The following is a 550,684-nucleotide window of genomic DNA, read 5'->3' as shown; positions in this document are numbered from 1 at the left end:
GTATCTGTAAGTCGTGAAAAACATGTCACTTACTGTATGCAGAGGTTGTTTTCTTGAGCCAAGTTAATTCATTATTTATTTAGTCACTTCCAGCCAAATACTGAATTGCCATGGAATATCCAAGAGTTTATCATCACATTTATTTATATACAGTCATAGATATTAGTGAGGGAAATCCAGGAAGGAGACAACTTGATTTAGTTAAAGCACAACATCATCTTTCAGCACAACTGAAAATCTAAGTCTACATATGTGCATGACATAGTACCGGGCTATTCTTCCTGTTACTGTCCTGAACTTACCTCAGCACCCATAACTTTGGCTAGAGATCTTATTGGAAAAGTTCCTCTAATGATTTGCAGTATAATATCTATGAATATCCAATATTTTTCCTGATAAGGCTTTGAGCTAGTAAAAGGAGTGAGAAAACATAGAATAGCACAAATTATTAACAAATTGTAAGGTTCTCTTAGTTAGGCTGGATGAGAATGGTCAATAATAGACTTTAAAGCATATATATATATATATATTCTGTCTAGAAAGTAGCACAAAAAATGAGTGCTAGAATTCTAGTTTTTAAAGAAACACCAGAAACAATTCAATACAAACAACATAGAAACATACAGCAATGGCTGACACATGATAGACTACAAGGAGTCTTCCTGAAATGAAAAGCTAACTGAGGAATGAAAGATATTGCAGAAGATTCTCTGCTGTAAGAGAAGGGGAGAAAAGACTGTAGAAAGATACTTAGTTATGTCAGCCACTACTAAGCCATTGACCTGAATAATTTAGTGGCTTGTGCATATACTACAAACTTCAGTCTCTCAAAGATATTTTACACATCATAGCTAATAGTGACCCAGACAACCATTTCACAGATATACAAACTGAGACAGTGAGATATGCTGCCATTTTCCAGAATAGTATCAACAAATAAAACTACCAAAAATGTAAAGACCTTGGAAAAAGCCACCTGTAAACCTGTGAAAAATCTTCTGACATGCTGGGAGAGAAGACACTGGTGATTGATAAAGAGAAGATGCTGTAGCAGACATTACTTGAAGAGGCAGCTTTACTTCACATCTATGGCTAAGCTTTTTATTATGAAGTGACACCATCTGTTCTGACAGACAGTTTTATAAAATTTGAGTAGGTGACCTGGATGAAGTGTGCCTGCATTACAGAAATGCAAAATTCATACTTCGATGTGAAAATGTTGTGGACAACTCATAGCATTTCTCTTCTACATACACCTATGCAAGTAGAGCACTTTGTCATAAAGGCACAAATACAAACGATTCTCAGAACACAAAGTAAGCCACAATTTTGGTAACAACACTGGAATAACCACCTTGCAAGTACCTGGTATATGGGCATTCATAAAGATACCCAGATACCCAGTTAGAAGCTCTAGCTCATTTATATAGCTATCTTCTGACAGATGAAGTTACACTCCATCTTTCCCTAATTATAGTACATTCTCATCTCGCATCATAAAAGACAAATATTTATGCAACAGAATATTTGAGTTGTAAGTTCACTGACCACCTGGTTAATGACAACAAACAGTTTGGAAACCACACTACCATTTGGTTGCCAGCAGAAAACAACAGCAGTAGAGAAAAGGGTACTGTGCATCAGTGTGAACCGATCCTCCTCTTTTATCACATAGCTTCTTTCTGGAATTACACTAGAGCAAACTATGTAATGGTTATCTCCTTTTTTCACTTCTCACTGCCAAATCTCTAAACAGTTTGACAGCCTGGACAGCCTCTGTTCCAGGAGAGATCTTAGAAATGTGACCATGTTGGTTACATACCGTGATTAAGTGCATTGGCAGAGAGCTGACTCTGCAAATTCACCTGATACTTCATTTCATGTTTTATCCGTGCTTTGGTCCCTTACTTTTGGAAACACTAAATTCACTCAGAGAGGATCAAAAATTTAACTGCCTCTGTATAAACTAATAACAGAATTAACTAATAAGAGAATTTTAATAATAAATTCTTAAAATAATTGATGGAAATATTTTAACATTCTTTAATAAGTCATTATTTCAGAGCTATAAGAATTCTAACTCTGTGTGTAAGTATTCTTTGTGCTTGTACATGAACAATGCACATATATGACATTTATTATAAGACGTGAAAAGTGCTTCTTACTTGAAACAATGTCAGCTAAACTGAATGTTTGTTCTCTTAAGAGTACATGTTACTAGAGATATTTCTAAAGGATAAAGTTTTCCTATATTTGTACATCAAAAATATTCAGTTCTATTTATCTAGTTATCCCAAAGATTTAAAGGAAGTTGCTGCCCCCTTTTGGCACTAAATAAAAATACCAAATACTTAACACTAAAAATTGTAGGATTCTAATAACAAATTGAAATTACTAGCTGATAGACAAGTTTTGATTTTCAAAAGAGCATAAAATTAAGACAGCCCAAAATACATTTGTCCATCTCCTACTTAACCAGCTCATCCATGGCTACCACATTAACTTATCATAATACTCATGTTCTCACTAATATATCACAGTCTCTCTCTTTCATTTTAAAATAAAATCAGTTTCCAAATTAAGTAATATGTTATCTGGGGTTAGAAAAACTATCTTAGGAGCATATCAAGTCTGAAAACTTTCTGCTAACTCCCTGTCTTATGACACTTCATTTGTACTGTAAGTTAGCAGAACACCTAACTGTCACATTGGACAGAAAGCAAGATGAAACAAGTAAGGTACTAGGCAGTAACATTCACCTGTACAAAGTCCTCATTTAACACAGTACTGTCCTTCTATTAAGAAGTTAATTCATCAGCTGCAAGTCCAAAGCTGCCAAACCTCAGCAGCAGAGGTGCATTTCCGTTAAAGTACTTAAGTCTTGACACCCTTTGGGAATCCCTTCCCATAGAACCATAAATAACCATGTAAATTGTAATTGAAACCAGGGGGAATCAGTGCCTTTGTGAATGTAACCTAAAGGCTCTGATCTTATAGCAACCCCTAATCTGATCAATACGAGTGATCTTTAGCAGCCTTGCAGTCTATCTGCTACAAAGCAAGTGTCAAAACAGCGAACCTAACAGCCTGTACGTCTGAGCCAGCATCTAATATTTATCCTAGAGCTGAAGCTATTAAAAATCCCTTAAGTCCAAAAGGTGAAACAGACAGCCAACATAATGAGCATACGAAACCTTATAAGGAATGTGATAAATAACACATATCTTCCAAGCCATCGTAGGGCTTTTTGCATTAGTAGAAAATACAGATACCGTTTTCTGAGCAAAGATCCCAACTGAACAAATAAATTCACCTCATACAACTTCCTAGCCTAACGAGTGTGTCCCCTAGGAGACACTTCCAGTGCAGTGACTTCTTTGTGTCCAGACTTCTCCATTGCAGAGATATCACCCTTGTTGCCCAGCCTGCTCTCTACAAACAGTATGTCAGAAAAATCAGGAAAACATGTCACCTCCTAGGCTAAATCAGGAAGAACCAGGCATGAGGCCCAAGAGAACACACAGAAAATCTTCACCTGCACTAAGCAAAGGAATTGGCAATAGCAAACTCACCAGAGGATGTTCCAAGAAGGACTGAACTGAGACACCCCATTTCTTCTTGGAAGGAAAAGCATTCAGGACAACTACATTTCCCAGCAGACTGAGTACATAACTACTCAAGTTCTGCATCCTGAAGATTAATGCTTCCATTCCCCTAAAGAAATTGACATTAAACATCTAAACATTTGGAAAATAGAAGTAATGTACCATTAAATAAAATTAATATAATCCAATTCTGCTACATACCATTTTGCAAAAGTATTATTTGCGCAAGTATTTAGACAGCTTACAGGAAAACTAAGATTTAATCAATAGAACTTACCTAGATGTACAGATATAACTGAACAATTTGAAGACCTTAAAATTTACCAGGTTACCCAGGCATTCCTGATTCCTGGCACTTGCTCGTGGTTAATCAAAATGCGCCTGTGAATGCCCTTGGAGGAGTTCCACTCATACTTTTGCTCTGCTTGTTTTCACGCTTTTCTAATTTTGTTTGAGATTCAGCCATTGAAAACTAGTCAGCAGAGAGCTGCCAGCTATGTGACTGCTGACAGGATGTGCTGGGGAAATGGATCAGCAGTAAAAATTAGGGGTAGTGCCTCTGGCCTTCAGAAAGAAAGTTCCAAGAAATTCAGAGCTCCAAGAACTGTGAATGAGGGAGATTTGACCATAATCTCCATTTTTCAAAAAATCCACAATTTTAGCCAGCTTTGCTGCATTATTTGTAGGGATCAGTACATTTCCAACATACCTCAGCAGGAGAAGTACCCCCCTACAGAGCGCCTTCAAAATACTAGCGACTATGATACTTCTCCAGCACAGCTGTGAGAAACAAGTCTCAGCACGCTAGACTGAAGGCTGACAAATAGACACCAGATAATTCTGACAACCGATTGAAGTAAACACCCGTGTGTGAGAAGTTTACCCAAATGAATTTACTTATCCCTTAAAAAAAAGGAGTCATCCTTTTAAAAAAATGTCTCCTGGTCTTACTATTTAGCCTAGTAAACGTTTGTGTCCAGTGCAGGACACAGGTCAGCACTCAGAACTGGGTACAGGCTTACTTCTGTGGTGGTGGTGGTGGTGGTGGTGGTGGTGAGGGGGAAATAAATAAATAAGTAAACCAAAGAAATACAGATATGCCACAGCTACTCTCTAGAGATTTGAGTATATGAAGCAACAACTCTCCTGCTGAGGAAAGAAAAAAAGAGCCTGAGTATTTTTCTTCTTAGGACAGCAGGAAGTGTGGCATTTTTTAATTTTTGGATTCCACTTGAACTGTGAAATTTCTACAGTTTCAGAGGAATTAGGGATCATCTCATATTGGAAAAGATACACTCTGGATAGAAGGTAAGTTTGAAATATTTTAAGTAAATCTCCTTTCAAGCTCTTGGGCTGATGTTCTGTTCAGCAAAACTGACTCTACAGGCACATCTAGAGTCAAGACATGTTCCTCCTCTTCTGTCATGTGCGGACCTCTGCGGAAAGCAAGCAGAGGAACTATTCAGTCACTACAGCCACTAAGAGTAGCAACACAAGAACAGGAACACCAAGAACTTTTGAGTGATCTCCCTTAACCCCAGAGCTAGCACAAAGAAAATTATTGGTTTTTCTACTCTTTCCATTTGTTTCCATCTTCATTGATAGCTACCTCTAATCATCTTGTTTTATTACATCTCACCCAAATATAAATGTTTTCTTCCTACCCACTGTGCTTTTTACAAACTTAACAGCTCATAATTAAACCCTTCTAAAATTATAATCTAAAAAACCCCAATATATACAATTGTAGCCCTCTCCATTAGTACATTACTTATCTTTTCATCCATTCTTCTTCTCTGTGCTTAAACAGTTGAGTCACACATTCTCAGTAAACCCTTAAGTAGCACCATCATGTTTCTACCACATTTACTGTACCATTACCAGTCATCTGAGCTCACTGGTCAGCCTTAAGTTCCAGCTAAACTTGCTGCTTAAGGGCAGGAAGACCACTTCATTATAGGTAAGAGGCAATTTGGAAAAAAAATAACAAGTAATTTTAACACATAACAGCCTTTCAATCTGAACGCAGATTCAATATAACATGGTTATAATTTTCAGTCTATATCAAAGATAAATGCTTTGCATCTTCCCAGTGTAGAAACCTTTAACACAGAATATACCTATACTCTAGCACAGCAAATTTTAAAAAAAGGTAGAAAAAGAAGAAAAGACAATTTCCACAGTTGTACTCAAACAACACAATCTTTTGAGAGGTTTGAATCCTTACAGCTCTTCTAAGCCAACGACTACAGAATGCTTATATTCTTATTATAGAGTCAAAATAACACTGTGAATTTTTCCTTTTATTAAAAAAAGTCTTAAATAATGAAATTTGATTCATGTCATGTAATTCTCTTCCTTTAAAAATAATTTGCCATTAAGACTGGATTACTATCAACCTATATGTTGTATAGTATGGTTTTCCTCATATTAGTCAGTTTTCAGCCTGGATCTTTGTGCAGTAGTCTAAAAGTGGACAACACTTTACAGAAATAGATCACACACAGAGTTAAGTGTCTGTATTTTATAGATAGAAAAAAAAAAAAAAAAAAAAAAAAAGAAGAAACTGAAATATTAGCCTGAATTAGGTAAAGAAATCACCGCAATGCAGAAGAGTATCTTTATTTACAGACTAATAAAAATACTAAATCCAACTTAACTAGATATAATACATTTGTTGAAATATTACATCTGCAGGCGTGAGCGAAATCAAGAATGTAAGGATGTCTGAACAGCTACAATAAATAACATCTGAATGTTATTTGACTTAACTGTGGATTAATGCGCATTGAGATAGATACAAATCTTCTCCACTGCCATAAATACACTTCTATCAACGAAATACTACATACAGTATTTGATCAGCATTAAACTTATTGCCATTAAGCACTTAACTTACATGCTCTTAGTAAACATTGTGCCCAGACACCAACAAATACTCTCCACCTTTATGTTAACATACAATTGTCCACAGAAAATTTCTTTTCAACAAGTAAAAGAATCATACATCTCTCTTTAGAATTTTATTTTTGAAGTAAAAATATATATATACACACAAGTAAACTATTTTACACTTCAAAAAATAAAAATGAAGTCTGAATATTGACTTGACTTGGAAATTCTCCCAAGTCAAATTCATTCATCAACTGGGAATCAGCAGGTCTGCATCTTCCAGTTACTGACAAAAGAGGAAAAAGTATGTATTTCTCTACTGAACTTGGAAATCTTAACTTGCAAAACTTCTCAGCTTAGATATTGATCTCCAACTATCTCTGTATGACTGCAATAAATCACTATGTTAAAATCAGCTGGTAATAAGTGTGGAGTATAACCATACTGTAGTGTCTGAGCAAAATCCTCCCATTCAAGGCTTCCTAAACAAAGATATAAAAACTGTGAGGAAGAAATATGACGATAATTTGCTGCCACCTGATTTGTTTATTCTTCTGGTCATTCTTCTCAGCAAATATTCCTTCTATTGATCTCATACACTGGTTAAAAATAGGTAACAGCAGAGAAAGAGTCCAGCAGCTTCCAGAGAATGCTGAAAGAGCATAGCATCACGAGAAACTGGTGGACACGGAATGTCAGGAAAATAACTCCAGTAACATTCTCCCCCTTCTGGTTGAAGCTGGTCAAAAATGACGAGGTGTGTCAAGAAGTATGGAAGAATTAATAAATTTAAAATCCATTCCTTCTCTCAGATACAGGGAAAATATACAGGCAAATTTATTATTTTTAAAGATTACTGGACTAGTTAGACATGCCTTTGTTTCTTACAACTGCAGCAGGGTTTCGCATAGCAATGTTTTTCAAAGACGACAAAATCCCTAACTTGGCTTTGAACCATCTTCTCTGACAGACAGAATATAGAGTGTCCTGTGCAACAGCCAGCTTCAGAGAGCACCTTACTTGAGCAGCTGTAAGAAAAACAGAAATCTAGATGCAAAACTATGGCAGTAGATTTATCTACTAATACATAGCCCAAGTGTTCTAAAAATTCATTAAGTTTCAGAAAAAGAAACATGCCTGGGGATCTGTTTCTTCTTCACACAGATCTGTTTTTAAACACTAGTTTAAAATGTTATCACCAAATGGAAATTAGACTTAAAATTAGATCTTAAAAATGTATGCCGTATGACAAGGACTATTACAAAAAAGTGAAACAAATAACGTAATTCCATTGAGTGAATGGAACTCATGTATGTACACACACACAATCACGTAAATAGCAAAGTTAAGGGATTTATAAATAGCAAAATCTTTGAATAAAGTATATACATTTTAAAGATTTTTTTCTATAAACATATATATATAGTGCTCCTAGGAGAAACAAGTAACTGTAACTGTGTTCTACATCACAATTTTGAACATTAGATTAATTGGTATTACTCTAAAGGCCTTTGAGTTTTTTCTTATGTATGTACATCTTATACAGTAACACTTGCAAAGCTTCCATTTCACATTAATTCCACTCTCAAAGTACAAAATCTCATCTTTTCACATTACCGTTCAATAGCCTGCAGAGCAGTGAACAGGAAAGTAGGCATTGCATACTGAAATAATAAACGGTATTACAATATGTAGTTTGCATATGGATAGTACTGCACTTCACAAGAAGATCTACAAATATAATATAAGAAATGGCCAAGAAATCATCCTTGATATTGCAACCATGCCTTGGACCTTTAGATGAACACCAATTAAAAGCTATTTTAAGATACATTGCTTTTTAAAAAAACATCCTGTTTCAACAATAAGACATTTTGTTTCAACAATAAGACAATTATAGGTTAACAGGACTATCATATTGTAACACAGATAAGGCCAGACACTGTATGATTCTGAGTAGCTCCTATAAAGTACTGCGCACTCAACTCATGTCTTCAAAATTAATTTAATGCGAAATGAGTTTGTTCAGTACCCAGCAAAAGCGCTCAGCATTTCATAAGGTCAAGCCAATGACGACCAATTCAAAATGTATAAAACCATTACACACTAGTAGTGACCATATCCATTCAAGAATGGATGTTAAACTGAAGATGCTCAAGAAAAAAAAATACCAAAGGGCACACATAATTATGAATATTTTTTAAAACTAATTTTGCTTTTAAAACTCCATAGTATTCTGTTTAAATATTTCTGGAGTAAGTTTCAAATACAGCACCAATTGGCAGTGAATTGATTAAAACAATAATGCCAAAAGTCTCAATCACAAAATGATCATGGGCTGAAAGATCAAGATTAACAAGTACTCAGTTGCTCAATTTTTTTTGGCCTTTTCTCAAACAAAAGTTCTGTTATTTGCTATTTGGAGAAAAATGTTGTCATTTTTTAAAGTTGCAGTTAAAAAATCCCAAGCAGAAAACTCAGGGATGTAACAGTACAATTTATTCTCCACCCCATCCCCCGAGATAAAACTTTTTTCACACCAAATCAAACATCAGCTGTCCCTTTAAAGCATCAAAGGGACAAAATGAAGATCATCACGCTTTATACTACTTCCCTTGGGACATTAGCAAAATTCAAAGCTGAACATATTAAGATTATCCATTTTAGGAATTCCATGCTTTGGTGCTTATTATTAAAAGAAAACTCGTTTCACATGCCATGTGCCAGGTAACTATTGTGTGTCACACAAAAGTGTTTTCCACATTTAGAATTGCTCACAATGAAGTCCTGAGGTAATCGCCTTTTTTCCAGGCAACAATAATACCGTTCCCTTTGACTTCTAATCATCCTTTTACAACCTACACTAGTATATGCAACTTGGAGCAGTCAATAATGATTATCAGTTGTTCCCCAAAGTGGGATCTGTCCAGTTGATTTATTTTTTTTTAAAAAAAATTATTTATTTTTTTACGATAAAGACTCAGCAGAACGGGCTAATTTGGGTGCAGTGTCTTCTAATGCAGCTTCAACTGAATTCCCCAGGTCTCCATTTTCATGTCCATCAATACTTGGTTTCTTATCAAACACTGCAAGTTAAAAATAAATTTTATTTAAAAGAAGAGAAGCAATCTTGGGAATCACAGATCAGTAAGTCTTACTTCAGGAACTGGAAAGCTTACCGAAAAGATTACTAAAATAAGAGCTAAAAGGCATTTAGTAGAACATAATAGAACAGGAAATCAGGAACTGTTTCTATACTTCTCTAATCTAAAAATATATATATTTGAAGAGGTCAACAAAATAATGGATTAATGAGAATTAACTAATCCTAGACAAGAATCAGAAAAAGGGGAGAATAAATTTTGATTTTCAACTTGGAAAAGATGAGCAAGAAAAAGAACTCAAAAGTTAATTTAGCTGTATCTAGGTAAACCAGGCCAATGAGTGAGGGACTCAACAAAAGAGTTGATAGCCTAATAGTAGGTTAATTGAATTAACAAAAGATTAATTTTACAACTAATGTAGAAACAATGTATTTCAGAAATTGGTTTGCACATTGAGAATTCAGAATTAAAGTGCATGTAATACTTTTCAGAAAGCTTACCTTGTGATGGCTTGACATCCACATTTCCTTCTTTCCGATTAGAACTTGAATTTGCACCTTCTTCTAATTCATCAAGATACAAACGATAACGGTGTCCACTCTCATCCTCATATTCTACATTTTCATCATCTGAATCTACTTCTGGAGCAACATATACTACTTCAAACTCAATTTCGCCTCTCTAAAATGCAATCAAAATTATAATTTTACCTCTGCACAACTACGTAACAGGATTACTGTGTTAAGCTAGCCTATTAAAACAAGTACATTTTTCTCAACAGTCAAGTTGACTATTTTAAGTATGGACCTGAATTAAGTTTTTACTGATTAAAGAAGTGCAGCTCTATGGTTATGATTTACCAAAGTAAACTACCTGAATTTTTTAGTTGTGTGCTATTAAGTTTAAAACAGTAACTTCTCATAAGCAAGTTTTCTGATAAATTAAATGCATCTATTAATCGTTTGAAAACAAGAAGCAATGCAGCAAGAAAATTCTAGACCACAGAGCAACATCGTTTGGCTGAAGATGCTCACTCAGAAAAACATCACTAAATAATTATTTCTGTGGGGACAACATAACAACAACATCCATTAGCTTTATTGAAGGATCATTAGCCCATATATGGCTAATTTAACCAAACCAGTACTGACCCAGCCCTTTCTCCTTATACTTCAAGACATAACAAGATTCAGTATAAGGTGATATAGCTTCTTCTAGAATCATTGTATCTTAGCTTAGCATAATTACTGTGCTTGATAAACATCAATATCCTAGGTAATTCAATAGGTAGAATAAGGGAAGCATCTAAATGCGCCTACAGATAAGAGTAACTCACTTGTTGGGAAAGAATAGTTACAGCTTCTTTGTGTTTGGCATCCCTTAGATTAACTCCATTTACTGCCAGAATGGCATCACCAACATGCAGTCCTCCACATCGATCAGCAGGTTGTCCAGAATGGATTTCAGAGATCAGTATAGGTACACCATGCTCCTTTCCACCCTGTAAAAATAAGTATGTTTTAATTAACTGAGCCATCTATTAGCAGAACACCAACATTTTAGTACTTGCTCATTAAAGTGCTTATTTCAGAAAATTAGAAGGCCTACTTTGGATAGAAGAATACATGAGATGCTTCCCCTGATTCTTCCCCCAAAAGAAAAGTGGATATATTTGAAATATATACCTAAAGAGTAGCAGGAGACAATTCTGATTATAGTAAGTATCAAAACCTCATATAATAAAAAGCATATCAGATAACATTAATTTGCAAGAAACAACGTTCATATTTAGAATAAAAATGTAACATAATTTTCAAATTTTTGTGTAGTTAAAAAGCCTTTTTATATATAAATATAAATAGGTATGAGATAGTATTTTAAAAAGCTATTCTACAACCACAACAACTAGGCTTCCGAAGTTAGTTCTCTGCTTCTGCTCTTCTAAAGACTTAGGACAGCTAGAATGTATCATGTATCTGCTAAAGGGTCTAAAGTATGAATTCGTTTTTAATTTAGTCTTTCTGAAATCATTAGTTTTATATAAATCACAGTGAACTATTTCATATTCTATCAACATGAGTTGTACACTGCAACTGACATGAGCATAACTATTGATCTGCATAATGCAGCCCTATGCTTTTCATAAATACTAACAACGATTCACTGTTCCTCATATTTTAACAGAAGTACAAACACAAATTTTATGATTGTTTCTTCCATATGATGGAAAACAAATGCAAGTATTTACTGTGATTGAAATTCCTAGTCCTTCATGGTCTTCTTTAACAAGCAGAACTTTTCTGATTGGTCCAACACCTTGACTCTTCTTTAAAGCATCTGGATCCTAGTTTGATAAACACAAATATAGCATAAATATAAGCATATGAATCAAGAAGTGCTGTATTTCTGTGTTTTCTTTTCTTAATTGTAGAAAGGCAGTGTATCAAGCAACAGTTTTAGAGCAGCTCCAAGCACGACAAATTCAGAGTTTCCCTTCAAAAAACAGGCTAAGAAATAAGAAAAAAGAAATTCACCGTGTGCTCCTGACCACAATAATTATTTCAATATCAAATGATGGACAATATAGAACTTCAAAAAATCAGCCACATATTAAAAACAAAGGGACTACAAGAAGCAATGATAATCTCTGCTAAAAATTATATGACACATTGTAATTTAAAGCTAATCAGAAGATAAAGGAAGATGCAATAAAGTCCAAAGGAAGGGGTTCCTTCCTTGACTTTATTTTTATTATAATAAAAACAAAATAATCCAAAAGCCACTCAAATCAAATCTAACAAAAAGATCAAGTAAATAAAGGTATTCGTTTTGCTTTTGTTAAGCTTCTGTTGCCACTACACATATCCTTACAACTGCACATACACACATTCACCCATCAATATTTTATATGTAATTAGTAACATCTGCATTAATCTGACAAAGTATTCAGAATAGGTCAAAGTAACCCCTTTTCCAGAAAGTCTCCGTCTCTATGCACTGAACCCTGAGCTGATAAACAGTTCATGTACCAAGGCAGGTAAGGAGAGTTCTACCAAGGCCATCATGGTGAAGTGTCTTTTAAAGGTTTTATTTTAAAAAGCATCTTTCAGAGGAAAAAAAAAATCAGTTACTTTAGAGTGTCAAGTGAAGCACTTAGTGCTTTTTTTTTTTCAATTCAACAATAATTCTCAGCCCAACTCAATCCTACAATGTTATTCTTTGCAGCTTTTTTTTCTAAAGTTTGCTCCACATTTTGAAACCTAGCTAACAAAAAATATGCTGCTAAATCTGTATGTTCACATGTGCATACTAGAGAGAATTTTTTTTTAAAGAATTGGGTGTTCCTATTTAAGCCAATGGAATTGTACCATCTCTCACAACAATTTATGGACATACGTTGCTCAGGATGAAACTGTTCTTTAACACAGAGGAATGATTTACATAAAGCGACATACAGAAGAACACAATACTGAAGTGAGAGAAAACAGAAAAATGAAGATCTAACTCATAGCTATTTCCCATAAATCCTGGGAATTATTGAGGAATGGATCACCACTGCAGCTTACATGTCCTGGTGGCGCTTGCATTGGTCGTTTTAGATCATTTCGACCCCGGCAGGCTCTGATAACAGTTTTGTGACGGTGAAGGTGTATTTCTGCCTCAAGTTGATTCCAGAGCTTGTCATGAGCAGGTCCCTTCATATCGCGGCCCAGTAACTGAATCTGCTGGACCCTACACAATGACAAAGACGATAAATAAGTAACATGCTATATCACAACTGAAAATAAAAGTACTGTACTTTTTACTCCTATCTATATCCGACTACAGCACACAGTCATGCATCAAATAACGCAAGTGCTATAACTGTACACAGAATTGCAACAGTGCTGAAAATGTTAAACAAATACGTATTTGTGTACATAGATTCTTCCTAAAAGCTTAAGGACTTGTAGATTCATCTAACCTATAATATCCAGAAAAGCTTAAAGCACTTTACAAAGTGAGGGATTCGGAAGTTTTCCTTTTACTGTATTAACAGTAAATACAAGATTTTTATTTATCTATGCCTTTCTACTTATTCTTAACTTTAGACGTGCCTCAGGAGCTCCAGAGGTGTTTTTTTAAAAAAAAAAAAAAGGGGGGGGGGGGAAGATGGCCTCTTTATGATTGTCTGACAGAATACATGTCAGACAAAATACACATGAACTTGCAAGAATGAAGAGAAGTAAATGGCTGGGCTCTCCCCATGACCAAAGGGGGACTCCTCTGTTCTCAGAAGCCTTAAGGGACCATCTTGTTTATCACCAAATGAAACCATAACAGAGGCACATTTTAACATAAGAGAATAAGTACTGTAAATCTTTTTTATATGAGGAAGTTCAATCTAGCTCTAATAGCAGCAAGGGACTCAGATCCATGGTAAAGGAAAGGAAACCAAATTACTAACTCAACAAAAATATATTTAGTAGTGTCTATGGTGAGACAAAAACTAACTATTCCTGAATTGCTGCATGAACACATCCAGCAAATTAATGTACCATGGGACGGCTAATGCAACAAAGCAGTTAAGAGAGCTGCCAAACAAGGCCAAAGTGATGGGCTATGTTCAGTCAGACTTCGAATTGCAACAGCAAGGACAATGAACAACCTGCCTGAAGAAACTGAGGCAGTACAGGAAGACATTGTTCGTGGCATGCTGAGGGAATAAAAAGACTACTCAGAGCGTGGGACCTGCCAGACAGTACTGACGCTGCTGAACGCAGCTTCTGAGAATCAACTCCTGCAGAGGCAATCAATATCTTCAACCCACTTCAATATAAAGGCAGACTGAACCTGGCCCCATGCTGTCAGTGTCAGTGCAAGGTCTCATGCCTTGCAGGCCTTAGCGGGTTGGGTGAGCTCAGGAATCTGAGCGGGCTTATCATAACTTTGGCACTGTGCTATTAATACTGACCATGACTGTACGCTGCTAAGTTTATTTTAGTTATTCACTGCCAATTATCACAGTTAATCATATCATAGCTATATTGTGGTCATATGTTGCCAAATTTGAGCAAGTATATTTGACATCTCTGTTTATGCTACTGCCATGCCTGAGTTATCATCGTTATAGCCTACAGAAGTTATTAGTGATCATGGCATATATACTGCAAATAATCAAGAGTTTCTTTTCTCTATCAGATCGTATCTTTGCACATTTTTCCTCCCTGATAACAATTTTAAAAGCTAAGTACAGAGAGGATTAGAAAACAAACCACATAATTCTTTCTTAAAGATGTAATAATGAAGACTTTTAACAGGATTATTTAGGGAGATCTTAAGTCTTTTAAAATTTCTAAAAGTAACTGGCAGAATGCATGACTAGCTTCATTCCGATCACTCTTATACTAAGCCCTAAAAAGACAGTAGTGCAATACATATCTATGTGGCCAGTTCAAAGCCTAGGAAAAAAGAAAAGTTAACATATGCTACTAGGAGATGCTGGTTGCAGTTATAGAGAGGAGTGAACAGTGAAAAGCTTGGCTTATAATCAATAACAGAACAAAGGAAAAAAAAATTCTACAAATGTTTACATCCAACTCTTCCAAAGTGTAACTTGTATATATATTGTTGATATTTCCATGGTGTCAAAAAAAAGTGCTTGGTATAGATCAGGACTCATTGTGCTATATACCATGCAGTACAAAAGAACCCCTTTATCCACAAAAAAAGAGAAAGAATCCGTGCTAGGTACACAAACTGACTCTACACACCTTCCAGCTAGTTCCTTATCTAAGTACTTGGCTGCCAATCTTGCTCCGTAAACCTCTGCCTGAAGCACAGCTATGTGTCGACGAAGTGCTTCATTTTCTTTTCTCAGCAACTTCACCTCAGCTTCCAGTTGAGCTTCTTTCACTTTCTCTTTCTTGTTAGCTTCAAGCTCTCTCTCCTTCACAGAAAGTGAAAGAAAAAAATTGCTGAAAAATTTTCACTGAAGTTATTAACAAAAGAGCATTTACATACTAGCATGAAATAACTCTCTTAACAATAAGACAGTATATATTGCAGTATCACAATGCAAAAATTATAGTTCCTTTATGATAAAGGCATATTATCTTGAGCCACAGGACTCTCAAAATTCAGATTACATACTTTCTCTATTAAGGAAGTTATATTAAGTTATATTATTTTTTTTCTCCTCCTACCTCAAATCAAAATGAGATTTTCTAGAAGACTTAAGTACCCAATCTCACTAAAAGTCAATGGGAGATAGGCATTTAATTCTATATATTTTGCTTTTGAAAGTCTTATCCATAAACAAAATGAAAATGCTTTCTAGAGCAAAGATCATATATTATCTAATTATGTTTTAAAATTAAAACAATTAAAATAAAAATGTATTACCACACACTAAGAAATAGTTTGGTGTTCAAATACTTCATATGAGACCAAAGGTACAGTTTGTTTTTTCAAAACACAAAAAGAAATGGTCATCAAGAATATGACAGACACAGACTAAGTAATTATTTGAAAGAAATCAGGTGGCCACACCTTTTCATTTTGAAGATTATTGAAGATTGATTTTCAATAGGAGTAATATGGGGCATATTCTTCCACACATGTATTCCACACATGTATCTAGACTGACCCACAAGCATCAGCCTCAGGACACGCTCTTTCAGGAAGGTATCAGAAGTAACTGCTTTCACATGCAATATACTGTATCTGCTTGTATCAGCACACTTAAGACTGGCTCAGTGAAAAATCAGCTGCTTGCTCCTTCATTACTATTCTTCCATCACGTTCAATTAAGGTATGTCAACAAGTACACTTTGAAGGAATTTACAGTTCATGAGAAGTTGCCCAAATTGCAGTGACAGATGTCTAGCTCTATGCGAATTAATAGCGCATAAAAGTTTAATGACGTTACGGCGAGGAGATACAATCTTCATAAATCAAATGAAGCAAACATATCCATCTGTATGAAATGATATCATCACTCACAGATTCTGAGTTTTGGAGCAGGACAGGGGGGAATATCTAAAATACTCAAGAATTGTTAAAGCTTGTAAAAGCTGAGTATGTTTCCTACTTAACAAAAATCTGTCAAAGACAGCCAACTTACTTAATGCTCAAGCCTTGCACTAAACAACAGCCAAAGTACATCTTCTCAGTACAGATATTCTTATTAGAGCAGAGCTTACTCCTTTTGAGTAGACACTCACAGGAAGAAAAGATGCTATGACCCCCACTGCCAAAATAGCCTAGTGTTTAGAGCACTCATTCAGGGAAGCGGGGAGCATGGGTTCCAGGCTTGTTTCATTCCTAACAGATTCAAACAGTCCTCAAAATGCCAGACTTCAGACTAGTCTGACTTGGACTACAGACAAACTCCTTATCTTGCTGAAACGGTATCACTGTGAAAAAGAATTGGAGTTATTCGGTCTGGGGTAGGGGGGGGTAGGGGGGGAACGAAGAAGGAACTCTGATACTGCAGCCAGAGGTTCGCACTCCCCTCTGGGGAATGGAGGCCTTGCATTCAACACCGTGTCTCCCACATTACTTTCATCCTGCTTATGATTCCTTAGCACACTATCAGCTCCTAAAAAGCAGTGCAAACAGCTTCATTAAAAAAAAAAAAAAAAAAAAAAAAAGAGAGAGAGAGAGAGAAGAAGAAGAAAGAAAGAAAAGAAAGAAAGCACTAAAAACTAGCCTCCTCCATTGCTTTTCTCATGAAAAAGGAATTACAGAAATACCAGGTACTCCCATAGTGGTCAATCCTAGATGAACGGAATATCTACAGTAAGTTATCTTTTCTATACCTGAAGCATTAGAGTTAATGAAACTATTATAGTGTTTAATATCACTTTTACAGAGTAGGGGGGGAAAAAACACAGCAAACCAGGAAAAAAGTAAAGGCATAGGATCTATTACTGTTCCCTTTGAATAATGGTTTCCCACTGAAACAGCAATAAAAAACTAAGCTCACCATAATGTGCTTTTGAAAACATTTAGAGTACCTAAAGAGTACTGATGCCAATTACACTATTAGATAAATAAAATCAAGATGTGCAACTGAAGAAGCAACAGTACAGAACCAAAATTCTATAGAACTGGCAAGAGAAATCTATTCCCATATTGTAAATATTCTTATTCACCTATCTTAACCTGGACATAAAACCATGAATATGGCTGGTATTGCCACATTCGAGAAATTAAGCAAGTCCTACCTTCCCAGGAGACTATTTTCACAGTATATAGATAGGTATTTGTAGAAATTTGTCAGCAAAACAATTCTGAATTTGATGGACATTAGTATCTCTCTCTCCTCTCTTAAATATTTCTATCAGATTAGACGAATAAGGTAGATTAAACAGTTGCACACAGAGATCAAGAATTACCTAGCATATTGCTCAGGAGGAGTAGCACTAAAATTGCTTGAAATCACTGCCATTTCACTTTCTGTAATTCTTATATTGAACCAGCTGCAGACCAGGTTTGATCCCATAAGCACATCAGAAAACCTGGCACATAAAACCACTTCTGCCCTGTTCTTTGGGGTTGGGGCTTGTCCTGAGAACAAGACAAATTTTTCAACAAAACCCCATTTGAACTGCAGGACACATTCATAAGCCAAGAATTTGGGCTAACCTACATTTTTAAAAATAGGATTTTCTAAAACTATTCCAAGTCTCACTACTGTAATGATAGTTTGGGGGTGTTTTAATTCACATCTGCTAGCAGCCAGATGGCAATTACAAAAATTTAGGAGTGCCAAAACACCGGACTGCCTCTATCAAATACTTGAGCTGTCAGGAGGGTCATAGTTTAGACATAAAATTTGTTTTACAGCAGCCGGGGAGTCCATATACAGGAACAGAGTTCCTGTAACACTTGCATTAGTTACACACATACTGCGAAGACTGCATCAAGTAGCAACTAAATATTATAGGCACATTGGTTGTTTAAGTATTCTCTTTTGAACATCTTTTATTTGACAGATATAAGACAACTAGGATTTAAGCAGATACATACAAGGTACACTATTCAGATTCAACACTCCATTTTCTTTCTCACTGGATATTTTTGTGCTTTAGTTACTGAACAAAACTTCATCCTGTAAAACTTTATAATATCTTTGTGCATTAATTATTAGCATTTTCCAGCTGTTTTCTAATCAGAAACAAAGCTTCAGAGATAGATGAGTTCCCTGATGTATCTGAAATACAACCTGAGAGTTACAACTGCCCCCAGAAAACTGACTTGCTGAAGTGATCTAGGATATTTGCTTAGGCAACCAAATGTCATATAGCACACTTCACACAAGGAAAAGCTGTCAATAAAGTACTATATAAAAAATATTTCATATTGTACTGCTAGATGTGTACATTATTTATGTTTTATAAATTGTAACACAGCTTAAAATTTTCTTGAAATGTAGCAAGAATAATCTTTCAGAATGTCAAGCTGCGAATAATAAACAGACACTCATGAAACAGACCCCTGAAACTAGTAAAACAGAACAAACAAAATCTACACCAGCATCTTGTCAACTTACAAGAAGACTGAACAAGACAGGTCTGTTTTGCCAGTTTCTAAGGCCATCTTACATAAGTTGCTGTACAAAACAAAGCACTGTTTTAAACATAAATAAAGGCAATCAGCATACTTACCAGTTCTTCCACAGAAAGGACAGACTTAAGACAGAAGAAGAAAGTTTCATAATTAGAGAAACAGGCAATGGGAACTTTAAGAAAAAGCAATAACATGAATTCTTAAAGAAATGTATCAGTTGGTTTTGTATGTCATTACTGTGGATAAAAAATAAGCACACTACTGCAACTGTACTTAGCAGCAATTCTGGTATTTTGCAGTGGAAATTATTACTAAATTCTTAACTTTAACCAATGCTACCTTACTGTAGCATTGAAAACAGTATTTTCCCCTAAAAATACTAGGAATCACTACAAAGAATAGAATGATAACATGAAAAGCATTTTACTGAGAAGAAAAACTCCTCTTTCAAATAGAAGAATGTAGATTTACTTCTTAGCTCTTCGGAACTTAGAGCAAGGGGTTTAACTGATGGATAAATAATGTATATAGCAGTTTTCTGAAAGGCTCATAAAAATACATTATATAACATTTGCTAAATAGAAAATTGATTTTTTCTTTTTAGAAAGGAAAATAGGATATGTATTACAACAGTGACATGAAGCATGGAGAAAGGTAGCCAAAAAGATATATGAACTGCAAAACAGAAGAAAATTTCAACTAGGCAACTTCATATTCTTACAGAGAAAGTCACATTATTGTGCCTGAACTAACCAAATATAACACTCCCGGAAAGGAATTCAAACTAAACTACATGATGCTATCAATTGCTTAGTAACCTGAAACATTTTAAAAATGTCTTAGTTTACCACTGTGCACAATTTCACAATTCACAAAGTACATGTTAATATTAAGAGTCTACATGAAACAGAAGAGTGGTTGTAATTAAAAAAGCAGCAGGAAGTTAACTAGTATAGAACATTATTTCCCCATCATATTTTTTGTTGATATCATCTCTCTCTGTCAGAGATTTTCTGACTGCCAGAAGGTCAACATTGAAATTTTTATTTACTTAAAACTCAGACTTCCCAGTTTTGTTTGTTATTTAAGCAGTTTCAGTTTTGCTTGCTCAACCTGCCCAGAGCTTTATAGTCTTCTGTATTTAGAATAGTTTGAAGAGGAGTTTCTCTCCATTAAAATTATGAAATACATAAAGGCAAAGTAAAGAAAACTTAAAAAATAGGCCCTAAAGTCTATAAAAAAGGAAGCACTCTATGGAATTAAGAAAACATTAGATTAGGCTTTAAATAAATTCTACTTCAACATAGATAAAATCCTAAACAATAGAAGAAAAATGTACTTCTGATTCTCAGCTGTAGAAAAAAAAAAAAAAAAAAGACTCCTGTCACTAGCACAGAGTTTTAATATACCTTTTAAAATTGCTTATAAAATAGTAAGGAACATTAAAAATGAAAATGTTGAAGGTATTACTCTGTCACTCAGAAGTTAAGTCTCACTAAACTTATTAAAACTTAGAGACCTGGAACATTCCTAAAGTTGTATTTAAAAAACAAACAAACAAACAAACAAAACCTTCATTTAAGTGTGCAAGCTAACACTTACAAAATACACAGTGATATTGAACTGATCCTTACAGGTCCACAAAAATTAATGACAGTTCTATAGAAACTTTATCAACTGTTTCTTATTTGTTTAAGCTATGATTTGGAATAGAGTAAATTATGTACAGATAATCCAGAATGTCACTCCAATACTAAACATGTAAATATTTAGACCCAAGTACATACAATAATTTACATGAGCATAAGATGTTTTATGTAATTATAAATAAATAAATTCAGTCCTAGATTAGGTATTTTAAAAATATTTTAGATACTTATTCAATAAAATCAGTTCTAAATCCCAATTAACTTTGTTCTGTGGTATGTGTTCAGATATACAGTGTTTCTGAATATCATATACTTAAAAGATATGCTCTAATTAAACAGTAGCTTTTGGATCTGAAACAGGAAGGATTTGAGTTAGTCTGTTGATCAGTGATCAGCACAGACAACCTTTAAGCCTTACAATCTTCTACTGTTTCAGCATGCAATAAGTAGTAAGACAATATAGCAGAGGCAACTAATCTAATGTTCCATGTACGATGGCACTAAATTTCAAACAATTAAAATATTTTTTTTATTTTACTTCAACAAACCTAATCTACTAAGAAAGTAGTTTATGTAAAAATAGCATCTTACACTCTTAATTCATTATTCTGATGTTACTTAGCTTATTTTAACTGTTGCTAACAACCAATTGTAAATGTTACTTAAAAAGAAAAAGCTAATTCTCTCCAACCTTCTTTACGATAGCATTTGCAGTCAGTCTATTTGCATCTTCGAAGGAAAAACTTCAGTAAGGAGAGGAAGAAGTTCATTCAATCCACCACACTCACCAATTTTGCCTTAATAGCCCCAGAATCAACACTCTGGCCAGTTTTGGCATGTAGCTGAAGTTGAACAGCATGGAGTTGCAAAAGCTGATCGTGCACTTCCTTTTCCAGTACTGCTTTCTCTGCTTGAGTTTCCGTCAATTCAGACTTCAGATCAACTAACTGTGCCTGGAAGATATAATCCATCATAGTAATTACAGCAATGATTACAACAAGATCATCAGACCTGTGATACATAGCACATACATACCAGCAGAAAACATCTAACAGAGTGTTAATGGTAATAAGAGCGCACTCAGTCACAAGTTCCTCTGCATCCATGCTTAAAGACATCATTTATGGGCCTTTCTCCTCTCTAACTACAACCACAAACACTGTGTCAAGCAATCATACTGCTGAAAATAACAGTAGCCAGGTTTTTCTAATGTAGGCAACAGGGTTTTTCTGATGCTGATGTCCACTCTGCAAAAGGGCAAATACCTTTAAGCTACAATAGATCTACAACTGCAGCAATGTAAATTCAATTTAAAACTTAAATATGATGAAATCTTTTTTAAAAAAATACAATTATTAATGTAATACTGAAATAAAATAGGTCAATTCACAAGTGGTCTATTATCCTCAGCTTACTGCAACAGTCAATGGATTGTGCAAACCAGAAGCCATGAATTAAAATATCACTGAAATTGTGCCTGTAGAAAACCACCAATAGTTATTAATTCTAAAAATCAGATACGAAACATTTCAAATACAGTTTATTTGCAGTATATCTACTTGGGATAACAGAACAATTGTAAACGTGTTTACCAGGCAACTTGTTATCCTTAATTTCATGTAGCATTTTATAAGATAAACTACACTTACACAAGCTTTGAAACTAAATTTATCCAAGGAAACACAGAAGATCTCAGGGGAGAGGAATTTTAATCACACTTGCTGTTTTGTTTTAGTTAAACTTTCAGATTTTTTTTTCTTTTTTGCTTCAAAGAAAGTTAAAGGCAAAAAAGTCACTGATTTGTCAAAAAAGTATCTCACACGAAAGCAGTGCATTTTAGATATTTTGATCACATTATACAAATGTATTTTCACAACAAATCTTAAATTGCAAGCCAACACTCAACCATTCAATTGAGTAAATCACTGCTTTAAAAGACTTGTAACAGTAAAAAAAGCAGGAAGGATTTGACTCTCAGTAGAGAGTACTTACTGCGTCTAACTTTAGGTAACTAATTTAGATGAACAGCCTGCTTAAGCTTCCAGCATAATTATCACACATAAGTAGGCTCTTTCAGAGGTGATCCAGAGCACCTAAATTAGAGTGCAAGTTGATGAGATAAGTCAAGCCAGTGCCCAGCTTATTGCTGCCAAGAAGAAGGATCTCCTTTCTCTTCCCCCAACTTTTTCCCCTCACCAAATGCGTCAGGGATCAGGCTGGAAAAAATCCCCGCCAGGGAGCTCAGCTGACTTCAGACCCTACTCCCAGGCTCCCAAAACACAGAGCAGAATTGCCTGTCTCCCTCCAGCCACTTTGATGGAGCCTGGACACACTAGCCTGGCATTTAATTTGGGCCTAAGAATGGTGCTGCGCACATTTCTTCTGACTTCTGGAGTGACAGGAAAATTTGGGTAACCTGCAAGCCCTCACAGAGCTCTAAAGTGGAAATCACCTTCTACAGTGAACTAGTATTTAAAATACTATGAAGCCACACCATGTTAGTGAAATGGGTTACTTACAAAACTATACCGTTCTCCCTAATACCTATCCATTGCTGAAGTCTCTCTGCTACAGATATTCCACCCTCAAACACAAACACACACCTGACCTTAGGGAGCTGAAAAATACCATCAGCATAAGAGGTGATGATACAGTATAGAGCAGATGACTAAGACCTTCATAATGAAGACACAATTTGACCCATTCACAATTTCACATGGGCAAACTATAATGATACTGGTTCTACTAAAAAACAAACAAACAAAACACCATTCACTGACGTCCTCTTCCTTTCAAAAGTGTGCTAAGAGTTAATATAGTAATTTCTGTAACTTATTATACACCAATACATTTCAATTCAGAACGCCTGGGTAAGCAGAAAGTAGCAGAACAGAAAAGTTACACCCATCTAACACTGTCCAGTCACACTTTGTAAATTTGACCCATAAGGAACCAGCCATGTTCAGGCATCACAATAACATTTGTTTCTCTGTGCAATTTGCAAAGCAGTGAGAATGACAGCTCTCAGTTTTGCAACATGAGTGATGCTCCAAAGAGGTCAAAATGAGATTGTCAAACTCACAGTAAAAAACAGTATTCTATATAAAACCTAATATTTAAAACCATAATCAAATTGTTTTAATAAGACAACATAAAAGAGAAAGTGTGCGCGTCCCCAAAATGTACACGTATCTGTGTGCGCAACATGGAAATAATCTATTTACATATTATAAAAGGTCATAAATCCATCCCAGAAACGGATGTAGACAAAGGAGTCACACCCAAAAGAAAATGCTGGTATCAAACCATGTGATTACTTCTGTGAAAGCTGATTATACATCTTTATTTCATAGAAGTTCCACCTTTTGCAGCTTAGCCAGCTTATCTAACTCTCTAAATCAATGTAATACAACCAATAGAGTTATCAACTTCTAATACTTTAAGATATTTTATGTACGACAAGTAGTGACAGGCCTTTATATTACTCCTCCTAGCAATGTTCTTTATCTACAATTCCTCCAATTCTGTTATAAGAGAATCATATGAAAAGGCCACTAGAAAATTAACAGCTCCACATTCAGTTTTGGAAGATACGCAGTAGAAAATGAGGAGTGAGGGTCAACAGACAGAAGGACAAGTATGACTAGGAACTATCAATACGTTCACTCATTCTGCAAGCATCACTCACTGCCCCAGGCAGAAGCCCCAGGGCTTCTGTGGAAAGTGACGGTGCCCAATCATACAATTTGCATGAACATAACAAGAGTAACTGAAGATTATATAGGCAACTGTACCAATCCTTTAACTGGCAGATTTTGGGGAAGTAATCTATAACAAGACTGTTGAAGGAGAGATGCCGTATCATATTGCGAAGGTCACTTGGGACCGCTCTACACTTTGTCACGAAACCAGCTGGGAGCAGGAGCAAGGAACACTCCCCACAGGAGAAAGTTTATTTCTGTACACAGGAGAAAGTTTATTTCTGTACACAGGAGAAAGTTTATTTCTGTAGTCAGAAGATTTTAGGAACAGTCAGCAAACACTAAATGGTAGAACAGAAATTTTCAGGCGGAACAACTCGAGGTGAGTTTTTATATTTAATTTCACGACATCCTTTAAGTAACTTCCTGCTTCAATTAAAGGAGGACACAGAAAGAAACTTCTAAGCAGATGGATGTTCCTTTTAACATTCAAATATTTATTTTATGAGATGCAAATTTAGTAGCATTAAATTAAAATATAGTAAAAGTGATTTTACACGCACAAAAGAACATCAGGAGCTCTAGCTACATCAAAATTGCATAAGATTGCTAATCTATAATTAATGACTGACACTAAAGTAACTGTACATTAAGTTCTAAAAAACACCCTGCTGTTCATTTTTAACTGCATTATTAACAGAATAACGATTTTTGTTGGTAAACTATTTCTAGATCAACCCTGGGCAACTAACATGGCTTTTCCTCTAAAGTTAACTTTACACAATTTCAAACCAAAGAATTTTCATGAAGGTAGTTGTAATACAAAAATATTCTACATATAAATACCTAATAATAAGACAGAAACCACATTATTTCCCCTAGAAAATACTAAGCAAAGACAGTTTATCACTGGTCTTGCATGTGACAAGTTCGACTCCACATAAAGCACATACCCCGAACAGTCAACAAACGTGGTGTCATTTTAACGCTCAACAAACAAACTACTTGAAGATACAAAAGCTATTGTACACAAGTCATTTCTTTTAAAAAAGCCTACCACATTTCACTGATACTATTCAAGGCAGTATACTATTATTGTAAGAAGATCCTAAGAAGTAAGCAGAAAGTATCTGTAATTTAGTTCAGATTCTCATGAACTTAAAAATCTCTGGTTTGGCCTAGCAAAATTACCTACCTTAGAAAATAGCATTAGTAATACTACAAATTAAACAGTAAGTATTATTCCCAGGTAAACCAGAAGAGATGCTAGAGTCCTCTACTACTAATCCAGTAGAATAAATATATGTAGCCTTTCAGCCAACTAAAACTACAGACAAGGAACAAAAATTACAATTTTATAATAATATTCGCGTATCATGCAAAGGTAGAAAATACCATTTTGAGTAACATGAACACTGAAGAAGAGGGCAAATAGAAGAGTTATCTTACTGTCAACTGCAAAGTTTCTGAACTTGCAGTAATTGCCCATGTCCATGCGCAGGAAACAAAAGGTCATTATTCCACTATAGTACAAATTACTTTTTATTTAATATAGCATACAACTGTGCAGATTAGCAATTATCTATACAACAGTTAACTGACTGAAAAGTAGCACCTTCACTTCTCTCTGCTAACTCATCTGCGAGGCCGTACCCTAGGAAACATACAGTTAGTAACAGGGATTCTCACTGGAGTGTAGCTAGTAAAAGTATGATTTAATCATAAAAATCCACATCTAGGCTTACAGTAGACAGATGGAAAATGATGGAGAATCCAGCAGCCTAGACACAAGACCCACAGTTATTTGCACAACTCCTTTCCCTTTCATTCTGACATGCATTAGCAAGGTCAGTGACTTCTAAGGCATTTTCAGCTCTGACTCACTGAAGTCTTGGACACTGTGCTCAGACCAAGATCCATAACTGCAGTTAGGTGCCAGTGGTAACGGGAAATGACTCAGTCTGGGCATTAGAGTGCAGTCAAAAGCTTACTGAAGTCAATCAGAAAATCCCCAAGGTAGTTCTTTATTACAACAGGTCAGACCACTTATTTCATTGCTCCACTACTTATTCATTACTCTTATTTTTGGACAATGTTTAGTATTCTGAGATCCATACACGTTTCTGTTCAATTATGGCACCTAACAGAAAATACTGAGAAGTTATGTAAGTGTGTCAGTATGGGAAAGCCTAAGAAAAAAGAACAGCATTCCTAACAGAATCACTTTCCTCTCTAAAGTAGCTTATCAAGCATGTTCTCAAATTTATTAAGAAATATATTTACATTTTTGTTAGTTTCTTTGTATTAACCACTCCAATTATAATCCATTAAACTTTCATTTCTACCTCTTTCCTCCTCACTGTTCTGAACAAAAAGAAATAAACCTTTAAGACTGATGAGGGGAAAAGGAGGAAAAGTAAGTCTACAAGCTGTTTCTTCCTTTCTTTTTTTTCTTCTTCTTCTTCAAAGTGCCAATAAATAAATTCTAAAGCAGCAGCTCTTTCAAAATAGATCACCAGCATGCTGGCCTATAATCAAGCTACCTTTAATCTGTAATAGAAAAGTCTACAATCTCAGTAAATTACAGATCTTGGTCAAATTAATCAAAAAATGAAAAGGAATATTCATCTTCCAAACAATTCAAAACATAAGAGGAAAACCGAAGAATAGCTCAAAGGCTAACTAAATATTTACTCAATTTTTGGTACATTATGTCATTTACCAGATGTTTTGTATTTCACACAGATTTTACATCTATGTAGATCAAAATTAAATTTCACTTGAAATAGCCCAAGAATTTTGAAATGGCTCTTTTTTTTTCTTAGAAGACAACAGACAAAGTCATGGTACTAAGCAACAGACAAATAATTACTCTGTAGAGCAGTCAAAGAAATTATTGCAGAAATTAAAAGGTTTCTGTAGACAAAATGGTCCAGACAAAGCCTTTCCACTTTAGAATCAACAATTCTTGTTTCCTGTTCAAGCAGTTATGAGGAATCAAAGAGCAATGTTCATACAAATGATTTTACAATAAAAATGCGTTTTAACATGTCAATATAAAATCAGTTCAGTTTAATTGCTGGGATTGATTACATTTACAGTCATATAGCTTTGGAAGTCTTTTTAGTTGAGAGAGAGAGGGCTTAAAGCCTTACGAGAAAAAAGTAAACATCACCAGGATCTCTTTGGACTATTTTATAACATATTTAATCACCTCTTCATACGGTGGTCTCAACTCTCAGAAAAAAAGATTTCAGAATTACTCATCCATCTGCACATTTTTCATAGAAAGGTGAGTGTTAAAGCAAGTAACCAAAATCACATATTTATAGTATCTGAGGATACTATAAGAGATCTGAGGATCTGTAATCAAGGATCCTATGCTAAGTGTTGCACATATACAGAATAAAAATATGGACCTTGCCCTGGACAATTTACAACCTAAATATAAGAAGTAAATGATGAATAAATATAACATGAAAGAAGTATAACTATGTAGGGTATTTGTGCAGTAAGAAATAGACAGATGGCATGCTGAAGCCTTAAGTTAACTATTTTTTCCATAATCAACGCTGCAAAGGAGAGCTTGACTGAAGAATTAGAAGGTGACAGTATCACAGCCTCTTAGATCCAAAACATCAAAGGAAGCACACAATGAATTACAAGGTTTCAAAAAGTGGGATGATGGCAACTAACATACTGTATTGACAGGAAACAAATGAACTTATTATTGAAAGCACAGGAAACCAGTCCTTGGCGGCAAATAGACAGGTGGCATTGTCAGAAAAAAAAATAACTTTTGGCTTTGGGAGTAGCTTTCTCATTTTCCGAGTTATTATCTCAACAATTTCTACAGTATGGGAAGAATTGTATTTGAGTTAACAGATATGAAAGAATATCTAAGAGTTATCCATTGCCCAGACAGGAGGACCCAAAATAGGACCAAGTTGAAAACAAAAGGCAGGTTATAGGGCTGGGTAATAAGAGGGCAAGGCAATAACATTATTCACCACAATCAGTACGAACAGGAGGAAGACTTGAATTCCCTCTCTATCAAAATCAGTGCTTTTCAAGGCATGCTTTTCAGCATCTCAGTTCAGTATCTCTCCATGCCAGCAGCTAGGAGTTTAAGAAACAAGTAGACTAGCAATAAAAGCCACAAGAACTGTTAACATTGCATCAGTTTGACCTTGGTTTCCTAATGAAGGCAGTCCTGCACAATCATTTTGTCTGTATGTTTACATTTCTCCCTATTTTACCTACCTTCCCTACTGCTTTGAGTTGAATATTGTTCTCCAGGTTCAATCAAATTTGTCAGAGGGTAAAGGTGTGTATGATTAAAGTTACCACAACAAGCAAGTTTTGGCCAAAACAGCAGTTCAGCAGGAAAGAGCAGCTTACTAATGACCTCACTGAGGGAAAAGTGGGAAGACTCAGATCTTAGCTAGTTGTTTAATCCACCCACAAAAAAATAGAAGCAACGGTCAGACAGCTAAGCAGTGTATGTGCAGTTCTGAGCTAGTAACTGCGCTGCTGCCTCTCGTCCAGTTAGCAAACCAAAAATGCACACAGATGAAGAGGCACAAGGATATTGTGGTGTGGAAACTCAGAATCCATGGGAGAGAACTGGCAACGCCTAACTCAGAAGGTGTTAATGTCTCAGAAGGATGGTGGACATTTGCATTATGACAAAAACATTCTCAGTAAATGAGCAGGAAAACAGATTCAAAATTCCATTAACTCTGCTATTAATAAAACACTAACTGCATATATTTTATAATAGCTAATAACATGACAGAGGTTCCCATCAGCTTTAGTTGATACATGAACACGTTACTTGCGGAAGCATATGGGAACACATTCCTATAAACCTGTTAACTGATTCTAAATTCATTAAGAACACAGAACTACACAGGCGATTAACTTCTTAAACATACACTTAGATGTCTTCCTAAACTCTAGCATCCACATTGGCTTAACCTACTCAACTACTAGCTTAAGTCAAGATACACAAAGTGCTCCATTAGACATTCCCTTCTAGTTTGTTCATTTAAAACTGGAGAATCAAATTGGCAGTCGCAGTGCCAGGCTTAAAGTCAAGTTCAGCTTTCACTGAAAGCAGAGGCACATTGACCTACTTATTTTACTTATACAAAACTGCATTATACAGAATTTTTATGTTTTGAAATGAACATTTAAACAATGTTGTACTTAGCATCATACATTCTTTCATACCAAATGGATATTCAAAAAGGGTAAAACAGGTCTTTCTAATTTCCTCTAAGTTAAAATTTGAAATTTCACACACTGACTACCAGCCCGCATCTGTTGATTTATAATGCTTTTAGAGAGGGAGGACTACAAAAGTTTCCTTTAAAATGGTTGTCATCTCCTTTTGCTCTAACTGCCTGAGGCATCTTATGTCCCTCCTGAAGATATACTCCTTCATTTGTTCAGTGTGTTGTACCCCATGCAAGTGAGATCAAGCTGACGTTAGAAAAGATGGTGGCCTCTAGCCTCCAACACATATTTCCTCTTCAATTATCTACTTAATTTAACTCTATCCTACTGTGACCAGTAGGAAAAATACAAAAACAAGTTCTCCTCCTCTTCAGTTCAATTAAATGCTGCAAACATTATTATCACAGTAGTATGACTGCAATCTCTTGTCACTCTAAAGCACAGGCAAATGTATCTGTGAATATTCACTGTGCATCTGCATGTCTTCATGTTCCTTTCAAAAATAACTCATTTTACCTAGACCTTTTCTTTCTCTATCAGTAGGTATTACCAGCCATGCCAAAATACTTTTTTTGTACCTAACTCCTAAAAATGGGAGTTTCCGTCACCAACCAAACCACTGAACTGTGCCTCTTAAGAGCAACTGTATCAGAGAATGCATATTAAGCTGATAAAGAAAAACAAGGTCTGAACCACTTTTCTCTTTTCCTGTCAGTAATGCTAAAACACAACCAAGCAGTTCTGATAAAAATAAAGGCACAGAACCCATAATCAACAGGATGATATTCGTAAGTTTTTGTTATTGAGTTCCCTTTGGGAAATAAAACCATCCACTCAATAAGGCAATGGCACGCAAAAGTAACTGCAGCTGTAGAAGTCTTAGCTTCTAACAGTCACTGACATACTGAAGTCAAAGTACTACTTTCATCCAAATAAAAGGCATATTTCTGAAGACAGATTTAATGTACTGTCTTGAATAAATGTTTGTACTAAGTAAGCTTTGGCTCATGACACTTTATGAGCATAATGAAAACTTTAATATGAAGTGCACAGTCATCATAAAACTACAATTGTGAGCTATTAATAAATGACTATAATTTTAAATACTATATGAGATACAGCACTTTCCATTTTAAAAAACGGTAAATCCACTGATCATATCCTAAATTCTAGCATTAACCCTTGTGAGTTCTTTGAAAATTATTAATTATCCTTCATTCTGAACACAGAGGCTTTTGATTAGACATCTGTGCATGTTAAAAGACAATACACTCATTCTCATCAGAGCAGTTCTTTTACAGATTTTAAATAGCAGTTTTCATTTGAAGCTTGTGTGTCTGATAATAAATGAGGTCCTAAAATTCTTCTAAGTGTCTATTTAAATGATAAAAACACCTGTATACGCATCAGGTCTAATACAAGTATCAGTAATACAAATATTTCACAAAATGTAAGGCTTTTGCCTTACTTCTAAGTGCTCCCTCCAGATTCTCAATATCATTTCAAACTGAATCATTTCTCACACTTAGACACCTGCACTAATGATACTGTTGAAACTTCTATCAGTGCTCCTTTGCTCTTCAACTCATCCACGATTGAGGCACAGACATTCAATTAGGTGCCTAACCTCTGACAACTTTAATTAGATATGAAAATATCTTTCAGGATCTGAGTTTTGTTGCTTTCTTTCAAAGTATTTTAATTTGAAACAACTTTTCAAAAAACTATTTGCCATGCATCACTCATTCTCTTAAAATAACCTGAAAACTCATCTGTTTTACAAATCTGTGAAAAACACCCACCATGTGCACAATAGACAATAAATACCCATTGGCTACTATAAACTCATAAATCTTAACTTACTATGCATATACAATTAAGCTCACAGCAGAGCTCGATTTTATTTTTTACATATATATATATATATACACATACACACACACACAAATTCAGTACTAAAAATATGTATGACAACCTAGCAACACAAACACAAAGAATACTGCAAACATCACTATATCTAGTGATATAAGTGTCTAATGAAATAAAGACTACAATGAACAAAGCTCTTTGTCTAATAGGGTCTTTATTCTACTCTGAAATATCTTGATTCTCAGCTCAACTCTCTGAATATTTTGCACAACAATGCATTCATACCAGGAAGGAACCAAATTAAATCCAAGGGCATTTTACTTTCTCTACCTCCTTCAGCAAAGTACTGCAGAAGTGCAGGTTACAGTTAGAAGACTCTTAAATTCATTTATTATAATATGTATAATACAATTAAAAGAACTTAATTCTGTGGTTTACTTGTCTACGAAACCTCTTAAAAAGGACATGTCTCCATGATTTCTAAGAACTGCTCCTATATATTCCAAATTTACTAGAACAAACAATAGAACCCTAAAAAGCAGAGCCTGTAAGAGATGCTTAGAAAACTGGGGGTTTAGCCCAGAGAAAAAGCAAAGTGAAGGAAGACATATCAACAGTCTTCTAATATGTAACAGAAAGATAGGCAGTTGTTATCCATATCTATCAGGAACATGACAAATGACAACATCTACTAAAACAAAGAAGATTCAGGTTGAACGGTAGCTGTAAAAGGACATTCTGGCAGCCAGTGACACCGTATTTCCCCAGAATCTCTTTCCGCAGCTCTCCAGCTCTTGTGCAAGTAACAGGACCTGCAGCCCCTCCTCCTGAGCAGCATCAGCGCCAGCCAGCGTGGCTCCAGCAGATGCTTCTCTCTTCCTATTCTTACTAGAGTTCTGCATTAGACATGAAGAAAACTTTCTAACAGTAAGGACAGCTAACCATTATTCTCTTGACAGAATGTCCACGATTAATTTTATGAGACAAGTTAGGTAGAGAGCTAACTGATCTGCCTTGAAGCACAGAGGAACAAGAGGGCGTGATAAAGTCTATCCCCAAATCATTTTTTCAGTTTCGTTTACTTGTAGGCTGGAATAATGTTCTCATTTTGACCACTGACTCTAAGCTTTAGGTATCTTGATAATATGCCTTTTTCTCCTTTTCAGAGGGCTTACTGAATTCACCAGCGACCTCATGCAAACTTAAGACCAAAGGCATTTGGTTTTACCAAGAAAAAAAGGCTGCTGCTTTCAATATCAAAGAGACTGTTTCGTGGCGTGCACCACCGCATGCCCGTGCTGTAACGATCAAATCCAGAGGACCAGCACGGCCAGGCCGGAGCCCTGAGCCTTCCCCAGCTGCCTCTGCCCTGGCACCCAACGGCCCCGGGGCCCGGAGAGCTTCTCCCAGCCACTCGCCCAACACCTCGGCGCGGGGCAGGCTGCGGGACAAGGCACAAGCCCGCTCCCCACCCCCGCCCGCACACACCAGCTGCCCCCGGAGGCCCCCCCCCCCCACTCCCACACACACCTCCAGCTTGTGGTTGATCTGGGACACGGTCTGCGCCTTGTGACAGAGCTGGGCGAAGCAGGAGCTGAGGCTGGTCATCTTCTGCCGCCCCTCGTACGTGATGTCGGCCTGGTCGGGGTCGATCTCGCCCAGCAGCAGGTCCACATCCACGAAGGCCTTGTCGAACTCCTTCTCCAGCACCTCCAGCCAGCGGAACATGGAGACGCCGCCGCCGGGCGGCGAGGCAGCGCCGGCGGCGCCCCCGCCGCAGGCCCCGGCGCCCGGCCCGCAGGAGCCGCCCCCCGCGGCCGACATGCTGCTGCCGCCCCCCGCCCGCGCTCGCCGCAGCCCGCCGCGAGGCAGGGCTGGCGCCCCTCAGCCCCGCTCCGCTCCGCGCCCCGCTCCGCTCCCGCCCCGCAGCACCGGGCAGCGGCAGCGGGCCCGGCCCGGCTCCACCGCGGGCAGCCACGCAGGGCAGCGAGAGGAACCCGCCCCACGCGCATGCGCCGCGCTGCCCACCGTCCGCCTCGGAGGCGGCGAGCGGCGAGCGGCTCGTGCTGCCTGCCACAAGGCCAAGCCGCGGCAGGCAGCAACGGCCGAGCCCCAAATCCCCGATCGCGGCCGCCACGCCACGCCACGCCTCTGCCCCTGCCGCGCCAGGGGGCGCCGCTCGGCGCAGCCAGCGCGGCCGCCGCCGCCGCCGGGCGCGCGCGCCCCCTCCCCCGCCCGCAGCCTTTGCCCATCTTTGCGCAGGCGCGGCAGGGCGGAGAGCGCTAGCGCTGCCCTGAGACCCTCCCGCTGCCCTTCTCTGGCAGCCCCCGGGGCCCGGCCGCATCCTTCCCCGCACCCGGGGGAGCCCCGGGCAGCTGCCATGGCGCGCGCGCCGCTGCATACGTGCCCGGCAGCCGCCGCCCCAACGGTCGCGCCGGTCCCTAACGGTCGCGGCGGTGCGCCGGCGGTGCTCCGAGGCTGCCCTCTCTTGGCCTCCACGGGCAGCTGTTGCTGAGCGGCGCTTTCAGACTTTCTTCTGGTTATGAAAATGAGTAAATGAGTTTTCTCGCCCTTTCCGTTTTATTTTTATTTTTATTTTTTTTTTGATTCAGGAGGCCTAGACAGCAGCTGGGATATCGCTACAGTTACTGAGATGTATGCATTCCCCCACCCCTTTGGGAAAGAGAAAGAAAAGGGAGATCTTGGCTACCACCTTTCCAAAGACATTCATCATTCATGCTCAGCAAAGATGTAGCACTGAATGTATTGCTTAAAAAAAAAAAAAAAAAAAAAGCCCACTCACAACACCTGTGTATCTCTAGATGCACTGTTGAATGTAGTTACACCAATAAAAAGGTACTTGTATTTTCTGGCTCATTCTGAAAATATGACAACTTCTAGGGGACAGACTATCTCCACATGGGTATGACTCCCTTTTCCAAGGCATTCACTGCACATACACCTGGTTTCCTATTGTTTGGATTGATTCTGATACTGATTTTGGTGACACCTGCTCTTGCAGAGAGCTCATGCAGCTTGACTTCACTGCATCTGAGTAAAAGTAGTAATTGCACCTCAGAAGAAGAGAAAAGGGGTAGTTTTAATCCTGGTCAGCACTCTAATCCTGACCTACAGCATAGCACTACAAACTACTGTGCTAACACCGTTCAGGGTAAGGATCAGCAGAGTGGAACTACCGTGACCACAGCAGGTACCAAGAAAGTGATCATGGTGTGTCCCCTGCGTCCCCCCTCGCTGGGTTGTAAGGCATCCTGGGGTGAGTTCCTTTCAGTTGCTTCACTTTGCATAAATAATTGATTGGGACACAGAAAAAGAAAGAAAGAAAGACACCACTTTACAGCTCAGTGGTTAGGCCACTCACCTGGAATGTGAGGAGAGATGTTTAAGCAAGACAGAACTGTAAATGTGTCAATCTGTGCTTTCACAAAAGCTAGATAAAAGCAAACTGTTCACTAGCAGTACCTAACACATTTCTTCTGCGATCTGGTATCATAGGGTCAACAAGAAGCTTACAGATCGTTATTACAAACTTGCTCGTTTGCTATTTACCAAGTTATCTGCACTTTAAGATAGGTTGTTAACAAACTGAGAACCTAATTGGGATTCTCTTCCTATTAAGCCCATCCATGGTAGATGGCCCCATGGCAGAAAGGCTACCAACATCTTTAAACCTATACCTATACTAAGAAATACACTGGCTCAGTAAACTGGGATATTCAGAATAGCTCAGTGAAGGGTTTAAGTGTATAGACTCTAGAGATAGACACCCAAGTACTTTTGCATGAACCAATTTTAACAGAGCGTTTGTTCAACCTTCATTCTAATGTTCATTCTCCACAAAGCATATCATACTGACTGTGTTTATACAAAATTAAGTTTGATAGAGAATCAAAGAATTTGCTGTATCCAAAGCTAAACTATCATGACTGTCATTATTGTTTAAATTAGTTCAGTCACAGGATAATATACAAATTGTTTCAGGGCTATAAGTTTTATCTGTTAGTTTTGGATTTTATTCTGGCAGATACCATACTGGAGAAATATCTATAGGATAACATTCTGTTCTTGGCCTTTTGAAATGTTAATATATCTCAGTCATGCTTTTTAACAGTATCTGCTTATCTTCATGAAGTTTCTCATAGTTACTACATAGGATATCTACAGCAAGTATTGCTTTTAAAAACATACTTAATGTAATTTATGTATGACTGTCTCTTTATAAGAATCACATATTCTCAGTTTTTTAGAATGTCCTTTCCCTTTAGCTTAGGGGTTGGTCCAATTCTATCTTAAATTGTATTTATCTACAGTGGTATCAGATTTTTCTAATCATTAATTTTAACTCTTTCATCCCTTGTCAGTGCTACATTTGTTTTGTGTGTCCTTACATTTTACAGATCAAACAATGTTTTGTCTCTGCTTCTTCCACTCAAAGATTAGCTTCTCAAATGCAATTGCTTTGGAAGCCTGCCTCCATAGTAGTATCTGTCTAATACTTGCTGGACTATGGATAAATGGGAAGGAACTTTATATGTAATTAGGAAATCTATGACACTAAGTCTTAGTAAAAGTAGGGAATCACCATATAGTATATATATTCCTCAAGAGAAATACTCTGTAGAAAGGGGGTTAGTGTTAAGAGTACATATCACTGACATAAAGGAAAACGCATGAGTTTTTTAATTATCTTAAAACTATACTTGCAGGACCCCTAAAAAATTCTCAGTAATTCCAGTTACCTGTAAAATGCCTGCCAAAAGTAGTCAGACAACCTTAACTCTGTTCTGTGGGCAAATCATGCAGTAATTATGGAACTGAACCTCAAAAAAGTTAGTTGTTTGGACCTTCAATTAGACTAGATTGATTTTAAATAAGCTGTAGTATATTGTACTTTGATAACATAAACAAAATAACTTTTAAAAAAACAGGAATAGTTTGAGTCAAGTGATCAGTCAGTTTCCTGATCTGCTGATTTGATGCTATCTTAAAACAGAGCTGGGTGAAGCTAATGACAGAATCACAGTATGGTTGAGGTTGGAAGGGACCTCTGGAGATCATCTAGTCCAACCCCACTGCTCAAGCAGGGTCACCCAGGGCATGTGGGACAGGATCCCTTCCAGGCAGGTTTTCAGTATCTCCAGAGAAGCAGACTTCACAACCTCTCTGGGCAACCTGTCCCAGTGCTCTGTCACTCTCACAGGGAAAAAGTTGTTCCTTATATTCAGATGGAACTTCTATGTTGCATTTCTTCACAAATAATTTATTTATATAATTTCAATTATTCAAATAAGGTAGAGTGTACAGAACACAAAGTGTCTGTGTTACTCTGCTGTTAACTACCTTTGAGTAGAAACAGTATTTTATACTTTTAAACCTACATACTTTCACTGATCACTGGAACGCCTAATAAATTCTCTGAAAACTTACTTTGTGCTCAGAAAGTAAATGACCTTAAGTTTGGGGAGGACACATTTTCCTACAAAGCAAAACAATGAAATACCTGAATCAAAAGAAAAAGAAAAAAACACTACCCTCATCAGCATTTCCATTGCTATATATTTAGTACCTAGCATCCACACCAAGACTGGGAAACTGTTGTGTAAGATATTTTACAAGCCCTTGGTTAGAATTAGCCTCTGCACAAAGAATGTACAATCTAAATACATGTGTTTGCACATGAAGGTCAGTTCACCTAGAAACTTCTGTAATTGCAGCTGCCCAGCTGTGCATGCCAAGCTGCAGCATGCACACATGTCAAGGCCATCTTCTGTGTGGTTAGCGCTGTGGGAACAGCTTGAGTGGTTTGATGGTGTGAGTGGTTGTACAGTCAGGGCAGGGGACACCAGAAAGAAAATGTAAGAGAAAGCAAAGACTATTTTGCAGTACCAATATGGAAGACAATCTGAAACAATACAGCAAGAATTTCATACGCTAAAAAAGGATTTAGATCAGGTGCTTAGAATGTGCTTTTCTAAAGCACTTTAGAGAGGAGGAAATTATCCATCCACACTGATACCTGCAAGGACATAAATTTTAAGTTGTAATTACAGAAAATTTCTTCTAACAAGACCAATACTTTTTAGATTTTTACATTTTAAGTGATCTCTGCCATGTAGACTTAAGTGAGTTCATAGTTGGTTGCTTTCTACAGTCATTTCCTGCTCAATGCAATGACGTCAGGGACACTGAACAACAATTATACAAGTCATTTCTTAGGACCAGCTTTTCTTCCTTATAGGGCCTTCTGTTGTCTTAGTCCCATGTTTCTTTCTATATGTACATTTTATGCTTAGCTCATTCTGAAATTTTGTTTTGATTTGATTTTTTACAATTAAGAAAAACAAGAACTGAAAATGATCAGTTTTTACAGCCTGAAACAATGAAACTACCTTTAATACTTGCAGTGGGTATAATTTAGGGAACTGCTGTTTCATACTTCTCACCTTGCTGAAACTGTGCCTCGCTCCTGACATAGACAAATTTTTAAAATTCAGGTGCCATTCTCTTAAATCCCTTGTTCTCTTTGCTGATCCAACAGTTAGTAGCAGAATGTTATTAAAAGCTAAAAATATCCACAGGAAATGGAAGACCAAGCACCAGCTCATTTCATACATGCCTCTGAATAGTTATCAACTATTGATATGAACCAGTTTTGTATGTGCAAAATACTAGAAATAGAATTTTCATGGTCCCAGCAGCATTTGCATGATCCATGCCTTCTGTTTAATTTTAGGTGGTCCTGCAAGAGGTACAGACCCAAATAGGCTAATTACTTTATGTAAGTGCTCATATCCAAAACAAACTGTGGGTTTAAATTCTAGGCTGAGAATGGATTCAACAACTGTACCTGTTCTCTTAATTTCTCCCTCTTCATTCATTTTGGAACTATCTTGGAATATCATTACTAGTAAACCAAATAAAAACTGGGAAACTGTCATCATACTGGTCTGTAGTTTTACAGGTACTGCTTTGTATGGCTCAATTATTAATAAATTACAATTCTCTATCAAGTGGATGCCATTAGTAAGAATACTTTGAAGGCCAATTGCAAAACCGTTAGTGGGATATGTGCGTGAAATTATTTAAACTGACTTCCTCTAGGCAGGGCCTGCTTCTTATTTGTTGTTTGCATTTGCCTGCCATACTGACATTTGATCTTGGAGCACTATCATAAAACTGGCATCAACTAAAACTCCTCCATGTGTGATTTTTTTTTTTTTGTTTAACAAAGTTTCATTCCCTTTCAAACAAGTTTCATTGTGCTAATTCCTTGGAAATGCAAAAGAGCCTGCAGACAGGTGAAATGTCAGAAATTCCAAAGGAATTATCGCTTCTATCTCCTCGCTGTAGCCAGAGTAGAGGAAGAATAGGGAACCTTACATTACTTACTGTGTAGAGGAAAAATCTGCTTTACGTCATTCAATAGCTGTTGCCAGTGTATGAAAATGAAGTTTCCTGCAGTTAGAGAGCACATTCTCTACGTACTATGAAAGCAGATAAAAAATATTTTTCACAAAAATAGTTTTATAAAGCAGAGTGAGACACTATTTCAGACAGGCCTATAAATGTTTTTGAGAAATTCTACTCAGTTTTGTTTTGTGGGAATAAAACAGCAAAATCAGTTTTGATAAATTTACAATCTGTATATAGAATTTATTTATCTAGAATGTCCTCTAATAACAACCAAATCAAATTTGTTTAAATTTTGTTGTCTAGGTTGACATTTTTGATTCAGTGTATCCCTCTGAGGCTGTTTGTTTAAGAAACATTTCTGTAAAGCACTTCAAATTATTTCAACAGATGATTAAGAGAAGCGTATTGTTTCTAAAAACAATGCTATGATTGTTTCACATAGCTGCCCTATACACTCTGGAGAACAGTATTTGATCAGAGGTAATCCTTTAAATCAGACAAATGCCACTTGTTGTCCCTATGAAAAACTGGAGCAAATCCAAGTTAAAAATCTCCAGAAAAAATAATTATGAATTCACACATACTCAATAGCAGGCACTTAATAGCATATGGCAGCTAAATGTGTCAAAGCGTTCTTTAGAGCATACTCCATCACTTAGCAGCTACTAGCTGCCGGTCGGGTTGTGCTCATGCCATCCCACAAGGACTGAGCTCCTAACCGTGCTCTCTGCAGGGAGCTGGTCTTGTCCTGCAATTTCTCCTTTCCAGGGACAAGGGCCACTCAGACTGTAAGAGCTCAGCCTTATCCATGTTTTTCATGAGAAGACTGCATCTGCCCCTGTGCAATTTGCACCATCATGTACGTTACAAAGGATCCAGCTTCAGCTTTTGTGGACTACCTTAATTCAGACATTCCTAAACCCTGAATAAGTTCACTTTTGCCAATTCATTCAGCTAATTTTAGTATCATCTTAATTTTATGGGGGTTTCTAAATGTAATCCTAAATTAAAATATACAAGAATTATATCTTGGCATACATTGGTGCGCTTTTGTCAAACCTCTTACTTTGCTGGAAAAAAAAAAAAGACCCAAACACCAGTACTGCATATCATTATCAAAAAATGCCGGATCCTGAATGAGGCAAGGCTAGTATAGAAAAGCATTATTTTTATTAGACTAATTGCTCTATTTGAAAAAAAAAATTGTAAAGTCACATAAGCCCTTCTTCAGAGCTGAAATATAAGCAGCAATCCTCAAACATCTTCTAACTTCCGTAACAAGAGTTAAACTTATGTTTTATCCAAATTTGGCCATTATATTTTACTATTTTGCCATGATTTTCTATAAGCAATGTTCTTATTAAGAGCTGAGAAGACAAAAGAGTCTAGTCAGGATTTTTGGTTTAGCAGGATTTGAACTGAAATGTTTACTTTTGTTTAAAGCACATAGTATGTCCTTGAGATTTCTTGTAAAGACAAGTTACAGGTGCTACCTTTCTTTCTTTCTGACAGAGAAATGACTGAGAGGAGTATCATGCAATTAGTTCTGCACAGGGCTCCCCATTGAAAGGTTTTGAAAGTCTGCATAAAAACTGTTGGCAGGAAATGGCCTCCAGTGATTTACTTTCTCAAGGTGACACTGCAAAGCTGTACAACACACCGAGCCAGCAGTGTTCTTTCCATGCTAGAGATCTTGGAATGTTTATTCACCTTTTTGCATAGCTCCCCTTCCTGCTAGGCTTACAGTCAGGTAGTCCTGTGACTCTCCATCAGTCCTTCTGGAATGAAGAAAAAAACAGTTAAACAGTCACAGCCTTTTGTAAAAACAAAGGCATCTGCTCTAGTGGATGTGTGTCAGAATTTACAGGAAACTAATTTAATAGGACTATTTTTCTTAACCAACACTTTGAAATACCCAATTTCTTAAAGCAGGTCTATATCAGAGATTAATGGATACACAGTATCATTCTTGATTGAATCATGTCTAACAATATCACATAAATGAACAATTAAATCAAGAAACTTTTCTCAGTAATTTGAAAAGACTAAGGATATAGATACTGATATGAAGGGCCAAGAATATTGCACTGTGAATTCACCTTGTATTTACAGCTGTAAATTCTAACATCAGCTGAGTTACTTTGGATTTGTCAAATAGGGAAGGATGCAGTATATGGTTTTTACTTAAAGATATTCTCTGATTCAGTGCAGTATTGTAGAGTGCTAAACTGCAAAGCTTAGGGCTTGATCTGCACTTCTTTTGAGCATCCTAGAACAAAAAATATTCATTTTATTTAATTCTTCATGCAAGGCCTAGATTACATTTTTGAAGAATACAAATAGCTACATTAAGTTTCTGAACATTATTGTCTTACTGACCTCAGCATTTAAATTCAAGACAGGGAAATCCAGTGCATTACCTGCTCAAATGTGCACCAGAAGCTGTCAGTACACTGATAGCTTTTACACTTTTATCTGGGTACTTTGACTCTTTTAGAAAAAATCAGCTAACAGACCTACATCAAAATGCATTAAAATGTTTATTTTAAAACATCATAGCTTATCTTGCTCACCCACTCATTTTTTATAATTGATCACCATGGCATAGGTCAAGCAGGATTTTCTGCATGGACTGTTAAATGTGCCAGTTCTACAAGTTGATTTAGAAAGAGGTTTTCTGCTCTTGCCGCTTGGTTTAGCGGACACTGGTTGCACTTTGGTACTGCAGTATGGGATTGGGATTGGGATGTCAAGTAAGAAGATGGAAGAATCTCCAGCAGAGAATATGGCAATTGTTCACTGTAAAACCAGCTTCATCAAATGGGCATTCCCATAGAGGACTGTCCCCAATTCAGTTACCAGTTTGTCAGATCAACTTGACGTCATCTTCTGTTTGGAAAAAATAACTGGCCTAGTTATGAATTTAAGGAACAGGATTAGCTGCTATAGAAAATATGATGGTGAGGACTGAAAAAGACATGTAACAACGGAAAGCAGATCGATATGACAAATATGAAGGTTTCCCAAGTACATGGCTTTGCATGTTGTAAACTGCTAAATATAAAGGAAACAAAATACATAAAAAGTTCATAAGATTATCACAAGCCAAAATGTAAGCCTTTCATAACTTTACATTGCTCACTGGCATAGCTAGCAGATACACAAGAGAAGCACTAACAACCAGAGAAAACTGAGGGGAACCTTACTGTTCCCCACCTGTCATTTTCTTCATCATCTGCCACTGGATTTATACTAAGTGCTTTCAGGTGTTTCACATTTATATTCTTTAAATACAAGAAGAGTAACAAAACTTTGAATTAGTGAATCATATAAGCAGAGGTAACTTAGATTTTTATGGACTCTTTAAAGAAATGCATACCAACCAACACCATTCAGCTGTATCATAAATATTCAGAAAGTTAATAGTGTGTTTTCATTTTAGAATAATAGCTTCCTTTTTTTTTTTTTTTTTTTTTTTTTTTTTTTTTTTTTTGTCTGAATAATGTAAGAGGAGGTGTAAAAGAGCTTTGCTGCTGGGTGTAGTTGGTTTTTACTGTTTCTAATACTAGGTCACAGAAAATACAAAGGTTTTATAGCTCTACTATAAAACAGCTCTTTATCTTTTCTCCACTAATTCTGTGGTGTCACATTTAACAAAACTAGGAAACTGGAGATAATATGGATGTTTGCAGATTAGATGTCAGGTAATAAATAACACTAATTTCACATACCTACAAATGTAAAGGGACCTTATCACTGTTTAAGTTTCTCACTCTTTGTAATGCCTGCCAACATTTTAACCCAGGCAAATTAGGGTATTGTTTTTGCTGTTTTTTCACAGGGGAAAAAATACACAGTCATAATATCCTTTTATCAGATTTCATGGTATAAAAGGACTTTGGTTCATAATTCACGGTATGTGTTGCTGAGATAGTTTCAGAACTCCTGTTTTGGAAGATGTATTTATCTTACTTCTTAGTTTTTTTGTTTCCTTTTCACAGTGGTCTGAGTACCACTTGCCCTAGAAGATGCAACTGTGATTCCGCACAGTCAGTGCAATGCTACAGAACCACAGAGATCCCCAGAGAGATTCCTTCCACTACCAGGAGACTCTACATCAGTCACAGCAAAATTAAACAACTCCAGGTAGGAAAAATCCAGTATAAATACTTTCTATAGTGCACTGTAACTAAAAGCCATGTTTCCAAGATGGTGGTGGCTTTCAAGGGAAGGGAGAATCTTATTGCAGCTTCTAAAACTGATAAAATGGTGCCAAATCTATTTTTATTTTTACTTACTTTTTAAACATATGTAAATATATTCCTACAGTGTTTTCATTATCCTCTGATCTCTAAACATCAATTCACATTGCCTTGATGATTTCTTTTATATGCAACTCAAAAAGTAACTATTAAAATCACAGTAGGAGTTAGTAATCAGGGCTTGATCCTGCATTTTTAGAGTCCAAGGCAGTGTATGATATTTTATAAAAGCAATGATAGGCCAGTCTAATAACCCATATAGATAATAGCAGCTTCTAACTGCAGCTGACAACTACTTGTGTTGTTAAAAAAGGGTTTTTACTGAGTTTCTTGAGGCATCACTGGTTCACATTATTAAATCATTATTGGTTTATACTCATTTTGTCCTGCTCTGGAGCAGTGCTTCTCTATTTCCCACCCTAAAACACAGTAATTTAATAAATTTACCCTTCATAAATATACACAAGGGAAGTATAACCATTTGCATTATATATACTTGTTGTATACCATTTTTATATGAATAATAAGAAAGGTCCAATTTGAAAGAGATATATTTTCTCTTAAATATACCTGTCCTCATACAAAGAGTAGATTTTAACTGCTCTGAAGTACATCTTTAATTTTGCTCTAAGGATGGAATAAAATGGACTAAAAGGCAGCTTAGAGCTACATCTGGGGTACCTGCTGCCCACTGGCAATAGTTCCTATTTTGAGTAATTTTGGAATTTAACCGTGTAAAAGAGTTTATTTCTCTTTTAGACAATACTAATAACTCTGTTTTTCTTGTAACTCCCATATCTCCCAGAATCAAAGTTCATCAGTGTAATTTAGCTATATTCATGCATCTAGCTAAACTAAATTCTTTATCAGGAAATATATCTTCTGTGCAAAAGAAAATATTTTCATTTCAAAATAAGAGCCATTTTTCCTTTCCTAGTCCAGTTGCCTGTACCTAATCAGCTATTCCTCAGTTACTAGGAAAGCAGCCTGAGATTCTGACTTGGATAAAAGATAGGTATCTGTCATAAAGCATTTAAATATTTGTTATAGGTGAATAGAGTAATGAAATAAATGTTTTATGACTGTTCAGAACAAATGGTGCATGAAACCCTCTTTAGAGAGACTTTGTCACTTTAACATTAACTCAGCTGACCAATAAGAATGCCTTACTATTGGCTTTGCCCTGGAAGGAAATAAGTCTTCCTTGTGCTAGCTGGCTGTGATTATCTAGGTTCTTTACTTAGGATTAATCTGGTCTTGGGAATATATTTTTCACTTTTCTTCCCATGTGACAGATTGTGCTTTTGAGGTCCTGACATCAAAATAACATATGCATATGCTTAATTTTACACAGCTGAAGAATTCCATTGGCACATATAATAGTGGTTGCAGGAACAGGCTTTGATTTCTGCTTGTAAAATACCTGTCTGGAAGCTCTAAAGGAACTCTCTTCTTTTTTCCCCCCAATAATTTCTTCATTTCCCTTATCTTAGAGAAAACAAAGTATTTCCAAAAAGAACTTGAATGTAAGTCTAGGCTTCCCACAGCTGACCTCCAAAAGACTTTTTTTATATGAGCGTTCTCATATAATATGGTTTAACAGTTTGCAACCTCAGAAAAATAAGTATCTGATTCAAAATGAGCATCAATAAGGAGCACATCATGGACTTTACTTTTAACTGGTCAATACTAAAATGGTAAAGAAATTAAAAAGAAAAGAAGATATGTTTATATGCTAAATTCTGCCTCCTCCTTGATTTAAAGAGCAATTATAATCTTTTCATTCTGTTTAATGTTTCATTTATTTCTAACTATTTAATGTTTCATTTATTTCTAAGTATACTAATGCAAATACTTTCTGCTAAAAGAAAGTTGTTTCTCTGGCAAGACTTCTTTGAGAAATAACAAATTCCAGTTCATAAAAATTCCAAAAGCAAAAAAATCCCTAAAAGAAAAACAAGTTTTAAATGACATAATTATGAAAATCTTGGTATTAAAAGAAAAAATATCTTAAATCCATTTTCAGGAGATCTACTTTTTAAAATATAAAATTATTTTAGTATCATTTTACAGTTTGGAGATTAAAACATCACTTTGTAGCAAAAAGAGCTGATAGGTTTTCAAATGCGTCTTGATACAGATTACTGTGACTCCGTGGTTTGCAAGAATATGGATGAATGTTTACGTCTCAGAACAGCACAAGTCTGGCAAAGCATACCAAATATGTGGAAAACAGAAATTATAATAATCCACATTAAGAAGCCTAACATCCTTCCTCACAGAATGAATGTACACTCACCAGAAGTAATTGATTCACATAGCTCTCTATCACCTTCTAAGATGAAAATTAAGCCTCTTAAAATCAAATAGCAATCAACTGAGGAAAAGGAGGAAATATTTCATTTGAACTTATTGGAGAAAATATGTGTCAAACCTATTTCAATTGTTATGTCAAAATCTGTTTCAATTTTCTTAAGACTGCTACGTCATTTACGTGTGACTATTTCTTTCTGCTCTTGAGCATTGCAATTCATTCCTATGGGAAAGCTCATTATTAAAGCTTTGCAACATTAGCCTCCTAATTATGACCAGAACTGGACATACCATTCTGTAATGACTACATAGCAGAAAAAAACCCCTCCGTATTTTATGCAAGGATAGAAAAATGGATAATGGCCAGCTCTGTTATTTACTTTTGAGAATGCAGGGCATTTCATGAAGTTCCTCACTGAACTGAAGTACAATTGATGGCAAAAGCTGTATCAACAGAAGCTCCATATCTATTCTTCACTGACTGTATAAAATTTAAAAGTGTTCAGAAATGGTTTTATGAGACATAATGAATGTAATTAGAAGCTAGTGACAACTGAGGATATCAAAACAAAGTGAAATCTGACTCCTCTTTCATAGCTGTGTGGGCTCTAATTTTAACAGAAGTTAAAATGTAGGTTTGTAGATATAATAAAGAGATACAACTTAAAAACATGCAGGAATTGGACAAATGAAGCAGCAAGGAATCTTTTTACAGTCATTTATATGAGTTGATTTAAGACACACAAATACGATAACCAAATCTGTTCACACAGCCAAATCAGGATCACAAAACAAAACTACAGTCTGGTATCGGAGCTGCAAAAGGGTTTGCACTGCCCTTCCTTAAGGCTTCTGACTCAGATAAGGGGTTATGCTGCCAAATGTACTTCATAGCTTCTCTCAGTGAGAGTAAAACGTGCCTGTAGCTAATGAGCGCTTGGGAAAGTAGCATGCAGACTAGTGTTAGTTTAACATCTCTTCCTGATGCGGTACCCCTAAGAACTGCAGTGAGATCTTTATTAGACATGTGGAGGCAATATAGATGAGGGCCTTCCTGCCTGCCTGCTCCACGCAGAATGCTTGCTCGGAGCTTTCTGTGATCTCTATATAAATGAATTTTTTAAAAACAAACACTTAGGTAAAAGTAGCATCTCTGCTAAATAATTTCAAAGAATTACTGTTTAAATAACAGGTGCACTCTGAGAATTCCTGGATTTACCCTCATTCCATAGTTTCTTATATCTCCACTCAGAGGAAGCTGCCAGAATCATTTAAGCTTGCTTGTTAACTGGAGACACAAGATGGCAAGCTTTGTAAACAAGCAGTTTTCACAGAGCAGAAAAATAATGAAACAATTAGTTGTCTCTATAATATAGTCACAGTCAACATGTGAGTTTCATTTACCATGGCAAAGCATCTTTTTATTACTAAGTAACAAAAACTTAGTAGCTACAAAAGCAACCTCTTCCATACAGAAGATTTTCAGACCAAACTGATCTGATGCTTTTGTTTTGGTCATCTCAGTATTAGAGGTTTCTACTTTGAAGAAAGGGTGAGACAGCGGAGGAGGAGAAGAAATACAAGTGTCAGATTTTAATTCCCCGCTAAAACTTCATGGTAGGGAGAAGTGATGGTATCCATGTGTGCTTCCTCTGGGGAACACATACTGTAGTGACAGTAATGCTGATATAGAGAAATGGCTGTATTATGAATTCAGACTTGCACTAGCAAGCTTTGCTGAGAGCAGTGAGCATGTAACAACCACCTACTCTCTGCAAGGACCCCTGCCACTGGTGATGCTAGCTATCTATTTCACACCAGGCAGAAAGGAAAGGAACATTCCCTCTTCAAGCTCGTGTGCTCAAAACCAGGTACAATATGGACTTACACAACAAAATTCTAAAAATATAAGTAAATACTTGCAAACTGCAGACACCTACAGTAACACCTCTCTAGTTACTACTCAGTTCTTAGTTTCTCATTTTGCAAGAATAGATAGTAGCAATGGTCAGAGCATCAAGAAGTAACTAGTGAGGAGATCCATGAAATAAACTGTATTATCACATGAACTCTGTTTTTTCTTTAAGATTACTGACTTCAGAGGACTGTCAGCTCTTGAAGAGCTGGTCTTATCGTGCAGCGGAACAGAATCAATAGAAAACAATACTTTCAGAGCTCTGAACACCTTGAAGTCCCTGGAACTCTACAAAAATCACCTGAAGCATATACCCACATTCCTCCCATCTGGCCTTGAAATTTTAAAACTTGGTGATAACTCCATCAACACTCTGCATGCATCTGATTTTGAAGGTTTGAGGAAACTAACAGTGCTTGATATTCGGAATAACTTGCTTGTGACTCTGCCTCTGAGTGTATTTTCTTCCCTTTGCAATTTACAAAGTCTGATTTTGGATGGCAACAAGCTGGAATCTGTGTCTGCGCCACCTAAACTTCCTAGGCTGAAGTATCTGAGCATGACTGACAATAGACTCAACTCTTTTCCTGCTAGCTTCTTTGCAGCTTTCCAAAATCTACAGTTTCTCAGCTTACGTGGCAACTTTTTGACAAAAGTGCCTCTTGACCTGCCTAGGTCTTTGCTGTCACTAAAATTAGAGAAAAACCGACTCAAAACCATAAGATTTCGAGACATGAAACATCTTGAAAACCTGTCTGAGTTCTTCCTTTCAGAAAATCAGCTTTCATCAATAGATGGTGCCCAGCTTCTTCATAATTTAACAACACTGGAGCTCTCTAAGAACCAGCTGCACACTATGCCACTAAGGCTCCCAGGCAGACTGCAGAAACTTGACTGCAGCAATAACCTGATTCAAAGGGTGACAGCACAAGACTTCCAAGGATTACAAGACCTCAAACACTTGTTTCTTGACCACAATGCTGTTCGCATGTTTGAGGCAGGAGCTCTTCAGCAGTGCGTGCAGCTCTCTAACCTGGCACTGGAACAGAATCTCCTGATCTCTATTCCATTGAGGCAAGTTTATCTGAGGATAGCTGGTTGACAGGTGTCACCTCCCCCTTCTTTAGATTACAAGACTGAGGGCTAAATTGAAATAAATTTGCATTCAGACCTACTCATAGTAGAAATTTATCCATACTATAAGCCCTCTGCCTTAAGTGGCATTAATTAGCACCCTTACTGGCAGCTTCAGCATAGAACTAGAGCTGTTGCTATTACATCTTTGGCGTCCAGTGAATCTGCTCATTTCACATCTCTGGCTGCCAGTGAGATTGCTTTATTTAATTAGCACATGAATAAGAGGAACAGGATGAAAGAATATAAAGAAATGATTATAGAGAAGTTATGCTGCTGCTTAGTTTTATCTTCTCTTGTAATGCAAAAGTAATGGACCATTCAATAAAACTAAAAGACAGTAAATTTAAAGATGATGTTTTTACCAACCCATATTGAGCTCATCATTATTAAAATATTAAGATTTCAGGAGTTGAGTCTGGTCAAAAAACATGTGCTGTTTAGATGGATATTAGCATTCCCAACTTCATTAGATTCACCCACAACAAAGTATTTGGAAGGCTTATAAATTCTGCTGCTTCAGACTATAAGCAAAACACCAGTCAAAGGAGCACAGAAGAAACATCGCTTGGGCACAAAGTGTTTGTTAATGCCCTGCCTACAGGTTCTCTCATATTTGTCTGAGTGTTGATCTTGGCCATTATCAGAGACGGGATAGACCAAACGGAGGCTGGTCTGATGTAAAGTGGCAATTTTTTTTATTTCAAAAAGCTATACAATAATATGGCATAAAAATAGCCATTTAATTCCACTAACATCACATTAATGTTAACTTCTTTAGCACAATTGCATTATTAAATTTTACTTTTATGGTTTGTAGGCAGGTTTAACTGGCCCAAATAAATAATGTAGTCAAATTTCAATTCATTTAGCATCATGTCCTTTAGCATTTGAATCTATTTGGTAGAAGCTTTAAAATCAGAAAGTGATTTAGTGGTATATAAATATTTGATTTCAGTCTAGCTTAACAGGAATATTTAATGCTTTCTAGTTACATTAATATTGTCTAATGTATCTTATTTTACAGCCTTCATAGTCAAGAGAATTAACAGGAAGAAAGAGTTCTCTATCAGGCTTTTAAGTATAGGTTTTAAGGATATATTGGAGACTTTTACTTTGAGCTCTACAACTAATACAAGTTTCAAGTGGAGACTAAACATAAAAGAGGGAGGGAAATGACAAGAAGTAAAAATCAATGTACTTAATTATGTTGTCTGTTGATCCCAGGTAGTTGCATGGATACAGAGAAATAGATGTGTAACTTCTGACAGTTATCTGAGAACTACCAGTCACCAGTTTCAAAGGTTACAAATATAGTTAATATGTCACAGTTAATGGGTTTTAGCAGTTGTTCAGTGTGGAAGAGAAGAGAGGTTCTTTTGGTTTTTCTGAAAAGAAAATAACAAAATGAAATTGCCCCCAGCAGAATTTATATTCGTTACAAGTCCAAGTACTTTTAAGACTCACAGAAAAGAGCTCCTGCTCCATAAAATCTTGTCAAGAGGGGTCAGAATGCAGGAAACAGCCTGATGATTCTCCCTGGAGCAGCAGCAGCAGTATGGCTGTCACGATCAGCTCCTAAACATGCATGGCTTCTATGCTAGCAGCAAAGTCACTCATCACATACTCAGATACAGTTATTCTCTCAAGATCTCAAGATTCTCTTAAGCTTAACATACTAGTCACGGTATAGTAATACTGTTCAGAGGTTTAAGGATTTGCTGGTCAGGCTTTAGATTGTAATCTAGATGGATAAATATCTCAGGTGATATCCCACTACCTTTGACATCTATGGGACTGAGATATGAAATTCGTATTTCATATGAAATTCTGATCTCACACAGGAAATATAGTAGAATACAGAGCTGCCTTACTCTTGATACATTGCCACTGAAGTTGTGAGATTTGCACAAATATGTCAACAAATATAGCAACAAACCTTTAGCCTAAGAGGTCAAACTCAGCCTCACAGCAACAATCATTTCAGCCAGCAAGGTTCACACTTTATCAGTCTTTTTCAAAGATACCTCAAATCACTATGTTAAGGTAAACTACCACTATCAGCGCTTGCCGGTTGTGCAGCATTGGTGTTCCATTTTAAATAGTTCTTGGTATTATTATTTATTTGTATTATTTATATAAATATATAATTACCATTTTTAACTTCACTGACAGTTATAGTGAATAAGTTTCCTTAAAATCTCCAAACATGATTCTTAATGTAATCACTTTGCATAGTACAATATTAACATGACTTTGGGATTAATTTCAAATTAACATAATTAAAAATAGTTCACACCAATTAACTGGCTTTTCTATTAAACAGTTTTCACTAACTAGAGTTGGAGAAAAATAGAAGATCTGAAATGAGCAAGACTTTTGAAATAAAACAGTTTTATCACACAAATTTATAAGATATATGAAAGTAAGAATGAAACTGACAGTCTAGTATGATATCCAGAGATCACTGGCTTTTTTTTTTTTAATGTGAACAGTTCTCTAAAATGGTATTTTAAAAAACTATCAAAAAGCATTTCTATTTTTCCCTGTTGCTCAAAACACAACAACATTATCATCAGATGGGCTAGTTCTGAGATGATTAATTAACTTCTGAATCTGATGGGAATAGAAGAATAAAATGGAAAAAAATCCTAGTTCTTTCATCTATGAAATAAATCACTTTTTTTTTTTTTAACAAATCATATATAGAAGTACTCAGGGTAGCAGAGTTATCCTGCTTCTCTGGACATTTCATCTTTCATGCTGCTACAAATTCATCTTTCATGCTAGTCATAGGCTTGCTTATGGCATTAAAGAGTACAAAATCCAATTTTAAGCTTACTTGATCCTCACTTGAACACATAACCTTCTTCTTAGTACAGTAGGACTAAGATTGCTGTTTTTTTCAGTTGCACACACAGTCAGTACAGGTCAGAACTGCAATAATTTAGGAAAACAGTTCAAGTGTGCATAGTGTTCTGGTAACTTCAGAAAAATGGATGCATATTTCAGGACCACATCTTTTTGCAGAAGAATGCATTACTACTTTCATTTACCACCATTGACTATCAAAGACTTTACTTTTCTTAGTGATAGTTTTGTTTAATTTAAGTCAGTTGTGGCTGGGCAAATCTGCACCATCAAATACCACCTATACAGATAGAAACAATGTGATGAACATAACACATTTGTGTTGTTTTATTTTTTTATTTAGACTTCCAGATACCCTTGCTAGACTGGATCTAAAGGGAAATGGCATAGAAGACGTTGGAGAACAAGAGCTGAAGGACTTGAAACAGCTTCAGGTTTTGAATTTACGAAACAACAAGATATCTGCCTTGCATCGCAAAGTCTTCGAGAATTTACCTCGCCTCCGACATCTGTATTTAGATGGAAACCCTTGGAATTGCACTTGTGACCTTCTCAGAACCAGAAGAGCACTCATGGCCAAGGGAACAGATGTCAGAGGAGGGCAGTGTGCAGCGCCAGCTGAAAGTCGAGGAGAAAACTGGATGTCTTCCAACAAGATTCTGCAGCAGTGTCAAGACAACCTGTCTTCCATGGAAAAAGGCAAAGAAGATAGAAAGAAAATGAAACCTCATGACCCCTCTAGCATCGGAATAAATACAGATGATGATTACTATGACTATGAACTAGATTAACCCCTTGGTTAATCAATGGTGAATCTTTAAGATGTCTAGAGCTCCCCATTACTGTGTTTTTTTACTGACAACAAGCCTGCTGGCCATCATTAACTTTTCCTCTTTAATTTGTACTATAAGAGTTGTAGGGCTAGGAGAGAAGGGCTAGGATAAGGATGCCATTGAAAATTATATATATAAAAAAATGTTTTTCTATGTCATTAGTATTAGGTAGCTTGAGGAAGGTAACAATACAATTACTATCTCCTAGAAAAAAATCTGATACTCTATATGGACCTTTTTATAGTAGACCATTCTTATAGTTGCATTAAAAAACATAAACAAAATCCCGTAATACTGCAAGATACCATTACTAGGAGTCTGACATTCAACCCATTTAAACTCATAGTTCTGCAATTGAAAATGGAGAGCTACACTAACGTGAGTAATTTCTCAGGATTGTTCAGAGTCTTGTCTTTGAAAAAGGATTTTCAGTTTTCCAGAGATATTTGCCTCTCATTTATTTTAAACTATTTTAAATGACAGTAGACTAAATTCGCTGAGTTCCACATAAAATAAAGAGGGTGTATCTTTATCATGGCAAATATAAGAAACAGAAAAACAATCAGTGTCCCAGTTAATAAGATTTATTACCAGTTCCAAAGTTAAGTAATGTTGATGAACCAAAATACTGTTGTCAGTTTGACTTGATTATTATAAATAGGGGAAAGGAGATTCTCAGGAAATAGGATCCACCCCTGCAAAATATTCAGGTAAGATCAAATGAGCCAAAGTTATTGGAAGAGTTTGGATTTTGGTAGATGAATAGCTAATTGGCTATAATATAACTTAAATTGCTGCATATATATTTTTGTATTTCATATGAGAGAACACACTGCAAGTGCCCCCTTTCATTGGCATAAGCCTTCCAGATTTCTGCACACAAAAGGACTTCATAGTATATGCATCAACTCTGATGTACATACAAATTTTATTGAGCAGTTCCCAAAGTGCTTGAAAATTAAAAAAGGAATACCAAAACCACTAACAGTGAATTACAAGCAGTAATCTAAGAGGTTTCCTGGCAGTTCATAAATCTCCACTGATATCTGAGCAATGGTAACACCAGCAAATTACTTTTCTAAGCAAACAGTTGCTATTATTCTTTATCTCCCGTTGGCATTCAGTAACTGAGTAATCTCTCACATTCATAAAGTCTATTTTGTCAGGTGTTCTAGTGCAGCTATTTGGTTATGTGCCCTATGCAAATGCTATTGACGCTTGGGTTTCTTAAGCACCCAACTATAAGCTATACAAATTAAAAAGAATGACTGTTATACTGTTAAACAGAATGACTTCTGCTAATTTTCCTTTAGATTTTAACTTTTTAACGTCATCAGCTTAGTAAAATTTTGGTGGCTAAAGATTTATACAGTTATAGAACAGGATAACCTTCCTAGCAGTTTGAATGTGCTTTTTTTATATATATATATATCAGCTAATATTGCTTTGTATTAAAAGCCTGAAACAAACTTATCTGAGCAAGAAGAATATTTTAATACTACAATACTTTAAATTCATTTCATATTGATTCTTTTACTAGGGTACTGTAAACTTCTTCCTGTGTTATTTTAGTCCCCATCTGTTTGATGGCACACGTCTAGCTTGATGACTCTTGCTCTATATTTTGCCTGCAATGTATTTTGTATTTCTAGATCTAGGGGTCTTTACAAGCTGAGGCAGTAAGAACCCAGAAAACACAAACTTGACAGATGTAACAGATGTAATTCACATAATGGAGGCTTTGTGCTGGACTATTGAATTTGCTCGCTCCTGTAGAGCAGAATGATGATTGTTCATTGACTCAGGGCAGCAAGTACTCCTCTGTTATAACGACAGACCTGCTCACAGAAAATTCTGAGGTCTCAGTCATCATACTGACATGCTCCGTGATTTCCTAGAAGCTACGCTGCCCCCATTTTCAATACTAGCACATTTGAAGGAGTGCTATAGAATTCCTTAGAAAATATTTCAAGAGCATACACTGAGGATAAACATACCCTTAACAAAGACTCCTGTTAGACCCTATTGCTTATAGATTTCCTGCCATTTAAACAAGGCATTACCAATATTAAGAAAATAAAGGAACAGAAGAGCATCTTAACCCGACCCCTGAAATAGCTACAGAATTGGGCAGGCATCTGTCATCCGATCTGACAAAGATCATCAAACTCCAGCTTAAAGATAAATAAGGCTTTTCTTAAAAAAAAAAAAAAAAAAAAAAAATCTCTGCTTTATCAGCGTTTCCATGACTCATCTTCCTAGGGCTCTTCTCCCTCCTTACGTCCGGGCTGCCGTTTCAGCTGGGTGCTGACAGAGGCACTGCGGGCCTGCAGGGGAACACAGGCGGCACCGCTGGAACCATAGGAGCCCGCTGCTTAAAGAGGGATTTTTACCCTTTAGGCTAGCCTTTCGGATCAGCACTTTCTCGTTGTGCCTCGCCGCGGAGCCCGAGGGGGCCCGACGGCGCAGCGCCGAAGAGGGACTGGCTCTGGAGGCTGCGCGCCGGCCAGCGGAGCCTCCGGCGGGAACCCCGCCTGCCCTGCAGCCCGCCGCCGCAGCTACCGCTTCAGGCGGGCGGGCGGGAAAGCCCCTCGCGCCGGCAGGCAACGGCTGCCGCAAAGGACGCGGCGCGCGCGGGCCCGCCCGCCCGCTCGGCCGCCTCCTAGCAACGGGCGGGGGCGCCCCGCCCACTGCGGGGGCGTGACCGAGGGCCGGGCCCGCCCCCACCTCGGGCTGCAGCGGCACTGCCCCTTCCCTTAGGGCCACGTCATTCGCTCTCTGTGGGCGGAAGTGACGGCAGGGCTGGCTTGCCGGCCAATGGGCGGAGAGCGTGTGGCGGGTTGAGAGGTGAAAGAGCAGGCGGCGCGGGGGAAGATGGCTGCGCTAGCGGCGCCTGCGGAGCGGACTCAGTGAGGGGCTGTGGGGCGGCGGCGGCGATGGCGGCAGCGGCGAGGCGTGCGACGCGCTGTGGCTGAGCCCCCTCCTCGCCGTCGGGCTGCCCCCGAGCGCTGCGCTGCGCTGCGCTCCGTCCGTTGGCGGCGGCGGCGCCGCCCGGCGCTGCCCCCCACCTCCCCCCCATGAGCGGGGTGCTGGGCCTGGTGTGGCGCCTGCTGCACGCCCTGCTCTGCCTCCAGCGCGCACTGCTCGCCTGGCTCCGCGGCCGGCCGGCCGGCGGTCCCCGCGCGTGGCTCTGGCGCCGTGCCGCCTCGGCCGCCGCCTCCTGCGCCCTCCTGGCGCCCGCGGCCGGGACTTTCGCCTTCCGCAAGGCCGGCGCGGCGCAGCGGCGGCGGCCCGGGGGCGCGGCGCAGGCCCGCCAGCGGTGGCGCTTGGACGGCGGCGCCCTGCAGAAGCTCCCGGTGCACATGGGGCTGGTGGTGACCGAGGAGGAGCCGAGCTACACGGACATGGCCAGCCTGGTGGTGTGGTGCATGGCGGTGGGAATCTCCTATGTCAGTGTCTACGACCATAACGGTGAGCGGGGGGAGGAGGGAGGGAGAGAGACAAGGGGGCGCTGGTGGTACCGCGGAGGTGCCTTGAGCGCCAGCCTGGGCGGCAGGTGGGCCGGGGCGTGCCCCCCGAGAGGCAGACACGACCCGGCTGCATTACAGCACCGGTGTTGAGCTGAGGGGCCTCTTTCTCCTCAAGTCTTACTCAGCTGGGCGCTGGCCTCTGCATTGGCTGCCCTCTTCCTCCTCCCGGGGCTGACTGGTCTCTGCAGAGCTTGTGGCTGTGACCAGGTTGTCTGGGGTCGGCGTGGGGGTCTCCTTGAGTTCCATCTCGTCTGAGTGTCAGGACGACCTGACCCTGCTTGCTTGCTGGAGGGACAGAGCAATGGGGCCTTTCTGGAGTCTCATCCCTAGCCCAGGGCTGACAGAAACTGCCAGCACCTTTGGGAGTGCTGGCTGTGTGATACAGACTGTTAGGGAAGAACTTTAGGCTATTTGCCCTTTCAGGCTTTTTGTATAGCTGTATCGGAATTTCTGGAAGTGGTAGGTGTGACTAGCCACATGTTTTCATGCTGCTCTCCTTCTTGTGAAGGAACAGGCTGGAAAGGTAACTAAAAGTAAGCATCTTTGTCCCATGAGCCACTTATATGGTGATGAGAAAATTGCTTGCCTCTGGTATAACATGTGGTGAGACTTGATGGTAAAGATAACTCTGTGGTCCTAAGCCAGCAGTTATGAAAACTTGATATTTTAGATGTCTGCTGTATAGTTTCATTCATTGGTGGAGCTCAGGTGCAGGGCTGTTGCTCTTACAGGTGTCTTGGTCCCACATCACCAAGGTTCTTAAAGATGAGACTTTCAGTGCAGCTGTGTGGTGAGACTGTGAAACAAACGAGCTTTTCTCATAGTCTCCTTTCCTACAGAGGAGATGAAATAAGTCATTCAAAATTTCCTTAGGTGTGGCTTCCTGTCTGGCTGCTGAGAGATGATCTCTTACTGAGGCTAAGAAAGCTCTCTATGCAGAAGGACTATATGTAGATTTTATTTAATCCTATGTCATTTGTTCCTCTCAAAGTAGAAAACTTCAACGCAGAGCTATTAGTGATGCTGCTGGTAATAATGAGACTGTAAGACGCCGTTACTTAATTGTGGCTTTGTGCCACTTCTGATAGTTGTCTACAGATATTATGCAAATTATATCAACTTTGTAGATTTATGCTAGCTTAAAAATACAGTCTATAAATAGTGGTCTTCTAGTGTTTCTACAGCAAAGAAAATCAACAGTGCACCTACCAAAGTAGATGGAATTTATTGTGGTCAAATGTGTAAGAGTGTCTGAGGTATGGAGGCCTTTTCCTAAGTGCAGACACTTAATTTGGAGGGTTTTTTTTTCCTCCTCTTTACTGCTACCTTTAGTTCTTGCTTCATGGATGGTCCAGCACAAGAGTAACTGGAAGGCTTTCATTAAATACTCATTAATTACATAAATAAGACTTGTATAAGAAGCTGAACTGGTAAGTTACTTCAGTTAAGCCTAAACTGATGATCTGTGTAGGGCTTCTGCGGAATTTATGGTTATGTTGTATATCAGTGGGAGAATGCTCACTTTCTCATTTGAAAGTCAAAGTTGAAAATAGATATTTGCATAACATCTCAAGGACATAGAAAAACTTCTGATAAGCCATTTACATGTTTATGTTTTTATTCTCAACTTGGAAAGCATTCAGCCAGACTAAATGCTGCAGAGCAAACACTCAAGAGTGGGTGTTTCCCCTTGTGGTCTGAAGAGAGGCATTTTATTGTGTAAGCTTTGCAGGCTACATATCTGAGGTTCCTCAGAAATGTCGCCTAATATGTTGGGGAGTGTGTATTGTATATTGAAAGGAAAAGCATATTTAGAATCTCTTTAGATCCCCACATTGTGCAGCACAAATGTGTAAGTTATCTGAATTGTGAAACAGATCCATCAGAGAATGATGGCTTTTAGCACACTTGGTTTTCAGACTGTTCACTGTACCTCCATTCAGTAAGGAGAAAGGATACCAGCAAATGCTTAAGCAGCTCCTGCCACTGAGATCTCTTGTCTCAAAGGCAAAAACAAGGTGGGCTTTTACAGCAGCAGTCTTCACTGAGGAGAAAGCTAGTTCTACTTTTTCAAGCACATGCGCTAAGCTCCGCAGGTCAGATCTAGGACTGACTGTTGCAACACTGAAGTGATGACAAAAAGCAACAAGGTTATGGAATCCTCTGAAGAGTAGCATAGTTTAAATCTTGCAGAATATTTTGCAGTTCAAAAAAAAAAAAATCCTGAATGGAGACTCCATTAGCTGCTGTTAGTGTACATTAAAATGAATGTTTGAGTTGTGTATTAAGAGGTCTTGAAATATGAGATCATGGTCATTTTTCATGAGCTTGCTATCATGAAATAATCTCTAAAGTACTTAATTCTTCCATTAGTTCTTTGGTATCAAAATATGCTGATTTACTTATTGCTACATAATTGCAGTAGCAAGCAGTTGAAGAAGGCAAGTCTTAATGCAAAAGTGCCAAATGGTTTTAAGTCAGTGTCATTAGCCAAACTCTCAGAATTGCTTTCAGAAACAGCTTGCTGTTATGCATGTGTTCCTCACTGGCATTCAGCAGGCTTTTTTGGGGCACCAGGCATAGCTGTTCTTTGCACAGCGTCTGCTCACATCCAAGCCTATTAAACTGGTTTCAAAGCAAGTGTGAGCTCCAAGCAAATTGTTGTTAGTTTGACTTGAGGATATGCATACTTCTGATAGTAGCAGGTACGTTGTCCTTCTGTTGGTGCTAAACTCTTCATGTATCTGGATTTGAGCATGTAGCACTTTAGACTTAAGCCTTAAGTAGGATATTACAGTACCTTTGCAAATGTGATTCTGAATGTTAGTGATGTCTGGGACACTGAGTGATAATACTTTCTTTGGTTTCAGTATGCCCATGTTAAACTGTTTCTTTAGATTAGTATAGTCAATGTGAACAAATCGAGTATAGCTTTATTGGTAGCAGAGAGTGAGCCTTAATTACACTGTGCATTTGTCTTCAAGTGAACACTTACTACTTTGAAACTACTACTTTTTGATCTACTGAGCTGCTTCAGTGAGGTTCTACATTTGTATGATTGTACCAACTACTGATCAAAGATGTCACCAATGGGGTGTGATGAAAAAGGAAACACTGTGACCTGTACTGATTCTGTTAGATGTTCTCGGTTATAGTCTAATTCATTTCTTCCTTCATTCCATTCTTGTAGTAGCAAGATCTTTCTCATTAGAACAGGAAACTTAAGTTAAAAGAACAGTCTTCCATGCTTGTGTCTCTTCTGGCAGAAATGCTTTATGTCACTGTTTCCAGTAGAAAGCTTGAATTAAGATGGGTCCTTAACTGTGACACCTATAGGACTAGGAGAAGCATGACATTCTTCAAAGAAGAAATAGTGGACAAGTGATTTATTTGGTTACAGTAGTGAACTTCTGGGATATTTTTAACAAACTGTTATTAAGGGCAGCTTGATTGGAGTTAAATTAATTCTTGTGTGGAATTAGAATCCACATTAAAAACCGTATCAGATGTTACTTGTGGAATGTGAGCAGGTACTTGGCTGTCTATCTGAATGTACAAAGATCAGCAAAGAAAGTTTGGAGTAAAAAAGTGTCTGTACAGTGACAGGAAGGCCGTAATCTGAGTAAATGCCCAGTACTGTAATACATTTTTGACTTCAAGTTTCTTACAACATTGAGACTTTTCCCAAGCAGATAGAAGACAGCATTATTTTATTCTCTGGTATTCTCCTAGCTCTTTGAGATGCAACAGATACAAAGCTGGAATAACCTTCATGCTACTATGTGTCTTGTCATCAAATTTGGTTTGATTAAAATTTCATTTAAATTTTTAGAGGGTAAAATTTTATTGTTATGGGCCTCCGTATTGACAGTCCTGTTACTTGGAAGATACCTAGTCAATGCTGGTCAAGACCTTATCTCTGAGGAAATAAAGCAGCCTTCTGGTGGTCAGAAGGCAATGATATTGCAATCAATAGTTGCAGTTTAAAATGAGTATCTGCTGGGAAGCAGAGGCTTTGACCAGTTAAATACGCCAACATTTTTCCATGGAAGCTACTTTCTCACTCATGAGAGCTTCAGTGAGTGTTTCTGTCCATCAGTGAAGCTTTCCTGAAAGCGTTTGGGACAACTATGCTATACTGCACTTTCAGGGAGTTTGCTGAATCTTGACATTTGAATATTTTGAGCTCCTGAGTTCAGCTTTCTGTTTGAAGTCTTCATAAAATCCTTATCACTACTTTTTTAAACTTAGGTGCATCTTTATCCTAGATTTATCTTTCTGGTGTGCTGTTTTACTTCTGACTAATTTTCTTATAGAAACTCTGGGAAAAATGGAGTACTGTGATAACCAGAAACTCTTTTGTTAGCCCCAGAGAGTCCTTGGGCTTGTCTTTCCCAGATTAGTTGATAGTTAAATCTGGTCTATAAAATCTATTGTCTCAGCTTGCAACAGTTCCGGTGTTCTGATTGAGCAAAATTGCTTCTGCTTTTCAAGAAAAAAAAAATGCAGTGTTTCTAACAAGAATAAAACATGGAGTCTTATTTATTAGTGTTTTCTGTCATTAGGAATGGTAATAGTACTGAAACTTTCCCTGCTTAACAGCAAGCAGCTATTGAATTGCTGAATTATTAGTCCTCTTGTCAGAACATTAACTTATGTTGAAATCCTATTATGGACTTGCTTTCAACTTGTATGGAAAACTGAACAAAACTTGAAGGTGGTCTCAAAAGAAGCATGGTTTCATTGCCTGGGAGCACTCTAGGGTTCTGTTAGTGCATGAGTAGAACAATTCGCTCTTTCTATAGTTATCATGTTCAAATTAGTAGCAGCAGCTTCCAGAACTAGCTTGAATATATTTTTAAGATGGGGGGGGAGGGGGGAAAGTACTTTTCTCAGATTGATTTTTGAGATATTATAAGGAAGGAAGGAAAGTTGCATCTGAACCACAACCATGTAAAATCATTTTAAAACTAATTGTGAATTTGATCTGTATATGTTACCTCTTTGGGCACACTGTGACAGAACACTTTGCCACCATAAGCCTTCATAAGAGAGTTAAACATTTGTCCTTACTAGATTTTTGCATCCAGTGAGAAATGGATGTTTAGCTGTTATTCCAAGAGCAAAGCAGGACCCAGGTTTAGACATCTGAAGAGCTCATTGAGATAAGGAGTATAGAAATTAAATGCTAGATGTATTCTTGAGCTATGTGGAGCTAACTAGCATGTCTTTAATATGTCCTGTATGTATTAAGGAGCGTTGTTTTCAGAGCTGGACTGACTCTTCTCTATCTGATGTTCCTTTTTGGGCAGTAAGCACCTTCTGACCGTAGTCTAGTCTATGTTGTCCTCAGTGCCTATTTAAAGTTGATGCAGTTGGATCCTTAGGCCTGTTCTGCTGATACTTGACTGGAATAGGTAACAACTTCTGGTGAAAAGAATTGATATCATTTGTCTATGGTGAGGAAAGGGAAGAGAAGAGTTGCTGTCCATCTCCCAGACTGGTATCTTTTCCTCATTATGCCAGCTCTCTAAATGTGGAAGATGGTTTCCTTTCTGTCAAGTGACCCTTAAAGGTAGTAGGCACGTCCAACCTTGTACAGATCTTGTTAAGCTTGAAAATGGCCCTGGTCTAGCAATCGTTTTAGCTCCACTGTTGCTGATACTATGTGTAGCAAAAATGTTCAACACTAACTCCTGTATAAGATGAACTTAATCATAGCAGAGTTGTATGAAGCAGCGTCCTTAATTTCTAATATGCATGAATATAGTCTAATAAGTAGCACCACAAAGTGTAACCATAAAAATTAATTTAAATTAGACTTAGTGCAAGTCTTCTGTAACACTCTTGTCTATCAAGATTGCTGCTTCACTGAGATTCACTGTCAACATGTGAAATTTGTCATAAGCATCACTAATGTGTAGGGGTTTTTTGCTAGAAATGTAAAGTTTCCAGGATGGGAAAAGAACCAGATGCTTTGCTACTATATAAAGCCTATATTGAAAACACTAACTCACTACAGCTAAAAGACTAGCATATTAAATGCACTATATCAATTAATGTTGAGTAACTTCCAATGTATTCCAGTCTTTACATGAAGCTTTTATGCAGTTTGACCCACTACTTATGTAGAAACTGCTTCTAGTAGTTTCTAATACTAGAACTAGGTTGAAGTGGCAGATCGTCAGCCTGAACATAAATCTGTATACAAATTTGTTTTTGTGTGTAAGCTGCCTGCAGCATAGTTTTGACATTAACTGCCTACACATAGGAATTGATAATGCTTTTATCTCTTGATTTACAGATTTTTTACTGATAATTAGTACAAGTCTCATTTAAGAATACCTAAGCAAGCTATGCAGCACACTTAGCCACACTTCTGCATTGTAGGTACTTAAACTGTAATGCTTATACTTATTGTGGTTTTTGATTAGGAGTAGCTGTCATGTCTTTAGTAAGAGGTAGAATTTATTTTAGAACAAGAGTCCAAATAAACTTGCTTAAGCAAGTTTGTGCAATCTCTTGCACTGGAAATATCTACCACAAATATTTGCATATAAAGGCCCCATAAGACTGCATTAACTCCTTGCAGTATGCAGCTTGTGGAATCTTATTAGGAAATTTGTGACACAGATCTCTTGCCATAAGAATAGACAATTCCTGTGGCCTGATAAACTAAACTAGCGTTCTGTTCCACTTTGTGGTGACTTGTGAATCTGCAACCTTAGTGATGGATCAGTAAATGGTAGCATGTGCCTTGGAAAATCTAGAACAGAATGAGGCAGTAAAGTTAATATGACTTGATGTCCCATGTTGATTACATATTGCTGTCTTAAATTATTCTTCATATTAAGACCTACCTCACTACTGTCTTTAAATTATCGCTTAAGCACTTGCTGCTAGTTACTTAACTCAGGCTGAGTGAAAGAGGAACAGAAACACATGAAATCTAAAGTTGACTCACTACATTTTCTTTTCCAAGGTCACTGAAATTAGTCATGTGCAGTAGTATCTGCTTTGGATTTGTGCCATACTTGTGAGCTCCAGTTTGAAACAAGTACTGATCATACCATTTTTTTTCTTCCCGTGTAGCTTTCATAGCATCCTTTATAGGAGTTGGCTGATGTGCATTTTTTTTTAAGGTATTTTCAAGAGGAATAACTCAAGATTAATGGATGAAATCTTAAAACAGCAACAAGAACTCTTGGGACTAGATTGCTCCAAATACACAGAATTTGCAAATCAAGACAAAGCTGATCAAGGTAAGATGAGTTGGGGCATCAGGAAGAATCCTCATAATCTATATATGAATTGGTAACTGTGCTTTTACTTGAATGCTTTTCTGTGTACTATGACCTTTTCCTTCATTAAGTAGTAATGTCAGATCACTCACAACCTTTCTGGACTTGTGTTAAACTATTTTTTTTTTTACTTTGTTCATAACTGTAGTACAACAAGATCTCACTCTCTCCTAGTTAGATCTTCCCTTAGCCTGGCCTTAATGCAACTTACCCCCCCCACACACACACACAATGTATCCGAGTAGCTTTATTTTCTGCTGATTCGTCAATCTTGAGTCAGTGTTGAAAAAGCACTGGAGTTACTGCAAGAAAACCTGATGTCAAGTTAACAAAGCAAACATTTTCATCTTTCCCAACTTAAGCTAGTACCTCTGATTTAGGAAGAAGGGAGAGAATGAAGCTGCTGCTGTTACAATGTATAATGACCCCAGGAAGGGAAAGGGCATAAGCAGAAATCGCCCTGTTCTGTCATAGCGGGCTTACATGAGGTGTAAGTGGAAAGTGGGAAATATCCATTTCAAAGTTGTTCCTTGTTCAGTACTAACTGCAGTTAGTATTGCAGCTCTACTGGAGTATGCCAGCAGACACTAAAAATCTGTTTAAAGTGTAGTAAATATTTAGCAGAACTTGAGGTTTTTATATTATGAGACTAAGACAATTATGTTACAGACTTCTAATCCTGGAACTAGACCTCACAAGCTATAGTGCATTTAGCTACATTTAAGGTATTTCTAGATGAGCTGTGGGTTGTTTTGCTTCCGCTACAAGAATGGATAGGACAGTGTGACCCTTTGTGCCAGCTTCTTAGTACAAAATCAGTGTTGCGTAAACTCACCTTTGTAAGTAATTTAGGCTAAGGTACTAGCATTTGCATGGAAGTACTTGAGTTTCACGTTCTTCTACGAAAGTAGAAATAACTGGCTGAGAACAGAGTAGGGAGACCATTAAAGTCAAACTCCAGCATACTTAGCTGTACTTATTGAAATTGGGATATTCCTGTCCACTTTAAAAGAATAACTGAAAGACTTCTCAGACTTGCTGACTGGAAAATAAGTTTAAGTCTCAGTCTTTTTTTGTCCTGGCAGTTATGAAAAGCAGAGGCCTCTTCCATTCTCTTTAGATCTTCCTTTTTTTTTTTTGTATAGAAGACACCACAGTCAGACTAGAAACTTCATAACTTTAAACTAAAAAGTTGACATTACCCCAAAAAACCCTGCAGTTCTATTTTTTTGAAAAGTAAAATGGCATGTCTTGCATGTTTATGTACTATCATAAAGAAATATTCTTTAGCATAGTATTGACAAATCAGTCAATCTTAGATGTCTTAATTGTGGTTGCCTAGATTATTAAAGTTAGAATAACTTTAATTGAATTTAAGGTGTTCTTATGCTGTCAATTACAGTATGTTGAAATATTTCTTTTACAACAACATTCTTCCTTTTTTTTTTTTTAAAAAGCTCATTCTTTTTCCTGATCTTGTGGAAAAGAGGGGAGAGTAGGGGTCTGTGCATCACTCAAAGTACCAGCCCACAACTGCACCAGTTGTATTTATTTCTAGGACAGAGTAAATACTCTCTAGTAGGTAGTCTCTAGAAAAGTTGACTTTGATATGAAACTCTATTCTACCAGAGTTTCATGGTGCCTGCTAAATTGAGTATTATAGGGCTTCCACTCATAGCAAATCTTTGCTTCCTGCATAGACTCCATCTCTTACAACCTTAGGTTTTTGGGAGTTCATACTCCAGCTGACAATGTCATGAAATGATTCCAGTTATGAAACACTATCTGAAGTTTACTGCTCTGGAAGAGGAGAGTGAAAGGAAGGAGGACTTACAAAATACTCTGTCACTCCTTGTAGGCAGATTCTGCAGTCTTAAGATACGCTATTTCTTGAAATAACTGGTTAGTGAATATGAAAATGCTGTGTCTATTAAATATTAATGTGGTCTGTTATGCACATAATACAAACCACACTAATAGCATTAGTGTTTAACATAGTTACTTCAAGCTGATACTAGTATACCAGTTACTTCAGTTTGCTTGGTAAATTTACCTTTAGAGTACCTTGTCAAAATGGATGGTAATGCTAAATCATGTAGCAATAGAAAACTCTTAACTGTCAATAATATTGACAATAAGGCTGTGAAAAGTCTTCTGTATGTCACACCCATTACACTTCCAAATTAATGGGTGGATTTTGGTATTGTTATCTGTTTCCTAGTTTCTCTGCAGCCATCTTTAAGATCAATGTTGTAACTTTTGCATTAATTTGGAGTGTTGCTGGAAAGGTTTTGTAACCGTATTTGGAGTGGGCTCTGGCTTAAAGATACTGTCACATGTAGCTTTTATATCTTTAACTTATTTTGAATAGGATAAATATTTAACTTTTTGTTCTTTCCTGAATTGTAAATCTTTCTGCATTGTTTGCTACTGCCAAGTCAGTACCCAGATGCCCTTGTCTCACTACTTGCCTGACAACATTAGCCAGTGCTGCTTCCTGGAGCAGTCTTTCCATCCTGAGTCTAACATTGATTAAACCATTTTGCTAGATTCCTCAAAATAGTTGCTTTAAACTTGCTCATCAGTGTTGCAACAAATTTGGGAGACTGACACTCTTTTCTAAGAGATAAGTGATGGATAACTGTGTATAATGTGCAGAGTAGATTATAAGTTTCTTTCAATCATATCCTTTGAGTATCTAAAGTGCACGTTCAAAACAACTATACTTCTGTTGCTTTTAAACTATGTTTTGTACTTTCAGTTTTAAATTGCCAATCTACATTGAAGGTGCTGTCTCCAGAAGATGGAAAAGCAGACATAGTAAAAGCTGCTCAGAGCTTTTGTCAGTTGGTAGCGCAGCAGCGAAGAACATACGCAGACCTGGATGTGAATGTGTTAGACAACTTATTAAGTAGTAAGTATGATATGGTCTGAGGGGAGGAAGGGAAGGAATAATCAAATCTTAACTCATCTGATCCCTAGTGTGTTTATTGCTTAAAATATTTTATCTTGACTTGTAGTCTACCAGGGTAGGCCATGATCATAGCTTCTAGAGTCTTCTCTCTCAAACTTATTCAGACTGTTTGCTTTTTCTGTCCTAAAAAGCTTGAAAGGAAAGCCTAAGCTACACTGGAGCTATCAACCTGAGTGGGATGCTCTGTGGTGAGCTTTCTGAAAAAAGAATACTACTGGAATCAGTCAAAAGTAGGCTGTTCTAACTTTGGTTAATCCCTTGCAATTTAGCAAAATGCAAACTTGGGTGTGGGCTGAGAGTCTCTTCTAGGTCTAGTTGCAGCAGTTAAAGCTCTTACTGCTGCCTAGCTATTACCCTGAGTGTGAATGACAGGGCACTTGCTAATCTTTTGCTGCTGTGTAACCCATGCTAGTTTATCTTCATTACTAATTCGTGCAGGTTGCTGGCTCTGCACTGAGGTGCATGGCTATATGCAAAGCAATGAAGAAGCAGGGCAACCCTAATCTCACATGCAGGAGGAACAGCTTGAAATACAGCCTTTACTTTCACAGCAGTACTAAGGGGCTAGAGTGCTCTAATTCCCTAGGTGACCCATGCATGTTACTTGCCACTGTAATTAGCTTAGGCAGGATTCAGATTTCAGGTAAGATACTTAAAACTTGGTTTTCTGCAGGCATGTTGTCATGGTGTAGCTCCGATCAATTGGAGTTTGGAGTCGATCAATTGGAGTTTGGAGTTGTGTGTTGGGGGCAGGGAGTTCTTTTCTTCCTTAAATGGTTGGTCAGCTGAATTGCTCTCTAGATTCTGACTACAGCGGGAGCTTAGACATTTCAAGTAGATCTTTAATCTTAAACTGAATTCTGCCCATGATACCAGCATACTGCATGATTCCTTCTTACTGTTACAGTTATTAGTAGAGGAATTCAACTTTCTAGTCTACTTTTTATCATTAGCCCACACTTTTTAAATAGATGTAGTGTATGTTAACTGAGGAATTAACTTAAACTCTTTCTTAAGTTGCCTTCAGAGTATAACATGGTAATGTAGAATGGTAATGTAGAACTGCTTCTCTAAAGCAAGCATTTGGTTTGTGAAAGACTGACAGTTGATACCCATATATGAAATCTAACCAATGATGCCTGTTTAACTGTAGCTTTTTAGGTGCCTTACATATAGATGTTTGGATGCATTAAAACTATTAAGCCCAATTTGAATAGCCTTAATCTGTGTGTCTCTTCAAGTAAAGCATGCCAGCTGAATACAGAAAAGAATATCCTATACTTCTAACCTGTCAAAACTGTATACTTTTAAAACAGACTGTAGAATCTGTATGGCTCATAACTAAGGATAGTATCTTTTACTAGCTCTGCTTATTAATTCTCTTGGTTTCAGTGTGTCCAAACAGTTGGAGGTAAAACACTAGCCTTCTGTGACATATTTTAGTTGTAGCTTAGACTGCTCTCTTTGTTTATAGGCAGGTTTAGTTTCTGTGCATCCTTAATGGCAAGGTATTGAATGTGAACATCTGTATTAAGTTGCTGATGTAAATTCGGAGTGAGTTCTGAAAGCAGTAATTGAATAGCTACTACTTAGATGGGTTTATCTCTGTTGGTCTTGACTTCCATAAGGTCTTGTGTTTTCACATACTAATTTAGAACACTTGAAAATAGTGTCTTGCTTTTTTTCTCACTTACTGTTTGTATTTAGGATGGGGTTATTAGTGAAGTCCAGTTCTAAAATACTGTGATTCTTCCAGCTTGTCCTGTGACGGTTGGTTCTTAGTCCAGTCATGCTCTGATCCTTGCAGCTTGACTAGCTTTCTTCAGTGTAAGAATACTTTCTCTTCTGAGCTATATTTCAGGTAACCAGCTTGAGTTTTCAGAAAAGCTGCATTATAATGCAGATGTCAGTGTTCCCAATAAACACGTTTTTCAATTAAACTGGGCGGTTCAAGTTACTCTATAAATCATGTGAAGAATAAAGGAAGTTATGCGGTTGATAAAGCTACCTCTTTCTAATTTTCTCACAGAACTGATCCAGAAGAAATATTGCTGGATTCCTATCTTGTCAAAGCCTTCATTTTCTTTAGAATCTGCTCTCAAATCCGATCTTGTGTGCTAGACTTGTGTGCTGTAACTTTAGCAGCTCTGAGCGAGCTTCCATGTGTCAGGTAGCCTTGCAGTGGTGAGATGTTTAGATAGAGAAACAGATGTAGAATGGAAAGCACAATATTGCTTTTTAAATAGGCTGTTCTGACCTTAATACTATACAGTGTCCGTTTTCATTTTCCATCTTCAGATAGGAACCAGAAGGAAGTAGTAGAATTAACTGGGATCTCTGAAGGTCCTTTCCTGTTTGAAAAGCCATTACAATGTTGAAGATCCTGCTGCTGAACTGGCCAGCTGATGAGTACTCAGCTTCTGAATCAGCTGATGAGTAAAGCTGTCCACTTCCACAAGAACCCCCACTTTAAGTATTCTCATTGCTTCCCTGCAAAACTTTTTCATACTAACACGCTAGCTTTCCAACAAATAAGCAACTTCCGCTTTATAACATGTTTGTTCACTTTGAGATAAGCTCTGAACTCTGGCATGTAAGGTATTTTTTTTGTCTGAATATTTAATCCTAGTCACTAGAAATGCTTATTTCTAGGAATAATATAAAATTTACTTACCTCTGGAAAAGAACTGCTATTATCCTTTTTGGTAGGGAAGGTGTGAACTTCTGAAGTCTTTAGTTAAAAGATCTAGGGGGAGGGAAACTGGATGAGACTCTGTTTTGTTCTTCCCTAAGTTAATTTCCCTTATGGCTAAATTTAAGCTTGTGTAAGGCTCTTATTTCTTGATTTCTATCTATATATTTTTAAATAACATCTAAAATTCATAGCAGGTAGGCACTATTAAGCTCCCTATCTCTTTGAGGTAGGAATGTAAGTGCCTGTCCAATTAACCTTTGAAATTAGTGGATAGTGGGAGGGGCATCAGGAAATACATCAAAAATCATGCAATAATCATGATTAATTGTGGCATTATTACTAAGTAAGGCTATGACTGCTGGAGTGCTTTTCAAATGGGCTAAATAGGTACATGAAAGAGCTTAGCTGCTTGGTCCTTCATGCTATGCTGGCTTTCATATTGCCCTAATCAACTCTTTAGAATTAGCAGAAAAAGCTGAACTGTAAGATTGTTCATTGTAAGTTCATTGCCTGTCTGTCAGTTTTAGTTTGGAGTAGCTTAGGTATGGCAGAAGTGTATGGAAGAGAGACAGTGTTGCATGGCCACTGTCTTCAGCCTCTGAAGATCTGTGGGAAGCTCTCACTGGTGAGCAAGACCACAAGCTGCTGAAGATCTATTTAGGTTTCCTTATCCAGGAAAGACTTGCTTACATAATCAAACTAGTATTAGGACTACAAAATTTCATTCTTTGAAAAATTGAGACTTTCTGCAGACAACTATTTGTACGTCAGGTTCCAGAGACTGGAAGAACAAAGCCATCTTGGTTGATAGGGATATGACTAGTTGAGTAAGTGACTGACACTTTTATATATAGGCAGTAAAAGTGGGCACCTAGTGAGCTCCTTCAGTGTTGCCTAGTTCTGCTCTAAGATGGGTCATACTGTTTGCTCACTACTAGCAAAAAGAAATTCCCCTGCCTTTTCTTGCTCAAATAACCAGACAGATGTCTAAGAACCAGTTAATCTAACCTAGGGATTTTATTACATTTTTATTATCATTTGGTTTTTTGATAGCATGTGATTATACCAGTTTGGTGCTCTTGAATGAAAAATCTCCTTGGAGTCTTTGTGTTAATGGGCCTTTGCTGTGCTTAACTGCAACTCCACATAGTTGAGTTAGCAATGTAGTAAGTATGTCAAGTACATTATGTTCTGCACTACTAAAATCTGGCTTGCCAAGACAAAACAAGAACAAGTCAGTTATAACAGCAGTGTTATCGTTTAGTGTCTGTTACTCAAAATAATCTTTGCTTTCCTATGACTTCCCTGCAAAGTCTTTGAAAGCTAGCTGGTATAAAAACAACAGCTCTTGCTTAGCTAGTCCTATTTAGGTGGTGCAAGACCAGTCTGTCTTTCTGGGTTTTTAATCATTAACTTGTCCTCAGGAGCTTCATTTCACATGCAGTATGCATTCAGCTGAAAACAGATGCCTTAGTACTTAGTTTTGCCAGATCTACCAGAGTGTTTTTGTTTTAACTCTAGCTTAATTTGCTGTTCATACAGGTACAAATGGATTTCCTGATCCTGATTTAGTCTTGAAGTTTGGTCCTGTGGACAGCACATTAGGATTCCTTCCCTGGCACATCAGACTGACAGAGATCATGTGAGTTTCCTGTAAATAATGTGAAACAGAATAATATTAAAATAAGCAAGAAGTCTTCTATATGTGGCATACCTTTATAGAAATAGCCTTAAGAGGAATTCTCTCTAAACAGAGATGTCCTGAAATTAGTTTAAGGGCATGTAAAATGTTAAGTGAAAACCTGGCAAGTGTTTAGGCCTTATCATGGCTGGAAGCAGGAATTAGGCAACAGCAAGCTTTACTCCTGAGATTCAAGGAACATTTTCTGTCACCATTTAGTCTTACTGGACAGTTCTGTTGGTGTTTTGTACACAGAAACTTGCCATTTATAAGTTATTTATAAGGTACTTATTAACTTTTATCTAACTTGTTTTCTCAGTTCTCTGCCTTCCCACCAGAACATCAGCTATGAAGACTTTTTCTCTGCTCTCCGTCACTATGCAGCCTGTGAGCAACGCTGGGGAAAGTGACTTTGGGCTGAGCACACTAAGTCCGGCTTTCCATGAAAAGGAATTGATGTCTGTGTTTACAAGCACCTGTGATCCATAAGTCTGGTTCATAGTCCTTTCTTAATTTATCAACAAATTCAATAAAGTGTCTTACCTTTCTAGAGAGTCTGTGAGTGTGTGAGAATCTGTTTATGGGGAGGGGGAAATTCACAGGCTTGATCTGTGCAAAATGCAATTATTGCAATCCAAGCTATTCAGAACTTAGTTACCCCATTTACATGCTGTTTTGGTCACCAGGACATGAAAGAACTCAGTCTTGTGGAATCTTCAGGACAGTGTAAATGCCCTGAAGGTACTTCTCAAATCCGAGGAAGAATTTTGTCCCTTGTTTCCTGTTTCTTATTGATTTCTCACCATCAGGCATTTCAGAGCTAATGGCCAAATTCATTTGTGGATGTGTTGACTAATACAGTGTGTAAATTCGATGGGTCAGTATCTTCTCTAGTAGCTGTGAGACTAGACTGCTTGTCCATCAGGACCAAGCCAGCAGAGTAGATATCAAGTTCCAGAAATACTGAAGAGACACAATAACCTTTGGAAGCTTCTGTGGTAAGTGATTTAACCAATTTGTCTAGAAATACTTTTTTTTTTTTTTTTTTTTTTTTAAGGCTTAGAAAAGCTATTCTTATAGTTCTAGGTAAGACTTCTTCTAGCCTCAGTGAGGTCTCTTTCTATAGAGAATAAGCATAAACAGTGCTATGTATTGACTGTATACTTGATTTTGCATAAAATTCTAACCTAATATGACAAGCTGTCTAAGGTTTTTGGCATTACTTGCCAGAAAAATCTGAAGATGGACTAGGTCCACTTCTGTAACAAACATGACTTGCTTATTGTGCTTGTGTACCCAGCAGGGGAGTCTACTTAAGCCTTTCATTAGGTTTGTTCTGAACTGTGTGTTCAAACGCTGAGTTGAAGTCTGCAATATACAGGAATGAAGATTAAGTGAATTGTACTACAGTATATCAAATCTGATATAACAATGAAGTAGCTACATAGGCTAAATAGTCTTCATGGTAGAAAATCCTAGTTTAATTAAATTCTTAATGTTGAACATAATTTGAAATTGGATGTTTTTGTAGTATTTGGACAAAGCAATATCTTTAGAGCAGTATTCCTGGAGGCAAACACTAATATTTCAACCTTCTGCCCTGGAGGCTGTAGAACTATTGGACACTTTATTCTGGAAGTGTTTCATTTTTCTCATCAGAATGAGTCTGACTGCATCTCTTTCAGGATAAGAAACTAGCATAATACTAGAAAATTTTCTTCTGCCTTTAAAAAGGGAATTTCCAGTTTTTAAACGAATGTCTGATGCTTTGTGAAATAATACACTTTAACTGTCATAACTTGATGTAATGTTATAAAACAGATTGCATAAACTTGTTAGCTGCTGTATTTTTACTGTCATACTGAGATCAGATTGCAGATACAGGAAAGGACTATAGTTAATCCCATGAAAGATAAAAGGACACTTAATCAAGGTGATAACTCTTACTTGAAGTCAGAAAACATCAGTTAGCATTCCATGGGAGCTCTAATGCTCAGTATCTTTGCTTCCCTTCTGCAGGTTGGCTTCTGATACTCATCACTTCTTGTATGTTTGTATTACTCATTTTACGCTGAATAATCATATGCAATGTTTGCTGGGCCTGGTCATTGCTGTAAGAAAGTTTTATTGCTGAATGTGAAACTTAACTTTTTTTTGTGGGGAGTTGATAACCTCTTGGAGGGATTTGAATATTGAAGTTTATCTATATTGTGCTTTTTGTTTTATCAAGACAAAATTTGGTATAAGTTACTATGTATACATGCAACTGTCACCAAAACAGTTCTGGTGCTGGCAGGAAATAGAAGTAAAAGGAGGAAAAATTTAGCTTAGTCTTCAGAAGTAATCTATTTTTTTCTTTATATTTGCATCAATCTGCCAAAGAACACTTAATTACCTGTGCTGCCCTTGGTCCTCAAAGTTCTGCATATCTCAACTAAAATGATTTTTTTTATATATATTGGAGATTAATCTGAAGATCTAGGGTTTGTCTATAGAGGGATGCTTAATGAAACTGAAATGATTCGTTCAGCTGCATTTGATCTAACTTAGTCAAATCTCTTCTGATAGCTAATTTAATTGTGAATAAGTGCCCCTCCTGGAATGAATGTGGTTGAACTAATCCACATTATCACTTAGCTGGGATTATTTTTACTGTCCCTGCGTGGGCAATCTTTAGTGAACTGTGCCAAATGCACTGTGCATATCCACAACTTGATCTTTGAATGTATGTCAATGCAGCTAGCGCCTCTCCCCAGCTTGTTCTGTGTGAAGGTATGTGATATAACTGTGATATATTCCGTATGGCTGTAGTCTCTGGGTACTTGTACATAATGTGTAAAACAAGTTTTTATGATTAGGGAATCACTTTATTGAATTTTATTATTGAAAATTAATCTGTAAAAAAACTAATAAAAGACTATAATCTTTCTATAGGCTATGGTGATATATGAACAATTGTACAGGTTGGGCTGAGGAGCTTAAGCATTATTCATACTGCTACACAGTACTGTCAGAAGGTGGAGAACTAAATCTCAGGGTATTTCAAACGCTTTAAAAATTGTGCAAGTAGTTTGCTATTAGGAACTAGTAACGTCTTTATTCATCATTCCCAACTTCTTAGCTGTTGTGAAAGCTTCTATCAAAGCTTTTACAGTAAAACACTTTCAGTATTCCTGGGAACTTGCTGAACTTGCTTCCACCGCACTGCTACTGACTCAGTCTTGAACAGCCAAGTTCCTCCAGTTTCAGGCAGGGTTACATGAGCAAGAAGGAAAACTTGGTAATTCCAGTAGTGCCTGGAAGTGGGTGTTGAGCATGATTGACGGAATGGGAAGTCAATGTTGAGGCAACTCTGATAAGCCCTAGGATGACTCTAGTGACAACAGAGTCAACCTAGATCAACCATGAGCCAACAATGTGCCCTTGTGGCAAGAAAGGCCAGCATCACCCTCAGTGACATTAGAGCATTGCTAGCAGGTTACTTAGCACTGGTGAGACCATATCTGGAGAGCTGTGTCCAGTACCGGCCTCCCCAATATGTGAGACATCCCCTGCTTGAACAAGCCCAATAGAAGGCCATAAAGCTGATAAGGGACTGGAACATTCTTTGTAGGAGGGAAGGCTGAGAGAGCTGGGCTGTGTAGCTTGGGAAAGAGAAGGCTTGGGGTTCTGGTCAATGCGTATAAATACCTGATGGGAGGGTATAAAGACACTGACTCTGGAAGAGAGGTAATGGCTGCAAGCTGGAATACAGGGAAGCTATTTTTAGTGGAGCTTGTCTAGAGAGGATGTGGAACTTCATCCTTCAAAACCAAATTGGATGCAGCTCTGAGCAACCTGCCGTACCTGATCCTACTTTGAGTAGAGTTTAGACTAACGATCTTCCAACCTCAGCCATTCTGTGAAATGGAAAACCTGAAACAATATCTATGGGTGTTCTTATATCAAGTAGCACTTGAATGACTGAATGCAAGAAGCTCAGTAGCTGTAAAGTGAATAAGAGGCAAACACCAGCTATTTTAGAAGAAATTTTGCATCAAGCAATCCACAGTGGCTGCAATTCAGTGTATGGTACTTCTATATTTTTTTTTTAAATTGCATCCACCTGTAATCTAGAGGAAAGTGATAGCAGATTGCAGAACACGGGACTGGTGGGCACACACTTATAATAGTGAAAGCATGTGGGTGCTGACAGTAGTGAGCTTTCAGTAAGCTTACAAATTAACACGTCTCAAAATTTCAACTTTTGACTGTAAAACTATATTCTTTACTCACCAGTTACTCTCTTGTGGTAGAGTTTTTGCTATGTCATCTGTTATTACGTTCTTCAATTTTTTTCCCCTTCCTTACTGGGTACTGTTGATACTCTTCATTTCATTAGATGTGCAAATTCCTGTTAAGAAAACTCATGTTACTGAAGGTATTTGATTCACCATAGATGACGCAAAAAAAAAAAAAAATCTGTTGCCACGTGATTCAGTAGACAGTGAATATGGAGGAAATCATATGGCTTTCTATGGCTTCATGTTTGCCAGAATTAAGCTGATTCTTGAAAAGCTATTTGAGTGTCTCTGGTGTGTTTTTAATTGTAGGAAGACCTAACTGCACAGATACAAACTGCCTGTGGAGCAGTAATAGCTTCCAAAATGGGACAGGCTCCAGAATGAACGTATCAGCATTAGCATGGTGCTGCTGTGCTCTCATACCTCTGCTGGTTTTAAAAGAGCTGGTTGCTAGTGACTGCCAAAAAATACCGGTGCTGACTGTGGTGGACAACTCATCTTAACTTGCCGCAGTATAAATCGTAGCTTCTGATCATAATAACTGTTGCTCTTTTGAACGATTTAAGTTGCTACATCTTTTCTCCTTTTTCTGCTCTTCTGATGGTGCAAACTAATTGATGTTTACTAAACGAGCTGGGTGAGATTCTGGAATTGTTATTTTGCAACAGGGACATGTTCAGTAATGCGTCTGTTAAGGGAAATCAGTCTACAAAGTGGCTGTTGAAACGACAGTGATTTTTAGGACTAGTTGGTAACAACATACATTGAACAACTGTACAACATAGGGTATTGCATAAACAGGATACTGATAAGCAAGCAGCATGTAAATTAGAGTTCATCTTTTCTTTTTAGAGGAAAGTATACCTTACAAGTTTATATTTGTAAGTGCCTTCTAAAATATTTCACAAAGCTTCACAGGAAAAAAAAATAACCTGCTGGTTGGATTTCTGATATGCTTTATGAATTCAGCTTGCATGTGCAATCATAACTACTCTGAGCAGTCCTAAGCATTTTATTAAATAAGCTCTTGTTTTACTTAAATCATTGTTGTTGTTTTTAGCATAAATTAAGCTTTTGTCCCTACAGTGGAGTTAACATTGCTATTAATCTAACTATTAATCACATTTATTTATTGTCACTGAAAGGTAGATATGCGTATAAAAACTCAAGGGTGTGCGCAGATAGCCTCTGTGCGCTGCTCCAGCTGTGCTAGGTGTGCTGCTCCTGCAGCTGGGCAGTGTAGGCAGGCTTTAGCCCGCTTCCGCACCTTGTGGCCAGCCCCCCCCCCCCCAGGCTGGAGGGGCGCTAGGGGTGCCCGCTCCCGTGTTGCCATCCCCTCCTGGGCCCCGACACCGCGGCGCTCTGCTCCACCAGCACCTTCTTAGGAAGAGGCTCTCGTCGCTGCTCCTCAGCACTTAATGCAAGAGCAGCGGCTACAGCTCAAGAGCTAGGCATAAACTGGAGACTGAGGTTAAAACATAGCTTGTGCTATGCAAAGCTTTCTGGCTAATATTGCTGTGTAGGTTACCACTTGTCTAATTTTCATCCCAAGGCGAATGACTACATACGGCTTCTAGCTGTCTGCTCGGAGCTAAGTTACTTTGATAAGCTTGAAATGCTAAGAGCAAATGAATTGAAGGCTACACTTTAAACCTATATGCACCTTTCTTTCCTCAGATTTGCCAAATCCAAAAAAAGCAAGACTTGCAAACACTTCCTCCAGTATATGTTCATCTTTGTTAAATGATGCAAGACCTCATCAAATTCTATTGAATCATTGAATGATTCAATATTGAATGATACCGAATCAATCTGCTGAGAGCCTTAGGATTATTTTTTAATTGCATCCAGATCAACTTTTTTAGATGATGAATAGTTACGTGTGATATAGAAGTATGCCCCAGCCTTAACTTTGAAGCTCTTCAAAAATTAATATTTAATGAAACTGTTTGCCTTGAGGTTTTTTTCCTGTACTAACAGGCTGAATACCAACACAAGCTATGGCTGTTTCATCTCCCTGACAAGCTTTGCTGCTTTAATATAACATATACTCTCCTACTGGGTGAAGCCAGCCAGTTTTTAGTACTGATGTTTTCTGTGCATATCTCCCTGGCCTGAAATAATAACTCTCCTGCCTCCCCTCACCCTCCTGCAACTCCCTCCCCCCACACACACACGCACACACACACTAGCCTCTAATGAATTGATCAATTAGAGAAGATATAGAAATGCTTCATCGAACTAAATGCATGAGCAGTATGACCATTTTATAATACCATTCCCATTGCAAATACTGCAAATTTAGTATATGGCAAACTGAAACAAAACATTTTTTCTTACTCCTTGTCTGCAGGTGTTTATTATCATTTTAACAGAAACTTGCTCTTTGAGTCACCTGTCAATGTCAAAAGCTTCTGCTTGGACTTATACATTCCATAATTCTACAAAAGTTCCCACCTTCTTGGCAGAGTACCTCATATTTTTTTGAGAACACAAAGGTAAAGCCTAGTGCCTGAAAACATCATTTTTAATCGGACCCACTCTTTAAATCTGGTACTGCCAGGACATTTTTGTTAAACTGAGTTTACGAGTCATTCAGCAGTTTATAATATTTAGAGTTGAATTCCAAATAAAATCTCATGTTTCTAATGGGAATGAGGAGTCACCCTGCTGGAGTCGGTCAGGATCTCAGGAAAACATACAGGCATTAAAGAAACAATAGTGTTTTATACAGAATTATATGGCCCCAATTCTTGATAGCTTGGTAGCACTGAATGAAAGCAGAGATGGACAAATGAGGAGCATCCTGAGAAGTTCTCAGAGTTAAAAGAATCACACAAAAGCGTTGTTTAGAAGGAACATCTGGAGATCACCTTGTCCAACCTCCTGCTCAAAGCGAGACTAACTTAAAAGTTAGATCAGGTTACTCAAGGTCTTGCCCTGCTTTAAAGCTTTAAAAAGAGTACTTTTCTTGAAGCATTTTACATCCTCCCAATGAGGAAATGCAAGCAGAGAGGTATGGGGAAGGCCAAATGCCAATGGCAGAGTATGGAAAACATCCAAGTTTTCCAAGTCCTTTTTGAAGGTAGTATCTCACTTGCAAAGCTAGTTGTTAAAATTCAGTTCATAGAGCAGATAACTTTGTGGTGTGAAAGAAAAGGCAGATTGTTCTTTGGGTTTGGTAACTGCTGCAGAATTTGAGGTAGAGGATTCATGAGAGGACAGGAGACAACGAGAGGACTCGACTGCTCTAGGCAGCAAATTACAGGTAACTGCTAGGCACTGTCTTCCACTATCTGGAAAAGCAAAGTTTCAGATAAAAGTCTAAGGATTTTGCCATGGGCATTGTCAGATCAAGACTATTATAGACTTCTGGGGTTAGAGAGGAAGTGTAGAGTGGTGGACTTGGGGAACCTACCTCAGAGAAGCCATTGACAGAAACTCATTTCAGTACAGGAGACTGCTAGTGTGAAAATTTTTTAGAATAAAAGTATGGCATTTCACAAACATAACTCACAAATTTTATGAGTAGCATAAGTACTTTAAAGTAGTTTTAATTCTTCAAAACATTTGTAGTTTTGCCTACGTATCAACAGGAATCACCTGCAACTCATACAACATGTCTTAAGTTCCCACAGGTTGATCTTAGTTTGATGCTTAATGCATTACTTTAATAACAGCTAGATAGGAAACCTGCATTAGCAATGGTGCCACAGGACAGTTATCATTTCCCCCCATACAGACTAATAAAGCTGAGAACACTTACTACATCTCGGCTTTATTATTGAAGCCTGGTACATGCTCTCTACTTAAGTCTACTGAGACATAAAAAGTCTTGATATTTAGTAGTTAGTAGTTTAACACAACATTACTGTAATGCATTGGTGGCTTGACTAGGGCTGTGGACATCAAGCATCAAGTGATGACAAGCACTATCTTGTAATTCACTCCATGCAGCTACTCCTGACCATGTTTCTATTTAACTCACTGCAGTCTCTGCCCTGGAAGCCTGCAACCTCCTCCAGTTCTGAGTGATTGAAGATCCTGCTCTGAAGATTACGTTGACTTATTCCTCTGACTCCTCATGTCCAGGGAGGAGCTGGGCACAGCTTTGCTCGCCTGCCCCAGGAGCCAGGCTAAGAGCGATGCTGCCGGTGCTGCAGCGAGGAGCCCTTCCCATGGCCGCGTCTCCCACCCTCAGCTTCACACCTTCCCGGTCATCACCTCATCCTCCTGTCCACAAAACGTCCCTCTTCTAAGGGGCAGGAAGCTCTCCACCTGACCCTGCAGGTCTCCCCTGCTCCCACAGACTCCAGCACCTCCTCAGGAACACATGTGGGGAGAAATAAGACTCTGCTGCGCAGCAGCTGCAGCCAGCACTCCTTCACCTGGAGTTCTCGATCTCCAGAGCAAGAAGTCTATCCTCACTGAGGAGTTCTGGATGTTTCTTTTTTCCTTTTTCTTTCTTTTTTTTCCCCCCAAAATAAGTTATAGGAAATTGGCTTACTTTAAAAGCAAGCAAGTGGTTTTATTCATAGAGAGGTTTTAAAATATGTGGAATGTGTGGGTGTTGACAGCAACACTGGAATATGAGGGTTTTTTTAAGATTCTTTTTTAATGGAGAGAGAAAGGAAAATTAGATTTCTATTTATGCATCATCTCTGGTATGAATTTAAAAAATGCACAGGCATAAAAAGGTAAAACTTGTGAAGCTGACGCCAGCTCAGCCCCATTGTACACATTGTATATATGCAGAATGAGCTGATTGATTCAACAGTTGTGCAAGTTTAGTATTGCTGAGATTTATTGCTTCCTGGTCTCCCCCACTTTTCTAGTGATGGCATTTGAATCCTAACACGACTCTGATGCTGTTTTTACACAGTTTGTGTTACATTTCCGCTGTGATTGGTCAAATCTCTCCCCCAGGAGAAGCAAGACCTGCTATTGTTACTGAAGGTGAGACTGCTTTACAGGCTCTTTTTTATCTCCACGAGGAGTCCGTAGAGCCACTGGCACTGCTCTTTGCGTGGCGTACCAGCCTGTGCCGCTTGTGCAGAGCTGCCAAAATGAGCCAGCTCGCCGTGCAAGGGTTGTGCACACGCGCTCAGTGACCCTTGTCGCAACTGGCAGCAGTAACCCACAAGGGAAGAAAGTTATGTATGAGGGTATACTTATGGAAAAGGAATTACCAGCTGCGAAACGTAAGTACAAGCTTTTAGAAAGCTTCTTTTGCTTGTTGTCCACAGCCCTAGTCAAGCTACCAATGCGTTACAGTAACAGTTGTGTTGAACTACTAACTACTAAATATCAAGAAAAAGGGAACATCTAAGTCTCAGGATCTCTTACATTTTACTCATCAAGTGAAGGCCTTCTCATAGGATGTTAAGGAGGCAAAGGAGAAGTGGGGCAGACCCACGGCAGACCTGCCCTGGTTTCAGCAAGAAGCTCATAGAACCTTGGTTTACATGATGACAAGAACTTATTTTATTATTGTAGCTTAAAAAGCCATGGAAATGTAGTACAACTACGAGCTGGGTTCTGCCAGGAGGTTTTCTGTTTTTTTTTTCCCTGCACTGTGCAGCTAAAAAGTTCTTAGGAAGGCGTAAATGCTGTTTAGGTGACACTCACCCACTTCAAGCACTATACCAAAATCTCCCTGAGCCATCACTACCCCTACTGCTCACAGTGGTGGTGGTGGTGGACCACAAGTCAGATTTATCCATCTTTTTATGTTTTTTCAGAGCTTGCCAGTGTAGCTGTGCCTGTTTCAAATCACTGTGGTACTGACTCCAATAGCTTTCTGCAATGCGATACCTTCTGCATCTTTAGGCACCTAAAAAATTTACTAATCTGATCCCAGACCTTGATATGATGAGTGGAAATGGATAAGCTTGTAGCAAAACTTGTCAATTATTTGTGTATTTTATCATCTTGAGAACAGAAATGTCTTCAGTATAAATACTTGTAGTATTACATTTGCTTTGTAGGAGAAATGTAAAAGAGTTGTCATGGTTTTGCACCTGGGGTCCTGTTTCTCACAGTGCAGCTAAAGTCCTGGCAGGGCAGCGTAAAATTGCTTCATGGCCTCTGGCTGCCATCTCCGGATCCAGCATTTTGCAGTGCCTAACCCTTGCCTGTGAGAGCAGGAGCCCGGTGCCCCCAGGAAATACTGGAGCCACTGCTTGGCCTCTGGCTACCTGGTTTATGCATGGAGCAGAAACGCAAGGCTGGCTGCAAGCCCTAGGCTTAAAATACAGTCTAGACACAGGCACAGTTAAGCTTTGTGGTGTTTTGCAGACAGGTTAAACTCCTTTTTCTCCCCTTGGGCTGAGTGCCCTGACAGCGCCTGGCTGGAATTACTGTGCTGCAGCTCCAGGGAGGACGTCACAGGCCTGGAAAAGCAGGCAGATGTAGCAGGTGCTCAAGCTCTGCTTGCATAAAGTTCCCAGATGGAAAAAGAGGACACATATGGGGGAATCTATATGGGTAGCCCTAGAATAATTATATCCCAGAAGATCAGGTTTTGCTTTGTTTGACCTGAGAAAAACATCTGCTCTTCAAGTCCTTAGCTCTCTTCTGACCAACGTGGAGGAATTAGTTCCACCTTCAATTGCTGTTTTGCAAGCTAGAAGACTAGCACCTAGAAAGTATAATCACCAGATCTCTTACAATAAGAAATCTACCGTCAGCAAACATCAACTTTGACATCAAGACAGTGAATGGGAGACAAAACTTACTGTTACTAATTTTTACTAAAGCAGTACTAGAAGGCTCAGGTGCTCTATCAGACCTCCACGGCCTGAACATACCATCTGACAACAGGTCTGTGCATGACCTATCACAACATTACTGCGACCTTAAGTCATTCTTATTCTTTAGGGCATCATGTCAGCTTATCTTGATTATTATACCTCTTGAACAAGGAATCTGTTAAATGTTGTCTGATCTCTCTAACCTCTAGTCTACATTTTAGTTCTATGCAGGAAATGAAAACTTTTTTACTAAAGCAGTACTAGAAGGCTCAGGTGCTCTATCAGACCTCCACGGCCTGAACATACCATCTGACAACAGGTCTGTGCATGACCTATCACAACATTACTGCGACCTTAAGACATTCTTATTCTTTAGGGCATCATGTCAGCTTATCTTGATTATTATACCTCTTGAACAAGGAATCTGTTAAATGTTGTCTGATCTCTCTAACCTCTAGTCTACATTTTAGTTTTATGCAGGAAATGAAAACCGCAGCATGATTGTATCATCCTGCACCTTCAGTTTCTGCTATTTACAGATCCTGAATAAATATTGCTGCTTTGGTGTGTTTAGAACAACAGAGACTTTCCAAAAAATATGTCTATTTTGAGAGGCCATGTCTAGTTCTCTAGGTGAAGGCTGCAGTTTTATTGAGGCAGAATTGCAATATTCCTGAAGAGTGTGAAAACATATTCTTCTTTAATAAATTGGATAATTGATCTCAGATTATGTGTTAAGAGCCAAGGTAAAATTGTTGCGTAAAGATTTCCTTCTTCTTTTTTAGCAAATTGCTTTGAATATTTGTTTGATATGTTGGAGCACAATATCTGTTAGGCAAACATCCAGCCTACTAAGAAAGCACATTACTGGAGAAAGAAGTAATTGCCAAGGCTAAAGGAGTTAATATTAATGCTGAGGGAATTAATACCCCTTTATAAAGAGTAAATTTTAGGAAGCCTGTTGAAAACAAATTGAGCCCTAGTATGCTGAGAAAAAATGGAGCATTCAAAATGTTATTCTCCAGTTTAAAACTGCCCCATTTTTTCATACATAGGTTTCTGTAGATTCCATCTTTAGCCAGAAAGAGCATAAACAAGAAGACAAAAGTGTTTAGAAGTAAGGCTTGTGTTACCTGACCTTAAGGGAGTGGGTGCTTGTAGATCACCTGCTGCTGCTCAAGAGGTCTCTGCCGGGGTGACTGCAGAGGCTGCAGAATTGTCATGCATGAAGTGGCAATGGGGAAAACAAGGGAAGGAAAGAATAATATCGTATTGATTCCAGATCATGTCTGTGGGGTTTTTTTTTTTTTCCATTTTAGCAACAGACCAGTGCAAAAACTCCACCTGGGGCTGCCCTACAGGAGCAAGACATTACGTGTGTGAGCCGCATTCAAACATCTCCAGGTTTTGCAGTCAAACGGTGCCGTTCCAGGGAACACTGTCCAATCCCCAGACTGTTTAAGAGAATCTGGCTTCCTCTTGCTTTTATCTTTAAAGCCTCTTTTGTTGTTTGCAGGCTGATAGAAGCAAATCCCTGCAGCCTGCAAAGGGATGGAGCAGGTCTCTAACATCAAAAGCAAGGACAGCGGGAGGACATTCAATGCTGCAGAATCTGCAAGCATGCAAAAAAGGAATTTTAGTGGTATTAAAAATAAAAAAAAGAAAAAGGAAAAGCATCTACAAAGCATATTGCTCAGTTACAGAGTTTTTTGTCAACAAACAGTCATGAATGGGGATGAGTTTGGCAAGGTGTTAAGTTTGGAGATAAATCGGAAATTTAAATAACAAAAGAATGAAAATTTTCTGGCTATCTACAGATGCTGCAGACCTAGTAAACACCATCCCCCCCCCACATAAATAAATGGGAAAAAGTAGAAGGGCAAGGTTTTTCCCGTGACAAGAGCATAATACTATTTTTTACATCAAGCACAGTGCTGAGCTGGCATCCAAAAAATCCTCACTTGCAAAAACAAACTGCCAAAACATACTCAAGCTCTTAGGGACCAAACCTGAAATTAATATGATTTTTTAGAAAGTGCTGAGCATCTTCCTCCAGAAATTCAGGCCTTTTGGGACAACTGATGTTACTGGCTGCTTTTCAAACTCCTGCAGAGAGCCTCGGCTGGCCTTGCTGCACGCGGCACCCTGACACTGCCCAGGCGCGCAGCAACCCTGAACCCCCCGAGCAGCTTTGGGTGCTGCTGTGGGGAACCTCAGCCTCCAACAAGCCAAGCAGCCCCGCAGCTTTGGCTACGGCTGCAGTTCATGTGGTTTACTACTGAGTCAAGTGCACTTGGACAGGGAATCTGCAGGCAGGCAAGGCTGCTCCAAAATCAGGAACACCCCACCACCACCAAACTGGTTTGTATAAGCAGCACTGACATAGATGCTTCGTTTGTCAATGAAGGGGCTCGACAATAAAATCCATGGAAAACAAGATTTCGCGATTGTAGCGTGTTTCAAGGCTATAGAGAATACTTTGGGTCTACAAGGAAGCTTGGGAAATATCCTGCTATCCTGTTTTAACACAAGAGACTTTAACATTATAGATCAATACTATGATAAGCTCGAAGGGCTGTTGTGAGAATAAAGGTGGATGGAGAGCATTGCTTTGGGGTGTCCCTGGTATAAACACACAGCCAGAAATTGCCTGTGGGCTACTCTTCCCACGGAGAAATGAATCAGCTGAAAGTGGCCATGTGCTCCAGCTCAGTGCTGGAAAAACTCCTTCCATCTCAGCCTGACTTTCAGCCTTCAGAAAGCCTTCAGCTTTAGGGGGGAAAAAAACATGTTGGTGCTCAGACTTTCTTTCTACAACTGTTCCTTGGCCCCTAGCTTGGCATGTGGATAGTGGTTAGAGCAGAGTAGTTTTCTATTCCATTTTTGCCTCTGACATTGAAATAAGTCTGCTGACTTTCCTGTGCCGCCACTTGGCCATCTGTGGGTTTGGTCTTCCTTACTTGGCTTAAGGCCATTGTAAAATTTAAAATATGCCTTCAGCTTCTGAAGAAAATATGAGATAGAAGAAGAAAAATTGTGAAAGAAAAACCCACCGAGACCTGCTAAATGCAAAGAAAACACCTCTAGCTCAGAAGCTGAACACAAGTGGAGGCCTGGAGAGTATCAGATACCATCACTCAGGTCATATGCTCTTTCCCAGTCATCCTCAGAAGCCATAGGCAGTGACAATATACTGGAATATCTTGGGTCTGAGCCAGTAGGGCTATTCTTGGATTCTTACTATAGCATAACTAAAAATCTCCTTAAGCTTATTAAACGCTCTTCCTCTGAAAGATCTGGCATATGGTGCTTACTTATTATGCCCCTCAAGAGCCAGAAGGGTGTCTCAGGCTGTAGCTCACAGAGGCAGTAGCATCCAGCAGGCTTTTTGAGCATTTTATTCACTTAGGACAATTCTAGCTTCAATGACTAAATATTTGGTTAATGCTTTCTTTTCCAAAATGTTTGTTGAGAGCACATTGCTTTTCCCAAATGGAATGAAAGCTCATTAGTCATTCGTTATTTTGACTTTAGGGACCAAAGGTAAAGTTTGCACAAGAGATGAATGTCAGCTGGTTGACAGCTGAATCATTGTGAATGGAGAATTTTAAGCAGTGGATACAGACTGGCTCCTTTACCATCTGCTTCCCAGGCACACTTCCCTTCTTGAGTTTTGATAAGATGAGGAACTTTTCATATAAAAAGTAATAATGGATTTGGCTGTAATCTAGGCTCCATTGAAATAAAATGTTGGTTCTAACTCCTTTTGAAATTACATTCAGAAATTATCAGTATCCTCTTTCACTTGAACCTCTTGAACTGAAGCAGCAGAGGAAGGAAACTTAAAAAATACTGAAAGTCATGGGCATCATTTATGCAACAGTAGCAGACAAAATTAATATCCATGTATCTTAGAGACTTGATTAGATTATATTTGGTTTTTATGCCATCTAATTCTTCCTTTAAGCTCCCTTCCTCACTTTTCCTTCCATCTATACTAAGCAAAAATATAGCACAAATATTTCTAGAAAGTACAGATCTGACATATGTTCAAGTGATAAACATTTTCAGTCAGGGTAACTTGCAAAAGCAGTTTCATTTTATTGATATAGAACCTTCCTTTATTGTATATTTTCATGCAAAAATATACTCCTGGGAAATAAATTCATCTTAATCAAAGAAAAAATAATTAAAAGGATTGTAGCCAAAATTGCTGATGTTGTTTCTAAAAGTCAGAGAAATGGGCTTTCAAGTGAGGCATGCTGCTTTTCAAATATACTTAGGATATGCAAAATTGATTGAAAATTCCTCTTTTTAAAATGATATAAGTAATGGCAAGTATGTGCACTACTTTAATTTACTGCAAAACCTAGCAAAGCAGAAAAGAGAAAAATAAATAGCTACAGTAGACAAAGATAGACAATCAAAAAATGAGAAAGCAAAACACTGCCTTTAAGAAAAGAAAGTGCTCTAAAGGGATATTTAACATCTGCTTGCATGTGCAGGCATTGCTGAAGGAAAAAAGAAAGATCCACCTACATGCATCTATTACAGGATGGGATCACCACTGTGGTGCAATCTCCAGAAGACTTAGGCAAGGAAAACTGTAAATGAGGCAAACAAGAAATTGATTTTATATTGCCATTTTTCCTTAAACTTGTTCTTGAAAAAAACATGAAGATGGGTGTGGGAGGAGCAATATATGTTTGCAGTTTTGTCTTATAATAAATAATTTTTCCTTGCCTAGATAGTTAGATCATTTTCCATTGTTCATAATGCTCTAAACTTCTAGTTCTAAAGTAAACAGGAACAGTTTGTACCAACTCAGATTTGAGATGAGAAATTTTACCTAAACCACTGGCTGAAACCTCCTGTGGACCTTATCTATCACAGATGGAAAAATACTTCTGTGCATTTAAATTGAAAATCCAAGGAGCCTTCTTTTTCGATAACAAAATGCCTGTCTCTCCTACCATCAATTATAAGGTGTGCTCTTTCACTACCAATAAACTCTAAAACCTCTCTTCCTTTGGGCTGTTTGCTTCTGAAAAAGCAATCACTAGCAGATTCAGTCTGTTTTGAAAAGAAAATTTATTCTTCATCTTTTCCTTGCTAAAGTGCTTGAGTGTAAAAACACAGGAGGCTACAAAAGCATTGAGACAAAAACTTATTGTCACTAATGGAAGTAACACCGTCTTCGCTGTGAGAAGGCTTCTCAAGTAATAGAAACCTCTGGGACAATGAATTGAAACCAATTCAAAGGTCTAGGAGAATCTACATTACTGGCTACTTTGCCAGAGCAAATAGCACATTTACTTGGGAGATCTGAAATGTGATGGGTCCCCGAGGTGTGGGGAGGAGGGAAGTATTGGGTCATAGTGCCCAAATCTGCAGCCCTACTCTTTTAGCAAGAAGAGATAGCGGTAGAAAGGAAACCCGTGGAGGACAAAATCTGCAGTGCGCCAAGGCACTGCCCTCCACAAATCCTGTGCAGCGAGGACAGACCTGACCCAACTATGTAACAGATCTAGGGGTTAGAAGGCAAAGAGAGAAAAAGGGAGGCGAGAATTCTGGTTTTTGGTACAAGACTTCGGTATTACTGCAGAATAAAGCCGAGTCCTTGGAGGAATTAGAAAAACAGAAGGCTACTGGGTGCAAGCATGGGACGGAGCATGGCAGTCTTGCTGTGGGTGAAATATATGTTCCCTCTAGCACAACTCTGACTGTTTAACAGGGAATATCCAGAGTCTTAGTTTCCTCCTGGAAGATAGACCAGGTAGAAGACAATTTCCTTAGGAAAGGGGGAGGAATGCCCACATCCTTTTCTTTAAGCAATATTTTGTCCAAGCTCATCCCATAGTTCTGTGGGTGCTAGGAAAATCAGAACAATTTATTAATAACATCTGCAGTATGGCCATGTTTACAGGTCATATCCTACGCTGGGGCATACGGTGCTACACACACATACTTACTGCAGCTCTGAGGTCAGACACTGGAACTGGGACCCGGAGAGAGTGGGGAATCTCCAGCCCTGATGATTTCCAACCCTTGACTGGACAAAATCACAGGCAACCTGACATAACTTTGAAGCTGGACTCACTTTGAACAGGATGTTGGATTATACGACCTCCAGAATACCTAAATTTTTGTAATTCAGTGGCATCCTCATTTCTTTTAATAGCATTAAATTCCCCTCCTGCACCTACCCAGCCCCTATGAAAGTCAAATATTCAAGATAAATACTTATTTTTCTTTAAATAGTCTCAAGCAACTCTATTTAGCCTAGTAAGTTATCCCCATATAATATCTCTCAATTTAAAGAAGCCAATAACTGTGTCCAGCTGTCATCTTGCACTAAGATGTTGAACTTAGCCAACTCTTTCTGACATGTTTGTTCCAGTTTTTGGAACTTCTAGGTACAACTATAATCATGAAAATGCAGAGAAGGAAGCTAACATAAGCATTTCTCCAAGTATAATCCAAGGGGATGACAGAAAGTGCTTCTGTCTCCTTCACAAGAAATTTCCTACAAAGTTCTTGGCTCTTCTTGCTCCTTATTGAGCCCATCACTGCTGGCCCCACTGCTGCTGTGCTCCTGTGTGGGACTTCAGTCCTGCTCCTGGAAAAGGCAGATGGGGCAGGTGAGTCCCTAAAGAGGTGGTGCCACAGTGGAAAAAACGATCAAATGAGCATCTCTGGGAGCTGGAGCCCTGGGAGGGCTGGACTCTACATCTCAATGTCGTGCACACTTGAGGACGGTCAGAAGTCCTCCTTGAATTTCTCCTCTCCAGGATGCAAGAAGGTTACCATGCTTAGGGACCAGGTGGGACCAAAGCCCGTTAGGAGTGCCCTGGAGATCATCTTTCTCCTCCTTGCGTCTGGCTTAGGCTGGTTGGCACTGTGGTCCCTTAGAGACAGGGCTGTGGCCACTGGGTCTGCTCATGGTGGAGGCTGGAAAAGCCAGAGTCAGCATCCCAGCTTGTATTGCTCAGCTGTGTGGTATTTCAGGGCTCTGCTGGAGAGAGGAGGTCCAGAAGAAACAAAGTGAAACCCTTGCAATTATACAGTGTGTGTTTGAAATCAGCACAAAAAGTTAGGTTGCTGAGTAAGGGAGATCAAGGTAAAGGTATAATCTGAAGTGCTGTTTCAGCCTCTCCTGTAACAAAGAGAAACAGCCTGTCAGTACTGGCCAGGAGCACTTAAATCACCTACACCTCAACGAATCCAAAGCATAGAAAACACCCAATAGCAGAAAAATGCAATTAAAGGTATTTCTGAGTGCTTCTGTTTGGTTTGGGGAAATCCAGTCATCCTGAGTTTCAAGCAGTGATTCTGCAAGGCTTCTTTTACCTACCCATGATACCACCATCGGTATCAAAATAATTAAAAGAGCTTGTCTCCAAAGTGACCTGTTGGGAGGTGCCTGCCTTGCTGCTGTGTTTGTGTTCTTCAAATGCCCTGCAGAAGCCCCGTTTCCCCCTTGAAAGCACAGGGAAGAGAAGGCCCACATGGCCTTTAGCTGGCAGTCCAGGCGCATTAAGCCCTGGTGCTCCACCAGGCTGTCCCAGCTACAGTGCAGGCCAATGTTCGGTCCCCTTAAACTTGCCAGGGGCTCTCACATTTTTCGAGAGGAATAAGTTTGGCAGAGCAGATTTGTCTCAGATTTACCAGAAGATGGAGCGCGAGAGTCTCCCATGTATTTGCATGAGCGTGTGTATGTACGTGTGGCATGTGCCCTGGAACAAAACAACCTTGCATCCCCCTTTGTGTCACCAAATCTAAGTGGGCTTACAGTGAAACCATTTATTATGTGGGCCATATACTCCTATCTGTCAAATAGCTGCCCATTAACGTGTCAGTATTATGAAATGGCAATACGATTGAATGCTCCTGGTGAATAAGGGAGGATATGCACTGCTCCTGGTGTGCTACCTGAACAATAAATTTCTAGTAAAAGGCTTAAAACATATCTCAGGGGGAGAGGAAACCACTGCCTCGAAAGTGTGTCTAGGAATGGCACAGAAACAGTGAATTTTGCTTTTAACTAATATGCAGCAATAACCAAATATGAATGAAAAGGAGTGTATTTTCTTCAAGAGTGAAATACAAAAAGATGCTGGAGCAAAACAAGATGTCAAATGCTGAAGTAGGAACTACAACATTATGTTACTTTTCCCTTCGCTGTTGCTTTTTTATACACCTTACACAAAAGATCCTTTCCCTTTTATTTTTCTGAATGACCAGAAAACTACCTGCACTGGAAAAATAGGAAAATAAGGAGCAATTCTTGTAATATAGTTTTATAGTTTATAGAATTTTCTAGGATATTTTTTGAAAGAAAAATATGGGCCAATTCTGTATTAATTTCTATTGGCATAACAACTGCCATGGAGTCAGTTAAATTTTAATATCTAACTCATATCTATATCTAATGCCTCAGCTGTCCCGTTCCATACATACTGTAAACCCTAACCCTACTGTGATGATGTCAAAGTGAGGCAGCAGATATTTGTTTCTTAAATACTGTATGGCATCTGTGTATAACATATACTGTTAAAGAGAAATCTCCTTTGCTTAATTTTTGAATAGATCAGAGTAAAGCTAAGTGAATAAAAGCTGGAGTGAATTCTACAGCTGGAGAGTATCTGAAGGCCCAGACTCTAAGATATCTGAAATCTCTCAGCATTCATTTTGCAGCTGTGAAAAATACTAGCTATAATGCCTAATTGACTGCTATTGCTACCTGGGGGTTAGGAAATTCTCAGACTTACTTAAATCTAGTTTCCTTCCCACTGCTAGACTGGGGAGCACAGAAGTCTTTGAAAAGTCTGCTCTCAAGGATTTCTTTCAGCTCCTTCCTCCTTCAGGTTTTCCATTATAAAAGACCAACTCACGTACCTGTTTGCTTCCCTGAAGCCAATTCAGGTGAACTTCTGAGGCGCATACAGGGACAGTTTGGTGACAAGGACATCTGCAGGGTTTGTTGCTGGGAACTGGTTTGCCGGGGAGTGCCTGCTTCCCAGCTTGCTGAAAAACCTGTAGAAGGTGTTCTGTGTTTATGAGAGTTGAGGGTTAATATCTCACTTCTAGGACACTTCAAGCCAAGGAGAGCCAAATTGCACCTGTATTTATGGAATTACATGAAGAGGCTGCTTTAACGAATGTGGTAAGAGAAACGATTCTGATAATTCAGTGCTGTTTGTGTAGAAAACACTCAAAAATGCAGAGTTTGTGCTGGAGACGTTCTTTTCTCTCTCTCTTTAGACATGTGAACAACTCTTTGTTACATGCCTTTGCACACACATAAAGATATAAATATATACATTACTTATTCTTACCATGCATTCAGGAACTCTCCAACCCCTCCAATCAGAAGACAAATTAAATGAAAACAGGTCTCATAATAATCCTGACAACTGAAACCTGAAACCCCTTTTTCCAAAGCCCTTTTTTTTTGCAGAAAAGTTCCATGCATTACACTAAGTAAAGTCAAAACCTTGGCTGTGAGTAAGTATCTTATTTCTGCCATTAGCAGATAAAAAGAAGTATCTTGGGAAACTTTAATAGGCAAGAAGTCCCTTTTCTGCCCTTTCTACCAGCCTTACTCTTCCCAGACAATTCACTCCTCTCCAATACATCAGTACAGATACTCATATGGACAAAAGATTAGCAGTCATTCCTTTTGAAGACATTTTCTAAGAAGATCTCTCCTTTCCTTAGGGTGATGAGGATGGTATATTTTCTTCATCATAAATGCTCTAGGTTTCACAGAAGTTGCAAGCCATCCCACGGTCAGTGAAACCTGCAGGTCTCTTGCATCCGCCAACTCCTACTTTCAGGGGAAATAGGAACCTCCACAGCCAAGGAGAGCTGTGAGCCGTTCCTCCTCTGTCAGTAACTAAAGACAGGAAAATTCACCTTCATCTGGTCTTCCAGAAGATATCTGTTGGTTTTAGTAGCATTTGCCTGAAATTTGCCAGAAGCAAGTGATGAGATCTCAATCAAATCAATAAAACTGGCTGCTTGTTCTTCTCCGTCAGGCCATGCATCTAGTCAAATTTGCACAAGCTTGTTTGACTGCCTTGAACCGCTGGGTTTCCAAAGTAGCCAAAAAGCAGACACTTAGAGAAAAGCCTAAAGACAGGCAAAAGGGTGAGGACTCGTCCCCAGTAATCTGCACTAGCTCCGGCACTTCTTCAGCCAGAGGCAGTGTCCAATAGACGAATCTTTTGTTTATTTGGGCAGTCACTTCTTGAGCCGATCAAAGCATTTCACGTTTCAGACAGTCTCTTGCACAGTCTCATGCAGTGAGGAGTTCCACCGCTGAGCTAAATGCTGTGAAGCAAATCAAATGTGTTTTGGGTCCTTCCACCTCATGAGACTTTAGTTAAATTGACTTTAACCTTTTATTCCATTCATTATTAAAAAAATACAACAATTAAATAAACATAAAGTCCAGGAGCTATTTTTACTTTGTCAAATCAAGTACGTCTACAAGTATGAAGGGAAAGAAGGCCGTAATTCAGGCATACCACCTGAGGGATAGGCCTTTATTTTCAACAATACTACCTCTGTAAATTTTTTTTGCTGAAAATTTCTGCCAAGTCAACTTCGCAAGAATAAGTCCCATTCTTAATATATATCTTTATATAGAAGTACCTAATGGTGTGAATGAAATGTATGTCAATTATTTCATTGCAAAGAGGAGTGCAGACACAGCTGTTACAGAGCAAAAAATGTCTGAGATAAGGAAGGCAAATTGGCTTAAGACTACTAACTGTTAGACATCTGCTGTTGGTGAGCAGAGGTCCATTTTTCCTAGTCAGAAATGTCCTTTTAAATGTTTCCGGGAGTATTTTTTTTTCATGTACATTTATTATCAGGGTTTTTATAATCATCTATTTGACCATGTATAGTCAAATAAAGTCAAATCCCTTTCCTAATTTTTGTAACAAATGGGCCTTAGCTGAGCTGGCCGTTATACTTTTTGTTCCAAAATGAGAGTCCAGATGCAAGACTTTCACTGAACTAGTTAAATTGGCTGTTGGAGGCCAATTAGTGTGAGTTTATATAGACAGTCTGTAGAAGCAGACTGTTCCCGAGATACCGAATAAGCCCTGCAGTTTCAGGAACACTGGGTAAAGATAAACAAGGCTGAAAGCTAGAGAAAGCCTGAGCAGGTTTTTCTCTGCTAAAAAGCAGCTGCTAAAAGAGAGTGTGGAACAGTAAAAAAAAAAAAAAAAAAAAAAAAAAAAAAAAAAAAAGGGAAGAAGAAGAAGAAAAGAAAAATTAAAAAAAAGAAACTAGAACAGAAGCGTAATGAAATGGGATTTGGTGGACGCATCTTTTGTAACTTTATGATAAAGTGGATAAGACAAATCAATTATTGCATAGGGATTAAAAGCATCAGAGCAAAAGGAATCAGGCACTGAAAATTTGGAAAACTAATTGAATGAAGGAACTTCTGCCTTTTTTCGGGCTTGAAAAGGATTTGTGTCAAATAGTTATTAAAATGCAGGCTCAGCACCCTGCCCTACTTGGGTGGAAGTGAGTCTCCCCACACCCACTACCCCTGCGGAGAGAAATACGTCGCGGAGGAGGCTCGTAGACAAAGGTAAAAGCAAAATCTGCTGGAAACTTTATCATTTTAATGTAAGGCTGACGGAAAGGGACGTGCTGAACATATTTCACTGTGATTCTCTGGGTTTGGTCGTAATCCAGCAAGCAAAGTGTTAATTATCCATCTGAAAAAGTGGCTAATCAGACGACTGGGTCCTATACTGGGTTTAACCGGGCAAAGATGAAACGTGGTTCATTGCTGTAACCGTGGGAGCTTGCACCTGCGGGAGCTTGCGGTTAGCTGCACCTTACGCACAGCTAATGGCAGCAGCTTAGACCTCTGGTCTTTGAACACCTTCCTGTCTTTTTTCTCCGCAAACCTTGGGCGGTTTGGTTAAGGAAGGCCAGACGGGCGTTCTGCGACGCGGATGGAGAGGTAGCTCCCACCCGAGAGGCGGCGAGCCCCGGCGGTCTGCGTGGGGCAAGCCTCCCCACGCCGCGGGCTCCTCGCTCCCACCCGGCCCTCGGGCTCACGGAGGGCCGCAAAAGCGATGGCGCGGGCTAACGGCCTCATCCACCGCCCGAAACCGGGTTGAATTTCCTGTTAGTGTGTTAAACGTGATAGATAGCTTTTCTCCTTTTCAAAATGATGACCTATTTTTCTACTGTCACCGCAGAATACATTATCATAAACCATAGTTTTCACATTTATTGCTCTGGACTGGAGAACCATTATTTATAAGAAATATAAGGTTGTCTACATGCTTTATTTTCAGCATTAAATATGACTGAAGTTTAGAATAAGCCATTTTCTGTACTTACCTTATTTTGTAGGCCGGAGGAGCCATGTGCGGGTGTCCAAATACAAAAGATTTTACGGTCTTCAAAATTACATCATTTTCCAAACTATTTTCAACATTAGGTATTGAAATAAGGGGGAATATCATTTCACATGCATTTTCTTTTTTTTCCCTCCCTGAAAAATATAACATTAAAATAATGTCTACTTGCAGGAAGAAATAGCTACAAGAGACCTGGATGCTACAATAAACCAAGAATTCAGTATTTTAAAAAGGGGTTTGAAAACACTCTTTGAAAAAAGCGTAACATTTAAACTATGCATCTTCATATTCTTGCAGTATCTAAACAACCTTACCTCTGCCTCTTCTGCAAGGCCAAGCTCTTTTTCTGTCCTTCGGATGTGTTTGCCTGTCATTTGGATTCATGTTCTTTCGTTGCAGGTGAAACAGCTCTCCCACTGAATGACCTCTAGACTAGAGAAAACCTGACTTGGAATTTGTCTTGATTTGAGGAGAACTAATACCAAAATAAAGGCTGAAAGGTGAGTTTTATCCTCTTTTGCAGAGAAAGCTGGGAAGGAAACATCTAACTTTTCCTGCGGAGAATTTCAAAAACGTAAGCTATGAAAGTACAGGTCTTTACACTGGCAAAGGAAGATCTCTCCATCAGAGACCCAAAAGGGGACTTGTGCTCTAGGTAGGGCCAATAACCTTGTCTCTTACCGAACTCTTCTGACACTTCCAATTAAGTAAGGACAGGTCTTTTAAGACTGACTTTTCCCAACTAATCCCCAACTGCTAAACTTGCAACATCGGCGCAGGACTGGGCCTCAGAATTTGTAGCTGCAAGAGGGCCTGACACGAGCTGAGCTCTGAACACATGAAAACTTTATATAATGCTGAGCACTCAAAACTGCTACATTTTAGGCTTCTCAAACACGAATTAATGTCTCTGTACATCAGTCTCACAACAGCAAAACCAGAATATCAAAGTCTTTCCCTGTACCTCAAAAATGTACCAGACAGGTAAAGTGAACTTGCAAAACTGTTGAAGCTAGCCACAATATATAAACTCGTGATGAAACTAGTGATCTCAGCCCTATTGTGAGTAAAGAATATTGTCTACGAATATCAGGTGAAGGTTTCAACTATCCTTCACACGAGGACTGCCTAAAGCAAGGGGGCCTGTGGGAAAGCACCTGGAGAAGCCCTCTCCTGGGCTGTGGGGCACTACGCACCTTCGTCCTGGGTGCTCCCCTTCGCAACCTCAGTGCTCCTCTCATCCCCCTCTCTGAGCTGCCATCACCACGCACGGCTTTGCTCTTCCACAGTGGGACTTTCAGAACAAAATTCATCTCCCTGAACTCACCTGAGTACATTTCAGAGCAATCAGGCAAAGCCAGGCTTCCTCTGTCACCAGAGAAGAGGTTTTGCACAGGTGGGAGGAGGCAGCCTGGGAAATGCATACAGATAAATAGATAGACAGAGACAGAGATAGAAAAGTTGGCCAGAGAAGGCATGTATAGGAGTAGCTTCAGGAGAACATGTTAAGATTTTACCAGCTGAGGCTTAAGAATTTCTTTCCTCTGCATCTTTAATGAAAGTTAAACAAAGTGTTCCCAATATGGTTGAACAAAACTAACTGTCCTTCAAATAGATCCAGCGCATTGCAGCATGCTGACTGTGTCTTCACCTATTACAAATTCCTGTTCATGTTGGTGTCCTGCTGTGGAAAATACCACTTGTAATTATTTTTATGTGTGCCTACCTTGACAGCATTTTTTTCTGGTAACAGACTCCTTTAGCCAAAGTTAATGTTAGAGGGGTTTTAAAACATAGCATATCTGTGAGATTCAGATATTTATAATTTTTTAGAAACATTTTAGATTTGTCTCTATTGTATAAATGCTTGAGCAAATGCAATGTATCTAAGGTAAGAAGAGTTCATACAATCCAAAATACAATCTGACATTTACCCTCATCTATTTTGAAATGCAAATGCATCTAGTTTATTCAGAATTCTTTTGCAGCTTACTGTCTTATTAGTGATCATGTTGATAACTTGAATTTCTGAAATGTTGTTGCTAAGCAATGCAACTTCAGGCATGTAATGAGGCTTTCCAGTGGCCACTTGAAGATGAAGAAAATTATCGCAGCTTCAGGTTGTTTGATCATCAACCACATTCTAATGCTTGGATGATAAATAAGTTTTCAGTTTGCTCTTCTTCTCCTGTGGATAATTTATTTCTGTATGGTAACTGAAGATCATACAGTATCAGGAAGAAAGTTGTCTATTTAGGGATGCAAAGGGAGAATCAAAGAACTTGCACAGCTCCTTTGTGTAACTTTCTATAAAAAAAATTCTTCTTACAGCCCATTGCTTCAGGAAAGCGTACGGGCGATCTGCATCCTAAAGGATGTCTCCTCGGCCCTTTCCCCGGGCTGCTGCCCCTCTTTCCAGCAGCAGTGCAGACACCTGCAGTGATGTTCATACCTGCAGCTGCAGTAAATTAGAGCAGCGCACTCCAGCATGCAGCATGGAGGGAAAGCAGGTTCGGCTGCCTCGGCTGGTCACACGCGGTGGGGCAGTGTTTCTGGCCCTGCTCTCTCAATGCGTCTGTCCTTCACCCGTGAAAGGAGGCGGTGAAAATAAGCCGGTGCCTGAGGCAGTCAGATGTTATAATGGTGTTATAAGGGGAAAATTGATGCATCTTTATTCAGAGCGGGTTTGAAAAGTCTGCAGCAGGCAAGGCCTGAGGCTACAGACTGGGGAGAAGAAAGGAAATAAAATAAAATATTGACCATCTGCTCCATGAGTGCCCAGCACTTCACAGTGCTGGGGAACAAAGGAGAAGGGCTGAGCAAGAAAGGCTGTGCCATCAGGCGCTCGTGCAAGCAGACTGACTTCAAGTTGTCCAAACAACTATGCCATTGTCTCTTCTTTTTGATGTTTGTTTCTTGCAGCCTAATATTTTTCAAGAAGGTGGATTTTTTGGGAGTGTCTGTAACACCAGTGTAGTAGGCCTTCTTTGAGGATCAGGATCTCTTAGGCACTAAGGTGCCAGCTAGAATCAGCCCAGCTCCTGTTACAGAGAACTGCTCTTACAAAATTGCAGAGCACAATCTCATTGAAAAATTAAAGTATAAAACAAGATAACGTAGCCCTTGCCTTGAAGGACTTATTTATATAAACATTTCTTCCTGAATGGGTCAATCTTCACAACAAGAAGCAGTCTCAGAGGAGAACCTCCCCCGAGCCCAAGATGTGTTCTTCTGAAGTGAAAGAGCTGCATTTGTCTGTCCTCACTGAGAAAAAGTTTTGCCTATTCAATGGTTAACAACTTCAGGATTTAGTCCTCAAACAGAGAGAACACTTTAAAGCTTGTGGTTTAGAGCATGTTCTATTTTCTTTCTGGCCAAAAAGCCACTAAATCTGTACTTAAAGTGGGTAGACACGAACCTAATCTAAACATCAAATTAATTTCCTTATCCACGGGCAAGCAAGCCGTAAAACATATGCAGCCCAATGCTTATGTAATATTCAGTGCATTGCACTTGTAACAGCTAAATGTTTGAGCTCGAGGAGAGATTTCTGTCCATTTTGCTAAGTCATGATCTCTGGACTCCCTGTCAGTTAATAGATGCATCTTTTGCTACACCCTGTCACAGTCCCAGTCAGTTATTTGTTGAATATTATGCGGAAGGAGACAAGAGATTGGGGGGTGAGGGAAGGATTTTTTTTTTTTTCCTTTTGAGAAAGGAGGAGAAATTGGAAAGGGGGGAAAATGCTTAATTCTGACCTTCTGTAAATTTGATGCACTTCCCTTAGGATATGTTTTTGACTGGAGCTCTGGAGCTGAAAGTCCACATCATGCCGGTCTTGGCAGCAGCCTCTGGGAACCCAAAACGGAGCTTTAAACCCCGGAGCCAGAGTTAAAAGCCAGCACCTGTTTTCTCGCTGCAGCAGCAGCAAAGGGTCTTCTCACTCACATAAACCTGGCACTCAAAGCACATCTCACCACTCTCCCATGCCGAAAGCATGCTGAGGGCACAGGCACCAAACACCTCTGCAGAAAGTCACCTCCACCCTCCACCTAGGCACAGAACCTCATATTTCAGGGCTGCTTGAATCAGGGCTGGCTAAGGAGCTCCAATTTTGATCTTCTAATAATTTTTGTCTTATCACTGCTGCTTGCCAGTGTGGGAGCGATTCGCTGTTACCAGTTTGTGCTGTTCCCTTCCTCAGTGGCACGCATGGTTTGTGGCTCTCTGGGAAGAGGATTTATTTCCTGTGTGTGTGATAAAATGTTTTCAATTAAGTTACTAGTCTTTTAGACTGACAACCCTGTGATTTCAACACAGTTGGAATTAGTTGAATGGAAAGGGTGCCCAAATTAAACCCCTCCATTTCCGCTCAGTTAGGAGAAATAACTTTTCTAACACAGAAACAGAACTTAAAAAAACCCACAAAACCCAACTCTCATTCAATGAGAATAAACTGATAATGTAATTAAAGATTCTCTCTAGCATGGTAGTTAAAATTAAACGTTGTGAAGAATGCATAATATTTCCGTCCCTTAACAAGTTCACAGATACTTTAATCCTTAGCTGCCTAGGTAATTCCATGATAAACTTGTTTGGACATAGTCTGCTACCCCCTCAAAAAAATAAGGGGAAGAATAATGCATTTTTTGTTAATAAAGCTTTTCCTTTTCCTCCTCTCCACCAGTATGTCTACCTCTCCTGTTTTTCATTTCTACCACCAGCATTTCTGCATGTGGTGGAATTAGAGATGGGGACAGGGAGGGTGGGTAACCGAGGGAAACCGTTGACCCACTGTTTGGAGGCTACACTGGGGAAGACTAAAGAGATCCTAGAGAGGACCCTGGGGAGAGACAGGTACATAGCAGCCCGGGCACTGAATTTAGCAATCAGCATCATGATATCCCTGGGTCATACAAATACTTCCTTTGTGCATAACAAAGAGGGAGCGACTGAAGTGGTTTTGGCAGATCTTGCTGAGGCTGATCTTCATTCATGAGGAAGCTGATTAAAAGAGTTAGGCAAAGGGATACTAAACTTGGGATGAACTGGAGGAGTTATATTTCCTGTGCCACCCTCGGGGTTGCTAATTTCATTAAGGGCAGAGCTCATGAGAGTGATCACAGCCTGTAGGCCCACAGTTCATGGATGACAAGGCTGGGCATACAAAAGGACCGTGTCTCCTGGTCCTGTTGTGGATGATGGAAATGCTTTATAGACATTGCAATTTGAGAATCCACAGTCAACAAGGAGATGGTGCCTCTAGAAATGAGATGAACAGCTACTGTGTTTCACCTGAGGATTGATTAATACTCTGCAACTGCCTGGTAATGGAGAAGTGCTTCATAACAAATTACTGTACCAAGGGAACTGCGAACGTTGCATGAGATTAGAGCATGCACCCATGGGCCTCAGATCCGCAGTCCTGCTTGGGACATTACATGTTAGATGATGTAGCAAGGTGAATGCTGACAAGGATGTATGCAGAGCTGGTGACCCAGGTGAAGAGGACAACATTGCAACACAGCAGACATTCAGCTGAGGAATAGTAACATGTGCATATGTGTTCACTGCCTTTTGCATACGTAATTGATAGCTCATTAACAGCCCATTAGAGTGAAAGCTCCTGGGATGAAGAGCATGCCCTGTGTTCATATCTGAAAACATAAACAAGTAGAAGAGAAAAAAAAACCTTATACCCTAGAGGCTGCACTAGCAGACTGCTCTGTAACATGATCTTTTTCCAGCTTCCAGCTACCGCCACCAGGTGACCTCCAGGTAGATACAGGATTTTCCACTCTAGCCATAGGCACTTCAGGTCCACTAAGCCCACAGCTAGAGTAACTTTTGCAGTACATCGTCCTTCTTATCCCTGCCCAGAGCATAGTCCAAGGATTTGCTCTGTGCAATGACTGGCTCTGTAAAATGGTCAAATCATTTTCTTTTAGCTTAAAATCTAGAGTTGGTAAAAGGAAAATTCTTATTCTCAGCCCGTAAAGTTTTCGAACAGAGGCAAGGGGCTAAATGGTCTTGAAGGGGAGCCCACAGCTTTGTGTACCATGCCCAGGCTCTGTATACACAGGGCACGGAGAGAGTCAGGAGCTAAAGATCCAGCAGTCTGAACAGGGAGCACTGAGAGATTAATACGGTCAGCAGCAGACTGCTCAGCACTGGCTGAAAGCAAATCCTGAGCACAGGGCTGTATCCAAAATCCTGCATCAAATGCTTATTGGCATTTGTGCACAGGGCTGAGCAAGGCACAGCTACTTTCCTTCTGCCAAAAGTTTGGCATACTCACCAGGGAAATGGAACATTTAAGGTCCTCCAAGTTACGCTATGCTTTTATACTGTTCAAACACACACCTCTTGTCTCTTTGGGAGAGTGTCAGAACCGCTAGGCTAGATACATGTAACAGGGACATTGTCCATTTTCTTGTTAAGAGTGTTCCACTGAAAAGAAACTAATTCAGTGAACAAGTGGGCTGGAGCACAAGAGAGATTACAGCTGTGTAGCCTGATAATTTGTCAGGACAAGGAAAGCCAGGGTTACAGTCCATATACCACACAGAGATTGCCCAGAGACTCATCTTGATTTTTATCAAAAATATCAACTGTTAAAATAAAAGATGCAACCTCAAACCAATAAGAATGGTTGTACTGGATCAGAGCAGAGCTTCATCTCAACTGCTGCTCAGTCTCTGACAAAGGCCAAAAGTCGATGGCTAGGAAAGAGTAGAAAATATAAATTACACCTCCCCCATTGCCCAGCTATTTTCAGCTTAGGGCCTTCTTGAGCCAGGCATCATTTCTGTGTGCAACTCTCAATGAACTCTTCTTCTATTAGTTTGTTCAGTCTCCCTTTGAACCGATGTGAACTTGTAACTTCCACAGCATCGTTTGGCAAGGAGTTCAGCAATTCAGCTCCACGTCTGGTGAAGAGCCACCACTTTCTGTCTAGCCTGGACCTTGATTTGATGCCCCCTTTTGATGTGTTGCAAGAGACAGTGAGCAGTTGATTCCTACTTCTGCTGTCATTGATACTTTTGATTTCATAGACCTCTGCCATATTCATCTGACCAGACAAAGTATCTCATTTGAAAAACTCCTGATAAATAATCTAGAAAATAATGGTGATATCAGGTTGAAAGCTCTTAATTTTCTTTATGTTTATTTCTCAACAGACCAAGGAATTTAAGGAAGACTGGTGAAAGAAGAAACAAAAAGGCAGACCTTGAAATAGGTCAGACAGAAGTTTTATTTTTAATACATGTTACAATGTAAAGATCACCATGCCTTCCACTCCTCCAGCACGAAAATCTTTCTCAAGATTTAGCATAAATCAATTTTGCATAAAACAGGTTTTTTTTTGTTTGGCTTTGTATACGTAAGGTAGGCAAGACATTTAGCAATTGCGCTAAAATTATTCATTTCCTCTGACAATTTCTAAAATCAAAGGCATGTGTTTTGGAATAATACATACTAACTAGGAAAGTAATTAAAAAACAGTCTTTCACAAATGTTACCAAATTAAATATAACCTTGAATGTTGTTTCTGAAATGTGTTCTTTGTTATCAGAGGCTCCCTCTGTTCAACTTATTCTGTTGTGTTCCTTCTGCATCATAGTAATGACAAAGAAATAAGCAGTGATATTGGAAGATAAACACTTACGCAGGAGAAGTAGGTGCACCCACACTTTCTTCCAAGTGTTTAAATGCTCTCTGTCACTATACTTAGCAGGCAAAGATAGCTTTTCATTCATAACTTGGGGAACTTTACAAAAGGCAGGCAGATACTGTTACTACTGGATCCCATAAAATTTCCAAATGGAAACACAGATCTGCAAGCAAAACTGAGGAAAAAAAACATTCATTTTATAAAAAATGGAGAGTATTTTTGCCAGCAGGACTGAAACCAGTAAGAAATGTATTTTGTGAGAAAGCATGATGGGACAGATTGGAAATGGCTAGTGAAGAAGTGCAGATTGCCCAGGATTATTAAATCAGCAGCCTTGCCTGGGGAGACTCACCTGAGTTGCCCGCAACAGCTATATTGGCACCTGGAGCAAGCCCATAGAGCCAAGTCAACAGGGGACAACCCACAGCTCTTGAGCCCTCCTGAGGCATCATGCACACAAGTAACTCCAGACAGCCTCCATCCTGCAGCCAGCTACAGGCCAAGAGTGAGGCTGTTGGTGAAGGGACTTTTGGGGCATCAGAGGCACAGAGCAGGCAGCCTGCTCACGAAGCCTGGCTGCGTGGGGGCAGATGTGTGACGTGCTTCATGGTTCTGCTGATACGAAGGTGTTTGCTGCTCATGGGGTCGGGAAGGTTGGCTCCATTGGGTGTGGGAAACTGGGAATGCTAAACAGACAATTATTACAGATAAAGCCTTCAGACTGTAGGAAAGCAGTGAAGGGTAAATAGCCCAGGAGCTTTCTAGTAAAACAGATGTGCTGCTTTGCAGGTGTGTCTTTCCTGAAGAGATGTCTTTCCTGAAGAGAGAGGACATGCAGATTTTGCTCCTCACCCTTTCCCAGCCCAAGCGCTTTTTTTCCTGAAACTCATTCACTGTTATACTAAACACTTCTGCAAGTTGTAAGTTGCAGTGCAGCTTTCTTACCAAGCTTTGTCTAAAAACATCATCAGTAGAAGCAGCTGCTAAATGTCTGGTATTAGGAAGAATTTTCCCTTTCATCATAAGTGATTTCACATCCATCCATTATTTAACCATCTTCTTAAAACAGTTTTGACAACACAAAGAAACCAAACTAGATAGACCACTGGTCTGATCAAGAATGGCAATTCCTGTGGTCTCAGGATGATAATACTACAAAAATTACGCAGACTTGATCTTTAAAGGTATTTAGGTATCAAACTTGCACTGCAGTAATTTAAAACTGTGAATAAATTTTTATGTGAGAAACTCATATGAGGGAAAGAATGCTTGTCTTTCTCACTTAAAACAAAATACATGATCTGAAGTCTGCTAATGAGTAGTGATCTTCTTGAGTGCCAATTTAAATGGAAAAATGCCTTCATTATGCAGATTTTGACGCTAGCCATGTCGTGACACTGCTTCCTCCAGAGGATTAATTTAAGTCCAGTAAAGCAGAAAAGAATTCCCTTCAAAGTGTTGAGGTGAACAAGAAGAGAAAATGATTTGTGCAAAATAAGAAAGTCTGAACGTGTTGTGGGTTATGCAAATGATTACAAACAAAAAAAAAGACCAAAGTCATTTGAAATACCAAACTAGTATCTTGAGAAAAAAAATAATTGTATCATACAAGAAATAGTTACTCTTCAACTGAAACACTTTAGTATTTGTTTTATATATATGGAGTAAGTTAAGAATAACCTTAAAGGAAATTAAAAATGCAATGCGTATTAAAATGGGCCACAGTCTTGCCTGAGACTAGACCTTTAGAAACGGCTGTGACAGAAATATTGAACAAGAACACTCATATGCAGTTATTTTCAAACAGCATCACTGCCAGCTGGCAGACAGAATTGCACTGATTTAGAGAATACAAAAAGAGGAATCTGATTAGTTTCTAGTACAAGGTGCAAGTTAAGACTCATTAGCCAGTGGTGATGAAAGCATTAACGCCCTTCAAGGAGTACATTTACAGTGAACAAATTTGCTCATTAGGGGGATGAAAGTCTCTTTCCTTGCAGTGCATCTCAGCTATGAAACCATCTAAGGAAACCCTGTTTTATCACAAGCTTCATTTCATCATGCTGAAAAACGACGAGAAGTCCCAGGCCACTGTCACCTGGGGTGGGACTGACTTCTCTTGCCAGGAGCCCCTGCAGCACAGCTGCTCACACCCAAGCTGTCAGCTAGATTTCCCTCATGGTACACCGAGAGAAATTGCCACTTCTAGCATGTAAGATACTAGAGGAGAGGAACTCCTTAGAAATGTCCACTTTAGAAAGAGACTATTCATTGCCATGGGCTAGAAAGGAGTTTAAACAACCATTTTGCAGTGTTGTCCACCTTCCGTCTTGTCGGGTGAGTTGCAGCCCCTGTCCTGAACAGAGCAATGCAGCTTTGCGTACGGCTGTTGTTGCAGTGACAGTTGTCTTCCAGAGGACCGTGCCTACATTTACCGCGAATCTGAATGACGTAACGTCAGCCTTGTAATCCATCCAGCCACTGAAGTAGAAGGAATAACAGAAGCACTTTGAAAGCAAAGTCATCAGACACAATCAGAGGCAGCTGGGAGTTTCTTGAGGAAACAGCCTGATTTGTTGAAACAGAAATGCTACAGGTAACTCCGCACATTTAAGAGAAACTTCAACTCAGAGAGATTTGACATCTTTAAAGTAGGAGCAAGCTAGACAACAAGACAGGCGAGGAACGGCTTACAGGGCATTCCCTTGTCCCTGTCCTCCCCTTCTGTCAGGGCTGGGACCAGCTTCCTGTTCCAGCTCTGACTAACTGGTTGCTTTCTCCTCGCTTCTCAGAAAAGAATTCAAAAGTTATCAGCAGTTATCAGCAGAAGTATATTTGTGGAAGAAGCTTTTTCTTAAATCGCAGTTTCACCGTTTAGTCAGAATCATTGTGTTGGCTTTCTGCAATATGTTGGAGCAGTTACAAATGTTGAAGTGATATAAAACAAGGAAATTGTTCCACATGCTTCCAAAGCTACTTAAAGTCTCTTCTCCCTCTACATGAAGATCATTTTTAGGAAAACGTAACACACTGACATCCCGTGAAAACAGCATGAACACTTGTCTGCGCAGCTTCGTTAGCATCCGTACAAGTATCTCTACAAAAAATCTAACTTATAAAGAGGTCAAGATACGATGTGTTTGCTCAGCGAAAGTTTAGAGAAAAATAGAGAAGGCTACAATCCATGTTTCAAGTAGGAAGCGCTCTTTTTTTCTTAGACCTCTCTTCTACGGGTTTTCAAGAGTCTTTGATTTCTCAAATCTCTTCAGATACGATGAACTGCCAGCAACTGTGTTAATACTGGGAAGGACTCGTGTCTTCACCGTGTGTGTCAGTGTTTCTCATTGTGAGTTCCATTCTACATGGAAGAAAAACACATTGTGCAGAGGAAGATGCACATATGAGCGAGGTAAAATCTCTCTAGTGTACTACACAAAAAAGGGGGAATTATGGTAACAAAGAAAATGACTCTGTTTTTCCACTTGTATCTTTCACCTTTCTGATCTTTTAGTAACTATGCACGGAATATATTAGTGCATTTTTTTATTTTTTGTAAATATTAGTTTAATATAAAGGTACATATTAATTCAGCATCACCAGCTGTATGTCTACATAAATGGTTACTTTATGGGAATTATATTGTACATCACAAGCACTTACTCCACGAAGATATTTCTAATGAAAAGTAATTATACTGATTATTAATGAATTCCAAATGTATTCTAGTCCTGTGGTAATGATAAGCTTAAAATAACAGACAGGCCAAAAATATTAGCCATGGAAAATGGCTGATCTGATCACAATTGTTTTGAAATGTAACTTCAGAAATTCAGTCAGCCAGAAGCAAGCCAATTAGGCTTGAGAAAGTAGTTATTTTGCTTATGTCATATTCATCCCTCAAAATTGTCCAAAAAAAAAGACCTCATGCTTGACAAATCCATTGATTTTTCTACCTTCTCAAAGGCAAATATAGACAGAAAATGAGACGTTTGCACATTTTGGTGTGAAGAGGAAAAACAAAAGAGAAGTAAAAGACACCCCAGGGGCACTGATCATTCCAAAACCACTTAAAAAAAAATCACTAGTACAGTAAGGAGGAGGCTGGACATTCCCCTAAGGAGCCCAGTGAAACTCAACAATAAATGCGATGTATTGTCTGTGGAATGTATTGTTATAAAGAAAGCTGTTGCTTTGGTTTACCACTTTATGTTGTAAAAACTCAAAGAAGACAAAGAAAATGGAAATAGCTCTGTAAAAAAAGGTTAGCTCAAACACACCATAGCATTTTCAATGGAAGAGATACAAGTTTCCTATCCTGGGAGGTAACTTGTAACACTGGAAGTTTAGCACCACTGGGACCCTTGGAACTAAAATTATTGTCAATCACAAAACACAAAAGTGAGTTGACAAAACTGCATAAACAATGTTGGCTAAAGTCAAGTCAAGTCCCTGGTACTCTGAATTTCTTCTTTAATATGAAATGAATTTCTGCTCTCTTTGATTCTACGCTGCTATGTGAAATGTGTGTTGTCTTTACTGCAGCACCTGCTCCTATGATGTGGGATACACTGTGAAACCTCAAGTGTCAGGAGCCTTCCATCCTCCTCACAAATATTTGTCAGACAGGAGGTTTAATGACTTTCAAGTAAAATTAGAATGAAGGAAGGAAGGAAAGGGAAATTCGCTGGAGTGTAAGCAACGCAGTAACATCTTTTCAAGTATGAACATTGAGCCTTTCTAGGGTGGGGTGCAGAGTGAGATGGGATGTTCTGGAGAGCAGCATCCACACCTGCTGGCCTCAGCCCTTACAAAGGCCTCTTTATGTGCATATATATCTATTAGCGGCAACTGAAGTAGTTTCTGTCCTTCTCCCATACCCCCTTCCTACTCCATACCCCATTCCCAGTGTTGCTCATTCCTGCCCTCCCCCAGCTCAGTCTCAGCAAGTGGCTTAGCACTGGGGTGAGGTGGTTGGAGCTGCTACCTGATTGAGATTTATTTCTTGTAATGGGGTTTTAAAAGTGGATTCTGGCATAAAGGTAAATGAAGCCTCCAGATTTTATTATTATTTACAACTTCTCTAAGTGGTATTTGCAGAATGAGTGGGTGTTGCTGTTCTTCTGATACTGGATGTTCTAGTTCTCTCTATAGGAAAAGTTGACTTGAAGAAAATAAGACAGTCCAAGTCAAGGGTAGTGAATCTGGGCAGGGAAGAGTCGTTTGCAGGCTTAATAATGTTCCATGAACCTTATGGGCCCAAACTCAGTTACAGCACATTGAGGACAGGAAAAATTATTGTGGGGTTTAACATCATGAAGAAGTTGACTCTTCCAACAAATTCCTTGAAAACTTACTGTCTTGTCTTCTTTCTTTCCACTCCTAAGTTACTTTTGTGGCAGATCAGTCACATGAGGCTTGTACACCCTTCAGACATGCAACCACCAGACAGAAAGAACAGAGGGATGTGACGAGCCTAACAGTTGGGGCAGGACAACTGCTCGTATTAGAAGCTGGCTGCAAGATTGTCTCAGTTGTCACATCTACCCACGCTTTTCAGGAGCTTATAGACCTTGTGAGAACTGCCAGTTAGCAGGTTTGCTGCAAGGTTAGAGGTCCTTCTACACATAACAGGATGGATTATATCAAAAGCTGTCATACAATAAATTAGTTCATTAAAGACAGTATTCTCTGTCGGTGACATAAATATTCCCAGGTAAGACTGTTGTGTCATTAAATTTAATCTTTAATTAACAGACTCCACATCCTTAGCTTCTGATGACATTCACAATTTGGATTTTAATGGCTTATGAAATACAGGTGTGCCCTTTCCTTTTGTAGGGAAGAACATTTCCAGTTTGTCATTCCTACTCAGTCTCTTTGAAGTTGTGGGATTTCAAAATCAAGTAGATGAGCTTCTTCTAAGAAAGCTTCCATCTTCCCTTGGTTTCTTAATACCTGCCAACAGTTTCTTTCATTTAATTGTGATAGTTCATCCCTTCAATATTCCATGAAGTGTTTAAGAGGAATTCTTGTGAATATGCTGAATAGCATTGCAAATCCAGTGGTCGCATGTGAGATCAGATAGTTTTTACTGTTAGGAATATAAGAATTGTCAAAATCTGAGCATTATGAAGTACACATGGTATATACCAGGGCATGTAGCTAGCTGAAAATGATGGGCAAACACAATAAAACTTTCAGAGAGTACTTTTGTACTGACATACTTTCATTTGCACCCCCAGCAGATAAACAAGGCATTGAGCTATCATTTCTTTGCCTTGTGGTCCTGCTTCTCTGGGATTTTGTGCAATACTTAGTACACTAGCATGGCTCACAATTCTGCAGGAATAATGTGAAATTCTTATTCAAGGGGGCACTGGGCTGGGGATGAGGGATCTGTTCACAGCTTTATATGAACATCCAATTCCTTCTCCCACTCCTCATCTGCTAGGTTTTGAGATATCTGGGCTAGTTGCTGTCTCCCATTATTTTATAATGCACCCATCTCTGTCTGGGACTCATGGTAGAGTATTGAAATAATTTCCTTCTATGAAAAGTATGGTGAGAGACATAAGTCTGCAAGCTTGTTGGTCTTCACTGGTCCAGTGCCATGCAGAGTTTTCTGTGCTGTCACATTTTTGCAATATCAGACCAGGGGAGCAATTCGAGTGCTTCAGCAGAGGGGACTCAGGTCTCAGGTCTCTTAGGTATGCCAGACATCTGCGCAGGGCTGAAAGCCATGGCATAAAACTTACCAGATGCATACACCTTAGACTGGCAGCTGAAGACCAGGTGAGACACCATATGGCACCTCTGATGGTTAAGTTAGTTGAATCATATCCATGGAGTAGAACAAGGGAATGAAAAGGGAATATTCTATTTTGCGAACATAAAATCAAAGTTCTCCTAACATTTTTCTCATAATTGCATTCCAAATATGTTTTCCCACATTTCACTTCATGATTTGGATTTGTTCCTCTGAGTATCCCCAGACCCCATATTAGTAGGAAAGCACACAGATAATCAGAGACAAATTGAGTATCTGCTTTGTGTTGATTTTTTTTTTTTTAAGAACAAAATTAACTCAGGGAGGGAGAATGAAGAACTGGACTGAGAATTTGATACTCTAGATGTCTGTTTCCCAAATATCATTATTATTAGTGAAAATTTTGCAGCTACCTATTTTCATATATACATTATATTAATAATTTTGTAAAAGCTAAAATATTGTGCTTCTGTTCATCTTTCATTGCTGAATATAAAATATTATCAGTGTTATTTTTAGAAATGATTTATTTTCTGATATAATCATTTTATTTTGTCTTTGGAAAAAAGCTTTTTATATAGCTACTTCAGAAGCTTAAATTAACCAGGAAAAGGATTAGTGATTTGGAGAAATAAAAGGAATAGTCAGAAGGAAATGAAAATGATTAAAAAAAAAAAGACAGCAATAAATAGACAAGAAGATACAGAAAAAGGAAAGTTAGGGGTGTGATTTAGGGAATATTTATAAAAATTGTATTCTGTTGCAGTTTGCTTCTACCAAACAGTATTGTAACAAGGATCTGGAGTTCTGCCTCCAGTTCACCTGATCCTATTGTATGTGACTACTTTTTCTAAGAAAATCTAGAAACACCAATATTTCTGTAATAGGGAAAAATAAATACCCCAATACCCCAGCCTTCACAGGTCTGTCCCTGTCCCCAGCGAGGGACGCATTACACACAGGCAGCATTGCATCTCATGACATACCTCGTCCCAGCTGGGCACTGATGTTATTTTTAGGCATCTCTAGGAAAGCTGGGGATCAACTGGAAAGAGGTCAGAGGAAAGCATGAGGCTGGGCAGGGAGAGCAGGAGCTTCTCAGAAAGCCTGAAGGAACCAGGCTTGTTTGAAAGTTAACCTCATGTAACGGGGTCCATCGACAGCCTGTCAACCACAGGCCAAGAGAAGCAATTTTCACCTCCACTTGGCACTTGCGAGCTTCCAGCTGGAGCACCTGGCCCTGCCATGGCCCACAGTACAAGACAGAATAACAAACTGGAGAGGAGCCAGGGGTTGGTAAGGGCACTGAAGCATGGGACCAATGAGGAAAGGGTGGGTTTGTTTAACCTGAAGATGACTAATTGCTAATTATTAAATCATCTAATTACTGTCCTCCAGTACCTAAAAGGAGGTTAGAGATGGAGTCAGACTCTTTTCAGTGGTGCCCAGAGACAGGACAAGAGGCAACAGGTACAAACTGAACCATAGAAAGTTCCACCTGAATATGAGGAGGAATTTCTTTCCTGTGAGGGTGACAGAACACTGGAACAGGCTGTCCAGAGAGGTTGTGGAGTCTCCTTCTCTGGAGATATTCAAAACCTGCCTGGATGTGATCCTGTGCAATGTGCTCTACATGACCCTACTTGAGCAGGCAGGTTGGACTAGCTGATCTCCAGAGGTCCCTTCCAAACTCAACCATTTTGTGTGATTCTGTGATTCTTTTCCTAGCTAAGCAGTGAAAAGGCAAGAGACAAGGGACAGGGGATTCAGGAAAGGAAAGTATGTTTATAAGGAAAAAAAATGCTCTACATTTAGGGTGGTTAAGTCCCAGAACAGATGCCCAGAGAGGCTGTGGCATCTCCAACCTGGAGATTTTCAAAACTTGACTGGAGAAGTCTTGAGTGCCCTGATGAAGCTTTGAGATTAGCCCTGCTTTGAACAGCAAGTTGGATCAGGGGACCTTCAGTGGTCCTTCACAATCTAAATTAGTCTACAATTTGATCTTTAATCTAAAGAAGACAAAGTAGAGGGATGTCACAAGTCTTAAAGTGCAGAAAAAGTTCCCGTAGAAAGGAACTTAGAAAGGTCAGTTCGTACCAGCAGAAGGGATTGCAGACAGGTCGAGCGGCCAGGAATGCACCAACTGAGCACGTCTCTGTTAAGGCTCGGCCTGCAGGTCTTCAGCAGAGTATTTGAGAGCTCCCCCAGGCGAGAGAAAAGGGATACATAAACAATCCACTCTTTTGTGGGGCAAATTGTTCAGGTAACACACACAGAGTACACAGATACCTGGCCTGCTGTTAGTAAATGATTTTTTTTTACAGTGTTCTTTTCAATTTTAGAATGATTTTTATTCGCTATAAAATAAGAGCCAAGCACTGTAACAGGAGAAGTAACTAATAAGCTATACAACTAGAATTACCGATAGTTAAACTGCTATTTTGAAGACTTCAAGCTACTGTGCAAGAGGAACATATTGGAGCTTGTTCTTCATCTCTTCTGACTTGTTCTTGCTCAAAGCCACCAAAACACATGAAAGAGAGGTTGTAGGAAATGTTTTCTCACTGCTCAGAATAAAGCCTGTGATTGCACTTACTGCTTCCATATATAAATAGGTGATTTGTTGCCACCCTTTCTCCCCACTTGTCAGGGCACAGCGAGGGCCAGCTGCTCCCCAGCGATGGGGAGCCAAGGGGGACACCAGCTCTGGCCATGCCATCACCAATGGGCACCATCCCACAGGGTCTGTCTATGGCAGGTGGAGCTGAGGGCTAGTAATGGGGTCCACTGACAGCCCCAGACATAGCTAGTGATGACCCAGGGCTAGGGGCTCTCCAGGGGCTCCCATCATGAGCAAAAGGAGACAGTGACAGGGTGGGGACAAGCTACAACTTCCGACCGAGGGGTCCGTCCAGGAGACCAGCTACTACAATGCAGGGTCAGGTCCACCCAGGACACAGGGCTGGTACTGGCACTGTTGGTGGAGCCAGCACCGTTGCAGCCTTTCAGGGCTGATGGTACCAGGCTGAGCTGAAATGAGGCCAGGGCTGGGCGAAGGAGGTAAGCCTGGGGTGGGCGGGGATGTTGAGGCCTGGGGAAGCCCCCAGGGCCCAGACATCTAAGTTGATTTGTTGAGAAACTGGAGAAAGTAGGAAAGCTGTTTAGCAATTGCTCAGAGTGGTAGTGGTGCATAGCTTCAGGCACAACGGGCAAAAAAAAAAAAAAAAAAAAAAAAGAGAGAGAGAGAGAGAGAGAGAAAGGAAAAGTAGGTCTTTCCTCTCCCTCAAAGTTTTCTAGTGGATGAAAAATGCAAGAATCTATTTTTGGAGGCAATCAGATAATGAGAGAGGGGAACTCACGTGTTGCATTGTGCTCACTGCATGAGAAACAACAAGACTAAAAACACTAACCAGCTAGCTAGCTAAAAGCTTCCCTATGTGCTTGTCATTTAATTTATATTTTGCCTCACAAAATTTGAATATTAAATGAGCTTCCTAGGCTCATTCCTAGCAACTAGAATTTATATTTGTGAAGCTAAAAACAAAAAAAAACCCCAAAATCCAAACATAGTGTTTCCAAAAATGAAATGCTCTTACCCTCTGGTTTGCTAAGTGTGGCTAAGGTGCAGGGCAGGCTTCAGAGAAGCCTGCCATGGATCAGAACAACAACAACAACAAAAAAAAGAAAACGCAGTTTCTAATTGTACTCTACTACAAAAGCACCCTGTGACCATTCAGCACCTAGAGAGCCACACTACAGGTACATGCATGCTAGCAGCTAGCAGCTGGCATTAAACATTATGAGTCACAGCATGGAATGGCTCCCGAAACAGAAGTTATCTCCCATGGGGAGGACATGCTGTGAAGCTCTTTGCAGGGCAAGGCAAGGTTTCCCTTCACCGTGTAGCCCCATGTTGCGTTGTAGCCCCCATGTTGCCCTGTCATGGCAATGCAATGTCCTACCTGAACTAGGTTCCGCAAGAAATTCTCTCCCTAAGAATCAGCAGGTTTCTAGTGGTTCCTAACTGCAAACCACAGCTGCTTTTCATCTGAGCAGTTCCTTCACACAGAAAAGGAAGGGGAGAAGGCAACAAAAACGGATAAGCTGAGTCTCCCCTAAACCTCATCCTTCCCCTTCAAATTTAGGAAATGTCCTCCTTTTAGGAACATTGAATTCAGCCTAACCTTCTACAAGGGGCTTAGTAAAAGCAGTTGATGCTCTTGACTTCTGCCAAAACCTCACCTCCTGCAGCTGCTGCCTTTCCCTCTCCTCCCTGCTGCCCATGGCCACTTCCAGCAGTGCAGCATGCCTGAGCCTCAGATCTGGCCCTGGAAAAATGACCCGCTGGCTTGGCTGGTAGGTAGGTGCGTCCTTCCTATTGAATTCTAAATCCTCTATGCTTCCTCCCATGGCTTCTGCACAACAGCCTGGCACCTCATCAGCCATGCAGAGGCTTGGGGGCTGGGCAGACGCTGGCTGGGAAGTGCCATGGGTCCCCAAAACTACTGAGAGCCATCAATCTGTCTCCCTGTACTCCTGAAGGGCTGCAGGGCTGGTTTGCAGCATGCACGGGGGCTGTGCACATGCAGGGTCCTGGGCCCTAGATCTAACTAAGAGGGGGCACGAGGCTCCTTGCCAGCCCCACTGCTAGCAACAGTAAGGGAGGAGCAAGGCACAAGCCTGTTCTCCTCCTGCCCTTTCCACTCTGTTGCATGCTCGAGAGAAATTAGCTCTTTGTTGATTAAATTAAACAGAAACCAAGCAATGACAGACTGTATAAACTCTAGGCAAGAATCTTTGTTTTCAATATTGCGTGGAAACTTACACTAACGAAGGGAGGCAAAGTGGAGAAACACCTGCATTATCTTCTCATTTATACCACAGTGCCTTCCGTCCCCCCTCTACATTTCACAGCTTTGCTTGCCTGAATTTGTAGAGTTAATTGAAAGCAAGCAATAAAGGGCTTGTTACAGATCTGAGCAAGGAAAAGTAAAATAATGACACCGTTAAGTCAGCCTCAGGTACGCAGCTTCAAAAGAGTTAGGATAACAACGTCTGACTCAGCCCAAGCCAGGCTGGGATTCTCCTCTGGTAGCTAAGCCTGCTTTCAAAGGAGCCCCTAAAACCTCAAAGATGCTAGAAAAGGGCAGGAGATTATGTGAGCTGGGAAAAGCTGACATGCTAAAGATATGTTAAAAAAAATCAAGAGAATCAGGCTGGAAGGGTGATGGATAGTTTCTAGTTCACTGAATTGGGGAAAACAGCTAGGCTACAGCTAGAAAAGTTAAGTATGGGTACAAAAAATAATGTATAAGATACCTCTCTTTTAAATCTATTTTACTAAAAGCTGTGCACCTTTTGGCAAAATAAGCTGTACTTCTATTTCAGTTAAGCTGCTGTTGCTGGGTACCAAAAGGACACCTTCATTTGCCCCAGCACGGGCAGCCCTCTAGCCCCAAATTCTGCTGTGCAAATTACAGAATTTCTTCCAGGAGGTATAAAATTGGGGGCCTGGCATCTGTGAGGGCAAAGAAAGGGAGAGCATGAAGGGGCCACTTCAAAAGACCTGGAGCAGGGACAGTGGGACAGCCAGCCCAGTAACACCGATGCAAGGGCTTTGAGGCTTCACTGAGCAGCACCGTATTTCTTGTGCATCTTCTGTCCAGGTTTTTACTGGACTGTGTAAGTGCTTTTTTATAAACCTAGACTGTTGACCAAGGGATCACTTTTTCCTTATAAACTAGTCTGTAATTCCTCATAAATCCATCTTGCCGTCTCATGGAGATCACACTGACTTTTTATCCCTGCAGTAGCCTATTGTCAGAGAAAACACTGTGGGAAACTGGTCATGTTTCAATAGCTATTTCATAGGATGGGCTAGTCAATAATTAAATTATATATTTTTAGACACTGAAGAAAATACTTTCTGCTGAGCTGGGAGCTATCAGTGCTCTTCTTTCACGTATTTTGAGAACACAAGGGCCACAGTAGGATCTGAACTCAATGGAGAAAAAAAGTCTTCATTGATTTAATTTAGCCTGAATAATTCATGTAGTTCCTGTCTATAATATATTTTATCTGAAGACTCAAAGGCTCTTTTTAAAGTTGGTCAGTGTAATTGTCTCTTTTTACAGGCGAATAACTGGAGATAGCGTAAGTACTACTATATCAGACAGCACATGTGGTTTTCCTGAAGTAAAGACAGATATACAAATGTCCTTTCTGTCAGATGTAGTTCTGAAAGAAGACAAATTTGAGCCCATGTGTTAAGAAATTTATACTAAAAGGCCAGCTTCTAACCCCAAACGTGAAACCAGCAGGAGCTACATTTTTGAGAATCAGGTTACTTAATCTACCTTAATAGTCACTTAATTAAGTAAGTGCCACTTTGTGTTGATCTAATGAGAAGAAATCTGAAAAATACAAATGACAGGGGATCGCAATGAACTTTGCCAGGGCCCTAGGAGCCTAATGACACTCAGAGCTTGGAAAGTCCTTTTCTCAGTTATGATTTTATGTCCTAAAGTCTCCAGCGGCAGCACTACTGGCCATTCTCAGGGATGCTTGCCGAGGCTTGCAGGAGGTCCCCTCCTGCACCAGGCCACTCTCAGGCCAGATCAGCCATCCCTGTGACAGGGCTGGGGGCCTACAGGGCAGCTAGCCAACCTAGAAACAACTTACTAAAAACACCTCTAAGGATGCTCTGCTGATTCCCTCATCATGTTCCCATTGCTGTAGAAACAACTGGGCCACCACATCTCAGGGGGCAACGTGTTTGAGTAGAGGGGTGGGAAGAAATGGGGCTTTGAGAAGAAGATGGGAGGCAGTCAGTGCCTGGCCTGGTATTGCCCCTGAAAACTTTGCCCTCGGGAGCCACAAAATCAGAATCCAACTTCAGCAACCCTTTCCTCCTTTGAAAATCATCCTCACTGTGCAACTCAGCTCCCCAGTGCAGGATGGCCACACTGGGGGTTGAACATATCAGTTAAAACTCATGGAGTTCATTTTCACCAGAGTTCAGCTGTATTCTCTTAGCTGTTGTCAAGAGTCCTGCTATTTGGGTCTATGTTGTGGCTATCCAGACTAATGCAAGAGATGGGGCTCTCTGAATTCAAACTCATTATTTCTTAGGCCCTTGCTGGATATGAAGGAGTGGATTCAAAATTCAGTAGTTTCATTACTATAAAGCACAATGCCCGTCTGTGTACTTCACTACTAGTCTTCTATCAGCTGTAAAAGCCTAACTTTTTGATGGAACACTACAACTGGAAAGCAAATTGTTATGAGATCTCCGAATACATTTGAAGATTATTTCTTGGTAATTGAAAACACTCAGTAGGAAACTTCCTTTTTTTTTTTTTACCAGTAAAGGCAGAAGCTTGATAAAGCTCAAAATGCACATCACATAAGACTGAAATGGATGGTAGTCACATGTGACTTTACTGTGACAGACAAGCCATTTTATCCTAAATAGCACATTGCCAAGAAGAATGAGGGAAGTAAATAGGACAGAACTAAAATGCTTGCTAGAAGATGATGGAGAAAAGTATCATACTATCATACTACTATTGCAATAGTAGCAGACAGTAATTCAGGAGCTTGTATGCACTGACAAAGTACTCGTATGTGGGGTACAAGATAACAGGGAATCTTGAAGAAGCACTGTCACAGTCAGTTCTGTGATTAGGAGAAAGAAATATTAAGCATGGTAGGAAGGAATGTGATACAAATGCAACACTGAAAATTGTCTGGTCTTGTCTTTTCTTTTTCCCTTTATGCTTGTTTTACAGAACATTTTGCATTATTGTTCACACTCTCATCTTGTTTCTTTTGCTGTTACCCATAGTGTTATGTAGCAATGAGCTAGATAGGACGGGAGCTATTTGCAATGGTTTACTTCTTGGACATCAGGCAGACACTGGAGAAAAAGCAAACCTTTCACAGATCAGAAAGGTTTAGGTGGACTAAATAAAATCAGCCCCTGCATTTCAGAAACAAAAAATATGGGAAGCTGCCACACTAAGACATTAGTGTGGTGAAGTGATGAATGTTAAAGTGAATTCTTACAGGATTTCAGAGAGAAAAAAGTGAATTGTGACTTTTTTTGAGGGATTGTTGTATTGAGTTTGGAATATTTTCATTTTCTGAAATATCAGAGCCTGCTGGAAGTTAATTGTCACTCAGAATGAAGAACCGTGTGTATAAATCTTCAAAAGTTTATTTTAAAAGAAATGTCAGTCATTGAGGCACCTAAAATGAGCACACTGTTTTGAAGGAGGAAAGGAAGGAAGGCAAACAACCAAAAGCCACATCTTGGTAATACAAATTATTTGTGCTCTAAAAGTGGACCATGCATTACAGAAAAAATAAGACATTCTTTTGGGAACTAGAGGAGGAAAGAGCAAATATATTTGTATTCTTATATGGCCTGTGCATGAAATTGCTGACCTTTTTACAGGAGAAAATTCTAAATTAGCAATGCTACTTTAATGTCTGATGTGAGCCAGAGTGTAGTCACAGAGTATGCGTACTGACTGCCAGCAGTAATGACATGACAGTAAGTTAACTTCACTATATAGCTAGAATGGAGAGGCTGGAAAAATATGTTTCCATGGAGGTCACCTCTGTGATAGAAAGAGACATGATGAAGAGTTCCCACAAAGTTGCTCTTTGACTTCTCGTAACTGGTGAGCTCCACAAAACTGTGTTTAGTGACAATGACATTAGTCACAGGCATAAGAGAAAATGTTCTTGGGAAGGCCTTCATAGCTTTCCATTTGCTATAGGTACCCATTTCTATAGGTATCTCAGTCAAGGATCCCTGGTGTGTCCCAAAATGCCCCATATCAAAAAAATTTATAAATGGTCATCTATTTGAAAGTATTGCAGATGGGCAACAATATCTTGGCTGGCTCAGAGAATTTAGGAGACAGACAGGATAATTTAGTTTTCCAGAGCATTTGGGTTACTGCAACTTAGGAAGTTACCACTAATCAGCTGAGCTGGGTTAACTATACAAGTGTCCAAACTGATAAAACTTTTAAAGTAAAGTCCATACACAGAATTATTTCACCTTCCCTAGGGGAAGACTGACCCTAAAAACAAGTGGTTTAGAGGTGAAAATGATTTAAACTAACAAGTTTTACTTTGTAATAATGGCCAGCTAAGAATCAATGATCAGTTATTTTGGCTCAGATGACAGACAACTATTTTTATTTTCCTTAACATAGACTGTCTGCCAGAGTTAAGGTTTACAGAAGTATTAGTAACGCACAGGGTTAGCAACTCAGAATAATCATGTTTATCAGGCATATCTTTGCACTCTAAGTGAGATTTCTTCATTCTGACTATTTTTCTTCTTCTAGGATCACATCTAGCTATCTTCCTATGGCTCTTTCTTCATGATGCTACCAGTCACTCATCATCTTCAACCTGAAAGCCACCCTTTTAAAAAATATTTTAATCCTCTCAATAGATTAAATTTGGCATACTGTAAGGCCTTTTCTCTACCAGAAAAGTGAGCCACTTTAATTAAATTGATTTAAACTCATGTAAATTACCATGATAGATGTCCTGAAGCTCTTTTAACCCATGTTTGTATTGATTGAGCTTGCATCACTTCTACTCTTGCCATTAATGCCAGTCATGATTATTTTTTAATCAGTGCACTCATCTGATACAGGCAAAGTCATAATGCAAGGGAAGAAAGTCAAGCCTGGATTTTCATCCTTTGCTGGGGCCAGATGGAACTTGCTAATATCATGTGCCGTGCCAAAAAGAGCACCGGAAACTATAGAACAAGAGAGAGAACAAGGCACGGAGGAAGCAGAAGCAGGTAAAATGTGCACAGAGACAAGCAGGATTTGGGGAAAATGTTTGTTTATAGCACTCTAGCTTGACACAAAAAAATTGACAGCAGTGATGATAGTTATAAACCTGTATTTTCCATCTCATAGGCTCTGTCCATTTAGCTGTCATTTCTCATCATTAATTTTACTGTACTGAATCACTGTAGGAGACTCACTGGAGGAGTCTACACTTTTCATCTGCCACAGCAGCTTCCCAAAATGCCATGAGAAACTCCTAAAGAGTTTCCAGTGTCAAAAACATCAGGGATGATGACCTTCAAGCACATGGCAGAACTTGTTAGAAAGTTCTGGACCTCCAGGCTATGCTGAAGGGGTCTCCAGGTTTCATGCTGAAAGCCTACAAAATTGTCAAGCTGATATTTTCTAGGTATGTTTTCTTACCGTAAAGTAGCTCCTAACCTCTCCAGACCTTTCAGAAAGCTACAGCAGCTGCTGATGCTGGAGTGTCACACAGCCTTACAGCTGTGCAGAGACCTGTGAAGACTTCTGTCTTGTTCTGTTTGCAGATTGCTGCTGCAATGCCACCAAACTCTGTTCTGGAGCTCATTTCCAGCTGCTTAGTATAAACACTTTCTGTGAGTACTGGAGTTTTGAAGGAATCTGCAGCGCAAGGAGACAGTACGTCACTATGCCTGAAATCTAAGCTCCTGGGAAGGAGTGTTAGAATTTGAGTAAAATCACCGAAATGCCTAATTTTTTTGCATAGTCCTTTTGTTCGGAGGGGCCTGTCACCCACAGGGACTCCTGCAGTCAGTCCAGCAGATGCAAAAGCCACAGTCAATGCTAACAGTATTCATTTGGCTCGGAATTGCTTTAATTTACTACAGCTTTTTTGCCATGAACTCAGTGTGAATGCCCACGTCATGAGCTTGTTGTGGGACATACCTTGGAATTTCAGCTTTTGGGATCCGGAAGATCCTCAATAAATAAGCATCCCATGAGTAGCTATTGCATTAAGGTTTTAAGGCACTTTGGGGAACAGAAACATCAGCACCCTTTTTACCTTCAAAACACTAAACAGCTCATGCTACCTGCATGGCAAATGCCACACTGCAGAAGCCTCAGGGTTTGTTTGCTCCTAGATAACTGTAGTAAGGATACTTCTTGCACCATTCCCTCTGCTCTTTGCAATTTCAAAGCTCCTGAACAGTATCAGAGAGTCTCAGAGACTGCGTGGGACTGTTTTTTTGTTTTGTTTTGTTTTGTTTTTTTGCATTGCAGATCTCCTTCATTGTTTACTTACATTCTTTGATGTAAAATTTGAAATGTCTTAGTGCATTTCATAAGCTTTGAAGAGATATTTGCCATGCAGTAGCATTAATTTTACAGGCCTGTTTTCTTTCTGATAAATTCTTCAGACAGGTTGAGGTGGAGAGAGCTGCATCTGAATTTGCAAATGCAGCCTGTGCTGGTCCAAGGAAAGGGAGGACTAGCCCAGCAAGCAGAAGGACCTGCAATACCTGGGAAGGCTTTTCTTGTGACAGTAGGCAGTGGTTCACATGATTAAGCATCATGCAGTGCCTCTCAATGGGTAAGAGCCAGCCTTGCAGCTGGGGTGTTCGCTGCACTGTGAAACGCTTCACATGCCCAGCACCCTCCCAGTACTTTGTCTCCAGCATTTCTGAGCTGTTACAGAGTCAGAGAAAGCTGAAAGCAATCCTAGAAGTCGTGACTGGATTTAAAGGTAAAAGCAAGACAGTGAGAGATGCTTTGTGCCAGCTCTGTTACCCAGGCCTTGCTTCCCTGAGAATGATTTTACAGTGTGTGCAGGAGCACTTTATGGTGGGATTTACTTGCTTTTTCTTCAGCACGGATGTTATGTCATTTTGCTAAGTAGTTCTTACTGCTGAACATAGCTCTTGCTTTAGTTGGCATGGCAGTAAATGCTCTCCAGAATACGATAGTTGGGTTCATTAATCCCAGCAAATCCTGGTGGCTTGTACATCAGGACAAGCATATTCTTCATCCTATTGCTCAACTCTTCCTCTTAAGTGCCAGGCAAGACAGCGCCCCTTCTCTGTAGCTAGATACAAGTGTACATAAAAATAATAAAACATGTTTTTGGAAGAGCCATTTATGCACCAAAGTTATCTAGCTGGAACCAGGTAAAACTCCCACCTAAGTCTTGTATCTGTTGTTTAACCTGGGAGTTGGTTAAAGTTGCTCCAAGAACAAGTTAAAATGAACAAGTCAAAATGACCTTGCACTCCAGATAGTGAAGATACAATGATTGAATTTGGTCTAGTGCATTTGCCCACTGACCTGGTTTCCACAGCTTTTTTCCTAATTCAGTGTTCATTCAGAGAATCCTTTATTACTCATTAGCATATTCTTAGACTATAAAACCTATTGTAGAGGGTACAATGGGAAATAACTTCTCAGATCATCAAATCTAATCTCTGGAATCAGGCAGGATTAAACACTGAAATAATTCTACTTTCCATTTATCCATCTTTATCTTGAACATTGCTAATGGCGGTGACATAATGATCTCATTAGGTGATACCTTCCTTCCTAAGCATGACTGGTCCAATTAATCATGTCTGCTGCAGATATTTCATTAATTCAGAACTAAAATAATAAATAAAAATTGAGTAAAGCTGTGAACCTGATAATATCTTTCATTAATCACAAAAAAATGACTTATTTGCAAAGTGTGACTAGCAGGTGTAATATTTTTGCTCCCCAAAGCAATGTATTTTGTTTTTACTTCTAAATGCCTTCAGAATTTAGGCTTTGATTTTTCTTCAGAGACAGTCGCAGCTCTCATTCACTTGCAGAATTGTAGCTGTCTTGCCAGTGATATCTGCAAAACAGCATGACAAATGCAAAAAGGTAGCATAGAAAGCACTTGACACTTTGACAAGGAGAACTTGCTAATATCTGGAGAGCAATCCTTATTCTTCAAAAATTAAAAAGTTCCACAAAAATGTACCAAACATTCAGAATCACTGGAAAACAGTAATAAATAGTCTGAATTAATTGCTATTTTGGAAGGAAGTATTCTTATTTTTGTTTCTTTTTTAAAATCTGTTATCTCTATCTACGAACAACATAAACAGCTAACGGGTCATACACATTTTGAATTTTCACTGAGGCAATAATCCAAGGAGATGCTGGTCTCTAGCAAGCAATCTAGCAATGAAAATGACAAAAGAGCTGAATTTCAACGATTTCTGTAAATAGAGTAATTCAGAACTTGTGTTGGTCGAGCACTTTGTTGTTGTTTTATTTACATTTATTTTATTTTCACTCCTGTATGATGCCCTTTGGGAGTAAGTGACATTATAGATCCTCAATCTTTTGTGTTTTTCAATAACATTGTCCTAAACAAATGAAAAATAATAAAAAGGTTACTCTTCCTAGTTCTTTCCCCTTCTGGAGTTTTCTGACCCCACTCAGTACAGTTGCAGAGCAATGCTGTTGAAGCGCAATTCGATACAATTAAAATGTGCTGAATTTCTCCAAGGAAAGTCTCTGGACTTTCCTCCCTGGGCAACTTGCACATCATTTTTTTGTTGTAGTCTGTACCTTAAGCATACGGAGATCTGGTCTCTCTCGAGTATTGTCATACTAGGAAAAGAGGGTGTATATTTCTGTATATTCTTGACTCTAGGGCAGCCTCAAGGTTTAATTGAGAGTTTGAGGGTCCCAGGAGGCTTCAAGGAGTTAGAAACGGTAGAAAGTCATTTTTGTTTCCTACAGTATTCCCATCCTCCAGTACAGCTGACCTCAAAAACCAAAAAAAGCAGAAGAAAAGCCAGTGCAAAGGTCAGTCCTCTTCCTCTGCCTTTTAGTATTAATTAAAACCTTGCTGTGCCACCGCGAACATATATATCAGCCCTAAGAAGGCGGCTCAGTGCAGCGGGAGCAATAGTGGGTGGGAACAGATATAAGGGAGGGCAGAGAGTGAAGACAGAAGATGTTTGAATTAAGCAGGGAGGGCAGCCAATGCTAGCAAAGACACTGACGGGGTCTCAGCAGTACGATTTTCAATGGCCGTACTGTGCAGACAAAACAAAGAGGGAAACGCTGAGCACGCCACCGCTGTCATGATTACTGCTTGAAACTTGGGCTCTTCTTGGTTTCTGGTTTTACCCCACGCACCCTCTCTTTAGCGTCATCCCGCAGCAGCCCCAGGCAGAGCAGGCAGGATCACACGGCTCTCGCCACACCAGGGCTGGGCTTTCAGTCCCTTGGGTCTCCCTCTGATCTCCAGCAGCTTGGCAGCCCTGCCACTCTGTTTCCTCTGGGAGCCAATGACAGCAGTAACTAAAAACCAAGAGGCCTCAGAAAACAAAGCGTTTTTAACTAGGACAAAAGTCTGTCAATGAAAAGCGTTATAATAACAGTAAGGCCTACAATACGTACGGTTGTTTTTCTCTTGGGGGTGTGGGGTAGCACATTCTCAATCTGAGAAGCCCCTTCAGTTCCCCCCCACAGTTTGTCTAGTGGCTTTTCTCCCTGGCAAAATGCACTCTCATTCTCCTGATGCGAACATTTTTAGCTATTGAAATGCTTTTTCTAAATGTAACTATTGTCCAGCAAAACCACTATGGCTCTTTGGCCCAGAAGTACGTCTTCATCCCCTGTCACCTCAAGGGATTGTTTGGAGGCTGCTTGTTCATAGAGCACACGGCCAGAGGGACCTTCAGATCACCTTATATAACCTCCTGCACATCACCGGCCATTACGTTTCACTGAGTTATCTCGGCGTTGAAGTTGTGTGATGAAACTGGAGCAGTAAAAAGACTTGTTGTCTAAGGGCAACTTCACTTTTGTAAATCAAGTTTTTCCTTATGCTTGGCAGATTGTTGGTTTCCTAGCTTGTAAATGGAGTAATAAAAAATCTCTGCCGTGAAAGTGTGTCTTCCTTCCCTTTTTAGGAAGTCAGCATCCAGTTATCCTCAGACTAGTACTCCTAATTCACACGACAAAGCCTAGACGTGTAGACAGCTTTGCATGCAGGAGTAACACTGGCCAGATTCATTCCCAGAGCAAGAAAAGAGGTGAATTCTAACACACAGACAGAATGGCTATGTCTATTTTGTTGGTCTAGGAAGTATTTCTGAAGTTATGGGTCAAAGTATACCTCCTTCCTGACTATGTCCTTCCCCATGCAGAGAAAGCTCACGTCTGCAGGCCAGAAGGTAGAAAGGACACAACCCACCACATCTTCAAGCCCAAACAACTAAGGCCCTGAGAGTATGGTGCGTTCCATCCAGGCGTAGGAGAAGTCTCTCTTTCTCCCGAACTGCATCTTTATAGCATCAAATTGAACTCGGACCACTGACAAAGCTAGGAGCCAACCCAAGCATATCCTCTACAGACTGGCCTCTCCAAAAGGTCAACCAGAGGACTGCTCATTTCACACATCAGGCAAAGGGTTTCCCAAGTGTACGCCTGAGAAGTGGGGATAGTACAAATGAACAAAGTTTGCAAGACTGAGTGCTCTCTATTTGTGCATGTGCTTTAAAGATAAGTGAAGCAATTAAGCAAAATTAAACTGTCATATTCTTCCTGAAAAGGACTTCTCAAGACTTGTTCCTTCAATTTCAAAAGTAATTGATTTGTTTTTTCACATCTATATATCGCATTTTCTGATTACTGAACAGTAGCAGGTTGAAGAGGGTTATTATTGTTTCATACAAAACCAGAGTTATTTAAAAATCTTATTATTTCTGGACAAGTAGAGACACTTAAATCAGGGAGTACTTTAGTTTGACATATAATTATGTAATGAGGAGGGAGAGGAAGCATGCAATACAGTAAATAAGAACAATTGTAATGTGGATTATTGAAAAGGACATGAGGACTGAAAATGTTATTGGGCTGACCAAAAATAGCATCACATGACTATTAAAATATAATTTCTTTTTTGTCAGCAGATTAGGGACTCCTTCCCACTTACCTGTTCAGTACTGAACGCTGACGAAAGAAATAAAAGTCTGCCTCCTTGCAGCTTTCTGAGGACATGCTGTTGCTTTGTTTTTGCGATTCAGCTTTCTTTCCCATCTGAGGTTTGATTCTGTGAGTCACCTATGCTACGAGCAAAGTAGGAAAGCATATTAAAATATGCTGGTTTTAAATAATTTCTGCAGGATTCACTTTTTTTTTTTATCCCAAATTAGAAAAAGTACAAGAAGCTAAATGTCTATATCTGTCTAAATTCTACTGGTAATTGCAGGATTACAGCAAAATCGATCTATCACAGATGGTCTATTTCTGAATTGGTCATGAACCTGGTGCTATTGTAAGTGAAGGCATTCACAGATTATTTGTTGTATTTTTATTGTGTCTTTGTTGTTTACCCAAGGTGATAGAAAACTAATAAATTCTATTTCGTTTTACTTTCTCAGTATTGCATAATTTATCTTTTTTATATGGACTCAGCTGCTTGATCTCAAGCTGCAGTGGTATTTTGCAATGTGATTTCTGCGTGCATGTGTGTGTTTGCAAATATTCCCCCACAAGAGTGAAAATTATTACAGTGGGTTTGGTATATTCCCTTGGGCAACTAATAAGGGATATAACATATTGATATGGCAGATGTCAAAACTTGGCATTGTTACCCATAACCTTCCACACTCGTCGTGTGATCGGAGTGTTTGGTCTTGTTTTGTTTGTGACTTCAAGGGAGCAAGGGCAGAATAGGAGAAGCAGTTGTGTTTTTGCCTGCTTCCATGTTCTTGCTCTCCTGCTTTGTTAGATGCGGAGCTGCTGCCTAGGAATGGCATGTGGGCTGTGTGCTGAGATCCTCAACAGTTATGTTGCTTTTCCACAGCTGTTCATGCACTAGTGTACATGAATAAACAGGCTACACTTGGATTCAAAACTTGATTTCTCATCTGCTGAGAAGTTGACTTGCAAGGCCCTGATTATCTGTAACCACCTTGAAGACAGCAGCGATGATGCTGAAATGGGATGCTGGTGCCTGAAAATTGAGAAACAGCATGAAGGTTGCATCGCTCTGCTTTGCGCCTGCTTCTTTTTCTCATAGTCAGTCTCACGTATTGGAAACTTCTCTAAATACTTCTCAGGGGCTGGGAGATGGTAGGAGGAGTTGGGCTTTCCTAAAACAAGTGTGTGTGATGAAAAGCTTGGAAGGATTTTGAGCAAAGGGCTTTTGTGCAAACCACATCTTGCCTCTGTGCTACCGCTTGTCCCATAACAGCACGGTAATAAAGGCTGTCACCGCTGCATAAGGCAGTACTGTTTAAAGATACCTGGATAGTCTTAAATAAGGTACCCAGAAGTAGTACAGCTTCAGGACAGAACTCAGCCCAAGCTCACCAAAAGTATGAATATCCATCTTGGAATGCCAAGAAAAAATAAGTAGGACAAATCTAGGACCTGAGCAAATTTTGACCAACGTGATGTTGCTGTGAACTGTGCTAACCAGGGGTTCTCTCATACTCTCCAGCCTCAACTCTTTCATACTAGGTATAAGATCAAATACTAAATGTAATGCTTGATTTCTTATTAACAATCAAACAATGCTTATATTAAATAATAATGTTTAATGTAAATGAGATGTATCATATATTATTAAATATTAATAAACAAAATTATAGTTTTGATATAAATCAAAGAAAATATAGAATAGTCATTCAAACAGATAAAGAGAGCATGACATTTATTCTTGACAGCCTTGTGTTTGTCCGTGAGGTGAGAGACTATATTCAGTGTTTGCTAGAGCTGCTTCAGTCACTCAGTTTTTTCCCACCCCTGGAAAAATGTGATGAAAAGGACTGTTTACCAGACTGCATCTTCATGACAAGCCAAATAATAGCCTTCTGATTACAACACTCACATCTGGTCTACATCTTAGGTGAGCACTGTAGCCAATGGAATTTGAATTTATTTTCTTGGAGTTGATCATTATCTTAGAGACCAAGGGAGGCCAATAGTGTAGTCTGGTAGGCAGCAGACTCAGCCGAAATAGGGAAGATTGAGTTTTAACTCTGTCTAAAATCTGGCTAAGCAGAGATAAGACTCTAGGTCTCCCCCATCCAAGGAGAGTGCTCTACTTACCTGGAGATGAATGTGCATGACTCATAAAAATATTTCTCATTTGTTCACACTCTGCGATCAGTCATAATTTTTGCTGGTGCTGTTTTGGACCTCTAGTTATTGGTCAGGCTCCGATTCCTCCACTACAAGTCCTGCCAGGTCTCGGGTAGGCTAAGAGCATGCCTACAAAGTCAGACCCCCAGGAGAGGAGTTCCCCACCTAGCTTAAGTGTTGTGCTTTGGGTCATCAAGATTTAGGCTTGAGCCAGGCCTTCGAGTAGTGTGATAACAGCTCAGTGCAGCTGCTGTTTCAACAGCTTTGTATGTGTTTATCGGCAGAAACCTTAAAGTAAAAAGACAAAACACTGCTTCAGGATAAACCACGGTCATTGGACTAACATCTAGCTGGTTCACTTACTAATCAATGTGATGAAATGCTTAGCAGAAAATGTATTTTCACAATTATACAAATTATATTATTATCTTTCAGTAAAATTAATCCAGTTGGGTATTATATTAATGAAGATGCCAGACGTGCCAGAGCTAAGTATCTTCACGCTGAGAAATGGCTCTAATGGGAGCTGAACATGCTTAGCACTATGTTTGAAATCAGGCCAGGAGCACTCAGGCTGCAAGGGATATTTAGCCACATGAACAACATCTTGAGTAACTATTAAGATGTTAAAATACTCTGTTCCCAGTCACTCACTACCAATAGTATAGTTCTGTCAATCTGTTGATATTACTAAATAGGATATCTTCAGTATAATTGTTCCTCCTAGTAATTTTGTGTAATCATGGGAAAAAAACAGCATGGCTGAGCTGTGACATTAAATGCATAAAGCCATGTGATGGTACGATGCTACACACGCTGTATGATACTGAGACAAAGTGAAAGTACTTGGAAAGACTTTTATTGGACACTGAGCAAAAGCTGAGTATTGCATTAATAAAAAACGTATATGCAAGAAATCCATTTAGCCATGGTGGTAGAAGGGGTGTGTGCATGGGCCAACAGCTTCCCTCTCTATCAGTAAAAAACGAGCTTTTAAATACAGTGACTGTCCTGAGGGCAGTATCTTCCTACAGACCTCCTCTTTATTGGCAGATCACAAACTGGACTTCAGGTATGCATTCATTTGGTTTAATCAGTAGAAATAAAGTTACACAAACACCATTGTTCTGACTTGCTCAGCTGTCAGATTAGTCTGAAATGGCCACTGAACATAAGGAAGCAAATACATTTCTCATCTAAATGTTGTCATTATAGACACAGAGAGTATTTCCAGAGTATTTGCAGTTGTCATACAGACGCAATTATGGAGAAAGTATGTTTAATGAAGGACTTGAAAACATTGTCAGATATGTACTAGAGGTATGAGACAGAAATGAGTGTGCGAGTGTGGGGTGCTGAAGCCAAAAGGCAATGGTGTACAATGGAGAAGGCTGCATATAATGACCAATACTGAAAATAAAGTTGTGACACATCATTTTCAGGCTAGGGGAAACATCTGATGCTTTTGAAGCTCTGTTCCTTCCACTTCCAAGTGCTGTCAGGGAGAACGAACCTTATCTTTTCTCCACTCATGGAACATGTGGTTGCCATAGGGGGGGGATACGAGAGCGGAGAATCTCCTAGCAGCATAATCCGATTCAACTGAGGTTTGCCTCGCACTGAAAGCAGTTGGCTTTTTGCCCAGAACTCAGAATGAACTTTAGAGGATTTTGAGCGAGTGATCCACATCTTCAAAAGCATTCCACGGCTGGAACAATATGCTCTGATGGATCTAGTCTCCCAATCTATTCACTTGAGACCGCCGAGATGCTCAGAGCAAACTGCAATATTAAAAATTAACGTTAGCAAAAGGAATAGTCCCTAGAAAGAGGGGTTACCGACCTGAAACCTAGTCATTAAAAAAAAATATAAACATAATTTCAAGTATTATATCCAGCTGATTTCCCTGGGGGACACTTCACAGTGTTTACAACCCCTTTTCCTGTTTTTTTTTTTTTTTTAAGTTTTTTGCCCCTTCATAGCTTTTTGTAAAATTCCTGCAAACAGGAGAAAAAAATAAAAGAAAAAAAAAAATAAAAAAAATTAAAAGAAACTTTGACAAAAATAAAGGGGGCAGATGCTGGAATGGAAAAGACAAAATTTCAAATTTCTTTCAATTACTGGTACCCTGCAAAATTAAGAAGTAATGTATTTCGGAGTGATATGATTGATTTAAAAAGGTATGTATGCTTTTTAACCTCCTCTAAGCCTAATTCATTTTAGAAAATGAAATATTTCACTATTCAGAATAAGAAACATTAAAAAAAACCTGTCATTCCACTTATCTTCAGAGAGACTTCTTGTATTTGAAAGAGATTACCATTAAAATCTGCAATAAGGCTGGACTAGGCATGAAGCGCACCATCTCCACGAAAAATGGATGTGGACCTGAACTTCAAGCACAGAGACCGTAATCCCTTCTTACTGCTAGTTCTGTGCCTACCTAGCAAGCGTTAGAGCAAGAATGTTTTTCAGTATTATTTTTTATTTGCATTCTTTTTCTTACTAGTTTCCCGAGGGCAACGCATGCCACACCATGTCTCGAAGGATAAAGGCAGGGTGATTCCTGGATGCATTCCCATCGCACCAGCGGATGAGGGAGATGACATATAGCTCAGCTGTAGACAAGAAAAACATATAATGCTTAAAAAATAAAATAGAATTAAAACGCTTGGGCACACCAGAACAAATCAAGTGGATATTTAGTTCGGTGAAGTTTGGGGGTAAATATTTCTGTTTGGCACTTTTCCTGCCCTTCCTGCGGGCAGGGCTGCCGGCGGGGGGAGGCCCCGCGGGCTCCGCCGACCCCGACGGCGCCGGCGGCCGCCCCGGGGACGGAGCCGCCCCCCGCGCCTCGGGGGAGCCCCGGGGGCGGCTCGCGGCGCCAGGGCGCCGCCTGGCGGGCGGCCGCCGCCTGCGCCGCGCCGCGCCGCGCCGCGCCGGGCTGGGGCGGCGCCGGGGCCGCGGCGGGGCCGGGCGGCGCCGCGCACGGCCGCGGCGGCGGGCGGCACCTGAGCTGCGCGGCGCCGGGGGCGGCAAAGGCGCCGGAGCCGAGCGCCGCCGCTGCGAGGCGCGAGGAGGAGGAGGAGGAGGGTCGGCAAACTGGTGGCACTTTGTGGACTGTGAGCGGCACTTGCTGCTGGCGGCGGCAGCCCGCCCCTCGCTGCATGGCAGCTCAGTGAGGGCGGAGTGGGCGCGGGGCTGGCGCTGCCCGCACGACGAGGCAGCCAGCGCCGGCGGCAGCAGCGCCCGCCGCCGCCTTCTCGCCCGCCCGCCCACCCGGGATGTGCCCTGCTCGCCGCTGAAGCGCCGCCGCGCCGCGCCGCGATGCTCTCCCCCGAGCACCACCGCCACCACCCGCACCAGCACCACCACCCGCCCGCGCCGCCGCCGCCGCACCACCACCACCACCACCACCCGCCGCAGCCCAACCATGTCGTGGCCACCATCGAGAACCTGCCGGCGGAGGGCGGCGGCGGCGGCGGCGGCCGGGGCGGCATCTCCGCGTCCTCCTTCAGCGTGCGCCAGCGGATCAGGAAAGTGCTGAACAGGTGAGGAGCGGGGCGGCCGCCCCGCCGGGGCGCGGGCAGGTGCCGGGGGGGGCGGGTCCGTGCCGGCCGCCGGCGACCGTTACCCCGCGGCGACCGTTACCCCGCGGCGGGCGGCGGCGCCGGGGAGGGCGAGGCCGTGCCGGCCGCGGCGCCGCCCGTGCCCTCCTTCCCTCCCTCCTGCCGGCCCGGCGGGCTGCGTGAGGCGGGGGCAGCCGCCGCACGGGCGCCTCCATGTTACGGCGGGCGCGGCGCGGCGGGGCCCGGGCGGCCCTTCCCCGGCGGGGCTTAGGCGCCCGCCTGCCCGCTGCCTCGCCCGGGAAACTTGCACCCGGCGGCTCCGGGCGGGCCGGGGGCGGAGATCCCGCCTGCGGCCGCCGCTGCCCCGGCGCCGGGGAGAGCCCGCGGGGAGGTTCCGCTTGGTTGTCAGGGAGAAGCCGGCGCTGACAGCGCGGCTGGGCGCTGGGGAGACGCTGGCTGGTCGGCGCGGCCGTGCGTGTGGCTCAGCGCTGTAAACGCAGGGACGCCAAAACTGCGGAATACTCGGGATAGGCGCTTTCACCGAACGCGCAGCAAAGCCCTGGAACCATCTTAAGTTCTTTATGCTCTCTTTCCTGCACATTACTTTTTCTTCTGCACTGCCTTTGGTCAGCTCTGAGGTTTTTTGGTCTTTTTAAATATCTCTCTGGAGCCTAACTGATTGCACTTCTCCAGAAGGAGCCTCAAAACTCCTACTTGAAAAGCGAGCTGAAGCCATCACTTTTGCATCACGCTTTTTACTTGCTAAGTAGACCTAAACAGAGAAGTTGCAGCGTTATAAGCACCAATAGGATGGTGCATACCAGTGTCGACATCTTTGTCCACTCTTTTTTGATAAGTGGATTTTGATAATGGATGAACAACTAGGAAAAAAAGATCAGCTCTTTTATCTAGGTGTACTGGTTTTGAAAATGGAGCTACTTGATTCTTTCAAGCTTTTAAACATTAAGAACTTACCATTGTTACCATCAGTTCCTGAAAGCATTTGTCTGATTGTTCACTGACTGTTGCTATTATATGCAGTCAATTAACTGTTACCATTCTAGGAGGTCTCAAAAGCATCAGTCAGGGAAGAAGTATTTATACTTAGTTATTTGAGCATATGAAGTATTGGAGAATAGTTGAAACAAAGAAGGACTGTCTCAGCTCAGACAAACTAAATTGTTTTTCTTGTATATGTGTACCTGCAACTTCCAGTGTAGTGAAAATCACATGATACCACAAACCAACTCCCAGTGCCATGGGAGGTGTCCTATGTGCTTGTGAAAACTGCCCCCTTTCTCCTTGGTCATCCCAAGTTCTGTCAGTCTTAAAATAAGACGTTAGTGAAAAGAAGTTTCTCAGGGGCAGCAAGAGATGTATAAAGATGTGGTCAGTAGGTCAGATACAGAAGCAATAGGTGCCTCTATTCAACAGCAGTCTCTGGCAAACCATCGAATTGCCCACACTCTTGATGGTTAGAAAGTGTTGTATTCATTAATCATGTCTAAGTAGTTATCATGCTTATGCGTATATATGACTCTCAACTGTATTTCAAAAGCCAAATCAATACTTATTGTTAAATATCCATGGTTAAAATGACTGTATCTAGATTGTTTCTGAAGGGAGGAAGAGGATAGAAACGGGTCCTGTTGACTGAAACTCAAATTCCTGTCCGGACTGCTTCCAAAACTTGAATCTGGGAGCTAAATCTACCATCTACCAGAGGAGCACCCTCCTGAGCTCGAAAGAGTGCTTGGTCACTTCTGCATGAGCATGTTCTTTTTGCCTCCCCAAATGTGAAATAGAGACAAATTTTGCCAAGTTTAGGTGATTTATGGAGCAGAATTCTCCTGAGGGGGAGAAGATAGCCTGTGTTTAAGCGAATCCTTAGTGAATCCAAAGTTTGCATCAAGGAAAATTGACCTCTATTTGTGAAATGTTACTGATTGACTCAATTCAGTTGAGCTAATGTGAGTTTCTGGTTTCTGCTGGAAAAAGTGGAAGTTCCTAGAATAAACAGACAAAATAGCAGGTTCACAAGAGCTGGCGTTACCAGAAACCTATTTGGAACCTGGAACTGATGTGGTCAGAGGAGACAGACAGCAGGAGAAGAGGGATAGACACTGGCAGAAACTGTGCAACATTTCTCGTGCACTCTTTTAAGTGTAGTAGTTCAGTCACCCCGGCGCCTGGTGATTCCTGACTTGCTTTCCAAGGCTTCTCTTAAAATTGCTTTACAAGCTATGGAAACTTATTTGAACTTCACCTTCCAACCTCTCTGCCATATTCACTCAATAGGTTCTAAGGTAATACTGGAACAATGGAAGAGTGTTTCAGAGAGAAATAATGTATTGAAAGCAGAGCTGAATGGCTTTAAATCCTATTTCAGTGGTTGTAACAAATGCTGCACTCTGTGGAAAGTTGGCCATTGCAGAAAACTAAAGTAAAACGCAAAATTGAAGGGTCAGAGTCAGGAGTGGAGATGTGCAGTAAAATTGTGGGATTTACTGGAACAGTCTGGATATAAATTCTGAGCTCCCGTTAATGGTGAAAAGGTCCTGCTGTACTCTGAACAAGCTTTCTGGTATCCTTGAAGGACAGAGGATGACTTTGAAGGGCAGTTGCATTATGGGGAAATGCTGTGGTGAGTACGTACTGAAAACACATTTCTGGACCTGTAACTCACACCTATGGTCCATGAATCCTAGCTGTGGTTCTGTGTCCTATACCTTTCTTCTGACATTTGCTCAGCTGGGGACCCTTGCTGACCCTGCCCTGGTATGTTGCAGGAGAGAGGAAAGAATAATTTTGACTGCTTGATTGCTTGCTTGCCCACAGCTTCTGGGAAGTCAGGACTGGATTCCATCAACTCTGTCTGCTTGTAGAAGATCATTTAATAATCAATGACTCACTCCATCTTGCCTCCCACCTGTAACAGGAAGTAAGAAAAAATGAGGAGTTAAAAAAAAAAAAAAAAGCTGTTTAGAGCTCTGTGATTCTGCATGACTCCACTCTGGCACTTGCCATTCAGAGATGCCTGTTGGTTGATCTGAACTTGTTCTGCCTGGCTGTACTCCCTAGAGGACTTCCTGGACAGAGAATAAATACTGTTGAAACACAGAGGAACAGGTTGCTAGTCAGTCAAGAATGAAAATGGACTTTTTGCAAGAAAAAGGAGTGAATACCTTTAGGTCTTCTGAAAAAGTTTTTTTTTTTTTTTTTTTTTTTTTTTTTACCTAAATACATTAGGTTATTCTGGGAAACAAAAAATTCTTAAGTCAATGGACTCGGGTCTCCAAAGTGACGAAGCCCCCATTATTGTAGTGTTTTACCCAATGAGGACTGAGAAAGCTAGATAGCACGTACAGTTTGTGGTCTTACCCTTGCCTACCTTTAGTGCTTTAAGAATACTCATCACAACATCTAGCCATGGCTTATGTTATTGTTTGACGGATCTCTTTTTGTGCTTTTTCTTGTCCCTGTCTGTAAATGTTACTCTGCATTTTTCAAAAGTTTCCTAAAATATATCAGAATAGTAGAAACATAGTAAATTTGATATCAGAAAATGGAGTAAGAGTGATTTCAGGCTCTGGCTCCCATGCCATTTTTTAAGCAGCTTTACAATTATATGCTCTGCTCCCATGAATTGTGAAAGCTTTCTCTGGAGCAGCGTGAGTCTACTTCCTTGCCTACTTACTCAGCTTTTCAGATAAATTTCAGCCTCATGCATAAAACCAGTGTATGGTCTAATTACTACTGCCTTTCTATGAAAAAGAAAGAAAAACTCTTGCTATTAAAAAGAATAATTCATTAATCAAGACATTGATTAATTTTGTTGCCAAAGTGAACAAAATGAAATGAATAAAAACAATTTGAGTCTCATTGATTCTTGTTGTCAGAAAGCCCATCTGTTTGGGCTGAGTAAAACTTTTGCTTTTTTAGTATGTTACAGGCTTAATTCATCCCTTAATGGAGTAACGAAACTCCCTTGTAGTGGAGTTAAGGGAGAATTTGGCCCACTGGGCAACTGACTTTGAACTTTAACTATGCATCAAGGCTGCTAACTCTTCAGAGATGACAGCTCTTTAAATTACACTGCAAGTATCAAAAGCTATAACCCAATGAATTTTTTTTCTAATGGTACGTACCCACATAGTGAATCAGATGAGAGGGATTTTATATACTAAAAAGAACTTGAAAATGAATAATAATGAAATTGAGGCAATATATTTCATTGCCCCAAAGCAGTAACATCTTTCAATCGACTGATCAGAGATGCAAACAAACCAAATAATTTATTGCATTTCTTTTTTAATGAAAAGCAGCTAAAAGGTCAAATATATCACTTCTAGAATCCCCAGGAGAGTGAGTATTCATAACCTTCAGTTGCTCTGCTTTCTTCAAAACAAAAGGATTGGCTTCCTTTGGGGTTTTTATTTAAAAATTACAGATAGTTACTAAAGTCTACCTGGAATAACAGTAACTGTAGAGGAATGAATCAGAGTCCCATTTCAGTTCCCATTTCAGCTGTAGTTCTCCATTTAGGTAAAAATATTTATATCATTTCCAGGTAAATAAAAGAAAAAGAGAGTTCTGAGCATAGATAAAGCAATTGGGTTGGCTTTCTTGTAGCTGGCATTATCATCATTCTTTCTGGGGAAAAAAAATCATATCTGCCCATATGGAACCACCTCTACAGATTTTGTACATGTCTGTACATGTGGGTGAATAAACTGTTAAGAAAATACTTACAATCGAAAAAAAAAGAGTTTTTCTTCCAGGTGTCTGAGATTTCTCATTTAGAAAACATAAATTGGCTATGTTGTAGTTATGCTGTGACTTTTTGCTGTTGATTTCTACTATCCAGATATTATGAATTGGAAGGGATGAAGATTTTATTCTTCTGAATATGTGAAATAGTATAAAATTCAATTTATGAAAAGTTGTCTACTGTTTCATTTTTTCATTAGTTTACCTGTTATCACCATTGTGAAAGCAGATGGCCTCCGTGAATTAGCTAAGGTTCCCAATAATTTGTGTCCATAAGGGAAATATCTGTAGAATGAGAGAAAAAGATGCCTTCCCCTTTCTTCTCCAAACAAGTTATTTCAGTGAGTGCATGTTTATTGGCATGTTGCTATACACTTTAAAAATGCTTTGATTTAGGAGTGAAGATAAAAAGAACATACAACTTCCACGTTAGTGCTGTTGCAAGTACTGAAAGTCTGAGCATGGTTTCCTAACAGACTGTAGAGCTAATGTCCCAAAGGTCTATTGCCCTTGCCTTTCCTTTCTTCTTGTGAATTTGCACCTTACAAAATGCAAACTTTGTCAGTCCTGTCCTGAAACAGGAATGGCCTAAAGTGTGGTGATTTAATATGGTAAGCGCACTACGCTCTAAAATCAAAAGCTCACATACTGATTGGGAAAAGACTTTTCCTAGGAGGGGCAATTTGGCAAGGCAAATTATGTGACTTTCTTCTGTCTACCTATGGCATTCAGAAGGCCTGTACTTACTGGGTGCCTGTTTGTAAGTGGGAATTTTTGACACTGGCTGTACTGGGCTTTGGGAAGGGGTTACTGCCTCTTGAACTAGGGGGGTTTAAAAAGAGCAGCACTGTAAATGGCCCCATAGAGAAAGCTGGAGGAATGGACAGAGTGGCTCTTATGGGATGGACAGAGCAGCTTTAATGTGCTAATGAGGGGAAGGCCAGATGCCAGCAGTGATCAGAAGAGTTCTTTGTGGCTCTGTGTCTTTGGAGATGGCTGGAGTCTCTGTCCTTATCGCTCTTGTTTCTGCAGGCAGAGAGAAACACTGGGGCTATTAGTGAGGTGTTCCCTTCCTTTAAGTCAGCAGATAGCCTTACAAATCAGCACTTGAATACCGATTAGGCATAGTTACCAAGAAAGCTTAGGAAAAAAAATGGTGAATAAGCTTTATTATTTTTTTATTAAAAAACCCAAACCCCAACAGCAGAAACTCCAAGATTTGTGAACTGAGCTCAAATCAGCTGAAAACACGTATTACAAGAACAGCTGTATGGGGACTCATAAATTGCTATGACTGTAAAGTATGTAAGTTTTGGTGGTTGTGAAATTTGTGTTGTGAACCACTTAATCTACCTGTCTCTGCTTATTTCTGTCATCTGTCTCTCTGAGATTTTCACTGAAAACAGTTGGTTTTGAAGCTTCTCTTTCTGCTTTTTCTGACTTTGCTTCTCTCATGATTTTTTTTTTAAAAAAGCATTTCTTCAGTACTTAGGTTCTCTTCATTTCTATTTTTTTTTTCCTCACAGCTCCCAAATGATTGAAGTCTGGGTTTGACTTGCATGCATCACATTCTTCTAGATACTGTTTGAATTGGAGAGCAAGAGATGCAGAATACTTTCCCAACAGCCTGTCCATATGCTGTAAGAGTATCTGTGCTGTAGCTTTATTCTATGGAGAGAGTATTTACTTTCTGGGGATGTGCCTCCGTACACCTTATTAGCCAAATAATTTTCTGTGCTGGATGACCCTAGATCCTTCCATAAAGATCTGCCCAAATATAACTTTATATAAATGCCACTGGAAAAAAAAAAAAAAAAAAAAAGTGATGCTTATTAAGCCAACTTTTCATTGTGGCAAACCCAGTTATTTTGGCCCTTAATTTCAGTTTCCTAATGGTTTCATAATTGCTTTCTAATTCATCTTTTTCCAGTAGTAACCTGGGGGAGCCACTTTCCACCTTCAGATAGATTTGACCTGAGGAAGTCTGTGACAGTGTGTCATTATTTAGAGCTGGATGGGGAATCTTCTCTTTTGGCACAACATTTTTTCCATCAGAAAATGTAGATGACTCAAAACAAATTCCCTGTAAGAAGGATGAGGTTCTTAATGCTGCATATTCAGGAAAGTTTGTTGCATCTATATTTTTTGTATGAAGAGCGAGCAAGACCTCGCAGTAATCTGGTGATGGGAGTACTTATTTAGATCAAATTTAACTCTCTGCTTTGCCACATCCCCTAGGGCTGCTGTGAATGTGGAGACTGAGGTTTGCTCAGGTGAAGAACTTCAAAAGGTCTTGGCTTTGTACTAATGCAAAATGTGAAAAGTTCTGAAATTCAAAAGTTTGATGAAACTAGAAGATGTTTTTTTCTTGGCCAGCATATCTCCCTAGGTATTCTAGGCTTCAAGGTGTTTATTTATGAAAGCATACTATGCTTGAAACAGGTTGCTGCGGCTTTAAAACAGATAAATGAGGTAATTTATGTCCAGTAGCAAGACTGTATTTATTACCTCTCAAGCCCTGAAGTTGATTGCAACCTGTAAGCCAGTATTAGCTGATGATGGGATGAAAACAAAATTTGAAATATTTATGGTTATGGCCATTAGTTTGCTTAGCCCTCTCTGATGTTCATTTATCAAAGAAAATGTTGCATGTATGTTCAGAAGCCTACTTGACCATATTTTCTTAAGCTACATTGGTTTTAAAATGATGCTATCTTCCAGGCCACATTCATTCTTATTACTTTGTCCCGTATGGCGGGTATTTTGATGTGACTTGGCTTTTTCGTTTTGTTTTCCATTTGCTAGAAATAGAGTATCAGTTAAGAAGAAATTAAGTGTTTTCCCCCTCTGTTTGAGGAAGGGGGTGTGGAGAGCAGCTACCAGCAGCATGGAAGGGAGATAGATGGGTTCTGTTTCCTACACTGGTCCCTCTTTATACATTTCATTAAAGAGGAAGAGTTTCAACAGAAGATTCCACAGCTCCACTCCTGTATCTCTCCAGTCTAATAACTAAAATCCTAATCCTTAATGTCCATGGGACTTGCACTAGTAGCTCAGATCCCTTCAGACAAAGGAGGAATTTGAGTCTGGGTGAGTGAAAGTGAGGGAACCTCTCTCTCTCTCTCTCTCTCTCTCTCTCTCTTTTTTTTTTTTTTTTTTTTTTAAACGAAAGGAGGTAGATGTGCAACTCCAAGAACAGGTTCAGGATTGTGACTCATGCACAGGGGAATCCTGAAATTAGTCACTGACAGTGGCCTAATGCTCTGAGAGGGGTAAGACATAAGCTGTACCCTATCTTACTCTTTTCTGTTGTTTACCTACGTTTGGATCTTTGAGTTGTCTACCCAGATGCCTCTGTGGCTATTCCAGAAAACAGTATTCTTCTGCGTGGCTCTTTGCTTTATTTTACCTTTGGATGATGCGTCACAAGATAACTGCTCAAAAACACAAAAATTTTGTATCTGTATGACTGCTGCATAAATGTGATCAAAATGTCTAACTCTCTTCAATTTCTTCTGACATCCATTAATTTTGCTAGAGTGATTTTGAACTGCTGTTATTACTGTCCTGTGTTATGATCAGGATAAATAGGATATCATGCCTGTGCTACTAGAAATTTATGCACGTCACGATGCATTGTCATCAGGCTTTGATACTGTGGCAGTGTGGTTAATAGAGTTGCTGAAGCATCTACATGTGGAAGATTTCTGGACCTAAATCTGGCTGTGCCTGGTGGGAGCAGTGGTAGAGTGTTGAAGAATGGGATTGGACATACAGCCTCTGTGTCTGTTTTCAAAAGCTGTTCCTCAAAGCTCACTCGGAAACTGTGGCAGAAGTTTCCTTAGTGTAGAGAAGTATGTCGCCACCGCGAGGTATGTGACAGTTATTAGTCAGTATTTAATCCGTTTGGTACTGGCTGATCATCTGCCAAGCCTTTTTTCTGGGTTGCATGGAGGATACGATGGTATGAAGCATGGCAATGTATGAGGTAAACAACTGTGTATATGTAGGGTCCCCAAAGTGCATGGGGGTCATCAGTTTAGCCAAGGAGCTTTTCTTTGTCTCCTGTTTCAGGTCAAAGAGTTCAAGAAAGGAGAGGAATATTTTCTTATGATACTGTCAGAAACCATTTTATTAGTATGGAAAATCCATCAGTGTTAATATTAGGTGCCCTGGAAATGTTCAGATTTAGAAACGTTTGTTTACTGGATTATCCCCAAGGAATAGAAAGGTCTTTTTCAGATAGGTGGGGCAAAACCAGAAGAATGTCCACCATGCTATACTGGGATAATGGTGGTTTTAATTGTATAGGAATTGGAAGAAAAACTCTAGCTGCATGGGCAGTTGGGAAGGAGCCGGTTTGTCTTGCAGTGCATACAGAAACAAAATGTTGTTGTTAGCTATTTTGATGCTTTAGGACCCAGAAATAGTAAAATTAAAAGAATTATGCTGTAATCATTCTAAGCACAGATTTTTGGGGAGTTTAAATATCTGTGTTTTCAGTGGCCTCTGTAGGCTGATTTGGACCATATACCTACTGAAATCTTTTCTTACTAGAGGCTGAGAGCAGTAGTGAAACTGAGCCAATGTTTCTTTTCTGTTGCTTCTTTCTTTTTCTATCTCTGTTACTGCTACATACATGAAATTGCCTTTTTTCTTTCTCTCTCTCCTTTTTTTTTTTTTTTTTTTTTTAAACTTCCTGTTGGTAATATATTGAGGTCTGTAGGGATTGTCCAGGGTAGACTGAAGGTGAGGAAGGGCAGCAGGCAGCAAGTAGGTTGGGAAGAGTTCAGCAGGGAGCTGGGAAATATTTAATGCTTATGGGATTTGATACTTGAAGGAAATAAAACTTTCATATTGCAGATGCAATTTTCATCAGGCTGAGAATGAGAGTTAAGTCCTGTCAGTCAAAAAAAGTTTCCAGGCTTCATCTGACATGGCAGGAGACAGCTAGCACCCAAAAATCAGTTTAAATCTTTCTGTGCAGTCATATCATACTATAGCATGTGATGCTTAAAGGTAGAAGTCTCTTCTTCATTTTCAAGTTGACTGTTTTGTAGTTGTATCTTCTGCAAGCTGTTCCAGTCTCTGTCTTCAGGGAATTCTGTAACTGGCAAATCTAGCAGTTCAGACAGAAATGTCTCCTGTAAACCCATTTTTCTGCTTGATCTACCTGATATGTACAAGGAACTTCCAGTCGGATTTTGGATATCTGACACACTGGTGAGTGTCTGGTAGGCTGAGGAGGACGCTTTCTATTAAAACAGTCAGTTAGGAATTTAGAAATCATCATCAGATGTGCAGTCCTGCTCCTCCCTTGGGGTAATACCTGTGCTTATCACCAAAGACCTTGTGCTGCTGCCTCCTCTTCAGGTTCTTTCAGAGTAGCTTTGCTTTGATTTAGCAGTAGCCTTGCAGTATGTTGCAGAAGGCCTTGTTTGAGTCGTTTTTCCAGTCCTATTTGGTGGAAAAAACTCACTTCAGTGTGAGGAGATCCAGTAGACTTCAGGACATTTGGGGAATTTAATCTAGAAGCACAGGAACAAGGTGGTGTGATAGCTGTAGAAGATGTATGAGGTCACTGCTTACTGGTATTGACACAGAAAATTCCAGGGTTTATCTCATTTAAACAGAAAAGTGATGTTTTATCAGAACAACCTTTTTGTAGTAGAATGCACTCAAGTAGAAAGGCAGGCTAGTTAAGTTGAGATGCGATGTGAGATTGTAGTTGGAGGGCTGCCAGAAGTGTAAGAGTTACATTGCCTCCATGTGAACCAAGTACAATCTCTAGAATTCAAAGTTTTTCCTGTTCTAAAGAGCTTACTTGAATGAAGACACCGAATACATCTCTAATAACTCACATGGAAAAAAGACTGTCTATGGGTGAGTGCACAAGACCTTTTAGGAGGGAACTAAAAATGCTATCCCAATTTAACATCCCTTTTATAAATAAATTTTAGCACATTCTAACTCATGGAAGAATTTTTGTTAAATTTGATATCTGAAAATGTTCATACATACTGATTTGGTATGTATTATCATGTTAATGGAACTTATTATTACTCAGCTAGATTAATTTATTAGATTTATTCCTATACCATTACAACCTATGGATATATTAAGTCATGTTACTAAATGAGCCCACAGAATCAATACCAATTTGTGTTCTCATTTACAAACGATCTTAGTATATCCAAAATACTGTTACACTTAATACTATTTAGCTGTGATTTATTTTGAAGTATACGTGCTGTCTGACCATTTAAAATTTGTCTTTTCTTCTCTTTATCCTTTAATGTTCTTTTTTTTTTTTCTACATATGTTTTTGTTTTAGCAAAATAGCACACATCAAGTATCAAAAAAGCCATGACCATACTCTGGTCATAGGGACTAGTCACCAACTTATGTGTTTGCAAGATTATGGTGCTGAGACCAGGCCTACTCTTTGATACATGTTTTGCCTTTATGCATAACAGAGTTCAAAGCAGGAGAGGGAACAAAGGTATAAATTTAACTTTACAACTAAGCTGCTTGCCAAATGTACTAGATTTGCATGTTTGCCTTTGAGAAGCCGCCATGTGTGCAGTTATCTTTCAGAAGCGATGGTATTTGTCTGAGAAGCAGTTGCACGTAACTACGCAAATGCTGGCTGAAATGGGTAACTGATGTAAGGTGAGAAGGGAAAGAGTGTTGCTTGTCTGCTTGCTTCCAAAGCTGTACCATCAGATGCTACTCGCTGAAATCTAGGTGTGAGAGGCACAGGACCATAACAAGTAATGGTGAACAAAGCTCTTTGGTCAACAGTTCATGACTCTGCTACACAGAACTGATTACAAGGAGAAATTAATCTTAAGGCAGTTCTAATACTGCCATTACTATTATGATTGCACTAACAGTGGTACTGTTAAGAATGACAAATTCTTCTTTCATTTGGATGAAGTAGAAATGTTTTGTGACCCAAGGGAGGAGAATTATGGAGATCAGTTGACCTCAGCTCAGCCTTTAAATCCAATCTAAAGAAGCTCACAAAATGTTTCTGTGGAGAACTCTCCAGCAGCTGTGGGTACCCAGAAATAATGTGCAGTAGTCAGTAAGATGAAGCTGCTTCAAACTCAGTCTTCTCCAGCCAGCTATTCTTTGTTGTTTTCTAGAAAAAGGTGTAGCATCCACTCAGCACAGTATAAGGCTTATCTAACTACCTTTTGAACCGTACTTAGTATTGTTACTGTAGCTGCTGCTTGTGCTCCACTATTGTTGCTGAGGCATTAAAAGCTCAAGCCTGTTAAATAAACATAACAGCATACACAAAAAGGCCAATCATATAAAGGAAACTTAGTAGGGGTTAGCTTCTGTATCATAAAGTATGAGGATCAGAGTCAGGTATCAGAGTCAGAAAGATTGGGATGTGCTCTGTAAATACTACCTGCCTGATTAAGTTGTAAGATTTGGAAGCAAAGCCAGAGTGTAATGATTTGGGTCATTTTGACCATGCTTGACTGATAGTTTACAGGAGAGCTGGTAGACAAAAAGCAGCTCAACTAGCCTTTACAATAAAGGGGAATAGGGAGGTGGGCTTTTGGCTTTTTTTGTTCTTAAGATGCTTGTATTGCAAGAGAGGATTAGGGGAAAATACTGAGATTTGGTAGGTTTGGTAGATTCAGGAAAAGACCATAGCTCCTGATTTACAGTCCAGAATTGGACATTTTCTTGTTCTTTTTTCTTTTTTTTTTTCCCTTGGGCAAATCTGTTAACCTCTCTGGGTCTTGCTCAGCATCTGTAAAATGAGGATAATTAAACTTAACATTAGTTAATGCTTGTAAATTGCTATACAGTGCTATAAAATGCATTGTAAGTGCTAAGAAGCACCTAGAAGCATCTGGTCTGCAGGTACTGTAGTGCTGCTCTGAAATTTTATGAGCAAATGTTTGCCAAAAACCGGAATGACCAATGCATATCATACATAGGCTTTGGCAGACAGAAGGGTGGCGTCTTTTTAAAGATATTTAACTTTCCTGATCTATGTACTGTCAGAATACATGGTAGGTTTTCTGAGAGTACCTGCAGTGGTCTAGCACTGAAACTGGTGGGAGCTGAGGCTGTGGCTCCAGAGTGGTATTGGCAGTGGTGCTAGCCTGAGGGATCCTTGCTGCAATTCCAACTGCTTATTTTTACGCTTTCCCTGTCCCTTGTCTCCCCCCACCCACCCCTGCTAATAGTGCTGGCAGAGCTATTTGCCTGGCTGCGTGGAGAACAAGACTGGTGACTTGATCCAGATGGGGGGAAAAGTGGAAAAAAGTTTTTGTAGTTGTGTTTTGTTTTTCCAGATGGATCCTCTCTCCACTGAAGTTTATTATGTGGCTGCACAAACGTGGATTAGCACAATGAAAAGGCTGGTGTAGGGCTGGGAACAAGTGTTTAGAGAGAAAGAAGGTGTGGGGGGTTTGGGGCTGCTGAAGCTCTTCTAACATGGACTGTGATGCCACAAACTCTGTCAGCCAGACACAGCCAGTACTGCTGCCGCAGGGGTTTGAAACTGTGACAGGAGGCAGTGAGGTGTCATTCTTTTCTGCTTCCTAGGACATATTATGCTGATTTCATTGGAGGAACGTGTATGGTGGTATAAAAGATACTGTTTGGTATAGAGCTGTTCCCAGTAGATGCTGCATGTGTCGTGCTGTTTGTGAAATTGTATCTTCACACGTGTTTGAGATGCTTATGATGTGAATATATGCTATTGTGTGAATAATGTGTGTGTGCATGTACACAATGATTTAATAGGAGACTTTGTATTAAAAAATGAGGGGGAAACCACTTGGTTTCCTAATCAGCCACTTCCAAACAAATAATTACAAGTTGTTAGGAGAGGATACTGAGTTACTAGATGTGAAGATTCACTTTCTTAGCCATTTTACAGGACAGGGTAAGATTGTTCTTAAATTAGCTCTGTGAACTGCTATCCAAAGCAGAGGTATCATGCATGTCCTTTCTCTGTGCCCAGCCAGGTGCTGCTCATGCTTTTGCTGAGCCAGTTCTGGTTCCAGTTATATCTCACGGTGAACTGATTCATCTCATTAAACTGCCAGAGAATTAACCTGCACAAAAAAGTGATTATTTATTTATTTATTTATTTATTTATGTTATTGCTGCTGGGTCATGATTAAAGTAATTTCCAGACTGATAAAAGAAAGGAGGCAATGAGAAGCAGAGAAGAGGGAGAAGCAGGGAAAGAGGACATGAGGAAAATAGGGATTGGAGGAGAGAGAAACTGGAAAGAAGAGAGGGAGAGGATCCAACTTTCCCAGTCACAACTTTTGTGGTCACAAGCTGTTAATTTGGTTCATCTGTATTGTAATGTCATCACCTGCTTTGCTGCTAGGTCCTTAGGTTCACATTGCCTGTGCTGATGACCTCAGATGAGACCTGCTAGGTTTCAATGGTTAGTAAACAGTCAGCTGTAGCCCAATTCTCACAGAAATGGTGGGGGAGCCATGTGTTCATACCCAAAGAGAAGAAAAGGAACAAGGCCTGATGGCTGGTGGCGTGAACCTGGACTGATCTGGGAGGGGAAAGATGTCTCATCAGGCCTGTAAGCACTTACTGTGTGCCGCACCACTAGAGGTGATGTTTGAGGTGTGATGCAGCAGTAAGTGGAGATAACTCGGCAGCTGTCTTCCTATTACACCTATTTTTAGATGAGGCTAAAAATTTCAGTAAGGATGGACACTTGTGCAGAAACTTGTATGAACATGCTGTATCTCTTTCCAAAAGCTGCTCATTTGAAGGAGTGCTCTGATCAGCAATGCGGTGGTTCAGGTTGCAGAAAGAATTTCTCAAGAATGAAACATCCACCAGTTTGATCACTTCCTGGAGTGGTGTCACCAGTGCTCCTTCTGGGTGTACCAATTGCACCTACATAGGCAGTTTTGTGCATATGTTGCTTTGTTACTCCTGCTTTCTGAATCAATCATACATCCTCCAAGTATTGATTTCGCCTATCAATATTGTTTTGGAAAGGTGCTGAACAGTTCCTGTATATCACTTCACAACATTCCCTCTACTCAGCAGCAGATAATAGCTGTTGTATGTAGAGCACCAAAGCACAGGCAGATAGAGTTAAGGAGAAAAGCAGGTGTTGTAGAAGATAATAGACAAACAATATGGTTGTATACTGTTCCTGAAGAGAAATAAAGGATTAACAAATCTGGATAGAAAACATCTTCTGTGATTCAATTCTTCATTTTGATCCTATTGAAAACTGAAGTGAAAACAGAAATTACAGTTCAAGGCCTGAAGCTTCTTTGGGTTTTGCCTTTTTCTTAAGAATTGGGGCATTGCAATCTAGCCAGTTTTTAGTAAATTTGAAGTTGTCCTTGAGCTTCCTGACAAGTTTTTGTTTATTGTTTTTATTTTTATTTATGAATGGTGGTAGATGAGCTTTTTTTTAATCTCTGATGAGGAATTTTAGTAGGTGACTTTCTTGACTCGGGCAGAAGAGTGTTGAGTGTCTAACCAATGTTGATGAAGGGGCACAGTGAAGAGCTAAATGTGTCATTTCTTACAGATCTAGGTGTTTGCATCTATTATTGTATATATGTATCTTTTTATAACAGTATTAAAAGCAAGTTTGGTTGGGTAACAGTCAAACAGCTGGGATATTTTCCTTTTTTTTTTTCTTTTTTCTTTTTTCTTTTTTGACTTGAAGCCCTGACCCAGGAATTTCTCTAGTTTTGTTCCCTCTATCCCCAGGATTATTATCTAACACAAACTCAGTGTTCACTTGGGCAGGTCTTGTTTTGGGGAAGTTCAAACCATTGATCCTGCCACACACCTCCTCTTAGATAAAGCTTTAGCAACTTATGAATAAATACTATCCAAGTCGGAACCTGACTGATAGGAAGAAATTCTGTGTCCCAATGGGAAGTTAAGTTACACGTTCAAACTGGGAAGCTCTCTCTAGCAATTGGAGTATGGGCCCTGTAGATCAGAAAAAAAAATACAGTGCTGGAGGATATTATACATGAATTCATGGTTTGATATTGAAATCAATGTACAGGAAGTCAGGGAAGAAGCTTCCACAGCAAATTCTACCAGTTTTTGAGTCCCAGTTATTGGAAGTGGAGAGAGATAACACAGCAAAAATCTCTGTCTTGTTTTGTCTCCGTGCCCAAATATGCTTCCGTGGTGCAGAAATGAATTGTCAGGGAGGGAGGACCTGAACCCTTGCAAAGCAAAGGAACCTACTGATCACGATTCTGTTCTTGTGTCAGATAGGCAGAGATTTCTGTGTGGCTTACAATGAATTAGTTTGCATGTGTGGATGTCGAATAAGCACATTAGCTGTTTTTATGAACACAGTGATACCCTGAAAGAGATGAGACATCCGTTTCATATGAGAGACCCATAAAGTGAGTAGAGCAAAATACAAGAGCAGCAAAGGCAAAAGAGTGGTAAATAGATTAAGATTATTCCCTACCTGATCCCCCAAATATACGATACCCCCAATTTTCTTTTCTGCACATCCAACGTTTCCTGTTTCCTCCTCCTCCTGCTACATGCAGCTGCACTCCAAAAACATAGAAGAAACATAGTTTCAAGATTTTTTTTTTTTTTTTTTTTTTTTTAAGGAAGTCAGAGTATGGAAAGACTCTCCCATCCCAAATGAAGAGGGCTTATTATAAAGGATTAATTGGGGCCAAACAATGTGAACCCTTGAGGAGTTTGTTACCCTTTTGAGCTGTGGGCTTCACTAAGAGGGTACACTATATTCCCTGTGTTTCGGAGCAAGTGCGTGTCATGTGATGCCGTGGTTACCATAGCAATTAATCACCTCTTTAAGGACTGGTGTAGAACACAAATCCATGTAAATTACCCAGAACCCTAGTTAAAGCTGCCCCTTAGGCACCTTTGTATTTGATTTTAACCCAAAAGATTGGATTGAGATCTGTCTCCCTCTTTTTTCCCTTCTCTCTCTCTCTTTCTTCTCTCCCTTTCCCCTTCTCCTCTCTCTCTCTCTCTTTTCCCCTTCTCCTCTCTCTCTCTCTCTCTTTTCCCCTCTCTTTTGGCCTACTTGTGGGGAAAAAAAAAAACAGAATAAGCTTGGTATGTACTGTTTGACTAGCTTTATCCCCCCCCCCCCCTTTTTTTTTTTTTTTTTTTTTTTTGCTGCCTCTCCTCTCGGGAGCGCACCAGAGACTAACCAGGCTTTGTGCTGAGACAAAGGGAATTTTGAGGAATAACAATTGCAATGAGGAATAACAATTGCAAAACGTACAGGGATCCTTGGGTTCCATATTTCTGCATGCCCAGGAAGCTGTGCATGCCTGGGAAATGTAACAAGCATTGTCTTTGAGAGATTTGCATGGATTTTTTTTTATTATCTTAAGATTTACATTAATTTTAAAAATATACAGATTAATGTGTATTTATTTATGGGTTTTGCTTTTTTGTGTGCCTTAAAATGCAAATGGGAATTACTCTGTGCTGTTGGTATGCATTTCTGTAACAATGATGGAAATGAATACCAGTAATGGCAAGATTATCTTTTATCTGTTTGCATAGATAATGAGAGAGAAGTAGGAGATATTTTCTATATAATTATGATCTCTGAAGATGCTGAATAAAAAATTCTTCTCCTTAAAAGTCTTCCTGCAGGTTAAAGACCTGTTCATTTGAAAGTCAGTCTTAATTTCCTCAGTGAATTATTAGAATGGTTGGGAAATCTATATATAAGTTTATTTTTTCCCCTCTTTTCTGAAGGTCTTGAAGCCTGCCCCACATTTCTTGAAAGGTTAAAAGTTTAAATTTACCTTTAGTATTGTTTCTCAAGAAAAAACAGAGGAGAAGTTTAAATGGATAAATTATCAAATAGACAATATTTTGTCTTCCTCTTAAATAAAGCGTAGGTATAATTCAACACAGTTCAGTCTGTGGATTCTTTTATTTGTTTGTTTTATGAACATTACCTTGATGCATACGCATCTGTATATGAAATATGTTTGGAATTATAGTTACTTTTACTAGCTATGTTAGGTAATATGTTGGCATTCTTTGGCATGCCAGATCATTGAGTCAAACATCATGATAAAAACAGATTAGATAATTTTGATTATCCGTAGCATTAATAGCTGTGCGTACTTAATGCATGCTAAATATCCTATTTTGTGCCGGTAGTTTATTCCTACTACTCAAAGATATAGGAACATACAATTTACAGGACTGTAGGAATATAGCACTGACATGATCTATTTTTGAAGTTTTGGTAGTTGAGCATCAGATTTTATTGTTAATAATTAAAGAAACAGTCCTATTTCATCCTATGTATGGCACGTCCAGTATGATCTTTGAGCACTGGTCAGGTTGACCAGTTAGATGAGAAACAATCAGAGAGAGACCCAGCCCCTAAGGTATGGCTTTGGAGTCATTGTTCTGCCCCCAAGTTTAAAAAAAATATCAAATCACAAGTGGCTATTCTGTGAATACTCCTGCTTATCGCAACTAGAAAAAGTGTGAAAAGCCACTGTTCAAGAACAAATGGTTAAGATCTTGTTTATTCAGTTTGTATCTCTTCAGGAGCAACTTTCCGGTATGGAAGAGTGAGAGCCAAACAGCTAAACAACAGTCTCCTCTCTTCTTTTCCTTCCTTTTTTGCCATCTTCCATTGCATGCTTTCTGTGGCAATCTTTTCCCCAGATTTGTATTGTTCTTTGTCAGCAGAGATGTGTGGAGGTTCCCAAAGCAGATGGAGCTTTCAGGGCAGTAGTGCTTTTTCTTTTCAATAGTCCCGGAGTTGCTAGCTGAAAGCCCTGACATCCTCCAGAGCAGTACTGCCTTTTACAGTGAAAGAATCCCATGTTGTCATCCACGTTTGGAGGGCTCATGGGGATAGGGGAATACAACAGGCTTCAGTCCTTGCAGTGTTCACAGCAGCTTGTCATCCTCAGGCGATTTTGATAACCTAGCGGAGCAAGGATTTGACCTTGCGTATGCCTGCATCCTTGCTGCGGCCATAGTTATAGGACTATATTCTTTTTCCCCATTCTTCTCAGGTAACTGTTGAAACTAGTGTTTTTGTTTCCCAATACAATTTTTTTTAACTGAAATAAAATAATATGATGGCATTTTGTTTCAGTGAAACTATCCCAGCCAGCCCTGAGTATATGAGCAATGCTTGTCTCAAATATGTCAGTGTGATTATGCATGTTCTGGTGCTGCGCAGCATATCACATTCGTCAATCCTCCTGTATCCTCACAGAAGTCATGACAACTAACTTTCATCCTTCTCTGTCTGTCTCAGTGCTAGGACTTCCCCATGTGTGATGGTGGGCCAGTTATGAAGGGTTTTCTTAGGCAGAACTCTTACAGGTTCCAGTGGGACTTTGGACGGAGAGACCGGTGGAGGCCTTGAGGAGGTAACCTAATGTAATAACAGAAAGCTGAGGCAGCTCTCTCCAGTCGCAGTATTCTGAAAGCAAGCGGAGTGATGTGTAGCAGTCTGTCGCGTTGCCAGCAGAGGTGAAGAAGCCTGCTAAAGTGTGAGAGCTGCAAATGCAATCTTTCCACTCCACCCTGGTAATTCCCAGCAGCTTTCACAGCACAGCTAGCAGGACTGTTGCTGTAAGCTTGGCTGGTGGAAAGTTACCAGGCATGGAGGATGGACTCAAGAAAGATTAGAAACCACAAAGCCTAAGTGATGATTCGCTGTGTGTCCTGGAGGCCTTGGGACCCGATAGAAACACGTGTTCATTTTTAGAGTGTTGGTTCCTTCAAATTTTGTGTAGGGAGGAAGCCAAGAAGACCTGGCTACTTTATGAAGAGCTTGCCTTTTGAATGTGATGGGGCTGACAAATTTCTGCCCTATTTTTAGAAAGACATAAAGGAGAGAGAGAAGAAAGATCAGCTGGTGAAACAGTACTCCAGTGTTGCTTGTTGAGCTAATGGCCACATGGTAGCGTCTTCCACATGCCGAAGCTGAACTGAGGTACGGATGGGGCACTGAATACTTGGAATTATGGGGCTGGAAGGAGGGACCTAGATTTCACCTGTGGAATGACCTGTCCCTGAGTGTCCCCATTAAAAGCCCTGGTGACCTTGCTGTCTCCAGGATAGCATTTGGCTGCCAGCAGAGGCACGCGGCAGGGGCTGGCGCTAGTGCTGCATGTTGCTGCCACTTGCAGCCCCATGCCACTTGCACAGACAGGAGCCACGCAGAGCACTGCAGTGGCATGCCTGTCCCACCTGCCACTGGGTGAGGGGCTGCCTTGGTGCTGGAAAACAATTTTTTAACATTGCATTTTGTGAATTAATGGTTGATAGCCACCTTTCCCATGTTTCTTGTGTGACCACTGCTCCTGTCACTACTTGCCTACAGTGGCTTGTTCTTTCTCTTTCCCATCTTGGTTGCAGCTTCTCCTTGCTCTTTTCAGAAAAGAAATGCTCTTTGTCAAGGGTCAAATGTTCAAGCCTCTTGGGTGAGGTAGTTTAGAGTTTTGTGTCTGAAATACTACATTTGCTTTTTGATATCTGCTGGGAGGATTCTCTAGCCTAAGTCTTGTTCCTTGACTTTTCTGTACTCTTTTGGAAATATTTGGCTGTATTTAAGCACACACACTTGAAGGCCTTTGAGGAACTGCAATGAGCTGGATCTGTTTTCCTGTGGCGTATATCTGGTTGGCATATCTCACAACAGCAACATGTCTAACTAAAATAAATAGAAGCTCACGTTAAAATTTGTGTTGATTTCTGTGGTTGAGATTATTCTGTGTGACAATAATTAGTAGCTTGGAAATGATGCCTTTGTGACAGTAGCTTCTCTGCTGCCGTGTTCCAGGTTTGAGTTGTGCTTCTGAGGTCTTGCTCTTGGCACTGTGGATGTCCCAGAAGCAGAAGAGAAAATTGCATGGGACACAGCATTCCCTCTGGCAGATGAGCAGTTTCGGCTGACTTCACATACCCCCTTGTTATGTTGTTTTTAGCTGCCAAAGATGCTGCTTTGGGACAATCTCTATAGTGGGAGAATTGTAAGCTAGTAATACAAACATGGAACAAGGCTCTTCTAGTTTTAATCCACTTTCTGACCTATAATCACTGCCTCTTGAGCATGTCATTTACCTGGTTTGCTTCTGTTTCCTCCCTTTGGATGCAAATGTCAGTCCTGCATCAGGAGAGTTGGGATGTTTAATGAAAAATCTGGAAATATTTTTATAAATGCTCATGATTTTTATTAAAAATATGATCTAACGAAAGAGAGGAGTAACTGTCATAAAGGAGAAAGAGCTATGGGAGAGATGCAGAAAATAGTTTACAGTCTCTCACTGCATCTCAAGGAAGCATGAAAGCACAGTGTTAACTGGGGCATTTTTGAATTATGTGTAGTGTTGGCATTGAGTTCTCTATTAGTTTCATTTCAGTATTACTGTCTTTCTTGCCAGGAGAATAGGCTCTGTAAATAAGCTGTCTCCTCATTTACCTGCATAGCTTGACTATAGACAATTATCCATTTAATATTATGACTATTAAAATTAATATTGAGCTCACCTGAATTAATATTGAGGACACCTGAAATACTCGAGATGAAATGCGTTGATTACTTAGACCATATAAACACACATGTTTCACAACAAAAAATGGGTGAAGCAATTCTGCCAACAAGTCCATTGTTGGTCTGCAGTTTTCTTACAGTTACCATCAATTGTCACAGTAAGGATGGCCTCCTACATGGTTTTAAATACACTTTATATGTTTAAAAGAGGTAAAATCGAGAGTTAGCACAATCTCTTATGAACCTAGTATTTTTGGAGCTTTTAAGTCATAAAGTTGCCCTGGAAACAATAATAATGAATCAGGGCAGAAAGTTTTTTGTCCAGCTTTCAGATCCAAACTTGTTCACAGTACATTTCTTTAACTACTTTTCAACTTACATCCTTTGCAGCACATCCACATTCTCCTTAACTTGAGTAAATTTCTTTTCCATGTCTCAATCTTGTGTCTTTGGGGCATGGTATCTTTATTGCTGAAACCCTGAAACACAAATTTTTCTCCTGTCAGAGATAGAATAGCCCTCAACAAATGTAGTGGTATGGATGTGATTTGCTACCCAAGTGTATTTGTTCATAAAAAACCCAGACAAGTGAAAAAGACTAAGATTCAGATTTCAAGGTACAGAAATCTACTACATACTGTTACTTCTGGAAAATGAAAACTATTGACACGCTATTAGCTACAGCTAATTATCCTGAAATTTCAATCTTAAATATTTAAAAGCGATTGTCTTCAGCATATGGAAAATAAAGATCAATGAAGTGTATTTTATAAAAGGATGTGTTTCCTTATAAAGACTGTAGAATTTGGCCCTACAGAAATGGGAAAATTCAACAATGGCATCATGTGCAGTGGAGGTAACAAAATTCAGAAAAAATATAATTCTTAAATGTTTCGATATCTGTGTAGAGCGACATGGCATACTCATGAAGATTTACCAGCTTGGGCACAAAATCTGTTTGTTCATCCTGGACTATTATTCCTGGGCTGTAATAATAAGGTTAACAAAAGATCCATTAACTTCCCAAGTAAAATATTACTTGTGCCTGTGTACAAATTGAGTGGAATTTTGCCAGCTGATTCAGGATACAGCTTAGTTCCAAAATGCATTCGAAGAGATTTGCACCCTCCAGTATGTCAAAGATTAATGACTAGCTAGGCTTACTAGCTTTTCTATAATATTTTCTCCTTGCTGTCTTTGCCAGAAGTTTTTGCGATACCATCTCTTTCCTGTTAAGTCCTAGCTCTGTTTCATCTTGCAAAGTGCTCTTAGAAAACTTGTTATATGCATTTGGCGGTAGAAAGGCTGAAGGATGTGAAAGAGCATGTACGAGCTGACTGTATGTACTGTTCATTTTTATTTTTAAGGCATTAAATCTGGAAGTCTTGCATATTTTCTGGGCTGAATCTGAAAACACTTGAGGCACCTCAAAAAGATATAATTAGGACCAAGGCGATAATGAATACAAAAGCTGAATAATGGGAAACAAGACCCAGTAAAGATATCTATTAGAATGTGGACTAATCTTTCGTGGAAAAGAGAGATACCATCTAAAATAAATTGCAGAAAGCCCTTCAGTACCTGTATGGAGGAAATCGTTTTGTGCTGATAGGAGGCAGAGGGAGACAAAGATGATCTAAAGCATTCTTTTTATCTCTGATTTCTGTGATTTTAAGCGCTTTGTCAAAGCTGTAATTCCAGAGTTATTAAAGACAAGGATGAAGGATTTACATTTGGAACTGAAGTTTGTTATAGCATTATGGTATGTCACTTCCTAATTGTTTCAGTCAATGTGAAGGTATAATTTATCCTGGGATTCCTCCCCATTCACAAGCAGGTATCGGATCGCGAGCATTAGGGTTGCAGTTTAAACTGTGCAGAGCACTCAGTGCCCTGTATTTCCAGGTGGTGACAAGAACGAGCGTGGCGTCCTCCTAGCCGGGTGGCTGCCGCGGCCCGGGCAAGCGCGTCTTTCCCATGGTGAGGAGCAGCACTGTTCTTCTGGGGCCTTTTGCTGGGGGAGACCATACATGAGATTGGGCTGAGCTATAGCTCTGACTTCTTTGATGTGCTATTCAGCCGCATTGTGCAGCAAAGTATTCTGGTGCCCTCCTTTGTGGCACGTAAACTGCGATTAAATCCTCAATGAGTGCCCCTTTACTAGGCAACAGGGGAACAGTGCCTGGAATCTGGTCAGTTCATTGATAAAACCCGCGGCTGAAAGCGTGATTATGCCTTTGTGTGAGTGCATCCAGGCCTCTTGAAAAGGCTGCCGCCAAATTCTGCCACCCGATTCAGCCGGTGCCTAATCGGAGCCACTGGGAAGTTGGCTCTTAGAACTGTATGTCGAGGTTCAAAAGCTCTTATTTTAACACCAGTGTATCATCACAATATGGCTTTTTTTAGTAGCGGGAATTCAAAGTCCCTGAAAACTTTTCCATGGAAAGTTTTAGCATTGGGAAACACAGGTGAGAGCCATTGCAGGTGTAGGCGCTTCACTCTGAGGAGGATGAAGCAGCATTTTTTAAGACTGGTATTAAAAATGGCTTTTTTCTATCTGCTAGCAGGCAGACAATAAGCTGACTGTGAGGTATGTATTCCTTTACCTACTGACTTGAGGCCAAGTTTTGCATCCAGAGTAAATGTGTGAAACTCCATTAAGTTAGTGGAGTAGCACTGGCATGAGGTAGTTGTGTCTCTGCTCTAATTATTATTTATTGTGAAAGCACTAGTCACGGCTCTGAAGCTGCAAATGAGTGGAATTTTTCTCCTAAAGCAGAGAATCCAACTGCTTGGCTATGAAGGAAGAATGGCTTGTCTTAGAAATTACTGCATAAACTCTGAGCAGATAATGATTTTTCTGAGATTTACAAGTGAAACTGTTAAATTAGTTTGTAATTTAAAATTACTTTTAAACTTTGTTCCTTTGAGAACTGAGTACTGTTTTTTTCATGGGCTGTCTAAGCAGAAAAAATAGTGCAGAGCTTGCAGCTTCTTTTTTCTCCCTTTTCTTCCCATTTTTTCCCTGCTGTAATGCCTGGAAGCATCATCTTTTATTTGACCTTCAGCCTTCTGGTGCTGGTGGGTAGAGGCTTGTGAAGTTTTCCTGATAGTCCTTTTCTGTTATTGCAGATAAGTAGTAGTTGCTGCTGGGGGTAGACACCTTTATACTGGAAAACAGGAGGTAAACTTCAGTTCCCAAATAGATTAGCCAAAGTAATAAAGGGGGAGGAGGAAAAAGAGGGGAAAGATCTGCCTGCATTTCTTTTTGCTTTATGTTTTATCTCAAAATGTCCACCGTGATGTGGCCTCCTTGTGGCTATTCTTTCTTCTTGATACTAAAGGTCTGTTTCATGCAAGTTCTTCTACCTGAAGCAGGGTTGTCACAACCAGAAGCCTGAATTGTTCCTACAACTTGTAAAATGCTAAAAAGTGAACAACTCACAGTGATGAATTGCCTGTGCAGTTTTGATTCTTTATGATCTCAGTTTAGGTGTATGTTTAAGAAGTATTTATTTATTTATTAGTATCTAAAAACCAAATAAATACATCTGGCCATTTAAGAAGTCACAAATCCCTCTTTCTGCGTCATTCCACATTCTTCATGTGAGAGCTGAAGTAGCATGAACTGTTTCAAGAAAAAGGATTTTAGATTCTTAAATGATTGATTTATGGTACTTTTGCAATTTTTTGCTTCTAGATTTGAATGTTATAAAGTGTTACTGTGTGTGTCAGTTTTCATGTACATATGATTAAATTTCATTATGAACCAATGTATAAAGAGTGATTTGTTAATCATAATGTAGACTGGAGTTTGTTTTGCCTGACAGTGGCAGTCTGTGGAGGATGATGTCCTTTCAGAGGACAGTTTGTCCCAATCTAGAATGAGTGACTTGTCCTCTGAATGTGCCTTTCTCTCTCCTTCATGGAAGAGCAAGTAGAAGTGACCTAGTGTCTGAGGTTTTTGATGGCTTAAGTTAGGTGCAATGAATCCCACTCCTAAATTACTCCTGGTATTAATAGGTCACTCTCTTTGTCATCTTGAGGGAAACAAGATCCTTGGCAAACATTACCTGATCAAGACTGCCCACCTCCTCTCCAACACATATACAAGGGGAACTCATTTTACACAAGAGAGCACTAAAGTTAAATGAAGGCATACATATCCACTAATGTTTAAGTGGTGCCTGGAAGAAGATTTTTGAAATCATGTCTTAGTTACTAGAAGTTGGTGTTTCCTGTACTCTTACAATTGGTGAAAAAGTACCTTGTTCACTTTAGAAAGAGTATGAAAGAGTGGAATAGTGCTGGCAAAAGCATAGGAAATGAAAGATCAGTGTTTTTAAAAAACTTTTAAATTGATTTTAACAGCTGCATTTAAAAGCCTTTTGGTATATAATCTCACTGCAGACATTTATTTGGAAAAGAGACATCTCCATGAGAGACTATTAATGACAGTAGTTTATGCTATAGGTAAGTCAACTAAATGATGTTTTAAATATTCATTGATTTCTGTCTTCCATCCCCAGCACTTTAGCTATATTTCATGCTGCCATGCTGTATGGTAATATTTGGCAGTCATACAGCTAATATAATCTTACTTCTCTGCAAAAATAATCTCGTATTTTGACTCTTATTTAGTGACAGCATTGGAAAGATCCTTATTTGGAGAACACAAGGGCAGTTCTGCAGCAAAATTGATGAGTGAATAATTGTAGAAAGTTCTCAAATCAAATCTGTTTTACATATACCTAATGCATGGTTTTAGCTTAATTTCTTTAATTTCGGGATAATTTTAGGTGAGTGTTTGTGTTATGGAGCAGCAGCAGTGAATACTATATTTAGGTCTTTTAATCTTTGTAATTTTATTGAAGAATACATATCAGTAGAGCTCTTCAGAGTTTTTACCAAGACCTTAACATTGAATGAGTGTGGAGACAGAGGGACAGCATTTGCTTGCTTTATGAAAAGTTGCTCTAATTTTGCTGTTACACTTCTTAAAAAAAAAAAAAAAATCAAATCACATAAAGATGTCCTGTAATACAGCTTGTATTTGGCAGCACACTAGACTTTCTCAATGTTCCTCTGTAAGATACAGATACATCTTTTACTCAGTAATTTATCTCTGCCCTGGAACCGCTTGACAGGACACAAAGTGGTGGTTCCTCCTTCTGCATTTGCTTTTGAAGAAGTACTATGAGGCCCTTGATTCAGTCAGCTGCTGTGGATAGTTCCATGTTCTTTGTAACCCATAGATTCCATATTTTTACCTGTCTTTGTCATCAATACAATATTGATGTATCATCACTGGTCAATATCATCAAAGTGGTTATTTGACAGATGCATGGCCTCTAACCACTTGAGATGCAGTCTTGTTCTTAGGAAATCTTTCACATTCTCAAACCCCATTTCATTCAAGGAGCATGAATTACTTTTAAGGATCAGGTCTTTATTTTGTGAGCTTCATCTGGAACCCGCAGAAACCTGTCTCCAACCAAGAACTTCAGAGCCCTGTAAATATGTTCCTGTCTGCAGGAGCCAGACTCGAGTTTCAAAAATCTTACTTAGAATTGTGGTACCATAAATGTTAATGTCAGACTAGGAGAAGGAAACTATGTTCAGATTATCCATGGATAGATAAAATGTGGGTGTGTGTATACATATATATTTATTTTACCACAAAGGAAATATTTTTCCATAGTATGAGTTACAGGAATGACTGTACCACCCTCCAGCCTGCTAATGTAAAAAGCAATGTCTTTCAAATAAGCAGCAGAGTCGCATAAAGAAATCGTTACTCTACAAAATGTCTGCCTAAAATGAACTCAGCTTTTAGAAAAACAAAGGCACATATTTTTACTTCAGTGACTTTGCAGTAATTAGACTGAACTATTGCCTACTAAATCTTAGTTAAATCTTAATTGACATACTCAATTATAAAACTATAAATTTGGGAAAGGAAAGACCTTCCTTGTCTTTAGCTGCGATAACATAGCTAATTCTGATCAGAGTTGGTTATATCACCAAATACATTTAGCAAAAGATTTTTCTAATAGTTTAATTTCCCTACAAGAAAAAAGGGTACGCATAATCTCTGAAGACTATGAAGTGTACAGTTGGCAAATTAATCAAATTAATTTTGTCAATCAGTGGAAGGTAGTTGATGTTTTATATTCTCTGACACTGTAGAAGCTGGAAACGTTGATGGGCATAGAAAAAACATTGACGCTATGATTGTATAAAACCTGAGAGGTGTTTCAGGGCTGCAAATAATTCTCTTTTTATATCTAGAGAAATCTTCTGTTCTGTGAATTTCCTTTACATCCAGGTCCAAGTTTTCCAGCTTTACAAATGGGATTCTATTTGTTCAGTCTTTGACTTAAAAAAGTAAATCAACTACTACAAAAACCAAACGTATGTATGAGATTTAGTGAAAAAATTACAGCATCATTTAAAATATTGCACAACAGTCCTGTAAAACATAATTATTATTACACCAGCCAGTATGTTTAAGGCTGCAGTTCCTATCTGTATCAAAATTACTCATCATTTAGCCTCTTTTTAGCCTTCCTGGTACTAGCAGCTTTGGAACGTTTCCTTGGTTCAGCTGCTGTTCTAATGTAGGGTCCTGTTGTGTGTTTTGGGGAAGAGGCAAAATAGATATGGCAATATCTACATTGTGTAAGTTTACTAAATAGAAAACGATGTTCTTTGTAAAGCTGTAACTCGGCCTCCTTTTCGGCTCTAGTCCACCAAATATGGATCATGTGATCTAAAGTTTATTGAAAAGGAAACCATGCATTATAAAAATGTTTCTTTGAAGGGGATAGTAATACACTGAAATATAGCCACCAAGATGTACTGAATGAATGGACAAATGTGCAACTGTGTGCATCCATACAAGTTTCATATACTGTCAAGATTACAGAAGATTACAAGCCTAAATAACCCAGACTCTTATTTGAGGATCAGCATTCCCCTCTGGGGGAGGGGATCATCATTCTAAGATGAAACTGTCTTTTTTTCTATCTTCATTCTGCTTGCATGTGTTCTAAAAGACCTTCTTCATATAGTGCATCCAAGTAGCAAGCAGGTACTTTGAACTTCTTCCTCTCCTCTTCATGTCTTTTATTTCTGGCACTTGTGAATCTACAGGTATATCAAAAGTGTGTTGCTAGGTTTCGGTGCTGGCATACGAGATCAAATTCTTTCAAAGAAAATAATATCCTTGGTGCTGTTCAGGCCAGCCACCAATACTTGGTACCTCTAGTGGGAAAGAGGAATTGGATGCTGTGATGTGAGCAGGCATATACTGAATCGAGTGAACCAAGAGGCAGTGGGTGAGCATCCTGTAGAACTGTTATGAGCAGTATCCCTAGCTGAAAGCAATAAAATAACTGACTAGCCAGAGCCTCTGCGTCTAACGTTAGACAGAGATGTGTAGTTGGTTATTGGATTCTGAGTCTTATTTATACTTACAATTTAAAGTAACTCTGCTACAGCTGCTTTTTCTTTTCCTTTTTAATCTCAAAGGACTAGGTGAGAGAACAGAGATTCTTTTTACTGAAGTTGGCATCACCCCCTTTTTATTGCTTTCTACGTGATTTTGCACAACGACCAGAGTGGTGGTTTCCAGCTGACTTTCACATGAACTGGCCAGAAGGAGGAAGTAATTCTGTCTTTGGCATTTATAGCTGATTTCTTGGCATGGGAAAATGAGAGAGCATGCAGACCACAAACACAGGAAGTATTCCTTGAGATGAGTTTGTACAGCAGTAGCATCTGATAAAAGTGGAAAAATGAGCTTTTCTGTTTTAAAGGTTTCATATTTTTCTGGTGTCGGACAGGAAATGTTATCTTCTAGTGTGAAAGGAAACTGAAGGGAGACTGATTAAGAGATATATATGCTGATAGAGGAAGAAAAGGCAAATATATTGCTTCTAAGAAATATTATATATTCTAAAGTGCATCTTTGTGGAATTTTTAATGGCAGAAGTGATTTGCTGTGTTTCTGACACTATTAAAATGCAATAGATGACCACATCAAGGACAGCTGTAAACTGAAAGGACAATTCTTTCTTCCTCCGGTTGTTTGTATATTTGTTCCTGTACTTTGTAAAGGGGAAGATATCCCATCATAGAATAGATTGCGAGCGTCTTTAGACAAGTCTGTGTGTGCAGGAAATGTTGGGAATTTGTAGCTACTGTCAGTAATAACTACAGTAATACTAGAAAGCATCATGAACTGAATGCTGCTTTGTCTGGCCAGTATCCTCCCACTCTATTCCTTTGTCTTGAGAGCCCTCCAGAACGATGGTTCACCATGTCTGAAATAATATTGAATGTCATTACTTATCATTGAAGTTGCTGGGCATTGAGGTTGCTTGGTTTGTAGCAAACACTGGTCTTCACACTACTACAGATTCACCAATAGGGAATGGTGATTTATTCTAGTTAATATCTGTTCTGAATAGTTGCACTTTTCATTAAAAAAAAAAAAGTGTTTGCCTAGATATACAGCAGCATTTTCTCCCTGGGTTAGTAGCTAATTATAAAATGCCCTGCAGTTCTATTTCAAAGATGAATTTAAAAGGGCTTTTTTATGTCTTTTTTTATGCAAGGTAAGAATTTAAAACTCTCTTAGCTTCGGAAGTGCCTGAACAGACTAAAAAAAAGGCATTACGGATAGTTCCATATATGTGATAGCCAAAAAGAACACAGTTCTCATTACCCAGCTAGGTAGCCTGTGAGAGTGTTTGAGGGTTTTTTTGTTTGTTTTGTTTTGTTTTGTTTTTTCTGTTGTGTTTTTCAGATTTTGCCTATGGTGTTCGTAATGCCGTGGGACTCAGCAGCAGTCTTTTCGTTGACTTCAGTGGGTTTTGGATCAAATACAGTACGATTTACTGTTCCAATGGTTAGAGCAGCATAAGAAGAAGAGAATCTCGGTACAGAGAAGAGAAAGGCTCGCAGAGTACCCTCAGGCCAAATTCTGCAAGGGCTGGATTACAGTTTGTTGGGGCACTGCAGAGATCGAGGTCTCCCTGAGGTGCTGGTATTGGTGGGGGCTCCCGATGGGGCAGGGCAAGCCTGGCTGCCTGTTGTACCTCTGGCACTTGGATCACCAAATTCTCAGGGCTTCAGTGAAGAACCCTGTCAGATGGTCTGGTACAATCTGAGGTTACAGCCTTATGGAGGAACCATCTGTGTTAATAAAAGAGGCTGGAATGATCACTTAGCGTTTTAATCTGTTAAAGAGTGAGAGGAACTCGTCTCTCGATGAAGCTTGTACCAGTCATATAATCCTGATGAAGCTTGTGCCAATCGCAGTGAGGACAACCTTTTAGGAGTTCCCTTGGTGCTCAGTTTCCATCTAGAGGCAATATGGGGCATCATTTTCAGCCTGTTTTTTTTTTTAATTTTTTCTTCAAATTTTTTACCTTTTTGACTCTCTTGTTAAGAAGTCCTGGTCTTGCTGTGATTTCTGCCTGTTCTTTTCCAGTCTCTATACTTAGCTTTCTACCTCTCCCCAGTTTTTTACTTCCTTTGCATGATGCTTCTTGACCATCTCACATCCTCCTGATCGCTTTCACGCTTCTCTTGGTTCACAGATTTCTCACAATCTTGTTACTGTCACACTCCCTTACACTTTGTTTTACCAAAAGCAAGTTGTTTTAACAAGAATAATCTAAGCAAAACAGCAAATAATATCTGCCTGCCTTTTGTATCTTTCGTGATGCAAGTTTCTCACATAACTACAGTGCATTTAAAATGCATACGGAGGCATTCAGGTGAGGAAAAATAATATATTTTTATATTTCTATAGGTAAGAAATATATTCCTCATCCTTCTGGGAGCGTTCAAGGGCAACCGCAGGAGATAGATCCATCTCCATCTCTTAGTCCATGCTTGTCCGCTATGTTAAGGAAGACTGACAATATTTTTGATCAGTAGTATGAAGTAGGGTTACTCAAGAATTTAGTGGTTTGTATAGATTTGATAGAAAAGATTTTTTCTGAAGGCAGCTTAAGGGCAACAGGATGCATCTCAACATAATTACTGAATCTGGATTTTGGCCAGGACATTCAGCTACTCAATCAAAAATTGTATGATCTCTTTAGCAATTGTAAGAGATCAGGAGATTTTAGTTTTGCATTTGTCTGCAAGGCAGTTTAGCCAGCTGTCACACAGACCAGTTCAGAACAATGCTTGTATTTCTAGCCATTAAAGCATCCATGCAGCCTGAGATATTTCCTAAACAATTTTTTATCTTTAAATGAATGTGAAAATACTTCATTTTATTTAATCTGAGAGCCCTCTTAAACTGTGCTTTAGGGGATATCTGATAAAAGTAGTTGTGAGTTTTCTTCCATATATAGGCACTAAAGGGTTGCACAAGCCCACAGTGAGAAGCTGATTTACATTGTTACAAGTTGCTGGTGAACCTCTCCCCTTATTTTTAGCTAAAGGTGAAAATGGTGTGTTAGGTATGTGTTCCCATGGCGTTTCCTTTGGTTTGACCTTTTCCTTTACTTCAGCAGTGCATACTTCAGATGCAATTCAATGCTCTGACAAAGGCTATTGTCAGACAGTTAAGCAATAGGTTTTGCAGGAGTAGGTATTTATACATTTTACATCTTGCAGGTCTGGGGATTTATTGTATATCCTATATTTTATTTTTCTTCTTGTATTTATGGTCTTATTTGGATTAAAAAAAAGGCTCGAGAAATGCAGTAGATATATGGAGAGGAATGTAGAAGTATTGAATGGAGATCAGATTTAAGATGCTTTACTCTGCAGTGGAGACTTTTTTTATGGACCTGTTTTTGTGTTAACTCAGCTTTAAAAATGGTAAGAACAGTTCTAGATTATATCTTAAGTTTCAAATAAAGTTTTTCAAGTCATAGATATCTTCGTGGCTATTGTTTTCTGTATGTAGAAAAGATGCAATTTATTATTCAGTAAGCAAGTAGTTCTTAAACCATCTGTTTGAAGACTTGATTTGTCTTTGTCTGCTTTTCTTTCATAAGGTCCTGCTAATTCCCGATCTCAAAGAATGCTGATCTATTTTTAATTCTGATTTTTATCTGCAAGGTAGAATTCTTTCATAACACAATATGTATCTGTAAATTACCTCCTCTGTGACATAAATCTGTCTTGTTATCTGATTATCTCTTGTAAATTCTAGGACTGACTATGTCTGAACTGAAATAATACAGCCTTGATTTGGTGGCAGAATGGTAAATATGCAGCATCTTCACATACACTGAGAAATTAGGCATTACCTGTTTTAAAAATAAGTAATGTAACAGCATATATGTATTTGGGTTTTGCATATATAGGTTATTTTACTGCTTGTTTTTAATATGCCATAGTACTAGGGCATAACTCTGTAACTACTAAAAACAACAAGGGATTAATTTCTTTGTTTAGTGGCAAAACAAAATCCTGCACCTCTGGGACTGAGCAGTACATAGGAACTCTGTCATAATAAGGGACTAGTCCATTTACTTCTAGAAATGCAGATAAATCTTTTGCGTTGCCACCACATTTGCATACAATTTACAGACCTTAAAGTTGTCTTCAGATCCTGAAGTTCTCCCACTAAACAGTGGTAGCACTCAAATTCAGCTCTTCGTCTCAAACAGTGTTTGCTGTAACTAATGCAGCATGTGAAGAGGTAAAAATGAGAAGATAAAGTTTATTTCTCACAGGCAAAGCTTGCACCAAGCTAGGGATATGTAACATGAATAGGCTCTATGTACGGTGGAATGACTGTAGCTGCCTGTTCGGTGGGGGTTGACATCTCTGCCCGTGAAGGAGGCCTGATGTTTTCCCCAAGTACTGCTCTGTATTCTGATGCTTGTAACTGCTCTGGTGTGGGTCTAACTTACTGGGGTGAAATATTTGATAGGGTGTACACCAGATATTTCAGATGGATTTTTTTGTTTACTAAGTTTAAGCCAAAACTTAAAATTTCTGATGATAAATCTGAGCAACAGAGAGTATTGTTTGTGTTACAAAATTCTGGTGATTTTTCTTTTTAACCTTTTTAAAAGGTTACTAGTGTTACTTCCAGACTTTTGAGTGTAAAACCTGAACTGCAATGGAAGAGATGCTGCCTTTGCATTAGTGGTATGCCTTCTGTCAGTCTTACAACCTGGGAATTCGGTACTTTTAAATGACTTTGAAAAATTGAAGTTCATATAGTCTCAGTAGAGACTTTCGATTACATTCATCCTGGATGTACTCTGGTTTTGGGCCAACCAGAAATCACCCAGTGGTTACAGCTATGGCTTATGTGGGCTTTGCTAGAGCTAGATTGAAGCCTCTGAGAGGAGGTTAGTGAATCTATCTTCTGCCCTCTCCAGTAGGATTCCCCTGTGGACTTGGGCTGTATGGAGGAAGAGATTGCCTGGTTCACATGTAGAGAAGACAAGATCCAAACTAGAAGAAACTAGTTTGCTTTGGGGTGGGGGTAACACTGAAACTGAGTGTGCTGCTCAGGGATGATAGTTTTGGGAACACCGAACTGGAATGAGAAACCAGAGATATAGAAGAGGGGAATAGAACAGAGATCCAAGAGCAGGTAAAAGATGGACTGAGAACAGAAAAAAGGTAAGAGTGTGGAAGGAGTGATGCTTGAAGGTTATGGGCAGAAGGACACATTGCCACTGGAATGCTCTATCCTTCAGATCTGGAAGAGGACCTAATATTCTTGGGTCTCGACACTGCTGAACTCTCAAATACTCTTGAAATCTTACAGCAGAGAGGCCTTACCAGTGTTGGTCCACCATGAGATATACAAGTTATTACTAATTTCTGTTATTTCATTAGCCCAAGTGGTAGGTCAGTGAGTGCCCACTTTGCTAGTGAACCTTATGGGCTTAGCAGGATGCCAAATGAGGACATTTGTTGGTTTGTAGTTTGTTTTTAAAAATCTGAAAGATTAAATGTAAGCACACACATTGAAGGAGTACTGTTTAGATTGTATGTGAAGCACATCTCAGTTGTCAGAATGAAAGTTACTTGTAAAAACTGAATTTGCTTCCTCTTTGTATTACAACAGAGCTTCTAATCATACAATCTTGTTCTGATCTTTCCACAAATCCTCCACCTCTGTCAATAAACAGGAAATACTTGCTTAGGATTGAATTTACTGCTGCTGTCTCTCAGACCTGGTTCCAGTATTAGAATTTGAAAAACACGCAGTAAATAAGGGAATTGCATGAAGATAGAGGACTTTTCTTAGTTCCGGGTTGTTGGAGGCTGCCTTGCAGAATGAGTCATACAGGATTGAAAACGACAAGCATTCAGGTCCTCCTGGATGTAATGTTTTAGCTGGTAATACTAAACGTGCAGTAAGAGCAGACATACGTTAGACTATTAAAACTTACTACTTATAGATTAAACTGTTTCTTAATAACCTGCCCATAGTGAACATAAAGAAAAAAATGCCTTCAAGCCCCAGAAGGTTTGTCAGGTAACTTAAGTAGCCAATAGTTATTTTTAAAGTTTCTAAAATCATAGAGGCTAATTTCATAATGAATTTCTGTGTTATTCAAGAGGTTAGTCAGTATTGAAGGATAATGAGAAAATTTCTTATCTTTTGATCAAATTTTAGTAATATTTTGAGAGGACATGTAGGCATGCTGTACTTCCAGAGTATGGACAGTGGTGATGAAATAAAGACAGAAGACAGCATATCCATCTCACGTTATATTTTAAATAATGGCTGGACCTCCTAAGGTGCTAGGAGTAAACATTAAAAACAGTGTTTATGGAATCTGTCCATGCCACTAGTAAAAGGTTTATCAAAAAATGTTGTTAAAAAAAAAAAAAAAAGCTACGGAAACTTCCCTGATGAAGTAGTACACTGCTGAATGTGAACAAAATCAGTGAAAAATGGAGTCTAAAAATGTAATTAACATAAATGAAAATAAATTTGAGCTGTCAAATTGGCTAGGTTTTGGTGGGGCCTGATTGATAAAGACAGCTACGTGAATAGATTATGCATGGATTTCTTCAAAGCATTTCTTTTAATACAACATTTTGATTATGAAAGAAAAGCATAACCTTGTGTTCTATTGAATACCAGACACTGATTTAAAAATTAAAAATTGAGCAGTTGACCAATATCAGGAGGCTAGTCCTTGCGGATACTCCAGAGGACTGATGTTTGTTTCAAAATTGTTTATCAGTGGCACCCTCTTCCTGTGGGCGGACAGCAAAACTTACCACAACAAGTAATCTAACGTGCAGTTTACTCCCATCTTATTTTTCAGGAGCTCTTGTGCATGTGTAGGAGAGTCCTGCTCACAGGCCCAGATTATCTGAATGAACTACTCCGACCCAAGCAGGAAGGCTGTCTCTGGATGGATGACTCCAGGGTGCTGTTACCTTCCATTCATCTTTTCATTAGAGTCCTTCTCATCATTTCACATGACCTGCATCTACTTTGCATGCCCCGCCACCTGATAGATGTACATCTGCTGTTATAAAAGGACCCATTTATATATTTGTGATGTGTATCTCTCTTTTATGGCAGGGCAGAAATTGGACTTACAGCCCTCAGATATTTCTTCATGAGCAGTTATGAACTCTGTCCTGCTGGAAGGGTTGGGTTTTGCTAATCTAGAAACAGAGAGAGATTTTAAGTTTGCATATAATTCAAAGAGTAAATGACTGTTAAAGGATGTTCTCAATGGCCTGCTTAAATGGTTGCCTGAATTACCTGTTTAAATGCATTGTAATGTATCAAGGAACCCCTCCTATAGGCTACACTCAATGAAATGGAACAGCCCAAAGAACACCCAGCACTCAAAGAACAACTCCAGAGGTCATGATAAATAACCCTGTCAACAATGAAAAACTGTCAGGAGAGTCCAATGTGAAATTAAGCAGGAATGGAAGTAGAAAAGAGCAATATTAAGTAGAAATAGAAATCTTATGTCTTTGCTCACAGCATTGATAAAATTTCTTCTGGACTAATTGTCCTCTTGATGTTCATATTTCAGGAAGCTGTGCAAATATTGCAAGAGTTCAAAGGAAGAACACGGACTGGGAGAGGGGAACACAAGCATTGCAATAGGCAGCTTAAGAAGCTCAATTTATTCAATTTGTCAAAGAGGGAACTGAGGGAGAACTTGACCATTGCATACAAATTCTAACCTGTATTAAAGATATGCGATGGCAAAGGCCTTTTCAATTTGATGGACAAATGAAACTTCTTGTTATGCAAGAAGTGAATGAAAGAAGTTATGAAACTGGATGTGTGCATCTCTGAAGTAAGGGACAGTATTCCAGTTTGTGAGAGTAATTAAACTTTGGACCTATATAAAGGAAGAATGCTAGGTTCCTTGTTTTTTGAAGGTTTTAAGTGTAGATGCCTTTTAAAATGATATTCTTTAACTTAGCTTCTAGGTGAAATCTGATTATATGCATGTGCAAGGAGATGGACTGCAGTTGACTGTGGTCCCTTTAGCTGACTTTCTCAATGCTATTGGGCTAGTAGAAAGAGACAGCCTTGTGGATCCTTGGGTTTGCAGCAGGGATAGGCAGTTGACCAAACATGTAACTGGCCTTTTGAGAAGAGGGACATCTCTCTAGGTTCATAAGAAAGTCAGTGGCCAAGATCTAGAGTGCTGAAGTGAGGAGAGATTGAAGTGCTGGCCAGAAATTTTCACTACCATAAATGCCAGCAACAAAAATAAACACCAATTCTAACACTTGATTTTTCAATATAAGTAAATGTCAAATCCTGCAAGACTTAGTTTTAATAAATCTCATATTTTGCAGTAGTTACTTGTTAGGTTTAGGAAAGAGTTCCCCCTCCACCCAACCTACCCCCAGTGTGCAATTACCTGGATGTACTTGGTGGTGTGGAAAATTGCGTGTTGCTGAAACCTGCTAGAGTGGCCACAGCAGGCATGGGCAGTATTTTAAAACAGCTGAGAAGTCTAAGGTGGTGTTGAGAAATCCTGTTCTATGGATATCACAGCAAGTATCCCAGTGACTCTTGTTCATGTGTTGAAGATAATAGTATAGATATGACTTTCTTATTCTTGCTGTGGTCTTTATGAATATCACTAACCTTTTAGTTTTGCTGGTATGAATGTTGTCAGTGTTTTCTTGTATAAGGTAACTGCCACTTTAACTTGCTTCTGTCAGTAGTGTCGTTATTCTGTTACTGGATAAACTTGTTGGAATTAATGGCAGTGTCACAAGTATATAGAAGCAGTGCTGAAGATTCCTGTAATAGTTAAAAGGGGAAATGAGATGATTCTGTGAATACAGTGAAGCAGCAGTCAGCATATGATAGGATGGGAGATGAAATGTATTTGAAATTAATGCTTAAAAAGAGAATTCTCATTTACTAGAGTCTTGTAATAACATGATATTTTTGAGAATCAAAATAAGTAGGATACTATTCTCTTTCACATAGTACATTTACAGCTACTTCATTGTCATGTGATAACATTTATGGCAAGGCCTATCATAATATTAAGGAGCTGAAATCAATAGCAAGTTGTTGAAACTGATATGACTATTAAGTTTTAGTTTTTATTTAGAAAATGTAACAAATTTAAGGATGATAGCCTCTGAGAAGAAAGTCTGTATCATCTGGTTTAACGTAAATAAAGATCCATGCATTAGAAATCTGTAGGGGTAGTTTAGCAGTGTTGTCAGAGAGGTTGTTAATCTCTTCAAATTCTACAGGACTTTAAGCTGTTTGTCCCAGAGTAGCTTTTTGTTCTTGTCTTTCAAATGTATCCAGGTATCACCAAGCAGTGTGCAGCTGCTTCCTGTACTTTACCATAGTTTCAGCACACTGATTTAAATATGTGTTGTTGTCTCTTTTACTGATTAGAATTAGTCGTGTCTCTTTTATCAGCAAAGAGGTTGCAAGAGTTCAAGGGCAGATGCAGAATTTTTGGAGTCTGTGCAGAAGCATCTTTGTCTGATACTTGTTTCTTTCTCTCTCTCTCTTTTTTTTTTGGCTTAAAACCAGTTATTCTTCTAGAAAAAGTATAGTAATGCTAATTTGCAGAATGAGTATTTAAAATAAGTCATGTACCTCACAATGTCTTGTATTCTATTGAAACAGTGGCCTTTGGAGTTGTTTTTTAACTCCAAATTGAAGATTGATCGTAGATGAAGTTGAAACAGTTTTATATTGACACTGAGTAACTAACTCTGTGGAAACAGTCCCTTGTTCTTTTGGGACCTCATTAATATTAGGCCCACTTACTGCTCCGTTACTGATTTAAAAATATTTATGTAAGCAACGTTGTGGATCAGCATCGTGACAGTGAGGTTGGTGGGCTGGAGCACTCTGGCCTCATCTCAGCAGAGCACTTCATTCTGTGCCGGACTGACTGCGCTTAATAACGCATGTTGAAATGCTTTGTAGGAGAGCAACCAGCATGCTCAGGCACCTGGCTGTATTAAGCCCTAAGGAGGTATTGCATATTGTAGGGAAAGAATTAGATTGTACTCTAAAAATATTTCCTTTCTCACATTCATACTTTCTCTTTATATTCCCTTTTGGGTCTCTGTAGTACCTGATATTGTTCAGCTGTGGTAGGTAGAGAGGTTTGCCGGACAAGTTTGAAGCTTTTATAGAAAGAGGCATTCTGTGATTTCAGATTGCTCAAAGCTCTTTCCCTTTGCTGCATTTCTTTGGAGGGCGGGGGGGGGGGGGGGGGGAAGGCAGATCTAAATGTAGAAGGGCAGAAATAATTTCCCTTTTCTTTAACAATTGCACCCATGATGTCAGCTGCTGCAAGTAACGTAGAGTGATAAATTGACATTGAACTCAAACAGAATTCATGGCGTGCTGAAGACAATAGGAACCTCTGAGGAAATAATTATTTTGCTGCCAGGAGCTCATGCATCTCAAATTAGTTGGTGCAGGGACTTTAGAGCAGCCTGCCTGCCTATTGAATATAGTTCAGAGCTGGCACTGCTGGCTCTGTGGTAGTGCAAGAACCTAGTCTTTGTGGTTCTCTCATAGGATGTCAGAAAAAAGAAAAGAGAGAGACAGAGGTCTAATGTTGACTGCTTTTGCTTGCCTGCTTGTGGGCAGAGACAGTAATTTGAAAACCAAGTTCAGTAATATGCTCTTTTCCCCGTGAGTGTAGGTTTTGGAATTCACAGGGCAAATCTCTGAGACTTACTAAGGACACTTGAGTGTAGCACAGTTTCCATCATCTGGGAGGTGACTTATGTATGTTGTAGCAGCTAGAACTTAACTTACTCTTTATGTGTTTGATTGATTTGGGGAAAGTAAGATTCCTGTGAATAGGTAAATGTTGTTCCTGATTTAGGTAACAATAATTAATTTTCCCATGCAAGTAATTAACTTGTATTGGGCATAACATTTTCCTCTTGCTGCTTAGTTTTCTTTTCTGGGCTGGCAATTTAAAGCCTGCTTAGGCTGTCCTCCTTCCACTCCCTTTGAAGTCAGTCTGAAGTTTGAAGGGACTCTATGATGATCTGTAGTTAAGCTCTTGCTTTTCATTAGAATAAACCATAAATGACAGACTGTCTCTCAGTTCCTGCTGACTTTCACTGACAGTCAAGCACCTTGCTGCCTTTTCTGCCCTTGGAAATTTCACTTCATATTCACAGGTCACATTCTGGTAGAGAAATCATCCCTCAGTAGATACTCCTCTTTTCCCCTTCTTTTTCCCTGCTAGGGAAAAGAAGATAGCCTGCCAAAGCTTGTAGTTTTCTTATCTTTGGAAGAGCTTTCTCAGCTGAGCTTTGACATGAGAAGTCAAGATTTATTCATATACCTGGACCAATAAGCTTTGAAAAGTTGTAAACAAGTGTATTTAGTTCCTATCTTAAATGACCAAAAGAAAACATATGATCAGGTTTTATTCTGAGTTGCTGTTATATTTTGCATCAGAGTATGGATCCCTGGATTCATCTTTCCTTTTCTGTATAGCTGTGCCTCTCAGCTTTCAGTCTCTGAGTTGGATTTAGCTATGTCTAACAAATATTCAGAGTGCGGGACATGAAAATTAACATATTGTGGCACCATGCCTTCAGTATGAGTGTCTTTGAATAACTTTGGTTTTACAGGTCTGTATTTTTCATGTATATAAATTTTAGCAATAAAGTTGTCAAACGTCAAATGTAGTGGGACACAGCAGCCTGGAGAATAATATTGATGTTGTCCATTGAAATGAGGAGAAAAGCTGTATTTGAACCTCCAAAGGGAGAATTATCTCCTCTTGTAATTTGAGCTTTGAGATTTGTACATATAATTAAGTTACCTTTTCAATGACACATCTTTAGCAACCTGTGGTTTGTTTGGCCTATCAGTTACACTATATCAGAAAAAAATTTGTGACTTATTTAAGCATGTAATGATATAAAATGAAGTGCAATCAGTATGTTCTTATCATAATGCTGTTGCTATAATAATTGTCATGACAGTTGACACAAATCTCTGGAGTGCTGATTGCAAAGAAGAGACTCTCAGTAACACTTGCACCAAGAAGGTGCAATATGTTTTCTCTCTGACCTTCTGGGAAAAGAGAGTTGCTTATTTTGTTCAGTGATTATGACGAAGAGTCCTGTTTTCAGTATCTTTCATACTTTCCTACTCTGTGCTGAAGTTTTTAAATACTGGGGAGATGTTTCAAACTTCGTTACATATACCACAGTGAAGCAGTATCAGTTGTAGCATGGTGGCTGAATATTTCTTCCCACATTTGTATCTCTCTAGGAGCAATAGTTGCTACCCCAATTGTGGTATAAAATTAAACTAACATTAGGGACCTGGAGTAGAGAGGAACATCTAGAATTTCAGAGCTGCTGGTTGATGGAACTGAAGCCAACACTAGTGTCTATCTTGTCATTCCAGAATTCCTTGTTATTCCAGAATAAATATTCTGAAATAATTTTTCTAGAAAAAATCCCTTTGTAGAGACTTTTACTTGGTAATGAGAGTACTGTTAGTGTTTTGAATATTAATTAATAATATGAGGATTATTTCAGGAATATGACTATTCCAAAATAATTACTTCAGATTAGATAGCCTACTAAATTGCTGAGCAAATTACTAAGTACTAACGCCTTCTGCCACTGTTACAAATAAGACTATCTCTTAGTATTGTTTAATAGTCTGTGCAGTATACTGGTTTGTTTTTTCTGTATAAAGCTCTGTATAAACACCCTGATGTGAATTTGAGATAGGAGAGTTTTAGGCACAACAGGGTTATAAGCAGAAAGAAAATAAAGTCTTGACTATTATGTATGTAACTTTGGTTGTTTAAGTAAGGAGTAATTATATCCACTTAGCTTCTCTTTTCCTTTTAACAATATCCAATATAATGTCATAGTCATAAAATGTATATGGAAAGGTCAAATGATTCTTTATCCTATGTAATTACTAGCTCTTAGCCTCCTGTTCATTTACCTCCATTGTAGGAGTGCTTCATCTGTGGTTCTCTGCGTATTTTCCGTAATGAATCACTGGTACTGATACTGAGAATAAAAAAGGAGGACTTTACCTTTTGTAATCTTTTATTCCATTTTCACTAAATTTCATGGTATTTAAGAAGGTAAAAAAAACCCTGCAGATCTGTTCCTTTTTCCTTCTCTGCCTTTTAATTGAGTGTCTGGGATGCAATACAGTAAGTGCACAGAAGCTGATAGGAAATTGTTTGTTAACTGACGGTGTCTACTTCTCTCTTCTGTGGACTGCCTAAGATTAAATTTCTCTGGAGTCTCACTGGCGACAGCGATATAAAGAGGTTTGTGCACTGCATTGTAGTGTCCTGTAATTGCATGCCACGGCTGTCAGGTGTTTCAGAGACTGGAGAGGGCGGGCAGCACTGGGCGCAGAGTTGCTCTCATTTCTGTTGTAATCTCAGTGAGTATGTGCGAATATTGTGTTCCCTTTCTTTTCCTATATCAATAAACAAATACTGATGACATGAATAAATGAAAATGTGTCTGTAGCTAGTCTACTGGATGAGAGATGGAGGGAGAACCCTGGCTGTTTTTGTGGTGTGGTTGAAGTCCAGCTGGTCAGAAATAGTTTTTGACAAAGAATCCAAGGCCTATGATCCTTACACAGGCCATCCAGATATTTCTCTTGACTTCTCCAAATCCCTCCTCTTTAAGCAGTCCCTCCTTATCTGCAACAACTTAACATTTCCCCTTTCCTGACTGGAGTTGATCTCTCATTTTTTCCTGCATTTACTCATCTTACTATCGCCAGTTTTTGAGCAGCTACTTGCAGAAATAGTTTGTTGAAATGAGTTTCTGCTTTGGGAAACTGCTCATGAGTAGCAGGTCTCTGTCTGCTTTGGGTTTTAACCTCTTCCTATATAAATACCTGAGATATACTTTGGAAATACAACACACATTGATAGTGTTTGTTTTGCAAAGATTTGTACCTTTTTGATGTGGAAAAGCAACCTTAACCATGATTTCATTTGAGTGTTTTTTTTTATTACAGAGGAATACAGCTGAAATTTAATACTAAGGCTGTTCCTACTTCCAAATTAAGGGTTTTGAAGCCCTGTTCAAGAAAATGGTGTCAGTTCTGGGCAGAAGTTTCAATTTGCATTACCAGTGGTGATTGATAACAGTTTCGAAAAGAGGATGATAGCCTGAGACAAAGTAACTGAATGTTACAGAGCTGAAGTTTTGATGTCAGCCTTCAGTGTCAAAACCTTCATCTAATCCAGAAAAACAGCAATGGAAGGTAAGAGTAGTAACAGAGAAGACTACTTACTGCTATTCTTAGGAAAGGGCAGCATTAATGCTAGAGCTAGACCAAGCCTTAGACTAGAACTAGATGAGGATATTGAATGATGAAGACTGGATTAAACAATACTCAAGGTCAGTGTGTTGTTTTGATCTTACAAATGTCAATGTATTTTTTTGATCACCTAGCCAGCTCTGCAACACAGAAACATAATGTGGGATATTTTTTCTGGTCTAGCTGTGGGCTTCCAATTTATATTATGACAGACAAACATTAATCATTATTCTTTTTGCAAAGGTTTTGGTATCCCTTGAGTTGACTCTTGCTGGTAAAATTCTGTTCCAATTACTACTTTAAGGAATGAGAGTGAAATATTTAGGTTTCATTACGAAGAATGTTATAATAGGTAAAGTTTTTTTTGTGTTTCTGGACAAGATAGAATGATTTGTAGACTTCTTGGATAATTGACTGTGATCTACAACATTGAAAAAATTAGTAGCTTGTACTGCCAATTCAGAATGTGCTACAAGCGTGTTGTGGTAGTAAGAGCACAGGGGTTGGAACATGATTGCAGACTTCCATCTGAATCAAATGCACCAAAATATATTTGCCAGCCTTTTTAAAACTTAAGAAATGCTGCAATTTATGTTATTGCTCTCTGGTTGTTTTTAAGAGGCACAGGTTTTAAACTGAGAATACTTTAACATCTAGCTTTTCTTCTCATTTTGCTATTCTTTTATTGGTATTTTTTGTATTAATTCATCTCCCTCTTACATAGCAGTAGCTGATATAAGCCTAGTTTTGTGTTACTGTTACCCACAACTAGCTCATGGTTAATTTATATATATATCGAGACGGGGAGTTTTAATGTTATCTTCCCAGGAGGTTACTACAGCTCAAATGTCTGAATGCTTAACGTTGTTTTACAGCACAGACAAATATTACCTCTGGGTCACTGCTAGGAGGCAATGACAGCTTTCCCCGTATTTAAGACACGCCAGGTTGGATGGTATATTCATATCTGCTCCTTCATTGTCATGTCAGCAGTTAACAGCTGCTCGCCATGCCTCAGACAGCATATCATCTGCAGAATATTAAGTGTTGTAGCGAGTGCTGCCAATCAGGGCTGCAGTGGACAGATATCAACATTATTAATATGTTTGCTGATTAAAATCATTTACAGCAATATATGTTAATGTAAGAGGGTAACATAGCGAATTCCTCTTAGGTGTGATGGTAAATGATTGCCTAAATTCCTTAATGTTGTTTGACTATCCCATGATTTATTTTTTGTATGTGTTTTGGGAGGGGAAGGTAATTGAAGTGCATACAGGCACTACATGGCACGCAGGCAGGTAATTTATGTCTCCAGCTTCACTGAAAGCAGTGTTTTCTCTCAGGCCAATATATACCTAAGTACTGAGTAATTTAGCACATTTATGGCACCATTTTGTTAAACAAAGTTTGTCTATAGCAATACCAGCAACAATATTTGTTTTTGTCTCACTCTGAGGTTTTATTTGCATAGAGATGGAACAATTTTCTGCACATTCATTCCATTTCCGCAACTTCAGCCTCTTCACTGCCTCTTCAGTCGAGTTTGAGATATGTTTTTACTTAGCTTCCTCTTGTTGTATAGACATATTTTTAAAAGGGACCTGCTAATTGAATTTGGTATCGCATCAGCACATGCGCCTGTGTACACTCATGCACAGAGTTTCTGTTAACATATGTTCCTGTAGACAGTGACATTTATTTAAGTAGTCATCACAACCTGCAAAAATCTGGTTAGATTATGTTGTGGCTACATGCCATTAAAAATGAATATATCTTTGCAAATTTGCATCTTTTAGGTGACTGTAGTTTAGTTAAAAATTCATCTGAGAATATGTACATATGTAAAATAACATTTTAAAAGAAAAAGGACTAGTATTTATATTGCGATTCATGTTTGTGTCAGAGGCTTTAAAAATTACAATTTTTATGAATGCAGTATCTGCTTTCCCCATATTAATGTAGATCATTACTAAATCTTGATTGCTTTGAATACATAGCCTATCTCACAAGTTGCTAAAGACAAGAAGAACCTATTAGCTGCTTGGAAACTCAGGACTAAAGTCGTGTAAAGTCATGCCACTGACTGGCATCCCAACTGCATGTAAATGTGCCATTCTTTACATCTTAATCACATTTTCTCCAACTTTTTCAGTCTTCCTCCTCGTGCCCTTCCACTTCTTACCCAGTTTGTTTGACCATGGGAGTGTGGTGTCCTAACAGTCATGTTATGACACAATGCAATATGATATGGGCTATGTTAGTTTGTTTTTTCCTTTCAGCAGGATGGAAATACTGCAGGTAAATAAGCTGGTTTTCACCCTATCCATTATTCTTCAGTTTCTTCCCTTTATGTGGGGCAAACTGGTGGGTCTTAAATACCTAAACACTATTAAACTCACAGTGAAGGTATCTGGCTGGCAGAACTCCAGCTGAAACATGAGCATGAGGGAACTCCAGTTGCCCACCATGGTTTGAAAGTTAAGACAGTGATTGCAGGTAATAAACCAAGTCCTGATGTCAGTCTGTGTTTTTGCATTTTGCTTTACTCAGCTCTTGCCTAGGCAATCTTTCCATAATTGCTTTTTTTTTTTTTTTTTTTTAATAAGAACAGGAGCCAGTTAAAAACTCAGTAACGTACTCAAGATTTGATGCCTTGACTCAGAAATTTTCTCCTTCTCCTACCTTGTTTCATGTAGCATGTAAAGCCATTTTTTTAATATCAGTTTAACTTTGGTAAATGCCGAACACTCGAACACTGTAGGCTGACACTAACTTAAAGCTGAGAAACTAGCAATAGGTGAAATACAAATAAAGTCCATCAATTTGTTAAAGAAATATGTATAAAGTTCTGAAATGGCTCAAAATTGAACAAGCATTTCTAAGTGCCAAACTAGTTAAATCATAGAAATTTGCTCTAATTAATGCAACTGTAATTAATACAGCTGTGTTAGAACTGTAATTAGTATCTTTTTCAGCTATGACTTGTGCTATGAAAACAAAGTATTCTGCAGTGGAATTTTGTTTACAGTGGATGCTTTGATTTAACAGTTGTTTGAATTTTTTTTAGCCCATGACAAAACATCTCTCTTCGCAGTTATTTCTCTAATTGGAAGTAATCTAAAAGCCCTTTAAGCATCACCTTAGTTTTGAGCAGATAAAACTTTAAGCAATATCGTTAGATCCATTGCTTTCAATGGAACCAGTTTCAGTGCTTTCCTACATTTAGTATAGGTTAAGTGAAGTAGATAGGTAGATAGACCATGTAACTTACTGTTGCATGAGATCAGTAGGTAATTACAAGAGTATCTAGTGCAAGTATTTTATAATACCAGCATGGCTAGGAAGTATGTAGGGCTAACTCACGAAATGGAGGGAGAACATGTTGAATGTAAGGTGTAAGGTGTAACTACATCTGTGAATAAATATGTTGATTCTTTGCCCTGTGCTATAGTTGAACAGTCTGTTCAAGGGTGTCTACTCGACATCTGTCCTTAAATATGTGTAGGCTCATCTTTGCTGAAAGAGTCTGTGATATGTGTTCTGCAGTATCACCACACTTGCTTTTTGTACCCTGTAATAGAGTCTAGTGCATCACATGTCAAAAACAAGAAAACAAATAGAAGAAATGAAAGCCAAAATGCCTTACTGTGAACTCTGAAAGTTTTAGGTGTGAACATCCATGACAGAATATTTTCTATATCTGTATTTCTCCATCATTTGCTGATGTAGCTAATCAGTAGACATAGGAGGCAGACAACATGTTAACTCTCTACAGATTGTGGTAACATTGTGTTATGCTTATATTTTATATATATATTAGTGTTAAAAATTCATTCTTACCTTGTATATGCTATTGACCAGGTTTTCTCAGATTTTTACCAGGTTCAGTTTGATCATCAGCAGAAAGAAACTTTTCTTTCTGTCATTTAAAAACAATATATTCCAATAGGATTAGTTTGAGACAACATAAACTCATCAAGGAAGCTTTTGGCTAGTTTTAGTGAGAAAAGCAGATTTGGGATTAATGCAGGGGAGCCGATATTATAAAAAAACTATGCAAGTATGAGAGCCAGCCCTCTGATCTCAGCCAGCCTTGGACTTCTTTGGAAAGAAGCAGAGCGAAAACTGACTGGAGGCTCTGCCAAACTGTGCGGGGACTTTGCACCTTGCCTGTGGGGGGCCGTGGGACCTTCAGCTCAGCTCCAGGGTTGGGGATGTCCCAGCTGCCCCCGAGGTCCTGCTTGCTCAGAGCGAGGGCATGGGCCCTGGTGGCCAGGCCTGGTTCTGCCCCACCGGCAGCTCCTCGACATCAACCTCAGGAGCCCCCAGCGGTACCCTGACAGCAGGGAGAAAACCTTGCTGCTTCTGGAGCAGATGTACCTTGATAACAAAAACTTACCGACTAACCAGCATTTAGGCCTGAAAGTGTTTTCTTAATCAGCTACCTTGCCCTACTATTGCTTTGGCAGTGTTTGAGATGTGTTTGACCCCAGATAATGGTTTTCTAAGCAGACTCTGTCTCTTGATGAAGAAATTAGAAAAGTCAATTATGATGGGGGTCTGATTCCTTGCTAGTGCATGGGGATGCTTCTGCATTTCTGCCTTGCCTAATTTATATGGATTTCAGTAGAATCTGAAAGAGGATTTTGTACTCTGCTGCCATAAGATTTGAAAATAAGGAACTCTTTGTCATATAATTGGGCAAAGAAGTATTGAGATATGATTTATAATTAGCTTTTTTCCTCTAGATGCCTGTGTAAGTATTTACATGAGTCACTTTTTAATCCAAGACATAAATAGAATTAGAAAATTGCAACGGATGTTCAAATTTTATGATGAAATAGTTTGTGCTCATTTTTTCTTCTTTGAGAGGATCTATAAGACTACAGTTTTAAAGAGGTTTTCTGGATGTCGTAGTTAAGTTGCCAGAGCAGATTAAAGACTATTATAGAGATAACAGTATAACAAAAAATTCAGTTTCTTATTTTCAGATTAATAGTTATCCATCGCAGGAAATATCTAGCATCTCCAGGTATATGCTTGTTCATTTTTCATGTATCTTGCAAATTTGCCTGAGGGTCTAAGTCAAAAAAAAATACATACATACATACATACATACATACATATATATATATATATATTTTTTTTTTCAGATGGTGTTAGGCCATGCTTTGTTTCTGGTCAAATAACACAATAATGATGTGACTTGTTCATCCATAAAAACTTGTAGAAGTGCACTAAACATCTGCACATAATGATTCCATTCATGCAAAGAAAGCAGAAAGCTAAGTGACTTGTTTATCACACTGGATTTGCAAGATTTTTTTTTTTCTACAAGCAGCCTCAGAAGTTTGCTGCTGCTAGAGGCAAAATCCCACATCCTGCACATCTAATGAGCAAGGTAGAAGGTAGATAAGAATCTGCCTTCATCCAAGGAAGATGGATCCAACTTAATTTCAGATTAAGAAGTAAATAATAGCATCCTGAAACAACAGAAGGGCGAATATTCATTACTTACAGAGTTCCAGTGGCCACAAACCACTAAGTGCTGCCAGTGCATCCTGGAGAATACAGCAGATATGATTCAGGTTGAGATGAAGATGCCTGTAGTTGAATGTTAACATGTGCATGAGCTGCCTAAACTTTTAGTCAATAAATCACAGAATGGGTGAAGTTGGAACAGACCTCTGGAGATCATCTAGTCTAACTCCCCAGCTCAAGCAGGGTCACCTAAAGCATGTTGCACAGGATTGTGTCCGGGCAGGTTTTGAATATCTCCACAGCAGGAGACTCCACAACCTCTCTGGGCAACCTGTTCCAGGGCTTTGTCACTCTCACAGGGAAGAAATTCCCCCTCACGGTCAGGCAGAACTTCCTGTGCTTCAGTTTCTGCCCATTGCCTCTTGTCCTGTCACATGGGACAACTGAAAAGAGTTTGTCCCTGTCCCCTTGACACCCTCCCTTCAGGTACTTGTACACATTGATAAGATCCCCCCTCAGTCTTCTCTTCCCCAGGCTGAAGAGGCCCAGCTCTCGCAGCTGTTCCTCATAGGGCAGATGCTCCAGCCCTCTGATCATCTTCACAGCCCTACGCTGGACTCTCTCCAGTAGCTCCATGTCTCTCTTGTCCTGGGCAGCCCAGGACTGGACACAGGACTCAAGATGAGGCCTCAGCAGGGCTGAGTAGAGGGGCAGGATCACCTCCCTCCACCTGCTGGCAACAGCCTTCCAAATCCAGCCCAAGATACCATTGACCTTCCTGGCCACAAGGGCACATTGCTGGCTCATGGTCAATTAATTTGTCATCCACCAGCACTCCCAGGTCCCTCTCTGCAGAGCTGCTCTCCAGCAGGTCAGCCCCCAGCTTGTACTGGTGCCTTGGGTTATTTTTCCCTAGGTGCAGGACTCTGCACTTGCCCTTGTTGAACCTCAGGAGGTTCCTCTCCGCCCAGCTCTCCAGCCTGTCCAGGTCTCTCCGAATGGCAGCACAGCCCTCAGGTGTGTCAGCCACTCCTCCCAGCTTGGTAGCATCAGCAAACTTGCTGAGGAGGCACTCTGTCCCTTCATCAAGGTTATTGATGAATAAGTTGATCAAGACTGGACCTAGTGCTCACCCCGGGGGACACTGCTAGCTACAGGTCTCTAAAATATAGTCAGTAGTCATTTTACTAGTCAGTAAGATATAGTCAGCAAAACCTAGAGAGGAGTGATTCAGCTACTTACTAGTATGGGTTCAATTCAGTTGTGTATGTATGGTGGTATCTGAGGTATTCTAAAGAATCTAAGACATCTACATGGACTGGTAGTTGTTTCACTGGGCCTACAGGAGACTGGTGATTGTCTGGAGTGTCAGCTAGGATGGATATTCTAGTACATATGTTTAGTAACTTACTAAACAACTTATGTTTAGTAACTGAGTTGTGCCCTCAGTGTTGACTTAAATTAGCTGAATCCAGGCTCCACTGATTGTATTGACTAGATCTGCATTGGTTGTAATGAGTGTAGATTACTGATATCCATGTGGACACCTATGTGTAGACACACTAAATGAAATACTTTAGTCCTAAACTGAATTGCATACAACTTCTATTCTGCAGAGCATTGTAAAAAGGGGAATAGTCGAGATAGTTAAATGTGATTGGTACATGTGCAGTATTTTAGTTTATATGTGGTAGAAGTGTCTTGATAAAGCATTTGAAGTGGAGAAGAGAGAGTAGTGGCCACTGAAATTAGTGGAAGAGGAATTGATGGATAGAAATTAATTTTTTGGAGAGAAGAAAAATGGCAACATGGGAACAGCCTCGATGTAGAGGACTCAACAGAGTGAGAACTTGAGGAAGGTTTCCTGTATCTGAGGGATGTTAAGAGTGACAGGAGTGGTAGAGAATGAGGACCTGAATAGAAAGGGAAGAAAATTTTGTTCTTGATCATGTGAACAGTGAAGTGAGGCAACATCTAGAAGAAACAGACAGAGGCAGGCTGGGCTGGAGAGAGTAAACTGGTCAGGAGCAAGAGGCAGGTTTTCAATTAACTCTTGCAAAGATGATTAGTAAAGCCTTATAGGTGTATAATTTGCAATATAATTCCTTCACTTTTTTTCTTTTCCTTTTTGATGAGTATACCAAAAACACCAAAGCAGCTTTCAGTCTCCCAAGCTCTATCTTATTAGAACTATAAACCAAAACTTCTTTACTTGAACAAAACTATAACATGGTAACTTCTGAAATAGGAGCAGATTAAAATAGAAGGATAAGAAAACAAATATGCCTTCCTGCCCGCTCTGTTTTTCCTTCTTAATTTGAACAGCTTCCAGTGGTTCCTCACTGGTCTAGGGAAAGCCTCTTTCTTTACATGACCTCTAATGTTAGACTTGCTGTTTCCTCACCTCTTCTTTGCTCCCTGTCTCTTTCTTATTTTGCTTGGCCTGTCGTCCAGATGGTTCCCCCTATGTAAGCGTGGCCAGTTGCTTTCAGGGAAGGACCAGCTTCCCTTTCCCACCGGTGACTTCAAACTGTTGCAGTGTACAGCGACTGGGAATGGGCAAATAGATAAGCCTCCTTTCTGCAACCCAGTCACATGGAACAGGACAGTCTTATAAAAAGTTCCCACAGTGAACTAAGTAAAACTTACACCGTTCATCATAGAGCAAACAGGTGAAGAAGGAAATCAAGGAAGGAATGGAGCAGTCATAAAACTTTATAGAGAAGTGTAGCAAGAATCATCAGAAAAAATCCTGAAATTGCAGTAGGAGCAAAAAGTAGCAAGAGAGTAACTGATATGAATCAGGATATTATATTGAATATGATGCAGTCAACTTTTGAAAGTCAAAAAAGGGTCAAGAGAGGTGGAGACTGAGTTGAAGTCTAGCTGTTAAATGAGTTTCTGGAGACCTTGCTGAGAGCAAAATCACTAAAAGGGACAGTCTTGAAATTGCAGGCTTCCTAGTAGATGAAATGGGAGTAGAACGTAACGTTTCCCTGCTAAATTCATCTTATAAATGATGTGAAGAAGGAATGTGAGAGGCAGCTAAGAAGGTAGCTGAGGTCAAAGGTGATTTTTTTGGAGAAGGTAGGAGGTCCCAGCAGACTGGCATTTTAAGTGCTTCTCTGGTTATATTGAATCATTGCTAATTCCTTCATTTAGTTGGCAGCAAAGTTACTAGAGTTAGGATTGTATTTCTCCACCATTTATTAACAAAAGACCATTCCTGCTGAGTACCATTAGCTTTTATTGAAGACATTGTCATATGGGGATAGGCCCAAAAAGACAAGGAAAAGACTTCTTTTTGTGCTGACAGATTGACCCTAAAGGCATGAATGAATACTGCAACACTGAGCTCTGTAATAAGAATCAGAGAAAGGTGGAACCTACTTTCTTCTTGCTGCAATATTTGTTTTATTCTAAGTTGCACTAGGCAATTAAATCTGGTATGGAAGAGGAAAATTTATTTAGCATAAAGAGATTTGTAATGGAGGGATTTTCAACACATAGGAAACTTGTTTAATTTATGTTTCTGTCAACAAACTGTTGAAAGTGGTTGTAACTTCGCTTTTTGAAACTCTATGGATAGGTTTTGAGCAGTACTCAACACAATGAGTACAGTATTGTTACGAGAGCAAGGTTTTGGTCACGGGAAGCAGTGAGAGTCTTTTGTGTGTGTGTGTGGGGGGGGGATAATGGCTCCATTTCCTGCACTGCACTGCTGTATTTGAATGCACATTCAAACATAAATGAGATCAAGGTAATTTTTAGTATGGCACGATTGCAGACATTTGGGGTGTGAGTGTCCCAAGAGACTGAGCTCACTAGTACCCTAAAATTTCAGAAGAGAACAGTGATTTCAGCTGAATAGGTTTAAGATTCATGCCACTTGCCACCTAGAGTCTGTCTTCTTTCGTGTGTCTCAAAATGGACACCCAGACCACCAGTCATTTTGGTACACTTAGGCATTAACCCCTTTATTCTGAGTGCTGGGTCATAAGGTTACTTGCAGCCAGATAATTCACAACAGAAATAGGAAAACTGGGTCAGAAAAATGCTTAAGGGATTACAATTTCATGAGATTATGAGCCAGTGGTATTGTCAAACAGTTTATTATTTTAAGTTCTTTGTTTGCTTTCTGTGTGACGGATGATTTCTAGAAATAAAAATCAATTGCAAGTCCAGGCAGCATGAGAATAGGTATTAATAACAATGGCAAATGTAGTTTTAAGCCAGATAATGTGAAATCAGCCTAAACTTCTCTACGTTTCATTTACCTTTTCAAGGTTCTAGTTCATCACCTTTGTGACCAGCGAAATATTTGTTATATCAGAAGATTCTGATAGGAGGTATAACAGATGACTTGAGACTAGCAGATGTCTTGAGGATTCATCAGTACAAAGGCAGATGCCTACATCTGAGTGCATGTCTAGACTTCCTTATAGGCAGTGGAGAGAAGACACTTAAAGGCTTGATGCATTTCATGGCAAATGGGGAGAAAAAGAATGAATTTAATGAATTTGTCCTTAAAAGTATTTCTTTATCTCCATTGAACATAAGAAGATGCCTTAAAATAGCTCATGTGTAAATGTCTCTCCCTGTCTGACACTTAGCAAGAAAACATTCAAGAATCTTGGGGCCCAAAAGAGCAGCCAAGCAAAGAGTCTGTTGCTGCTTTGAGAGAAAGTGGGTGAGTGGGGGGAGCTTGAACTGCTTAGCTCCTTTGGCTTTGTCTGTATCAAAAATGTATTTATGCATATATGTCCTACACCTTGATTGCAGAAAAAGAACACAAATGGATTATAAACAACTCTAAACAGTTTATTACAGTAGAAGGTCTTGAAGGCATCCAAAAGTCTTTGCTGAAAACTCTCATTTTCAGTGTGACCAGCATGGAAGACTTGGTTATTTAACATTTGTATTACAGTAGCCTGAAGACACTACAAAAATCAGCACTTCTAGCACAGACAAAAACAAAAAGACCTGTCTCAAAAAAACTTAATATATAAAAAAAACTTTTTAAAAAGAACTCTCAGAAACTAATGTGCCACAGAAAACAGCAGGCAAGATTAGAGAGATCGTTAGTTAACTAGAGCACTGTAGTAAAAAGGAATGAGATAAAAGTGTCTGAGTCATTTTTAGCAATAGACTACTTTTACTGTAAAAACAAAAAACAAACAAAATAAAGGGTACTTGTCAATCTAACCTGGAGGATGCTTTCATGTCACCAAGTTTGAGCCTTGCGTATGTAAGATATGATGCTGACATTTGAGAGATTTCTTGGTACCCTTAGAAGCACTAGTGTATTTTATCTAGCATGCTACTGATGGGCTGTTACTCCTAATTTTAAAGCTCTATTTTTGGATTTAGGTTAAACGAATAACAACTTTTATTTGTTGTGTTCCAACTATTTAATTGAAATTTTGGGAATAATACAGAAATAATTCTCCTTGGTCTTGTAATTAATCAGATATATGTAATTAATTTAAGGGCAGTTAAAATGCTTGTGCAATTTCCCTGTTATTTAGGAGTCAAAGCTAGGAAAAAGTATGTCAGAAAAAAATGGCAAAGTTGCACATAACCTGAGAGTTATTTTCAGGAGACTAGGCAGTATAAAATAATGGCAATGTTAAATGTCCAGATGCTTGGTGTAAGTAGTCAAGGAAGTTATCAATAAATCTACATACACAAAGTTTCTTTTGTGGAAAACTATATGTAATTCAGTGTCGATATAGAGGTACATTTACTTATGTTAGCTTGCTGTCCTTGCATTAAATATGCTATACTCTTCACAAATGCTAAAACTCAAAGAAATTTCATAACATATTCGTGAAGATCTGTGGAGTGACACAAAATTTAGTGTTTCTGATTTACATATATTGTAAAGTCTCTTTTATCCTCTCTAGCAATGAAAGAAGATCTTAATGTAAATGAAAATGAAGGTAAATAAATAAATACTGAGTTACTGTTTTAACACTGGCAGCTTCCTGCACCAGTGACAAGTGAGAGAATGTGCATCAAAAAATACAATTTATTTTTGGAAGATCTTAGAGGTTTGTAGAAAAATTAAGTGAGAAGGGGCCTCTGGCAGTCGCTTGTCTGAACTCCTTCTCAAAGCAAGGCTAACTTCAGAGTTGTATCAGGTTGCTCATGGCCTTGTCCAGTCAAGATTGCAAAATCTACAAGAATGGAGAATCCTCAGTGTCTTTGGACAACCTGGTCCTGGGCTGAACTATCTACACATCTTTGCCAATTAGCATATTGAAGTTGCATTTTTCTCTGGAATCCATAATCCCCAAGGAGAAAGTTGCTAAGGGCCTGTTTTCGTAAAGTACCTTATCCCCAAAATCGTATTCATATTCATAAACTACTTTCTTACCCAGTAAATGAGTGTTTAGGTCAGCAGTGTAGAACTACCTGTAATAAGTGTAATAATTCATAGCCTGTAAATTATTGTAGGCTGCTTTGCGAAGATGATGTGGCTTTTTTTTGAGCAAGACTTCTGTGTTTTGAAGTGCAGAAAACATTACCAATGGATATATGCTGGTTGTTGTGACGTACGTCTGAAGGGGATATCTCCAAACTGTTAATTCCCTTTTAAAATTGTTTTACATGACAAAGCTATTTGTAGAGGTTTGCTGATTTAGTTCCTTGGCAAGAAGAGCTAAGTGAGGAAAGCTGGCTTATGTTTTCACAGGAAAGTACTGATTCAGCTGAACCTTAGTATCCTGGGGGAATATACTGGCTTCAGCACCACTTTCCCCAGGAAAGGCTTTTGAAGTGCTAGGCAGAACAGAGGAGATCATTAGGAATCAGGACATTTCTCTGTGATGGTGAATATGGACATGTATCACAAAGGAGAAGAAACATCCTTTGCAGGTGCCTTTCTTTATCTGTGAACTATAGGGCAAGCCCAGACGTCTGTCTTCGATGAGGTGCTTAACTTATAGATGGCTGAAGTCAGGTTTTGTGTAGAGTCCAGGGACTAGGGAGGACATGGCTGGCATTTGTTGAACTTTTATGGCATTCACCTGGCAAATGATCACTAGGAGGTTAGTAAACTTTTTGAGCCAATCTGGTCTCTTGTCGCACACAGAGGCAGAACTCCTGTCCGCTATTTGGAGCATACAGCAGGGAATTTTGCCTGTTGCTTTGTTTCTGTTTCTAATTTAGCCCAGTAAGTCAGTGATTGGAAGCCCGGGAGCCCGTTCATTCCCTCAAGTTAAACTTGCAAATTCTTTAGTAATCTAGTTAGTTTTAACATATGTACATTCCAAAAACAGAGGTTTTTCACATGCATAGCAGAGCTGGATTCTCACCTAGTACTGTTAAAATACAATCTACAGGAATGAGGAATTGAATGTAGTTGCGTAGGGATGAAAAATTGTATTGCATAACTTTGCTTTCATCCTTTCCTCTCATGAGTAAAGCAACTTTGATGGTTGTTTAATGTAAAACAAAGGTCTCAGAGCCTGAAGGAGCTTAGGTACTATTTTAAATTCATTCTTGGGCTCCCATGATCTTATTGACCTTTTAGTTCTGACAACCTTGATGTCAAATAGGGTGAAAAAAGAGATTCTCAATGAAAACCAGATATTGTCTTTGGTCTAAGCTTTCCTTAGTGAAACAAACGCAGCCTTGAAGACAGTGTCTCATGAAAATGAAATATGTTTTATATGAGTCTGAACTTCTTTTTATCAGTCTCTACAGCCACAGTAGAGCTGGACATGTAGACAATACATGTTTTAAAATCTTTCCTCTTCTGTCTCATCCAAATCTAACATGCTAAGAAAACAGCTTCAAAGTGAATAGGATTCAGAGCTAAAATGCAGAATCAGTATGAGCATATGTGTTTGTGGATCTGTACACAAACATTTATTTTGTTGTTCAGTACAGAATTAGAGCAACTAACTCCCTAAATTAGGTGTTTTATCCCACCCAGCCTCTTATCTCAGTAGCGTCCATCTTTCTTGAAACTTTTGAGATATGGTTGTGTCCTTTTAGAAATGATTTGTCCATTAGTGCAGCAGTAATCATGAAAATAGGTCACAGCCTCTTTGGAGTTAAGCTGTTACGTCCCCACAGTGAACAGCACTTAAATATCAATAGCGTAACCGGGAAAACTCGGCAGTTATTTCCCTGTTTTCTGCAATTCAATGAGGAGTTGTTCGATGCAGACCCCGTTGCACTCCAGATGAATGGTGGTGATTGTGAGAAAATGATCTCCTCCTAATGCAAGATGTCACACTGAGAACAAAGACTAGTTTTTACCATGATGGGATGAGCTCATTCTAATCCCCAGTTTGAGAGACTTTGATGCTTGTCCAGGTGCCAATTTTTCCAAATATGTTATACCAGAAAAAATTTTTTTAAATGTTGAACGAGACAGTGTTAAACAGATTCATGGCTTCTGAATTCCAAGGTCATATATATTGAGTGAGATGTCATATAATTACCCTTTGCATGCTATTTTCCAGGGTAACCACCTACCTATCAACAATTCAAGCATTCATGGTGGTAACAAAATCATTCATATTAAATTTACCATTACAAATAAAGAAGTACAGATCTATTTTTGAACTTCCCAACCATTTCTGTTTATGTATGCATGGCTAAAATATGTAATTATAATTCAAACTAGCATTGCCTCCAGGTTTTTCTGAACCACAGAACTTTGCATCCACATCTTGAGACTTTGGTGTGTGGTCAGTGAAGTCCTGGGATGACGTACTGTGCTTTCCTGATTTGTCATTCCTCTGTTTGCAATCACCACGTATATATCAGAAGAGATACGGGAAGGACCAGATAATGATGACTGCTCTGTGTGATGAGTTATGAATGCTGTGGCAACTGGAAGTTTCTTATAATTGATTTCATTGATTTACAGTATAATTTGTTAAGAAAAAAAAAGAGACAGCATCTCTGTAGCCTGGAGATCCTTCCTGAGATGGTATTTGGAAAGTCAGTCACCAAGGTCTGATTAAAATAATAATAATAAAAAAAAAGACATGTACTGCTCATTGCTCTAACAACCTGTCTCCCCAAAGCATTTCCCTCATGGTCTGGTGTACATAGCAAATGGAAGGGGCAACACTGCCTTGCACGACCTTGTCCTCCCTTTTCACCATTTAGACTCCTTTGTTGGGTGGGAGGAAGCGTGGAAACGTTTCCTCTATTATGTATCCCGCTGGAATACAATGCAAACATTGCCTAAGCAATTGGATTAAAAGCTGCTAAAATTTTAAAAGAAATAGCATAAAATTACTGTAGTAAGTTATTCAAAATATTTTTAAAAAGCATTTATTGATTGATTTATTTATTTTGGGAGCAGAGTCTCAAGAGACTAGAAGATGAACACCCTGAAGAACAAAGAAATAAAATATTCAAAATAGTGCTGGAATTGCCAGACTCGTAGATTTCAGGGAAGAGAAGTTTTTATTTTATATGCTGCTTTTTAAGAACCAAAATCTCCCAAGATTTTAGCTAAACAGGTTTCTTTTAATGTATGGACACTGTAATGTAAATTAGAAGTAGATCCATTAGTGAAGTAAGAGAACTAAGCTGACAGGTGGGGGAAAATGTAACCATTAAGAAAAAGGAGAAAAAAGTACTATTCTTTTTACCAAATAGAGGCCTGTAAAATTCCAGTGGAGCTTTGAAAAACACAGAGGCACAGGTCCAGGAGCACCGTATTGTAAAGATGGAGTATGTGACCCCAGGTATGTGACTTTTGTATGTGACAATGTAGTCAGAAGCAATCTGATATTTTCCTCTATTTTAAAGGCAGCCTTGAGTTATGATTTGCATTTGCATTACCAAGATGTGTGGCTAATGAAATGCTGTCATTAGTTAGTCTGGCTACATCACTAATTTCTGGAATATGCTTTTGCTTACGTTAGAGGCCATTCTTTAACTTTCCCAGCCTTTACCAACTCTGGATGCTAAACCCTTGTGGGTTATCTTCAGGCTTTATCTCAGGAACTCTTCTGAAGATTGTGATCATTCTTACCCTCAATTAATACTGTTGGAAAGGTTGCCAAGAATCGTGGCTTTTGCAACGATTACTAGGAAACCATGAAATTGTGCAGAATTTCTGTTCATCATATCTTTTCCAGAGATATATGCCTGTTCTCAGGTGATGTGGAAGGAGTTTGACACCTGCCATGGCATTAGCCTGTACTTTTGATGTCTGGCAATGTAGCATTACCTCTCTAAGAGCCTTATAAAATATGAACAAAAATTGCAGCACTCTTACTTTAGAGTACTTCTCCACCTTTCCTTTGTGCTACAGAGCTTCAGGTCATAAACATAGCTTGCTGGCTGCCAAATCTCTTAGCAGCAGTAGGGCCTGGTGTGTCATCAACTAATGAAATCCCTCTGATTTCATACTATGCCTGTTAGCTCTTCTAGTGCACTCATTCTTCGGTTGCCACTGATTCTGAAATTCAGAATACGTCAAAAGCCTAACTGCAAGTATAGAGGGCTCTTCTAAATAATAGCAACTTAAGCAGCACTGTGAACTCTTACTAATTATGTTTTTTCATTCATCAATAGTAGGCTTTTGTGTTAGTTTTAATGTGAAAGTGATGTTATTTTAGCCCAGTGGTGTTATTTTAGTGTTCTTCTATAGCAGGTACTCATTGACTAAAGTGCTTGAAATGAGACCTTTCTATGTTGTTTTGCTAAAACTGCTGTAGCCTACGAAGAAATGAGATGTGAGCCACAGCAAGAAACAAGTGGCTACTCACACTATGAAGTTCAAGGCCAAGCACTGTTTAAATACAGAAGTAGGTAAGTCACTGTGCTGAATTCGGAGTTGACGTATGAAATGATGAGGTACATGTTACTAAGTGGATGTAAGTGAATCTGAGTCTAAAGGAGCGCAAATGTTGCTCTGAAAAAGAGGTCCTAATTATGGATATATAAGTGATGCTAGGAGAGAATTTTAAGCATCAAACATGCAGAAGATTAGCTTAGATGACAATATGTGGAGGCTATCTAGAGCTGCTGGGAGAGAGCTACTTAACTGAGGTATTTGTCATCTTTGCTTTAATTGTTGCAACCCTCCTCATTTTTCAAGCATATAAACTGTGTTAATGGAGAATTTCTCTAATTCAGGAGAGCTGTGTCCTTGGTCAAGTGCTGCATACTTGGTGTCTAGAAGATACTCGTTCTGTGTACTCTCCATGCCTCATCTACCTGATGGTGAACATTCCTCTCCACAGGCACAGGGCACATGCTTAATGAACGAGGAGGGTTTACTGCTCTGCTTTTAGGCATCCCCTGGCAGCAGAAGAGCACAATGTGCTGCTTAGGTCATGTGTTTTCATTTTGTGAAAGCAGCAGGGCCAGACATTGTAGAGCAGAGCCTTTATATTGATTGTGTGACCTTCATAGAAGTTTTCAAGGCTTTGCATACGCAAAGGGCTTTGGAGAGACCCTTTGGTTTTTACCTTACACAACTTTTGTTGCTTCACTCTAGTGTTTTAGTGCAGTAACCAATTATATAATATGAAAATCATTAAAGTAGTTCTATTTTCTGTTTAACTTTGCCAGGTCAAAGCTCACCATTATCGTTTCTGCCTCAGTGCCCTTTTAGTCCTAGTTTGTGAAGGACTACTTTAAACTTGTAGGTACATTAGATGTAAATACAACTAATTTTCTCTACTTTGTTGCTTGACTAAGTTCTGCTGTCTCATGACACCAGCACTTGATTAAAATTAGATTTGTTCAAACTGGAGCAAGGAACACGTGTACTTATGCATAGATCACTGCTACATTTCATGCATTTGGCAAGATTTTTGGGGATTGTTCTTTGGGATGGAAAGTGCTTCAACTGCTCTTCAATTCTGACAGCTAAGGCAACAACAACTCTGGCAAATAAGGACACTGGAATATCATCATATCCTTACTTAGAAGTTAATAGGTGTTTTGCCCAAGAAATAAATTGCCAAACCTTTCAATGTTCTGCATATGAGTAAAGGAACTAGGAAAAAACAAGATGGTTCAGGTAAAGTATACATGCAGCAATTAACTGTGTGGCTATGTCATCAAATAAATTTGGTCAGGAATTTTTCAGCATGAGCTTTTTCAAAAAATGATATTTCACATAAACCAAAACTATGTGAAAATTTGAATTGAATTTGAAGAGCCTCCTTTTTCAGAACAAATTAAAAGGAAGGGAAAAAAGAATTGTGCAAGCATCCTACTTTGACATTTTCTTAACAAAAATATTTTATTATGTTCAAATTTGTAATTTTTATTAGAAATTCTAATAAATTTATCCTAAAGAAAGCTTTTAAGGAGGTTGAAATAAAAGAGGAAGAAGGTATTCACAGCAGTTAATTTCAGCTTAATGATGCTTAACCTCCTTGGGGTTCCTCTACAATCAACTGGAAGAGTGCTGTTCTTCCAGCAAACTTCTCAGAATGGCTGAGTGAGCAGTTTCCCACTTTTCCGAATCTTGTGTTTGCTTAATCTTTCAGAGTGGAGATGAAAAGCAGGCTGTGCTCTCCACACACTATATCAGCTCCACTCCCTTGCACACACCTAGTAGTTGTATGTTACAGGGTGGTTTTGATCAAGCAACTTGCATGACGAAGTTTTTTCTGTCCTTTTTCACATTTTGTGTTTAACGAGATGAGCCGGATGATCTGAGGAGGCTCATCGCTGCATGAGTGCTGGAGGGCGATGGGAAGAAGCGAAATCGTCCCGTCTAGCTGCAGCCTCCAGTTGTGCTGGATGAAGTAGAAGGTGAAATCACACCTCAAATTAAGCTTCTGCTCTGAATCACCTCTGGAAGACCTTCTCCCTCTCTCTCTTTACTGGAGGGAACCTAGGAAGATTAGCTTTAGGAGGCTAATTAAAGTCAGCATTCCTGAATATCCTTCTATGTTTGATTGACTCAAAGATAGAGTCATTGTGAGTCAGTTATTTTCAATGATTAGTGTGGGATTTTTTTTTTTTTTTTGAAATGGCAACTTTTTTTTTCTACAGTAGAAGCCCTCAAAACCTCGTAGAGTTGAGACAGAGTTTTCCAACCCAATCTACCCTTGTGTCCTGTTTTAACACCCACAGAAAGTACCAAGACAATGTCTTTGACATTTCTAGCAGAGATTTTTGTTTATTATTGAGAGTTTTATTCATCATGGTCAAAAGGAAGTGAATGTTTCTCTATAGCCCAAACACTCTTCAGAGAACATAGAATATAGCTATCTGTAATAGACCCACTTGCAGATACAGTGTTTCATCTACTGCCTGAAAGAGATGTTGTGGAGTAATTTTTTACAGTAGTGTGAAGAGAGTGTTTTTTTTTTTCCTAAATGTACTCATTAATCCAGAGGTGCTCAGCCAAATAAATATCAGTTGATTTAGTTGGGAGAGGGGGGAACAGGCGGTAGTAATAGGGCAGTGCTTGGGGTCAAGCCAGGATGACAACCCAACAGTGATCAAGCCTCTTGCTTAGGGACCTTCCAGGTTTGAACCTGAGTGGTGACAGAGAAGAGCAAAGCACTATCTGCTGCCATCACCTTGGCTGTCAGCACTGCTCGCCAGGCCAAGCCTGGGTGTAAAGACCGTGAGGACAGACAGACACAGTGACAGCAGCAAGGAAAAGAGCTTGCTGAGGGCAAGTTTTAATCGCCAGTTTTGGAACTGGCTGTGATTTTTAAGTGGTGTGTGTGGGGGGGTGCTGATGCAGACAGCCAGTTTTGATACAATATACGTAATTTTGAAGTAAATTCAGAAATGTTAGAAGGCTTGAGAAAAAGCTTGTTTTTTGTTAAGGCTAAGGGAAGTCAGGACTCTCTCTTCTATGTTTTTCTTTTTTTCCTTCTTTTCTCATATTGCTGCCTTGTTCAGTTATTCTTCAGTCCTGTTCCCCCCCCATTTTATTTTAATTTTATTTTAATTTTATTTTAATTTTATTTTAATTTTATTTTAATTTAATTTTATTTTTATTTTATTTTTATTTTATTTTATTTTATTATTTTATTTTATTTTATTTTATTTTTAATTTCTCTTCTGGACACATTTGGAATTTTTTTCAACTCATCTGTAGAGCTCCATTGCTTTGGCATTTCCTGTCAAAGGATTACCATTACAGTGCCTGTCATCTTATCTTGAAAGGTATTTTGAACAGATAAGGGGAGGTTGGAGAACAAGACATTTTATCTTTGTGACTGTTCTGCACTAGTCCTGCCTTGTGAACCTAATATTATCCGCTGACTTCTGTTAGCGTGTTAGTATACATTCTTATTTTATTCCACTTACCTTTTTATTATCTGTCTAATAAGAATGCAGCTCAGCCAAGCAGGACATATTTAACCTTGCAATGCTTTGCTATATTAGTTTGGCAAGCTCAGCGTGGATATAAGCAGTCCAATATTCATATGAAAGATTTACTTTCTGCTGGAAAAATCTGTAACAACTTAGCCAGATATTTTCACAAGCCACAGAAACATAGCTGGGATCTTAAGAGCAGCTAACTGAATCCTGAGCTGTGACTGTGGTTTCCCCAAAAGTGGAGAAGTGGAGAGAGGAAAAAAAAAAAAAAAAAAAAAAAGCATCAGAAGCGTTTCCTTATGTTTTGTGTTTCCTCTAGTTCCTCCCAACAAAACCCATTCTTTGCATGAATTTCTCTTAAGAAACAGGATCCAGACTTTTTAGGAAATAATTATAGCTACTACCTGAGTCTGGATCTTTCTTTTCCTTTTCTTACGTGCTAAAGGCCTGTCAAGACAATATTTATCATTTTAAAAGGCTATGCAAATAAGGATGAAGGAATCATTTCCCTTTTGTAGATAATAAGCGTTAAAAATAATTTGTGGAGGTCATGAAGGGAACAGAAGTCCCTGGCAGAAGATTCTCAAGGATGATTTAGTATTAATGTTGTGACAGATAGAAAAGAAAAGGGCTGGAAAGGTTCATTAAAATTGAAATTTTCAAAACTTGGGAATTAAGCTGTTTCAGAAACTTTTCCAACTGGGCTGCCACATGCTGCATGTCCTTCCTTCTCACTTCTGAGATGAGCTACTGATAGGAGGAGGCCTGGAGGTGGTTCCTCAAACTCTGCTGCTCCGTCTAGGTGGGAGCTCCTCACTCCTGGGCTGTTTTTGCTGGTGCCTGCGCTGCTCCATGCACATTGGTGGACACCTAGTGGCAGCTGCCTACATTTTTAGGAGGATCAACCAATGTTTCACTAATGACCTCCCACCTTAATGAAATTTTAGGGTTGAGGGGTGGTTTAGCTTACTCTGCTGGCCAAAATTCAGATTGATATGATCACCTCCTGTGCAGTTATTTTGGCTTTGTGGGAGTGTAAGTGCAGCTGTGTGAGTCCTGCCCCATGTCTTCCAAGGGGATCTCGACTGCTTTGCTTCTCCCCAATATGCATTCAGTGGCTGTTACGCTCGTGTTTGCATTAAATCCCTGCTCAACAGAATCCTGTTCTGTTTTATCCTCAAATGAGCCTTAATGTTACTGTTTAATGTCATGCAATCAGCATGTCGTTTAAGCAAGCAGACTTTAAGCAAGTCTGAATCTTTGGGATTACGGACAGCAGTACCTCGAGGGAGGTGCTGTAACAAAGGGCTCTGTAGCCTATCTGTCATCCAAATGTACAGTTATCCTGTATATATTTGCACTGGCAGCAACCACAGCTGGAAGAGGGAAATGTCGGAATAGACAACTAAAAAGAAGGCAGAGCTGGACAAGGCACTGTTTTGGGGATGTCTTTTTACAGTTACCTACTTACCTTCCATCTAAGGCTGACCTTAAGATTGAGTCATATTTTGTAAGCTTTCATGTAAGCAATAACTGAATATGATGGTTTATGTTTACAGACCTTTAAATGTCCAAGCAGCGTTAGATGCCAAGGATGTCATTTCCCCTTTTCCAACAGACTGGAGTAATGGAAAGGGGAATCAAATAATAGGATGAAGCATCTGTAATAAATGCTCAAGGGGGAAGAAAGCCCACCAGGCCCTGTTTTTAAATATTGGCCTTTGGCATTCAGCTGTGCATGCTTAAACAGCAGTACTGGTCCTCCTTTGCCTGAAGTGACAATCACAGATTTGGCTATATGATTGCTGTAGCAGTTAGGTTCATTGCAGATAATTAATCTTGCGGTGCAGATCTAGAACCCTACTCTCAGATTCTGCTTTTCCTATATGGAATTTGCTTTTTTTTTTTTTTTTTTTTTTTGGTTTTGTCTTTTTAATATTTCTGTCATGAAAATCACCTCATTTTCTTGCAGTATGCTAAGCTACAAGATTCAGAGTTTGGGTATGTTTTAACAAGGGTTTATTTTGTTTTATTCCATTTTTTTTTGAAGGAACATGCCTATTTTGCTACTATAACAAGGGCTGAAATTAAAATGAAAAATGGTGACTCCCACAACACATAAATCAAAATTACAGTTTCCTTAATGATTACTTGGACATCCAATTAATAGAATGTTTGAAGTGAACATTGGTGCCATGAATAGTCGAGCAAAACATGCTAGAATTAGGCAAAAGAGCATTTGTAGAATTTTAATGATTTCTGAAGCAGCTTGTGGGTGTAGAAAATTGCTGTACAATCATTTCTTTAAATTAAAAGTGACAGTGTCTCTGGGTAGGTATTGTGTCCCATAGCAGTGTAGCTCTGCTTCTAACTGTCCATCAGTAGGTAATAATCTTATACTTTGTGTCAGAAAATATTAGGTAAAACCAAACGTCCAGGATACAGGCTTATTTTACTGCAGCTATTATAACGGCCTGTGGGCTTTCCCCAGACAAGTAGGCTAGGGTCTGGAATGCCAGTAAATACGTCTTGACTGAAGTGGATTCAGATGTTAAGGTAATAAGAAGATAATCCTGAAAGCTCAGTTGGGAGAAGCTGCTTAACTACTCACTCAGAACTTAACAGTGAACTGTCGAGTTACCGATGTGCCTGAATGTGGGCGCTTACCTAGAAAAGATCCACTAGTTAGACCTCTGCCAGGCTGGGTAGGACACTCACCTGGGAGGAGAGGGGCTGGATTCGAGGCGGCCCTCAGCCTGAGGGAGTCCACGTCTGCTATATGGGACCACATCCCGGCTGCTGAGAGTCTCTTACCAAAGCCGGGCCACCAGCAAGTGAGGGAGGCTGGTTCGATAACTTAATGGTTAGGGCTGTTTGTTGGGGAGGAGGAGCTGAGTTCCTGCCCCGGTCTCGGTGCTGTCCTCAGAAAAACCTCTGGTATTGTATGATTGTGCTATGCAAGCTGATTCTAAAGCACTTTATAAAAAGTTAATACTTCATAAACCACAAGTTAAACTGCATTCTCTCTCTAAGCAGTTGTTTATTAGGATGCAGTGAAAATGAGGTATTTTTAATGGGGTTTTCCCATTCCACCTGCAAAAAGCATTCTGATCGTTTATGATGAAATTGAAGAATGACAGAATCGTTGAAAGTAATCTTATGTTTTCTGCCATTTGAGTACAACTTTAAAAATCTGGAGGTAATTCAGTAACCTGGTTATAACTCTGCACCAATGAAATTCAAGTCACTTCATAAGTGAACTGTAGAGACCCTCATGGGTTTTTTAGTTCCAAAATACCATTGGAAAAACAATCTTTTAAGATAGCTTCTTTTCTGTTTTTCCCTTTTTTTTTCAGTTTTGCTCCTTTGAGGAACTCATTTTATATGAATTTGTAAAAGTATGTGAAGTCTCTTTATTGAGTGAAGCCCTTAGTAGTCTAGAATTAAATAGAAGAGCCATTGCCTCATTTTCATTTTTTAGCTCTGGAAGTAAATCTGAGGTAAGAGAATGATTTTTTTTTTTCTTCCCCCCTCTCCCCCCCTTCTGTGAGTTTGGGGAGATTTTTTTGCTATGTGTGAATTTTGCAGTTGAAAAGCTGCTCACACGGGAATTTGGCTTTCCCTGGTTGCTGCCTTGCCCGGCTGACAGAAGTCTGACTAACAGCCATCGGCACAAACGCAGAGCAGCGCACGTCAGAGGAGAGGGTAAACCTCCCGGGGCACGGAGACTCTCGAATTTGCTGCCCAGAATCAGACGCTTTGAGCCTTTAATACAGTGCCTAAACAAACAGATGTGAGAGTTCAGCCGTCTTGTTTTGCTGTGTCTTGGGGTGTTCTGTAGTCACAGCACAGCATCTAGGGTTGTGGTTTTGTTGGTGCTTTAATTGAGACCAAAGAGCCCTACAGAGCTGCCAGAGCCCTACAGAGAAGGGGGAAGCAGCTGCACACTCCTGCATGTATACAGATTTAAGCTCCTTCCCTCTCCTATTTTCTCTCCTCACCGTCTTTCCTCTCCTTGTAGAAGCCAGTCATCATCAGGATAGTGAGGGTGAAAGGAGAAGGGCCAGAGAATAGCCAGTTTTTTTCACGCACGCCACAAAGTATAATGGTCAAGAAGGTGACTGTATAGCTTGTAAGAAGTCATGATGTCGCTCCTTGGCAGCCAGGCTCCATAAATGCAGGGCTATAGAACACTTTCTCAGGTCCCTTCCCTTTCCCATCCTGGCCCAGAGTTTTAAAGCCAGGATTTGGTCTCTCACTTAGGTGGATGGTGTTGGAGTTTGCTAAACACAGCTATTAAAGATTTTTCTTCAGATTGATATTTGGTACGTGTTTATAGATGTTGCTTGAGAAGTAGTAAAAATGAGAAATGTGGAAACTCAGCGCCAGCATATGGAGCTAGCAACTGAGGATGGGAGCCATGAACTAAATGCTGGTTTGGGGAGGCATGATATTAAGGATCTGGCTCATCAGTTTTACAATTTAAACTACTTAAAGCTAATTTATAGTCTTCAACCTGACGATGTCTTTCTTCTATTCATTCCTTAGAAAGATGATCACTCTATGTAGATGTTTTCGTATGGTTATTGTGCTAGCAAAAAGGGGAGAGCATACATCTCTGCAAAAATCCCCATGGCTCAGTGGCACTAGCCACCTTTTTGTAAGGGTACATTAAAAAAAAAATCTCCATTTTCTGTAAGGTTGAGTATCCTGCTTCTGTGCTAGATTCCTGGAATCCATCATAAGGCCCTTCATATTCTTAGTAACACAGATCATAAAGTAATGAGCAAAGGAAAAAGAAAATAGCTTTTTCTTTGTTTTTTTTTCTAATATATAAAGAAGGTCTGAACATTTTCTCAACCATTCTTAAAGTTCCCTAGATCTAAATATCAGTACTGTGAAGACTACTCTCTTTTAGTTTTTATAGAAAGTTGCCTGATTTCTCCTACTTTCGCTGCAGGAACAAATAGTTTCCCTGTTTAATAAAATACGTTCTTCCTTCAACTACTTCCAATACTGAAAGCTAAAAACATAATTTTATAGAAAAAATCAGAGGCCATCAGCAACTGTATTTGTAAGGGGGGGAAAAAGCAAGGTGAGAGATTTAAAGAAACTGTTGATCAGGTTGTGTTTTTGTTGAAGAAACAGAAAAGGGGACAAGTCTAAATTAAAAAATATTCCTTGGTTGCTTTCAAGGACTTTACTGTGCTACTGGTCATACTGTTCAAGTTAATGACACTGAAAGATATGATACAATATCATTTCTGAGTAGTCTTTCAAAGATACTAGGAGCTTACATTATTGAATACTTTTCCAATACTGGAAAGAGTGACAGAGAACACAAGATTATGTGGATCTTGAAAATGCAGATTTCTAGAAGCTTTATTAACATGTACTTTTATGGGCTACCTCAAGCACAGCGAAGAAGATTGCATAGTTGAAGGGCAGGCCTACTAGTTTTTACCTGCTGCTACGCGTAGAGGGTAATCGGGTCTTCTCACACAACACTTCGTTCCATTCCTGTCTGCCTTTTCTAGTTTCATTAATGTTGATAGTATCTTAGCAAAGTTTCGATGAGGCACAGCATACGGATCTGCAAATAGTAGTTTAGAAAGGTCTCAATTTGAGTCATAGGAATTTCGTTCCAGCTGCTGCCTGTCCTGACAGCACAAAACACCCAAGAAAGTGGTGTGGGAGGTGTGCCTGGAGGATGGCTGGTTGTTAGGAAGCGTTGTAGTGTGGCTCTCTGGGAGCCCGTGAATCTGAAGAACTTCGCTTAAAATTAAAGTCCTGCTTTAAATACTGTGACTTTAGTCTACCTTCTCTTTGTGGGGATAGGTTGGTTACTTGAGGCTACAGGAAACTTTCCATCTTAAAACAGAAGGGATTCAGTCACAGGTGAGAATGACTGCCCCCCCCCCTTTTTAAAGCTGTCATGAAGTTGTGTTGAAGTTTAGAGTCTTGCTTTTCATCAGCATTCGATGAATCCTATGTGGTTTCTAATAAGTGAAAATACTATTTATAGTCCCAGAGAAATCTAATTTTCTCTAGTAAATTATCTGGAGCCTAGCTGTGGGTAAAGTTGATTAGCCTGGAACGGACTGCTCTAAGAAGGGTTGCACATGGGTATTGTAGCCAAGACTTACTCCAAAAGTCTTTCCCCTAAAGGAGGTTTCTAAAAACAAACAAACAAACAAACAAACAAAAACAATTCAAATCTACTAGAAAAGAGCCTGGATTATTTATTTTTAGACACAAAATGATGTTCTTTTATAAAAATTCTTAGATGCTCTATCTGCATATTCAAATAAGGCTCACAACACAAGATAAGCAAACAGAAGTCCATATGTTTGTTGCAGACCCTCAAGGAATGACGAGAGGGCTTTTGGTTTTGTTTTGCTTCCAGCAGCAACTGAGGTCCGACTTGCTTGTATGTGGTTTTCTTCCTGTAAGAGTTTGCTGCCCTCGTGCCCTGCTCTGTGGAGAGGATCCCGACGGATGGCTGTTGTCCCTTGCTGGGACACACGGAGAGCTCGAAGTCTTCTGCTTGCCCAAGCGGACTGCAGCAGTGCCGTGAGCACAGACCTGCCGCAGCCGTGCCTCTGTGCCGAGGCAAAGGGGAGTTGGCTGCTTACGCACCCCGTTAGTCAGCGCCTGAAACGCCAGGTGCTTCTCCTGCATATCGAACAGGCAGTCACCCGGGAACAGCCCTGGTGAGATACTAAGCCGTCAAAAGTGGAGCTGTTTCTGCCAGAAAGAGCTGCTCGAGCTGGGAACTGCAGTCTCAAAGCGGCAGTTGTATTAAACTGTTAATGTTAAAGTAAGGCTGAAAAGGCAATTCACCAAACATCAGAAAGTAAAGGTTCCAGCAAGAGTATTAACATTGTCCCACTGTATGCACTACATATTTTACATTATTTGTTAAATAGCATGAAATGTAGTACTAGATTAGGCTAATTAGTGGGAAAAGCAAGATCAAAAAATATTAAATATATCTGGCAAGGCTAAGTTAATATTGCTTATGGAACAATTATTTAAGTATTTACTGACATTTCTGACTTTTGAGAGTGCTGAGTTTTAACACTTTCTTTTGTATTTAACTCCTAATTAGTAAAATAGTAAGTGACCTAGGATACTAGACATGACTATAAATGAATAAAATATTGAAAAAAACAAGGACATGGAATTTCACTCCTTTTTTAATTAATTTAAAAATTTATACCTGATACAGGTTCTCAAAACACCCTACTATGATCCAAGCATTTAAAGGGCTAGAAATGCTTATTGTGACTCAGGATTCTAAATCACAGTGTATCATTTAAAGCTGCACCATGGTTCTTCAGATGACGTAGCTCTTTGCATCATCGTGAATGGCTAGGGTAGTAATCAGGTCATTTCAGATGGCCTGACTATTTGAACTACTGTGTGAGTTTGAGCGGTTGCTGGTCTTTGACCTAGCCTTTCATCCCTGGAAAACAAGCAATAGGCCTTGTCCATTTGGTATCTTTGGACTCTGTTAGCCTAGTGGCATAAATGCAGATTTTGGAATAATTATGAGGAGGCAGTGTAATCCTGGGACAGGGTGTATTAATATGATTACTTGCCAAGCACTAGTTAACATACCGTAATACACCTTACCTCTTCCATGAAGAGAGCCTGCATGTGTGCATCAAGTCCGGAGAGCCTGGCTGAATCAAACGTGGCACACGTGGCAGGGGTGCTTTGTTGATGTACAGTAAATCAGACCCTTCTAACGTGCATAAACTCTCTTTTTCCATTGAGGATTCAGAGGATGGGTCCATGAATCTGTATCTTAACATGGCAATAGCATAGGGAGAACACTCACGGTTCAGGGTGTCTGCACAGGGCGGGGAACGTGGAAGCTTCCTGGTCTTTCTTATTCAAGCTTGCAGCAAGAATAAGGATTCGCTTTTTGAAGAGTAAGCTTCAGACTGCCAAATTTCAGAGATCTGATGATCTGCAGTTTGAAAATATGGTTATAGTTTGTTTAGCAAGTATTAAAGGAATGAAAGATTTTTCTCTAGATTTTCAAATTAAACAACTTTGAGTAGAAACCTACTGTGGAAATTTTAAATATCAAACATGTAGATGTATATTTTAATTATCAATACATGAATATGAGGTCATAATGGAAATGACTTCATAAATGCCATGCCTACTGAAAGTACTGGCAAAAGTCAGAAGCCTGTTTTATTTCAATCATTTCCGATGGAATTGAAAAAGGCAAAGATTAAACATACTGGAACAGAAGACTTCCATGGTGATGGTACACAGTTATGAAATCATAGTTTTTGTCTGGGTGGACAGAGAGCACGACTACTACTTTTTAGGTTATAAGACACTTGCATTCTTTCAAATTTGAAATCAATAAAAACATTCAGAGAACATTTTACATAAAAATGCCTGTAAATTTTTCTGATGTATATAAATTTGTCTGATGTGCCAGACAAAACCAGCCTAGCTGCTGGAACCTACAGCAAAGCAATGATGAAAATAGGCTTTATCTGCTAAAAGTGATGGATCATAATGAGAACTCCACTGATGACTAAAAGTCTGCTCTTGACTACCTACATATAAATTATTCCTTTTCTCTATGTAATGGAAAATAGTGCAATGACTTAAAAATTGTGTAGAAATTAGGGTTCGGATCTTGCTAAGACTTTGTCACATGCCTATTTTTATATAATGTGTATACTTCTGGTAATATCTTAAAATTAATTTCAAGAAATTTCAACGAAAATCTTTCTTGTATCAGGAGAATGTCAAGTTTCCATGACAGTGCACTCAGGATCGGTCAATGTCCTCTGTTAAGTCTATGTAGGGTGGGTATCTGACTCATAATGTTTGTCCTTCTTAGGTTTTGATTATTTTTTGTGGCTTCCTCTTTATCACCGTTTCCCCTTTAGGCTCAGCTAAAAATAGATAAGCATGTAAAGCATGTTGGGTAATGTCTTTACAATGTACTGTATTAATGAAACTGATGCAAAATTATTTTTTAGGATAAGAACAGTACGATGCTAAAAGTGAATGATATCATTCTTCCTTGTCTTGGAATTTGTTTTTCTCTCTCTCTGTAAGTTGCATACCAGTTCCAGCTTGGCCTCATCCCAGGCAACATGCATGCACTTAGCAGTGCGTCCGGTTTTTTCTTTCCTCTCTCTGCCTTCTCACTCTTAGGGCCCGTACGTTACTAAGTATCTTTTCATATATTGTATTCTAAGGTAGTACCAATTTTTCTTTGAGAAAAGGAGTATACTCTGCCAGTGGCAGAAACTGCATGGCCTTATTAACTCCTGACTCCCGCTGTCCAGACGCTTAAAATAATTTTTCTGAAGCTACATCTTCTTGAAGGCCGCAAGTTAAACCTATCAGAAATTCTTTTGTCCTGATTACTGTATTGAGACTCCCTACCTATTTATCAACTTTTTTTGACTGATTAATTTCAGAGAAGCATCCATAAAATGCCAAGTTTGATAGAACTCAGCAAAGATAACTGAAGCCTGTGTCAGTGCCCGTGCTGAGCTGTTCAGCATGAGGTGTCACAGAAATGGATTAATGCAGCTGGTTTGTTAGAGGGATTCTGCCAAACAGGTGTGTGATGGATAGCTGCTCAGAAATCAAATTACAGACACACATGGAGCCTTGCTGCTGTTCTTGCCACCGATGTTGTCAACTGGAGGAAAAATATTTCAGTGTGGTACTTTGATGGAAAACCTACACAGGGATCTCTGTTCAAATTGTTGCCCAGGAAAGTACCTAAAAGTCAGGACAAATCTTCTTAAAAAGTAATGCATGGATACTAAATAAAGAATTTTGATGTTATTTTAGGAGCCTTGAAGCACATTCTCTATAAGGTTTCAAATACTCTTTTGCTTGTTCCTCTTCCTTTGTCTTTCCCACTGCTTCCTACCCAATCTTTCTTACATTTAAAATTAGTGAACCAATCACTGATATTTCCTTGAAAATCTCAGATGATACATTCATAACTTTACTGCTGTCTGCAATCAGAATCTGAAGTTATCTGAAGACCTCAAAATTGAAGTAGATCCCATAATCGCAATATATTTAGCTTCTTTAGCTAAATGAGAATTCAGGTGATTTTTAAATGAAATTTCTGAGTCCTTAAGCACTGTTAAGGATGTTTTTTAGCAAACTAATTTTCTCAGGGATGAGGAGAAAAAAACTCAGTTGAGTTCGATGATTTCTGATCTGTTTTCATCATTCCTTAGGACTCACAGTACTTCTTCAAAAAAGAGGTATGATTACAGTGCTTATGCACTTAGATTCAGGTCTAAAATACCATAGATTAAAAATTAAGGCAGAAAAAGAAACAACCTCAGGAGAAATTCTTATCTTTTGTTTGTGTGCCAGCAATCCCTGAATCACATACATGTGCTCCCAAGACTGGCAGCTGAGGTTCATTATGCTCTTCTTCAGAATATTCAATAACTGTAGGTGTTCCTGTAGGCTCAAAGGTAGATCAGTTTGACTGTGTGAGCTATGTTGGAACTGTATTTAATTGCTTACTAAACTCCTTTGTTAAAGTGAGCGGCAGCCATATGATTTTTATATAATGACCAAGCTTCTGTGGTGCTTCAAAGAGAATACAAAATTGAGGATTGACTCTTTCTCTTGATTTAAATATGCCAGAGACAAAGGTAACTTCAGCAAGAATACAGATGGTAACATGCAGTAATGGTGTTTTTTTCTATACCATGAAAATAAATTCACTTTTATGAGAGAATTATTCTGACTGCCTTCTACTGCATGAGGATCCTTGCTTTGAAACCTTGCAGAGAAATGGGGCAGAGGAGGAGGTGGAGGTGGCTGCTGCTTTCTCTCCCGCATAACTTTGACATTAGAGAGGAGGTGATCAGATAGGGGCTGTAAGGGAGGGGATGTGCTGTTTGGGGCTGAACCTAGAGCAGATGCCTTGGCCTGATTCTGATAGCCTAGCCGTGAGTCAAAGTTGTAAGCAGCAGGGAGTACAAAAGCCTGCCACTGGTAACTTATAGACGTGACTTGAGAGGACTGCAGACCTAGGCTGACTTTCTTTGAAACCATAGAAGACAATGGGATTTGTTTCATTAGGTAGTAATATTAATGCAGTAAAAGTTAACTCTCTAAATTTACATCTTGGGGATATTAAATCCTTCTGTGCTTTTCAGTGATGATCTTCAAAACAATAATGCCTGTTTGCACAGCTCTTCTACCAAAGCTGTTTCTTCGCACCTTACACGGCTCAAACCAATAACATCTGACTGGCCAAGAGTCAAAACTTGCTTGGGTGTGATAAGAAACAAGTTGGAAGACCTCTTAAGAGAGCTTCCTGGGTGGGAATACCTGCCCTACCAGGTATTCTACGGTGCCTACCTGTGGTGGCTGAGCTTTCATTATATTCTGTTAAAAGGAATGGACACAAAAATGCAGAAATTGTGGAGTTTCACAAGAGGTGTCTATTGTATGCTTTGGTTCTCTAGGCTGCAATAGACTAATTCTGTCTGTGTTGTGTTTAGCAGAAATAGATGGTGATATAAGAGACTGACCAAAGTTCTTAAGTGATCTCTTTCCTCTTTTTCTTTTTATTTCTATATTTGATCATTTCCATTGCTTTCATTTTAGATTCTCAGGTTGCTGTTGCTGTCTTCGCTCAGAAGCTTAGCTCCACAGCCGGTCTTACACATTGCAGAAATCTGGGAAAACTTGTCTAGGAAAGCGCACTGCTTAGAGGTAGAGCCAGGAGCCTGCTAATACACTGCACCTGCAAAAGACTTCCCCTCTGCATTGTGTGTATGTTTTTTTTCCTTCTTTCTCCCCCCTCCTCTTTTCTTTTTTTCTGCTAGAAGGTGCTATCAAGCAACTGCTTTATTAAAGATGTGAATGACTGGCTATGAAGAGTTGAACCCAGATAGTGGTGAATATGTTTATTTGTTCATTGCCAGCAGTAGTTTTGCCTGTAGCTTCTTCTGTCTGGGTGATTGCTTTTAAACTGGGTGGTCTTTACTAGCCCCTTTACTGTTTGGAATGGTGCCTTTGCAGGACGGGAGATGTGCTGCTTCCTCCTGACTATGAGGTAGTAACTACAGACAGCAGAGGACAAGAAGGGCTCTTTATCGGATCACATGGCTGCCCTAAAAACGGTGCCCCAGAGCATTTTACTGGAAGCATTAAAATTCAGGCACCCTGCTCTAGAACTGATGCCTGTTGTGTTTTAATGAGCACTTGTACTTTCCCAACATACAATAAAAGAGTGCCTGGAGTACACCAGTCCTTTAAGAACTAACGCTTTAAACAGTCTGAGGCATCGTGAGACTTTTGTCATCTTTCCAGTGCAGCCCGCATCACTTGAAAGCATTACTTACTGCCTTACAGCAGATCCTTAGCATGCAACAGAAATTAGTTTGAGCCGTTCAAAAAAGCCCAAACTCTGCACAGAACAATAACATCTGTAGTTAAAAACGCCAGGTTATGGCAATAAATAGCTTCATCTATCTCTTGAACATAGTGCCTTGATAGTAATTTTCATATAAGCAGAGGCAAAGAAAGGGTTTTCAAATGACAGTTTTCTGAGATGTAAGGATAAACTTGGCTGCAGGATTCAAGTTTTGACTCTTTCCCCTTCCCCTCCCCCCCCCCCCCCCCCCCATGTTTCGATGATAATCATTCAACTACAGTGGATCCCTCAGGAAATTTGTTTCTCCTTTTCTAGTAATATAAGGTTCCTGATGCCTGGTGTGTACTACCATTCCAAATCTCTCCAGATTTCTCCTCTCCTTTGCCCTCAGTGCATTCTTCAAACTCAGAAGAAATAATGATGTGCTTATATCATGACCTAAGCTCAGGAGAGTTGATGCGGGTTATTGGTTAGAAAAGTAAACTCTGTAGCCAGACTCCATCATGAGTCTGTGTACACCTGTCTTTGTTACTTATTTGCAGTGAGATTTTTTAAGTCTCTTACAGCTGGACACTACAAAAAGAAAAGTTTTCCTAAGGTAGGCAGCTGCCTAAACAGGTCCATAGGCACAGCCTGCAACCTTATTATTGATACAGATATTTTATACTTGGCACATGAATTGCAGGCACATCAGCACAGCAGAGCATCTTGTCGCCAGATTCTTCTGAGATTGAAGTAATTGCTATTGCAGCAGTTTATGCTTGCAGCTTACTGATGGTCCAAAGTAGTGGGCGAAAAATATGTCTGTCTATAAAGAGAGAAACCACACTTCCCAGCATGAGACTTCTCAGTTGCCTGAAGAGGTTGGGGAGGAAGTTATTGGGTACATTTGTTTATAGTATAAATACATATCATTTGATTGCCTGAATTTAATAAAGCTGTGGCCAAGTAGGTGTTTTTGTTTAGTATTTTAAAGGTGTCTGAATGCATTCATTTAAAATACTTTGAAGCAGCTGATTATTTTGCAATGTATTAGCTAATGAATCAGGATTCCCTTTTTTGTGTGTATACGTGACTGTTTCATTATAGCCTGTGCACTATCAACAAACTATGGAATCCAGTTAACATGCATTTACGTATGAGACGTCTGACCATGGCTAGTTCCATTTGTTCATCATTTGATTTTACAGAACTGTTGCATATTCAGATGTACACAGTGCAACGCTATAATCAGTCAGGCATTGCACGCCGCTTAATGAAGAAGATTGTTAATAAGCCTGTGATGATGCATCACACGCAAGGTCAGCAGTCCTATAAAAGAACAAAAGAGGGAAGAATGTATTTCCATCTGTGAATGCTCACTGAAAGAATGTTTGGGTTTAGATCCTTCGGGTTTCTTGGGAATGTAGATGGATAAGTTGCTGACTTTTTAAAAAGAGCTGCTCAGTATATGCTGTCACCATTTTCAGAAACATTTTTGTCATGCTTTTCTAAACATCTTTGAATGATTGTGTAGTATGTCAGTCTGTAATGGCTGCAGAAAACTGTGTGACAGGTGTGGTGGCTAATACCTGCTTTGCAGTTGCTATACACATTGGGGTAGATTGTAAGTTAGTGTAATTCAGTACCACTTCACTCATCGGTATCATAAGAGCTGATACATGGCTTTCCATGTATCCCAATCTGTGTCAGTTCTAACTGACATATGTTACCCTACAATTTCAATCTTATTTCAAGTTGTTTATAACTGCTAGCTTTAGTTTTTGGCCTGTTGGGCTGAAGTGTTCCACTGTGACCAACTTTGTCTGCTGGGGTTATTTTGTGGACATGAATACTTGCTTGTTTTGCTTCTGTAAAATCAGTTAAGGAACTTCTCAGAATACATTTATGAAATGATTCTGTTTTACATTTATTAAAAATCCATGTAATTCTAGGGTTTGGGTTAGAGAACTGAAACTTGGCAGCGATATCACACACAAAAAGATGTATTAAAGAAATATTCTGTGAATAATTCCTTTCTTGTGAGATAGCTTCCCCAACTGAAAAACTCATATGATGTCAACCACAGAAAAATATTTTACTTCCCCACCAAACTGGAAAAAATGGCTTTAGATAAACAGAAACATTTTGTTTAACCTGACACATGTTACCTGTCAGGTTTTTCTTCAGCTTCTTCAGCCATGTAAAAGTTATTTTTACATGGCAATGTGATTTGAAATGAAAAATGGAAATGCTTTGATTAAAAACATGAAAAATCTTTTACTTTCGATTTTTTTTTTCATTTTTTCCCTTAGCTAAACTGTTCACTGAGTTTTACCTGAATGCACACTTTACTTGCAGTCACCTCCCAAGCTTCAGCAGAGATGATTTCTTCAGGAGTGGCAATTTCCCACAGCTCTGTTTAAAAGAACAAAATGTTGCAAATCTAAGCATTGAAAAGCTATGAAATGTAGGAATTGAAGAGTGCCTGTGATCTCTGGCCTGTTTCGAAAGCGTCATGTGATGATCGGTAATTGTCTAAATATACTATTATTCCACAAGATCCTGTCTCATTCATCACATAGCATGGACTTGTTCTAAGAAAGAATTTGGTTATGCACAGAAAGAGGTTGTTGTGGAAAGACTCAGGGTAGGACTAGATGATCTCCAGAGGTCCCTTCCGACCTCAACCATTCTGTAATTCTGTGACTTTCTCAAGCTTCCTTTGTTGAAAATTTTGGCCAGTATATGCAAAGAAGGAAAAGGATGGCAGGGAGAAAAACAGATTTGGGGAAGTGATTTCCCCTGCAAAGAACAGAGTTCTGCACTGTGTCTGGGCGGGTTTTAAATACTCCAAAGAAGGAGGCTCCACAGCCTTTCTGGGCAACTTGTTCCAGTGCTGAAGGTTAATTAGGCTTTTCTAGTTTCCTAAGATGGTGAAAATGGTAGGCTTTTTTTTCTTCCCCCCCTCATTTGCAGCTTTATAGCTTTCTTTACAAGCCCTTACAAACTTAACAAGTTTTCGTTGCTCACTTAGACATGTTCACCATGTTGTCTTCTGCAGGTACTACCAAGCAGACGCTGGTGTGGTGTCTGACAGACTTCTTTTACGAGCCTGGTGACAGGCAGGCTGTTCCTCCCATGGATCTGCAACTTAGCAATACATACAGCTTATTTTTAGAAGCTTCTAAAAATGACAAGCTCTGTACGTTTGGGGTTTTTTTGTACAAGTTTTGTAAGATGCGAGTGTTTCTGTGATCCATGCAGCTGCACCGCTGTTCAAAGACTCCTACGCAGTTGTGCTATCTGTGGTTCATACTCCTGGGCAAGATTTAAAGAAAAAGGTGCGTAGCAAAATGAGGTAACAGCAACTTCTTTGACTCTCTGGCTCATGCAGAGCAGCACCATGAAGCAGTATCCACGGTAATGCCAGCAGGCTCTGTCAGTTCTAGCATAGGTTTTCTGAGTATCATGGTTCTTTGTGCATTTTAGACATAACAGGTGAATCTACAAAGTACTGTTTGCTGTGGGGACAGGGAGCTGCAGCAGGCTTGCTTCTGTCAGGCTGCCTGATTCAGCAAACTTTACTTACCTATGGGAGAATTCCTACTGACAAGCAAAAATTTTGTAAATTTTGATTAAAAGAAAATACTGTATTGGAGCACTTGGGAGGCGTAAACCGATAGATAGATATATTCTTCATAGGCACTGAAGGTGATATGATGCATTACAGACCAGTAAGCCTTATTTCAGTATCTGGCAAACTGATTAAACTGAAAATGAAAAAAAATATGTTGTTATAAAGCAACTGGAAAATCATGATAAGATGAGGTCAAAATAGCATGACTTCTGCAAAAGTAACCTGTGCTTCAATAATTATTCTTGAATTGTTCTAAAGTAGCAATAGAATAACAAATAAAGGGAAATAGTTGGCACTGTTTATGAAAATAAGGGAGGGTCAATGAAGCATAGAGCTATTATGGCAGAGAGCAGAACAAAAAGAGGTGAAGGCAATTATACCAGCAGTGATGAGACTGCAATGTCTTTGATGTGGTACAGCAACTACCTTGCCCTAAAGCTGGTTAAGACTTTTAGATTAATCCTTATCTGTGTAAATTGCTAATAGTGGTGACTGTACAAAACAAAAATCTGAAAAAAAGTGAGAGGAAAGCTATTTAAAGAAAAATTGTTAATAATTTGGGATAAAGAAAACATGCAAACCAGCAGAATGAACATTGCTTCAGCATATTTAAAAATTTGCATGTAAACGTTTTCCATACTCTGACCAACTTTGGTAATAGATACCCATGAAAGACTGAAAAAAAGCTGAACCTGTGGAGAATGCACATGTTTGAGCTAAATTTGGAATATATGTGTTTGTCCAAGAGTGCGATTTAGATGCTCCTGGTCGGGTCATTATAGGGAATTCGTGTCATTAACTGTAGCACATTCTATTTTGATTCTAAAATAAGGTGTAGCAGACTTAGCATCACTGAAAACCGAAGTTTTCGCTTTAAAAGCCTTTTGAAAAGTTACAAAGCTGCTGATCATTCATTGTTTGGTTTCTGTTGATTTGATTGATTCATTTAACTGGATCTCAGTTTCTGTAGGCTTTTGTTGATGAGAAATGTGAAACCAAAAGAGGCCATTCTTCTGTTCATGTCAGAGCTGATAATATCCAGGAAGTAATTCCCACGATATCTGCCTCCCAGATGAAGAGGTGTTCAGGCTGAAAGGGACTATAAGGTGTAAACTCGTGTAAAGAAAAACTATTACACTGAACCCACTTTTTTGGTCTGTTTGGATCCCTAAAGTTTGATTTGGAGTCAGGCGTATCTGCCACAAGGATGTCCTGTCTTGGCTTGAAGATAACACGAGATGGGAAATCTACCACTTGCCTCGACTGTTTGTACCAGTAGTTAGATTTCACGCGTTCTTTCCAGTATCAGTTTATGTAGATTTTCTTTACACTTTCTCAGCTTAATTAAAGCTGACTTTAAAGCTAAACTTTGCCAAGCAACAGTCTCTCTTTGCATAGGTATTTACAGACTATAATCAAATGTTTTAAACTAAACCAATTGTACTTTCATAATAAGGAATTTTCCCAGAACTTTAGCCTTTTTTACTGGCTCTTTTATATGCTATCTTTTCGACATCTTCAGAAAAGGTAGCTATCAGAATTGTGCACAGCGTTGTAGTACTGGTCACAGCAGTTTCTCACACCGAAACAAAATCACCTTTTCTCTCTTTGCTCTGTTTGCCCCAGGGAAACGAGGGGGCTCACATTCAGTTGCATTTTGCCTAGATTATTTTCAGAGCTATGATTTTCAGGGTTAACTCCTCCATTTCATCAGTGTGGCCTGTTTTCCTTGTTTCTCAATATGTAATTGTGAATTTAGCTATTTTTAAAATTCACTTTAAAATTCAGTTAAAACTTTAAGTTAAAATTCTATTTACCTGACTGGGCAGCTGACCACTTCACTGACTGCTACCACTGTCTCCAACCTTAGCAGGTTTGCTGTTGACAAAGCATAGTAAGTTCATTTTTGACAGCCTTCCTAACTGATGTACATCATATATATATATATGTATATATATATATTTAAAAAAAGGCATATTTAAGTGAACAATTTCAGAAGCTGGAGAAGTCTTTCTCTCAGTTCTCCAAATGCATGAATGATTGCATAAAAGGTAAGGCCCATGTATTTTAAAGGCAGCATGTTAGAATGGATCCTGTCAGGCCCTCACAAAATGACTACTCGCATCAGCTTGTGAGATCGAAGGCAGATTGTTGCTTTTAAGAACGACGATTTATAATTATTACCAGAGCTGTCCTAAAGCTTTTCAAAACCATGAATGCATCTATTAATGGCAATTAATCTGTATCAGAATTTTTCATTTTTATTGATTGTTATTATTAAATCTCTCCATTTCTGCAGAACTCCATTTGACAGTCTCTAGGCTGTTAAAAATCTGATTTCCGTAAGGCTGGCAAAAGCTACTTTATCCTCTTATAACAAAGGAATGTAACAAGGCACTGTGGAATTAAGTAATTCACCCTGAAAACAAGGAGTAAAAGAGGAAGAGAACTAAAATGCAGTCTTGTTCCCAGTTCTGAGTGAGTTTTGACTTTATAAATGATGTTCATAAAAACCATAATAACCACTCTGTTTGATTGCTGCCTGTTTAAGAATGTATTTTTCTTAGAGGTACACACCATCTGAAGGGATCAGTCCCTCACAGCTAATACTCTCGTGACCCTATTAACTGGGCAGACCTGAATGACATGGAAACTTGGTGCCAACAGCATTGGGAGCTGCTGTTTCAGTCCAGGACAAAAAGGAAATTCGAGCTTCAGATTCCCTTAGGAATTTTAAGGCCAACACACTGTCAGTTACCAGAAGGACACAGTGTTGATGAATCTGGGGGGCAGTTGGTGACAGTTCTTGAGCTCCTTAGAGAGTCTTTGCTCTCTTTAAATCTTTCCTTAGCATTCTAAAATTGTAGTTTGTATTTCTTCAATCTCACAACTTTTCAGAAATTATTCTTTAATTTTAGTCAAAAGATTTTCTGATAAATTCCCCAAGTTGACAGTTTGGATGTTAACTAGCATCAACTGTAGGACAAAAAAAAAAAAAAAAAAAAGAGAGAGAGAAAAGAAAAATCCCGAAATAATCAAAGTAGCAAAGAGAAAGGGGAGAGGAAAAGAGAATTTTCCTCCAAGTGGAATGGGGGAAACAACAGGTGGGCAAACCAGTAAGGTAAGTTTCTGATAATTTACTGCAAAATACTCTGCTGTGGTTTTGGGCAGAGGCAAGCAGCAGAAGGATAAGAGCGGGGCAGTGAGTGCTGCAGAGCTGTACTGACAGACTGAGCTCTGGGATGTTTGGGATTTTTTGTTAATTTTCTTTGCAATATGCCAAATTTAAGATGCAGCTAGTGCTAAGAAAAACTAGTGTCACATCCAAAATACCTACTCTTATTCTATTGCTGAATCCTGTGTCTTATATTTGTTTTTTATTTGACACTGGGGTAACTTGGGTGCTTACTATTTTGGTCATCATAGCTGAAAACCTATTTTTTGTTTCTTTGCTCCAAAAAGACCATTAATTAACGGATTACAATTAAATATTTACAGCTTTGGATTAAATTTGGAGAGGAAAGGATTATTATTCTTTGTAACTATATCTGCCAGAGCACTGGATTACAAAATATCTTACTAAATAGAATATACCCTTACAAAGAGTTAACTCCTACAGAGGTTACTGTTTTAGCTTTTGAATTGTTGAATGTTATTTTAATATAGCATAAATAGTTATGCCAAAAAGATTCTTTTACAACCCTAAAGCTACTGTTCAGGCATGACAAAATTTGTGTAGGCCATAAGGTCCTGTGCAGGTCCTCTGTAAGGAGGAAGTTTTGATGGATAGATCATGCCCTTTCTACAGCTCAGCTAAATTATCATTTACAAAACTAAACTGAAATCCGAAGTCATATTTTGCTTTGTAAAATGGGAAAAAAAGTTATCAAATAGAACTTTATTTCTAAGTGCTATGACTTCCTGTCCATCCAAAGGAAGACAGATGTGAAGATCGCACTGTTCTTTTTGGGAACTAGTAGTTCTATACGGGTGCAGAAACTATTCTGTGAATTCTCTGAGATTCCCCTTCCCCTCATCCTTGCTACGAACTAGTATATTTGTCAAATGCTTTGCATTTGGTAAAACTCCTTGCAGCTTGCTGGTACCTAGTATTGAGCCAGGGTTTTCTTCCCAGTAACTTTAGCTGTAGCACCATGATGCAAGTAATGTCACGACTTTGCTGCTGTGTGCAGGCAGCCTTGTGGCCCGTTTGATCTCATCAAGATAAAACAAGTGTCGTCTAACTCAGTGGGATAGATAGATCCAATTGGTTCTCTTTCATCTGCAGCCAAGATGCTTTTCCTCCTTTCTCACTTGAGCAGGCAGCTGCTGAGATAGTTTTGGCTTTGTTTCTGCTCAGAAGTTGTATGGTACCTGTGTGAGATACATCTATCTTATGCTCTGTTTTCCCTCGTGAGTTGCCTGGCTGATACCACTTGAGAATTTGTGTCCACTCGTTGGAGGCATAACATGATGATGAAGGAATGCTCCAAGATGTACGCAGCCCCTCCTGGCAAGATTTTGCTCTAAAGAACATCTTAAAATGTCACCAGTCTACATGGATATCTCTCTCTCTGAGGTTGTTACTCCTTCAGAAACACAGTCTTGCTTTACAAGTACAGCCATCTTCCTACTGCTGTTTCAGTGAAGTGTAAAACTTCCTAGAGCGCTCTCGGTTAAGCTTGATTTCTGATACAAAACCACTGTCTTCTGGCTGAGAACTGTATCTGATCCTTAGAGTATTTGCTTCATTATTCTCTAATCTGCAGCTTGTAAAGTGGTTGTCTTTCTGTGACAGTGATATATGGCCCGTGGTGTGTAAGTGAAGTTAACATTTATATTGAGCTTAGTAATTTAAGTACAGTTGAGCTCATTATTAGTGCTTATTAGAAGCCTGCATGATCTTGTTTTCATTTCTAGCTGATGGAGAAGGAGCATTTGGTTAATTACTGTATGAAAAAATAGATGCCTTATTTTACCCTAATTACAGCCATTTATAACAATGACTGTTGTTTTTGTTATGATTCATGAAGATAAGAAATGATGGAGAATACTATATACAACATTTTAAACAATTTACATATACGTCAGCATTACGGTTGTCAAAGGACCTCAATGCATGAGACTCTAAGCTTCTCTCATCTGCCACTTTATAGAACAAGATCACTGAAAACTAGTCAAAGCTTCTTACTTTGCTTTGGACAGGGTTGCTGTCTGTGAATTAAATAGCACTATATCTTAAAGTGTTTTTTCAGTCTTCAGCCATGTATGAGGACCTTGGGACTACCTTAGGTTTTTTCACTGAAGACAGTATATTCAAAGTCTGCCTATCTATCTCAACTGTTTTTCTTTGAACCAGTTGCAGCTTGATATCATTCCTGTGGTAGCAAGTAGAACCGAGCATTTTGGCAAAGTTGCTGACTCAGTTAAGAGATGCTGTCAGTCTTTTCTTTCTTTTTGAAGAGACAAATTGGTACTTATAAAACTGGGAGCAAAACCGATGTAATGTTATTGAATGTTAAATTTGCAGAGTCTGAAGATTTATTAAGCATTCAGAAATATTTTGCTTTGGTTCTGAATATGAAATGGATAGTTGTGTTTCTTGAGTTTTCTGCATTTGAACTACAAATCACCAAGTGTTTTAATGCAGGCCGGGTAATTGTGTCACTTTGATTGATTGCGTATTTAAGGAAGAAGAGCAGTTTTAAATCCAGGCCAGATGTTTTAGTCAGTTCTTTCTTGATTAAAAGCGCCTAGTGGTGACATACTGTCAGAAAGAGTTTTTTTCAAAATCCTCTTAGCTAGTAAGATATCACAAAGTAATATCAGTCCAATGTTTTGGGTGCTTTTCTCTTTCCACAGGAAATGTATAAAAATTGTATGCCCTCCTAAAATGACCCAAAGGGAAAGCTAGAGCAGTATATTTGTTCCCTTTATAAGGACTACATCTGTGTACTCTTTGAAGAGAAATGTCCCTGCCAGCCCATCACTTCCAGTTTGCGGTGCAACCCTAGTGAGCCAGTCCGGTAACTGGTCAGCTGGAGTCTCCTGGAGCCTCCAGTCTCTCTGCTCTGCTAATGGTGGATGTTGCTCCCATGCAATTCAGTGAGTTTTGCTTTCAATGCAAATTCATTCCTTCTTGAAGCAATTAATCCTCCTTTTGTTGCATATATTAATCTGAATGAGTGCACTCTTTTCTGACTGCTGTTTAACATATGATTCTACTTAGACACTGACTTCTACTAGAAAAGTTGTGTCATCAGAACGGAGTTAGGAACGTGAGGTTTTAAAGTTACTTAATATGATAGAGTCAGGCCATCATAAATTCTGCTGCACATGCTGTTGTCACTGCAAGGCCCACGTGCTGTTCTCTTTGCAGAACTTGAGGCCTAGCAGTTTCACATCACAGTTACTTGTTCAGCAGAAGTGAAGCTATAATGGATGTATGAGATTATTTTAAAGGCAAGAGTTGTTGCAGCAAATACAGGACAGCCAGAATGAACTAATAACTGCCAAGCCAGCTGAAGCCAGACTTAATAGTAGGTAGCAGAACCTAGAGAAGTGAACTGAATGAACAATCACTGTGTGAAAAATACCCCATTTGGAAAAAGAGAGTAGTGTGAAATTACAATATTAAAAAAAAAAATTAGTGAGAACAGTCACTCTTAGAGAGTTGCCGATGACTACAGCAAAGACAGAGGGACTGAAATTGCCACCACTGGATAATATATTGGGCTATTGTAACTGATAGAAGGAATACATTAGGCTGTGATGGGAAGCAGTTTTCTTTAGCAAGCTGTTGCCCATGATGGAAATCGATGAATTCCAGTGGCCATTCACCTGATATTTTGAAAATTACACTTTCTGGCCAGTGATCTCTGCCAGAGCTCAGTTCCTGACTTCATCAACAGAGTCATCATCAAGAAGCATTTCAATTCTAATATAAACCTAGAATGGTCTTGGTGCTGTAACTGTACTGTTGTAGCTAAAGTGCTTTCTAACATAGAAAAGATCACAGCAGTAGAAGTGTGCAGCTGGCCACTTAAGTTAACTTTCAGGTTGCGAACATGATGCTTGCATAGCAGAAAGACAGCAGTACTACATAGGAGAAAGGAATAAGAGGAAAAGGGTGCAGGACTGCATGAATTACAACACAGATTCTCCTATCTTTTCTGTCAGTAGCTAGGGAGACACAGTTTCACTTCTCTGCCTCAGTTTCTCCAGATGTAGAATGGAGATATGAAAACTATCTTGTGCAATGAGGCAGAATGTGGAAATTTTTCTGGGGAGGAAATTCAGAGGGTCAGTGTTTGTTCTCATGCTGGACCTTTTGAAATTTTGAGAAAGAGACAGCAGATATTCAACTGGATGTTTCTCTGGGATTTAGGGATAAATGATAGAGTTATAATAATTATATTAATTATCGATTTGATCAGAAACACACTTTCTTTTTTGTCTTAAGAGCCTGACATACTAAACAAGAGTTAGGAGTGTTCTGAGGAGATTAAATAGAAATTCTTGTCATTATTCAAGAAGTCAGATATTTCATGTCTTCCCATTGCTGGAGTTCATTTTATTTCATACATATGGATTTAGCAATAATGTGGTAATTGCATTTTCTGGTGATTAACATTGCCCTAGTGTAAAATATAAGAGCCACAGCTTCCAAGAGCACTGTCTTCCAAAGTCATCCTATCACATGGCCCATTGGCAGAGACAAATGAAGTTAAGTAATTTAATTAGATACGATTAGCATTTAAAGCTCTCTACCCAGAAACCAATAAGGAGGTTCACAATTCATCCAGAATTATTTTCACATAAGACTTTAACAATATTAGGTGAAGGCAGTCTGGTTCGGGGGGTTACTAATTTAATCCGTACTTCTCTGAATTCCTGGTTTAAACCAGCCTCTGTTAGTAATGAGCAAAGACGGTTGTTCTTGGACAGCTGTGGTGAGTGAGGGGCTGCTAGCGGGCATCTGCTATGGAACAGCTGTATAAAGGACAAAAACCATCATTGCAACTGGCACCGAACTACCACCTCTGTTGGCGTGACCAGCCTTAACACTTGCTGGAGATGCTTGAGGCTATCTGCCTCACCTTTTTCCAGCAGTGCTGCCTCCAACCTGCTTTGAATGGTGCTGGGGCAAGGTGGGGGAAAGCCTGCTTTCCTCTGCGCCTCTTGTCTGCTCTTTCCTGAAACAGGAGTCTGTTTTTCAGAATTGCAAAGTTGGCTTCTTTCAGATATGCTTAATTTGCTTAGGAAAGCAAGCAACCTCCCCCCTCCAGCAACTTTAAACGATATGCCAGTTGGGCACGCAACAAAAGACATTTACAATTGGAATAGAAAGGGACTTGAGGTAACCTAACCATGCCAGGCCTAGCTCCCTTTCAAACCAAAGGAAAGGCGACCAAAGCATGGGTGTCTCTGTATACTGCTTTGTAAATTAACATATATGCCAACTGTGTGCGTGCGGGCAAAGCGGGGTCTGGCTTACTGGCACACAAAGCAAATGTCAGTTAAATAGGTTTTCTGTATCTTAGTAAGTGATGTGATGTTGGCTGCCTTACAGCAGTGCTGGATTACAGTGAGCTAGTTTCTCTTTCTGCCCTCTGCCACTGATTCCTGCTTTGCTTTTAAGCAGTACTGCCTGCCTGAGCTCGCTGCTCTCTCCAGTGGGAGTTCAGTGATGCTATCTATCTGCACAGGCTTTCGCGAAGCATCCCAGTCTCGCTCGGTGCAATCTCCCCGTGAGAGCCTTATTTTCACAGTTTTCAACCAAGTCTATTGCTTGACCCAAATATCACCTTAACTTTAATGTTTAAATGCACCAATAACCAGAAAAAAAACAAGGTCAAAACATGCTTTAATATTGTTGGAATTTATAACCCGAAGAAAGTTCTAGTAGCAGAATTTTCATTCCAGATGTTAACAAACTTTTTTGTAGCATTAATGAAAATTCCTGCATTGTTTATGACACAACTTAAAACTAGTTTTTAATAAGAACTAAAATAGTTTACAATACAAAACTAAAAAGTTTATTTTTTTAATGAGTTTGACATCAAAGTCACCCAGCCTAGCCTAGCTCCAAACATTTGCTCCTCAAGGCTGAGTCTAGGCTGAGCTTTTACGTGTCCCACAAGTGTCCAGGAAGGCTCTGCAGCTACCATGCGCGCAGTGAACTTTAACATTAGCCAGTTCTGCATAAGCTATTTATCTGTGTGCTTGCAGTGCCTCTTCCTACCCCTATGGGCATACACAAGAAAATCTCAAACAAAAATAGCGGTGATAGTCACCGGCAGTCACAGCCGTTCAAAATTCAGGGAAATAAAGCAAGCTGCCTCTGTTCCTTCCTTTCTGACATGGGAGGAGGGTTTACAACTATCGAGACCAATTCTGGCTTTTGTTTGCTCCCCGCTCAGTGCTATGGGAATGGACCCAGTGCACGTATAGTGCGGCACAGGACTGAGACTCAGCATATGGGTCCTGCCAGCTGGAATTAGGAGAAGGAGTGAAGCGTGACGATACCCTGCCCCTGCCACCTCAGCAAGAGCTGCCGTTTTGGACTGTTTCGCTGTCTCCCCTGACTGATTGGCAGCAATCAGTGCAAAACCTTTCTGTAATCTGCCGTGCCTAGAGGGTTTTTGCCCCTTTAGCAATGCCAGTACATTCTTGTAATCCTGTAGACCTGCCTGAAAAAAACCTTTTCAGTAGTTCAGTGTATTATTTGGTAAGGTCTGTTATCTTTAGTAGCTGATTTACAAAATGTGCCATTTGTCTTTGTAGTAATGCTTTCCTTTTTAATCATGTTCGTTCTTTGCTATTCTTCTGCCAGCCCTTGGCAATGTTTCATTTTAGCTCGAAGTGGAAGAACTGCCTCTTAAAATAGAGTAATCCTTACCTATCATTTGATCAGTTTTAATTTAATTTCACTGCAATGAAAACAAAAGAAATCTGAACTCCAGAACATACACTTCAAGAAAAGTCACTGTCAACATTACAGAATCTGTGTGTAACCTTTCAAAATAGCAATCACAGGATAAGCCCAGCAGCCTTCTGCAGAGTGGTCTGCAGCTGTGCAATTACCTATTCAAGTGTGAGGCAGAGCATCCCAATTTTTTAAAAGTGATCTCTGAATTTCGAGTACATTCATTTTAGGATGCCCTTTATTAAATATATTGGGTCTGCATCTGATGTGCAGATTGCCTTTCATTTTCATTTAACAGCAGTGCTCTTCATTTCCTCAAGCTTGTTTATCAGCAGGCTATGCGAACTTCATCAAAAAGTTCTCACTCATCGCAGTGTGCTTTGGGTTCAGGCATAACTCAAAGATCTCTGACTTCCTTTCTTTTTTTTTTTTCCTTTTTTTCTTTTTTTTTTTTTTAAGCTCAGCATAGGAGAGGAAAAAAAAAACTTGGTTTCCCTCCAGACTGGAATTGTTCTCTCTTATCTAGGTCCTCCAGTTTTCCATGGCATTGTATTGTGATTTTGCCTTTGTCATTACTGCTGTTTCTCTGATTTATTTGTCTTCCATCCAGGTTCAGTCTGTCTGTTGCTCTGTCAGGATTCAAATAGAATTTCTCACTTCTCACTAAAATTATTTTTTGCAACTTCTTAAATATTCCTTCTGTAATACAGTGTTACTGTGCAACTGCAGTGAGATGACTGGTTTGGGAGAATAACTTGTAGGAGGAAAGAGAGACTACAACATCCGGAACAAAGCTAATACAGTGCGTTCTTTGTATCTGGTCTGTATTCATGCATGACTGCAACATAAGAGCAGCTCCAGACGTGCACTGTTCTTGGGACTGGTCCAAGTCCGGCCCGGAGGTGAGAGGGGGAGCGCTGAGGGAGAAGGATTCTTCACTGCTAACCTGCCCTCTGCCCACTTATAAAAGCAGTTGAAAGGTTTTGCCAAAAGGTTCAGAAGTTAATATTTAGTGTTGATCATGCTTATTAGTTAAGCTTGATAGTAGTAGCCCCTGCGTAAGCCGGATGGTGGCAGGGTACAGGCTGCTTGCATCTTTCTTTGTTTTCTTTGCGTGCTTTTTATATAGTTTCAGCCAGAGCAGCAAAGCATAGGTCAGATCCACGAGAACAATATTTGCTATTGTGAACTGACTAGTGGTCAGTATGCCAGCCTAGGAAAATATCCTTGCTTGCACTTGTTTGAAAGCCTCATGAATATAACATTTGAGAATTTTGGAATCTCTTCTACTGCCTTCGATTTGCATCACAGTGCAACATATGTGGGGTGATCACCATGTGGATGCCAAAATACAGTTCCACCTTTTTCAGCCAGCCACAGCGCAGGCCAGATTTAAGTACTGCTTGTACTGTTTCTTCACTTCTCAGTATACTGATTTGCTGATTTGCTTTATTACACAGCGTGTTGCTATGATTCCACAAATACAAATCAGTTCTCTGTGCAGAAGACAAATACCAGAATAGCACTGATCCATTTAAGCAGAATCTTTTGGTTCTCATATAATTTCGTTCTGGAGGATTTATATATGTATGTGTATATATATGCAGTGTGTGTGTCTATATGTACATATAAGCATGCATCTGAGTAAGAGCACTCTTTCTGAAATGTGGCTTAAGAGACGGGGATGGCAGAGAACAGGTTTCAGCATTCTGAAACGAAGGCCAGAAGTGATGGCTGCTGGCAGTGAGATAGCAGACTGATTGAAAACTAGTGTGAAAATGGTCAATTGCAGAAAAATGATTTGAGACATTCATGGTTTCTTGAAAGGAATGCTGTTATCCCACAATGTGTTGCAGTGGGTGCATCCAGTTGACATTTCTCTCCAGAGTGGGACCCCAGGAGGTCTGACAGTTGAACTTCCCAGTTCAGATGGGGCGATAGTGGTCTCTGGGTCCCAGAGCCCCATCTGTGAAAGTTCAGAAGGTGCCACCCAAAGTGGTCATTTATAGAATGACCTGGAATTAAAATTTACTGGGTGAAGAGATTACTTACATGAATTGTGTTTATCTTGACTACAGCCAAAAAGTATACATGAAAAAAGAGGTGGTTTTCGACAGGTAAGAAATGTCATAATATTGGAGGAATATATGATCATATAGTTAAAGATTATAGCCACAACCCCACTCCCTTGTATCGGAAGACTGCACAAATATTCACTTAAATTGAAGCTTCTATTTATATTCTCTTGACTTCAGTGGGATTGAAGCACATTCTTGAATACTTTCCTGAACTAATACTTTCCATATGCACAAAGTCAGAAAGTCAAAATTTTAAATTTAGCAGATCTTTACTGTGTTCACTAGTGTTATTGATGGATCTCTTGAATATTTTAATTAATGCCATTAATATGATTCCATTAATACTATTTTAAAGGTTAATATGTTGTCTGTACTTTCGGAGGAGGGGTGTCTCTAGAAATATATGGTGTGCATAGTCTCTAAACCAGTTTCTTGCAAAAATCTGCTTTAAAGAAAGAAGTTCCTTCTGATCTATTTACCTGATCTATTTGTAAACTGTCAACCAATAGCTATTACAGGGCAGCCGAAGTTAGCAGCTACCAGTTTTTGCCTTCCAAAGCAGAGTGTAAGTAGATGAAGGGAATCTGCCTCTATTCCAGACTGGCTAGAGGCTCCCATCATCTACGTGAAATTAGTTTTCTTTGCATGCTGCAATTGAAATTGCTAATGCGCGGCAATTAGATTTAATGAAAGGAAGCTGCTGATAGCTTAGACATGCTGACAGCCCTTCTGCTTATTTTTTTTAGGGGAGTGGATTGTGCAACCTGTTGGTATATTTTGTTTTTGTGACCATGAGAACAACCAGGGGTAAGATGAAAGTCGCCAACACCACTTCCCCGCCAGTAGCAGCCATTGCCGCCTCCCTTGTCTTCCCTTCAGGCAATGGTTCTAGGCATGGAGTGTTGTGGAGAACAGGGAGCAGAGGCGATAGTGTTCACCCTATCATCTCAGCCTCCTCAATGCTGTAAAGACTATGGCTGGGAAAGCTCGAAGTGTCTGGAGCTGCAAGAAGCAGGATGGATGTAAGAGCATCCATCTGCTTTTGAAGCAGATGGATGAAGCATCCTTCTGCTTTTGAAGCAGCTTTATGAACAAATGGGGGAAGAAGGTACAAGCTGTGTTACATGATTAAGGCTCATCCCTGTGAACATGAAGGCTGGAGCACTGCGGCCCAACCCCCCTGGGGCATCCCAGGGTGGGTGCCTGGCCCTGGGGGCTGGTGGCACCCAGCACCGTGAGCCCACAGGAGAGGCTCTCTGGAGTACCTCCTGGATGGTGCCACTGCCTCAGGGACTATGCTCATCATGGGATGCAGGGGAAGAGCGTTTGGGCATTACACAAGACTTATTATGGGATGTTTAAGGGAGGAACCACAGTTAGGGAAAGGGAGGAATCGAGGTGGGCTGGAGAGGAACAAGTGTCAGAAAAGAGAAGGCTAAGGGGAAGTAAGGGGATGGTCACAGGTAAGTGTGGCTGGCCAGTCCCCTTGTCTGGCTGTGCCTGTGCCTGGTCAGCGCAGTCTATGCTGTGCTCCATTTCTAGCTGGGTTCCTGGGTGAGGGGAGTCTGTATCCATGTGACCATTTTGCATGGAGGTGTCTGGACCAGCCTCTAGAGAGGAACCATGAGCTGGGGTGCCAACAACTGGAGAGAGCAGAGGGTGTGCCTGGTGTGTGGGTGCATTTGTCAGTGAGTGCTTGCTAATAGATGTCAAGCCAGGCTGGCTGGCGAGTAGACTGAGAGGCTTGGAAGCCAAGTACTGGACGTGCACTAGGTTGGGTACTGGTAAAGTTGTAAGTCTGGACCAGCTACTAGAGAGACCTGTTTGCATGAGTATGTCTCTATGCACAAGGCAACTGGGAGACCAGGGGATCAAGGAAGGGCCAGCTTCTGGGTGGACTGCCCAGCTGGTGGAGGGATCCATTTTTTGTGTGTATAGACACATATATTTTATTTTTCCACTGATAGGCTTTCATCCTGTCCAGGTAGAGGTGGGAACAAGATGAATATTAGTGCTGTTTACGTGAGTGCTAAGTATTTCCATCTGTGTTGATCTGTGTGGCCAGCCGTGTGTTTGTATATATATATGTGTTGTGTGAAAGTATGCATGTGTGGGAATTGAGAATACGTGTACAGTCTCCCTACTGGCTGGACCTGGGGCTTGGAGTTGGGCAGCCTCTGCTCTACCAGATCTGCACTACCAGCTTTGGCAACCCTTAATATAACCAAGGCCTTCCTTGATGCCCTGAGAAAGGATAGGATTTCTGCCTGGCTTAGGAGAGTGGTGCTGGCTGTCCAGTTACGCTGAGATCAGATTGGGCCTTACTGAAATTTGTGAGATTTCCCTCTCTCTTGCAGATGCTTCCTCTGCTTTAGAGAAAACTGTAGGTTTTACTGGTACAGAAATTAGAGGCATTCCCTCCCTCTCCCCCCAGTTATCAGAAACAAAGCAGTACTCTTCTTTTTGCATTTCAGCCTGGCACCTGTCATTGTTTAACCCAGCCTGGCAAATAAAGGTAACCTGGGGAACAATCACTTCTTAAGTGTGCCTTTTATATCTTATTTATTTCATAGTGTTATTTTAGAAGCCCTTCCCAGTCATAATATCTGTTACATGTGGATGTTCGGTTCCTATTGACTGCACAAATTACTCATTTACAGCAGCTGTTAGGCTGTACAGCTTAACCTTGCTCTTCATTATCAGGAGGAAGATAATTATATCAGACATCTCCAGATGTTCTCACTTAAGAAAAATGACATGTCTGTGTTTTCTTTACAACCCATGAGTAAGACTGCTGTGGCCTTTCCAGCTACTGGATTAGCTTCCAAGCAAGCTTCTCAGTCTTATTTTCTGCTGACTTTTATTTCTACTGAGCCAAAAAACTTCATTAGCTTTAGGAAGGAATAGTCATAGGATTCCTGTGTTAGCTTTCAGACTCCACAACTCCTATGGTAAGTGCATGTTGGTAGAAGGTCCTGCCACTGCTTTCCTTGTCATAAATGGTGCCAACAAGGAAGAACTTGATTATGAAATCCTGGATCTTGTCAACCCGTCAACGAATATGCAGACATTATCCTGGAAATACCAGAGACCTTCACAACAACAGCCTTCACCAAAGACCTGTGCCCAAACTGCATAGCCTACATCTTCCAATAAGTACAGTAGGATTAAAAAAACTGTGCAGCTGGTGTTAAACAATGTATTCTGCCTGTTTCTTTCTCCCATCAGTCTCTACGGTTCTCTCTCTGGATCTCTCATACAATTGGTAAGCAATTATTTTGTCGTAAGAGGTGGATATTTATCATAAGCCTTGTCGTCAGATTTCTCCATCTGTCTTTCAGTACGTTGAAAGTGCATTGCACTACCATTCTTTAGCTACTAAGGTTATAACTCACTATCTTCCATCCAGTTTTCTAAGAAATATGAAGAAAGCAGAGGCAAGAAAACACAAATGTCAATACCATCATGGAGATTTTTCATGGAAGAAAATATAGTGCAGATATCCTAAAGAGGCTGGTTTTATGATTTTTTTTTCATCGCATACTAATATTAGTAAACTTTCCACATTGATCACCAGAGCCTTGCAGTTTGTTGAAGAAATAGCCCTTTCTATGCTGAACTCCAAGATGTATGTGTGTGTAGATGGGGATTGAACACTACATATGTGGGTCTGTCTACCTGTGCAACCCCATTAATACTCCTCTGCATCTTTGCTCACTTTCTGATCTGCAAGAACAGCCACTATGGGGTAGTGATGCACATGTGTGTTATAACAGCCCTAAAAAAGTTGTTTGACCCATGAATAGGAGTCACAGGTGCTGAGCCCCTGGCATGGTTGTGGAGTACCACCATGTGTTCTTCCCTGCTCTGAGGGAAGCTCTTTTCAGTATTCAACCACTGCTGTTCTGGGGGAGCTCTTTTGAAGTTCTACCACAAATCATGTCGCACTGTCCTGCCCCATGAGACACAGCCCAGTATCTGGGCCCACCATCAGGGCTCAGCTTCCTTCTCACATCTGGGTCTGCAGAAGCCCATCTGGGGTTTTAACTGCATTTAGAGCAGCTGTTGCAGCAATTGCAGAGCTCCTCAGTGTTCTCCCAGATGGTGGATACTTTGAAAGTGTTCACTTGAGTTAGCTTACAAAACCTGGAAGGGTTTCATTTCCAATGAAAGGAAACCGTGGAATTGCACGTTTTTTTTTTGGTTTTGTGGCCAAGCCCAAGAATTCTCGTAGTTGAATCATATGGTGCAGTATGAAAACACAGAGCATGGCAGGTGAAAAGTGCACCAGATGATGTCCAACCATATGCTTCATGCTTCCTTCCAAACCTTGTATTGCTGTGTGGCTGGAAAGGTAGAAGGCAAGAGTATTACAGTATCTTGGAATTAGTGGTGAGCAGGCTTATTGGTCACACAGGTCACACACTTACTGCTGTAAATCATTTATTGTGGAGTAGATCTACAGCAAGTTTAAGCTGTAGATGTTTCCTAGGATTTTTAGTAAATCAGTAAATTAAATCAAGAAATAATTTTTATTGACATTTAATTCCTGATCATAGCAAAAATCATAACAATATTCTAAACATCTGCACACAGCTTGTTTTTATAAAAGCAAATAGACCATAGGATTCTCCTTCTTGTTTGAGTTCCTGAAAAATCTTTTAAAAATATTTGTTTACATGGCATATGGTAAGCAATGTAAAGTTTTGCTTCTATGTATTAGAAGCAAAACTAAATGTTCCAAGTGAAAACTTGGTTTTGTTGTTGATTATTCTAATAGACAAAGTTCATCTAATTTCCTTAAATTATCAAAATGTTACCATGTTACAAGCACAGCCCCTTTTTACCATATATATCTTTTTTTTTTTCTTGAGATTCTGTTCAGTTGAGTGTAATAATATATGGTTATCGGCCTAGATAGGTCTATTAAACAGAGGCATTCACTAGAGTCGTACAAAAACCTGTATATTTCAGTATCCTACTAGAAGTTACGCAAAAGTATCTTGATGTGGGAGATTTGCAAACATCGATATGTATGAATAATTTCACACATATCCTCTGATCATTATAGATAGAAGCCTAGCAACAATAACAATAATTCATATGAGGTTAAAAAAAAGCCACCAGGAAGTGTGGATACTTAGATTGCATCTGTTAAGGAGGTTGGTCTACCATTTAAAGTATTATATGGTTCTATCACTATGGCGAGATCAAAGTAACAGTAGGTCAACCCAAACCCTGAATTAAGTATTGCTGCATTTTAAGAAGCTTTAGTGTAAAGCTAGAGATTTGTTTTTTCCTCCTTTTGCCAGTCATTGCAAGGGCAGTGGATCAAATCGCACATCAGTCTTGAAATTTGAGAAAGCTGTTACATGCCAAGTTGAATAAATACCTGTTCTCTAAAAACCCTTTCTGTTTGTGATACATCTTGTCAAAATTTAAACATCTCAAAGTTGGATGTCTAGTCTGAGCTAGCCATTTCAGCCCTCTTCTGTTTTAATGCTACTTTAAGATGGGCTGAACTACTTTCTGTGGAATGGGATGTATGTGTTTCTCTTTCTCTCCATGACTAAAGAGAGCCAAAGTGCTTAGGCAGCAAGCTACCAAAATTTAAAATGACTATATTTAGATGATAAAAAGTCAGCATGCATCCCGTTACTTAAATAAATCAAAGTTAACTTCCACTAGCTTTTCTTCTTTTCTCTTAGTGCATTCAGGAAAGGTGATATGCGTCTCAACTTGGAAAATTTGTTTTATTCTTTAAACTAGCTATAGTTGAAGTAAAAGATTTTTGTTTGATTAAAAAAAAAGAAAGCAATAAATTGCTATCAACCTTTTTAGATTACCTTCTTGAGAAAGGAGTGTCTGTTCATGTCAGAATGGAGAAATAATTTGAAGAGATGATCTTGAGGAGTGGGTCTGATCTAGAGAAGACTTGCCCGGAATCCCGGAAGAGTCCATGGGCATATCTCTATAGCAAAAGGACTTCAGTATGAAGAGATGGAGCAGTAAAATCCCCAAAAGATGTTATTTGCAAAAAGGAAAATCTCACAGAAATTTCACAAGGCTCGTAAGTCGTGTTTAGTTCCTAGTAAGTGCTCTAGCATTACATCAGGATTTCCTTTTGGGATTTGTGAAAAGATACGTATTTGTAAAAGAAGGAGGCCTTTAGGGAGAAACAAGAAGAAAACTCTCTTGGAATATTATTTTAGTGTTTTGGAGGAAGCATTCAAACTTGTTCTGAGATTGTCCGTGTACAGGAACAGAGGGGTTTGCTCGGTCCCCATAATGTCATTCACACATCCATGTCTGTGTCACATTTTGACCTTATGTAGTGCCAAGGACAAACTGAAAACAGGGCAGTCAGTGAGATGTTTTCATGGTAAGTGGTTCCTGAGACATACCTTTCATAAGGTACAGTGACTGGATTAACCATAACGTACTTGTGCAAAACGGCTTTGAACAGAACTGGTTACAGCTTCCAGATGAACCTCCATGTACGTATGTTGCATGGGAAAGAGAAACAGACGGAATCAAATCTCATAGGCAGGAAAGAAAGTTGAAAGGATTAATTTGTGTCCCAAAAAATTTCTAAGTGGTTTTGTTTTGCTCAAGTCAGACAGTATTTCCTTTGCATTTTGATTGGGAGAGAATGGCATTAAATGAAATTGAATTCTTAACAATAGCATGCAGTATAGATATGGTTAAACTGGTTTTGCTGTATTATGTGAATTCAGCTACATCACTACAAAAGTGTTTAATACCAACCGTTGCCATACGAAAAAAAAAAAAGGGAATAAGCTATACTGGTATAATTGCATCCACAGCAGAGGAGTTTTACTAATTGAACTGTTTTTATAGTTATCCCAACATGAAGAATGTATATTGGCCCTCATGCCTCTGAAATTTGAAGGTGTATACCCACGGTATAAGAAATTATGCTAGAGAAAAAGATTTAAATTTCACTGGGCAAAAGGACTTTTACAAATGAAATCTTACTTAAAATTTGTGTCAAATTTCATGGTTGGGACATTTCTCTTTCTTCTTGTCCTACTGTCGGCTGCCCAGATATACTTTTGTTTTGATTAATAGTTGTAGCATTTCTGATCAGACAATAGTTGCTGGTTGAGACTTACTAGGATACATAGCAAAGAAAATTTGCAGTTGCTATCTGCACTTTTAGGAACAAACACTGCATCGTATAAAATGGAGAAAAAGTCATCTTGCAAGGGCTGCTGGTGACTGATTTGGCAGAGAGTATTTTTCAGTATGTTAGATTACGTAGGTATGCTGGTTTCCCATTGCACTATTCAGAGGACTGAATAAGAAGTGTCTACAAGGAGTGATAGGAAATGTAGGAAATGTTTTGAATAATCTCTTAAAATCCAAAATGTTTGTGGAACTCCAGTATGAAAATTTATTTATTTATTTATTTATTTATTTTTAATTCAGAGATGGAAAATGGGTGGCTACTCTAGTCTTTGGTTGTTAAGTATTGTCAGTAGATTGTAAAAACAAATAGCATGCAGGAGAATTTGCACTACATGAATGAAGATTCACAACAGCACAAACAAAATGCTGTAGACTATTTTAGAATTGCACGATATTATAAAGTCTTTTTTAGAAACCAAATATTTGGCAATAGCAGTCTCTTGCTAATATATTTACATGTAGCTGAGTTTTCTTTTACAGTCACAAGTGGCATCATCATCTTGAACCTGCAGTGAGCTGTGCTCAGGAGGCACCCACAGTAGTACTTGCAATGGGGAGACATAGCCAGCAGCCAGGGCTAGTGGTTAGAGAAGTGGGGGGATGGCACAAGGCCATTGCCATTGGTCGGTGACTGGCTCTGCAGCAAGCTTCTCCAGGGACAGAAGGGCTGCTCGTTTTGGGAGAGCTGTGTGAGGATCTTTTGGTTATATCCCACGGGAGTGAGAGTCTTACCACGGGCAGAGTTACCTGATCAGAGTTCCTGATCTACCAGAGCAGGGAAGAGGAGCTGTTGTCTCTGTTTCCCATTTATTATAGGCTTTGACATTTTACCTGATTTAAGGTCCGTAGCTAAGCTGTTTTCAATATCCGTGGGCACAACTCTCTTGGAAGTCCGGAGAGATGGGAATTTCTTATTCCACCTTACTTGAGTCCCTATCAGCACCTGAGTAGTGTGGTAAGTCATGTGAATGGCATCTATCATGTACAGATTGTTCTTCCTCTCATACTCGACACAACTGTGTTATAGGCCTAGGTAATTCCTAAAAGCTAACTTTCAAGTCATGAGCTCAGGTGACTAGGCAGGTATCGTATATGTCTGGTTCATAGATGAAATTCTCATCCATGTATCTTACAGATACTGTACCGATCATCTTACAACAGCTCTTTGTCCCATTGACTCAATAAAGTTTGCAAAAAGTAAGGCAGAGCTTGCCAGCTTTCCAGGTGCACTCATGGAAATTGAGTCTTTGATTTTGTTGTAGGAATGTGTGAGGGATATTTGGGAAGTCAATTTTATCTTGACATCTAAACCAGTAACTGAGCTGCCAGGTAATTATCACTTGTTTTCTGCAATGATTTATACTTCCCATGACTCTGTCACAAGGCAAGGACTGAGTCAAGAATAATTGAAGGGGATAAGAGTTGCATGTTCCATGCTATGAAGAAAAATACTACACAGAGACAGTGATCCCTTAGACAAAAGAATAGCTCAAGGGACCCTTCCCTTTACAGCTTGTCTGAAGCATCTTGAATTGGCCACAAAGATCTTTTTATTTTTTTTTATAGCTTAATAAAAAATGAACAATGACTAATTTCCCAAATGCCTCAGGGATTCTTTTAAGTTCTGATATAAAAATGTTAATTTTTCAAAGAGGAAATTATGAAGCAAGACTTTGATACATCTATTGAATAGGATTATGCAATTAGTACAACTTCACTGCTCATTTTCTGTCTCAGCTTTTTAACTGTACGTTTCAGGCACAATAGAGGCCTTCTTTTTTCACTTTTCTCAAGCCTACAGGGAACTTAAGGCTCTCTACCAAAGCCCAGTACAGTCAAGTCAATGGAAAGATTCTAATTTGAATTTGAGGGCAAGAAGAGTTTTGCATCCTAAGCCAACTTTTACATAACATAGGAGTTGCACATGTCGTGTGTGCCAATTTCAGGGCACTAGCATTAGCTCTGGCTTTTTGATCAGGCACTGAGGAGGTCGGAGGTTTGAACACTTTCAATCACAGTAGCAATGATCAAGCTACAGCCTGCTCACCTGGAGTGTAAGGTCCAAGAAGGATCTTTGCTCCCAGGAAAGGGATAAAAGCAGCAGATTAGCGAAGTATACTGGGGTCCCCACAACATAGACTAAATTTGCTGTTGAGATATTTAGAATCTGAAGTGGCAGGTATAGTTCCTACCACTAAAACAAATTAGAACGAATTAAAAATTTTGTATAATCCTAGAAAGAAATAGCACTGTTGTAAGAAAGGAAATGTATCTTTCAATTATTATTTTAAAGTTTATTTCCAGCCCTCCTTTAAGTTTAGGGTGTATTTTATTCAATAAACCCTGTATATTTTGTTATTAGTGACACACATAGGAAAACCCTTATATGAATGGGTAACCTTATTAATTCTGTATTTTCAAAAGTACCTTCAAGTCATAATACACAAAATACAAATTTGGAAGAAATATTTGTCATGTTATCACTTCATGAATAACTTCTGGGCTTTTACAAATGCAGATGGAGAATCGCAAGCTTTGAATGTGCTGGACTGGATGGTGAATCTTTGCAAATTGACCTGCAGAAATAGGATTTTCTTCTGCATTTTTTTCCTTCTTACTAGGTCTTTGAAATCTGTGGCCAGGACAGGAAACCATCTTCAATAGTCTGTCTGTCCCTTTTATTTCCCTTATATTACAGACCATGTATTGTCTTACATTTACTGCACTGAGCCAATATTTTAGCTTATCAAAAGCCACTTAATTACTGGTTTAGCTTTCCATATCCTCCAAATAGTTTAATTTGTGAATGCTTATATTTCAACAAGTACAAATTTAGGTTTAAACTACATAAACTAAAATGCTGTCGGTAAAGAAAAGACATCCCAGTCTCGATTGGTGCTGTGCTGTGGTTTTGTCATGCTGTGCTGAATAGGTGTGTTTGATTTAGAAGAGGAGGGGGACATTTTCACATCAAGATCAGTTCATTTTCAGTTTTTTTTGTGAGGTTTAACGTCTATAATTATTTGAAGAAAGCTGGTCTGTTTTCACTTACTGTACTTTACAACGCCAGTATTGTGGGCAAAAAACAGTATTATGCAGCATCAGAAATTATATGGGAGATGGAGCTTGTGACTGTGGCGGCCGCAGGAGGCAGTACCGCGTTCTGATTTTTCTGGGGATGCAGCCTATTTGAGCAGCTCCCGTTCCCTACCTTTGCCCTCCCAGCTGCCTGCTTTTCCACAGCCCTGGAGACGGGTTTCTGCCCCTCTGCTTGTAGTGGTTGGATTATCTGCTTATCTGTGCTCAACTAAAACACTAAAACAAACTGAAAGGATTTGATGCGCACCGTGGCTGAGCTCCGTGCAGGTATGGTGGAGGTAAGGCAGTGGAGAAAGAAATGCAGATCTTAGCAGTTGCAGGCACAAACACTTCATCCCAGTTAATGCAAGGAAACTTTTTATTTCTGAAGGGTGTGTGAGCAAGTGGCAGATGCTAGAACAGCATGATTGATTTGCCAGGCTTCTAGGTTTTCCAGTCGTTAGAGGAGGGGGAGGTCAGGCGAACCTAAGAGAAAGCAGATACTGGCATAAAGCAACTTGTGCAGAACAGAGGCATTGACTGAAGTGGGGGAAATGTGCACAACAAAGACATAAGGCAGCCTTGCACTCTGCCTGACAGGAAGCAAAGAAACCTTTCTGGAAAGAGGAATGTGCAACAGATACATTCAATATTTTAGGGAGAGTATTTTAAGATAGGGAATGTGAGTTGTGAAGAAAGGGGAGGCAATGTGATTAAAGCAAGAGGCAAGTACAATGTCTCTAGAGAAAATCTTTCTATGAATAACGCAGACAAGATGTGGGAATTAGAAAGGCCATACAGTCACAGAAATCATGTTTGGAAAGGAAAAGGGCTAAATGGAAGCAGGTGCCTCCATTGCAGTGCGGGAGAAAAAGGGTAGATTTTAGGCATGTGTAGGAAAAAGCAGCAAAAATGAGACATTGGTTGGGATGTGTGGAGTAACTGGATTTGAAGTGGCCACGGAGATTGGGAACCAGTTTTGTGGTAAAGAACAAAGAGGTAAAAAAAGGGCGTCTACATCCCTCAAGATAAGCATAGAAAGCACACTGATATGAGTGTACAGGGAAGCTTGTTCCTTTGCTCTCCAGGCTCTACCTTCTCTTGGGAGGTGCAAAGCTTGTCTCCTCAGGCCACGAGGCCAGCCCTTCTCACACTTGGGCAGTGGGGAGAGGAGGAAAAAAAGAGGAAAATGGCCTCAATTTATATAATAAATACACTCACCGCAGGGTTGTGCATTAAAGAACATAGACAGTGTGGGCAGTTAAAATAATTTCAGATCCACTAGATGAAACAATAGAAGAAATGTAAAACATACTTGCTCCACATATTTCAGAGGAATTGAAAATAGTGTTTTCTTGTTCAGATCCTTCTGGCTTTTTCTCATTGTGTGGAGGAAGATTGCTTTGCCCGTCAGTAGGGTTGAGTACCACAGCGAAGCCAGCCATGGAGCTCACCACAGCACCTATGCTCCTGACTAGCTGTACAATCGCACCAGGGTAAATATGGGGTATTTTTATGATGCTGGCTGTGTAGACATTGAAGCCCAACTCCAGTTAGAAAAATTACAGTAGGTTGTAGTTAGTTGAAATTGCAGAGCTGGAAAATGTTTCCTTTGACAGAAAAGTATCTGAAATCTTATTCGATTCTTTTCTTTCAAACGCTACTAGTAGAGATTTTGTTACACTGGCTGAACCACTATCAGTCAAAGTAAAACTGGCACAGCGTTCAAAAGATATTTACTCTCTAAGGATATTCATCATTAGCAAGGATACTAATTTGGATTCTCCTTTGGATCATACGAGCTGCTGAACTTTAGTTTTAGTAATATAGTAATAATAGAGAAATAACTGCTTAAACCCCCATTAAGTGGAAATGTAATGCTCTCCTCATGAAAAATCTAGCCATTAATTTTATGCTGGTATCTTTGTAACATTATTAAACCGTACACTGGAGACAGTGGTCCCATAAACCACATTTTTCCTATAGGAGTGATATGACTTACATGACTGCAGCCTAGAATGCATTAGAAAGAGTAATGAAAATATTAAGATGACTAATACCATAATTACGTGTGCAAACAGCACCAACTGAATAACATAGTATGTTTGTATGTATGTATGTGTATACATATATGTATATATAATAGATCCTCATTCATATATTTGTTTGATTGCATAAAGCCCCTAAGATCTAATTAGTGGGGTTTCTAAGGTAATATTATAATCTTTAAGCTTTCCCTGCTAATTTTAGGTGCTGCTCCCAAGGTAATTCTGAACTATCAATGTTATCTTGAACTCAAGGGGGCTTCACAGACAGCGTGGAGGTGATCAGTAAATTTTGTAGTTGTCATTCCTTACTGTTAGATCTCAAAAACTTGAATTAAATTGCTCTGTTGTAACCTAAGACACAATAGAGCCTTCTGAGTACTGAGTGAGCAAATGATCACACCCAATTTTGTGGAATCGTGTGGTAGACGTTCAGTTTTTATATTCAGTGGAGGCCTAGTTAAGCCAAATACACTAAACTGATTAAATTATTTTCATTAAAAACACAGCATAATTTAAGCTAAGTATATACTTGAATACTGTGGTGAGGTAGGGACTAAATGATATGCATTTCTTTATTACTCAACAACATACTTAGCCAAAAAAAGAAAAGAAAATAGTTTCATTACATTTCACAGAAGCAAAAATTAAAATAACTTTGTTCTACACTTTATATTACTTTTGATGGAATTTCATTACATTTGTTTGTCCTGTTGAATTTCTCTTGGTATATCATTTAAAAAACTGCTTCTAGTTTAAACTTGACCTATGCAAGTACTGTAAAACAGGCAGCGGGAATGGTATGTCTGTGTTGACTTGGAGATCAGAAGAGTGCTGACAGAGGACATCTGATAATTTTAAAGCACTTATTTGGATTTCACTGATGGCATCTTATCAGTTGTCATTTTTTGACAACCTTAGGGGGTTTTTTTTAGGTTTTCTATTGTTCTCCTTTCTTTTAATCGAAGTGGTTATGCAAAAACGCTCTTCAAGGTCAGCAGCAGGGAAGGTTTATTCCTTAGGCATGGTCAGTTGATGACAAAAAAGAGACAGCTATAAGGATTTTCAAAAAGAGAAGACCATACTACAATTGGTCCTTAGAGAAGTAAGTCTAGACTATAAATGGATCAATCAGTGAAAGAAATTAGAGTGAGAGCAATAAATTCTCAAAGATGTTGTAGCAGTAGCTTGAAAGTCTTGTTTAAACAGCAGTCATTGCAAATTGTAGCTTTAAAAATGAGTCTGTCTCTCAAAACGATTCCTCCAAAGAAGAAACACGTCGTCTTGTGACCTGGCTACCACAGATGTCTTGCATGAGAATGCTGTGCTGGTGTTCTGAGCCTCGCTCACACAGGGGCTGGTACTTATATTCCAAAAACCAAATGCAGAAATTATTAGAACATGAGTCCAAATCAGTATTTTTCCATACATTGGGCAAGCCCATTGTTATGTAAGGCTTTCTTTGTGCCTTTACTGAATATCTGGACTACAAATTATGAGAAAGCCAAAGCAGAATAAACTGGGTACCTGCTGGAGGAAGCTATCAAAGCCCATGCTGGTATTTCTTCTGATTATTGATTTATAATGGCTTTTCTGGCCCTAACTGAGCAGTTAGAAGCTAAGTCAGTTTTGAAATAAATTGGAAATACTTGCAGCATATGCTGGTGTTTGCTCTGTGATTGAAATGGTGATTGAGACGAAGGTAGGAGGCTGTTCAAATTTGCCTGGACGTCTGATGGTTTGCATGGTTAAAATGCATTACAGCCTGGAACCAAAAACAAAGCAAATGCCCAACTCAGTCTTTGCAGGATTTTTTCTGAATGTGTGCTGCCAGACCCTGTGGATAGGATATATTGACTATCAGTCAACACAGAGTAACATTTCTAAAAAAATTGGTTACATTACTAAAGGCACTCTAAATACAATCTTGGATATTCGAAGAACATCAATACACTGCCACTGCAACTTTTGGATTAAATTGATTATGAGCTTTAGGACTGGGAGATGGGAATGTTTTTGTTTGGTTGGTTTTGTTTTCAAGCAGGCTGTTACAGAATAGAGAATTTCTTAAAACAGGCTTTTTTGCCCACATGCATTTGGGGACCACTAAAGCATGGTCAGAAAACGTCAGGTTTCCATACACTAGTGCTGTGCTCCTGCTGTTCTGTAAGCCATTTTGGTGCATTCTGCAAGTGATTGCAAGTTAGCTCGTAAAGCAGCTTTGCCTTAGAAAATCCTCATTCAACTTTAGTGAAACATTTTGTAGAAATATATCAATTGTATTTAGATTTTTGGAAGAATAATTGTTCAGATCTTTCAGTGAGATTTAGTCAGAATGTTTCACCTGTAATATTAGGATAGATTATATGAGAATATATCTTATTATAAAATAAACATTGAAAAGTTTCCTTATGAAATGCTTCCACTAGTTCAAAATGAAATATTTTAGAATTATTTGCTATATGAGAAATCTAAATTTTCTTCCAAAATTTCTAATTTTAGCTTTTCTGGCTAATAAATATGCTTCTTTTTGACTATCTGCAATTTCTAACAGTTCTTACTTTATCCTCAAAAGACCTACATAAGTTCAGTGTTCAAGTAGGAAAGGCAGTATGTTAGCTGAATTGAGTGATCATAAAAAGAATTACATCTACACATTTCATCAAGTATTAAAAAAAAAAAAAAAAAAAGTGTCCAAACATGAGATGGATACCTGAATATTAACTGCTCAGGACATCATATGGTATAAAATCAAGAGTAAAACTTAGTTTAGTCCAGATTTGGCAAAGAAAACTTTTTTTTTTTGTTTTAAGATATAGGCACAGGAGAGTGAACACCATGTGTTAAGTGAGTCATCTGCCAGTGACAGACAGCACCAAGTCTTGGAGACTTGTCCTAGCAAATAGCTTTTCAATTTGTCCAACAGCATAAAAATAAACAGTTTAATACTACAGATAGGAAAGTAGTCACCTATACGTGTAAGTGGACCATATTCTGCAGTTTACAACTTTCAGTATTTTGATAGATGTATTTTTGGTAAATCTTATGGTGTTTCACCCCTTATGTGTTATTACTTTCATTTTTCCCCCATTACAGCCAGCCATTCCCTTTGTTTGCATAGCTTTTTTTACACAAGGAATTGTAAACCCACAAAAATTAACAGAGGACAAAAAGGACAAGTGTAGTATCTGAAATTGTATTCAGCTCATTCTTTGCAATTGAGTCAGTCTCTAGTTGATCATGCTGTTTATTTAAGTGTGTCAAGGAAGCAAAGGTAATTGCTCAGCACTCACTGCAAGGGAAGAGAGAAAGAGCATTTTATTGTCAAACCAATGCCTCATTTCATGCTACTAGTGAAATGCGTACATTCTTTGTTTTATAAACACCTTAAGATCGTCTTATGGAAGAAAATCCTCCTAGCTGTGAATCCTTAAGATTTTAGTCCCTGGCTTATGTTGCAGACTTAAGGAATCAGACAAGTGTTGTTCATAGGCTGCTGAGACCCACTGATACTGTGTAATGCATGCCAGAGCCGGCGGGCAAGTTCACTCACTGTCTATATCTGTCAGAAGTCGATCCAGATGACCACCATCACAGTTATGCTTCTGCCTGCATTCCTCCCTCCTTTTGTCTTTGCAAGCAACTGCCTTGCAAATGGTGATGAAGTTCTCTTCGGTTTAATGTGGTGTTACTGTGAGGAATGTGAGGTCTGCTGCAGAACAGTCAGCTCTGCTGGAAAAAAGGAAAAGGGAAAGAACTTGTGGTCCATAGTTTGCTAATGCTTGATATTTTATTTATAAGTTCGTCAACATTTATTGAGTTAGGATTTTTTACACACTTGCTGTGAACCTAACAGAAAGCTTTTTTTTTTTTTTTTTTTTTTTTTTTTTTTTTTTTAATAAAAAAGCAAATAAAATATTCGAAAGACTGGATTCATCCTTTTCAGAACGTTTGGAATTGGCGATGCTAGAAGAGGACCCAAAGCAATGACCCACTAAACACATCAGCAAGTGTTACAGCATGTGTCCTAAACAGATTTTAGTGAGTAACATGAAAGAAGCTTCTTTCCAAAAATCCATAAATGATACCATTGCACGGTGAAGTTTATGAACATTAATGCCAGTGCTGAGAAAGCAGTGCCAGGCCTTTCATCTTTGAGGAGAATTGCTCAAAGCCATTACAGTATTTGATCAGGAGGACATCAAATGATATTTAAAAACAGTTAGTTGATGACCTAGATGTAAAGCTATTTTTAAGCATAAATGTAAAATTCTAGGAATTCCTACTGCAGTTTCTGTCTCTAGCATGATTTCTGAGTGCCCCAAGCCTAATGGCCTTTCTTTTGACCTGCTGCTAAGTTTAGTTGTGCTCTCTGGTGAGAGGTCGGAGTGTGGCCATGTGGAATCAGTGAGATCATTATTGTTGTTGTTACTCATGCTTCATAATTTTTAACCTGGAAGAACTTCTATACTCTGTGTAATGACACTTTGAATTTATTTTAGTGTTCCCACATTCTTCATTTCATCCCACATCTCAATGGCTTTTTTTATACCATACGAGTCATCCTGCTTTCAGAAAATGTTGTTTATTTCATTTCATGCACGCGACAGGCCTTTAAAAGCTACTTGTACCCCTTTAAAAGGTAACTGATGTATGCTAGGGCTGTTTGGCAAGGAGAAAAAAAATAGCCGTTTTTGTCAATGACCGCAATTTGATTGTGAGTGTGGGAATATTAGACATTTCTATTTAAGTTGCAAGAATAAATATCAAAAACAGGGGTTATTTTTGTAGTCTTTATGGGTTTAGAATAAAGCTTAGAAAGTTAACTATGAAAGTTTCAGAAGTTAAAGAAAATAGTAAGAATAGGGGCTTGAACATTTTTGTTTGAAGTTTCTTGATTTTTTTTAGCCAGTCTTCTGATTTTGGGAGGTCTAACTGGTAATTTGAATACTTGGCATTAGAAAAACTGTAGAATAAGAAAAACTATATTGTTCCAATAGCTAATCTGTCCCTCCCTCTTTCTGTTTTATTTAAGAGTATTTGCCTACAGGCTTTCCCAGCTTCCATTCTGCCTTCTTTCTTCTAAAGATTTAAAGAAATACCACAAGTATTCCCACAGGCTGCTCTGTATTTTTCCCACAATCTTCTGTTCAGAGGCAAGAGCTGTTTATGGCATTAATGTCAGATGTTATAGGCACACATGGATTACCTACCTAGCAAAAGCTAGTTTAATAGAATGACACTTTTGTGTGTTGATTTACTTACATAGGAGAGTTTATACAAATCTCATTTACAGAATTACTCAGCTGGCAGCAAGCAATAGCTGATAGTGCTGCAACAGAAATACTTTACACCAACTAAGCAAAATATGCTAATCCATAAAATAAACGAATAACACTCAGCTAAAAGCTTCAATAATAGTCTGAAACAATTAGCAATTACACAGTAATTATTCCAGAGTTCAAATTTAAACCCTGTTGTGACAATTTGAGGAATTCAGATATGTACAACGAATGAATTTTTAGCGAGATCAGGCAACTGTTGCACAATCGGGTGCTTCCGTGTATTCCGTTTTTGCTTCCCAGAAGCCAAACAAAGAGCTCAGGTATTAATACTGACCCCAGAACGTCACAGAGCCTTGGAAATGTCCTCACTTGACAAGCTCCTGTGCCCCAGGTGTGCTAATTGGCACTGTGCACTCAGTCTGCAGAAAAAATAAGGTAAGATGACTTGAATGTCTTCCACTTAGTTTGTCACTTGTATTTGTTGTGATTACAGGGCATATACCCTGACACAAGCCAACTTCTTGCCTTGTTGAACAACTGCTAGCTCTGATAGATTCAAGAAGAAGGGTGAGGAAATTCAGGAGATGATTCAGAGTGGCACAGAGAGGAGTTCAGGAAAGTGGTTCCAGACTGGAGACTGCAGGAGGGGAGTATCCCCTTTAGAGCATCACGTGAAACTGGTAGGTTAATACAGGCCAACCTGAAAGGAAAACTCTTTCAGACATGGAAACTTCCATTTGCACTAATGGAAACTAGCTGCAGGCTTTATGGGGGAAAATGCATCAGTAATGAAAGTGCAGGAGAAAGGGAGCAATTAATTACAAGTGCTGTAACTTGATTAGAAGATAGGCTCATTCACCTGCCTGCTGCATAGCACTCAAGTCAGTTGATTTTCCAGGTCCAAACTAGTATAGACATCTCTGAGTTGGTGTGTGTACTGTGCAGCCATACCACTTCAGGGATCTCTAGCACAGTTTTTCTTTCCACTGTGGGGACCAATCCAATACCAAAAACAAGGGTAAACTCTGTAATTCACATGAGAAAATAATCAAAGTGTTTCAACCGGCAAGCAAAGTTCTAAAAAACGGAACTGAAAATCAGTATGTCCAAAAGAGAACCTTGTTAAAACTCATTTTGGGGGGAAGGAAGGGTCTGACACAAGCATTTATCATGACTGAATCTTTTGTAAGGTAGATTCAACTCTGACAGACCTTGTGGTTAATTGATTTAGACCCTAAAGAAGACCTCAATTTAGACTCTGCAATTGTTTCCTATTTCATTGAACTTAGTCTAGGGATGAAATGTGCTTCTATCAGAAAGTCTTTTATTTTATTTACTCAGCTTCTGAGAGCCACTAAAACTGGCCAGTAGAAACAGAATTTGTGAATAAGCTTACTTGGTAGAGTGAACATAAAAAAAAAAAAATAGGACAAGTGTGCAAATGTTCACAGTTGATGCTGCGATACTGCCATATTTCCTAGCACTGAATTCATATATGTAGCTATGTTCCCTGGCCTGTCCCTAAATGAAATAGGTTGAAAGTTAAAGGCAGTGCTTACCATTTTTAAAGCTACTCCCTTCAGTCAGGGCTCATGCACTCTTGCTCCAGCAGCTGGAAGGAATGGTGCAGATCTCAAAGTACCAGTGGTACTATGTCACTCAGCAATGATAAATGATTGTTTCTGATGGGCTAAATTACATATTTTAAGTAGGATGTTAGATAACCTTTAGCTGGTCATGAGCATGCTCTACCACTAACTGTGAGCAGCATAGGACAAGGAGACATTCAAGGCTTAGCAGGTGTTTCCATAAGAGATTAATGAGAAAAAGCCTAACAGTAGTAGAGTTTCAGCAGAGGGGGTGCTGGAAAGTGTCTGGGATTGTGGGATTCAGCTATGAGAAGTTTCCAGTTTCTGAGTCAGTCCTATTAGGAAATCCGTGAGGAGGAGAAGGAATTGTCTGCAGACTCTGTATTCATTCCTAGAATCAAGGGAAAATAAGGTTGGAAGCGACCCAAAGAGATCATGTACTGCAAAGGTTCCCAACTCCTTTTCTGCCTTGCAGAACCACTGGCAACAGTAGTAGCTCCTTATTTTCCCAAGCCATACAGCTGCTTTGAAATGGAGGCAGTGCCACAATCTGGGGACACCTCATTCTGATGCCTTTAACCTGCGCTTAAAAACCTCCAGTGATGAATGTTCTGCAGCCTTCCTCAGAAACCTCTCTTGCTGTCTCTCTTCCTCATCATCAGGAAGCTTTTCTGTTGAAGGAACCTGCAAATGTGCCCAAGTGCCCAGCTGTGAGGTGTGCTGAGGTGCTCAGGAGGCTGGGCAGGTTGAGAATCTGAGGTTGGCCTTGGAAACCTCACCGTGATATTGAATTTATTTGTGATTAGCTGGTCACATTGCTATTGCTGGCACTCTTGTGGCTTCTGTTCCCCTTCTTCTGTACTGTGCCTCACTGATGATCTTGCCATTCTTATCTGGCTTCAACAGTGAAAGCAGGAGAGAGCTAGCAAGTCTGCTCATTGGGACTTTAGATTGGTGAGTGCATGTGGGTGAATGCTGAAGTCCATGCTGTTAGCCTTACTGTATATGACCCATGGCAAAATCGTTTGGTAGTCTCTCTACCTCAGTTTCCCATCTGTACAATGATAGTAGTTTGTCCTAGTAGATGGGAGCTCCGCTAAGCCAAGCGTGTTAAGTTTCCAACCCATACTAATGAAGGACATCTACTGAGTAGAGTGCACTACCAGAGAAAAGGAAATGGCCATTTGACTGCTAAAAACAGCCTGCGTAGTGGCATCTATTGCTTGGCAGGAGGAATTACAGATGTCCAGTGATCTTCCAGTTGAGCTGAGTGTCAGTGAGGAAGGATTGCAAGGTGGGGCCACTTTAAGGGGAAGCTGTGGGGCTGGGGGTCTGTTTCTTCCTCTCATTCTTTGTTCTCCAGGATGGAGCAGAAGACCACAAGTTTTAGGGCTGCTTAGAGCACCGCTAGTTGTTGTTATGCTTTTGCCCCTGAGCAGTCAGTTATCCAAATGCAGGCTTCTGGCAGAAAAAGGAGGATCATCTAGTTCAGGCATTTATAGAGTGGCTTAGTCAGAGCATAGTCTAAGCCACTCCAGTACCACGGTAGAGCTGAGGAGCTGGTTTCCGTTTTGTGAAAGAGAACAGAGCCTGACAGCAGGTCTAGGATTTCCTGCCTCAGGCATGCTTGGGGAGGAGAGACTGGCACTGACGAGACTGGATATTGTAAGTGTTTCTAGTCACCAGAACCGCTGATGGGCCAGAGAAGTCAGAGGTGTTTTGACTAACACTGGTAAGTGTTCAGGCACTCAGAATCTCGGAGACACGATAGCAGCGCACAGTTATCTCTGTCCCTGCTTGAACTGAAATGCACTGGGTCCCAGACGTCTGTGTGTGTCCACGTAAGAGTCTGGCCTAAGCTTGGACTCAAATTCCAGTGCAGTGCCACTTTGTGCTCTTCTTCTCACAGTTAAGGAACAGAATCAGCATGTGAAATTGCAAAGGAGAGAGATGGAGCAATCCTGGACTGGCATTCTCAGATTCAGGGGAGACCAAAAGGAAAGTAATGCAAACAAGAAATTTGAGGAATCAATACTAGCTACAAATGAAACTCTGTTTCCATTTTGGTTCTTAGTCAAATTAAAATTTGTCTTGCCAAGTCCTGGAAGAGGCAAATCTAACTCAATAAAGTAATCCTAGTGGGTGTCACGGTGTGCTTAATTGTGTAGGGAGCCTGTATAATCATTTTTAAAAGCAAAACTGTTGTGTAAACATATATGTGTGTGTGTATACACATGCATGTGCACATATATACCTACACCTATACATATACATACATACATGTATATAATATATATATACACTTATATATGCTAGGTACCTCTATTTTCATAGGAAACCAAGTGCAAGTCACATAATTATCAAGAATTTATATCTTTCGTTATTCAAAGATTTATTTATATATTAAAACATTTAGCCATGTCCTTGATGAACATAAAGAATCATAGAGAAAAAAGTTTACATTATTAAAAATATGTTTATTTCAATGGAAGACTTAATTCTCCTCCTGCTGAAGTCAATGATAATCCTTCCATTGAAGCAGTCTGAGCAGGATTAACCCTAGAAAACTTCAATTCCCAAGTGATCTCTTGTTAATGACAATGGGTCAAACAAATCCTCTTATGAAAATACTGTCAGAGAGATACTAAATGGATGGAAACTCTGGAGATTGTCCTAAAGGATTGGGAGTCTAAGTTCCCTCCTAGCAGCACAGATAATCAGCCACATTCTTATTCTTTTCCTTTGCTGTGTATTAGTGCACATGCACAGCTTGCAGGTGTTGGATGAAGCCTTCAAATCCCATTGATCCTGGCTCTGGAGACCTGAGATCTTCAAGCATAAAAAGCAGAGCTACATAACATTGAAGGAGGGGAAGGAAATAAGTTCATTGGGACATTATGTTTCAGTTTTCACAAAAGCTATTAATGAATTTGGTTGGAGTAATGCACTAGATTTCATTTTGGAAATTAAATACACTGACATTTAGCTTCACAAACTTGCTAGAGATGGTATCTCCTCCTGCCCAGGTTTTGGGGGCAGGAAATAAGCTATGAAGTTTTCAGACTTTGTTCTGATCTCTGTGTGATGAGATTTCAGCAAATATCTCTTACCTTTCAAAATACCACCTTATCTGCCAGGCTACGATGCATCTCTGGGCCTTTCATACCATTCCTGCAAACCCATTTCCCTCTGCTCAGCCACGCTGATGCAAAGCACCTTCCTTTCTGACTAGACTGAAAAGAATAGAGCCTAAATTGAACATTGCTTTAAACAGTATTTCCTTGGGCAGCAATATCTAGTTAAGAATCTATTGTCTCAAGAGGGGGAATGCCTAAAGAAGATTACCCACATCTGTTTCTGTTTTCTCTACACATCCAATCCATTTGGTCTGGATGATCCATGGGAAAATTTCTTCCAGAAAAAAGAGGGACAAAGTGCTTTGGGGATGTATATCCATACAGTAGGATGTGCTTGAAGGCATGCTTTGGTTCTGAAAGCTGAGGAGATGATCCGACCTGGTATATTCTGTTTCTTTATATTAAATGGTTATTAAAATTAATGAATTTTATGGTAAATGATGGATTTCTTCTGAGGTCTTTATAATCTCTTTATCAGTCATCAGATTGGGTTTTGCAATAGCATCTCTGTATGACTTTCTTTATGAAAGATAGGGAAGACATTTGAAGATACTAGATGCACAGATAAAATGAGTATAAGGTAGAAACATTGCACAGTGCACAAAACATTGCATGTTTAAAAGACTACATATTTGTGAACTGAAACTTGATTTTGTAAAGCTCTACTTGAGATCATAAATAAAATCATTTAATTTCTCATGCAGGTTAATAGCCACTGCTTCAGAACCTCATAATCAATAGCTCTCAGACAAACTGTTTTCAGAGCGTACACAACTCCACTTCACAGTAATCTCTCTTATTTGGAACCTGAATATGAAGCATATGCAGCTGCATGTACACTGTTTTTGGCTGCAGGTAGCTAGGATGAGAAAATTAATTTAAAAAAGTGGTGCTGAGTGCTAAGTTCATTATATGCAAGACTTCTCTGGCTGCCCTTTGGTATAGGCATTGGTTACTCTACACATTTTGCATGTCTTTTCTTTCTCTTATGTCTAATACAGAAATGTTCTTATATTACAAAATAAGATTATATTTGTCATTAAAAAATTCATCATTCTTAATAAATAATAACCAAAATAAGCATGTGTAGTCCTCCCAGAATCACACTAGAGTGAAGGATCTGTTCCTATTGATCCCTTCAGCAGGGAAGCAGTCCAACATTGTGTCCAACTGTGGTCATTTTTAATTCTGTCCATATAAGCCACTAGAGAATCTGAGAACAGCAGATACAAGATATTAGTATCATGTGCGCTATGTCAGAAGAGTAAAACCCAGACAGTAGAAGCAAGATATGCCTCCTGATCTGTGAAAACTGCTCTTAACAAGAAAGGTAACTTGTGTTATTGACAGAGGATTCTGAGATGTGTGGGAAAAGACATTACCTGAAGTTAGATATTTTGTCTTTGATCGGTAAGATTGCAAGAATTATACTATGTTCCTGAATGTGCATTGCCTAATGACTTCTAGATATGTTTTGTAATGCCTTCTTGCTTGGCTATTGTAACTTCTCCTCCTGGTCCTCTTTTTCCTATTGCGAAGGCAAAGTGAATATTAGTGCAGATGAAATGGCTATCTAAATACCCCTTAAAAAAAAAAAGTGTGAGACAAGTGCTCAGAAAGAACATTTCTCTGATTCCTGTGAAATCAGTATTTTGTATCTGCTGGCTTTTCTGGCAGATAGAAAATTAGAATTTGAACTGTAAGAACATTGGAGACTTTGGACAGTGCTGTCTATTTACCCAATGCAGTGAGTGTCCAAAGCAAAATTAGTGTCCTACTATAATCTGGACAGATACTTGATTACAGTTATGAGATAACTTCATATGATGGACTAAATTCTCTGTTTGTATAATCTGATGCTTCTCCACTGATGTTGGATGAGCAATGCCATTTATGTTCTTTAGATAATTTGGTCTGTAACTGATACGATTCTCCCTTGACTTCTGTTCATGAAAACTCAGCAGAAGCCTTTCAGTATCAATGAAGTTACACCCCTGCAAAACCAGTATTAGGGGATGGAGAGCTGTAGTCAGCAATTTTGAAAAGACTGCATTTATGCTGATGGGGGCAGAGGCAGAGATTGAAAGCTGGCAGGCTAGCAAGGAGCAGGGAACACCTCTATTCCTAGGGAGTTGTCTAAGTGGGTTGTGCAGCCAAATCAGTTCCTTGTTGCCGTCAGAATGGCATAAAGGCACCAGAAACAAAATAAAGAGTCTAGTTATAAATATGCTTCAGGTATTTTGTGGATAGGGTTGAATTAAGAACAGGAGCCGTGGCCGGAAGCGTTTCACCTGACCCTTAGGATCTACTGGGATAAGTTGCTGTAAGAGCAAACAGCAGAGCAACTTGGCTTGTTACAGCTTGAGTAGGGCGGTAGGGCAGGGCAGAGGAACCAGTCCTACAGTTCTTTCCATATTTCTTAAGCCAGTAATGCATATCATTTACAGTACACTCTCAAAAGCTGGGTTCAGCTGGTGTATGACAACAAGGAAACCGCAGGGTCCTAACATACAGTGGCACAACAGAAGTTCTGCTAGAAAGCCTTGTACCAGTTCCCGTCATAACTACCCTAGAGCTGTGTTGCTTCTTACGGTTTCTATGTCTCTGTTGTTGTTTACTTGACTGATGGCACCTGTCAGGGGCAGTACACCCACACGTATCGTGGCTTTTCGTCTGACATTGACAGTCTGCAGTGATTCTCAGGACAAATGTGTCAGTTAGTAGTAATACTCATTCAGAAGCCCTAGTTCATCTTTACTTCTTTGTCCTCTTGCTAGACACTGTTTATTTCTTCTCCTGTTATCCCTGATGTTTTCTGTTGTTCAGTGACTGCTGGATTTTCTGCATTGTGCCTGTTCCCCTATCTTCTGTTTTCAGAGTGCTACTGTCGTTCAGTTAACTTAGGGCTGACATGACAGCTCAGCTGCTGTGTCTGCTGTGACTTGCTCATGGGTAGCGCTAATGTCCATCAGTTGGCTGTGCTACTGCCACATGCAGAACTGTCTGCATCCTTGTTAAAATGAGAGGAGGACAACCCAATACCTTTGCCAGGCTTTTTTTCTATTGTGCTTTCCCCCCTATTTTCTCTTTCTTTCTCTTTCTCCTTTTTAACTCTGTTGGAGATGGTGGATGATTGAAAACAGTCAAGGCTGCCCTGCAAAGGGTATGGCCCCTATTCAGCCTGTCCGAGAGACTTGCCTGGCTTGCATGGTTCAAGAATAAATAAAGGCTTTTTGGAATTGCCCTGAACTGGATCCGTTTTCTGTCAAAATTCTTTGTATCTCAGCCACCTCTGCTTTTTCAGGTGAGCCAAGATTAGGTGAGGGCAGAAATGTTCTGTTCTAGGTCTGTCAGTCACAGTGGCCTGTTTTCATAAATCATTTTCATGTAGTTACAAATTAGATAAGTGTAGATGTTCTTTGTCAGAGGTAATGCTTAAGTTTCTCATCCTTAAGTTAGTGCAAGCACGGTTATGAAGAATAAAAGGTAATTTCTTATCTCTATTAAACTGGTTTGTCAAAAATTCTCTCTGCCAGTTCCCTAATTGTTCTTCTGCCTTTCTTCTTTATGCTAATAGATTTATTGAGTTTTTTTGGTATTGATCTTAATGTACAATTCAAAATACATAATCCTCAGTAAGTTATCCCATGCTTTCTGTCAGAAGAGAGATGTTTTATTAAGATTTTTTTTTCTCTTCTCTTGGTGGTTCCTTTTTATGTTCTGGGAAAAGGTAAAATTGCAATTGAAAACTCATTCACTACATGTATTTTGGCCAGTATGTAATGTCACCTCAGGAATAACGCAGAAGGATGGGAATGACTTTTACAGGATTCTAATGAAGCAAACATTAGCTGACTGCAGCTACTAAGAATTTCTTTGAGTCTGTAGCTGTTTGATTAGACTGAGACTATGGGCTGAAAAAATGACCCATTTGACATTCTGCATTCATATATTTTTGGCCAACTCCTATTATATTTGGAACAATGAGTTTTGCTTCCTGAATTATAGTGAACATTTAATATTTTCCCTATATTATAAAAATTCTGCTTTTCATAGTATTATGTTGTATTTGTTGTCTATTTACTTCATTTTGTTTGAAGTCAGGGTCCCTCCCCCATACCTTTTAACATCTCAGCTTTCCATTTTTTCAGTGCTGACTGCTGTAGCTTTGGCTGTGAGATCTTGAAAAAGAAAGTCTCTTGCGTCTTTTTCTTTTCTTTTTTTTTCTTTTCTTATGGCTAGTCTGAATGCCTGAGTACAATCTGGCTCATCATCTGGATATTTTGTCTTGGTGTTGACAAGTGCCATCTTCTGTGCTGTTGCAAGCTTATCTTTTGGGGATGCTGTGAGAAAATTCAGCTTGTCTCAGCACAGATCAGGCTGTCAAGTTGCAAGTCTCAGCACTGTCGTAGTTGCAATAAGAGACCACGAGGTGGGGGAAGAAAGTGAGTCCATTTTCACTGCATGCCTGCACAATATAACTGTGGAAATAGATACAGTGGGCTTTTTAAAAAGTTCTTTCTGAATAGTGGGATTGTGTCGTGAACCTCAGGACTGCAGAGAATTTGGGGTTTAGAAATTTAGCAATGTATGTGTTTAAAGGGCAATAAAAAGAGATGTAATGCTAAACTGTATGTCTAGAGGAACTTGTCAGAAAAGCTGTCAAGGCCAGGAAAAATGTCTGCTTTAAGGTGAAATTGTAGCAGTGGAGAGGAGCCAAGGTTCTGCACAAGAAAGAATATGCTGGCATTGCAGTCTGAGATGACTTAGTGACTATGCATTTGTGTTGTAATTTAGGCTCTGTTTTTTCAGTTACTCTGAAAATAAATGGCCAGTGACAAACGCCTGCTCTCAGTGGTTACTTGTGCAATGGCATGTTTTAAGGTTGCTTATTAACTGTGCCCTGAAAATGAGAGCTGCTTACAGAGTGAGACCGATTTCCCTCTCTCACATGCCCATCAGGCCCAACCTTGCCCACGTACACGTTACTCCATCAACATCAATGTTTCCTTCCTTTCTGTAAGTAAAAACACTATGGTCTTGCTGACACTGTGAGTTGGCCTAGATGAAGTTTTCTTATGTGGTTTCATTCTTCTGTAGTCCCGTTATTGCCCGGAGACCCATCACAGACGAGCACACTGCTATCATCTCCCCTCACAAGCAGGGACCTTGGGCTTCCTGGCACTGCAAGCAGATCCCCTCCCTCACGCTCGCTCCCAGGGCACCAATTCCCATGTCACACCATTGCAGAGCAGTAGCCCACAGAAATAAAAGCCTGGCAGCATGAAGCTGTATGGGGAGCTCTTATCTAGCACTAAAACTGTACCACCACCGTTACTGGAAATGTGAAATTATCACAATAAAGAAAAATTTTTCTTCTCTGAAGAAAAATTAACCAAAACAGCATGTCCCACGAAGCTATTCACTTTCCATCATCAATGCCTTAGCTAAAATATTTAGTCTGGATTTAAACTTCATTATTGACAGTTCTGGGAACCTTGAGTCTCATGTGCCCAATTTGAGACTTTCTAGCGGGATTTTCAGAGAAGATGCAAGAAGAGGATTTCTGCAGCATCTTCTGAAAGATTGAGTTGGGCACAACTGAAAAACTGGTCACTAATTTCCTGGTCTGAAACTTGACTTAGTCAGCCATTGCTGAGGTATACTACACAAACTTTCCCATCTTTCAATTTTGTTCAGTATCGAGTAGATTCCACTTCATAACAACAGTACTAGAAATTCAGATAATATCTGTACAGTTGCAGCACTTCTTAGGGGGTTAAAATTTCATACCTTATCATGCCATTTGTGGTGTGATACCAGCACCCGCAGGCACACTCCTGCCGTATCTTACCACTTAATTATATCGTATCAGTAGTGAATCAGCCAAAGTATAATGGACATAGGATTAATTCTTGATTTATCTAGATGAAGGGCTAGAGAAAAAAATAAGCTTGGAGCTTGGCTTCCTCTGAGCAAGCAGGTCGTTCACAGACAAAATAAAGAGCATAGACTTCAGAATTGATAATTAAAAGGTTAGTTAAGTGAGTCTGTTATGCACAACTCTCAGACTACTAGATTTCTAAAGCTAGATCTTACTTCTTTCCTGTCAAGTATATTTGAAACTGCAGATTTTTTTACATAACTAAATAAGGTAGTCTGTATACAAGAAGGATTTACTGTATAATTTAGTAATAGTACGAGACAAAATTTAAGATTTCTTACTACTCTGCTTCTGGCGTTTTATTCTTCCATATCATAATTTACCTCTTTGTTACTGAGTTTCATTAACAGGAGCAGCAGAAAAATGAGATGAAAGCATGGTTTGTGGGTTTAGAAGCTGGGTAGTGAAAAGGCTATTCCATTCTTTGGAAGGTATATCAGATTGAGATAGATAATCAGAAAGGAGGAGGAAAAAAAAAGGAAAGAGAATTTTTTTCCAAGAGAATGCAATATATGCAGTGCCACCTGTGAAGGGGAAGGGCTACAATAATCACGTATAAAGAATCTTGGAAATCCCACAGTCCCAAATATGATTGAAATTTTAGTGTACCCAAAAGAATACCCTAAGCTCATATCACCTTGTAGGCTTCCTTTCTTATTGTTTTTCCTATATATACCTTTATATTCTGCATCATGCCAGACCCTCACCATGGCATAGTAGACCTCACATCAAGGAAGGATGGTGCAGCAAAGCTGAGGAGGCATCATCCTCCAGTCTGTCACATCTTAGATGCACGTTCTAACTTTTAACTTACAAACTAGCAAGTGGGCAACTAGCAAATTAAGGCACTCTGGGCACACAAATGCAGAACGCAGGTTGTCCAGAGAGCTTCGCTGTCATGGGGGGATGGTCAGCTGAGCCTGAGCTGAGCAGCAAGTGGACTAAGCCTGAACAGGGTGTGAATGTGAGCGTTCGGTTTTGCATCATCCTGGTTACTAGGCACCGATACATCATTCTGTGGACTTGACCTGGAATCTCTGCAGCATGCTTACCGCGTACATCGTCACGGTAAATTTTCTGACCCACAGGATTTCTTCCGAAAGAAGGCCTGCGTGCCCTTCTGAGGGGATTGCTCCTGTTTTTTGTGTGCCCAGGGCAAAGCTAATGAGAAGCATCTGCTCCACTGGGTCAGCAGGACCTTCAGGAGCATCATACAGCATTTCAATGCATGCTGGTAGGACAGGTTACCAGCCAAGTCGTGCTCCACTATTACAGGAGAAAAATAGAAGAAATCTGTGCTTTTGTTTGAACTTTACAGTTTTAAGCTGGAATTGGTGATGCCAAAGACTCAGAGATTGTCCTTGTTAACAAACAGAGGATTTTATATGGAGTTTATATCTTTTAAATAAAATGTCAACAATGAGACACATACATTTGCTAAGGCCTAGAGCTACCTACTAGTACTTCAGAAAACGCACACATCTGCAGTATGTGAAAGAAAAAAATATCATTACATTAATCTTTTCTGTGCTCAGGGTATAAATGGTGTCTCTCAAGGCCAATTATTATGTCAACAAAATAAGAAAGTGTAATTTTCAAATTGATTGAATTTGAGGTAATGTACCTAAGGGAGTGGCTCACTTGCACATGAAGCCTAGCAGCCTGGTCTACAGTGCTAGGGTTTACAAACTGTGAAAAGGAAGCCTGCTCTGTTGGAGCCGTGCTAACCACTGGCATGAGTGTACCCTTGCTGTCCATTGCAATCTCTCTTTGAAATGCCCTGAGAGTGCCCAAAAGAAGGGCAACATTTTATTAATTTATGAACTATACAGAACATGTATCACTGTCCTGTTTTCCAGAGTGAAACCAAAGACTACTTTTTTTTTCCCCCAAAAAAAGCTCTGACTTTTTTTATTGGCATAATTCAACTAAGATTCATTTTTCTGCTGTATTTAGTTTTTTTTTTCTTTTCTAGTCCCAGTGTGATAGAGATTTATGTTGGTCTTTTTAATAATGAAATTTGGACTGCCAAGCATGGGAAGATAAATAGGACTTAGATGTAGTGTATATATATATATATATATATATATATATATATATACACATGTGCACATACACAAACACACACGCATATATAAATATATAATATATTGGATGTCAAACAGAATCATGCCAGAAAAAGATCAGGAGATTGTGAACAATGGAGGAAAAAGCAAATGACATCATTAACAGAAAGGTTGTCTCTCATTAGCATATGAGAGAGAATTTGGTAAATAATAGTCAAAAAGCAGAACTGTAACCTGATGATACTATATTCCAAATATTTGTTCATATCTTTAGGGCTTTGTCTACAGAACTTCAAATAACTGAGTTGACAGTAACTGAGTATAGGGAATATAGGTAAGCTGAGGACTAAAAAAGTGGAAACAAGAAGAGAACTGTTGGTGTTTTAGCTGACAAAGCCCAAGGATGCTTATATGATCTTCTCAAAATGGTGTCCCTGTGCAACACTAAGGGATGATACTGATTTGCAGAAGGAAGATAGGGGAATTGACAGCCAGGATGGTTAATAAACTCATTTCTCATCAGACATCCAAGTATGTGCAGTTTTTGGAAACAATTTCAGAGCATGCAGTCCGACATGGGTGAGTTACCAAAGGAGAATCTCTGGATGCTCCCTCAAAAGCAAATCTTTGTCCTGTAGATTTCATTCCTCCTCTGGGGCAGAGAATATGACAGGAGAAGCCTTTCAGGGGCTGAGTGCATCTTTCTCTAGGGATGATTTAACATGTTTCTTTCATCCTATACTACTGAACAAATAAAACTGCATGTAGGAAAACCAACCTCACAGATAAAGGTAATGAACCGTAAAAAGAAACCCTATTCCTTCAAATTTATTGAGGATCAAATGTAGATATCTTTCTTTATGTCAGATAATGCCTTTCCATTCTTTCTGAGCAGTCAAGATACAATAAAGTTTCCAAATGGAAGTTACAGTGCCAAGCATGGCAACTCTGTGAGTAACCCTACTGATCTGGCTCTTGTATATTTTAATATAACATAGTTTGGAAGCACATATTTTCAATATGTGAAACATTTCTGTTAAGATAAATATTGAGGTTAAAAACACCATTAACAATATAAAAGATACTAAGGCTTTTTGCATTTCACATTATTCACTGTTTTCCGCATTTCTGTTTTTTAAGAGTGTATGTATATTTATATGTGGTGAATTGCTTGCTATATTGTGTTTTGTTTTAGATGTATTTTAAGAGCTTGAAAAAATAGATGCTGCTGTACCCTGCAGCATATTCTGAACTGGCTTTGACACCTTTGGGAATTCATCTTGCATTTCTGTGAGAGATTTACTGTTCCCAACAGAACCTCAAAGGAAAAGAGTGATCCCATTTTAGAGCAGGTTCCTCACACAGTGAATAAGGCCCTAAGGAAATGCAGAGCCAGTAAAATGATCTCCTGCTTCCCTGTTGGAATGCCATGCAGTGATTTGGGGGGGGGTGTTCACATTTAAGGCAAGATTATGATGCAAACGGTATATTATAATAGAAGTATTTAGTTTGTCAGATTTGTTTTGTAAGTGCAATTTTCCCCCAGTCTCCTCACTTATTTTTCTCTCCTGTACATAGAAATTGAAGTACAACAAGATTAGAACATAACCTGTTATTGTTTAGTGGTATCAATATAACTCACAAGCAGCAAAGATTAAAATAGCATGTAGATTAAAGTAACAGCTTTGCTCTGGATATCTGATTATACTGTACATGCTGGCATTAAAGATTCAATAAGGGGAGATCAGCCATTAAAGATTCATTGGTACACATAAGTAAGGGTGTTTTCGTGCCACATTTTGAAGTGTTACACAAACTTCTCTGTCATAGCAGCTGAACCTGGGAAAGAATGTTACGAATTACAGTCTTACTGGCTAAATTCCCCTACGGTTTCAGTTTTACATGGTCTGTCATTTTCTCTCATAAGTGGTTTTGTAGCGCTCCTGAGTGCAGCTCAATAGTTGCTAGGTTTCACATTAGAAATGGTTAATGTGAATGGATTTTAATAAGGTGAAGTGATTAATACCTATTTATGTTTCCATCAGCTGTTGTTGAAAGCATTCTGTGTTCCACAGGATTAAAAAAATATTATACTTGCAAACCAAAGAAATTATATGGGCTTTAGTATTATGGTAATCTGCTGCTAAAAAGGAAGAAATGTGTGCATGCTAAACGAAAGCTATAAAGGAGAAGGAAATTAGGAGCTTGTCTCTCACATGAAGAAGATTTCAATGAAAACAAGCAATTGCTGAAAATTTAGAACCAGAGCCTAGGCTGCGAATCTCAGTGCCAATAGATGTCAGGAATTACCGTTCAGCCAGGCTTTTGGTACAGTGGAGATGATTGAGAAAAGACCCAAAAGAAAGACTGGAAAATGTGAAAGGGAGAGATTTGAGGAATCCAGTCCGTTCAGTTTAATTTTTGCCTAGACTTAGCCATTGTGGAAATTTAGTCTAACTATAGGAGATATCACTAAAATTCTGTAGGAATTGTAATAGTATTCAAAGAAAAAAAATGAAGATTTTTTTTTCTTAATTCACTACTGCACCTTCCATATGCTGAAAGCTATAAGGGAGCAGCCCTGGGGAGAAAAGATGATAACCTATTTAGGGGGTAAGTAGAGACCTAGAAAGCATGAATTAAATGATAGAATTTAATGGCTTTTGTCTAGCAAGGGTAAGTAAGAGCTGGTAAATCAAGATAAATGCACACTAGAAATAGGACACATCTTTTTAACAGCAAAACCAGTCAGATATTGATACAGCTTATGATGGCTGTAGGTTACCATCACTGGAAATTTTAAAGTCAAGACTAGATTTTTTTGGAAAAGTTGTCCTCCAAGATTAAAAACTTTATATGCCTAATGCTGTATTTTACACTGGATTATCCACTTGCTACAGAAACATGCCTTCAACTCTTGCTGAAACCTTTGCATTTCTTTTTTGGAATCTTGTATACTTCAAAAATTAATCACTTATTCCAATTATTTGTAAATAACACGTATAGTAAATGAATGGCTTTTTTTTTTTTTTCAGTCTTTGCTTGCTTTTCTTTCCCCAGAGATGGTTAGGAGAGATTTAATGTATTCATTAGCAAAAAGTTAACATTCATTTAATATAATTACCATCCTTTTTCCTACGTGGAAAGATTCCCTTTTCAGACCAGAAAGCCTTGCTTTAATGATCACAGCACAGCACAGTATGGGAAAACTGACTTTGGTATGACAAAAAAAGAAAGGTACTGAGAATTGCCTGAGAAGGGGATACCAGAGCTTAGTATGAACTAGAGAGAAAACTGAGGGAACAGAATATGCAAATAGCTCCTTCTCTTGAACATTAAAATGTCAAGGGCGTATTCATCCCGTAAAATCATTACCTTTCACCAAAAGCAAAAGTAAAATTCGTAGTTTTGCTTGCTGAAATATTGCTGTGTCCCCCACAAAGAGCTATTGTAGTTAATTGAAAGGAGAGGGCTTCATGACTGCATCGGATTCAGAACATGCAGGAAATGTTTTTCATTTGCTAGTTCTCACAAGTTGCCAACTGGCAATTTTCTCAAAAGCCTGGGTTTTTTTTTTTTTTTTTTTTTTTTTTTTTTTTTTTTTTTACTGAGGTGGACTAGAACATTCGTGTGAAAAGCTAAGCAAAGTCAGAAAACCATTTAAATCACACTTCAAAATTCAAACTGGATTATCGACTTTGGACATGCAGTTGCATTCCACTCACTGGTACTGATAATTCATCCTGGACATGGTTAATCAGTTGCAGTTTCCAACAAATATTCCATATTTGCTTTTAGAGATAGAGCTAATGACCAGAGGCCAAAGAAAGGCAGGAATGCATCGCATGTCTTTTCAGAAAAAGTGGGCCATGAATGGCCACGTATGGCCCCTTTCGTGATGGGGTGCATTAGGTGGAGGAGAAAATTCCTAAACTGAAAAAAGGTTCGGAGGGGATGACCCCAAAAGCAGGAACATACCCCTTCAACATTCATCCTTTCCTAGTTTTGGAGGTTTATACTAATGGTGATAAAGCAGAGATGACTGAGTTGAGTGCCTGTTTCATCACATCCATTTAAATATCCTTTTGTAATGTTTGGTGCCTTCCTTTTCAAGACTCTTATGTAGGATAAATAAAGATTCTAATATTTGGCTAAGTTACTTGGCAGATTATCTCCTTTTGTTATCTTTGTTCAGATTTGTTCAGATTGTCAGAAGAAGCATATTTATTATAAATGGAGGGGAAAATGTGACAGTGAGTAAATGCTTGAGGAAGGCCTGTCAACCCAGACTGCAATGAAAAATTCATTATATATCTATCTAGCCTTTAAAAAAGCTGAGAGTGTTAAGAGGGAGAATGTTCTTCCTGAGACTGCTGAAATTAGGAATAGAAATAATTCTAATTACATTCTAAATGATAACATTATCAGTTGTGCATGGGTGCCCTTTGTTTCATTAACTTGATTTTTTTTTCTGTGTTTACTGCTAGCGTTTTATAACCTTGCAGCCAGAATAGTTCTTTAAAACAAGCAAGAGTGGTGATAAAGGAGCTTTTTTTCTTTTTCTTTCCATTAGCTAAACCTCTCATAGAGGCTGAACAACACCCTCTTTATCAAGATTATGAGTTCCCACATCTTGGCATTCCCTTCCTTTCTTTCTTTCCTTCAGTACATGCCAGCAAGCTGAACTTAAGCGATAAAGGTAGAGCATAAGGCATATATAGGGCCATCCTTATTCACTTATGACAAGAGCATTTATTTGCATGAGTAGGATATAACTTGTGCAGTAAACTGTGAACCATGCAAATCTATGTTTCAAAAGGTGACACGTCTGTAACGTTCTGCCTTGGAATTGAATAAATTGATCTTATCTGTAGGTATCGAATGAAAGAAAATGGCTGTCAATCTTTTGAGCCATTTTAGAACAATTCTGTGTCTTATCCATAGCACAGCATTGACTTGCATTGATTGGGAAACGTAGTGGCTAGAACTAGCTGATGTTAAACGAGAGAAATAGGAACTGACAGGCCTTTGCATTATTCATGTTAAATATGTACTACTGAATCATGAGGACACTTTCATGGAAAAATCCTGTGACAAACTGAGCACTTTCTGCCAACGACTTGAGTGTTTTTTATTTCTCATTGACTTATAGAGAAGGATACGGCAAGCAGTGTCCTGTAACGTCAAGCACACTGTATCTGCTTCTAGCATATTGAATCACTTGAGTTTCAACTTGAAAAGTAGCAGTGGGACAAACTGTGACTTGACAGGTCGAGAATGGACATTAGGGAAAACTTCTGCACCAGGAGGGTAGTGTAGTAGAGGAGTAGGTTACCCAGAGAGGTTGTGGAGTCTCCATCCATGGAGGTTTTCAAGTGTAGGATAGGCAAAGCCAGGACTGACCTGATCAGTTGTTGGTGATAGTCCTGCTTGGAAGAGGTCAGACTAGATACCCTCCAAAGCTCTCTTTGAACCAACATTTCCACAGTTTTGTGGCTTTCTCCAGAAAAATATGTAAACTATGCTCTCATTTTCATTACTTTTTCAAAGTACAAGCCCAATTTATGGGGAAAAATATACCAGAACCACCACCTATTTTTATTTGATAAAGCACCAGCATTTTTGATAGCGAAGATAAAATTTATTCCCTTGAATTGCTGAAGAACAATACATTATTTCAGTGAAGCAATAGAAGGAATGATTTTAATTTGAATCCAGCTGTTGTTACAATGAAATTCAAAAGGCAATGTGGGCCATAATAAGGAGCTAGAAACCTGTGGTTCAATAGTCAGTATTGACTTCTCTCTTATTGATTTCCATGAAACCAAGATTTCATTCTATGGCATGAAGGACTTTGCAGCAATTAATTTCCTTTTAAGTCCTTCTCTGATGGCTCAAACAGCATTTTTAAATTAATTATGCTAGGTCTTTATACAAAGATGAATTTTTCCATTTGTAATAGATTTAAAGAAGTATAGTCTTCTTGCATGTTCAGGTGCAAAACCTCCTGTTTGCCAAGAGAAAATGAATGTTTTATTCCCAGTGCAGATAATTAGACTCATGTAACTCTAATAAGCCTTCTCACAGTTGTAACATTCTTCACCTGCTGGGGGAATTATTAAAAGGAAAAAAAAAAAAAAAAAAAAAAAGCTTTTCTTTCCCATCTTGAAAAACTTCAAAGTCAGTCTGAGCTTTGGAAGCATAATCCTTGCTGATCACAATAGCAAAGCATTACCCCCTTTGCAAACTGGGTTTTGGAAAACATTTTCGCTCATATTGTGACTGATCAGGACAGGTAAATAACAGTAAAAATAAATTTCATTCGTACTACAGAGAAGTCTTCCGGTAGTTGAAAGTTCACTGATATTTGATGGAGCTGAGAGATGCCATTGCTCTCAACATTACTCATACTTGAGTTTGAATGATTTTTTTTGACTGAACGCAAACATTCTTTAGATATTTCTCCAGTTCTCTAACTTTTAGATGTGTAGATGTTGGGTTTCTTTGAGTGTCTCTCTTTAGTTTATGAAACACTAAAAAGTGTTTCATAGCATTTCTTGGAAGAACACTCAAAATATTCCACTTTCAAGTCAGTCATGCTTTCAAGACTACATTTAAAAATAGGAAAAAAGACTTAAAATGCACAACCCATGAATGAAATAAAAGGAAAGGAGATAGGAGCAGCAAAAGGATTGCAGAAAATGTAAGGGGAAGCACAGGCTGAAAAAAGGAGGAAGACTGATTCTATTCTACCTGGGGTTTGTTGTCGTTGCTGGCTTGGGAGGAGGAGTTTGTTTTGTTTCAAGAGAGGAATCCTAACAACTGTATTCCACTAATAAGTTAACAATCAGAAAAGTAGAAGAATTCTGAGAAAAATTCAGGTGATGTACCCGTACTATAGGACAATGCTGAATACGTTCTGTTCCAGCAGGAACTAAGGAAGATGCTAAACAGAGGCTAGATGCTTCCAAATCTGCAAGCTAATACAACCTGCATCCGGAGGAGCTCTCTGTGCTGGGAATGCTGGTTTGTACCGAGGAGGGTCCAGAGAACAGGCAAAAGCTAGGGCTGTCCTAGCTTGTTAAAGGCCACACAGATGAGCCAAGTGTTTGTTGTCCTATCACCTTGTCATTGATCTAAAATTACAGCAGATCTAGGATCTGATTAATCTAATGTTAAGGAAAGGTTAAAATAATTAGTTCATCTAATTAATAATTAGTTCTTAGCTTTTCTAAAAATAACATCCTGCCTTTGAAGAGGTTGCCAGTGTAGGGACAGTTTTGAAGGTGTATATTTCAACTTCCGTCAGGCTTTTCACTTGGTACTGCCCAACATTTTGATTAAGAAAGTAGAATGATCGAAAATCAATGTGGCACACTTTAGATGGTTTTAAAACTGGCTTAGTGGCAGATTTCTAAGCCTAACTATTTCTTGATCAAAGAGGATGGTGGATTGTAAGCTTTATGCTATTTAATGTTTTTATCAGTGGATGTGGAAGAAAAGACAAAATCATTCCTGGTAAAGTTTGTGGATGACCCAAAAGTAGAGGAGATCATAAATAACTAAAAGAACAAGTTGTTGTATAGAGTGGTCTGCCTTGATTGCTATGCATAAAACAGGAGAACACAATATGAGTTTGTATGACTCATATATAGGAATAAATACCTTAGGCCATACTAAGAGGATGGTTGACTATCCTAGGAAGCAGTGACAGAGGAAGGAGTTGAGACATTTAGTAGATAATTAGTAGAGTATGTCCTAGTTCGACCCTGTGGTGCAAAGGGGATAATGAGATTTTTTCAGGTGTGAACAACAGAATATTGAGGGGCAAGGTTATATTAGCACTATTTTTGGTGCTAGTTTGACTGTTTTGGGTACACTGTGCTCCACTCTGTTGTTCAAAACTGAAGAAGAATAGTAATGAACTAGAGAAGGTTAAGAGACACAAGCATACTGAAAGGAAGAAAGCTTCCTTTATAAAAAAGACTCAAGAAACTCAACTTGTTTAATTAAACAAAAATAAGATTAGGGGGTGACTTCTGTATATGTTAAGCAAAAGCTGGTAATAGAACTTCAGGAAATAATGAGGTAATGACAGCTGACACTTGACAAATTCATCCTAGAAATAACAGACACAGATTTTTAATAATGACGTAATTGATTTCTGGAGCAACTTGTCAAGACACTCCATGGCTGGACATTTCTAGGGCAATATTGGATGCCTTTATAAAATAAATACACTATTTCAAACAGAAATGAATTCTGAGAAGTTTCATAGCTTGTGTTACACTGGAGGCCAAACTACACAGTCTTATGGATGCCAGCTGACTTTTTAGCTTATTTTATTTATGTTCTTTTGTTGCAACTTATACAGAGCTCAAACTAGTTAAATTCCCCCCCCCTCCAAAAAAGGGGGGAAAAAAGAATAGGTACCTATGGTAATTCTACTCATTTTAGTTTTCTTCTAATACATGTTAATTGTTACTGTAAAAGAGAGCTTCACAGGAAAAACCTTTGTCTGCAAAATTGCATTCTCTGGTAGCTTCCTGCCCAGAGGCAGCTTAGCTGGGATGCCAAATAGCACTAAGCACAGCTGGTCACGTTGTCAGCCAGCCACCAGTACCTCAGTAAAGTTTCTCTGAGAAGCTGATTTTCCTTCAAAGTATTTTGAGATATTTTTTCTCATTTTCCTACTGAATTTGAAGTTTAGAAAGAGAATCTTTATTTCTTTTCCCCATTTTGACTTCTCTTTGTATAATAGAGAACTGACAAAACCATAATACAATCCACTTGTGTAAAGTGGAAGCTGCAAAAAATCAGGCAGAAATAAAGTGCAAATAATCAGTTCTTAATTAAGAATGTGACAGGTTGCTATGACTTGAAGAAGTCAGTCAAAACTGGATGTCTTTCTGAAAGACGGGCTTTTGCAAGAGGTACTAATTTTGATATTGGAATTAGAGTGTAGAATGTTTTGGTGTGTGTTATACCCAGGGTTGGGCTGCAGGAATGGATTGTTTCTTTTGGCCATGATTTTCAGATGAATGCCATGTTCTGTTCAATTTGAATACCATCACATGTAAAGAAAGAACATTACATATTTTTCTTAATATCTTATGTTGTTCAGGTTAGCCGTTTGATGTGAAGCTGCCTGAATGCCAGAAGTAAAATTAAAAGGGTCTGTCTGAAAAATGAGGGAGTTCAAACTGGCAAATAATAGATTTTTTAAGGAAACGATAGGTAGGAATTGAGAAAGAAGTAGTTGGAGAATAATTTAGAGATTGCTTTCTGTCTTAGCTCCATCTATGCTATAATGGTTTACTCTTCTCGAAAGTGAGTTTAGGATTAAATATTGCATTGAATTATGAAAGTTATGAGATAGTAGGTAAGGGAGGAGAATTTAAGAAACAGGAGTCACTAGCAGGTGGTCAGTGAAAACTTGCTGAAATAAGAGAAGGTGAGTAAGTTACCTCTTGCTGCTAGAGGTAGTGTTAGCTGATACATGAAGAAATTACAAAAGCAAGGAAAGAGTAAAACAGAAGTGAGATCCATTCATGTGGGCATCTTAGCAGTTTCCCCTTCTGCTCACTGGGCTTTGTTCTACTGATAAATGCATAAATAATAACTTAGTTTAAAAAAGGCACTGTATTGGGAGAAGCAGTGTTTCTATTAGACCAATCAACACAGTGGGAGATAAATCAGCTTTTGTATGCACAAGCTTTTTTTCAAGTCTGAAACAGAACTTGTTTTGAGCTGCTCCTTCCTGTGTCACTGAATTTATACCCTAATGGGTACTTGAAGAAAAACCGTGACAGGTGTGAAAATTGAATTGGTTCAAACAGAAGATCAGGAACTAGAAAGTGGTTGTAGTCCATAGATATAGTCTAAAAGGGGTCAGACCATCTGGTTTCACCAGTGTTTAAGGAAGAGCCTCAAGGTCTATTAAACAGTTCACCCTGTAGTTCATAGATGACACTTGTCAGGGTAGACTCAAAGTTATCATGGTAAAGAACTGTTGGTTATACTACTTTCTTGACAGTACCTCTCTAAAACCTGGGAGTTTCTTCTGGAATTGCAAACTTTGCATTCTTTTGGTATCAAATTACACTTGCTTTTTGTTTGCTCGATAACAAAACAAAAAAAGGCACTTTAGTGAAAATCTGAATCATCTTTTTCTCCAGGGGCTTCTCAATGGCAAATAGAGTATTTAGCTGCTGAGGCTTTCAAGCCTGACTCAGATTTCGCTTTAAAGAATTCATTTTCTCTGTGTCCTTTTTCAATTGCTCAAAGTAAGAAATAGAAACATAGGGCCAGGTTCTCTTGAGACTGGGCATACTATCATTGAGTTTTGTCGATGTAATTTTGTCTTGGGAGTTATATTCTGATCTTAGTGCCTGTATATTTACAAGAAAAAAAATACCTATAAAGCCCTATGTATATAGATCACACCTGCAAATCTCTAATTGTCTGCACAGGACAAGTTCACCAAAGTAAATGCTTGCTTTTAAACACACACTCTGAATTGTATTCAATTCCCTGCCTGAAATGCCAGGAGGAAGATGGAAGGGATAAAAAGAATGGACAAAATAGGAGGCTTGAGATGAACGGGCATCATTTTCAAATGCCCAGTGAGGTTCATCCAGTTAGAACTGTTGTTTTCCATCGGGAGCACAGGGAAATGGAGTGTGAGACTCAGCCTAAGCTGTGTCAGCATAACCTTAGAAGAAGGAAAGCACAAAGCTTTAGGAAACTGAAAATCAATATAACAGGGAATGAAAGTGCTTTTATTACAGAGAGCAAAAAGCCTCCACACAACAAAAGGTTCACTGAAAAAGGAAAAAATGAAAGTTAAAGGCGTTAGCAGTTTCAGGAAAATTAATGCAAAATAGCGTGCACTTGCAAAGAGAAAATATAACATGCCTTTCTTTGAGGGACAAGGTGGTCTTGCCCACAGGGATTGGAAGGAGCTGAAACATCAGCACCAGTGGGCACCTTCCATTACTTGTCCTTGGCGAAACTGTGTGTGGCTCTCCGTTCTCATTCTGCTTCCTCCATTCAAGGTGGCTTTTTGGTATGTACTACTGTAAAATATGTTAAGATAGTCCTTTGAGATTTTATGACCTGAACATACATAACAGCCATTACTGGAGAGTAGAGACTGTGAAAGAACTGGGGATAGACCTAAGGGAGAAAAACCTCGTAGCTGAAGCTCCCTGTCTGCATTTCCTGATTCCCACCACAGGGGTAAGATCTTTGGTCCATAGCCTGTATCCCACATGCCAGGCTTGGGAATGCTTTTTCAGTCTGGCCTCGCAAAAATCATCAGAGACCCCAGAGAGCCTAACAGATGCTTGCCAAAAGTGTCAGGAGCCTTGGGATGTGTTTTTTAACCACTTGATGTTGCTATGGTGCAAGCTCAGCAGGCAGTGTGGCCTCAGCGTAGTTGCTGCCCCAGCTACCAATTTCCCCGTGTCAGTCACAGGTGGAGGGAGGGCAGCGCTGTGTTGAGGGGAGGCTTCTTTGCTCCTGTGGTTGCTTCTGGAACTGAAATACTCTTCTTGAGGGAGTGGTTCCTGAAGTACTGCTCTTGAGCTGTTTTAAACTAGAGGAGAGTGAAGTGGTGATATAATGAGTCTTTCTCATCTCTAGTTTCCATAGCTTGATGAATTTCAGTATAGCATGTTTCATTAATATTGTATAAGAAAATGATTTGCAGGCAAATTAAGTGGTTGGCGTAGGTACTAAATAATAAAAGCATATAAATTAAATGCAAGCACACAATTAGTTGCAAGATTAATGTCTCTCATCTTGTCCCCTGATATCTCTCAAGTATGCTTCCATGTACATAATCACATTAGTTGAGCATGAAAATATTTAGATGTACACATTAATGTAATACTGATGATACTCTGTACATTGTGTAGCTATACAGCACAGACTGGTGAAGTGTGATATTTCCCAAAAGCATAAGCTGAAAAATAGCAAAAATAATATCTCATTCTCAGTTTGAAGGGCCATATATTACCTATTTTTGCATAGTAAGATGCATACCCTAAGGAAACTGTAATAGCAAGTGTGCCTTGATTTGATGGCCAGTGATACCCAAACTTTCTCACTGACTGCCACTGTTCCGTTCAGATAATCTCCCCTGTGCAGCCCTCTGATGTCAAAGTGTCTGTCTGGACACTTGGCCCAGTGTTCGGATTTAGAGAGCTACGGGAAAAAAGTCACAATGACCAAAAAAATTCCTTTCATTACTGTCTCTTAGAGCTGAACATTTGAAGAGCTGTTGTCATGCCAAATTCGGTTTTCACAGGTAGAGATATTTTTGCAGCTGCAAACTGTCTTCCGTGATGACTTCCCCTTCTGTCTCCCCAAGCAAATAAGTCTTCTCTATAAATCTTGTTGGGTAAATCGTGTTCATTATATTTCACAAGTCTCAACAAGAGCAGGCCACAGGGATGTTTTGACTCACAGCCAAATCTCAGGTGACAGAACTTTCTCTTTAGTGCAGAGACCTTAGGAAGGTACATTTCAAAGTCATCATCAGCCCTGTCTGCCCTCACGTCACCTCAGGCTGGGAGCTTCCACATGAGTTATACCTGCTTAACACGGATATAAACACTGACTCGTGTGTTCTAACTGTGCTTTATCCCCAGAACCATTTGCCTTATTCAGAGTAATTTAATTACAGCTCAGTTAAATTTTAGTTTAATCTATAAGTAAACTAATGAACAAAATGAAAAGCTAATTTACTTTTTTACATCATGAGGTATTTAGCTGCTTTACAGGCCCATATGGCCCTTGTAAGATAATCTGTTCCAGACATAAATTAACCAGCGTATGTTGCTCAGTAACAATACGAAAGGTACCTACAACTGTGTCACAATATGGTTTGCATGAATATAATCTCTTAAATCATATATGTGCTGTATATGATAGGTATGTCATTTGTTTCACTTACACAGCTTATAAGAGAATTTCTGCCTTTCTTTCCTTCTTTCTTTCCTTCTTTCTTTCCTTCTTTCTTTCCTTCTTTCTTTCCTTCTTTCTTTCCTTCTTTCTTTCCTTCTTTCTTTCCTTCTTTCTTTCCTTCTTTCTTTCCTTCTTTCTTTCCTTCATGTTTTTCACTAGGAAAAAATAAATCAAATAAAAATGAAATAGATACTGTTATAGCAAAATCCCACTAAATGGCTACCTTATATTCTGAAAGGCAAGGAAATTCAGAGTAAGGCTGGAATGTCAGTTATAGCTGGAGCCTTTCAGTCCTCTTTTCACACAGGTGATTTCTGGAGAGCGATGCTATTGAATAACACAAAAGTTCTTCCTCTTCTTTTCAATACTAACAATAAGCTTACCCATGCATTCTTGTAGTAGTAGCTCTGTAAAGCTTAGTACAGAGTGACTCAAATACCATACATGGGTAACCATACATAATTTAATGCCCGCTTTTTCCCTCGCACTCTTCGTTTTGACTGCCAGACTGGTCCCCTGCTCTCTTCACTGCAAGCACACATCTAGACAATCCTGGGAGGAGTAATAAAGTAACCTTGTCAGCTAAAGCCTGTCACCATACGTCTATATGGCTGGAAGGTGAAAGATCCTCTGCTGGAGAAAATGCAGTTTGGGAGGAAGCATCATCCCTTTTCCAATGGACTTTTTACTCAGATTTTGAGACATCATAGTTTTGGAGACAGCTGATCTGGAATGCATTCTCCGTGGCAATTCCCCTATCTTTAGAAGGAGCTTGTGAAGACTGTTTTCTAGTCCACATGCATAAGGACAAACCAGTATGAGTGGTCCCTCTAATCTCTAGCCTTTCAAAGGAGGTTCAAGGCAGGGGAATTTGTGATGATTCTCCATGAGAGCAACAGTTGCCCTGTGGAACGTTTCCAAGGAGGAACTACCATACATAATTCTTTGCAGGGGACTGTGTCTCTTTCTAGTGAAGTGCTACGTGCAGAGAAACTTGGGGCCCTGGTAATATAGGAGTGCCATTTGCCAGTGCCAGGGATGATGAGATGGGCACACCTGAAGGATAAAGGGAAAAACAGAGCTATGCTTCCTCCTTACCTACTGCAATCAGCAGAGCAGCATGATGCTGATTAACTTCCCAGAATAAATCAGTGCGGCCTAAGGGCTGATCTGATTTACTGCAGCTGGGACATCATTTCTGATCCATTTTCTGCTGGTTCAGGAGTGCACTGTGGCCTGCCATCACCATATGTGTCAGAAGGAGCAGATGGTGTGGGGTGTCAGCCACACAGAAAGGGGAGACCTTCAGTTGCCCATTTCCACCTCTTTGGCTTCTCTGTGCTACTCCACTGTTCAGTGCTGGGAAGGCAAAAATATGCTTTACTCAAATCCCAGTAAATATATCTATTGTACATGACTGGTGATGTTTTTACAGAAATTTCTTTGGTTGCACATCCAAAATATACATGCTAATATTGTGGAGAAATTGCAGCAAAGCAACCAGGAAAGCAGTGAATATAGGCAGTAAATACTCTGCCAAAATGTCAGACCTGGTTTATCTCCTGCAAGAGGACTTTATAGCTCCCCTATCTTCACAGGTTTCATTTTACTTTAAGTGAGTCATCACTCTTCTCTCTTAGGTCATCTGTAGCTTTGGTAGTACTTTTAGAACCACAGCAGAATCCTGTAGGCCAAGAATTACTCTGTCTTGACCTCCTAAAAATCTGCACCTTTTGTCTTCCTAGATCACTTCTGATATTTTTTTTTTAACTAAGAAAAAATGTTTCAACACCCTTGCAATTTTAAATCCCATTAAAGTCAGCAAAAATTAGATCAGTGCTTTTTTTTTTTTTTTTTTTTTTTTTTAACAGTCTATTCCACTGACATGTGTCAGGGCTGTAATAAAATTACTGTGTTGACAGAAGCAGTCATACTGTTTCACTGGATTGAAAGGCAGGAAGAAAAGGAGAGATTTATCTTGGAGCCTACAGGTAAAGCAGTAAACCAGAACCACCTAACTAATATCTAAAAATGAAGAGTTTTGTGTTGCAAATAGCTGATCTGTTCATTTAGCAGATGAATTCTCTCAGCTGTAGCTTCTGCTCACAATATCTTTTTTCTTTTTTTTTTTTTGAATTATAAGGAATAGAAATTTAAACACAGATTCATGAGTGTGGGCCTTACATGAGGTTTTGTCCGGCTAGTGGCTATCATTGCTGCATAATGAGCAAACAGTAAAAGCAAGGAGTTGCAGTATCTGCACTCCATTTTCATCTGAGAAGGGTAACTAACTTCGCAGTGGCCCCTTTCACTACATGCTTCCTTTCTTGGAGGCCTATGGCATCACAGAAGTAGAAAAGAAGATAAGACCTTCAAAAGCAAGTATGGATTATGGCTGCATCAATTTGGGGCATCCATTTTGAAACACCATCAAGAGACCTTGTTTTTAGAAATAACTAGTAACCAACATGGAAGAACATTTAAAACCTTTAAAGTCCTGTGAGCAATACACCCAAAATCAGTCACTTCCCTAAAATATTGACTTTGCCTAGGTCTACAGAGGGATTTGGAGACGGTCGTGCTGAGCTTTGTTACCCTAATCTTTAGGTGATGACCTTCTGGAGTGGAATCGGTAAGCCTGAGTTAAGCACCTAAACTCCGTGTTAAGGGAGGACAGCTAGGCAAGGAAGGATAGCTTTCTAAAATCACTCGTTGCTGCAGCACTGAAGTAACTACCTGCGTAAAATTGGAATTCACTATTGCAACCTTCTTGCTGTAGTGCTGTGCCTAAACAATTACTTTGGAGCTAGAAGACAAACTTCTCTTCCAGAAGATGGTATCCAACTTTATGACACAGCCTAACCCTTAAAGTGGTTGCCTAAATGGGATCTAAGTTCAGGAGTCTGCTCCTTTTGTGAGTTCAAACAGGCATCTACCTCCTGTTGAATATTAAAATCAGGGGTAAATCAGAAGTAGGTCTCATGAAGGCGTTTTTCCATTTCTTCTGTTGAAGCTGGGCCATTATGAAATGAAGAATGCAGGCTTCACTGGGAAGATGAGGGAAGAAGAAGGTGCTCACCCAAAAGGGAAAAATCCTGGCCTCCATACGTTAAAGAACCATCGGAAAAAAAGCGTAAAACTTCAGTGTCCTTGCATTTGCCATAATACCATGAGCAAACAGCTATGAGAATTACTCCTTCTTGAGGGGCTGCAAATGAGGCAGCAGGAATAGTAACCCACACATGAGAAGCAGTGAAAGAAGCTCAAGGCCTTGAAGAGTCTGTCAGAACGAGCCACAGGCATACAGACCTCTCTCCTTTGAAGTAGCTGGGGATTTGGGGAAGTATGCAGCAGCTTAGTGCCATCCTTGGTGAAATGGTAATGTGAACATCCGTTGTCGTTCCGTATCAGCGGTGCAATTAAGGGGCCACTCTTCAGGGACTGATTTGAGAACATTTTTCTTGAAGTTTCTTTTACCTGTTTTAAAAATGTAAATGATAGATGGAATGCTCTGTAAAGAAAATTCATATCTGTGGGAATTGCCTGTGCCTATTTGAGGAGAAAATGTGGCCCACTGAGGCATGAATTTTTCAGCTTTTCTCTATTTCAATATTACTGAAGGCATGATAGATAACTTCTGGAAAAGTTATCAATAGTTGTGATCTGAACTATTAAATATACTTTATTTTAGCCAAGCAAAAGATTTTGCAAAAGCCAAAAAAACTCAAAAAGCCAATCAATCCAATTTTTAAATTACACTTTTACATTAGCATTAGATATTAAATGTTTTCTAGAATGAACAATCATCTGCATTTGGTTGATGTGCTTATGTAAAGAAAGAGGAAAAAAATCTACATCTTTAAACAATTGTTCTAGTTCTCCAAAAGCTAGCCACCACCTTAGGAGATGCAATTTTGCACGTGCGCTCTTCTTACCTCTCCCTTTTTTATCCTTTAATTTTACTGGAAAGACAAATAAACCGTAATTTGTTTGAGGGTGCACATTCAGTCTTCAGGAGTGCACGTGCTTAGAGTTATGCTTTTTACAAGGGCACAACGTTTGCAATTTTCAGGAGTATCAGCAAAGATTTGAAATCACCCACATCATTAACTCACATGCATACTTTTTTCTAGGATTTCTGCCTAATTTTCCAAGCCCATATTCCTTGTTTCTGGCCATACTGAATTCAATCACACAGGCATCTATCACTTGAGGAATCTTGTGTCATTTAAACTTGTTTTCCGTCAGAGAGCTCAATCAAGATTATCAGTGGCTTATCAGTGGCAGGGGTAGAGCAGGAACTGTAATGCTTTTCACCTCTTTCTTTATCAACTGTCTCTCAACAGTTGTTAGACTTAGTCCCTAAGAACCCATCTGTTTCAGTTGTATTAACACACTGTGCAGTAATGGCAAGAGAGCGATAGCAAGTGGTGTTGTACTTCTTAGGGCACGAGTGAGCTATTTTTCTTGACATTGGGAATCATCCAGGTCTATTACTGCAGGCTCTGAGCTCCTGTGAGAAAACTGGGAGCTGATGATGATCTTAACTGAACTGAAACTTTTAAAACTGTTTCTCATACAACGATGAATGTCTTTAGATAGTATTTATAATGTCCTGAGCTTCAGGCATAAAACCCACTGCAAGTGAGATCAACTAATGGTACTTGTCAGAGAACTTCATTTTCTCCAAGAGTCAGATAGCTGTCGGTCCTTCCCAAGCCCACTTTCCTCTGAAGAGCTAAAAGCTGCATTTAGAACAGAATGAGAGCATATATCTGTCTCACAGAAGGCCACCTATTTGTATGCTTTATTCTTTAATTATAAAACACTGGTGCTCAAACTTTACCAGCAGCCCAATAGCTCTGCCTAATTTTCATAGGATAAAATGTAAACTTTCCAGCAGCTGTTGTTGTTCATGTAGAGTTCTAGCCTGAGAAATTAAGCTCACTCTTAATCCATACTAAATTTCCTGATTCTATTCCTAAGATCAAAAATCTAATTTTTGGAATTAATTTCTGGAAACTTATGTACCTTTCCTTTCTTACGCAGACCAATCTCTGAATTGAATGGGAGAATTAATGGTTTAAAAGTACCATATTAATCAAGTAGTGTTTGTAACTATTTTTGTAAGTTTTCATGTGGAAAGTAAATTCTGTCATTTAGTATTCCAGTCAAGAAGGAATCTCTAGATCTGGGAGCCTTGATTTCTCTCTGAGGTAGGTAGTGACAGTTTATAAAAGTTTATGCACCACAGTTAGCTTCAGTCAGTTTATCTGACCAAAATAACCTGAGTTATGATTTTGTTATCAGGTGGTAATCTATAATTGTATTTTTGATTCCATCAGAAAGGTTGAAATATTTTCGGTCTATTCAGTGCTCTCTAAACTGGGAAGTTTCCAAGAACTACATAGGGAGAGACCTTCATTGCTAAATGGAAATGGTCCATGGTGTTCAAAGTCTGTGATCTGTAGGTGAACTAAGCACTAGGAAATGGCTGGTTAGAAGGCTACAGTCTATTTTAAAATGCAAGCATATTTTTAGGATAAATTTGTTGGGTTTTTTTGTGAGCTAGTATGATTAAGCTGACTATTAACAAGTTGCATAAAAAAAAAAAAAAAAAAAAAAAAAAGAAGTATTATCTAATTATCTGTAATGTTCTACCACTGGACTCCATCTAGATAAGATCCTGGAAATTTTCTCTCTGCACCTTCTTTTGCTGCTTTTCAATGCATTTCTTATTTAAAAATAAATATATGAAGTGCTATGTTTGCACTTGCAGTCACTGCAGCAGATTGTCTCTGCAGTGTATTGTTTAATATTGTTTAATAATGCAAGGGTAAGTTTTATGTGAGTAAGAATAGCCTGAAAGCATTTCTAGTTCCTTTGTTATTAACGAATTATAAAACATGCATTTGTGAGCACATGAGTCTGAACTTGGATAAAAGCCTGTAACACATGAAACCCATTTTCAAGGGTTGCTGCAATTGGCGATGTACAAGAGACAAAAAATTTATTAGGTAAGATCTTGTCTTAAGAAACTGTTCCAGAGAATGTGGACGCTTGCTGAATATTATTCTACTTTGTTTTTATCAGAACCAAGCAATTTATGCTAGCTCCACAAGCTATCATTTAAAAGAAACAGGGCCCTGAATCAGCTGCAGCTTGGAGGTGGATGTACCTACATCTTGAATTTTAGTACCCTAAAAAGCTCTCAAACTCAAGCTGAGTTGTATTTCAATAAAAATCAGAACCTTAAAACTAAGAAAAAAAAAACTAAACAACTAGGAAAGTTAGGATGTAAAGAATGAAAAACATGCGCAGCTCTCCCTATGCCCAGTATGTCCTTCTAGTTAACTTAGTGACTGGGTGGCAGCAAAGTCACCTGGGGTTCTCTAGCTCTTGGGTGGACCCATGTGATGTTTTGCTGGCCCTTCTCTGTTTCTCACTGCTGTTTCTGGGGCTTTGCATGAGCTGCAAACTTTAGATTCATGCTGAGACTCCACTTTACCTTGCCCATGCCTCACAGCCCCTGCATCCTTCTCTGTGCAGCCACCCAGGTGGCTCCCTAAAGAAAGAACAATCATCTCACTTCTCTCCTATGGGGTCTACCCAGGTAAGTCACTTTCTACAGAAATGTAATATATGACCGGGAACATAGGAATACAGTCAATCCCATGCAATACAGAGCTTCACTGCACTGAGGAAACTGTCTAAAAGATTTGGTTCTTGTTGTCCGGAACCACAGTGACATTGAGAAGGTGGTGACCCGAGGAGGCAGGAAGAAGGAGTGATAGCAAGAAGGCACAGAGCTCTCTTCGCCAGCTTAAGTTAGAAAGCCTTTTAACTGCAGTGAAAAAGAAATTAATTTTCTACTTCTGGCCCAGCTGGAAGGGCTCAAGGCTTTGATGGGTGGAAGGGAGGGAGGAAGGAAGGAGGGAAGGAAAGAAGGAAGGAGGGAGGAAGAAGGGAAAGAAAAAAGGAAGGAAGAGAAGGGAGGGAGGAAGGAAGGAAGGAAGGAAGGAGTCTTTTTTAGCTTAATCAGAATGCAGGAGAGAAAAGAGATGAGGAACTCAAGATTAGCAATTTTTTCCAATGCCATCTTTTCTTCAAATAAATAGGCCTTGATTTTCAAGGCCTGGAGCTTTTCAGGCCAGCCAGAAGTCTTTAAGACACATGGAGTCCGCATTGCTGTCCTCTTGTAAAGAGAATAAAGTGTTCAAGTTTGGAAAATAAAAAGCTAATCCTCTCAAGGTACTGCAAAAGATCTGCATTTCTTTTGAGCATCAGTGGGAGCTTGAAGTACTTTGCAACTAACCATGTAGAAAATTCATCCTTAGTGCTGAGATCAAGTATACATCATTTAAATGCAACTGAAGATTTCAAAGCAATGACTCAATAGGAATTAGTGATAGATAGGCTTGGTGTTGTGTGGGTTTCATTCGCTGATTTGTAGGTGAATATTAGAATTACTCATATTCTAATTGAGTATATGGTTTTAGGTGGGATTGAAGCTTTGGTATCTTATTGTTCAACAGTGCAGGGTTGGTGCCTATATTCTGAAAATATTTTAGGTTGGTTTGTTCTTCTTTGCCAGAAATAGAGGAAAGTCTTTTGTGTAGACCTTCGAGACCATTACAATTACTTGGGACATCTTCCAGTATGACCATGAAGAATGCACATTATGGAAGTAGTTGACTAACAGAATAAATGTAGTGCATGTGTCAGCTATGTTATTATCAGTTTATATGTGGGGGAACTTACTTACTCTTTAGTGCTATGAACATTTTATTATAAAATGTTGTGGTCACTTGTGTAAATTGCTCTAAAGCGTGTTACAGGTGCTTTAATATATTACCTGAAGATACTTGCTGCAATCCTTACCTTACTAAGACAGGCAGAAAGGAGGGAAGGTTTGGATGTGCCAACTTGTAGAATTTCTTCCCTCTGTGGCAGACATGTCAGAGTAGTGGGAAAATAAGAAAAACTTTTTTTTTTTGTGCAAAATTAGCACATAATGTTCTCCTACAGACAATTTCAAAGCAATGCAGGACAATTGGGAGGTTTTCATATGTTTAAAACCTATGAGAAAATCTGCAGCTTTAGCTTTCAGTAAGAGCTTGCTTAGTTGTCCTGAAAAAGGTTTGAACAAGTCTTATTCTTTCACAAGCTGCCCATGTGCATTAAGTGCACCCAGCAAAATATGGGAGTAACACTCGTGTCCTCATTAAGTAGCTATTTAAATGTAATGGGATGTTGGAACTTAAAAACTAATCCATGATAGAAGCAACTACATCCAACTTTTTTGACATTAGAGTTTTTTTACACGTGTTTTTCCTTCTTTTCCGATAGTAGTATGTATCAACATTTTTATTGATAGATGTTTAAGATAAGATTCCACATCCGCATTTAGGCATTTAAATAAATGATTCTCATAGGGAAGTAACCTCAGCTCACTTTGAATAAAAGTACAATTTTTAAGACTATTTTTTAAGACTTGTTTATTTTTTCTTATGTTTTTACATAAATGCATTAAAACACACTCAAATGAAGAAGCTTGGCAGAATCGTATTGCTGTGACAGACATCACCATCTTAGCTAAGGCATGACAGTAATCAGTCTCTAAATGACATGTATCTGTTTTTTTCTTTTTTTAAATACACACTTGGACCATTTTGAAAGATAACTATGTATAGCAGTCATTATCATCCCAGAGAAAGCGCAGGTCTGCCTGCAGGCCTGCTAACAGCGCTATAGAACAGCCTTTAGAGATGTGTTCCTCTCGTGAAACCTCAAATCGGGAAATAGACTGCTAATCTCCTGACTGCTGGAGTCTGTGGCATGCTGGAGGATTAACACGCCTCATGCTAGAGATTAAAAGTACCGGTCGCCTCTGTTCTTTACCCTCTAAAGTACTCTTTAACTGATGCAGTGGGGACCTTTCGGTGGAAAGGGACCAAGCAAAGTGCAAAAGCGGGGAGGGAAATCGATGAAGTTAAAAGAAAAATGTCATTCAAAGTGCTTTAAAATAGGATTTAGTGTCAGAATAAAACAGCCCTGAATGTTTAAATCACTTAGCCACCCTTTGTAAGTCACAGATTCATCCACCACATGGCAGCTGTGATGGTGTGGTCCATTCTGAATGTTGCACTGCCTTGATTTGGTGCTGCAAATGTATGCTTTGTGTGCTAGGAACCAAGCACTAGCTTTAGAGTTTTTTGAAATGAGAATATCTGCCTTCAGAAGTTTGTGATGTTGCTTGGCTGATAAACAAGGAGAAAAACAACTAATAGAAATTTCCATATGCCTGGAGGAGCAAGTGAAAATGATGCATAGCAGCTACCAGCCCAAATTTTTAAACAGAATTAAATGGTTTCTAATGCAAAGTTGAGGCTTTATTGTCTGACACTGTTTCTAAAAATATTGTTTAATCTCTGTTAGTGTATCATGAAACTCCCATGATGGATGCCTAGCAATGTGACACTTGGAGGTCTGGGAGTAATTCTGACCTTCTACTTCCTACTTCAAAATACATCTCCAATTCAATAGCAAGTGTTAGACAGATTAACTAGCAAGAGTGACTAGACTGAAATGAATTTGATTGATTCCAACACAGGATTGTAATTCAAATGCTAGGAAAAAAATCAAGGAGACGATCCTAAACTGATGTTTTCCAAGAGATGGATGTCTTGCTCTATATTACCAAATGAACATCATGAGTTCATGAGAAGGTCAAAGTTCAGAGATATGCCGAAAGTCTTCCCCTATTTTAATTTGGCCTGAGGAGACATTGTTAATCCTAGTGGATCTGTAAATAGAAGTTTTAAAGATTTGCTTTATTTTGATATAAACTGGGTACAAGTGAGGAAATAAAATAACACACAACTAATGAAAAATTACACGCTAAAAGGCAGATAGCCGCACGTCTATGAAGCTTGCTGTAGTGAGACTCTTTCCCTTGTTCTCTTTGAAGGTCCTCAAACCAAACTACTTTTCTTCAAGGTGTAAATGAATGTCATTTCCTCAGTGATCAGATGTACAGCTGAAGCTGCTGTGGTAGGCCAAGGGCTGGGGGAAGAAGTCATCCTCTTTGTGCAGTCTTTGTGTGGTGGAGGCTTTCAAAAGCAACAGGGAAAGCGTTGCACTTAGGAGCTGTGTTGCACATTTCAACAGTACTGTGATATTTAGAAAAGATACTGCCTAGTGAGCGCTTGAGAGGATAGCACTAAGCACTTGTTTTTTTCCCTTGCCTAAAGGAAAGTGATGGTAGTGGTTAGTGCCAGTTACAACCTACACTGATGAGGGAAGAGGACAATACCAAATCTTCTGTTCCCCTAGGAATAAGACTGTGTAAAATGGGTCACTGCAGAAAACAGATCATCCCTGCTTGAAGTATGAGTACTTCGTGGACTTTGAATTTGTTCTGCTTAAACAGCTAACTTACTTATACTACTTACACTTCACATTAAAGAGATAATAACATAAAAATAATAATAAATAAATAAAAATAAAAACTAAAAGAGATGTATTTTTTTCTATGACTTATCCTGAAATATTCAACTAAGTTTTGGCTGGAGGAGGAACACTACAGTTCTATTCTGAAATCTGATTTTTTTTTTTACACAGATAAGAAAAAATACCAAAGTGTGTATAAAAACTACTTTCACTGTTCTTCCACAAAATAGTTTTCAATATTGTTCACATTCTGTTGCTGTTCAAAACACAACTTTTATGTAAAGGTTATCTCACTCTACAGAGATTATATTCTGATCCATATCCAAAGTTTTTCTTCAGTCTTGGAGAGGTTCAGGTTCATAGTCTTGATTCTTGGTCCATGTCTTCTTTTACTGAATTATTAATTGCCTTTGGTCTTCATTGGGGATTTCAGTAATACAATAGTGAGTGGAATTTTTGATGTATTTTTTTAATTAATAGAAGATATGCAAAGCTATTCTAAGCCACTGCTTTGGAAGAGAGAACACTTGCCCACACAAAACTGCAGAGAACACCACAAAATACGAATTACCTTGAAGACACCAGCAAAATATCTAATTTCTTGTTTGTATATTTATGAAATGTAAAATATAAAAGCTGAGGAGAAGCTATAAGTAGGTCTGCAGACAGTGGCATGTTTTCTGTAGGAAAACTGTCACTTGTAAATTTGGGTGAATGACTTGATAAAGAATCAACCATTGAAAAAATACCTGGTTTATAAATGGCAAAACGACAGGAACAGAATCAAACTGTGCTCCACAGAGGGCTACGGTTAGCGTATAAAGTCCTGAAAAAAAATTAATTGATGTTTTTATTTTTTGCGTGATTGGATTTTTAATACAAGTGTCAAGACTGCCTGGTTAGGCCTGATGACATCTAAATATATAGAGTGGAGATAAAAAGTTCTGCAGTTTATAAGGCCTCTTCAAACTTCCCACCAGAAGAAAAAAATTATATGATTAGTAATGTCCAACAGCTGATTGCCATATGGAGCAAGGAACGTAATATTGATAAAATGCTTTCATGAGTGGTTAAGTGAAGCTATATTTAGCTTTCTGTAAATCAAAGTGGGATCTAAGATACTTCTTTCTAGAACAGATGCAATACCACCATGGATGTAATGTTACATTTGCTAATGGTCTTATCTGAGGCACAGAGAAAGGCTGCGAACCACCTGTATCCTTTGTAAAGCAGCAAAACATTTAGAGATACAGATTTGCAAACCTTAATTTATTAATGAATAAAACTGCAGAAACTGCAGATGAGAACAGTGCTGCATGAACCTTCATTGCACCTCAAAGACATAAAGGCCAGCATCCAACGTGATAAAGGATAAAAGTATACAAGTTTGCAAGCTTATTCGATTTAAATTGCAGTCACTGTTCCAATTTCCTATTTCACATCAGTAGCATTGCAGATGGTGGCAGGAATTGAGGCTCCATAGCTTTGGCAGCCTTCACTTCCTAGTTTTAGATGTTGTCCCTGATAAGTGGGTTTATTTTGCGTGGTCGTTTTGCATTGGAGTGAGCAATGCAAAAGCTGAGGCAGCGGTTGCTGAAGCTGAGCCTCGGCTTATGCAGCAGTCCCATCAGAACACAAGATTTAGCATGATGAGGTTTGTTCTCTTACTCTCTGTGTCGGCCTGTTTGCCGGCGAGGTATGCTGTATGAATATAGCTACCCAGGCTGCTGTATTTTCCAGTGCCTGTTTGGTTGAATCATGCCAGGACTGACACTGAGACACATCAGTGGGAGGACTGTTTATGAGAAAAAGAGAAACAAATTTGACACTTGAGTTTACTAGGAAACTTGTTGCTGTAGCACAGATCCTCCTCACTGCCAAATAGTCACAACCAGGGTCAGAGAAATCGGTCAGGGAAAGCAAAGCAGCCTTGAAGAAATTCTTTCTTTTATTCTGCTTGGGAGAGGAAAGCTTGTGCAAAATATATTTACCGCTAAACAGAGTGCTCCCGTCCTTCCATAGGATTGTTTAATACCTTTTCCTTTGTACCAGAGCCCCTCTGGTATGTAACATGCTCCTCTCCCATCTTCCTGTCTCCTTCTTGGGTTCCCTCAGGGACTTGCAGCCCTTCTTTCTGGGGCTGATGGCAGTGACAGCAGCAGCCAACAGGGCTGGAAATACATGTGCCCCTCTAATGTCCTTTTGCATTTCCTTGCAGTAATTCTTCTGCTCTTGTTCCACACCAACATGTTGCATTTTCTCATTTTTGTGCTTTTGCAATGAGAAGGATGTAGCTGTGGAACAGATTTGATCAGCATGACGGTACCGACAAAATAGTGGATCTGGGAAAACTCTGAAGAGTAATTGAATATATATATATGTACACACACACACGTATATGTATTCCTATGCTATGGAGACAGAATATCCTATGACAAAAACTGAAGAAAGCAAGGTGGTCTGGGCTGAATTGGATCATGCAGTTAAGAGATAATAAAGTTCTGAGGAAAGAGGAAAAGAGACAAAGACATTTGGAAAGGAAAAGGCTATCACTGAGAAGACTGAAGAAATGGTATAAAAAGGATATAAGCTGTAAAAGACTGGGCTTTCAGATTTAACTGTTTCTTGAGTGAAGAGGAGAAAATTATGATGGGGAACATACTAAAAAGGAGCAACTATCAGCTGTGTGGAGCCTGGTAACAGGGAAATGCAGATGGCAAGTCAAGAAATACAGATCAGAGCAAAAATAATGTAAATATTGTATCGGCAACACCCAATAAATATCTCACTTATCGAAGCATCATGTTTCTTCATGTGTCTTAACACTTTCAGACGTGCTCCTTGCAGGAGGATGAGCATTTCTGGGTTGGCAAAGAGGCTGAATGTTTTATGTCTGTTTTTCTCATTCCTTTCAGGGATCTCTTGCTGTCTGTGGCTCTTGGCCAGGTACTCTCCCTCCTTATCTGTGGCATTGGCCTGACGAGCAAGTATTTGTCAGAAGATTTCCATGCCAACACACCTGTTTTTCAGAGCTTCCTCAATTATATCCTCCTATTCTTGGTCTATACAACCACGCTAGCTGTCAGACAAGGTAAGTGACTTTCTCTGAAACACCTAACTGTTGTGGAGAAAACAGTCAGCAAGGATAAGGCTTTTCTGGAATAGTAACAGTTCAGTTCTGCTTGACTGTGATTTAGATACATATCCTAATAATATTTGTAACATTTTTATATCAATGAATAATACATACTGAGTGAATTGAAAAAAAAATAACTCTTCACCATTTTATTTATTCACCTTTACTGAACACATGGATTAGAAGCAAAATGAATGAGCAAAAATATCATGCCCTTTCCTGCCTGCTTGCCTTCTTCTGACGTAAAAAAGGGAGAGCTTTAAGGCTGTTAATGAACAAACAAAATTTTTAGGCCATGGTACGTTTATCAGCATACTGAGGGTTTCGCATTTTTGTATAGGAGCAAAAATTTTGAGATCTTCCATAACTTCTCGTGATTTGGAAACAACCATGAAGTTTAAATTCTTCACTCTTAGTACAGTATTGTGATACAATACTATAAAGTATGATAGTGCTCCAAAAATAGTAAGTACTTCATTTTGTATAGAAAATGAATATTTAAAAATATACTGCTGTACTCCAGCACAAAGTGCTTAAATGTATTTCAACTTAAGTTTATAAAACTTGCTCTCCCTTGACATTTTTCAGAACTGAGGAAGGCCAATTTGCTGAGGAAATGTCAACTCATATATATAGAAAGATTGCTTCACTGTCTTGATGTTTCAGTTTGTGTAGGGGAAAGCATGACCAAATGCCTTCTCCACGAAAGGTTTAAAACATGTATTAGTAGCATCTTTGTGGAAAATTATGGTTAAAAATAATTCTTCTGAGTGTAGGATTGCCTGCCTGTTCACAAGTTCTATTGCAGAGATGTCCTTTTCAAGACTGATTTAGGTATTTTGGAAGCTAAGTCTCTGTGACTTTTAAATAGATTTTACTTTCTGAAAATGCTAGCTGCTGAACGGATATGTGGCCTGTAATACTGCTGTGCATTGCAGGCGGTTGTTTAGAATACTGTTATGACACCTAATATATACTCATTTTCAAAAACTCGATCAAGTGCTTTGTTTTACTCATATAAAATATATATAAAATTATACGATATCTTTATAAATAGTTTCTAGCTCTGTTAAAAATGTAATGGAGGACTAAAGAGAGTTTATTTGAGCTCTCTGTTGTTTCAGTAAAGCAAGTTTGTGAAGCAAACTGGGAAAGCGTTAGGGAAACGTGAAAAATATTTTCTGGGCACACGAGAATGGTTGGGGAAGGTGTTTAAGCAGACTGACAGAGCAGAGGAACAACCAGAGCAAAACATAATGGATACCAGTGGAATAATCTGGAAAAGGAGCTGTCAAAAAGAGATAGATAGTTTTGGCATATGGCCCAAGAAAATCTGAAACAAAATTAGCTACAGAGGCAAAGAAAACCATGATCCGGGCACTCACCATAACGTTCCTGCTGAATGATATGGCAATACACAGCCAATTCATTTACTCCACTTTTAATATTGCCAAGTGATTGAGCTTGACATTGTCTTTTTGCTTGTGTATTTATTTAAATTCATTATCTGTGTTTGTTCCACTAAGGCAGTTTTTCTAGCAGCTCTAATCATTTGGCTTTGTTAACAGATGGAAATCGCATAGTAATTATATTAATTTTATATGGGCTGATTCTGTTCTGAGTGCTGGAAACATCAGAAGGCTTTTTTTCAAGTCTGGTTCTCCTACTCTGTACGCAAGATTTCAAATTCTTTAAATTACCCTCTCTCTCTTTCAGAAATCAATCCATCCTAAGTTGGCTGGCAGTCAGAAATGACTACATGCCTTTCTTTTCCTTTGCTTGCTTTCTTAATCTCTGTGTTTTTGCAGAAATGTACCAGCATAGAACGAGTTACATGAGGTGGCCAAAAGAATGTAATTCACTGTGGATCTGAAAATTGTAATTTCCTGGGACATCAGGAACTCCTCTCTCTTTAGAGGCTTCTTCCAGATCTTGTTTTACTGTGCATCCCCTTTGACTTAGCCTTCTCTCACTGTTCATCTTGCCCAGTATAAAATCCCTGAGTGTGCACTAAGTTCTGAAAATCATCAGGAGCTGATGATAAAAGCTCCTGATTGCTGAGCTCCTCTGACAAAAGCCATCAGCGGTGAATGCCCATCTTCTAACAACTGAAGTTTGTCTGTGGACATCAACAGCTTCCACTGCATTTTTTTTTTCTTTGGATAATGATTGTTCTTTTCCAAAATAGTTTTTATCACAGCCCTTTAGTGAATGCACAGTCTAGGACTAACACCTTGCCATTCATCCTCATGGGATCAGGCAGTGTAGGAGACAGACAAGTCCTGCAGGAGCTGCAATCTCTGAGTACCTTTAAGCTTCATTCCCTTGGCGGGGGTGGGGGGGGGGGGGAAGCCAGCGTGTGCTGTAGGTCAAGATGGGGAACCACTCTGAATGCCATAATGGTGGGCTCAACAGTCTTAAACTGTGAAGTGGGTAAGACTTTTCATCATTATGTCTCTCATGACCAGAAATGAGCAATGACAGAAATGTCACAAGGACGTCTGTTCTAATGAGATTTTCTGATGAGCCTTACAACATGGATACTATTCAGGTAATCGTCACGAAAAGGGAAAGGATTTGGCCAAACTGAGATTTTCCTGAAGCAAAATGTAACTACATTTTCTGTTGGTTGATTTCTGACTGTTTGTGTTAAATGATGAGTCTGGTAACTAGATAACTGTCTCTGTTATACTTGATATTTTTGTGTTCACCTTAATATTTCTTTTATATGCGTGCTGAAGTTCAGCATTTTATTTTCATTAAGTGAGTGCTGCGGTTCTTCCCTTTTAGGAATGCACGCACTCAGGCATGCACAGATGCTGGTAGACATTAACCCACAAATATGTACCTGCTTTAGCTTCTAGTCAAATGCTCATAAATGCACTAGTATTGAAGTGCCGAGGTCTGAACAGAATTCTCCTGGAGCTTTTTTGTAGAAAAATAATGTTATAAAAATTAATGTCACTAATGCAACATTGTAAGACATCGATATCATTATGAGACAGATATCATTATCTTTCATCTAGCTGATAGCCAAAAATTTAATAGATAATAAGGAAATCCTCATTTCTTTTTTTAAGGTGGCTTCCTTTCATGCCTGTTGTTTCCATAGCCAAAATCTGTTTTTGTCCATGGTCACACCACTTGAGAGGAGGGCTCTAATGCATGTTATCACAGCTCAGTCCCCTCATCGGCGGAGGATATCCAGCTTAACAAAATCCTGTCAAGACATTTGCAGATATTCTTTTGGGTTATAGATTATTACTAACTGAGGAAAAGAAAAGCCTTAGTGGTCCTCCTGACAGGGGAATAGAACTAGGATGCACAGAGCTGGTGAAGATGAGTTTTAGCACCTTCAAAAGCAGCAAGTGGGAAATGGTCCACAGTGGACCAGAAGGTGCTAATTACTAACAGTCAACATGGGTGAAGGCATTGGCAGCTTGCAACCAAAAATAAATCACTTCTGAAAGCCACCTCACATATGCTACCAATGAAAACAACACATCTACTAGATATCATTAAAAAAAAAGAAAGAAAAAATGTGAAATTGCTAATTTTTGTTATTTTGGAAAAAAGGAAATGGGAGAACACTAGGCATGTATTGTGAACAGAAGGGAAACATAAAGCTTTAAGGGCCAAATTCTGGCTGAATAGCACTTCACATTTCAAGTTGTTCCTTTAATTTTAGTGCAACAAGTTACTGAGTATTTTCAACCCACCATTACTGAAGACTGGCAATAATTTGCTAGTTCAGAAAAGGTTTTATGAATCATTATATGTCTGGATTAATTCTGCTTCTAGGCTAAATAATGAGGTTATAGTTTACACCGATGGAAATATGGTTTTTCCCTAGAGTAACTGTAATGTCTTAGATCTGACATATAATCAGATCTGATCTGTGCCCCAGAGTCAGCTACCGAGTCCTGTGAGACTATTAAGGATTGAAGTCATGTCACTGGAATGTTAAATTTTATGGCTTTCTGTCTTGGACTGCTTATGACCTAAGTATTTCAAATGTAAATCCTCAACATACCTGCTATTCAAATATGCATCTCTACATAGATATAGGAAAAACAGCCAACCGTAACCTCCTTCCTACTTCCCTAAAAGGACTGAAACAGGCTTCTTGAAAGAAAGTAGAGCACTTTGTAGGAGTTAAGCTATTTTACTGCACTGGGTGTCAGCTGTTTATTGAATGATAGAAAGGGCACGTGGCTCTTTACTCAGTTTACTCCCACTAGCAGTGCTGTATTAACTCCAAAGCTAGTATTATGCAATTAACTTAGGTAGATGTAGAAGAATTTCTTTAGTATTAACCCTTCTTTTTCCAGACCTCTCATAATAACGTATCTTGGAAATATAGGGAACACATGATTTAAGATGATCAAAATGCATTAAATTAAACCTTGGGTGATCAGCGCTGTATCATTGAGATGAAATGTCTCCTGGAAATGTATCAATCCCATCAGCATTTTCTGTGAGAAGGCTTCAGAAATATGTTCACTTCTGATGATGGGGAGTGATTTTGATTAGAAAAGACGTATTTCCTTATCATTCAGCTTCCTGAATATGATCATGCCTCAGCTGTAGAACAAGGGGCTTGTTGATGCTTCCAGTGTCGAACAAAACCTCCACAGCTGTAGGAGAGCAGAAGCGTTGCCTTCTACTTCTCTCTGCTGGTGACAGAAGCAGTGCATGGTCCCCGAGGGCAGCATGCCAGCAAGGCTGTGACCCAGCCCACAGGGACACACTGCTGACATCTCAAAGAGCCAGCGTCCCCCTTGAAGAGGGGGGATCTCCAGGGCGAATTCCTGTTGAGCTGGCTGAGCTCCTTTGGGTCTTCCCAGTGCAACGGGCCAGTCCGACCCTGTGCTGTAAAACGAAAGGCCGCAGTGAGCATTGGTTGGGGCAAGTGAAAAGTAATGGCATTCTGGTCCTTGGTATGTTTGTAGCAGCACTGCAGCTTCTCCCCTTGTAAGGCTTTGCAGTCAGCAGTGCACTTTCTCCTAATTACTCTGGGCTTCTAGTTATGGACGCCAAGGTGTGCAGGATATGCTTATTATGAAAATGGCAGCCAAGCAGGCCTTTTTTCTCTGACTTGGGAAGCTCTTTCTATATTCAGAAGGAATTCTGTACTTTACGAGAAATGAAACTAAAATTCTGGCTCTTTACAGACAGTTAAAATTGTACATATTTCTTTTGTCATGTGCCAGCTTGCTAGTTTGGATAGCATGCTCACAGTGACATAAGAATTGTGACCTGCTATGTGTCGGGATTTGCCCACCTCAGAGTGGACACCATGGCGATCTAACCAGAAAAAAACATATGACTAGATTCAATTTCCCATTCAACCACATTTGCTTAATCGTTTTGTTTGCAGTTGAGTTCCCCCCCTATTTTTCGTTGTTTTTTCAATATTTCCTGCTGTAAAATGCTGAACGCTGATCCTCTCTACTGTATGAACATTTACTTTTCTATTCTGCAGGTGGCTATAATTCAATGAGGTGTTAAACTTCTCCTGTTTGTATAGTTTTCAGAGGTCCTTGGGATACTATTTTTTAAACAGTTTCCCAAAAAACAAAGAATTTCCCTTCCCAGTGCAAAGATGTCATCTTGTGCTCTTCAGTCATAATACAGAAACAGATGTAATTTCAATAGAGTATGATTTATTCCACCTTGCTGTAAGAGGACAGGGTGAAAAAACTATAGACCACAATTGTTTGTAAGTAGGCAGGGTGAAAAAAAAGCCTTTAGACTTGACCTTTCTGTCTTTTGTTTTGTTTTGCTTGACTTTTCCTAGTGGAGAGGCTGGGATTCTTTTAACCCTCTGGGCTTTTCCTTGTCAGCTCTCCTTGTTACGCTAAGCAATACACGCAGGCCTTCGTGCTTTGGCCGTTGCCTGCTTCACACCCACACAAGGGACCAGGCATCTCAGGGCTTAGTCAATTCTCATTTCCATCAGGTGCACTTTGCTTTGCCAGCAGTTTAGCAAGTTGCAAATAAACACAGGGAGGAATCCTGGCCCCAGACGTAATGAGAATGTGTTGGCAGGTAAAGCCACAGAAGAAATCTCAGCCCTTTCTTTTTATTGTTTTTATTTATCAGTTCCGTGCTCCTGAATTTTAGGTTAGACACCCTTAGTCCAAACCCATAACATGCATCCCGTTTGACCGAATGTGTATTTTTCTATTAATCCTAGAGAAAGTAGCCCATTCTATCCTATTGTATTGCGTTATTAGAATAAATCGTCTACATCCCACAGCACGTACAAAATGAAAATTGGAAAGCACTGTTCCTTTATGCAGGTGGCAGCAGTTAAGCACAAGCCCTGTGTGCCATGCTTTAATGAAGCAAACCCTAATGCGCTCGTGATGACCCCAAAGCAATAAAGGCCAGGCCTAACCAAGCATCCATGCTGTAGTGTTCTCTGTAAGAGTAACGCACAACCCCTGATACAGCCCACTAAGGGCCCAAAAATGTCTCTTGTTTTACTAGGTTGCTTTCAAAATAGCTGCCCAAAGCTGTATGCTTTCTGGCATCAAGATACTATGGCATCACTGTGAGGTAATGCTTGTACTGAGTAAACTACTTGACAGTAAGACAGTTTTCTCCTGGAGTCAAAATACATAGGGTTTCTTACCTAGAAACATTTAGTCAGATGTGGCCATTCCAAGCCAGCAAGTCCATAAATAGAAAGCATAGACTCAGTAAAATGGGAAGCAATGCATTTATTCAGGTTACAGCTGCAACATCATAGGTAGCTAATGGAATTTAGCAGAATCAAAAAAGAAAAAAAAAAAAAAAAGATGCCAGTGGAGTATGATGATTTTATTGTTGATTTCAGCACCAAAATCTGAATCTTGGGGAAAATCTGCAACATACATATTTGCAAACCTTGAGGCTGGACTAAGATTCAGGTTGTGTAGATGAGCCTGTGAAGCTCTCTCCTGGCATGCTTGCCCAGAAGCCATGCCAGCCTCTTAACTATGGTGCTAATGTGGACACAAATCTCTGAGTACCCACTTAAGAACATAAACCTTGTTGCTAGAGGCATGAGTGGGCAGGCTCTAGGAAGCTCCTAGGAAGTGCAGTCTGAACACTTGTGCTTCCTGCTGCTTGGTTTGCAGTCTCATCTCAGCAGCTGCTGGAATACATATTCATATTTGTGCCACTGATTCAAATACGGGCACAGATGTTAGAGGTAAAAGAATCAAGGCTTTTGATCATGCTGAAAGCCAGGTGTTGCATGGTATATTCCTGGAAGTGCTCAGATACTGTGGTACTGAGCACATACAGAGCTTTGAAATTTGGCCCACGTATCAGAATATTGTGCAGGGGTGAGTGTGGTACTTGGTCATTCGATCCAAGGATAAAGCGGCTCCCTATCTAGCCAAGATTACCTGACAGTATATCAAATAATAAATTGTCTAATAATAAATTGTCTCTTCAGGGTGTGAGCTGATTCAGAACCAGAGCGCAACAGTGTATTTTCTGTAGAGTTAAGGGATAACTGTCCTTTTCAGTGTTAGTATATGGATGTGACTCTCTTTTCTCGCTATTACATAAATATCTCCAGCAGTGTTTACAAAACCAACCATCCTTCCCTATCACACTGAGAAAGGTTAATAGTTCTGATAAAATAGTGTACTCTTGATCCTACAGCTGTAAGCAGAATGCAAGGGTTGCCTCTCCCATTTCAGGCAGTATCAGTATTTGCCTATGATTTATGAAATCTTTAAACATTCATCAATTCAAGCTGCTAGCCAAGGTAGCAGGATCCGTATTCAATTCACGTAGCTGCAGCATTCATGCAGGAGATTTGAAGTGTGGTTACAAGTTGATAACTGTATTGCCTGAAGGAGATAAGTCCCGCTCTGCCCGAATGGTGCTTTGTATGTAATTAGTGTAAAAATTCGGAGGAATAGAGTTTATCCTTGCGATGTCTTTCTCATTAAAAAAGAATCATAATGAAAGAACAAAGCTGTCCCTGCAGTGAATTGAATTGCATTCCTAGGTTTTCATTAAATCAAAGACTCAGCAGCATCCTATTTTGCAGAGCCCAGTTGTAAACTGTACACAAGACTTGCAGCAAAGTCCTTATGAAGATCACATCTGTTGCAAAGGTTAGGAAGAGCAGTATAACATAGAGTTTAACATACGAAAAAAAAAACACCTCTCCATTTCCTTTTTCTAATTTCATTAGCTTCTGCTGACAAGATGGTAAAAGGACAGAAGAAAGAGCAAAGAGCATATGTGATGCTTCAGGTAACTCTCAGCCACAGCTAGATAACTTTAAATAATCTGCCTTAACTAAAGTAAGGACTAAGAGCTAATATGAATCAAGGGAATAAAATGTTCTGGTAGTGGGAGAAAAAGCTCCATTTTAGACTTACTCTTATGACTTACACTACCAAGCTGTAAAACAGATAGTAATTTTCTCTTCCTTCATCTGTATTGTCAGAGTAATCCACCTAATTATTTTTATATTTCTTTTAGGCAGAAATCCTATCAGTTTTTCCATCTTTTGTATGCATTTTTTTTTCCTTTATGTTTGGCTGGTCTGTTAGCCATCAGCTTATGGTTACTTCAAACTCCTGCTACATTTCGGACGACAGCACTATAATAACAATGAATACGCAGCTTCATCTGAAAGTTGTTTACAAATTTAGCACTAAGTCTACAAGGTGCAGTTATATTTAATTCTCTCCCTGTGCTGCTGAGCTCAGGCAAGAGCACAAGAGTCAGTTCTCCAAGACGATCAGTGTTCAGGGTTTCGGGGGCTGTCTTCTTCACTTAGATCCTTTGGTTGAAATTTTGATTCACAAACCCTGGGGATCTTTTCAACCCAGCTGGCTGTTGAATAGAGCAGCAAAGACGCTCCCTCTCTGCTCGGAGTTGTGAGTAATTGGCTGTACTAGAGCCCCTGCCTACGTTATTTTTCCTGATTTAGCATTAAATGGAAGGAGGAAGATATTGCAGCCTCCTCCTCCTCTTCTTGCACACATTTCCCCTGATGGGAGGAGGAGGCTGTGAGAGGAAAGTGGGAAATTTGCCCGTAGAAGTCGTGAGCTCTCCCAGCGCGCAGGAGAAGAGAGACCACGTGCATATCTCAGCAGAGCAGTTACCTTTAGGAGCCAGTGATCTGATGGTGACAGTCAATGCGCAGGGATATTTTTGAAACTGTTACAGAGATATAGCAACATTTGAAAGAAAAATTACTCATCTGTGCCTTTTTCTGAGTGAAATGTTCAGGAACTTGTTTCTCGGCAGATACTGAAATATTTACACAATAAAATATGTCCTTGACTCTGTGATTCTCTATCCATGATCTGATGTTGAGTTTGATTTGCTTAATTCAAATTGAGACTTTAAAATCCCAAGGCAGAGGTGAACTGTCATTCCTGTAATTACATGAATCTGCACTGATTTACACCACTGAAGGTGTAAATGAAGGTTTTTGCATGCTTAAGAGCATATTAAAATGTATATTGTTTGTTTTTGTTGCTATTTGAAATCTTTTGTTTAAACCTGATCTTGACTGTGCTGTTGAGATTTCAGCTGATCAGTGTACAAGAGGAACAACTAGCTAGTGCTCTTATTTCCTGTTTGGCATCTAAGTGGTTTAGAATCATAGAATCGGTAAGGTAGGAAGGTACCTCTGGAGATCGTCTAGTCCAACCTCCCTGCTCAGCAGGGTCACCTAGAGCATGTTAGACAGGGTTGCATCCAGGCAGGCCTTGAAGATCTCCAGAGAAGGAGACTCCACAACCTCTCTGGGCAACCTGGTCCAGTGCTCCATCACTCTCACAGGGAAGAAATTCCCCCTCACGCTCAGGCGGAACTGCCTGTGCTTCAATTTCTGCCCATTGCCTCTTGTCCTGTCACACGGGACAACTGGAAAGAGTTTGTCCCCGTCCCCTTGACACCCTCCCTTCGGGTACTTGTACACATTGATAAGATCCCCCCTCAGTCTTCTCTTCCCCAGGCTGAAGAGGCCCAGCTCTCGCAGCCGTTCCTCACAGGGCAGGTGCTCCAGCCCTCTGATCATCCTCGTAGCCCTACGCTGGACTCTCTCCAGTAGCTCCGTGTCTCTCTTGTAAGCTCCATTTTAAAGGAATTACAGTGTTTTGCCCTCACTAAGTGACAGATCCTAAGAGTTTTTGTCTATATATAGATATATACGTGTATATATACATGTATGAACAAAGTTATATATGGTCAATAGAATTTATTTTCTTTGTTAATTAATATTACTTATCACCTCAAGATCCCGGTGAGCTTTCCTGAGCTAGGCTTCCTGCTTAGTTGGCGAGACATATCATAGGAAACAGGCCAGTGTATAACCAGGGGCAGTTGTCTCCACTCACAGTTTTTATAGCAGTTGAAAGAGATGAAATGCCATGAAGGGGACAGAAGCTTTCCAGTAACCGTGCTTTCCATGTAAACCTGCTTGCCAGTGAGCTCTTCCCAAGTATGCCAGAAGGTGAATTCCTGAATGCATGGCCGCTGCTGGAGGGTCCTACTAGCTCTCTCACAACAAGGTTTTGAATGGGGTATTGGAAATGCAGGAGAACAGTCAGTTTTAATTGGTGGAGGATTTTGGATGTGTGCGTTTTTTCCGTTGTGATTTGCATAGAAGATATAAAATAATCTGTGATTATCAGAAGCATATTTCTCTGAATTCTGAAGTGAAATAAAACTCACAGAAAACAGAAAGTAGGGTTCTTGTTTATTTGCAGGATACTGCAGAGAAGTAATGTGTTGTTTCAATATGAGAGTTCAGATCTCAGAATAACCTGCTTTAGGAAGGAAAATAACTGTGGTATTTATGATGGAATTTTTGCCAATAGTATAATGACGGTTGAATAAGATCCTTTGTCTTTCAAAATAGAGGTCACACTCACCCAGACTTTCTAAAATGCAGCACATCATTGAAATAAATGCAATATTAAGTAGCTCAGAAGTTTGGACATGTATCCACAGCTCCTTCTTGCTGTATGTGGTTGTGTTTTCACTAACAGTAACTGCAAAGCAGAAAACAGCTCCCACAGTATCTGTTAAAAACTTGCTATTCTTGAACTACTGTAATGGGACAGTCTAATGGGACTGACTCATTTAATAGAGACATTGCATTTCAATGTCTCTGTTTTCTAATGATTACCTAAATCTGTGTAAAGACATGTCATCTTTACAGGTGATTTATATGTTTATTTATTTATAACGTCATCTAGATGTAAAAGCAATCTAGATTATAAAGCAAGATGCATGTTTCATTTGTCAACTAGAAGAGACAGTATAGCCCTCCCCACGGAAAGAGGAGAGAGGTCTATAATGTGAATGGCTGTGTCAGTAAAACTGTATAGAAGAGCACAGACAGTTTTGCATCAATAGTTATTTCTAAACAAATGCACAAAATAAGCACTTTAAAGACATTTTTATAAGTATGTGCACCTCAAATTCCAATTTAAACAGTCTAATAAACAAAGCTGACACAAAAGTCACATCTTTCAAATTTACATAAGCTATATCTTCTTTAGATAAAAGTTTCACAATTTTGTTATATTTCTGTTATATCCCACCTGTTATTACCACAGAAATTCATTTCTAATTAGGTAGCTACTTAGCACAAATTTTAAGGCGTTATCAACTTTTTTCCCCTCACTTTTCTAAAAGACTCATTTTTTTAATCCATCTTAATATGTTCCATATTTTGTCAGTAATGTGATGAAATGTCATCTCCTTATTTCTTAATATTTTGAATAGCAGAATAGAAATAGCAATTCATTTTGAACTGTCTCTGTCGCATTCACTGCAGAGGTATTTCTTCTCATGCTTTCAATGAGGCTTGTGTTTATTTCCATAATTTCCACTGATCCTGCACTGGTGAGGGGACTGTCTATCTTCTGTTAATTACAGCACTGAAAAATAATCTATCTACTTGAGTAGATTTCTTCCCCCCAAAAAATCTGTCACAACATTAGTATTCCCCACTGTGGCCTTTATTTTGTATTTGCTTGAACTCCATATAGTATATTTTCTGGATTTAATCTGTTGTGTACAGAACAGTATTTAATGGACTTGAGAGGTTATTGGATGTAGAAGTAAACAACATGGAAAAGAAACATTTTTTTTCATGAAAACCTGGGAATTGAGGGAGAGAGAGATTATTGGCATCATTAAAAATATGTAGAATTAGAAAATAACAGTAACAAGATCAACTGCAATGAAGTTTGCAATTGCTTTTCACAGTCTAACAAAGTTTCCTATTTATTAGAGTGGAACTACTTATTGTACAAGCCAAACTTTATGTCTTCAGTGAAGCATTTTGAGCAAATTGATAGTGATTTTGAACTGAAAACCCTATCCAATATCAACAGCACAGCTGCAAAGTGGCATACAGGAATACACTGTTCCCTTTCAAGGAATTTAGTAAAGTAATTCCTTCACTGTAAATTATTTTTATTACCTAATAGCATTACTAACTTAAAGCAAAGACAGTAAGAGTTTTAACAGATACACTGCTAATAAGTATTTCGGAGCTTTAAATGATTATGAAATCTGATTAAAAGGGTTATTTTACATTTTACTTCTAAATTATATCATCTAATGATAATTTTATCATCCTAAAAATTAAAAAGATCTCCCAAGTTAAACTTTCAGAAACTTTGTTATTACAAGGCAGACCATCCTTAACCCAACTGCAAATGTGTGGCATATTTTTTGGCAATGGCTCAGTTTAAGGGCAAGTGTTGCTGAGTTTTTTAGCTCCTTGACTCCCTCAGGGAAAACTGTACAGAGAACAATCCTCTTTTGACCCTCTTGAACTACAGACAAAATAAAACCAAGGCTGAAAAATAAATCGCCATGAATGTGAACAAGGAATTTAGGGTTATAATAGACTTGAATGGACATGGTAAAAGGCAAAGTGCAGCAGAAAGTGATTTAATTTTTTAAGTTTAGGACATGAAAACAGTGTGATCTTCATGTAGCCTTCTGGGCAATTTTGGAGACCCAGTTCAAAGAAACCTATGAAGGTTTTGCCTGAACAGACAGCCTGTAAAGCAAATCAAGACTACAAATTTATAATAAGGAGCAGTGGGAGCTGAGACCAAAACACTGATGGAGGTTTACAAAGAGCTGCGTGAGTCAGCATGGCAGAAGAACAGCAGTTCTCATCCTCTGCTTAATTTGGAAGCCTTGTTTTGAATCTGTGATCACTGGAATTCCCTGCTGAGCCCATTTTTTCCCATCATACCAAAATCATGCTGCTTGCCCCTACTATCTGTGCCATCCAAAGCTTTATTTCTCTTCTCTTTTCTGATGTTCCAATTTCCTTTCTTCTTGAGTCCCTTTTTCTTCTGTTCCTTTCAGTAATGTTAGGCACAACTCGCTGTTTCTCTGCTTTATCCTGTAATCATCTTTATTCCAAATATTGCCTATAGAAGGTCCTCAACTGATCACATCTTTGAAACTGTCCTCAATACTGCATTTGGTTCCGAGTCTGAGTTCTTTAGCTTCTTTCCGAGCGACCTTCTGTTAACAAATCAGTAACATTTTTTTATTGTAATATGACTTCATATGGATACAACTTGTTCATTGTTTTTAGGAGAAGAAACTAAATGAATATCAGAGCAGCAGCAGTAGCAGGTTGTACAGGGCATCCTGTTACCAACAGAAATTATAGAACAAGATCAAACTCCAATGTCATTTCTCAAGGCCGTATTCTCAATGAATTGTAGTATAGGAGAGAGATAGATGGTAAGGATTAAGAGAAAAAGAAGCTATGTTTTAAAACAGGATGTCTTTTCTGTAAGAACTGCATTATCACTATATCAGTAAAGAATTAATCCATGTCTAAAATAGAGGCAGAACTGGAATGAAATTTCCAGAGAGTTTGTTTTATATTAAAGCTATAATGAGAATACTTCATATAGTTGAATTTTGAGGAAAAATACACTATTTGTAGACAGACATTTTATTAATGCAGAAGGTTGATTAGCTTTTGAGTCCTGTGCTCTAACAAGGTAGACAAAAGTTGTGTCTATCATCTCAATCCTTTTGAATTATAAGTAACGAAATAGTAACTTGTACTGATCTGATGATTATGCATTTCACTAGAAAGAGTGGTGTAGTTAATCCAAGTGGGATAACCTTTTCATAGCTTCTGCCATAGAAATAAAACCAAGAAAGCTATGTTTGAAAGATATGACCCTTGTGGTTGGAGTTCAGTCAAGCACAGAGTTCTAGGAGATTTAGCATTTCAGTGTTGGGCGCCCAGGTTCCTGGAAGGCGGTAAATCACGTCAGAAGCACGCAGATTATCTATCTTTCCATCGGGGCATCACTGTGGTAGCCGAGTGCCTTTAAGAACTATTTCATTTTAGGCTCCATATGTTCAAATATATTAAACAACACATTTAAAGTGTCAAAATTCCATTTCTAGCTTTGATTCAGTGTATAACACTGCGCAAGTTGTTTAATGTAAAATCTTATTCTTGTTTTTCTGCTGTGGGCAGCGAAGAAGGTCAGCAGAGGCAATGAAACTAACTGCCAAGGATTGTTCTTCCTACAAAATAGTGTTGCCAACTTTTGTAGAAAACTTCTGTAATTCAAAAAGAATCATTACAACATGTATATGTTCTTTTCTTAAAGTGCTCCTGTAGTTCTGTCTATTGAGAATATCTCTGAGTTTTATAAAAGGTAAGTTTCTAGCAAGGTTGCAAAGAAAACTGTTCAAATGTGAAATCTCTAATTCACTTTTTAAAAATATCAAATTTAATAACTTGATCGTAATGTAATTTTTAAAACTATCTCTGCAATTTTGAATGAGATTCATTCAAAGACATTTTTGAATGTTTGTGGCTGACTGTACTGAGAGTATGATGACATACCTCACTGATAGGTTATTTGCTGCTCTAAGGAAGACACTATACATTTGCCTTGCTCTACTTGGCTAGTTGGTTGGTTGGCAGTAACAAACCAGAGGAAAAAATGTACCGAACAAAACTGTTGGTATTAGGCCCACAGATCTCAGCTTTTGGAAGAATAATGGACTGTACAACCCTCACTGAGGGCGACCAAAGGTCCAAGACCTTTGAAAATGCCTTGTAGCACACAGCCTGCTTGTACACAGTCATAGGGGCTGTCAGCTAGCTCCACTGTAAAAAGGAGAAAGTCTACTGATATTAAATGTAGAGCATGAAGGAAGAAAAGATGTTATTTACTACTTTTCACGGTTGTCCTGTAGAACAAATCCTTAAGAACACAGGAAAACCCGACTGGATCAACCTGGTGGTCCCCTTAAGCTAGTATTTTGTCTCAGATGGAGGCAATAAGAGATGCGTATTTAGGGAGAGCACATGAGCTTGCCTCCATTCTGTGGTCTTTTTTCCCCTTGTGTTCCACCCTACTTGTTGCATTAGGGATGTTAGAGGAATATCTGGTCCTACTTTCTTTAGTATGGACCTGATGCCCATGAATTTGTCTAATCGCTTTTTGAAGTTGTTGATACTGTTTGCCTTCGTACCCTCCTGTGGCAGCAGGTTCCAGAAATTTACCACTTGCTGTGTAAAAAAGTGCTTTTTAAAATAATTTTTAAACTGATCTCCTGTTAGTTTCTAGATGTGCCCTCTAGATTTAATGTTGCATAATTTGGTAACAGCTCCACACACATTTCATACACCATACTCAGGATTTTATAAACCATGGTCACATTCACCCCTCACTACTCTTCTTTCCTATTTAGAGTCTCAGCTTTTAAAATTACTATTCTTAAAGCAGCTGTTCCATCCCTTTTAAGAATTAATTGTTCCTCTCTGTACCTTTTCTAGCTCAATTTTTCCATTCTGAAAAGTGACCAATGAACTCTATGCCTTGCTTTAACCAGCTTCCAGTCCAGAAAAAAACTTTTCCAACAATCCAGTGGCAGCTGTTTCTTTAATAACCTTTGATGTGGAACCTTGTCAAACAGTTTCTAAATCCAGCTATACTATGTCCTTTCTAATAAGCCCACATGTTTATTGACACCCCTACAGTACTGCAGCAGGTTAACAAGGCAGGATCGCCCGGCTCAGAAGCCCTGCAGACCCTTTCCCAACAAACTCCAAAACACCAAATTTCCAAATACCACCTCACCCAGTCAGACCCACCAGTCTGTAGTTGACAGATCACCTCTAAAGCCTGTCTTGTAGTCTGGAGGCTGTTTTGTGATGATCAGTGGCACACTGTGCCCAGCAGTTCTGCATTTCCATATTTGAGTTCCTGCAGAACTCCTGGGTGAATGCTGTCTAGCTACTGGTGACTTATTAACATCAGCTTAATTATTTGGTCTAACAACTCTATATTTATTTAAGATTGATCCAGATCCTGTGGTGAATATACTATAAATAATGTCAGATGTGGAAATTTCCCCTACATCCTCAAGCAGCAAAGACCAATGCAGAGGCTGATGAAGCTCATCTGCTATAGCACCTTCTCTTCAGAATTGTTTGGCTGTGATAATACAGTGATCCTAAAACTCCTCATGAGACACTTTATTTTCGTACTAGTGGTAAAAGTCCAAGTTGCTCTGCCTGCTCGTCACAAGAGAGCTTTGCTTTAGAACAGTGGATATCTACATCCTGATTTTTTCCCATTATTCCTGTATTTTTTTATTGATGATGCTGGAAGCTGAGCTAACCACATACTTGATAGCTGACACCTGGCTATCTCTTTGCCAAGGCAGCAAAATAAAAAAGCCAGGTAGGTTCTATCAGTGGCATTCACCAGAAGAGTTTCTTTAACCCTAAATGCTCTATCTTCTCTTTCATCCCCTGGTTCTTCTGTAACACACACTCAGACTCGATTATAGTGGGAACTACCAGTGCTTACTGCTGTTGATGCTTGTTGCCACTGTGGGACTTCAGTATCAAAATTGCCACTGTTTTTCTTGTTATTCCCTATAGATTCTCAGCTTGTGATTAGCAGTATAAGCATCTTTAAGAATACTGTTTGGAAGATAATCCTTGGTTTGGACGTGGGATAATATATGACCACATAGGTTTGTAAACCTTCCTACATGACTCGTATGTGTCAAAGATTCAGCTGTTTTTCCAACTATCTGGCATTCCAGCTAGAATCCAGTATTAAAAGCTTCTAGTGCAGCCTGTAGTGCAGCCTGAGTCTTGCAAAGGCTCCGGTGTGGGCTATCTCACAACTGGGCACTAGATAACATGCAATTCCCGTTCAGTTTAACCAAGGTCCTTATCAGTCTTCAATGGCTGGGTGCCCCAGCAATGGCCCCAGTTAGTTTCTAAAACCAGCTGTGATGACTTCACCATTATACCCTCGCATTCAGGAGCAGTATGTGGCATTATCTTCCTTCCAGCAACGGATGAATCCTCATTGCCTGATTCTGGATGATCACCATCAATATTTTTCTGTCTGGCTTTGGCAGACTGCCTTTCGTCTTCTGGCTCCGGTACGGGAGTAGCCCCTCCTTCCCGACTGTTCCCAGCTGTTGTGTTAAATGCATCAGACTAGAGAGAGCAAGTGTCACGGGAACCTGGAGGAGGAGGAGGCAACCTGGTCAAGAGGCACACCTGTGTTTCCATTTTTCACTTTCAGCTTTGTTCAAATGCCTCACTAATAACTAAAACTGGCCCTAGCCTGTTTGTTAGAAGATAGCTTCCCTTTCTGGTGACATAGCATCTACCTACTTTTTACAGCTCTGTTTTCATGTGGAAAGTGAATCAATGTTCAAGCAAATCCAGAACCTTCTTTCTTACACCGTTTATAAACCTAGAGCTTCACTTCCACAATATTCTGCCTCCTCCTGTCTTCATTTCACTCAAGAGGTGGAAAGAGGCATTCAGAAGATTTCTTGATTTGCTAAAAACCCTCAGTACCTTTCTGAGGTTTCTGAATTTAGCTATAACATGACTTATTACCTGTGAAGTATTCCACTAAACAGTAGTGGCCAGCCCACATGCATCTACTGTTGTTTCCAGAGTCTAGATAATAGTTAGGTCTTGTCTCTTTTGTTAATAAGAACAAAATCACAGAGCATAAAATTAGGAAATTTTTAATTTTCCAGTCAAATATCTCAGATGGCTTTTAATGTCTGACAAGGTTGGGCACAGATGAAGAAACTCAATGCTGAAATTTTAAATGACCACAGAAATTAGAAAAACACATTTTTCCATCTTTTAGCAAGAATCCAGAATGATAATACTGTTCTACCGTGACTACATGTCCTAAGATGGCCCTCTGCCAGGTGGGAAAGCTTCCATATACTTTTGACCTCACTAACTCTTTGTGAATTAGGGCAAAAATAGATCAATATTGCAGTATCTTATTTTCAATAAAGCCAGTGTCATAGCATGATAGTAATAATACCAAAATTTATATCACCCATAAACCTTTTATAGCAATGTAATTAGTTGGGCTATTAATACTACCCAAGCTTAGCCTTATTTTATTGCTGTGAACACAGCTTGTAATCATATAAATGATAATAAGTAATAATGCTTAAGGGCACCTATAAACCCAGGCATTTCAGTTTGTTTAGCGAGTGCTCTTTGTGAACCCAAGTAGGAGATCCTTAAGATTTTCCTCTCCTGTGGGCACTTATTGCCATGCTTTCCTTAGAGAGTTGAATAATGGGAAAAAAAGGTGATAATCCTTTCACTCTTCTCTCATCTGCTCTAATCTGACTCTACTGACTTTTGCCCTAATACTGGTGTAAATTAGGTAATGGCAAGAAAGAATAGAAGGTTCAAAGAGCTTTTGGAATATCATTCTGTGACATATATCTGCATATCAAAGGCGTGTTTCTACAGTTTTATGCTGTTCTCAATAGGAGATTATTCAAATCTTCTTGCTGCCTTGTGTTTTCGTGCTGTTTTATGGAATTAAGATTAGTCTATAATGAGGACACTATTTGGGGGAAGAGACGATACAACTTATGTGTCATTTACAGTATCTTGGTGAGTAGAAAGGAGAAATATCCCACAGTAAGGAAAGCACAGTCCACTGTGCTTTGGAGCCCATGCCTGGTTTGCTTCTGTACCCCATGGAGAGGCAGCCTGCATGTCTGTTTTATCTGTGTGGCACTCTGCGTCTCTAGCATCTCACCCGGTTGGACTACACCACCATCTAATGAAGTTTTCTGTTGTTTCTGAACCTTCTGAACCAGCTGGTCCACCAATAATTGCATCGTTTTCTTTCACTCCAGTGAGAACAGGATAAACAGTTCATAAAAACAAAACCAAAACAAAAAACAGAAAAAAAGTATTTTCCTGTGGCGTTAATAGCCAAAAGAAGCTTCACTGTGCAAGTGAGCAAGAGTGAGAAAGGAGTGAAATAGGCCAGAAGCTAACTGTAAACAAACCAGTCAATATTCATTGTTGAACCATAATAAAATTAAATTTAATTAAACAGCCTAGAATGAAACTGTGTATCAGTCTTGGGCATTCTTCCATATTAATAATCTAAATACTTTAGGGAGGAAAAACTAAATCGCTACTGATGGCTCACTTTTAAAGGAAATTAAAGGCATGTTTTAAATGAGGTGGAAGATGAAACACAGAAAATGACTTGAGGTGTTCCACAAAACTTGATTCTGGCTAATCCGAATAGCTTACATCCCCGCAGCCCAGGGGTCAGTGGCCTTCTTTGGCATGAACCATGGTTTTGGAGACTGTTTAATCACTCTGGGAGGCAAAAGCCACCTTCACGCGGTCGGGGGCAGAAGGAGAGGAGGCTCTCCAGCCCTCCGCTCTCTCAGCAGGGCATCGGCTGCCCACGGCAGCCCTCAGGAGGGTTTAGCCAGGAGAGCCCCAGCCTTCCCGGAGGAGAAAGCTGCCGGGACGCTCCCTAGACAGAGTAGATCCACACTGTCCATAGCTTCAGGGGTGTCTGCAGGCTGGACCACGCTGAGTTGGTGGACCAAACTTGGGTGGTGGAAGTAAAGCAGCCAAACTAATGCGATTCAAGGTACAGTTTCTCTGAGGATCTCAGGACTTCTCTGTTCTTCCTCAGAACTCAAACGTCAAGGATAAAACTAGCATTTAGATGGTATATCTATTTTAACCACATTGGGGCAACTGTCTCAAAATAGGGAAATCTTCATTAAGCTAAAGCTGTATTTGCCAGTGAAGAGTTCAACTGTTCTAACCAGCTCATTGGAAATTAGTGAGAACTTTCTTAAAACTTTTATTCAAAGCAAATTAGGAAACTGGGGCTCTGAAGTAACTTTTTGACTATTAATTTAGCAGTTTTCCTTACAGCTCCTTCAGGAATATTTCTAAATCTCCACAAAAACCTCTGATCTGTGTGAGAACTCAATTTCTAGTACAGTTACAAGCACCATCATTACAGTATTTTGTAAAAGGTGTAATATATATTAATATCAAAGAACAGTAAATATCTTTTAGATTTATAACTTTTGTGGTTATTGCTTAGTTGCACAGATGTTTGCATAATATTCCTTCTTCCTGATACTGTCTATTCTTGAGGCCCTTTCAGAACTCCCCAGTCTGTTCAACTTTGCTTGGATGCATGATGCCACTAGTACATGTTTTTCATGTTTCTCTTCAGTTGTGACTTGCTACTTACACTGAAAAATTAGAAAGCCAAATTCAAAGCATAAAGATATTTGTTCATGATGCTACTAGTCCTCTGAACCTCATGGTCGGTATTATCAGAGCACGATTTGTAAGTGAGAGTTGAGCTTTTGACTTCAATGCATTTGCTGGATGTGTGCAGTTAAAAAAAAAGTGAGTAACATTTCTTCTTCTGCCATGATGGCTATTGTTCAAGCTATTTCAGTACTTGCAGATTTAATGAGGTTTTATTTGAAAGTTTGCCTAAAGAATCAAATTTTGGCCTTCAGCTCAGCTACCTACAGTTTCCTAGCTCGTGTAGGGTATTGGTTGTGTGCTGAATGGAGGACGAGGCCCCCGGCTGTTTCCAAGCTTAATATAGTCTTAATTTTTAGCTTTTACATGAGAACGTATAGAGCAGTTTTTAGAGTTTCTCAAGAAATGAGCCTTTTCTTAAATCATGGCATACTCTGATGCTTGGAAAATATGCTGAAATTTTCTCATTTCAAAGCATGTTTTGAAAGCTTAAATGTTTCAAAGTTATTTAGTTTTCTGTTCAATTTCTGGTTCATTACTTAAGCACCCATAAATTGGTCTCATGCTAAGATATCTTCTAACTCCTCAGGGCTTCCTAATATAGCCAATGCCCTAATTGTTTTTAGGCAATTCTGATAGAGTTTCCTTGTAGGCTCTAATGCAAAAATCAACAAATTGTGACAGAGAGAGCCAATGCGTTCTCTCCGTGGGCTTGTTAAGTGGTGCAATTACTCTAAGCCAAGAGATACAGAGTAGATGAGGAGAAGAGATGTAATGAAGAGCAAACTAGACCAGTCCCTGTAAGTTTTCTGAGACAAAACACATAAAATAGCTAAATTCCATATATAAATTACTATATGAAAACAGTTGCTGTAACAGGTGTGATGCAGTTACAAACAGGAAAGTTCAGACTCCACAAAACAGTTACTATTAACATATGGTTGGTGTGTATTTGCATCACAGAGAATTTTCTGAACCTCTCCTGCAGTGTTATTAATCATTTGCAGTTTGGCAGGTTCTTTCTGGAGTGCGACTGTAGAGTAGCTGGTTAATGGACTATGAATTTTTTATGAGCACTGAGAAAAAAGCATTTTCTGTTCCTCTGTCTAGTGGTTCATTGGACTTACTTAGTTCAAATAGGCATAAACTTCTATGGATGGGTTTTCATTCACAGCTGTCCTGTCAGTTAAAGCTCTTCCAGACTAAAGCAATGAAAATTGTTAGTCCCTATTTAAAATATAGATTATAGACATCTAACAAATATTAATTTAACAGAGGAATACAAAAAGAAAAAAACCTACTTGCGTTTATTTTTGCAATTAACGTCAAAAGTGCTTGTCTGACCAAGTCACTGGAAATATCCTGTATAAAAATATGTTATTATGAGTACTAATAGATAGGTAATGAAAACATGTCTGAAATGCAGGGAAGAAACCTAGTCAAACAATGCCATGAAATACTTTGAATTTCCATGTTCACATTTGTATAGTGCACAGTATAGTTTTTTTCATCCTGAGTTAAAGGAGTTAAAATGCACTTAGCACCACACAAGTGAAATAGTGACTAATTGGAGGTGATTTTGGACTCAAACCTGTATTGCCTTAAAGTTTCGCATTAGAAGAGTTTCCTAGAACTTTTCTGGAAGCAATGTTTCCCTACACCTGCTTACTTCCTTTAGTGCTTGGCAAAAAGTATACAGTTTTCTGTGGAAACTGTAACACAGTTTAGACTATCATGGCAAGTTTAGGTGGACACAGTCTAGCCTGAGAAGATGTGCAGGACTCACAGAGATAAGGATGATTTCTGATCTTTACTTAGTCATGAACTACTGGGCTGAGCTTTACTGTACACAGTTAAATGGGCTCAGCGGACAGCCAGAATTTGGGAAGTGAGACCATCTTCCGAAATCCTTTTCATCCATTCGAACATGCTTTGTAGATACATCTGTTGCTTCCCAGCGTAGGGAGATGGGAAGAAAACACCTTCACTGCAGTGTAAGCTCTCCTAGGTCGAAGCCGTTGTCACTCTGCCTTTCCTGTTAGAGTTTTTCTTTGCACACGAAGCCTGGGATAAGCTAAAGTTACTCCTAGCATCAAGAGTCTTCATCACCTGTATGATCTACCTGTGAGCGGGGTCCTGCATCGTGGAGGCAGCAAAACTGGTCCCAAGGCTGATATCTGCCCTGGTTTCACATGTCCTTTGCCCTCACTCCAGTCGCCCTTCTGTGGTAGTTCCATTAATCACCTGTTCTGCAGAGAAAACTTATAGAAAAAAAAAAGCCTTAAGTTTAGTTGTTTCTTTTTAATCTCATTAAAAGGTGTTATTAAGATATTGGTCATTTGTAGATGCTAGTCCACAGAGATCACTCAGAGCTTCAACCTAGTCACGTTCATCGTAGGAAGAATCACAGTTCTGCTGTAAGCATTGCTTTTCACTGGGTAATAGACTTGACTGTTAGTTTAAAAATCACCTCCAGCCATCTCTTTTTTGCAGTTAACAGTAATTACAAGAGCAATTTGCACATACTGATTTTTGGAGGCTAAGTTACTTTTGTTCATCTATTTTAATTTACTTCTGTGTGTTTGAATACAATCAGCTGTGACTAGAAACAATTCAAGTGAAAAATTGCACTTGAAGTTCTAAGTAGGTGTTGCCTTAAATAGGAGTTCCTTCATATCTTTCTGGTGAAAGCCAAAATTGCTTTTCCAGCTGTATAATAGGAGAAATATTTTACAGATCTGGTTGATTTGTATTGTTTGTTAGATTACATTTCAAGCTTTATCTTTATATAAATTGTTTTTCCCTTCTTCATATTTTATTGAATTCTTTAATTAAAATATGAATTGAAGAACAGAAATTCTGGTTTTCAGGGTTGTCTCAGTTCAGAGGCATTTGAATTTGAGTGGAATTTGTTCTCCAAAAGTTCTTACTATACACAAAGTTTATTGATTCTGTAACAATAATAATCACCCAGTAGTCCCAAAGATCATAATTTCTAGGAAGTCAATGCTTACTTCTGCATCTCATATAAACTTCAGGGTATAATCCATTTATGCAGTAACTTTTATTTACAGCCTGTGGAAATAGAGGATTGATATTTCTGTTGTGTTTTCAGTAGCAGCTTTATCAGCCTTAAACATTCAGATATCAGGCAACTGACTGAAAAAAATGGCTTCTAAGCAGAATATATTTGGGATACCTTTTGGTTGATGGCAGTTTTAATTTTTAGGATGTGTATAAGCCATATTTTCAAGACTTTCTATATGAAATCTGAGTGCTTGATTTCAGTTTTAATGAAAGTTTCAGTGTAAATATAATAGATTGATACCAGGAACTGTATGTTAAGGGATATATGAAATATTGTAAATAGAACTAGGGGGTATTTTTGAGCATGTAATATTTTTGCAAAAAAACTACTGATGGGTAACAATGAAATGTTTTAGGAACTTACGTCACTTTCGTCAAACAGTGCAGGTTAAATTCTGTAAAAATTCAAATATACCATTTCAGCATTTTTCAAAATGCAACTTTTGTGTTTTTTTCAATATGGAATGATTTAATTTGCAAACACTATTTAATTCTATTTCAAAACAAGCTTGATCAAATTAACAAATCAAAGCATTTTAAATAAAACATTTTTTTCAATCTCAAATTTTTTTCAGTCTTCTGAAATTTCTCATGTTTTGTCTTCGATCCAAAATACTTTTTTGCCTTCGTCCGAGGTTGCTACAGAATAAAAAAGGATGTTCATTACCTTGTTCAAATCATGAGACATCAAAATAGTGACAGTCAGACACACTTCAGAGTGCAGTGTCACAGAAAAATAGTTGTTTGCAAAGCTCCTGTTGCATTCCACAGTATGATCTTCACATAATTATGAGTTGCAAACCCGTTCATTCAAATCGCGTGCGGTGTAGCCATGCACGGCGTGACATAGCGTGGCCCTCAGCTACTTGCTCAACAAAGGACGAAGGCATGAATTATTTCATTTCTTTCATTTCTCAAGGACTGTTTACAGATGTCAGCACTAACACTCTTTCTTTCTCTTTTCTTTTTTTTTAGCTTTTTTTATTTGCCACAGAGCAGAGGGAATACTACATGACTGCTGTGCCACACAAATCCCTAAGACAGCATTATAGTTAAAGCATAATATATACTGAATTCTCTATTAACATGTTAAACTTTTAGCAGTGATAGTGAGCACCTCTGTCTGTGAAGATCCTGAAAAGTCTCTTACTTTTCATTTATTTTTATTTGGGTGTTCTCCCGCCACTGCAAGCTCCGTAGTCTTTCAGAAGCGATGGTCAGCACTACGACCATCAAGCATCTATCACGGCCATTACAGTGCTGGCTGCGAGAGTCACAGCTGCTCAGCCGGATCCTTGCCTCCTTGGAGAGAACAAAACTATGCAGCTACTCCACTTTTGCTGAACTCTTAGTAGAATAAGGAACGGTTTGGGGTTGGGTTTTTTTTTTTTCCTCCTTATCTAGTCAGTTTTGGAATAGTAGCTGGTTTGCTAAAGGTTCGCTGAAATCTCACTGCTGATCAACTCCTAACCTCCATTTCCTGACACAAACCCTTAGAAATGTTCTTTTTACTCTCTTTCTCACCCTCTCTCCAGCTCCCTTGCTTCCTCCCTTCCCCCCTCCCATTTTTCCCTTGCTGAGCAGCAGGGTATTTTCTATTTCTTAAGGTATGAGTCAGTTATTAGCAACAGTACTGACCAGAGATGACTTCTGAACCTCCATCCCTGCTGTGTGCTGTGATCTGCTTATGTTTGACTCTGTTAAACTACTCTGTCATTATAAAAGCACTCAGGTTCAGATTCAGCAATAATGACAAACAAGCCATAATGGAAACCTGGAATTTTTTAAGCTTATGCAGGGAAAAAAATGTTATCATTCTGGCTGCATACAAGAGGGTTTGTATTTATGAATTCAGAACTAGCATAAATTAACCGGTATAAATCACCACTTAGCTTAATTGGGCTACAATGATTTCTATCAGCCAAGAATTGGAGTTTGGTGGTGTTTACAGCAGACCTGTTGCAAGCAATCAGCATCACGGCTTGAGAGGAGTGAAGTCCTTGTAGCTCTGTTTGTCAGTGGCACTGACAGTGATTACAGGTATCTGACAATATTATTCTAGCTAGAATGGCCAAGGAGTCAGTGGACAACAAATAATATGAGATTATTTAGTAAAAGCATGAGTAAAAATGAAATGAACATAAAAAATGTAGATATATCGCTGATAATGGGGGAGGAGAGGGAAGGAGAAACAACAACATAGAGTTAAGAGTCAGCTGAACCCTCCAAGGAAGACCAAGCATGAATCTTGAAAATGCAGTGACCTTCTCAAATACTTAATTGCTCCATTGACTTCTTAAAATTGTGTCTGTGATTAAACAAAGCCTTATATCTGTGTTACAAGGCCCTTGAAACAAATCCTGAGTAAATACACTGCTCAAGCAATTGAATTGACGTTAAAACAGCAGGGCTGGGCATGGGAAAGCCGCTGTCCATTTTTTTGTCTTCATCCCAGCAGCCACTAGCAGAGCAGAGGAGCCCTAGCAGACCTATCTCTGTATCCTGCAGTATTGTTGCTTCTGGTATTTTTATCGCCTTCCTGTTTGATTTGAAGATTCTGATCCTAAAGTCAAAATTTCCAGTCCATCAATTTCCATTAAAACTGAAAAATGAGCTCCTAGCTTTTCATGGAGAGCGAAAGTGCTTTAAAATGAGATCGTAAGTCCTAAAAAGCAGAAAGCAGATGAAGAGCGTTGAGCTCAGTGCTTTTGAGCAAATGTTAATTATATTTACTCTTATAATTATAAGGGACTCCCATTGTGATTTGTAAATAAATGGAGATGACGAATCCCACCTTTTCAGGTGGAGAAACTATGAAAGTTCAGCAGTGTTGGATCTACATAACTACAGTGGGACTAAAATCTGTTCCTTAATCTGTGTTTACATCTAGTACACTTCAGGCACGAAAACAGCTGCCAAGCTCTGGATAGGTAAATTCTAAAAATGCATGTGGTAACATTAATCTTCCCTTCCCTTAAATTGCCTCTACCCTATGCTCAGCACATTGACTATCTCCCAAACCTCCACAAGAAAATAAAAGCAGGTGTGCATGATTTGAACATCAGTGTCTCATCCACTTTAACTATGAGCTTTCTAAATGGCTTGTGAGACTAACTGCAAGGTCTGGGTGCCAGAAACGGAAGCTGATCGTCTGTGGGCTAACAGTCGCAAACTAGTGCATTCTTTCATGAGCAAAATGCTGGCCAAGCTGCTGCTGCAGTGAGCCATGGCAGCCAAGGAAAAAAAATACAGTTCTTAGCATTTATGCATATGCAGAGGAGGTCGCCACGATTGCTCTGTGTCAGCTGCACATGTGCCCTGGATGAGGCACAGAAAGGGGGAACAGCAAGTGGGGGGAGTGAATGATATTACTGAGAGGGATACTTTTATTCTCTGCCAGAGTCAGTAGAAAGTGCTGTCAATAACAAGCGCCATAGGAGAGTAATGACTGCAGAAGACCTCTCTCCCACAGTGACATGCTGCAAAGTCTGAATGCCAATCAGACCCCTCCTCTTCTGGCTGTGCAGCAGAGAAAAAAAAAATAGAAAGAAAGAAAAAATCCCTTTTGTTTAGCGCGTGTGTGGCTGATTGAAGCTATTGTTGTTTAGCCTGGCTCTGTTTTCTTTGTGGTTCACTCAGCAAAAAGCAAGAGCTGAATTGGGGCTTTCTGTCCTCGGAGGACGGTTAGGAAGGCAATCAGTCAGGCCCATTCCCAATTAAAGACCGCAGTCCCACATGAGTCCAGCCTTGCTATCACCTTTCATAGCATTCCTGGTTGGGAATAACAAGGGGATAGCGAAAGGAAAAACTGCACAGTATTTTCTGGATTTTGCAGCTTATGTTTAATGCAGTATATTTATGTCATTCTCTCTAATTTTAAATATTTTTATAAGATTTTGAGTAACAAAACTGATGGTATGCTGTCATTACAGACTGGGGAACTGATGAAATGTTGACACAGAGTATTGCTGGTCCGTGAGGGGGAAGTTTGATCTGGGTAGCAGTTAGCCAGCAGATACCATTAAAAGAAGTCAATATCTTTGAGTAATTTAATACAGGTTAAGGAAACATAACACTGAACAGAACAACAGAACCGGTGGAGTAATTACATTAGCCATTAGTTGCAAAGCCAGGCTCTATTTCTGTTGTTTGTTGAGATGGCAGCAATAAAGCAGATCACTGTGTCAGGATTAGTCCTGGAGTTTGATTACACTGGTTCATGGTGTCACGACTGTCAGGTGAGCAGGTAGAGAATATCATTTTCTATAGAGGAGGGAGGATTTTATTGCATTGGAATAACCCTCTAGGGCTCAAGGGGCTGGAAGAAAGTCTGGAGCAGCATTTGTGAATGCATCTTATTAGTTACAGCTACAGATAGAACCAAGGCAAATTAAAGGTACATAGATACGTAGTAAAAGGTAGAAATAAGATAGATTTGGAGTTCTTCATCATTGGTAGTGCCATTGTAATTCCATCAGCTTCAGTTAAATTCCCTTGAACTGCTGCTTTGCCAGCGCAGTGCTCCAGGGCCTAGCTGACAGGAAGCAAGTCTAGAGAGCTGCACTGGGAATATCCAAACAGACAGAGGAGAGCTAGTGCCGATGGAGCAACAGCAGGGAGCTGCAGTCACCAAAACAGAGGTACTTCAGCTGGTACTAGCTGCTCTCCTGATTGCTGTAGAGCGGTCCAGCTGAAAGCACAGTAGCCAACACCTTTCAGAAGAAAACAGATGTCTTTTCCTTTGCATTGCCATCAAAACATCCTTGAAGTGATGGAATCTTGCCTCAACTGCTGATAAGAGCACGAGCGGGTAGCTCTGTTGGAAAGTTGCACTGCACCTGGGTCAGGAGCAGGTTAAGGTGGTATTTGCTGAAAGGCAAGAGCTTAGGAAACATCTTGTTTTATATCTGTCCAACATGAGTACCTCCCATATATCACATCCCTGCAGCCTGAAAAAGTAATCTGAATATAGATCTGCAGAACTATCAAGGCACAGTGGCAGTATTAGTATTGTTATAGGACAAAATATGTAATGAATTTTAAAACAAAACTTGAGCTTATATATATCCTTATGACACAGCCTTTGTACTGGGTGGGGGAGGGCACTTTTTTATGAAGACTATACCTCAAGTGTTTTCCCAGGTCATGGTCCTCACTGTGCATTGGAAGACCAGACCCCTCGCTATATGCCTGTGTAGCACACTGTGTTCTTTCCCATTCTTGCTCTTTCCCTTGGGTGAGAGAGCAGTCCTAGATCTCCCGCGTGTCCTTCGCAGAGGCCCTCTGAAGAAAGGAGGTTCATTCTCCCTGTGAGAGGGACTAGGAACAGTTTGACTCTGCTGGCTATGAAGTCATTTAATCACCGAGACTTTCCAGTTGAGGCTAAAGTTCAGATCTTGTACTCAGGCTCTTTTTCAACTACTTATAATGGTGGCCAGAATTTTCTTTTGTTGACCTGAAAGCATTCATGTGCCTATTTTTGAGTGCCTTAGCATCCCACATCAGTAGCTATTTCTGAAAGCTTTATTCTCACCTATCTTGGCCTGAAGATCAGAGCTAATAATGTGTACAAAGCTTACCATATGTGTTTGTGAGACTCCTGGCTGGAAGATACAACATACGTTCGGTGTGTAATGCCTATGGCAAACACGATAGAAAATAATTAGCCATTGAAATTACCATGTTAGGATAGCCATAGTGAAAGGCTAATCTTTCTTTTATGATTTAGATCTCTTACATGTGGATTCATGAAGTCCCAGTGGATGCCAAGCTGGCAATTACTGTATTACAGACATCAGCTTGCTTTTTTCTGTTCAGCATCAAGTCTCTGTTTTCATGAACAGGGCTGCCAATAGTAAAGAAAGTAGCAGTAACCCATCAACAGTGTCCAATTTCCCATTTTTTTTTCTCTCTCTAGAACTTTTAAATAATTTATAGCTAAGAATGGACCATGATGTCACAAACTCCTAGTGAGCATAAAGTCCCTTCCCAGAGAACTACACATAATACTATCAATAGGCTTTATTGTAGTGTTACTGCTGTCCGTCTGCACAAGATGGCCTCTGCTTGGGCAGTTTCCCCACTGTGGAATGAGCGAATGTGAGCAATGACTTCAGCAGAAAACTGATCTTCCTCATGATGATTTCATATATGTGTTAATCACTAGCCCATTAAAGATTTTTTTTTAAACTCTCACCCAAATTAAACATAGTGTAAAAAGTAAACATAAATCACCAACAAGAAATAAGCCAGTCTTAAAAGGGGAATGAAGATCAAATAGAAAAACACAAAATAGCAATATATTCTGAGAAAGAAAACAGATTAGATGGAACACAATCACATTTACCTGCTGCTGAATTTTAAGAAAAGTTTTTTTTTTTTTTTTTTAATGTAGTATTAAGAAAATCTAGTCCCAGAGAAGACATAGCATTAGCCATTGTAATCCGGTCTTGTCATTCTGCTTGCTCCCTAACCAGTTATCCTCTATTTTGTTTCTCAGAGTTTGGACAGTGGTAATATCTGGGTTAATGTTTGTCTTCAGTATAGGTGAAGAAACTTCAATCAGTGTGAAACTAAGCAATCTCATCTTCAATATTAGCAGTCTCTCGTTATTACTTAGATCTGTTAAAATTTATCTGATACATAGTAAGTAAATTCCTTACAGATACACAGGAATATCCTGTCCTCCAAGCAAACTGGAGTCTGAATCTGCACTCCGATGCTGTGGTAAATGTGCACTCCGATGTCTAGGCTTATCCGACACCGTGCCGCAATCAGTGCTGGGCACTGCCTCAGCGAGCGGCCGGCTGCTGAATTGGTGTCCCTTCGGCTGGCTCCATCCAGGAGGAGTGACTTCAGTCTTTGACACCTCAAGGACTGACCTGCCGGTGTTTTTCACGGAGTGAAAAGTGAGCAGTCCCAGAGCTCTTAGGGTAGTCCTGCTTTTTATTTTTCTATCATCATGAAATTCTACTTAGAGGAACAAAATTGAGCATGGTACAGGATTCTTAGAATTGTCAAGAGCATAAAGAACTTGATTTCTGTATGACTGCTCAAACTTAAAGTATCCCTGTTCTTCAGCCTTTTTTGGGGGAGGTCCCCATTCCATCAGCTCCTCTCCATTTAGCAAGCCATTTAAGCATGTGCCTAACTTTAGTCAGCAGCTTAGGCTTCAGTAGTATCCTGGAGTACTGTTAGCCGAAGTAGATACCCTGCTGAACTGACAATTCTGTGTTTCATTCCCACTCATTTTTCCTGCTCTTTCATCTATGTTCCTTCGTACTTAGATATCCCTATTCCAGCAGATCACTGAAGCACAGTCTTAACTGTAACCGTATTTGAGACCTGCACTCTTTCCTGTTAATTGTTCCTGTTAATTTTTACTGAAGTTTCCATTATCCTCATTTTTATCTCATTCTTGTTTTTCACATAAATGTTTACCTTTTCTTTCCTTTCTTAATCCTTTTCAAAAGCCTTTCTGTTCATCTTCAGAATGCGTTTATGTGTGCTTTCACTAATTTTGACCCAGTATTATTTCAGGTTGGCTTTTCTGACAAGAGCCAAACAGTCTCAAGAGGTTCAGCAACATTAACTGTACTCTTTCTGCAGGCATTCAGACTAGGTGCACCAGTCTCTTCCCAAGTTATCAAATTACCTATCAGTTCTAAACCATTTTGCTCACTTAACTCTTAATCAGAATCACTGTATTCTGACCAAGGCTGGGTAGTGCACTCATAATTATAATTATAGGGACTGTACTGGCACTCATTTAATGGCTGTTGAGTTTCATTATCTAATGGTGCACTCTTGCTACAAAGTGCTCTGATTCAAATGCTTAGTAGTGAGAGTAGTTTCACTCAATTGTATACCTAGAACATCTATTTGGATCAAAAGGCCTCTGTTCATCAAATGTAAATGATCTGAGTTCATCCTCAGAGGTGCAGGCGATTTCTTTAAGCTAATGAAATACTGAAGGAAGAAGGCACAAACTGGCAAGTCAGGAATATAAGTCAGGAAATATAAACTGTTTGAGTGAAACTGGGTATGTTGAACTCAGTGAGAATTTTATATTGACTGTAAAAGGAATTAGAATCTCCTCCCTTTCTCTCGTTGCTTTTCTGGCCCTCCTCATTGCAATATTGTCAAAAGCAGATGCTGGCAGAGACCTGGAGTGACACAGTCATACAGCCAAGGGCCTTGCTGAAGTGAATAAACCTAACATCTCCCTTGCCCGTAAGACTTCTTTTCTCTGCAGTGAACATAAGTTGGGTTCTGTGTGGTTTGTGCTGAACAGATCTGTAGCACTACGACTCAGATATCTCTGTGTTGTATTCATTTATATGCTACGACTTCTCAAAAAGAGCTTAAAAAACTCGGTGACTGTATTGGCAGCTCTTTTTAGCATCCCGGAGTGGTGTTCTTCAGAGTCAGGTGATTTTAAGGCACACAGTTTATCTGATGCATTCCGGTCTGTGCTTTTGCTCTTTCAGCCCAAGCTGTTTCCCCTTTGTGGCTACTAAGAGCACACAAGACCCGTAAGCTCCTGGGCAAGCTGTGCAATACGTTGGTGCCTGATCTCTTCATCTGTAATGTTACTGTGGCCTCTAGGGCTCCTAGCCTCCGAGAGGCCATACATAGGTAATGGGGGAGAGAGGTGGTGGCCCTGTCTGAAGAGACAAGATGTGCAAAAGAGGAAAGATTGGTGGTAGTGTTACCTCAGTTTTATCCATGGGGATCTGTGACAAACTGAAATTGAGTGCTTTGCACAAGATTTGCACCACATGTCTCTGGCAGAGCCAGAACAACCCTCGGCTTTTGATATCTTAAATTAATATTTAATAATGTAATTCATAATGTTGATTTAATATACCCAATGGTCCTAGCTATGTTTTACAGTGCTGGTGCTTTTCCAAGATAAATATTACCTCTCCTATACACTGAAACTCACTTCAGCTAGAGATTTTGCCTTTGCTGCCAAAAAATCTGGTAGCTATTAGTTATTTCTGTCTTTGCCCACCTAGGCTGTCAGCAGACGTCTGGCACTGATGGGAGTACTCTGCTCCATTACCAGTCTGCTGGGCATTACCATTCCTTCAGCCTTTCAGCTTTGATTAACAGGAGTAATTAATTGCACACTGATGAGGCTTGTGGTGACTAAGCCTTCTGTGGTTAGGTGAGCAGCATGTAGATGCTGGAGAGCGAACTGTGAAGAGAGGAATGAAAAAAGGAAAAAGAAGCCATGTGGACTTTTGTTCCTTTGATGTGACCCTTCAGTGCAGGTTCTTTACTTTTTCATTTCCTTTATTTTGTTCTTTTCCTCATTTGTTCTGAACAGAGTTGGGCATTTCTTGGGAAGCAATTCATATGTAAAAAGTTTTCGCGTTAAGATTCATCTGATAAGGTTTAAAGAAGGGACTTATTTGCACTGACAGGTTGGCAGCCAGACAACCTCTCCATTTTCTAAATGAAAGGAGAGAAGCAGCAGGACATCTTCTACCCTCTGCCTTTCAGAGCTGGAAAAGAACCAAAATCTGGCAAACAGCAGTTCTGTGGAGCCAACTATTTAGAAACTGTGGAAATGCATGGACACTGGGAGTGTAACATAAGGTTTGCCGTCTGTGAGAACCAGCACAGACAAGGGACATTTGGGATGGTGATTCTCTGGAATGGGGGATGGGAGGCTTGGCCTAGCAGATGCAAAAAGGCTGGACACACTCGCTTGCCTTTTTCTAGAAAGAAAGTCTGAATGTGAAATAACCCAAATGTATTTTTAATTCTTAGTTGCAAAACAAAAGGCAACTACAGAAAGCAGTTTGTTTTCTCCCAGCATTTTTACGTTCTAGCACACAATGAATAGGGAGGGTATCAGTTTCCCCATGGGTATACTTGGTGGGAGGAGGAAAAGAAGATAAAGGTGTCTGAAAAGTCCACCTCTGCCCACACATCTGTGCTCTGTGACACCAGGTTAAGAGCACTAAGGTTAAGGATGCTCAGTCACAGGTTAGGGGTGTGGTCAGTCCCTCCAAGTTTATCCCCATATAACAATATACATGTTACTGTGGGTATCAACCCAGGGCACTTAAGCAGCCATATCAGAGCAACAGAAAAACATTAACTTCTTGATTTCTACCTTCGCCCTGTGTTATTCAGTCATGCACCAGCAAAACCTCTTTGTAAGCTACATCCAGTTTGCATCAGGACAGCTCAGGAAAATAGGCGTAAGGTTTTTTTGAATGTAGTAACAAATAAATGATAAATTATCACAACATGCTGTTAAAACATATTCATGTAGTACTACAAATTGCGTGCTGAAAAACATTGCACTTTTACTGTCAAGTAATCAATATTTTGATTACTTTAGCCTGTGAAACCCTTTGAAGACGGGCTTGGTCCTGCCTGGAGAAGTTTTAAGTGTGTTTTTTACAGAGGCATAAACGTCATTAATCCTGGAATTTCTCTTAATGATATTAAGAGCTTTGGAAAAATTACCTGATTAAGAAATCTTTAGCTGAGTTACAAAAAGTGCTTTAAGTGGAAAATTATAGTGTAGAAATGATACTGTTGTGGTAGGTTGTATATGTTCCTAATTAATCTTTACCTTCCAGACATTCACAGGTAAAATAGTGCTGACACTTGAAAATATGTGGCTTCCTGTGTTAGCTGCATCCTTGACTGATCAAATGCTTTTCTTTGTGGCCGATCACTCTGTTAAAGCCTACCCTGCTGCCACTGCCTGCTTTCCTATCAGGCACACATGCCTGGCAGCACTGCGTCACTAGTTCCGATGCAACTGTTTGTTAGAGCTCACACTCCTGAAATGTAGGGAGCAGACATTAGTGGCATTGTCACGGTCATAAAAATAAGATAAATTAGTACAGTGCCCTGCAGAAGGCCAGAAGTCACTTCTCAGTTGCACAAATAGCACTGCAGACTAACAGCAATAAAAATAATTAATACTCCTGCCCAGGCAATATTCTGTTCAATGTTTCTGTATATGTTTATTCAGTACAAGCTGGCACTTTAATTGCGCAGCGTTAACTAGATAAATGTCCAGATGGTTTTTCACTCAATATTCATTACATATGCACAAGTGTGCATTTTACAATAATGTTTTACAATAATTAGAGTAATTTTAAAATAAATTTGTTTCCTGTAAAATGCAAAGGTAAGCTATTAATTTTCTTCTACATAGTTAGTAGGTTAGTTTTGGGGAGAGGAGAGGTGAATGTCAGCCATATGTTTAGAACAATGTTGTCCTTTTCTACAGAATTAATTTATAGACCCTAAACAACTGCATTTAGTATCCATGAACACTGCTGATGCCGCAGCATGAGCCCACCTGCCTAATCCAGGCAGCTGGTAGCCAACCAGTAGATCACGAATATTTCTAAGGTTTCAGATGAACATTTATTAGAAGACACCCATGTATCATGCTGAGTTCATGCTGCAATTGCATGCCATTTGTTGCTGCAATTGCCATTAAGTTGGCCCACACGTAGATGTGAATCCCAGTGGGAAAACATGACCTGGGATATTTTCCAACTGCCAGTTGTCTGTCTTTGTTAGGTGATAATAGACCAAACAGTAGAAATATCGTTGATATCTGTGATCCGGTAAATAATGTCCATGTGCAATAGTTCTCATGCTATCTCTGAGGAAAACAGAAAGTCTTTTTATTGTTGGAGAAGGAGTTTTTGGTCAAAACAACTGGAACAGGAGGTCTAATATCTTCACGACCAATGTTTCCAAAGCTATGTTATATTCAGAAATCAGTAGTGCTGCAAGCTACAAGGAAAAAAGCGGTGGTGGTGGTGGTGGGGGGAGAGTATTGTGTGTCTTTGAAGAATCAGGTCTGTAGTAAATTTATGAGATCAAATGTAAATGAACATAACAGAGACTACAAACTACTTAAACTTTGCCTAATGCTCTTACTCAGCAATATAGGTGACGAGAATTTGACAGTACAAAAGATTTTTTACAGCAATATCACTGTGTTTTTAAAATATATTGTTTAGGGAAACTAACACATTCATCACAATATCTTCCATCCTTAAATATGGTTCCTATCCTATCATTAGAACTGGCTGTTTCCTTCTGTAAAAAGCAGCTAAGTTATACCGGCATTTTGTGTATACCTGCCAACAGTTTGTCATAATTGCACCTTGATGTTCAGGTTGATAGTCAAAGAAGCAAATTCAAGATAAAGATATAAAGGAGGCATAGCAATATTTGGGAACACATTTGTTCCCTTTGTAAATCTCTGCATTTTGTTGTAATGCTAGTCGTGGAGGTGGACAAGAATGAAAGCTCAGAGGACGCCAGACTGAACGCTACTGAGCTGCCTTGAATGTCTAAGAAGAAGGAATTAAACATCATATGAGAAAAGGGCATTTTTTTGAGTTTTTATTGATAAAAGCACCAAAGGGGTACATGAGAGAATACCCATGAAAAATTATTTGCTTGGACAGCAAAGATGGGGCACATTGCTAGGCAGCCAAGGCACATAGACAGTAGTGGGCTGTGAAGGGGAGGAATAGTGAGAGATTTTCAGAATGAAGTTGTGTCAACATAAGAACCGGGTTGACAAGTTTATATCTAAGTCCCACCTTTTGCAAGAAACAGCACAAAAGCTTTTCAAATTCTATATGAGTGAAAGACTTCAGACTGATGTTCCTAAGCAATCACTGCTCTAAATCCATGAGAGATGGATTTCCACAAGGACAGCTTTTAGAGGAGGAAAGAATCCAAACCATGGCAAACTGAAAACTGGATTATATTTGTTCAAATATGTACAAGACAGATGACCTGAGAAATTCACTCAGCAAAAGGATTGATTACATATGTTTTCCAAGTCAGGGCCTCACTATCATGTAATCTGACTCACAGAACAAAAAATTTTTATTTTTTAGACCATGAACTGGGGAATTGGAGCGCACCCCTGCTTGTTTTCCTCATGTTCAGATTGGCCTCAAGCAAGACTTGACTGCAAAACAGGAACAGCTATATATGAATGCTTGCATTCACATAATTTAGTAAAGTTTTAAACTTTAAAAAGTTTTTGGTAAAGTTTTCAGCTGAGACTGTTAAAGTATAGTGGCATTAATATACACTGTCATTCAGAGGGACCTCAACAGGCTGGAGAAATGAGCAGAGAGGAACCTCATGAAGTTCAACGATGGGAAATACCAACTTATGCACCTGAAAAGGAGTAACCCCTGGCACCCTCATGCTGGGGATTGACCTGCCAGACAGCAGCTCTGCAAAGAAGGACTTGGGGGTCCTGGTGGACTACAGACTGACCATGACCATGAATCCTTCCTCTGTACTCTGCCCTGGTGAGGCCACATGTGGACTGCTGTTTCCAGTGATGGACTCCCCAACACAAGAGAGACACAAATATATCAGAGTGAGGCCAGCAAAAGGCCATGAAAATGATTAAGAGACTGGAGCATCTTTCAGTGAGAAGAGGCTGAGACAGCTAGGATTATTTAGCTTTGAGAAGAGCAGTGGGAAGATGTGAAGAAGAGAGGGCTAGATTCTTCTCAGTAGTGCCCAGTGACAGGACAAGAGGCAATGAGCACAAACTGAAACAGAGGAAGTTCTGTCAGAGCATAAGAAAGCCCTTCTTTACTGTGAGAGTGGTTGAACACAGGAACGGATTGCCCAGAGAGGTTGTGGAGTCTCTGTCTTTGGAGATATTCAAAATCCTACTGAACGTGTTCCTGGCCAACCTGCTGTACATGACCTTACTTGCAAAGGCAAGTTGGACCAGGTAATCTCCAGAGGTGCTTTCCAACCTTGACTATTCTGTGATTCTGTGATACACTGTGAAGTTTGAAATACAGTTCCTCTAGCTCCTCTGCAAAATTAGCACCCCAGTCGCCTTTCAGATCACAGGTGTTACCCTTCACTTTATTTCACTTCTACCTAAATAAATTGGTGTGTTAAAATACATAGTTTTACAGGTTTTCATGCTACAGCATGAAACAGCAGTTTCAGAGGGGTGGGGGGAGGGAAGAAAGCCATCTACCTTTCACTGAAGTAAAAATGTAAAGAAGAAAAATGTTGAAGACAGCTCTGGATCAGCATTTGCGTGCACCAGTGGTTATGCAGGAGCCTTCTACTCCCCTTATTCTCCTGGCTCTAGTCCCAACTGCTGTTTGCAAGTCTTGCAGTTCCTTTTCTAGTTTACGTTTTTTCTTCTACAGACAAGGGGAAAGCAGGCTGTCTTTTCCAATCCTTTTCTCAAATATGTATGTAGAGTTTAAAATCTGCTGAATCCGAGGGAGTGTCTGTGAATTTATACCACAACAGTAAATATAAAAACGTCCTATCCGTCAGAAGTCATTGAGATAAAAGCATTTCAGCTTGTATGAAGTGCGTATCTTGCACTTGCAGCACCCACTGATATTTTGTGCTGGGGTATGCATATGCATATCTGTGGAAATAGCTCTTAAAATGTCCTACCAGAGTCCTAATTTTTATAGTTAAGCTTAGTGCTTTATTACTTGGGCTCAAAGTGTCTTCCTCTGGCATTCACACCATCGGTGAGGAAGAGAAGGGTCACAGAGTGAGCTGGAGCCTTTCTGGCACGGCGGATGCTAACGATACTGTGAGCAGCTGAGTCATTTGACCTCCGCTGGCTGGAAAACTTCATTTTTTTAATTGATTTTTTGAAAGGGCCCTGGATTGTTGTCATGTGTCGGGGACAGTGGATCACCTGCATAGCAATGAGGGGAGGAAAGAGGGATACGGGAGGAAGTGTCGGCCGAGGGAGCCCGGGAGGAATAACAGGTGCAGAATGTGTTTTGTCCCCGCGCTCCTTTCCCTCTCCTGGCCCCCGCCTGCACAGCACATGTGAGATAAATGGGGGTTGGTGCCAGAGGACAGAAATGAACCAAATATGAAAAGAGCCCCAACGTTATGTGAAGAGCACCTTCACCACAAGCACGCTTTTGCACACACACACACACACAGGCGTGCACATGCACACACAGGCTCTCTCTTTGCCACCGCTTGCTTCTCAGACTTGTGCAAGAGGAGGGAGGGGACTGCTGTATTATAGCTGTTGAGATAATCTAGAGAGGAAAAAGCACAAGAATACACTACACCACTCAAATCCAGGAGCCAAGAATCAGAGTGAAGAATTAGAGTTATTCCAGTAATACTGGAACTGAAGCAGGTTATGATTATTTTCCTTATGTATTGAAATGTGCATATATTGTTTAGTTTAGCTGTGCGTACATGTATCAGGTATAGAAGATAAAATAATCACATTGTCTGGAGTGTGATCTTTAATTACTGTTAATATCAACTAGTTTTCTTCAGCTGGAGGACAAAATAATCCAACTGGAAATAATTTTAAACAAAATTAGGAAGAAAATAAATACTTGCATGAAACTTCATATGCATGTGATGTACACAAGGCTATGAGACCTTTATTGCTTTTGTTCCCTTAAATGAAAAATGATCAACTCTTTCCCCTTTCACAGAAGCAAGGGGAGATCCTTGTTTTCTTTCAGAAGTTGTATGTAATCAGCCGTACAGTTTTCTGATTATCCACAGATAAATCTGTCGTTTTTCTGAATGTGACCATATAGCTGCATGATGGCTTATGACGCGTAGTGTAAAATGCCTGGCTCAGGGCTTGTGCCTCTTGCAGAGCATGGTCAAACAGAGACCTGATGAAAGGTGCTATCCTGAGTTGCTTCAGGCTGACCCCAAGGAGAGACACAGGAGTAGGGGATAGGTTCGTGTTCGTATTTAGTGCAGCAGGCCAGCAAAGGAAAGCTAAAGCTGCACTAAGCATGGAAAGGAAAAATGTAAACATGAGGAGAGCAGTATGTGCAGGTGAACAGGACAAAGAGGGAAAGAGCTTAATTATTTTGAGGGATAATTTGCATTTGAATGCTGGAATTTTCCAGACTACAAATCAAACTAGCACTTAGAAACATCTGTATGTGTATTTCCAAGTGTCAAAATATTCTGATTATAAGAACTGGTTGATATCAAACCATCTTTCAAAACAGGGTGGAATCCTTTCCAATATCTAGTCTTACTCCTTTACCTAACACTATACATGCAATAGATAAAGATAGCTATAAAAATCATGGAATAAGATGATACAAAATAGGTTTGTAGGTGGCTGGTATCCTTTTCAAGGTCAAAGTCTCTATGCATTCTGTGATAAAAAAGTGATCATGCAATAAAGATAATAAGTATTTCAACTATTATGTTATGATAGATTATATATCTCTAATATCAATCTTTCTGTCCACATTGATACTCCTGATCTACTACAAAATTATTAAAATGTATGTAAATAATAAAAGTATGAAAAAATCATCAACTAAAAGTCAAAATGAAATCTCAAATTTATAAAACAAGTATATGAGAATTCTAAAGGAAGCATTTTTGCATTGTCTCCCCATGGGAGAATATTACTGAATTTTGCTAAAATGTTAATTTCATGTAAGCAAATTTTATGCCTTTTTGACTGGTGGAGTTGATACAGTGCTCTAAATCCCAGAAAGATTGTCTGTCTTTCCTAGTTTCAGGTTATATAGCTCTTGGGTAAACTTAATGTTACCGTTAGCAAGGTAGGTAAGCAGCCTCTTCCTGTGGAGATACTGCATGTATGATTTTAACAGGGGAATGCCTATGTCCAAGCAGCACAGTTATGTCCAAGTGCTAGTTTCATTCTCTTCTTCCTTTGCCATCTGATTAGCACAGTGTATTTACCAATCATCATATTTCTATTGCCTCTTGGACTTTCTCATTCGAAAAGCTCAACTGGTGTTTGCAAATACAACCCCACAATTACGTGAACATCCAGAAGGATCAAATTCATCTAACCTGCATAAGTTTGAACTGGAACCTGTGCTCATTTTACATAGCATATCTTAACTGTCAGTGGCTGAATAGGTTGAGCCTTTACAACAGGAATTCATTTCACAATATATGAATCTGCTCTAGTGGATGCAAAATGGAATGATCCAGTGTTGCTTCCACATCAGAGGTAACCCTGGTGCTCTGCAGCTGTACACTTCATGTAGTCATTATTAATACACTGGACAAAGCAGATGTTACTCATTGCCATCCTAGCCCACCTTGTGCTTACTACATATAAGGCTGCAGAAAATCAAGGTCATAATTTTTAAAACTACAAATATCTATTTATATACTGGAAGAGTTGTGGGATGTTCAGTGGTGCCTTCATTCTTACTTGATGGGATTGCAAATACCCCGTTTTTCCCTTAGATAGTTCAGTGATCAACATCTACTAACTCCTTTTCCTGTCAAGTTCACATGCAGGTTCACCACCTGTGATTTGTCTTCCATAAAAACTCCATCCAGTTTCTCTTTACAACATGGAGCTTTCTTGATGCTGAAAGCTACCCAGTATTTTATGGGAAAAATATTAACTGCATTTCCTGTTCCACTTCTCTCACAATCTGGGACTGTTTTACTGTTGCTGGCAAACAGGATTCTGTGCTTATCCATCATCACCTTATGATGACGTTTGAGTCTTCCACTCTGAAATTGAGGTAGCATCTTTTCTGTGAGAGGGTCAGACAGCCTGTTCAAGCTTTCTGAGTGCCTGATTTTGTGTGATGTACTTTCATTCTGCCTGTGTTGATGAGTTTTCTGTGAGAGATGGAATTGATAAGGTGACCTCTACTTTTGGAATGGCTTCCTCTTCTTGGAGCATTGTACTGATGCATTGCTCGTTTGATGCATCAGTATGACTCTTATGTTTATAAAATACCAAAAATTCTCTTTCTCTGCTGCTTGCAGCCCTCAGTGCTCTGTTACTTGTATCAGCACCTCGTTCTAGGAAGATGCATTGACTGTTTTTTGTGTGCTGAGCAGATGTTGCATGACTGAATTGCCTCTAGACTTTAACTGTGAGAAGGAGGAAAATGATGACTCCTTCACTTAACAGTCACACCTGTGGATTGATGAAATTGTTACAGAGTATCTATCAATAATGTCCGAGCTGGATTTGTGTGCTTGTAAGCATATGAAAATGTGCTACTGAGAAAAATCATGGATGACAAGATGGTAAAGGTTTTGTTGGTGATACTGGGGTAGTTGTAACCATCTGGATGTACAAAAGGGGCATCTTGTAATGATGACATATGGTCATAATTCATGCATTATTCATGCTGAATGCTTAATCAGTTGATGGAATTTCAAGTTTGATATTACCTACACATGATGCAATTCCTACTACTCTAACCCTGAAGTCTCATATTATAGAACTTCAAGTTGCAGCTATCACCTAGAATATCTATCTAACATGTTAATATTTTTTGTCTTAAAAAGCAGCTTGAGCATATTTCTAAGTAGGTGTTTTCCAGCATTACAGAAAGGCTACTGTGTCAATTACTGTTATGGCACAGAGACATGATAAGATAAATGCCAGTGAGGCATTCAGCACTTTGCTTATAAATCAGGATTCATGTAAGGGAAACACCTTTCTGTAATAAGGTTGTCCATTGCAAGTATGCCTGCTTTTTTATTGCTCTAGGTTTGTGAGTGTTGTGGCAATCAGCTGGGAACAAGAGACAGTCACTCTTCATAACTGTTGTGTCAAGTTCTTCTGTCTCTCAGCAGTGGTCTCAGATACACATCTTCTTGAATTCTTAGCAGGAAGGGACAGCAAACATTTAACTTTAATGTGCCCTGCTGAATGCCATGTAATGTAGGCTCGCACATTACAGGAGAATTTACAGAAACAGAGTTCTATAGCTTTAGAGTTTCAGAGATGACAAGCATTGAGTGCTGATTATTTCAGGGCGAATCTTAATCCATTGCTGCAATCTACATGCATTCACCCTGAAGGTAAAATCTGAGTATTGACCACTTCTTCTAGAGGCTGCTTTCCCCATTGACCTTTCCTTGCATTCCCAGGACTCTTTGCTCTCCTGGACCTCCACAGTCCCAAACCCACCATTCCAGGAAGCACCTGCTCATCTGTTGGCCCCAAATTCTACTCCCAGCACTATCTATTCCTAAAACCACACTTAGCTTTTCCAAGATACAAAGTTCAATTCGCTACTGAATAAATTACTTAGATTTATCTATTAGGTGACGAGCAAGTGTAAGACTAGTCTTTCATTGATTAAGCAGCAGCACAGTGTCATTAGCTTTCCTGCAACATGAACCCAGAGGATCTAAACTACAACTCGTTATGATATAAATTTAATGATATCCTAAAATTTGGTATCATACCTTTATTGGCTATCATTTTTAACATTGCAATATAATACATGTTATGTTTTTCCATACCTTAATTACTTTTTCCATACCTTAGGCATATGGTGCCTAAGTGACAAGGCACCCTGGGGACAAGGGCCACAGAGAAGGCCCCCCTACTGAATGAGGTGGGGGCCCTGGTGACAAGGGATACAGAGAAGGCAGAATTACTGAATGCCTTCTTTGCTTCAGTCTTCACTGCTAAGGGCAGCCCCCAGGAATCCCAGAGCCTGGATGTGAGGGAGAAAACCCGGAGAAGGGAAGACTTTCCTTTGGTTGAGGAGGAAAGGATTAGAGACCTTCTGGGCAGGCTAGACATCCACAAATCCATGGGCCCAGATGGGATGCACCCACAGGGACTGAGGGAGCTGGCAGATGTTGTTGCCAGGCCGCTCTTCATCATCTTTGAAAAGTCATGGAGAACTGGAGAGGTGTCCGAGGACTGGAAGAAAGCCAATGTCACTCCAGTCTTCAAGAAGGACAAGAAGGAGGACCCAGGCAACTGTAGGCCAGTCAGCCTCACCTCCATCCCTGGAAAGGTGATGGACCAGCTCATTCTGGATGTCATCTCCAGACATATAGAGGAAAAGAAGGTGATCAGGAGTAGTCAGCATGGATTCATCAAGGGGGAATCCTGCTTAACCAATCTGAGAGCCTTCTCTGATGGAATGACTGGCTGGGTAGATGAGGGGAGAGCAGTGGACGCTGACTACCTTTACATCAGCAAGGCTTTTGACACTATCTCCCAGAACATCCTCCTGGATAAGCTCAGGAAGTGTGGGTTAGATGAGTGGACAGTGAGATGGATTGAGAACTGGCTGAAAGGCAGAGCTCAGAGGGTTGTCCTCAGTGGCATGGAGTCTAGTTGAAGGCCTGTGGCTAGTGGCATCCCCCAGGGCTCAGTACTGGGTCCCATCCTGTTCAACTTCTTAATCAATGACCTGGATGAGGGGACAGAGTGCCTCCTCAGCAAGTTTGCTGATGCTACCAAGCTGGAAGGAGTGGCTGATATACCTGGGGGCTGTGCTGCCATTCAGAGAGACCTGGACAGGCTGGAGAATTGGGCAGAGAGGAACCTCATGAGGTTCTACAAGGGCAAGTGCAGGGTCCTGCATCTAGGAAAAAATAACGCTAGGCGCCAGTACAAGCTGGGGGCTGACCTTCTGGAGAGCAGCTCTGCGGAAAAAGACCTGGGAGTGCTGGTGCATGACACATTGACCATGAGCCAGCAATGTGCCCTTGTGGCCAAGAAGGTCAATGGTCTCCTGGGGTGCTTTAGGAAGAGTATTGCCAGCAGGTCGAGGGATGTGATCCTGCCCCTCTCCTCAGTCCTGGGGAGGCCTCATCTGGAGTGCTGTGTCCAGTCCTGGGCTCCCCAGCACAAGAGAGACATGGAGCTACTGGAGAGAGTCCAGCGTAGGGCTACGGAGATGATCAGAGGGCTGGAGCATCTGCCCCATGAGGAACAACTGCGAGAGCTGGGCCTCTTCATCCTGAGGAAGAGAAGACTGAGGGGGGATCTTATCAATGTGTACAAGTACCTGAAGGGAGGGTGTCAAGGGGACAGGGACAAACTCTTTTCAGCTGTCCCCTGTGACAGGACAAGAGGCAACGGGCAGAAATTGAAGCACAGGAAGTTCCGCCTGAGCGTGAGGGGGAATTTCTTCCCTGTGAGAGTGATGGAGCACTGGACCAGGTTGCCCAGAGAGGTTGTGGAGTCTCCTTCTCTGGAGATCTTCAAGGCCTGCCTGGATGCAACCCTGTCTACCATGCTCTAGGTGACCATGCTAAGCAGGGGGGTTGGACTAGATGATCTCCAGAGGTCCCTTCCAACCTTGCTGATTCTATGATTCTATGATATGCACAATTTCCAATCAGCAGCAACACTATATGCTTAGTTCAGGCTGTGATAGCATTGAGTGAACATTTCCTAGTGTGTACATCCCATTCTGCAGGTAATTTTTGACAGACTTTTGATGGACTGCAGACCTCCTACTTGTTAGTGTAGCATTTAACTGCTTATCAGCCTCATTCTTAATCTCCTCGTTATTTCAGTTGCACAGCTACAATAATTAGATTTTACTTTTTTACAGAATTTTGTAGAATAGCTTAAGACTATACTACGCAGGGACATAAGTTTTCTTTTGTCTGTAGATCTTAGTTATCACTCTGTATGCCAATAATTATTTTGCTCAAGAGCAAGTCTAGGTGAATTTCAGTCCCTGCAATAAAGCCGCTTTGACCAATTTGCTGAAGCTAAGCTGATACACAGCCAGTATTTAATTAACATTTAATGTTCTATCTGGAGCATCTAAGCACCTGGAGCATGGAGTGTCTAAACTGTGTTTCAGCTCTGTGCACACCTCCCCACCTTTCTGGGTATGCTTGCACTCATATGCTAGTCTTGATAATCGTGCTTATGAAAACCAACAATAAATAGAAGATAATGTACTAATCTCTGAATATACACATGGTAGGGTTTTTCATAAACCTATGAGTTGTCTTGTTACAGAGTTTGAATCATAGAAAATTTTTCTCGTCAGGAATGCCACAGACTTAATTTCACTACAAAGTTTTTCCAGCCTAGTTATGTCAGCTCAAGATGTAAGAAGTGCATGCCTCATGCAGGTAACATCCCCTGGTGTGGATACAGCCATTTGAACACAAGAAAGCTCTTGTTGACCTAATTCATGCTGGATTTTCTACACTGGTAGAAAAACTGCATTGCACAGCTCCTGTCACAGTAGGTGTCCTGAAGGAGACATTGCCACAGCATGTTGAGGCAGCGTGTGCATGTCTCTACATTCCTATAGAAACTACAGTCAAATCATCCAGTGAAGTTGTGCTACAAGTGATAGGCTAGAAATTTGCCGTTTTAATTTGCCATTTTTGTAGCATAGCCATATTTAAGCTGCATTGATATGCCTGTGCACAGTGCTGTGAGTAAAGATATCATACAGTAATATGTACATTAAGGGCATTGCTTGCTCTGGTGTCCTCCACAAATGCTTTCTTCTCCAGAGCCTCATTATGTGTCTCCATATGCTTGGAAATGCAAAGTTTTACATGCTCTTTGCAGTCTGCATTGATAGCAATGACTACCCAGGAGGAAAGGCTGTCGAAGGTCCTCTTCTTTTTTACAATCTCCAAGATTGCTAAATTTCTGGAGGTCTCATCAAGGCCTCACTGTTTTAGGTACACTACAGATATTTACTACAAAAATTTACCTGCTCTGAAGAGTTTGTCATCAACAAAATACCTGGACAGCTTTCTGATCTTAAGGGACATTCTGGGTAATGCATTCAGGATTCTATGATAACAAATAGCCAATTTCAGAATTACCTATATATTTGCCTAAGTGCATAGTTATGTAGGAATATTTGCCTAAGTGTATAGGCACAAGCCTATACAATTGCTTAGGTAACTGGGTAGCTATATGTGATGCAATGGGTTGTATTGATATGCCTTATGCCAATTAATCACCATGGTTCAGAGACATTTTATGCTTTTGGCAGTATACAACACCATGCTGAGCAGGGAGGTTGGACTAGATGATCTTCAGAGGTCCCTTCCAACCTTACTGATTCTATGATTCTATGATATGATCATGCTGCATAGCATATGGGCAATATTTTAAAGTACTGTTGGTCATTATAATCACAACGCAGATTTCTGGTGGATATGAGTCTTGAAAGCATCATGAAATAGGCAAGCTATTGAGTGCACCAACCATGGATGTAATTCAGAACTGTTGTGTTTCAGGTATTTCTATGTGCTTGTGCCTGCATATTTCTCTGTTCTTAACTGGATTTACTCATGCATTTTGGGGAATTTCTGCCATGCACAAAACAAAAAGATCATGCTGTGGCCAGAAGTGAAGGAGCCACAGTGGACTGATGTGTATTGTGTTCTTTTCTTAAGCATCTGCTACTCTTCCCTTTGGAGAAAGGAAGCATCCTAGGCTAGATGGACAATTGCTTTGACCAAGTGGCAGTTCTTACATTTCCTGCTTTATGTGTGATCTGCAGAGTTTCTCTCTTAAATAATCTGTTGTTATCATGATGTGTTGTTATCATGATTACATTGCTGTAATGTATGATGATGACACATTGCCATATTCCCAGAGGTTCTATATTCCTCCAAGGATAATATTTCTTATTTAATATGGAGGTTTAGTAAACTTTATTCCATTTCACCAACAGTGGTGTGAGGAGGGTCCCAGAAGGGGGATGTTTCTGCTAGGTTGTAAGGGTGAGGCGGGAACAACACCTGGATCCCCAACAGGGACAGGTACACAAACACAAGGCACTCTGTGGTCAATACTGAGCATTTATTACCCTGAGTAAACTCAGCATCTGAGTGAGGGTTCCCCAGTGATTTCCCAACTGAGGCGATATGGAGCAGAGTCCCTGGCACCGGTCCGTGGTGAGGAACACCGAGGGTAGTGCTAGATAAGGTTTTCATGTATAATATGCATGCACAGTAAGCATACTGAGCTCACCACTGATCTCGATTTAAAGCCCAGGTGTGGCACCACACTGGCACAGACTCAGTGGCTATGGGTCAACGTGCCCATAGCAGGTTGATGCTGCTTTTCCCCCAGAACGGTCTGGCTAGCTTCCATCACCTATCTCCTTGACATTCTTCCACACTTTCCCATACATAGCTTTTCCATTAACTCCACCTCAAAAGGTTGTCCTTCATACAGAGCAAATAGTTGAGAATGTTGGACCACCACCTCCTTGCACAGGTCAAAGGCTTGCTGCTGTTCTTTAGTCCATTGCCATTTAGTCCATTTTTTTTTTTGGTCAAATGCTGTAGTGGCTGCATTAAATATGCTAAGTGGGGTATAAAGGTCCACTAGCACCCCAAAAGGCCCTAAAACACTCGTGATTGTTTTACAGCAGTAGGAACAGGGTACTGTTGAATAGTATTGTGCACTTTCTCAGGGATGGCTTTTGTCTGCCCCCTCCAGACTATCCCTAAGAATTGCACACTAACGTCCGGCCACTGTACCTTCTTAGGGATTACAGCCCACCTGTGCTCCTGTGGAGTCTGTACTGGCAATGATAGCTGCTCATGTACTCATTTTTTAGAAGGTCTTATTATCAAAATATCATCAATATAATGATGGATGGTACACTCTGTAAGGAGGTACTCTGCCAATTTTCTCACCTTGGAATTCTGAACTGCTCTCACTTGCTTAGTGCCTGGTTCACTGACAAGTGCCAAACTCCTTACATCACTTACAAAAGCTCCTACTGTCCCAGTTGCAGGCATCACTATGCCAAATAGTAATGGCTTTAAGGCACTTGAAGCCTCCTTTAATAATGGGGTTCTCATCTGCCGTGTTATTTCCGCACCATCCAGTCCATCTCCATCTGCCAACCCAGTTAGCTGCCACAACACGCTGATCTGTTCCTCAGAAGTATGCAACGCTCCCACTACAGGAGCTAATTCACCTCTGGCTGGGTAAGCACCTACCACGGTGGCACACAACCATAGATATAATGTTGGAGCTTCAGGAACATTTCCTGCCCTGTCCCGCACAGAAGTTAAATGGGTAAGATAATATTGTACTTCGGCATCAGTTGATAAGGGGCTCATTAAATTCAGCTCCTCCCTTAAGACAGTAAGCAATCCGGCACCTGCATCCCCTGCTCTCATTAACCAGGCTAACAGAGACTCCCCAGGCTGCTGCTGGAAAGTAGTTAAAAACTCATGCAGTTCCTTCAGGCTATATGTCCAAGATTGCTCCACTGTATTCCCATCTGCTTGCTTCTTCCCCTTCCATTGCACATGAGGTTGGACCTGAGGAGCAGCTGGTTCTCCTTCTAATCCAAATTCAACCTCCGAGTCAGATGAAATACTCCAGATTTCAACCATCCCACTCCTCTGGGTCCCAGTATGGTCTAGTTATCGTTCTCACCTGGGCAGCCATAGCTGGGGCTTTCCCAAAGCACACACGGCATTTGTTAGCCACGTGCAAAACCAGTCGCTCTACCCTATAGATTAATTCCTGGCTCTTTTCAGTTTGGGTCATAATCAACTCCTGTGCTACCGCCTTCACATCATGCAAATCTCCAGATCTTTTACTTGTTGCTGCAAAGACACTACCTCATTATCTAAGGCTCAAGTGCCTCTCCGCAGTGCCCACCCTAACTGTCCAGCTAGCTTCTGAGCTGTTTCCAAAGCAGCATGGAAAGGCATAGCCCATAAAGCAGATTCAACCACCTTCAGGGTAACATTTTCCCTCTGTGCCAGCTCCGGTCAGTCCTCGGGGGCTGCCAGAGTAGCAAGTAATGGAGCTACCACCCCTCACTGCTCAGTCTGAACCATCCTGGCAGCCACAGGCAAGCAGCCCCTCCTTGGCTCTTGCCCTCCCTCTTCTCTCTCGTCAGCCATGGCATTGGCCTTTGGGGCTTCTGCCAACCACACCTATTGTAAGGGTGAGGTGGGGGCACCGCCTGGACCCCCAACAGGGACAGGTACACAAACACAAGGCACTCTGTGGTCGATACTGAGCATTTATTACCCTCTGCATCTGAGTGAGGGTTCCCCAGTGATTTCCCAACTGAGGTGATATGGAGTGGGAGAGTCCCTGGCACCGCTGTGCATCAATCTATGGTGAGGAACACCAAGGGCAGTGCTAGATGAGGTTTTCATGTACTATACTCATGCACAGTAAGCATATTGAGCTCACCACTGATCTTGATTCAAAGCCCAGGTGTAGCACCACACTGGCACAGACTCAGTGACTATGGGTCAACATGCCCATAGCAGGTTGATGCTGCTTTTCCCCCAGAACGGTCTGGCTAGCTTCCATCGCCTATCTCCTCGACATTCTTCCGCACTTCCCCGTACATAGCTTTTCCCACTTTTGCTAGAGCAAATAGATATTCCAAGAGGACTGAGTGCATGGTTGCAGCCTTTTAACACAGATGAATACTGAAATACCTCTAGATATAATTGAGCTTATGTAAAGTCATATTTGTCATATAACTATCCAGCTGTAATGTATTTTGGACTCTTCAACTGACCCCTTGGCTTAGGACAATGATATGAAATAGTGTTGGGTATTAGCATCCTATATGTTTTCAGGTGATACTTTTGACGCCAGAAGAAGTCTTAATTCTGCCATAAGTGATTCTTTGACATCAAATTCCCATTTTATTTTACTTTAAAATGTGTCATTCCTGTTGTTAAACTAACAGTCAATACCAAAGTACGTATGTACCCTTATTGCTCATATGACAAAAGACAACACTTTTTCAGTTATTCATCTGCCAAAGGTTATTACCTTTTTTTCTCCTAATACTACTATCCTCTTAGTACTCATCACTAGACAGATTTCTTTCTTAATAAGTATATTCAGGTTCCCCAGTCTGTGAAACTAGGTTATCTTTCCTGCTTACTGCACGTTAGATACAGTCCTCTCTAGCATTGCATGCCAGCACCTGCAAGCAGTGCTGTGAGCCCCAGAACCAGGATGGCCAGATCTTTTAGGGATTTATGTTTCAAAGCTAAATGAGCTGGTACCAAAGAAAATGCAGTGTCCAGTGTGATTTCTCTGCTATCTAATAAGTAAGTAATGAGTTCTTTTCTCAGCGGAGACGTTGTTAGGGTCTCTCTTTTCTACTCAATAACCCACTCACATTAAACTGGTAGGAGCTAATATCTTTGGAGACTTTGGAGATTTTAGATTTAAACTCGGTCATTGGATCACAAAGTTACTGATGAGGAACAGAGAAAGACACAAAATCCTAGATTTCCCTAATCTCTTCAAGACAAGGCTAAAGATTCAACATCTGTTGGATCTGCTTGATCTATGGGTGATTACTAATAATGGCACTTTGCATTGTGTCTTTTTGCTGATTATCTCAGGCAGATCTCATACTTTCAGGAATAAACTTTAAGGGAATCAGAAGTAATAAGTAGATAACTTATTATTCATATCTCACTGCTGGGAGAAATAATATCACAGAATGGGTAGGTGGCTGGACCAACCTTTCATAATAGGTTGATGAAAGAAGGAAAAAAAAAGAAAGCTCATGCATCCTGACTGTTTCTCCTGCCTTAATCACTGAGGCAGTAATTATTTCTTTTAAGCAGCAGTGATTATTTAACTTTAAATAAGTCTTGTGAATGTGATTAACACGTTAAAGATCATCCAGGAGGATAGATTATTCATCAAAATTATGAATTTATAAATGATGGCATGTAGGATATATACAGATATTTTTTACTAATGCTTTGGTATGTTTGAAAATTAGATTCTTTTTTTCTTTTGAAACTCTTTCTTTGCAGGGCTCTAAATAGCTTCACATCAGATAAAATAGGCTAAACAATGGAAAATGTGCCTGACTGCAGAGCTTACAGTGAAAAGGAGTATGATTTTTTTGAAGTCCTTCTGTGCAAGTCAAGACAGATTTAACCCTGAAACTTGGCGGACTACAGTGCTAGCCAAGAATTCACCTACATCTGAGAGTGCAATAAATAGATCAGAAAACAATTTTGAAACTTTTACACTAAAAGTCATAATAGTGTGGTCAAATCTCAGGTTTCAGGGAAGGCTCCTGTTTTTCACCCTATGTGTACTCCTGTGCGTTGCATAGGTGCAAGCGTTTCTCCCAGGATGCAGTGTACCGTTACAAGAAAGGTGGCTTGCCTAAGTTTGAGTTAGGAGATGAAAGTTAGGAAATGAAAAATTTGTGTTCTAGAAACACCTCAGAGGTCTTTATCTTGACATTTTAAAGGGCTGAAAGCCTAGAGGTCTATGTTTTTGGAAACAGTGCACAGTTCAAAACTTTTATCAGGCCTTGCACGGTTCCTGTCACAGGCTGTTTCCTATAGTAGCACATAGTAATAACATGCAGCCTTGTGTCTGCCACAAAAGGAAAAGCTATATGTAATCTAGTAGGCAGGCAGATACAGAGAAATAGAGGCATCAGCAAAATCACTATTTTATTGTTGAAGTTCTGGCTGAAATGTTTTAAAAATAAATTGTATGACTGGTAATCTCATGAAATAAGAAAACATCTATAGGTTATGAGATCTAACCGTAGAGCTTGGGCTGGGTCAAAATTGAGGCACTGGAAATTAATTTTTTCATATTTTAGGAAAATTCGTGTTCAAATTCGTAGATTTGAGTTCAGCTGTTACAATTTACCTTGAGAGCCCAACCAAAAAAGGTGCCAGTTCTCTGCATCTCTTTCAGAGGCAGCCAAAACCTCTCCAGACTAATTTGCAAAATCTCTAAAAACAAATAGCAGCTCTAAATACTTAACATGAGCTTGTATTTAGTAACTGGAAAGCTTGTCATGATAACAGGCTAAGCATGTCGTAGAAAAGAGGATGATCAAAATAACAGAAGTAGCAGACCGAAAGGGTACAGATCTTCCCCTCAGTTTGTGTTACTCCTATTATATCTGGAGATCAAAGGTTATCTAAGCTATATTTTTCTAAAGTGCTATCCAAATAGACAGTAGCATAGTAGTTGGAAAAACTATAGGTAAATGTTCAAACATCAGAGAGTTGAAGCAGGCAACATAACCTTGACAAAAGCTAGCAGGACAAAAATATTAACTATTCAAAATAAATAGAGCCTCTTCAAAACTGAAAAATGCTTTTGATGATGACTGGTAAATAAGATTTATTTCATAAGGAGTTCAAAACGCATTCCTTAGCTCTCCTCCTAGTTAAGGTTGTATACTAGCTTGTGTACTGTAGTAACATTTCATCTCAGCAGCACCATCTATTGCAGCTTTGCTTCAATACATATTATAGGAGAATCAGAAACCTCGTTGTACAATGTGGATCCACAACCTTGGTGGTGGTGACAGTTGCTGGATTCTGTCTCTCTGGGGCAGACAGGATGCATGCACCATTCAGTTTAAGGCCACCACAGCGGCTGTTCAATCCAGCATCAACGCCTCTTGCCAGAGAAGGGCAGAGAAGTTGTCCACTATGCCTCCTGGGTTCCCTATCCCTCGTTCACTCACTTCCCACGGGACTAAAGTCTTTTTGGCCACAATGCTGATGTGGCTGAAAATTGATCTGAAAAGTAGGAATACAGTTTTTAGGCAGTTCTTTGATCAGGCTCACTGTGCAGCCCCCTAGGCACTAGTGGTGGCATGGGCAAGCAGCGGGAGCTTGGGGCTCAGAGATGGAGAGCACGAGAGCTCCTTTCAGCAGCACCTCAGAGCTGCTGCACTGGCCATGGGTCAGTGACTCACACAGCTTTCCTGCTGCAGGGGAGGGAGCAGAAAGGAGATCAGAGATGGTTGGTTGAGACCAGATATTCTGAGGAGGCAAAAAGAGCTGATATCCTCTAATCTCCCAAAAGGTTTAATGAAAACATGGCACAAGACAGAACAAGAGCAGTGCAGCCTAAAATAGGCATCCACAAACCAAACATGGTATGTTCGAGTGTTTTGTGAAAGATCAGAGGACCATTTCTTGTAAAAGGCATTTTCTCCATTACATGAATAATTTGGCAGTAATTCCTACGTGTTGCTTTTAGGCAACAATACTGCCATAAGGTGGTCATCAGTAATATGAAAGGTATGAGGAACTAAAAAACCATTCTGTGTCAAGGATGTAAAATCTCAGATGAGGGGCAGTTCTTTTAGGCTTTTTTTCTGCTCTTTTGAGGAGCTGAAAGCCTTCTACAACAGGCTTTAGGTTCACTGAACCAGCAGCTCAGCAAAACAGGAAGGAGATAAGCAAGATTTTATTGTTCGGGTGTGGGAGCCTCTTGATGCAGTGATACAGAGAAGGTCTGTATTACCCATGCACAGTATTACCCCCAGTTGACTGCTTCGTTTTGCTTTTCCTGCAGCAGGACTGAATGACTATAAAGTCCACAAAGAGGCAATGTTATTACTAGGGAAGTTGTGTATCTGTGAGACTTGCTGTAACATGTGAAAACGGAAAAGAAACAATTCTTCTGTGAACGTGCTTTGTAACTGAGATTGTTTTTCAAAGAAAGTGATGATGAGTAAATTCTGGTCCAATCTCCATCCCCTGGGAGATTTTTTCCTCTTTCCTACATAGTGCTCAACTCTGACGCTCATGTTAGAGGTAGCGGAGACCGGCCTTCCCCCTCCATAGTGCCTTCCCCTTGCATTGCTCCTGCATGCACTTAGATCTCGTCTGCTGAGCTCTGTGCTGTAAAGCAGGACGGCACAGTGCCTTTGACGATCTTCATCTTAGTAGCAAATTGTCAACTGAATTAAAAGGGAGAGACTATAGCAGATGAACGTAGAGTAATATGTTTATTTTGTGGTATGGCAGTGCTGTTATTCTACCTGTGTCCCAAGCTTATATACAAATAATTGGGAATTACTGGCTTAATGGCTGCTGGGTGTTTTCTGTTACTTTTTTTTTTTTTCCAGTACCTCTATAACTGTGTAGGTGAATGTGAAAACAGTTTTGCACATGCATTTTTCGTAGAGACTGCACAATTAAAGCCTCTTTTAAATTTCTCTCTAATTTATTTTTAATTTTGTAACCCCCCAGGGGTAGATCCTTATTATGTGATGTAAAATCGTCTCTTCTACAAAGCAGCTTATTTGCTGATTTTTAATTTGAGTCAGCAGTGGCAGAGCTGCAGGTTTTTTTCAAATGCTGAGAGATCCTCTGTATATATATAGCTGTCAAATGTGTGTTTCACTGTAGAATTAGTAAAATACACAAGCCCTAAACCTAGTCTTCTAGAAAAGACAACAAGAGCATTTTTATTTCTCTGTATTAACAGTATTTTAGACTTCTGAATCTGAAAGAATTCTTAATATGCAACTTGCTTTTAACTCTTTATAGTAGATTTGGATTAGACTGAATGTGAAGGCTCAAATTTTCAAAAGCTTTGCACTTGTTCTTGAATGCTGGCAGAAGTTAGGGTTTGTTTCTGTTTTTCAAAAGGGAATCCACATCAAAAGATTAATGTTATCAAAAAATAGTAGTAATCTGCACATTTGCATGAATGCATATTCACCAATGTATGCCCACTGGTTTTCTGGAAATGTTCCATTTAAGCTAACCGGCACACCTTCTCTTTCATTATTTGTTTATTTGACTGACTGGGAGCCTTAGTCACAGTCCTGTTGAGATAATAACATAAACACATAGTCTTGCATAATCTGTCCTCCCTTTGCATTCACTGGGGAAAATGTTGTTTTATTTTTTTTTCCAAAACACCAATTATCTCATCCTAAACAATTCATCTGGAATATGTCAGGGATAATAATGCTTTAAAAATGCCTCACCAAGTAGTTCAGGTGTAGACATCTAGATTTGGTCCTTCTGTCCCACAATGCTTACAACTTAGTGTACCCAGTTAATAAGATTTGTCATTAAGGCAGAAAAAAATAAAGTCTTTTTTCTTTGTTCTGTTTTTAATTGTGTGTTTTTTAATTGTTGCTTTTAATTGGATCTTTTTCTATTTGTTCCTAAACAAAGGAGATGTTTATTCCTATTTGGGGTGTAAGCTGTGATGACAGCCCACAGGTCCTCTCTTACCTGCAGCCCAGACCTTCCCCAGTCTGAAACAGAGAACAGTAATTAAATAACAATCCCCAAACTAACAACATGTGCTAAAAATGCTTTGCTTTTTCCTCAGATACATCCTCAGATGAAGTAAGGCGACTTTACTAATTGTAGATCTGTACAATTAAGAATGTTTGTGAATAATAATAATAATAATATGGACAGAGGGGCCCAGAATCAGAAGCAGACTCTTCTTACAAGCTAAATAGAGATGTAGCGTATGAATGGAAGAAAAAAACAAGTATGTTCCAAAGAGGAAGATACAGCTTCTTCACAGACTTTTTTCCAGGAACAAATTCTCTATTTCTCATTTCTCTCCTGCTGAATGTCTGTTCATCTCTTTGGTTTCCAGTGGGCGAGACAAAGACACTTGCTGTGAAGCTAAGCCAATGTTCATCAGAGCTGCCCGGTGCCTGCATAAATTCGCTTTATCATTGCTTTTGGCTATGCAGAGCCTTCTCAGTGGAACCTGATCTTTTGCAGTTTGGAACATCTTAGAGCGTTTTATCAAAGATAAAACACCACTTGACAAAGATTTTTCTTATTTCTGTTATTAGCACAGAAAGGCTCAAGACAGCAGAAAAGAGAACTATGAATGTCAGTGTTGTAACACCTTTAACTTCCATTTCTGGAAGCTGACATTGCCTTTTAGCCAGAACTCATAACCACAGTTTCATTAGTAGAATTAACTTGCTCTGGCCACATCTGACTGAACAGTATAGTGATCTACAGTTGGAAATTGAAGCTGGAGAAGAAAGCAATAGCAAACCAAAGGTGCCAAAAGATTTCCTGAGATCTGTCCATCATCCTTATTCAGGCAGCCTAAAGCCAGTGTAAGTAAGTCCTTCATCCTGCCTGCTTTCTGCTTTTTTGGTACTATCCAGAGCTTACTGTCACCAAATCAGATTTAGGTGGGATTTTCACTGTCAGAATAGAGACTACAGGGACTCAGAGAGTTTTATACTGTCCAATAGCATAATGTCTTTGATTTTTCTCCTTATAGTTAAAAATAAAAATCACTCTGAAATATTAACTGTGCATTTCCATTGTGTTAATGTTTTTCAGTTGGTATTTTAAAGGTATACTGGATGGCCTATGTTTAGAAACACATTTTCGGTATCTGCAAGGGTAGTTCAGATATCTAATCTCAAATGCTTTTTAAAAAATACATCCCTTAATGTTTTAGAAAAGAGGCAGATCAAGAAAGGGTTCCTCTTTTTACATCTTAAAATCATCATGATGAATATCTAAATCTGTAACATATCTTAAGTATGTTTTGCCTGTACAAAGTGTGTGGAATTTCTTTTTAGCAAAAGTTCTCCTGTGGCATGGTGATAACAGGAAAGCATGATATGGTTGAAGATACTGGCTCATTCTTATTTATAATTTTAAATAATTAGCCTGTTCACCATCGTGTTTCTCTTATTCCTGTGTTGGTTACAGAGAGAGAAAAGAAAATGAGAAAGAGAGAGAGAAAAGAAGAAAGAAAGAAAAAGAGAAAGAAAGGAAAGAAGGAGGGAAAGGAAAAGAAAGAAAAAGAAAGAAAGAGAAAAGGGGGAAAAAGTAAATGAAAAACAGAAAGAAAGAAGGAGAAAGAGAAAGAGAGAAAGAAAAAGCTTTTTAACACTTAAGTTTTGCACTGTCAGTGTCATTATCACCGAAACAAATAAAGAGGTTTTTGCCTAATAATATCCCACTAGAAGCATTTATGTGCAGATGTTTGTTGGTGAACAAGTGTCAAATGATTCAGATGATTTTTTTTCAGGTAAATACATACTCAGGTCACTCAGTGACCACAGAACAGATTTTAAAATAGTGGAATATTTTTCTAACTTTCAGGATGGTTCAAATTCAGCTTATACTATTGCGGCAGTAGTTCCGTTTAACCCTACCTCATATCAACCCAATCCATATTTATGGGTCCAAACTCTGAAAGACTTACAACCTTACTGTGTTCACTTACAATCAGCTTGCCAGCCCCTTTCGCCGTGCGGTCTCATCGTGACCTGAGCATCCTATAATGCAAATAAACAATAGCAGCTTTGCCCACCCTCACCAGTGAGCTGGTTTCTTTTGAACAGAGAACAGTAATGATGCCCGGCCTCGCAAGACAAATGCTTTGACCTTCTGAAAGTTGTGGCCTGGGTCTGCAGGCCCTGTTGTACAGACAGCCTTCACCTGGTGGAGATTAAGCGTTGGGTGATTGACAGGCTTCCTCCTGTCCAAGGCTCTGTAGGGCGATCCTGTCTCCCTCAGACGCTGGTTCTTGGGGCAGAGCGACCGGCCATGCAAAATCTGTTTGTCTCAGTGCAACCTTTCTCGAAACAAGTCTGATATTTTGAGTCTTTAACCTCATAGCTATCCTGTGAGCACTGTAATCTTCCCCAAAGTCATACTGTTACTGTCCTGCTCTAATAGTCCATCATACTTACAAATCCTGATAGTCTCCCACTACTGGCAAGAACCTCTTGCAGCATTTGTAACACGGTATTTGCCAGTATGTAGAGAGAGAAAAAAATGTTTGGATGAACAGCTCTATCTATTCTCCAGCGTCTTTTGTGTGTGTGTGTAAAAGTAAAACTAAAAACACATTTAAAATCTGTCCAAGCAGCTCTTATTTTTCCTGATATTGTTTAAGATTCAATTGAAGTGACAATCTGGCCAGTACATACTGCTTTGTTGAGTTGGCTATTTTAATATCTGCAAGACAAATAAGAGGTGTTAGTTTTCATCTCCTTGCAGAGCCTTGTTATATATATCACTTTTCAACTGCGTTTTGTAAATAGAAGACATCTTCTAGATAATTTCTCATGACATGCAAGTTTTTTGTGCATGTAAACCTGAGTCTTTTACATAATTTTTGTTATTGTTTATTACCACAGGAGAAGAAAACTTGCTGGCAATTTTGAAAAGGAGATGGTGGAAGTACATGATCCTGGGGATAATAGATATAGAAGCCAATTACCTGGTAGTCAAAGCTTATCAATACACCACTCTTACTAGTGTACAGGTAAGGATATTAACGATTTTCCCTTTTGGGGTAAGAGAACAGGCTTTGCGTGGGCAGTGGGACAGCCTCCATTTATTTCAGAAGAGCAGGGACTGGCACCCAGTTCCTTCCTGTGCCCTCTCTGTGTTTTTCAGTGCCGTCTCAAAAGATGTTGTTTTGCATATAGGACTAGTTTTATTACTTAGTATTTTCCAAATTGTACAAAAACATTCTCACTTTTGTTTTATTTGCCTTTTGCAACACATTTTTTGACATAGTCTACTTAATTTGGTCCCTTAGTGAAATGTTTTCAGATGGACTGAAATGTTTTTCTGACTTTATATTGTACTTGGGAAAATACAAGCACTTCTTTTAGCATTCCATATTTAGATCTGAGTGCAAAACTTGTCAGTTAAGTAAAATGAATGTAATTATTTTTGATGAAGAAGTCATCTTCAGTGCATACTTCAGTGCAAGCAGTATTTCTATTGTATTGTGTTACAGCTTAACTGCAGCTATCAAAAAGTGTACTCTCCCTTTAAAAATTATCCATATAGTGAACAAAACTAGGGTAGACATTTCTCCAAAGATCTAACCTGTATATTTTATGTGCAAACACCAAAGAATGAGATTTCTCCCCATTTCGGTGGAGAAGTGAATAATCAAAACATTTTTAAGAGTGTGGAATTATATATCGTGGGAAATCATTACATACTTCATTGCTACTTCTTCTGAAACAAACATACTCCCATTACACATTATCTCTAAATAACCGGGCATCAGTTGATAGTCTTTATTGTATTTTACACCTTATTTGCCTGAAATTTGCTTTAGAGCCAGTAAAATAAGTGCAGCAGTAAATGTTCTGCAAAACCAAAGCTAATTAGGAATATATCTCTTCCATAGTTGAACGAGTGATATTGGAAAACATTGAGTATTATTATCTGTTGCTGAATAAGTAGCAGGGTTAGTGGAGAACTGTGAATTTGAGAAACCTGAATCGAAGGATTGTATTAAAGATTCACAATCAATATAAGAAACTGCAAGTGCCTCTCCCATCAGAATCGTAGTTAGAGAATTCTTTGAAACATGCCTAGACAGTTTAATATTACTTTTAACACTTTTCAAAATGAGATTACTCAGTATAAAGTAAAGCACAAATCCACCTAAAGCTGATCCTGTATAATTTTATAGTTACTAAAAAGCTTCCAAGGGAAAAGCGAAAGCACAATTGCTTCTTTTGTATGTGCACTCATAGTATGTAGGAACAGTGGGCTGGGAAGGATGATCTAGGTCATTAAATTCCTGTCTCATAAGGCCCCCACCAAGCATGAGTTAAAGGTTAGTCTGGCCGGATCCGCGGAACATCCGTTCCCAAAGATGCAAACCATCCCGCTGCTCCACCATGAGCACAGCTTTTATTTGTAAGCGACCAAAAACTACAGAGAGTGCAGGAAGCAACAGGAGAGTTCAAGGGCATCACCTATCTCCCAGCAGAGAATTTGTTCACTGAAATGAGCCACAGTCTTCTTTTAGACCAAGGGAGAGAGGAAGGGTGGAATGGGAGAACTGTCATAGGACACAGAGAGCTTCATGTCCTTTTTAGACCTCTTCCACATAAAGATTATGAGAGTTCAGTTCTCCTTCCCCCAGGCTTTGAAAGAGAGAAGAGGTACAAGCTCAAATGCCATCAGGCCATTTGCCAGGAATGAAGAATACAGTGTCTCCTTCTCCCATAGTTGTCCTGGATTGCTTGGATTCACATGGAGTGACTCAGGACTATCTATTGCACTTTAAATTCACTTCATGATACAATTTAAATGGGCTTCTAAGTGTAGACAAGCCCCAGGGTATGGTCAGAATGGGACAAAGATGAGGTAATGCATTAAAATGTTGCATCAAATGAAAGTTTTGCAAATTGTAGCTAAACAATGCTACTTCACTTAAAGAGGAAACATAAACCCCCATAATTTATGGGATTATTCAGGCTCAATCAACATTGGTCAAAGTTCATAATGACATGAAATGAAGACTGAAGAAATAAAAAGTAAAAAATACAAAAAAATCAAGATGTTCCTTGAATCTGGTTACTTAAGAAGCAAACAGGACCATTCTCTCCAGAGGATCTTCCTAAAGACCTCATCTTGCAAGAGCACAACATATAAGGCCATAAATACTCATGTAGCAACAAGAATTCAAATACTTCCTGAAATGAGACTGAAAAGTCATTGCTACCTACCATTGCTACCTATCTTCAGCTGAAGATGTGCTGGTATGTATATATTAGCTGAGAATCTAGCCCCTCACCATAAATTCCAGGGGATTTTATTCTGGACAGAACTTGCACCAAGACTTTTTTGATGGGGAGAGAATAAGAGTTTCTTTATATTGTAGATTTGTTAGCAAATTGATAATGACACTTCAGTAAATCTTGCAGGATTATTATAGTTGTGGTGCCTGGACCATTTCAGTAGGAAATTAGTTTTACAGCATATACCTTTTTCCACATGGTATCTCTGCTCCATCGTGCAAAACTAACATGCAAATGTACTGGGCTTGTGGCACTGTTAGGCAAAAAACGTTAGGCTGCTCCCAGCAAAAAGCCAGAGTTTATGTGTAAAAATATACCTTTATTGCAGTTGATTTGCAGTTCTGCTTTCACCTCCTAAGTGCAAGCACTCAATAGCTTTGTTTGCAAGAAGTATTAAAACTCTTAGCACTGTCAAAATTTCTAGTTCAAACCCCATCTCTTTTTTAATTAACATTATCTCATCATGTTTCAAGGAAAAGACTGAAGATAGTGCCCTGCTTTTCCACACTGTTTCACAACCAAGTTTTATCTAAAAATTTCATTAAGATTTCCTTAAAGAGATTTTGGTTTGGGAACATAGAATTGTCTAATAAATTTTCCTACCTTGCATATCTTCAGAATCACAGTCAATGAAGACATACAGGCATAAATCAGAGCCAAACATGTTACAAAGCCTTTTCCTTTGGATATGCTTTTGATTATTTCAAATGCTCAGGTACTTTGTAGTCACTGTCTGACAGTGTAAAGCTCAGCTGCAACATGAGATGAAAACAAAGAACTGTGCAGCCTAGAAACACAGAATTTTCTCTCTTTAAAAAATAACCAAAAAGTATGAACCTTACAAACTAGGTGACATAAAAAAATTGGATTCAAAACCAAGGCCCTGTTTATGTTTCAACCTTTAAGGAATTGCTATGGAAAAAAATCCAAGGTACCCTTTAGGCAGCTGTAGGGCAATTTAGGGGCAAGTGGCTTTAACAGAACAATCCAGAAAAGCACACCTGATTGCCTATATATCTGAGATGCTGTAGATACTAGTCATTCCCTAGTGTGTGCTTACTACCCTGATGCTCAGACCATGGTCTTGAGGTGTGAAAATTTGAATTCGACTCCTCTCGGATTGCTCCTTCCTTGGAAGCTTAAAGTTTTGCCTCTGCGCCTGCCTAGAGAGCTTCTGTATTGGTGGAGCTGGTACCTGCCTCAATTTTAAAGTTCAATAGCAAAGTATTCCTACATCAAAGTACCCTGAGGAACTCAATTTGTTAGATACGATCTTAGCGTGCCTCAAGCATTTAGAGAAAGCCTGGAGTGCTTTCCAGACTGTAAGAGTGGAGCCACCTTTTACATAATGTCATAGCTGTTAAAACAGTTGCCCACAGAAAGGTGGCTTGAGTTAATTCCATCTCAGCCAGAGGGGATTGAAACTGAAGCTTCCTGCACCTAAGCAAACGCTCTGAATATCAGGCTAGTGAGTAAAGACTGTTCTCTAGGGGAAGCTTTTAAAAATTAAGTGTATACCAGGTGAAAGGCAAGGTAGTTTGTCAGTGGATGAATTCACACTTCCAAAAACACATCTTTCAAGAAGTGCCAGAGTGCTACAGGTCAGTCACATTTGACGCTATCAGATGTGTGTGTCCTGATTCACAGATGGCCCAAAAGCTGCAAAATAATTTTTAGTTTCTCTATGATACATTAATCCAGCTTACACCAGACTTTGCAGTCTTCCTGCATGTCAGTTGTAGTAGGTGCAGACAGTGCATTATACACTTACATATATTAGAGTGAGGGTCCTGTGGACTTTTTTTTAAATTATGCAGTTAAATTTCAGGACTGCATGTGGTAATGCTTTCCATATTTATCCTAGCTGTTTTTAACACATCCCTAGTGTAGGCCTGTGGAAGATTTAATAACTACTAAAGGCGAGTGTTTTAACTACTGTTAGAGACACCTTTTTCCATAGCAGATAAAATTAGCTCCCTCAGAGGTAATAAAAGATTCTGAAGTTCTTGTGGTTATTTAAATCTAGATATATCATTTGTTTGAAGCTGTATATTTGCACTTTGGCTTCCCTGTGCTGCATTTACAGTGTACAGCCTACTGATTCCATAATGTCTTCTGCCAAGCATGGTGTGGTACTAACATTTGTAACCTTTGCTTCCAGGTAGGTGCTTTCTCATCATATCAAGCTGCACGATGAGGCAGACTGTCCACTCCCTTCTCCCCCTCCATCCCCACATTAACATGCCTTTCTGCAAAGCGCTGCTCCATCCACATGCATATTACACTGTTGTGTTTCATGGTCTCACGTTAGTTGTTTTCCTTTCTCGGTAGTATGGCATCACTTTTAAATTCCAAACTATTTTTGCAATGCCCTCCATAGTGGTATGGTAGAATATGCATGCAATGCCACAAAAATAATAAGACATTGTCAAAGAGAGCACTATGTTTTCAAACAGTGATTTATCTAGTAATTTATTCCTTGGGCAATCAAGCCTTTGATTGGCATGATGAAAAGAAAGGTAGTAAAACCTGGGATTTATTGACAGCAGGAGACAGGCAATAAAACTGCAATGCTGATGTTCTCAGCGACTCTTAGATTGCTGTGAGCTTCAGTAGTACATCACAGTTCCAATTACCTGTGGCAGTTTTCATACCTCAACAACTGCCACCAGGAAAGAAAAGGAGTTAGCAGTAAGTGCTTATTATAGGAGTGCTGGATGGTGATAGACTTTGCTTTGTTCTTGGTCCCTGTGAACTCAATGTGCGTCGAGGCCGAAGGTTTGAGATGATCTTGAAGCAAATCTAGGGGGTGAGGAACACAGTAATTGCTGCTGATCCACCTTGTCCAATGACCACTAATATGAAATATCTCAGAAGCAGAGAGAAATTCTGCTCCCTCCCTACCTGCCCTCACCCCATGCATGTAAAATTTACCATACTTAACTGCTTTGCTCCTGCACAGTGAGGGAACAGCACAATGCTTATACGGTTTGCAGAGCTGCATTGTGCAGAAGCGTTACATACCATGCATTTATACAGTGAGACTCTGTGGAGTGTACCTTACATTTGTTTTACCATCACACTTTGAGGTGCTGTCCTGTCTGTTAACTGTACCATACGTATGGTTTGCAGACCAGCCCCCACAAAATCCTCAGTCTCTCTCTGTTATCTCTAGGTATCCAAAGTTCATGCCTCTAATGGCAAAATTCACTCTGACCCATACCCTATAAAAATATAAGTATATAAGACATGTTTTGTATTACAACAGCAGAGAATTTGGCATTCTGTGCACATTTTGCATATTCTTGCAGGCAAAACACAAAAGCAGAGGCCTTACTACAAGAGACATCCATGATTTTTTCTGGGCATTGCAAGATCTAATCAGTCTTTGCATAGCTTACAGCCACCAGTGACATGGAGGTTTCTAATAAGTAACTTTAAGGAAAAGGTTTCCAAAACCCATATCCAGTATGTAAAATCAAAGGAAGAAGTCAAGCAAGGGAAAGGCCATTTGAATGGTCGTTTTGTATGTACTCTTCCTTCACTGTGATATTTGAGTAGATCTTGCGTAAGCATAGATGGATGAAGAGATGTGTCTTAAGATTTTTTTTTTTAATGTGTCAACATATGATTACTCCTGTTGGCAGCAAAGAATGTATACATGTAGACAGTTGAGAAGAGAAGAGAAGAACTGCAGGCTGGATGTGGCCATCACCTTTTGTCCCAGATAACTGCAGGAACTCATTGAATTCCTTTTATGAACACAGAAAGCTGGAACTATAATAATCCTCATCTCAGGTATTGGTACATGCAAGTCAGATGTAAATGAAGGTCCTTCACTAGTGAGAGGTTTGAGTGATTTTCTATGTCTTCTGGGAAAAAGAGAGAAAATCCTGAGAACAGGGAAAAGGAAAGGGTTAGAACAGTTGTAAAAACACTGGTCATGTGATCCCAAGAAAAAAGTTAGAGCTCTTTAGGGTAGAATACTGATTTATAGAGACTTCAAACTGTAACAGTCTTCTGGTTTTTGTTTCTTATGTCATAGACATAAGACGTTTTTACATCTTTTGTAAACAAATTGTATGACTGACTGATTCTTTCACCAGTTTCCCTACCTATAGAACCCCATGTTTCAGCTTGGTGAAAGCATTAGCAGTTTTTAAATTAATTCTGTGATTATATATTACATAATTACATCACCAAGTGATTAAGCTGTGCTGAGATAACAAATAGAAACACAGCAGGATAAGAAAGTAAAAAAAATGCTCTTTTTTTTAATTTGAATTGCTTAAAATAACTGTGCCAGAAGCGTTACCAGCATCCACACCTTCCTTGCAGAATGTTTCAGGTTCAGGGTATCACAGCTGGAAAGCAGATCCACTGGCAACTTTCAGCCAACGCTGTGAGATGTCGCATCTCAGCTGTTTTTGTGCATGTATAACATACAGCCAAATGAAGCGTGTGTGGTTTTGTGAAGGTAGTGTGAAAACCAGAATATAAAGAGCCCGAGAATGGATGGCAAACCGTTTCTTACTGTGACTGAAAAACAAAGTAAATGTCAGCAGGTATGTCCCTTGCTGGCCACAGCACTCGTATTGAAGTGTCCAGTTCATACGTTGAAATTCAGTAGCCATCCTCACCTGTGCTTGACACTACAAAGTTGCATGGATTTGACACTGACTTTTCTGATCTCTACTGTGGAGAGTAGGCAGAGTAGAGGGTGCAGCTGATTCTCCATCTGATTTGCTTGAGGGTAGTGCTATTGAGAAACCCCTAATGTGAGAAAAGGGCTTATAACCGGAAAAAAAAAAAAAAAAATCCAGTGAATGTTTTAAAAGGAAGATTCAGCTCAGCTGTTCCCATTGGGACTTTGCTGACCAGCTTTTTTCCTTTTGATACTGATACAGATCAGTAGTAGTCCCCATGTGTTACAGACCTTTTCTCTACAGCTTGCCAGCTTTCCTTTCCAAAAACTAACAGCATGTTTTTGTTATATATGTGCAGACACATGCTGGATTTGAGAGATCAGAGATTAGATATTTATTGCAAGAGAGTATTTTTTCTGTGAGTCACAAGTATAATAAAGTCAACATACTTTAACAAACAAATAAATGGAGAAAATAAATTTCAACATTGTGTATCATCAACAGACTCAGATGTAGTAGAATCAAATAATGATCTTCAATCTCTAAGACGACACAGCATAGCTGTAATAAAAACGAGTTGTTGTAGAACAACATGGCAATAGGATATATATTTTTGTATCTAGTCTTCTAAAGCAACTTAATTCAGAACTGTCACTGAAGAAAACCACAGAAAAACATAACAGAGTCAAAGAAAAGAAAGCTGGTCTTCTGCTTCTTTCTACGTGGAAAGCTCAAGCTGCCTGCACTATACTTGGTATCAAGTTCATTATGTCTCCATGGCAAAATAGGAGGAATTTACTTTCTTTTAGTTTAGTGAGATCTGGTAACTTCTGTGATTAAAATAGCAATTTTGATTAAAATCAGGTCTGATTAATTTAACATAATGGCAGGGTAAGTACAATACTTTTTGAATAGCCAATTAAAAAGAGAGAAAATACAGAAGACAATTATGAAGCAAATACTGATAAATTACTGACCTTTATGTGCCATATATGAAATCTAAGCTAAGCATAATTTATCTGTGTTATTGTACAAGCTTTATAGTCATGAAAATGATTGTTAGGTATAATGCGTTTTTCTTAATAGCTGAAATAACTAATACCAAGCAAACAAACAAACAAAAAACAAAAACAAACAAACAAACAAACAAACAAAAAACAAGGAAGCCCTGTCAGGTAATCCATGATCTTATTATGTTATCCTCAGATTGTGTGTGCATTTTCTGTCTTCTACCAGACAGATTTATTTGAAGGGGAGGGTGAAGGAGGAGGAAAGAAGAAAAAGTAAATTTAGTCCTGAAGAAATGAAACGTAAAGCAAAGCCTGAGCAGTAACTAAGCGGTATACCTTAGGTTACCATAATAGTGAGCCAATTTCTTTCCTTCTGCCCCATTGTTTAATTACATATATGAACTGAGTGCAGTTTACAAAGACACATGTAACATCAGCGAATGATGTCTGCATCTACTATTTATATCTATTAGTGCTGCAGTACTTCAGATAGAAGCACATGGCTAAGATATTGGACTAATAGCCCCAAAGAGGACTTCCTTAGCTGATGTTAGCGTTGTTTGTGACAGGGTCTGTTCATGCTTCCCTTGTGTTAGTGCTTAAAAAAAAAGACACCTTCACGTACTTAACAGCAGAGGTATGTTTAAATATCTATGGAATAAGAAGAATTTTTAAAAACTACTTTTAAAAGATTGTTGGAGTATGCATGTTGAAGTATGTGTGCTGCAAGTAGAAATAATTTTTTAAAGTAGCTATTGAAATCACACTGGCACCCTGATATGTATCATATTCATAAGAAAATGCCCTTTTGAGTGCTTAACTAATGGTTAAATAGGTAAAGCAGCCCAGTCCTGTCCCATAATGAACGTGTAGTGTAATGTCCTGTGTGTAAGGGTGGACAAGTCTGTATTCCATGTTAGGGGTTAAAAATATCCACTGACTCACTCTGTTGGTTGAGAGACAGTAATTATTAGCTGAAAGGTGACATCTTCATCTTCTTAAATATATCATTGAAAGCTGTTTGTGTGAGTAGCCATAGGTCTTTTTAGTGCAAAATCAAATAGTTGGTCCAGTGACAGCTCACTGATTCAACTGTGCACAGAAAGGAACTGGGATGATGCTTACAGACACTCACTGGCTTTTCAGTAGGAGCTAGTAACAAGTAGTAGAGAGGTGATAAGAAGCAGTTTCTTAAAGCACCCCGTTGCTTACCTGTGGTGTGAGTCCTGCTCTGTATTGGGCACAGCAACCTCTGAGGTACAAACTAACTTGTTTGCCTTAGGAGTAATGTTGGTATGTGTATGTGTACGTAGGAGCCAGAGGGTACTCAAATCTTAGGTCCTAGACCCAGGAGGACAGTAACAGACTGTGCAGTAGCTCTGGTTGGTTTATTCATGTTAAGCTCTGAACTAAGTGGTAAAGGTGCTTCTTGTCTTCTCCAGTGCAAAGTTAACCAAATTAGTACAACCAGTATAACCTACTGGTGACTGCAGTAGTACAAATTGGAAGGGAAGCCACATATACTGATCCAGGTAAAAGGCATCTGCTACTGATTTCAGTTGCTGTGTCTGAGGTGAGATTGGCGATCTGCCCATGTGAGCTTCTCCTCCACCTTGTTCTGGTGCAAGCTACCAGTAAGTTAAGCTAACATGCTCAACATTGCGCTGGGAGGGAATGGGGTAGAAGCATTCACACCATCAGGAATAACTGCAGGGCACTGTGAGAAGTAACTGCCTCCTAGCTGTTTGGTACCACCTCCCCTCAATCTTTAGCTGAGAATGAATGAACTTAGCTTGTGCTAACACAGCTAATGAAGACTGTACTAATAGCATGTACAAGCATGAGGAAATGAGCTCTGGATTGAGAGTGGAGATGTTTAACTGTCGGGGTCCCAAAGGGTTATAATGAAGAGCAAGCTCCCATCAAATATCTTATGCATTACTGCTATGGGTTACAGCTATGTTTGCAAAGTTAAGAAATTCACAGCACTTGAGAAATGTGCGCTGTATGTTATTGGTCAGAGTAGTAACCAACTGTGCTGGCTAGGTAGGCTGTGACGCTTCTTCCGATGACAGGAGAAGGCCATGTGCCATCTCACCTCTACATCTGACCGGACTTGATGAATACGCAAGGTCAGTCTGCCAGTGCCCGCTCCCTTCCCAAGTGATAGACTGCTACCAGAAGCACAACTTCCAAAGTTTGTTCTTGTAGGTCATATTTTCAGGGCTCTCATGACACCTAGGGTATCAGCCAGAAGAACTACATGGCTAGCTGCAGCTTAGTCGCCGGGTGACTCGACTTCTCTCACTACCCATAATTAAACAGGCAACTATCATCTGGTGTGGGAGGCACCCCACCACCGGAAGAGATGGTGGTCTGCAAGGCAGCCGCTATTGCTGTAGCTGTCAGAACAACTCAGCAGGCCACCAAGTTCCCAGCACTGTCTGGGAAGGAGTCTCCTGCGAGAGGTAAGGTCACAGCAGGAAAATGTACCATCCCAACAAGCTGCAAATGGTCTAGCAAACAACCGCTAGCATATGCAGCCTGTATTTCACAAACATATTTTTAAGAAGAGTAGTTAGACCTTTTATATTCTGTACACTTTATAGGTTTTTTGGAGGCAAAAGGTTTAAGCAGATGTCCTATACGAATGAAGGCGCTCGTAATAGTTCTGCTGTCCTTTTAGCAGTTGTTCCTTTTTGTTTTCTGTCTGTAAAGGGTTGTATTTTGAGGACTGCTGGAGGCCATTTTCACTGTAAAGAGGCCTGGGAATGCCTTTTAGATTATTAGCTCTTACTTCAAACGCAGAACCTGCTTTTAGCACAGACCTTTCTGGTTTGTAATTATTTTCCTTGTCTGTTCTGCTGTTGTTTGGGACTGCTTGAGCCACATTAGAGCAGCATGGTCCTATTTGTGATCCATTTCTCTTTTAAGGGCTGTTGCCACTCAGTGTGAGGGGAATCTTTGAAATGGATGCAGTTCCCTGCATACTGTTATTTTTCAAACAGTTTTAGGAAAATTATCTATATTCTGAAAATTGGCTTTTATATTCTTGCCAAACCCCCAATTTAGTATTTGTTACATAGGTATCTCATTGGTAAAGAACAATTTTCTAAGCATTGAAATTCTTGAAATCATCCAAAATTCTTTTTCTCTTCAGATAATGACCTGAACAGACAAAGAAGTTAAAAGGAATGTGATTATTATGTGATAATACTTACTGTTTCTAGTGGTAAGTCACACTGAGAGAGCAAGTAACAAGTAATAGGCCCAAAAGGAAGAAAGACCAAATTGTATCATCTAAAATCAAGGCGCCAACATCCATAGGAATGCATGTATTAAAATTTCCCAGGACTACAAAGACAGTCTCCTCCATTAGAAGTTGTTCCAACCATTTTTGTTGTACAGAAAATGCGGCCGTATAGCACTGGTTCCTGCTGTATCAGCTGACATTGAATACTAGGATACCCCACAAATTTTATTACAGAATTTTAAACTCTCTAACATCCTTATCCCTTTAGGAAGTGGGAATCAGGTTCCTAAATTCAGGTTTCTTTGGGTGGTTCTTACTCAGGATTTTTGTTTCCTGGTGACATAGTAGTAGTTTCTAAAGTTTGAAAGTCTCTAGGTCCTTTCACAAATATTTGATGTGTTTCTTTTTTTATCACGGGTTTCTCTGTTGCTGAGTGACTCTGAAAAGACTAATTAATGATTGTTTCTCATAACACTTCCTCGAGAAAGCCATTACCCAGCATCTACTGGCAAGAAGACTGAGCTTTCTGCACTGCAGACAAGGTGCTTATTCATTTTTTCCTTCAAAGGCATATGGAATTATATTTTCAAGGAATTAACGGTCCCATTGGGGACAAATTTTTCGTAAGTGCTCTGCATGCAGAAGCCCCTTCATTTATATGGCCAGATTAAAAAAAAAATCTGGCCAGCTTGTGTATTATGAACCTTCATGCTAATTGGATATGAAATGACTGAATCAAAGCATATGCACAAACTGCAAGCTGTCCTCAGTCTTTGACCCTTAATCACCTGAGATGGGAACCAGGTGGAGAATAGTGTAGCTCTCTTTTGGCCCAGGTTTCCTTCGTATGGATTTGAATTTGCACCTGAATCAAAGAGCAAAGCAGTGCTGCTGGATGTTAGTGTAGAGCAACAGCTCCGCTGAATTACAGGAACAGTCATGAGCAGAATAGTCTTATAGCCTGTCTGAGAAATGGCATAAGCACTTGAATACATTTTGTATCTGGTAAAAAGTGCCACTACTAGCTAAATAACCCTGCTGCCTTCTGTTGGAATCCATCCTAGAGTTTTAGGGTAAATTGTTAGCAGGCTGATTTCCTGATTTTTATTCTCTTTCTTAACAGCTCCTAGATTGTTTTGTCATCCCCGTGGTGATATTGCTATCCTGGTTCTTCTTGCTGGTACGATACAAGGCAGTGCATTTCATTGGGATCGTGGTCTGCATTTTGGGCATGGGCTGCATGGCAGGAGCAGATGTCCTCGTTGGGAGACAGCAAGGAGCAGGTGAGTAAGGATGGATATATTGTACAATTGACTTCTCTTTCAGAAGTACAGTGGTCCAGAACATGTCAGAAAAGGACAAAGATAAGGGAAAATCTCCAAGCAGTCTTGTGTCTTCATGGATCAGAATCATTGCACCATTCAGAGTTGCTTCTTTGTCAAAAGGGACAGAGAACAAAAATGGGTCTACACTGTCCTGAATGGGCTTGATGGATGCGCTCATTCTGCAAAACATATCACCTGCCATGCAGGCCTGAGGAACAAGCTGAATACTTGCAGTTTCGTTTTGTTTTGGCTTAGTTGATTGACCACAAGCCTCAACTGCTTCCTTTCCAACCTGGCTGCATCTCTGAATCATAACCACCTCTCCCCTCTACAGCATATTCTTACTTCTCCTCAGGTTTGCTCCTTTCTTGTACCTAACCGGAGTCATTGGTTAGACATGAAATGACACCTAACCTACATACTGACTGTACCTACTGTTAGGCACGGTCTCAGAGTAAAAGTTTTAATTTTGCCTGTGTCATTCTAGAAAAGAATATTCTTGTGTGTAAAATGTTCCTTCTGTGTGTGTAGCAGCATATGAGTAATGTGTGTTTAGCTATTAATGCAGACTAGACTGAGTTAGTTTTCATCGATCAGCTTCCTCTGTCACATTGATTTTTCTAGTGCCAAGCCAAATGATGTGGGAAGGCTGGCAATTCTTTTCAAAGGTTGTCAATTAGGCACAGTTTTCATTCTTAATTAAGAGCACTGAATTGTGAGCTGAGCATAATATACTGGGATTTTAAATTCTTGATTCAGCTTTCTGAATACAAATGCAAGTGCTATAAAAACACCACTTGTCAGGATGCTACTAAAAAAACAGGGACATTTGTGACAATACCCACTATATCTCCCTGCCCTCTCTTTTCCCTGACTTGAAGACTTTCAGTTCACTTCTTTCCTCTAGAAATAGCTCTGTCTTAGCTATCAAGAAAAGAATATACCCTGTATCATGAAGTCAAGCAGTGAGAGCTGCATTAGGAATGACTGATATTGTTGGCAATGGGATTTCAGCCCTGGCTTCCAGAGGAAACATCCTGTGTCCCATTAATCTAGATAACAGGCTGCTAGGGAGGGTGAGTACACAGGGTAGTGGATCTCAGTGGAAAGGCACGCAAGGAACGGATTGAAATAGACTGACACATTGCCATCTACCTGCGATAGTTAGATATTGTTTGCCATTTCATTACCAAAGTGTGGATATAGCTGTTAGGTGAACTAATCCAGGAAAATCTGTGAACATACCTTATTGGTTTCTAGGCCAGGCCTACACCTAAAAGGTTGTATACATGGTTATTGGTACGCAGAGAGGAGAAATAAAGCCAAGAGCCTTTCGTGATGGAGACTGCAGCTTTCTGAAGTGTCGGAGTGGTGCAATTAAGATACAAGAATATATTTCTAAATTACCAGATCCTCTTTAAGGGAGTAAAAAGCATCATCTGGTTTGATTTATCTGAAGAGGTGGAACTATACATTTAAAATCTGCAAATCCCAAATAAATATTGCCAGCAAAATAGAAGATTTCGTTAAACTCTTCATTAAAGAGTTACAGTACTTACAGTGTATTTTACAAAGGATCAAACAAAAAGAAGTGGAGCTCTATTAACCTTCAGTAAGCTCTTCTGTTTACACAATCTAATTACACTTATTTGCTCTTGTTTGTCTTGTTTATCTTATTATTTACTATGTTAGAAGTGCCATAAGTCTCTGCTAGGCACCTACTACATACAGCAACCTAATACAAACCCTAATGTTAAGAGAACACAAGTAAGGTACAAGTTTATAGTGCATCATTGAGATATTATCATATTTTCCAAACTGGAAGAATTAGCTATAATTCAAGCATGCTGTCAACTTGCAGTAAATATATGATCTCTTACCTACTTTTACTGTATCCTAAGTCATAATTAGCACATTTTTCAAAGGTAAAAGCAATTACTACAACTAGTACACTGTCTGCTTATGAGCCAAATTTACCTTAAAATAACTTGTTTCTCAATGAGTACACCAAGGTAGCTCAGTAGTTGACCTCATGTAATGCGTAGGGGTCTTAGTGCTTCATTTAGACTTTTTCAAAGCATTCACAGCTTTGGCTGACCAGAAGCTCTAAAAATCAGTCACTTCAATCCAGGTAGTAAACTGGTAAGTCAAGGAGAGTATGTTTAGTTTAAGATTGGACACTTTGAGTCAAATTTTTAGAGATTGTCACCCAAATCAAAGAGAACTGTCTCTACTGCTGAGGCTTCAAGTAAAAGGGTGACCAAACGGCCTGGTAAGCATGTGAAAGACAATCATATCAGAATGTAATTCAAAATTAAATGATTTATGTTACACTTCTGTACTATAATTAGTCCCCAGAAACATAAACTCCTCTCTGGACTGTATGAATTTTATTTCTACAAAACAATAACTATCCTAACAATGATGAATGCAAAGCTTGTCTGGCGAAGCTGTGCTTTGTATTTCTTCAGAAGAATGGCCTATATTTTCAGATAGTTCAAGTACCACTGTGTAATCCTAAATGTCCTTAGAACTCCTCTATTCGGTTGGTACCTACTTCCTTAGCAATAAAACCAGTAGATGCACCAGATTTTAGATCCATGAGAATATCTTTATTAGGTTATATTAGTGTTGGGGAAAATTCCAAAAGCAACCTCTTGAGGAAGCAAAAGCAAGACACTTGACTATCGGGAAGGCAGGCATTACTAGGAAAGAAATTGAAAGCATAGCCACTATCAAAAACTTTGATACACCTCTTTCTTGAATACTATGTGCTACTCTGGACACCTCAACTCAAAAAAAAAAAAAAAAAAAAAAAAAAAAAAGCCTCCCACCTCCCAAAAGTCTATAGAAGCAATAGAAAAAGGCAGCGAAGGTCTTCAGGGGCATAAAATGGCTTCAGATTGGAAAGACCTTAAAGAAGATGAATGAAGAGATCTCTCATCTTCTGAGAATCGGCAGATGAAAATCCTGTCCAATCTTTGTTTTCCTCAACCATCCTGGGCTGCTCGATATCAGAGGACCATTGCTGTGACCAGTTTTAATATTCTCCTCTTTGAAAACTCTTTAAGTTCGCAGCTCACACTCACAGAGTATGAGTGCAGGTTGGGAGAGCCATTGCCTTTAAGCCTTGTGTCTTGCACAGGCAAAGGATGGTATTTCTGTCTCAGCAGCTCAGCACAAGCCAGACTCGAAGGTCAAGAGCTTTTTCAGTAGTACTTCCCCGAAGTGCCAGTGAGTGCCAATGAGTAGCTGTCATAAATAGCAAATGCATGAACTCAGCGAAGAATTATTAGAGCCACTGTGGAACATCAAAAGCATCATGGAGATGAATAGGTTTTGAGAAGTACAGATGCTTATTTTAAATTAAGGGCATCTTCCATGGCAGATTGCAAAAGGAGGGTAAAAGGAAAAATAAGCACCAAATTTTAAAAAGATAAATGCTCAAATATCAATATGCTCCCCATCAAGGTACATGCAAGCCAGAAATTCAGTAGGAGACTGGCTGAGAACATGAAAGAGAAATCTAGTAAGATTTACTAAATACACAGAAGCCACATCTCCTTTGAGCTGAACAATTTAGGAGAACACGAGAGTATTGGTAGGAGTATTGTAAACATTTTTCCTGTTGTTTTTTGGCCCTAAACAACTTATAATTTTATAATACTTATAGACAATGTTGGAGATGGGATAAATAAACTTTTAGTCTGACCTGCTGTGACCATTTTTACATCCATAAATTCCTTATCATCACTGGCAAACCCATAAGTTGCAATGAAAATAGAAGGCTTAAAAGAATGCCAGAAAGGAAAGTTATGAAAAAAAGATCACTTTGAGCCAATCAGAATGTGTATCAGTGTGTATTATGCAAATGAATAAATATATTAAAATATATTTCAAAAGAAAACAAGATTTCTTTCTAAAGAAATGCAAAGTCTAATACCTCAGCATTTCTACCAAACATTTTCAAAGGAGATTCCATTATAGCCTGTCCTGTGGAATAGGTCCTGTAGCAATATCTGACAGTTCCACAAAGTTGTTATTCTGTAGAAATCATTTAATGGGTCATCTATGCAGAGGGAATCACACGCATGAGTTGACAGAACCAGGGCCCAGTTTATAAGCTGGAACTTGATCAAATCTCTCTGCAGGCTGCTCCTCCACCACATAATAATAAAAGCCACCAAGACTTAACAAAGGTATCAAACATTCTTTGATCATATAATGTTTTAGTAATGGTATAAACCTGGAGGTACCTGGGATATATTTTGCTCTGTCCATTTCATGCATTAGGTATTGCCATGCTAATTAAAGCTCTTTTAAAAACCTGTGTCATTATCATCACTCTATCTACACCCCATCCTTCCCCCTCTTTTGTCAGACAGCTGCATGTTAGAATGAGGTCCTTTAACTTTAATAGCCTACAGTATAAGGATGGCAATGATTTCTTCACTCATATCACAGGTGCATAGAATTTCTCAGTTGGTTTCCTATCTAAATACTAGTCCTGTTTTTGACTGCTTAGATTCCAAGGTCAGCCGCAGACTGTTCTGTATAGCTGAGTCCCATTGTATCTAGAAAAAAAGTGATATTAATAAAATTAAAGAATTAGTTACTGCAAGGTGTTACTTAATTTCTATATTTTTCACAAATTTATCTTAGCTTTCAGAGTTCCTTATAACAGGAAAGAGAATGCTCTCCCTTCCTCTCTGCTAGATTTTCTTGGGATATTGAGTGAAAACTGGTAAAATGACAAAACATTTCCATTCAGTTTATTAACATGGATATGGGCTACATAGCGATTCAGGATTCAGAAATGAAGGGAGGAACTTGCAACAGCTCTAGACAAAAAGTTATTGTTTTGAGATCTGCTGATTTTTACTCTGTTTATTCCTAGGTGAAAATAAACTGATAGGGGATCTCTTAGTGCTGGGTGGAGCAACACTATATGGCATCTCGAACGTTTGTGAGGAGTATATTGTCCGAAATCTGAGTCGAGTGGAATTCCTGGGCATGATCGGACTCTTTGGCTCCTTCTTCAGTGGAATTCAACTGTAAGTGAGAAGGTTTGAGCACCAAGGTCATTCAAATAAATGCAGCTGTGGCTTCCTTTGTGGTACTATAACTCTTTCTTCAAAGCTAACCATTGCCTGTGGAGATTAGGACTTTTTATTTCTAGAGTTTGCCTTGGTTTTACTACTTGAGATCAATAGATTTGAATAATAATTTCCGTGTTTTAATGCAGATCCATCACTGGTGCTTGTCATGCAAAGTAACTTGACTGTTAGTCAAAAACAGTTTGTTTACCTACACGGGGCTGATCTTCAAAGAACAGAGAGTGATCAAAACAATGACCCATTAACTTTCCCTTAACTAGCTTTGTCTCCTTACTCAGAGAGCTTATTATTTTTATGTGGGATCTGAACACATGACTTAAAATGATTTATATTAACTGCCTGCCACACAAGCAGGTCCCTTTTAAAAAACATAAAACTCTTAAAAGGAAAAACAAGAGCTCGTAAATGTGTCTACTATCCTTGGGGAAAACGTTTTTAGTACTTGAAAGTGATAGTAGTAGGTAGGTGCTAGCTGATTCTAAGGGCATCAAAGCAGTGCCCTTGTTTTGCTGTGTGTGTTTAAATTGTCATGTACATGTCTTGTGTTCCTGAATTTAATTATAGTTCCATTACATTCCCCACTCTTGACCCAAGCAGTTCAGAGTCTGTGAGTTATTTTGGTGGGGATAAGAAAGTGAAGCTGGAACTAGGCATCTTTGTAGAGGACACAGCTAGAAGGAAACAGTGAGAAACAGGTTCTTTGCTGAAAGCTCTAAACCTTTTCCAGCCAACCCTTAGCTCTAAAGTTCTCCCTGAGAGCTTTTCCCTCCCCGGCCTCCACAGCTTTTTGTTACCAGTGCTTTTGTGGCTTTTTGTGGACCCACCACACTTGGGTTTCATATGCAGTTTTTTGGCGAGGTGACACAAGCTTGTCTTTTGGCAGAGGACAGTAATGTTTCAGCTACTTGATTCCATGAAGATGCTGAGCTCTCTCTTACCTTTCCCTGTAACAAGGAGCAGATGCCACACAGTTATGAGTTCACAGAGGCTTAACCTAACTGAATAAACCAATTGGTTCAAAAGGAAGCCAGTTCCCTATTATGCAAAGAATCTTTCTTTGAAAAAATTACTGGCTACTTTGATACAACATGGGACCTAAACTAAACTGAAGTAAATTGGGAAAGGAATGTCTCAGAAAGGCAGTTTACCAGCATCACTAGTCAGATTTGGTTGACATCTAAGAAATGACTGCAGATGGGGAGCATATATGTGTTAATGCCACTGAAGGTGTAGGTCTCATTTTTGTAGGATTTTTAGGGAGCAGTGCAATAATTCTGAAGAAGGGAGAATATAATGAATGTTGTAGGACAATATTCAGTGTAGGTGCAAAAGAGCACCCACAAATAAGTATCCACTATTGGTGTGCACTGATATCAAAATAAAAATAGTAGTAAAAAGGCATTTAATTTGCCTTTTAATTCTTGGGGATATACAAATATCTACACCGTATAGATGATTCATGTTAGTTCATGTTTCGGCGTTAGGGCTGTGTCTTCAAGAGGCCTTTCAAGAAGTACATTATTGTTTTCTAGAACAGTTTAACAGGAGTGTTTGATATTAGAATATAACATGAAATAAAGCCAGATAGTGTCTATTGGACAAATGATGCGCTAAGGTATTAGGGCAAACAGTAAAGGAAAGAGCTGGCTAAATACCCAGGCATTGTTGAAAGTGAAGATAAGTGGGTTGAATGTGGTTAAAGTTAGAAAGAACAGGTTATCAAAATGAGAGAATAAATTAGCTGACAAGAAGTTGGGGGGATAGCAACTGCCCAACAAATGAGAAGATAATACTGTCTGATGGAATCACAGCATAATTTAGTTTCTAAGGTCATCTAGCTCAATCTCTTACTCAAGGCAACTGAAAGCTAACTTCAAAGTTAAATCAGGTTGCTCAGGAACTTGTGCAGTTGGTTTTGGATAGCTCTAAGGATTGAAATTCCATAATCTCTCTTTGCAACTTGTTCCAGTGTTTGACCAAGAATTTTTTTCCATATATCTAATCAGAATTTCCCATTTTGCAACTTGTGTCCATTCCTGCTCATCCTTTTGCTGCTTAACTCCACAAAGAGTTTGACTATCTTTTCTATAACCACCCATTAGGTAGTTAAGACAGCAGCTATATTCTCCCTTCCCCATTCTCCCGCTCAGCCTTCTGTTCTGCTGAACAAACCCAGCTACCTCAGCATCTCCTCTTACCATGTGCTCCAGCCCCCTGACCATCCTGATAGAACTCCTTTGTACTTCCTCCAATTTATCAGTGTCTTTCTTGTTCTGAGGAGCCTAAAATTTGAAACAGTTCTCTTGTTGCTGTCTCACAAATACTAAATAGAGAAGAATCACTTCCTTCAGCCTGCTGGCTACACTCTTGTTAATGTAGCCCAGGATGCTTTTGGCTTTCTCAGCTGCAAGGGCACACTGCTGACTCATATTCAGCTTGATGTCCACCAGGACTCCAGAATTAATTTCTGCAAAGCGTTTTTTATCTGGTCAGCCCCCAGCCTGTACTGTTGCATGGGATTGTTCCATCCTAGATGCACGAATTTGCATTTGCTTTTGTTGAGCTTCATGAGGTTTCTGTCAGCCCATTTCTCCAGCCCATCTAGGTCCCTATCTATTACTGCCCTGTATGTTGCCCTCTGCAAACTTGCTCAGAATGCATTCTGTCCCATCTCGGAGGCTGTTAACAAAGATGTTAAACAGTGTCAGCCCCAGTATCAGCTCTTCAGGTGCTGATTCACTAGTAATCAGTTGACAGCAGGATTTCAATTCGCTGATCACTACTCTTTGAGGCCAGTTTCCCACCCATCTTATGGGTAATCCACCCATGTAGTCCATATCTCTTCAGTCTCTAAGGATACTATGGGAAACCTCTCATCCACCCCATCTCTCTTCTCTACTGAACCAGTCATCTCATTATAGAAGGCAGTCAGTTTGATCCGGTATGAAAAATCTGCTGGCTATTCCCAATCATCTCTGTGTCCTTCATGTCCTGGAAGCTGCTTCTAGGAAGATTTATTCCCTAATCTTCCCAAAAGGCTAGTGTAAGGCTGACAAGGCTATAGTTCTTGCCTTTTTTGAAATTGGTGTGACATTTTTCTCTCCTTGGTCATCAAGGACCTCCTCCAGTCACCATAACCCTCAAAGATGGTAGTGGTCCCATTATGCAGTGAATGTAGCATTGCTAAATGAAGCCTTCTAGCAAAGGTGCTCTTACCCCTCTGCTTCACAGACCATAATGAATCACAGAGCATAGAGTATTGTCATTTACTTCCTTTGTATTAGCTAGGCAATGGTATGAAATTAATGTTCCTGTATTTAAGTTGTATCAAATTTTTGCTTATCAGAACAACAGCAAGAAATGCTACCATTTGTTTTCATGACATCTCTCAAGAATTGCTGATAAAAAAGAGGCATATACCTTATGCATGCAAAGACACTTTTAGGTTTTTTCAGACTAAATAATCTCATTGTTCTATGCCCAGTATTAGATTTGCCACACATCAACAGCAAGTAAATTAGAATTTCTACAATGCAACTCTCTAGACAAGATTAATCTGGGAGGCATTGAGTTCCTGCAGTTTTACTGTTAGATTTGGTCTCCCACATGCCACTTTTTGAACTAGATACTTTGTTTTTCAATCTGTGTAATTTCATGTTTTATACTTGTTTAAAATAGTGCCCAGACGAGCATGCAGAGTTCTGCACAGCAGGAATTATCCGCAAATCACAGATTAGAGAAGGTGGTTAGCTGATTGAAAAACTGGCCGGTGAGAATCCTAGTCTCCAAGGCTCTGCTTCCGTGGTTTGGGAAGATGTGACTTTGTTACCTTCTTAGAGTTTTCTGGATCTGGGACTTGGATGTTAATGTGCCATGTAATATTTACAAGATGTTGAAAGTGGACTTTTTGCAGCTTGGCCTATCCTTTGTTTTGTTTCCTGATTTTCATTGCTGTGACTGTTGGATCTCTCTCTCAATGTGCAACAAATTACAATATTCTCCCCAAAGCCAGCCTATGACATCTGCTACCTTATGTCAGTGATTTACTCAGCTGTCTATTTATTTGACCCTGCAGAGCCACTTTGAAGGGTGAATAACTCAGACAGGTATATTATTAATAATTAAATTTCAAAAGCTTTCAGAATATTAAGTCAGAAAACAACAAAAAGATTGAACGTATAGGGAGGTGGACAGTTCTGGGTAGATATTCAGAGAGCTGAAAATAAAACAGTGCAAATTGCGTGCTATCATGTCTGATTATGGCCCTGAAGAGCTTTCAAACACACAGGCAGGGGTAATACCAGAGTGCATTAGCTAAGTCTGATTGTATTTGGTTCCTACAGAGATTTTTTGTTATAAGGTTATTTATGTTGTTTTGCCCAGCATTTGAATTGAATGAGTGGAAGTAATCTAACTTCTGTTCTCTTCCATAAAATTTTGCCTTCTCTTCTCTTATAGTGCAATCATGGAACACAAAGAGCTGTTGAAAGTTCCTTGGGATTGGCAAATAGGTAAGAAAATACTTTACCTCATTGAAAATGGTTGCTGAAGCACACCTGGAGCCAACCAGTAATAAGGGAAGCAGGAACCAGTGTTTGTGACCTTCTCACCCACTATTGCCATGGTTGAACCACATGCCTCATAAGCTCATGCACATGCCTCATGAGCAATAACTGGAAATGTGGTTGAGTTGAACTGGGATAAAACAGAGATAATTATGTGTAGTTTTGTGTTCTTCCGTGGCTTCCATGGTACTTTGTCTCTTTTCCATAACATTGGCAGCAAAGTGAGATTGTTACATAGTGACTGACAAATCTACGTCGGGGTGTACACAGCCCTGAATGATAATCCACTGCAGCAGGCTTAAACCTGCAGTCCAACAGAGTTAAACTTTCTGCCTTCTCAATGGTTGCACTAAAGTCAGAGCAGGCAAACTAATAAATAACTTCAGGGTGGCCTGTTGCCATCTGCCATAACTGTGTCATTAAGAATGTGTGAACTACCTTTCAGCTGATGTAAAATGCAAATGATTTTGGAATATAAAGATCTAAAGCCATCCTACTAGATGTCATAGTTAAATAGGCTGTGGTCCTTCTGGTTTTAATTCTGGAAATCCCCCTGATAAATGGCATCATCTTCACAGTTAGTATAAATCAGTATAGCTCTGTGTAAATCCTTGTCGGTGAGAGTATTAATACTTGCAGACAATCTGACCTAAAGGGAAATGATTACACTGTGCTGATTTGGTGGTTTATTATGAGACCATGACATGTTTGTAGAGTGATACATGAAATAATAACAAATAAGTAAACATCAGTTTTGTTTAAGAAAAAATCCAGTTTGGTCTCCAAGGAAGTATTCTTTGTTACAAAGAGTTTGAGTATTTCTGAGTAGTCTTTATTTCAAGAAACCATTTTAAATAAATCATAACTGATCCCATTACATGTCAATGAAAGAAAACATTCTGAGTAAAAATATCAAGGCTTTGAGCAACCTGGTCTGACCACATGGCTGACCCTGCTGTGAGTAGGAGGTTGGACCAGGGACCTCCTGAGCTCCCTTCAAACCTGAGTTATGCCATGATGCTATGATCCAAAGTGACCAACTAGACCTTGCCAGGGATTCATACTACCCAGGCCACGTGCTGACCTTATTCCTCAGAGTGAGCACTGGCAGACAAGATGGGATTTCTTTCACCAGCTTTAGATATCTGGGAAGTGGACATCTGATCTAGCTGAACGGACTCCCTTTATCATCAGCAGAGACATGATACACAAATCATACTATCCTAAACATCGTGTCTGAAAGAGGTCAGACAACCTGCCCCCTAAAATTTCATGTATCTCTTCATTACATGGGTGTTAAATGTATTTTTAAGATGTAAATGAAATGCCACTTTACATTCAAACCTAATAGGATAGCTGCAGTTTGAGCAATTTTCCACTGGGACTGAAATGCCCTTTGGAAAGGCTACTGCCTGTGAAGTGCACATAACTGCCTCAAAGAATATGAGCACCAAGACAATACCATCAAATGATACAATCAATTGAGAGCATAACCCAGCAAAAGGAGGTTGATTTTGTCTGTTAGATAGTTTCTTTAAAGGGTTTTTAAGTAAGTGGATCGACAAGCACATACAGAATCATCAGGGCTTTGTTATTTTTTTATTTTCTTCTAATTCCTTTCAGAACCCTGGAAATCTGATTTTCTGCAACTTTCAGTCCATAACAACAAGCTCTGAAGAGCTGGCATGAGTCTAAATTTAGGCTCATGCATATATCAGCTGGGAATTCTGCAGCACATGGTAGCATAAGAATTGTCATTTGCATAAGAGCAGATGAGTGAAGTGTTTGCTTTTATTTTTAACTTCATATTGATTAATTTCCTTGGGATTTATCAAGTAATAATTGAAGCGGGAAAATCTTTCCTAGTAAGTTATTTAGATTTTTAAAAGCAATTAGATTTTCACTGTAGTGTGTTTTTATTACATTAGTGTCTAACAATCCAATTATGTGAGGCATTCTGTAAACATGCAGAAAGAAATAGTCCCAGCTCTGGGAAACTTTCAGTATAAATGAGGAACATAAACAAAAAGTGGTAGAGGAACAGAGGTGCAAAACAGTGAAGTGATTTATCAAGTGGCAAAATAGGAGTAGGACCTTGGTCACTTTAGTGTCATCCTTGCACATTCATCCACTAGTTCATACTTTTGCATTCATTTTGTGGGCCCATTTCCACAAAATGTAGCATGCTCCCCCCAACTCAGCTGAACTCAGTGCATGTTGGGGACATTTAGCTCCTTAAGCACCTAGATTTCACAGCTCTGAATATGTCATTATTTCATTCAAATTAATATTGGATGTGAGGAATTCAGTAGTAATGTAAGAAACTGTTTTAAAAACAGCACTGCTATCATGGCAACCACAGAGACCGGGCCTGAAGAGCTTGTGCCCACTGCAGTGTCAATATGGTTTTCACTTGTTTTCATGTATATTTAGAATGATGCTTTTATACATGCATGTGCATCTGAATAATTTAAATCGGTGGTTATTTGAAAAAGCATTCTAAATTATTTTCTAAGAACATGGACTTCTTCCTCACAACATGAGTCCTTCCAGTAAACTGTTTCTTGCTTTCTTCCCCAGGCTTGTTGTATGTTGGCTTTAGTGCCTGTATGTTTGGGCTCTACAGCTTCATGCCAGTGGTCATAAAGAAAACCAGTGCTACTGCTGTCAACCTCTCCCTACTCACAGCTGATCTGTACAGCCTCTTCTGTGGATTATTCCTCTTCCACTACAAGGTATGGTGAAGTGAGGGATGTATTTGAGTAATAACTGTATACCTAAAGAATTATTAGTGCAGAACAATGAAACAAAAGAGATCCCCAAGTTTTTTTAGATCTACACAGTAAAAGTGCAGATTTTTTTAATACTTCATGTTTCCCACAGCAAAGCCAGTTTTATTCTATGATTTCCAATTGCTAATTCAGTCTTCTTGTTATGAGTTTTAAGATCTGAGTACCTATGTAGCAGCAACTGAATCACTAATTTCATTTTACTCATCAGAAGTCACATTCAACTTCTGTGACCAGATCCAGTGTAGCAGCAAGAAGGAAGGTACTTCATAAAACATTAAAAAATTCTATAGTTTTTTTTTGTGCAGTAACAGGGTTGTATTATTTCATGTTGATTATGAAATGATGCCTTATAACTGTTCCATGAATTCCAACTTTCTTCCCAGCTAAGTCAATGGCTGACCTGTTAACATAAAAGTGTCAAAAATGTACAGCAGATTTGTGTTGTAGTTAAACTTTGGTCATCTAATATTTAAAACATTGACTTGTATAGTCACATGTTTGTTATCCAATTCCAAGTAATTACACTGCGTTATTCACAAGCTTCTCCTTCGGTGGCCATCATACGATAGTGGGATACTGAGAGCAATTGCTTTGTACTCACATTTGTTGACATGATAGAAGTTATTTGATAGCTTAAATAGTGGCCAGGAGAAGTGTTAGAAAAATGAAAGCCTTAAAATACTGAATGGCTAAAACTCCTAAGTCAGAGTTCATGACACTAATGATATGTGAACGAATTTGACTGGTGTAGTGAAAGTTGAAAGCTTCAGAGTTCAACACACAAATATTTTCCCCCATTGACTTTTTGGTTTTTTTGCTCCTATGGCTTTGAGGATTTTGGAGACACAAAATAAAAACAAATACAGAAAATAAAGCTTTACCAAAAACACACATAGTAGCTATCGGCTAGTTGACAGGCCTGTCTCACTGTGATTTGGTTCCCAGTTCTTTCCACAGCACACTTCAAATCCAAAGTTTGAAATTATGTATTAGCTGAAAATTGTTATCCCCTGTTAATAAAGTTTTTTGATTCCCATAGCAAAATATTTATTTTAGTTATGCTGGTCCAGTTTTTCTTAGGAAAATGTCCATATTATATAATAAAAGACAAATTTAATTCTGAAAATAGCAGTGGTCTTGTTTTAGCAAAATCAAATTTTGTTAGAGGAAGAGACTCAGAAGGCAGCAGAGGTCAGTCAGTTTTGAGTTCACCTTTGCTCAAGCCTGACAAAAAAGGAGATATTCCAAAACTAAACCTTAAATTTTGAGCACCTATAAGGCAGAAGTTGCAGGAAACGTTTCAACTTTTCCCTATGTCTGTAATTGCAGAAGGCAATTTCTGTAATTAGCAGAAGGATGTGTTTCCAACTTTATTGATGGACGCTGTCTTTCTATATGTGCATGTCAGCTGTCCACCACAGTAGCACCTCAGCCTCCTTTTAAGGCCCCTAACAAAAGAAGTCCACAGGAACAAAAGGTTCAGCCTTGGAAGATTTTCTGGTGGAAAACAAGGTGTCATCACCCACCCTGATACACTGAGTGACTTCCACCTCTGAAGTAGCTGAGGGTTCCCTCTCCCCTACTGCTCCATTTAGAAACTTTCTGAAGATCTTTTTCCTGCAATTCACCATGTTACAAAGTGTTCATAAACTCTTATCAAGCTCTTTTACTTTAACCTATTTAGGTAACCTCTTTAGGTTTGTTTCCACCTCTGCTCTCTGCTTTCAGAGCATCATTGCTCCAACAGTTAGAAACCTTCTTATTTCCCACATAAATTTACTTCTGGCTAATTTTGATCCACTTGCTGTTGTGCCATGAGTATCCTTTAGCATAAAACATACCCTTGTCACCTTAGCATTTTGCTCCATTGATACATCACTAGAAAATAGCCTCTCTCAGCCCTTAGCCTGCTGTCAGAACAAGCCACATTCATTCATTCTTACTACATAAGATGTACACATTCTTGGGATAGACCGTCCAAGTTAAGAAGCAAGAAGGTTCCTCCAGCACCTCACACAATGCTCCTAAGATGTCTCCCTGTTTCTCCTAAGAACGTTGCCCCAAAAGACCATATTTACTTTTTTCATCTCTGCTTTTCCGTCATGACTTGCACTTATTCCACAACCTATATAGCCCTTTTGTGTCACTCCTTTGTTCTTCCCAGATGAAGCACTGGTAAGTAGAAGATCGTTGTCACAGTTTTGTGGAAGAGCCTTTGCCTGAAATCTGGCAGCAACTTCCAGGGTTGTCAGTGTCTCGTTTCTTGCCCTTCAAGCTTACAGGGCAAGGGAATAAGAAAAAGGGAGGCTGTTTTTAGAGAACATCCAGATTAAAAAGCCTACCTAAGTACTTCTTTAGTTACTTCTTTAGTTCTTATCATTAGTCAGATCACCTCCTCCTTTTCTTCCTAGTGTGCAATCAGATATCATTTTATATGAGGAAGTAGAACTGTGAAGTGTGCAACTTTCAGTCAACAGTGAATAGGAATAGGTTGGCATTAAACGGTCTATATTACAGCCCCTCCTAAGCCTGTGTTCTCTACTTGTTTTCTGGATTCGAGAAAAGCTGTTTCATTCCCAGCCCAGCTGTACCTCTCCTTCAGATACCCAGCTCCATCTGCTTATTGCTGCACTGACGAATGGGTGAAGCCTCACTTCACTGGGAAGCAAATAGTTTTATGCTAAATTAGAATCAACTGAGTGGTTTAGTGTCCCTTGCAGAATATAATTTTATGAGGCTTTCAAGAAACAGTTATGATTTTTTCCCTGTGCTGCTACTTTTATCACCAGACAGGTTTATTGCACCTACGGCAGTAATTCTATGAAAATCCATGGAAAATGTAGGAAATGAGTTCAAATGGAATTTAGAGCCTCTGAAACCAAACTGAGGAGGAGGTAACACTTGAAGTGTTTTGATTAGTTAGCATTTCATCTTTTTATGATACAGAATTGAAACATTATGACATACATGACAGCAAGTTTATAAACAGCTGAATTTATATTCTTTACTCCATATGCCAATATCTTTGTAGTGCGTTGAACAGTTTCCAGGCATTGGTCTATGGAAGCTAGGAGTAGAGAATGTTGTCTTGACACAGCTCTGGTGATGTGCTGATAGTTCAAAATGTTAAGTACATATTGTATTAAAATGCAATGGTTTATGACTTTCGACTTGAGATAGATGCTGGTTATATGTCTAGATTGTGGTCCACCATTCTTAAAATTATTTGCATCCCCCAAATAAAAGCTTTGGGAGTTTATTTTTAGTTTTTCTTTAATAAATAATAGAGTTCAAATATTCCAATAGACAGGGAAAGATATCTGGCCTCTTTGTGACTGAATATTGGCTACCAAAGTAACTTTTAAGTGTGTAGCTCTGTATCTTCAATCTTCTTTTTCTTAATTCTCACTGTGTTTATTTATTTTATACAATCTGGATGGTCAAAACTTTCCTGGCTATATGTTATCATTTCATCTTCTTCTTACACAAAATTAAGTTATATCATATCTTGAAAAAGGAAGGTTATCAGAGGCCTAAAGCATAAAAATAAAGTAATCATCATGATTTTTTTTTTACTTTTTTATCCTGTAATATCAGACTTTACATCTTCATCTTGTCTCTGTCAAATCCATCTGTTTGGGGGCTTTGCCCTCTCTGTTGGTTTCTGTGAACATCAGTGGCCATAGAAGTATTCAGCCTGCTAAGGCCATAATGAGCCAGCCTATATAAGGTTTGTTCCCACCACACACAGACAGGAGGTCTACACTGCCCTCCGGGTGTGAGGAAGCTTCTTGGCAAGACTATGCTGCAGATCTGAAGGGCTGTTTTGCTAGATGGGTTTCAGCTATGCTTTCTGCATGTGTGATGGTAAACAGCTGTGGAGCCTTTCAAATGGGAAGATGCAATATAAATGTGAGGAAAGCTGTGTGCAGGCATGTCTGGGCACAGCATGGGGGAAATTTAAAGTTCTGAGGTAACATTATTCCCTTCTCCAAAAACTGTCCTTGCCTTATCAGAGGCTACAATAGCTTTTGTTCATCATGGATACACCAGCACCACTGGTACTAAAAAATTCAGGGCTGATTCTGCAGTCATAAAGGGATTGGAATAGCTATGTACAACTTCTGTTATTTTTTAGCTTGGGAAGTGTTCATTTTGATGTTTTAGTCTCAGCCTTAGTTTTATTTTAATGTGAGTTTTTAAATTTCATGCTTTTCATTTGCAAGCCGTATGTTGTACTTTAGTCATTCTAAGCAAATTGCATTCTCACTAAATAATCTAAGCAGTTTACTTTATGCTTTCCACCTTCTGGAGCATGCATACTGATTACATTCTGCACCAGCAGGTCCAGTCACGCTATATTATATCATTACCTACCAAGCCAAGCACAATCAATTATATTCTACCTTGGCAAATTCATTCATTATTTTATCCAAGATTTAGCTATAAAAATTCAGAGTTTCTGGATATAGTGACAGTTTCCAAATCATGAAAATGCGTATGTTACATAATAAATCAAGGAAGTCGAGTATCTTGATTTAGAATCATGGAGAGTAATGGTGACAAAGCACTTGGCTGCCCAAATAATCAAGATATTTAAAACCTTCCCAGCACTAGAGACTTAAAAATGATGCTAGCTGACACCTCACTTGCTAGTGGTTCTAAAGATGACTTTTTAATGTTAATTCAAACAGCAGAGTCTCTCCACTGGAAGAGAGCAGAAGATAACCTTCGTATTACATCAAGAAACATGCTGTAAAGGAGAATGGTTTTTAACTTTATGGAGAAGAGGAGATACAAGTTGGCTGCTAACTTTCAATTTCATTTTTGCTGGCACAGATCCTAAGCAATGCCCATGAACTGTGGATTTAAATCAACTTCACTGAGATGAGAATCTTGCTCTTATTACAAATGCAGGAGAAGAACTAGGAGCATCTATTAAAAAAGAGTGTGCTTTACCAGTCCAAACCAAGGTGATCAAAGCTGGTACAAGCTTTTCTGCTGACGTCAGTGGACTTTAATTCAGGGCCTAGGTTAGGAAAGTATTTGGGGAGGGAGGGTTTGTTTGTTAGCTTGGGTTTTTACTTGGTGGTTTTTCATAAACATCTAATTTTTCTAAATCATCTGACCATCAGATTTGGTGTTCATCTGTAATACTCAAAGGTAAGTATAAACTTATAAGTCTCTCTCTCTCTCTTTTTTTTTTTTTTTTTTTTTTTTTTTTTTTTTTTTTTTTTACTGATACTTGCTAGTGGATACCTACATACTTTGACCATGGTAATATCTGTGCTGCAGACATTATCATTATTTCAAGCAGAGCAAGCTGTATAGGTTAAACAACTAGGTTTTACAGGATTATCTCCTCAGTCATATACTTCAGTATATTTCCCCTATGAAATCATATATGCAAACTGCTTTACCCATAAACTCCCTGTTTGAATGGATTTTGATCTCCTATGGCCTTTGTCCTAGTGAAGGTTGCCAAAGCTTTGATAATAATGATGATAAATCGCTTTGCTAGTTAGTTGTTTGTGCCACTGGTATGTGCAGAAACCGAAGGGCACATTTCCCTTTCTTTTCCAGAATGTGGAATTTCTCTTAGTGGGACTCCCACTGAATAACTCAGTTGTTGTGAAGCTGTATTGGATGTATGTCTTTTATCTAAGTGGCATTTTTAAAGCTTCTTTTTCAAATATTTTTAAATTTAATTGCTTTTAATGTCCTTGTCCAAATTATAATCAATTAGAAACTAGTTCTGTGAGGAAAAGTCAGGTGTCCATATTTGAAGAGCTAGCTTGAAGTGGAAGGGAGTTAAGCGTATCTATGTTCACACTTGAACGTTGCCTCATGATAAAAAAGGACCATGTCAGCTTACTCTTTGTCTGAGGGCGCAGCATGGTGTACAAAAAAAACCAAAACAAAACAAAAAAAAAACCCTCTGAAGAAAAATGACACAATAAAATGAAGCGCTTCCTACCAAGTTATTGCATGGTCTGACAGTAGGTGCTTAACAACATAACCCTGATAGGGCAGCTTTCTGAAAATACTGCCTTATTGAAAGGATTTCTCTTCCTTTCACAATGTTGCTTGCAATCAATTCTTTAGTTATAGAATATACTCACAGAATTATTTAGGCACAAAGTTTGGAGCCATCAAAAAACAGTGTGTAAGAAGTGGCGGTTGTGTTGCACAAGGTGAGGTGGAGGCTTCAATTTCAAGAACATTTCAGATGAGCTTGTGCTCATCATAAATTTCAAGCACTGTAAGTAGTTTTCAGTTTGGGTTTTTTGGTCTCCTGTTTTGAAAGACTGCTCACAAGAGGGCTGGTTAGGAATTTTCTAGCAAAATGCATTTTTGTTGGAAACACCTTCTTATCAAAATAGAAATGCGAAATGAAAGCATCTTAGTTTGAGTATCCTCTGAGAAACATGGGCTGACATTTCTGCAGCTCATCTAACAAGTTGCTGTGGAGCACCGTTTCCAAAGTTTATAGAGTTCCTATAGCAAAACTCATGAGGCAAACTGCACCGAAAGGCCAGGTATGCTGGGACTGGAAGATCTCCGGCATGAGAAAACCTGAGTTTCAACTCATCGATTCTGGAAGCCAAAGGAGGAACCTCAGTTCTGCATCAGGAGTCCCAGAACCCAGACAATCTGAACGAAGAAAGAGCTTTTAATATTTCCAGGCGTTCTGACAAGAAGATTATCCTGGTAGTTGCAGTCAGCAGTTGCCAGAGTTTCCAACCAGCATACTTTGTTTAAGAAGCAACAACTTTTGATATTTCACAAGAGAAGCAAATACAGCATTTCAGTCCCTGAAAGTGCTTCAGTTTTTACTTCTCATCTCAAGTTTGGATGATTTTTTAAAAAAATACAGAACAAAGCCAGAAATAGTTCGTAATTACAGCAAGGGAACAGCAAGCAGTTCATCTACCTACCCATGCATGGGTTTATGTCCTGCTGACTGTATAATTTAGGTGTCTTAATATTCTTGTGAATACCTGATTAACAAGGTTTACTGACAACAGCACTGTTCTATTCTTTGCTACTCCACACCTGGTTGTCATCTCATAGAATGGCTTTTGCATTTTGTATCAATGATTACAGGCTCATAATAGTTCTTTTGCTTCCCAGTTTTCTTTTCTCCTCTTTCTATTCTGTGTTCCAGCATATAACATCCAAATGAAATCTTTTTATGTCTCAGTATCACATGTTTCTTCATAGCATAATTATTAAAATGTTAAAAGATTTGTATGCAATTTCAAATGAACATTTCATTTGGATACATTTATGCTATTTTAAAATACTTTTTATAAAGTATATATAAGTAAATTTTCACTTATATAAAGGGAGTTTGAGACCAGTTGAAATTCGCATGTTCACTAAGTGGAACTAATTTCAGACTGAAGTTGGAAACAGTTTATGCTGAGAATCTAACTGATCATGGAGAAAAACCACTGCTGTGCAACTAACTGAATTCTGCCTTTGGTCAGATTGCATAGCAAATTGCCTAATGGATATTGACTACTCAAAAGAATACGTGAAATGGAAAAAAAAGAGTTTGAGTGTTAACTATAGTAAGCAAATATACAGAATCAGCCTGTTCACAGACAGTCCCCAGAGAAAGAAAAGAGCCAGTGTATCTGCCTGGGCAATCTACTTAAATTGATGATCAGACTTACTTGCAATGAACCATTTAAGTGCTCTGAACTATAATGTACTGGAAAAGGTGTTTACTTACCTCATAGTGAGAAATTGATGATTTTCAAATGAAATTATCAACTGAGGAATTAAGTCCCAACATAGATCCTATTGGTTTCCTCTAATTTCTTAAAAAACATGAAGAGAAACCACAGGATTTTAAGTTTCCAACATATATACCTCTCTACATAGCAAATGCTATGCTTAAGGTTAGTATTTTTTGATTATTATAAAATACTAATATAAATATAAAATATATTTATAATACATAAATATAAAATTCTTAAGTGTCATGATCAAGAATTCTAAGAATTGTCTTTCGGGAAGTAGCTAAACATGGATAAATAAACAGCAATGTACTTGAACTGCTTGAAGAAAGTAATTCACATCTGTATCATGGGTCTTGAATTTTAAGCACCGTGCAGAATACAAAGTCCACCAAATCTTCATTGCTTTTATGGCTGGGGTAGGAAAGAAGGAGGTTAGAGGTTAGAGAATAGCGGGAAGTGGTTTGGGAGCTGGGGGCTCTGTGTAATTCAGGATGCTGTTTCATTTTCAATATATTTTGAAGTAATTGCCAGAAGAGGCATCCTCTAGCTCTATCCACTTCTGTCCCCACGTTTGCTCCCAGGCTGAGCAACACACCAGAGACAGGTTAGCACTGTAGTAGCAAATGGGAAGCAACAGAATGATACTGGAGTAGGAGTTACGATGTCTTTATGTTTAGTGGTAATGCCTCCATCTGTCAATCATTTTCATTTTGAGAAATACCCATTTTAATAATGTTAACTTACAGAGAGGCAAAAAGCTGAGTACTCCCTAGCAATGGATTTTGAGTACTTGGGGCCAACTAAGAGTCTTCTCAAAATACCTTGCTTGGACTACTTTTGTGTTTGGATAGGAGGAAACATAGTTGTTCAGAGAATTCTTAAATATACTGTAGATTAAACTATAACATTTAATCCATAGCCTCTGAAGGAAAGAAACAGTGTTTTGGAAAAAGTGGTGAAGAGTCGTGTGGAGAGGAAAAGCGAAGTGCTCGTAGTTTCTACTGACTATGAGCTTGCAGACATATTAACTGGAATTTTCGTGTTCTACTTTTTTTCTGCTCTTTGAAATAATTCATTCTTAACACAACAAAAGGCCAAATTTCTAATACACTATCTACAGGAAAAGCATGTGAAATTATCCATTTAGCAAAGTTTTCAGCCTGAATCAAGCAATGTTTAATATTCATTCTATTTCAAATACTTTGCTCGATTTGAAAGGAAATCATAAAAAAAAAATGAGGGGCAGTGGAGAGGTAAAACAATAACAACAGAAAACAAGAAAAGTATTTGAATGAACTGCAGACAGCAAAAATTTTTATAACACAAACATTGTTATCAACCACGTATACATTCTCTAACCTGTTCTTTATGCTATTGCTTTTTACTCTATTTGAAGAAAAAGTACAGATAGAAAACCGTAACAAAGACATACTATTTAAAGAGCTGAATCTTACTAACAACATACCTTTTCTAAATGATAGCTCAGAGAATATGAAAACAAAGATCAAGAAGTTTCATGAAGAAGATAGGTTCATAATTAGTTGTGAAAAAAATAAATTGAGAACCTCAGCATTTTTCAGTGCAAGCACACTTTTGAAGATAAGGGAGTACAATGAATGAGTTGAGTTACATACCTCAGCAATAATTTGCAAGCCAGAGGAGACAGCTAAGAAAAGTCATGAATCAGCAAAGCAGAAGCTGCATTCAAAAGCTTAAATATGGTTCAGTTATTGAAAATATACAAAGATTTTCAAATTATGATTCTTCACATCAAATGTAATTTCCACCTTAGCATAAGGAAATAAAGGCTAAAAATCCCCCAAAGACAGATGTAGGTTAATTTTGAAAGCAAATGCTAGGGGTTAACTGCAATAGATGTATTATAAATTTAGAGATTTCCCATGGAATTAAATAATTCTTTGTATGCAATAGTGAGTAAAAAAGAAGGTAGAAATATTTAGGAAGAGTGTTAAGAATGATACATGAGCATCTACATGGCCGTGAGCCATTTGGAAGAAAACCACATAAAACAGATAAAAGAATGAATTTCTCCAGTGATCGCTAGAGAAAGGAATTTATAAGATTCAGTAATGCAGAACGTGTGAGAGCTACCATGGTCAGTGGCATAGGAGAGACTTGTTCATGCCCTAAGTAACTTCTGACAATGTGGCAAGAATTTTTGTTTGGTGGAGAAGAAACCTGTTGCCTTGGTTAGCTACCTAGATTTAAATGCTTAGTCTGGTTGCTCCTCCTGCCAGCCAAGTCAATGAATGCTGCAGACAAAGAGGGTTGAAGTCTCCAAATCAGCTTGTATTTCCTACCAAAATAAAGGAATTGGTTAACATGTAGACTTAATGCCAGTCAAAATGCAGTCAAAAGACTGCTTTCAATCTAAGCAGAATAGTATTTTAGTCTCTCCTAGAAAGTCTTCTTCATAAAGGCATCTCCTGTCAGTCTAAACTCCCCCCTCCTGCTAAACTGGAATCATGTTTGTCATCATCACTACCACTTAGCAGCTTGACTTGATTTAGCTTCCAGAGTTATTTTGATCACCAGCATATGTTAATTTTAAAAATAAGATTTTCTGCTCTTCTAGGCCTTTAAAAGGCCCATAAACGTTGTATAAAACTCAGTCTGGAGGAGGTTGGAAATACCTTTTCCATGTCTGGTTTAATGTAATCTGGACTTTGTAACTTAAGTACAAAAGAAGAACTCATAGGGAAGAGCTACAAATGTAATGGGAAAACAATCCCTTTCAAAAATGGTTAGAAATAAACAGAGAGAAAAACAAGGAATAGAGAATAATCCCCAAAGAGGCCAATACAATAGAGATGAGAAAGAACAGGAAAGAAAAGGAATAAAGTCTAATTGCTATAAAAATAAACCAAGTTTGTCAGTGAAGAGGAAAGAGAAACAAACAGCCAAAAGTTTTCTTTAATGTGAAGAGAAGTAGGTTCATTATGCCAAGACAGCATAAGACGAAACTTTGCTTTAGCTCTGAAACTATATGGTTACCTTCTTTCACTTTCAGTAAGGATGAGAGATGGAGATGAAGGCAATGAAAAATGGCTAATAGGAATGGAAATTATTATGTCTGAAGTAGAAACATAACACAAGAATCTGAATATTTTCAAGTCTGGCAGTATCGCAGTCCCAGTCTGGACAACTGGGTGACCTGTACATGGAGTAGGCAATGAACTGTATCAGAAGTAGACACCAGGGAGAAATAATTAGAAACATGGACATAAATGGGAAAGTGGATAAAATGCTAGTTCACCAAAAATAAATCATACCAGTCTAGTCTGAGGTTTGTCTGATAAATTAACAGATTTTGCTAGACAAACGAGAAATGGTAGCTCTAATCGGTAAAGCCTCTGTATGATGTGATGTAGCAAATTGTCAACTATGCTAAAGAACAGGCTCAGCACTGTAAAGATTGTAAGATACGTAAGAACTTGGCTAAGGAGGGTAAAGGACAAAACAGTGTACTGTGAGGGAAACTGCTTGCTGGGAGCTGGCTGGGAGGAACTGGGGAAGTTCCTGAAGGACTGGTCTGAAGACCAGGGCTGTGCATTAACTGTAGTAGTAGCTTTGGCACAAAAGGTAGAAGGGAGCTGGAGATGTGCATTTGAGAGGCATCTTCAGTAAAAGGAGGGTTGAAATGTCAAACAACAAGAACTGAATGACATTGAGAAATGCGAAGTATCAGGTGCAAGGTTGTGTCAGTGAAAACAGATGGGAGGAACATGAACGCTGTTGTGGCTTTCCAAACACATCAGTCTAAGTGTGGTCTAGGAATGACAGAGAATTGCTAATGCCACGGCTTATTGTCTACAAAGCTGTTTCTCTTCTCTGCTCCAAACCTTGACAGAGTAAGCATGCATCCTCTAACAATATGCTGAAAGTGCTTATCCAAAAATATTTTTTTCGTATGTAGCATAGCTTTGCTTTCAGACAGACTGGGAGAGGATATAATACCTAAACACATATGAATTAATCTATAAATACACAGGGAAGAAAGGAGAATTATTTGAGCTGAAGAACAATTCTGACCTAGGAACCTACAGGTAGAAATGACAATGCAGAAATTTGGAGTAGAAACGAGCAGGATCTTTTGGTCTTTGTAACAGGGACATTTTGGAACAGATTTCAATAGATTAGGGCATGTGGATGAGAAACCTACTGATGCTCACAGGAGGGCAAAGCATATTTACAGGACGGAGTACATGATCTGGCTGTGCGTGGTATCTGGGGACTGGACTTGATGGCTTAGGATGTGCTTTCTGCTATATGATTCCCTTGGAAGCCCGTGTAGTGAGTTGACTCAGTTCAGAGCTCTTGCGGGTCCTTACGTTTTGCCTCACGTTGGCTGCAGCAAACACACACCGGACCATGCTTAATCCTAATGAGAAACAGCAGTATCACCCTCTCTCCAGACAGCTTACATGGTCACTAATGTTAAAGCTAACAAATTGCAGCTGATTTTTCTTTGTATCCAGTATAAGAAAGCTTCCTATTTGTATGGTTGAGATAAAGAATACCATTCTAAGGGAGCATTACTGCATGAATATATTGTTAGATTCAGCAGAAAAAGGATAAATGAAGGATCCAAGATGAATCAATAATTACAACCTTGGTTTTGAAGACAATTAGCCTCAAACACAGCAATACAAAATCAAGTACAGCAGACAACTGCTACTTTATTAAATCTTTACACACAAAAACAGGAAAACACATGGCAACAGACATCTGATAAAACAAACTGCAATGAATATTAAAAGATAAAAGTAAGGAGAGGGAATTGGTTTTATTTTTTGTAAGCATTTCCGTTGTACTACTCTTTTTAGTATTAAGAATATTTAAAAGGATAACTGCTCTACTGCTGTTTTTTTCTATGAGCTGATTATATTTGATGTGGTTTTTCTTACTGAGTAACCCCATCCTCATGTGGGCCTGCTTATTCTCATCAGACTGGAACTTTTTTCCCCCAGCTTATCTTAAAGTATTTTTGTGAAGTGATTGATATAAACTAACTAAAATGAAGCCTCCTTATACCAGAGTAAAAGGTGCTTGCAGGAAGTTATAGAAGTTCAATATAACTGGCTTTAACATCTCATTAAAAAAAAAAAAAAAAAAAAAAAAAAACTTTTCTATGTACATAAGATAGGATTAAAACAGCTTACAGGACTCATTCTACCTTATACTTTCTAATTAGACAGACTGCTGGTATTGCAGGGTTACTGAACACAGGCTCATTTTTCTCCAAATCTAATGGTGGAACAGGTGAAAAAGGGGGAACGGGAGAGAAAACAGCATTCTCATCTCTCCAACCATCTCTTTCCACCAGGAAAGGAAGAGAAGCCATTTCACACAAATATATTGCCCTAGAGGCATGTATTTACAAAGGGCGCTCTATTATGAAAGTTTTCTAATGATACCACTTAACAAGTACGAAACCACGCAGTTCTGTGCAAAAGCAGTACTTGCTTTACAGCTACCTGCATTAAACTTGGAGATTGTCTCCAAATACCAGCAGTTTTGGCCATAAATCTGTTTTATTCCACACATAAATTCCAGGAAAGCTATAAAGTTTCCCAGATTTTAACAGGATTGTGCTGATAGCTTTTTGATGACTCCTCCTTCTTTTTTCTCCGTATTAGGTAACCTTAGCATCTAAGAAGCACTTGCAAAGAACTAACCTGCATTTATTCAAAAACTATGCCAGATTGAGAACCTCTGAATTTTCTCAAGGGTGTCTTTATAACTCTTCCTTGTTGTGAAGTGTTATAGAAGAGAAAAATAGCACTCAGATCCATTATTTGTTAATTACTAGATCTGTTAGCATGCAGACTCTTCATTAAAGGGACCATTTGAGCACCTACCTGAGCTCCTGAGGGTTTAGCTGCCTGGGCTCAGGGCCAGCAGACACAGGGCACTGTGGGGCATGATCTAGCCATGGAGGCCTTCTCTTCCATCACTTGGGAGCTGTTTTAAGCTTGGCACAAGGCCCAGAGAGGTGAACCAGACCAGGCCAAAAGCAGTAACCAAGAGCCCAGATTGCCAGACGAGTGTGTAGCGGTGGTGCTGGTCCAAAGTCCAGCTAGATCACAAGTCCTTGGGCCACCACAGAGGAGGCGCAAGTTTGCATATGCTGTGACATTGCTCAGGGCCCTGGTGATCTATATACAGAAAGAAAAAAATTCACACAAAGTTAAGGAAATATTTCCACTCCAGTGTGTAGTGTTATTGCTCACTTGATTTTTTCAGGAGCTTTACCTGACCACATTCTTACCAGTTAGACCATGTCCACCAGCAAACAGCATATGAGAGTGGGAGAAGATGATGTTGCTATGCAACAGAAGATGTGAACCACTGCATTTTAACATACAAACACCAGAACAAGATCTTCGAAAATCAGGTCGGGGGGGGGGGGGAGGGGAGAGAGAGGAATCAGGAAATGTGTCCGTGTGATTACTTTGCATCCCAGTTTTTATGCAACACTGGCCATTCAGTGTAAGCAAGAGCTGATTAGTAACAGGTAACAAAAATAGAGCATTTTGTCTGACAGAGCAAACTGATGATGCAAGCAGGCAGCAGCAGGTGAGGAGTGTGGCCTTTTTATAATGTGTGATGACAAAGGCAAAACTTCCTCGAACTTCTTTGTTTTGCTTGACTGGCAAAAAGGCTGAGGTCAGATTTTGATTGTCATCAAAACAAACCAGGTTCTTCTTGCTTTGGGTTCTGGCAGGCATGAGCAACAGCACTGGATTGAGACATACTCTGCAGCTCAAGCCTCTTTCATCTCATGTAGCTGCTTATGTGACTGCCAACGGACGAGAAAGAAATCAAAAAAAGATGTGGAGGAACTAGCTACAAATTTCACTTTGCATCTCAGCTGAGTTCAGAGCCTTAAGTCATCATTTAAAACTACATCCTCACAGTTTGCCTTGGGAATAGCTCAAGTCATAAAAGTGTGAGGATAATGTGATCCTGCTGCTAATGGACAGACTTCCTGCCCAGAAGTTATCATCATTATTGCAGTTGGCCAGCACCCCTTGCTATCTTTCTTAGCAGGATTATCAACGCTTTTGCTTGGGCGTTCAAGCTTCTACTGTTGGAAAGCTGAGAAGACTGTCAGTAACTGACTGACCAGCAATAGTCAGTTTGAGTAAGTCACAGTCCAGGACTAAGAACAGCTTTGCCAGACCCTCATGGAGCAGATCTGAGGGAGTCACCAGAGAGAGCTGTTAGCTTGTGACTAGGATACTGGCTTCCATTCCTAGTAATGATGTAATATATATAACATTCAGCTATGCAGGAGAAAGCATTGTGTGAATTTGTAGCTCTCTGAACATTCACCCCTTACGATACTCCTGCTGACTTGAGAATACGTGCATCCCACAGTGCAACTTCTGCACTTGGTCATAGTGAACTTCATTTGCTATATTTGAGGTGAAAATAGAAAGCAGTATGGAAAGAAGCTCAGTCTCTTGATCAGTTCATCAAAGCAAGTGGAAATGTCTATTTGCCATATAAAAGATAATGAGAGAAATTTGTTCTTAGCTTCCTTAGCTCAGCCAGCTCATGTACTCATGTGTGAAATTACCCAGGGGGAAAAGACATAAGTCTGTGCAGGAGCCTCTATTGGCCTTAGATTTGATTGGCAGTGCAGCTTATGTTACAAAAAGAAATTTTTGGTTACTTACAAAGCAAAATTTGTTTCTTTTCAAGATTTAAAAAGTTAAGTTACCATAGGCTAGGAGCTGGGCTTCGTGTTATCTACCAATCGACTCGGTCTACTGCTTGCTCTTGCAAAATACAATTGGAGTTGGAGAGCCACAGCTGAAAAATCAGCACTTTCAGACTATTTCCAGTTCAATGGACTGAGCAGAAGAGAATTTGCATTTTTATAACCATTATAATAATGCTCATGCTCATTATCATGATAGCATCCTGAAAAACCAAAATTAGCAAATCATTGAGTTTCTTTGTCTGTGTGGGCTTTTCTGCAGACTCACATCTGTCTGTTTGCATCACTTTGGATATTGGTTTGCCCTAGTGCCAGTGGTTACATGGATGTGGACATCTGTGACAGTCAGAAATACTTGTCTGCAAATTCCCTATGCAGAAGTCAGTGCAACATTTCCTAGCTGTGATACAGAGATTCTTTTATGTCCTTTCTTCTTGTTTTCCTTTCTAAATGCATGATCTATGTGCTGAAAATATGTCTTGCTCTCCCCAGGCCCCGAAAGGAATTTAATGCCTTCTGAACAGTTTTTATTTCCTTTTGTTTTCTTCTACTCTCTTTGTCTTATCATTACTCAAGCATGATGAAATCAGATGCACTGTTTCCTCCCCAGCAAGAAGTCTCTTTGCACCTAATTTTTTAGCTGGATTACTTCAATGCACAGGGGTCTCAAATGGAGATAATAGTAACGTTTTAGCCATGATGGTTTAAGGATATAAAAAAGACAAGTTTTACAGGGAGAGATAATAAGATGTTGAGGAAAAGAAATAGTGAGGAGTAAATTTTAAAAGATTTAATACTTCATTCTGATTTTAAAAAATCTAAATTTTCAGATGCCTTTATATTTGTCTTTAGAAATCTTGTGATGCTTGACTTACTTCCAAGATGTTTAATTTTGATTCATCAGGAAAAAATACAATGTATAAACTACATTTCAAATAATAGGTTTTATGAACTTCATTTGCAATCATATGTAGCACTGTATAAAGTATTCTATTTTAAAAAATAATTGCAAATTTGTTTGGGTTCCATTCTTCTATAATGTAAATTAATTTGTGCATTGGTAGCAGAAAATAGGACTGATTTTATCATACATTTTCCATGGTCAGCTAGACCTTACTGCTGCAGCGGTTTTCTGGCAGGGTTAGACAGTACCACATACCAGAGCTAAGAGCTAGACCCCTGCTCCTGCAGTTAAGCTATCAGATGCCATTAACTTTTCTACTAAGCCTGACTGGGCAATTATATTCAAGTACTAGTTCCCTAAGGAATGTCTCTTGGATAAACACCAGAAACATCCAGTCACTCCGAATCAATGCAGTTTTTGATAGACTAAGCAAATCATGTTATACATATTGTCTTGTTACATTTGTCAAGCTTTTGCTCTGTATGTTTATCTTCAAATTGACAGGCACCTAAATTTTTTTTTTATACGCTGAACAGTTATTTGATATAACTGACAACAGTATTGTCAGTTTTTTAATTGCAGCTACTGAAAAATGTCCAGAGAGGACATCTTATTTTTGTCTTTCTAATATGTGATTATTGAAACTGTTGTGGTGTGCTCTCTATCGAACACCTTGGCAAGACTTTATAGACACCCTCTTCTGACAGAGCAGAGCAGCCAACCTGAGAACTGCCAGTTCCACAGCTGAAGTCTAACTATTTGGTTTGGCAATTTAGCAAGTTTTAACAAATGGCTTTCAATCTGACAAATTTCAGTTTCAGTGAGGAAATCTGAACTGTTGTTGTAACTAAGACACTTACTTAGCTTTTTTCTCTGCAAAGGAAGAGAAAAAGAGTTCTCAAAGGAGGGTATCCCAGGTAACTTACTTCATCTGTTTATCACAGCATAGAGAGAGGATCCTCTAATCTATTTCCTCATCATACCTGTAGATAACTCCTCCTAGTAAGTATTGATAGTGTAGCATTTCCAGCTTGTCAGAGCTTTGGTACATTATTGGTTTGACTTGGTTTCATTTCATTTCATTTGGTTTGAGGGTGTTTTTGTTTTGTTTTTTACTGCAATGACATTTTCATCTATCTAACTGAAATCCATTTGACCACAAACTTAGATACAGCATCAACACAGGAAATCATAAATTGCATAGACTTTGCTGGCTGTAGAAGGACTGCAAGGCTCACTTCATTATTATTGCTTGATTAAATGTCATTCTTAAATGCTCCAGCTGTGATCAGAATCCAGCTCTTCTAGGGGCTGAACAAACACACGATGTTTATCCATTTGGACTGTACTTTGTAGAAGAAAGGTATAGAAAAAAGTGCTGCTATCTTCATTAAATAGATAAGAAACTGAGGCACAGCTAAAATGATTTTTGTGCACAAAAATAGTTTATATAAGGCAGAAAATCAGTCCCAGGACTTGTGAGTGTCAGATCATTGACAAAGTCATCTGGTCTCTCAATGAAACTACGTGACGAGCAAGTTTACATATAAGTACCTGTACATGTAGATGTAAAAAGTATAGTAAAACTATTTGATGATATATAAACAGGAATTGACCTTTGAATTGCTTTCCATATGGTGTCACCTCTTACTGACACATAGGAGCTAATCTGGACCAAACAATTTCTGATCATGTTACTTTTTGAACAACTTGCTATTATCCTGTTTCGCATGGAGGGAAGCAGGATTTGGAAAGATCTGCGAGTCTGAATTTTTTAATATTTTTTCCTAGAAGAAATATGTTTCTGTAGAAAGTGAGAGATAAGTTTGGAAAATGAAGCCTAGTATCATTCTAAAATAGCATTTTAGCCAAACAAAGGAATTACAGACTTCTCAGAGATTATAGTTGTTTAGTGCTGTTGTATACAGGGTATCAATGGAAAATGATCTTCTCACTTCATTTTTTTAATGAAATTTTGCTTTCTTTTGAATCCGTCTCTTTTGCTGTCTATTAATAGTGAGTCTCAACAAATGAGGTTTTCCGGTCAAGATAAAAAAATCCCTCCATGTAGACATAGCACTAGAATATGCCTGGGAATACTAGTTTCAATAAAATACAAAGATTTCAGTTAGAGAGTCTGAGGAACACAGTACAGTGAATAACAAATTTTATTATTTGATGAACTAAGTCTATATCTGCCCATCATGCTGCTGGATTCACACTCATTTTATTAGGAGGAATATTTTCATTGATTTCAGTGGACTTTACATTACTCTGTCAGAGTATTGAAAAGAACAGTGATTTATCACATACTTACAATATACTATATGTACTTGTTTTACCTCCATGAAGTGAAACAGGCTGCAACCTTATTAACAGCCCTTCTACTTTAGGGCTGCAGAGAGCTAGTGATTGTGCTTCTAAGCAATGCAGGCAACAATCCAGCTTGTGCCTTAACTTGCTTCTAATCAAGAAAGGAAAGTCTGATATTGTTATAGAGCTGCCAGGATACAGGTCTCTCTACAGTGGTTGTGCATAGGCGCTAAAGACCAGTGATTCGTGGACCTTACTTTAGATTTCCCCCAACTATGTTCAAACCTTTCTCCAAAGTTGGAGAACTGCCCCGGGGGAATACACTGCCATGCAAAGAATATTAGAGGGCAAATGAACCCATTGACAGGAAGCCACGGGGAGAAGAATGAGAGAGATGGCCAAGCAGAGGGGATATGGCAGAGCTGGAGCCACAGAATACAGCAAAGTGAATTGGTTTTGGCTGGGCAGTTCCTGGAGAAAGAATAAGGGCACATTTAACTGCTGGAAGCCCCACAAATTCCTCACAGCAGGACACAAGGCAATCACAAATCTGGCTGGTGCTCCGGTTATAGTCGAGCAAGCCAGCTGGCTTTGCTGGGTGAGAAATTCAGGCATGAGGTGGGAAGGAGGGACAATGGGAAGCTCAGGAACTGGTTCCCAGTTTGGGAAACTGGATGCATTTGGCACTTGAGTCTTGTTTCAGCATAATTTAACCCACTGCTGCCAAGCAGTACCCGAGTTCACATACAAAGAGGAAATGGAAGGGAAGAGTGGTAAGAACAAAATTAAACTGGCAAAAACTGAAAAAAATGCATTGAACAATGCATTGAAATGGGTGGTTTGGATTTGATTGCCACATGGGGGAGATCTAAGCCTAAATCAGTCCTTTCAGAGCTGTGCCACATGGGAGGAATCCTTCAGCAGACTCATTGCTACAGCATTCAACATTGGGTTTGTAGCTGGTAGCTGGATGATTACATCAAAGCATACTGCCAGATGACACGTGAAGACCTGGTGACATTCTTGGAAAAAAGCAATTAATGGTTGATGAAATGCAGAACTCTTCCAAATCTGTAATCCTTCTTACACAATTTAAACTTTTCCCATTATGGTGCTTTCCCTCTAAAACATACACACTAGGTGTGGGAAAGAAGAACAAACAGAGCTATATCCCTCAGGGTTATGCACGTAAAACTTTCAAAGATCCTGGAAGTTGGACACAGGTTGTGTGAGTTTGTTAAGTGACAGCAAATTAACATCACTACAGAGTTAGCTTAAATAAAATTCACTTTCACCACAATGATTATTTCTTTAAATATAAAAAGCGAATTGATAAGAAAGCTTTTGCCAGAATAATATAATCAGGTGAATCCATTTTGGGCCATGCTGAAACAATCCAAAGGAAACGAATTTGGCGTCCATCAAAGCACCATAGTCAGGAGGACTGAAAAACAGATTTGTAGACACCTTTATGTAAAATAATAAAGTACCGCATGAAGCAGCCCATAACAGGTTGCAGCTAATTGTTGGTGTTTAAGTATGGATTCCTGACAACTGCAGAGCACAGGCACTTTCTAAACTGCCACTGGCTACAAATCAGTTCTATATGTTCCCATCATAACAAACTGACTACAAAATTTTTCCTTCATGGCTTCTCATGCATGGCTTCTCATACAAGATGAACTAACTTGTAGTCTAGGATTAGGAGACAAATCATCTCAGTTTAAAGCCATTCTTGTGCTTCCCATAGCAGGAGCCAGTTGCTAATGCTAATATCTAATGGTCTTTACCTGCAGGGGTTAATGTATTGCCACAAGGATTGTTTGTGTTGTATTTTTAGTCCAGTTACACTGAGTCTGGATATATCAGAAAATTCAGGTTGACCTCTGATCTGGTGGTGCTGGTGTGGCCAAACCCACATTAAACTTTCAAAGAGGGAACCCCATAAAAAACTGACATCCCAGGAGGCTTGTTCTGTACTGTGTATGCAAAAACAAGAGTCTTTATCTACCTCTGTCTGCAGGTCTTCATGAGCTCAGAATAAGCACTGCTGTTTCTAATGACTCCACTCTTATTTCTGTTTAGTTTTCAGGACTTTACTTGTTGTCATTCTTCACTATCCTTGTTGGGCTGGTGCTCTACTCCTCCACGTCCACCTACGTAGCCCAGGATCCTCGGGTGTACAAGCAGTTTCGAAATCCTTCAGGACCTGTTGTAGACCTGCCAGCCACCGGCCAGCTGGAGCCTTCAGTAACATACACCAGCCTAGGGCAGGAGACAGAAGAGGAGCCTCACGTCAGAGTTGCTTAAACCCAAGGCTATCAGTCACCTACTGATGATTCAGTGGATCTCGTATATCCATTATCTCTGTATTGTACATAGAGAAAGGTATTTACCAGGTGCAGTTACACTGGTGAGCTGCAAGGTAGCAAATAAGGAAAGCTCATAATTAATTGTTCCAGGGTGTTCATTGCAAGGAGATGCCAGTCCCTCATTTAAGGTATTAGCAGCATGTTTGCAATACAAACTGCTGTATATGAATCACTAAATGCCAAATTACTTGCAAAAGATATTCAAAATATAAGCTGAAGTAACAAGAAAAAGAAATCATAAAAGGGTGTTTTTGCACCTACTGAGCGATATTATGCCTAAACCACACAAGTTGTGGAAAAGCCGCCTGTTTAGTGCAAATACAGTTGTGCGGTCACTGTTAATTTCTCTGTAAGATTTGTTTGTTTTGCACAAAATAGATGGGTTACTCATGGTAAAAACACCCTGACACATTTTTGCTAGCACCTTGGATTTGATGAGGAAAAGATAATGAATTCATCTGTGCTATCTATCTAGTTGCCCCATCTAGGTTATCTGTTCCATGAATCCAGAGGAGGGACAACTTACAATATCCATCTCTATTCTAGGAATAGGTATAAGGCGAGCATTTTAGCCTTTCTATATTTGCAGAAGTGAAGTACTCCAGCATTGACCTTTCTATGTTCCATGGCAGATTTCCTAGTGGCTGAGGTTCTGCATCAGGTGACAGGGAGTTAATTTCTCTGTAGTTGTGACTAACACAGATTTCTTACTTTTTAAATTTTAAACCTGTAAAAAGAAGAATGCATTTTCTAGTTTCCTATGTATTGTACCTCTCCATGGTAAGATGACGTAGCATGTGGATCAGGGCATTATTTTAGATACTCAGTGCATCAAGGGCACCTTCTGCAGTTCCAGTTTGCTTAGTCTCATGTGGTTCATTATTCTAACAATAGCCATTTAGAAACATGCCAGTTTTACAGCAAACCCCACAAACTGTAAAAATCAGGAAGATTATATGAATAATTCCTGAATAGAAAGACTGGACCATCTGCTGGTATTGCTGCAGTAGCACAAAGGCATTCCTATCAGTGGTGTGTTGTCAATTATTTTTCGTTAACTACAAAACTAGCAGAAGAATTCAGCAGTTTTCTTATATTCCTAGGGACATGTGAAAGTAGTAAGGGTGTGCTCTACAACTGTACTTCTGCTCCAGGAGCCTTATCAGAAATGGGGGAAATTTAGTTACATACCTGCCTGAATGTTTTGCTGTTCCAGGAGCACAATAAAAGGAAAATAAATGATTATTTCAACACTTCTCATCTATTTCTGACTTAAAATTGTGGAAAGGAAGATAGTCTTATGTCTAACAGATAGGACAGGGATTCAGGAGAGTTTGGTTTCGTTCACAGACCTGTCACACTTCTGTGGGATCTTGAGCATGACATTCTGTGTGGCTTAGTTTCCCAACCTGTGTGTAAGAGGATAGTGTTAATTCACCTACCTCACAGAGGTGCCAAGGGACCAAGGTATTTTAGAACAGTTCCAGATCTTCGGAAAGAAGGAGTTTAAGTGCAAAATAGTGCTATAAAAGTGTGTATACCTTCATTGTGTTTGAAAATAGGGTTTACAACAGAGTTACGAATTTTCTGCTTGTGGACATATAAGATGAATTTGATTTAGAAAGCGTTCTCCTAAAGAAGTCTGTCTCAAGTGAAAATGTAGGGCTTGGTGTTTGAAAAATATGACTTACCTATTTCTATTTTAAAAAGAAAAAAACAGTGCATACTCTGGAGATTAGAAAGTCCAAACAGTTCAAAAAGCAGGATGAATTTCTGCTGAAGTAATATTCATCTTTTACAGTCATGTTCTGCTTTAACGTAAAAAGGAGCAAAGCAGATTGGGAGATGTTTTTATACAAATATAAATGAGGTGATGAATGCCAAAACGATATTGAACAGCAGAATATCTGTTGTGTCTTATTCTTGTCATTAATAAGAAGAGGCAATTTCTGTTCCATCATATTTAGGCTCTCTGCCATGATCCCTCTGCAGCTGAGAGAAGGGTCTGCAGTGTAGTCAAACCATGCCCAGAACTTTTGCAAAATCTTCGATTAGGATTGCTCGCTTTGAAAAATAACAAATTTAGGATTTTTTTTCCCTGCCTTCTGATTTTTGAATCTTCTTAAGGATTCATGTTTCCAAGCTTTTTCTCTGCACCCACTGAGGGTTAAAAAATATGATTCCCACAGAGAAACAGATTCCATATTCTGGAACGTCTAAGCACTAAAGTATTCACAGTTAAAAAAAGAAAAAGACAACACAAGAAAGAGCCACCCTGGGGTTATTGACACTCCCCCTCTGAGCACAGAATTGCTTTGCTCCCATTTGACACAACAGGCTTGAGGGGTAGGAGTCCAGGTGGGAGGTGCGTGGTCGGGTGAAGCCCTCATGCACTGAGGGCCGGCAAACCTCCTCAGGTCAAGCCCTGTGATGGCTTCAACTTGAAGCTGGTTTTAGTACCTTCCCCAAGAACCCAGGCTCTGGTTACAAATATCACGGTACCTGGAGTACCTCAGGCACTGGTCACCTCAGGTACCTGGAGGCATGTTGGTGAGCACCTGTCGTTGCAGTCTTTTTGCTACCTTTTATACCAGTTAAATACCTTTCTCTGAACATTAGTCCCCATGTTGGTCTTGAGAGCTTTGAGGATTGCGTGCATGTGTTCGTTTCATGTTTACAATTCCTTCATTTTGCATAATTGTTTTGGTTTACTTCATTATTAGTATTTATTTTTAAGCCAAATGTTTGTAGTCCTTTCCCCTCCTCCTCTTCATTTTTCTGACACTAATTTGTAGATGTTTGTTAGAGTCTTATGAGAAACAACTAGCAGAAGACATCTCCAGGTCAGTTCATTGGTCTGGGAATTTTTACATGCAAGGGTTTGCAGTCCATGGATGGCCCAGAGATGCCATCTAAAGCAATTTTATAGGCTATTTTAAAAGGCTCCATTGTATGGAAATAAATTGTGAGTGGTCCAGTTTGCACTCTACACCCAACAACCAGCCCATTCATTCTTGCACATGAAGAGTTTCATGTCACTGGGAGATCTTTGTGTGGGGTTGCTTTACTTGTTATGTCTCTCGTTAAAGAAAGAAGATGATATTTCAGTTAGCCCCAGTGTGCTAGTACTGGATGGACCTCAAAGGAAAATAGCAGTATAGCTTTACAAGTAACCGTTGACTGAAAAAGTGAGGTCTAGTGAAGAAAAATATTATTACTACCTGTTTTGTTTTCTGCAATTCAAGACCTCAGTACACACCAGCAAAGGTATGGCTATCTAACTGGCAGCTACTCTACTTGTTGCGTTAGGATGTCACTAGTTCTACCTAGATCTTTGCCTGAACAAACTGAAACTCTGTTACATTGCTGGCACTGAGCGGCCCTTAGCAAGACTGATGTAATTTTCTGCTACCGGATGAAAACCTTCACTGGGACTTGTCTTTGTTCCAACTATAAACTTTCAACAGACCAAGCAATTGAAAATTTTGCACCACTGTGTCATATGAAAAAGTTTCAATGTATAGTATAGAGATTGCTAACTTGTGCTATTAACATTTTGACAAGCGTGTAGTATTGTTTTCTTTCCTTTTTTTAAACCATTTAGTATTCCTGAGCTAGCTACAAATATGAATTTTACCCCATGGGTAGGATTTTATTGTTAAATGCCATAATAAAGCACACTAATCTTGACACACCGCAAAGGGAAATATGAACCAAAACCAAAACCAAACAAACAAAATCCCAACCCCAAATCCTGCATTAAAAAGCTGAACAAACCTTTCTCCATTTTGATATTTGCATGCTCCTATATGGACTGGCTGTGGCAATGTAATGCCTGTATAATGTTTTCAAATAAAAAGAAATAAATGCTTTATGAAAGCAGGGCTATTAGTTTCCTTGTCTGTTTCTGTACTGATTTATTAACCTAAAATGATTTTTCTGAAGCATAAATCTTGACTTCAGAGTGTGACTTTTCAGCATGCCGAGGACTTTTTTCCCTTGTGAGGTTGCTTACCCACACCTAGGTTCAAAGATGCAATTCAAGTAGCTAAACAAAGGTGTTATGAGACCCCCCTCAGGTACCTTGCCTGACACCCTGGTCCTGTGCCAGCAGTGTGGGGGTCTCCTGTGCATCCTCTGTCTTATCTGCCATTCACATGTGGCTGTCTCCAATATCCTAGAGTAGCTAAAATGATATTAGCTACCCTCATTTAGATGCAACAAGCCCTCCTTCGCTGTCTTCTTGAAATGGTTATTTAATGCAGAATTAATCTGGGGCAATGTGCATGTATGATGTTGAAGGCTTTGCCCGGCAGTGGTTGCTGAATATCTGCCGCCGTCTTGCCAGCTTGTCCTTCCCGTCCACTGGGCCTTGTGCAGCCAGCTGTGGTGGCCCCCACTGCCGGAAGAGTCCTGGAGCAGGAAAGGAAAAGAAGGAGGCATAAATCAGACACGGAGGGAAAAGGTGCCGCAGGAGGAGCAGAACTAGGGGAAGAAAGAAAGCAAGACGTAGATCATGTGAAGTCTGCACAGAGGAAAGGAAAGGCGGATCCTGAGTGCCTAAGAGCAAAGGGTTTTGTGAAGGTGTGTTGACCTCCAAGCATATTTGTCAACATATGCATCTGTCCGTCTGTGTTTGGCTGATGTCGCTGGCAGAAAATTCACATCAGTATTTCTCACACACTTCAGTGCTGGGAGTAAAAAAGGAATGGAGCCTGGTGAGCTCATCTCCAGCCTCCCACTGCACCAGACCGGTTATAACTGCATGGGAGCCCTACACATACACAGCACCCATGTGCTGTTTTATGTCTGACTTTCCAGTGTGAATGTTTCATACGTTATCAAGGCTTCAAGAAACTGTGTTACTGTATGTGGCTTTATCATGGCAACAGTTGGTTCGCATTTTCATCCAACTCTGCTCAAGCATGCCTCCAGCATTACAAAAATCTCCTTTTATTGCCTGGCTAGAACTCAACCTGGGTGCTTAAGTCATATAAATAGTGATTTCTTGGAATTGCTCTAAAAACAGGTTATAGATAGGTATAAGTGGATCTTTCTTTCTGTAACATCACACATGCTTCAGCACTGAAGGACCCTAAATCAGCTACAACCTACCAGTCCCCCTTTGTTTATATTTACTTAGAACAGGCTCTCCAAAATGCCAGAAATCCAGAGGAGGGCCTGGGATCACTGCTCAGTAACAGACTAGTTGTAAGCTATCAACATGAGACAGCCATGAAATGGCAGCTGCAACTCTCAGATACACCATATTTTTTTCCCTATCCTAAAAGTTTGATTTTTAATTGAAAATAATGCACTTGATTCTCTCTGATATTCATGAGATCAGAATTTGGCCCTTTATGGACAGTCTAACTTTGCAGAATCTCTTTAGTAAATACAGATTGTGGATTTTCAATCCTATATGCTACACAAATATTTATAATTTTGAGACTAGGAGCAGCGGATTTTATTAGACTTATAAATATTATTCTGTTTTAGATTATGATTTATAACCTTCAGCAACAGCTGACTTTTCTATGGCTCCTGATTATGTACAATGTCCTCAGGCAATTGTCGAGTGCTACCCTGATCTTAATAGTGCATCATTAATTCCTTGCTGTCAAATATATTACTTATACTAAATATTGCATTTTATTCCATATGTTCTTGATAAGAGTAGTCTCATCCAATTTTAATATAACTGCAAAGTTGTTGTCAGTACGAGATCTTTTTGCTCCCTTCATGGGAAATTGTACACACTTCTCAGGAGCAAAGCATTAGATTTAACATGGATAACACACTGACTTTTTTCTTCAAGGCCTTGCCAGAGCAGAGATAGCTAATGAATGTGTGCTGATGTTTGAGCACTAAAATGCAAAGCAATTTGAGTATGATGCTGGAGACACTTTGCATATAGAAGAGTGCATCTGATAGTTGGCTGGGCTGGATTTTTACAGGTGCACAATGCCTGGAAGCCCATGGAGCAAAATTATGCAAGGTTATGCATATTTAACTTCGCACCAACTATACTAGCCAGCATCACAAAAGTCTGGCTTTTTGCCAGATTCATAACAAACTAGCAATCAACATTTGCATATTCTTAAAATGACAACTTGCCTAAATGAAATTCCTAAGTGAGAAGGGGGAGAGGACTGGACTAATCACCACAATAATCGGAATAGTCTCATTAGGTGGCTCCCTGTGAGCTTTTGCTTGAGTTATCTAACACAGTTCTTGGCACTAAACAGATTTGCAGATGCTAAATAGGTCACACATATATGCAGACATTGGAATGGTTTTCACAAGTTTTTATGCTCCCAGACTTCTTCTGTGAACCTACATTTTAATTAAAAAGAAAAGAGTATAACCACAAAACAGGATGACAAGTTCATTTAAAACAGATACAGTTCAGTTTTACCACTCTTCAGCCTGGATTCAATCAAAAAGCAAGTTGGCGAGGCAGGGCGTGCTTTGGCACTGCAGCCTTGGAGCCCACCACTTCCAGCTGCAGTGGATCGTCACAGCCCAATGAGGTGTTGTGCTGTGCAAGTGGGCCACAACGTCCAGCAAAGCACTAAAAGAAAAGAAAAGATAGCCTTGTTTTTCCCACTACCTCCTGAGTCCCTGATTTAAGTGAACATGCTTATGTCTCCAAGACCCTTGACAATCCTGGTTTTTCTTCCCTATCTGCTCTCAACGCTCTACCTCGGTCTCCGTTAGCATGGCTCCTCTGCCTGCTTGCTACCCTCTCATATAAGCAGCTTGGTGCCTTGTTCTTTGTTTAAGTCCAGCAAAACAGGCTGCAACCTTAATCTGGAGCAACTAGTCAGAGTATGTTTAAGCAGGAGCTTCTTTCAGTGTCTGCATGGACATCAGACTCCAGCCCTGCTCTGTTGCAACTGGATATAATTATAATACAATAATAAATTTGCAATTATATGCAATTACAATAAAATAAAATAGTCCCACCACAATTCTACTGTTCAAGTACTGCCTGCAGCCAGTCATGAGAGATCTGAAAAATGAATGTGAGAAAATGTGCTTTGTCCTGCTATTTGACTTACAGAGAAGATGAAAATTCTTACTTAATAGAGCTGTCTCTGACTTTAAGAGCAGTAGTTGGCAGAGGATGAGCCACACGTATCTCTGAGGTCATGGGCTCCAGCAGGTCAGTAACAAAAGAAGCCTTATTATTTCAGGCTGGGAAGTGACATTTGAACTGAGTGGTGGTAACCCACGTCATCCTTTCCTGAAGGAAAAGACAAAGAAACGTAACAAGCAAAATGTCCTTCCAACTCATAAAGATTTGAATTATTTCCAGAGATGGCATTCACGATCCATTCACGCACATTGAAGCCGAGGTCTTCCTAAGTCTTCCCCCCGCTTCAGCCTGTGCTTCCTCTGCAGCCTCGGTGCGGCTGGTCACACCAAGGGCATTACTGCCCAAAACATAACAGAGTTTTCCCAAGGTGTAACTGATAACCCACAGCTCATCTTGCTCCTTGTAGAAGTGACTCCTCTGAGCACTTCTGAGCTATGTTTAGTGCAAACGTGAGCTGTGGCTGAGCTGTCATTTATGATCACATGCTGGAAGTGAGATTGTGCATGTTCAGCCCCCAAAACTAAATCTTTGCTTCTACTGCAGATGTCAGTTTATGAGGGAGGATAGAGATACAGCCCCAGCTGAGCTCTTTCTCTTCTTTCTTTCAGGTGTTGGGGCCAGGGGGGAGAACGTGTGCACAAGACAGCATGAGAAAGCTTGTGCAGTTACAGCTACTTGAGTTCAAATTTCGTGAGTAAATATAGGCTTGTGCTCAGCACAGCCAGCAAGCTGGCACTTTCCACAGGTTTATTTTAATTAAAGTTATTGTTGTAAGCTACTAAGGTAAAGAAAGTAAATGCAGCAGCTGCACTAGCAATGGCTTGTCTCTACTCTTGTGGAAAGGCAAACATCATTGCCAGTTACAGCAGGTATTTTATCATGCCAAGGGAATACTAATGGACTTTGCTTCAAATTTGCATCATGCAACATCGTGGAGAGGCAACATGTCAGTTGAAAAATGCCATAGCACTCCCTTTTTAAATTGTATATTTCCCTTGTGACTTTGCCATGCTTTTTGCTCACATATGGCACCAAGAGACCTTTTCCATTTCACTGTCTGAGGTTTGCAGCAAAACACAGACACACAAAGCCCAAAAGGAGTCTTTGTCAGCCCAAGCACGGCCCGCTGGGAGCTACAGTCGCATGAAATTCAAGCCTGCCCCTCTCTTACATAACAAGCAGTTAAGGCAAGATGGCGTTTGGAAGGCCAGTCCCAACCTCCTGCAGCACCGTGTGCTGATGAAGGGGAAGACAAGCAGATTCAGAGGTCTTTCTCCATGTTTTGGAAGAGGAGATCACTGCGGCTGCAGCTTCCAGGCAAAGACACCCTCAGAGTCAGCCCACACCTCCTGCCCTGGCCCCTCCAAGGCAGCCAGCGCCTGCAGGGCAGCGCCTCCACGGCTGCTCCCAGCTGCTCCTGCCCTGGCTTGGAGAGGGACAGGTGGGAAGGGATGGTTGTGTACCTGCTGCTGCCGGGTGGTTTAGACTGGGGGAGCCAGGATGAGCAAGCAGGGCACGGGGAAGAGGCACCTTTGAGAAGGTCTGGAGAGGATCCAAGTGGAAGATGATGAGCCAGTTCTGGGCATCGCCCAGAGGAGCTGGCTGGTGGGGTGCAGCTGAAAGGCAGGAGGAGGCAGGGAGACAGCAAAGGAAGCGAGTGAAAAGAAGGGGGCTTGAGGACATGAGCAGGAGCAGGGGATGGGGGGAATATCATAGCTACCCAGGTTTCTGAGGGCACTTTGGTTGGCAGCACAGGGGGAGCACCAGGCTTGTGGAGGATGGACAGAGAGAGGCTCCTGGAGGGCAGGAGAAAGGAAAGTGGGAGCAGAAGAGGGGCCAGGGAGAGAAAAGGGAAAGCAATCGAGATGGGCTCTGCCTGCGCCTCCTGGGCGAGCAGCGCCTGCCCATCAGGTTTCTGCCACTCCTCTCCGGATGTGGGGAAGCAACAGGTCTCCTTCACATCGCAATGTAATTTCTGCTGACCGCTATTAATGTTAGAAAGTGGGAACGTCTGTTCTTAGCAGTTCCCATCGGCTTTTCCTGATGCTGCAAAGGCGCCCACCTTCCAGCATTGCAATGCTTTTCCACAGGCTCCCACTTCTATCCCACCACATGTTGCTCCATAGTCACTACAGACCGCTGCTTGCCTGACCCCTTCTTGTTTAATCCTTCATGGGACTTTTTGATAGCAGTTCACAAGAAAACAAGCCATACTTGACTGGATTATTTTGTGATTCGTACAGGTGTACTCCTTTTTTTCGTTCCTGATACCTAACTAAAGGCCTCAGATTGTAATTCTGAGTGTTTCCTAGTTGTTCGGGGGTTCTAGCTGGTTGTCTCTGAAACTCCAATGGAAATAAAAATGAGCTGCAGGTGTAGGTGGCTCCTCCTTAGAAGCTGTATCTTGAGGTGTTTGTGTCAGATGCGTGTGTACTCAAAAACTACCAAAGCAAACATACAACCCCTCCTGAACTATTCCAGACAGAAGTAAAATTCCTCAGCAAGCATGTTCCTGCAGAAAAGGACTTTATTCTTGTTACCAGAAAAGATATTCTTGTTACTTTCTTCTTCTTTTTTTTTCCTACAAATGATCCCGTAACTGACTTTTAAAAAATATATTAATGTATAAGGCGAAATTATTGCTCTGTCAAATATCAGTATTCTGGAGGGATGACAACTCTGTGAATGCGAGAGATGGTCTGTAAGTCGGAGTAAAGGGAAAATAACCCACTCCGGTTTGTTTTTCTTTATTTTACAGTGTTGATACTGACTTTCCTTTACAAAATCTGAACGGTGATTAGTAAGTGTGTCTGAGGCTCTGTAAGAGTGTCTGGAGTTTGCCACTGGCAGCTTAATCTTAGGAAGAGTAACAGGCATCTTGTTTTCATTATTTCAAAATACTTTGTTTGGCAGCATTTCAGGACTTTCTAAATGCCTCAGTTTGGTTATATCAACATTTCTTGACAAAGGCAGCTCCCAGTTCTTATGTTCAGCACTTCCTCCCCTGCCTGCTTCATACCTGACTTGCAGCAAGTCTACAAAAGAGAAGCATCTCTTCTTTCACGGCTCAGTCTGCAGAAAGAGAAAAAACGGGGGAAGAGAAATAAAGGCATAAAACCTGATGGGGCTCTGTGGACATCTGCTGTCACAGCTCCTCCTCTGTAACTGCAGGTCCGTAATAGCCGTGATTCCCTCGTACTCTTCCTCTCCCTAGGCCTGGAAATGTGCCCGTGCTGTTAGTAGCAGAGCCATTCTGAAAAACAGAGTTGATACAGAGAACATCATTAACGGAGAGTGAAGCAGCACATACAAGAGCACACTAAATGGGAGCTTATAACCATTAACAAAAAATTGGCTCCATCAGTAACAATACATTGTGAGAATAACTCAAAAAAAAAAATACAGCTAAAGAGTTTGGGCATTCTGATCTCTGTGAAATTAAAGGTATAGTAGCTAGAAAATAGTCCAAACAGCCTCACCATCCACTGATCGCTGTGAAAGGAATAATAACCAAATGGAAGGAGATGTCTATGCTAGAAGTAATTGCACCTTCTGTGGATGAAAACACATTGCTCGTGGGAGCTGCTTTGCTTCCAAGGGCATGGTTTTCATCCTGGAGCCCCACAGAATATATCTTTTTCCAGAGTCCTCTCATTTAGATTTGATGGCCTGAATGCAACTGGTTGCTTGGGCTTTGCATACAGAGAGGTGACTATATCAATTCGCTGTATCAGTTTAACATGACATTACTTGTATTTCTATTGTGTAGCCTGCTGAAGGTATGGCAGGTGACCTCACTGGGATTTAGCTGCTCTGTGTCTGTCATTTTTTAGTGGACCTCAAGCCCCCAAATCACTTGCATACAGCAGATATTTGTGCTACCCAGCACAAATTGTCTCAGAAGAGACAATTCCTTCTTTGCTTCTTCCAGCTCATGTAGAGTCTAAACCTTTGGCTCAGTCAGATGGAAAAACTTGATTTGTATAACTGGACCTGAATGTTTCTATTATGTAGCTGTATATAAGTGTGTATGTGTGTGTGTGTGCATGTGCACACGTGTGTGTGTACATACATATATATACACACACACGTACATACATGCTGTATATACACTCCAGCTCCATCCAACTTGTGGGTGACACCTGTACCATGTCCATTTGTACTTCATACTTTCTGATGAGACAAATTATCAGTACTAATTCTGAATGATGTCAGGGCCAAGTCTTATTTTTTTGCCTTGCCACAGTGATGAATTTCAGACATTGTTATGATGATTGAATATCCAGCTCTTCCAAATAAACGTTTAATTCTCTATTTGGAGTATACTTGACAGGCCTACACTTTTAAAAGCCCTTAAAGGATACAATTTAAAATGATAGTGAGAATAAATACTTGAAATACATTTCTCCTATTCACATTTTTTAATGCATAGCTCTTAAAAATCCAAACATGCTGTTGTATTTAAAACAAATGTCATACATGCTGAATTGCTCTTACTAGGGTTTCTTTAAGTTATTTCACATTTACACCTGTTTCTCCAATGACTGTGCATTGCTTTGTGCATTCTATTAAAAATAGAGGCAGCCTAATAGCTTTTGTATTTTTGTAGAAAGGAGAACTGCTGTGAAAATGTACACATAGATTACTTTGAAATGGATTGCTCTCTTGAGCTGTCAAACGATGTTTCTGTTTAAATGGACTTTTTCATTTTGGATGTGCTGTCCCTACTCTCCAGGGATGCCCTCAGGCATCCATACACATGCAATAATTTCAACAGAAAACTATTTAACAACAGACAGCTGCAAATTCTGTCCTTTCCTGAAAGTGCACTATGCAAACCCTGGCTGGGCAGTAGCCAGTCCCACTGCCTTCTGCCCAGCCACTGGATGCTGTTGAAGCTTCAGGATGGTTCCTGCCCTGCCCTGGGATTGTCTCTGTGAACAAACTCCAGATCCTGCCCTTCTCTCCCTCTTTGATCAGCGATCACCTTGACATGATCCAGCAAGTTTTTTTGGCAGTTGTTTGTTCTCCTGAGCTCTAAGAAAACAACCTTTCTCTTGGCTTGTCTCATTACTTCTCAATTCTTCTTTGAGTTGTCCTTGGATTGCTCTCAGCCATGCCCTCTCCAGCTTTCCTCTGTGAGTCTCGGAGAATTTAATCCCTTGGCTGCTGTCTCTCTTTCATCTGCATCTTAATCTTGTTCATAAGTCCTCTGCCATGCAACTGCAAATGATTCCCAAAAGGTCAGTGATTCCCAAGAATGTTAAGTGATTCCCAGATCTTCCTTTCAGGTTCATGTCAGTCTTCTTTGTCCAAGCTAAACTCTCTGCTCATCACTCTGCCCTCTTTTTGTGGACGACAGTGCAGCTAAGCCTTGCTCTGTCCCTTCCCACCAGACCTCCTCATCCTCTGTTCTTTATTACCAGGAACTCAGTAACTGAGAAACAGATGCTCCTTTTGATGGCTGTGCAGTTTTGTCCTGAAGAAATGCTGCTGCTTATCCTGGTTTAATTAAAGTAGTTTCTCCTTAAAGGTTGTTTTTCAGGCAAGGCACTTAAGAGATCGATTCCACTTCTTTTTTGCTTCTGCTGCGGATAAGACGGGGAAGGGGGGGAGTAATTAGCACAAGTGTCTCCAGCAGCAGAGGTTCCTCACTGTTGATCACTAATGCCTCGTGTATTCAGCTGGCATCAGGTAAGTGCATGTTATTTAGTGTCCTTAGTACAGGGAGGTTGTCACTTTTTCCATTTCAAACAGAACAGATCACCTATTACCAGAAATCTTGGAGAGAGTTAATGTAAGAAAACTGTGTGAGACCTTATGGAAGAAGAAAGAGATACTTACTTTAAACAAAATGGATTTCAGTCTCACTTACTGTCTCATAGTTTTCATTCATTCATGCCCATACACTCACAGAAACCCAGATATGGGTATGCAGAGGGTTGGGCCAGGATCAGTAGTGAGCAATGCAGACAACCAGGACATCAGCTTCTGGGTCCTCACTGTATCTCTGGGGCCATTCTCAATTGGTGACATAAATCTGGGTTTTGGACAGGCTTTAAATGCCTGTTAGCAGTCAACAGTTACCATGAGGTGATCTTTCACTTCTGAAACTCACTTATCTCATCTTCCATTAATCTTTGGCATAGCTGCTGCCCATTGTCTTTATTTTTTTTGTTTGGGGTATCTTTAATGCTATAATTAGACTTCCTATTGGGAAGACAGGAGTCAAAATAGCACGTATGATGTAGCCTTGTTTCCATCATCTTGTGTACATCTAGACGAGAAGAGCTGCCTCCTGATGGTGACACATTTCTCTGTTTACAGGTTTGAGTGCTGTCTATCAAGTATTCAGTTATCTACTCCTAAATGATATTATTTCCAACGCATGCTGTCTGTTGTTTCTTCTGGTGCTTTCACATCCAGACATTTCCATTCACATTTCATGCAGACAAATCTTGATATTTCTGTTGCAGATATCTACAATCCAAAAGATAAAATGCAGCTAACCTCTGCAATAATGATGGTTTATTTTGCTCATTTGGGCCTTTTGCTCAGATGTGAATATTCAATACTACAGAACATAAACCAGATGTATAGACTTTCAATTCTATTTTGGTTTTTATCTGCAAGGCTTATGCTTCCCAAGTTGAGAGGACCTATAAAAATATTTAATGATAGCAACATAGACATGAAACAAGTCACAGATGCCAAGAAACTTAAAAAGCTGGGAATCATTTCTTGAGCATAAATAATTCCAGCATCTGTTACATAATTTTCCAGTGAAACTACTTTTTCCCCAAGTATAAAAACAGTTATATTTTTCTGTAGAGTGCTAATTTTGAGCATGAACTGATTAGCATCTCTCTGCATCAGGTCACCCGTGATTTGTGTGTGTATGAAGTATTTAACTGACACTGACTGCATTCCCAGAAGTCTGCCTTGCAGTAAAGGGCAGCAGTCATAGTGCTAAGCGCTAGGTGGATTCTCCAGAAACAACCTTTTTGGCTCTTTCAAAGCCAATGTAGTTTCAAATAGGTTAAGTAATTGCCATCAGGAAGATGAACGTGTATCATAGGTAATAATATGTGCAGAGGGAGAGGGAGCTGTTCATTATCTTGAGCCCTGTCCTGTGTTACGTTACTTCTTCATACCCTTCAAAGTCTGGTTCTGACTTGATTTTCTATGATAATCAAATAATTAGGGCATTTTTCTTGATAGAAAACATCTATCCTGGGTCTCTTTCCAAACAGACCTTCCTAAGCTGTCCTTGTGGAAGTTTACAATAGTCTTTTCCTCATCCCAAATGCTTTTATCATTGCTTTTCATGTATGAAAAGCAGTGATTAAAAGACTGTTTAAGGTCCTCATTGCTGTGTGTCTTAGTTTTAAATCTTCCTAAATATAGAGGAATTTCATTGGTGTGAATCTTAAGGTTTACTTTTATTTTCTTGAGATTATCTTGCCTAAAATTCAAAACTGAAGTTCTAGCTCAAAACACAAGCCCAGAATTCAGTAAAATATTAAGAAACTGAGTAATTAAGATCCCCTTTATCACAGATATTTTCCACCTTTTATTCACCCTGTCGATTTACAGCATACTCTGCTCCCTATCTACTAGACTGATCTGTCTCACAAATGAAAAAGTCTTCCAATGATCCTTGCTGGATTTGGAGTCCTAGCATGTAAGAACTGGACTCCAGAAGAGTAAGAAGTGGGAGAAATCACCCTGATGTGATCTGCTGCTATGGTTCAGTTACTATACACCTATTTTGCACAGCAACATTTGAGATTATAAATTTCTTTCAATCACTCTATCCAAAACATAGTTCCTACTCCTTACTATGAAAAGAAATTAGCATTAGGTTCCAATTTTCCCACTTTGATATTTATTTGTTTTCTTATGCATTAGAAGTGCATATTAGTTAAAGACATTGCTGGAGTTAATGAAAGCATTCTGTAAACCACTGAATATTAGATACTCGGCCTAAAATGTTTTCAAATCTTCCTTTGATTAAAGGCTGGCAGTTGAAGGTTAGATCCAATAGTTTATCTAAGTTTATTTCTATCTGGTTACCACACAAAGATTGTGATGGGACTTGTCTTTACTATGGGATCAAATGGTAGCTTTTCATCTTTTTTTTTCTTTTTGTTGTTGGAGGGTTTTTTTGTTTGTTTGCTTTGTTTTGATTTCAGGACTATGTGGTTTGAAAAGACTGTTCATTCTGCCAAAATAATCAACATAAGCTTACAATGGGGCAATTACAAATTTCACTAAGATGTGTTTAACTGTAAGAGAGAAACAATTGTGCTGAATCTTAAGTTACCTCTCTCCATGAAGATTGCTTTCTTATGCAGATTTTTCAGTGTTTTCTAATGTTTAGGCTATTAGAACTTTGTGGCCTGTACTGAAAATTTATTTTGTTTGCAATTATTCAAACAGAGGATTTGTTCCTTAAGAAGTTCATTGAATGAGTGAGTCCCTTAGTGCCCCATAGATATGACTGTTTTTAATAAAAAATGCAATTGAAAGCTTAAATATTTATGTGCAGACTCTTTTCTTAGTGAAATGAGTACCTAGATCTGTTCTCATAATTGACATTTAAATGTAACAGACAGTCTACAAAAGTGATTTTTCTAACTGGTTTTTAAAGTTAAACATGTAAGAACACCTCAGACACATGCAGCAGCTTTTGAAAATATAGCCTTTTGCATTTCTAGGTAATGGGATTTTATAGCATCTGACTTTTATCTTGGTTCCCATGGGACAAAGCAAGGAGTATATTCCTTATACAAGAGGGTGCATTTATCCCCTCTTTCTCTTCAGTCATGCAGGGATATACTGTAGCCCTCTACGTGGATGCTTCCTCAACACGTACGCATCAAACTCCAGGCAACCTTCTATGAAGACACAGAGAGAACAACAGCAGAGGAGAAGAAAGACAAGAAATGTATGCCATAAAAAGACAGAAGACTAGCGAGAAGATGAGCTGGAAGGTGGAAAGAGGCTACGTCTGGCCTGGGAGTCAGGAGCGCTTTGGATGCACGGCTGCCTCCCGCACGCGGGGCCTCGCCGCTGATGTACGGCCTGGGATGCACCAGCGCTCTCTTGCCACGGGGCAAGCAACATCCAACAGGTCCCTGGGCAGGAGCACAACAAACAAGGTCCCCAAGGCACAGCACAACGCGCACCTACAGGTCAGAGAGAAAGCTAGTGGAGGACAAGGCAGAAGTAGTGGCCTCTTGCAGGCTTCTGTTGGAAAGAGGGCTCTAATGTGCTCTGGCAACTGCAGCAGTAGGTAGGACGTCACTGCTGTTACCTGAACCACTCAAGGTAATTCTTGCAGAATGGTTCTGTGGGTACTGTTTTTTTTAATTAATAAAGCTCGTGGTTTACTGAAAAGCTCAGTAACTGATGCATAGCAATGAGGGTTTACTTAAGTTGTCTACTTGGCTGCAAAATACGTTTATTTAAAAAAAGATTGATTTGTCCTAGGTGTATAAAGTATGTTGTATGGTCATTGAAGGCTCTGATCCTGAATTAGTTTCTGGCAGTCTCCTTAGGTAACAATTTATCACAGCCATTAGTGTCACTTTTCTGATCTGTGCATTTTCAGGACAGTTGATAAACCGTCGTTCATGACTGTTCTCACAGGACCTTTCAAGCTGAGGGTTGGACTGCTATCTGCAATCTTCTATTATATGCCTAACAAAGCATATAAAACCACTGGCAACTTTCTGTGCTTTCTTCATATTTGCCTTGTATCTGCTTCTGCCACGCACCCCTCCAGAGCTGAGGTTCATTTAATTTCCCTCCACAGTAGCAAACCGGAGGAACTGCAGCAAGAGCAAGAAGTCTGGAGGGGCTGGCAGGAATGTTTGAAACATTGAGAGATTGTCTGGGGCCAAAAAAGCGGGGGAGGGGATTTATATAGGTAGGCAAAATCACACTATGTGTCCATAGCTTCTCATGAGGCATTTATATTGACTTCATTAAAACCATATTTCTTTGCACCCAACTCAGCATGTCTCAAGAGGTTCAGATTTTTTTTTCAAAATGGAGACGAGTACTCTCCATCTAACTTTGTCTCCTGGACTGACTGGCAGAAAATGTCATAGTTACTTGTTTTCTGGTTCAGACCTGAGTTAGGGTTATTGCGTTCATGTCAAATGGAAGTTATGGCTGCTAATCGCATTATGTTCCATATTGTTTATCCCAAGATTACGGTTGTCAAAATTCATATTACAATATTATCTTTTGAAGAAGCTGTGTCTAACAGTTGTTTTATGTATTAGTAAGTGATAAACAGCTCAGATTTGTACTCCCTTGTTGGGGAAACCTTCTGGCACAATTGCAAAACCTCATTAGGAGTCAGCAGTGAACTGTGAGTTTCAGGTTATGTGCATGACATACACCATACTTCGTATCCTAATACAGTGTTTGTCTTCACATATTAATAATGCTGCATCACTTTTGTCTGAGTTTTACAAACTTGGAAAACTCCTGCAGTTTATTGAGGTTAATTATTGGCAAAAAGAAAAAAGTAATCCTGCTCAGATCTTAGCAAATGTCCTTTCCGTATGTACAGCTGCTTCTTGCAACTGCAATTCTGAGTCCCCTCCTTCTGAACTGTAAAACTCTAAGAAAATTCTTTTGAATTTCTCTTTAGAAATAAGCGAGTGGCTGATCCAATGGGCTGAAAATCTAAACATCTTACTCACACTAACCAGACGTCTTTTGGGTTAAGGTACTTTCAGTGCAGGCAAACAAAATTGTTCTTTAGTACATAAATATAAATTATTTCCCTTGTCTTTGCCATAGTACAGTGATCAAATGGCAGTGCACAATTTATGATCTTAATGAGGCTGTGCCTCAGTTTCTTTGAAACAAGTTTGGATGGAGAAGTCTACAAAATCCATTTAAGCTCTGTAATTCTTATTAGTGCAGTACCATTCGAACCTGCGTGCTGTCATGGGCTTTTCAAAGGTTGCATGAGGAGGACTTGAAGGCCAAAAAAAAAATACAATGAAAGATCTTGTTTGGGTCACCACCAATGAACTTTCAATGAGTACTTGCACTCTAGAGAAAAGGCACTTCCATGACCGTAGGCTTAGTCTTTGGCCTAATAATATTATTTTGGAAGACTTCAGTATAATCTGCCTACCCAAAATGTCAAAAGGAACAAATGAAAAAGTGATCAGTCAGCCAATGCGTTCCAGAGAAAATCAGCTGCTGCATAACTCAGCAAAAAGCAGAATTGATTGTGCTCAGCTTGTCATGTTGTATGGATGTCAGAGGAGGTAATGAGCAGACCAAGTTTTGTGGAAATTACTGTCACTAATCCTAGAGAGGCAAGAGTTGTTTGTTTGCTTTCTTTTTACGCTGTGGGTGGAGAGATTTTTCTATGACAGCTGCTGTTCTTCGCACCTTTAAGGGGCCTGAGCTTGATGTTGAGAAGGATGTTGGCTTTATCTAAGCTTACCAGGAATTTATTTATTCCTAATTTTTAGGGACCCTGCAAATTTAGGGAACAGGAGCCCCAAGCAACATTTTCAGCAGGGTATTGCTATTTTCAAAAACCTTAAGTATATTTCTAGCATTTAGTAATTACCAGAATTTTAAGGAGGTAAGGAAAGTAGAACCAAGGACATAATTCTTGCAAATAATGTTGGGAAGAAAAGGATCCCTTTCATTTCTTAAACCACTGTGAGACTCTGGCAGAAAGCTACTGTGACATGTAAAATCATCTGGGGCTGTGTAGCATTCAAAATTGAGACTGATGTTCTGCTCTCTTCAATAATAAAGCCATGATTGTATGCACCGTCAGCACCAGCATTTCTGATTCCTCAACCTATTGCCTTCCTGCTTGTTTAATCATCCACAATCATATACTGGGCATCTGCAGGCAATTTACCTTTGATAGATAATGGTCTGCAAGCAGAGGGTTTTCAGTGGAGAAACCAGAATGTAATGTTCAGTATTTGTAACTGGAATAAAAAGTGAAGTCAATTGCTAAAATGGACCAAAATGAAAAGGATCAGGAGCTTAGCAAGAGCGAGATTACATGTTGGACACGACGGGAAGCTTGTGACCGGTTATAAAGCAGAGGGCTTTGTATTTTATGACCCTGCATATGCTGTCTCTGGATACCAGAGACTCTTTGGATATTTCTCTGAAGTCTGAGGGCTCAGTGCCCACATTGTGAAAGATGTTGCATAAACCATCTGTCATGAGCGGGGATGGCAGATGAGTTTAGGTTCAGCCAGGGTAAAAGCTGAAAAGTTGTAACCTGAGCAGTGAGCAAAGCAGGGCTTTCTGCATGGAGAAATGTTCACCTCTGCTATGTGAAGCCAGGGCAAGGTGGGCTCCGCTCCTATTCAGAAATATAACTTCAAAAGGCTGACAAATTCATGGTGAGCTCATTTCCCCAAGATGGCAAACACCTCTATATATGCTAAGATCACTCATCAGGACAGAAGTTAATGTGAAGGAGTGTGTTCATTTGTCCTGTGTCGTAGCTGGACCAGAAGAGAAAATCACATCTTAAAACCAGAAACTTCTAATAACCTAGTGGTAACTATAGTATTGGCACATAGTGTAGCCCTGAGGGATTTCCCAGTACAGGAGATGAGTGCCACAGAGAAAACTTGGAGACTTTTCTTTCTGGCACTCTTCCTGTTCCAGACAAGGCAAACGTTGGTTTGTGTAAGCTCTTAGTCTCTAATCTGCCTTCTCAAAAACATGATGTTTTTGTCATTTTTTTCTGTTGGTTAGGCGTCTGCAAAGACTTGGGACTGGTCAGGTTTCCAGATATGGGGCTCTTCTAGCAGGGGAGCTGTTCTGGTCTAGCTCTTGCTACTATAGTCCTTATCCTAGGTTTATGGAGGGAAAGGGTTGCTTCTGTTTCTTTTCTTTTTTTAGTTTACTGTAGGGGACTTTGTATTATCATCTGTGTGAGCTTACATAAACCGTGCTGCTGTACCACTTGGGTTAAATACAAACACAAACCACGTGCTGTTCTGCAGCCTGAAGTGTGACGATCTCTCTCACTTTTGTTGTCTGCTGTTCAAAGCAAGAGAGGGTGTCACTGTGACTTCTGAAGGACTCAGGACCAGACGTGGTGACAGTGGCACCCTGTGAGTCACTCCTCTATTTGAAAGAAGCTGTGCTGTGTCTTGTTTTGGAAAGACGTGGAGCTGTGTGTTCTCAGAGAGTGTGATTCAGGTCTGTCAGACAGAAAAATTCTTCTCCATATGTAAATTTTTCTGATGTTGAGTGTCCTCTGCCTATCGCCTCTATTTTCTTAGAGTACAGTTTTTAAGAGACTGTAGGCCATCAGCTGAATATCTACTAATGAGTGCCGTGGGTCTGGAGCCTTTTTTTTTTTCTGGCAGTTGAGGAAAGGATCTTTAAATACTGACTACTGGTTGAAACACTCTCTGTTGCTTGCTGAGAAAAGCTGGCTGTGGTTGCATCTGGAGCTGTTCTGTCCTGCACCTGGGAATCTCTACACAGCTGAAGAGTCCCAAGGAGCTTCCTTTTCTGCGTGGTCACAGATGGGCTGGTGCCCACATTTTAGAGTTGGCTAGCTGGTGAGCGACTCGGCTGTACTATAAAGACCATGGGTGTATAGATGATGACATGCAGAGGCAGCTTATCTCTCAAAGCTGTGCATGTCAAAGCAAGTGTTCTTTGCCGAGAAAAGTCATGTTTTACCTTTATCTCTTAGCCTCCCAAGAAATCTATCTGATAACAGAGCTAAATTCAGAAGTTCGTGGCTGTGCTGCTCTGTTCTTAACATTCCCTTTTTACAGATCACCCTTAGAAGAAAAGAGGAAGAACAAAAAAAAAAAAAAAAAAAAAGAAAAGAAAAGAAAAAAAGATTTCACAAACACACAGAGCCTGTGAATTAATCAGTAAAAGGATGATTTTGCTCCAGGCATTGATAAGTTGCCATTATAATTCTAAGTGCATTTCAACAGTCTTTCGCCAGTTATGTCTCTGAGCAGAGTCCTGTGACTTGTTCACTGGAAACTGCACCACGTGTGCGGCTGTTCTGCTTTTGCAAGATAACGAGGCATCAAAAGCTGCCAGGGCATCATGCCAGACAGCCAAGCTGTTAGTACAAGACAACCACAGCACTTTTGCCTAAATGTCTCTGCTTGTTCCAAAACCAACAAGTGGTCACAGCAGTGAGCAAGTTGGCGTTACCTCTGCTGAGAGTGTGATCTTGAACCGTCTTTATATTTGTAGCCCTGGAGTTAGAAGGAGCCGTCAACTGCTACGGAATTTCAGCTTGTGGCTCAAATGGTCTGATATGGAAAAAAAATACATATATGCATTCATATTATTCAGGATAAGATGAAAAAGGGAAGGGTAGAGGAAGGCATTTGTCTGCTACCTCAATGGTATATTAGAATTTATGCATTCACATTTTGCTTTTTTAAAAAAATAAATACAAATACCTCAGCCTGCTGTCAGCTGAGCATTAAGTACTAGTTACTAGAGTAGGCTTTCTTTTCTGTGAAAATGTTTCTTCTTCCCTCTCCCTTTCCCCTCCAATTTCAAGTAAATATTTGATGACTACATTTATATGCCATTATTCACTATTGGAAATACCTAATTACCTTTATTAACTCAGAAGATAACATAATTCCTCTGTATCTTTTTTCCTTTCTTGGTTATTCCATGTCCAGTTTATTCAGGGGCACTTTCAAAACCAGATAAATCCTTGTCATATGGAAGAGTGAGAAAACGGGTGGCAAATACGAGCCTCCTTGCCTGGATGACAGGAGAGTGAGAAGTTACAGCATGTAGCCTGATCCTTCGAGAAGATGATGGTGAACATACATAGAACAACTGCTCATGAAGCCAGTAGAGGGAAGGAAGAAACTGAGCTTCCTTTCCAGAATAAGGAACTACAACAAATCTTAAACGTCTTTGCTTTCTCCATGCTTTGCATTAGTTTGCTTCAGTCCTGCTGTGTCACAGCTGCACAAAAGTACTCTGCATCTGTAAAAAATGAATTTAAGTCAATGGTTCCATCTTACTTACCTCTGCAAAATGTGGGTACAGCTATCCCTGTACATGGTGATATATTCATAGAGTACAAGCACAAAGTTACACTTGGAGAGAGAAAATTGATTCCAAGTTCAGTACCTAATGCTGGCACCTGGTCTCCCATCTGAGAGGGGTTGTTGCTGTGCTTGCTGACATCAGCATAGCAGATATCACTGACAAGGAGCTGGGTTACTCTGGTTATCTCAGTGTGAAAATTTTAAATTGGTATAACTGAGAAACATAATGCAATAGATGATGGCTTTTGCATTTATTTTAAAGCTTTAATCTTAGGTTTATGAGCTTTTCACAGACTTGAGTGGGTTTTTAAGATCAATTTTCTAGGTTTGCAATTTTCAACTCTGCTTTAAATTCCACTTCTGATTGAAATGAATTGCATGGTCTCTGCTTAGCCCAAGTAGACCAAATCTATAGCGTGGCTTAATAAGTGGGTAGATGTTGCCTTAAGGACAGATGATAGGATCCAGCATCACACTGCAAGGATCATAACTTATATTTGGTGAAAGAATGCACCGTAGTCACGTAAATTCATTAACTTTTACAAGCAAAACTGTTGTTTAAAAAGTCTTCCAAATCTGAAAGCAATACAAAGTATATTTCTTTATCTTCTAAGCAGATGTCAGATACTAACTGGCAGGCAGGGTGAGAAGCCAACAAGCTCAAAGGGAGGCATTGGGATATTCTTCATACCTGGCTGTTCCCACTCTCTTCTGTAAGAAGTGTAAGCATTTGTGTTGCTTTTTGAGAGGAGACGAGGAAAAACCAACCCACCTGTCGCTGCTGGCCACCCTTCAGGCATGCAGAGCGAGGAGCCTTTTCTGTGCCCTGGGAAGCCTTTTAGCCTCCAGGCTATTCCTTCTCTGAGTCCAGCTCTGGCAATCAATCTTCCTTACCGTTTCTAAGAGTTTATCTTATTTTATCCTCCCTGTGTGCCTGAAGACACGGGAGCCGCATGCGAGGGCCTCCAGCAGCCTTGCCCTGTGCCTGCATCTTCACCCCTGCTGCAGCAGATGAGGCAGAGGCAGCTCCTCCAACTGCAAATTTGAGCAGCTTTGTGCTGGCCAAATCTTCATACCAAGGAATATGAGAGCAGCAAGGCTGAAGCTCATGCAAGAGACTATTCCAGATCAGTACACTGCGAGATTGAACATCTAGTGTTGCAAGGGAAAAAAAATAAAAGAAGAAAGAAAAAAAAGAAAAAGCCATGGTTGTTCATGAGTAGCACACAGCACATGTTAGCACGTCTCTTGTAGCCTGTGACAATTAAGCTGGCAGACTGTACAGATCACAGAAATCAGAATTGTGACTTTTGATGATATCTTAAGAAAAAGCTTTGGCAGACTGCCAAGGACACAAACCACAGCAGTACACAAGCTAAAAGAGACTCTTCTAAACCATTTCAGCTGTGGATTGATTTGCCCTCTGTCCCTGCAGAAAATAGCTTTCAGTGCACTCAAAACCTTCTGTGTTTCCCTCCTCTAGGAGCCAACTTATTCCAGGGGGCATTGCAAAGACTTTAATGGATAACCAATAAACCAAATGATTGTAGTAGGTCCATTGCTTTACCATGGGTATCCCCATGGCTATCCCATCTTTGACATGTGAGGTAGCTGAAGACTCAGACCAATTGCTACATGCTAACGCTTTGTTATATTCTAGGATTTCCATTTGTGAATCAAAAATATTCTCATTTTGTAGCCACCCATTGGGTAGCTTCTGGGGACAAGTTTGACAAGCCTTTTTTGTGAGAAAGAGATTGTCCTAAAATCTAAGTTTGTGTATGTGTGTTTTTAAATATGACTACATTAAAAATGTAGAAGAATGTAAATGTTACGCAGATTTGAAATAATAAAGAGCCAGAGCCAGAAGAGCAGAATGACAAATCTCTGCTCTCTGTGCAAAGTGACTTTTGTCTGAAATACCGCTGCAAGGTGGGAAAAACAACCCATGCTTATTTTCAAAAAACTGCATTGCATATGTAAAAGGATGAAGCAACAACTGCACGATCTGGAGCTAAGCAAATCTTACTATAGTCTTTTCCTTTTTAATTTCTCCTTCCTCCGTAGCAGAGGATGCATAGCACTGATAAAGCAGTGAACTTGCCGGTCACTTGGGATGAGGGGAGGATACGGCACGGCAGTAACTGTAGCAGTTCCCAAGGCATATCAGGCTCCAATTCCATTTAAATTGGAGCGTGGGAGGGCCGAGAGGTAGACTGCGCACAGGGGCTGGTGGCGAACCTCTTCCGCTGGGAGAGGCAGATGTTGGGCTCAGAAAACAGCTAACTAATGAGAGGAAAGCTGAGGAGCTGCTCCATGAATAGCTAGTCCTGGGGAGAGGGGAAGCTTAACTGCATTTTTCCTGTATGTTAAGGAAGAGGTGATTTCTAGTTGCAAAATTCCAGTGAAAATCACATTCCTGTATTGCCAGGCAGTGTCTTGTAACACCCTGCGTGCACAGGGAAGCTAAGGTACAAAGGAAGGATACATATTTGTCACCGCAGCTTGCCTGTTTTTATAATATCACTTAAATGCTAGTACTTGCTGTGCTTTCCAAATGCTGATCCAATTTATGAGCACTTTAAAGAAAATGTGTGGGTGGCTGATCGGTACGATGTTTTTGTTCTGTATGAAAAGATGCTGTCCTCTACCAAAAAAAGGAGTGATTCTGCATAAATACTGCTTGTTGCCTTTTTTTAAGAATCAACTAAGATGTGTAAGTTGAGATGACTAAAGAAATAGGCTACTTAGTATATTGCTGTTTACTGTGATTTATTTAAAGCCCTCCTACATTCACACTGATGGAAAACTGTAGAAATCTAAGTTTCTTCATTGACTTGTTTGCAAAACAAGCTAAAGATTCAAGCAAGTCTTTCCTGGCCAGAACTTTGTATCACAAAATGTTGTAAGTACCACCAAGGTACTCCAAATATCCCAGAGAGGCTGAAGATACAGGCTGTAATCCAGACAGATGCTTAAATATATATTTAAGTTTAAACCTGTGAGTTGTCCTGCCTCTAATTAACATATCCTTAAGCATCTTAATGGTCACAGAAACTCAGTTAACCTTTTTTTTCCATTTTCCCTAGTAATAGTTCTAATTACAGTGCTGTTTATAGTGCTTTTTCCTCTCCTGATTTTGAGAGAAGGTAAGATATGGGCCCCTGAGGAACTGCTCGCTTAAAGAGAGCAGATTGGCGGCAGAAGTACCATGGTCAGAGCTACGTCTCATCACAGGCTTGGTCAATGTTCTTAATCAGAGAAATACAGGTTCTTCTCATGTTACCCTCAAGTCTGCTCTTTCTAATCACAAACACAGTGTCTTGGCTCATGGAGCAAACTGCACGGTCAGGACCAGGAGGAGGCCTCGTGCCCATACCCATATTCTGGGTAGGAGCATCACTGCGGCCACCTGGAGTACCAACGGAGCAACTTAATAAAAAAGGAGGCATATTTAGAAAACGAACGTCGAGAAACCAGACTGACAGAGAAAAATACCACAGACTTCAGTGTGCCTGCCAGGCTGTTGCATTTGCTTTACAGGAGAGTGATGACCAACCCTCTTGCTGTCGAATGCCAAATTAATTTAAAAGACACGGTAACTTGGTGTCAGTTCAAATCTCTGTCAGTGGCACCAGATTTGGCAGTGGCTCACCATCACGGAGGCAGAGCTGCTTCTGACCTCGCACCTCGGTTTCAGTGCCTGCAGTGAAACATTCAGGAATGAGCCTCTGAGGTCATCTGTAATGTAAAACCTGTCTCTCCTCAGAAAGGAGAGCACTGCTTGAAATTGAAGGTGCACCTACATAATTACCTTTTCCATCCCCCCCCCCTTCTTATTAATCAGTGCTCTGGGTATCCCAGCTCTAGAAATTCCATGATTTGGGCTCCTAGGATTTGGAGAATTTTAAAATATAATAAATTAGTACCAGATAATGCTAGATGGCAAATTTGATAGAAGAATAATATGTAGAGAAAACCAAAGCAAAAAGTGGATGTAAGGAACTAGTAATTTTCTAGTAACTCTCTCATCTTTTTAATAGCAATGTATATGACAACTTGTGAATACTGCTAAGCATTGGTGGAAAATACAGAAAACTCAATGATCAATATGTGAAAAAAATGGGACCTTCAGAATTGCATTTAGTTAACTGTAGCTCAGGACCCTCACTCTTCATTTGGAAGCTTTTTCTCCCCACAGTGTGATTGAGGATGGTAAATGCTCTGCTTGGGACCCACTAGCAAATTCAACCATTACATGTACTGAGAATTATTTTTGGATCCCTGTGCAACACAACAGGAATGAAAGCCATGGATTTCAGCATCTGTTGGTTTGTTTTAACTTCTCTGTAGCAATAGCTTTGCTTATAGAAGTATATTCTGAAAGCTCATGGAATCTGGAAATTGCAAAGATCTCATGAGTTCTCCAGCTTGCTGACTCTTGTTGGTCCAAACAGATTATTTCCTAACCATGTTATTACTACTAGGAAGGTTTTACACACACAGCAGCAAATTAGTGAGAAGCAGGACTGTTTATTATCAAGTGTCCTCTTGGACTGTGGCAAACAGAGCAAGAAATGGTTTTATGAAATGCAGGGGGGTTTCTGTCATAGAAAATCTCTGCACTTCCTATGATTTATTGCCTGGTAGATCTGCAAATGTAGGTGCCAAGAGACTGAGATTCTGATTTTGTTCCACCCGGTAAGACTGGATGCCTCTTTGTACAGGCTGATCTTCCAAATTTATATGTAATCAGACATTAAAACCATGTGGCCTTTTTACTGTGTGACAAAGGGGAGAATTATTTGTCAGTAACTCAACCTGCTCTCCAGTCCTAGTTTACATTTAGACCGTATCCTACCTCACTTCTTCCACCTCTGTTTATTCTGTCAGAAAAATTGAAAACAGTAGTATCCTGTTATGGACAGAGGCAAATCAAAAAAGCTTTCTGAAGAGGACCCTCTGAACCAGGCAAATGCTTGCCACAAACACTGGAGTATGACATTTATAACACCACTGACTTCTGCAGGGATTGCTTTTAACTTCCTGACCCTCTCTCCCGGTTGATTTTCTTCCATACGGAGAAGCTTAGGGCTATGCAGTGTCTAAAATGCTGATTTCATCTGTTAGTCCTGACCTGAGATTCAAAATATCAAGTAGAATTACGCATAGCTGCATTTTTATTGCTATTTTGAGCATGTATGCAGAGCTAAATCTTTTCAATGTTACTATTTTTTTTTTTTAATTTTCACAGATTGCTAAAGAGACTGCTTCTCTTTATCTGGAACAAGCCGGTGCTTTCGTTGTTCAGACACAGGCTACAAGGCTACATTCCATGCACTGATTTTATTAGGACTCTGCCTGCTTTGTGAACCTCTTTGGCCGAGAAGCTTGCTGTTCATTTTTTGAAACTCAAAGGAATTCCTCTTTAAAAGGATTCTTATTTCACCTCAGTCCTGACTGAGTTATTTTTATGCATTTTTAGCAATTGAAAAAGGAAAACCTTCCTGTTCAGTAAGGGCTCGATGTCCAGACTTCAAGGTAATATTCATTTTTGCTGAAAATTTGCTTATTACATTAGGTAGATGGAAAATAATTATAGGAAATGGACTGTTCCTAGTAGTAAATATGTGATCTAGAAGGATCTAACAAAATCTTTGCAGACTACGTCTAGCTTAAGGAAACATGCTAAATCTGGAACTTCACACTGAAACACTTCTGAATTTCAAGGTAACAGAAACTTTTTTATGTGTGTAGACTGGGTAGGTGGACTGCATGAATTCTGCATGAATTGCAGAGCTTTTAAACACAGCAGTCTTTGATCCAGTTCTGCTAGTATAGATGGAAAAGATTTATAACATCACTGACTTCTGCAGGGATTGCTTTTAACTTGGTAGATGGAAAATAATTATAGGAAATGGACTGTTCCTAGTAGTAAATATGTGATCTAGAAGGATCTAACAAAATCTTTGCAGACTACGTCTAGCTTAAGGAAACATGCTAAATCTGGAACTTCACACTGAAACACTTCTGAATTTCAAGGTAACAGAAACTTTTTTATGTGTGTAGACTGGGCCCAGTTCCATTCTATTGTTTTGACTGATGCAAAATGAGAAAGAACACACTTTTCAGTTGTGCAGGTTTTGGGGCTAAACTTATCAGATGACCTGACAAGAATGTGATTATTCACATTATGCTAATACTAAGTACAGTCTCCTCAAGGCACCTGTTACAAGACTTCTTCCCCAAATGAGGGAACTATCACTAGAGCAGATGTTATTTTGAACTTCATGCTCAAAATGGTGGTGGTCATTTGAGTAGTCATGTGCACAGACCTCCTTGTCTTTTCACAGCTGATGTCCTAGTCTTAAGAACATTCTTAGCCCCTGAAAACAGCATTCAAGTGCAACTAGAAAACTCTGCTGCTGTCGCCTGGGAACTCTGGACGATGTCCTGCATCCAAAGGGGAAACACAAATCTCTAGCTTGTTCCATTTTAAGTAGGTAGGAATAAAAGCCCCAGTACGGTAGTGGATATGGTCCTCACCAACTTGGTGGAAGAACTCTGCAGGGATGATGGTCTTTTCACCACTCACATGCCCAGAGGCCTAATCACAAGCTGGCATGTAGGATACTAGCAGAACTGGATCAAAGACTGCTGTGTTTAAAAGCTCTGCAATTCATACTCTGCTATAGCTACTAGAAAACCTCCATCAAGGATGTCTGTGTAAAATGATATGCAAATAATGATACACCCTAATATGCAGTCATTCCTAAAGAACCTATGAATTTATTGTTAGGTAGATTTGTTTTGTTTTTTTCCTAGAGAAGGATAAATGTGGTGGAACAGGGCTTATCTCCTGGTACCAGAGAGGGTCAAGAGATCCCCTTTAGAGCCAAAGCTCTAAATTCCTGCTGGTTGGTGTCCCAGTCTTAATGGCTTTTGTTCAGCTTATTCCCACAACAACATCTCTTTCAAGTCATGATCGCCTGTGTTGCTAGTCTACGTGCTCAATGCAGATTCATCACTGGGCTCAGCTGTCACCAAGAAAAGAAATCACAGAAACCTCTCAGGTATCGGCTGCTGATAGCTGATCTGCTTGAGGATGGCAATGTTCCTGCCATCTTAGGTCAAATTCTTAGAAGTGCTGTGAGAGACTGCTCCAACCACTGATTTGGCCTCAACTGACAACTCATTTTCTGTTGTTGCTTGGGTTCAGATAAAGCGCAATGGGTACTATCAGAGTAGCTCTGAACCTGTGAACTGATGTTCTTAATTGCTGTACTTGCTGCATTTGTCTTTCCTTCTGGTTATGAATCTCTTTGCTCTTTCTCTTCTGATTTTTTTTTTTTTTTTTTTTTTTTTTGCTGTCAGACAAACTTTGTCTTCAGTCCTTTAAAACTGAAGCCACAGTGCAAGTGCAAACAGAGAAGACAGTATTTGAGATGTTGAGCATGATCTTCTGGTGTGTGAAGTAGATCACTATAATACAGCAATTAACTATTGAGTCAGACGGTGTTTGGATATACTCCCTAACAGCACACAGACACAAGCTGAGATAGGAGCAGATTGTTAATATGCAAGTCCCTGACCAAAGTAATCTATCAATAGGAAAGAAGATGAGTAGCAAGGGCATTTAGTGAAGGTAGAAAAACAGAGCAATCAGTTTGCTGGTTGCTGTGTCTGTTTTCCTAGTTTTAGGGAAGAGGTATGCAAAAAAGGTGTTCTTAGCTCAAAACGATGCCACAATATTTGGTCTACATGTTTTCCTATCTGTAGATGTTTCACCTATATACTGACCTTTTTGCTGTGATAATATGAGGGTTTAATCTTTGCTCTGAATAGCAGTAATTTTTATTACCAGCATGTTCTTTCAATATCGTTCTTGATTTTTCTATGGATCTTGTACTAACGTAAGTCCTTCCATTTATGTTCCTCATTCTAGGAGCACTGGATACTACTTGTGTTTTGGTGACATCTTCTGGATAAGGTTGCTACGGGAAAAAGTAATTAATACATGTTGTCTTCTAGCTTTGCTTGTTTCTGAACCATTTTAGAAAACACTACACATTTACCTGGTTCCTGCGATTCAGTGTCCTGTACAAAACACAGCAACAAATTTGAGACTGCACAGTGTAAGATGAAAGCAGATCTGATTAAAGATGCTAACAAAAGCTGAACAGGCTTCATACAGAGATGCAATCAGATTTTCTGCCTTGGACTTGGATGATAAACTTCTTTAATTGCATTACACATCGGGACAGGCCTGTTCTGTGCTTCCTGTGTCAGTTTTCCCAGGTGCTCTTTTGAGCCCAGGGAATCCTTTTAGCATCCAAGGTGTCACTCGGCAAGGAGTTCCACATCTTGTCTCGATGCCACACGAGGATCCATCTTCTTTTTTTGTTTTTCTTTTTGACCTGGACACCTGCTGGTGTCACTTGATGTCCCAACTGCTTGTACTGGAAAAGGCAGCAAATACCCCTATTTGTTTCTTCTAAAGCACTTGCAATTTTATAGATGATGCCATTCTCTTTTTACTTATCTTTTTGTGAGACTGAAGAGTCTTAGTCACTTTAGTTATTCCTCATCTGAAAGGTCTTTGTCTTTCTCAGAAAGTTCTCCAGTTCTACTTTATCTTCTTTGAGATGGGGGGAGCTTTTCAACTTTTCCCGGTACTCAGGGTACAGATGCAGCCAGTTGTATGTTCTGTTTTGCTTCCTGCTCCAAATAATACCAGTTCCTAATATACCAAAGTATATTATTCCCATGAGTTTGGAATTACTGATCTGTGGTGGCCCAATCTCCCTGGAACCTCTCACCAATATTGTCATCTCATTTCCACCTCCCACTTTTCTCTGATATCAAGACAATTCTAAGTGAAAGGGTCACATACTAGTCTTAGCAGGTCAGCTATTTTATCTCAGCTGTTCTTTCAAACGCCTGTACGATCATCTGCACGCCCTTTAGATCCCGTTGCAGGTTTCCTGCTCTTCATGAGCTTGAAAAAGGTTTTCTTAATTGATTTTTCAAGTTGTTCCTCACACATTTTTAGTCTATCTTCCCATGTGTTTAACCTTCCAGAGTTTATAATTCTCTTCAGAAGGATATCGTGCTTTTTTGTTTGCTTGTTTTTTAAGGCTATTTTCTTGTCTGTAAACATATCTTTTACCTTGATATATAGTCATACTGATTTCCTTTTGGAGTTCCTGATTCTTTTCAATTATTTTGTGATTTTGTATTTGCTCTGTGCGCTCAGATTGGTAAATCTAAATTGTCGCTAAGACCCCTAAAGTTTTAATTCTTGCAGCTACCCATTTTTATGGCTTATTTTATTAACAAAATTTCCTCTTTGTGTGAGTAACTTCTAATCTTTTAAATTAAACACAATAATAGAGGTTTGTAAAGCCTTTTGTTTGTAGTTTTGTTTTTAACTCTTTCACTGGTCTCCTTGTAGCCTTAGGAGGTGGACACTCTTTCTTTGCATCATTTTTTTTTGCAGATATAAATATATCCTTGGTTTTGTAACTTTCTTTGACAGAAATTTTAAAAGATTTCTGTAAGTTCTGTGCAGTAATACTACTACTCTGTATCAGAAACCAGTGCTGGACTATTTCAAGAGGAATTATTAAGCATTGACCTCAAACTTCTATCATGGTTCATGGCAAAGCTCTCATTGCTATAAGGAGCCAGTGGGCCATCTTTAAAGTGCTCTGTGAAAACCTCTCTTCCAAACATGCAACTCATAATTTGCCAGTCCCTAAATACATCTTGAAAAGTTATTCCCACAGATTTTGCCTGAGTAATGTTTCCCTTCTGTTGTGGTCACCCTAGCATTCCCATTTGCCCATTTTTTATTCCTTCCCGGACACCCCATTTTGCAATACAGGACTGGTGGGGTAGTTGTGCCTCCAAGACATTTCAATCCCAACAGTTCTGCACTTGGGGAAGCTGCAGCCAAGCTGCTGTTGATCACCATCCAGCAAGGCTAAAACTACATTTAGCAAGGAAAAGCTTCTGTAGTGTGGTTCATCAGTAAGTTTAGGTACGACTCTACAGTATATTAAGCTGCTTTGCCACACATACACTTTATCTTCATGGAAAAGGCAAGGTGGGTTACTGTTAAGGACTCTGCTATTTTGCACTGGGCACTTGTAATGAAATATGTAGCATAGTGCAAATCCGTGATGGCATTACCACCCAGCAATGAGTTCACACAAATGCATGTCTAATCTTCTATGGGAGGGAATGCACAACTCTACTAACAAAAGAAAACCAGTTAAATTTGATTTGGAAAAGGAAATGTAGAAAACAAATTTTTAGGTTTGCCTATAAGGGTAAGGTGAGTAGTGGTTTAACAGGGCCTTAAAGGCAGGAATTTTATCAAATTTTAGCAAGTTTATCATTGTTTTCACTTCACATTAAGATAGAGCATGATCCCAGGTAAAGTTTGGGGCACTGAGTCCCAGCATTTTCCTCACCCTGATAATGGCTAATGAATGATGCAAAGAAGGAGGTTCTCACTCAGATCACACTGAAGAAGTTAAAACTGTATTTCCATTTCCTTTCTACCTATGTCACTAATGGACACCAATTGGGCATTACAGTGAGACCCACCTGATGGAGGGGGGACAAAAGGTAACGCTGGGGCAGGTGACATTTAAACCACAATAGCCTTTGTACATAGCTCCACCTGGAGCACTGCTGAACACAGCAAGGGTTGTTCCAGGTATCATATAACTGCTCCAGCAAAGACACAGGGTCTTATTCCCACTATAATGAAATCTGGCAACTTCTGTCAATCTCAGGGAGACAAAGTACGATACTTAGAAGGCTGCTCTGTCAAAAGCCCTGTAACTTGATAAGCTTCTGGTTGAAGAATTTAATGATTTTCTTTCATGAAGATGGATGGCTGTTCTTAAAATAGCTCAGTAGCATGTCCTTCCACCGGCTGGGCATGTGTGCAGGAGCACTCACCTTTCTCAAGCTTGATAGTGACATTTAAAATCTCAGCATGAACCAATTTCAAATCTAATCTAAATCTGGTGAAATAACTAGGCTAATTTGCCCTGGTTTATTTGATGCCTTTCAGATTTCAAATAAAGTCCCAGAGGTCTTAAAGTGCAACCTAGAGAACATACAATGCTTCTAACATGGAGATATAAAAATCTCTTCAGTCAGAGAAGGACAGTTGTCTTGCTTCTTTTCCAGAGTACGTAGCTTTAGCTGGGAAGTCAAGAGGAGCATTTCTCTTGATCTTGGTGTATGGGCTCTATTTCTGGAGATTTAACATTTCTACCAAAGTGTAACAGTTTCATCCACAAGTTCTCTGTGACGGCAGCAGCCATTTCCTGGAGGTTGGGAGTGCTGTTTCCTCTTTGCTCCCTCTCCATTATCACAAAAAGTAGCTGTGGAGCATTAGATCGTCTAAATGAGCTACTTATGGGAAACAAATATGCACTGCTTCCTAATGCTTTAATGTCTTATTGAAAAGCAGTAGGTTGTTATTGAACAATGCAGTACCTGCCTTTTTCCAGTTGGATATTGAGGCATTATTTAAATTTTTAATTGCTTTTCGTTCTTCTTCTGATCCCAACCATAAATTCCAGGTCCTCTTTGTGGACACCAAGTAACATTCTAAATTTCAGTGTGGGTCCTCTCTTGTCACTTCCACCCCTAATGCTGCATGAGAGCTAACTATTTCTGGTTTGGAGTGTACACTTCATGAAATGACCTAGGTGACGGTCAGTACAAGTACTTTTTTCAGCAAGACAAGGAAGATGATTTCACAGTGGTTCACACACTAGATTTTCACTAAACAGTGTTCAGAGTGAATTACCTGTTCTGCCAAAGCTAAGAAATTCCACCTTTGTGTTTCCTATATGTATTAAATAGTAATATTTACCTTTTTCTGTTTATTTAATCACTTGCCTATTTGGTTTATTGGCTCCTCATCTTGAGGGATATCTTGGACGGGTTTGTACAGTAAATACCCGGTGAGGGTTACGATCTCGTTTGGGGACTCTAAGTCCTGCAACAACACAAAAGACACTAGACTAGAGATTTCATTGTCAGCTCTTCCAAACTGCTCCATGTAGCTCAGTCCTTTACAGATGAGGCACAACGACATTGCCTTTGAGATCCTCCCAAAGGGCATTTTAGGCATGGACCTTAAAACAATAAAAAGACCCTATGATGATATAACAACCCAACACCCAAATTCTATGATTTTGTATAGAAACTCAAACATCTTTATATACTTTGCCAAGAATCTCTGAATGTAACAAACTGGTGATTTGCTTTTTCATTAATTAAACATTATTGTGCAGGTATAATTACCACTATATGTGTATGTACATATTAAACTTACGTATATATATAAATTCAATATATATGTTTTTCCATAATGTGGCAGGCATTTGCCAGATGTTTTTTATTCTTCTTGTCAGAATGCTCTTTGAAATGCTAATAATTTGTGATTTAGATGGTTCAACTTACTGAGTTCAAAAACAAAATCAGCACTTAATTTTCCACTTCTGGTTCTATTTATGCTGGAAGGTTCATTTAAAATAACTCCCTCCTGCAAATTCTGTCTTGTCCAGCACATCGTTTCAGCTAAGGTGCCTCTTTTCTGAGGTTCTTGCAAATGTCTGAGGTATGAGAGGTGTTTCCACAATTGTTCCCCATGTCCATTAGATGAGTAACGCATATTACTCTGAAAGTTGTACAATTTAAAAAGAGTACATCAGACAAGTACTACTGTAAGTAGCAATTAATTTCTCATGTTCAGAGCTGGCAATTTTTATCATTCAGAGAAGTAAGTGCTGGTAGATTTTGGGGTCTCTAGTGCCTGTGTGCTTTGTCTCAAGCAAATTGGTCTGTAAAAATGTCATTGCTCTGTGATTGAGAGAGAACCTTATTAGTTCAGCCAAGATGTTTTGCTGAGATTTGCATTCCAATTACACTGAGATAAGAAAACTTAAAATTAATGGATTTTTTTAGGTGCCTTCTTTGACCATCAGTGATGGGACTCAGAGGAATTGGACTTAGACATCTTGTTCAAAATGCCTTTCTCCATAAATTAAACAATATGGAGGATGCCCAGGTCATGCGTATAATCAATGGAAAAATGTAAAAGTTCCTGGAAGCTATTAGGAGTGCTGGAAAGCCTTATGTTGGGTGCTTACTTTTCTCCATTGAGCATAGATGGAGTGAGTGCCACCAACTGACTGAATCCAAAGCAGTGATTTCATAGATACCCTCTACTGACCATGACCCACCATGGAAGAGGACCTGACCAACCACCCGATTCAAGTCTTCCAACAGGCACCTCTATAAATCCTAGGCTGTCTTCAAAATAGCACCACAGCAAGGCAGCAAGGGATTGGTGTTTTTTGCTTTTGCTCTGTCTCCCTGCTCCCTCCCAACAAGGGCATTGCCTGGGAGCTGGGAGATCTGAGCTCTGGTTTTTGTGGCATCTCCAGATTTGACTCAGTACCTGTCCAGGTGGCCCAATGACCTTGCCAGCCTCAGAGGTCTGGGGAGGTCTAGGTGAGCTCTGGGGAAGCAGTGAACGCAGTCCAGGTTTGGGTGCTCAGCTGTGTCTACTGCCAGGACTGTTTAGACACTGGCTGAAAATAGAAATGGCCACCATGGACTGAAAGGACAAATAGATTATGTTTTGCCTTGCAGGATGAAGGCTTAGGTACTTACCATAAAGCTGTTTGTATTCCTGTTTGATACTACTTTTTTCTTTCCTAGCACCTCTTTGCCTGGAAAGGAAAAAGGAAAAAAAAATGTGATATAATATATATAAATTTCACTGCTAATATAATAACTTTCACTGTTTTGTAGGGATTGCTCTTTGTAGTGACAGCTGTCTTTAGTGTGTGAAATATTTTATGAATACCTTTGAATGAAAGGGGCTGAGCGTCTGTCAGGATATAGACACTTTCATTGCTCTGAATTTAAATGATATGTCGGGGGGAAAAAAGATTAAAGCTTCATGAATATTTTAAAAGAAAAATTTGGGTCAGCTTGCACAAATGTTGAATTTTTTTTCTCTCTCTCAAAGAACAGAGCACCATGCTCCATCCCGTGGGAGAAACACCTTTTGCCCTTCATCATTGCTCTTTATCCTATGCCTCCTCAGAGGGGTCAAAAAATTCAGTGAGGAAGGAATAGAGGCTGTGATACAAGCATGCATGTGCCATGCATACTCCCAACAAGCTGATTTTTTTGCCCTATTTCCTTACTTGCCCCAGGAAAAAGTAAAAAGAAGAAAAAGAGGTGGCATATTCCCATAGTTGGGGGCACCAGCCTCCCCCACGCCTGCACCACTTGCTTTCCAGACCCACAAATCTTCATCTCCAGAAGTTTAATGGAAGATGGATGGATCCTCTGCAGACACAAGCAGTGGCCTCTTCTCTTGTGAGGTTTTGATTTGGGGTTTTCTTTGTTTTGGGGGGGTTGGTTTGCCTTTGAAGAGCCAGTTTATTAATAGCCAACTGTAATTAAATGCTGAGCTTTTCAGCATTCCAAAATAATAGGGTTCCCTGAACGTCCCTGCAAAAAAGGCTGTGGGATGGGTTGGCTGGTAGCTAGTGCAACCCCCTTCTCCCTCCAGAAGCTACTGCACTTCCTTACAGAGAACTTACTTAGATGTTATTGCTCCCCTGGACACGTGTTACCATCCTTAGGTGCTACTCTAAACCTCTCATGTCTCCTGTCTGGAGCCAGCAGAAACCGTGCTGTTGAACCCAGGAGGTACAGGATGCCACTTCCTTAAGTGCCTATTTTGTGTCCTCCTGGAGAAGATTTGTTTATCGCTGTTGTCTGGCATCAGAAATCAGTAGCAGAATGGGAAGTGGCACGAAGTAGATGAGCCCGGCCAACTGCCTGAGCTGTACACATGTGCTTAGCGTCAGGATAAATAAGTTTGCAGCTGATGTTATGGAGATAAATGAGACCAAGTACCAAAGGCTAGTTTTAAACAATTTTTTCCTTTTCTTTGCAAGAGAAACAGAGCAACTAATGGAGGAACCAGCTTCCTTATTGCCTTAATAATTTAGTGGCTATGCCCATTGCTAGAGTAAATGTTGTTGGTGATTAAATAATGATTGGTGAAAAATCACTAATAAAGATAAATGTTGATCCAAGATAAATGATGATCCAAGCCCTCTTTTTCTTCCTGTAGAATCCAGGCATCCAAACAGTTTTTCTGGGTATTCAGGAAAAAAAATGTAGAGCAGAAATGAAGCTTGCAGGAAGCAAAGAAAATCTTTTCTTTTAGCCCCCGAGAGGTCTCTACAGCCATGTCTGTGCTGCTAACTACAAGAAGGCCAGAAATCCATATCTGCTCCCAAGGACCATGTTGTGAGTACAAGTTAATGGTGCAAAGGAGCACTGGGAAATAAAGCCAGCTGGTAAGCCAACGGCATATCAATGGCCCTCTTTTATACAGTAGCACACTTACTTCCACTAGCTGTTAGAAAAACTGAGCCACACCAGGTAAATGGAAAGAGAATATAGTGCGTGAAGAGCAAATTTTCCAGGTGGACCTGAAGAGCATCTCAGTGGGTTAAGGAGAGCAGCATCAGCCTGAGAAAGGCATGTGAGAAGGCAAGGAAAGATCTGCCGACTTCTTGCAGGCTCCTGAGGCCCTACAAACAGATTTCTACAGCAGGAAGTTGCGCTTTAGGGGAAATGCCGGTCTAGGCTCATCCGGGTTAATTTGGCAGCATCCTGAGAGTTTCCAGTTTCCTGTGGGGTGTCTTGTTCAGATGAGACCAGGAAACCAGATGAGAGTGTGAGTCTGGATGAGTAACACAGGTCTGCAGTGAGAACAAGAGCATGAGAGATGAAAAACTGCAGGCGAAGGGAACTGCATTTTGCATTGCCCTTTCTTTCAAACACGCCTCAGGGTGAAAGCCTCTTTTTAAGTTTTCTTTTCATTCACTTTGGCGCTTTCTGTAGCTATCTTTTATAGTAGGACTTCAAAGCAAATAGAAAAAGTCACCTAAAAAAGGATGTTTCTCAGGGGCAAGTCTGAAATAGCCATCCTGATAGGTGATGCCAGCAGCGGGAATTACCACGTCCCAGCTGCAGGAGCTGTCATCTCTCCCTTGGGTGTGATAGAGCCCCAGCTTTGTTATGCTCCTGCTCTGAATTTCATCTTTCACTACCCTTTACTGAGCAGTAGCAGTGATGGATGTACAGCTTCTGCATGCCATAGGATCGTCCTCCAAAGGCTCGTGGCCGCTGCCAGCCAGCCTGATATTCAAAACACTTCTTTGTGCCAGGCCAGAGCAGGGTCTGTGTATTCACAAATACATTGCTGTGGGAAGCACTGCATTCGCATGTTTAGCTAACTACCCAAGACCGTGGTTTTCAAAACATCAGACTCATAATAAATACAGTTTGGCCATTTGAACTTCTAGGCTTTGCTTGGAAGGGGTGGGATATTCGTTCCCCCCCCCCCCCATCACTTCATCTCCCTTCCTCTCCCACAACGGGCTTGTCTGCAGGTGACAACTCCCTGAATGACAGGGGGCATCTCAGAAGGTCCCGTCTGCTTTGAGGGATCCTCCGAGCCTTAGCGAAGCAGGTAGGAATGAGCAATCCTGACACGTACTGAACAGGTTATCTCAGAGTTAGTGATGCTTTTCATGAAACCTCTGCAGTCTTTCCCTTTCCTCCCCTTGGAAAAAGAATAGGTTCTGCTTGTTCAAAAGGCTTTGATGGCATGTCTGCACTTTGGATTATCAAGCTGTATTGCAAAGGCTTTCTTGGCACAAGTGGATAGTCTTTATTCCTCAGGTGAATTGCCTTTATTTCCACTTGAATTCAATATGGTATTTTATTAGCTGTGCTCTTGAAAAGCTTTTCCCAGTTTTTTTTTTTTGTTTGTTTGTTTTACTTTAAAGAAATTGTTTGTAATACTGATCAAAAGGTGGTACCAGGTGTTTTCCTGTTTCATTCTCAGCTTAATAATGATATTGATCATTACTGATGCTTGCATACTACAAATTAACAAAAGCCGCAGAGGTAATGGCCAGCTCTCCAATTTTTCTTTTGAAATAACTTGCTGTTTCATTTGCAGAGTAAGTTCTCTTCTCCCTGGTCAGTATTTAAATGTCTGTCCCCATTTTAACAAGTTAAATGATGAGTGCCATTGCTGAATGCTAAAGCAAAGGTGTGCAAAAAATGGCTGAAGAATGTTTTTATTGTGGTGGTTGGATTAAGCCAGCTGTACTGTCCATCTGAGCTCTTGTTCAGCATGGTCCCGTGTGCAGCAAGACCTTGCCTGCACTTGGAAACCTTCCCCACTTCAGGTACGTTGGCAGCATTTACTTTGAGAGGGATGGAAATATAACTTAAGGAATTCTTCATCTGCTACAGCTGAAAAATAGCTCCCAAAATAGAGTAGGAAAGATAACGCAGGTAAGAGGAGCTCCTGGTGGGTGTCCTGTTCCCAAGAGAGTGGGAACACTGCTAGTGCTCTTGCTTGAGGCAAGCAGGCAAAGTCAACCATTTTTTTTTCTTTTTTTAATCTAGAGAGAATAAATATAGCGCTTGCAAACACCATGATCCTGAGATCTATCCACTTAAAGTAATCCTGCACGTTTTGTTCTGTATGGTTTGTCCTGATCAGTGCTGCAAATCTCTGGTTGCTTGGCCAGGATTCCTCCTGGCAAAGCCATGTCATTTCTGTGATCCTGATGGTCTCTTTCCCCCCACGGGAAACGCGAGGACGCAATCAGCCGGCTGCTTGTGAAAGGGTCACACAGCTGTGCCTGAGCTTTTGAAGGTTTCCATAATATTTTCTAGCTCTTTCTCTATTTAACATTGCACATAGGTAGCCCTCAGGCCGAGGCAGTGACAGGCTGCGCCTCCCCGAGCGGGGTCTTCCAACCAGGAGAACTGAAGAGTGGAGGAGCTACGGCTGCGGTGGTATTCGCAGGCTGCTTCCTTGCTTTAGCCACCCCAGGAGACGTCTGGGGAGCTGCGGGCACTGCGGGAAGCGGAGGGGAAAAGCTCGCTGGAGGCACAGCCGGGAAGGGGTTTTCGGAGCCGCTGGGCTGTAAATTCAGTAGCAGGTCGGTCTTGGGTCTCAGAGGCTTTTCCCACTCTCTGGGTCGTTCCTCGGCAGGTACGGGAGGCAACGGCACGCTGCTACCGTGCATAACCGCGGAGCGAAAATGTCCAAACTACGCCTCAGCTGACTGTGATGCGGGGAATCGAGCAAACCCAGGGAACTCGACATTTAACAGGTTCATTTGGGACCGGAGCTGCGGAAGGAGGAGGGAAAAATGGTTCAGGTCTCCGCGCAGCAGTACTGTGGATCCAGGGAAATCGTGCTGCATGTAAGTGAAACGATCACTGCTCAGCTACATCTGGCTCCCCAGGTACTAGTTACGAAAATTTCTTAAACCCCGCTTCCACTGCCCCCATCATGAGGAACCTCAAGATGGGAGAAATAGAGGCCCAGGCTTGTAGGCAGGTTGAAAACCAGAAATGTGTTTTTTTTTTTTTTTTTTTTAGTATCTAATTTCATGTGCAGAGTCTGTGGATAAATGCTGTTTAGTTCTTACAGAATTTTTCATCCAGAAACGTCAAAATGCTTTTCTCTGTGTCACATCCACCTACAGGGAGGCACTGAGGTGAAGTCACTTGTCCCACACGAGCCCACCAGGGACGCAACGGGGAGCACTGCATTAGCACATTTTGTGCCCTACTCGAGTATTCCTGGATTCCAGGACATGCTGCCTCTTGAAAGATGTTTCAGGCACACCACAGATACAGGGCTGAACTCTTCTTCTTGGTTCATTTGCGTCAGGAAGAAAAACAGTCTTTGCACCGTACGCTGAAACAATTCAAAGCATTTAAAAATCAGATTTAGAATGTGTATAGGAAGGGTGACTAATTTTTCTTATTAAAGGTCAGTTTACATAGCAGATTTTTTGCTTTAATTAAACAGAAAACACACTGGATCCTTGTATTCTGCCTATAAATAACAGCACTGCGCTGCTATGATATATTTAGGAGTTTGTTATGGCCATCTGCATGAAGCCCTAAACTCAAGACCCAGAAAATGTCTCTGTTGTTACTTCAGATTGCCTCGCAGTCAAACTCCCTTTTATCCCTAGTTCAATCATTTGGGATCGAGTTATCACATAAACAGTTTGTGTCTAGATGTCCAAGGCAGAGCGCAGTTTTGACTGCTTGCCACGTTCCTCTAATGCAAGCCATTTATCTCTTTGGACGGCCTCTCCCCTTCCCTTTTCTCCAGCCGTATGGACCTTGCCAGCTCGTTCGAGCCCCTCTGGCTCTACGCTGCAGCACCCAGCCAGACTCCCACTCCTACCCAGCGCTCTTCCATTTTGAGCTCTGTCTTTGTCACCATACAGACGTTGCATCTCGCCTTTCAGAAGAGGGCAGCCTACAGGGATCAGCCCCTTCCCTTAGTTCATCGTGCGGGGCTGGTAGTGCCTATCGAGGGGTTTCGGTCTTCTCTCAGAAACACCCTTGTCCTACAAAAGACCACCGCGTGCTCTCGTTCCGTGTGACCTGCCTCTGCTCCTTAGAGCCTGCAGGTAGAGGTGGATGTAGTCTCATGACTTCACACCGTTGTAGAGATTCAGAAGAAGGACACAGTCCTGGCCCTGGCAAGTCTTCACACTCCAGTAGCTGATTGCGGAGAAAGGTTAGACTAAGGACTAAATAAACAAACAAAGACAAATAACTCAAGTCTTGTAGGAAGCAAAGCTCCAAGGTGGGCTTTCTGTGTCTGTGTGTGGGGGATTTCTAACCCGCATGTGATGTTTCAAAATGAGAGAGTTTTACATAACACAAGAGGTCGTATGCGCTCTCATGGCTGAAATCGTGGAGGCTAAATTACAGGAAAGCAGAGGCTTTGAAATGCTTGGGCCTCTGATCCACTGCAAATTTCGCTTGCTAACTTACATGTAGGTAAGCAACGCTTGAACTGTGATGCAGAGAATTATGAGGAATTCTTCCTGTTCGAGTCAAAGAAAATCCAAATAATGAACTTCTGTACTCAAGAGTCTACAAACACTTAAATCATATAAAGGACAAGAGGGTGACTGGGGGTAGTCGGTGTGGATTTATGAAAGGGAAATCGTGCCTGAGCAATGTGATGGCCTTCTACAACAAAATGATTGGCTCAGCGGATGCAGGGAGAGCAGTGGGTGTTGTTCACCTTGACTTCAGCAAGGATTTTGACACTGCTTCTCATAACATCTGCCTTGACAAATTGATGAAGTGTGGGTCCTGTGACCTTCAGCAAGATCTTTGCCCCTGTTTTACCATGGTCTGCAATCTCATCATTAAGGTGCTCTCTTGGGAAGTTGCTGGTATGGGTTTGAGCCCTCTCAGGAGAAGCAGGTCCAGGTTCCCCAGGGCAAGGGAAGGGTTTATCTCCCAGGCAGTAGATTAATGCTTCTGCCCTGGGCCACCTCCTCCCTTCCAGAGCCAGAAAAGCAACTGTATCACTTTGAGTGCAGCCTGAGACCCCTGGCAAGGGGCAGGGGTAGCTCGCTGCAGGGACCAGCAGGGAGTTCAACCCTCATGCTAGCCTTGGCCTTTCTTCTGCAACCTGCAAAGTAGGGAGAAACTGACTCATGCTGAATATTTATGTCTCTTAAAATCTGAATTGCTTAGGACAAAGTCCCCTTCCAGCTTGATACACCCTAAAACAAAAAACAAACAAAAACAAATAAAGCACAATTTGATGCAATAGATAAAGTCTCAAATGTTTTTGTGCTCTAGCCCATGTATCTGCCCAAGGGGTTGATACAGGGCAGTTACCAGCATTTGTAGAGCTTGCTTGCTGTATTACTTTCAGAAAATGAAGGTAAATAGCCTTGTGTGATGCCTGCTTGCTCTGTCAGGGTGCTGGACTGGCACTCGCTCACCATCACACCAGGGTACTCAAATCTAACGATGAGGAATGACACGTAAATGCAGAGATAAATGGCAGTGAGTGAACAAAGCTGCTTGCAGAAGTACAGCAATTGTGTCCTTCTTGCTAACTCTTACCAGAGGCTGCTTTCCAGCCCTGTTAATGGGTACCCTAAGCTGTGTGCCCTTTCCAAGCAGAGTGAACTAACCATGGAATCCCTTTCTTTGACAGCTGAAAAAAAAATCAGTTAAAATTGCTGATTGTACCTGGGTGAAGGAAGCATTTCTGCTTCAGACAAGTGCAGAGATGCTGGAAAGAGCTGAATTTCCAAATGAGGTATTTTAAGGACAAAATCTCCTTTTGTTTACCCAGGTTGGTACCAGTCATGAGCTTTGTGAAGGACGAAGCAAAGCTTAGCCAATGATTTGGGTTTTATTACTGTTATTTTTTTAAAAGGATCCATTTTGTATTTATTCTTAATATATATTATATGTATCAAGAATATCTATATAATATATATTTATATATATTCTTTATATATATACATTATATGTATATTTATATATATTCTTAATAGTCTGAGGTGGCTGTTTTGTGGGTTTAACCCACATATTCATTGCATTTATTCTATAAGGGAGTTAATGATTAAAGAAGGGTCCAGAAACTGGCTCCTGCTGCTCCAGGCTCCAGCACAAAGTGGGTAAGGAGGTATCATCCACATTAATGTCCCCAGAGTAGTGGGTACGAGGGGCAGTAAGTCTTAGTTAACTACCTTCCTCAACAGCAGCACTGCTGTAAGTGCAGAAGGAGGAAAGGTAAGCTACTAATTAACATGCCAAGTTTATGAAATCTGTTATTTTGTTGAAAAACAAGGTGCAATAATCAGAGAGGGGATAGCTGTTGAGTATGCTTCTTTTTTATGGCAGGCTCTCTGCTCATTCAAGCAGAAAGCTCTTCCATTTTATCCCCAAGATATCTTTACACAGCTCCCAAAAGTTGGGATCCAAGCCATTAAAAATGCTGCTTTCTTACTCTATGCCTTCCCCCAGAGATTAGTGCTTTGGGGTGAAATCCCAGTCTCCATTCCCTTTCCTCAGGGAGGTTTATGGAGAGCATCACCAGCTGTTGTCCTTTGTGCTTAAGGCACCCTCTCTGGCACGGCTCAGCCCTTGCAATGAAAGAGGAGCGTGGGACACCCGGCTGACCTGAGAGGGTTCAGGTACACTTAACACGTCTATCCAGAGGAAGGTCTGCTGCTTCATAGTACTTATCCTTAGATTAGCAGATGTATCTGTAACACAGAACTTGACCTGTTCATTAGTCAAACGTATAAATTGGAAAAGCAATGAACACTCATTACTGGCTCTCAAGATGAGACATGCTGGCACACTGTCAAATCTGGGAGGCAATGTCTGCTTCTGGAGGTCTTCTGCCTCCAAGCCAGCTTTTCTGAGAGCTGGAAGACTATTAATAGTTCAGGGAACAAACACTAGGCATCACATCTAACATTTTGTACTTAAACCTCTTTTTGTTTTCTTTACATATGTTGGAGTCTGTGAATTTCTCAAATACTTCAGTGACAACAGGGGAATGGGCATCCCCTGTCAAGATGCGGTAACAGGAGATCTGACTTCCATTCATACCAGCTGGTGCTATGTTTGACAGTGGAGATGACACTGAGGGAGCTTCTGAAGGGTGTAGGTGGGCTGATGGGTGCACGGGGTGCCCCATGCAAGGCCCCGACTGGGAGGGTGCATCCGGCAACACAGCCTGCAGCCAAACTCACCGAGCAGAAAGCCCAGGTTGAAAATCCCATGGGAGCTTTCAAGTGACTGAGCTGAGCCAGGGCTCGGTAGTTGCGTTCGTTGTCATGGGCAGAAAAAGGCACGTAGTCAGTTGTGTTTTCAAAGACTGCAGGGGAGTGTAGGTACTAGACTTAAGAGCGTGTGTGACACATAGGACTTGTTTGCAGTGGGACACAGGGCCTTCACTGGTCCCTCCTGCCCCGCTGCACAGCTGTCAAGTGGCTCCGGGCTCACCACGGGTACTAGCTTTGCGTTCAGCCACATTGAAGCACTGGGCTCAGCCGAGCCGGGTCAGGGTCAGCTTCATGACCAGCTCAAGTGTCCAAGCCCCAGGGAAAGATGATCATCTGAAGAAAGTCATTGTCATCAGTCACCTGGGCCAGTCGTACCCATTTGCAAGGCAGAGGTTCTCCCTCTCTATCGCTGGATCTCCTCCAGCGATGACTGATGAGAAAGAGCCCTAGTCTGATCTAACCATTATGATATCAAAAACAGCAGAAGGTTAGAAATTGTGCCAGTCCAACAACGCCTGTCATCCACATTGCCCTGACACTGTATCTTGCTCTCATGAATAGCTAAACCTATTTATATAGCTAGGTGTTTCCTCTCTCTCCCCCAACGCAGATAAAATGTACTTGGTTACTGTGGTTGGAAATACAGTGATTTAAGAACAAAACAAATCAAAACAAAAAACTGCAAGTGATTGTGGAGTCCTGTAAAATGATTTGGTAAATTAATGAAAGTGGATATGATTATAGAGCGTATAGTATGACTATAATGTATCGCCTATATTCCTTGCCCAAATTGTGTTAGTTTCAAGCTCTTAGCTAAACGGATTTCTGTAATACTCTGTCTCCACAACACTGTAGTCATAAGTACAAGTCATAGAAAAAAAGAATAGCAATTAATTTGTCATCAGAGAATCAGTACTATAGACTAGAGGTGGGGGAAAATGTTTTAATCTGTTTAAACAGTGAAAAAAAAGGTGTGTGTTTATTTCACTCCTAGAAGTATAGCATTAGGATTTGTAAGTGAAGGGAAATCTTATCTTATTAGAGCAAGTGGTCACTTGCAGAAGTGAGCAGAGGTCTAGGTCCCATTTTCTGAGTTTTCTTTCTGTTTCAGTTCCTGACATTCTGAAATATTTCAAACCTGATTCCTTTTACGGCTCAGTAGGACAGTCCTGGGAACAGGTAAAAGTCTAACCTGGATTTATACTCTGCCACTTCATCTTTGCACTAACCTACATTGAAAAAAAGTTGATGTCTTCTGTCACTGAAACAACCTGCTGCAGTGCTTCTGTGTCACAGCTAACCCAAATCCTGAAGAAGTTGTTGCCAAAAAAAGAAGATTTACCTGCTTCTTGTTTCTGGGTGTGGGGCAGGCTCTCACTTAGCTCCTTCTGAAATTTTAGTGATTCTCGTCTAGGTCAATGACATCCAAATCTTATATCTATAATTGAAACACACCCACCAGTTTGTCTTCCAATAACCTGAGTAAGGTTTGGTAACAGCAATGGACTGCTTAGGTGTATTTAAAGAGAGCCAAGGGGAGCACACAGAGGGGGGCAGTAAATTCCAGGTATGATGAAGGTCAAAGGTGTCTATTAATTCAGGAAATTGTATTATTCTCTTGATTTTGAATGGCTATCAGCCACGCACTCTTATTGCTAAGAAGAAAGTACTAATTTTTCAGTCTACCTACAGCTTTAAAACAAAACAAAACAACAACAGGAACAAAAAACAACACAAACACAGTGTCTGCAGGCAAATCAGAAAGAGCAAGCTAGCTGGGTATGGCTAAAGTCACTGAGCCGGCACATCAGGTCTTTGAAAGAAATGAGGAACAAGGACAGTGAAAAGCATGGCAAAATCTAGCCTCTTGCTCCCAGTTGCAGAGACCAGGGCACCTCCACGGCACGAGCCCATGGCGGCGCATCCCGGGGCCACGCGAGCCCCTGCATTGTAGAGATGGCCTCCGGCACGCCGCTGGGCTCTCCTTCTGGGCAGCTGCCTCTCAAACTGCTGCAGTTTCCTTAGCGGTAGCTGAAATGTGGCACGAGGGATGCGGTTGGGCTCCATGCAAGTGACTTCTGCTCTGTAAAGGTACCTCTGGACCAGCTTTCTGGTGTGCTCCTGGGGGAAGCAGGGGACCCCAGGGGACACCAGGCTCCACCAGGGCATCAGGGCAGGTGCCTCCCTGCAGAAGGGCTCATGAGGATCATGCAGTGCCCTGAAGCAGCTTTCTGGTTAGGCACCTGCAGCCACTACAAAGCTGTTTTCTGCCAGCATCAGTATAGCAAGTTTGGCTTGGGAGAGTTTTTCTGGCATCTTTCCGGCAGTCAGGGACCACCTGCTACAGCATATTCTCAGTTTTTAATGCACAGGAGACATGCTTCTCTGATATCAAATTCCAATCAGTTCTGTCTTGAGGGGAAACTTCAGGGTCAGAGAACTCCCTTTCTGCAGCCTTTAGCATTATAATTTGCTCAGCAAAAATACCATTTTTTAAAACCAGAACTTGACAACACTATCCTTTCTCCTTCCTCTAGGCAAATATTTTCACAGGTACACAGAATAGTAAATCAGTTTTCTGGTCTATTAATATATGTGTTTAAGTTCTGCAGCGTAGCTGCCAAACTGTTCATGAAAGATCCTAGAAGCATTAGTTGAACCTATCAAGTTTCCTCCAAAGTATCTGTGTGTACTTTAACTCCATGATTGAAGCATGTCTTTACCTCCATGAAATTACAATCAACATCAAGAGAAAGGATGAGAAAAGCAGCAGCCTGCCAAGGAGCAAGAAGAGAAATATGCATTCCTTTTATAATTAAATACTGTAATTCTCAGGACATGCTTTCCTGTGCCACTTGGAAATTCCCTAAGTATACATAACCCATTCATTAGGAAAAAAACAAAAACAACAACAAAAAAAACTAGTGTCCTTAGCAAATTCAGCAGAATTGTTTAATTTTCGTACAGTAGGTGATCTACTGTAGACTTAGCCATTGAGAATTGTCCTCATTCAAGATGCAGCTATGTACAATGTTATTGTTTAAAATTTATTTTTTAACCACATTTGGAATTGCATTTTGTTTGCGGCAGAAAAGCAACAGAACATTTTCTACCACTACTATTGTTAGCAGTGCTTTAATCATGATACTTTGAAACCTAAACCTGACTTGGAAAAGTTCACAAAAGGTCAACCTCAGAAATCTGATGGAAAGTTGGCATCTGTGCAGCCCTTTACATACATTCATACAGAGCACGGAATGTTTTTAATTGAATTAGCAGCACATCACTCAACATTCAGTCACAGGGTCTGAGCAGAGCAAGTGATCTGTACCACACGCTATGCATTAGCTAATCCAAGTGAATTTCCCAAAGTCTTTGAAAAGACGAGAAATTGTCAACTCTTGTGCTCTGCACAATGTGATATATTGGTGGATGAGCACAAGACCAGCTCATTCAGCACTTGCTACTCCAAAGGGGCTCTGGAAGTTTTGCTAAGAGTTGTCAGGAGAGAATCATTTTCAGCTGACCACACTTTCCTTGGTCTATCCTCTGCACTTACAAAGACTCTTACTACATGTTTTAAATTTTAGCTTCTCACTTTTCCTCAGGCTGCATCAACTAACTTAATACTGAAGTGAAGTCAGCACTGCTTGGATGGGTGGCACTACAGCAACCTCTGGGAGTTCACACGGTAGGGATTTCTGAGCACCTTCACATCTTTCTGGCTAGTCTGACCTAAACATCCATTTCTACTGTCTAAAAAAAACCAAAGACCCTACATCGTCCACATGATCCCTAGTTTCCTCCTTGGTACCAGACCCACTACTGCTTTTGCTTCACACCCAATCTGCTTTTTTTCCCCCTCCCTTATGTGACTGGCTTTGGGACAGCCACTTGTTCCAAAGTTGAGGAGTCAACCATGTCAAGCAAGAAATGCAGAGCTTATAGAAGCTTAAACAAGACCTGAGTCATCGCTGCCACCTTCTCTTTTATGATCCAGAGTCACATTTCCTGGAGCTGAGGATGTAAAAAGGCAAAAGTTTCATCCTCTTCCTCTCTGTGATCTTTGAAAGAGCTTTGGGATCATCATTTTCCCACTTCTGCAGCTGGCAGCCAGGAGCCAAGCTACTGAGCTTATGAACAAACCCAGGTGTAGCAGTGATGCACCTGCTCTGCCTCAGGGTTTGACTTGTGCAGGCTTCCTCTGAAGCCAAAGCAGAGCTCCAGGTTACCTAGACCCCACTGTTCCACCCCAAGACTACTATTCTGGTAGAAAAGCGCTATCCAGTTTGGAGAGAAGAGCATCTGCCCTGCCAGTCTGTTGTCTGTAGCAAAGCATCCAGCTGATTTCTTCCAAATAAAACTCATCTCCTGCAATCTAACACTTTTCATGCATTATTTGGACTTTCTATTAGATGTGAAGAAAACCTAATTGTGAGGAAACAACCACAGGTCTCCCCAGTATAGCCTTTATACCACCAAACGTACTACAGCTTTATATTTGTTTTCCATTTACCTTTTTGTTTAGCTGATGTTTAACTGTAACGTTAGTGAACTCCCCTGCTTGAGTGACTCAAGAGCCCTCAACCTGTGTTTCCTTGTAGGATGGGAGGAAAAACCCCCCACTAACTTTTCTGGTGCAGTGTTTTTTGCAGTCTATACATTTCTCTTGTTAGTCAATACCTGAGGTGGGCAATAGCATCCTTCTCCTAAAAAAGCAACTCTCAAATCCTTTCATTACCAGGGCACTCCACTGAAGAAAAGTTAGGGTTGTCTGCTGGAGGGGAAAGTCTCCTTCTCTGGAGATATTCAAGGCCCGCCTGGATGCAACCCTCTGTAACATGCTCTAGATGACCCTGCTGAGCAGGGAGGTTGGACTAGATGATCTCCAGAGGTCCCTTCCAACCTTACTGATTCTATGATTCTTTCACACTGCATTTCTTGTCTCCAGCCATTGTCTAGCTTTGGTCCCTTCCGTTACATACCAGATATTGGACAAACAGAACAATAAAATCAGTTTTGTAACAAAATTTATTTTTGCTCTGTGGATACAAATCCCAAACATCAACAAACAAATTCCAGTGGAAAAATACCAGTCATTAACAATGAAAACTTTTATTATTATTTAATAAATAGAACTTTGGCATTCAAAATTCTAGCTGTAAACCCTACTTTAAAAAAAATTACAAAAAGAGGCAAGAACAACAAGCCTAAGCTGAGCCAGCCAGTGGCTTCTTTGCTTTTTACAATGAACACATTTTGATTAAGTCATGACAACTCTATTTACATGTGAGGTATTCTGAGCAGTTCAAAAATTGAACTCAATTTACAAAACTACCAGTCTTTAGGGACTGATCCAGTACATACGTCAGCTGTGCTTTTAAAAGTTAGCTCCAAGCATTCCTCCCCACTGAACTAATGATATACTGTAATTAATATACACAAAATCAACACACTATGATTTGAGTTTCCTGCTCACACTTCATATTCAAAAAAGCTGCATACTACAACCAGCCTAACATCAAAAGTGTATGCCTAGTACCTACTTTAAGTACTTGTATTTCTAGATATTATGCAAGAGTCCTTACTGCAAAAGCCTATAAACAAAGTATCGGCAGGCAAGAGGGAAACAAGGTGCAGTCATTGACATTCTAACAACTTATCTGAAGTTCACAGGGAATATACATTTACTTCGGGCAAAAAAGGCACAAAGGTATGCAGCTGTCAAATTAATATTGCTAATGAGCTACTAGAGTAAGTGATCTCTTTACATAATATCCATTAACTTCTTTTCAATCTAAGAATGCAGATTAATTCAAAAGATCTTTTCCCCACTCATGACAGAACCCATTAGATTAGGCAGAAGACCCAAGTTAGAGACGTAACTCCACCTATGTAAGAACACTGATAAGGACAGGAAAACTGGAGAAAACTAAGCCCATGCTGGTACACAGCAGCGTGCTGGAGCTCCCAGTGCAAGGGCAGCAGGAGCGGAGGAAGCATTTTCCTTTTTTTCCTCGTGCTCCCAACCTGCAAGCAGCCAGGAAAAGCATCTGAAACAAAAGCAGGCAGCAAGGCCAAAGGAAGGAAATAAACCTTCTGAAGTGAAAAAGATAAAATCACTTTGGCTCTTGCAATTACTGCATGACTGCAATTACTGGCAGTTTTAAGATGCTGATGTCTGAGTGGGTGGTTATAGCAAACTTAATTTCACAGAATTATCACACTATAAAGCTACACAGGTGAGGCTAGGAACCTAAACCAAGTTTATACAATTGCGCTGCATTACTCCTATATAGCAAATACATAGCATCATCTATAGCTTGTTCGAAGACAGTTACTTTCTGAGTCTTTTTCAAAATACATTCTTGAATACAGTAGTTAATTACTGTAAGTATCTTCTAAAGGATTGTATAAATTTAATCTGAAGCTATACAAAAAAAATCCTGTACAAATTTGCTGACAGACAGAACTGTACAGTATCCATTCATTAGCGGTTGCTTTTCAGCCCTTGAGATTGTCTAACAGCTACAGCAAAAAGTTGTCATGACTAAATCTAAGCAATTCCAATGTTAACATTCATTAATCAACTGTATATTAAATATGCTGAATGAGACCACACACACACTACTTTTTAACCAATTAAACAATCATGCATATCCTAGACAAAGCTTATTCCATTTAGAGGCATCCATAAAGTGATGCATATATAGCAATTGCTACCACTACAACAGCCAAATTTTAAGAATTTAAATAAAATACTGTATCAATGTATATATTCAGTTGGTAATCTGTATCTTTGGCTCATACATCCATTATTTACCTCCCTATTTTTAATATGACTTAGGCAGATAAATTCAGGGTGCTTTAAAATCAAGTGCTTTAAAGTCAACATAAATATTACAGATTCTTCAATAAAAATTTAAAAATGCAAGAAGATTGTAGCATTGCAATCCAAGTATTACAACTAAAATGGGACCTCTTTCCTGAGGGAATTTCAATACTTAAAGAGCAAAAAAGCTCCCGAAGTGCTTTGCAAATATTAAATTACTAATCTCAACTCTGCCATACAGTATCGCCATTTGAGAGGCGGGACAGTGGAGGCACACCAGTCAAATGAACAGCTTAATAACACAAAGTGACAGAAAAGGACTCCAAAAAAACATCCCATTCCTTCCTAATCACTCTATTAGACTCATTATGTCCACAAAATTTAGAAGCATGTGTTGCTTGGTAGTTTTTATAAATATAACATTTTCATCTAAGGAAATAATGTGCGGCCTAGGTGTTTCCTCCCTCCCTAATACTTTTAAGTTACTATTTGAAATTCTGTTGTTGAATTTCTGGTATTAGAGAAAGATGCCATGAACTGGGGACCTACTACTTCACTGCAGGGTCAAGAACAACAAACTATATCAAAGGAACTGGCTGTTAAAAAATACTGAGGCTTCAGTTACAAAAGCCAGTCCTGTTAGAGGCACAGGAAACGGGGAAGGTCTATTTGTGCAAAGATCCTGGTTTTCTGTTTTGCACTAGTACGAAGGTGTATCTTCAGAACTACAGGAAGAGCAGTGTTTAGACACTAAAAATAAACAGCCTCCTTTTTTCCCTTGAAGGGAATTTCACTTGAGATTACATTTAGACACTGTTTTTAGTGCTTGCAAGGAGGTGGATCAGTCAGGTTCATCTACCTGAAAATACCATGAAACAGTAACAGAAATAGTAACACTATTTTTCACAGGTTAGTCCAGGTGTAGGTTCATGATAGAGAATACTGTCGAATAAATAAGTCCATAGAGTTAAAAAGAAGAAAAAACATCAAAAAAAAAAAACATTTTTAAATCACTAAAATATAAAAGGAACATTAACAGTAACTGTTTAACACGGAACAGAAAGTGAACACTGCCAAGTTAAACATTGGTAACTTTTGTCTACATTGCTAGATGCTTTTTTGCTATTATATATCATCAGAAAACCGAAGATACTAATTCGTTACATGAATTTTACTCTGTTTACTTAGTCCTAACCGTTATGCTTTCTAACTGAGACTTCCGCTGTTACCAACACTACAGGGCAGCTGACCAGCTGACTCTTTCACCTCAGCCACTCCAAACTTTCCTTAAATATCACATATAGTTGGTGCTCACATTTTTTCTTAATAATGTGATTTAAGAGTGGTTTTGCTCTTTGTGGGCTTTTGTTTCCTTCAGTAAAATACTATTTTACACCACACACAACTGTTCAGCTAACTTTCCACGTTGTTCCAGGAAGGTGAGGGGCTGGTATTCCAGGTGTCCCACAGGAGCAGGATAGTTTATTCAGCAAGTGTCACTTGGCAGAGCTATGGAACATGTTCTTATCATCATTTTTTTTTTAATGGAATCCATTCTTACAAATATGGAACAATTGAGAAATCCAAAACAATGTGGAAAGTTTTGCAGTCTTCAGATAACTTGGTATTCAACACTGGTAAGCAGAAACATTCTGTCTTGAGCTCTGATTTTTGCAAAAAGCGTCAAATGCCCATTTCGTAGCTCTATTCAAAAATGGTTGAGGTTGCTCACCACCTCATCATCCTTTTCCTTCTGGGAAAGGAACTTGCATATATAGACTGACCACATTTTTAAATGGATATTGAGAAAAAAAAAAGTACTGTACAAACACTGAAATACAGTCTACTCTTTCTGATAGCTACATCCTATGCCACGATTTTTTTTCTCCTCCCTGGGTTTGTGACAGACTTTGTACTTTTGAAGCTTCTTAAAGCAGCGTACAGATTTGATAGTCCTAAATGTGATGAATTTCACACACATGAAGTTGAAACTTGTTTTTGATTTTGCTACTGAGAAAGCATACTAGTGATCCATTACTGAAAATAACAGCTTTCCTCTATCAAATTCTTTAGGTGATCTAAAGAGTAGCTACTTTTTGCAGTGCTCTACGCTTATCCCAACTGCAATTCCTAGAATGAAGTGCAGTCACTGAAACCTCTGGCTTCACCACACAGAGCTCTAGGTCCTTTGACCCTTTTCTCCAGTTTCAGAATACTGATGATTCCTCCAGCAAGGTTTGAATGGCAAGGACAGTAGTAGCAACATGGTGATTTTGACGCTCTCATTCCAGAAACCCCATGAAGTAATAAAATGAGTCCTAATGAAGGAAACAAAGTATCCAACTGAAACATTCTTCACAGCTTGTTCCTACATTCAGTAGTTTGGAGAAATATTTCTTGTAGCTTGCACCACTCTACTCAACCAATGACTCTCCCCTCCCCACCCGACTCCCAAGATTAAATATGCCCAATCCTCACAGATATGCATGTGCAGCTCTATTTGCAGTCTTCCAATATGGCTCCTTAATAGAAATGCAAAGACCTGTGACACAGCAACGTTTAATAAGTCATTTGCTGCTAGATGAAATGTTGTCATTGAGTAATGCAATTGTCCCCCATGTCCTGAGCATAACGGTCCGACATTATAGTCCTTAATTCATCAATATCCTTGCGTAACTGGCAAACATCCAAGAGCTTCTTCGACAGAGTTTCTGTGCTGTAGTAATTTTCATTCTCTTCAGCTGAACAGCTCAGTGCTGTGAGAAACAAACCCCACAGTTAAAAGTTTACTCTAACAACGGTGCTTTGCGAAACACTGGTCAGCCCCTCTCAAAATGGCACGGTAGCAAGATACGACATTTTAATTTAATTACATCAAGACAAATTATGCCCTAGCATGATGAAAACCCACCAAAGCATGGTACTGTGTGAATTTAAAGCCAATTCAGAACCTATTACTGGTTCTCTGAAAGATGGGCTTTTCTGTCTGCACTAAGATCTAGGCTTGCCAGCGGCTCTCAACAACAGTGCTAAGATGAAGAAACTGGGCAGAACAGTCAGGCTGGAGGTTTCAGTGCTATCTAGCCACTCAAAAAAGAGGGACAAGAGGATTCACGAAAAAAGGTCACGTACGATTATGGAATAGTACTACAGATGTATACACATGCACTATTTATCCTGCTCATTGACGACGGTCTCATGGACTATGAGACTGTCACATGCTGCACCCCCCAATACCCCAAGGGGTTGCAGTGCAGGTAAGTGTGGTGTGTGGTAGTTTTTCTGCACTGGACAATGTATTTTCCCCTTTCTACTTTGCTGAAGGTCTAGTTCAGCCACAAGTCTATCTAATTAGTTCGAATAAACATGCAGAAAACAGTATTTGATATATTCAGGTTAAAAAAAAAAGTAATTCTTTTGTGATCTTGTTAAAAGAAGAAAACCCCCTTAACACAAACTCATTACACTAAATTTTTGTTTGACTAGCTTTAGGATGTGCTCTTCATCTCCAGGTTAAACAGCTGAGTAAGTCCAAAAGACAAGATGTGTGACTAGCAGTACTCAAGATGTAGTTGCCTGGCAGTCAGGCAGGCAATAATTTTAATACACACACACCCATCCCAGAAACACACACCCACAGATATCCATGCTGTAGGTGTATACGCCCTCCATCACTTGAGCCCAAAGCCTTTAAAACGTACTTGAAGCATCTATCTCAGGCCCGCTTACGAGCCTCTGGATCAGAACACGTTTGGCAGAAAACATCTATCAGCCCGCAAGGAGACTGCAGTGCGTCTCAGGAGGGACAGGCTTCTCAGTATGCACCTTTCCCTTCTAACAGGGTGAGTACATCCATGACTGGGAACAGTCAGTTGACTACCTTCTGTCCTTGGAGCTGACCAGGACCTGTGCACTCTTATGTAATTAGCAGCCCAGTGTTTCCAGGGAGCTCCAGTACAGCTCCTGCACAACTGCTTCAGAGGCACAGCAAGGGGCAGCCTGTGGCCTGTAAGCTCAGCTGGTAAGTCTGAGCACCACTTAGCTAAACTGTTACTCTTCTGTGTCAAACACAAGTAATCATTAGAATGACAGCATCACTTACATCTGATTCCCAGCAGTAAGGAAAGGTTGGGCTCCTTGCCCTGAGCTCTCTGGGTAAGAATACTGCACAGTGCTTTCAAGTCATGCAAACAGTGGGACATTTCCTTGAACAACTGGTCTGCTATGGGCATCTTCTCAGAGACCGGCTGCCTAGCCTGTTCCACCTGCCGTATTTGTTCCTTCAGAGAGGCGTTCTCTTCCACCAATCTTTGGTTCTTCGTGAAAGAGACAAGAAAAAGTTAATTTGCAGCATACAGTATAGCAAAAAGTTTTCTGTTTCAAACCACAAACATTAAATAAAATTTTATTTATTGTTTATTAAATACATAGCATCAATGTTTCTCTAGACTCCAAAGCATAATATTTAACCAGCTTTCACTCAACTGTCTATTCTATGGGTCCATTGTTTACTGGCCTTGGCACTAGAAAGGCTCATTTTTTGAGGTAGAGATGGTATCTATCACATCTGCACAGCACCTAGCATGAGTAAGTGTGTATTAAGCTCATAGAGCCCTTCTATGAGCTGTCATAATCATGTTCTACAAGGTTTTTCCTTGCTGGTCTGGTTTGGGGTTTGGTTTTGAAGGGGTTTTACTTACTTCAAAGAGAGTTCTATTTAATTGCTCTATATTCTTTTCTTTTTCTTCAAGCTCATTTGTCATCTTCTGAACTGCCAGCTTTTCTTGCAAAAGCTTCTCTTGCATAGACTAAATCAAATGAAAACAGGTGATGATTTTAAATTTTTATACTGTATGTATTTTCATACTGCACTGATAAAAAATGCACCCTCAATAAATTCCTAAATGTTATTTATTTTTGCATTTATATGTATTTATAGATTTTGCATTTATATTTATCTTTGCATTAATTCCTCATTTATTTTCTACTATGTTCCACCTGCTGAAGCAACAGCTAGCATAACTACATGCTAACGTAACTATTCTAAATATCTCCAAACCCTTTAAACGAGCAGTGTCAGTTCATAAACAAAAACACTCATGCAAAATGCTGCTCTAACAAGGAACGTATGAAGTCTAAAATAACCACGCAGTACTGTTTATTCTATTCACATAACTTCACTTGAAATAAGGACATTAATGACAACTAAATTCCATCTGTGTAATTACTAAGTTATAACTAAAGTTTTTTTCATCTCTATTTTCCATGAATACTGTGCCATGGGTTCCTACAACCTTTCACAACACAGAATTCACCTGGTGAATTTGCTATACAACTGAGAAGAAAGTCCTTGCCAGGCGATAACAGAGCAGTGACCTCCACTTAAAACCATTCACATACAAGATCAATCGCAACGCTCAGCATATCTCTACTGTGTTCAGTAACAACGGCAGGTAACTTACTTGTAGTTGATAGTATAATTTTAGCAGACAGAATAATTATTTTCGTCAGTAATAAAATCAACAGAATGTTTCTAGGATTCTCTTCTACTTAAGTCTTGGAGCGTTTTATGTTTGACTTCCAGACCAATCTCAAGCAGCAATAAACCCAAACCTAGCAATGCTGCAATCAGCTGCGGCCAATTTCCCTCTTCAAGTCTTCCTGCTGCAACTGACTGAACTACTCTGAAGCTTCTCCTTCAAGCTGCGCAAAGCCCAGCATAACACATTTTAGCATCAGTTGCACTAGGTTTTGGGAGTATCGGACAGCTCACCTGAGGCATATGCTTTGAGAGAATCACAGTGCTCATGAATTTATTACTTTGAATAACATACGCAACTGCTACGTCTAAAGCTTCACTATACTTAATTGTGTTCCAGTGTGATTTGACTTGTATTTTACTTTCTAGTAAGATAAGGATAATCCTACTTCTCAAAGTGATGTGGCATCTATTAAGGGCTTAAAGCACTGAATTGCAATGGAGTTTGACTATTCCAGATTAAATGAACGAACTGTATTTTATTCTTACACTGGATTTCTAATTTTCACCCACAGAGCTGAAGCTCAGAAATCATTACATATTTCCACTTGGATTTTTGGGGTGAACTCAGTGTGATCATGGTTTTGTCTTTGCTGTCAAAAGCAAACAGATGTATTTTGCTACTTGGCTTTTGTATCTGCATATATGCATTTCAAGGTCATTTGGCAAAATTCAGAAAAGGAATATTCAGTCTATCTTATCTGATCTAGTAACAATGAAACTGATTATATAAACTCCAGGTGCTTTATACCATAGAGATATTTTCAACTTTTCATGAAGAGATAACCAAATAAAAATCCTCTTTTGTTGTTAACTGTATCATTCAGAAATCTGACACTGTGCTACTAGAGTACATGAAGTGTCCTCCATATCCCTAATTCAGCAGTATATTAATATGTAAAGCCTGTTACCCAGTTTCAATTATACAATGTAAATCCAATGTTATCTTGCTCAAAATACAGTTAGAGCACTGGTAACAAAGCTGCATGCTTTGGCACAATTTTGATTCTACCCTTCCACTCAGTGATACTAGAGATCGCAACGGGAAGGAGCATTTCACAAACCAGCAGAGCTCACTTTACAGAACAGCCTTGTCTGGGAAGAATGTTTTTCTTGAATCTCTGCAGGTAGAAACCTAGAGATTGATCTTCCAAAGCTGAAAACTCTTACAGGGAAATCTAACCGGTAGTTTAAATAAAGTGCTATTGAAAGGTCAAGTCACTCTTTAGTATAAGATATGCTTAAGTTGCTGCATTCTCATTCTACAGCTCATTCAAAGGGGAGTGAGTGAGTGTGTGTCCGTGTTTCTATTCACACACACACATACACACACGCAAAGAGGACAAAAAAGAAACAAGCTCACCACTTGACAGAACCACAGCAAACTGCCAAACTCAGTTTGGGGGCTTAAGAAAACAATCAAGCTTTGGTTAAAAACAAAAAACAAACAAAAAACCTTCATACGATGTGAAGTACTCCTTAACTGTACGAAAAATGGGATTTTCAGGGCACTAATACTGTGAATCGTACAACATATGGAGCCTATGCCTGTATGTACATCTGCCTTATACCATACACAAGCCTTCCTTCACACTCTGTCAATGACGTATTTGACTTGCCAGCTACAAGAGTCACCAGTGCTGAAAAGAACGCTGGGAATACTGAGAAGGAAGGTAGGACAAATAGTAAATGGAATTATTAATGGCCTGGCCACACAAAGAAGTTGTGAAGCCTTGACAAACAACTTCCTAACATACTCAGCTCAACACTTCAAAGCAGCAAAAAATCAGTAGTTTTTCATACCCTTTGCAAATCTGGAAAACAAAGGTGTTAGAATTTAGACATTTAATCTGGATAAAAAGCTTTATTTTTATGTGAGTAATAAAAATCACTGAGTAGAACTCAAATGACTACTTGTTTTTAAACTATTTTCATGCACTTGACACTCAGCTCAGCCACACCAAACATCTAGAAAGGAAGTGTCAAGATAACCTGCATTCTAAAGATAAGTTGCAGCAGAAAACACAACTTCCTGTTAGAGTGGGGAGGAAGGGAAGGAAGAAAACAGGCTCTGCTCTATGTCAAAGGAAACCTGCTGTGCCAGGAGAAAGGAGGAAACAGCTCTGCTTGATGCATTTCCTTTGTAGTGCTTGCAGATGAGTATAATCTGCAGTGATTGTTGAATAGTCTTTTATTTTTTTTTCTCTCTTGAACAGTGTCTGCTGGAAAATACGGTCATACTGGGTCAGACTGAAGGTCCATCTAGCTCAGTATCCTCTCCCTGCGGCACCAGCAAAAAAGAATATGTTTAGGGAGGAAAAGGAGAACAAGTCTCTAAAATATCCTCCCAGTTTTCAAGTATCTTGAAATTTTAATAATCCTTCATGCATTCCTCCTTCATGAAGTCCAGTGACATCCTGAGCAGTTATACAGTTATAACAACTGTATTACTGCTACCAGTACCAGGTACATGCTTTACATTTGTGTCAGTACCAGACATTAAAGATTTGACTGTGCAGTCCTCCTTAGGAGGGGAAAGTGGCAGGGAAGACAGGTTTAGAAGTGTTACCTTCCTCAGTGTATTTTCAGAATTATGTTCGTCACTAAATTTACACCGCTGTGCTGATTACTCCAAAAACATCTTCCAGAATATTCCAAATATGAACATACTCAGCTCATGAGTAGCATCATTTAAAAGTAACTGTTGAAAGTGGAAATCAATGTTTATTTCTAAAAGTATATCTATGCAACCCTAATTTTATGCTACCGTAAACTTAAAATTCTGAAGCAGCATATGAGCTTACCAGCTTAGCTGAGCCCACAGTGCTGTGCCTTCCCAGTGTTAACAGAGCTCATTAGTTCATCCTTACATCTTCCTTTTTGCTTTATAAAGTTACAATTCAGTGGCATTATTCCCAGCCCTGGCACAGTTTGGGTTTATTGTGATTGATCGGATTGACGGATGGACTTTGAGTAACAAAGTAGAAGAAAGTCAGATCATATGGTGCCCATCTGTTTTGTATAAAAATGTTAATTTTGTGATATCTAAAATAATCATGTAAACATGGACTTTGTAAAGGCATTTCGATTTATGCTTTTCCTTTTTCTGAAGATATGCTTATATGCAGCATGACATCTTTTCAAAACGAGCTAGAATCTTAACCCTTCACACTCAGGAAAACAAACCAACCAAGCAAAACTATACAACATACCAAGGAAGATCAAAATCACTCCATCGTGCTTATAAGCAAACAGAAACCAGTACTGCTCGAAGCAGTGCTGTCTGAAGCAGAATTTGTTTTCAGGATGCAAGCTGGAAACAATGACTGGAAACACATACTAAAGCATAACTGCAAAATGTGGCTGAAGAGATGGAGTAAAGCAAGATCATCTGAGCTGAAGATAAATTGTATCTCCCTCCTGACGAGAGCCATCAATTTTCAACGAACTTATTTCCAATGACTGTCGGGGAACACGATGAGGAAAGAAATCAAGGACACAAAGAAACCGTGACAGTCTACAACTAACTCGAGGGCTAACGTCATATTCAAATCTTATTTTTGACCTTAAACAAATGCATCAAAATAGGGAAAGGTAAGAGAAAGTCCTGGAGAACAGAACATTACTCCATTCAGAATCTGTCACTCCTCTCCTACTTAGCATTTCCCAACATCAGCCCCCTAAAGTCATTTCAGACTCTAAGCACCAAAGCAGCTCTCTGTATAAATGTGCACAAAACTGACTAACATTTTAAAAAGCCTCAAAATAAATTTGATGTAGAGCAAGAGATCAGGAAATTTAGGAAATAGGAAAAAACTCAGGATGTGAGAGATGCATGCAGGCAATCTGTGTATATTTCAACAAAATAATCTTAACTATAGAGAAGGCAAGAGAACCTGAGAAAGGTAATGGAGTCCAATTTGCTACTTTTTTTTTTTTTTTTTTTTTGAATTATTAAAGATACAGAACTACATTTGCTTGAGTCATAGGCAATTTTTTCACCTGTTTCATGAAAACAATTCGATAAACTTTGCCTTCTTCAAAACTAGAGAAAGTTAAATGACTGATTTTGCTTTTCAGGTAACAGATGCACATTACATTGCAAATTAAAATTCCCCTACTGCTTCTATACTGATGTATTTAATACAACGTGGTTTAATTAAGGAATAATATGGTTGTCAGCAGGTACCAGGCTTCTTTTGAATGGCAGTTTTTTACCTGCATGTTAGAAAAAGGAATGAATGGAAGATGACTTACTTTCCATACCTGCAAATAAGCAGATTTAGTTCCAGCGTGTAAAGTGGAAGTAAGAAAGTATATTCGCTAAGAAAGTGTTACGCAAGCAGCTCTGTATCTCTCCATTATTTGGATTCCAGCTCCAGAGAGCACTCCCTGCCCACTGCTGAAGGGGCAGGCATTGAGCTGGCTGGTTTACTATTATTTTGCTATTCACCCAAGCATACAGCACATACAGCTGAAGCAGAAGCACCTTCTTCACCTTCTAGGCACAGCCCTGTAACTTCAATTTTGCTGCAGGCAACAGAAGTGATAAATGCAGAGACAAATGCTAATCCAGTAGAAGAATGGAGAAACTAAAATTCATCATATCTGAATAACTGCTGAAATAAATGTTCTACTATTATTTTTTTTTCCAAATGCTCAGCTTTTGCCAGGACCAGATATACCTTCTTCCCTATAGCCTGTTTCATGTTTCCTTTTCTCCACAACAAATACTGGTGTCAAGTGTCAGGATCAGGAGCTTGGTGTGTTAATCCGATCTACAGGGCTGCAACTGACTCCTAGTAACCTGTCTTGAGAAATCCTTGGCTCCAAGCTAGGTACCCAAGATCCATCAAGAGAGTTAAGGTACCTAAACGAGCAACTGTCAGAAACCAGCTGAACAGGGACCTGCCTAACCGTGTGAGATGAAGCAGTGTGGTTTAGAAAGGCATCCAGATCTGCTAGGGGCCTCTGTACTGAATCTTATGATCAATGTACTTTTTGTTCTCTGGATAAGCATCTGAACCCCAGTGTTTGATGGGAGACTTGACCATTATTTAAAGAGGCAGTTCTCACACTTGAAAATACCAAAACATATTCTCTTCCTTACCTGTAAGTCTAAAATCAACCCAGCTATCTGATTTTGTTGATTGTCTATGACCTGGAAAATAAAATTGAGAAAAGGTTTGAATCTCTTCAGCACCCTTTTAAAATCAACTAATAGATGTGTAGCCATAGGTTTCAAACGGCCACTCTTTGAAAACGTAAGTGACAAGAGAATTTTATTCTCACATAACTGGAAATTCATGGAGAATAAATGCACAGACCGGAAACAGATAGGTATTCAAAAGAAAACTGAATTAGCAACAAATGGAAAATTCCTCGGTGAAACAGTTATTCTTAAATAAAAAGTAAGAAATGTAGGACTGAAAGTTAAAGATTCCACCAAAAGCTAATTTGCAGACTAACCTTACTGGCTTTCTCATTCTTTTCTTTGAGACATTCATTCTCATTCTGAAGCTGTTTTGTGTCCAACATGGGAAGGCGAATACCATCTTCCAGGCATTTTTCTACTTTCTGCTGCAAGCTGTTCAGCATGGAAGAAAGAAAGAATTAAGTGTACTGATAGAAACCAAAAGTGCACTGTGTTCTAGTGACAAATTAGAAAACAGCACCGTCTTCCAACCGACACCATAAAACTGTACAAAGCAGAATTCAGCCTTGTAAATGAGCAGATCAGCAGCAGATGAATGGTACAAAATCCTTCCCTGCTGGTCTGTATTAGGTTATGTGATAAAAAGCTCACCTGTGCACACCCGCAGGGGAGCTCAAAGGAGCAATAGCAGGTATGGGGACCCCTATCATATCCTGCCCCAGCTACTCGCAGGTCCAGTGCAGGAGCAGCTCAGCCCATAAAAGTCCTCTCTCCACACACACGCGGGAGCTCAGAAACACACTGGCAGGGCAGGAAGCCCCAGTAACAACCAGTCACAGAAACAATCTCCTGTCCTGGCTCCTTCAGGGCTGGCTCAGCCCTTTGGACTAGGAGTGAAACCCAGCACCACAGGTCAGTAGGAGCTGTCTCCCCTGGGCCCCCTGCACAGTGTGGGGAAGTCATTGCCTCAGGTCATGGGATGCATTGGGGACGCAGGGGAAGAATACTTTGGGACTGTGCAAGATCTATTATGGGATGTTCCAGGAAAGAAACAAAGGTGGAGAAAGGGAGGGATCAAGGTGGGTTTATCAAGAAAGAACATGGGAAAATAGAGGGATATGTCGATAAAAGGGGTCAGTTCTGTGTAAACAGGGCTGGTTAATATGTTTGTCTGGTCATACCCAGCACCTCATTAGTGCAGTTCAGCCGATCTTCTTATCCTCATTCTCCTTTTCTAACTATTTTCCTGGGCAAGGGACTCACTATTCTGTGTGTGTGAAGGTCTGAGTGCCAGCAACCGGAGCCAGACCCAGGGGCCCAGCAACTGGAAAGATCAGAGTGACTGAAATTAAGCACCAGTGACTGGAATGGCACCACAGGTGAGTGCCCCATGTCTGCAGTGCCAGCAGCTGGAGCAAGTGAAGGATGCGAGTGAGGGTGTGATTGCTAATGAACATCTAGCTGCACCATCTGGTGGGTAGGTGAAGTCACCTGGGAGCCAGGGGTCTGTGTATGGCTCCCAGAGTGACATCATGGAGGCAGTTGGCTATGAGAGGGACCAGGGAGTCCCAGCCAACTGCCAGGGAGCCACTGCAGTTTGGGGGCTGACTGAGACCCACTTGTATATGTGGCATGTATGCTTTTGTGTGGTCTATACCAGCAGCCGGACTGGGGCTGCAAGCCTTGGGGCTCGTATGTGCAGGCACCACCACTGGGTGGATCAGATATCTCAGTCCAGCTGCTAGATAGATCCATGTTGTACATATGTATGTATATTTATATATAAACATGTCCCACTAACAGATCTTTCACCTGATCAGCCAGAGAGGGGAACAGGGTGAAACTGTCGGTGCTGTCTGCATGCTGCGTTTCTCTCTCCACAATGATCAGGTAACTGGTCAGATGCATATGTACATATGTGCTGTATACGTGTGTGTGTGTGTGTGTGTGTGTGCATATGGGTACCTACTGGGAATATATGCCCAGCCTCACTACTGTCTGGACCTGGGGATATGGAGCTGTGGCAGCCTCACTGCTATCAGGCTACTGGATGCACAAGCCCTAACAGTGTATCCTTCATGCCCTCTGGGACTGGCTTGTCCTGGGGGAGCATAAAGCCACTTCTGCCAGCTGCTTCCATATGAAGTCACGACCTTGACACCCTCTGTAGCTTCATTTAAGCTCCTAGGTGTAGCTAGAGCTTTTGCCTGCTCACCTTCACCTTCTCTCAAAAAGAAAATACATTTTATTAGCATTAATCCTGTTGCCTAATTTAGAAACCAGAGGCAACTCTTCGTAGGCTTTCAGAAAAGATAAAATGATCCCTCTAGATTATGGAGGCATGAAGAAAAAAGCCTTTCACTTGTAAGATGGAAACAATGCGTCCAATGCTTTGGCTGGCAAGGTGTCCCAAGCAGCTAGCCTTTCATCATGGAAACACTTTTAGACTGCTATGGCACGCACATTTACGCAACTGAGGGACACTGAACTGTAGCAACAACCCCATAAATTATTAAAAGTGATTCCCCCTGCTCTCTGTTTTATTATTATTATTTAAAATAAGCCTTTAAATAGTTCCCTTAATTTAACATATACCATAGTAATAATGTCTCAATCTCTCACCTGGAATCTCTTCATGGATATCTATCCCTTTTTGGTTTGGTTTTTTTTTTTTTTTTAATAATTATTCAAGTTCAATGACAGCACACCACCTGCAGTTAAATCTCCCTGTAAACATCCCCCAGCCTCAATGAAAAGGTAAGAAACAGCCACAATTTATCTTTGACCCTTCCCTGATTTTCCCTTCAGCTGATATCCAGGGAGCTTTTCTACAGTTCGTGACAGGATTAGTTACTAAACAGGAATACTGACAGCTTCCATACAGCGCTTCTTTGCTGCATATGTTTATTCCATCCTCTCCCTGGCAGTAGTCCATGATGCCATTGCAGCAGTGTACATATCTTTAAAAAAAAAAGAAGATAGCAAAGAGTTTCTAGATAGGCTTTTCTCTGTGGCACTTGATACAAATGGCACTTTGTTGGATTTTCTATTACATTACACTGTCATTTTGCACAGCAATATTATTTATGCCATGAAAAATCATTAGCACTGTAATAGATTAAGACTGCAAAAAAAAAAGTGAGGTCCTGACATTAGCTGGGAAAGTACATCCATCTCAGTACACAGTTCATACCTCTGCACTGTTGTGACCAGCTCTTTTTCTTTTTTCTTCTGACACACCAGTTGCAATTCTCTGTCTCTGCACTGTGATCGGGCCTCTCCAAGCTTCTTTTCTAACTCAGTCAGAGCTTCTTGGAGTTGCTTGTTCTTCTCTTCTATAATTTGCAGCTAACACAGATTAATTATTAGTCAGATACAATGCCACATTAACAGAAGGGCTTGTGGCAGACCACAGCCTTGTAGTTACTTTCTGTATAATCTTAGGCCCTCTTCACTTATCTGTGTATGATCAGCCCTAACATAGCTTTTTAAAACATTCATATACTTGTCTTCCTAAACAGATAAGAAAAATTATGTATATTGAAACAGTAAAACATTTGGCAGTAGACATTACAGAGCTTACATGTATTTCTAAAAATGTAAAATCAACTCTTTTTACCTTACCTGTTTAGTCTGGCCTTCTATATCATCCAGCGTTGGCAGGTCAGCCAGGTACTTTTCTAAGGTTTCAATTCGTCTCTGTTTTTCTTTATTTTGTTCAGACTCCTTCTGGCATTTCTTTTTTAGGCTGTTAATGTATCGGTCTCTAGTTTTAAGCTAGAAGAAAGAAAGAATACATATTTGATTATTGCAATGGAAAATAAATGTGCTTTGCAACCAGAGGCTGGTCATTCTGCAGGAACTGTACTCACAGCTACAGGTAAGGGATGGCTACCGTAGAACATAAAACCAAAGAATAATTCATTCTGCTTCATCCTGACAAATTGAAGTCACAGACTTGTACTGAACCGTTGGTCAGTCTCAAACCACAGTCGCTCCACCTCTGCTTAGAGCACAGCATGTGTCTTGGGAATTGACAGCGTACCAATTCAATGCTTAAAATATATAACTTTTCAGTGTGGGTGTTCATGTGCAACAAATCATCAGGAAATATTTATTCCTACCTCTTCCCTTTGCCTAAGGAACAACATATTAACAAAGAGCCCCAAGAACTTCACCCAACTAGAACTGCAGCCAAAAATCTAACCTTGATGCCATCTGACAATTACATAAGGGCAAATCAGAATGGAATAGCTGCTTTCTTAAACCAGCTTTTCTACAAGCATGTTAATTGTACAACAGTTTGCAAAAGCGTATTTTTAATTTAATGTCATGATCCTACAATAACCAATCAGAAAACACACACTTGCATGCCTGATATCAACTTGCTTTATTGCCTAGAACTAAGAAAGAGGAAGGGAGCTGGAAAGAGTACTTTCAAATAAGGCTCTGATTTAATAGAAAACTCTTTCTTCAACCAGTGTGTAATAATTCACAGATAACAAACATTTGTCACTAGAGTAAACTTGAAATGTATTTTTATTTTGGTTGCTGGAGACGTGCATCTCACTGAGAAATGAATGTATGACACTGTCAATGTCAGAATTTAGTGATGGAGACTACAAAAAAGTTTAAATTGATACTACCTGAAAAGACTTTCCAGAAACAGTCTTCTAAATAGGCCAAAAAACTTAGGATTGCCGAAACACTCGAAATTTTTTCATCTTCTATCAGGATCTCAAAACCAAACAGAGCTTTCATGCAGGTCTAAAATCTTTCTGATTAGACAAAGCTCAACTAAAGCCCACATCCACTGAGGCAGAGTTACAATTCAGCCTTGATATTTTGCCACAATATCCTTCAGAAGCATTTACTTCCCCTGCAACTCCCTGCCTGCCAAAAGTCTTAAGACAACAGTATAAATAGACACACATAAGCCAATGTTGCAGAGCAAGAATTCCCAGGAGCCTGACCCTTACACTACTTGAGTCCCTTCCCTTTTTTTCCTCACGTACTACTAAGGATGGTGAGTGTGACTGTTCAAATACTCCAGTACTTTTGGGACACAGATTGCACCAAATCTTTTCTTCTTCTCTTGCGTATATACCCTGAAGGTCCTCTCCTGCAGTCAGACTCTGCAACTTTTCTCCTTCTGTTAGCTAGGATGTTTGCCTAAGGATTCCTCCCTTTCCCTCAAAATCCCCAGCATCACCCTCATTCTCCTTTCATCCTCTCCCTCTACTCCCACACTAAAAATGTTTGTTCATTCATTCTTGTTCACTCTACTGAGAAGAACAAAAGCTTTGGTGCTTGTTTTTTTCCCCCCTGTCCATACACACTGCTGACTACTTTGTCAGGGCAGGAACAAAACAGGAAAGATCTCACTTCCCAGCAATTAAATATTAAAAGCAAGGCCACAGAAATCATATGGAAGAACACTGCTACAGGCAATCAGTGCCACCTTACAGAAGTCCTTCATAATTATCCATAGCAGAGGAAGAATGAGGAGCCAGCAGTGCACAAGTGCCTGAGCTGAATCATTTCCAGCCCAGCAGTCAAATTTTCAGAAGAAATGCCCCAGAACTAAATGAGGGCTGCAAAATTTGGAGATGCCAAGAGGCACACACATGCCTGGCATAGAGAAAAGGAAGAATCCACCATAGAGGGTACTGCAGTATCTACCTTAGGAAGTCGCAAGGAGCTACCAAGGCTCCCAGTTAGCCATAAGAGAACATATTTTTCAGACCCTCATACACATCAGAAGCCTAAATAAATTGCAATCATCTCAGCCCTATGCTGACTATACAAGGAGCCTCAGAAAAAGCCTTCTCATTTAGGCACCTGTATGATTCATCAGGTGGTACAAAAAGTCCCTCGGTACCATATCTGCACGGGGCAAAGACAGGTACGATGTCAGCAATGAGCACACAGCACTTCCATCTCTGCTGGCCCTGCAGTTCCTGAAAAGGAAAGCAGTATGCTCATCAACCGAATGTTAGAAGCGACACAGCACTTCAGACCAAGAGGCTCTCTTGGCTAGTAAATCGTCTCCAGCAGTGTCCAGAAAAAGATATCTACAGCGGTGAAAGAACAGGGAAAGCATATTTTCCCAGACTCCAGTTTTCTCAGCTTGGGAACTATCCTGAGAGAGATCTGATCTCCGTGTACTCAGAATGAGAGCACTTCCGTGAACTTGCCTACTATTCCCTTAAGCCCCTCTATATTCTTAGCATTCATACCAGCCTTTGAAAAGTCATTTTACAGGTTTGCAACTCTTCACATGAGGAATCAGCATCAACTCCTTTTGCTGGTTATGTATATGGCTCCTAAAAGCTTCATGTGATGTTTGCTTGTTCTTGTTCACAGGCAGATGCAGGGAACAGCCGATCGCCCTCCACCTCTCCCTTGCCACTTCTGATTCTGCAGATTCCCCTCACCCTCCCCTTAAGTCATTTCTCCTCCAGAGTAAAGACTTAATAATTTCTCCTGCAATTTTCTGAAGGATATCTGCCTTGTTGTTTTTTATCTGAACCTTTTCCAGTTCCACTGCATCCTGTTTTTGAGATGAGGGAGCTCTCACTACTGACAACTCATGGCCAATCAAATAGGAATGCCTTTATGTTTTCTTTCCCTCCACCTGCACCAGAATAGCCACGGCTTGTCCTTTACTGCCAAAAAGTTATCGTCTGTGTGCTATATTTAAATGCCACATGTTCAAACTCCAATACAGGAAATGACAATGTTGTTCGCAAAAATGGGGCAGCCAGAGAATTAAAAATTTATGCCAGCAACTTTCACCTGAATTTGTATGTGTTCTTTTAGGCAGGCTCTTACAGGCAAAGCTCACCTGACTGCTAATTTGCTTCAATTTTCTAGTGTTTCCCACTGCCCAGCCAAACCCTGTCTTTGGGCTGAAAAACCCTGTCCTCTTCAAAAAGGCAGGTGTTCACCTGGAAATACCCTAGCACAGCTATCAGCAACAATCCCTTTGATCAGTACAAAAATAGTATCTTTTGTTCCCTAGCATCAATCAGCACCCAGGGACACCATGCCCTTTTGGCTTTGGGCTGATCTCCCTGTCAGCACGGTGGAGAGATTCCAGAGACGGCCGTGCCGATGCTCACCACCCACCGCTGCTCAGGTCCCCAGCCTGCTGCATCCCTCAGGAGCATGGCGTGAGCCCTTCCTCCCTCTGCAGCCTTTCCTCAAATAAGAGGGCACTAATCCGACTACCAAAACGCATGTTCTCCCTCTCTGCCCACTCTCTCCTGTTCAGGGTACAGGAGGGATGGGGGTTTGAGGAGCGAAGCTGGACCACACAGTGAACAAGGCTCCTGACTAGAGGGCATCTGGCCAACTGCTCACTGCCACACAGGCCCTCACCAGTGCCACCACTCCCAGCAGCAGTTCCTCCACAGTGAGGAACATAAGCATTGAATGCTCACATGGGAGGAAGCAGCAGCAATCAATTTCTTATCATTTCTTCTGCCTATCCTGACTGTTGCCTTTACTGAAAGGCAGACTGCAGGGCTCAAGGGGAACGGGAAAGCAGAATTTATGAGATGAACTATACTTTCTTTTTTTGCTTCCCACTTGTCACTTAATACTGAAATGGCATGACTCAGTGCCACCTGTAGGCAGAAGGCTGAGGTAGATGAGGCACCATCCTCTCCTCCTGCTCCTACTGCTTGCATCTGCATTAAGGTAAATCTAAGCCTAGCAGCGGGGCCCAGTGATCAAGGAGACAGTAACAGCAATGAGGTCTCCCTAAACGTTAGGGACTATTGCCCAACTGCATGTACTCGCCTGCTAGAAATGATGGCTGTCAAGACGTTCAAAACCACCCTAGGTATTGCTTCAGCTCCTAAAGGAGCCTTCTTTGTTGAAAGAATTCAAGTACACAGCTATCTAAGACCCCTCCCTTGTCCTAAATTAAATTTCACTTTGAACAGCTTAAAAAAACCTGCAAGTTGTTTATATATAATGAATAATTTACTATAATGAACATCTAACTATGCAAATTTTTAGACTTGGAGTTGAGCAGCTTTTCTTGAAAACAAGTTTAACTGATATATGTTTAAAACTGTCAGCACCAGGCCTGAAAATGAATATAGATCATCACTTCTTGTCAGTATCACATTAGTATATAGTATTACATCAGTATTTAGTATTAAGGACTCAGCTTTATTTGCTGCAATACCTACTACCAATAGCTACCAATTTTTCTATCACAGATAAAATTTAGCTACCTTTTGAAAATATGCCAGCAATTCAAACATAGTAAGTTGCTTCGTACCAAACAAAACATTTGCTGCTGTAACAGCATCAAAATGAAACTTGAAACATGAAAGACACTTACTTTCTCTTCCATCTTCTTTTTCTCCTCACTAGATTTGTTTGAAATTTGCTTAAGAAATTCACTGAGTTGTAATTCCTTATTCTCAGCTGCTGCAATCTTCCGCTCGAGCTCCTCAAGCTGCGATGTTGATCTTTCTGAAAACTGAGGTTGCAATGATGTGCTCTCATACTGCGGTTGCTTATAAAAAAAGAAATAAAATAATCATGCAAGTGATCCCACAAATACCACTGTCTACTTCAGTAACACAGCAGAAAACACTTTTTCCACTGCCAGGAAGGGTGGAGTTTGATTTTCAAACACTAAAACATGTGGCAACAGCATGTATTTCAGGAGTCTTTATATTTGGAGCAGAAAAGAAGCTGGACATCTCTGCATTAACAATATATACAAATTAACGTTGTGGGGCTATTTCCCATGTAGATTAATGGAGGCAGAGAGGTATCTTCAAAAGAGGGTAAGAAAAGGGGGCAAGGGTGGGCAAACAAGGAAGAACTGCTTTCAAAACAAATTACTGCCCCTGAATTAACATACAAGCCCATAAAAAGAAAACCACCCTGCAAAATGACTATGAATATACTAAAACAGGAGATGCTTGAATCTCACAGTCTGTTCTAAAGCAGAGTGCTAATATTGGTCAAACTTTAGAGCTACGATGGAGGTGTAGAAGGTTGCAGTGAGTAGCATGAGACAACACAGTGGTAAAGCTCCTGCCTTCTTGTCTTGTCTACCAAAACTCTACTGCTTTCCATCCCATGCAATAAGATATTACTCTTCTGCTTCCACTGCCCACAGAGAGACAAGCTCAAAGCAGTACCCCACCAGACTTTCAGGTTCAAAATTCTTTTAATAACATAAATTGGTATCTGTAAAGAAATTAATCTGGACAGTCCTTTTTAATTAATAACATTCCTTCAGAAAAGTGGATGTAATATCCCTACTTATAATTTACCCATACAAACTGTTAAAGGAGATTTTCATTTGAAAATTACTTTAAGCAGGCAAACAAATCAAGCAGAACTCCTAAGACCCACTATAAACTTTTAAATTTTTTTAAATTACAAATGATGAAAAAAATCTACTGTTTTATTTAGCGTGTATTAGGGTATACTAAGATATGTACACTAAAATTTAAATTTCTGCAACATTGTTTCAAAATCTCAATTTAGACAGAATTAAAGTATTTCATAAAAGAATTTCTGGAAGCACCAAAAGCCAAACTTCACATTCTTATATGTCTGAGAAAATTCCTGAACATATATCTTCACATTGTGGCTCCACTTGAGTTTCTCTCCTGCCCTACACAAATTAGAGCCTTACTGGTGGCACAGCTGTGCCATTCCAAAGCCATAATTAACATTATGCAGAAGTATCACAGAATGGTTGAGGTTGGAAGGGATCTCTGGAAATCATCTAGTCCAACCCCCCTGCTCAAACAAGGTCACCTAGAGAACATTGCACAGGATCTCCTCCAGGCAAGTTTTGAGTATCTCCAGAGAAGGAGACTCCACAACCTCTCTGGGCAACCTGTTCCATGTTAGCTGAGATTCTGGTGCAGTATTTGTGACCAAAAACTAAAAGGTAATAAAAGAGAGACAGATGAACTATTTCTTTGCGAATCTACCTTGGATGTTTGCTTTCCACACATCCTTTTATATATTCCTGGGTGCTGAGATGGAATCTGTGTACTAGCATAGGATCACAGGCACAGTACCCACAGTCCTCAAATGGATCTGCACTTAGTAGCTAACCTGTGCTACCTCATCTTTTTTCTTGCTGATATTTGTGCTAGCTAGATTGAAACTAGGACAGATATGCCCAAAATATCACATATTTCTTTTGAGACTAAGATGTTTCCTAGGAGTACTAAACCATACCCTGCTCAGGTGTTCTGTGCAAAAGAGCTCTACTAGTCTCTATTTGAGTTTTCACATCTGTTACACTTATTTTATGGATACTATGTCCCCAGCATCCCTTTCTTTTGAGTAGCACCTGAGGGCTGTGCTGCCATTCAGAGAGACCTGGACAGGCTGGAGAGCTGGGCAGAGAGGAATCTCATGAGGTTCAACAAGGGCAAGTGCAGAATCCTGCATCTAGGGAAGAATAACCGTAGGCACCAGTACAAGGTGGGGGCTGACCTTCCAGAGAGCAGCTCTGCAGAGAAGGACCTGGGAGTGCTGATGGATGACAAGTTGCCCATGAGCCAGCAATGTGCCCTTGTGACCAAGAAGGCCAGTGGTCTCCTGTGGTGCATTAGGAAGAGTGTTGCCAGCAGGTGGAGGGAGGTGATCCTGCCCCTCTACTCAGCCCTGGGGAGGCCTCATCTCGAGTATTGTGTCCAGTTCTGGGCTCCCCAGGACAAGAGAGACATGGAGCTACTGGAGAGAGTCCAGCATAGGGCTACAAAGATGACCAGAGGGCTGGAGCATCTGCCCTATGAGGAACGGCTGCGAGAGCTGGGCCTCTTCAGCCTGGGGAAGAGAAGACTGAGGGGGGATCTTATCAATGTGTACAAGTACCTGAAGGGAGGGTGTCAAGGGGACGGGGACAAACTCTTTTCAGCTGTCCTGTGTGACAGGACAAGAGGCAATGGGCAGAAATTGAAGCACAGGAAGTTCCGCCTGAGCGTGAGGGGGAATTTCTTCCCTGTGAGGGTGACTGAGCACTGCACCAGGTTGCCCAGAGAGGCTGTGGAGCCTCCTTCTCTGGAGATCTTCAAGGTCCGCTTGGATGCAACCCTGTCTACCATGCTCTAAGTGACCCTGCTGAGCAGGGAGGTTGGACTAGATGATCTCTGGAGGTCCCTTCCAACCTTACTGATTCTATGATTACCTCTTTCTCCTCTTCAAAAAACTTTAATCAGATGTTTTCTAATATTCCCCATCTGAAATACTTCCTCTCAAAATATACCTGTATACCTAGGTTACATGCACGCTGTTACAATCCCTCATTCTTACCCTGTTTTTATCATGTTTCAGAACAAATCTGTACAGAATATTAACATAAATTAGACTTCTGCAAATATAGAGTAATTATAACACTTATAGGATATTCTTTTCTATGCAAGTTACAGCTATACAATTATACATCCATCAATAAATCATAAAAAATCTGCATTTTGGCCTGCAAAAAATAGCACACATGCTTTCAGATGTCAATTCCTGCATACAGGAACATCCCACTAACAGAAAAACATCCACCCTACCTGCAAATTAGTCATGTAAGGTTCTTCACAGTTCACAAGATGGCTCAATCTTGCATGTTGAGCTCGTAACTCATTTTCCCTTATCTTCTGATGTAAATTGTTAATTTGCTGCTTTTGCCTGTAATAAACAGATTTGAAAAGAAAGAGAATGTACTAGAGATTGAGATAACATAGGTCTTAGTATTGGTACTTGAGAATACTGCAACAGTGCTGTTCAACCTACTTTTTCTCTCCCACGTTGTCAAATAAAGCAGTAAAAAATACTACATACAGTCACGTTAGATATTTCATAATCCTGGACCTTCATTACCTATGGGCCTTCTCCACTACAGCCAGAAGGAAATTCATCTAGTTTAACTCTAGAACCAGACTCTTACCAGGATATGAACTACTAAACTATAGGTGCACATAACTTCCACATTAAGCATACTTTCCAACAACAAACACATACCAAATGGCCTATTTTCAAATGAGAACAGTAAATAAATCACTTAGAAATGATTTGAAAAAAAATTTGGGGGGGAGGAGGGGTAAACAGTAATTCTGTCCTCATTTACTCCCGTAACCAAAAATGCAAGCATGAAGAAGTTTGTGAAAATGAAATACACCATTTTTCTTGGACCTCTGCTCTGCATCTTCTCTCTTCACGAGAGCTAACTTTTGTCACAGGCTTGAGACACTTACAAATCAGGAGGAGCAGAAAGAAATTAAAAAGAAAAAGGCATTATATAGAGAGCATAGCTTTCCCATAAATTTGCTTTTTGTTCCCCTTAAGATCTTTTCAATCAACTGCTTTATATAAGATGTTTCCTACTGCTAGAGTTAAGCATCACACTACATACTAAACCAGAAATTAACTTCTTAAAGCAAACACTTGGAGCGGGCACAGCAGAAATAATTATATCACCACTTAAAATCACATTCGAATTTGAACTAGCATATCTACAGAGCAAATACAAGCCAGGTCTCAACTCCAACCAAAGTCATACTACAGATAAGGACTTGGAGGTTTGCTGTATCCTTCATGAAGAAATGGGCACATCAATAATTGCACAGGATGAGTTGTCTCACTGACCTATGAGAAATCATTAACATACATAGCTACTTTGCCAATTAATTTAAAAAATAATTCTGCGTACTCCTTTAATTTTACTTCCTTGGTTTGTTTTTACTGTCTTCTTTATACTAAGAGATATTTGCATGGAAGCATGAAATTGTTTCTCAAAACATCTCTAAATGTGCAATATGATTTGCTTTTCTAAAAATAATGATGCTGAACTGAGAATTAAACCCAGAAACCTACGAGGTGATGAACGGCAAACATAGGCGAACTTTAAGAGAACACCTCTAAAAGTAAAAAGCAAGACCAGTATTTGTGCAGGGAACATTTTGAAAATATTATCATGAGGCAAGCAATAAAATGAAGCAGAACAGAAATGTAGTAAAAGACTTCCCTAAAGATGTATCAGTTGAAAAGATGCCAATTGCAAATTTTAAGAGAAATACAAATAAAAAAAGAAACTATTTAAAGGGAGTATCTGTTATCCTAGCTAGCCATCAGCTGACTGTTTCCCAATCATTTGGTTTACAAGAGAAATTCACTATTTAAGAAGAGAGAGTGAACATATTTTAGAAGGTAAACTTCTAAGCTGTGATGTAAAAGAGTGATAAACCCCTAAAAACACTCACCTTTTTATGTTGCCTTATTTTTACATCTATAAGAATTGGGATTAATGGGAAAACAGTCTAAAACAGGATGCGATTCTGTAGTATCTTAAAACAACTCATGCAATGCAACTCATGCAGTTCTGGTTGGGGTCTTTTTGTGTGATGGCACTACAAACAAAGCTACAAACATTCTGGAAAAAGTAGATGTCAAGATTAGGAGAAGGAATATGCGCTTTACTTGTAACGACTCATATATAATGAGCTCAACAGCTTGTGTGATCGCATGAGAAAATATGAAGTGTTGACGAATTTTGTTGCATGCTTGGTCACAGATTGCAAAGTCATTTAGTATGAGATGTCTTAACCTATGATCAAATTTTTTTTTTTTTTTTTTTTATCATCCCATTGCTTACTGGATATATCTGTTAAGATAACTTTGCCACATTTGTTTTAAAATAATTTAGCCATTTGTCACTTATCCCTTGAGACTACTACACCATTTCCTCTTTACGGCTGATCTTATCTTACCAGCACCTTCCGTAACAGACAGCAGTTCAACAGCCTGAACTAAACATTCTGAAACATTTTTGAACTTTCAACTACACTACCATATTTCCTTTCATAATCCTTTCCTTACCGTACCAAATCCCCGCAGGAAAAAAGTGAAACAAATTAATCCATGATGAAACAGAGCTGCTCTAGCAAGGAGCGTGACTATTTCCTTCTTTTCCTTCTGCAAAGGGTAATGCTCTCTACCATTCTAAAACTTTGCCAACAAAACACCCAGTATAAATATTTTAAGTCTGTGTAGATCCTGTATAACTTCTTCACATAACCATCTCTCTCAAAATATGATTAACCTCACAGCACACAGGAAAAAAGAGTAATTGAAAACGGACCAGTAGGATAAAAAATAAACACCACAGAAACATATTTACTATTTACACACAATCCCCTAAGTCTTTGGAGACCTCATACCGCATGTGTTTTATCCCTGATGTTGTCATATGCTGAGACAGTTTTAATCCTCCCTTACCCCACAGCTGTTACTACTGATCCACAGCACAACCGCAGGCCGTGAGCTTTATTTAAAAGGACTGCAGGGAAGTTCAGCTGCCGTCGCAAACGCAGCTCGCGTACGCCGCTGGGAACACCGACCCCAGAAGCCTCCCCGGTACGGGTCGGTCGTCCCAGCCGCGGCCCGAGCCCGAGGCCGGGGCGTTCGGGACTCCGAAAGGAGCTCGCCCCGGGACACGGCTCTACGGAAACGGGCCCGCAGCCCGTGCAGCGAGGTTCGAGGACAACGCTCTGCTTACCACAAAAGTCAGCCCTGCTCACAAATTCCCTGTTTATTCCCCCCCCCCCGTGAGCGAGCGTTACAATTCTATGTAAATAGTAAAACGAGAGTTAATAACAAATAAGCTGTTTAAGATACAAAGTGCTTCTGGGTATCTCTTAAAACGTTTGGATGACATAACCAGCTTTGGCCTCATTTTCTCATGCTCGGGTAGGACTAGCTCACCACAACAGTGGATGCAGGCTTCCCCCGACACTCACACGCACGCACGTCTCAACAGCCCAGCAGCACAAGGTCAGCTACTGCATTCAGCTGGAAATAAACCATGTTACCTGAAATGTGGGACCAGCTCCTCTGGTCGCTATTAATCCATCTTACTATTGATTGCTTCTAACATGATAGAGATTTTAAAGACCCATGTCTGCCGGAGAAGCGCTTCCTCCCTATAACTTTTAAATTTACACTAATTTAAGTCTCTTAAGAGTCCCACACTAGAGGTCAAGGAAAAGGTCCAGTATCTTTGAACACTTTTAGGACTTTAGAAGAGAGCTTTTTCCACCAGAAAACAGACATTGCTAACTTCATAATAAATCAAATGGCAATTGATTCACACCTTCAAAGGTCACAAGTTACAGAGGAGTAATTGCTTTAGGTGAAAACGCCCTGAACAGATTTCCTCAGAATCAGGATATAAAGTATCATATAATATTGGTCCTTCTATAGTATAAATATCTCTGGCTCCATGCCACAGTTAGCGGTATCCTGCTTTGTCTTGTTGCTTAAGAAGCTGGACACTAATTTTCATATCCTCTTGTTTTAAAGGCTCGACCTCTTGGGAGACAAGTCCAAACGTGCAGAGTACTGACAGGGAGAGCGATCAGTCCTAAAAACAACGCAAATATATTTTCCGTAACTCAGCAGATAAAAAGACCAAGAAACGCTGGTATCACTAACGCTCGGGAATGAAAATGGTCCCATCTTTTTTATGCAGTGAAGTCTGGGGTTTTTGCAAGGCACTTTAAGTGTCTGTGCTTCAAAGCAAATGCTACCTTTCCACCAGTCAGAGGAGAAGCTTATCTTGGCAAGAAGATGGGAACACCACCACCTCTGGGAGTTGGGAGGCAATCTCTGCTCTGGAAGGATTGCTTTTTTTTTTTTTTTTTTTTTTTTTCCAACTGTTTTCTTGAATTGCACAGAAGCTTGAAATGCTAGTCTGACCCCTGAAAGGTCTTTTAGTGGTGAAGTACAGGGAGGCCAGTCAGAAGCATAGTCAACAACTGCACTGCACTTTAACAAATGTTTTCTGCTATTTGGTCAAGCAGGGTACATGAAAAGAGTGGGATACAGACACAGCTGTCTGCTCAGAAAGGACTGCACCCTCCCTCCCAACTTGTGCAGTCTCCTGGCACAACAAGCACAGAGCAAGCCCGACATTTCCCCCCACTGTTTTCATCCCTGCCCAAAACGAGAGCTTCCTTAAAAAATTTGAATCTACCGAATAGAAAGCAGCCCAGCAGCAGGTCCACAGGAAAAATGATCTAGGCTTACAGCTGATCACAACTAAATGCAAGTAAACAACGTTGTGTTGCAAAAAAGGCAATCATTGCAGAGCGATGGCCTGTACAATGCACGGGCATGCAGCAGAAGGGAGACCTCAACTGTCCTATTTGGACACTTCAGGAAAGATGTAAATCACTTGGAGAGAGTCCAAAGAATAACGAAAGCTACCAGAGGTCTAGAAAATATGACCTATGAGGAAAGACTGAGACATATTAGGAAAAGTTTTCTTATGTTTAAACTAATAAATCACCAAACTATCCAACCTTGAAAGATCTGTTATAATACAATATAATATATATAATAACATCTGTTATTGAAGACTTTTACGAACAGGTTACATAAACAGCTATGAGGAATGATACCGCTACAGTTTATCATCCCTTCAGCCTGATAAAACAGATTAGATAGGTCCTTTCTAGCCGTACTTTCTTTCATTATTGCCACGGCTTAGGCTATTATGTAAAATTTAATGAAAGACTTAATAATTTCCATTTCATTGATAGGAGTACTATTCATCTGTGAGAAGGTGAACTTTTAAAACTGCTAAAATAATTATTCTATAGCAAAATCATCCTGAAAGTTTACTAACCCCAGATACAAAGATCTCAATCACAAATTACCAAGGCAACTAGCAATATTAAGAAAAAAAAATGTATGTTTTTCAGGTTATTATTGTGAGAAAATAGTATTTTACACAGCAAGATACCCCGAGAGGGTTCCTTACAGCCTTATCGCCTGCTTAGGACTCCCATTTTTACATATATTCATTCATATCCAGGGTGGCATAAAGCATTTAATAGGACTTCCTCAGAATGTACTGCATAAATATGTCATTCAAGTGGACAAGCTAATACTGAATATCTTAACAGAGCATCCCAAAAATCAAGAGAATTGCAACTTTACATTAGTAGTAACATAAATATTATCAAAACACATGCAGTTTGATATGAACAAATCAAGATAGGGCAAATTGACAGGAGGCAAAGAAAACTAATTCTACTGTCCAGATGAAAACATGTAAATCTAAACACAGTTCCTCTATGCAAAACGAACAATTTAGCAGTTGTTTTAAGAATTAAAAAAATTATTATGTCCTAAAGAATGAAAGCTATTGACTAAAATTATAACTTTTATATCTACCTTTCCTTAAAAAGCAGTTTGAAAGCCCCTAAGCTGTTGGGAAGAGAATGCTGTTATTCTCAGCCACTTATGTCATATGTTCAGATATTTGGCATTTATTCACATCCCTCTGTGTGCAATCCTCGCCAAACAAGCAGTGCCAATACCACACTGGAGACATCTACAGTGGCAGGCCAGTCTTAGCAACATTCTCAATCTTACTGACATTATAATTTCAATATTGCTAGTGTAATTCTTTGTGTTGCTCCTCTGTTCAGTAGAGTGTAACAGTGTGATTTACTAAACCAGTACAAACACTGATGGCTCCCTCTGGTGCTAAATATAATGTAGTGTTACATATTAAACTCCTGAAGTAGTAAAGCAATGAAATAATCCAATTATTTTGTACTGTGGGTGACAGACATTCTAGTAATAAGTTTTACAGCTGCAAGTTCCCGTTACAGCCAAATCCTTAAACCCTTACTCACAGCCTGTACCAATGGATGGTAGGAAAAAACCCTGTGACACATCTCTCAGAAGGCAGTTGTGTTTGTGTGCACACACATGCAAGGCTTCCTTCATCATCCCACATTTTCCCTCCATAACAGCAGGATCACAATCCCTTTTTCAGGACGTACAAACATGAACTGCAATCACTTGGCGGTTAATTTGGCAGGGATCCTTGCAGTAGTTTTATACAGTAAAACAAAACTGCCCTTATATCCACCCATTTATGCTTCTATGTCATCTATGCTTAAAATATGCAACTACACAAATCAAATCATTTTTAACTAACCTGTTAGTAAATCTGATGTTCACCACAGTGTATACAATAAAAATGAAGCCACCCATTTTATTTTACAAACCCAAGTGTCTTTTTTTTTTTTTTTTTTTTTTAATTCTGTTTGTGGCTTTCAGTTTCCAGCGATACAAAAAGCTACCCAAGTATGTAGGTGCACATGCCAAGTATCATTCCCTGCGTCTTTTTTTTTTCTTTTTAACAATGCTTTGAAACTTGTTTGCAGCTATTCAGATCTGTTAGACTGAAGATGCAAAATGAGGAAGTTTAACAATCTAATCCAGAAGGATTAGACTTTTCTTGCCTTTCTTCTTCATAGTGTGGAAAAGAAAGGAGGCAGGCAGTAGGTTTCTGTTTCCCTTTTCCCCATCCTCCTCCCCAATCTTTAAAATAAATAAATAAATAAATAAGTAGAGGTAGAACAGCTTAAGTAGATAGTTACGTCCTGAGCCTCCAGGGCCTGCCTATCAGCAGGCTTGGGAATCACTGTGCAGAACAAGGTGCATGCTGCAAAGTGATGTTCATCTCTTTCACCTCCTGGATTACTGGTGCAGGGTGTTTTAACCTAAAAACACTTGATAAGAACTTTAGGGTTGAAATTGCAGCTGGTGACAAGAGCAAGATGAGAGTGTTTCCAGTATATTTCTTTTCATTCAGCTTTTTCTTGTACCTGCCAAAGGCAAACAGCTGGGTTTGAAGCACCCTCTTTGGACAGTCGCACACAGGATGCTGTACCATTTCTCCAGTTTCCCAGCAGCAGGTTCATCTATCCCTCCTGAGTTTCTTCCCCCTCCAGAATTAAACTAGCCTTGCTGACATCATCCAGTCACCCATTTGTAAATTCAAGGTCAGGCATGACTTCAAGAAACTAAACCTTTTAAATCTCCATAAGAACCACACACAACGGGATATTTCAGCAAAACATCTATTATCGAAATCTCGTTCAACAAAGAATTGCTCCTCCACTTCCTCAAAGCATGGACTTTGCAATTTAAATATCATCACCTTGAAATACAATTAACTGAGTCTTAGCAATGTTAGGCCTTTATATACTTATTTTAGGCCGCTCATGCCCAGTTAAGTCATATTCTGAAAAGACGTTTAAGGTAGGTTCAAATCAACAAAGACCAGGAGCTGAAAGACCTATGTTTACTCCCCAATGCTATCTTAACTCTCAGTGTCATGGCTTGCAACCCCAAGTGACTTAACTGTAAACCCTGGAAAATACGAAGTTTTTTCAGGGCTTAATATCCCAAAGAAAGATATTACTCATGTTTAAGTGTTATGAATATCAAACGTGATAATAAATAAAGTACAGTTGTGATTTACAATAGTGTTCTATTTCTAGGTTTTAGAGGACAACTATATTTTCTTTTCTCCATGAGTGAAACCAACAACATTTTTGTTTGTTGTAGATGATCATACTCCCCCCTTTTAAAAAGCATTATGAAAGAAAATATGTTGTAAAAATCTTTCTAAATATGTAACATCATTTTGCACTAATTTAAAATAGCACAAGTTATCCATTTAAGATAGATTTCATGTCTTTTTCAAATTATTACTTTTAAGGTAAATATTTTGCCAAAATGGAGGCTCACTATTCACAAAAGAGCCTCTTCTATAGTGTATGGTTAAACTGCATTACTGTAATTTACAATGTGCTTAATGCTAACACTGAGGAGGTCTACTTAAAGCAAATGAATGTAAGATCACTGACTGGTCTTTATTCACTTTAATAGTTTCCCAAATGCATTCAGTCGAATGAAAAGGAATCACCTCAACTGACTTCCGTAAAAAATCCAGAGAACAGTATTCTCTATGATTAAGTCACGTAAAAGTATGCCTTGCAGAAAAAAGAACTAACACATAGCCACTGGATATCAAGAGACAGCTTTTCTTTCTGTGCATGGACAGTATCAACTAACATTAGCAGGTAACTAGTTGCAAACTGTCACTTCAGTCAAATGAAACTTCACCTTTGGCTGAAAACACATTTTCAATGTGAGAAGAATAGTGTGAGCTGAAGTTTTATTTGCCATTGCATAACAAACCTTCATGCAGAGGATATGTGTCTGGCAGAGGCAAAGGCAGCCCTAGCCATCACAGGAGACGTGCTTACAAACGCTGGTGACAGCCTGAGCACCGAGAGGCAGGCTGCAGGTTATACAGCATTACTATTGATGTAGCGAGCCTGGAAAAATTGCTGTAATTTAGACAGCCCTGAAGCAGCCGATCAAAAGGCTCTGACAGATGCACTCTCTGCAACAGCTGAGGATGTTTCTGTTTCAATTGCTTATCCCTTTGGGAAATCACCACCTCTGCAGCACGGCAGGACGGCGTGCCCATGTCTCGGCCACCGCAGTTCACAAACGTGCAATTAAACCCAAGCAATTCCTCGCTCTATTGCAGGTTGTTACAGTTCTTGGTTATTCACAACCTGGGCCTTTGTATTCACCAACAGCCTACAAGTAGGACCTAGGATTCTAGGTCATGTCTCCCAAGCTATAAACCTTAGCACATGGTAGATTTTAAACTACCACATTTTTATCTGATCCTCTTTCAGTTTAGCAAAGACCATGTTTTTCCATTCTGTAGCGATCAGGAAGGCTGTGATGACACAGTCCAATGAAAGACTGTACACGAGTACAATCCTCCTGATCCTAAAGTAAATTACACCCAAATTATCTACTTCCACTCATTAAATGAGAGGAACTATTAGAACTATGAAAACCTTCACAACAGATGCCTGTCCTTCCTGTGATTAACATACCTGCTTTATACAGTGCTCCTCACGCTGGGGAGCAAAGCATCAATAAGAGGACACAACTATTCCAAGACACGGCCGCTCGTCTTTTGGCCACAAAGCAAGAGTTTATTATTAAAACACAGACTAAGCCAAACTATAATTATGTCGATTATAAAAATGTCATCACGAGCTGCATTAGGACATTTAAGAAGGACATCTTTAGTGTAAGCTTCACTAGGATGAAGCTCCTCAGACAGTGCAAAAGCAGGACGTTTTCTTCACCAAGGCTTCGTTTCATTTCATCAAATATCAAGAACTCCAGAAATTATTTCAAATGTTCCCGAAACTTCCAGCTGTGAATTGCTGCCATGGCCTATTTCAGACTGATAGCAACTGCAGTATGAAACAAAGTATTTATTTACATATACACAGTCGATTTACTATCTGAATAACTTGTATGAGCATTTGAGTAGGATTTTACCACTTGCATATTTCTGCAAAGGCCACTTTCTTAAAGCTTGATCAACTGGTTTCAAATATAGCGCATTTCTCTACTTGTCATGGAAATGAAAATTGAAAAATGCAGTTTACCAATCTCATCCTGCCAGTCACTTCCAAAGACCGGTGCAAGCAGGAAGATGTCTGACAGAAACCCCAGACTTTCAGGAAGCTAAGCTGGGTAAGCCGACAGCACAACTGGCTATTGGTCTCACTCTCCCTTTCCCATTGCAAAGGCATTAAACCCCTAAGCAAATACCCAACTTTGCAAAAGACTTCTAGCCAGCTTGGCTATGTGGTCCCACTAGGTCCCACGTATTTGTGCATAAACATTTGCTGGCCTGAAACCTAAACACTTTCCTGAATAAACAGCTCTCATAAAAGTCAATTTTAATATCATAGCTTTCAGGTATAGCCAATGTGGCCAGAGCAGGTTACTCACCGATCGATTACAATCTCCTTCTGCCTTAGCAGCCCTTCTTTTATTTTCATTAGAGACTCCCAGTTGCTGAAGTCCTGATAGCTGGTAGCTGGATAACTCTGACGAGACGTTCCAGTCAGCACCTGCACAAAATAATTGTGTAATTAATCTCCAAAATGGTAATGGTTAGCAATGCCCTAGATACTACAGAATTCACAAAGTAGTTTATTGTGTCAGAAATGTAGCACTTGTTTTGCAATCTATCCAGTTTTGCTTTATATAAAACAAGCTTATTTGAAACAACCTTTATTTAAACAAACTTTAGTCCAGCATCACCAATTTACAAATTTTATCATTTTTCCTAAATGAATTCATAGCTCTGAATGCTGTTTGAGATGAAAAGTTCATCAGAATTCAAATACATAGGTAAGGCAAACAGTGCTAAATGTTCAGATCTTGCTACAACTATTCTTTGCTCTACGGAACAAAAAGAGTTTGATAGCTTTAGGCCTGCATATATGTACAGATAACACTTACCGTACTGCTTGAACTCTCCCCTAAAACCTTAGCATACAGGAGGAAAGGAATTAATTCTCTAAACATACATCCATTTTAAATACAGAATGTGGAAATATAATTCTAACTGCTTTCAAGAATAAAAGCTTCACAAGTAACAGATTTCAGGCTTTCATTCATTTTCACATAACCCAAGCTGTGTGTCTCACTGCAAACTGATCTGTAGATTACAGTCAAATTGAGCACAATCCAGCAACAACATGCTTTAGAAGAACAGTAAACAACAAACTAGGATGTTTTATCAGGAATATGGTCTGTAAAAAAGTATTATGCAGTTCTATCTTGCATGTGAAAAAACTAAGCTGGAACACAGTGTTTCATTATAGAACACCACTTCAATAAAAGATATATTTGTTTAATAGGAAAAGCTTCTAACTAGGGTCTGTGAAATACTAAAGCACATTGCCAGGAACGTTGTTGAGTCTCCTCCCAGTAGGTTTTCAGAGCAAGTCAAACAAATGTCTGTTTAGAATAATACATATAAAGGTATTCCTGCCTACTTGAAGGCCTTTCTTGTCTTCATTTTATGGCATTATCATGTTTTCACTAACTTCTACCAAAACTCCAAGAAAGCCTACTCTATTTGTGCTATGGTATAAATAACCAGCCATTAGCATCTTCTTCCCCCTCCTCCCGCCCTTTTTTTTTTTTTTTTTATTTCTACAGGTTTCTATTCTGTGGATTCAGAGCATTCACAAATTGTGTTTGTTTTACACCTGAAGTGTGATGTTCAGGCACAAAACGGAAAAGAATTTGTATAATGGGAACAGAATGTATATAATTCTGTATGGTACATAGGCTTTCATTTCAAGACTAAAATAACTTACTGAAGACTAAGGTTCCAGTAGATGCTCTGGATTGGTAACAAAACAGCAACATTTTTGTAAGTTGTTTGATGAAGGTAACATCATACATCAATGTTTAAGTTTGTTCATGCATAAATGGGTAGTTGTTGAAAAGTATCCCATGAAGTCAATGACTTTTGACATTAATATGTTTAAAGGTTTTGTGAGAATGAAATTTATCACATCTGCAATTTCTAGTAATTAACTCCATTAATTATTATGCTCGTTCAAGGAAGTTACGTTAAAGATAGTACTGCAACCTACTGGGAAGTGGGGAACAGAAATGGCAAAGTGCTGCTTGGAGCAGGTCTACAATCTGTTGACCTTTGAAACTGATTTAACAGTTCTCTTGCTTTATTTTTCACGCACAACAATCATTATATAGATCACATATTAGACTGCTTCCCAAACAAACAAAAGAAATCAGGGTTTTAGTATCATTACAAGTTTCAGGACTTTGTAATGATTCTAAAACCCTGATTTTTGTTTGTTTGTTTGAGGAGTGATCTAATGAAACTTAGGAAAGAAACAAAGTGGTGATTTTTCTCGTACATAATGCATGTGCAGAGCATTTAAGGATCTGTGGATCTAAAATTAATCTGATCTGGGTCTGTGAATCCAGACCAGGTAACTTCAAAGTAGTCTTTGGTGCTTACAGAATACTTTAGAACTGTCACATAGTCTCCTATGTTAAGAGCTATCCATGTCACTGGTTGAAATAATGTGCACCAGTACAAAACTATTTCAGTTAAAGTCCCCCTTAGTCATGCATGTCATGCCACGCAGTAAAGTGACAGCATCAGCAGCTACCACTGTACTTTGTGTCATGAAAATGTTTCCTTTGCTTATTCTCCTCCATAGTGCTGAATGCTTTTCTATATTCAATTCAATATCCTTGGGCTACAGTTGAAAAAAAGAGAAAGAAACAGTCCTAAATCCAGCTAGACTAGATACTTACTCATTTTTTCTTGCTTCTCAGAGCCATAAATTCCATCTCTACTCAAAAAAACCTCAAGAATTTGACATGATGAACAGCAAATATATGGCTTTTTAAAGACGTATCTTCCCATTCATTGAACACGGCGAGCTTTGTCTTTAAGACTGTGCTATAAAAATGAACTTTCTTCAGAAAAGTAAGCAAGGACACAGAGGGGAGAAGATTAAAGACAGTTAGGTAATTATGAATCCGTCTGATTTGAAAGCGTTTTAGAAACCACTAGTGGTTTCCTCTAGTAAAATTCTTCAAAGCAAACCCATTACTTAAATCTAGCACATAAGCAAACTTAATAGTTTGCACCAAATTAAAAAGAAATACTTCAAATTCAGCACAATAAATGACTGTGTAAGTCAACTAAATATTAAGGCAGCTAACAAGCAATGCAATATGTTTTGCAAAGTTAGGAATTTTGCCAATCAGATATTAAGAACAGGTTTTAAAAATATCTATAGTATATATGGGCTGCTTAGCTGACTGACCAAAATGTTTTTGACTTTGGAATATGTTCAATCTTACAGAGTATATTCATGTTGTATATAGAAATAATATAAAATCATGCTCTATTAGCTGTGTGCTTCAATTTATCACTCCAAACAGACAAAAAAATGTTTCTGGTATCATATTTCAGCAATTAAAAAAAAGAGGCTAAAAATACTTCTCAGCACTGCCCAGAATAACAAGACACTTCACTCATTTATGAGCACATGATGTTGACTACTCCCAACAGCTTTCTAGATGCTTTGAATTGTCTGGTAACACACAGGTGGTCCACTTACATCTGAGAATTTGGTCTCCTAAGGACATTAAATCAAATAGTGAGAGCAAAATACATTTTTAGGACTCAAGTACAGAAAGCCATCTACAGCTTCAAGTACTCAACTTGACTCCTCCACAACTACAAACAATACTGGCCTGAAACGCACAGCATTCTTTTCTATCTGCCCTAGAAAATACAACTATTTTTATCAACTGGCACCTCTTCCAGGCATATCAAGCTTGGACTGAGAACATCTGTTCAGTTAAAACAGTATCCTTTGCACGGTGGCGTCCAAAGGTCCTAACTAGCTTGCTTTTTGGCATGCGCTTGGCCTTGACTTTCAGGACCTGGCAAGTCTTCAAGTCACTGCTGAGACACAGCTTGCTGTTGGAAAAAAAATAATCTTTGCTGTACTAGCCTATATGCAAATATTTACTGCTGGAACACACATTGCTGAGGGATTCCATCATGTTTCTCAACAGTGGGAAAATAATTTTCTCTGGACTAGAGGATAACAACATTTGGATAATTCAGGCCAATAATGGCTAGGATTTTAATTATGCTGATTTTAATTATCTTCTCCAAATATGCTCATGGCTTCTGCCTTAAGCTGTTCAGTGCCTCAGCACAGAGTAGCAGAACATTTCAAATAATAGGCTATACCACAGAGTAAACATGAAATCCAAAAAACCAATGGCCAACATCAAAAAAGCAATACTTGATTTTTTTTTCTTTTTCTAAGATGTAGTCAAAACAATTTAGCATTGTCTAGCCTCCAACAGCAAAGTTCCCACAGCCCATTACTAACAGCTAGCAGAAAGCCAAAAGTTATGCTAAGCAAATGATCCCTTTTGGCCAAGTGCTTGCTGTTCCCCGAGCAATCACAAAACAAACAAACAAAACAAAACTTTGTAGAAGGGCTTTCAGTATTCAGGAGAAAGATAAGCCCTACACCCAACAGCTAACCCAATGTAAAGAATCAGTGCAACCAATGTCAGCAAGGGAACAAGTTCCTCCTGCTTGACTGAGGGTCAAGGAAGTGAATATGAGCCTCCCCATGGGCTGTGCCTTAGGGACACAGCACTTCTCATACCACCTTGACAGACAGTGATGGAGAAAGAAAAGGTGGATATTGCAGCAGAAAACCCAAACACACTAATATTGCAGAGATCCCTCATATCATTTCCCTGTCAGTGATGGGAAAAGGATTAGCTTTCCAAAGGCAAAACAGCAGTCTGATTTGCTCTGCAGTTGCTCCATGCCATGAGTAAGGAAAGAAAAGGAGGATCTACACATCCTTTCCTCTCCATCCAGACATCTTCCTGACATCAGGCTGAGCGTGTCAGCACACAACTGCTCCTTTTAAGTGTCCCACAAGATCAGCCAGTCTCTTGCCAGCATGACCAGATAGAGCTATGGGCTCTCCTGCAGGAAAAGCGAGAGCAGCCCACAGTGCTTGAATCAGGCCTTAGCTGTAAGCTGTTTTCAGAGCAAGGCAGGGAATCACGTTTGCAGAAGGGCGCTGTGTCTTGCTGAAAGGCACTAGGAAGAACAGCCATAAGGAAGCATTTGTATCATATTCAAAGACGAGTAAAAACAGGACTGTGGACCAAACTGAGAAATCCTGACTTGCGGTCCACTTGTGACTGTGGACCGGCTGATCTCCAGAAGTCCCTTCCAACCCCAACCAGTCTGCAGTTCTGGTGTCTGCATTTTACCGCCACCTATTTACTGCTCCATGCTGCTCCATCAGTGCTGTTAGAGGGCCACAGAGTTTCTGCTCAGCAGAATATCATCAGTAGCATTCTTGGGCTGTACCATATTTTGCTATACTTTTACAAATCTAAATCAGTTGTGGGGATGAAAACATCTAATCATGCCCTTCTACCCTTACCCAATCAGTGGTATATGTGGGGTTCATCAGAGGCTTTCTAATGAGGAGAAGAAAATGATTAAAACCAAAATAGAAACAACAAAAAAAAATTGTGAAGTACTGAAAAATACAGAAGTATCCTTAAGAGGTTAGCATTACCAACAGAAAGTAATGAAAGCCAGCATGAAAAAAGCTTAAAAAGTCAAAGCTTTGGAAAAATTCCCAGACATAATCCAAATTTAATATAGACACATAAACAGTAAAGTAATTAACATATGGGAGACCATATACTACCAGGGAGAATAAGTTTAGTAGGCATTCATAATTTAATCTGAATGAAAACAAGCTTATTGCAAGTCTGGATCACCTATTTATGTCAGGTCACAGAGAAAGAGAGAGAGGAAAGGAATAAGATACTGACTTTAAATAGCTCTTGTGTAAACCCAGCTGTACTAACACGTTCAATTCTGGGCACCATGTTACCAGAAAACCACTGAAATTAGTAGAACATGTTCAAACAAGGAGCAACTGTAATGACTAAGAAACTTAGACTAATTTATGAAGAAATGTTAGAAGAGCTAAATACCATGGACAAAGGCTGAAGAGACATGAAATCAGTCAGCAAATACTTCCTATTTCTTAGGTTTAAAGTACATGTACAACCAAATTTAATGGAATGAAATCTGAGATATGACAATTTGAGATAAGAATATCGGGGAGAGGAAGAGGAGAAACTAAAGAAAAGGCAAAAAGCAGCCCCAAAATCTCACAATTAGGAAATCTGGAAACAATTCAGAAACAGCTAGGAACTAAAGAGCAACCCAGTCCTTAGGAATATATGGTTTGATGTACATATCTGTACTTCTTATCAGCGTTGGGAATACATTATGTTGAGATTTACTTAATCTGATCAAGCACAGAATTGACTACACTATACTGAGAGAAGTTCGGCTATATGAAGGCTAGGAAACAAGTTCACAAATGAATTAGATCTTAAAATATGTAGCCACAGTTGAACTGCACAGATGCTACACAAAGGACTTCTACATAAGAAGAGGCCAGTATGACAGTTGCACTAATTGCTATCCTAATTTGCAGAAGTCTAGCATAGCATTGGCAACTTGGGAGTCTCAAAATTGACAAAGCAATACAACCAAAAAATTTGGTCTTCTTGCCCATTTTCACCTGAGTTTTTTGCCTGTATAGAACCCGACTCGTTCAACTCAGCACTGCAAAACCATACAGGACTTTATGAAATAACCACATGAAGTCTTGTTAGTGCTCTGTCCTCCCCTTTCTCTTCTTTTTGCAGCGTGTTTAAAACTGCAATCATGAGCTGTAAGAGGTGGTGCTGGGGCCAGGGGAGGGTGAATCTCCTTGTTAGATGTAACAGCATTATTGCACCTATTATATGACTTCCTAAAGATTTTTTCAATCAAAAGAATTAAAATATCAGTGACACTATCAGTGAAAGAAGGTTTCAAAAGGAAAAGAATGAACAGTAACAACATTACAATGCTTCCTAAAAGCAACCTGCACTCTAGCTATTCATCAAAAACTTCGACAAACATGTTTGAAAGAAGCCTGCTTCACAAATGGCATCTGCATTGCACACCAGACATTACACATTCACTAGAGACCTCATGCACTCAGCCCACATAAGCCAGGGAGGAATTTGACTGTCCTGCAAGTTCGTTATTTGCCTTCTTCCCAGCACTGTTTATTCTGAAACTAAGGCTTTTGAACTTTATCAAGGTTGGGTTTGATAACCACAGTACGAGAAGACGACATGGTCCTTTTCCACTTAGCGTACAAAGGAATTCAGAGCAAAGCATAGCAACCAAATGGTTACCAGGATACTAACACAGAAGAGAGAAAACAAATGCTCAGGTCAAGTATGCTAATCACCATGGAGGGAGAAAAATGCAGAATTTTGCTACTAATAGCACAGTTGCATGGTTTTGATAGCAGCTACATGGTCACTTAAACATGGCATAAATTTATACAGTTCTCAAAAGGAAAGGTCCTATTCTCCTTCCCCTTCTCCCCACTGCTTGACACATTCATATCTTTCAGCTGCCTCCTAGCAGCCGAAGCCCTGTGCTCTTCCTCCACCCCATACACACAACTGGTACTTGTATCTAGGGCAGTCTCTGATCAGACTCATTGCACAAGGTCACTAGTGTCCACACACACTAATAAGTGGAAAAGCAGGGTACAAGACGGCATTTTTTGTAGTGGCCCAGCCAAATCATTCAAAAATACCAGTTTGTGGACCAAATACATTCTGAGTTTTTCAATAAACTATTACTAAGTAGTTGCCGTGATACTGTTAAGATAGGAGCCAAGACCTGGTGTTTAGGTAAGCAGGTTAGTTCAGAAAAAAGGAACTTCCACTTAAAGGTGAATTAAGAAAAAATATAGAAACATCCCGCCCTCTCTGATTTTTTTTTTAATATTGTATGACTGGTTATCCACATATAGCACGGTAGTCCTAAACTAGAGTCAAAGACTACAGTTCTTGCCCCAAGTAGTTTATCATTTGTATGCACTCAAAACCAAGGTGTTATTGAACGTAACTTAATAGGAGATTACTGGGAGAAACGAACTGGAAAGCAGGCCATTGCCTCACTGGCAAGGTTTCACTGCCTCTTGATGGCATTGGGGCAAAAAGTCTCCAATAACAAACTAAAGAGTCAATATGTTAACTCTGGAAATCAGCTTTGCAGGATTCCCACAGATGCACATTATTCCTGCGTAAGCCAAGGAGAGCCTCGCTGCGACCGGCTGCCAGCCACCCAGCAGCCCTCCCTGTGGTCCCCCTCTCTGCCCCCACAAGCCAGTACGCTCTTACGGGGCGCAAGCGGCATTCCCGGGGCCACAGGCTAGATTAAATCCCCTCTTCTGCCCATCTTCCCACTAACAAACAAACCTCTCGCTTTTATGTGTTGTTGTAACATGGACTTTACACTCTGAACACCCATATTATTTTTGTCAGAAAACCTTTCCGTTTATATTCTGGCAAATGTTTTGAACACAAAACACTTCTAGGTGCCACTTAATATGACGTTAAAAGCAACAGTGCCTGGAATTTTCCACTGATAACAATTGCGTCTTTCCTAAGTATAGAAACACTTGTTTTATTAAGTGTTCATATTATCTTCCCATTACACTTAAATCCAAATGTTCTTAACTACGAAAATTCAGGAGATGAAAGGGAGCTTTCACAAGGAGAATATCTATGCTTTTTTTTTCTTGACGCTTTTAGTGCACAACACTAATGAAGTTAAATTGATTTTTTTCAAATCCCTATTTCGAGTAGGAAAGCAGGATGACAGAAAGTGACTGTAGTTATTCAAAGCCTTTAAAAGGACCACTGTCTTAAGTACTGCACAAATGCAGGACATATATTATTCACCAAAAGCGGAATAATTGAAAAGACAAAATAAGCAACAACTCAGTCATGAATGGTATGCTAACAGCATCCAACAAAACGATCAGAATCATCCTCTGAAAGTAAAAATATTGTTGCATCTGCACTCAGACACGTTTAACCAAATTTTGACCCTTAAAAAAAAACCCAAACCCCACACCTTTATGTTAAATGCACCTTGCTGATATGTACAAACACCAGTTCAGTAAGGGCCTGTGCCCTCGATTGCTCACTCACTACTTATTTCTGCTTATGGCCAGAGGAGAGTGGATGCAGAAAGCGACCTAGAAAGCACCTGAGAGGCTTATATTTTTGCCAGCCTGCCTCAAACTCTGCAAGGATGAGCACAGCTCGCACCACAGACTTGGACACAAATGCACAGGAGCCCTTTTGCAGCAGGAGCATGAGGAGAGGAGAATGCATCTTGGGGGGAGATTAGAAGGAAGAAGGTATGAATCCTTGCTGTGCAATCACTGGAAAATTTAAAAGACCCTAAAATAAGCACAGAACATGAGATTCTCTTAACAAAACATATAAGCATACTGAAAGAGAGGTAAGCTACTCAGAATTTAATATGAAGTGGGAATATGAATTTGAGGAAAAATGGTCCTCCTCAACTTCTTTATCAAGGTTCTTGATTTTTTTCAAATGAAAAATCTTTAGATTCTGTGAAAGGTATTGGGCCCTGAACCAGAAAACAGGGTCTTTTTTCCTGCATTCTGCTCATTTCAGCTTTTCATGACCTTAAAAGAACCATGAAGCATGACTGTCACATTCATCAGATTTAACAGAAGTTAAAAACAAACAACAACAACAAAAGATAGCACAAAACCGAAGTAGAGCAGTTCAAAATACTTATATGAAAACAATACCAAGTATTCACACAGACTCACAAAAGCAAGAAAATTTCATTTTAAAATGGCAATCCAGAGTTGGTCTCAGTGGGCATTTGCAGGAAGAATGGAGTCCAGCCAAATTACTTCAACCTGTGCATTTCAAGCTTTGCAGATGTGACTTCTCTACATGTTTTAATTGATAGCACATGGAAAAGGAATGACTAGGCAGTACACTATGTTTTCCACTCCCTTTTAGACTGATAAACCAAGACAGTAAGGAAGGGAAGAGTGAAAAAAAAAAAAAAAGGAAAAAAGGAAAAAAACGAACAACACCAACAATAAAAACCAGAACTGCAGCATCTCTCTTATGAGGAACGGCTGTGAGGGCTGGGCCTGTTTAGCCCGGAGAAGAGAAGACCGAGAGGGGATCTGTTTGTAATCAATGTGATCAATGTTTGCAAGTACCTGAAGGGAGGGTGTCAAGGGGATGGGGCTAAACTCTTTTCAGTTGTCCCATGTGAAAGGACTAGAGGCAATGGGCAAAAACTGAACCACAGGAAGTTCTCCCTGAGTATGAGAAAAACCTTCTTCCCTGTGAGACTGACAGAGCACTGAAACAAGCTGCCCAGAGAGGGTGTGGAGTCTCCTTCTCTGGAGATACTCAAAACCTGCCTGGAGGGGAACCTGTCTAACAAGCTCTAGGTGACCCTGCTTGAGCAGGGGGTTGGACTAGATGATCTCCAGAGGTCTCTTCCAACCTCAACCATCCTGTGCGAGTCTGTAAAAACCCAACAACATACTTCAGCCGTTCTCCAGTTCTCATTACCATGACCAAGACGAAAGGTGAACAGGAGGAGGAAAAGACAACATTTTCTATAAATAGCAGCATTTAGGGGATTTAGTAAAGCCACCTTACTGGGGATTGGATGCAAAAAAAAAGTTCTCTATAAAAACAGCCACATACAGAGTTAACAAGGTCTATGGATTTCAGACGCTGCACAAGATGACCAAAAAACTCATTTACTTCTGCCCACATGTACTTTGAAAAACTTTAACAGATGAAAACATTAGAAGCACACTTATGCTTTTTGCACCCATTGCAAGAATCCTTATGCTGAGAAACTATCCGTGCTTCAGACAGGAATCCAAGCAGGACAGTAACACACAGGTCTGCAGTGAGGAGATTTCTATTACTTAGGACAGGACTTCGAACCTCCTTGCTGTACAGCATCGCATACCTCTCATAACATCATGTAAACAGCAGTTATTCAGCCACTTTTTCCAGATCTTTGAAAAATCCCCTTGGTTTGTTTGTCTGGGGCTTTTTTGAACCATACAAAGACACCACATACCTGCTCTTTTTCCCCTCCTATTTTCAGAAGGAAGTAAATATTTCTAGTACAAACATTTGAAAATTCTGATCTGCAACTTCTGCATTGAGAAGAAATGCAGCTGGATTAACATAGAATTGCCTGTGAAAGTAGGAACCTCCCGACATGCAAGGTAGTCAAACAATTTGTGTGCGGTATAAACAATGGATTTTTTTAAAAAAAACTGTTTGGCTTCCATCCAGATTGTGAACCTTTTCCACTTGAGTTTATGAGGGGTACTTGAAATGCACTTGTCCAACAAAAGCAGTAGTATGATGTATAGGTGCATTTGAGCACCCGTGTCAGTGTGTGAAGGTGTTTTCTTTCCTTAGACGATAGAGTAAGAGGAGGAGGAAGAAATAATAATAATAAATCGAATACCAGAACTTTGTTAACATATGCAGAAAAGGGAGTGAGGAAAAATCACACTCTAAGAAATGAATTTTACCAAAGTCACCAGCAATTTGTACTTCTTGTTTCTAAGTCTCAAAGCATCTCAAAAAGAAACTAGCCATATTATCCCCATTTCACAGAAAGGAAATTGAGATAGAGAGCAAAGAGGATTTATTTGAGGTTCCCCAAGGAGTACCAAAATACATCAGATTCTCTCATGTGGAGATTAAATTTAGTAACCAAAACACTTCTCTTATCAGATGCGAATAAGACTTCTGCCTAAAAGAAAAGTGAATCTCCATTGAATATTTTTTTGGATTAAAAAGAAAGGGTTTTCCATCCATAAAGGCCTTACAGCCAAGATGCAGATGGTGTAAGCTGCATCATCTGCTAGAAGGGATCTGAATCCATTTTTCATCGCGGTGCAACATGCCGTAACTGCTGCACTCCAGGTCCCAGCACTGCCCCAGGAGGAAGGTGCCTGGTTGTGTTACGCTGCCTGCAGCCTTATCGACATGGGGTATCTGCAGCAAACAATCCCTAATCTATTGCCTAACATTGCATCAATACTATCAAATGGATGCAGAAAACTAAAAGCTGGGACAGTAACAGCATGGGAAAAGCCACACATATGTATCTTTTCACCCACTAGCTCCATGATTCAAGCCTAAAATATCCTTCTTACAGTCTTCAAAGAAATCAGAGAAAACATCCTCAGTCTGGTAATGCAGATGGGATTCAAAAATAGCTAACAATTTTCCAAATTCTAGTCCACTGCTGTTTTTATTAGGCTACACCCTACCATTAGGCAAATTCCAAAGGTGTTCTCAACTTTCTTTGCTGCACCCTTATTACTAAGATATTTTAGATGACTGAAAATCTGCAAATCCCCCCAGGTAGAAAAGAGCACCCACAGCAGTCCAGGTCTCTGTACAGAACTTTGAACATTCTCCACACTTTTGCCTTTGTAGCCTCCATTAAATTCTCATTGTTTCTCTGTTTAACAAATGAAAACACTAAACCATTAAAATGTAAACCATGCATATTCCCAGGTGACAGATACAGGTATGATCAAAAATACCAGCTATACAAGCTGAAAAATTCACACCGACTATTTTAGCAGTTGTGCTAGATACCCCTAGAAGCCAGATAACCCTAGAAATATGTTTGAAGACTAAAACAACCCTTTTTAAACTGGAACACTCCTTTCCTCTCCACGTCTCCAAAAAAATATGCTCATACACTGCTCCCAACTGTCATTAATATAGTAAACCAATCAAGCCAAATGGTATGTCTTTAATCTGTGTACTTTTTGATCTACACAGGAGTTATTGCAACCTGAAGAGTTTCAAAAGCTGCTATTACAAGGAAATAGTCCAACTAGAGCAATAGACCAATTATAAAAATACAATGTTTAGTGTCTTTTTTCAAAACAGAGTAATCCAGTACAACATGAATTAGGCAATCATATTTTAACATGAAAGAAGGAAGCTGATCTAGGTGACAGCATTCGCGGTTCAGAATGAACCATCTTTGTTTTTATCTGCTTCACGGGAAAGGTCAGTACAACTTTTATAACAAATATATTAATATAACCAAGTGATACAAAGGACTGTATTTCAAAACAGGACCAACTCATTTTCAACAGAGACCTTAATAAGAGGAAAGCAAATAGTCCCTTCTGTAAGAGAAGGGTCACAAAAAGTAAGGAAGAAAAAGCTTTCCCTCATGTGATCTTGGTGGTCAGACTGCTGTGGCCAAAAGGATCTGCTAGCCTGAGCGTGACAAAAGTTACCATGCTCCAGTGAGTGACAACAGCACTTCCATTAGGAAGCAGCTGCCCATAACAAAACACAGTCAGAAAATATTTTCAAGACAGTGAAATCTATTTTTACAACTCAGAGATGATCTGAACCAGAGGAGAAGATCCACTTTTTTTTTTTTTTTTCCACATTCTGTAGTGGTATGAAGAAAAATGAAGTTTTCACCCCTCAAATTCTCAAGCAATAGATTTAGAGATTCTTTATTTTTGGGGTGCTATAAGAGAAATAAAATTTTATTTTTAAAATAAAGCCATGCAAGTGTGAACCAATATTTCATGACTGGAGATGGAAAAGACATTCTGCTACTTAAACAAACCTCAGTGACTTCTGATGAAAGCTTTTTTAAGAGTTACCCTAGTACTTTAGCTAGGAATTGCATATAATAAAAAAGGAAGCAGTAAGCAGCTGGTATTCATCTCAGGGATTTTGCTAGTTTTTCATTAACAGACACAACATTTTAAAAAAAGGAAGGTTGGACAGTAGGTAGAAGAAAAAGTGAATGACAAAGAAAAAAGATGCAATTCTGTAGAACCAAGAGAAATAAAGTTATTTCTGTTTCACATTTTCCCCGTGCATGTCTCAGAATAGGACTCACTACAAATTATCCTGAAGGATCTGCCTCGTACACAAAGGTTAAGCATCTGATTTATGCAATCTCCACGTTGATATGGATGAAGAGGCCAGGGAGGCAGATGAGCCTTCTGGAGGCCACTGGCCTCCGAGCGACATGACAGCAGTCACTACGATATTCTGCCCACGACAACCCTTAAAATTCTAAAGGCTGCTAATGACTTCAGCATTTGGACACAGTTTATGTACTTCTGTTAAAGACAAACCACAGCTGAAGAAACGTAACCCCAAGCATTTCTCCACCATTCTGCAGTTACTCTTTAAGTGGAGATAATCCAGCACCATTGCACTTGGCAATCGGAGCGTGGTCTTCAAACTTTATCTCTCCTTCATATGCCTTTGTCTCTCTGTTCATCCATCACTCATAACATGTCAAATAACACAACTAATCTCTGTGCTTCCTAGAACAGTTTATCTGAAAGACACTCAGCACAGTTTCTTAGCTATAAGAATCTCAGCACATCAATTAAAGGCAATTATCCAGTTTAATCAATTGAGGGCACTAGAAAACACCAAAATATAGTGTTCTCAAGCATTTCATAAAAACAAAAAGCCTTCCAGTGCAGTGAAGACCACTGAACCTGAAGTACTGATCTGCCTATTCTTTATCATGTTGCTGATATCAAGGCACTTTGCACTACATAATCTGAATAGTAGCAGATAACTCATTATTTGACCTTCATTAAGCTAGTAAAAAGTAAACTTCACTGACATAAAAGCAACCAGGTATTTGAAAGGGCATGTATTTTTGCCCTGTTAATACTGCATGATAAAATAGAAAAGCTATATAGGTCAAGTCTATGCTAACTCTGTTTCAACCAAGTGAAATACATGTGCCCTGTGGGGGGACAGGAAGGGAAGAGGGAGGCCACTGGGGCTTCTGAGAGCAAAAGCCAGGAAAATTTTCTTGTTCTCCTACTTTTCTGCCAGTGTTAGGTCAAAGCTTCAATGATAACCCAACAGGTATCATGCACCTCTCAACCCTATGATTTAATTTAATGGTTAAAAGCTCAGGGCAGTAACACTGACTGTAATGAAAATACTCAAGCTGAACTTTTAGAAAAAGCCTTTGGCTGGTAACAAATCAGACAAGTAATCTTGCCAGAGCCTGTAGCATTCCCAAAATGAGAAATATTTCAGCCCGAATTGCAGTTTTCTATGCAGGATTTTTGTACAGGATTTTTAATCATTTGGCAATGGTATGTTTCACAAGCTGCAGTTTCACAAAGTTAGTTCATCTTGTTAATACTGAAGAACATAATGTGAACACCAAAGAACCTTTAATGATTACCCAATGCTTAGGAAAAGTAAATACTTTCTGTCTCAAAGGAGGATAACAAGACCCATTTCCTATAACATGAACACAGACTGTAAGCCTGACTATAGAAGCAGGAAAACCGGACGTTTCACAAAGGTCCACAACCCCCCAAAATACCCCAAATCCATAAATGTGCAACTACTGGAACGTATTTGAGATACTAGCTGCAAGGGAGAACCACTTAAGTCCAACAGGCACTGAAAGAGGCAGCTGGCAAAATGTGTAGAGTTTTGAGTCATAAATTTATCATATTCAAGCAAGAAAATTCAAAGGCAAGAAAAACATTAATATCACAAAATTAATCAGAGTATTTTCTTACCTGGTGCAACTCTGGACTACTGTTTATACCAGCTGAAGATATGCCTCTTTTGGTATTTTTAGAAGCAAGGAAAAAAAAAATCGTCTGCATGTTTTAAATTCTGGTATACCAGCACTACAAACCAACCAAATGATACATTAGCTGGATCTTCTCTCTTATCAGAGGTGAGCAAATGGTTTTTCCTAAGCTACATTTGATGATACCTCTATGGCTACAAATAATTGATTTACACTCATTGCAGGAAGCATCTCAGAATTACTGCTGAAAAATACTGACTGCAAAAAGGAGAGATCTCATTCTCCTTTTCAGCTTTCAATACTAAAAACCTGAAATTGTGTCCCACCTATACATACAAACAAGCACACATCTGCAGGAACATCCAGTTCTCCCATCTCTTTAATTTGTAGTTACTTACAAATTAAGTGAGACATGAAAACTTTGGTAGTGTGGCATGGTAAAGGAACATTTGCACTCAGAGAAAACCAAAACAGTACAATATTGCACTACTCTGAGGGATCTGATTTATTGCAATATTTTTTTATTTTTGTGTTTTTAAAATAATTAGGCTTGGGTTAGGGCTCATTTCTGGTCCATTAATAATCCATGACTCTACTGACATCTTCAAATCTTTACAGAGACTATATAGGTGGCCAATGACTACAGCTGCAATTTTAAAAACTAGCACATGAAAGGCAAAAATAGTCGAGGAAGTTGTTTCCAATGTGAACAAAAGTATTATTATTATTTAAATAAAGGACCCGGTATGCTGAAGCATAACACGTCTCTTCTTGGACATCATCCCAAACATCGACCGGATCTCTAAATAAATGAGAAGAAACATGCTCTGGTGGCAGATTTCTAATCCCATTGGAGAAAGCCCAGATCATCTCCATTTAAGGTCAAGCAAGCAACAGCTGCACATTTGTGTTCCCCAGAACAAAATAAAGCAGACCAAAACCTCCAACACGGATTCCTTTCTTACAGCTTTTCCTTTCTGATGTCCATGGGTGTCGGGACCCTGGAGTGTCAATCAGAACACCACAGCGTGCTCATATTTACTTTTTGTACTTTTCACATTGACAGGCCCAGAGAGCAGCACTTTGGCAAGTGCCTCAGGACCTCATAAAAATCCTCCCTCCCTAAGTTACACTAGAGAGCGATATTAAACTGAATTAGAAGTGTTCTACAAAGAGTGCCCAAACAAGCCTGTTGTCAGAGAAACAAAAGTCAACACAAAAAGCTACAACATTCTTGTAGTTTGAGCATTTTGTTCAGTTAAAGAACATATTTTCAGTCTTACTTGATCTAAAAGTTCTCATTTAAGTTAGAAATATACAGAATTCATTTATTATTTTGGATGATTTACCACTATTTCTTATTAATGCATTACCTTGCACATTTAAGTATCACTTAAAAAAAAAAAAAAAAAAAACACCAAACTATGACTGTGGTTACGTATTTGTCAACATCTCATCATCAAAATAAGCACTTTAAGGCATCTCATTTTAAAAAGCTGTAGAATGATGATTAAGTTCAATTCACTATTAAAAAGGTGAGGATTTTGAAAAGAGTAACTCAATATCATCATCATTTTGCTATGACTTTTGGTAAAAGGGGGAACTGACATTACAGCAATCACAGTGGTGGGTGTCGGACTTTAACCAATAGAAACTACAGAAGTGGATTTAAATACTTTCACCAGGGACTTCGTATTGCATCTTATAAAAAGAGAATAACAACGATTACAGTACTTCTGCTGGATGGCAGCCTGCTATAAAAACACCAGGCTTCTCTCATACAAAGGGGATTGTTTGCCTGACTGTCAGATTTGTAATGTTAAAGATTCCATTTTAAGTAAATTATGAAGTTATAAAGCCCTTTGCACCAGTAAAGAACCACCACTCCTCACTGTGGAGGTAGTCAATTACCTTTCAACTGGAACATGTAAGCCTAAACTTCCTGGCTTTGATATTAATAGAAAACAACCAGATTTATTATATTAGAACTGAGTTTTCTACCTTCAACTGTGGCTCGACCCTACTGGAATGGAAAGAAAAAAAAAAAAAAAAAAAAAAGTTTGTTTTGAGGCAACATGGCAGCACTACATCTCAGGTACTTTTCAACTGTAGTTTAGTGTCTACCACAGTATGGCTTATAGCAAAGAAAAGAAAAAAAATAAAAAACCCAAAACCCACATGCAGTCTTTAGTTCCTTGCTCAAAGCCAAGTACTAACCCATACTAGGCAATTATCAAAACTGGATCTGTCAGCGTTTCGTGTCTGGCTGAGCTGCGGTAGTTTTGCCTGTGATTTCCAGGACAGGAAAACCCACGTGCTGCCAGGAGCATCCACAGGCCCAGCCAGACGCTGGATGCTCACATGCTCAACGCTTCGGTCCTCTCACGCCCAGCAAATCCTCCTCTTCGTGGACGCACGAGACCTCCTGACAGGCAGGCCGGGTGACCGAAAGCTCAAGCCATCTTAGGTGCGCGCTATCGGCACGCTGCGGCCACCACGAGCGTTTCTCAGCGCCGGCTAACCTGTGAAGCGCCCCCCCCAACGCACACGCACACAGCTACTGCTACCCAAAGAAACAGAGCAGGCCCTCAAGAAAAAAAAAACAGAAAACCTACCCTTGGATAGTTTCCAGTCACAAAAAGATGATGTGCCTGAGGTGGGGTGAATAAAACCGCCACCTTTTACACGGGAAAAACCTCCCTCACCTCCTGTATTAGCTGGAAGGGTCCTGAAGGACAGAACAACTTCGCGGTCAGAGGGAACGGGACGCTGGAGAAGGCACAGCACCCACTGTAAATCCAACGCTGGCCGTGCGACAGCGATACCGAATCTGAAGTGTGGTTAAGAACCCCCTTGTACGAAAGAACATCTTCCCAAGTAAAAACCCACTTTAAAATTGATCACCCATACCAGTTTTCAATTTTTATTATGACAAAACTTTGTCATTGTTTTAACACGGCAGCATATCCGCAACGACTCCCTAAAGGACTTCCAATTAAAGAAGAAAAAAAAAAAAAAAAGAAACACACCACACACCCTTAGTGTATAGGCAGCCAGCTCCTTTCACTAATCCACTGAACCATACCACTTTGTGATTTCCCCCCCCACCCCCATCCGGTGGCTATATGCAGGTATTCTCCCTGGTAGGCAGTTCCCTTTACAAAAGGCAAAATGCTGTCGATGCTTAACACGTTGCTGCTATGAACGAGCCGAGAGGAGCGACTGCCTGCGTGAGAGGCAGAAGTGGGGCCAATCGCAGCTCCGGAGCCGCCGAGTGACGCCGGGAGCCCTGCCTCTGAAACTTTTGTTATTTTTTCCCTCCAGCCGACTTCAATTGTTCCCATAACTCGGTCACACGCTGGAACTGCAGAGTTCCCACAGCCCAGGGCAGGCTATCGCACAGCTCACAAGGAATCACCAGCAGAGGTAAGGAAGCTCTCATTTCTCTATTTTTTTTTTTAATTCTTATTACAATGAACTGTAGCTGTAGTTTTCCAAATAAACTGCTCTATACAAATTAGCAACCTGTTACAAACAGTAGTTGAAAAAAAAAAAAAAAAAAAAACAGAATTTTAGACATTACAGCCCCAAGTCAAAGAATATTATGCTTTAGGAGACATTTATTAGACAATAAAAACAGCTAAATTTTTAATAATCTGGTAGGATACTTCTGCTCTCACCAGAAGGTGAGACCATCAATTTTCCCCTCAAACCTTTGTCCCTCCTTCTAGATGCATCTGATTTTTTTTTTTTTTATACAAAACTCAATGAGAATAACTCACTTGGAGTTTTGCAGAGATGCTCTTGTTTCCCCAAAGTTGTCTCTCAACAGCCCAAAGTGAAAGCTTTTTCCATTTAACTCAGAAAAGCTCTTTGCTTATGTAACACATCGAGAAAGCAAAACTTTCAGTTTGCTGTATGACAAGAAAAGTACCCTTGATTAAAAAAAAAACAAAAAAACACTACATTGTTTACAGCAGCAGTAAAACTTCAAATATGCCGTGTTACTCAAGTTTCACTTAGAACTCTGGAATTCATACACTATTTTTCCTATGAAATCCTTTAAAGGCTTCTTTTCTCCTGCTGGTCATTGTAACTGCCACATTCGTCCTACGACACTTCTAGTAACAGATTTTAAAAGTACCCAGGATTTGTAACATCATGAACTGAACTTCAATGGAGAAAGTAACCCATCCAGTCCCAACTATGGGAAGTGGCTAAACACTGTACCGTAAAATACTACCTCAGCTTTAAGATGAGTGCAGACAGTAGAAAAACAGCTCAAATAGCAACGTATGTCATATAAAGGCTATTTTATTATTTATACATACAAATATTTTTAAACGGAATATAGTTCTTGCATATATAGATATAGAATCTAATGAATTTCTTCGCAGGTTAAGGAAAGAAACATGGTTTGAATCACAAGCTCACAAAACAAACCATTTATTCTTGTTCTCCTTAAAACTATTCTGCCTCAACTTCCTAATGACATACGCTTTATGATTTACATATAGTTAAGGTCCTGGTATTAGAAGAGACAGACTTTATTTTATTTTTGAGGCATATACTTCCCATTACTGAACAGACACCTAGCTCCTATTACTGACTGGTGAAGGCATCTGGCAAAAACGTACCCAGGTATTTGGTTTTGTGCTCAGCATCCTTGTGCCAGCTCTGACCAGATAACTACTGCAACTGTCTGGATGTCTCTGCTTTCATAAGCCAAATGACTTCTTATGAAGCTCCCTAGGAGCTGCCTCCAGCAGGCAGAAGTACTTCAAACTTCTCAGTGCCTTCAAACCAACGCCTACCGGAAACAAGAGGGAAGTTTTCACAGAGTGTGATTTGCTCAAGCTAAAGTTACATTAAATGTGTTTAAGTGAAGAGTCTGATTCATTCCATCAGGTTGAAAATCTGTCATACCACATACACTGCATATATACTTTTTTAATACATAGTTTATATACACAAAGACCAAACACATGCACAGGAACTGAAGTGCAATAAGCAGCACTTTATCAGCATACATGTATAATTCCAGCAGGTTAAATTCCTATTCACTGTTCATATAAGTCCTATCACTGTAACAGAGTTAGTTATTTAAAGTAGATGACAACACAGCTCAGCAGTTAAGTACAACCCAAAAACTTCACACTCATAACATCCCATTTTGCAGACATCCAAAACTGAGCAATAATAGCAACAGTGGTGATATAACATTTGTCATCCACAATATAGTATGTGCTTATGAATTGGATGTGAAATACTTCATTTAATTTACAGCAAATAATTTTCTACTTCTTTCCTATTCAGTTGTCAAGACTACTGGATTATTAGTATTTAGAGAGTTTCTACATACATCACTTTTCCTTTAAAGAAACTGCATTTATTTCTCATTCTACAGAAAGGTTAGGAACATAGAATCTTTACAGCACAATATGAAACTCAAAGATTGGTTCATAATCAGATGTTACACAGATTTTCACTGAATCTTTCAGACCAAACTAAAATGTATGATACACCTACACAGGAACAAGAGCACCTTTTTAAATTGTTTTAAGAATATTTTGATTTGGCAAGAGAAAAATATCCCTGCTGGAAAGAAGGGATCCCTCCCCCCTCCATTACTTTCTTGTGGTGGGGTATGTTCCCTGAGCTAGGAGATACTTCACAACTGCAAAAGTTTTTGCTTTTCAGAGATTGGTACATGGCTGCAGGGGGACTTCTCTGGCATCAAGTTACTTTTCAGAAGTCAAGTTTATCCACTATTTTCTTCTTTGAATCAATGCCACTTCTTTGTCCCCAAACTGCTAAAAGTTTAAAAAAAGATTAAAAAAAAACTCCAAAACAAAAAATGCAGCATCTCCTTCCTCTTGCACCTTTTAGATATGTTAGATGCACTTCAATTTTTATTTCAGTTCAAACAGCACTTGCCCATTTCGCATCAATAAATAATGTCATATGAAGCACCCGAACCTACCACCTGGCTTGAAACTACAAGGTGTTAGGTACTCCATGCATGCAGTAGATAACAGCTGTGATCTAAAAAGGCAGAACAACTGCTGGAAAAGGGTATATGGTATTAACCATCTTGTTTTTATTGGGAGAACAGATCACAGAATGGGTAAGGTTGGAAGAGACCTCTGCAGATCATCTAGTTCAATACCCCTGCTCAAGCAGGGTCATGAATACATAAGCTGAGGCACCTGCCCAAAACCCCACTGCACAGTTCTGTAGCAGCTGTAGGGAAGGGGAGAGGGAATCTGAATCTAAACTGTTGATTTTAAAGTATGAGCTTTATTTACCCTATAACCAAATATTGCCCTGTTACCATTTACCTCCCAAACCATGAAACATACTGACACTTCAGTACTAGATTGACTTTAAAACAAAGGGGAAAAAAAAAAAAAAGGATAAAACCTGAGTTTACTTCTTCCATGAGCATTTCCTACAAATCTATGGGTTGAGTAGGTGTTTTCTCCCTACTCTAAAGGGATGTTTTCTGCCTGTGCTTCAAGATATCACGTATCTCAAGGAAGTCTCTAGCTCTTAATGTACTCCAGTAGCACTTTTCTTTCTGCACAATTCCTTGGTCTTTTTCCTCACTCTCCCTTCTCTTCCTCTGTTTCTTCCTCCCTTTCTGCACTCCCCCCTCCACTTGCCCTCCCCACACCGCTCTCTGCATTCTTGCCTTTGCTGATCCCAGCCTACCTTTGACCTCCAGCTCTTACTTTCCCCTTTCCTTTTTTTTCTGGTAAAAAGAAAGCAATCACCTCTCTGTTCTCTGCAGTCAAGCTGTTATATTGGCTAATGTCCTTCTTCACTGGCACAGACTACTCCTTACTCTTTCAAAGAGTTTCACTGGATAAGAACTAGAACGCTGCACCACTGGTGTAGGTAGATACAAAACCATCCAGCCATGGAGGTAAAACCTCTCAAGTCACCTCCAGATTATTTTATTCTAAAATCAGTAATAAATTTTAAAAATTTAAATTTAAAACGAGAAAGGAGAAGTTTCACAGACTCAGAGGCTTCAACTGAAGTGACTCCACAATGCCAGCAAAGAGGTGTTTTACAGCAGGGTTCAAAACAATGCAGTGCTACTTGGAATAAGATACATGCATTAACATAGGACAAAGCGTTCTTGCCCTCTCGGGGAAGAAGGCAACAAGCGTGCCTACATATCAGCTCCAGGTCTCAGCACACAGGCAGAACTTTAAAACCTTTACACTGTCTCCTCCCCCAGGATCTACATATTCCACAGGTACTTGTGGAAAAGGAGCCAAATTCAACTCAAACTTCACTCAAAGCATTTGGTCCTATGCACACGGTTCTTCTTGGCTTTGGCACTACATATCCAAATATGAACTTTTCTTTTCCAAATGTGCAGAGAATGCCTCTTCCTAACTGGAGTATCACACTGCTCACATAACAAGAACAGAGACAGCTTTCCTGAAAGGTCATTCTATGCCAGGTAGTTTGAGATATCAGTTCCGAACAGATACTAGACCCAAGATCACCTAACTCCAGAGTACTTTTTGCATCATTACGTTTATGGACACAGATTAATTTTCAGACAGAGACCATTTTGGGGGGGGGGTCATCTGGTCATCTCACTGTAAAAAAAAAAAAAAAAAAAAAGGTATGAAATACACTATTACACAATATTAATTTTTAGCAATGCCTTTTCAAGGCTACAGCTTAACTTGATTGTATGGGACAGCAACAAATCAAGTATGTCAAACCTCTTCTATTCCACTGATATCACTGCTGAATTTAGTAAACGTATGACAGGAAACAGGCCGGTTCTAAAATTGCTGTGGCATTTCCAACAGAGCCAAATTTATCCTGCGTGACTTCAGTGGAGTCAATGCAGTTACACCAGGAATGAGTGTGGCCCACAGTTTTCAGCTTTGGTCACATACCTCCTCTCATTATGAAGGACACCCAGAAACAAAGATAAAAATAACCCCACACAAATCAGAGAAACAGTCATCTGTCAGTGAAGGAAGTAATAATTGTGATCCGTGACTCATCCTAAGGCACTGGCTGTGAGGAATCCCCTACACAGGGACACCGGGGGCCACGGCCACTTCCCGCAGTGCTGCGCAAGCCCTTCCACATCCATTACCAGCCCTGGACTGAAAACACAACCATACAGCAATGCAGCCAACAGTTCTCCTTGTGCAATACTCAGCCCATCACATGTGAGTCCAATGCAGTTTGACTTAGAAAATGTCAAATACAAGCTGTCCTTTTGCTGCACTTTTCTCTCAAGAAGTGGTACATACACACATAGTATTTCTTGTAGTTGAGTGAAACCACAGTCAGTGGGCTGAAAAGCAGAAGATCCTTACTATTGGTGGCAGTAATAAGCCAGAATTTTAGCATAATTACTTTTCAGGCTGTCTGTTTTGACCTTGTGAGCTATCCTCATGCAGCTGTGTTACTGAATCTGTTTCTCTTTATGCACACTTAGGTGGGTGACAGCGTCATGGAGGATTAACAAGCAAGGTATGTGTTTATTAGTTGAAACCACACATCTTGTACAGAAAAACTGGCAGAACTGCAGATGTATAATTTGCTTCCTTTGCTTACAATAAAACTTCTCCCATGGACCTGGTAGGTAAAGCAACATATAGGAATTTTTGAAATTCCCAAACCCAGATTTTTCTTTTAAATCAAGAACATGAGTTACTCCATTTTGATCTTTCTTCATATCTTCTCTCCACCCTCTGCTATCCTTAAAGGTATACTTTCTAACATACACTATCCTGCCTTTTAAAAACTCTTTTATACTGTCCTTCTGGCAATGTATGCTCAAGAGGTAACGTCATGCTGATGTCTCGAAGGCGTATTCTGATCTATTGTGTGCTCCCCTAGCAATATCCTTCACTCATTCCACAGGGAAGAGGAATTATGGGATGGGATGGGATGGGTATCCCCCCCCCCAAAAAAAAAAAGTCTTACCCTCTCCTTTCATCTGTGGTGGCTTTGTATATGTGATGCCCTACAACTTAATATCGCCTTTCATGGAAGCACTTTAAAGCCCTAGGTTGCTGCTCCTTGAGTCATACAAGTGAAACCTATTCAGTGCAGTAGCAGCATAGGTGTTCTGCATGTGTGCAGTAGATCTAACGCAGTACACAGAAATAGACTTACAGTGCTATGAGCAGGTAAAATCTCACCCTGTTCCAATTTATCTGAGGATCCTGAGAAACAGAGCCACTAGGAAGAAGCCAGATACATTGCTCTAGCAGGTCCCACACAGCTCAAAGACCACAGGCTGCAAAGTCCTGCATTTAAAAAATTTTTTTTAAGTGACATAGTGAGTTGTGCGGAAGCCATTCTCAGGAATTGCTGTTCTCTGCACACTGTCAGTCACACAAGCTAGTTGCACAAACTTACCCGTACTTTCATAAATCCATTAGTGGCTTATTTACTGTGACTTGTCTAGAAGGGGATAAACAGTCAAATGCATCTCAGCCCCTTTCTGGCTAGGAAAATGAATGTCCTTTAAGTCATCTGAGAAGTCTTGTACATCTGTCTTGCTTTTACTGCACTTGGGACAGGCACAAACCAGAGAGGAACTAAACAGAATATATTTGGCAAGCACTTTAGCTGCTTAAATAGTACTCAAAAGACAGAAGTTATACATGCTTTACTTTGTTCTTCATAACAGCCCTCTGCCTTTGAGCCTAAACTATGTATGTTCCTACATATAAAGGAAAACAGATCTCATCTTGATTCATCCAATAAGAAAAATATTACTAACAGTCTTTTTATCAATGACACATAGCTTTTGCTTACATACTGTAAAGTATTCTTACTTAGAATGGGAATGTATTCCTCCTCTTCCAAAACGAGGTACTGAGAAGTCAGATTATCTGCCCAGATCAGAAACAGCTAGTAGTAATACTCGTATCTCCTGGCTGAAAGGTCTGTGGTCTCTAGCTACTTCATCGTGTTTCCTGGCATAGTTGAACTAATAGTAAGAGAAAAGGGGGGGGGGGGGAAAAACACCCCAACCAACCAACCACAAAAACACTCTACACACAAGCAACACAGAAGGGCCCTTCCGAAGATGCCGAAAGAGAAAGATTAGGAGATAAAGCAACAACCTGGGTAAGTCCATAATTTCCAGTTTACAACGGGCCATCACTGCTAAGATGTAGGTGCTCAGTAACCTTCAGGGTAAACATAAATCTAATCTTGAAAAATAAAATTTTGGAAATCCCATTTTAGATTAAAAATACTGTAAAGATAAGTTATTTCAGGCTTTTTAGAAAACAATCTCCATTTGCACTGATCAAAGCACTTTACTTCTGTGTCTCTAACTCTTCACTTTCCTGCTTTCCCAGCTCCACAAAGATTGTCTAAAACAAAAAGAGAAGATACTAGGCACTTTGCACTGTTCCTGACAACTTCTCTTCTTTCCTGCACTTCTAAAACCTCTGACTTGTGCCCTCTGCTTTCTTGCTGCCATGGAGAAGGTCCAATATATAACCCGCTCTGCTCTGAGGAGAGCCTCAACTATTGAGGTCAACCCACAAGCACGCCAAAGGCTCCAGGAGCTCTTTGTGAATTTCTGCCTGATTTTAATTTGCCTCTTGCTGATCTGCATCATTGTGATGCTCCTCTGAAGCTGCAGCACTTCTCTGCACTGTCCGCTAGCAAAGTCACCCCCAAGGGAAGAGACCGGCACCAGAAACTCCCAATGCAAGGATCCTCTTGCGAGAGGAGCTAGCGCTCGGACTAAAGTCATATGCCAACCACCACACCATTCTCTTACTACCCACTATATATATTAAAAACCCACTTTTGTGCAGATCAGTGTTGAGTGCCTATGGTTACAAAGCTGTGCATGACCTGTCTTGGTCAAGAGATACCTTTTCTGAATGTTGTAAAGTACTGCCTTTTCCACCAGGCTGGCAAGCTCCCTCACGTTTTAGCCAGATCAACTGTACACACAAACAGCAACTTCACTCTTTTGGGCTTAAGTGATTTTAAGTTTCTCTAAAAATTTTCTAAACTATAAGACATGTTTTAAATTAGGCCCACGTCCACCTGAAAAAAAAGAAAAAGAAAAACATCTACACACACAGATTTGAATACATTACAGAAATTTTCCATTCTGCTTACTTCAAGACACTGCATCTTTGCACCATGAACTGAAGTTACTCAAAATATTTCAGTATTTTTAAAAGAATCTAAGAAAAAAAGTCTTCTCACCTAGAAATAGAGTATGACATAACTTCTCTTCTCCCTCTTTAAGGCTTCTGAACAAAAAAACAAAACAAACAAAAAAAAAAGACAGCTTCAACTACATAATTTTCCATAGTTCCACTTTCACTAGATACAGCCTAACAGAACAAAATGATGCCTGGAAAGATCTTTCACAATGTATTTGTAGAAAAAAAAAATAATGGAACTACTAAATGGGTTTCCAAGTTTTCATTTGCTATGATCACTTAACTAGTATAACAGTTGGCAGAACTGAAAACCCAAGAAGTGCTCCAAGTTCTCAATATGTGGCTTTAGGCAACTTTAGCATGGTCTGCTATAATTTATGCAAAATTTCCATAGTTTTAAACTACAGAAAATTTGTTACTTGTCAATGCCACTCAAGGTGACTTGTATTTGATACGGTTAAGAAAAAGGCTTGAGTTGCTATTTTGAGGAAAGTTACCTCATACAAGTAACACCACTACCCTCAACTGCAGATGCCTGTTAAAGAACAGACAAGCATTTTGCTAAAATAAATAGTCCGTATCATTATGTACAGGAGGGAAAGCACTGCAGAAAAAATTTATTCCAGTCTGTAAATCAGAGTATATATAAGCTTTCTACTCCTGCAGTTTTCAGTAACAAGACTGAAACACTAGACTTCCAGAGCTCAGAACTGTAACATTTTCAAACTTAAAGAAAGCTCAAAAAATCAACATGCAGAGGTCAAATGGATACCTATTTTTAATGGCATCTTTCTATACCACCCTATGCAACCAACCCTAGTGATAAATACAGGAAGTCAAAACAAGTTTATCTTGAATTCTGCCTTATAAGACCTAACATACAGCACTTCAAAACATAAAACATATTTGAATCTTGAATTCACCACTGAAGATCACACTAGACACTTGACATCATCCTGTCATCATCATACTCCTATCTTTACTACAGAAATTTTTTGCATGCCTGCTTTCACCCTTTTGCGTGAAAAAATATAGTTATCAACAAATCCTTATTCTAAGCAAAACAGCTACAATTCCTGCCAAGGAAAAGAATCATCTGTTATTCCTTTATACATAAAAAACTATTCTCCTCTTGGTCTATTTAGTGACCCTATACTAAATTTATTTTTATATGCATATATACACATACACACATACATATACATTATTGTGAAATGATGAGGGTATGAGTATTTATGTGAATACTGCTAATTAGAACTGTCATTACAAATTTCAGCTTCCATTTCATGCGTTCTAACTGCTTTCTCAAATGCAGGAGACTTTAGTAAGCATATTTTCCCTATTAAGTTTTCTTTTTAATAATAAAAATGGGAGGGAAACCCCCAAACAATGTCAGAAAACTACTTAGGTGGAAAGAAGAAGTAGGAAAATGTAAGTTACTTTCTTCTCCTTTTACAAATCCGTATTTTTATGTATGGATAGGGTTTCCAGTTTTAGTTTGCTCTGGAGCAATTTCAAAAAAAAAAAAAAAAAAAACTTCCACCAAAAATACACAACATTTTTACAGTATTGAAAGTTTTCTGAAGAGGAAAAACGTTAAGAGTAAATCATCAATACATGCATTCTGAGAATATGTTGGGATTATACGCTTTACAAGAAACAATTATATAGACAGGTCACAGCAAAGCACGTCTAAAATAAGCAACTTTCTTTGAAAAAATCGAAAAGTAATTATTTATTTAAAAATAGTAAGTAAGAAGCAAACAAAACCAAGATATAAACAAACTGGAAGCCCTACTGTTATTTTGCAACAATGCAGATCAACTGCATGTACTGTAAGGTCATATTTAGAGTCCTGCTGATATAAAACTGCAGGTACACTCCATGCTACAAAATATCAACTGAAATACAGATTTTAAAAAGCCTTTTTGTACATAGTACTCTTCTTTGTATACTTATGAGAGCTTTAAAACTAGCAGGTACTGTATTATTTTGAATATCTTATTTAATGCATTAATGTCTCTTAAAACAATTATTTTAACAAATACAGCTCAGTTTAGAAGTATCAATTGTAGTACATACATATAAATTAAAGTTATGTGAAAGAACTAGTAATCATGAGGTTTTCTGATTCTTTACAGCTGTTTATTCTGTTTTGGTTTTGAACAGTAAGTTTGCATACTTTGCTAAGTCCAAATCATTTATGTATACTTTACTTACACTTAGCTACTGCATATAAACAACCAGAAGAAGTTTTATGAAAGTTTCAGCAAAATGCTCCCTACTTTTATGAGGCATAATAAAAATTCCAAACATAACAGGTGGCTTGGATTAAGTTTTCATTTCTGTTTCATTCCTCTCCGTGCTACGTATTTTTGCTCTTTTATCTTACACCCAGATAATGCATAACGAAAACAAAAAAGCAACAGTCTTGTGTTGCTCTTCCCATAAAGTAAAATTCATAATTTAATTCTTAATTCCTGACTCTAGTATAGGTGACAGCCACACAAGAACTGAATAAGGAATAAAAATGTCTTTGTTGTTGTTCCGGGGGAGGGCTGTTTGAAGAAATGTATCTTCTCATCCAGACCTTCTGCAGATAAATCCACCCATTTTTCAACGCACAAAAAAAGTCATCCATTTCAGAATGAAAAATTTGATTCTAAGAGTAGTCAGTAAGGCAATCAAAAGAGCAGTAGGTACTTGCCTTTTTATATTAGCTTTTCTGTATCAGGTTTGCAATGACTACCCTTACAAGCAGAACTGAATTATTTAGTGGAAAGACATGAGTAAAATAGGCTTAAAGAACATTTTTCAGAAAACACGCAGAAAATAGTCTGTGTAGCCTTCCAGGTACAAAGAACTTCTATGTAATTTTTGCTATAAATAGATGCAAAAAATAAAAAATTACAATTATGTCTGACATGTACCCTCATGCCTAGATGTACTTTATCTATAGCCAATCAGCCAAAACTTGAGAGAATAGTAACTATATTCATTTAGAGAGTATGTCTTAAACCCTTATTCCTGTGTGTCAGATACACTATAGATCACAAGCCAGACTCCAGTATTCATACACTCAGTATGTCAGAATACAACCAGGAAATATTCGTAAAGTCCTCTACAATATATAGGTATCCTTTATCTATCACTAAATATAGTCCTTCTAGCTTTCATATAGATCTTAAAAAAAATAAAAAAATTTGTATATTGTTTATGGAAGGAGACAAGTGAACATATTTTGCTCATGAAGAGAGCTAAAAAAATAGAACAACCTATTTACAAAGATTCTTTTAAAAACTGGTACTCTGTTTAAAAAACTTATTTTAAAAAAAAAAAAAAAGAGCTAAATTTATTCTAGTATCTAACAACCAATTTAGACTGATTTGTTAAAGAAGGAAAAAAAGAAAAAGCAGACAATGCCAGAAGTTCTATTCTCCTATAAAATACAGAACTATGAAACACTGCCCTCTTGTGATCTTCCTTAAAAATTTCAACTGGTTATTAAAAGGAAATTTTGGCTATTTCAGTGTTTGGGCTGAGTAGTTTTGTTTCCATATATAAAAACAAATATAAGCCACAATTGCTAAGTAATGAATATTAAATTTAAATAAGCTATTGCATATGTGCTATTAAAAGCACTAAAATTGCATCCTCTGCCAATTTGCTCTGGATTCTTAATAAGGCATATGCAAAGCTGCAATGAATCCTACACGGCATAATGTTGGCAAAACATTACCTATCGTGCCACCCAATGCTAAACCCTAGAAGGGCAGGGAACACTCCTACTTGAGGTACATTTGGCCCAGAAGAGAACGTTTTCTTCTTTTGCTCTTAGAGAATTTACTTAAAAAAAAAAAATCTATATACAATCTGTGGTTGAAAATAAATTTTGACAAAAATCCTACTACTAGAACTCAGATGGATCTGAAGAGCACCATACATATTTTAAAAATGAGTAAAAATCACATATAGACCAATCTGTACAACTCAAGTCCTTCCCATTAATCAGATCTTAAAGAACGCAGTACTGAAGTAGTTAGAAACTATCATTAACTTCAACCTCTCCCCTCCCTTTTTCTCTTAAAGAAGAGGTATTTACTTGGGGGGGGGGGAAGTTACAGGGCAGTCAGATTACTTTTCTTGGAGAGAAAAAAAAGGATGTAGTTATTGTAAAGAGTTTTTCTTTTTTAGGTGGCTGAAACTGAAACAGGCAAACAGCCAGGGACACAGAATGAAATTAATGCATTTCCAAATTGCTTACTATTGAACGGGCAATCCCCAGCTGCAATCCAGACGCAGTCGCAGGCACAAGAGGGCAGACTGCTGCACACTATGGATCTCGCTAACAACAGAGGTCTCAACTTGCTACTCAATTTTCTGCTCATTGTCATGGTTCTGGTGCTCGCCTTTATCCTGGTGAAGCTGATGTGAACCTCTGCGACATTTGGTTTTCCTCTCAAATCCTGTTTTGAGGGGTTTCTTTGCAATGGTAACTTAAACACTTCAAACTATCTAAGCATAAATATGGGAAGGCTGCATAGACTTAAGTATCTGACAGCTGGAGAAAGTGCTCAAATATGTATTTTATCAGAAAGCCATCCTAAAAGCTACACATAATTATGGACTTGCCACTGATTAAAGGAAGCATATAGTGCCTTCCTGAATACAAGAAGAAATCCAGATATGCGTAAGAAGTTACTGTAGTTTTCTCACTGCTACAGCTGCTTCATACTTACGAGCTACAAAGATCTGTAGCCTTCAAGGAACATAATTTCTGCAATGGGGATAGCAGTAATCTCATTTTTAGAATCTGATTTCCCCCTAAAGCATCCTTCTCAGGAAAGGACAAAAGTGTGACAGGAAGAACAAAACACCTACATTTGGCTGACAGCAAGTATCAAATTACTTGGAGAAAGCAAAAGCACAGATGCTGCAGGCTCGAAAAGCGTATCTGCAGCAGCAGCCGAGATGAAGACAGGTTAAGTTCAAATACAAAAGTGTAATTATTAGTTGCACCTTTTTTTGACACATATGGTCCACAGCAACACCTTAAACACCAGAAGCTATTAGCATCAGGCAGCAGGAACAAAAGAAGAAGCTGTCAAAGAAAATAAAGATAAGGAAAGAAAACAGCTGTTAACAAGGGCTGCCGTCCTCCTCAGAAGCCTTTACCACAGCCACGTGAGCAGTGGGCTCATCTGCACAAGAGTGGGCAGCAGGCAACATCCTCGACAAGCTGGATTTACCACTTACACGCAGGCCAAGTGCGCAGCTGGGGCACCCTCAAGCTGTACGTGACATGCCACGGTTCAGTCATCCATCCAGCTCACCCCGTCCACAGCAGGTCCCCGCAGCACGTGACGCGAGCTTCCTCCAGCACCTCTCCGACCCTTTATGGGACGGGCTACTTTTCCATGGTCCCTGGGAAGGTCGGTGCCCCGAACCAGCCTGCTTCTACTGGAATTATTTGGCCAGAAGGTAGCCAAGCTGCTGCATGCATCTGAGATATGCCAGGAGAAACATGGTGCCGAGAAGTAGGTGAGGCACATTATTTTGGGGCCAAACAGCACCACTCCGTCCTGGGGCAATTTGGGAGCAGAGGCAACAACAGGAGTGGCCTGTGCAGTTAAGTTGAAAGAGTTGGAAGAGACAAAAAGACTTTCCACAGGAAAAAAGACCATATGCCTAGGGAAACCAGTGAATCCTGTCCGGTAGGATATTCACTTGTCCTTCCAGTAACAGGTTATCTGCTCCAAATCTTAGACATTAGAGGGGACCGCATGGATAGTTAAAAGGGAAGTTTTGCTCTCATCTGCTCTGAAATCTGTGCAGTAAGCCTTTCAAATAGGTCCTGCAAATTACTGATTCACAGCTTTTTTTATTGTAGTATAATTGTATCAATTCCTGTACCTATTGTCTGTTTGCATTTAAAAGCAGAAAAAGTTGCACAGCTACTTCACTGTAAGCACTTTATCACTTATTTTGGTTATCTGGAAATAGTCTGCTTTTTTAAAAAATTCGTACATGTATATACAAGAGATAATATGTAACTGTACTGTTACAATACGTATGTTCAAGGATTTTCTGCTAGTGCTTGACACAAATAAGGAATGGCACAACGCACACCAAAACCCACAGAAACTGATAGAAAGCTTGCTCTGGTCAAAAAAACAAAATACAACCACACGGTTTTCCCAACGAAACAGCTACTCAATGACATATCGCTCAGGACTGTACAAAGCTTATCTACGCACTCTTCTATGCAGATGAAAGTTTCCTTATCTAAGGGAGCAGCGATAATCCCATAGCTAAAACAGTTAAACACATTGGGAGGCTGGGGTGGTGGAGGAAGTAACTGCACCTCCCCTTTTATTAAAAGGGGAAAGAGCCTACAGACCGCACCTGATACCTATTTCCAAATCCGAAATTCCATACAAAGAAACTCTACAACAGACTGCCACTGGCATGCAGCTACCGTCCCCAGACACAACTCTAGCAACTCTCCCCCAGCCAACAATGAAAAGTACAGAATTTAAAAGAGAAAAGCATTGAAACGCCCTGCTGAAACCAGAACATAGATTTTCCTGAGATGGCACATAAAATTGGCTGAAGTTACCAGGATACCAGAGCTGTTTCTTGTTAAACGCCTAGTCTCTTCTTTGCAATCAGGCACAGTCCAAATTCGGTTTACCATCACCTGGTAGCACATACCACAGACTGAACCCACATATTCACTACATTGGGAGTGTGACAACTAGGACTTGTTTCAATTTCATAGCAAAAGACAGAACTATAAAAGCAACTTACCTGAGGCCCACAGTGAATATGATTTCGTTTGGTTAACTGAGGGTGGTAATTCTTCCCATTAAAAAATTTTGGTTTTGCTGAAAAGTATAGTTTCAAAATGTGACACAGGAAAAATGTTGATATTGATCCTTTCTAGTTTTTGATAAGCCAGGATCATAAGAAAAATGTCAACTCAAAACTAGTTGAAAAATAAAAGTTTTCTGTGGCAATAATATTTGAAGGATAACTTTTTCTTTAATATTTTACAACATTTGTTTACAAATGTTCAGATATGCATATATGGATACAATTTATTTTACTCTTTGTTTTGAAATACAAATTATTGTAATATTTATACATTTCTCACTGGATTAAAATTAAATTTCTGGTAGCTTTCCTACACATACTGCAAACAAGGTAGTGTTATTCTAAATAAAGAGAAAAATCAGTAAGACTTAAAGGGCAATGCACTTAAGCAACTGCCATCTATTCTTGCTACTATATTTTGACACACATTCAGAAGAAATCAAACCCCATACACTGGAAGAAAAATCCAGAGATTCATCCTCCAATGCCTACACCACTGTACAGAGCTAACAAATAAATATGCAGCCTTCTGAAATCTTGTTTCTTATTGTATTAACTCCCACAATTTTAAAGGCACACTTCCATTTTCAACATTATTTCTGAAACGGCATGCACCATCTACCATATTACATTAAGGTAAGAGCATCAAGGTTTAAGAAACATGCATTTACAGGAACACATACAGATTTCTTATCCAAATTTATGTGGTTCCCAGTTCAATCAGTAAGAACTCCTGTCATAGCTATTCTTTTTCCCTTAACATAGGTCCAACCATATACTTTATTTCAGGGCTAAAAAAACAAAACCAAACCTATAAAGATGCTTGCTGAAAAACTTTTAAATCAGCTATACGTGGAAAATAATTAAATGTATAGTGAAACATAAATTCTGCATGAAGTTATTTTCTCTAAAGAGCTGTTAAGATCTGTCTCTTGGAAATGCATAGGAAAATGCTTACCTACAAAAGGCATACATTAAGCAGTACACGTTAACTAGGAAAGAGAAATCTCATTTACAATTCCATGATGTTATAACAATAATCTTAGGCTAGATTCTCCTTGGAGATTTATTTCAGAAGCATGTTAACACCACATCCAGGCACAAATCACACAGCTTCTTCACACAAGCATCCTGTGGTACCTCCACAGCATCTGTTCCTGCCGTTTCAAAACGGTGCGTGTCCTAGAAGAGGACTTCAGCATAGCTGCAAACCTTCTAGCCACCAACCACTGTGGACTTTCCTTATGATGCACAGTAAATGCTCTACTTTAAATACTGTTGTTTAGAATTTGAATGCTAAATTGAACAGTTTTCAATTTCCAAGTCAAGCGTTTTTTAAAAACACAAAACACAACAAAAACAAGCAGCAGAAGCTGAATTTGGCTAAATTCAGACTACAAAGGAAGCAGAGATTTTCTGAGAGTATTTAACCTTTGGAACAGCTTCTAAGGGCTATAACACATTTTATTTCACAGTCAACTTCAATTGAAATCTTGACTGGTTTTCTAAAAGTAAACTCTAATCCATAGTTTTTCAGCTGTTGGCTATGAATGAAGGATAAATGGTCCATCGTGGTCTACGAGGACATAATATGGTCTACAAATACTATCTGCTGCTGAACTGCCAGTCCTCAAAAATCACCACAGGAAATCGTTGCAGCCTGACCTCTCTAGCGAGAGCTGCCTTTTACGGTCCCTCCCTCTACCCGTCTGCCTCAAGGACTGAGGATGCAGCTCTAGAACCTTAGTTAAAAGCACTTTAGTTTGGTTTTCTGTTTGTGGCAATGGTGGGTTTAAAGCAGAATCATCATAAACGCTAATTTCTTCATTCTTCTAAAAACCACTGCATATCTATCAGCGCACATACTCACTTGTTAAAAGCAAAAAGAACAAAAATAATCTCTGCTGACATGAAGGAAAAATCTAAAATCCTAAAGAGTTTTTTTTTTTTTTTTTTTAATCCTTAACTTTTTCCAAAACTTTCTCATGCTCTGCTAGGCTATATTCTTAGGTAGCTATTCCACTTAGAACTGTAATTTTCTGAGTTTTTCAGAAATAACAGCATAGCAATTATCAGAAGCACGTACAATATTCACACACAAACACACACGTAGCGCAGTTACCATGAGGCTCTAAAAGTAACAGCTGCAGAGCATTAAGACAGGAAGTAACAGTCTCCTGTCTTTAAGCTCATCGCTCTGCCAGCTGCGCCTCTGCTGCCCTCTCTCCCGGCAGCCTCTCAGCGGCGGGGGCAGGCGGGCAGGGCCGGCCGGGAGCCCGGCAGAGCCCGGCACCCCATAGCTGCGGCGCACACAAGCTCGCCCTTTCTCTGCGTCCCGTTTCACGGCCGCGTCTCCTCACTCGAGGAAGCCTACCAGGCGGCGCGCCAAGGCCCAGCGCTACGACTCTACGCCAGACCGCGGAGGGCTTGTTGAGCAGCCAGGAACTTCCCCTCGTGCCCTGAATTACTGCTATGGTCCCACCTCACCACAGCTCAGGAAGCCAGGGGGAGCGAAGGAAAAACCTACAGAAAACACGTATTATAACAGCTTCAAGCACTTCCCTCATTATTGAGAGCTTACCCTGACAGGATAGGATCATTTTCTCTAAGTTAGGACCCTAAATACAGATCTAGCAATGCTCTTAGGTCCAGCTGCACATCTCCAGCTATTCGGGAAGAGCCGAATGACTGAGCGGACCAGGATGCCCACAGTGGGCGATGGCTCTTCCTGCGCGATGCCAGCGGCCGTCAAGCTGCCAGGAGCCCCCCCAGCAGCACCACTGACCGCAGAGTTAGCCAGCGCCTGACACTTCAGCTCAGATGGGACTGCAGAGGCGCAGGGCCTGTAGGCTGCCCCAGCTCAGCCCCAGGCACTTCGCAAATCTCCAGCAAGCTCAGGAAAAGAATCCAGCTTCTGTAGTCACAGGGATAATTTAACAGGTGGCTAACTGAAACCATGGCAGGTTTTCAGAGAGATCCTTAAGGATTAATATTAGTTTGGTCAAATTAACTGGCTTCATTTAAGTTAAAATAATGTTGATTAAAAAAAAAATCCCATCAACATCAAGAGCAAAATTCGATTTTGAGAACCTCTAAATTTGTCAGTCTTTCCTTCCACACAAAATGAAAGAAGGAACACATCTTAGCCATCAGCCATGGCTAATATGTGTTTTTTCCAGCCTGAGGATATATTTTACTCATACAGCTAGATTTTACTACATACAGCTTAGAGAACATCCTAGCCTAACTTTAATCACCTTTCAGGAAAATCTGTGTATCATAATGGGTTTCATATTTGCTGGCACTCAAATAACAGTGAGAAACAAATGGCAGGATCCCAAATCAAAGTTTAAAAACACCAGCCCTTGATTTAGAGGATCTGCTCCCCTTCCCACATATGTATTAACAACTTGCCTGATGCTTTTTCTCAGGTATAACGCATCATGCCACACGATGGCAGCAAAAAACAAGCTTTAGCCTTACCTGCGCAGGCTGTTCACCTCCCGGTCTGAAGTCATCAAGCTGCTGCACATGCCACGCAGCTACACCATATGACTCCTCAGCGCTCCTGCAGTCCATGGGATTTGCACGTAACTGTTCTTTAAGCCACATCTGAGTCCTCACTGCTGGCTGTATGGGAACTCCACTCACAGCCTGCTGTCCCAGAGTTGCATATCTTGGTCCAAAAGCTTCACAGCTGGTTGCTGTAGATTTGCTTTCGGGTAAGGCACTGTAGGTCAAGTCTAAGGCATGTCTCCTACTTGAGGAATCTGAAACAAAGTCATCTTTGCTGCATGATTCAAATTTGTATTTGCAGTCTAGCAGAGAAGATCGTTTTTTCCCCATTTCTTTGTCCTCAATTTTTAGCAACTCCATGCTATCATGCAAACAACTTGGCCCATTTGTCCTTAATTGTGGTGACATAGCTTTGTCTGTACTAGCCCTGGAGTCCGCTGAATGACTACTTTCATCCTGGCTGCAGGTATTTGGTGAGCTGAGTTTAGACAAGGAGGACCATTTCCTTACAGGTCTTGCATCTTTCATGTCAAGAGAACTGTCCAGGATGCTCTGATTTCTGCCTCCTCCCGACCGTACAAAGCTTGTACTCCATTTTGAGCCTTCAGATTTGAAAGCTTCCCTGTGTTTGGAAAGCGAAGAGCTGGCATTAGACGGCATCACATGGGCAGTAGGAATAGAAACCAGTGATCGGCTGGGCTTAAACGAGGATGTACCACTTGAAGTTGAATGATCTGGAAAGAAAGATTTATCATGTAAGTACAATACAGAACTTACACAAGCAGCCCTGAGTAGATGACAAAACATCAAGCTCAAGACAAAATGCAGAAATAGAAACAGAACAGGTTTCATAATGAAAAATGGTAACACTCAAAATTATGAGGACAAAAACCTATTAAAATGAGAATTTGTCAAATTCAGTTTGCTCAGGCACCATATTTACAAAAAGAGAAGTGTACTACACAGCAACAGCTCCAGACACTATAGAAAGCTGCACACAGAAGGCAGTTGTCATTCCCTAACTTCAAGATAGCAGGCTGGATTTCACCCCCCCCCCCCACACACACACACTTTGGAGATTGCTTCTGTATGGCAAATGTTACAGGCACCACAATTTGGGAACCCCAGTACTAGCTCCTCTTCCGTCACCCCCTCCTCATTCTTTAAAGAAAAGAGAGTTCACTATATGCACTTTGAACAGGGGAAGTGCAGCAGACAAGCCAGTTTAAAAATGGACACTGGGACAGCACTATTCATCCATTTTGTAGCTCACTGTTTTCAAACCACACTTCCCTAAGCGATACTCAAAAAAAATAGGACTCTAAAATTCTATATATGTACATATTTAACTGACCCAGATAAAACACTACACAGATATTACACATAGTCCAATTTATGAAATCTGTTCCAAGCTGAAATACCAAGAACAGAGAAATTGGGGAGGTGATATGCAGGGAATGAATAAAGAAGAAAGAAAAAGGTGACATAGGTGAAGGAGAGGTTTGAGGACTGACTGGCAGTTCTCATGTGCCCAGCAACAGCTGCTTAGCATCACAGGCTGTGGGCAACCAGAAATAGGCACCTAATCCCCTCATTAGAGCATCAGCTCCTGCCAAGTCACATGGCTGCACCTTACCCAAGCTGTTCATAGTGCTCTTTAGCTTTAAAAAGCAGACAGATGATGCAACAGAAGTGTGAGAGTAAGAAAGGTACACTCTTACTGTATTTATCCTAACACATAGGTAACATTTCTTTGGATTTCTCAGACAGTATTAAGAGTTCATAGCAGGACAATTAAAAGACAACCAGTTGCTCTAGAACTACAACTTGCATACCAAGTTCGATGGCTACAGTACATTGATGGGACCTGGTGAAGGCTGGCACACAGTTTTAGTCAGGCATCCCTTTCAAGAAAATGTTTGATCCAATACATTATGCCACAAATGGGAGCAAGAAAAGAGTTTCCAATGGTGCAGCAGCTTTTAGAAAGGGCAGTGCTTCTTCTGTTACACATCAAAATAAAGACATCCCTACCCCCAGTTAGCATGCTCCTACTCCCTAGTTGGGACCAGACCTACCATTCCCTGCACTTGCAGCACAACACAAAATAACACAGCTCTACAGCCACATTCCTCATATCACAGAAAAAGCATTATATCCCATATGAAAATAAACAGTTCCCTAAACATTGACTGATACCTGTTTACTACACACTTGTCTTCTGGCTGATCATTCAGGGACCCTAAGATGATCAAAATTCTTCCTGAAACCTTTCTGCCACCTCATGGGTCAATGCCCCACCAGGGACTCTCCCATCTTGAAGTGTAAGCTCATATCACATTGCATCTTGCCTCTGCTGCCCACTTTCACAGTAGTTGGGAGAACAGAGCTATTTTTAAGACTTCTATCTATGTCATATCTGGCTGAAACGGACCAACAGCTTAAAAGTTATTCATATAATGGTGATGATAGTCAGAACGTGCACATAGCTTAATCACACTGGGAAAGCGAAATGCAGTAAAGAATACCGCCAGGTTGTTACCTAACGAATCATAACTGCCGATGAATGTGAAGCACCATCCCTTTCATATAAAAGGAAAGGGATCTTTCCTCCTCTCTGCACTTCTTCCTTAAAAATTCAGCCCTGCAGAGAGAAACCTTTTTCTTGGCTGCCTTTTCTGCTTGGCACTGCTCAAGACATGGGACATGTTAAAGAGGAAGACAAAGAAGGCTACACAACCCATTTTGACTGGAAAAAGCCTGTCTTCTGATCAAACACATCTGCATGCACACAGCCATGACAGCAGCAGAGGCAGGATTATGCAACAACAGCTCTCAAAATCAGAATATGCCCACTACATGCAATCTGCCTGTGCCAGCAGTAGCAGCATCCCCCAGCTCTGCCCTTCCTGTCACGTCTCCTAGATCAGCAGATGTTTGCACACAGGCAGCCACCACAAATCAGGTGTATCTTGCTGCTACTATCTGCAGCAGGAGTTGCCAGCTTCCAGCTCAAGATGTATGGAGCTGCAGTCTCAAAGATACATCATGAGATGGAGAGTGCAGGGCTAGAGTCTTCTTTTCTGGGAGGGTTCAACTGAAGCTAGGAGAAAGACTCCTGCTCAGAAGAAAACACCTAGTACAAACACATGTCCTCTTGTACATGTACCATTTAGCCAAGAGCAGCTGCCTTGGTAATACCTGAACCAATTTCTATACAGTATCTTACCCAGAAGCTGAATTTGCCACAGCACAAAGAGCCCAAATAATTATCCATAGGTATTTTTATATCCAAAGGTAAAAGCATATATTAGGATTTTAAAAGAACCTCTTCAGACTGTGGGGACCAATGTTACAGGCTACGCAGATTTCTATGAGTGTAAGTGTCACATCTGCAAGGGAAAGGCAAGAGAAGAAATTCTGTGTACATCTGCAAAAGCACAAATACATACACACTTCTCTACCAAAAAAGTTAAAATAGCAGTATATTTTTAGTCTGAAATACGAGTTATTTTAGTCTGAAATATGAATGACTTATTCACCTGTACACTGTCTTAAACTGGAATTTAAAAAGCCAACAATAATTAGCACACATATACACACACATGCACTATATTTACACACACACACTATATGCTATTTACAGAAAGAGTTTCTATAGAATCTAGTATATAGAATATATTAGTATATGATCTCCTTCACTTATTTCCATTAGAGTACACATAGATAGAACTATTCATACGTGCTAAACTGTTTTCTTTTATTTCTCCTCCTTCTACGCAAAATCAAGTCCCAGGTTAGACCTAAGAACTGGAAGTGAGTGAAGAAGTTTAACTGTTCATATGAAGTAAACTTGGAATACGCCATGTACATCCAACTGCAAATTATCTGATAACTTGTTTCAAAGTGAAACACTTAGCAATTTGGGCTTTAACTAGCCATAATAAGACTTCCCATTAATGCTCACTGAAACATATGTGAAAATTCACACTTCTCCTTGAAGCATATTGCTTCAGTTTGCTTGGATTGCAAGCTCAACTGGGAAGAGCCAGTCTGTGTTCTGAAGCATCTCTTCACAACGCGAAGAGCTTCAAACTCAGAAGTTTCACTGAAAAGAGAAGAACCCAGAAAGTATTGTGAAGTTCTTAAAATGCATTACTTCTCCAGCTATGGGAATAAGTTTCATCTAGCCAAATCCTGTCAAAGAGGATTCTATCCAAAAATCAATTTTTTCCCCTTCCAAATAATCAAGGGGAGGCAAATTACTAGCTCAGGATTAGAAGTACTCTCGTCTCAGCATTACTCAAACAGGCTTCACTTCACTGAGCTAGTTTTTATTTTGAAAAGATTACACTCATTCTTAAACATGGCCTGTGCATCTCAAGTCTTTCAGTGATCAAGACTGCTCTTGTTAATGAAAACTGAAAAAGGGGTGGGGGTAGGGAGCTGCTACAAATTTCCCTTCAAACAGCAACAATGTTATGTCTCAAAGTGCATGAAATCTCACTTTTCAACTATCTTAATATCTTTTTTCTTTATCCCCCCCCAAAAAGCTCCCTAGAATATTTACATAATAGGCATTCCATTTTAATGGTTGATCCAATACTTCCCAAACCACATAAACAGAAGAATTGGAAAAATTATTTTAAAAACATGTTGCAAGATTTTTACCACATAATGCTAGTGGATGAAAACAAATACGAAGAGCTTTTCACATAGCTTTGTTACAATCTTGGGTTATACTTTCGAACTATTTCATTACTGCACATCTGGCATGGAAGTTAAGACAGGCTCAGTTTTGGCCTTACTGAAATCCTAATCACAGAAATCTTATTTAAATAGGAGAGAACATAGCAGAAGCTTTGTTCTGAAGAAAGGAGTCCTCAAGCATAGGATACTCAACTCTTCCTATTCATTTATACCTTCCTTAAGAAAAAAAAAAAAGGCTCCAGTGATTTTTTTATCCTAACTAAAAGGAAACCTCCAAAGGCGTTTTTCAGGGCAGATACACAACACTGATTAATCATTCAAACTAAAAAACCATTCTCAATGGTGAGTTATAATGCAGAGAGACAGGGAAGGTTCACAGTATCTGTGAACTACTACTTTCAGGGAGAAGTGAAACTAGTGATTTAAGTACTCCCCTCTACAAGTAGCCATGTGCTTCTGGATGTAACAGCTTCCTCCTCACTCCCAGTGTTTTTATTATCAAATAACAGCACAGCAAATCAGCTAGTACAGTTGCCTAACAGATCTCTGGGGGGGAAAAAAAAAGCACGTATGATACATATGTTTATGGGAGGCATGTGCACTAACGCCACTGAAAACAGAGAACCTTCCTTGCGTGAAGGACTTTGAAGCCTGACATTTTATCCAGCCTATAATTAGAAAGCCCTGACCATGAAGAAAAATGCCAGTATTAAACACAGCTGACCTCCTCCTGCACTGTCCCCAACATCAACATAAATTACTCCACTCCAGGAGAGTAAGTCAAATTTATTCTTATTAACTGAACTGAAAACGAAGGGGGAAGTCATCTCTTTATAATACAAACTAAAAGTCTTAACTGACTGAGCTTTGCTGTACAGGAGAGCTTACGTTCATTACAGGATGTCTGACCCTCTGAACCGTTCTGTAATCCTCAGCAGCCCGGATCCTGGCAGTAACCCACATGTCATCTTACTGGCTGATGCACAACTCACTGGTAGAGTGAGCCATCACCCTATCACTATGCCCCTACTGAAGAGGCTGTGAGCAATCACCCTACTACTACATCCCTCTACTACCACCACTCTACCAGTACGCCAAGAGGCACGCAGCTGTCCCTTGGAACCAAGTCTCCAAAACAGCTGCTTCCAACAACAGAAATGTCTGTGCTCTCCTGAGAGCTGGTCAAAAATGAAGATCCTGGGGATGTGCCACAGCTAGGGTCAGAGCTACAATGCTTTTGCAGTCCCCCTACTCATCTGCTTACAAACTGGACTAGCCTTAATGCGGGAGTCAAATGAGGCAACTGGGTGAATTTCACACCGGACAAGCAGATGGCCAACCCTAACAAAAAGCATTGAAGAGACCAACTCACCCTCTGGAAGCAAAACCAGCCTTTTCAGGATGCTGTGGCCAGTTACAGGAACACTTTTTCCACTATCTACAAGTCTTCACCACTCTGACAAACTCTTTTTCACGGTGCTTCAAATTTACCAGGTCAAAATACAGGAGGTTAATGAATGGACGCAATCTCTGCAAATAAATCTCTTCCAAAGAATAAATAAATAGAAGCAAACATCATAGAAGGCTTAATCAGAAACAGGAGTACTACAAACATACAACAAAACTTAGGCATGTAACAAGTTATGTATGAGAAATGAAATACTGGTAAAGCCACTACACCCTCTCAACAATAACGTATTACTGCTCAGGGATGAGGAAAGGAAACAAACGGCAGGCTAGTCTCAGGCCTCCAACAACCTCCAAAAATAAAGTCTACATGGAATTTAAAGCATCTTCAGTAAACGGAAAACAGTGCTGGCAAAAATGAAATTTGTACAGAGATGTAAGGGTAGCCTACACACTTAACCTAGGAAGGAAACACTGAGGGAACATCAGGTTCCACCAAATGCAGAACAACTTCCTTGACATCCTCATAAACAAAAGGAGTATCATGTATGGAAAAAATTTTAACAGAAACTTGCCTAACACAACCCATCTAATTTATTAGGGGCTGGTTGTTTGCTGCCATCTTCACTGGCTTCTTCCTCTACAGCTAGTGGCTCTGCTTTTTGCCATTTCCACAACCCTTCCGGCTAGCTTGTAATCTTTGGCAAACCAAGAAGGCAGCAACAATTTCACTTAGTGTAAGAAGTGAGCATAAGCCAACCTTCAAATAGTTGTCTCACACTCCCCATTTGTTGTAAAGTTTCATTAGTGAAGGTGAAAGGTAGTAAATGATTAATTTTCATTTGCTCAACCAACAAGGTATAACTATTTAGTCTTATTTCCTTATATTTTCATACTCTGTGGATAAGCTTGGTTGAGCTTATCCACGGAGGTTGTCTTGCTCCAGTCAGCTTTACCCATCTTCCCCCAGAACATAAGTGTTGACAGGGAACATGCTCTGTGAAAGTTGCTTCACTTTCTACTATAAGAGCACTATACTCAGTCGTAGTAGGGTATTAAAATACTTTCAGCAGTCAGCTTTTGGCAAACTCTCATGAGGACAAAGCAGACCCTAACCAGACTAGATTTATTTAAAAAGTGCTGTCACAATACTTGAAAAATCATCCCTGCATACCACTTCAGGTTTCTACCATGCTTACAGGGAGACGGCAGTTCTGGCAAATACTTAGAAACATATTCCAGTTACAAAGACAAACAATTAAGGGATATAGCAGACCACACAGAGGGACAGCATATTCATACTAAATCATTTTAGCACTATGAATAAATTGTTGCATTTCCAGTGGCTATTTCAAGAACTAAAATTCCACTAATTCTGTCAAAGTTAGATACAAGAGAGGCAACACAGGTATCTTCCCACAGAATTGCATACGGATGGATCGAATCAGCAGAGAAATGAAGCGCACTATGGACACCTTACGTTTGCTTTTCTAAAGATCATACATTCTCAGTTTAAAAACCACTAAGACATGCACAGTAGAAAGTGTTACTTTCCTCCCATGCTCCATTGCAGTAAAGCTCAACTCGATCTCAGCTGAATTTAAAGGACACTTGGTAGGACAACCTGTCATCCAAACCACTTCTCATTAAAAATTGATACTCCCCTTGAAATATACAGGAGACACAGGTAAAGCATTTAACATTTTGCTTATTTGTTCCTTTACAGTAGCTGCTTAACAAAGTCAACATTGTCTCAGTAAAATTTCAGTGTCTTTTAACAAATTAACTTTTACAAAAAAATTCTAACAAAGTTTTGTGCTTTGCAGCAGCTCATCACAGAGAAACAGTACCAAGCCCATGCAACAGAAAATGTTATATGGGGAAAAACAAAACAAACCCCCTCTCCCCAAACAAGCAAAAAAGATGATGCACACATATATGAATGGTACAAATAGATCTCCTGGGATTTACTGTGGCAAACTTGAGGTTTTAACAGGCACTAAGTACATACATGCTGCTGGGAGGAAAAAAAAAATCCCTGAGCCCCTTAGCATATCACATACACATCAAGTACAGCCACACTCAGCAAAGGGATCTTAAAGTAATGGGTATTTTAAGTCTTTATAGAAAGTAGCACTGCCTAGTAAGATTTCTGGCAAGTGACAATTTGCCTAGCAATATTAAGCTAATACTATGCAGCTGGGAAGCCCACAACCCCAGAAGAGAGGTATCTAACAAATTTAATAACTTCTTACTCCTGGGCCATCCGCGGGTCAATTAACTGGCTCACATGAATCCAGTGTAGAGAATTCAATAGTGGAATAGGGAGAAGAACACTCTCTACAGAATATTGTAGAGAGGTGGAACACTGCTGCTCCCAAAGGAAAGCAAGCATCAGTCCTGTGCAACAAGGAAAGCTTTAACAGAGCAAGTACCACACAGTTCAAGCAGCAGTGGGTGAAACATGTAAAGTCAGGAGAAGATTATTCAGCAGAGAGAAAGAATTACAACAATTACAACAGAGTCAACTGCTTTGAGATTGTTTTGTTTTCCTCATTAAACTCAATTAGTTGAGTAGCTGTCACACTTGGAGAAATACATACACAGATTCATTCAGACCATGAGGGGAAAGCAGGCAAATACAATCCTCTTTTGTTTTACTGTTACTGAAGGGATTTTGCACACTTATCTCATTAGAGTCTCTAAAGAAAATAGCAGGTAAGCCCAAGACCAACTGAGCATCACCCTATTAATCACCGGAAGCAAGTTACAAATAACCACCATGGATGCAAGTTAGTTACTGCCGTCCAGAGTTACTTAATCAGATATATCTGCCCAATTCACATAGGAAGACAACGGCTAAGCTGAGCTATACAATCTCTTTAGATAAGATGAGAAAACTGAGTGTGTTTTAGGCCTTAAAAGAACGACGTGGTCTCAGAACCCTATGAACCTTTTAATCGACACCTTTCACCTCCTCATCCTCAAGGATATCATACGCCCACAGTCAAATAATTGTGATTTCTACAAACACACCATAATAAGGAATGCTGTGAGTTTTCTGAATAATTCTTTTTAAAGTTAAAGTTTCACAGCAGTAACTGCCACACGCACACACACAGATATCTCACCCTCACTGCTCACTCTCCCTAGCTCTGCACCTACTGCCTCTTTGGTACTCAGCTTTGGCACTGTTACTACTGCAGTACATATTCAGTCTCTGGTATAGTACTGTTACAGGATGTTCATATGCTGCTGTAGAAGTATGTGTGAGTAATATGCAACCAGCTACCATAAAAGAGTGAAAGAGATTATGTATAAAATGTAGATGCTCTATGTTAAAGAGCAGAAGCTGAATAAAAGACAAAACCTTTACCCTGTAACATCTAATCTTTCTTCTTCAGTAATCTGAAGTTATTTTTAAGCAACAGTTATATAACTAAGTAAAACGATTTTTAGATTAACAAGTTCTATTTTTCCCCCTCTCAGATAAGAGGATGAAGCAATACTTTAGAACAGAAGTCATGTAATAAAGTAATTTCTTTTGCAGAAATAAAACATCAAGTGAAAACTTATACTGCCACAAGGGAATTTTCCTTAGTTTTAACTTAAGGTCAGTCTAAATCTTAACTTGTACTTGCCCTCTTATGAAGGTTGTCTACAGCTTCCAGTTCCATTTTCCTCAACAACAAGCACTTCAGAGTGAAAATATGTAGAAATCAAATATCCCCCTAGGGATCCTCATTAAAAACAATGGCTAAAGGGAAAAAACAATGCTTTGAATGTCACTGTATCTGTCCTCTTTACTTTCCAAATCTGAAAGATACTCATGCCACAAATACCGTCCACTTCAACAGCCACCAGATACTCAACTCTGCTGGCATTACTTCATCATCCTCCTCTGAAAAACTCTCCAAAAAGAGGGGAGAAGGGAAGGAAAAAAAAAAAAAAAAAAAGGGGGGGAGGGACCCCAAGCTCAAGCTCATAATAGGTGACCCTTCACGAGTTCCGCAGGCTCTTGCTCTGTAAGGGCACACGTGTATGAGCTTTTTACCAGATTTAAAGAGAAACCCTTTTCAACGCAGAAGCAGGTGCTGCAAGCAGCCACCGCAGTGAGCAGCAACCGCAGGCAGAGAGCCCAGTCAGGCAGGAGCACAAGAGGAGCACTGCCCTCCCCAGCTTTTGCACTCCTTCACAGCCAGGAGGGCTCGGTCCAACACCTCCCTACTTCCTTCTGCTGCAAAGGTCATGCTAGGCCACTGCGGACAGCACGCACAGTGGGCTGCAGCCCTGCCACTGCTACATAACCACTTGGAAGTGGTTAATGTACCACAAGCAATTTACTTAATACAGTTTGGGAACTCCTGCATCAAACGGTAAACCCTTTCAAGGGCCAAAACCCATAACCAAACATCCCCAAAATTCAACTACTGCCTCAAGAATGGTTTAACTCACTGGGAAAGTCTCCCCTTGCGATGCTGATCCCTATACGGTAACAGAAAAAAATATGTTAATTTTAACTTATATTCAACTGGAATAGGTCTGCTGAGGACATAGCAGTCTTGATGCAATTACTCACCAGCTCTTGGAAAAGGAAGACATACATTAAAAAAAATCCATGAGATACTCACAAGAGTAAAAACAATATTGCATGAATAAATCTATCTCTGTTTTTCCAACCTTCTGAATTCTTAGCTTTGTAATTTTGCCATTCATTTACTATACAAGATTCTCTCCTTACATTACTTCAAAGACTGAAAACCTTAATGTCTTCAATAACAAGTCAACAGACCACTCCTCCTGCAGGTCACCTGGAATCCAGCTCAGAGGATTAACCTCGTACTGGATCTCAGCAGAGCTCTGCATCTTGAAAATGAGGTCACTTTTTATATTTCAAAAACTAAGCATCATTCTCTTTTCCCACACGAAAAACAGGAGGCAAAGTGTCAAAACAACTTACCTGCTATCACTCAGTAACGAGCCTTACCTGTTTCCACCTACCACTCTTATACTGGGCAATACTGACTATACTGGTATATTACATACATTTTAAACTTTACAATTCAAGCGAGACAAAAAGGAGGAATCAATTGAAAAGAGACAGACCAGGAATTCTCAGGGTTATCTTGAAGTAGCCAAAAACTTAATTATTGCCAAGGGAATTTGACATTCCTATTACTATCAGAAATGTTTGAATGAAGTAATAGCAAGAGATACGTGAAAAATACAAAATTCCACCCTACAAAACTGATTACAACATAATAAACAGATGTGGAATAATCTGAGTTTCCTTACATCTTTTCTTCTAAAGCATCTGACTTTGGCCATCACCAGATTCTAGAGACTGTTGTAATGCTGCACAACGATTTTTACACAAATGGTTAAAGCTGCATAAATAGTGATAGCTGCTTTTCAAGTTTTTGAGGGTATTAAAGCATTAAATGCCTCAAACTAAAAACAGCTATCATTCCATCAATCTAGCATTCTCTTTGCAAAAGATGAGCAAACATATAATGAAACAGGTGACTGTAAAGACCTCAACCCTAGCATACAGTATTTCTTTACTCAGGTAAGCCTGTGAAGCCATGATGCTAAGACAATAACAGAGTGCTGTCCAATATGTAATACAGAACTTCTCTGCAGAATAAAGCAAAGGAGAGGAATTCATAGTCCTGTCATGCCCATTAACAATCCACCTCCTCAACACCTCACCTTCTCCCCACAGGCTCCAAGGACGGAATTTTCCTTTTCTTACTAGTTGATTGTTCCAACGAACATAAATAATACATCTGTAAATTAACAGCCTCAACTCAGAGGCTATATTTAGAGCTAAACACAGCATTCTTCCTGTATTGTAAGAAACAATAAAAAAAATACCCATACACAAAAGCAAAAAAACAGGAGTCAGTGTAGGACTTCTTCCTGTTATGTCTGTCAAAGCAGCCATGTAAGACTTTAAGAGGCTAAAGAAAACCCTCATACATAGTATCATCTCAGTAATATTAATCTACATTTTTTCCAGGGTATAGGAGATATGCAGATCTTTACTCTTACCAGTAGTTTTGCATCTGCCAGTGGTCTGTCTGTGGAGTAACTATAGTTGTATAACAGCAGTTACTTGCTACCTATACCTTTTCTGGTATACTTTTTAAAGAAATATTCTGACAATTTAAGCCTGTTTGTATCCTTTGAAAAAACTGGCTGAAGGAGCTCGTTTTAGCTGTAAACCATACATAAAAACCCCAGATACGGAATTAGGAGAACACTATAGAATGTGCAGTACAGTCTTATTCTGGCTTTTCCAGAGCAAAATATTTAGCTTCACAATCACTTCTATGAAATATCAAAAGTAATGTGTTGCTTCTCCATCACTTTCAGTGTTAACACACACAAAATTTTAATTGCTTCTCCCACCTTACCTACGCCAGACAGAAGACACACGTTTAATGCCCTAATGCTACCACACATTTTAGAAAATTCTGTGAGTTAGTACAATAATTAAACAAAAATGACACATCCAACATCACAAGAAGAATAAAATATAAATCATTAATTATGATGGAAGTTTTACTTTAACAGAGTGTTTCTCATCCTGAAAAACCAAAGGTAGCTTTGCCAACTAATACATCAGGCATCATTTGGTCCACTAAATCCATCCTCCCTGGCATGAAACACAACACTTGTTTAACACATGATTACCCTACAGTACCAAATGATACACATGATATGAACAGTCTCAGATAAAAAGACTTGATCCACTTAAGGAAAGAAGAGAACTGTAACCAAAGTCCAACTTGTATACTTGAGACTATTTCTGTAGTCATTCAAGATAAAAAAAATAAAAAATAAAAGAAAAATTAAGAACAGAAGCCAACACTTAAATGATAAAGGATTTTATTTGTTTTTAAAACAAATTTAAAAAATTGTTTTATTTTTTTTATTCTGGGTTTTTAAATGTTTTGGGGTTTGACCATTATTATTATTAAAACCTGTTTGGCATCTCAGCTGTAAACAGCATGGGTTATCTTGCACATAAATGGGATCCTCGTTCCACACACACAACTACCACTGGAGTATCCACTAAATCTCCAACATTACTGAGCAAAATTTTAATGTTTAAGCAAGCATATTATATGATTTAAGAATTGCAAAGTTAATAGAAGTGCTACAACTTGTAAAGTTACCCAGTCTTCCGAGCACTGCTTCCTATAACATGTAACATTAAAGCAAAGTAGAGGGTCACTTGTTACAAATACCTAATAAGCTTACCAAGAGCAAACCCTCATGAAACCCTCATTTCCCCTCATGAAAACAAGAAGCTGGTGGGTTTGTACGTCTATTTTCTTTTCTGATGTGCACAGTTGTGACTGCAGAGACAGAGGTGGAAGAGTAGGGAATATTTCAATTATGGCCTTTGATAATGGAAAGAATTCAGTGTTTATAATTTTATTTCCAGTTGCTGGCTCATCTATCTGGGTATTTATAGTACTCGTCACTATGGTATCCAAGCACATTTGTATTGTTTTTGTGTGGGTCAAAGCACCGCTGAACTGCTTTTTTTCTGCTCTCCAACCTATTAGAAAACACCTCAGTTCCTGGTATTACTAGCACACTATGTTCCAAAAATTAAAAATAGAACTCTTAAAAAGCTAGATCCAATTTCACATCTTACTTTTTGATCAAAGCAGACAGGGAACAAAGTACATCACAAAAACATGGTGTGGGAGAAAACGGAGTACTTACCAGGACTAGCTCTCTGAAATAAAGTAACAAAGTCAGCTCCATAACCCCTAATTCAGAAGTTCTGAATTGGCTGCTTACAACAAACACCTCCCCCGCAAATAATTTAGCCTGTTTTAATGATATTAATAATGGAAGTCCTCTCTCACCCCAGAGAAATACAGAGAGCCATTCTGCGCTATGCAGTATCTAATGTGTTTTCCCAGCGTTACCTAACAGTACCAGTAAATCCCTAACATAGCAAATTGTAATGGCATTCAGCCGCCATCCAAGCTACCCGGGTGAAATCTGAAACTCTGCAAAGGGTAGCAATTTTAGAAGCTACATTCAGATCTTTACATCACCACTCAAGTGATAGGTTATTAATGCACTTCAGCTTTAAAAGAGATTGACACGAAGATTTTTTGATAAACCAAAACTAACATGTTTCACATTCCATAAAATACTTCTAAAATTGACTGCTGCTAAATTCCCCTTCACAGCTTGGGCTGGCATCTGTAGACAGTTTAGGCACAAGTACAATATTGAAATGATAGATCAATGAAAACACCAAAACTGTGCCAATAACATAGTTGTAAATATTGAATGCAAGAATAGTTCCTTAACAAAAAGCTAAAATAGTTGTTATCTTGTGCTTCTGTACTTTATTTTTAGCTTTTAGTTGGTACTTTTGCTTTTGTAGGCCAATAATCTTAGAAAAAAATAAACATAATATAGTATATTATGTATATATGTGCACACAAATTCTCTCATACAATGCACATTCATGAAGCTACCCATAGAAGCACATGAGAGAAATGAAGCGACTTAACCAGTGTCATAGATCAATGTTTCAGAAATAAAATCTATGCTTCCCAAAGTCTGACAGATGGCTTATGAAATACAGAACCCCATCACATTCTCCTTTCCACCAAGTCCAATACCTCAACAGCTGAAACAATACCTGCTCAGGTAAGTAACAATTTAATTAATGTTTTTCAACTGCTACAGTAAATTAAAGGTATGCTGCTCCCAGGGGAGCACTGTAAATAAGAACAGCCTCTTGGCACAGCACAGAGTTTTAAATCTACCAGACTAAATTTAGCCATAACTAGAGATATATATTCATACCTATTCTCAAAACTTTCAAACTCCAAAAACATGTTTAAGAGCCTCCAGATTCTTCACGTTCCTCAATTCCTTCAAAAATATTCCACCTCAAATTCCATTCAAAAAGTAATCAGAAATCCACAAGTACACACAAAACCTACAGCTCTGGCTATTCATTCAGTAAAACAGATATACACTGCATCTGCATATCGCTTGTTGAGACTAGCCTCTACATTTAGAAAAACAAAAAAAACTCTCTCAAACAGTCCTCATTTTACCAATGGAAACAAGACCAAAGTAAGCACTCTAGTACTGTAACACTGTCATGAAGGTATTTTAAGAGCAGAAATCCTACATCTCTAAATCAAGGTCTGTTCTTTCTCTTATTTATACCACATATTGCTCTTTTTAAGCCAAAAAATGTTTCTGAAGACCAGTTTTACATGGAGAATTGAGCCATTAGTATCCTGAGAGGTTATGCCATGTCTAAGACTACAGAACAGATAGGCTGCTGCTGGTCAGACTTTCACCACCGTTAAGAAAAAAAACAGTTCCAGCTGGGGCAGTTGTGTCAACTGTGAATTGCAAGTGAAGCTAATCCAGCTGAGCACGCGGTACAGAATTCCTCTAGCCTAGCCCCCTAAGCACGAAGGACAAGATAACGTGAGCATTTGCTGCAGTGAGGCAGGTTTCCCAGAAAGGTCCGAGTGTGCAAAGCATGTCTATCTTGTGGACTACTTCAGGTCGCCTTTTTTCCCTCCTTCCCTATTCTTCTTCAGCATTGTGGGTTGAACAGATTTGGCTTTTAGGAGAAGACTGAAGCTGGCAGAGCCAACGGGAACTGAAAGGGGAGCTAAGGTAAAAAGATGATCAAGTTCAGACTGTATGTCAGAGGGCAAGTAACTTCCAGCTCTAGAGAAGCCATGAATCGCTTCACTAACAAGTTTTCTAGTAGCTATATTGGACAGAGAAAGCATTAACAACCCAAGCAGCCTCCACAAAAACTGCTATTGTTTCATTCATGAGGATTTTTTTTTCCCTATTCATGATTATTTTTCTCCTAGTCTACACAAGGAAAAAAGAGGTTTTTCTTGCACAAGCAGTGCCAACCAACAGAACAAATGTACGGTGAAAGTCTCAAACTTGAGAGGCGAGGTTTCCTACGAACCTACATTCAAAGCTTCTACCTGCTTCTCTTTCAAGACTGGTCCTTCCTACATCTCTGAGATCAGATGCACATAAGCATAAGTACCTTTTTGAGGGGCCAATCTTTACTTTATGTTAATAACATTATTTGTATTTTAATTTTTTTTTGAAAGCTCTCCCCCCAAATGGAAAAAAATTATAATCTAGATCAACAACACTTTTGAATATGTAAAAGCAGAAAGTTACATGGAGTTTACAGAACTTAATTTACAGTTTATTATCTATTCAAGTTAATTTTAGGCTACGAAAGTCAGCTAAAAACACAAACCAGTAGCATGCACTTACTTATTACTATGGCAAACGTATGTGTAATGATAATTTTTAAAGTACCACTTTTAAGCATCAGGTTAATACAAAACAGTTAAATAAAAGTATCACCATGCTATAATAGTCAATCTTTTACCAGCATGCTCCTTTTATTAAGTAGTTCTAAGACAGACTTGCCAGTTTTTAGTTTATTGCTGCCAAAACAAAAACAATCACACGTTATTTGAACTCTTAATAATTAATTGTCTCTTAATAGTCTATTCTTCAATAGATTTCTGGCCACTAAGCTTTCTCCAACACTTGTGCAGACCTACAACTAATGATTTTTTCACCCCTGTGAATCACACTCTGTTCCTTCTTAGGTACTCTGAAGGTATTTTTAATTCATTTTGAGTCAAGCTAGTTGGAATTAAAATCTTGTCATCGCTGTCAATAGCAAAAAACTGACTGCATAAAGATAGCTCGTGTAGTGAGAATGAAAGGAATATTTTTAGTAGTGTCACTTCTCAAGGAAAAGCTTATTCCAAACAGGTCTTTCATCCAGCTAAAGTGTCTTATTTTCAGCATTTGTACATAAGCTAAAAACAATAAATATAAGCCTGTCTGGAATCTCTAGGTGCTCCTGCACTAAAACTCATGGACGGGGAGACCGAAACTCTCGTTTTACATGCAACTCACATCACTTTTTATATAAAGGCCATCATTTAAGTTAGTCTAAAAGAATGTTCTATTTTTGAATATACAAGCTACTTTCAGCATTTGACAGTGACAGGCTAAACCCCAATACAAAAGGACATGTCACTAACCTTTTATCATAGTCTGCAGGATTTAAGAAACTTATACAGGATGTTTAGTCTTAAGATTCACAGATCCACAACAAGAATTTTTAAAAAAAGAAAGAAAACCACACACACACTCCCTACACTTGTATACTTAAGAGTAGCAATTCAAACACAGGGAGGCCTGCAATGTTCTTCACTGCAAGATCCATTATGGAGGAGGGGGGAGGGGATTAAAAAAATAAAAAATTTTAAGTACTTAAATTCAGTTTAATAACATCTAGACTTGCTAAAAAACATGGTCAATGCAAAATTTTGGCCAAAGAAGGGGGGGGGGGAAGAGAAATCCAAAAAAGATCCAGTCATCTAGAAGAACAAGAAAAATATTGTCGTAGTGAAACAGTAACATTCAGAAAGATAAGTTTATGCATCTGTAATCCATAAGTGCAACAAATAAGCATCTGGCAAGCATATTTTATTGTTATTGGCTTTTCTATTTCAAGAGTTAAGTGCAGCAGCAGCAGGGACTACAGTGCACAGGAGAGGGTACAATTCTTGAACATCATGGGAGTACTATACATACACTAAACAAAGAAATATATCTAAAATTAGAAAATTACTCCTATACCCTTTACAGGAGCACTCGGGTTCCTACTAATCTGACTGAAACAGAATCAGACCCCTAACACCATCTTTGATCTCAGCGCTACCCACATAATGGTATCACACCAGTATATAAAATTAACCTTAAAAGTGCCTATCAATTCTTTGTGAGATTTAAAGAAAAATAAACAAAAATCCTACTGCTTTCTTCACTGAGCCAAGTGCTAACATATCTTCTATATGAAAAATGTTATTTTCTTTCTCATGCTTATTAAAAGAAACCTAGAAAAAGCTGCACAGCTAACTTCTGTCTACAAATAAAGTCTTTCCAGTAGAAGGAATAAACACACAGCATTTTTTCTTGACAGGCAACTTTTTCCCCCCTCTAAAAAGTAATACATAATTTTATTCTTACATACACATCTAAATTCCCTTATTTTCTTTTTAAAAATCTCTATTAGCTACCAAGATCAGAAACAAAAACAATATATATACACACACACACAAAGACAGTCATTAGGTCTTCACAACTAACATTTTTGGATACAGTTGCCTCCAAGTGGCTTTCTGCAGAAAAACAACCCTGAATATTCACTAAAAAGCTATGCATTACATAAGTTTTGTTTTCATAAGCAAAATGACATGCAAGATTTTCAACCAATTACACAGGATAACTACAGCACAAAAGCATAAAATTGCAGTAGAAAACCACCTTTAATGGAAGCTTTTTCTCTCCAAATATTTTGAAATAGTCAAGAGGTAAGTACATACTTTAAGAGGTTTATTATCAATAGAGGGTCCTAAAATAAACCAGCCACAAACCTTCACAGAGCCTACATATGGTCACTTCATCACAGAGGATTTGGCTTACAGTGTTGGGGTAGGGGAGGAAGCATTTAAGGATTTCACAGTAAAAGGTATGTTTTTTGCTTGTGGGTTGTTTAAAATTTTCTTTAAAAAAAAAAAGAAAAAGAAAAAAGAAACAAAGTTTTTTCTCACAAGGGCCAGGGTGTGTTCTGCTGTCTACAGGATGAATCTAAACTTCCACGTTCCAAGCAGATTTCACTCCTAACAAAAGCATGCAGAGGATCTATATCCAGCCAAAAGAGACCTAACCTGAAACTGAATTTTAAGAAAAAAAAAAAAAAGCATCACAAGCAGAAAACTGAGGAGTTCAAAGAGATCGCACAGAAGACTATCAAAATAAAAATATTTGCCTTTCAGATTCACTCTTTCAAAGCTTAAATATTATTTTTTCCCAGTAATACTGCTAAGTGATCAAGCCACAAAACAGATTTTTAATTAAAAAAAATATAACCTTCCATTTTCTTAGCAACTGCCTTAAACCTCAAGCATATTCAGATGCCTTGTGTCTGCAGCACCATTCCTTTTGCTCTTTTTTTATGAGGTTACAGAGGTGAGAAGAGCCTCTTTCAAGTGAAACAGGGAGAAGAGGACAAGGGTCCCAACTCTCACCCCAAATCAAAAGATTAGTTATTGCCGTATTTCCCTGAGCATCTGGCTGTCAGGAAGCAACAAAGAGCCTCCAGTTTTGCACTGCCTCCCCCCTTCTCCTTTTTTAAGCAGTATGAACACTGCTGATACTGTTTAGTTCTTAACAATGAAACAAGGAAACACATCTTAAGCAAAAAGTTCAATTCAACCCAGTTCTAAACCCATATACACCAATTGCTAATGTTCCAAACAGGTCACTTGGTGCCACCCAATGAATGCAATAAAGAGTTCATCCGGAGTTAGGAAAACGTGGACAAGAAAGGCTTGTCTCCACATTTTCTATATCGAAGACTTTGTACTGACTTTTTCTTCTCCTTCAGATATTTTAAAACATAGTGTTTACATTATCTTTTGTACACTGCTTTAAAGCTAAATTTCAAATGCAGAAACATCATCTTGGGAGTCTCTGTTCTCCTGATTTATTCATACTGATTCTTCTTTAAACACAACTAGATTTTGAATTAAAAAACTTCTTGGAGATGTGGTGCAAGGAGAAATTTACTACTGCAGGGGGCTGGGGGAAATAAACTTATGAGCCATCAGACCAAGAAACTCAATCCACTTAAACTAACAATACCAATGGAAAGTGTTTTCTCCAATAATGAACCAATTCCCTTTAGCACCCCATTATTGTTCAATTTTCTTCAGTATCAAATACTTCCATTTACAATTAATTAATGACATAGTACTGATAGTATTTTTACCTTTTTGTATTTTAGTTGAAAATATAGTAGTGCTTTGAACTAGGAGGCATCATTTTCCTGTTAGACATGCTCTCTTTCAGAGCTGGAGGTCTGTGTCATCATGATGCACTTGGACAAATTAGCTACTACCTATAGGCAAGTGTAACTGAAGACAAGACACCATTCCTCAAGTTCTCCAAACCTGAAGTGAAGTTTCATGGTAGCACTCCGATCCTGCAGGATGAGGCTGTGAAAGAGTCACGCATTCCAGCTATGGCCAGGCTAAACTAAAAGCAACCCTTACGAACAACGTGAGACTACAAACAATGTGACAGTGACAGAATACAACCATCAGCTCTAGGGGTTTTAAAAATCCCCTGGAAACATAAAAACTACAGAGCAGAAAAATTAAACGCCATGGCTCACAGGTGATTGCAGTCTCACTTGCAACTTCCTTTTCGCAAAGGGAAGATGACATCTCATTTATTGCATACTTTCTCAGGACTACAATACTCCTGAAAACTAATATCTACATTTAAAGGGAGAAAAAAACCTTTTTTAAAGAGAGCATCTTATTACTGTAGCAATACCTAAAATAAAATTACTAGTTACATAGAATAAACCAAGATTCTCCTTCTCAATTAACAAATCCTTTTAGGCTATCATCTACTCTCTTCCTTGGATTATTGCAAACTCTGCTTATCTCAAATTACATGTTCTTGCGATCTTTCCAGTCTGAATGAGTAAGAAACAACATGTATACCACATTTTAATACAACACCTAAAAACTTGAAGAACTATGAAGGAAGTTAAACTAAATGAGAAGACTGTCGATAGCTCTACATAATGTAAAAGAATATTAGCAAGGGCACATTTAAAAGAAACTTTGTAGAATGAAGAGTTGCTCCCTTTCAGTGGCAATGAAATGACCTCTGCCCAGCTGACTACACTTCTGCAATGCAGCCTTCCTCGACTGCAGCTGACACATATGCAATTATTGTCACAGCAAAAGTTTGCCATGTCAGCCCTTTAAAAGGAGGAAAGAAAAAAAGAAAGAAAATAAACATTTCTTTTACCATCTTTGCATTTGATGTGAAAAAAAAAAAATCAAAAATTCTTCAAAGTTTGATTCTGTAAGATGGTCAAAAGATAAAAGTATTGTTGTAAAAAATAACTGCTTTAAAAATGAAACAGATGTTTTAGATGTTTAGTCTCAAAGAAAGCCAACACATAAAAGTAACGGACCTTCACCTATTTTGTCTGAAAACACACAAATCTGCTGTTACAGCCGTCATTTTAGAGATGTTACTGCAAATTGAAAGGATGGTTGCCTGTCTGCCCAGAATTTGGGGGTTTTTCTTCCCCTCCCTCCTTTCAATTTGCTCCCAACTGCAAGTCGGAACTGCTTCATACCACCTAAAACCTCGGGTAGCTACTCACATTCTTCCTTTGCTGCTCAACATGCACATTCTTCTCTTTCATATACACACACTTCCCCTAGCCTGAAGGAAGCTGGTAAAGAAGGAAGTGAGATCAAGGGAGTAAACACTCTTCATGCAAGGGTGCTCAGTGCACTGTTCTAGTTCACTACTGTCCTTATTGCTGCTGAAATCCATCTAAAAAGTCCACCTGAGCACAGAGAAACACAAATGAGGTTCTGAAAATGATTTTAACAGGTAGGATTTTTTATTTACATTCTATTTCAAAGTTTTTTTTTTTTAAAAAAAAAAAAAAACACAAATCATTATCACTACACTGAAATCAGAGCTAAAATAAAAGGCAATATTAAACACTAACTTTATACAAAAAAGAAAAAGAATATCATCTCTGCCTAATCACTAAGATAGCAACAGACCTTTCGAATGAAGACCAAGAGCAAAGAAAAAGTCCTCCAGAATTAGGTGGTGGTGTAAAGCTGTTAAAAAACAAGTTTTTTTTCCCAAACCTTTCTACAGGGGCTACAACCAGTCTTCTCTGCCAAGTCAAGAGCCACAAGGCCAGTCAGCACCAGCAGCTCTTTCCGTGCTCAGCAGGAGGCTAAGCCACTCACTGCCTACATCCCAAATGACTGTGGTCTATCAGTACTTTCACTACTTCATTTATAGTGGTAACTGGATTAAAAAGGAGTCATGTGGGTGTATTTTTTTTCTTTCACAGAAGGCTGCAAATGCTGCTTGAATTTATTTAAATATATACATTAGAAACTGAGTAGTTACACAATGTTCTTCCAGTGTTCATACACAGATAGTTTAAGGAGGAAAATTTTCCTCTTGCAGTTCTCCAAAACTGATCTCTAATCTCATTCCTGTTATGCTCCAGGAGATCTCAAGGTACAGAAATGCATGCAAGAGCTTTCTTTTGATACAACAGTAACAAGGACACGTGCAAAGTCCTCCATAAAATTTCTCATGCTTAGCTTAGTGCACCTAGGCCCCATAACGTTAACCTAAATATTGACAAGAGCTTGATATGAACCTCCTCGGCTTAGCTTTAAAGCCAGTTTTCCCACCGGAACACCAGATACACACCACACTGCAAGAGATACGGATTACACAACTTATTAAAAATAACTCCCCTAGAGAAGTAATGCTGGCCAAGGTGAAGTCTAAATTGGTGTTTCATGTGACCACCTACCCAGAAACTGTTTGCTGTTTTTAAGGCTTACACAGATTTAGTTTTAGAGACCCACCGTTAAGTAGCAGAAGCTGCACTGTGCATGAGTAAATATTAAATCATTCTACTCTTTACTCTGAGAAAAAAGTAAAAGATTAGTGAAGGAGAACAGGGAGGCAGGAAGAAAGGACATCCTTATGAGGGAAAAGTCCCATTTTATTTCATTCCCTTAAAACAGGAATTGACTTTTACAGGGCGGAAGGAAGAAGGGGAGAATGACACGACACCAAAACTCCCTCGAGAATGGAAATGCTTATCTGCATAGATTAAGAGCAACAGCCTTCTTGTCTGACAGCTGCATGATTACATACAGTTAATTTGATGGCTATGCCAAGGCTTAGATTATCAAATGCACACATTTCTTGTTCTAATGCAGCTATTTAAGACAACTCTAAATGTCTGAAGACTGCATTAAAGTCATTTTTTTTCAAGAGCACAATCAATTTTCATTTCAACATGTGTTGTGTGGACAGGGTCCATATTTAGCACATTAGCTTCTCACATACCCTTATATTTCTTCACCATCTGAACCACATTCATTATATTTAAAGAGCTGCATAAGTTTCCAAAGTATGTATGATAGAAACAAATTTTTGTACATATTACGGTAAATTCTGCCATATCCTAAGTAAGCACATTTTATTTTCATCAAGTTATTTCCAATTAAATTAAACAGGAATAGTTATTTTAAAAATCAGGTATTAATGTTAACAAAAAAATGAAAGGCAGAATTCATCAAGTTTAATGGGCATAAATACACTCACTATCAGGAAAAAAAATTCCTGCTCATAATTTTTATATGAGGCACACTGAGCATGTGCATACTAAGAGCTTGTTCATATGGGGAAACTATCAGGAAAGAAGCTGAAATATGAAGTTAAAGCAGTACCTATTTCTCTTTGCAGTATGCGTTCACATGAGGAACCACTGAGTGCCTTTAGTATAGTCTCATTTCAAATTCAAAGTACACAAGTTCACATAGAGAGTACTACAGTCATTTGAGGCAATTTCCTCACATCCTTTTTTACTGGAAACTTCTTAGCATCATTTTTTCCTATCCTTTAAATCCTGATAATGTTTTATAATAAATAACCCATATTTACATTTTGGTCAAACTCTACCAGCTCCCCTCCCCCAAAACAATCAGTCAAAACCTTGACTATTAAAAACTTGTTTCCCTCAGAAAGACAGACTCTTTCCTTTTATCGAGGGATGACGGTATCTCTTCTGGAAGAAAGTTTAACGTAGGTTTCAGCAAAGCGTGCATTTCTGATTGGCAGGATAGATAACATCCCAGTAAGGCAACAAGCCTGGCTCTTAGCAGGCAGCACACTGCTGCAGAACGCGAGACTCGGCAAGCGAGGAGGAAGAAACCCGAGCAAGAACAGCTCCAACTTCATTATTTGCTTCCCTCCAAAAAGTGGAGCTACTCTACCAAACTTACGCCACTACTCGCCAAGCTCTAGAAATTCAGAAGTTTTTCTAAAAATGCATCACATTCCAAAATTATCAAACCCAAAAGACAACAAGCAAAGAGGGCACTCGTCAGCTCTCAAAATCCAAGATCCTTGTGCTCTTGTATGATACTGACTTGCATTAAAACAGACAGCAAAAATCAGCAATACTTGCCCACGTATGTTCTCACGCCCACCTTGGTTCTTTAGCCCAAAACTGAACAATGCAGTAACACCTCAAAGTTATTCATAATTACATTTTGTTTGCTGAAATTCAACTCTATCTTTGACTAAGTTATTGAACATAACTTACTAACTTTTAGGTATTTGCTTAAAAAAAAAAGATTGCGGAATATTATGCAGAGGAGCTGCTGGAGGAGGAAGGCTTGAAATAGCAAAACAAAATAACTTCAGAGCTGACTGCACCACGTTCCCCGGTGCATCTAGAAGCACTGCAATTAAATTGAACTAATTAGATTTTTTTAATAAGTTTAAAAGATAACAAATTCAGCTCAAAATGAGACAAGAGATTCCTCTGGGCCTTGTAACACTAAAACAATTTCCTACTCTATCATTTAAATATTCCAGAGAAGTCATGTCTATGCAGAATGCAGCAGCAACAAAATATCAAGCATGCTACATCAAGTCTATGATATTCCCCAAACCATCACTTGTGAAATTCCCCTTCCAAAGGCAACCTCTATATATAACCATTTAGGACACTGTTCCTTAGTTTAACAGGCCACATTTATTCAGTCTTCTCTATGAAAACAGGCACACTTACTCAACTTTCTTCAATCAGCATTTTGTGAGGCTTAGTTTAAAAAGTTAAAACAAACTAGCAGAATACCAAATCCTCAAAAAAGTGACAGCTCTGCCTTCTGCAGCAGATCTCTCTCTTCAAGAAAAGCACAAAGTTATATAAATTTTCATGTCTATTCACTTGCAACCACAAATGGCAGTCCAAGAACCATATTTACTAAAAGAGCAGGAGATATAATTTATAAGGATCTTTCTACTGCAAAAATTTATCTGCCAGGAAAAAAAAGTCTTTTGCCAGAACACTGAACCCTGTATCTTGCCACATCAGTCTAGTACATATCCCTTGTGTCTTAAAGGCCAAAGTCAGACACTGGTTCTAGGAAAGGGCTCTGCTGAAATTTACAGCCCTTTCCACTTCTAATGAGCCCCTGAGACATAGCTTAGGTGCCCAAAATAAAGTCTGAAAAATGCTTAAAATTATAGGCTTCAAGCTTCTTATGTAAATGGTAACAGAAGAGCGGTTATATCCAGACTGTTCTGAAGCCTAGTATAGGTGTACAATGATTACTACTGGAAGTGCAAGTGTTATTAATGCAGCTAGAGCTAAGAAACACTTATGTTTCATGAATGTGTTGTATATTTCCGCACCGTATCGTACTTTTTCCCCCAAATACACATTTTAACAGGTAACAGAAGCAATTTAATTTGGAACGTGCACTTTAAGTGATCAGAAAAGTAGAAGAGTCGTAATTCAGAAGTTTACCACCAAGTTTCCTACATCAAAAAATTAAATTATCTAGTTTTACAGCACTTTCTGAAATCTGTTTCCACTTGAAAAAGTTTCAAGTTGCACAAAGATAAGACACAAGATCCTGTAAGTGACAGTATTTTCAGACCTCCATTTCTTCCACCAAAGAGGGTTTTTTTTCTGCCATCTACCTCCTACTAGCCTTGTTTCTTCTTTTAGCTTCAGTTCTGAAAAAGTAATGATAATCTTTTGGCCATGCCTTCAGTTCAGGAGAGAGTCTACATCCAAAGATAACCTCCCAACATCAAGCAGCTGATGGCTACACTGTGGTGTATCTTTTGTCCCTATTAAACATAGGCTATAAATTTTGTGTCTGCTTATTTCAGAATTGCCAGAGAAAAGGAAAGCAGAAAACAAAGACACTTCTGATAGTCTTCAATGATAGTTGCTGGAGCGTATGACAGATTTGGAAATTAAATGTACATACACATGATTCTTCCTGAACACAACCTCTTCTTCTAGAAGTGCAAGGAAGTTTCCAGTTTCACAGGGCTCTACATTACATTTCTTTTATTAAAAAAAAAAAGGGGGGGGGGGAGATTTTTCTAAAGATCCACTGCAATCACTGCCCAGGATTGAATTATTCAGTCAGACTTGTGTAAAAATGGTAATATTAAAGTTGATTAACAAGTAAAGGGAAGTTTAAAAAGGAAAGTACCTGGAAAGACTGTACCAAAATCTCTTCCTCCTGTTCCATATAGAGCACTGTAATTATTTTTATCTTGCTCAGAAGCTACCTGTATCCAGAAACAGTTACTGAAAAGAACAAAACCAAAATACATTAACAGTACTTTACACAAAAATAAAAATGCCTTTTTATATGAATCCTTAAATTAAGGCGGCATTGAGTTAGGAATTTAAGACCTGTTCTACTCAAATTAACATTCCAACATCTATGCTTTTTAAACTTCCCTCGGCATCTGCATCTCCCCTCCCCCAGCTCTCACCAACATTGCTCAACTTCAACAACGAAATTCAACTAGTCATTTCATTTCCTAATTTTCCTACCTTTGCACAAATCATTCAGACAACCAAGGAAATATGTTTTAATGCAGAAGATTTCTTATTGGCTTTGTCAAAACCCATCTCCCCTCCAAACCACAGAGATTTTAAGCACAACACACAAGCCACCTGGCACTACTACAGTTTCACAGAAGGAATGCTCCTGAAATAAGGTATGGATTATGAGATGAATTTAGAGGAATATTTAACATACAAGGAAAAACAGTGAAAACAGACTTAAAATTTATTTGATTTCCATATGCTGTACCACTGTATTTCCTAATAACTACACATCTGCACAACTGAACTAAGCTGCAGTTTACAATGTTAAAATAGTTTAATGTTAACTTTGAAATTCAGCTTTTGATTTTTAGCAGGCTCAGTAGAAAGGAAATAGCAAGGCCACATTTCATTCTCTGAGCATTGCTAAAAATTGTAATGATCTGCTGACTTGTGAAAAAAATTCCTCTCTGCAAAATCCCCAAAGGCTCCTTCCCAAGCAACACACAGAGAGCAGATGGCCAGCATCAAGTCTGCAATTAAAAGTCTGGCCTGGCAACCCCACAGAAATCACAATATTTTGGAGCTGGGAGATGGTGGTGGGAGGCTTGAGAGATGCCAACAAGTAGGTATCTTAGACAACTGTACTTTGTACTGAAGTATGTACATTTAATTTCCAAATTTGTCATACGCTCCTTCCATTAACTTGCATTTTACATTTATGTTTCCCTCCTTTTCTTTAAGGTTTTCTTTTCTAGCATCACAGGTTGTTTAAACCTGGCAGCAGGAAACTGATGATTAAGGGTACAGTAACATTGCTTATAGTCAAAGTACTCCCAGGTGCACAAAATTAGTGTACAAGATGTAGCAAATTTTCCCCTCTTTTTTTATTTTCTGGTGAGGAACTTCAAAAGCTGCTTGTAAGAACACTATTAAAAACATGCAAATAGACCTATAAGTTAACTGGTTACATATGACTAACAAATGTGGTTTGAGAGTTACTGTATCAGTCCCATCCTGCCCCCCATTAAAGAGGGGAACAGAACAACTATTGTTAGTTACAGAAACATCTGACAAAGAGGTGCTATTTCATTTCCTCTCCTTCCTCCCACCCCTCAAATAGGCAAGCCCTCAGGGGGAGGGGGGAGGACCCTATTCTACAACACTTAGGCAAGTCAGCTTGTAAGTATACATATAGTGTCCATGGGAGCATTTTACTCCACTTTTTTTTTTTTTTTTGGGAGGGGGGGGGTGGAAGAGATAGAGTAATAAGGCTTCCCATTGAGTAACATTTTACGTTTCAGTTTTACATCAAAAAAATTGAATTAAATATTTCTTTCATTTTTAAAACTTTGGCAAAAGTAAGCTGAAAGCAAGCTGTGCGGGCTCTCCTCCAGATGTACTTTCCAAATGTCAGATTCAAGGCAACTAGGTAGAAAGGATTCCCGTATGTGCACAGGAGACTAACAGACTAACTCTGACAGACTCAGATCTATCTTTGTAATTCTCAGGCTTCCTGTAGACGTTTTCATCTCTTATACTGATTCAGGGTCCCTTAATCCACTCTTAAAAATCTGTTCTTCCTAATTTTTGCGAAAAGAATCCTGTGTAGCTACAATTACCAAGTACGGATAGGTCCTGGAGAAAAGCCTATTACAGTCCAACTTTTGTTATCTCGCTCTTGGAGAGAGGGGAAAAAAAAAAAAAAAAAAAAAAAAAAAACTTACTGGGAAGTTAGGCTAGGAAAGGAAGACAATTTGGAGTCCTATTATTCTAGTCTCCTCCTCATTCATGCTTAATTATTACCACAACTATAAAGGGGATAGCAATATTATGGAAACACCACTACCACAGAGGCCATACCCCTCCCTAACAAGAACAACTTTAAGCAGTCGTCACTTTGCCCAAAATGAGTTTTGGTAATCCTTAGACAATATTTATTTACATTAAAGATCTTTGACTATCTGCCAAATGCCATGCAACAAAATGTAAACATATTTCTCAGCAGAAGTGACTAAGAAATGAGAAGACAACATCTTCCATTTTCCTCACAGCTGCATGAGTAAGCTTTCTTTGCTGATACACACAACAAATACCAGAAAGCTTTGTCCTTTTATCAACTCTCAGTTTTTCTACTTTTCCCCAACTGCTTATCAAAGAGCTTTAGCAAGAAATACTAATCCTCCATACAAATCTGGCACCTCTTCTAATTATCAAAGGATGTAACACCAGTAAAAGCTTTGAGGCAGAGATGCAAGTCAATGAACACAACTCACAGGAAGAAAATTAATTATCCCTTACCAAAACAATGACTTGATCCAATTAGGAAAAACATAACTGCATGCTCTCAACAGCTTTGGAAAAACATCAATATTTTAAGAAATACACCTTTAAAATGTTTTAGATTGTTTCTCTCCCAGAAACATCTGAACTCTAACAACGTCAACTCACCTTCCACACTATCCGAACAGGAGGTACCAATCCCAGTGTCCCCGCTGTCGGAAGCTATACTGTGTCTTCTGACAGGATTGCTTTGACTGCTTGTTGAAACGCTTGTGGACTGCCAGAGGGATTCAGTACCAGGTAACCATGCCACTGAGGAATAATCTGAGCCTGTAAAGAAGGAAGTCAGAAGTCCATCATTATTGGTACAGTACAGAAGTCAATAACAAAATACTGGCCAAGTTGAAAACAGAGCTCTGCTTCCTCGTTCAGGCTCAAGTCAGACTCTGCACCAACATTTTAGAGTTTCTAGTTAGAATTATCCGTTAAGTGGAAATTTCTCAACAAATTCCAGTAAGTCCATTTTATTATTTAAAAACATGAACCTTAAACCATTCTTGCACTGATTTTACCAATTTACTTATCATACTTTTCCTATCTTAGAAGTGATTCTCAACCCACAGCAAGATTTTGCTTTGGAAGCATATGTCTACAGACAGAGGTGAAGGAGTTTTAGGAACAGAAACTAGTAGAAGATTTTGCTATTGAAAAAATAAAGAGTCATTTCAAATGACATGAGTAGTACACAGTCTAGACAAAATAAACCATCAATGAAACGGTTAACAGAAAAAAAATTTTTTGATGACACTGAAAATCAGTGAATAACTTCAGATACCAATGTTATCAAAAAATGGACTACTAACTCAAGCAAGACATACTGCCTGCACACAAGCTGTATTCGTAAGACATCTATAAGTCTAGCGGTTTGTTTCATTTTGGTTATTTTGATTTTTTTTTTTAATAACAGTTAAAAGATTCAGTTCTAAATTCAGATTAGCAAATAGTTCTGCCATTCAAGGATTTTTTGAAAATGTTGCCTATTTTATAATCAAAGAACAAATGAAAGCACGCAGATTGCAACTCCAGAGAACTATGAAAATTATTCTACAACCAATATACAAATCTGAGCATTATTTAAAGGCAGAATATTGACTGCCACGTTTGTGCTTCATTCCAGGGAGCCACGTTAAAAAAAAAAGAAATATATAGCCTGCATTTGATTTTATAAATAATCACATACACACATTCCCTCTAGCCATTATCTTTGCGTAATACTTTCAACAGGAAGTGACTCATGAAGAAGTATCAGTTCACATACAGTCTTCTCTTATGCTACGTGTGGACTTTTTTTTTTAAAAAAAAAAAAACATTTTCAGCAGCGCCCATCCAAAATAACAGAATTTGCCACCACAACAGCAGCAGTTCATTGCTAATTTCAGTTAATTTTGTTTCCCATTAAACTAAGTAGTTCAGAAGAGGATTAAAAAAAAAATTTGTGCAACACACACACACACATATAAAAAATATTATAAATATATAAAATAAATGTAATACACACACACACCATTTAGCAGCTAAATCACTAGATCAGCCAGCCAGAGTGAGAACAGCTCCTCTTTGAGCTTCTTCCAAATTGAGGAATACAACAGATACTTCTTTACTGTATGCACTATTTAATTATAACATGACATTTAAGACACACTACTTTCTGTAGGTGGGTTGCTGGAGGCTTTAAGTATGCATCTGCCATACTATCTCTCATTTGTCTCATTCCCTCTTGTAGTTACCACGCTTCTTTTCTGTAACGCACTTTCCTGCCTTTTCCCACAGCCTTCAGCATCTATCGCTCCTTCACCTTCCTTCCATTCCAGCCATCCTTCCTTGCGCAGTGTTCTGTATTTTCTTCCTTGCGCTTTTTACTTTTCCTCTCCAAAGCCTCTTGCATGGGCACCCTCATTCCTAATCATCCCATGAAGTAGTTTCAGGTCTAAGGGTCAGGTAGCAAAAGATGAAACCAAAGAAACCAGACAAGAATGCCACTGTCTGCGGCTCATCAGTCCCACCTGGTAAGAGGGCCCGGCCAACGCGCCCAAGGGAACACCGTTCTTCATACCACCCTCTGTGTCAGCACCTGAGGTACTGAAACGTGGTAGTTTCACATACGGTTAGTGGGAAATAGGGATGTTTCTTCCGCTCCTACCACCCAACAACTCTTTCACTAAACATTCTAACTGCTTTGAAGGGCAAAACGATCCACCCCATCCCCCCCCAAATATCTGTATTTTCTCCAGCAGCTCCACTTCATACTGTTCAAGCTGGGTCTAGCTATTCCAGCAGAAGTTGACTTATAGGAGCCCAAATTTCCTAAGTCAGAGACAGTTCTGATTTAGAAGACACTTAAATACTTTTATAGAAGAGCAATTTTGTTTCATTCACTTTTTATTGTGTTCTTCATCCAATACGCTTCTTTGTTGACATTTCAGCCCTTATGGCATTTAATATTTATGCAGCAGATAATACTACCGCTACAGCATACTAAATCAACACAGTATTAAGTGTCAAAGTCAGACCTGTTGGTTAGACAGACATTCACTACTTGCCTAAACTGACCTACAGCTACCTATAAAGTGCCTCCAAAAAGGGAGGGATATTTTTGATTGTGGTGAAACTTTGGGGCAATAAAAGCTGAAAATAACCTAGAATAATCTAGGTTGGGAGGGACCTCCAGAGGTCAGCTAGTTCTACCCTTGCTCAAAGCAGGTCTAATTAGAGCAGGTTGCTCAGGGCCACATCCCACTGAGTCTCGGACGTACTCAGGGATAGAGATTTTACAACCTCTCTGGGCAGCTTGTTCCAGCATTTGTAAACACATTTTCCTTTTATCTAACTGAAATTTCACATGTTCCAGATTGTGCCTGTTACAAAATATCCCAGAATAGGTAACACTATGTGCAACTAGTCCTACAAAAAAAAAAAAAAAAAAAAAAAAAAACATACTGAGGGGGCAGAGACTCATCCCCATCAGAATCTCTGCAAGTAGTGTGAGTTGAAGAAATACAGAGCATGACAGAACACCCTACTGTAATTCATTCTCAGTTGTACACCTATATGCACACAGCTTGCAGACACACCAAGCTGCAAGCACAGTGCTGAAGCTTAGGTTCAGAAGGACTTGCCAGCACAACAGGAACGGGGACAGGAGGCAACAGGCACAAATTGAAACACAGCACACCCCATCTGAACATAAAGGGGACACCTTCTTTACAGTGAGGGTGGTTCAACATTGGAACAGGTTGCCCAGAGAGGTTGTGGAGTCTCCATCCTTGGGGACATTCAAAACCCCACTGGATATGGTCCTGGACAACCTGCTAGGTGACCCCGCTTGAGCAGTGGAGCTTGGACCAGATGACCTCCAGAGGCGCCTTCCAACTTCAACCATGCTTTTATTCTGCGAACACTATTTCTGGGCACATTTGCATCTAGGGCACCACAGTATTTCCAAATCAACTCACAAAGCCTGATTCTTTACCTGGTAGGCCCAAAGAGACAAGTATCGGTACAGGCAAGTAGCTACACACAAATCAGCACAAATGCAGCCAAGTTTATTAGCTTTGGCCTAGCACAGGACTGCTAGATCCCATCTAGCGCTCCATGGAAATACTCAAGTTGCGCTGCTCCACGCTCTGGGCTCCAGGAAGGTCTCTTGCTCAGGCCTCCCTCTCGCTCTCCTGTGACATACAGACAGCTGGCTGCACATTGCAGGAGCCTCCCACGGCACCATCACTAGGAACACGCGCCTGTTACGGCTGTCCCACGCATAAAGGCATGGAGAAGAGAGCTGGAACAGGGCAGATCAGTCTTGCTCCCTTTGCTTTCCTGGGCTTTCGCTATCAGCGGCCCCTACCTTTAAAATGGGAACGTCTCAAGCAAGAACACAGATTTAAATTGGAACAGGCTCAAAAGCAAAGACTGTTTTCCTATTTTAGACACTCCAACAGATCATACTTGCAACAGATCCCTTCAAGAAGCTTTCTCTTAGCCTACTAAAGTCCTGACAGCAACTACCTTTTTTAAGAAGTACACCACAGTGACACATTCCAGGAGTCTGAACTTTTTACTCTTTCATGGTGCATCTACATCATTATTTTTATTTTATCTTGCTGTCTAATGGTGAGTCTGCATATCAGAACACCATTACAAAGTAAACTGTCTACATGAAGGAAAAAAAAGCAACAAGATACTACAAACAGACTCATTAAAACCCAACAGTAAGTCAAATAGCACCCAATCTAAAGTGATAGCAGACCCCTCCCCACTCCATCCTCAAGGAAGGGTAATATCCAAGTTCTAATCAGAAGACATAATACAGAAAATAAGACCTTATAGGCCTCTTCAATCCAAGTCATTCTTTGAAAGTTCATTTAATAGTTTGATTATCTGAAATAGACTTTCAGAGCAAAGTCCTGAAGAACCTGCAAACTCTGTGCCCTGTATTATCCTCCCCGTCTACTTTTCAACAGCTCCCTGTAAATACACACTCTTCCAGGGAGCAAACAGCCTAGACTAAACAAACTGAGCACAAGACGGGGAAATAGCGTACAAGGTTCTCCATGACGCTCTTCTAGCGCACCCACTTTACCCCACTGCTAGGATCTCAAACCTACCAATCAACAGCGAGCAGCCATCAGCCCACAATTCATGTTGGGGCGAGAAAAGTAAAAATTTCTAATAGATACGTGTGCTGCTAAATTGCACACTACTATTTGGATGATTATCACCCCCTACTGAGTTAGGGGAATCTACTTTTCATGGAAATCAAACAGAAGACAAAGTGTTCTCTTACCCAGCCATTATTCCCAACTGCAAATATGACAAATAGCAGACATTCAGGACCCAAAACAAACCACAGCGGGGCCTTGTTCACTAAATCCTGAAATTTGATCAGTTAAATATACTAATATGATGCTGTGTTTCCAGTCTAAACATTTAAAGCAGATCAGTTAACAAAGTATATAAAATCCTGGAAGCAGACTATTTATTAAGAGAACAGATGCTGAAATATCACTCTGCAAAATCATGCATCTTTTTCTGTGTGTTACAGAAGGCAGGGAGCCACTGCTGAAAGGGAGACAGCTAGTTAATTTTGGATCATTACCATTTCTAATTTCAGTGGCATGCACAGATCTCACATATCTACACATTCAAAATAACAGCACCACCATCTTTAGAGCATTTTAGGAAACAAATATAATGTGCATGAACATAAATTTTTTTTAAAAAAAATATGACAGCTAAAATAATGTTATTCTACCCAGATGCTGGAGAAAAAGCAAACAACAAGCCAGGTTTCACAGCAGAAGAACACCGAAGAACACTAATTTCTCTCTTCTACAGCATGATTTTGACACAGGCATGACCAGAAGTGAATCACCAGAAAGAGACAGTGTAAATTTATACTACAGATGATTCTGAAGGCGAGATATTACTACAGAACAATCAAACCTGATAACTATGCAAAGCTCTTTCTAGTCATCACAGATGTGACCGGGCTGTAGGAGAAAAGTTCATGCCATGATGGTACTGCAGTCTGTTTGGAGCTCTTTTGAGGACATAGTCAGCATTTCAGCCCAAACACACTCATTCAGTTCACCCCCACCACCACCACCTTTACTTTCATTAAATGAAATTTCTCCTGACTACACTAAGGGCTATGAGCACCAAGACGGTCCTGAAATACGCTAACCATTTCATAACCCACCTCAAAGAAAAGATGCTAGATCATTTTCCATGCATAGTCTTACAAGTCACCTTTTTTTTTTAATCCAAAGATTACCCAAGCCCATCAGAAAGGCTGTGACATGAAGTCACGTCAGAAGACACAAATGAACTTTCATTAAGAAAGCTCAGACATGTCCCTCTCCAATCTAAACAGAATTTTCATCTAAAAGAATCATTTTCTACAAAAAACCCAAATCTTTCAAATTACATTACCAAGCACAAATTTTCTAAAATAAAAAAAGCAATTCCATTAATTCTAAACCTGATAACATATCGTTTGAAAATGGAACTTGCAATGGGGGAGCAGGAGGAAGGGAACAAACAAATAAAACAAAAAAATCCTTACACTGGAAGATTTTCATAGGGTAGTACTTAGAAAGAAGTTCATCCATTTTCATCCCATTCCTCCACTCCTACTCAAACAGTCCCTTGCACTGTTAAGCTTATCCAAAGCAAGCTTCCAACATACAGTGAGGGGATCTTGATCGTAGTAGAGCGAGTACAAATCTTACCATACAGGTCCATAACCAATGTAGTAACTGCTTCACAGAAAAGAACTATAAAAATGCATAGCTCTAGACATGCTCTTTACATTTACATTCAAAGCAAACACATCCACAAGAAGCATATGGGCAAAGAAAAAACAAACAGTATAGATGAGGACAAATTCAGTCAATCAAGGGCAAAACACACCACTACCTCTGGAAAAAAAAGGTTTTCACAAAACAGCTGATCAGTCTCTGACCTTTTGGTTCTTGCCCTTGGGGAAAAAAAAAAGGCATAAATATTTCTCAATGAAAATTCTAGCAGGCTGACCACTGAGGACTCAAGTTTAAGTTAGGAGTTTTACGCCCAGTTGCAGTTTTTCCCCACACTCTATTCTCAACAGACCTTTAAAGCTTTACAGGCAGTTAAATCTCTCTTCTGAACTCTGTCCCACAGGGCTAAGTAACCACACATCTTCTTAAAAAGAAGCATCTATAAGCACAAAGTAACTCTCACTCAACTTCTGTTGTATTCTAGGAATACAAAGTGCAAACAGAAGCTTAAAACAATAAACTTATTTCAGTTGGAAAATGTTCGCATTTAGTTATCAGAGCTATGAGACTGCTGAAAGGTTGGAGAAAACCTCACTTCGGTGTCTTGTGCATGACAATTCTTTGCCAGTAAGTATTCTACTTTTTCCACTGCTGGAAAGAACACACAAAAAGAGAGAAAAGGAAGAGGAGACAGGGGAGTTTAAAATGGAGGGCTGGGGGAGGAGATTCTCCAAAAAGCATACAGAAGAACAGATGTCTTATCTTAACGCCCTTAAAGAGTTAGAAGAAAAATCAGTAGTCCTTATAATGATGCAACAGCAGCCTCCTTCACAGAGGAAGGGAGAAGCTGGATTCATGACACAATACAATGAACCATGAACAGAAACATTCCCTGCAGATAAAGCCAAAACCAACAATTGTATGGATATGTATATAATAATTGTATGTATGTATATAAATCTCCATGGAAATATTTTTTAAAAAATTTTGCATTCCGACCCTGACACTCAGGCAAATATTCACTAGGTGCATTTCATCTCTCTGACCCTTCTGCAAAATAAATTACAGTTTTTATTAATAAACACATCCAAAACAAGTGTGAAGTCTACAACGTAACCTCTTCTCTCCAAAATCCTGTTCTCACGCCTGCAGCTAAGATAAGCAGTAAACTGGCAAGAAAGGGTTGCTAGTGTTTTCAGAGAAGACAGACAGATGACAGATTCAGGATCCTTTCCACAGACACCCTGGAGGTAGCAGAAGCTCCTGGCTCTACCTGCTGTCCAGAAGCAGAGGTACCAGAGGCCCCAGGCCTTGCTCTCATGTGAAATGTGTAGGAAGATGAAACAGCTTAATCTAAGTGCAAAAATGAGCAGGACTAAGTGAGATGAAATGACAGTCTAACTACTGAGTTTAGATATTTCAGTTTCTCAAAAGCACTTTACAAGGTCATATACACGAGTTATGATTCATCCTGAGACTCATGTCCTTCTTAGTGCACTTTCTTTACAGAGCTTGCAAGATATTTAACTAGTTTTTTTCCTACCTTTTCAGCCAGAAACTGATTAAAGCAATTAGAAACATGAAGATTAAATATATACTTATATTGAGAGAAGTGTTTAAGGAGAAGAATATTGAAAGAGAGGTCTTTTCTGCCTGCATTTTCACTTGCACAGCCTGAATATATACTACCAGATAAAGGACCATACTTGTCATATTCATTTGTAAAAAAATTCATCTGTTCATGTCATTCTCCTTTAGCACTGCATTCAGTTATGTAAGACCAGCCCAAATTACACACCAAGGGAGAGACATAAAAACATTATAAAAAAAAAGATAGAGGAAAAGATGAAAGTAGAAGAGAGAAATCCAAAGAAGAAAATCCTCAAAGTAAACATACTCCTGAGTGGCAGTATCAATTAAGATAACTTGATTAGAAAGATATTTTAAGGAGTATAAACTCATGCTCTAATTTCTTGTAAGAGCTAAATTTTAATTGGATTGTGTCACCAAGTCTCTAGTTTTATTTTGTCTCTAGAATCCCATAGTAAAGTTAAAACATTTTTTCCCCTCATAGAAATGGCTAAACATACAATCTCTCTTCACAGATTATTATAGCTCTAAAAACTTTGTTGTACATATAAAATAGATCTCATTGTGAGCTCTCACAAGCTACACATACAATGTTTTGGCTTTGTTTTCAACGCAGCGCTAGCTCAAGGCAGAGATTTCTAGAATTTTTTAAGTGCATACAGCACTGCCCAATACTAAGACAACAAGTTACAAGGTCTCTGAGGCAGGCAAGTATCCAGTCTAGAAGGAAGAAGCAGAACTAAGAAGAATAAATTAGGCAATTTGACAGATAAGCTTCAGAGAATCTTGCCATAGTAGTTAAAGACACAACTATGTAGCTCACTGTTAAATCTACATGCAAGAGTCAGAGAGCAAGAGGTACCCATCTCTGCCTTTCCATCAGAATCCAGCTGATTAGCTTATGCCACCAACAAAAATAGCGTGAGCCGAGAATGCTGTTTGACATTACAGCTAATCCGATCTAATGGTTAGCTGCTATGCAAAGGCTGGTCACCTTTCCCAGCCACGTGTCACTGTTGCTTTCCTTGCACAAGCATTACCACTCCGACCCCACAGAAAGTGGTTCAGACACAAAACCACCCCCACTTACAAAAAAAGCCTCCTGCTAATTTCATTTCCTAAATTGGCTCAGCAAGGGGCCAGGCTAGAAGCTGTGCCAAGGAGGGAGTGGGAATGTACAGGATCACTTCTGATAGCCAGCAGCAGCTCGCTAATGAATAGGCTTATCCCTACTGTCAAATTGAACATTAAGATGCAGATTCTGAACTGCAGCAAGATAGGCATAAACATACCTTTCTTTCTGCTGCCTTCACTTGATGGACAAGGTCTGCTCAACTAGCAGAAAGTTGTGTCCGATACAGCATCTTGCTAACTAAGAACGTAGCAAAAAATCTTAGCTTGACGCAGCATGTAAATGACTCCAGGACTCAGCCTCTCAGGTTTCCAATCCAGAAAGTGTGCAAAACAGTGACTCAAATTCATAACATACTTTATAACTTCTATATAGACACCAACTTAACTGTATTTATTTAATATCAACGCAGCAATAAAATTCCTGCTATTGCCAGAGAAGTCAGGGGGTTGCTTTCACCATTGACAGCAGCAGGACCAGGGATTCAGTTCAATCGCTGGTAGCACTCCTGTGAGTTTTCTTCTTTCAGATGAAGCCTATTTGCATAAAGCAGAACTTCAAAATAAAAACTACAGATGTTTCTCATTGCAGGTTTGGCAGGCAGACTACATGTATTACCTCATGCCTGCTATGCTGGCTCGCCTCTTTGTCTTCGTACTCGCTGCACTATTCACCCCATAGAAACACAAAGTGACGTCCTTAGCTTCCACTCACTTCCGTACACTAAGAGCGGGCAGAAAGCCTACCTTTTAAACTTGGGAAGTTCATCGCTTACAATGCAAAGAGGAAATGTCTAGGAAAACAGACGCATTAACTATGCTTAAAGGTAATACAAACTTGGAACAGCAAACCCTCAGGACAGAGACTCAGCTCCTGGAGCCTGTTAAGAAGTTGTATACTACAGGTAAACAGCTGAATCTTTTTCCTCTTTAAAAAAATGCTGATGATCCCAAATTATCATCCACATTTAACCTCCTTTTGAGATTTAGCTTTATTAGTGGTTCAAAATTTTGCAAGTTTTTTTCCAAATTCTTGTCACTCCAATTATTTTTCTTCCACAATCAGCTTTGTCCTCCCTCCTTCTATTTAAACAGCTAATTTCATCTGCTCTATACATAGGAAAAAGTGAAGTAATCACAACTGCTACAACAATTAAAAAAAATCTTCAGTGGTTTTATGCAGTTCCCACACTTATCAAAAATGGATCAAATAAGGGACAGTCAGCATCCTGATTTTTTCCAAAACCAGCATTAACATCTCCCTTCTCCTTGTAATCAGATCTAAAGATACCCTTGACATAGTAAAAGGTGAAGACAGACTCTAAAACACACACAAATCACTGAAACATTTTGCTCAAACATAGCAGTGAGAGTTTTTCCATCATTTTTCAGAGAGGTCTAATGTGTATTAGATGTGTACCACAGGATCTACTTTAATACAGATGTAGCAGAGACAGACAAAGCCCTCAGGCTATATCAAAATATCTCTTATAGAAGCATGTATTAACATATAAGGGAGTTCCCACATTGTTACATTTCAGTTAAAAGGATGAAATCATGGCTTCACTGAAGTCATTAGGAGATTTTCCTTACAGTGCTTATGCCAGAGGGCACAACTTCTCTCTAAGCTTAGCTTCACTCTATTTAAGAGTTCTTTCTTCCACCAATACCCAGTCACATAAGAAAGAAGGATACTAGAATATTAAAAAGAATACATAAATTAAATATATATTCCTCACACACTATCCCACCCACTATACCTAGGATACTTCCACCCAAAAACAGTAACTTGTTTCCATCCACACAACTGCAAATCTGATGTAAAACCTATCATTATGATCATTCTACTGCCTTTGTTTAATCAATGTATTAGTTAGGATGATGATGAACAGAAAGAGATCAAGATCACAGCTATTAGTTTTATTTTTCCATAAAAGCTCTACCAAAAGTGATAAAGTACTAAATAATGGCATTTTCAATGCCTTTTAGTGTTTCTAGCTAGGTCACTATACTCCCAGTTTGTTTTCTCATTACCCACAAAACCATCCAGCTTTTCATCAGCATTAGTCATAGAATTTTTGTATGAAGCCTCATGCATTAACTCTCAGAAAATCTGAAAATGTTCAGAATTGCCAACACATATGAATAGCTTTGTTGCACAGTAGGCATCTTTTAAAGAAAGAAAGAAAGTCTTATTTATTCTGAACATTTTAAAAAGTTACAGCTTTCCACACCACCTGGAAACTATGCTACAAAAGGAATAAAATAGACATTAGAAACATAAGGATACCATAGTAAGGAAGCTCAGATATGATTCCAAAAGGATTCAAGAACGTTTCAAGAATGTTTCTTGCCTGAATACTATACCATGGATCTCTAACATATTAGGAAGTTGAAAGTTAGAATAATCTCATCTGCTGTAAGCCTATTTTTTTCCCCAGGTATTTAATTAAAAAAAACTTCTTTTGCTTGTGACACTAGCTGCATCTTAGTTAATACTGTACTTCCTCAGCAAAGACTGTTTGAGATCATTTCACCCTGCCTCTCCTGCCATCATTCATTATCCTGGGCCAGTTTCAGTCTGTACGTTAGTCCACAAATAGGCGGAAGCTGCACTGTCCAGTAGAATTAATGTCACTTTTTCCTGATCCTCTCTCAATCTTTCTTGGCCTTCACGGATAAGTCTGAAGATTAAATATGTACTTCCTGAAGTCATCAGCAGTACTGCAGCGGTGAAGCAAGACTGTGCTAGATTTTTCCAGTCCATTAGCAGACTTAACAGCCAGCCCATTTGACACTAGGTATTCTGCACCCACCAGTGCAGACACTTTCTGCTGCAATGGCTCACACTGGGGTCAGACAACTGTCAACTTCCTTTTTTTATTCTTTATTTAGCATTAATATTCTGCTGGCCTGGCTCCCCAAATCAGCTTGCCATAAGGTTGAACAAGTGCCAGAGTTGACACGTGGGAGGCAGTAAGGATGTAAGAGCAAAGGTTCCCAGAGGGGCAGCTACCCATTAGATTACCTTAGCTGCAAGATGAAATCATGCCCTGCTTTTCATATACATAAACCCCTTTCAGGCAAAGGGAAGCATTTATCCTTTGCATTTTCTCACATTACTAGAAACTATTACACCTTGCAGGAAAAAAGTTCTCAACACTTGCCCTTCTTTCATCTGCATTTCTGCCTCCTTTTACAGTGGCCATTCAATTCTCAAAACCAGCGAAGACCTAGAGAATCAGAATGGAAAGATGCAGTGCCACTGGTGATACGGCTGGCTGTGAAGGATTAACTCGCTTGAGCACAGCTGTGCTGTCAAGAGGTTGTTCAAGCCCGAAACAGCAAAGCCAGATGTTTAGGCCTGGGGAAGATTAGCAGACTCTCAGACAATTCCACTGGATTCAGCAATTTCAGAATGAATGAGAGAAGAGTCAGCAGCAATACAAACCCAAGCATGCTTACGTGCATATCTGCGCACGTTTTTCCCTCATCTGTGTTCTCCTCATCTCCAACCAATCATACACATCTAGTGGTTTGTAATGTCTGGTGTACACATTTTGAATCTCCTCAACTGCTTCTGGACAGCAAGAAACTCCAAAATGGGAGATTAAGACAGAAGTGAGAATCTCAGTACACTTCCAAGTACCTTCTCATGCTTTTGTTAGTGCTAGCAGAAATAAACTTCAGGGCTACTTATAGTACTAGTCCAGATCTACCAAAAGAAATACTCAAAACTAAAAGGCTTTCTCCCCTAGAAGTCAATGAGTAAGCCTCTTTCTGAATCACACAGCAAATACACTAAACATATTTTAAAGATAATTACAACCACAGTGAGTCCATTTTATTGTCAGTGTGGAATTTCAAGAAACATTCATACATCAGATAAACAAACAGAGCAGGAATTGACAATTAGGTTTTTTGGCTAATAAAGTGTCAACTGTCTCGCTTCTAGCTTTAAGTTAACTATCCCACTACTAAATGTCAGACAACATACACGATTTAAGAAAAGTACCCAAAGAATATGGAAAGCAGAGCAGCTGATACTGAACACACAGGTGTTCCTTTCTTTTTTTTTTCTAAATTTGTCTGCAACAAACAGGCTTTGTTTCCAACAACAGCAAATAACTTTCTCCTGCTACAACCTCAGTTCATTCAAGAACCGTTCAGTCTAGGTGGCTTTCAACTGCTCTTCCTACCAGTGTGCCTTGTTACTATATTTGACAACTTGTCCACGCTTTGAAAGGCAAAGGTCCATCAGAAGTTATTAAATGCCTGTTGCTAAAGTTTTAGCATAAATAATTTCAACTGTAACAAACAATAACTGGTGGACATAAATCCTACTCATTACTCTGAGAAACTACAGTTTCTTATCCAAAACAGCACTTCCTTCACCACCATCTCCTTAGATGGCTCAGGGCCACCTTTTACAATATAACTTCTGTAGAACTAAGTTAATTACTACTCTTAATAAAAATTTTTAAAATATGGAATTGCAGAAAACGAAAGTTTATAGTTCAGTCAGTAAGCCTTTTATCATACAGTTACTATGCAAGAGAACAGAACTTCTACTAACCCCTAAAAACAACCTAATGCACTCCTGTATCTTTGTAGTTTGAAAACCTACCACGTACTCGTAGCTAGACAGTCAAGACATTCATGTTTCATATACATTAAATGAGCAGATACTATATATCATTAACAGTTACTTGCCTAGAACAAGAGAAGAGAGAAAAAGACACCGTTTTGAAGGGATATACGTATCTCCTATCAACTCCCATTCAAACACAGACTACCGTTTCACTACTTTGTGGTCTGTGAAGGATAGCAAAGGCTGTTCTAGCATCTGGTCTCATAACTGGAACGTCAAAATTTTTAAGCTCAGGTAATCAATCTTTACAAAGTACTATATACACACACGCACATATACACATACGTTTATTGCTGGTAAACAAACTATGTGAAGTGCATCTGTGGCGACGCTAACTCACCATTTATTGCCTAGCCTGCAAAGATAAGCCTGCCTTCTCGGAGGCTGCGAGGACCATCACATCTTCTCCCGCAGGCCTCCAGGACCGGACCGCTAATGCTCGCTACACAAGTTAGACCATTGGAGCCTGGGCCCCCTGCCCCCCACCCCCCCGCTGCCGTGTCACCAAGGTGCCTGCAAATGCCATGGCGCGGCCGGCAGCGGGCGACGGGCCCCGCGGCCCCGTCACCGCGACGTCGCGGTTGTGAGGTCGCCCGGGAACCCGCGACGCTCGCCCAGGTCACGCTCCCTCTCGCAAGGTTCGAGCCCCTTCCTGGGATTTGCCCTACGAAGGAGCGGCACCCCCAGGTCTCTACAGGCCAAGATACAAGCCTAACTGTTTTTACAGAACTTCAGCGCCATCCTCTCGAGCACCTTATTTCGTTTTTTTGACCTTTTTAATCAAATCTTATTTTTGTCACCTAAATAGCTATCACCACCCCTATTTCAGTAACTGCCAAGTACTGGCAGTTTTGGTCACGGAAGGGAAGTTTGACCAGAAGTGGGGCAGTTCACTCAAAGTAATAAGTACTTGCTATTTCATTTTAAAGACTGCTTGTTTCACTTTCCACAGGTGTCTGCAGAACACACACAGCCAAAGTGCCCGACAGCATCTGCCAGCGGACAAACACTTCCACAGCCTTAGGAGAGCTATTAACCAACCACACACTTCAAGGGCTAGTCTAGACGGGGAAGCAAAGGGCCTGAAACCCTGCACGTCCTTGACCACAGTTATTTAAACTCCTGCAGCACGGCTTATCCCTCCACAAAAACAACAGTTACATACTATTCTGCGGGTTTTCATGAATAGCTGAATGTTACATTTGACGATGAGTCAATCACATACATTCCAAAAACAGTAATTTCATTTTTCAAGATAGATATCAAAACCATCCAAGGTTGAATTCATTTCGTACAAGCAGCAAAATTCATGATTAAATACAATAGTTAAACAACAAGCACCTATCTAAAAAAAAATCTCATTGGTTTGCACACCAGACAGCACATCTTTTCAGAGAACATATCCCTATTAAACTGAAAAGGGAGAAGAATCTAGAAGTGACAAGAGAAGATTAAAAAATATATATATACAGCCATAAATAAGATACGATCTAAAAAGTCATCTTGCATGTTGTATTAAAAATAAGAGAGAATTTGCAACTATTATTGAAAATCTGATAATTCAGCAATGTAAGCATTAAAAAATTCTTCCATAGGCACCTAGGGTGAAAACTGCAAGATTTTCAACAAAAACAAGGCAGACTATTAGCCACCTATATCCATATCTATGGAAAATTATCCATATCCATGAACGACTAACATATGACTAGCAAACTATAATGCCTTTCACTAATAAACACAGCTTAACAAGAACACACAGTTATTAACTGTTATGCTGCTGCACCAATATTTAAAAGACAAAGCAATTAGGATCCATACAAACCACCTGCTGTTTCATAATTAAACGTATTTTGTTAGAAAACAAATACTTCCAGTTTCAAAAATAACTGCTTCAATTTCTGCTTCCTAGCTGGTCATCACTGTCCTGTGACAAAATACTTTTCCCATGGACAACTTGTATCTCAGAAAAGAAAATCTAAGCAAGTAATACCAGCAAAGAAGCCTGTAGCCCTCTCCCTTTCATCACAATATTTGTATGCAGCTTATTACCTTCCTCTTACTTAAAGCAGTGTGGTGCATAAAGAAACACTGAGCAACTTGGCTATTTCAAAATAAAGATGAGTGAAGAAAGGGACTACTACGTTGGAATTTATAATGCAGAAGTCAAGTCTCAAGGTTAAGATTCTTCTTTATCTATTTGCTTTCAATCAACCACTAGCTTCTGTTTGTCTATCTTATCTCAAATTGCATGTTAATCCATGAAAGTTTTGCCACTTTACAGTACTTCCTCGATCTAACTTGTATAGGTGAATGTGTTTTTAAATACTCAGAGTTAGTAAGTTTAAGGGAAGGAGGCATAAGGAGGGAAAGAAAAACAATAAGCAAAATAATAGCTCAATCCTTACAGCCAATTTTGAGAAATAAATTCCAGCAAGCAAGTAGAAATAAAATATGCATCCAGAACAGATTGAACTAGAATTACTGACAGATTCAGAGTACCAAAACACTTGATCTGACCCCAAAACAAAACAAAGACAGTAATGAACGGCCCAATTCAAAAGTTTTCTGAAGGAAAAGTGATCATCAACAATGTCTGCAACAGTCTGAAGACAGTGAATGCAGCACTGTGTGCATGTCTGCATACATGCGTATACATAACATTCTGTTTTTGTTTGAAGCAGAAATATCAATCAGGAATCAAATATTCCAAATTCCTGCAATTTCCATCATATTCACCAAAATAAGCAACATCTTTGTTAGTTGTAGCATAAAGTTAATACTTCCTCTAAAACACTGAAGAGTTGCATTAAAAGACAAAAAACAAACAAAAAACCCTACTTCAACCAGGCAAGCTTTACATGCGTTACACATAGAAATTAATAATTTAATTAACAGTAAAGAAAAGGAACAGTATCTTCTTTCACTTTATAGCAAATGAACATTAGACAGTGGAGATTCAGACAGCTGCTGGTGTCTTAGTTGCTCTTGTATCTGCAAGAAAAACCCTGTCAGACTAGAGCAAAACAATCCTTCCATTTAAATATCAACTAACTGCATACACATCATGCAGTCATTCTTTTGTGACTCCAAAATTAAAACATTATTCCAAGTTGCTGAAAAAGCACAAGAGATTTATTCCAACAGCACTACTTTGGACTTGTAAATGTATAGCCAAACCACAGACCTGCACACCGATCTATTACTTTGATAAGTCAAAAATCACAAGATACTCGCAGGAACGCTGCCAGAGGAAAGCAGGTGAATCTAGTTCATAAAAACTTACAAATCAAAAAGAAAAAAAAACCCAAGAAAGTTAGCACCTGGTCTTACCTGGACAACAGCGATGCTCCTACCTATCTGCAATCAGTTCACGTATTTTATTCCCCTACTGAGGAAATGCCAGATTTTACAGCCTTTATGGCTGAAAATTATCCTGCCTGTAAGCTCTGTCTTCCCTAACTCTGAACATTAAAAACGCATATCCCCGCCAAACTGCTGGAACCAGAGCTTGACCAGTCCAGAGACAGGCAGAAAAACGATGCTGGGAAAAAAATAATAATAATAAAAAAAAAGAATTTAAAAACAAAGAATCAGACGTGGGCAAGCTCTTGGGCTATCAAAATCTGTCGCGGTCTAGAACTAAACCAGCAAGAGTCAGGCGAAGGGAAGCGTGCCTCCTGTTTACCCCCCCACCCCGATCAAGGCTACCCTAACGCCCCCCCCCCCCCAAAAAAAAAAGAATTTTTTTTAAGGGAAAGAGAAGGAAAAAAGCAGTTAAAAACGAAAGAAGAAAGGGAGGGAGGCGGCAGGAGGCGGGTCAGGGCCAGGCGGGCGAGCTCAGCTCCCGGCCGCCCAGGTAACGCGCGGAAGGTGCGAAGCGGCCGCGGCGGCGCCGCCCGGGCGGGGCCGCGCGGGGCGGGGGGGGGAGAGACGCGCAACGGCGGCGCCCGCGCCGCTCACGGGGACGCGGCGGCGGCGGCGCCCCGACCCGCCGCCCCTTCCTCCCCCCCCCCCCCCCCACTCCGCGGGGCCATGTGCCGGCCCCGCTCCCCCTTCAGCAGAGATTTAGCCGCGGATTAGGCGGGGGGCAGGAAGGACGAGAGATTATTCCGGATTATTATGGCCGGCCCTGAAGACGGCCGCAGCGCGGCGGGCTCGCGCCGGGCGGCCCCGCCCGCCACGTCCCCTCGGGGCGCCCGGGCGGCAGCGAGCCCCCTGCCCGCGGCGGCCCGCGGCGGCGCGGCCCCGCCCGGCGGAGCGGGGCGAGCGCCGGCAGGGGGAGGGGAAGCGGCCCAGGGCTCCTTACCCGCCTTGTAGCTGCGCAAGCCGCCGCCGCCGAGCTCGGGGTGCAGCCCGCCCCACATGGTGCGGTGCCGCGCCGCCCTCCGCGGCGCAGCGGCGGCCGGAGCTGCGCGCTCCCTTCCGCGCCCGGCGGGCGGGCGGGCGCTGCCGGGGGACGTTAGCGGGGGGCTGCGGCGGCTCGCAGCCGTGGTGGGAGCCAGGCCATGGTGGGAGCGGGAGAGGGAGCGGGCGGCGAGATCCCACCGCCCCCTCGCAGGAGACAAAACTTGCTTTATTCGGCGGCTCCGCTGCCGCCGCCGCCGCCGCCCTCTCCGGCGCTGGGAGCGGGGCGGAGACAGGGGCGGGCGCCCAGCAGGGCCAGCGCCGCTCGGGGCGAGACGCTTACATAACCCGGCCCAGGGGGAGGGGGCGCCGCCCCCCGCCCCGTCCCGTCCCGTCCCGCCGCCCGGCACCGCGCTCCCT

General features: G+C 39.5%; 6 protein-coding genes and 1 long non-coding RNA gene across 10 annotated transcripts; 4 read left to right on the top strand and 3 right to left on the bottom strand.

The window, feature by feature from the left end:
- Positions 1-6,202: 6,202 nt before the first annotated feature.
- On the bottom strand, positions 6,203-33,461 carry GOPC (golgi associated PDZ and coiled-coil motif containing). Of its 2 annotated transcripts, XM_062572625.1 has the most exons (9): positions 33,147-33,461; positions 21,594-21,758; positions 19,255-19,278; positions 15,355-15,530; positions 13,168-13,333; positions 11,850-11,945; positions 10,938-11,102; positions 10,102-10,282; positions 6,203-9,583 (listed from the first exon to the last, which is right to left on the bottom strand). In XM_062572625.1, the coding sequence occupies exons 1-9, from the start codon at positions 33,438-33,440 to the stop codon at positions 9,465-9,467; spliced, it is 1,386 nt and encodes a 461-aa protein (XP_062428609.1). In that variant the 5' UTR covers positions 33,441-33,461; the 3' UTR covers positions 6,203-9,464. The 2 variants fall into 2 exon arrangements, with proteins under 2 accessions (XP_062428609.1, XP_062428608.1); XM_062572624.1 differs by lacking the exon at positions 19,255-19,278 and having other exon boundaries at positions 33,147-33,440.
- A 9,546-nt stretch (positions 33,462-43,007) lies between these two features.
- On the top strand, positions 43,008-52,336 carry LOC134138068 (nephrocan-like). Its single transcript, XM_062571281.1, has 3 exons — positions 43,008-43,196; positions 47,713-48,614; positions 51,889-52,336. The coding sequence occupies exons 1-3, from the start codon at positions 43,008-43,010 to the stop codon at positions 52,334-52,336; spliced, it is 1,539 nt and encodes a 512-aa protein (XP_062427265.1).
- Positions 52,337-55,208: 2,872 nt separating this feature from the next.
- NUS1 (NUS1 dehydrodolichyl diphosphate synthase subunit) lies at positions 55,209-71,113 on the top strand. Of its 2 annotated transcripts, XM_062570935.1 has the most exons (5): positions 55,209-55,849; positions 63,051-63,170; positions 65,971-66,123; positions 70,421-70,520; positions 70,879-71,113. In XM_062570935.1, the coding sequence occupies exons 1-5, from the start codon at positions 55,456-55,458 to the stop codon at positions 70,967-70,969; spliced, it is 858 nt and encodes a 285-aa protein (XP_062426919.1). In that variant the 5' UTR covers positions 55,209-55,455; the 3' UTR covers positions 70,970-71,113. The 2 variants fall into 2 exon arrangements, with proteins under 2 accessions (XP_062426919.1, XP_062426920.1); XM_062570936.1 differs by lacking the exons at positions 70,421-70,520; positions 70,879-71,113 and adding an exon at positions 68,482-69,026.
- Positions 71,114-127,215: 56,102 nt separating this feature from the next.
- LOC134138654 (uncharacterized) lies at positions 127,216-130,056 on the bottom strand. Its single transcript, XR_009957952.1, has 3 exons — positions 129,829-130,056; positions 128,879-128,990; positions 127,216-128,153 (listed from the first exon to the last, which is right to left on the bottom strand). It is a non-coding gene; the product is annotated as an uncharacterized LOC134138654 (long non-coding RNA).
- Positions 129,666-386,204, top strand: SLC35F1 (solute carrier family 35 member F1). Its single transcript, XM_062572623.1, has 8 exons — positions 129,666-129,923; positions 277,535-277,710; positions 336,148-336,275; positions 348,598-348,757; positions 353,697-353,853; positions 358,375-358,427; positions 361,062-361,216; positions 382,077-386,204. Exons 1-8 carry the CDS (start codon positions 129,700-129,702, stop codon positions 382,299-382,301), a joined length of 1,278 nt encoding a protein of 425 aa, XP_062428607.1. The 5' UTR covers positions 129,666-129,699; the 3' UTR covers positions 382,302-386,204.
- Positions 386,205-432,294: 46,090 nt separating this feature from the next.
- CEP85L (centrosomal protein 85 like) lies at positions 432,295-550,304 on the bottom strand. The gene is made up of 13 exons (XM_062572620.1): positions 550,227-550,304; positions 532,400-532,561; positions 503,218-503,984; positions 466,498-466,619; positions 456,369-456,486; positions 453,167-453,343; positions 448,432-448,584; positions 448,001-448,155; positions 445,122-445,239; positions 444,763-444,813; positions 438,814-438,921; positions 438,216-438,429; positions 432,295-436,869 (listed from the first exon to the last, which is right to left on the bottom strand). The coding sequence occupies exons 1-13, from the start codon at positions 550,282-550,284 to the stop codon at positions 436,706-436,708; spliced, it is 2,367 nt and encodes a 788-aa protein (XP_062428604.1). The 5' UTR covers positions 550,285-550,304; the 3' UTR covers positions 432,295-436,705.
- On the top strand, positions 484,850-499,882 carry PLN (phospholamban). Of its 2 annotated transcripts, none has more exons than XM_062572619.1 (3): positions 484,850-485,089; positions 490,146-490,180; positions 492,028-495,176. In XM_062572619.1, exon 3 carries the CDS (start codon positions 492,151-492,153, stop codon positions 492,307-492,309), a length of 159 nt encoding a protein of 52 aa, XP_062428603.1. In that variant the 5' UTR covers positions 484,850-485,089; positions 490,146-490,180; positions 492,028-492,150; the 3' UTR covers positions 492,310-495,176. The 2 variants fall into 2 exon arrangements, 1 of the variants encoding a protein (XP_062428603.1); XR_009957951.1 differs by lacking the exon at positions 492,028-495,176 and adding an exon at positions 497,053-499,882 and having other exon boundaries at positions 484,853-485,089.
- Positions 550,305-550,684: the final 380 nt, after the last annotated feature.

This window comes from Rhea pennata, chromosome 3 (genome assembly GCF_028389875.1).
Source record: "Rhea pennata isolate bPtePen1 chromosome 3, bPtePen1.pri, whole genome shotgun sequence".
Classification (NCBI taxonomy): Eukaryota; Metazoa; Chordata; class Aves; order Rheiformes; family Rheidae; genus Rhea; species Rhea pennata.
This window is presented reverse-complemented; position numbering and strand designations above follow the sequence as displayed.

Coding starts and splice junctions, on each gene's coding strand:
- GOPC (XM_062572625.1), bottom strand. CDS start 33,440: ATGTCGGCCGCGGGGGGCGGCTCCTGCGGGCCGGGCGCCGGGGCCTGC. Junction 19,279..21,593: donor GGGCTATTAAGGCAAAATTG/GTGAGTGTGGTG, acceptor TTCTGTCTTAAG/TCTGTCCTTTCTGTGGAAGA. Junction 9,584..10,101: donor GGATGTCAAGCCATCACAAG/GTAAGCTTTCTG, acceptor TTTAACTTGCAG/TGTTTGATAAGAAACCAAGT.
- LOC134138068 (XM_062571281.1), top strand. CDS start 43,008: ATGTATTTATCTTACTTCTTAGTTTTTTTGTTTCCTTTTCACAGTGGT. Junction 43,197..47,712: donor GCAAAATTAAACAACTCCAG/GTAGGAAAAATC, acceptor TTTTTCTTTAAG/ATTACTGACTTCAGAGGACT. Junction 48,615..51,888: donor CTGATCTCTATTCCATTGAG/GCAAGTTTATCT, acceptor TTTTTTATTTAG/ACTTCCAGATACCCTTGCTA.
- NUS1 (XM_062570935.1), top strand. CDS start 55,456: ATGAGCGGGGTGCTGGGCCTGGTGTGGCGCCTGCTGCACGCCCTGCTC. Junction 55,850..63,050: donor CAGTGTCTACGACCATAACG/GTGAGCGGGGGG, acceptor TTTTTTTTTAAG/GTATTTTCAAGAGGAATAAC. Junction 66,124..70,420: donor GTTAGACAACTTATTAAGTA/GTAAGTATGATA, acceptor CTGTTCATACAG/GTACAAATGGATTTCCTGAT.
- SLC35F1 (XM_062572623.1), top strand. CDS start 129,700: ATGCTCTCCCCCGAGCACCACCGCCACCACCCGCACCAGCACCACCAC. Junction 277,711..336,147: donor CACGCTAGCTGTCAGACAAG/GTAAGTGACTTT, acceptor TTATTACCACAG/GAGAAGAAAACTTGCTGGCA. Junction 353,854..358,374: donor TTCTTCAGTGGAATTCAACT/GTAAGTGAGAAG, acceptor CTTCTCTTATAG/TGCAATCATGGAACACAAAG.
- PLN (XM_062572619.1), top strand. CDS start 492,151: ATGGAGAAGGTCCAATATATAACCCGCTCTGCTCTGAGGAGAGCCTCA.
- CEP85L (XM_062572620.1), bottom strand. CDS start 550,284: ATGTGGGGCGGGCTGCACCCCGAGCTCGGCGGCGGCGGCTTGCGCAGC. Junction 503,985..532,399: donor CTGTTCGGATAGTGTGGAAG/GTGAGTTGACGT, acceptor CTTTCTTTCCAG/ATCATTCAACTTCAAGTGGT. Junction 448,585..453,166: donor AAAAGAAGATGGAAGAGAAA/GTAAGTGTCTTT, acceptor TCTTTCTTCTAG/CTTAAAACTAGAGACCGATA.